The 533,139-nt window shown below is 40.2% G+C and overlaps 4 protein-coding genes, 1 non-coding gene and 1 pseudogene across 10 annotated transcripts; 1 reads left to right on the top strand and 5 right to left on the bottom strand.

Moving 5' to 3' along the window:
- Window positions 1–8,124: 8,124 nt before the first annotated feature.
- On the bottom strand, window positions 8,125–14,603 carry G6PC2 (glucose-6-phosphatase catalytic subunit 2). Its single transcript, XM_046019828.1, has 5 exons — window positions 14,386–14,603; window positions 13,525–13,634; window positions 11,534–11,648; window positions 9,431–9,546; window positions 8,125–8,636 (listed from the first exon to the last, which is right to left on the bottom strand). The coding sequence occupies exons 1-5, from the start codon at window positions 14,601–14,603 to the stop codon at window positions 8,125–8,127; spliced, it is 1,071 nt and encodes a 356-aa protein (XP_045875784.1).
- Window positions 14,604–27,148: 12,545 nt separating this feature from the next.
- On the top strand, window positions 27,149–38,594 carry SPC25 (SPC25 component of NDC80 kinetochore complex). Of its 3 annotated transcripts, none has more exons than XM_046019247.1 (7): window positions 27,149–27,214; window positions 28,013–28,165; window positions 28,260–28,325; window positions 32,337–32,483; window positions 32,934–33,038; window positions 36,435–36,533; window positions 38,299–38,592. In XM_046019247.1, the coding sequence occupies exons 2-7, from the start codon at window positions 28,027–28,029 to the stop codon at window positions 38,421–38,423; spliced, it is 681 nt and encodes a 226-aa protein (XP_045875203.1). In that variant the 5' UTR covers window positions 27,149–27,214; window positions 28,013–28,026; the 3' UTR covers window positions 38,424–38,592. The 3 variants fall into 3 exon arrangements, with proteins under 3 accessions (XP_045875203.1, XP_045875202.1, XP_045875204.1); XM_046019246.1 differs by having other exon boundaries at window positions 27,160–27,255; window positions 38,299–38,594; XM_046019248.1 differs by having other exon boundaries at window positions 27,179–27,335.
- A 10,963-nt stretch (window positions 38,595–49,557) lies between these two features.
- On the bottom strand, window positions 49,558–107,416 carry NOSTRIN (nitric oxide synthase trafficking). 3 transcript variants are annotated; one of them, XM_046019293.1, is made up of 16 exons: window positions 107,318–107,416; window positions 97,137–97,222; window positions 83,682–83,765; window positions 80,698–80,760; window positions 80,411–80,492; window positions 78,018–78,080; window positions 74,799–74,897; window positions 69,174–69,299; window positions 63,348–63,446; window positions 63,127–63,252; window positions 58,594–58,702; window positions 57,628–57,716; window positions 54,728–54,853; window positions 53,793–53,907; window positions 52,602–52,691; window positions 49,558–49,781 (listed from the first exon to the last, which is right to left on the bottom strand). In XM_046019293.1, exons 1-16 carry the CDS (start codon window positions 107,342–107,344, stop codon window positions 49,675–49,677), a joined length of 1,491 nt encoding a protein of 496 aa, XP_045875249.1. In that variant the 5' UTR covers window positions 107,345–107,416; the 3' UTR covers window positions 49,558–49,674. The 3 variants fall into 3 exon arrangements, with proteins under 3 accessions (XP_045875249.1, XP_045875250.1, XP_045875251.1); XM_046019294.1 differs by lacking the exon at window positions 54,728–54,853; XM_046019295.1 differs by lacking the exon at window positions 63,127–63,252.
- Window positions 85,844–87,112, bottom strand: LOC123950865 (annotated as a pseudogene).
- Window positions 107,417–126,498: 19,082 nt separating the features above from the next.
- Window positions 126,499–444,142, bottom strand: CERS6 (ceramide synthase 6). Of its 2 annotated transcripts, XM_046019311.1 has the most exons (11): window positions 443,816–444,142; window positions 356,568–356,673; window positions 346,653–346,783; window positions 274,310–274,367; window positions 206,363–206,413; window positions 201,957–202,049; window positions 182,073–182,201; window positions 179,699–179,805; window positions 135,273–135,429; window positions 134,721–134,744; window positions 126,499–132,186 (listed from the first exon to the last, which is right to left on the bottom strand). In XM_046019311.1, the coding sequence occupies exons 1-11, from the start codon at window positions 443,983–443,985 to the stop codon at window positions 132,034–132,036; spliced, it is 1,179 nt and encodes a 392-aa protein (XP_045875267.1). In that variant the 5' UTR covers window positions 443,986–444,142; the 3' UTR covers window positions 126,499–132,033. The 2 variants fall into 2 exon arrangements, with proteins under 2 accessions (XP_045875267.1, XP_045875268.1); XM_046019312.1 differs by lacking the exon at window positions 134,721–134,744.
- On the bottom strand, window positions 343,785–343,948 carry LOC123951300. The gene has a single exon (XR_006820442.1). It is a non-coding gene; the product is annotated as a U1 spliceosomal RNA (small nuclear RNA).
- Window positions 444,143–533,139: the final 88,997 nt, after the last annotated feature.

Genomic DNA, 533,139 nt, shown 5'->3' with positions numbered 1-533,139 from the left:
AGGTACAGCTCCTACTCTCAGATACAAAAGGATAAATTCGAGAACAACAGAATGGCTAGAGGTAGAAAGGGAAATGTTCACCCAAGGTGACACAGAACAAGTGCCTAAAATTATTATGAGTGATTACAGAAAAGAAAGAAGCTACTCTGCATTTATTTGTCGGGAGTACGTATCCCTAATACACCAAGCACGGAATCAAACGAAGAAATGAGTGATGTTTTAATAAAATTTCTCGGAAGATGAAAAATTCAGTTAATTGTTTACATCTACCTCGTGATAACATTCACAAAGCATTTTATAATTTAGAAGATCTTTTGTCCTTATAATTTTTGGATGTTACTATGAAATCAGTTAGCAGGCTGTAGGTAAGGAATGCAGCCATTCGTTGCATTTACTGTTAAATATGTGAGAAATCACTATGATGGGACTCATAGGCTGGCTTATCTACACCCACTACTACATCCCTTTCCCTTGCTAGCCTCTGCTATAGAGGTTGGAAAGTAAAGTCTTTACCTACCAAGACTCCCTCCCCCGAGGTTAGGGGAGGCGGGATGATACTATTATGATTAGTGAAATACAAGCTCAGCTGCCTGTGTGGCTCAGTCAGTTAAGTGTCTGCCTTCCACTCTGGTCATGATCCCTGGGTCCTTGGACCGACTCCTGCGCGGGCTCCCAGCTCCCTAGGGAGTTTGCCTCTCTCTCCCTCTCTCTCTCTCTCCCTCTCTCTCTCTCTCTGTAGCTCATGAATTAAAAGAAAAAATACAGACTCAAGTCTCTTTGGAGGCTCTTCCTTTTGGAACAAAGCCTGGGTTGAAGAAAGGCTGTTTTCCTTCCTCATTTCTTCTCTCCTGGAGGCACAGCAGGCATGCTGTGGTCATCTGGTTAGAAGCCACACACTGTGACTGGCAGAGCAAGGAGACGGGCTGAGCCTGATTCCTGGACATCCTTGAGCAGTTACTCCAGCCTACCTGGGAGCCGTCCTGCTGCATGGGAAGGAAACACCCCTCATTTGTTTCAGCCACTGAAGTGTAGCTGTAGATGTTGCCGTTAATTATGGATGAACACAATCTTAATACTTTTAGTTTTGTTAATAAACATACTGAAATGTAAGTATAAATAACGCCATGCTGAGGTACTGACGTGTGCTTAAATAACCTTAAACTATGACCTTGCTCAAATAACCTTAAAATATGACCTTGAGGGACGCCTGGGTGGCTCAGTGGGTTAAGCCGCTGCCTTCGGCTCGGGTCATGATCCCAGGGTCCTGGGATCGAGTCCCGCATGGTCTCCTTGCTCGGCAGGGAGCCTGCTTCTCTCTCCACCTCTGCCTGCCTGTGTGCTCTCTCTCTCTCTCCTTCTCTCTGACAAATAAATAAAATTAAAAAAAAAATTTAAAATATGACCTTGATATCTAAAGGTAGATCAAAAATATCGGTTGAAAGAAAGAACTAATCACAGTCTTTTTCAAATGTCAATGCTATGAAAAGAAGGTATCACTGGATGGAAATCCTTGCGGCTCCTTCTAGTGATTTTCCAGGAACATTCTAGGTATCCCGCTTTATTATACTTCTAGTGAAGCAGGCTTTTACTTAGAGACTTGTGTTTTGTGGTCATGCTTTCTTGTCTCCTCACATAAGAAATTGTTGTTAGTCTGGGAATGATCTAGATTCTACTGGCACAATATAGCCAGAGCTGAAAAGAAAGTGATTCACAAAGAGGATGAATTTGAAACAGGATGGGTTGGAAGAGATGGCGAATAATGTTACCATCTAATCTGTATGTAGTCTCAACCCATTTCTTCCAATCCCTCAGGCCCATGTTATGCTCATTCTTGAATCTCTAGCACATAAAGTATTTGTCAGTTAGGCCCCCAGGGAGATTCAGGAGAAAATATAAGCATGGACAGGAGGGGTCCTGTTTGAGTTGGAGAATGTTATTTATATATATGTTATTATGTTATTATGTATGCCTGTTATTATGTATAACCCTTTAGTATCTCTATGTGCAAGAAAAATGTCCTCATTAGGATAGTCAGGAAGGGGAAATGGAGCTGGTAATTAAATTATAGGATCTCTTTTGTAAGATAGGTGAGTGGGCAGTCTGAATATTCTCATGTTAATTTTGCCCAGTAACATCAATTAAATTATTCCATGCATCTCTTTTCATAGCTATAAAAATCAGATTATAATTGGAATAGAATGTTTTAAAGATTGAAATGTATTATATAAATCTAAAATTGTTTATTAAAGTAGCAAATTAAACATGGACTAATTTCCAGAATTTACAGTCTTTTTCACTGCATAAAAGTAAAATTTAATATGCTCCGGCTCTTCTTCCAATTTGATTGAATGAGACCCTCAGGGGTGCCAAATGTCAGAGCTGGAATGCATGAACCTTTCATTCTAAGCCCATTTTACTCACTTGAGAAATTACTCAACCGAGACCTCCAACATTCACTGACCGTCCAGCATCACAGTGGTTAGATCTAGAAACCCACTAGACTAGACTAGAATGCAGGCCTAATGACTCCAGTCCAGGGAGCTTGCTGTCAAGCTCCTCAAAGTCTTTCATACATCTATCTGTCCTAGCATTTTCTAGCCCCTCCCCCTCTATGTTCTGATCCCCTTTGGGATCCACACAGGGATATGTGACACTGCCTCTTGATTGGCCAGCCTGAGCAGGGAAGGCATCAACATTTCAATGCTAAGAGAATAAGATGCACAATAACGTCTCACAAAGTCAGACAGGAATACTTATTTTCCCTTCTTAAGTCAATGAAAGCTTCATTAGAAAGATAGCAACATCTCTACCATTTCTTTCATTCAAAAAATCTAAAAAAGGTAGAGTTTGAAACGATTCTGTAGAAAAAGAAATCTCAAGGACCAGATGTTTTAACATGGAATTATGGAGCTGGAAGGCAAGGGTGGTGTCTAGGAAAGGCAGTGACATGTAAATACAGTGGCCATCTTTAGAAAACCCCCCATTAATGGCAGAATGTGTGAGCAAGGATGGCAATCTGGCCACGGCTGTTCGTAAGACACACAGTGAATCCAGGAAGAAGTCAGTTCTTTGAACAGAAGCTGGAGTGTGATTGGCCCAGTGATGTGCACAGGCAGGTGACAGCTAGCAGAGGAAAGAAGCTCTTCATCTTAATGAGTTCTGGCTTTCTTTTCCACACACACATATGGCCTGGGGCTCCTGCAGAATATACAGACTGTCCCAGGGAAATGGGTTCTGCTTCACCTGAGCCAGCCCCAGACACAGGTTGAGGTGCTGCTCCTTGAGCGAACGCTCCTCTTGATGGGCCCTGATCTGTGCCCCAAACCCCACCCTGGAGGATGACAGCTGCCACCCTTCTCTACCTTTCCCAGTCCTGGCATCTCTTTGGGGAAATACCATGGTTTCTGAGCTGAAGACAGATTCCTTTTCAGTATCACATGGCAAAATGTTAGAAGAAAAAAAAGTCCTAAGAAATTTAAAAATTCAAAACAGAAAATAATTAATCAGCTTTACGCTAACCTTTATAACCTCAATCTTTGAATTTTCTCCCTCCCGGAGAGCAATCACTTTCTTGCTGCCAAAGAAATGAGATGTAATTCTTCCCAAGTCATTACTATGATCTCCATCAAAGACTAGCAAAGACAGTAGCTCGTACTACCCCAAACCACCCCCAAATTTGACGGAGACTGCTCTCGTCCTTTGCACAGCTAAAGTGAAACACTTCTAATTCTTATTTTCCCATAAGTCGCTGTCATTTGGCAGAAGTTTCTGGGGTTGTTGCTTCTTGTACACCTCTCCTGCTGCTAACAATTCTTTTCAAGTAAAGAGAAGTCTTTTTTTTTTTTTAATTAACATGTAGCCCCACACTAGTTTCAGTGTGAAATGGCCATCAGAAAGCATTAAAGGTAGGGAAGGAGGAAAAATTTAAAACACCACCTTGGTTTCTTGGCAGCTCTTAGGTCCACATATTCATCCAGAAGACTGTTTGCAATTCCCAGTGTGGCCAAAACAGTCATTTAAGTAGGGCAAAATCTGCAGGGACAACTAGAAGCTAGGGATGCTTTCTTGACCAGTTTCTGAATATGCATGGAGGTACTGGTGTGCAGCGTACAGGTGCAGGAGCCCCAGCCAAGCAGGAAAACTTGGTCAGAAGGTCATCCAAACTTCCAGAATGTGGTCATGAGGGGAAAACTCTGCCCAACTTTGTGGCCTTTCAAGGGTTCTAGGACGCAGTACGGGGAGAGGGAGCCTAGAGCCCTGGATCTAAGGCAACAGAGAGCTAAGGGTCCAGAAAGACCCGGTGGTCCGAGCTTGCAGACCAGAGGGAGAGAGAAGAAGGCTGTGCACAGAGAGCATCTTAGATCTGCAGGGGTCTCCCAGAGAAGTGCAGCGGAGTCTACTGTTCACTTTCTGTAGGCACACTCTAGTCCTTCCAGCCCCGGAAATGTTCAGTTACCACACAGGCTGACTTTTTAAAAAATATGTAAAGTTCACAATGGGCTTTTTCTATCACCGTACATACCTTGTTAACAGTAACTATTATTCATTTCATCTGGAAAATAAACATCCAGGGGTTAAAGATCTCAGGGCTGGGGGGAACATACCTTGTCCATGTTATATGAGCAATAAAAGAAAGGAGTTAGTACCATTCATGTTGTCTCACACACAGGATTGTGGACAGGTGACAATATAAAAAATACTTTTCTTTTTTTTTTCCTCAGGAAGAAGCACTTCGCAACTTGATCTGTGCTATCCAATTCAGGAACCACTAGACATACATGACTATTTAGATTCAAAGTGATTTAAGGTAAATAAAATTTTAAAATTCAGTTCCTCAATTGCATTAGCGGCATTTCAGGAACTCAAGAGCAATGTGGCTAGTGGCCACCGTGTTAGACAGCACAGGATAGAACATTTCCATCATTGTAAATTTTGTTAAAGAGTGCTAGAATACACAGTTTTGTAATACTTAGGAGATGAGGCACATTTTAAAACCAAGTCTTAGACTTTCTCTTATGTCAAGGTTTTTGGTATGCGTATGTACCAATATGATCTTGAATTTATTTATAGATTGTAAATACATGTAAAACATTCAGTCATACAACTTTCAAGGGCATCTTATAATGTAATTTTAAAAATCTTCCTTCTGTTATACTGAAATAGGTTTAGAGAAGTCACCAATTTAACCTTCTAAGGCAGATGTCCAATCAATAGGTTGTCAGAGGAAAGGGATTCAACACTCATCGTGAGAGCTTGTTTTGGCAATAATAAATTTCTTTGCTTTTCTTTTCAAATATATGTTTGATTAGACAGTTTCTCAAGTCACTTGTCTTGATGTTCTTATCCTGAAAGCTCGTGATATTGACATTTTTCTCCTGAATATGTAGGTGTGTAGACGTTTTGAATATATGGATATATTAACAGTGAGTCACACAAGCTCAGTTCCACTTATGCTTGGCAAATAAATTGGATGCAGAAGAGTTTTTTCCATCATGATTAAAGGGAAGCATTTTCTGTAAGCCTGTGAGAAGCTGTTCCTCTTGCTGCCTAAGCAGTTTCCATTGCAAAAGCAATTTGCCACCATATGGATCCCTCCAGGAGACTTCAACTAGAGTAAAAAGGGAAATCTAATCACATGGGGGACTTTCAGGCTTTATGGCAGATAGGGGTGGAATTGTTGGTGATTAATTATAGAAAATAAATCCACATCTCATCCTATTCCCCTTCCGAGGATCACGTGTGACCCAACCGATAGCACTCACTATGTGTGGCTGAAGAGAACTTCTCTCTGGGAACCGAGGAGAGCTACACAGTGGTGTCAACATTGGTGCAAATCCCTTGACTGTTAATGCCACAGTTTTTTTCATGCTTGGTGACAGCAGTCTGAGTCTGTGTTGAGATGGAGGATTCCTCCAAACTAACATTACTAATCTCAAATAAAGCTTTGAAAAAGGGATCCCAGATAGGAATGAGCTCTCTGATAAGCGCAGAAGAATATGAGATGAGACAAATGCACCGTAAAGTGTTAAAGGATTGAAGTGAACTTCTGAGGACAATTGGAGCAGACTTGAACCAATGACCAAGAGTCACCACCTTAAGAATGTTCTTTTCTCCTTTCCCCAAATGCCCCATCAACACAAGACAATTCATTCTTAAGATAATTTTTTGTCATCCCTCAGCTTCTTGCTTAGGAATCACCTGACCACTGAAACCAAGTTCGATTACCTTTAATGATAAAGCTGCTATGTGTATTTTATAAAAGCAACAGCATATCCTTTAAAAACACATTTAGAAAAGAAACAATAATTACTTTGATATTTAGAGGTTTTGTTATCCTCAATGAATATTTTGCCAAAAAATACTTGCTTCAGCTGTTATGTTTTCATATATTTACGGGTGATTTAATATATCATCAGCTGTACTGATATTCTTGAGAAGAGTTACATGAAACATTGTGGTGGACTATAGGTAACTAGGATCTGTAGCAAAATCTGACTCAAAATGTACTTGATTGAAATGACATAATTATTATTTTTTTTTTATATTTTATTTATTTGACAGAGAGAAACGACAAGTAGGCAGAGAGGCAGGCAGAGAGAGAGGAGGAAGCAGGCTCCCTGTGGAGCAGAGAGCCCGATGTGGGGCTCGATCCCAGGACCCTGGGATCATGACCTGAGCCGAAGGCAGAGGCTTTAACCCACTGAGCCACCCAGGCGCCCCTGAAATGACATAATTATTGACTTAAAGCCCAGATTATGAGAGCCAATGAGGAGAAAGAAGCAAAGAAAAACTCTTTTTGAGAAATTCTAGTATAATATTAATATTCTTTCAATAATAATTTTTTTAAGTAAAGTTATAGATTTTCATCACAGTTCAGTATACATAAAGATTAACCCAATAACGGTTTTCTTGGGTTGGAGCATGACCTTGAGGAAAGCACTTGATTTCCTTGGCTTTGAAAGATTGGTAAACAATGTTCTTTTTTTTTTTTTTTTAAGATTTTATTCATTTATTTGGCAGAGAGAGATCACAAGTAGGCAGAGAGGCAGGCAGAGAGAGAGAGAGAGAGAGAGGGAAGCAGGCTCCCCGCTGAGCAGAGAGTCCAATGCGGGACTCGATCCCAGGACCCTGAGATCATGACCTGAGCCGAAAGCAGCAGCTTAACCCACTGAGCCACCCAGGCGCCCCTCGTAAACAATGTTCTAAGCAGAGAGTCTTCAGCAACATTTATTGAAATATTAGAAAGTGCTACTGTAAAACAGATACCGGAACTTAAGCAGAAGCTCAAGTCCAGACAGTAACCTGACCTGTTTCCCCTGGATATGTAGCCATATCTAGAGCCATTACTGGCCCCATCAGCACCTTGCACGGGGTAAGTCAAACAGGATGTGGGATTTTAATGACATTTCTGGAAAAACAGCTGACTTACATGGCAATCATCACAGAAGGGTTCACTCTTAACAGATTTTTACTTTTTAAAAATGAAGAAACAAAAACACATGATAGAAATACACATGAGAAAACTCGGGTTCTACTTCCTGTTCTGACAATGGTGTGACAACAGCCAGTGTTTTCACAACGGAATGAAACTCCCTCTCCTTATCTGAAATCCCCTTATCTGAGGGGATTGGATTTGATGGGGGCTCCCACTAAAATGCCCACAGGAGCCATAAGTGGCCTGACTTCCTATGATGAAGGTAACTGACACTGAGGCTCTTGTTGGGACTGTGAGAAAATGGAGAATGTTGCTTCTTACTGGAGCAATTGGTCAACAATAGTAGATTGTTTCTAGGTGGGAATGCAGACCCTGAGGTGTCATATTGTCTGATGTGTCAAAAAAAATACAGAAATTCAGAATTTTATGTCAAATATTCTGGTTTTCAAACCAGACAATATTTATGTCAAATATTCTGGTTGGCAACTAATTTAAAATGGGGGTGTGGGGGAGACCACAATGAAGGCCAAACTAAGCATAGGTACTATGGGATGGGCCATGGGGCCTGTGTCCACCATTTTGTGACCTCTGTTTGGAAGCCTCCTGCCTGCCACTGCTCTGTGGTTCTGCTGTAGGATGGAGGTGGAGTGTCATGCTGGGACCACAGAGCACTAAGCCCCTGCACAGCTCTAATTAATCTTCTTTTCACTCGGTTTCATTAACACATGAATACAGTAGGGAATCAGAGCGACCACAGTCAGTGGGATTGATGCACTTTTACAGAAAGACAGGATGTAAAATAAATGCTCTGCATGAGTGGGGATCTTGACGAAATGGTAGAGCTGCAGTGTGACCAACGAGGCCACGGCACAGAGCAGCCGGAAGCTCAGCTTGTAGCTGTTTTCCCCTCGGCAGCTCCTAAGGAACATCTCTGAGTTGATCGCAAAGCCCAAGCCAAAGAGCACCCCAAGATTCCTCACGAGTCCAGCGAAAGGTGTGGTGTCAATGTGGATCCAGTCAGGGTTGGCACACCATTTCTTGGCTATGGGCAGAGACCACAGCAGGTCAATGTCAAGCAGTCTGAGAAGCAGGTAAAAGCCGAGGGCAAACAGAAAAAGGAAGAGGTTGGTCTTCAGATAGGTGCTCAGGCTGGCGGTTTGGATGCCTGGGGTGTGTTCAAAGGCCTCCGCCACAAGCATGCCTGGGGATTAGAAAGAGACACTGAAGACCACCATGTGCCCTTGAGCCCCTCGGGAATCATTCCTCTCTGTATTAAAGAATTCGCCGTCATGTTCATGATCAAAGGCTTTTAGACATCTAGACCCTATTCATTTTCCAAAGCCCTTTCCCTAGGCAATAGCTAAAATACCTGCCCCATGCTCTTTATACCACCCATGTAAGCACAAGGGAATCTTTTCAGGAGTCTGCGGCACTCGGTGGCAAACACTTGATAGGCAGAGCACTGATCTAGGTGCTTGAAATTAATATTTCAATTGCCAAAGCCAATTAACTAGAGAACCTGTGAAAGGTGTGTGGGGTTGAATGGTGGAAACTCAATCATGGAGAACGCTGCTGCTTCAAGAATACAAAGCAGCTGCTCAATGAAGTCCATGGTCATGTAATAATCACTTCCAGAGTATCGAAGAGAGTGACATGGCGTACAGCCTGGAGGGCCATGATGAAGACCCCAAACAAAGACACAAGCCCCCTGTCTGGGCTGATAGCTTGGGAGTTGGACATAGTGCTAGCCACACTTCAGAGAAACTCCATATCACCGAGATGTTATGTATTCATGCCATCGAATGAGTCCGTGCACATCGTGTACATGGAGAGGTGTACTGAACTGTTTATGCTCCCAGGGCAGCGTTTGATATCAGTGGTTTGACAGAGTTACCTGAGACCAGGGTACTGACTACCAGGGAGAATCTGACGACATAAAACAAATGACACTAACGCTTTCCAATGACACAACTCAAAGTAAGTGATCATATTTACCACCAAATACTCCAAGAATAACTTGATGAGGAAAATGTGTTGCTATGAATACTCTGGAGATGCAGACACTGATTTGAATCAACCAAAAAAGACTCCAAAGAAACGACCAGGTCAGTCTACGATGAAAGAATACATATAAACGTAAAAAGCAAAGAAATTGTATCACTGGTAAAATTAAGGGGGTAACACCGGATGATCTTTCTCAGAGGAATCCATCTAACTGGGACATAACGTTATGATTCTAGAGTTGGTTTTTTTCCCCCAGAATGTTTTCATGTGCTCCATAGGATTTGAAAAGCTTTAACAGAGGTTTCTACATATAGCAATGCCTTAAGCTTAACCAGTGCAATATCCCGAGATTTTAATAAGTGCTATAAAAGGAAGCTAATTTGACATCTTGATCATTATTTTAATGGAGTATGGGGCAATTCAAATTTTGGGGAATTACTAATATCTAGAATGACCTAGAATGGATCATATACATTTTTACTCTCTGTTGTATTTCCTCTTTTCTGTCTCAAGAAAACTCACTGGAGAGGCAGCTACTACTCTGATGAAAATAACACAAGCGTTTCATCAAGGGCAAATTTTCATTGGGTTTAATTTCACAGACGCTCAAGAGTCCCGATTCTTTGTTTTTTTGACATATAGAAAATGAGACTAGGAAATTGACTTAGACATTATATACTTTTGATTAGAAGCAGCAATTTTCAAAAAGCTTACAAAAATAGTGTAGTCCAAGCTCATAATTGTAATAGAGATTTAACAATATTCAGTTATAAGAATGCTTGGAGTTCTGCTGCTGAATGTTTGTTCCTGATAATTGGACCAAATTGGTTATTGAAAAACTAAGAAATAGAAAGAAATGAGACTTTCCAAGAGGAAGTAAACAGAAGTTATCCTTATGGAAGAAGAATAAACAAAGATTTGGTTATATTAAGATAAGGAGTAGGCACTCAATAAATATTGATGGACAAAGGAAATGTTGCAGTTATAAAACCAAAAGGGAATTATAGAATTTTTTTAAAAAAAGAAACAAACATTTCTCAAGGTCTGGAAGATTGAGGAAGAAAGGCACTACAGGGAAAAGGTGAGGCTTATTTAGACTCTCTTTTGAAAACCTGTCCATAGATAGACAATGTTAATTTCTTTAAATTATAGCTTCTGACTTGCTGTTTGGGGTTGGATAACAAACACATTAAGGTGTACAGGTTGTGATCTCATTAGAATAAACTTAGAAAATATACAAATTTCTTTGGTGGTTTCTTATATTGTCCAATACTACTCTAAAAAGTAGAATATGTGATGGATCTTGGAATTTTTTTTTTTAATTTTAGAAGAACTTTTATGTAATGGTATATGTTATAGTATTTTTTAAGAAATTAACTGACAAATCTTATCTTGGTAGCCTAATAATGTATGATTAAAGTGGTGCTCAGAATTGTTTTAATGATAGTTAAGTACTTCAAGAGAAAAGAGAAGGAAATATCCCAATTCCTATAAGAATTATGAATAATCTAATATTAAAATTCCGGGTGTCTTAAACACTATGATTCTACTAACATTAAGTCTACTAAGATTCACATTTAAGTTTGCCTTTAGAATACTTTTAATTAAAAAGGCTGTATAGTCTTTAAAGCTAGAATATATGTTATCGATGTCAAAAACATAGGCTATTCAAAGAAGGAAATATAATTTTTCTAAGCCGATACATTCAAGGGGAATTATGAGTCCCAAACTTCTCGTTAATCTTAGAAAAGGGAATATGCATGCAAAAATACTTCCTTATATAATTTTAGATGACTTATTTATGAGCTACCAAAATGATTATTGTGTTATGGAAATCTAAAGGCACTTCCGGCGAATCATTAATCAATTAAACATTTCCAACCTTATAATGTGGCAACAGCTCTGAGCTAATGAGGGCATTATCTTAAAGCAAACTATTAACTTTCTATTCATTTTGCTTTGTGGCTATGATTGAAGAGAATAAGCACATTTCAACAACTAAAAATATGTCAAAGTAAATTTTTAAAAGGCTTTCTGTATACAAGACTTTCTGTTTGCACATTCCAGTGGTGCAGAAACTTGAGCAAAGCTGACCTGTACAGGTACATGGTCAATGACTTGTCCATCCGACTGACAGTGTAGCTCAGGGCAGCTGTTATCATGACGTACCAGACACACGATGAGCCCATGGCATGGCCAGATGGGCTTCCTGCAACAATAAAGTGCTGATTCATTTGAAAGGTGGTTAATAGAGTATTGGTATCAGAAATAGTAGAATATTAGCCATGAAAGTGACACATAACTCAGGGGAAAAACCACAGGCTACATGTAATGTGTAGAAATAGGTAGAAATAAAAGAAATCGAGTCAAACGGAGCCTCGAAACACTTTCAAGACACATTTTTTCAGATTTTTTCAAGTTCATCACAATGCCAGAAATCAAAATGTTCAAGGCTAATTAAGAACATGGGCTGTTGCACCGAAATCTGCCCCAGCCCTCCATGTCTTTCATGCCTATTTTTGATTGATGAGAAAGTTAAAGTACTTGCATTGGACCCTGAATCAGTTCATTTTCCTCGGGCTGGAAAGTTAGACATCTGAAAGTTATCATTACTATGTTCTGCTTTACCAGCTGACTTACAAAGGACTGCCATGTTCTAGCGGCTACCTCTGGGCCTACCTTGTGCCTGGCCACTGCGACAGGTGTCTTTGTCATTAAATGGATGAGGGAAGCTGTAAAGGGCATCAATCCTGACAGAAGCCTGGCAGCCTTTCTATTTCCAGAATGTCTTTCCCATGCTGCTTGATTAAAAAAAAAAATCATTTGCTTTGATGCTCGCCATGAGTTTTTACCAAGTGGAGATCTATTCAGATTAAGCACCATTCTGTTTTTGAAAAACACTACATTAAACAAAGACAACCTATTCCTTATAGACCAAGTTCTTTTAAAGTTATATCTTATACAGGATTTTTCAGAGCCTATTACATCCTTACATGAGTTGTAAAACTTTAGGGAGTGAAGATAGAATATAATCTCTCTCTCTCTTTTTTTTTTTTCTCTCCAGAAAATGTCTTATGAGGTAGAACACCCTGGGAAGTGCTGAGATAAACCAAAGTAGCATTTCAGTTGTCTCAAAGGTTATGCATCCATCCATCCATCCATCCCACAGTGGTTTCACAAAGATAAAACACACAGCACCCCTGTCCTGATGGGACAGCCTATTAGGGGAGCCATATATATGTGAAGAATTAATTATAGTATGGTGAGATAAATAATATAACAGATGGGTGTATAGTTTTATGGGAGTAAGAAAGAAATTCAGAGAACTCATTAGGAACTTACATATTCAGTATATTAAGTATTAGTTTCAAGATGTCAAATGGCAAGAATTTTTTGCTATGTAACAAACTGTGCTAAGGTACAATATCACACATTCTCATAAATTAAAGTAACATGTAATTTTCATACATATATATGTATTTAAAAACATTTTCATAATCTTATCAACTTTCATAGTATAGATTTTACACTCATACAGAATCTTAACCTATAAAAGGAAGTCCCAAGAAGTCTACTTATACGTTATATAAGCAAGAAAAAAAAAAGATGTTTGAAAGAAAAAAATTCTAAGATTAGGAACAATGTCTACTGGCAATAGTAAAACCAGGAAGTTCTTACCTCATTCATGAGACTCTCAGAAGAGCCATAATAACTTTGAAAGTTGCTCAGCCACAGATAAACCAACATTTCTAGGATTTTAATGCAGTTTGGGAATTTCTTCTAGCTAACTGTTTTTTGTTTGTTTTAGAATCAAACCATTATATTCTTTCAAGAAATAAATGCAAAATATAAAATCATTTGGAAAGTAGTCCCTGATTTACCTTTTTACATATAACAGAATGGTCATTCATAAAACTTCTCGTCTTTTCATTAGCAATTTTTATGCTTATGAACTTTTAGCATCCTCACTCATGACATTTTCTTTAATACCCTATATAATATCATATAGCAGGTAGGTAATAACCACACATTATGACTCTCTGTTGGAATATCTTTAGTAACTCGAGGCTGCTGTAATTGCTTACCTGGACCTGTTTCACATGTAGTGGGGAACTGTTCAAGGCACGGACTCGAGTGGTTTGGGTAAATCTGAGTTTCTTGGACCCACCAGTAAGGCCGATGACCAAACAATATCCTGTATTTAAAGAAATATAAATATGCATACACATTTAAACACACAAATATTGTTAGTGATCTCTCCTATATGAGTCAAGCACAGGGTTGACAGGGAAAGCTCATGATTAAGAAACTTTGGGTTCTGGGACGCCTGGGTGGCTCAGTGGGTTAAGCCACTGCCTTCAGCTCAGGTAATGATCCCAGGGTCCTAGGATCGAGTCCCACATCGGGCTCCTTGCTCAGCGGGAGTCTGCTTCTCTCTTTGCCTCTGCCTGCTTGTGTTCTCCCCCCCTCTCTCTATGACAAATAAATAAATCTTAAAAAAAAAAAAGAAACTTTGGGTTCTGGTATGTCTATTATTAAAGAGGATGACATAGTCACTTGGCGTTTTTGGCATCCTAGTCTCCAATAAAAAGAGGGACTTTTTTCCTTGTAGGGAAACTTCTGTGGGTGCTTTTTATTTTTAGACTAGGGATATCCAAATGGTTCCTAGAATTATCAATCCTTTAATTATGGTGCTGCTCATTTAATTAACTTCTTATTTAATCACAGCATATGTTTTACAGGGTTTGGAATTTACTGATAAGCCAGATAAAGTATACATTTCTATGCTTTCTGTAAGTTCGATTTATGAATAGGTGTTTCAAGTTAACTGACATATTTGAAAGATTTTCCAAGTAAAACTACACACATCTGAAATATGATCATTAAGCCAAAGCTACACATTTAAGAACAAACTTTATGCAAAATAAAACAAATAGAAGGCTTACCATTTAAAAATGAGGTTGAACCAATCCCCAATGACTGCCACCCATATCATCTTGGTTCCAACTGTCTGATTAAGTTGAAACCAAAGTGGAAAATAAATAGAAAAGATATTACGGGGATCGCCAACGTTGGACATAAAATTTAGAAAATTGTAGTAAGCTCGATAGTCTTTCTGCAAATGCTGAATAGCGAGCACTCCATTCTTATGAAGGAAATCCATCTTGAAAGAGAGTCAGTTCTAAACACAGAGCAATTGAAGCTGAACTGCCCTGAGTGCCGCTGTTTTTATATACTACGGTCATGACAGGTCTGGCCATTACCACAACATGTGATGCTGACCATCTGTGAGAAGGCACGTCAGCCCTCCTCTGCCGGAAAGCTCATCTGTTGATGATTTTAACTGGTGCCAAAGAGGTGAAGTACATGCTGATCTGTGGCAAGTCAAGGGGAAATTTGGGTAGAGACACAGTGAATTTCTTATGCAGCCTCCCTTTTGTGTTCACAGTTGGCTCATGTTTGCTTGAAATTTTTTGCACACTTCATTTCCTTCAAGGGCAGAGACATTGGCAATTTCTATGCTTGGCTAGAAGACTACACAAATAATTACTGCATGTCAAATAGCCCTTAAAGCCATGCATTAAAATAGACTGTGGCTTTTTGACTATTTTATTGGGTCTTTGAGGAAAATGGATGAGTAAACATCTGGGCATGAAAAATTTATGTGATATGACAGGTTATTTTCTGAATGCAGACTTTCAAATAAAAATATTTTGATATTTCTTTATTAGCAGAGAGAATGATATGACATATGGAACAGAGAAGGAAATACGTGAAATATATGAAATCTGCCAGGAAATCTATTTTTTTGACTGAAAGGCAGGAATGAAGACACAGAGGTCACTTGGGTAATAGAACTGTGTTAGGAATGAGTCATATTTTTATGGACAAGAGAATACAATTGAGAACACCAGGGAATCACTCACGTGACAGGAAGACAAAAATCAGCTTTAAAAGGCTTTTCCCCGATCGGGAAAATGTTTTGTTGAAAACAGAGCGTTCAGCAGAAATATGAGAGAAGCACCCAAACAAACCTGTAGATTGGGAATAAACAGAAGGGCAGCTCAGAGAGACCCAGGGTCCAAGTCAGCAGTGAGGTGCTGGAGTTAGAGGACCAAGTGTGCAACGCTTCAAGGGTCCCTGAAAAGCAATGAAGTCCCACGCAGTAGCAGAGGGGGAAGGTAGGTCAAGTGTTTGTTCTCCTGCCATTCACATCCCTGTCTTCTCTCATCGTGGCCTCTCCATGAGGAACTTTCTTCACAGGCTACAAACGGCCCCTTGGATTTCTCTTGGTGTCCTGCCCTATCATTTAACAGCACCATAGTCATGGGAATCCAATGTCCATAAGCACTTTCCTAGTCTCTGCTGCCACCCCTGGAGAAAATGCTTTGACTGCCCATTAAAATCTTTTTGGATTTTTTTTTTTTTAATGCCATATCTTTGTCCTACCCCAGACAAAATCAGTTTCTGGTGATGGGACCCAAAGCATTGGTAATTTAAAAAATACTTTCCAAGTGATTCCAGTGTGCAGCTGGGGTTGAGAATCATTATTATAAAGAAATGTGTACATTATCTGTTCTCCTTTCAGCCTTAAGCTCCTCCCCCTGCCCAAAGTCAACCTGAAAGAAGCTTCAATGACGTTGAATATGTAAATTACTATATGTAACAGGATTTTCCTGTTCCACTCAGTTTTCACACCGGCTGATGTATCTTCTCAAGACTTCGGAGAATCTAGAATGAAAGAACCCTAATCTACTGAGAGATTATTATACAACTGGTAACAGTTGTATACAATCTTGATACTGCGGTCAAGAAGAGGTGAAACAATGGTGACAACTTTCTGAAATGCGTGTCTCGTAAAGAAGGGCATACTGAGGGCAACCTCCCTCACCTAGTTTTTTTGGGTACTCATCTGGAAGGAAGTTAAAATAAAATGGTTTCTGTGGTGAGAACTCTGGTTTGACAGTCGAAGTGGGATGGCAAGTGGCACCAGGTCATTTTTCAGAAAGTGACTTTATTTTCTTATTTTTATTTTGTTATTTTATTTTATTTATATGAGAGAGAGAGGACAAGGGAGCATGAGCGGGGGGGGGGGGGGGCGGAGGGACAAAAGGCAGAGGAGAGGGAGAGGTAGACTCCCTGTTGAGTGTGGAGCCTGACTTAAGACTCCATCCAAGGACACTGAGATCATGACCTGAGCCAGAGGCAGCCACTTAACCAACTGAGCCACCCAGGCGCCCCCCAGAAAGTGACTTTAAATGGCTACCAGGAAATGAATATTGATCTCTATTCACAGTGAGAAACTTACCAGTCTCCTTTATCATTCTGATCATTTCAGTGGGAGGAGAACCAGGAAGAAGTCAGCCAGCACTGGGTCTCTGCACAGGCAGGGTTTTGCTTTTCCCCCAGGTGGCCCAGAATTACACCCTTGGTTCTCCCACTAGTGTGCTCATCTGATCTGAATGATTTATATGTTGGGATAAAATCAAATGTGCTGAAAACTCTGTTTTGGTTTAGAAGCCTTGCATTCGTGCTCTTCCAATTATTTGCCTTCAAAAATACTCCCTCCCATTATCCACTTTTAACGTTACAGTAGTTCAGTAATCCTCATTTTAGTGATGGAGAAATGTGTTAGCAACCAGGCGTGGGGCATTTCTTTCATGTAAGATCTCTGTTTAGAGACTAAATTTTATTTCCAGACCAATGCTGCTTCTTAGTCTAGGCTGTGTCTTGGTTGTTCAAAGTCATTGGTGAGATTTTAAACAGTGGTAAAATGAATAAAAACTAATGTTATGACCAGTTTGTTTTAAATGTTTTCAACTACCCAGACTCATAATTCACTGGTATCGCCGTTCTAACTGTGAAGCTTTTCTGTGTAGTCCTGAGAGAAAATTGGTTGACACAGAAGCACATCTGGCCAGCTGCCAGAGCACGAGGAGAACTTCATAGATACAATCACCACTTTGAACTTCTCTTGGATGGCGTATCCCGTCATTGGACAGGAGAGACACTGTTGTTATGGGGATTCAGGGGCTACTGTTACCTTCCCAGTCTCTGACATCTTCTCTGAAGGAAGTATCAAGTAGCACTCAGATGCACACCTCACAGCTTATTGCCATCCTCTGCTGATAGCCTGGCAACCCAGCAGACATCTTCTTCTCTGGGACAGACAAGTATGCAAATAAGGAAAGCCACTCAAATGAGAACAGACAGGGACTATTTATTCTGAGTTTGCAAGAGTCAGCTACCATCACTTGCATCTGACAAAGATTCAGAAGCAGGCAGGGAGTAGAAAAGCTTTACTGTATAGTGGGACCAAAGAAGGCCTCAGGTATGCTCTGATTAGAGGTTGTTGGCACAGGCAAGCTGGAGATGAGTTAACCAGAAGCTGCACACTTCATGTGATTGGTTTGGGGAGCCTACTTAGCTTTTACTGGTTGGTCCTAAATAAGAAGCTGGGGCAAAAAACAGGGAAGCTGGCAGTCATTGACCAAATCCTGACCTTTCTGGGCAGATTGCTTCAGAGGTTTTGGGTCAGAATTCTCTTGTCATATTTGGGCTGGCCATTGTCCATTTGAAAATTCAGTCTGTCACAAAACAAACTGAATAAATATGCATCAGAAGTAGTTGCTGTGGCATCCCAAGAAGAAATAAGGGAATCCCTTGTCTATCCTATAATTCTATAATTCTTTTTTTTTAAAGATTTATTTATTTATTTGACAGACGGAGATCACAAGTAGGCAGAGAGGCAGGCTGAGAGAGAGGAGGAAGCAGGCTCCCTGCTGAGCAGAGAGCCCGATGTGGGGCTTGATCCCAGGACACTGGGATCATGACCCGAGCTGAAGACAGAGGCTTTAACCCACTGAGCCAGCCAGGCGCCCCTAGAATTCTTTTTATTCATTGAGTCAAAAAAAGCATAGACTTGCTTACCAAAGATAAATGAATTTTTCAGGTATGCTCTACTCTGTACGAGGCATTAGCCTTGACTAATCAGAGTCTATGCTTCTGGTTTTTTTTTTTTTTGTTTTGCATATTCAGGTTCTATAATTCCCATAATCTCTTTAATGAGCCATGAGGAAGGACATAACTCCTCTTTATTCTTTTTCTGAGAAGTGTTTAAGCTACATATTTCATATTTCATCATATTCATTTTCTTCTGAAATGTCTTGTCCCTAAACCAGAGTGTGAATGATTTCAAATACATTTTGTATTTGAATTAAAAATTCAACTTCATGCTCATTCAGTGCCTCAGAGTCTGTGGATCATGATGAATTTAGCTGCACGTTAATTTTTCATCTAGGATAGTTAGAGAGACCGATCCTCTCCTGAGGATTATCTAGTTCTATAGACTGTGGTATAATTAACTGAAGTAAAAGCACCTTGATTTCTTTTGCCTTTTAACAGGATCTGTTCAGTCTTTTTATTCCCTGGAGTTCATCATTTTCAGTCTTTTCATAGCTCAGCTTATATGTACTTCCTTAGAGATCTCTTGCCAGTATCCTTGCCATTCCTTGGACAGTGCTTTCTCTCAAACATTCTTTTCTTGTAAGGGATTATATTAGTCCGTTGGAACGGACACAGAAAGCACACGACTGGATGGTTTAAACAACAGAAATTTATTTTATCACAGTTCTGGAAGCTGCAAGTCTTAAACAGGTGTCCACAGGAATCGCTTCTTCTGAAGTCTCTCTCCTTGGGTTGTAGGTGACCATTTTCTTTCTGTGTCTTCACATGGTCATCCTTGTGTTGGGATGTCCACCAGTCATACTGGGTTAGGTCCCATTCTAATGACCTCATTTTACTTTCGTTAACTCTTTAACTATCTCTATAGTCACATTATGAAGTACTAGGGGTTAGGACTTCAATATACAAGTGTTGGGGGATGAAATTCAGCCCATACCAGGGGTTGACTTACAATTTGTAATTGTATATTTGATTTGAGCTTATGTGTTGAGTCTCTCTTTCCAGCACATAGCACAAGCTCCATAAAATAAGGGATCATGTTTTGCTTTGTGTACTAGCTACCGCATAGACCCCAGGACAAGCCCATGCTGGGGTTGATTTCCCAGGAAGCTTACATGCACCCCTCCTCTGGCAGGTTATTGCTGGGAGCTGCTGGGAGTTGTACAGCGTATTAATAATTTTATATTCTTTTTTTATTAAAGAGAGGCCCTGATATTAAAAGAGCTTTACCTCTCACAAAACCTGGACCTGCACCTGGGCCTTTTCTCATTATTCAATAAATATCTCTTGAATTAATGAATGAATTATCAAACAGAACTTTATATGAGTGCTAACTTATATAGAGAGACTTTAAAAAGGTTTTTTATTCAGTTAGTTGAAACTCAGATGCATTTTTCCCACAAAGATGCTATAAAATGGCTGGGTCAAGGATGCTTCTTTAAGATGGAGAAAATTTGGGGCACCTGGGTGGCTCAGTGGGTTAAGATGGAGAAAAGTATATATAATGTTTATCTAAGAAAAAAGTAATATGCTTATGTTTGAAGAGAATAGAAGAATAAATAATCATAAAATGTTCTCCACAAAGAAAAGAAGGGGATAGAGTGAAGAGAATGAGAAAAGCCAGACTTCGTTAAATATACTTGTTTTCTAGACTTGACTTTGAAACCATGTAAATATTTTACATAATTATAAAACTAAATTAAATTTAAAGAGCATTTAATATAAAATTTTAATATAAAACTATAAAAAATAATATAAAACTCAGCTGCCATCAGAGTTGCTATGGTTTGGGGTAAGGATGCTCTCTAGTACTTACTTATCCCATGTGGGTCACAGCAAGAGAGAAAGGGAATTGGTTCTTTTTTGGTACTAATAATCTTCACATAGAGTTTTTAACAGAGTCTGCCTCAATCACTGAGTTATTTCAAAGTCAAAGTTGTTAGGATTAAGGTCTGTCCCAAATCAGTTCACCAAATGATGGAACAAACCTTTCTCTAAGCTATGCAGCCCAAGATCCAAAAAAGGGTAGATCTATCTACCTCTATTCTTCACCTTTGAGGTTGTCTTTCTCAAAGTGTGGTCTGTGGACCACCTGTTTCCTGCCACAGCATATAGATTCCCAGGCCCACTCCAGACTATGGAAACAGACTCTTTGGGATGGAGGTCCGGAAACGTACATTTTAGTAAGCTTTCTATGGGGTTCTTACACACATCAAATTATAGAAACTCCATCTTAATTTGTCTCTGAATGAAAGATAAGTGATGATACAGGGTGTCATACCCCTCCTGTGTATCCTGTTTTTAGCTGACCCTTTGTTATACTACTTTCACAACTTCTACCCTAGGGCATTTTTTCTTAGCTCCCTTATTTGAGGTCTGTACTATTGCCCCTTCTTCCCCACGGATGCAGATTTGGTGTGTTTTTGTTTCCCTTCTTTGGAATCTCCTTTCCATTCTCCCCACTCCCCTTTATTAAGGCCCAAAGTAAACACTCAAAATAGTAGCTCTAATTAACATTCGTTATTCTTACTTTGCCAAATAGTTTGTAAAAGCGGAGTTGCCCTCTTGTCATGAGATTCTTGAACAGAGTAGAAGTAGGGCAAAGTGGTAACATTTTAGTCTTCACACTCCAATATTGTTACTTCTCCTCTGAACTCTGACATCTCTGCCCCTTCTTCTCTTCCTTCCTTTTCTTTCTCCTTCCTTTCTCCCCCCTTCCCTCTATCCACCTTTGTCTTGCTAAATCCATCCTCTCTCTTTTTTACGCTAAACACTTACCCGAGTTCAGTCTTTGAATTGGTCACAAACTTCAACCTTCCCTAGTACCCTAAGAGCAAAGATAACTTCAAGACAGCAGAGCCAAATCTGAACGTTTCACCGCTGCTTCCGAGAATCAAGCCAGATGTCCACCTCATAATGAGAGTCTTCAGAAAATGGCACAAGCCCCATGCTCTTCAGGATCAAGACTTTTTCTTCCCACTGTGGTCGGACTCTCCATTTAATTCCTCCAAGTTCTGTTCAAGGACTAGAACTCTGCCATGCCAGGTAAAGCACTTTTGAGTGGAAGAAATCTTTAAGAGTGTGTGATTTGGTTCTAATATTAGCTGAATCTCTTTGACCACTAGGCCAAGACCCAAAATGGACATCATCAAACTTTCTGTAATCGTATGCAAAATATTAGTGCACATTCCTTGGAAGAAGGCCACAGCTTTCACAAGATTCTTACTGGAATCTCTGACCCAAGTGAGGTAAGTACAGCCTAAGGTTCACTGGAATCCTATCTAATTTCCGTGGTGCCTACACCCTGGATCTTTTCATTTCCTGTTTCTTCAGAGTACTCCAATCTGCCTAGGATGATTTGCTTGTCTGAATGACTTCCTTCCTCTTAATGACTTTTTAAAACTCTTTTCATACTATAGCCAGTCTCAAAACTGTGTACTCTTGCCCTCTTTTCAGTTAATTCCAATAGTTGAATAATTTCAGTTCTTTCCAAAACTTTCTCACTCTGATTCATTTAGGTTTTTCCTGGGGTTTTGATTGGCAGTAAATCCTGCCTGTTTTACTTAGATTGCAACCTGTAGGACAGAGGCTAGAATTTTTTTAATATGCTCCACATGCCAAATATATAACCGCAAGATATATTCTTATCATAAGCTGAACCATTCATCTCTGAGGTATAGTGCTCTCTGCAACTCAACATCATTCAGAGGTATATGACTTTAGCTTGTGTTGCTGGTGCAGTGGTAGTAAACAAAACCATATTTTGAAGGTATTGACCTTTATGTCTTTGTGCATGGTCATTATCCTTTCACAACAAGCTTATCTGCCTGCTGTAAAATAACTTGTATCTGTAAAATAACTTGTATTGTATTTGAATCTCTCCAATGTCACTGTGTAATGTAAAATGGATTTACTTCAGACTGAGTTGAGACCTTAGTGACTTTTAGAAAATAATTACTTCCGTTCCAGCTAGGATTCTGGGAATACTGGCATTCCATGATGACAGTATTTGAAGTGACCCGGTTGTTGATCTCCTAGGTACCCCTCCACTTGTCTCATTATTCATTCTTCTCTAGAAATGATCATGAACTATACATTCATAAACTTTTCCTTGGATCACCAAAGGACCCAACAGAGCGGCCCATTGGGCAGTACTATTCATTTTCTTCATACTACAGTTAAGACACTTTGCACCTGGGTTCCTATTTATAGATGGCCCAAAGAATACCTACTGTATGTATTCCCAAATTTTACTGTACATTGGAATCTTTATTACTATATAGAATGTCTTTTGTGTATTTGGAAAATGTGCACTTTCTTTTCTTTGAAGTGCTGATGTCCTTCATAGTTTTTATTTTAACGATTTTGAGGTATAAATGAGCAATGTCAGGGATAATTTATATATCATAAAATTCACCATTGTAAATGTACAATTCAGTTATTTCTAGTAAATTTATAGAGTTGTGCAACCATCACCACAAACCAGTTTAGAATGTCTCCATCCCTGTGGGATGTTCCCTTGTGCCCTCATGCAGTTAATATTTGCTTCCACTCCCAGCTCCAAGCAAAGACTGAACTGTCTCTGTGGATTTTTCTTATTTGGCTACTTTATGCAAAGGATATTTTATGCAATGGGAGTTATATAATATGTAGCCTTTTGTCTCTGACTTAATAATGTTCTTGAGTATTTTTAATACTCAAAATAATTATGTTTTGAGTATTTTTTCAGGAATAAATGCTTCTTGGTTCCTTGTAAGCTTTTGAGTTATTTCCAGGACATTGAAATGGTTGTTTTTGATATTTTTGTCCAGTTCTATAGTTGCTTTTTGGGGAAAGGATTTGGTGACTTCTTCACTCCACCACGCTGAAGGTCCTAGCCCCTTTTTAAATTTTAGGGAGGAAACGAAAGCCTCCAGGTAAAATCTGACACTAAATGTTGACTCCACTTTGGATATACTGTGCTTGATCATAGCAATTATCCTAAGGGACATTTTCTTGAATCATCTTTTCCCATCACTCCTGACATAGGCCATTCAGAGATCTAGAGAATTTAAAGTTTTTGTTCAAGAGTCTTTCGAATTTAAGCATTTTCTATTACCTGTTCTTAGCCTGGAATCTGCCCAAAGAACTTTCCTCTTCCAAAGAACTCATCAGAACTTTTTATCGTTTTTAATTTTCTCAATGAACAGATATTGCAAGTACAAGTACTAGCTAGATTTGAGGAGTTCAGTATAAATGCATATGTCATAAAGGGATCCTTATATCCAGGAAAGTGCAAAATTTTTAATCTTAACCATAACATTGCTTGGTATCATTTTAATAATGAATCGATATAGTGAATAGTGAATCAATTTCATTTACTTGGAGTTCTTGAGTTTTGCCCCCAAGATGGAAAGTATCTACTCAGCAAAGGTATGTGCCATAGAGGGCACTTACTTTTCTTCTTGTACCCCTTGATCCTTCATCCATTGGAGAGAGAATCAAGCTTTCAGGGAAGGAGCAATGTAGTTTTCAGTCAGTCTGACCAAGGCTCCTGTAACCATGACCCAGAAACACCCAGACAGGAAATATGCCTACTTCTTACTTCCTACACCCCCACCCCCTGACCCTTCACCGTAGGTTGCAGACCATATATCCCAGGGATTATAGTGGCCCTCTCAATACATGGCACATAATAGACATCCCAAAGTTCCTGGTTGGGTTGAAATGAAAAGCAGGTATGTATGATGATAGTGATGATGGTTTTGTTGTATGGAGTTGTGATGGGGGAAGCTCTGCTTTTCTCTTTTTAAAGCCAAGGAAGCTGTGCTGAGCAGAAAGAAAAATTGGTTGTTTCTAGCTATGATTGGTGGAATAGAGAGAAACCATTCACCTTTTCTTCTAGAGAGGAGCATTTTGACAAATGACACAGAAGTTTCTCCTTCATTTCTTGGTTGGGGATGAGAAAGAATAAAGAAAGCCCTGAGAAAGAATAAAAGACAATGGACACCCAGGGACTACCTTAAAGTCTGCACATCAGTGGGAAAACCACTGCCCCAGTCCAAGGTCCGTACATAATTCATCAAGCTGATGGTCCAGTCAGCACCCCTCCATGAATCTTGTTAAGTGCTGTATTCACTAATCTGGATCAATGAAAACCCTAGAAATGAGTACCATTATTCATTCAGCTCAAGTTCTGAGATGCCAATAGATACAATTTTGGTTTAAGATAAATATGATGAGAAATTAGAAGTCCTTGGATAAGTATCTGTGAAATGAAAGGAGCTATTACAGAAAACTGTATGTTTTAGATTAGTAATAATAGTCCCTAGGATGGAAATTGACTTATGTTGTGATGTATTAAATGTTGATAATGATTTGTCCTGATTTTGTTGGTTTAAATTAGCTCTAGGGATAAAGTGTCCAATATCAGATACCCCTGAGCATGTTATTTACACCTATGTTTTATTGTTGGTGTTTGAATCCTTAATGGTAATGAAAGAAAATAGTAGTAAAGACCTTTCAGCCTATAATCATTTGTGTATTTTCACAAACACACCATGGTCAGAGATGAAAATAATAATTTTTATTCCATAGTATGAGACATTTATATTTTCATTCTTTAAAGTGTATTTCCTCTGTGTTCTTTTCCTATTTTTTTCTTTCATCCTCAGCTTTATCAAGAAGGATGCAAATAGTGAATCAATTTCATTTACTTGGAGTTCATGACCAGTACATCCTCCCTACATCTTGTCCATCCTCTTTAGAAAGTTCAAGTTGAATCATTTGTGCCTCTTTCTGGTCTTCAAGGAACATAGTAGATGATTTATTAGAGTTCTAGCTCCTTCCAGTTTGAAGTTCTGCAAGATGGCAATGTATCATTCTAGTAGGACCCCCAAAATATTGTTAGAGAAGCTGGAAGAGTAGAAAAGAAGAGATCTTCTGTAAACCATAAGAATCTATTCTGAGGCTTATCTGGATGTTTCCACCCAGTAATAATTGGAGTCAACTTAGCAGGAGTAATCTGCTAAAGAAGGCAAAAAAATGAATCAGCTGAAAAATGTTCATCTTTGTCTAAGAGGTATAGTTGTAGCCTTGTGTCAGTGGTGAATATCTCACAGTCTTGCTAATAAACTTTTCTTCCATTTTGCTCATAGATCAGTTGTGCTTTGCCAGATTCTATCAGGAATGCATTAGAGAGATGGCCCAAGCATTATTCCAAGCTTGGGAAATAATTTATTATCTTGAACTAGTAATGGCTTGAAGAAATTACTGGAAATGTTTTCAGACTACTGTTTGAAATTTAGTATCCATTATATTGAAACTAAAGTTGTTATATTTGTGCAATATTGGCAAATTATTAAATGGATAATGCTAAATAACCACACCTAACTAAGCTAATTCAACTTGAATTGAGTGGAAGGAATATATTCTATACTTTTCCAGACATAGCAGAATGCATGTTTCCTTAAGGTCAGAATTCAACAAGTAGTGTGATTGTCTTGTAATGGGAGATATATGCATTCCTTAGCTAAAGTGAGTATTCAATTGCAAGAATTTCTCTTATTTCTTTACCAACTTGGATTTTGTTCTAAGAAAGAATATGTGTTTTAATATGACAGTCTATTGCATAGGAAATAGGTGGGATATAAAATCATAAAAACAAGAAACCATTTTGAGTACTTAGAGGGACCTCTTCTAAGGTATTTACATTTATTACCTCTTTTAGTCTTCAGATTTGGTATATGAAGGAAGAAAGTGTTATTATTATTGTTACTTTCACTCTACAGATGAGGAAACTAAGGTCCTATAGGCCAAGTAACTTACCCAACATCAAACTTAGTAAATGATGGAGCCTGGATTTCAAACTCAGGCAGTCTTACTGGAGAGTTGGGGCAGTTAGCCACTGTTGAATTAACTAAAGAAGTAACATGCCTAAGGGATAGTAACACTTGGATCTCCCAACAATATCCTCTCCTGCCTCTGCTTCCCTGCATCACCCCTCCCCCAGCACACCAAAACAATCACGAAGATGATTTCCATTCTGCCAACAGCATCACCATTCTTACAAATATCACAGTTTAAAAATCTTGAATTACTTCTGGCTTCCCTGCTTCTTTTCACTTTTATCTGCAACACAGACTATCAGAGAGGGTAGATACCAAGAAACTTGTCAATAAAAAGTTTTGCGTCATTGAGTTTCTACTGGGGCAAGTAATACCAGTACTAGGTACAGCGCTTTGTTTCTGTTTCACATGATCAAAATCAGAGACTTAAGAAATTTTGGAAATGTTCATATTAGAAGCCAACAAACAGTAATGTTCCAACCACTTCTCAATGAAAAGTTATTAAATGATGAGTCAGATTAAGCAATGGTATTTTTATTAGCTTTTTTTTTTAATTAACTCTAAGCTACAGGGAATATTAAAGAAAAGGGAATATATTTGGCAACAGACTGCGATTAAAGTTCAATACTTCTATTTGTTGCAGAAGGCTTTATTTGAAACTGATGAATGCCTTGTGCTGGGGCAAGTCCCTCCGGGAGCTATTAATCAGTATTTTACAAAGCAGAGCGGAGAGTCCGCTGTGTCTCAGAAAAAAACTACAAATCCCAGAATGCACTCTCCCCTATCCTTTCGCGAGAATACCGGAGGTCTAGCTCAACCAATCCCTTCAAAGAAAAGTGTAGCTATCAGCCAATCCAAAGGCGAATGGACGCCCGGGGGTGGGAGGGGCAAGGCGCCCTAAGATTTGAAATACAAAAGTCAGCGCGGCGGCAGGGCTTGGTTCCGGAAACTCGTTTTTTCTCGAATTGGTTCAGGTCTTTTGTGGGTAGGTGGCGAGGCTCAGACATCCTGGAGAAGACGAGGGAGGTGGGATCTAAGGCTTCCGGATCCGCCTGTCGCTATAAGGGAAAGTGGGTTTCTGGACGGGATTTATTTTCGGGAACGAGGTCTGTGAAATGCACGGTTTGTTTACTCGGGGTGGCCCGGCGGTGAGGCTGAAAGGTTCCGGGTTTTAGCGAACGAGAGATTTGTGGCCCCTTCTGGCAAGGTTTTATGTTTTGGGGATAGTTTTAGCGATACAGAAAACTGCTGGAGCTTGCAGTCTAACCGGACATTGTTTTACAAAAGAGGACACTAAGGCCCAGGGAGTGCAGGTGACTTGTACCTTTCCTGGACCAAGCCCACTAAACTCCCATTCCAGTCGCCTGTTTAGTACTACCTTTCCTGTCCTTAGTGGGAGGGAGAGGCAGGGTCCATGTGGGACCTGGCAATGCAGGCCGTAGTTCAAATGGTCAGAGTTGGGGACGCCTTATAAGTTACCAATTTTACTTGTGAGAAAACGGAGTCAGAATCATTTTCCCAAGGTCATAGAGCTGTGAGAGTGTCTTGTGCAGTTACACTACTGGCAGATCCCTAGGAGGTAAAGATGTCCTTCCTGGAATCTTGAATTTTAACCGTGGTTAAGTCCAGGTGGCTTGATCTGCCCGGGAATATCTAGAGTTAAAAGTAAGCTGCTAACTATTTTCTAGCAAAGGTCACACTACCAAAATATGATTGATGAGAAGATGAGCCTGATTTGATTTCAGTAACTCATAAGAAATATGATGTTCTATTTGTTTTGTAGCTTTTTCTCCCAAAATGATAGAGGACGAACTCGCACTGTTTGATAAAAGCATAAATGAGTTTTGGAATAAATTCAAAAGCACTGTCAATGACACTTCCTGTCAGATGGTGGGACTAAGAGATACCTACAAAGACTCCATCAAAGCATGTGCAGGTAACTGAGGTTAACTTGTAACATGCTGTTTTGTTGTTGTTGCTTTTTACTTATTTCAGCTGAATTAAAACTTCAGTTCCAACTTCTCTTTCAGAAAAGCTGTCTGTGAAATTAAAGGAAGAAGAACGAATGGTTGAGATGTTTTTGGAGTATCAAAATCGTAAGCTATAGATAACAGAGTTTTTTTAGATTGAACTTCTTTATACAATCCCACATACAAGTAAAACAATGTATTGTGTGTGTGTGTGTGTGTATATATACACACATATATATAAAACTAATAAACATTTGTGTACCTACAACTCAGCTTAAGAAACAGAACTTTCCACATCTACTTTTCTCACACCTTCCAGAACTAACCTATTGTTATTTAGTATTGTGTTTTTGAATGTTATATAAATGGCATTTTTGTGTGTATTTTGTTCCTTTTTTTAATTCAGCAGTATGCTTGTGAGATTCATCTGTGCTGATGTGTAAATGCCAGTTATTTGAAAAATGAATTTGTTTTCCTATTGGAAATCATAGGCCAGGGGTTGAAAAGCTGGAGTTCCTCAGTTTTTTGGAGGTAGGGTTAGTACTCTTGACTGTTTTTCTCCATATTTTTCCTGTTGTTCTTGCCGTGGTAGGCTATATGCTAGCCTTTTACCTGTGTTTACTTTCTAAGCTGCCTTATCTATTAGCCATTTAGGATGTTTTCAGTTTTTCACCATTATAAATAATACTGAAAACAATTTTTTGTATTTAAATACTTTCATATGTCTTGTTTTCTTGTAAAAATGAAATAACTAATCAAAGGACATGAATATTCTTTTTTTAAAAAATTTTTTTATTTATTTCTTTTTTTTTTATAAACATATGATTTTTTTTTATAAACATATGATGTATTTTTATCCCCAGGGGTACAGGTCTGTGAATCACCAGGTTTACACACTTCACAGCCCTCACCATAGCACATACCCTCCCCAATGTCCATAACCCCCTCCCCCTCTCCCAACCCCACCTCTCCCCAGCAACCCCCAGTTTGTTTTGTGAGATTAAGAGTCATTTATGGTTTGTCTCCCTCCCAATCCCATCTCGTTTCATTTATTCTTCTCCTATCCCCCTAACCCCCCATGTTGCATCTCCACGTCCTCATATCAGGGAGATCATACGATAGTTGTCTTTCTCTGATTGACTTATTTCACTAAGCATGATACCCTCTAGTTCCATCCACGTCGTCGCAAATGGCAAGATTTCATTTCTTTTGATGGCTGCATAGTATTCCATTGTGTATATATACCACATCTTCTTTATCCATTCATCTGTTGATGGACATCTAGGTTCTTTCCATAGTTTGGCTATTGTAGACATTGCTGCTATAAGCATTCGGGTGCACGTGCCCCTTCGGATCACTACGTTTGTATCTTTAGGGTAAATACCCAGTAGTGCCATTGCTGGGTCATAGGGTAGCTCTATTTTCAACATTTTGAGGAACCTCCTTGCTGTTTTCCAGAGTGGTTGCACCAGCTTGCATTCCCACCAACAGTGTAGGAGGGTTCCCCTTTCTCCGCATCCTCGCCAACATCTGTCATTTCCTGACTTGTTAATTTTAGCCATTCTGACTGGTGTGAGGTGATATCTCATTGTGGTTTTGATTTGTATTTCCCTGATGCCGAGTGATGTGGAGCACTTTTTCATGTGTCTATTGGCCATCTGGATGTCTTCTTTGCAGAAAGGACATGAATATTCTTTTTTTATTATTATTATTATTATTATTTTTAAAGATTTTATTCATTTATTTGAAAGACAGAAATTACAAGTAGGCAGAGAGAGAGAGGAGGAAGCAGGCTCCCCGCGGAGCAGAGAGCCCGATGCGGGGCTCGATCCCAGGACGCTGGGATCATGACCTGAGCCGAAGGCAGAGGCTTTAACCCACTGAGCCACCCAGGCGCTCCCCTTTTTTTTTTTTAAAGATTTTATTTATTTATTTGGCAGAGAGAGATCACAAGTAGGCAGAGAGAGAGAGAGAGAGAGAGGGAAGCAGGCTCCCTGCTGAGCAGAGAGCCCGATGCGGGACTCGATCCCAGGACCCTGAGATCATGACCCAAGCTGAAGGCAGCGGCCCAACCCACTGAGCCACCCAGGCGCCCCAGGACATGAATATTCTTAAGACTCATTTTGCAATGTCAAAAATATGCCACAAGGACTCTAGTATTTTGCATTCTTCTCAACACTAGCTGTTATTTTTCTAAACGTAATAAATGAAAATTGGTATGTCATTGCTTTATTTGCATTTCTGGGATTACTACTTAGATTAAATTGTCTTTCATATTTATTAACCATCTGCAGTCTACATTTCCTCTGTTTATCCCTTTGTCTGTTTTTGTCTTAGGAATTTATATTTGTGTCTTCTTTAGATTAAGAACAATTGGGGAAGAATATTTAGTTCTCAAAGCATGGTCTTTGAAATCAAGTCCTGAGTTTGAATCTTTGTCTTACTATTTATTGTATCCTAGCACATAAATGTTTAAGCAAGTCAGTCAACTGCTTTTTCCTCTTTTAAATTAGACCTACAAAATGTATTACAGTGAAATTGAAGTAAATTTATAGAAATAAAGGTGTTGAACAAAGATCCTAGCATATAGTAGAGTTTTATGCTTATTTGAATCAAATATAAGGTTTTTTGCCCATTTATTAACTTTTATGTAGCTGGTGTAAGTCTTTCTCTTTGATTTCTTTTTGCCTTTGAGTAAAAAGATCTTTCTTTCTTCCTTTTTTTTTTTCTTTTTTTTTAGATTTTTAAAAATTTATTTGACAGAGAGAGACACAGCGAGAAAGGAAACACAAGTAGGGGAGTGGGAGAGCGAGAACAGGCTTCCTACGGAGCAGGGAGCTGAATGTGGGGCTCGATCTCAAGACCCTGGGATTATGACCTTAGCCAAAGGCAGATGCTTAACAGCTGAGCCACCCAGGCGCCCCAAAAAGATCTTTTTCCCCATAGAACTAATTTTATATTCAGATACCACCTCTTAGGTTTTGCAAGATTTCATTTTATATTTAAATATTTAATAAATATGGAATTTATTTTGAATTTCAGCAGTTTGGGGAACCATCTACCACCTGATTTTATATTTCATTTTTTATATTAATTTCCTAAATCTACCAGTGTTTGTTTGGGAATGCTGTTTTTGTTTAAACTATATGTCATTTCTTTAGCTGGTACCCCATTATTATGTTAAAAGTGCCACAATCACAGATGTTAAGTTTAATAGGACAAGTCCCTATCCTCGTTATTTTTCTTACCATATTTCCTTAACTATCCTCACCTGTGTATTCATCAGATAAATTTTATAATACTTTTCTAGATCTTCCCATTCCCTTCCCTCCAAATTCCATTGGGACTGCATTAAATATAGAAATGAATTTGGGGGACACCTGGGTGGCTCAGTGGGTTAAAGCCTCTGCCTTTGGCTTGGGTCATGATTCCAGGGTCCTGGGATTGAGCCCCACATCGGGCTTTCTGCTCAGCGGGGAGCCTGCTTCCCTTCCTCTCTGCCTGCTTCTCTGCCTACTTGTGATCTCTGTCTGTCAAGTAAATAAATGAAAATCCTAAAAAAGAAGAAATGAATTTGGGAAATATTGACATCTTTATAATATTTAGTAGCATAAAATGTCTTTCCATACATCCAAGTCAAATCAAATACGTGTCTCAGAAAGGTTTTGCCCTTTTTTTCTTATGGGGCCTACATATTTCTTGATCTAGATTATTCCTGGATGTTTTGTTTATTACCAATGTAAATGAGGTTTTGTCCTTCCTTCCTCTCTGTCTCCCTCCCTCTCCTCCTACACTTCTTTCTGTTTTTTGGTATCTTCCAGAATCATTAATATAGCATTAGAATGAACTGTTTCTTTAAAGCACTGTATAAAAACATTGTCCAGATTTTGGTTGTTTTTGGTGGTGAGCTTTATATACTTAATTGAAGAGCAAAGCTGCAAGGGTCTTTTATTTTCAAATGCAAATAGAAAAGAATAGGATTTTTTTTTCTTTCGTTTTTATAATTTTTGAACCTTTAGGAAGACCTTATCAATTAAAACACTATTGATCTTATGATAAAGTCGGTATTCCTTATCTGTGATAGATGTTGGAGAGCAAACTATATATATTCTGACTAACACTTTGTGCTTCTTACAGAGATCTGTAGGCAGAATAACGTCATTCAGGAAAAAAAAGATAACTTGTTAAGGTTGATTGCTGGAATAAAAGACAAAAAGCAGGAACTGGAAGTACTGACCTCAAACATTCAGGATCTTAAGGAGGAATATGCTAAGAAGAAGGAAAGTAAGTTTCCAATTATACTCATATTTAAAACATTAACCTAAATTTCAGAGTGGTGATGGCTCACAGTTCTGTATCTCTTGCCTTCTCTCCAGTTCATTACTAAAAATGGGTAACATACTTTGGGGGCATAGCCAGCTACTCATTTCTGCAAGGAAGCCGTGTGAAGTTAGCTAAGTGGGCTTTCTTTTCTCTTGTTTTACTTAAAGGTCCTTTTGATTTCTAATAAAACTAGAACCATAATGCAATTGATATGGGAGCTTAATTAAGCAGAGTGGGAGACAGTTTCACTAAATAAGATTTGTCTGGAGAAGCCATAGTATAATTCATGTAACAGAGTTATTGATCACACATTCTCTGCCAGGAACCATTAAGCACATTCTTTATGCTGTAAAGTCTCTTTGTCTAAAAGAATTTCATATTCAAATATATGTATTTTTTAAAAAATCCTAGCTATTTCTGCTGCTAACAAAGCTAATGAAGAGAGGTTGAAAAGACTACAGAAATCTGCAGATTTATATAAAGATCGACTTGGACTAGAAATTCGTAAAATTTATGGTACGTATATTAATGTAAGTAAAACGTAAGAAATTAGAAAGGTATATCTTAAGTAGAGAATTTCAAAAATGCTGTCAAAGAAAATAATGACAGCATTATTAACTTTTTAGAAAAAAGGAAAGAATTAAAAAATTTTTCATCATCTTAACATCATTACTGATGCCTTGGTTATTTATCATCCGGTATTTTAATAAATGTATATTTGGCATGATTGCCAACACAAATTATTTTGTTCCATGTTTTTACTGGTATTGTATGATCAACATTTTTCTAGTTGCTATAGCCCCTATTGTAATTTTAAAATGGTGGTGTAATAATTTATTCCACTAATGTATCTTAATTTAGCCAATTTTTTATCTGTCATTTAATACAGGTTTGTTTCTAACTTAATATTTGGATTCTACCTGTGTTTCAGTTTTAGAAGTACCACAGTGACTACAGACTCCTCCATTTCTTTTGTATAACTTCCATGGAATTCCCAGAGAAGCATTATTAGGTTAAAGCATGTAAATATTTTAATAGCTGTTGTATATAGTATACATGCCAGTTTATAGCACTGTTCATTGTGTTAGCAGTCCCCAAGATCACTGTCCGGTTTGGTGATTCCCTAGAAGGACTTACCCGGCTCTACATATAGTCCTGTTCATGGCTCAGATTTATTGCCGAGAGGATACAAAACAAAATCAGCCCCCAAAAGGCACTGGGGCAAAGTCTAAAAGAAACACTTTTTCAGGCATAATTTTTTAAGAATCTTAACCCAGCAGAGTTAAGATTAATTAAGTACAGAGTCACTGTGCTTAATCCCTTTAGCACTGAATGTGATAGTACCTGTAAAGTGTTGTCTACCAGGGAAGCCCATCAGAGACTCATGTAGCTTGTGCTGGTTTTCCCTGGACTTCACCCCATGTTTTTCCCTTTGCTGATTTTGCCTTAGCCTTTCACTGTAATAAATCATAGCCCTCAGTATGACCCTGTGGAGAGTCCTATGAGTCCTCCTAGTGACTCTTCAAACCTGGGGTGGTTGGGGGGCAGTGGGCAACACACCAGCCAACGACCATCTTGCAAGCAGGCCTTTTTAAGAGTCTTAATGATAGAGCATATTAATAGAGCCATATTAATTCTTTTGTGCACAACTCTCTACAGTGTAAAGAGTACCCACTTCATTGTCTTCTTGTCAGAATTGTAGTTTTTTAAGTCTGATTTTTTGGCAGTTGACTAGATATAATTGGAGCATTTATTTTTAAATTCATTTCTTTGATTATTACTGGAAAGGTAAACCTTTTTTCTGTATACTTAATTATGTTTCTTTGATTGTCTGGGCTTTTCATTCATATATCTATTAGTCTTGTCTCTGGCCCACCACCTGTTGGAATAAGCTTTTAATAAAAAATATGAACCTTTTGATTAGAGGTAAATATAAAGTCCAACTCTGAATTTTTGATTCATTGGACTTACTGTCATCCTGAGGTGCTTTTTGAACAAGAAGGCTTTAAAATTATTTTAGATTTAAAAATAGAACTTTCTCAAAGCCCTCAAAGTCAGGAAATAAAGAAGAGAACCCAAATTAAACCCCTCATTATCTTAGGAAGTCTTTTTTCTCTTTGGCATGTGTCCCTCCCATTACTACTAACACTTTTAAAAATCTGGTGTACTGAGGGGCATCTCGGTGGCATAGTCAGCTAAGCGACGGACTCTTGGTTACGGCTCAGGTCATGATCTCAGGGTTGTGAGCTCAAACCCCGTGAAGGGTGTCGTGCTCCCTGCTCAGTGCAGTCTGCTTAAGATTCTCTCTCCCTCTTCCCTTCCCCACCCCTCTCTTAAATAAGTAAATAAGTATTTTTTAGGAAATCTGGTGTACTCATGTAATTATTTCATTTTGAATAAAAATGTAAGATGTTTTTCGAAGTTTCTGAATATTACTTTTTGTAATTAAAACCATTTTTTAAAATGAGATTTCCTAATTATGCTGTAGAGCAAAATTAAAATGCATGTGAGTTTCTACTTTGTGGTTGCCATTTTTAATTTCTAATGGGCATTTACTCTTTTGGGAGCATTTGGAGGTCTTTTGGAAAACACAGTAAGACTGGATTACTATGTAGAAAAGGTCAGATTAAATCTGTTCAGTAATACATTTTTTATGGTGGTAAAACTATATGACCTAGAATTTGGCATTTTAACTCTTTTTATCTTACAGTTTGTTGACATTAATTATATTCACAGTGCTGTGTAATCATCACCACATTTCCAGAATGTTTCATCACTGCCGACAGACATTGTGTACTCATTAAGCAATAAGTTCTTATTCCTCTTCCCCCAGCCCCTGATAACCTCTAATCTATTTCCTGTCTCCATAAATTTACCTATTCTAAGTATTTCATATAGGTGGAATCATATAGTATTTGTTCTTTTCCATCTGGATTGTTTTACTTAGCTTTTTTTTAAGGTTCATTCATGTTGTATGCATATCAGAAGTTCATCACTTTTTCTATGACCTGTTGTATGTATTTTGTTTATCTAGTCATGTAACACTGTATTTTGTTTATCTAGTCATGTAACAGTGAACACATGGTTATTATCACCTTTTGGCTGCTGTGAATACTGCTGCTATAAACATTGGCAAAGTTACCTGAGTCCCTATTTTCAGTTCTTTTGAGTATACCCCTTGGAATGGAGTCCCTGGGTCCTATTGTAATTCTCGATTTAAACTTTTTGAGAAACTGCCAAACTTTTCTACAGCTTGAGCACCATTTTCTATTCCCACCAGCAGGGTTCTAATTTCTCCATGTCTTTATCCATACTCTTCTTTTCTTGTTTTGTTACAACTCTAATGGTAGGTGATAATGGTAGGTGAAATGATAGCTCACTGTAGTTTTGGTTTGCATTTCCCCAGTGATTAGTGGTGGTGAGCATCCTTCCGTGTGCTTATTGACCGTTTGTATCTCTTCTTTGGAGAAATATCTGTTTAAGTCCTTTTGTCCATTTTTTAATTGGGTTGCTTTTCTTTTAGTTGTTTAGTTGTGGTTTTTAAAACTATATCCTATATATTAAATCCATGTCAAAGATATGATTTACAAATATTTTCTCCCATTCTGTAGATTATCTTTTCACTCTCTTGGTAGTACACTTTGAAGGACAAAAGTTTTTAATTTTGATGAAGTCCAGTTTATCAGTTGTTTTCTTTTGTCACTCATGCTTTTTAAAATCATATTTAAACTATAGTTCTTTTAAAACTAACTTGTAACTTGTACATTTGGAGGCTTGTGTGTGTGTGTGTGTGTGTGTGTGTGTGTATTTAGCCTATAGATACTAAGGACAGAGGTGAGAAGGCTCTTCTCCATGGAAAGCTTTGGCATGATAAAATATTCTCATACCAAATAATCTAATCTCTCTTTTCAGGTGATAAATTGCAGTTTATATTCACTAATATTGACCCTAAGCATCCTGAGAACCCATTTATGTTTTCCCTCCACCTAAATGAAGCCAGGGAGTATGAAGGTATGTATTCCTATCTCTTAACTGGCATTTAAGGTTGGCATCCTCAAATGTTATCTGACTCCACATACGTCCATATGATGGAAAGTAATTCCCACAAGGTGGTGCTTTTTTGCGTCTTGCTTCATGGGATACTATCTTCTAAAGGCTGTGAGTATAGTTGTGATTTATAGTTATTATGTAGGATCCTTAATATGTACCTTCTCTTCAGGATGGCACAGTGCCTCGGTGGCAGGAAAGTCTGAAAGACCACAGATCACTGCATTTCATACACAAGTATGAATTAGCCTTTAAAGAACTTAAAGCTAAAGCTGTAAAGGATATAACCATGTAAATGTGAATATTATAATTTATATAAGTAGCTTTTTATATTAAAAGCAAATGCTAAGTCATCAGAATGTGATCATTTATTTCCCAAAAATCCATTTAAGAAATATTACCATCTCCTGAAAAATTCCACACATTGATAATTTAGCTCATTTACTGATTCTCCAGCAGACCAGAAAGAAGGTCATCGATTTATAGGGAATATATATGATTGATAGTAGGGGGAACAAGAAGAGAATGGAAATATATTTATCTCCTTTTTTTTTCTTCTAATGCCCCCTTTAAAGTAATTTTTCATTTATTGGAATTCAGGAAAATGGTTCTCAGCTCATTAGACCTGTGTTCTCATCTTAGAGCACTTACAGCAGATAAGCACTCAGGAGAACTGCTGAGTTGTCTCCCTGATGTACCCTGGTGACTCGGTCTTCATTCTCATGGAATTCTTTATTTTAGGAATCTAATTCATGTACAAATGTTTTTTTCTCTCTCAGTGAATATCTTTCAATGAAAGCTAAATTTTGAAAAGGAAACCAAAAAAGCCACATACCTAGGTTTTTAGTGTTCTCCAAATTGTATATTCTCTTGCTACATGGTATCACAGTATTTAATAGTGTACTAAAATAGAATCTACAGTGTGATTTTGACCCAAGTGTTCTTTGCTAATCTTTCCCTCATGGTCATGGTCCTTGTTTCCTAAGCAATCTCAACCAAAGAGCTGGAAATCTGGCATGGTCAAATTTCTTCTTGGAAAAATCCCTCCCAAATTGTTGGGAGAGAAAGCTGGATCATTCCTTTCCTTTGACCACCCTCACTGGAGACTTGGTCCCAAGATGTACCATTTTGTACAACTACATGTGAGAACCATACTATTACTTGTGACTTGTGTCTCATGTGATTAGTAAACCATGTAATTACCACTTTTAGAATAGCAGTCACATTTTCTAATGAAAACTTAAAAAGCTTAGATTTTCCCCATAATTATAAATTATTAAAAGCTGGCATTGAAAGTTGTTCTTTTTTGATGTAGTGACCAGAAACTAAAAGCCAAGCCAAAGGTTTATAGAGAAAACTGACTTAACCATTTAAAAAAACAACACACACACCGGTAAAATAGTTTAGTCAAAGCAAAATGTATAGAAAGATGAATGGAAATGGCATTCTGTTCTTTATTGCTAAGCTCCTCAGTCCCTTGACTACCATCTGTTTACATTTAAAGTAAGGTTGTAGTACTTAAGATTTTAATATTTAGAGATTAAACAAAGAGCAGGTCCAAAAGATAGTTTAGGATATGAAAATCAAGTGTATCCATTGTTCTGTGCTCAAAGCATCTCAGTAAAATGGAATTGAAATGATTTGAATCAGATGAAAGCATCTAAATTAGAAACACTTCTCTTCCATAAAAAAATCTCATTCAAATTATCTTTTTTTTTTTTTTTCCTAGTGTCAGATAGTTCTCCTCATCTTGAGTGCCTGACAGAATTCCAAGAGAATGTAAGGAAGACCAACAATTTCTCGGCTTTTCTTGCCAATGTTCGGAAAGCTTTTACTGCTATGGTTTATAATTGATGTATGAATAGTATATAAAAACTGTTTATTCTTCTTCCCTGTTGTGTATCTCTCTCTTTTTTTCTTATCATTGTGTATCTCTTTTAAAAAGAATTCTCATTATCCATTGTTTGCCTATAATTCTTTTGTATTTCTCTAACATTTCTATGTGATATATTTCTTTAAATTATTTTAAATAAAATCTTAAGAAATAAAATTTATAAAGTCAAATGTGTCCTTTCTAAAGTGAGAGATAGTATACTATGTATATGTATGTGTGTGTGTGTGTATATATATACATATTTTTTAAATGGCAGGCATGGGTAATTTAAGGCTAGCCTGGGAATGGGAATTCCTACAACTGACATTGTGTCTCATTGGTTCCCAAGCTTTTTATTTTTTATTTTTTTTAAAGATTTTATTTATTTATTTGACAGAGATCACAAGTAGGCAGAGAGGCAAGCAGAGATAGAGGAAGGGATGCAGGCTCCCCGCTGAGTAGAGAGCCTGATGCGGGGCTCGATCCAGGATCCTGGGATCATGACCTGAGCCGAAGCAGAGGCTTTAACCCACTGAGCCACCCAGGCGCCCCTATTTTTTTTTTTTTTTAAAGATTTTATTTATTTATTCACCAGAGAGAGCAAGAGAGCACAAGCAGGGAGAGCAGCAGGGAGCCTGATGTGGGTCTTGATTAGACCTTAGGATCATGACCTGAGCCGAAGGCAGGTACTTAACCAACTGAGCCACCCAAGTACCCCTCAAGCTTTTTAAAGCCACAGACTAGTAATAAAAAATTAGAAATGTGGGTCCAACCTAAGGGTTGCAAATTTTGAAATGTGCTTGGCAAAATAAATACTACTATCTACTACCAATCTAACATCATAAAGGAAAGAATACTTTTCTCTCACACCAAAAGGAATCTATAGTTAAAATGAAGGGCAGGGGCACCTGGATGGCTCAGTGGGTTGGGGCCTCTGCCTTCGGCTCAGGTGGTGGTCCCAGGGTCCTGGGATCGAGCCCCGCATTGGGCTCTCTGCTTGGCGGGGAGCCTGCTTCCCTCTCTCTCTGCCTGCCTCTCTGCCTGCTTGTGATCTCTCTCTCTGTCAAATAAATAAAATAAAATCTTTAAAAAAAAAAAAAATGAAGGGCAAACCTTCATCTCAGAAAGCCAGCAGGATTCTGCTAAGATACTCAAAAAGCATACATTTTTGAAAATCCAAATGTAGAAAATTTAAAATGTATTTCCATTTTATAACATACTGTTTAATTGTGGTCTGGATATAAGTTCAACATCTTGGAGTCTTCAGTAGAGACTAGAGTTCAAAAGTCAATTTGTTGTAAGATTCTGTTTTTGTCACTCTACTTTCCTTGTGAAGTTGGTTGTATTTAGGTATGCTGTCTGTAATGGACGTAACATAATACTGGTTCAGGATATTTTGGGCACAACTAAAAGCCATGGAACAATGGCCTCCATGCCTCCAGTTCCTCCTGCCGCTCCCTGAAGTCTAGGGGTATTTTTCCAGCCAGTTATCTAGTTAGAGTAGGAAGAGAGTTTCAGAGCACTTCCCCTCAGCTGCTTCTCCTGTCTAGGACTTAGCTCAGAGCTCTGCTCACTATCATGTAGCAATAGAATTTATCTGAGAAGAATACTATGGGTTGGTGGGAATGTTAACACTGACCCATCCCATTGTGCAGACCACTTTTAGGAATCATTGATTGATATTATTTCTGCAGAGATAAAGGCTAATAAACTACCCTAGAAATTAGAGTGTATACAACCTACATTTTATATTTTTAATATTAAAGAATGTGTAAATATTAAAGAACACACTAATGCACAAGCAATGGGCCAAATAAAGAGCAAATCAAAATATGTCAAAACAAATGAGAAAGAAAACAGTATTTCCTAAACCTATGGGGTACAGCAAAATAAGACAGCAGAGTGAAATTTATGCTATACATGCTTATGTTAAGAAAAAAAGTTGAAATAAACAACATTACACCCCAAGGAACTAGAATGAGAAGAAACAACTATAGTAGAGGAACCAAATAATAAAAATCAGAAATAAATAGAGATCAGAATAAGCAAGACATAACACTGGGAGTAATGACCAGTTTTTCAAAAAAAATAAAATTGGCAATGCTTTACACTAAGGAAAAAAAAGATTCAAAAACCAAAATGAAAACTACAAAACAATGCAGCAGATACCACAGAAATACATAATGTGATAACAGATTACTATAAACAGTTATATACTAACAAATCAGATAACTTAGAGGGGAAAAAAGGTAATTCTTAAAATTTAAGGTAATTCTTAAAAATGTAGAAGTTACCGAGTTGAATCATGAATCTTGAATCCAAGAAATAAGAAATCTTAGACCAATAACAAGAATGAAAGTTGAAGTAGGGAGCAAAAATCTCCCAATGCAGAAAAGTCCAAGACTACATGGTTCCATTGGTGAATTTTATCAAATATTAAAAAAAGGAAGAAGAAAATCTTTATTAAAATCTTATTTAATAGATTTTTATTATTTAATAGAATAGGGGGAACACATTCAAAGTCATTCTATGAAGACAGTATTACCCTAATACAAAGCAGAATTAAAAACAGTACAAGAACAAAAAAAAGTCTAGTTTGTACCATATAAGTATTGCTAATGCAACTTCCTTTTGATATTTATTTGCATGATAAATGTTTCTCCATCCCTTCACTTTCAGTCTGCAGGTATCTGTTGGTCTAAAATAAGTCTCTTATAGGGCAGTGTATAGATAGCTTTTTTTTTTTTTAATCCATTCTGACACCCTATGTCTTTTGATTGGGGCATTTAGTCCATTACAAAGTAATTTTTTTTTTTTAAGATTTTTATTTGTTTATTTGACAGAGAGAGAGATCACAACAGGCCGAGAAGCAGGGGGAGGAAGGAAGCAGGCCCCCCGCTGAGCAGAGAGCCCCATGCGGGGCTCGATCCCAGGACCCTGGGATCACGACCCCAGCCGAAGGCAGAGGCTTAAACCACTGAGCCACCCAGGCGCCCCACAAAGTAATTATTGATAGATACGTATTTATTGCCATTTTATTTCTGGAGATTTTCCCTGATTCTTTCTTTTTTTTTTTTTTTTTTTTTTTTTCTTTTTTACAGAGAGAGAGAGAGAGAGAGAGAGATTACAAGTAGGCAGAGCAGCAGCCAGAGAGGGGAGGAAGCAGGCTCCCTGCCAAGCAGAGAGCCCGATACGGGGCTCGATCCCAGGACCCTGAGATCATGACCTGAGCTGAAGGCAGAGGCTTAACCCACTGAGCCACCCAGGCGCCCCTCCCTGATTCTTTCTTGTCTTCACCATTTTTGTTCTCTCCTTTATACTCAGAGTCCCCTTTAATATTTCTTTTTATTTTTTTTAAGATTTTCCTTAATGAAAAATATAAGCATGAGTAGCTACGTTGATTAGAATGGAACCCAAATGCAGTAGACTAATCTAGTCCACACTTTGTAATCAAATGAACAATAAGATCTTTAAAAATTAAACTCAATCACTAAATTGTTTAAGTTAAAAAAAAAAAAAAAGAATTGGCACAAAATATGTTAAAATGTTCTAATGGATTGAAATTTTCAATTTCCCAGCTAAGAAAGATTACAAAGTGTTGCTTCTCTTCCAACTCAGAAAATTTCTGTACAAGGACATTTAGTTCTGTTGTGTTCAACAGTATCTGCACGTGTTGCCACTATGTTCAGCCATTTTTAGATGGTAAAGATGGCCCTACTGGGAATTGTTTTGTTTTGTTTTGTTTTTTCAATTTAAGATTTATTTACTTATTTGAGAGAGAGAGAGAAAGTGGGCAAGTGTGGAGAGCGCCAGAGGGAAGGAGAGAGAGATGAGGCACCTGGGTGGCTGGGTTGGTTAAGTGCCTGCCTTCGGCTCAGCTTGTGAACTACTCATGCATATGTTTTTCATGTCCTTTATCTTGTCTTCATCATTTTTGGTCTCTCCTTTATACTCAGAGTCCCCTTTAATATTTCTTTTTTTTTTTTTTAAGATTTTATTTATTTATTTGACAGAGAGACAGAGCACAAACAGGGGGAGCAGGAGAGGGAGAAGCAGGGTCCTTGCTGAGCAGGGAGCCTGATGTAGGGCTGTATCCCAGGATCCTGGGATCATGACCTGGGCCAAAATCAAAAGTCAGTCACTTAACTGACCAAACCACCCAGGCACCCCACTGCAGTCAATTCTGGACTTAATGACGAGCTAATAAAGAATAAGATTCTTTCTGAATAAAGATAAGGGTTTGGTCTAAGTAGAAATAGGGTCCACTTTTTAAGTAAACTAGAGGAAATATAAGATATTTAAAATCAGTTCCTTTCTTGGTATGGTAAATATATCCTGGTGAGAAGTATAAAAATGTACGATGTGGTATGACATGAACAATGTTTAGAGTTTAGACATGTTATCCCTTTCTCTCAGCAGCTGGCTGGAAGCAGCTGAGGATAAGGTCTTTAATTGGAAAGAGGAAATATTTGAGATTCAAATGAATGTGATCTCTATAATGGTAAATCTTGAATACTCTAAATTGTTTTGTGAAAAGTTTTGTTTTCAAGCATCAGAATGGTATTGTAGAAAAATCCGAGAATTAAGATGTGGTCTCATCTATGGTACATGATCTTAAGCATGCCATGTAAAGTCTTTGAACATCAGCCATACTGTACCATGTGTAGTTTCCCAATATTGCCAGTTTCTTTTCTGTTGATCAGGCCAAGAAGTTCTGCTTCTATTCTCAGTTAATCAAAAGTAATTACCATGAATGTTTGTTAATGTTGTCATGTTTTTTCTGCATCCATATAGATTTTTATCTTTAATCTGTCAACATGGTGATTTATATAAATAGATTGTTGAAAAAATGTTGAATCAACACTGTCTTCCTGGAATAAATCCAGCTTAGCCATGATGTAATCTTTTTTTTTAATAGTGTTGGATTTGGTGAATATTCTATTTTAAATTTTTATATTTATAGTCATAAATAAGATTGGCTTATAATTTTTCTTTGTATATTAACCTTGGTTTTGGCATCAAGCTTATCCTAGGTCCTAGACCCTTGAAAATAGTTCGGGTATGTTCTTTTTTTTCTATTTCCTTAAAAATTTTCAATGGGATTAACTATTTTTGAACTCACCTATAAAACTCTCTGGGCTTGTGTTTTCTTTGAAGGAAGTTTTTAAACTACTCATTGAATTTCTTTAATGATAATTAAATTATTGAATTATTCTATTTTTTGAGTGAGTTTTGATAATGCATGTGTTTTGAGAAATTTGTCTTTTGGGCTGACTTTGTTTGCAAATTAATTGGTGTAAAGTTGTTAATAGTATATAATTTCAGCTTTTAGATATCTGCTGCAGTTGGAGTATGTCCACTTTTTCCTTATAAAAAACCTTTAATTATGCTTTTTTCTCTTACTCTTGCAGAGGTTTGCTCAACTTAAAAATCCTTTCAAAGGACTAACAGGTAGCTTTGTTCAATATTTTATTTTGCTTTATGTTTCATGAACTTTTGCTCTTTTTTTCCTTGTTATTTCTTTTCTTTCTTTGGGTTGATTCTGCTGTTGTTTTTATAAATCCATAATTGGGATGTTTAGTTCATTAATTTTGGCCTTTCTACTTTTCCCTATAGCATTTTTAAGCTGCTTTCCTAGAACTACAGGTTTTAATATGTAGTAGCTTTCTTATTTTTTATTTCTAATATTTTCTAATTTCCATTAAGATTTCTTCGTGGACCATGGGCTATTTAGATGTTCATGCGTGCATGTGTGCGCACACACATCCATGTGCTTAAGTGTATGCAGGCACACCTATGTATGTGCTCCCTAAATGCAGATGGCTTTTAAATTATCCTTTTCTTAATAATTTCCAGACAATTCTAGAGGCTTGCTCTGTGGCCTAGTGCATGATAAATATCGTACATGTGTATTTTCCAGTGGTGACGTACAGCGCCTTCTTTCTCAGCTTCCGGTGGCTCACCCCACCTTCCTCCTTTGCCTGAGTGCTCCTCAGTTGGCTTTCCCTAACCTCCTCATCCTGATTAATGCTCTCCTCAGTGTTCTCATACTCCTTTTGATGTAGCCCTATTATAGAATCTATCACAGTGTATGGTGTTTGCTAACTGGTCTGTTGCCCTTACAAAAGTGAGACTGAGGGCTCTTTGAGGAAAAGGACTTGTTGTCTTTAAGACATAGTATTTAAGTGCTAGATCTTTAATGTTCCAACCACTCTGTATAGTAAGTTCTATTTACCCTTCCAAATCTAGTTGAAAGACCCTCCCCTTGACGAGGGTGATGTGAGAAACCTAGGCTATTCTGCCTCACAGAAACCATATATAAACTGGCAAGTTTATATATGGGTAAGCAACAACCATTCCAAAGGCAAGCAACAACCTGGGAAATGTTTATTCATGAAGATCTGCTAGTGAATTGGATGAGAATGGTGAATTTATAGTCAACAAGCACAAGGGAAGATGATCAGCATCATTAGTCACTAGGGAAATATGAATTAGAACTGTAGTGAAATTAAAATACACCTGCTAGAATGGCTACAATGTAAAAGACTGATAATATCAAGTACAGACAAGGCTATGCAGCGTCTGGAATTCTCATACATTCCGGGTGGAAATGCAAAATAACATCGCTACCTTGGAAAACTTGCAGGATTGTTTTTAAAGTTAAATACACAGGGGGATAGAAGTTAAATACACAGTTAACAATTCTACTTCTAGGTATCTACCCAAAAGAAATGCATTCCCCTTTCCCAAATTTGTTCATGAATGTCTGTAACAATATTATTCATTATGACCGACAGAATATAGTAGTCACCCCCTTATCTACGGGGATCTGCTCCAAGACCCCCAGTGGATGCTGAAACTGTAGCTAGTACTGAGCTCGATGTACACCACACCTATAAGAAAGATCCATTTATAAATTAGGCACAGTAAGAGATTAACAAAATAATTAATAATAAAATCAAACAATTTTAACAACATACCATAATAAAAGGTATGTGAATAAAAGTTATGGTCTTTCTCTCTGAAAATATCTTACTGTATTGTACACCTTCTCGCGATGATGTGAGATGATAAAATGCCTGCATGATGAGAGGAAATGAGGTGAAAGACATAGGCATCGATGGCGTCATGTGAGGCTACCACTGACCTTCCCATCACAAGTTAGAAGGAGGATTGTCCACTTCCACACCCTGGTTGATGGAGTAGGGAGCACAGAGGAACGGACTGAGAGGGGAAAGGTGTTTCCTTCTCGTTCTCTAGTATCAAGAGATGATCCATCCCATGTTTTCCTTGCCAATGAGATTATCAAGTAAGTGGCTGAGAAAGAGAAGAGTCTCTTTTGAGAGAGTATAATGTAGTCCAGGGTTCCTTCTTCTCTGGGCCAAGGGTGAATATGAGAAAGAAGAGGAAAGGGGGCCCCTGGATAGAGCAGCCCCTACAAGGGAGAAAGACTTCTTCAACAACGTCTCCCATACCACTCATCTTTAAAAAACTTGCTGGATCAAAGGAGGGGGTATTTCTTTTTCAGAGCTGACTCCTTGTATATATTTCTCCTTCAACCATGCTCCTTCCCTGGAGTTTCTGCTGTAGTTTAGACACCAGTCTTAGGATTCATTCAAGTAAGCAGTTGTTCTCAAACTTAAACTTGCATTAGAACCACCAGGAGCGCCTGCTAAACCACAGATGGCTGGAGTTTTGACCAGTGTGAAGTGGAAGCTGAAAATGTGCGTTTCTAACTCGATCCAAGTTTCCATCAGTGCTGCTGGTTCCAGCACCACCCTTGGAGAATCTCTGGGGTGAGCACTGAGCCGTTTGCCCCAGCGACCAAAAAACTCAAGTACAAGCCAGCTGAAACCGAGATCAGCAACACATTTGCCAGGGCAAATGGCAAATACTTGGCAATGCAGGCCGCAGTCCCTTCTAGGCACTCTCGGGTGTGACTCCCTTTGTGTCCCCAGATCTCCATCATTAGTCCTCAGCTGTGGAGCCAAGTTTAACTAAACTCTAGTCAGTTTAGTTTGCTTCCTCTCCCAGGTTGGCTTCTCCTCATCCCACACTTCCTCGGGGTGTTTGACTGTTTAATTCTGGGCGGGTGTACTTACTCCAAGTGAGGCCAAAGCTGCTCTCCTCCCATTCCCATGACCCTGCAGGTGAGTGGCAGTTTCCACTGCCCCCTTGGGCAGATTTTCCCAGCAGCAGGCACCCACACATCCTCCCTTAGTTTCCCCAAACTGAGCTTGCATTTGCATAAGCACAGCCTGGATTCTCTGACTTGCTCCCCCTTGGGCAGATTTTCCCAGCAGCAGGCACCCACACATCCTCCCTTAGTTTCCCCAAACTGAGCTTGCATTTGCATAAGCACAGCCTGGATTCTCTGACTTGCTGATTTCTCACCCCCTAGTGCTGCCTAGTGGGAGGCTCTCACTCTGGATCACAGCATAACCGAATCCCTGACACTATCCGTGGAGCTCTATCCTTGTAGCCGCACTCCCTCTGCAGAAGGTTCCCGCTCTTCTCCGCCCTGTCCCCAACCCTGGTCCAAGTCCCAGTACCACCTATCTTGCCCTCTGCCCCGCCTCGAAACCTATCTTCCTTGGGTTATCCACACTTCCTGTGTAACATTGCAAAGGACAATAGGACATGTTATTTGATTCTAATGAACTTTTCTTGTTCTAGTTCAGGCTGATTACCCACCAAGGCCATCAAGACTTTGGGGGAAGTGGGGGCTTTTTGGAGGGAAGAACAAAGTTACACTATACTCAAATTACTTATCAAAGGCTTTCAAATTAAAGCCTTATAATGCTATGCAATAAAATTGACTTTACCCCAAACTGGGTATTATATTACTTTTTGATAGATCAGAAGACACTTTAAGTGATTAAAGTGCTTTTTGTCATTATAAATGTTAATTATTATGGGTAATTGAAAATGCAAAAAGAATGAAATGAATAGATCTTTCTGGTTGATAGTATGATAGATATATGAGCTTGTATTCTATTAGAGAGAAGATAAAGTAGAATAATATCTTCTGATGTCTTCAGTGAAAATCTGGCTCTGGTGGGTAATCAGCCTGAATTAGAACAAGAAAAGTACGTTAGAATCAAAGCAGTAGAGACTGCTTATATTTCAGGCTGTTGATGTTGCCCAAAAACTTCCTGACATATGAAACTGCACAGTGGAATGTCATTATGAAAGCCTAATTAAGAGTTTAAAAGTATTAATATTCAAAATTATTTTATTCTGTATGGAAGACTTATATACATCAATAATCTTTGCAATATACATTTAATTTTCATCTGAATGTAAGGGATACCATTCCTACCCGTCCAATCAGAAAATTCTTGCCATAATAAAAAGATATTCAACAAGTCTGTGCTACCCAACTATATTTATATGTATAATTTGATGATAGTATTTTCTTGAACGTTATAATTTATATGTCACAGATGCAAAAGGAATTTGCAGCAATGTTACGAAACAGGAAAATCATTTATGTTTTCACAAAGTAAAACAGATTCACAAAGGTAGAGGAGCATCTTTCTTTGAAAATTACTTCCAGTGAGTTTCTGGGCCCAGCCACCATTATCATCACTTTTTCTACACAAATGATCCGTTGTAGGCTGCAGTCAATTGCTACGCAATTTTTTATACATCAGGGCTTAATGGAAAGAAGGAAGATGAAGAGGAAATATAAATTCCAATTTTCTGTTCATGGTCTAATGGCCTATTATTCAGCCAACTTTCTACATGTAGAAAGCCTTCATTAGTACGCCATTAAGGATGACATTAAAACTTCTGATCTGTTCTTCGAGGTTGTAAGTTATGTCTCACATAACAAATTTTACTGGAGCTCCTTCAGGTCTGGTATCCACATCTATAAATATTTCTATCTGTTCGTTATATCCTGCTGTAGGAGTGAAATGGCGCAGAGTATGAAAAATATACGTACCTTGGTTTGGAAAATTCCTTTTTGAAAGTGTGAAATTTAATAAATTTAAGAAGAAGAGGTAGGTGGCACTAGAGTAATGAAATGGATTTTAATTACTCTAATGTCACGCTATTGGGAGCAAGAGTAAACACGTCTGGATGCTTCTATCAACACTACAACCCTCCATTCAGGAGAGTGTGATCTCCAGGCTGATTTAGGTCATTTTCTAAAAGATGCTGCTATACCACTTCTCTTTATTCTAAAATGTTCCCCTTGGGAAAAATTTGTGGCCTACCCTCTCTCAGCCCCAATCTTTTCCCATTAAAGGGCATCTGGGAAAGCAGCAAATATTCCATTTCAACAGTAAATGTTGGTTTCTAGAACTTTCTATCCAGAGAGACTCATTAGCATTTAAGATTCCTTTCACTAAGGAGCTACCTAGGGTGTTCCTTTCATAATGACCTACTTGGGAAGTGCAAATTTCTTATCTCTAAATTGGTATATGAAGTTTCCAAAGGGACAAGGAGGCAAGAGATTTCGGGCACTGTCTCCTTCCTGTTTCCTATCCACTTCGCTCTTGCTCTCAGATCCCGAGCCATCTCTGGCTCACCCCTGACCTCGCTTCTAAGAGCAGTTCTGGGTGTGCACAGAGGGTATCTAAGAAGCCACTGCCTCAGACACTTGCTGGCTGAGGATGGAACTCCATTCTGTCTACACTGAATTCCTCTGCCTAGGAGCCAGACCTCTCTTCTCTATCATCCTCCCTCTTGGCCTCAGCTCCCAATTCTCTATTCTACCCTCTCCTAACCTGGGTCTCCCTCCCTGGGGTCTGACCTGCCAGGCTCTGCCGAGCTCTTCATCTCCTTCTTAATCTGCTCTTCCTTGCCCCCCAGGCTCTGCTTGACCCCTCACAGGCTTACTCTGGCCTGTTGCCACATAACCCAGACAAAAAGGACACCTGAGTCCTAATCTCTATGGTGCTACCAGAAAACTGCATGAGTTCAGGCAAGTGGCTGAACCATCTGAGCTCTGTCTCTCTCCCTCTGTTGGGGCATCTCTAGAGGATTTGAAAACTCTAGTTGCTGCCAAGCTCCTTCCTGCCTCCCTCTGCTCTCCATCTTCTGACTCCATTTCAAGCAAATAAGCAAGAGTACAACATACGGTGACACACAGGTAAGACTCCGTTCTCCCATTTGTAAAGATGACAGCATTTGTCTTTATTTGCACGGCCCTGGACGGCTGACAGAGGAAGGCAGTGTGGTCAGAATCGTGTCTTATGCCTGGGTAGCGGGGTTCCCAGTGTTTCAAGGGAGCTCCTCCACGTAAGCGGCAGGAAAATGGCCTTTTTTTCCATTCAGAGAACCAAACCACCATCCTTCTTCTTGTTTCCTGTATATAGTTACAATGTCACCTGTGAAAATGCACATTTAGTTAGACAAACAGTGCTCTGCCATTTAAGCACACACGCAGACCCCGTGGGTAAGACAGTTGGAAGGAGATTCTGCTTTCAAGGAGTTACTTGGGAGCATCATTCTCTGCACGTGATTCAGATGAAGCAAAATTTATGGAACACCTCTGTAGGAAGCAGGCATAATGCAGAGAATATTAAAAAGAATAAGGTAATGGGCAACCAAATTATGCCATAAGATAGTTTCATTAAGAACAGAATCACGTTGGGTCCTACATCCTTCTTGTGCTGGATGGCTTACTCTGGATACGGCCCTGGCCTGTCATCAAACTCTTTCTCCATGTCTGTGTTTTAGGGGTTTCTCATGTTGGTGACTGAGAGAGTCTGGTATGGTGACTATAAGGTTTGTCTCAGCTACCAGACTTTTCTTTAGATCACTACAGCTTCTCTCCACTACATGAGTCAGTTTTATAGTCCAAAGTTCCAACTCACAGCTTTGCATAGAAACATAACACCCCCTCATTCAGCAATGTAGATTACTTTATGGCCCTTCTCTAATTCTCTTTCTTTTAAAAAAAACACTATTCTGATCTTAGTAACCCTAAAGCTTAACATGGTGCCTCAAATCCTCTGGCTAAGACCCTCTCTTAGGAGGGTCTTAGCCAGAGAAAGACTTGGGAGAAAGTCCTTGGGAGAAAGAGTCCTTCCCCTCTGGCTGCTGACTATACATCAAAGCTGAAACACCATTTTCCTTCAGGAGCTAAGAGCTCCTTTACCTTGAGCATCCTTCTGAGGTAACTTTTCAGTCTATCTTTCATTCATTATCTTCCCCAGTCATTTTCTTTCTTAGGCAAAGGACTGTCCACCCCCCTTCCTTCCCAGCTCACTCATAAATCACTTTTCTTATAGGAGATCATTCTCAGCCTGTCAACATTACAACCCTCTACCTCCACTGAGTTCGGTCAGGCCAGCAGATCTCGGGTCAGCATACCGACACAGTCTACTAACAGACATTCAAACAAATAATTTAAAATTTTCTTGCCAGTTTCCCCAAGTCTCCAATGGTTTTGTTTACTTAAGGAACCCACTTATGATATAAAGTATAAGTAGACTTTGCTGCCAACAGAACTGAAGGCAAAGAAGAGAATCAATTTATTGTGTGACTATGTAACTCAAACCCAGGCCCTGGAGTCTAGGTGGCATCTGGGAAATGTGTTTTTTATTCACATAGGGAGTGGGAATACAGCATTTCCTACTGCTGTAGGTAACCCTAGGATGACATGGTGAGGAACAAAGTGACTTCCAGAACACTTTCAACCTTTACATAAAGGCAATATTGATTTAAGATGAAGGGAGGAGGGGCGCCTGGGTGGCTCAGTGGGTTAAAGCCTCTGCCTTCGGCTCGGGTCATGATCCCAGGGTCCTGGGATTGAGCCCCACATCGGGCTCTCTGCTCTGCGGGGAGCCTGCTTCCTCCTCTCTCTCTGCCTGCCTCTCTGCCTAGTTGTGATTTCTTTCTGTCAAATAAATAAAATATTTAAAAAAAAAAGATGAAAGGAGGAGAGGTCTGCTCTTTATTTCCCTTTTTCTTATCATTTTTAAAATTTCTGACCTAGAAGGAAAAGTAGTTGCTGGAAGAAATCTGGCTGGCAATCTGAAAAGGAAGCACCCATTAACCAATAGCAAGTATGTGGTGTCCCTGTTGCGTGACTGCAAAATCCATCATGACTTCCTGTTGGTTCTGGGTGTCATTTCCTGCTTGTAGGTAATAAACTCTCTACTACAACACAACTCTTTCTCACTCACCTTTTCATTTCTGGATCTCTGTCTTGGCTTTAACATCCAAATATGGTTGCTAATTGGACACACAAAGAAAGTTGAGGCTAGGGGTGTCTGGGTGGCTCAGTGGGTTAAAGCCTCTGCCTTCGGCTCAGGTCGTGATCTTGGGGTCCCGAGATGGAACCCCACATCGGGCTCTCTGCTCAGCGGGGAGCCTGCTTCCCCCCTTTCTCTGCCTGCCTCTCTGCCTACTTGTGATCTCTCTGTCAAATAAATAAATAAATATATTTTTTTAAAAAGTTGAGGCTAGTGACTTTTTCTTATTTAATGTTGAGGGTAACCCATGACAGCACACCTTTCCATGTTCAACAAAAATCTGTGACACAGAGAAGGGGGTCATTTCCTAGACTGGCCATAAACCACTTTTCTGAGAGGCAAGTGGGAGAAACATTAAGCTGAAAGTTCTCTGACCCGGCTTCTAGAACTCATGCTTACCCTAAGCCATGAGACGAAATCATTTCACATTACTGTGTGTTTACCTTTCTGAAAAGAAAAAGGTGGGGCTACCTTTGTAATAACTTTCCATTACCAATAAAATGTATTACTGTAATAACTTTTCCACTCTATCCCAGTTAGTGCTGTCATAAGAAGCATGACTCTGGGTACCTAAGTTCAAAGCCTATGCTATCACTTCCTGTAACTTCAGCCAAAGTACTTGACCTTTCCATGCCTCAGTCTCTTAACAAGAAAATGGGAATAAACAATAATACCTACCTCAAAGGGCTATCAAGAACATTAAATGGGACAATGTGCTTACAGTGATGTCTAGCACTGAGTAAACGCAGACTAAATGTTAGCTATTTTCATTATGTGACTTTTATTTCTGGTATGCCTTATCTTTATTTCTCAAAAAGGGTGATTATAAACCTGAGATGATTTGATGTTGTAGTAACTTGTAAGGCTGTTGTAACAAAACAGGAATTTTATTCAAGTAAAAGATCTCAACATGGTAAGGCAATCAAACTATTTGAAAATGATTCTTACCTTTTTCCAAATTTAATTCATCATCTTGTCTGGCTTGAAAAGAATATAAAGCCTTGCAAAGACCGCTGCCGAGCGGGGCCACACCGGAGGCTAAAAGTTGGATTCAGTTATAATTACTAATGCTGTGTCAGTAGGCAAGATGGACATAATGGGAAGCTCTTGAGTGGCTGAATGGTGTGGTGCAGAGCCGAAATCTGCTGAAATTGTCTCAAGAGGAAAGTTTATAATTTCACATAGTATTCATTCCTTGGTAGAGTAACCATTTATGACACACTACTACGTGTATGGACTAGGTATATGATATAATCAAAAACTGTATGATAATTTAGAACATAATAAGTCTGGAGAAAAAAATAATAAAGATGATAATTTAAAATTGTTTCCCACATGAACTTCTTTATCAACATCAGTTAGCTAATACATATGGTAACTGATGCATGTTTTGGAAAACACACACCAGTTTTGCCATTGAGGTAGAGATAGGGGCTTTGGAGCACGTGCTTGCTTCCATCATCCCGAGGTTCTGACAGAACTGACTCTTAAAGTGATGGGGAGTCTTTACTACACCATGTGAAACATTACATCCTGTGTTTTCCTGGAATTTTTTTGCCAACTTCTCATCAAGAAACTCGAGAATTGAGTTTGGAAACTATAGTTATACGAGGGACAATGACATGTGTGTGTGTGTGTGTGCACGTGTGTGTGTGTGCGCGCGCGCGCGCGCGAGTTTGGGTGTTGAAAGGTGAAAGGTGGGGGGTGTGGGCTGGCAAATAGCTAAGGTCAGGCAGCTGAATAAAGGGAGGAGGTAGATCTTGGGATCCCCATGTTTCTCACAGAAAGGACAGGATTTCTATGGACGTTTGGAGGAGACTGTGGAGACAGAGTTTCTCACAGTGGATGAATGTATGGACATCAAATTGCAGACTGAATAACATGGTTGCCAGTCATCTAAGGGACCTTTCTTATTGCATACACTTTTCCCCCCAACGCTCCACTTTTAGACTCCTTCCCACATGTTTGGATTACATCTGCACAGAGAGCTACAAATGCTAACAAATCAATCAGTCCTAACTGAAATGCAATTTTGTGTGTGCTGATATATGCCCACGTGACCCTGAAAATAAAATGTAAATGTCACAATGTGCTTTACCAACAGAACCCAGGCCCAAATTATTGTGGGCATGGGATTACCTGTAGATGAGGAAATTAGGATTCTCTGCCCACCAGAACATGTCCTGCTCACAACATTCTCTAATCTCTTCATCAGAAAAGGCCGAGATATTTTTACATAACTATGTGTCTGTTGCTGTTTAGATAGTAAAAAGAAAAAAAAAAAGTCATTTTAACAACACATTCATCTAAAATATTTTTGACAAGTTTAACTCTTCCACTGTTTTTTACCCCAGGAATTTGTTCTTGAATTTTGGGGAGGAGAGTATAAATAAGCTATTCAATACATTTCTAAACTCTCCTATAAACCTTAATTGTTTCTGAAGCCATAATATTTTCAGAATTAGACCATTACAGCGTTTTATAGCCCGTGTTTCCAATTCTGACCTGCAGCTCCAGGTCAAATAGTAACATTCAGAGCTTTACTTCCTCACATTCAACTTTAATCGGCTTTAACGCAAGTGAAATTGCCAGGACTCCAAGTGATTGAGACCAATTTGGAGTCCCGAGTCTCACAGAAAGACAAGCCCTTTATCACAAGATGGTTACAGCTCCCCCTTCTGACAGGAAATGGAAAACAGCTTCAAGGAGGAGCAACTCCTGTGTATTCACGCGCTCATCATCAATTCCTCTATCTCAGAGTTTAGGTCCATATGAAATTTTACTTTAAAAGCCTGTTCAGAGAATAAAGTTAAGATATGAGGAGGAAGAAGAAGGAATCCAAAGTGTTATTAGCTCCTCATATTTGATCTGCAAAGGAAGTATTCATTTGTGATGAGCTCTTGTTACTTCACTAAAAAAGAAAAAAAATAAATTTATCTTAAAAATCCACAATTGGGATTTGAGATCTATGCCACATAGAATTCATAATAGCCTTTTCTGCCCTGGTACTACTTGAAGCCACTCCATACAGTAAGCCCTGTCAGGAAATTACAATCCATCTCTTAACTTTTTACCTTTTCTTTCCACTTGAAGATGGAGTTACTACAGGGATGGCTGGGTTGAGGTCTTTGCTCAAGTTCTGCTAACACCGATGACAGTTTGTAGGCATTTGCTTGCAAAAGGTCTAGTTTCAAATTGGTCTGTGGATACATCATTTGGCCATGTGAGTAAATTTCTAGAAAATGAGGCACAGCTGCATGGGTAGAGGGATATCAGGACAACTCCCAAGACGACAGAGAGGTCTAGGAAAGTACACGTTCAACTCATGCAGACAGGCACAGAAAATGCTAAAGAGAGCAAAAAGTGGACCTTTAAGTACTTTAAAGGAAACCCGTGGTTGTTGAGTGCACCTTATCCTGGACTCTTATGAACAGGATAAACTGGAAACCTAGATAGATGAGGGTTCTGTGGCAACAGATAGCTGTACTCAATTTACTGTTGAGGAGCGAGAAAGGGAATAGTAAGTGTTGACTGCAGAAGGCAGACCTTTGGAGGGCTTTGAAGAAAGGCAGTTGAACGTAGTGCTCGGTACTGTGAGCACAACTGAACTTGCATCAAATAGGATCCAACTAAAATGGTGTGAAATGGGTTTTGTTGTTGCTGCTGCTGTTACTGTTTTTCTTACCGAGGTGAGGTCTTATATTACCCAAAAAGTTTACAGTAACATTTCTGGAAACTGGAAAAAATATTCGGGAGTATTTGAGTGTAAAAATAAGTGAAGCTAAAGATACACTCCTAGTTCTTCATTTGACCTTGAACTAGAAACTTCATAATAGCTTCTCTGTCAAGCTGTGTTCAGTCAGGATAACTGGAAACTAAACAATGGAAGGAGCCCGCTTACCCCCGCTTACCCCGCTTACTCTCCTCCTCACCATCATTTCCTCCCTTTTCCACACCTCCAGCATGGGGATTCCTAACCCTGCATTCCTTGCCAGGGGACCACAACCATGGACTGAACACTTCTGATCGGTGGGGAATGATCCACTGCATTGTGGGGGAGGCTAACCTAAAGTGAAATCGAAACCCATCACATACCTTCTACCATTAGACCGAGTCTGCATCTGAGAACACCATAGGGCAAGCCTCCTTCCTCCTCTATGCAGTGCTCCTTCCCACCTCTGAAGGCAATGTCTACTCTACATTCAGTTTCTGCAAAAATTTCTCATAGAACATGCCTTGCCAACATTCTTGCTTCAAATATGGCACTTGAAGGACCAAGAGACAATGAATTGGGAAGAATTTAAATGAAACAGAGTTTCCTCCTGTAGGAAACCTTGCCTGGGGACCACAGAGTCTACCAATATCCCCAATTTCCCTGCACCCAATGCAGCGGTATGTAACCAAGTTACAAAGGTATTTGGCATCCAAATACTTGAAGGTTTGTACTGGCTCCATCATAAACACTGTGAATTCAGGGGGCGGACCCTCTCCAATCTTGCGCCCTCCACTGCGTGAATCAGGCCAGCGTGTACCCAGATATCTCAGTGCATGTCCTAGGCTGGTAATGATGACAACAAAATTCTATGCAAGAACCACCAAAGAAATAAACTTACAACTTCACACTGTCACAAAATGTTCCATAGGACTTTATTTCAGTAAACAGGGTTTGCATAGAATTCGTAAACCAGACATTTTGCACTGTCACAGAAAATGTCCTATGGACTGCTTTCTAATCTCATAGGACCGGCAGCCATGTGTCGCAGCAAGTGTGTTAGACCTCTGCTCCCAAGTGAACAGAATTCAGGGCCTTTCTCTTCACTGAGAGCGTGAGGCCTGTTTTTACAACAGCTCCCCACTAAAGGAAGCCTCTGCTAAAAAACAGATTAAACTGTACCTGGGTGTATCTGTCTCCTTTCCCCAGAGAACGACCCAAATTGCCTGTTTGAACAGAGGGATGAGGTACCTGACTTACATAAGAGTCAGTCAGGCTATGTACAACATACCAGCTGCCTGTTTCCTTCAAAACATTGCTAACGATTTTGTATCTCTTCCTGAGTTTTTCTCAGACGAATCCCAGTCAACTTTCTCTCTCTCGTCACAGCAGAAAACCTGGATCTAGCACACATAGCTCATAGTATCTGTTCATTTTCACTCCTACATAACATCCACAGGCCATTGCTGGCCTCCCTTTCACTGTGGGTGCCTCTGAAGCGGCCGCATTGTCTATGACCTCCCACAAACACCCGGGAGCTGCTGTGGGCCAGGCCCTCAGCAAAAAGGCCCAGAGATGTCTCTCCCTGTCCTCTCCTGACAGTACCTCCCCGTCCCTCAAAACCACCTCGGTCTCTAAACTTTTTTTCCCTTTTCCTCAGAAGTTTTTGCCGCACAATCCAGATTCCCCTCTTCCTTCTCTGTGGCCAAGCTTTCCGTTCTCCTGTTATTTTCAGAAGCTCCTGATGTTAGCTGACGGGTAAGTAGAAAATGAACTCTTTGTAGTTACCAGGATTTCGGCTCTCCTCTGTGCACGGTGCTGGCACTTTCTAGCTCACACTTTATCTTCACAATAACCCTTTGAGGTAGGTACCAAGAAAAGTAAAGTTACCCTAAGTCCCTGGAAAGGGCAGAGTAAGACCCCAATACAGGCCTTTTTGAATGCAGATGCTGTGTTTTTAATCACTTCTCTTAACCGGGTTAAAGTACACGTGGTTTCCAGACCTTGATGGAATTATTCTATTTTGGGGAATTCTATTTTAGGCACAATTGGTTTCCTGGAAGGACACTAAAGCAAACATGTCTAAGTAGTTGAATTTTTCCAGATCCCTCAAACAGCTCGTCAGGGAGGCTCTCGGACTAGATTTTTCTCTGTCATGAGAAAAGAAAGGCAAGCAGAGGTCAACCTGGCCCAGAGAACAAGCATTCTAAAAATATCTCTTTCATCATTAAATCTAGGAAAGTGGAGGGGGCAAATATTTACCTCGTCCATCAAGGCTGCTGTGATTTTTTGGCTCTCTGGGTCTGAGAAGGCGGCGTCCCTGGAGTAGGATTTCAGCATGCGTTCCAGGCCTGACAATGAAACCATCCCCTCAGTCATCACTGTCCATCCTGTCCTGGGGGGGACACAGCTGACAGGAGGCACGTGCAGGGGGAGCCTGAGCCCCGAAGTGACACCAGGGCGATTTCCCAGTGGCCGAGGCTCTTCTCTTTGTAGCTGTGACTAAGTTTGACTGAATGGGTGGCCTGTGCCCTCATTTAATGACAGTTGAGAAATTCTGGTGTTTAAAAAGAATCTTGATTGTTATTTTGCAAGATGAGCTTTTTGAATCCTCCTTGGGGACCAGGTCCGTGGTCGGTTCCTAAAACTATCACAGTGTGGGGCTCTCCCTCACTGTGGTAGTTTCTAACTTTTTATCCTCTTGGATTCAGGGATTCAGGGATTACATTTCAGTGTGTTGTTCTGATCCACATCAAATGAACTCCACACATCAGAATCACGGGCGTGGGGCTGTTTTTATTATCCGCATCGCTTTAGAGCTGCTTCCCATTCTGACATCCCTAGCTCATTCAGAAGGATCGTTTACAAAGAAATAAACAAGGAAACTAAACCCGGGTGCTCAAGGAGGTTTACCGTGTTTTAAACCAAGCAAGCTGTCCCTCATTCCAGCCAATTTCAGAAACACGGCAAAATGCTATTATTTCTGGAGACACAGTGCTTGGATAGCGCTCTTAAATAGACCCAAATGTCATTTTCAATCTGTTTGCACTCTCCTGTCTTCTTTCCCATTTTTCTTGATTCACACAAATTAGGCCTGACATATGAATCTTTAAATGAGGTGATCCCTGCCCCAGTTAGCAAAGGTGGACTCGCCCTACCTCTGAATGAAACCCCTGAGTAGAAAGAACAATTTCCCTAATCGGGCCATTCACAGATATAATTACACACCTTCCTGGTCTCTTGAGGCTTTTTCAATATCTTTTTGCAGTCTCAACAGTTTTGATTTTAATGAAGACTCTTGTCGCTCTTTATTCATTGCACTGTTAAGATCTTCTTCCTTTGGGAAAAAAAAAGATGCTTAACAATTGAAGGAGAAAAAGTAAGGTTTGCTACTCCCAGTTGCACTGAGAATTTCACCGACAACTGTATTTAATATTAACTTGACAGAAGAAAAAGAGTAAAAAAAAATAAAGTCAGGATAACCTTTGGTTTTCTAGATTGTTCCATCGGTTCTCGACCTGCTTAATAAGAAAACTTCTTCATCCACAACTTGTATGTACACAGCTGAGCACTTTCTATAATAGAACACATTATCGTTGGAGAAAGAGCCTTACTATAGTTATTTCATAGTTTCTTGGTAAGTAAATCTATTTGTTGGATATTTTATGGCTCCCTGTTAATCTTATTTTCTAAAAAAGATTTTATTCATTTATTTGAGAGAAAGAGAAGATAGCACAACTGGGGAGAGGAGCAGAGGGAGAGGGAGAAGCAGACTGCCCACTGAGCAGGGAGCCCGATGCAGGACTCTATCCCAGACCCTGGGGTCATGACCTGAGTCAAAGACAGATGCTTAACTACTGAGCCACCCAGGCACCTGCTCCCTATTAATCTTGATTCAAGTTAGAGTTCTTTAAAGGTCCAAATGTAGCATGATGCGTTTGCTGGGAGCCAGGACAGTGTCAGGAGTGGAACCAATGTTTGTTGTGCTCTGCTCTGTACTGACTGGCTATTGGGGATATTATGAGCTCTTCCCAGATGGGTCTATAATTCAATCAGGCCTGAAACATAACACTAAGAGACCTAGCAATTCAATGCCACATTCACTCATGAGTGGTGCAGACAGGAATGAGTGATTCAGCGAGTACCAGGACATAAAAGTTTCAAGGAGGCTAAGAAGACTTAATCAGGATTTCTCAGTCAAGGGGAAGAAGGACAAAGGGTACTCGGGGCAGGAGAAATGGCACAAAGAAAGGGCTGCAGGAGACAGATCAGGAACAATACACAGACCAGTTGCTTGAACAAACACAGTGGAAGGAAAAGTTGTCTTGGCAGTTTAGGCCAGATTTATGGGCTAAAGAGGGGATTTTGTCATCTAAAATGTGAGAAACTGTTATCAATATTTGAGCTTTCATGTCTATTATTTCAAGGGTCGAATGAAAAAAAATGAGGATGTCAGGGATGGGTGGAGAGGTGGCTGAAGTGGAGGGTAGCAGACGGACAGGACCCCATGGAGAATGAATGAGGGGACACTAACATCCTTAGACAGAAGCAAAGGAGTCAGGCCTTTGCTGACACGGAAGGAGAAAAAGGAGCATCCTGACTGTTGGTGGGCAGATTAGCTTTAGAGAGACGGTACAAAGCTTGAGGATTTATAGCACAGAGAATAGCCTTTATAGGAACAATAAGGCAGAGATAGACATCTTTTATTTACATATTGTGAATGGTATATTATAAAAGTTGATATCATTATTACATGTGATCCTTCCAACAACCCTGTGAGATTGGTCTTATTTTCCCTCTGACAGAGAAATAAATGAAGACACAAACGGAACAGTTTGGAACCCAGGATCTCTGAATCCCAGTGTTCCTTCCCATCTGCTCCTGTGAATGCCCACCCCGCCCCACCGCCACCCCACCCTGCGGCCCAACAGCCCCCAAACCAGGGTGCCTAACTCCACACGTCAGGCCCTCCTCGCTGGAGAAATGCACATTATACTCTGGCTCTGGCTCCAGCTCCCCGGCAGGCCAAGACTCCATTTGGGCGGTTGGGGATGCCTGTTGTTTACAAATATATTTCCAGAAGTGGATCGCTGCTGGCACAGCTCAAGGAGAGAGTACACTGCTATCCTTGAACTATCTTGAATTCGTCCTTCTCTTCCAAAGACTTTAGAAAGATCAATATTGAAGGTGGAATATGAAACTTCAGGTGCAACCTTCTGAGCACGGCCTTTATAATAACCTTACAAGTATTTTCACACTGGTCATCCCCTTATCTGCACTTGGACTGTTCTCCTGTCTTACCTTAGTCCCTGTACATTTCTTGGCAACTAGATATAAACCAGTCTAGGCTTATTGCCAATGTCTATAAAGGCAAATTCTGGGCATGTTTTACTTTGAGGATAATAAGGAAATCCCATTTACCCATTTGGAGATACAGTCCATTCTCTTAGACAAGAGATATATAGTCATTAACTCTGGTGCACTGACATACCATAGAAACCAAAAATTCCCATGGGCATGTCAGTTATGGATAAACTGTCATGGCTCCCTCCCTACATCTCACTAGAAGCCTTAAGTCTTCTTCTTCTTAAGTCTTAAGAAGAAGACCCCTATTTTACTGACAGCTTAGTCAATAGGGGCATTTTTATAAGAAAGTGACTCATGTATTTTATTGTACATTTTCCCATCTCAGGGATTGCCTACACTATTGGCAAGAGAAAAAAAAAAAAGAAAGAGCACTTTTAAGAGTCTCATGCTCTACCGACTGTGCTAGCCGGGCGCTAGAAGAGCGATTTTAACTTCCTTTCTACTCCCATCGCTACATCTGTTTCTGGTTGGAACAGACATTGCTATTGCTAATTCACTTCATTTTTGCAAGCGTAGGAAAAACAAGATTTAACTTAAGAAATGGGTGGCCACGGTCGCCAAACTGTGGAAAGAACCAAGATGCCCTTCAACAGACGAATGGATAAGGAAGATGTGGTCCATATACACTATGGAGTATTATGCCTCCATCAGAAAGGACGAATACCCAACTTTTGTAGCAACGTGGACGGGTCTGGAAGAAATTATGCTGAGCGAAATAAGTCAAGCAGAGAGAGTCAAGTATCATATGGTCTCACTTATTTGTGGAGCATAACAAATAACATGGAGGACATGGGGAGATGGAGAGGAGAAGGGAGTTGAGGGAAATTGGAAGGGGAGATGAACCATGAGAGACTATGGACTCTGAAAAACAATCTGAGGGTTTTGAAGGGGCGGGGGGGGTGGGAGGTTGGGGAACCTGGTGGTGGGTAATAGGGAGGGCACGTATCGCATGGAGCACTGGGTGTGGTGCAAAAACAATGAATACTGTTAGGCTGAAAAGAAATTTAAAAAAAAAAAAGAAATGGGTGGCCACTTACAGCTGTTTGGGGTCAGGGGAAGCTGGTCAGAGCCACTGCTGTGCCTAAGCTAACTGCCTTCCCTCCTCCTTCACCTCTTATTCCCTGAACAGGACTCCTGGGTTGTTGAATTCAGCTGCACTTTTAAGCCTATAGGAGGCCATGACCAGTAGACTAGTTCTCCATATGGTGGAAATGAACCTTCTCAATCTGTACGTTGAAAGTCTGGAAGAAATGCAGCAGAGGAGTTCTTTCTGCCGACGGTGGTAATTAACGATCAGCTCCTAGAACACTACAATTAAGACTAACAAGAGGGGAGTGGAGGACAAAATCCTTGAGGTGTGACCCAAGAAGACAAAGAATTTTCCCCCAGATAACAAAGACCAGGCACACTGATCAGTTTTTAGTAAGTTTCATATAATAACAGAATCACCCAAATGCCCTCAAAATAGGCTTCTGTAATATGGTGTGAAGTTTTCAAAGGCAGGGACCATGAAGAATGTTGACCATGACCCCCACCTTCCAGAAGTCCTGCCCTTGTTTGATTCCCTCCACGCACACTTACTGACTTGCCCTTGCACTATTGGGCTGCACTTATCGACTGGTTTCTGACAAATAGAATAAGAAAAGATGTCACCTCTGAGATTAGCTTATGAAGACTGCATTCCTTCTTGGACACTCTAGCTCTGTCTCTTTTGGATCACTAGCTTCTAGGCGAAGCAGGCTGGCCTCTTCTGAACGCCCCACAGGTGGAGAGAGCCCACATGGCAAGGAGCTGGTATCTGCAGCTACCAGGTGGGGGCGGGGGGGCAGAGGCCTGCCATCTGCCATGTGGGTGAGTTCAGAAGCAGGTCATTTCCCAGGAGAGCCTTGGCACGGCTGCAGTCCTGGCAGGCACTTTGATGGCAGCCTTGTGAGGGACTTAGAGGCACCCAGGGAAGTCACACTTGGATTCCTGGCCCACAGAGACTGTGAGATAATAAATGCTTGTTTTAACCTGCTAAGTTTGGGGGTAATTGTTATGCAGCAACAGACAACTGACAGGCTATACAGTTACAGATTATTTATAGGTCCCAAAACACGTCTGCCTGGCATTACTCTAGGAGACCGAGCATAAAGATTCAGTCTAGAATCCCATTTGACTTTCTTCCCTTCCAGAGGACACCAAAGACATATTTCTACTGCCCGGCTTGTAAACCACGTCCTCGTTTTTTTGTTTTGTTTTGTTTTATATATATCGACTATGAAAAATATCAATATTTTCATTTACAAAACAAGATATTTCCTTGACGACTGCACCCAGTGTTTTTCCAAATGCATTCCTCAGCCTATGAACAAGGTTCCCCATCAAGGGAACTTCCTTCCATTCCATACTTACAAGGTAATCGGTTAATAGGAACTCGGATTTATTTTCTGTGGATGAAACTGCAGTTTCTTCCATGAGAGCCTGGGTATCTTTTTCCACATCTATCTTGCTGACGGCACAGTGAATTTGCGTGTGGCACTACGATGCCAAGAAAGCAGAATAAGGTTGCTGAACGATGTTTGCTGCCGGTTCTTGCAATGTGCATCAGAAACAGAGAAATCTTGACTACTCACTGTGGTCAGGGTTTGGCCAAAAACAGAAATATGTTGGGTGTACTGGTTCAAGTTATTGTATAAAAGCTTAATTCTTTCCTTCTCCAGCTCCAGGATGCTCTGAAAAGGATGGAGAATGACAGAAGATGAGCCAGTTGCTGTGCAAAGCTAAAGGCACCCAGCCAGGCACTGGCACCCCAAGAAAGCCTGCGGTAACCGTCATGTTAGTGCCTTTTGATGATGTCATTTCCAGGCTGCCGTGGGGGAGGTTCCCAGGACAGGAATATGATTTGGTGTGTGTCCTGTTTATCCTCATTTAGGATTGGTTTAACTCACATAGTTTCCACAGGCTGTTTTGGCCCCAAAGGCATATAGGCTGATGTTATGCATTAATTGGCATTCATTATAGTATATTGATAGTATAGAAAAGAAGTCATTTGAAAAGCACCTGTGAGTTCTTTTTTTCTTTTTTTACTTTAAGATTTTACTTATTTGTCAGAGAGAGAACAAAGGGGTAGGGGGAGTGGCAGGCGGGAGGCTCCCCGCTGAGCAAGGAGTCCCCACTGGGACTCGATTCCAGGACCCTGGGATCACAACCTGAGCCAAAAAGATTAACTGACTGAACCACCCAGGCATCCCAGCATCTGTGAGTTCTAGAGAAGGAATGGGAAGCCCAGTAAAACCTTTATCCATACCTTGGAAATGCATTCAGACTATTTGACAAGAGCAGAACCCCAAAGTCTGATCAACTTCGAAATTATGAAATTTTAGGCCAGGTTTTAGGAACACATTGTATCCTGGTGGGCCACTGTTTCCTTATTTTGACACGGGCTGAGCCCCCCGCATCAACCTGAGACTAGAATCACCAGTATCTCTTGGTGGAGATGGTAATGGTTAAGAGATTTTAATTACATTTCAGGGAAATCATTAAAATGATCTATGTCTCCTCATGAAAAGAGGCAGCAATAAACTCCACCGTGCAAAGATGGAATCCATATCTCAGTGAATTACTGCTATGATCTTATTCTTTTGGTATAAAATAGACTGTAGGGAAGCAAAATACTCAGGAGGATCTCGAACTGTCCTCCTGTGCCTTTACAATAGCACCTATATGAAAGTGTGGTCAGAGCTAGCAGGGAACCGCAGATCTGGAGGCAGGCTGGGGCCCAGGCCCCACGCTAACTCACATCCTTTATTCATTCTCCTCAGTCCTGTCGTCCTGGTCTTCTGGTCTGTACTACTCAAGGAGTTTGGAAGGATTTCATTTTCATCTAAATTGCTTAAATAAAACTGATCCAAGAAATACCAGATTCTCTCCAGAGCAAGAACTCTCAAATTTTAGCACGTTTATTCATCACCTAGACCCCTTCCTAAAATCATTCAGAGCATCGGATTCATTTCATTTAGGGAGGTGCTCAGGAGTCAGAATTTTAACAAGCATGCTAGCTGCTTGGAGATCTTGTCCTGGGACTATAAGTGGCCACAAAAAAAAAATCTAATTTCAAAATTATTTATGATTCTTCTACCCAGAGCTAACCCATTAGCATTTTGATGTATTTCGGTCCATCTAGGTGTGCCTGTATGTACGATTATATTCTTCTAGTTACCTAGGAAATTATTCAAGTTTGTATCCCGTTTTTTTCACTTAACATTGTACAAGAGTGGTTTCTCCTGTTGTTTGTCTCCAGAAACACCATCTAATAGAGTCTGCTGTGTGGGACTGCATACAGCGTAGTTGATTCATTTAGTCATCCCCTTAAGGCTAGCCATTTGAATGGTTTCCGCCCTTTTGCTTTTAATGTATTTTGAAAAGAAATTGGTTTATTTTTCCAGCTATTTCCTCAAGATGAATTTATAGAAAGAAAATTGTGTTTTTTACCAGGGGTTCTGGGAGAGAGCCAAGCCCTACTGTTCTGAGGCATCCATTGTATGCCATATGAGGCACCCACTGCCCCCACCTCTGGCCTCCCGCATCTAGAGAGGCAGTCACTACCACCCTTGGGGGAACTGTGAAAATAATCACTCAGATTATTTTCTGTGTTCTGTGGTTCAGATGAGGAACACTATTGAGAAGGTGAACATTTTTAATGCTCTTGACACTTATTACAAATGCCTCTCTAAAAGAATTCCTTGAGTACTTATTGTTGGAAACAAATATTTGGCTCTTGGTAATTCTTAGTAGCATGGCTATTATTTTTCAAAATATATTGTAGATTATTTCTACCAACTGAATTGTTTGTTCTTGGAAGGTAGGCAATATGCCTTGAGCATGGTATGAATATGAATAGTAAGACTAATTGGCATATGGTTTGTGGAACTGGTTTTAGTACTTCCTAACCTCACTTGAAACTTGCATTTCTTAGTGTCTGGTACACTGCCTTGAGCACAGTTCAATGAAGGCTCCCTGAAAGAATTTGTAAATCCAATTTGGAGAGTAAGAAGGGGTAAGAGGATACATTATAGGACGTTTAAATGAATTCTTATACCCCATTTCTACGGAAGAATGGTCTTGGGAGAAGGGAGGGGAAAAAGGAAACTGAACAAAGCTTGTCACATTTCCACCTCACACACTTATTAAAAAATCCCCCTTTAATGCAGTTCAGCCCACTTTTGCTATGTGTCTTCATGAATGTAACATTCTCCTCCTGAGTTCGTGAACAACAGAAGATCTAGAACACACAGTGTAACATGTGAGTTAGTGACTTGGTGGTGCAGACGAAGTGTATACAAGCCAAGGGAACAAGAAAGTAGGGCCAGGCAAGGCTGACTTGGCGGAAGTAGTCTCCAGTGAGTTTACAGGGCTGAGCTGGCACCAGGGAGAAGGTAGCTGTAAGGGAGCTGAAGTAAGAGGGAAGTGTGAGAACTGAAAGCAAGGGGGTGGGGGCACGATACTGGCCTCTGGCATGGTGGGAACAATAAACCAAGATACAAGAAGGGTGAAAGGAAATCTTTCTTTTCCTTACGGAGATTCTCATTTTGAGCAGATTCTCCACAGGACTTGATTCTAATTTTAAAAACCTAGTTTTAAATATTTTTAAAGCCCAGTTAAAAGAGATTTAAAAAAAAAGTTCAAGTATAATTAACATACAGTGTTATCCTAGAATCAGGTGTACAATATTATGATTCAATGATTCTCTGTGCTCCTCAGTGCTCATCAAGACCAATGTCCTCTTAATCCCCTTTGGCTATTACATCCATGCCCCCCACCCCCACTCACCTCCCCTCTGGCAACACCAATTTGTTCTCTATAGTTAAGTCTGTGCTTTTGTTTGCCTGCAAAGTCATCTTTTGAAATAGAGATAAGTGTGTATCTTGTCACCGTCAGGGAGACTTTATAAACAAAAAAGATAATTTCTATGATGTCTTCATATAAAAGTTGGGGCTGGTGAAAGGGGGTGGGTCGGGAAGAGAGGTAGAGGAGGACCCTAACAGGAAAAAAAGAAAACTGAGAAAAAGGAAAGAGAGCTGGTAAGAGCCTTTGAGAAGGGAGCTGGTGATAGACATTTTGAAGGCCAGCTGGATGTCGGCTACACCAGACATGTTGGCAGCCGTACGAGGAGGGAACCATAATTATCCCCCATTCCTGTGACGTAGAGAGGTGAGAAGAGTGCAGTATTTTTCTCCTAGCCCTTGAAGGGCATCTGGAAGATGGAATGGGAACGGCGATTTCTTTCCCATAACCTTACAGGGCTTCCAAGGAAGCCAGCCTCTGTGGAAAAGCCACAGGTCCACTGAGAAATTCCAGGGGGTGAGGCAACACCAGAGGCCAGGTTGGAGAGTCAGGTTTCAGATGGACAAAGTTGAAATTAAGTCCTTGGCCCTTTCTCGTCATCTTCATCTAAAACCTATTGAGCAGAAGCAAGGGAAGTACCAGGACCCTATGTTTGAAGGCGTAAATTAAAGAAGGGTTTATCCTCTTTTCCTCTACTCTTTGGCCTAGTTTTCTTCTCTCCTTTAATTTCCCTGCTCTTCCCTAACTCTGCATCTCTCCTACCTTGAAAGTGGAACAGCAAGAGATTAAATACGGCCCTTCGAATTTTGCCTGTGCAGAAGCAGAGAGCAGAGGTCAAGCCCGTGGCATCAGATTCGAAGTTGAACCCTGTTGCCATCCTGGGCGAGTACCTTCACGTCTCCACTCCTTCACTATAAATTGGGAAAGAAATGGCAGCCTCTTCATGATTGTGATGAACGCAAAATATAATGCAGTGAATGTCCTCCGGGCCGTGCCTGTCCCTAACAGCGCCTGTATCGTTCCCACATCACTGTGCTTAATCAAAGCGCGTCTTGATGACCTCTTTTTGCAACTGTGTCTCACTTTAAACATTTTCTTAAACTTAAAATGTGGGGAAAAAAGAAACCAAAACATCCGTGTTCTTAGCGCCCAGAGGTGAACATTGTTTCACTGGGTCAGATTTATGTTGATTTAAAAAAATAGAGAGCTGGGCTGTTCAGACAGACTGTAGTTGGAGTAACTTTGGAGCCTTTGGTAACTTTGGTTTGTTTTGTCCTCTGCCAGGCTGTCCACAAGCTGTGTCACTGTACGCGGCAGCTCAGTTCAGTTCCCACCATCTCCCTCATACAACACAGATGCAGTCTCTATGTGTAAGTCTACAAACACACACATAAAAACTAACTGTAGGTTGGGGCGTGGGTTTTTTAAATCCTTTAATTTACACACAATGTATAAATAGCATGTTTCTTTCCTTCAACATCATGCTTTTGAGGTTAACTGGTGTGTGCGTGTGTGTGTGTTTAAGATTTTATTTATTTATTTGAGAGAGGGAGAGATCTAGAGAGAAAGCTCGAGAGGAGGGGAGGGGCAGAGGCAGAGGGAGAAGCAGGAGGGCACGATCCTAGGACCCTGGGATCATGACCTGAGCCAAAGGCAGACACTTAACCAACTGAGCCACCCAAGTGCCCCTAATTTGTGTTTAAATATAGTTTTAATTAATATTTATTACTAGATATTAGTCTACTTTCTAAATTAGAGCACATTTTAAGAGTAATTCCTCTCCTGATAGGTATGAGGATTCTGTACATTTTTTCTCATCATGCAGTTATAAACAATTCTGCAGTAAACACTGTTACACATCACCCTTGGTATACAGGTGTATACCAGATATATGCCTAGGAGGGGAACTGCCGTGCTGTAACTACATGCACATCTCAGTTTTACTAGATACTATCAAGTCATTCTCACTGGAGAGGTGTAAGAATTCTTGTGTCCCAGCAATTCTCGTTTGGCAACACACAATATTGTCACTTTCTCATCTTTGCCAAACGATTGAGCATCTTTTCATATGTTTATTGGTGATTTTGATTTTCTCTTTTGTGATCTGCTTGTTCATACTTTTTAAGTTTCATCAGATGATTTGCCACAGTCCTTTCCTTATACGTCTTCTTTGCTGCTAAACTTACACCTCCCAGGCTAGATGGTTCTCTTTAATCATTGCTCCAGGGCCCAACACAAAGCCCCACATACAAAGAACTCTGTAAGTGATTACTGTACAAATCAGCTCTCAGGCCTAAAGCTCACTTCTGAGCACCAAGCACTGCACTTAATTTACACTGCACTCCAACAGCACTTTCTGAAGTTAGCTGAGTGCTATCGTGTCCACTGAGAATTACAAGCTGGCCACCGATCCTAAGTAAATAAGCGCTGGTTAATGGATCCATGGGGAAATGGAAACGACCGGAGGTCACGTGGTTTGCCTAATGTCACAGTAGGAGTGAGGGTCATCGCCAAGGACGGAGCTCATCGGGTCATGTAACTGTAGATCTGACCTTCCTTTTCAAGGCCTCACAACGCTCCACAGAAGAGGAGAAAAATGCCAGCACAGGACTCACCTGGTAGCAGCTTTCCAGTGTGTTTTCCCACTTGAGTCTGGTAGCACAGCCAGCCAGGTTTTTTTGGTAGTAGTTTTCATCTTCTTTTGCCAACTTCTCCGCCGATTTTTTCAGTTTACTGAGGAGCTAAAGGAAAACGTCAGGGCCACATATTCCTTAACGCATTTATCAAAGCCCTTGGTGACCCCAGGTAAAGGATTACATGCAACCCAACGATCCGGTTCTCATCTCCCAGCTAAAGTCAGCCACAGTGACTAGAGATGACAAAATCAAGCTCTTTCTCAGAGAAAAGGCATATCAGAGCTGCAAGGAAACTTAAGGGTCTGTCAATATGATTCCTTCCATTGTTCACATAAGGTAACTGAGGTCCTTCAATGTGACGTGACGTGCTCATATTGGTCAAATCAAGGAGGAGGCCAAGTGACAGGTGGGGGGAAGCAAGCGCAGCTTGACTGTCATCTGCTAACGAGTCCTGTACTCTCATTTGGTAAATCCTCTGTGTCTCAGCATTTCTTTTCTTTTCTTTTTTTTTTAAGATTTTATTTATTTACTTGTCAGACAGAGAGAGAGAGAGAAAAAGAGCGAGCACACAAGGGGGGAGCAGCAGGCAGAGGGAGAAGCAGATTCCTGGTTGAGCAGGGAGCCAACGTAGGACTTGATCCCAGGACCTTGAGATCATGACCTGAGCTGATGGCCGACGTTTAACCGACTGAGCCACCCAGGCATCTCTCGTGCCCCAGCATTTCTTTCAAGGACAGATAGAGATTGTGTAAGCCCAGAAGTTTAGAACTGGCTCATTGTGAAAAGCCTGAGTCGCGGGCCAACCTCTACTACAAACTGTGGACTGCTTGCTTGCCAGGTGCTTTCCGCTCATGCTGCTCCTCAGTGATTTGTAGTTCACAAACAGCCCCCTCCTGCCAGCCACCAAAATTGGCCATTCTGATTGTGAAGGTTTCTGGAAAATCAAAGTGATAACAAAATGCTCTGCACCAGGGTCCCTGAAATTGATTCTCAAAATGCTCAGACAAGTAATTTCACATCTTGGGGAACAAAGGAAGTTGTATTATATGAATGGTTCTCCAACTTGAATATGTTTAGGAAGGACCTGAGTGCTTGTAAAATTGCAGATTTTCAGGGTCCCACAGGTGGCAATATTGATCCAGCCACTCTAGAACGGGACTAGGAAATCTGAAGTTCGCTACCGTCAGGGCCATTCTGATACAAATGGTCCTCAGCGCACAGGTCAAGGAGCACCAAAGATCCCTCTGGCTTAAGCAATCTAGGAGTTTCAAGGACAGAGACAAAGGCTCTTATAAATGACTTTCTTTATGCTTAAGGACATTTTGACTAACGTTTTAGTAATGAAGAACATTCATCCAAAGTGGTGAATATTAACACCACTCACTTAATTATTCCGATTGATATACTAGCCATTCAGCTGTCCCTCGCTCTGATATATGACTTACACAGGACACATGTGGTTTTGTATATCAAGTGTAATGAACCGCATTTATCTGTAGAAACATGAGCTTGTGAATTTTAACCCGATAACAGTATAGTGAAAAAGCTGAAAGTGTGCCTTGGCTATACTTTGCTAAATCATCATCCTTGGATTCTTACTGAAAATGCTCATGTCCCCCAGCAACAAGAAGGCAGTCACTTTTGAGATGACTGCTCACATTCACCAGCTAACACTATCGAGCTATACCAACTAGAAGTTTCCGTTAAGCAAATTTATAACAAATAACCCCAAATAGATATAAAAGAAGAATGGTAGACTTTTATATTCTTATTTAAGGAAATTCTCAGAAAACTTAATAAAATTTGTCAAATACTGAATTCTTTTTCTTTTCTTTCTCTTGGAACAAACATCTCACTCATTTATTCATCAAACATCTATTGAGTGCCACAGTGTGCCATGTGCTAGGCTCTGGGACTAGAAAGTAAGTTAGACAGTCTTCCCCTGCTGTCAGAGACCCACAGGGCCAACACTATCCCATGTGATGGATCCCAGAATGATACAAGTATTAGGTATCACTGGGGCACCAAGAGGGGCACCTAAACTAATCTTGGAATTAAAATGACGTGTAAGCTGAGCCTTGGCGTACAATGGGTACTCACAGAAATAATGCTGTGTGAAAGAAGCTAAAATGGGAGTCATAATTAGCGAGGTAAAAGAGCATTAACATGATACCGATAAAATTTTTGGAGAGGTTGGAGCATGCTGTTTGAGAGAGAACAACAATGACACTGAAAAGCTAGGCAAAGGTCAAGTCAGGGAGGGTCTTCAGGGCGACATAAAGGAGTTCAGACTTTAGGTGAGGTCACCAGGAAGCCTCTGATGGCCTTTAAAAGGAGAATGATATATTCGTATTCGAGTTTCAGAAAAGTCAAATGGGCTTGCAGATGAGGAAGAGGAGGAAGAAGGAGGCAACACAGAAAGCCAAGAGACCAGTCTGTCAGAGAGCTGCAAGTAGTGATGATGGCGGTCTGGGAGAGAGCAGTTGGGGTTGCGGGGAAGCACGAGTAGCAAAATTCAAGAAGTATTTGGGTTAGGAGGTAGAACCATGATGATATGTTACATGGTAATATTCAAAGATATAGAAAACAGGAATAACACAACATTTTTGGTAGAAGGAAGTGATGGTTCCAATCTTGGATGTTGAGTTTGAGGTACTAAAAGGCAGTTCAGAGACTGGTTGGACTGGAGACATAAATTGGGGTATTATCAGCCTGGATATGGTAGAAGAAGCCTTGAGGGCATATCTACTGAGTACTGGTTATTTAGTGAGTACCCGATTTTGAGACTACTATGTTGGGCACTGGAAATACAATGCCGAATAAAACAGAATGAGTCCCAAGAGAGAAATCATCAGGAAAAGCAATATAAAAAGATCAGGCAGAAAGAGAGAAGTCCATAAAGGAGTTTAAGAAAAAGTTGCCAGAGGGGCGCCTGGGTGGCTCAGTGGATTAAGCCACTGCCTTCGGCTCAGGTCATGATCTCAGGGTCCTGGGATTGAGCCCCGCGTTGGGCTCTCTGCTCCACAGGGAGCCTGCTTCCTCCTCTCTCTCTGCCTGCCTCTCTGCCTACTTGTGATCTCTCTCTCTCTGTCAAATAAATAAAATTAAAAAAAAAAAAAAGTTGCCAGAAAGAAAAACCAAAAGAGTAAGGTGTCACTGAAGTTAAGAGAATTTTCTAGAAGGAGGACGTCAATAATGCTTAATGCTTCCAAGAAGTTAAGTAAGATAAGAGCTGGAAAGTACACATTGGCTTTAGCAACAAGGATGACATGTTTTCCAAGCAGGGACACTCTTCATAGAATGATGGGGAAAGCTTGATTGGTATGGATTGAGGACTGAACAGGAGGTGAGGAAACGGAGATAGAGCACAGACGACCCTTTCAATAAATCTTATCATAAAAAGAAGGAAAGAAGATAAAATCTGGAGAGAAACAAAAATAGAGGCATGGAAAGGTGTCTCCTTGACTCTTCCTACTCTCCCAAGATGGGGTGGGGAAGGATATGTTGATGAATGAGAAGCAATTATTAGAGAGGGGTATGTCCAAAATACAGGCAAAAGGAAAACAATCAAGAGAAGCATCTCTGAGAGGCAGGACTGCCTGGGAATCCAAACACATGATGAAGAGTTGGTCTGTCCCACCACACATTTGACTTCAGTAGGCAGGTGGCTTAGCTGACTTCGATTTACTCTGTTAGGAAGGAGGCAAGATAGTCAGTCACTGAGAGTGCGTAGTGAGGATAGAGATGTGAGAAGAATGAAGATTAGATCAGCTCTGCTGAGAACAAGGACTGCTGAGAGGGAGAACAGGAAGAACTGCTGAGCAGGTCAGAGCCCGCTCTGTTCAGGTTGGAGATGATGGGCAGTTCTCGGTGAAATGCAATGAATGAATGCTGCCTTAGGTGTTTAGCCTTAGGACTGAAAAGGAAAAAAAAAGCTACCAGATAAAGAATGAAGATGCTAGGGGTCTTGATATCATGAGAGTCAAGGTCCCATGGTAACAGGATCAGGCGGAGGAGGGCAGAGAAAGACCACAGGCTTCCACCTCCCACGGAAGTTGCTAATGAGGGAAGGAAGAGGAAATCTACCATTTAGCTGCCCAGCGCTTATCTCTTTGTTATTGCTTGACACCAATAAAGAATAGCTTCTAATGAGGGCTCCCCATGCCTGCGCCAGGCCCCAGTGCTCAGCATTGTGGCACACTGTGGTTTGGCCTCCTCAAAAGCCTGCTTCATTATTCAATACTTGTTAATGATCGTTTCAAACTGGGAAGATTGACAGGTGAAGAAATAAGAACATTGTCAAATCTTGCTAACAATGAGTTTGAGTTATACATCTAATAGTTTCTTCAGATGGAAAGACAGCCTTACTGGCAATGACAATTTTCTTTTTCTTTTAAGAAGGTTTGGGTTGTGGGGGTGCGGCCTGCATTTCCATAGGGAGGCTTCATCTTTTGGGGAAGAGACTGACTATTTCAGAGCTTTCCAATTTGAAGTCCATACCCTATGAGGTGTGCGAGATAATCCAGCATATCTCCAACATTATTTGTGTTCCTTTCTGCCTAGACACTGTTAGCAAGCTTACTCTGATTTAACATCCTGAGTCGACTCTGGTGCCCACCCATGGACAGTTATGGGCTCTGGAGGGACAGTGGGGATCTTAGAAGGTAAGAAGCTGACACGGGCCCTCACAAATGTCTTCCCTTTCAGTGTCCTGAGATGCATGGCCATCCGTGTGTGTTTGGGGAGCGGGGATTTGCAGATTTATCATCTAGCTTTAATTTGGTTAACACACAAAATTAACAAGTGTCTCAAAAAGACTTCTGAGATGTAGATTGACATTAGTACTGCTGATGTAAGCACAAGAAAAAGCCACAAGAAAATGTCAGAGCTGACGCCTTCCCCTGCCACTGGTTATGAGTGTGCCATCACCCACAGGAAAAGGCAAAAACTGGGATGATCTGATGAAATCTGAAAAGGAGTTAACCAGAAAGTTGAAAATTATCAAGAAATATGAATTTACATTTACTACGGTGAAGGCTGAACCTTGCCCAGGTGTAAATTTTGCCCGGAAGTGTCACTCAGTGATCACGTGAAGGCATCATGATTAGCTAATCTTTTAAAATATTATTTCATGCCTCAAGTATTTTTTATGTTTTATAATGTTCATAGCACATTATACTAATATATATTTATACTATATATACTATATATTACGTATATAATATATATACTATATATATTTATACTAATATAAATTGCTACAGATGGTACACAATATTGTTAAAGTACATGATAATTCATTATATATATACATACATTTTTTACTTACTTGCACTGAGAGATATTTACTAGGGTCCCTACGGAAAAATCTGGAGATCCTTGGTTTAATTTATCATCTGTCGATAATACCATTTTAAAAATATATGTGGACCAGGGATGATTTAGAATCCCTCTCAGGCTCTGCCACATGAAAGCTCTGCAGAGACCCCACACAGAGCACGAAGTTAGCCAGTTCTCTTGTGTTCATAGCTCAGAGCTATGTTCATAGCTTCAATATCCAACCCTCTCCAAGCCACATGCACACAGCTGGTCATGACAGGTTACCTTCTGCTTCTCCTTCTTAGTCACAGTTTGCTTGGAGCTTTCTACAAGATGGGAAAGTGCCTCATGCTTCTTGGTACTAACCACTAATTTCTTCTTGGCCTAGAGCCAAAAACATGCAAAAAGGGATGAGAAACCGATATCAAGAGAAAAACTCTTCTGTTCTGGAACAAGTCATGTTCAGGTGCTAGCTTAAACGACTGTGTAATTTTAGTTCTTCATTTCTGCCCTCACCTCAAAATCTGCTTGGAATATCACAGAGGCTAACATTTTGCCCTGAAACCACTGTATATTTTTCATTATATTGAGCACACTCAAGAGGGTTATACATTTCTCCAAATCACAAAGGCCCCCAAGTCTCCAAAACATTGTTCTAGCGAGCATCATGAAGGGAATTGCTTCACAATAAAAACACCACAGCAGACATGGAAGACCACCTGCATCATTCTTTTAAATCAACCTGGGCCACAACTGAGGTTGTTTTAAGATGCTCTCTTAAAACTTACAGCAAAAGGGCGATTTTGCATCTGATGCAAAGGCTTCAGAGGTGGGCATTTGCTTGGCATTTTGTGAAATGGCCTGTACTGGTGTGTGGGGGGTGGGGAGTGGGAGTGGGCTGAGAAGGTAGAAGCGCATTCAACATCCTCCTACTCTGTTGGTCCCTCAAACCTCAAAGTGGGTTATGATCGAGTTGATCATTTCCTATTCTACACAGTTCCAACCAAGAAGATGATGCTCCAGGGGCACCTGGGTGGTTCAGTGGGTTAAAGTCTCTGCCTTCGACTCAGGTCATGATCCCAGCGTCCTGGGATTGAGCCCCACATCAGGCTCTCTGCTCAGCAGGGAGCCTGCTTCCCTCACCCCCGCCCTGCCTCCTTTCTGCCTACTTGTGATCTCTGTCTGTCAAGTAAATAAATTAATAAAATGTTAAAAAAAAAAATGATGTTCCAGAGATAAAATGAGAAAACATAAATTGGTTTGAGTTGGATCCAGCCTGTTCAGGAATTGGATTGATTGAAAGACTTTTAACTTTGCACGTCAAGGTCACAAGGACTGCAAAACCAGGTAATGTAGTAATAAGTTCAGTTCCCTCTCTCTTTAGGAATTGGAGGCAAAACCTTCCAAATGTCTCTCAATCTCTGAAGCCTGCAAAAGGGAATTCAGGAAACAGGATGCTCACTAACCCTCTTTCTCTGCCTCCAGTTAGTCCCATGCCCGCGAAGAAAGGAGAGCATGAGGGAAGAGCTTTGGGTCCTTTAAGGCTTCCATTTCTGTCTCCCAAATAGACTGCACTTCATTACTGACATGCTGAAACACTTCAGTTGTAACTGGAGAGAAAAATCATTAGAGCTCAAGAATTTTATGTTCTCTAATTTCTCCGTCACTCTTCATAAAAAAATAAAATAATTTTATTTAGAAAAATTATTTGGTGGAAACTGGGAAAGAATAAAAGGTGCTTTTTTTTTTTCTTGAAAGCAATTATGGTTGCTGGGCATGGTTTCTCTTTTGGTTCATTATATTGGAATTTCTGTGAAAGCTGAATATTTAGAGAATAGATTTTTAAAAACAAATTCTGCCTGGGGTGCCTGGGTGGCTCAGTCGGTTAAGAACCTGACTCTTGATCTCAGCTCAGGTCTTGATCTCAGGGTTTTGAGTTCAAGCCCCACACTGGGCTCCACACTGGGCGTGGAACCAACTTAAAAAATAAATAAATAAAAATAAAAAACCAAATTCTGTTTAAGAAATCTCACAAAATCAAGAGCAAAACTAAAACCAAATTACTGGACACTGATTAAACATTTATTACAAAAGTGATTCTCATGAGCATTCTTTTACCAGTACTACTAGTGGGTATAGAAATTCATTTATCTCAAACCTTCCTTTTTTTTAAGATTTTATTTACTTATTTGACAGGGAAAAAGACAGTGAGAGAGGGAACACAAGCAGGGAGAGTGGGAAAGGGAAAAACAGACTTCCCACTGAGCAGGGAGCCCAATATGGGGCTTGATCCCAGGACCCTGGGATCATGACTGGAGCTTTAGGCAGACGCTCAATGAATGAGCCACCCAGGTGCCCCTCAAACATTTCTGATTAATTTCTTTGGTCTTATGGAATCCTTGATTTCAGCATGGGCTTCAAAGGCAATAGTGAGGACTGAGTTGGGCTCCCTATTTTTGAGGGATCTCTCTGGTTATTTGCTGCTAGCAGCTATCTACCAGGGAAAGTTCTCTTTGGGTACGGATACTCTGAAGATGAAAAGGGAGTTCAGCTTTTGGACCACAAGTTCTCTCAAAGTGGATCTCTGGGTTTTCTTAGCAGATTTCCTCTCCACTGGTTTCTAGTTCTTTCAACTTGAATTCCTCCTAAACTGGATTGTTCTAGAATTATCTTCTCTATATATATGGGTTCCATCTGTTATTCTCTCTGCGTAAGAACTTGCATTGATGTGCTCTAAATTCTCATACCAGATCGTAATTCTTCTCCCTAGAATTCATTTACTGTTTCCTGCACATATGTTATCTAGCCAACTACATTTTAAATTACTTACAAATAGGAATCATGCCCTAGTAGAGTGGAATACAGGAAGTGGACCATACACATCTGTGGAATCAATATATGTATTTCCCCCTACATATGGCTACTCACCCCTCAGAGTACTCCTCTCACTAGTGAAACAGAGATCATGAATGCCCTTCCACAAATGATATACCCAAACCTCAGAGAGTATTTGTCACTTGCCTTAAGCTACAGATTATACTGAGAGGCAGTCAGTGTAGTGGAATGGGTAAGAGCCATGAGTCTGGAACCCAACGATGTAGCAATTCTCGGTTCAACAATTAACGAGCTTTACGAAGATTATTTACCTCCCTGTGTCTCAGTCCCCCCCCCCCCCATCTGTTAAACAGGACATACCACATTGGTTCGGTTTTGGGAGGGGGGGGTGAGTGTGTGTGTTGCAATGATTGAATATAGAAATATATAGCATTTGGCACACAATAAATGTTATGTTAGCTATAACTAATAAACATATTTTGAGCCTTGCTATTCTATTGATTTAGTTGAAAGGTATATCTATAGAATAATTCAGGTGAGGAAACATTTTTCTCTTCGGTTAGCACCTAGAAATACTAACACTAAAATACAGGATCACATGTGTGCGAAAGCAGAAGTTTCAGTCCTAAAAACTGAGTTTACATAAATGACATTCATTTGTATACTCGCCTTGATTTGTTGATTCCAGTTGTCGATGACAAGATTTGCTGCCTTTTCAACTTCGTTATCAAGCTGCAAACAGAAAAAAAGAAAAATGATTTTTTTTTTCGGTCTTTCTGTTGAGTCATGGTGCTGGCTTATGAATTCTGACATATTCACTATCATAATCCATTGGAATTTCAAAATCCTACAGTGGACATGTATCCTGAGAAGAGCAGCTGAACTATCTTTTCCCCATGTCAAAAACCTCTTGACAGGATTTAGCTTGAATGCATTTGGTAAAATAACTATTTCTGCATATAAACTATGTAACTACACAAAAACTTGTAAAAACACCAGTGCGTGTGATCTGCACAGAGGGGGTCTTGGATAGTTTGGTGTCCCTTTCTGTTCCAGCACATCTTCAGCTCAGCATCATTCCATGTGGCCCAAACTTTAGCACGTCGACAATCCCTAAGAGTCCTGGTAGTGCTAATTTTACCAAAGGTCTCATTGCCCCTGAAATGAACACTGTTGTAATTTCAAAGAGATTGAATTCTTAATCATAATTAACTTTTCTTCTGCCTTTGAACAGCCAAAGGGACGGTAACAGTAATGATCCAAATGCATCTAGACAACAACCCAAGGAGAGCAGACTTAACTAAGGGGAAGACTTTTTTTTCTTGGACCATAGATGTTTCTTCCCAAGCCCACAAATCAGTCATGACTCAACTGCACTGAGATCTAGCAATGCTGTTCTTTTATTTCGTCCAGCTGATTAAATTTGGAATACAATTTATTGTAACAAATACAATGAAAATAATTTTGTGCATGATGTCACTTTGACTATGTGAAATATGGAAAAAGTTCACTTTAAAAATAATTTTCATCCCTTTTTTTTCCCTTTTTTTTTTAAGTAGGCTTCACACCCAGTGTGGGGCTTGAACTTATGGCCATGAGATCAAGAGTCACATGCTCTACCAACTAAGCTAGCCAGGCACCCTGAAGAAAAGAATTCTCATCTTTTACCTTCTGTGACTGAGTGGGTTGGGTTGGTAGGGGTGCAGTGGGGAGGGGCAATGCTGAATAAAGGCTGCGAAATCGGACCAGGGATCATGCTGTTAATTATCCAAAGCACTAAGATAATGATCGAGTCACTGTGCCTAATTTATGGTAAGTACTAAAGAAATGCTAGTGATTATCATATTATTATGGGGTATGAAAATATTTTGTAATTAATGAAATGTAGACTGGTGTTTGGTTTTTATTAAGTTGGTTTGCAAAGTGGAAGATTATATTGCTTAGTAATCATTACTGTGTAAATTTCCCCATTACCCCAGCCCTCAGTAGAACATCCATTGTGGTAAAAACACATGTATGTCCACACAAACATCTATTCCATTTCCTGACTCAGTTTAATGAATTTGAATAAAAATGTTTTGTATCATTTCTCTTCCATCAGGTTTTTATAGATCTCCCATCTTACTAACTTACTACCTTTAGGACCTCCTTTATCTGGCTGTGGTCATTTGAACCCACCTCTAGCCACCACCCCTTCCCTTCACAAGGGCCACCGATGACTGTCTCTGAACTTCTAACTTGCACCTGGCCTTGAACCAATTCTGACCATGACCTCACCCCTATCACAGTTGAGCAGCGTTTATTAAACACCCCTTTATGTCGCCTGAAAATAGATTTTGAAGTGCTTAATGACTGTATGATACACAAAGAAAAAGAAGCACAGATAAAATTGTTCTGGAAGGAAAAGGATACAGGAAGACCAGAGAATATGCTAGAAAAGAGGACAAAGTGTTCCTGAAAGAACATAGTTTTTTTTTTCCTTTTTCCAATTTTAAGACTATTTGAGAACTATATCTATTATTGCCTTTACCCAATCCCAAACTGTTAAGCACCCAAAAAAAATCTTTTTAAGAACTGTGTTTATAATTCTTCTGTTTACAGAAGGAATATCTAGTCATTGAAAAACAATCAAAATACAAAAAGTATGAGATAAAAATAACCTCAAACACCACTATCTAAAAATAATTCTTACTAACATTCCAGGAGGTTCCTTCAGTTTTTTTTCTATTCATATAAACATATTTTACTTTACAAAATCGAGATCATTTTTATTTCACACTATATAGTGAAAAAATTTCCATGTCATTAATTTCTTCTGTAATAAGATTTTAATGGTTGCATAATATTCCATTGCTTGAATTTATCATAATTTATTTTTGGATGATGAAGAGGTTTCTAGTTTTTCACTATGACAAACAATGCTTTGGCAAACACCTTTGTACATCAATCTTGAGCTCTTGTTTCTTTTAATGACAAATTCCTGAAAACTAGCATCACTTTTGATCATCTTTCATTCCTTGGGTCAAAGACAGAAATCCTGCTTTAAGAGAGATTTGACTCACTGATTTTCTCTTCTTTTCATGTACACTCAGGACTTGATGAGTTGGTTTTATTGCTTCCAACTCAATTGCTTTGCCAAGTTTTCTAGAAATAGAAAATAAAAGACACACAAGCATAGTATTAGGATTTATATCTACTTTCCAAATTGTTTTCTGGGGAAATAAAAAGGTGTGTTCCAGCCTGCCTATTCAGGGCAGGGTATTCATGGCATGCCCGCTTTAAGTATTTATGCTTCCCCCTGGGGTTGGGGTAAGTGGGGGGGGGGGTGGGTAGAGGGGACACCACTCACTGATGCAGGTCTGCCGCCGATTTCATGCCTTCTGAGACCCAGGTCCAGGCACTGACGAGACAGCTGGGGGCAAAACAGGAGGGCACAAGAATGGGTATCATGTTCCCGGTAAGTCTGAGCAATGCAGCGTCATGTCCGATTCACTACATACAACCATTGCTCTCATTTCCCTAATCTTATTTCAGTGTGTCCATGGGATTTAATTCTGCCCATTTATTGATTTGCACTGTAATCATTACATAGACAGCCTTATCTCCGTCATTTTCCATTTCAATTTTCATCTTCCATTTCACGTCTGTAGAAAATCAGGGACATAAAGTAGCCAAGGGTGAGCAGGCATTTAGAACAGGCGGGAGATTGTGCGCTGGGTAGGGGGAGAGAGGCCTCAAGACCACCTTTTCAGGCTCCTCATTTCACCAGTGAGTGCACCAAGCTAGGCTCAGAAAAGTTAAGTGGCGTAGGACCCAACAGCCCTGGGATGTCCCTGCGTGCTGCTCCAGCTACTGTTCCTGCTGGTTTTTAAGACCACGGCTCAGATATTTTGTCGTATTGTAAGCAGTGTCTCCATTTAACAAAAGGAGAGCACTGCCCTCCCCGTAACGGCACACGGTGGGGGTTAAGAAGTGTGATGCTATTTTCTCCCACAGAAGGAGAAGAGCTCACCGCAGCCCATATCACTGGCCTTCAGAAGCCAGAAGGATAAGCTCAGTTGCATCCATAAACCTCAGGGACAGAAGCAAGTGTAGACTCTGATGGAGGGGTGGGGACAGATCTGTGCCCCTGCTGAAATCAGGATGGTGTGAGGTTTTGCCTCCAAGTGACTTAGGCTGCGCCCTATAGTCAGAATTACATAGCTAGACCAGAGGATGCCAGATTTTCTGCATATCCAAAGCCAGGCATAAAGCCAGAGACAAAAGACTACTTAGTATAGACCTCCAGTTATAGAAAATTGCAAAAAAGCCCCAAATGAATCTATATCAATAATAAGTAGATCAGTGGTGGCTTAGGTGGGGAAAGGACGGCAAATAGGCATGAAGAATCTTTTGATGTGATGAAAATGTCTATGTTTTTATTTTAGTGGGGCTACATCTATAGTATACAGCTACATACACTATATACACATATAGTATACACCTATCAGAATCCACCCAACCATATACTTAAGGAGGGCGCTTTTTGTTCCATACAAATTAAACTTTCATAGAGTTGATTTTTTTTTTTAAGATTTTATTTAGTTAGTTGACAAAAAGAGACACAGTGAGAGAAGGAACACAAGCAGGGGGAGTGGAAGAGGGAGAAGCAGGCTTCCCACCAAGTGGGGAGCCCCATGTGGGGCTCGATCCCAGGACCCCAGGATCATGACCCAAGCTGAAGGCAGATGCTTAACTGACTGAGCCACTCAGGTGTCCCAGAGTTGATTTTTTAAACAGGAACCCAGACACCCTTTGGAGAAGAGAATCTGACATTTGCTCCTCAGAGGAGCTGAGCAGCAGAGCCAGAAGCCTATAACTTCGGCCTTAGAGGGGTCTGTTTCCTGTGTGACCTTAGAAAGATCATATGAGTTCTCTGACCCTCAGGTAATTAGTCTCTTAAAATAGAAATAATTCAGTTTACCTACACAACACAGATTTGGGGTATGGGTAATAGTCTGGTTAATGTTTATTATTAAATATCATTGTGCTAATCTTGGCTAACTGAATATTCTGAACATGCCAACTCTCTGGGCGCATCCAAGCCAGACGCTGGGATTGCGACACATAAGACCCACACTGCCACACCCTTACACCTCTCATTCCTTAGGGGGTAATTAGAATCCAAGTCGTAATGAACTCTATGCCGGGTATTAAACACACTTCTTGTAATGTCTCATTTAATCCTCACAACAATTATATGAGATAGGTTCTATTTCCATTTTAAATACACACTGAGAGGTAAAATAAATTGCCCTGATTCGCCCACCTGATAAAGAGTAGAGGTAGAATTTAAATCCAGGCAGTGTCAATAAAGGCTATACTCAACCATTTGGCCATATTGGCTGCTTCACAATCTACTAAAATACTCTCCTAAAAGTCAAGCTCAAAGTCAAACAGTCACAAAGCCATTATTTGCTTTTACAGGCGATGCCTTCTAAGAAGTAAGAATGTGAGCTCCAGAAGGCTTCTTTCTGTCCCTCTCTCTTTCACCATCCAAGAGGTCTTTGCTGTGCCCCTGCCAGCTAGGAGTGATATCTGCAAGCACTGGTCAAGAATCTTGGTAACCAATTATCATTAATGGACCATTTTTATAATCTCTTTTAGAATATCCAGTATCTTTGCTCTCTCCCCCAAAATAAAAACTCAACTTTATTCCAAAATGTATTAAGGAAAATGTGAACCACCAGTTTTTCAGAACCCAACGGACTAATCTCCACATACAAGATCTCATATAATCTACACCTCCCCCATCCAGACTTGCACACCCATGCACCAGGCAACTCATATCACTACTCCATCTAGCTTACAGAGGAAATCAAGGCACAGGGAGGCCAGGTTACTTGTTAGAGGTCATGGAGTCGAGATAAAGCAGGATTCACATTCCTTGACTCCAAGACCTTCCAACTTAACCGCACTCCTTCCAAAGTAACATATCATCACTGAGGCTTCTTATGCATATGGACTTAGGATTCATAAGGACACCGGATTAGCCCAGTTCTGACACTTATTACCTGTGTCATTGGGGCAAGTTTCTTAAAACTCTCCAAGCCTCAATACCTGGTCTGTAACTGGGACAATAATAAGACTTGCTAAGGGGTTGTTGAGAGGCTTACAGGGGAGTATCTGTGAAAGTACTTAACACCATGCCTGGCACACAGTAAGTGCCCAAGAAATCATAAACCAGGCTGAACGCTGTACACCTGCCACATTTCTAAAAGGAAGCTGGCCTCGAACATGTCACTTATTATAACTCTTATGAATGATTTTACCTTACCTGTTTCATATACTTACTTTATTTTCGTGCTCTGTAATGCTTTGTTTAACTTGATTGCCAGTTTCTGAAGTCCTTTGGCATAGTTAATCTCCAAGTTTGCCCTGTTAGCAAAGGGATAGCTGGTAGATTGGATGTTCTAACCAGATATCAAACACATGCGTGCACAGACACACACACACACACGTGCGTGCGTGTATGAAGGAGGGCTCAGGCTGACAAAGCAATGTCTACACAAGGAAGAGATGATGTGTTCACTCTAAGGATCCCCTTCTGTCCTTAGGTGAAATCCTTAAGGATCTCCAAGAAGAGCCCACAATGGGGGAGTTTTTCATTTAAACTTCTTACATACCAGTGTTATGGACTGAATTGTACGCCCTTCCTCCTGCCAAGATAAAACCCTAACCCCCAGACCCCATGAATGTGGCCTTATTTGGAAATAGGGACTTTTAAGATGACCAAACTAAGATGAGGTCATCGGAATGGGTCCAGATCCAATATGGTCACGTCCTTATAAGAAGAGGAAATTTGGACATAGAGAGAGACACACAGACAGGGAGAATGCCATGTAGAAGTGAAGACAAGAGACTGAGGAAATGCATCTACAAGCCAAGGAGTCCCAAAGATGGGCAGCAAACCACCAGAGGCGAGAGAGCAGCATGGACCAGATTCCTCCTCACGCACTTAGAAGGAACCGACCCAGATGACACCTGATCTCAGACGTCTGGCCTCCAGAACCATGAGACCCTACATCGCTGTTTTTTAAGACACCCAGTCTGTGGTACCTTGTAATGTCAGTCCTAGCAAACCAATTCATGGAGTAAGGAACAGAAGAATTTCCTGCTTGCTCTGGGACATTAGCACCATCAGATTACCTCTAGATTAAAATAGTTGGCGATAAAGTGATAAATTATGATGAAGTTAGTCAAGAAGTAGCTTTCTTTGTTTTGTTTTGTTTCTCACTGCCCTTGATCAGGTCTTTATTCAAAATCAGCTGTCCAAAATGGCTCAACATTTATGGAAGAAATACAAGTAGGTTTTTTTTTTTTAATTTTTTAATTTAATTAATTAATTAATTTATTTTTGCCTTTAAAGTTCTATTTATTTATTTTCAGAGTAATAGAATTCATTTTTTATGCACCACACCCAGTGCTCCATGCAATACATGCCCTCCATAATACCCACCACCTGGCTCCTCCAACCTCCCACCCCCTACCCCTTCAAAACCCTTAGATTGTTTTTCGGAGTCCATAGTCTCTCGTGGTTCATCTCCCCTTCCAATTTCCCTCAACTCTCTTCTCTCCATCTCCCCATGTCCTCCATGTTATTTGTTATGCTCCACAAATAAGTGAAACCATATGATACTTGACTCTCCTGCTTGACTTATTTCGCTCATCATAATCTCTTCCAGTCCCATCCATCTTGCTACAAAAGTTGGGTATTCATCCTTTCTGATGGAGGCATAATACTCCATAGTGTATATGGACCACATCTTCCTTATCCATTTGTCCGTTGAAGGGCATCTTGGTTCTTTCCACAGTTTGGCGACCATGGCCATTGCTGCTATAAACATTGGGGTACAGATGGCCCTTCTTTTCACTACATCTGTATCTTTGGGGTAAATACCCAGCAGTGCAATTGCAGGGTCATAGGGAAGCTCTATTTTTAATTTCTTCAGGAATCTCCACACTGTTCTCCAAAGTGGCTGCACCAACTTGCATTCCCACCAACAGTGTAAGAGGGTTCCCCTTTATCCACATCCTCTCCAACACACGTTGTTTCCTGTCTTGCTAATTTTGGCCATTCTAACTGGTGTGAGGTGGTATCTCAATGTGGTTTTAATTTGAATCTCCCTGATGGCTAGTGATGATGAACATTTTTCATGTTGTCTGATAGCCATTTGTATGTCTTCATTGGAGAAGTGTCTGTTCATATTTTCTGCCCATTTTTTGATATGATTATCTGTTTTGTGTGTGTTGAGTTTGAGGAGTTCTTTATAGATCCTGGATATCAACCTCTTGTCTGTACTGTCATTTGCAAATATCTTCTCCCATTCCGTGGGTTGCCTCTTTGTTTTGTTGACTGTTTCCTTTGCTGTGCAGAATACAAGAAGGTTTATGTGGTGAGCTTCCTGTCTTCACGGTGGGTTTTCTTTTCTGTTGGCTTCTCAGCTCTTGCTTTGTCACTGCAATCTTTGCAACCTTTTCCCCACCAAAGGCTTCTGCTCCTTAACACCAACAGCCTCCTTTCCTTTCTTCCCTACCACAGGCTGCTTGGCTGGGACCCCCTTTCTATTCTGACTTTTTTAGCACCGCTGCCACCTTACCCATCCAGAGTTTGTGGCGCCTGGCCTGGCGAGAATGGTGTTTGGGCACATGGTCTTTGCATATGGGCTTAGCGCCAACAGAATTTCAGGTTCTTCAGCGGATTCTTCTTCAGGACTCTGTGATACATCTTCTTCCATGGTGTTCCGAGGACTTTTGGATCTCTGGGCTTTTCAAGGTTCTGCCAAGTTGTGTATCAAGCATCTTGTGCATGGGAAGGTGATAGTTACTCTTGAGGGTGGCAGCGTTATGCCGAGTGTCATCCAGATCGCCCAGCTCGAGGAAATCACTTTCAGTACAAATGTGGAAACATCCTACATGCCCACCAGGAGTAAGTTCCAAAATGTTCAGTTTGCTTACATTAAGTAGAGTAATTCCAGGGATGTTTCCGAAGGTCGTGGTGACACTGTTGTCCTCATTATAGATGATGGGAGGTCCCCCACGTTGAATATGATGATGGTTTCTCATTTTGCCATTTCCGGCTTTCATTTGTTGAGATACACAGATTTTTTTTTTAAATAGCATTCCAGGCCTTAAGTTTCTGAAGAAGCAAAAGTTCTCCTTGGTCTTTTTGTAGCCTTAGACTTTATTTTCAGCCACCAAAGGGAGTTTAGGAAGTTCCTCAAGATGGTGACCTTTAGCCATGGGCAATTCTGATAAGACCAATGCACCCACGCAGAGGAGATGGCATATTGCCTCCAGGTTTGTTCACTCTGCAGTACCCAGGGCTCCAGGCTTTAGGCGGTGCAAACAGAAGGACCCTGCGACGCGTATTTCCAAAAGCACCATGGCTGCAATGGTGAGTCCCACTGCCTCCAACTCTGGGCACCCAAGTCACAGCTCTGCTAGTGCTCCAAGACTCAGTCCTTGTTCGATGACCCACTCATTCACTAACAGCGTAGGGCGTCTGTCGTTTTGGCGCACGTTGGCGTGAACTAAATTCATTGTATCTGGGGGAATGGGAGACTTGACCACAGCAGACAAACTGACATTTTTGCCAGATGACTCCCCCTTTTCAGAATACACTGATGCCACTGGACGAGCACACATCATGGCGGGGAGAGGAGAGCGAGAGGAGACCTGCTCCCCTCAACCCAGCGACTCCTACACAAGAAGCAAGAAGCAAGAAGGAGCTTCCTAATGGAAAAGTACAGAAGTGGACAAAATCAGATTTAGAAAATGGATTTCTGTTACTTTGCGTGCAGGACAAGACTCAGTAGGGAATCTGGGCATGTCTCCAAAAGCAAACTCCTTGGTTCTTTTGAATAGATTGAATCACTGTTATCCTAAACTGATTTTACCGTGTCCTACTTACAGGCCCATCTATAGATAAAATAACGACATACTCTTATTCGTCTTCACATTTTCACTGAAGATAATGAAAGTGTAGGAAATTAAGTTCGATCTGTATTGTTTTCCTTCTTAATTTGGACCAGAACAGGCTTGTTTATTTTATTGTTGTTGCATAGATTTTAGGCTTTGAATTCTATTTTTATTATAACACACATTTAGGATTATTTATGACCTCACTTCATTTGAAAAACAATCCCAGAACTCCCTAGTCACTAAACTTCATACCTGTATATTTTTCAGAGCAGAGCAGTGAATTTGAACTCAGTGTTATGGACAAAACAGAGAACGACAGCTCTGTTTTATGAAATGGAATCCAGAGATTATTGGCCTATGCTAAATTTCTATTCAGCTTTCCCTCTTAGTATAGCTGTGTTCTTTTTTTTTTTTTTAAGATTTATTTATTTGACAGAGAGAGATCACGAGTAAGCAGAGAGGCAGGCAGAGAGAGAGGAGGAAGCAGGCTCCCCGCTGAGCAGAGAGCCCGATGTGGGGCTCCATCCCAGGACCCTGAGATCACGACCTGAGCCGAAGGCAGAGGCTTAACCCATTGAACCACCCAGGTGCCCCAGTTTAGCTGTGTTCTAAGTTATTTTTGCCACTTTTTGAAGGAAAGAAGGCCACTGTAGGATGCATGTTAAGACCTAGGTGCAGAAAACAACATTTGGAATCAGAACTTGCCCAAGAATAAGGAATGGCAATGGCAAATATTTTAAAATAACGAAGCTGATAAATAAATATCTCACTGCACTAAAAAAATAGATTTCTGCACTCTAGGAATATGTTCCAGTTGATGGAGAGAGAGAATGCCGGTCAGCAGCAAGCTGGGAGTGACCATCACCTTGATGAACCTAGATGCTCTAGGAGCCCAAACCCCAACTTCTGGAACGGCCTTAGGCACTGCTAAAAGGGAGTAATCAGACCTACCTCAGGAGGTGTTAATGGTGATTAAAATGTACAAATGACCCAAGCCTAAGAAGGGCTGGACAGCGAGATGGATTGCTGGATTGACCTGCATTATCTGACACCTGGCTCCTCTCTGATATCCCTACCCACCAGTCATCCCATGCTCCTGCTTAGTTACCAACTGCAATCCTGCCTCAGGGCCTTTGCACATGCTGTGGCTGGGTAGTTCTTCCGCTACATAACCACATGGCATCTCCTTCATGTAAACCCCAACAGGTCTTGTACAAACAGCACTACCTCAGAAGCTACCCCCCACAGCTGTATCTGTGTCCTAGAATGTAGCACTATCTTATCGCGTGTTTACTGTGTATTTCTAGGAACAAGTCTGTGAATACACCTAGAATGTAAGCTCCACAAGGGACAGAATTTGCTTTGTTCACTGCTATAGCTCTAGACCTAGAACAGTGCCAAGCACGTAATAGGCACTCAGTACATATGTCTTGAATGAATAAATCACCGATTGGACTTCCCATCAGATCTTGGTTAGAATTTTTAACTGGTCTCTACTATATTTGTTCTTGTGTCCCACCTTCGAAAAGCTTAAACTCTTTAGATGCCTTCCTGTCCTGATGCCTTGCTCAGCCCTAACGTCAGAGTACACTGCTTTCTAGCCCTTATGGCAGCTAGACACAAAACCTGTCCTAGTCTATCGCTAACTGGAGGTCTTTTGAGGACTTTCTTTTCCAGCATTCCACTCTGACTTGGAAGCAGCACAGAGAGCATGAAATCCAGCGAAGCATGCATACTGCTCAGCTCAGTGCTGGGCACCAAACAAATTCTTACTAAGTCGCAATTTTTCTAATCTGATTATTATGTACCTCAAGGATCTCTAAACATCCAGAACACCCCCAAAATATACAGAGATGGGAGGTACGGGGGGGAGAATCCACAGTTTGCTTATCCATCGGCTCCAGAACAATTCAGAATGGCTTCTAACAGGACAGACACAGGCTTTTCCTCAGAATTCAGTTTCACTTTCAGAATGTTCGGGGAGGCCGTACAAGAAGTCCCAGAGGTCAAGCAGAAATAAAGAGGACAATTGCCAGAAGGAAGTGCTGCTTTCCTTTAAACTGTTGACTTAATCAGATTCACCTGGGGAAAAAAGTTGGTCTCTGGTGTCCAGAAAAGAGGAGGGTCCTGCTGGCTTTGAGGCAATCGCTCATTTCTGTGTTGAGCCCGGTCACCTTTGCTCCACAGCCCCAGTACTTCTGCGGGCCTTCTCTTGAGTGCCGTAGGAAACCAGCCTACACAGTTTCAATTAATTAATTGATTTCTAAGATACTTGTGTGTAAAGAGAAACGCTGCATATGCAAAGGCATTGCCGTCCTTTGTGACACGTGGCTGACGCTCGACCTGCGCTTTGTCTGCACACGAAAGATGACATCCAACATTTCCTGGGCACTTACAACATGCCAAGCACCATTCTGAGTGTTTTAGGTGTATTTCCTCACTTAATCCGTGGTAACTCCCATCAGGTAGGCACACGTACTCTACCCATTTCACGGAGGGGAACACCAAAGCACAGCCTAGTCTGTTAACTTGTCTGAGGTCACACAGGAAGAAGGACAGAGCTGGGACACAAACCGGGCAGTCTGGCTCAAGAAAGCACCTGCTTGGTTACTCCAGTTTCCTGCTTCTGAAACGGTGGGGAAGAGGCTGGAGATGGAGAATTGTGGAGGAAGGCAAAGGTAAGTACTTGTTAAAAAACTGACACCACCTCTCACTTCACCTTTGCCGTCAGTGTTCTGAATCACCGTGGCTCCTGGCGGCTTAGCAGCCAGAGAAAGGATTCCCAGCAGCCTCAGCACAGACAAATGAGCTTGGCCTGGCCTCTTCTGAAAGCGGCAGTGTGGTCCTAAGTCATGTTCCCAGATGTGAAGGAGGCAGTTCCTTGCCTTAGGTTATGTTCCTAGATCTGGAGAGCGGGAGGGAGGGAGCTATGATATCAGCTGTCCCCAGCGTAGCTCTCTGAAACCAGGCAGAGGTGGACGGGGCCTCTCAGAACAGCACTACACAGTGTCCCTACTTCTCCACCTGCAGCACGATGGTGACCCTATAACATTTTAGACTCGGCATTTAAATTCATCAAGCAAAGCAGGTTGCAAACATCTGCTCTTGCATTTTATTTTATTTATTTATTTGACAGACAGAGATCACAAGCAGGCAGAGAGGCAAGCAGAGAGAGAGGAAGGGAAGCAGGCTCTCTGCTGAGCAGAGAGCCCAATGTGGGGCTCGATCCCAGGACCCTGGGATCATGACCTGAGGTGAAGGCAGAGGCTTTAACCCACTGAGCCACCCAGGCGCCCCTGCTCTTGCATTTTAAACCCTAATGACCATTTCAGACTCCGCAGCAGCTCACCCTGCCAGTCAGAAGGAAATGCAATGCCAGTGGGGTCAGGAGGATGGGTGTGGGTACATGGGGAGTGTAACACTCAGAGCTCTCTTTCTGGTGACCCTGCCTACTAAAGGAAATGTTTCTCACCTCTGGCAGCCCATGGCCTGTATCTTAACAGGGGTTAATGGGTAAATTCCTCCCCAGAGAAAATTGCTCTGAGAAGCCATGTCCCAACTGGCAAGCAGAGAGACAGCTTTTACTTTTACAAGACAGATCATTTATACATTGAAACAGACACTGCCGTGGGCTCGTCTGCACTTATGGTCTAATTGTGTGTGTGTGTGTGTGTGTGTGTGTGTGTGTGTATCTCCTTTAAGAACTCCTGCTAAACAGAAATGAACCGATGGCAGGGCTTTCCCAAGGCGAGATGGCAATGTGCAGCCCTGTGTCCATCGGTTTCTTCTCAGTCCTTGAAGGGAGCTGCTTTCATCATGGCTTCTGGCATGAAAAGGGAGTTAAGAAAGGCAGAGTGAACCTGAGACAGAGAATTTCATTCCCTTATTAAAATAATCAGAAACAAGCTTTTAAAAACACGGTGCTTAATGTTCCAGCCCTATAGTTGAGATTTCTTCTCCAAGCAGTTGTCTTGGCACATATGAAATTGTATGTATGTATGTATATGTATGTATATGTACTTCAATGGGTAACTCAGACTCACAACTTTTCAGTGAGCCTCAAAGATCCTGAACTGAGAAGATGGCATGCATTGACTTTTAATCCATTTATATTCTCATAATTTCCTCTCAGCATGTGGAGGCAGGTCAATAAATTTTCATTAGTAATAATGAAGACCAACCAGTAAGTCAAAGACCAACATTTGTCTTAGATTTTAAAATAAATTGACAGTTCTGAAAGAAAGGAGAGAGGAACAATATATGGCATCAGATTCCATATGTTAGAGCACAAATTAAACTTTAAGAATAGAAGTGATCATGTCATCAATTTTAGTGTATCCTGCTCTATTAAAATTAAGGTGATCAAAAGTGATTTTTAAAAAAAGAAAAGAAAAGACTGTAGCTGGCCCCTGTGTCTATGAGGGACTAATTAAACTCGAACCAAAGCTTTCTCAAGGTTGAGAACAGCAGGTGACAGAGCCATCCCTTCATTTGGAGTTAAGGAGGCATTTTAGTAATCTGAAATCTTTGTTCGTAAACACCCCTGTTCCTTGTTGCCTACTTTCCACCAGCAGCAGCTTCCGGCGTGGGGGCTGGTGTGCTGACCTTGTCCCCCTAAGCCTTAGCAGTCTGCCTCTTAAAAGACAGTCAAAAGCCCGTCTTACAAATAGGCTATCTTTAAAAGTCAGTTATTTAGAGGACATTTAAAGGACATTTTTACATGGAAGCTCTGTTATTCAAGCGGCTGGGCTCTTTGGCTGGCCCACAACTCCCACTTCATTAGTATTGATTGCCTTAATTCTGCCTGCTAAGAACAGTATGAGAAGCTGAAATGGGAGAACCAGAACTCATTGGGTGCAATGAGTTCCCACCCACTTCTGGCCCAGGGAGCCAGCACACCGCTGCCCTAGCTCTAGACTTCACATTCTGCCTGTCTGGTCATTCTGGAACGAAGTGAGAGCCATGGAGTCAGGTGGAAGTGTTGTCATGGGGGAAGGCAGGTAAAACGGGCTAAAAGGGCACTATGCAAAACTTTTTAGCTGGAAAACAAAGTTTTATACAGAATCTCACCATCTCATAGAAATGCTATATTCTGGATATAACGGGAGTGGTTGTGACAAGGGAGCTGAGCCCTCCACATCTAACTTCTGCTCACTCCCTGAAGGGGTCCCTCAGGACTCCCACACACCTCTGTTACCAGGTTTGAAAGCTACTGGGCTTGGGATGCCTGGGTGGCTCAGTTGGTTAAGCATCTGCCTTCAGCTCAGGTCATGATCTCAGTATCCTGGGATCAAGCCCCGCATCAGGCACCCTACTCATCAAGGAGCCTGCTGCTCCCTCTCCCCCTCTCCCTCTGCCTGCAGCTCCCCCTGTTTGTTCCCCCCCCCGCTCTCTGTCAAATAAATAAATAAAATCTTAAAAAAAAAAAAGCTGCTGGACTTAATGGCTGCTGATGTCCCTTCCCACAGAGGACCTTAAGACTCTGAAGGGAGCTGGACCAGGGCCTTTGAACATGTTGGAACACCCACGGTTGGTGGTGCCTCAAACTGCCTGCCCAGTTGGCGGAAGCCCTTACGCCAAGACTGCGATGAGCTGCATAGAAATCAAACTGTATATTCTTTCCCACATCCCCATCTGTATATTAGGAATGGACCAGAGTACGTTCACACTGCATTGGGTTGTGAGAATTTTAAAAAAGTAAAGGAGAAGAAGTATAAGACGAATCTAAAGCAGTGCCCAATCTGAAGATTGTGCTGGATAAATGGTGTCTCCCAGGGTTTTGTCATTCTTTTCTAGCTTGTGTTCAAAAGAATATTCTATATACCATGTAAGTAAATTTCTTGGACACACTTATTTATTGCGTCTCAGAAATAGCCTATCTTGAACTTCTTAAAAGTTCTGAGTGCCTCAAGTCATCCTTATGTTAACACATTGATTCACTCAGTGAACGTCTATTGAATGCCTGCTCTGTGCCCAGGCTCTGTGCTGGTCACCTGGGATACACAGACTCTCAAGGAGTTTGGCCTCCAGTGGAGGAGACAGGCAAGTGAACAGACTCCAATAGTATAGGGCAGTAGGGTCTAGAGCAGAGACGAGCACTGGTTCTATGCATCTCTGACGGGTACCATTTTGAGATGGGACTGGAGTCAAGGAAGGCTCACACGAGGGGTAACCAAATCATGAAGATGGGTTGAATGGAGCCTGGTAACCAAGGTGGTTACCTTGGTGGTTACCATGGTCTACCTGATAGAGGACACAGCATGCACAAATCCATGGTGGTGAAGTTGGTGGGAGGGATGACAAGGACTCATGAAGGGGGACAGTGGCTGCTAGTGGCTCAACAGATGCAAAGGATATACAAAGAATAAAAAGCCATTTCCCATGAGCCATCTGGACATGAGTGCTAGTCATACTTTCCTCTTAAATGGGTAGACTTATTACATATAAGTCAATGATACCTTTCCCTTTTATTAGAAAAATACCTAGAAAGCTGGTACCCTTTACAAAAACTATCCTGTACTAAGCGTATAGACAAGTAATGAGAAACCCCATCAGGCAAATCAATGGTACTCTTGGAATGCAGAGTGTAGGCATTTCCACTGAAGCTTATGACATAGACAATTTTGAAGACAAATCCAGAGGCCAGCATTCTAAAAGTTATCATGAAGGAGCAAATGGGGCTTCTTTGAACTTTGAAGAGTATCTGTCCCATAAAATACATGCAGTAAATACTTGTAGATCAAGTGAATAAATAAATGAAAGATATTAAGGGTTTATTTTCTTATTATTACACTTACATTACCAGAATAAGGCCTCTACTGTCCTTGGATACTCAACTGTTCCAGACATCTTGCTTACAAAGCCATGGCAATGTAGTTCTGCATGGCAAGTCCACATTAGCACGTGGCTACAAGAGACAGCATCACAATCAAGCTTTAAGTCCAGAAAATGCTGCACTGCCAAGCTCAGCTGCCTACCAATTTGTTCTAATTGGTGATGATGAAAAAGTACAGTTGTTATTGAAACATCATTTTGCCTGGAAATTCTGCAATTCATGGTCATGCTTAGCTTCTTTTGTCCAGTTAGTGGTTTCAGTTTCCTTTTGTTTGTAGTAGCAACTCTGACTTAGCCAGAAACACACAGCAGCTCCCAAGATGCCTGATGTCAAAGTCATCGGGTTCACTTTAACACAATCACAGATTGGTTTTAAAGGACAAAGGCACATGCTCAGAAACTGTGACCTCATCCTCACCTACTAGGTTAAGAGATTCCCCGCCCCCCCCCCCCAGAACAATGACAGAGGCCATTAAATGAGAAGAAAGCTATAGGTATGAAAGGTGGTTAAGAGAGAAACAGGAAGACTTGGTCATGAGATGAGATAGAACAAGGGGTCATGGGTGGCTTCCAGGTATTAGGCTTGATTGGGTGGGCAGAGGTCCCAGTCACAAGGTAAAAATCCAGGAGACTGTTAACAACAGAAAACAAACTGAGGGTTGTTAGAGGGAGGTGGGTAGAGGGTGGGCTAGATGGGTAAGGGGTATTAAGGAGCTCACTTATGATAAGCACTGGGTGTTGTATGTAAGTGATGAATCACTGAATTCTACTCCTGAAACCAATATTGTACTGCATACTGACTACCTAAAATTTAAAATTAGTTAATTAATTAATTAGCTTTACAAAATTCATCTATTGCATAAATGACCTAATATCTAGCATAAATTTGCTGATCGGAGTAAAATATTAGATTCCCCTTTTGTATTTATGCTATTTAGTTTTTATCCCAGAAAAGTGCATGTAATTTTGCTAATCAGTAGTATTCTTTAGATCTCCAAATTCTATGTGGCGACTGGGCAGCTCAGTGGGTTAAGCATCTGCCTTTGGCTCAGGCCATGATCCCAGGGTCCTGGGATTGAGTCCTGAGTGGCGCTCTCTGCTCAGCGGGGAGTCTGCTTCGACCTCTTTCTGCTGCTCTGCCTGCTTGTGCCCTCTCTCTCTCTATCAAATAAATAAAAAATCTTAAAAAAAATAAAAAGATCTTCAGATTCTGAATTCTGCTCCATAAGAAGGTAAAACCATGGAGAGAAATATTCTTAGCTACCCAAGCGTTTTTTTACTTCATTGGAGCTTGTTTGATGCTCTAGAACAATGTGGGTGGAAGGTTTTGTGCGTGACTAAGTCTAGGAAAGATGGTAGCCCGAGGAAGCAACTTCAAGAGAGACACGGGTAAGAAATGCAGGCTCTGATCATATATAAAGTGGATATGTCTGTGGCAGGGTGGAGGGGTTGGTGTGACCTAGACAAGGGAAAAAAGCAATAAGGCAGTTTGGGTGCAGTGATTGCTCAGATTTATTCTGTTCATTGTTGAGTCAGTTTGCCAGTCATTTTTTACCACCTGCCTTCTGTCTTCATAGGTCTCTACTAGGCACAAATTTTGAACACAGGTGCACCAAAATAATCAAAATAATCAAAGCCCAGATGTTTCTAATCTAGGTCATATGCATGGCTAATATATTTACAGATGCTTCCAGATCTGCAGGAGGGAAGTGCTTTCTCATACAGCTAATGGGTTGAATTTGTATAATAGCTAACTGGCCATATTTTATTAATTTCTTTTGGAATTAATAAAATAATTTTTAAAATAAAAATTTTAAAATAAAAAAAATTTTCTTACGGAAGAGATTCCCTCTCAGATTGGTCCTCCCTGTCCCTCTCATAGAATCAAGGCAATTGGCTACAGAAGCAACTTAATTTAATTTTTTCTCTTTCAACTCTGTTTGACAAACTTTTTTTTGTTTTGTGGGTCTTTTGGGGGGGGGTTGTTTTCTTTTAATAAATGCCTGTTTGAGCTTTCCTGTATCTCTCCTTGGCCTCATGTATGGTTCCCAATGATGCTAATATTCTCCTCTGTTGTTGTCCTACTAACGCAGGAGGCCATCGGCCCCTGTCTACTACACTTGCAATTATTTTAAATTTGAAAGGGTTACCTTAAAAGAATATGCAGTCTCTTCTGGAGGCCTCTTTAGAGTTGTTTATTATAGAGCTGTCTAGATGTGGGGAAATGGCTTGAAGACCCTTAATGGCCCAACTCAAAACATGAACTTCTGTAACTTTCTTGACTGAGTTCAGGGTGCTCATTTTAGCAGTCACCAACTTGACACATATCACATCTAGTCTTAAGACAAGGTGATACTGGGTGCCTGGGTGGCTCAGTGGGTTAAGCCTCTGCCTTCTGCTCGGGTCGTGATCTCAGTGTCCTCTCTGCTCAGCAGGAAGCCTGCTTCCCCCTCTGTCTCTCTGCCTGCCTCTATGCCTACTTGTGATCTCTGTCAAATAAACAAATAAAATCTTAAAAAAAAAAAAGATAAGGTGATACTAAAAATGGTCACTTTTCATTCACCAGACATTTACTGATGAAGTCAAAAGCCCAGACTCTCAAAGCTCAGGACAAAGATGAGCAAGCCTGCCCCTGTAGTGGGGAGACAGAAATATCAGCCCATAATTGCCATCAGTGTGGGAAGCACAATAATGGCGGACACGCAGGCACCGGGAGTGCCTCAGGAGGGGGTGATAAACTCAGTCTGAGGAGTCAAAAGAGACTTGACTGAGCCTTCCCACGCAGAATTACTTCCTGTTGTTTCTTGATTATTATGGTACCCCAGTGATAAATGTGCAACAGAGGAGAATCACTCTTCAAATCAGTCTCTCAAGTACCAAAATATAACACCGAGTTCTGGAAAGTAGGACAGCTTGTAATCACTCCAAAAGTTATATCGCTAGCTCCAACTAAGGAGGAAGAACCGTTCATTGCAAATGCGCGCTCTGTACCTTTGCTGAAGAATGGATGTGACCTGCTTGCAGAAATTCTCTCCATTTTGAGAAAACTCCTTTAGGTTCTTGTACACTTTATTATACTGAAAGAGAAAAGATGCACAGACGGGTTATGAGCACGTCCAAAATAGAACTCCTCTGAATTCAGCATGCTCTGTAATGATGACTGTCACTGTAAATGATCGTGCAGCTACGGGGACGCACACCTTTTGGGTGAGTTCCTAAAATAAAGATTAAGTCTCTTCCGCCTGGCTGTGAACTATCTTGGAGAACTTTTCCAAAATAAAGCTGATCTGTCTGTTTCTCCCCAGGCAACGACTCAGCAGTGGGGTGACTTTGAAGTCTGACTTCCTGTCACTTCTTTTGTTCCCAGGATGGTTCAAAGTACATTCTGCAGTACGTATCTTGAGTCATCATTTTCTGTGTCCCCCCCCCCCCCAAACTTCACAATACTATCCCTGGGTGTCAAAACCCAAACTCATTAAAGTGAATATCGTAGGAGGGCTGAGATATGACGATGTAAGTGAATAACAAGTTAGTAATATGTCCCCTAGTCCCTCTGTATCTCATTTAATTCTAGTAATAAGAATGTTGGAACGAGGAGTTAAACATTTTTGTTGTCCCAAATTTTTATACATGTAGGAATAAACCTTTAGAAATTCATTTCTATATGAATTTAGCCTCCAGACATAAGACTTCCAAGGGAATGCTTTTGTCATTTAATTCAGAGCTCCACAATGTCCCCCTGAAAATCGTATTTGTAAAAGTAGAAGCTGATGACAATAGATTTTAAGTGTTCGGATGGACAGAGTAAATGTGAATGAATTCTGCAGCTTTCCTGACACACAGTAGCTCAGCTGGGTGGTGGAACGGTCCCAAGAGCCCTCCCTCAGAGTTTCCATCTGGGAGGTATGATACCTCATTGCATTTTTAAAATTGATTCATCGTCTGCCTTCGGCTCAGGTCGTGATCCCAGGGTCCTGGGATCAAGTTCCAAGTTGGGCCCCCTGCTCAGCGGGGAGTCTGCTTCTCCCTCTGCCCCACCTGTTCCCAGTCTCTTAAATAAATAAATAAAATCTTTAAAAAAATAAAATGAGATTTTTACAGAAGAGGATGAAAGTTCTCTACGAAACAAATGCCGTGCTGTAGCTCTGCTCATCTGATGAGCCAGCCTCTTCTATGTTCCAGGAGCGCTCTGCTGGGCACTGCATTGAAAGCTCCCATTCAGTGAGCACCTACTATACAGCCGGCAGGTTCACATCCATGAATCCTCAGGGTCAAGGTTACCTTTCAGTTGTCACGGGAGGACCCGGAGTCTGATGCGAGCAGAGTAGCCAGCAGAGGACGTGGGGCCATGGAGGAGGAAAAGACCTAAAGAAATGACCTGACCGGGGTGCCTGGGTGGCTCAGTGGGTTAAAGCCTCTGCCTTCAGCTCAGGTCATGATCCCAGGGTCCTGGGATCGAGCCCCGCATCGGGTTCTCTGCTCAGCGGGGAGCCTGCTTCCTCTTCTCTCTCTTTGCCTGCCTCTCTGCCTACTTGAAATCTCTGTCTGTCAAATAAATAAATAAAATCTTAAAAAAAAAAAAAAAAGAAAAGAAATGACCTGACCAGGTCCCTACTTTCAGGGCTGGAAAGAACCAATACCTAGGCAATAGGAAAACAATCATTCTATAGATACTAAATTCCTTTGTCTTCATGCAGTGGTTTCACTTCCCTCTGAACTGAGCACAGAAAGCCAGGGCAGGATTTGGTAGACACACAGGAGATTTCACTGAAACCGTCTTGGGCTCAAGGACAGTGGTCAGGGGGCAAAGCTCTTTACAAAGACATTGTTAACTCCTAAAGCAAGGTTGGCAAAATCATGGGACTGCAGGCACCTGTCAGCATCTGAATGAGTGAGCAGTGGGGGGGTGGGGGGAGCAAGCTGGACAGACAGCTGCCCCCACTGCTCTAGACCCAGGGCATCTGGCCCACGATGGCCAGATATTCCAATTTGTCCCAAAAAGCTGAAATAAGGATTGGCAGCTGAAATATGATTTTCTGAAAACAAACGCAGCAAATAATTTACAGATTTTAAACCTCTTTGCAGAGCAAGCAAAACATCCCTACGGTGGGGTTTAGGTGTAGGCTCTCTAGAGGAAATGATTCTCCTCCGAGTCATGAGAGTAAAATCACTATTTGGCAATCAAGCCATTTTTAGTTCCATAAAAATAACTTGGCATATGAATGATATGATATTATAAGTCCTCCTTCCTCCCCTTACCAGGACAATGAGAAAGTTTTAGGGCACATTTTAAGACCGTTTAGCTTTTTTATTTGCTCCTCTGTTGATTAAACACTTTCACTAAGCTCCCCCTAAGCCTTTTATTATCTTCCAACATCACCAAATAACATCCCACAAATCACACAGCAGTATCATGAGAAGAAAGCAGGTGTATGTTGAGTAGGGCTCATGCCCCTGGCATAAAGTTATTTCTCAGTGACTCTCCCTTAGCGGAAGCCATCGTGGGTGAGAGTTTTGTGTGGGGTTTCAGTGAAGTTTCCTTCCTGACACCTGAACTTTCAAGAAATGATGGTTGCCACAATGTTCGTAGCAGCAATGTCCGCAATAGCCAAGCTATGGAAAGAGCCAGGTGTCCACTGACAAGATGAATGGATAAAGAAGATGTGGTATTTATATACAATGGAATACTACTCAGCCATAAAAAAGAATGAAATCTTGCTGTTTGCAACAATGTGGATGGAACTAGAGGGTATTATGCTGAGAGAAGTAAGTTGGTCAGAGAAAGACAAACGCCATACGATTTCATGCATATGTGGAATTTAAGAAACAAAACAGACGAACAGAGGGGAAAGGAAGGAAAATTAAAATAAGATGAAACCAGAGGGAGACAAACTAAGGGTTGACGGAGGGGAGGTGGGCGTGGGGATGGGTAACTGGGTGATGGGCATTAAGGAAGGCACTTGAAGGAATGAGCTCTGGGTGTTGTATGCAACTGCTAAATCACTGAATTATGTCTCTGAAACTAATAATACACTGTATGTTAATTAAATTGAATTTTAAATTTGAAAAAAAGAAAGAAATGATGGCTGATGCCATAAGGTAATCTTGAGGATATATGCCCCGTGCTAAGATAGTAGAGCAGAAAGAGATAAAGATCCTGGGTTCCTGATTGATGGTCCTGGGGGCCACTACACAAGCCCTTAGCTCTCTACTTTTGGACTTATGTTCTGTGTAAGAGAAATAAAATAATAGGATTTTTTAAGGCCACTCTTACTTTTGGATTTTGAAATGTGCAGCTGAACATAGTTCTAACTCATACACAATCTTTTAACTTTTTATTTTAAATTATGAAACATTTTTATGTTTCATAAAATAATAATGATGCAGATAATAAAAATGATACCGATTGTGAACTCACTACTTAAGTTATAGAGACATTTAACACTTTGCTTCAGCTTTCTCTTTAAAAAACTGTTTTTTTCTTTCTCATAATTTCTTTGGCTATACTTAGGTATCTATTCTTCCATATGAAGATTTATCTAATTACATTTTTAATCCCTTTTGGGATCCTAATTGGAATTGCATTACATACATATATACATATATATATGTATATAAATTTGTGGAAATCGGCTTTTTTTATGGTATTTAGACTTCCCATCCAAGGACATAGTAAGTCTTTTCATGTGTTCAAATCTTGTTTTATGTTCAATAAAATTTTATGATTTCCTTTATAAGTCCTTTAGCTTTCCTATTTGATTTATTTAGGAATGTCCCACAGTATTAAATTGTGAGTTTTTTATGTAATGTTCTATCTGCCTCGCTCTCCAGCCCACAGCAAAGCAGAAACAAAGACCCAACACAAACACCAGGGGCCCATGTGCAAGAGAGAAAGATTGGAACGTCTGTTTGCAGAGTGAGTTCTTCTGCTCTGAAAACCTATGAGGCCAAGGGCTGGGGCTGGGAGAAGACAAAGCAGACCCACGGATTAGAGGATTTTGGAGGCTTCAGAGCAGGAAGGAGAAGAACCATCAGCAGAGCCAGGAGAGCAGGGAAGGGACTGTGAGCTGAGCTGTCCCTAGGGGACGGGCCCACACTAGCCCCATCACCTGAGGAGTCTGTGTCCGGCAGTCCTAGGAGAGAACAGGGTACCTCAAACCTCATGTGTGAGGATGGGGGCTTGGAGGGGAAATCTTGCCCCTAGCCAAGGCAGAAATGAGCAGAACCAGTTAAGAATTTTTCTATTTACCAAGCTATCAAAATGCTCCTTATTTTATTTTAAAGTACATTCTCCAGTGGGCTAGTTCTAGGAGGCCAGTTCAAAACTCAGTTGTTTTGGGGGGAGTTGGAGATCCTGTGAGAAAGTGGAGAGTTCCTGTCTTTCCCCAGTCATCCAAACTCAACGGTTTCAAGCAGAGGCCACTCAAAGCATAGCTTATGCGTCAACTGACCCTGGGCCTGCCGGTTTTAGATTTTCAAGATAACTTCCTGTTATGTTACTTCCTAACGTTCTCACTCATGGCACGCCTAGGAAATCATCACTGGGGGTCCCTGGGTGGCTCAGTCAGTTAAGCATCCAACTCTTGGTTTTGGCTCAAGTCATGATCTCAGGGTCCTAGGATCGAGCCCCCCATTGGACTCTGCACTTGGCATGCAGTCTGCTTAAGAATCTCTCTTCCTCTTCCTCTGCTCCCCCCATGTGCTCACTCCCTTTCAAGCAAATAAATATTTTTTTAAATTAATAAACTAAATAATAAAAAAAGAGAAAATTATAGTTGTACTGGGACAGTGTGTGGTAAATGGACAAAGTTGTTTGAGGCAGAGGAAACTGGCCTGTGATCTCTGCAGCGCCCCCAAGCCATGTCCTGTCAATTTGAGGATTGCCAAGGTCCCTGCCCCCGGTATACCTATAACCCATTCACCAAATTCCAGGATGCCCAGGCACGGGCTAGTCCAGAAGTCGCTCAATACATTCTGTTGTTGTTAACCTCATGATCAGATGGCAGCAGGCTGTTGTTATCACAGCAATGGGGAGGATCTTTATCTTTGACCCCGCATGCAATGTACCTGACACTCCCTGACAAACCCTGATCTCCCCTGCGATAAAGGTGACAACCATACATAAAAGAGTTGTTAAGAATATTCCCATTCCTGCAGCATAACCCCTTCTTCAGAAACAGACATTGTGTACCTTTCTTCGTGTACCATCTACTCAGACCTAAAGACAAAATCTGTGAAAAGCAGACTTGCATAAATATCAAAGCAGAACCCAGGACCATCTTGGTGTGTGTGTGTGTGTGTGTGTGTGTGTGTGTTGTGTGTGTGAGAGAGACAGAGAGAGAGAGATCAGAAAATCTTGGAACATGTCTACTTTGAGGTGATGAAATCTCTTGACCTTGGCTTTGGATCAATGTCACCTTCGGATCCCTTTGGACCTCATCTCTCCTTCCCATCCTACTTCATCCACCAGAGAGACAACTGGAGGGATTCCATGGAGCACAGCTTGAAAATCACTAAAGTCTAACCCCTTTATTTTATAGTTAAGCACCAAAGAGCTGAAAGTAACTTCATTAGTTAAGGGCAGAGCCGTGATTAGAAATATTAAGTGAGCCAATCAATTAGAGAAACTATCAGAAATAAATATATTTATAAATAGCTAATCAGTATAATTGCACTAGGTTTATTCAGAGTAATAGTTACCTTTAAGTGTTATGATCAGTACAAATGGCTTCCTAATGTTATCAACTACACGAGAAGTGTTTTCTCTAGTCAAAATCATACGGAAGGTGGATTTTTGGTGTTCTTTCCCCACCCACTAAATTTTCAAATACCCTACCCTTACCAAATACTCATTCCAGGAAAAGAAGCTACTGTTGATCTTACATCTCCATGGGAATTTTTATTAACGTGCTGTCTCTCGTTGGGCTCATTAATTACTAGGAAAAAGGTTATGTATTTTTTCCCTGAAAAAGGAAGTTCAGGCTAGTGATGGAATATCTGGGACATTTCTGAGCCCATGAAAAACTCCTTCACCAAGAAAACTGGTATACACAAGCATTTCCCATTCAGTCTAAAAAGATATTTCTGCCCAGCATTTGTAAGCAAATTCTGTTGTATAAACATTGTCGTCACCAAAAATGGAGCAAAGTCATGGGCACATGGAATAATCAGATAACTTCTAAACAATACAGAATGTATGAACCCCAGACTAGCTGTTCTTTCTGATTTTCCACAATTTGAATGATGAAGGTTAAATTCTGTTATTCTAGAAAAGTCCATTTCTATTCTAGATGGCAGTATGGAAAGTTTTTGGACAGTGATACCCTCAGAGTATCAGATTAAACTGTGATATTCCATTTACATTTAATCAAATAAGCTTTTGTTTGATGTCTTTCCTATGACAGGCACGATGGTACTGATTTCATGTGAATCCTGATTCACAGGGGGATAATATTTCAAACCACCACTCCTCTAACCAAGGGACTATCTAGGTGAGATCTGGAATCCCCACGGCAGACCATCCTAAGTTATGAGATACAGAACACTAAAAAACATGGTTTACTCCATCTCTCCTCTTCTTACTTTCCAGAGGAGGAAACAGGCCTGTGAGATGTGGGGGGCATATCATCTATCTCAGGATGCTGTGGGCCATAGGACATCTATGTGGTCAGACCCAACCTGCCTCCTTATCTGTGCAAAGCACCAGAATCACTCAGAACTCATGGACCATTGTAACGGTTATCTTCCGTTTTAGTGCAAGTGAACATCCCATGACCCACACTGAGCCGCCCATACTGGCAGGTGAGGTGGCTAGAGGAGGTGTCCCACAGCCTGGCTGGTGTTGCTTCAGCAGCTGATGGTGTTAAGGGAAGGGACAGACCATGTGGAGCCCCAAATGCCTGCTTTGACAGGTTCCTACCTGGCCACTATAGAGTGAGTAAAAGCTTAAACTTGGTTACAGCCCATTATTTGCCCAGGATTTCCATGGTTTTATTTCATAGAAAGGGCTGATTTTGAAGAAAAATGGTTGGATCACTTCATTTGGAGATAGTTCGATTCCTGTCTACTGCCTTGCACCTGGATTTGAAAATTATCTCACTGAGCTTTTTTCTTTTTTCCTTTTCTTCTTTCCTTCCTTTCTTTGTAGGTATAGAAGCTAAACTCAGAGGCATCAAGACATTAAGGCCCAGAGCCAATTCTGTGCCTTTGCGAAAACAACTTCAAAATCTTCCTCAAATAAGTTCTGACATGCTTAAGATTAGTTAAAAGCCTACACAACATTTAGGCCACCTTTGTGCAACCCCGGGAACTAATAATTTGAGCATAGACACTGATAGATATTAGCCTATCTTGGTCACTGGAGCATGAACTTAATAAGAGATTTTAAAAATATTTTTTGGTATTATGGTGCTTTTGGGTGTGTTGTGAAATCTATACTTTACTCAGAATATTTTTAAAATGCATTAGAGAAAATAGCATAGGGTTACAAAAGAAACATTATATTGATATACATTTATTGAAACATTAATTTAATGTAATTTAAAATGTAATATAAAATGTAATGTAATTTAAAAATTACATGTGCTCTTCAATTAACATACTAAATCACAAGTCTTCAGAATAACTTAAATTTCTAAATCACACGGAATATATACAATATTTCTAGATAATTGCAACCCCTGTGATATTATATAAAAATATCCGTGATTTTTTTGGTTACAAATCACAGACATTGTGGTAGTACCGAAGTCTGTTGCTTCTATTCAGAATTGAAGTAAATTCTAAAGATTTTTTCTTTTTATTTGAAAGAGAGAGAGAGGGTACATGAGGGCAAACATGGGGAGGCATGAGGTGGAGGCACGAGGGGGGCTGCTGAGCAGGGAGGCTGACACCCAGCTAGCTCAGGGCTCCATCCCAGGACCCTGCGACAATTACCTGAGCCAAAGGCAGATGCTTAACCGACTGAGCCATCCAGGTGCCTCTGAAGTAAATTCTAAAATTTCAGTTAGATTAGTAGAAACAAAAAGGACATGTTTTTCCCATTGAATTTCATGTAACCACTGATTTTCATACATGGACCCCCTGGGGCAGACCAGCTTAAAACTATAGTTAAGCTAAGGCTTTATGAATTAATTGTGTTCCATGCAGCCATAGGGATGGAATGGGAACATTTTGTAGGTGGTTAAATCTTTGGGTTCTGTTTGGTTTCCTCACGAAACCACGCCTGTGTTTCATGAAGCTTTCATTGGCAGTCCATTCCTTTGTTGTATTCTGCTGCCAAGCTGAAGCTTTATCTTCTTACAACATTATTCCCTAAGCACAAACTAGAACTGCACCGGGAAATCAATGTGAACCCTTGAAAATGAAACAGGTGCAAATTTAAATAAAGATTCCATGACTTTAGAGGATTTGGGAACTCTGGCTGAAGGGATGGGTATCGGCCTCCTCCTGACTCCCAGACTACCTTTGATGGCACTGGGCCCAGAGAGATAACTTCAGGTTGTGGACAAGGATGGGAGTCCCTGGGGAGACGGTTCGGCTCAAGGAAAAGAACCCCTCAGTATGTTAAGGAGGGAGCATGAAGCTGACCCACACATGTGGTGACAGGTTCTCTTGGGGCGCTGCTCAGAAGGAAACATGTCTCCCAGATCCTGATCTGAAGGCAGCCTTTGAGAAGAACATCAGGCTACCAGTTTGTGTTTGTGTTGTTCCCTTAACTTGGTCCTAGTTTCTCTCTCTTCTATCTCACTCTTCATGTGGCCATGACTTTCTTCTTTGGTGACTGTTGCTGTCAAGCTTTTGCCTCCACTTACCCCATTCCTGCCTTGCTCAACCACCCCCATGCAAAAATGTCATCAGGGTATTGGCAGGAAGAAAGGAGAGGAGGTAACATTGGGTAAGGGGGCAAATGCAGAGAGAGAAAAATAAACAGCAAATACATGAACAATAAAATACTTTTTTTTTTTAATTGTCTGTGCTTACCAATGGAGAAAAGATTGGGAAGGAGGAAACGGAGGGGGAGAATTTTCCATCTTAGAATCTATATACAACTATATTGTTGGAATTCGTTTTTATGTTAAACACATATTTCCTTTTGCATTTAAAAAGTGAAAGTAGACAGAACCTGCTAGCACACGGTCATTATTAATAGTACCAGCCAATGCCCTTCATCTCATCTAGCCCATCTGATTCATGAACTCATTTTGTGGGCTCGCCTTGACAGCTCCACCTTCTTTAAACCTGCGCTTGTCCATTGTAGAAACGAAATGTAACCAGTAATCCCCTGCCGCTCTTCTTCTTTATGGCTCTCCTGCAGCCCTCATTTATCTGCTTTTCTACAGTTTGTTATTGTTAGGGTTTTTTGTTTTTGTTTTTTTAAATAAAATACTCGAGGGATGAATGCAACTCCTTGCTTCTGATGTGACCGATCTCGGTTTTCTGCCACCCTTTACTGAGCTAACACCTTGATGATTCTAGATTATTTTACGTCCACAGTATAGGACCACCATCCCCCACCCCTGGCCATGTGCCTTATTTTAATTGCTCCTTATTTCCTAAATTTCATCTCTGCTATTGCTGTTGACAACCTCACACCATCTTCGGACTCTTGACCCATGTTCTGTTTTTGATAACACTCCCAGAACTAAACACACATGTTGGGAGACAGTCTGAGAACCACTGGAGGCCGGGCAGGGTGGGAGCGCCTGTCCTTCCACTTGCGGGCCTTAAAATTCTGGACTCTGCAGGCTATGGAGAAATATGCCAAAACCTCCCACCCCGACTTCATTCACAGAGCCCTAAGCTGCCTGTGGGTTCTGAGCATCTGGGTAGCCACGTTCCACACCAGGTTGGCCCCTTGGGCGTCTGTCTTCAGAATGTTTTCCAAACAACCCCATCTGCAAGCAAATATGATGCTATACCCACTCAAAGTTGTTCCAACAATATGAGAATAAAAGATGACAATTATTAACCTGCCCTGTCATTTGCTAGAAAGGGTTGTTTGCAGTCGAACCAAAGAAAAGCCACAAGACTTTTGTATCACGGCCAATGTCTAAACACGTTTGTCCTCAGAATGTCTCAAATTCCTTAAGTTAAAACCCATTAATATATAAACTGAGCCCTCTAAGGCCGCCCTCTCACCCACAGGCGCAAAACCTCACAGAGCTACTCACCGAGCAATCTGTCAGCGGGTCCCTCATGTTGGAATGTTTTCCCTTCTGTCCTTTTACTTATGCGCCGGGGTTCGTTCAAGAAAGTACAATCAAGGCTGGGTGTGTCCTGGACTTCCCACAGTCAAAGGGCCTAGAGTGCGTCAGTCCCTGTCAAACACCCTGAGGAGGAAGTCCCGGCCCAGCACTTTCATCCCGTTTGTTTCCTGAAAAAGCAAAGAGCTGCTCTGGGTCAAGAGAGCTGCGCTGACATGTTGACAATGACTTCTGTAAATACTTAGAGGGCAGAATACTGAGTCCTAAACCGCCTGACTTTGCGAGGAGGCCCAGAAGCCGTCAGGTGTCCCAATAATTCGGGTGTTCGGGGTAGATACGGAGGACGCCCAGTCTCCCAGCCTGCTGTATTTATCACATTTTAAAATTTTCTCTATTTCATGACGTTTTGACGTGTTGGGGCCTTTCAGACCTCAGGAGGGACTGCCCCTCCTGGGGTTAGCTAATTCCTGGAGATAACAAACAACTTGCCTGTGAGAGTGACTTTGATATGCAAACTGACCAATCCTGAGCTCTGATGCCCCCAACCCCCTTCCTTATCTAACACACACACACACACACACACACACACACACACGGAGTCACTGTTCTCCTGAACCAAATCACCGCAGGGCCAGGTACCAAACAATTAGGACCACACTCACAGAACTATGACTATGGTAGGAAAATGTCTAGAAAAGTCTGGGGAGCAGGACACACATTAACCACCTCACAGGGCCTAACTCAATTCAACCCTCATTCTCAGAACTCATTCTCAGAACCCTCATTCTCCTTCCAAGAGGCCAAACTATGAAGTTAAGGAGGGTTTTCCTTTAAAGACCCTCACTTTCTTGTTTATTATTACTCAAAAGAGTAAACAGTAAACTAGAAATCCACTATCAGCAACTTATCATTCATTGCTTTCTCTGCACCCAGTCGTCAATCCATAGATTTCCAGCTAATGGCCTGTTGCCTTTCGGTGGCCATTTGCTGGGCTGCGGGCACCTTTGATATGACTGGCAGGCCCCCAGTCTGAGAGAAGCTCCATCAAGAGAAGCCAGTGGCACATTTCAGAGCTACCCAGGGTGGGCAAACTCCATTCATCTACCCTAGGTATGCAGACTTCTTCAAAGTCCCTAGAAATAAGGAATGAAGAGGAAGGGGTCACGGGGGGAAGAGATGCTGTCTTGCAATCAGATGGAGAAGAGTGCTCCATAGTCAGAGAATCATCATTCACACAGTGCTCTCTTCTTAGCTTCTCCCAAGGACATTTACCACTGGAGGTTCCAACACGGAGCAGTAGCAAGTAGGGGCGAGAATTAGATCAGGCCACTCGGCATTCTGAAAGACGTGTACAGACAGGTTAAAAACTAAAGTTAATATGTCGTTCGGATACCACTGGGCGGCTTCCTGGCCACCAGAGATTATAGATCAACTTGGCTGGAGCCTTGGTTCGAGGGCCTGGGGCAGCTCAGAGCCTTCCTTCTGATTTCCCAGGCTCTTAGTCTCATTTCAGCTCCAGCTCTGTTCAAAATGGGGAGATCGGCCTCCCTTGCTGGTTTGCACAGGAAATGCCATCACACCACACTTACTGGATCTTCGTGGCCCTATTAAAGATTGGTAGGGTGTTGCTGCTCCCATCGCCCTCAAGTGTGTCTCTCCCAGCAGGCTGACTAGTTTATCCTTAGGCTTCCTGACATCTGCTAAACTAAAATGCCTTCTTGTGGCTACAGTATCCTCCTCACAGACTGCTATGCGGGCTGAATCTGGCCTGAAACTAGACTTTGGCTATTTGTTGAGCTTTTCAGAGAGGTGTTTGAATCTGAAGAAAAAAAAAATTGATTCTGGAGATCAGAAAGAGGGTTGTATCGGTTATCCATTTTCAGTGATGCTGTGTAACAAACAACACCCAGTGGCTTCAAATGGCACAGACCTTCCTTGGTTCACAGGTGTGTGGTTTAGCTGGGTGGTACTTCAGGTCTCCCCAGCATCCCTCATGTGAAAGCAGGTCATCTACACACACTGTTGATCTTGGCTGGGCTTGCCAGCACAGCTCTTCGGGGTTCTGCTGGGCAGATGGTTGGCTGCAGGCTAAGGCGATTTCTCTTCAGCCAGTAGTCAAACCAGAGCTGTTCAAAGGGCCTGGTGAGGAGATGAGAGTGAGTAGAAGCACCCAAGCCCTCTTGAGGTGCAGGCTTGGAACTGACACATCATACTTCAGCCACATTCGGCTGACCAACGCCTTTCAGACCAGCCCAGATTCATGGAGGTGGGGGAACTTCACCCCTGATACAGAGAAGGCAGGGAATCAGGATTAGTTTTACATTAAATTCACTACAATTGTCAGTCAATATTTGTTCTTGAATGATTAAAAAGATAAGGCAGAAAAGAGGACAGAGGGCATGGCTGCTACTGGCCATCCTCTACCTTGCTCCAGTTCAGCCTCAGGGGACATGTTTGGAACTCCGGCAGAGACTGAGTTTATGGAGAGAAATAAAGAATTAATCCTCTAATGACTTTAGACACAGACTTGGAAATTCATTCTTCCTTTTGACCCAAAGAACACAGCAAAGCACACTCACCCTGGGGTGGCCGGTGGGGGAGGAGCAAACAGCCAAGCAGGTTCTCTAAGCTATCACCAGAGGCTATCACTGGTGAGGCACCTGGGTGTGAGTACATTTGTCCTTGTGCCTCTGAGAACCCCTGTCTCCTGACTCCCAGATATGGTCCAGGGAGACTGGGAGGAGGGAGTAGAGTTCCTGCCTGAGCATGAGTAAGAAGAGCCTTGTAGTTTTGGAATTCGTATTATGAGAAAGAAAGAACTCCTGCACTCTTCAAGGTCCTTCTAGCCGCACTAAGACTCAAACTGACATGAGACAAATTAACAGGAGAAAATCAAATTTAATACTAGCATATGTACAGGAAGGCCACATAAGGAAATTCCAAAGACAATCAGGCAAAATGAGATAGACATATCATTCTGAACTAAGGTGAAGAGGTCAAGGCTCTGGGTCTTCAAAGAGAAGGAATGCAATTTTCAGGAAGAATTAAAAAAAAAAAAAGAGTATTTGGTAAATCAGTGCTTGCTAGGCCACTCAGAGACAGTGGGACAAGGAGAAGACTTTGAACAAATAGGACCTCTCAGGTTCCTCCCTGTCTGCCATCCCTAGTTTATGTTGTAATGTAGTTATCTATCATGATAGCTCTCTTCCTGGAGCAGCTCCTCTGTCTAAATTCTTTTAGGCAGTCGTGGAGAAAGGTAAAGAGCTTTTCCCGAATCTGAGGGGTTTTGGTTACTTTTTAACTCAAAATCATCTTCACGTCAAGTGGCTTATCTTGGGGCAGCCTGTCCTTGACTCCCATTGATAATAACATCATTCTCTAACTACAGGTAAATGAGAACTACATAAAGTGGAGCATCTCACAGAAGGAACACTAAAATGTTTGGTTCCCAAGGCATCCTTTTGAGTTCTTTGTCTTCAGGTTTGTCTCTGGCTTTTATACACTTTCTCTGGCTTCTTTCCAGTCCAGGTGCCCAACTTGACTCATTGACTGACATCTCAGACGTCGATCTTCCTGCTTCCTTTCCCTGTCTATGGGTAGCATTTGCATTCCTGGAGTGCATTCCTGCAGAGAGAAAACTCGCAGTGGACTCCCTTGGGTCTAGCTGGAAGCCACTTTACCATATTCCACTCAACCCATTCAGCACTGCCTCTGAGAGGAGTCAATGACATAGTAACATTTGTTAAGTGCTTGTAAGCAGTTGTTGGGTATTGCTAATTCAGAAAGACACAGGAGCTTGAATGTAATAGAGGTTAAGGGCAATTCATAACTTGCCTTGGAAGTTTCTTTAGACGCCAAAGCATGTAAAAAATTGGAAATGGCACAAACATCTGTCACTAGGGACCAATGAAACCACTGTGATAAAAAGTATGGCATTCCTCAAAAAATTAAAAATAGAAATACCATATGATCCAGTAAAATAGAAATACCATATGATCCAGTAATTTCAAAAAAATTAAAAATAGAAATACCATATGGTTCAGTAAATACTAGCTTTTTACCCAAACTTGTTAGTTACCCCTCTGCTTATTATAGCTTTATCAACAATGGCCAGGATATGGAAGCAATCCATGTCCATCAATCAATGAATGGATAAAGATAAAGATGTGGTGTGAATGTATATGCACACACACACACATGCACACACACATGCAATGGAATATTACTCAGCCATAAAAAAGAATGAGATCTTGCCATTTGCAGTAGTATGGACGGACCTAGAGGGTATAGGCTAAATGAAATAAGTCAGGCAGAGAAAGATAAACACCATATGCTTTCACTTATATGTGGAATCTAAAAGATAAAACAAATGAACGAACAAGGAAAAGACTGAAGCAGACCCATAAATACAGAGAACAAGCTGATGATGATGGCCAGAGGAGAAGAGTGCGGGGAGATGGGCAAAGTGGGAGAAGGGGAGTGGGAGGTACAGGCTTCCAGGGACAACATGAATGAGTCACAAGAATGAAAGGCACAGCATAGGGAATATGTCAATAGTACTATAATAGCATTGTATGGGGACAGCTGGGATCTATACTTGCTGTGAGCATAGCACATCATATAAACTTGTTGAATCACACTATGTCATACATCTAAGTAACATTGTATATCAACTACACTTCAATAAAAATTAATTAAACAGTATCACAACCTGGTTAAATCCTTTATGGTAATATGAGCTCACATTTAGGGGACTTACCATCTGCCCATTGCTATTCTAACTGCTTTACAGTACTAACTTATTTAAGCCCCATGACAATAATTTAAGATAGATCTGTATTGTTTTCATCTTTCTAATACACATAGGGACACTGGGACACAGATGTCACTAAACCCCGAGACCCAACCTTACTGCTCTCTTGCTTGTACCCACCCACCTTGTCCCACATTTTTCCTTAAGCTCTTCTTTCCAGCTTATTTCTTAATTCAGGCAAAGGACCCTAACAGGCAGGACATCCCAAAATGGAAACTGAAACTACCCCTTAGGCAATAACAACTGCCCAGAGGAAGAGCTCTGTTGGCCCAGACCACCCAGACCAGTTTGAGGTAAACCCCGCCATTCACACCTGTGCAGATGGACCATGGAGTGACCTCTGGGATGACCAACAGTTGCCTTTATCTCATTATTACCCTAAAATCTCTACCAAGGAAGAGCACAAGCCTCGTTTGTATAACATACAATGTTTCCTTAAGGCACACATGCAGCCTATGCCTGCCTCTATATAGGAACCCATTCACCCTTGCCTGGGGAGTCATGGCTTCAGAAGTTATGCCCCATGACCTCCTTATTTGCTGCAAATAAAATTTCCTTATGTGACAACTCACCTGGTGTAGTTTCTATGACTCACTAAGAAGAGAACTCACGTTGGTTACACAGGATGGTTAAATGACTTACCCAAGGTCATGCAGTGAGTAATGGTGTAGCTGGGATTCATCTGACTCTAACACTTCCATGTTTAGTTACTGCACTACACGGCCGGTCAATGCAAACAGTGGGATACCAAATACCCAAGAATTGACGATGGAGTATAAAATATTTACTTACACATTTTGATGTAGAAACAGGTTGCAAAAGAATAAGTATGATTCTAGTTTGGTACATATATAAGGAAAAAAGATCTGGACACACATACACTAGATAGACAATAGCATACCCCTGACAGCTGAGACTATGGAAGTCTCCTACTTGGCATACATTCCTGGATGATATTCACATCTGAACCAAGCATACATGGCTTCAGAAACAAATAAGACAAATAACACTTAAGAGAGAGTAACAGTCAGACTAACTTTAATTTTTTAAAAGGAAAAACTGATCAGTGAAATGATGTCAGCCAGCCTTGTTAGTTCATACCTCCACACTTTGCACAACGCGGGTTCCTTCTACCTTTATGTTGGCCTAGCTGACTTTGAGTTCTCTCCAAAGCCCAGCTAGTGTCATTTTCCCCAGACAGTACACTCTGACCTTTGTCTACCATTATCCATTGCACATACCTCTTTTGATTTGTTTATCCCGTTGTATTGAAATTATTAGTTTAATGGTCTGCCTCCCACATCCCTCCTGCTCTTTATAACAAAGTGCCTGGAGCAAGGAACTGTTCAATAAATACTTGTTTTCATTTCACTGGATTCCTTACTGAGAAAGTGACCTCATTATCTAGTTCCTTTCCATTGACAAGACAGGCAACGTTACTTCTGGGCAGACCTCTATCTTCAGTTCTCAGGAAGCAGAGTTCAAAACATTGAAGGTGAAGATAAGTGTGACCTTCTGGGCAGGAACTCTAAAATGGGAAATGGCCCAAATGCACTTAAGAATCTCTGACACTCTTATTAAAAATGGCCGTGACAAACAGGAAACTGAAAAGGAATCAAAAGAATCCCCAAGGACCACTTAGAGAACTTGCTTGTAGATTTGTCGGTTAAAAGGGTAGAAAGAGATGAGTTAAGAGTCTTGGGACCAAAGATAAAATCAAAGAGGGGTCTTATGCTTAGAATACATTTGAGAAAGCTGTAGACTAAAATGAGCGATGTTTTGCAAACTTTGCTGAGCATGTCTAAGAGAATTTTCCACTATTTCCCCAGCAAGAGGGATATAAAGGGACAGCCCCTGGGCTTGGGGCAGCTGGCCTGTGTCCTCAGTGACAGAGTGAGCAGGAGGACTGGGCCGCACTGCTGGGTTCTAGGGCTCAGGGGGTCGGACAGAGAGGCTGGCCGGCAGCTCACCACATCTAAGCACCTTGACATACCTTGCCGGGGCCATCCCATTTCTGAGTCCTGGACGAAGCCGACTCCTTGCCTTGTCTGAGCTGACAGACTACAGATACCATCTCTCTGGCCATGTCAGGCCCCTGAGAACCATGGACAGTATTTGCGAGACATGACACCACTCCCACCCATCACCCTCAGGGAGCAGCGTAGAAGCAATCTCATTCTGACTAAATTGCTTTTTTATTTTTAGTCTCTGGTTGCTACAGTGATTAGTGTGCCTAATTTCCATATCTTCCCAAAGCTGAAAAATACATTTCTAAAGCCTTCCTTAATGCATACATTAAAAAAAAAAAAAAAAGTAACTTTGCCTAAACCCTCAGGTTGGGGAAAAAAATCCATCTCATTTAGAAGCACTAATGAGTGTTTTACGCTGTAACAGGAGCAGGGAGGCACACAGGGATACCGGGATTGTCAACAGCCAGCCTGATCTGTAGCATCTGAGCTAACTCTTATGCTCAGTTCATATTAATTATATTGTGGTTTTTAAAACTGCACAAAATAAGCCTTTTTACCACTTTCCGCTTCATAAAGAATAACCTGCTTTTTAAATTGAAGTCCAAAGGGTCATAAGTAACTTTATAAACACACACTAGCCTTGCATTCAGTGTGCTTGGGTGAATTGTCACTGTGCATGTCCCAGTTCCATATATATTAATTTAAAATCTCCAGGCATTAATAGAGAATAAAGATGAAATTAAATAAACTAAATTGCCTCAGACAAATTAGCATACATTTACTTTTCCCTCATAAGCCTTAGGAAATGAAGACTAATGGACAACTAATTAATAATCAAGTCATCCTACAGCCATGATCGATGGCTTTAACTTTAAAAAAAAAAAAAAGCACAAGAAGATTATTTTACAACCAAATGATGTTATCTCTTCATTTGATTACCTATGTCAATAGTCATGTGCATTTACTTACATTTTTCTAAGCTCATCTAGGGCCAGTCTTAGAGATTTCAGTTAATATGCATGCTGGAATGTCCAGGTTAAGGCCTGCTTTAGTCTCCAGGGCAAAATAGGAGTTTGACAGCCTTGCATATGTAAATAAAATGTCACCTGCGGGATTTATTTGTCCTTTCCACCTTGGTTATATATCCACGTTATAAATAATCAATTTATAGTTATTTCCTATAAATCACTGCCAGGTTATGAAGATAGAACCTCAGAAAGAAAACGAAAGCTCTCCAAGTGGTTATTTATTGTGGTGCCTTCCGTGCCCGGAGCTGAGGGGCTGGAGATGGACATGGAGACGAGAGGGAGTTTCACACATTTGGAATTTCGTATGATGTGCCTGCATTACCTATTCGGACGTAGAAACTGATGTATTGGTTAAAGCCGTCCGTATACCTCTGGGACTGAGGGCACATAGGGTTTAAAGCACGTTTACTCAGAACTTAGGTTCAACCACCCAGTTCCACGTATGTGCTTAAAAACACTTGCCCTTCTGTCTTCGTGCTCAAGTTATTTCACCCGTTAGTCGGCTTCTCCCCCAACCGGAAATGGTTCTCCAGAAAATTACTCTTTCTGTCTTTTTGCATCTTCGCGCATTTTATACAATTGGTAATTCATTGATGATTACTCGCTCACTCACTCAGTCATTCAGTGGGGTTTTCAAGCAGCATCCTCTCTGATCCAGGCATAATGAGGTGTCCAACGACAAATAAATTTGAATCCCTCTTACAGGGAGCTCAGTACAATGAAGGAAGGACATATAATACTGTGATAGATTGTATAAAAGAAGTCTGTACAGAAATGTGATGGGAATTCCAAAGAGGTACCCAGCTCATCCCGGCTGGGAAAGGGGAGATGCCAGAAAACACAGGTGAGAGTTGGTCACACCTGCTGGGGGGCACGTATTAATTGTCCGTTAGTGTGTGTTGGTGCATTCGGGGTATTATAAATCCCACAAGAATTCCTTGAGCAGACAGCATGGGGGACCTTGCCATGGGACCTTATAGTTAGTAAGGCTGAAGTGATATAGAGCGTAGACAGTGAAAGATTCGGGCGCCATGTTTTGACTTTAACCCAAAGGTAATTAGAGCCACATAGGGTCTTTTCCCATATAGGGTTTTAAGGACATTGTGATATTCAGATGTGCATTGTAGACTAATCACTCTGACAACAGCATGGAGACTCTTAAAAAGACTGAGCTAAGAATCAGGAAGAGAGGGAGCCTGTTGCCGGGAACCAGGGGAAAAATGGCGAGGCCTTAACTAACACAGAGAGAAAGGGGTAGAGTTTTAAAATGGAACCAGCAGGATTCAGTGATGGATTGGATTGGGAGTAAACAGTGAAGGAGTGAGAGGCTCTAGAGCAAAGCCCAGGCTTCTGGTATCCTCCCTAAAATCCTCTGTGGGAGGCGCCAGAGGGTAGGAATTAATAATAATATAGGCTTTGGAGTGTGAAAAATGTGGGTTCAAAAGTTTGTTATACTATACATTAGTATGCTTATTTGGGGGAAATTTTTTTTTAAAGATTTTTATTTATTTGTCAGATAGAGAGAGAGAGCACAAGCAGGGAGAGGGGCAGAGGCAGAGGGAGAAGCAGGCTCCCCGCCAAGCAAGGAGCCCAGTGTGGGACTCGATCCCAGGATCCTGAGCTGAAGGCAGATGCTTAACTGACTGAGCCACCCAGGTGTCCTGGAGGATATTTCCTAACCCTTTCAAGTTTTGGTTTTCTGATATGCAAACTGGAAGTAAAAATATCACATGCGGGGGTGCCTGGGTGGCTCAGTGGATTAAGCCGCTGCCTTCGGCTCAGGTCATGATCTCAGGGTCCTGGGATCGAGCCCCACATCGGGCTCTCTGCTCCGCGGGGAGCCTGCTTCCTCCTCTCTCTCTGCCTGCCTCTCTGCCTACTTGTGATCTCTCTCTCTGTCAAATAAATAAATAAAATCTTTAAAAAAAAAAAATCACATGCTTCATAGCAGAGTATGCGTAATAAATGTTCAATGACTGTTTATAATTACTGTTACCATTTTAATTTATTTTGGCATAACAAGGCATTATTAAAGATGATTGTTTATTATACATGTAAAGCATTGATGAATACAACTACTATAATTCAAAAACTTGCAAAAACTAACTTGACTACTCACCAAACAGTTTAGAATTCTTTTTTTTAAAAATATTTTTAAAGTTTATTTATTTGAGAGTGAGAGTGTGAGAGAGAGAGAGAGAACAAGAGAGATCACAAGCAGGGACAAGGGTAGAGAGGGAAGCAGACTCCCTGCTGAGCAAGGGAGCCTGATGCAGGACTCCATCCCAGGACCCTAGGATCATGACCTGAACTGAAGGCAGCCACTTAACCAAATGAGCCACCCAGGTATCTGAAACAATTTTGAATTCTTGAGAAGTTTTAGCTAATGCATTTTCTTCTTTCACTAAATTTCCCTTTAATAGGCTGAGGGAGGCATTTTGTATTATTACTTTATTACTCTTGGAACTCAAAGATGGCATTCTCATTTTTTAAAAGAATCCTTACTGCCTCTAAATACTTGAAAATTTCTAGAGATATTATTAGGGTTTTGAAAACAAAGATATTGATTTAAAAAATTAGCTCAAAGTTACAGGCAAATTTCAAGTTCAGGACACAGAATTTTTTTCTTTTTTTACATCTTAGTATTTACCATGTGTTTACTACAAGCAAGGACATTCTTCAACAAAACTATAATACAACCATCAATGGCAGGAAATTAACATTGATTGATTACCACAATCTACTCCTCAGTTCCACCAATTGTCCTAATTACATTCTCCATAGCAACAGGATCCAATTCAGAATCCTGCTTGCATTCAGTTGTCACATCTTTTTAGTGTCTCCTTTGCTCTGGAAGTTTTCAGTCTTTGGTTGACTTTCATGCCATTGACACATTTGAAGATTACCAATTAATTATTTGTAGAATGCCCCTCAATTTGCATGGATCTGATAAATGCATCTTTGGCAGGAGTATCACAGAAGTGATGGACTTTCTTACTGCATCCAATCAAGTGACTCAGGATTTCATTTGTCCCATTACTGATGACATTTACTTGATTAGGATGCTGTCTGCCAGGCTTCTTGGCTGTGAAATGACTACTTTCACCTTTGTAGTTAATAAATATTTTGTGGGGAGGTACCATGAAACTAAGCAAATACCTCGTTCCTTTCAGTTTGAAGTTTAAACTTTCAGTTTATTCATTTGTTAATTTACATGAATTCAGTTTCCCTTTTTATTCAATGCATTATAATCAATTACTATGATTCATTTTGGTGCACAAAGTGTCTCAGATTTGACCAGTGAGAGGCCCTACAACTTGTTTTGCATCCTTAAACCATTTCCCCAACATTCTTTGTGCACTTTCTTGCTTCCTGGCTCAAAAAATCCTCCCTTTCAGCCTGTGCTATCCTGCCCAGCCCAAGATTCAGCCATTTCTTCAGGAGGTTGGTTCCTTTTAGTGGAAAATGGACTTAGGATGGATTAAAAACCAAGACCTGGGGTCCCAGCTGAGCTGGCCAGGGATTCACGGGTGGACAGCTGGGAACGTATTGAGATACACTCTCATACACCCAGAGATATGTTTACCTTTGCACTTATATTGATATCTACCTACATATTGAAAGCCATGACTTTACATGGATGCTTATAATAATTTTAATCCAATACTATACTTATTCCATATTCTTCTGCTCCATATATGTAATTCCCTTTCCTACCAGTAAGACGTTGGCTTCAATTGTTGTTCCATTCCTCTGCATACAGCCGTTCTCCTACTGCAGCCACTCTCACTTTCCATGCTCTGACTTCCTATCCAGGGTGCTCCCCCTCAGGCTTGCCCTCGTCATCCCACCTAGGCTTGATAACTGATGTTGGGCCCCCTCTGCACCCCACACTGATTCTCGGGCTGTACTACCCTCCTCTGCAGACACTTCCATAAGCCCGTGTGGCCTTCAGCACTCCACTCTGGGCCACCCCGTGTCCCTCACCTGGCAGAAACATCCACCCTGCTTTGTCCCGTCCAAGAGCTTTGGAACTGAACAGTTTAGGAAGAGAAGGGAAGGAAGAGAGAAAGAGGCAGAAGGGAGGGTGAGAGTTCTCATTAACACGCTGTATTTCTTCCTATCTTTATTACCAAAGAGTTCTTTGCTAACTTAGCTTTTTCCTCTACCCCTCTAGTGGAGAGATGTCCCAAGGTTCTGATTAGCAGGCAATGGAGAAATGCCCCAGAGCTCTGGCTCTGTATTGCTGCCTACTGGGTCTGAGCCCAAGGCAAAGTTCTACTTCTCTTTGTGCACCCAGCTCTTGATCTGAAACAATGGAAGTAATGATAGTACCTAGTTACAGTCCATCTTGCCAATTTTTGGTAGATATTTCCAAATGAACGAGCTCACCAGCTCAAATTCAAAATGTAGATGTTAACTCATTTTTTTTCCTTCCGAAACTTCTTTATCTTCCTGAAACTCCTATTTCTGTAAATAGAGACATCCATTCTACAAGCATTTATTGAGTGCTAACTATGTAGCGAATGTGTTGGCTAAGGATCCAGATAGAAAAAGCAAGTTCTTTCCCCCCAGGTTGCTTACAGTCCAGAGAGGGGGAGTGTGATAAGTACTGTGATAGAGTTCAGTGGTTGCCCTTTTCTTCTCTAGGAAGAGCACCACATTCCAAGCGACTAAGGCTTTCTGGGCGGAGGAATCCTGTGTTAATCTTGAAGGCCATATGAGAGTTAGCTCTACAGAAAAGAGGTAAAAGGCCTTCGAGGCAGAGTGGGGCCACTGTGCTGGAGATGTAACATAGCATACATAGCCCGTCTGAGACCATGGACTCGGGACCTGGCCAAGAGGCATGGGCAGGGATGAAGATAGACTGAAGGGCATCAGTGGTCAGGCCACAAAGAGGCAGAGGCAATGATAAGGGACTGTTCCCTGGTTCGCACCATGCCCTCTGTCTCCAATGCCCTTCCTCTTCCCACTTGACTCATCCAAATTCATTCTTGGCTTTCACCGTGAAGTCTTTCTCATCTGATTCTGCAGCAACTTCTCCCTCCTCTGAACTTTTCTGTGATTACTATCCTAACAATAGATTTGATAAGATGATAATGATAATGTCATGTCTATAGAGTAATTATCATTTTCAAAAACCTTTGCCTTTATCATAGACTTTAATCTGCATAACAGAATAAGTATCATTTCTTTCAGTGCCCCCTTGATTTATTAAAAATAATCACTGCTTGTGCTCAGCCTCTCTTTTTTTTTTTCTTTAAAGATTTTATTTATTTATTTGACAGAGAGAGATCATAAGTAGGCAGAGAGGCAGACAGAGAGAGTGAGAGGGAAGCAGGCTCACCGCTGAGCAGAGAGCCCGATGTGGGACTCGATCCCAGGACCCCGAGATCATGACCCAAGCCGAAGGCAGCAGCTTAAACCACTGAGCCACCCAGGCACCCCTGCTCAGCCTCTCTAACTGGATGGAGAGCCCCTTCTCTTCCCAGCCTTGCCTCTGGCTTATTTGTATCTCTCACAATGCCCCACACAATGGCTCATGGAGAGTTGTGCTCAGGTCACACATTGACTTCATTTTGATGTGCATTTTATGAATTCATTAGCACTGTGGTTCTGTGTGTTTGCAGCTAACATGGTATACACTGTTTTGTACCTCCTTAGAAATGACTTACAAGTGAATAACCAAGAAATGGTAGTGGGGATATAGTATGTCAGAGTTCTGTTCTATGAACAGTCTAGTGCCTTCAACAGAAAGCGAGAACACTATTTTTAAAGACTCTAGGGACCCTTTTGAGCTCATCTTTGGTGATATGGCTCCAACTGGCCTACCATCCTATGCATTGTTTGCTGGCTGGCTAACTGGGTAGTTACTAGCGTCCTGGTTGAACAAAATTAATAGGAACTGAGAGTTTAATCCTGATGAATCTAACTTACTGCTATGACTCCCCAAAAGAAGGGCTGGTGGCTGCCATTTTATTTCCTCGATGTTCTTCATCTGTAGTACCCCATCCCTCACTCACCCCCTAGGAGTATTTTCCTATGAGATTTCCAGCCCATTCTTAAAATCCAAACCACTGAAGAACTAGTTTCACAACCTACATATCTTCTCTTCTTCTAGTCTGCAATGCACTGGATTATTGAACTGCTTGCACTGATGTAAACCTGTGTTCTGGCTTATACCTTGGTGCTTGCAAGCTCCTTGGGTGAAGCTGGAGAAGGAGGTGCATTCTTTGTGAACTGGAACAAGACAGTGAACTTTGACAATTGAGTTCAGTCATTGGCATAGAAGATTTATTGAGGATCTTTCCAAAGAAGGGTTCCTGATGTAGTTGAGAGCCCTGAAATCTAATCTCAAAAAGAGGGGGTCTAGGGATAAGACCTACAGGGGTGGAAGTCTGAGATCTGTAAGGAGAATGAAAGCAGGTGGATAAGGAAAAAGCCAAGGACAGTTGAAATGCAGTAGGACTCAAAGCAGCCCGTCTTCAGAAACAAATGCAAACATTGGAAGAAGCATAAGGTACTGAGAAGGTATGTCTAAGTTTTTAAATCAGTCGGGTCTGGGTCAAATCTCAATTCGACTGCTTGTTAGTTGGGTGACAGAAAATAAGTCACTAACTCTCCCGAGCCACAATCCCTGTTACCGAAGACAGGTGGTGGAGGCGTGCTGGTGAAGGCCTGGCCGTGGCTTACCCAAATAGACAAACCCATGAATAAAACTCTGATTTGTAGCTTCTGCGAAACCAGGCAGGCTCACTCAGAAGCTGTAAAACCTACCAACAGCAAGGATGGTTGCTGGACGCATGCCTCCCCCAGAGGGGTGTTCTGGAAATTGCGGTCATCCATCAATACCCTGTCCCTGAGCGGCCTTGGAACCACACAAAGAAAGGTGCGAACAGTAAGTAACAACAACAAAGGACGCCATTCAGTCTGGAAGTCTGCGCTCTCCCTAAGGCTCTCCCCTGGCTGACCCCGGCCCATTGGTCATATTTTTTCAAGCTGCTTTCCTCAGAGGAAACCTGGAGGCTCTTCCTGTCCTGGGTCTTAACATCTTTGCGGTAAAAGCTTCCACCTCTCGTTCTCTGCCCAGACCTAATATATTGCCTGTGGATTGAAGCCTCAATAGCCCTTTGTCCTTTATTTCTTCCAGTGGCCACGTGCTCATCACCCCACCCGGTCATGGGGTGCCCAGCACAGCCCTGAAGTCACCGCTGACCCACATGAGGTTGGAGTGGTTTTCTCCATCATGGTTGGGATGGGCATGGTTTCTCTTTCATCAAAGAGGACAACAGACGAGATTGTGCTGCCCCCTGCTTTGCTCCCTGAAGGGCTTCCCATCACTCTTACCCTGACACTTGCTCTCCTCACCATGGGACACAGGCCCTATGTGATCTGCCCCTTCCTAAACTTTAGAATGTCCTCACTCACGCTCTCCACTTTGTTTCTTTTGCTTCATCACATTGGCCTTCCTGCTGCAACTCGAAACTTCCAGTCTATTCCTGTCTTAGAGCCTTTGTGTTTCTGGCCCCCACTGCCTGGTCTGTGACCACCTAGGATCCTGTCCCTAGCATCCTGTCTGTCAGGTCTCAGCCCGAGTCACCTGTCCATGAGGTGTCAGAGACCGTCCAGTCTGAAGAGCCCTGGAAGTCACCATATGATCACTTTGTTTCCTCATGACTTTTGTTCTTGGTCACTGTGTGAAATTACCTTGTATGATGGGCAGACTTATGTCTCCCAAAATTCACGTTCAAGTCCTAGCCCCTGTATCCCAGGAGATAACTGTATTGGGAGACAGGGCTTTTAGAGAGATAATTAGGTAACTTTTCCATTTATGCATTCTGTGTACACATCCCTAAAAGCTCCAGAAATAGAGTGCATATATGAATCAATATTTATTGCAGAAGATAGAGGATGTTAACTTTCTCCAAATTACAATACCCTTGAAACTTTGTTTTGTCCCTTTTGTTGGAAAAATGAAACTAAGATGAAAATTTCATCAATGGTGAAAAAGAGGTGATTAAGGTAAAATGGAGCCTTCAGGGGGAGCCCCAATCCAATATGACTGCCATCCTTAAAAGAAGGGATTAGGACACAGACAGATGCACAGAGGAGTGACTGTGTGACGGCACAGTGAGAAGGCCAGCTAAGAAGACAGGCTGTAGAAGAAATTAACCCTGCTGACTGGACTTCCAGCCTCCAGAACTGGGGAAAATAAATTGCTGGTGTTCAAGTAACCCAGCAACCTAACACTCTGCACTTCTTTGTGTTTTCTTTCTCTTCCTAGAAGGGACCGTATCTGTATTCTCTACCCTTCCGTCCTTAGTGCCATAACCATTCCTGGCACCTGGTGGGCCCTCTATAAATATTTTTAAGTGATCAAAAGATGCAGTCAGGAACCCAAGCCTTTGTTGTTCAAGTTATCTTTGGCCATACAAATATTTTCATCATTCATTGAGTTAAAAAAACAGCCCAGCCTTTTGGGTAAAGAATTGCTTCAAAACTTAGTCACGAGGGCGCCTGGGTGGCTCAGTGGGTTAAAGCCGCTGCCTTTGGCTTAGATCATGATCTCAGGGTCCTGGGATCGAGCCCTGCATCGGGCTCTCTGCTCAGCAGGGAGCCTGCTTCCCTCTCTCTCTCTGCCTGCCTTTCTGCCTACTTGTGATCTCTCTCTCTGTCAAATAAATAAATAAAATCTTAAAAAAACAAAAACAAAACCCAAAACAAAAAACACTTAGTCACGAGCACCAGAGCTTAGAGCTTTCACACTTCTGTTCTATGAGTGTTCCGGCAATTCAGCTCCCTCTCCTCAGTTCTTTTCTGTTTCTAGACACTTCTCCAGCCTCAGACCTCCGTCCTCTTCCCCTGATGTGCTTTATCCCTGGGTCTGGGAGGCTGGTACCACAGGCGGCTTCTCTAACTTGAGCACAGCCACCATGCCTCTCAGCTGCTGTGCTGAGAGAAGCTGTATCCCCCATCCCCCAACACACACAACAGCAATGCCAAGTTCGGAGTCAGTGACCAAGTGCTTTCTCACGCTCTTCTTTCCTCAACAGAGGGCAGGTTAACTGCTAAGAGCTCGCATCTTACCAACGCTCTCTGAAGTGGGTTCATTTGTTTCTCCCACAAATATTTGCTGTGTGCCATTCTGTGCCAGGCTCCAGGTGGGAATGCAGGAACGCCAGCCTGATGCGGGCTCCTCTGTTTTCTCCCCACCACGTCTCTGCTCTATCCAGTGAGGGACTGACCCCTACAACTTCTGTGGTTCCCACCGACAACTTTCTGAGTTCAACCAATGGGGGCGGAGGCATGAGAAAGCAGGGAGAGTGGTGTCAGCGTCTTTGTTCCCCAGCCCACAGCACAGCCTCTCCTCCAAGATGCTCTCTCTCATTGGCATCTGGTCCCAGCCCAGGGTGCTAACGGCTCCCCATGCTTGCTGGCCTCTGGGTGCTTTATCTTTCCTAATCTTGCCCACTCCTCTGACAGCAGTCTTTTTCTTGAAGTTTCTCCAAAGGAATCATCTGACGATGACTCTGTTTCCTGCCTAGATAGTTTGTATCCTGACAGATACAGACTTTATATATTTTTTAACTTCAGTGTTTAGGAATGACAGAAACTTTGTTTCCTTGTGCTACAGCGGCTTTGGGGAGAATCAAGGGTGTGGCCCTCAGGCTCTGGTCACGACGGTCATTGGTTCTGACCAGGTGTCCTGGTCCTGGTAGATCCAGGTGTCCGACCCCCATGGCTGGCTGTCGTGCCGTCTGTCACTCTTGTCGGTACTGCGGCTGCTGCTCCTGGTGAAGCAAGTGCAGGGTTGGTGGAAACAGAACTGGGGGCAGAAATACCATGTGCCGAAGCCGGATGTGGCAGCCCCAGGAGTCAGGGGCTCGGAGACGCTGAGCCATGGTATGGCTAATTGCGAGGTAACACTTCGCTTACAGAACTGGAAGAGTTCATGGCCCTCCAAAGTGGCGTAGTAGCCTGTAGCCTGTCTTTCTCTGCCTTGGAGAAAGTTTGGTAGTTTATTAGGCCTACTCATGCTTGCAATCAGATTGTGGTTGGGGGTGGCTGTAATATTTGTAAGATTTTTAATAGGACATCTGCTTTATTTTTCATAATACTGGTGGGGGGATGGTGGGGTGTCAGTGCTATTTTTATGGCTCTGGAGATATTCGATGACATAAGCTTAGAGCGGAAGAGCAGCCAGGGAAGACAGTGTTACACAGGAGATGCATAGAAAGAGGGAAAGAAGCCCTAACAAAGGAGGGCATGGGCTCAGAGAACATATCAGTCAAGCTCCTTTGAGCTGTGCATACACTGACAGCGATGGGTCTGGGTGTGCTGTGCTCTGGGTGGTTTGTCCTGAGAGCTTCTTGTCATGATTTGGAAAAATCAGTGCAGTCTGATATATGTGAACTCTTATCTCTAGAAATAATATTTAATATTTTTCCAGAATGAAGCACTACACACAAATGTAACATTAAAGTTTTTATATCTTAATTTCCAAAGAGATAGTGCAACCTATGAGATATATATATATCACACACAAATGTGTTAACTATGTTAAATTAATATTTATTAAGTGGAGCACATGGTGTCAGATGGTGAACCGAAGCTCAGTAATAGACCACAAGAGAACTTGAAATAGAGAGGTTTATTATTCACAGGTCATGCAGGGAGCTACACACACGGCTTGCCTCAAGGGGCTACATGGGTGGGTGATGGCAGGGTGAAGACTGGGACAGGACTTGGGGCACATGCCTTCATTAGGGTCTGTGAGTAGAGTGCTTTGGGCTTCCTGGGCTAAGACTGGATGGGTCAATGTAAAAGGGTGGGGTTTTGGTAAACCCCATGGCGGTCTTACTAGGGGCAACATAAAGCCTTCAAGGCACTGGAAGGGGAGATGTTGATCACAGGGGCTACTGGGGAGGTCATATCAGGGACTTGCATTTGCTTGTGAGTCTCAGGGCTACTCTGCAGGGTGTGCACCTGTTTGAGGGGCTAGGCTCAGTTTAGGGTCCCTGCAGGGCACCTTGCAAACAAAATGGATACTGGGCAGCAATACTATGGAATAGCTTAGCTAAATTCCTGACAAGATAGAGATATATATGTTGTATGTTATATATATGTAGTCATATATATATATATACACACATATATATGACATATAAATATAATAATACTATCTTTTCAGTAATCATAATGATAACTGGGATTTAAGGAAAGTTTGCAAGAAACAAGGGATGATGTGTGCCCTGAAATAAATCCTGTCCAGGATGATGAGACGTATTACCCACAGCAGACGAAGAGCGCTTACAGAAAATGTCATTGACACTTGACTCTTAATACTTATCTTTATTATGAAAAGTGTTTCCAAAGTAAAATGATCCTCATAATGATTGCTTCCAGAGATCAAGAATGAATAATTATATTTTCATATAAAAATCAGCAAAACACAGTAACAATACATAAAATAATTCTAATTGGCTAACAGTACATCATTCCATTTCTGACAGAGATGCTCAAGCACTGAATTGTCTTAAGAAAACAAGTAAGCTTTTGTCACCTATCCTATTTCTCACTGCAAATTGAAAAAAAAAAAAATCAAATCCCCAAAGAAACCCTCTCCCCCTTGCTTGGCCACAAATGGCTATGGAGGTAACCGATTCTATGGGCACACCAAAAGCTGATGAGAATCATAGGCTTAGAGGCTTTACGAAACTTTTGGAAATCAAACTTGGAGGGGGTATTCCATCTTTAATGAGTCTCTAAGTTAAACTCCCAGAATTGCCACAGAAATGTTGCTATTATAGAGCTCATTTATCTTTGGCAACTAATCTTTAAAAGCCTCTAATTTTTTAAAGGCAGTTTTACGACAGTTTAGGAAAATGACTGTAGATCCAAGAGAAAAAAAAATGATCTAAGATCTAATTTTTCACTTAACATAGAAATCATACCAACAGCTGTTGTCCCTGGTTTCCAGGCCATGCAACATATAGCAAAACAGGAAACCAAGCTTTCATGGGCCTCTGGAGGAAAACAAGCTTACGTGGGCCCAATACTTTTTAAGAAAAATGGAATCAGTTGGAGAAAAGAAGTGTGGTCAACCACTGATCCAAAGTCTGTTGGGAAGTTGATGGCAGATAAGTGACAATATTTTGGTTTCTTCTTATCAAGAGTTCCAGGAGGCTGAGAGGAATGTGGGTGGATGAGATGAACAGATAGATCCTAGGCTAACCGACCCCTCCCATCAGTTCCTGGCAATCTTGAGAAGACCTAGTCTTGTGAAGACGCCATAGGACAGGCCATCTGACTGCAGAGACTTTTATTTCTTTGAGCTGATGAGGTCCTAGCTTGTGGTCCTTTGCTAAGCCATTCCGTTCAAAGGCTTCGAGGCTGAACTTCAGTTACAAAGAACTGGAAAAGGTTCAGGTTCTCCTTTCCGTGTCTGCGGAGCTTACAAACTGTTCCTTATAATGCTTTATGTTCTCTAATCAAGTTTTCTCCATGAAAACGAGCATCAGCGATGTTCCCTCTGAATATATATGAGAGACATTAAAACGGCACAGAGTGGACAAATAGATGGCCTCCCCAGCATCTACTAAGTGTCCCTTAGAGGAAGGGAGGGGACCGTATACATAAAGGCGGACCACAGCGTCCTTCTCTGGCCTGCTTCCATCAAGAACTACTGTGGCCACAGTGAACCAGTACCAATTACTATCTGCTGCATTATGCATGACTTCAAGGACTGCTTATGATTGCTGAGGGTATTCCTTTCATGAACAGCATGCTGGAGAGCAAGTGTAATAACCAGAGCTAACTGCATTTTCTCGTCCCGTATGAGTCACCTAAAAACTGAAGCGGCTTGTCATCACTTTCTCATCAGGCTGAGTTTGACCTAATTTGTTTTTTTCTTAATTGAATGTCTAAAGATTTCAGGGTTACTATTTATCTACAAAGCAGAATCAGCCAAAGACAAAAAAAAAAAAAAAAGTAAGCTAATTAGTATCTTAAGACCTCAACTATCACAGGAAATGTAAACATTTAACCTTTTGTTTCCAAAGGATTTCTTGAAGCCTCTCTGGACATTAATGACATCATCACATACACAAACAAACAGAATCTCTTAACACCTTTGGAATTATACTGTACACTTCAAATTAAGAAAAAACACTCAAATATTCAGGCAACTTTGGCATTAACATTTCTGAGAAAGGGACAAAAATAACTCGATATAAAGTCATGAACAGAATGGGAACAATCATGGGTGTCCATTAAGTTTTCTCGGAAGAGCTCTTTTGCAAAGACTCAGGTGAACTGAAATCTCCTTTTTTATATCAGCCCAAATAATGATGAGGTTCAAACACACGAAGTGGGAGATCCAGGCCCTTCCTGCCTCATATGAAAGGATGTAGTTCATTCAAACCCAACCTCTACCAAATACTCAGAATGGAAAGTTGGCAACAGAATGGGACATTCTGAGGTTCAACCACCATTTTGGCTAAACATGGTCTGATTTTATCTCACTAAAGAGTGATTTCTCTCACCCAACTGCTTGCTTTCTTTGGGGAGTCTACCTTTCTTCCTAGCCCATCATTCTCTGATACCTGTTTCATTATCTGATGGTACCTCAGGCCACCATCTGTCTAGCAGCCTGGCAGGAGTTGGATGATAACAAAACTTTGGGGTGAAACAGCAACCATATGCATTTTCCCCAACATTCAGCTTAATCATCCAAAATACTGATAGTTATTTAATTCTCCAAATGTGTACCACTAAATTTGGAAATGTGAACTACATTTGGCTTATATGCTGACCTTAGGCCCTCTGTGATCTTAGCCCGAGGCAAGAGAAAGGATGCTACCAACTCTCAGCTGGGTGAGTGGCATGAACAGGAAGTTGAGAGGGAGGTGGGAAGTTTCTCTTATATACAGTGGATAGTTTTTATGAAAAGAATATGGATAAGGATGAGTCAGTGCTCTTTTGGTTTTATGTTTTTGGAGAAACATAAATGTACATACATAGATCACACACTGTCATATCATTTTTTGACCCAAGGCAAATTCTACTTGTTTTCTACTTTTTTTCTCCACTAAGAGATCTAGAAAAGCTATACAGCATTAGAGAATAAAATATTACTTTTTCTAGACTCCTTCCTACACACCCCTTGGTACCCTGGAAAGGTTTGAATATGACCAGGAGGAAGGAGCTATCAACAGGGGCTAAGGTAATTAATGGGAAACAACACTGTCAGTAACCTACAGCTGCATACACAAAACACACTTCCAAAGCTATGGCCTGGCACAAGTAGAAGATAAGATATCTCACGTATTTTTCTCTCTCGGTCTTATCATGCCACCATGATAAGGGGAAGGAGTAGACAGAAATATATTATTTTGCATCTTAACAGGTCTACAAACACCACTTTGATTAATCAAAATGAACTCTTTGCCCTAAAATGCAAAATGAAATAAAAATCTATAGATACCCAGGGGACTGTGTTAAGTGAACGTCACTGGTCACTGAGGTTCCGAGTGTTCTCAGTCCTCCTTCCAAGGGACTTTTGGGAAAAACAAAAAATTGCTTAGATTTGCTTTTGCTAAGGACAGACTCAGTTTACTTCTTTCCATGCAACTCCGCCAAATCATTAATTTATGAGCCAATCTTTTGAAATTATTCTTCTGTGGTAGAGTATTAGATGACCCGAATTTGAACACATGGTGGTTCTCTGGTTTATTTCTCCCTTTTGAAGACTTGCCCCAGACACTACAGCAAGGTACAATTCACTCTTCTTCCCCATAGTTTAGTTGATAAGAAAGGAAACTTGCACCGTCTCAACATTTTTCAGCTGTAATATGCTGTTTCATTTTATATATCTGTATTTTAGCAGATGTTCAGATGACTAACAAGAAATTTTGATGTTTTATGACTGGTCTCAAACCATCCACAAATTACACTCCTAAACATACCCCTGTTTTGTGAAATAAAATAAGGTTTTATGAGAAGAATTAGTTGCATCCTTTTCTCAATAAACAAGCAGACATATGTCTAAGGCTCTTCATTTATCATTGGGCCTTATCAGAAACAGACTATTTCATATGTAGATGGGGAAAGATTTAATATTATGGTGTGAGGTTTTTTCTGTTTGGGAGCATTATCTTTACTAACGCACAGGTTGCATATTGTGGGCACAAAGATTTATTTCAAATTTTTCAAAAGTTTGAATCGAATGTGAATAGCTGTAAGCAGGACATGCACTCCTTAGTATTTCTGATGCTGCGGTCTTTACTATCCCCTAACTCACACATTTATGCTACTTACTACATTGTGGTGTTAGACTCTTGTTTTGTTTTGTTTATGAAATAAGTGTTTGTAATACCTTTTTATTCCCCCTCACTAAAAGTTGGAAGGGAAGAGATAAAATCTTTGGTTTATGTGAATGGTTTTCTTATTTAGACATAAATAACACTGCCGTGTAAGGAGACTATAGCAACTTATTTTCAGCAGTCTTTCTCATTGCTGATATTGCCATAGTCCAGGAGAAGTTTAATTATTCTTTTTGGAAATAGCTCCGTTTGAATAAAAACTCCTGGAAACTGAACAAGTCTTCAAAGAAGCAAACCAGAAGGCTTCAGGCGCAACACTGCTCAGTTTCTAGCAACAGGAGAATCAGTCTGGGTCATATTTAAGGAGAAAAGACAAACAGTAAAATTGTCCTTCTCCCATTGGCTTTATTTTGCTCAGAAAAATCCAAACACCAAGATCAAATACTAGATAGCGCACTTCCTCGAATGCTGGCTACAAGAAAGCGCTTTGGGCTATGGCTGACCTTTGCCAGCTGTTCAAAGTCTCCTTTGCTGGGCCAAAATACACTTAGCTCCTTTTTTTTTTTTTTTTTCATGACAAGACAGGAGATTGTGGCAATTATAGGGGTAGTGCTGAAATCTGGTTGAAATCAGCTTTCTCTTTCTGTTATTCTCAGAGCATGGGACAAATTCCCAGTAGTAAGAGCAATTTCACTATCTCTAACTATGACCTTAAGTAAAGGTCCTCCTTCAGAGCCAGAACACTGACCTCATAAGAGGGAATAAAAACAACAACAACAAGAACACACAAACACACACAAACCTCTGTAACCTACAAAGTTCATCTCCAGCTGGCTACCGTACTCACTGGGGATATCCTGGCCATGTGCACAAGAAATGATGTCTCTTCCATAGCAATTTAATACAAAACAATTTCTTAAAGTTCTCAAAAAACCATAGTTTTTAATTTGAGCTGTGCGAATCGACCATGAAGAGTGGCAATTAAAAAGCCTAGCTCATCCTGCTTAAACTTCACACAGGGAAAATGGTCACTGAGGCTATATAGGCAATTTCAAAACAGGCACAGTAACACAAAGAAAGCAAACCTATTCGGAGCAGTACGAGAATCTTGCTCTGGGTTTTGCGTGCTCTAAGTGCCAAGGTAAGCTGAGACTCCTATCAAACTGAGTTACAGCAATAGAAAGGGTTGTAGAAGCACATGGAGCATCTCCCTCACTGTCATGAACCCAGAGAGTAAAAGGGGTGAGGAAACCCTCTTTTATCCACAGATTTACAAACAAAAAAGAAATATAAATAATATTCTAAGACAGTACAAATGCAAATACTGTTCCCTTGTGTCAATTACATACAGCATGCCTACGTATAGAGAATGGTAATTCTTCTTCATTCACAGACAGGACATATGGCAGTGCACTATTCAAAATGCTTTGATAATCCTAATTTTTTTTTTCTGGTGCTGAGATATAATGAAAGGAACTGCATTTGCAACTTATTAAATACTTCCAGGAACAAACAGGTCACTTTGTTCGGGACTTGTAGTTTTGAGGAACTAATCATCCACGGAGCAAGACCCAGTCAGGAGGTACCCGTTGGTACCGCTGGTCCCATTGGTGGTGGTCGCCGTGTGAGGGTTCTTCCCTGGAGGTTCGGAGTCTTCCTCATCTGAGCTGGACTCGATATCACTTCGGTCGTCCTTGGACACCTGTGGAATACAAGAAGGTGAGTGTAACCAGCTCCTAAGGAATCATTAAGGCATGGCATGGTCGGAAGAGTACACATAATCATCCATGAAGGGAAACAGATGGAAACGTTAAAAATCTAAGAGGATAGGTACATTGCTGCAATAGTTCTCCTGCAAGGGAGATACGCAATTTGGGTGTGGAAGTCAGTTATTGAGGAATGGAATGTAAGTGGGTTTAGGCATTACAGGGGCCTAGGCATTAAGGTACCTTAATAGAACCTTAATAGTTCTTTGCACAATGAGATGTACTAGATCCTGAAACCCACTCTTACTGGTAAAGTGACATGTTATAAAATTGGAATGATATTATAGGAATTTGGTACAAATGGATCAATTTACTCTCACATGTCACATTCCCCATGAGAATCCTGTAAAGGATTTGTCGCACTAATGGAGGGATACACTAGCTCAGATAATTTAAAGCACCATTCTTATTTGGCTTTGTAATATATTATTTTATGACTTAATTTGTTTTTTTCTTCTGTCTTCTAAAATCAAGTAGAAATTTTATTTTATACACTACATAACAACTCGTGGCAGCAGGAGGCATTTTGGGAACCTGCTGCGTGAGGTCTAGTTTAAAACATTTCCCAAAGAAAATCTATTGACCTGATCATCACAACTGGGCTTCCATCGTTCCAGAGTTCTTCAGTCCTCTGCCCAGTCTCATTATGTAATGAGGATGGCAAGCTCAGGCACAGCATATGTGCCGCCATAAAGGACAAAGTCACAGTCTAGCAAGGAAGTAATTTAGGGAGAGATTAAGAAAACACTCAACTGCTTTTAAAATTAAAATAGTTTGAACCTCCTACTCCATCCGTCTAAACTATGGTAAGCATTTTTACCCAACATGCCTGACGGCCTCCGAGTAACCGAGCCCTGTTCACTTGTTTTTCGAGTGGGGTGGCAAAAGGGACCTGGAGGCCTGGCGGCCTGGCTTCATCAAAGCTTCCCCAAATCTAGCTGCCTGTCTTTCTCTAAGAAGTGCGCTGGCATTCTCCTGGGAGGTGTATCCAAATGAACTGCGAGCTTTTTCACATCACATCCTCCCTGTGCCCCCCATGCCACTCACGGGAGAAACCACTGTGGCTTCAGGACAACGTCATCACTGTCAGGTGGGTGGGGAAGAGGCCGTGTGAGAGCTCAGAACTGCTGCTCCTTTCTCACCAGAAACAACCAAATAAATACAGTACAAATGGACTGCATTCCAGGGCCCCTCAGACGAGACTGAATGCACACGGACTGTCTCCAAGACTACTTAGATACTAAAAGACCAAAAGGACCGAATTGTTTAGGGTACTTGAACTTAACAAACAAACAAACATGGGTCACAAAGAAAGACAGCCTGAGAGTAAAGCCCCACGACGTTGAGACATCCATTAATCATAAATTAAGCTGGTAATAGGAAAGAAAACTCCAGTTTTAGAGAGTGATCAATTTACATCTGCATGCTTGGGTTAGATGATTTTTAATTGTATTTGGAAAAAAAAAAATGATGCTTATGTCACTTTCAAGGAAAGGAATAATTTAGAAGGCCTCAAAGTAACCCATAGAAAAACAGAGTTCTTAACCCATGGCCAAGATGAATCTAACTGTCCTAGGTGAACAGCAAGGGCAGATATTCTGAAGCCTGCCATCTGCAATGAGATTAATAATCGTCTCTTGGTAAGACTGTGTCTGCTGGAAAGAGCAATGCAGTAAGGATACAAGTAATCGGATCCACCTGTCCTTGGTTACTGTTACCATGAGGACAGCTCTGTGCATGTTGATGTAATTTGTATCCAGAGGAGGAAAAGGAGTATTTAACAGAAATACAGGTGCTCATTTTTTTTACTGTGTTATGTTAGTCACCATACAATACACCATTAATTCTTGATACACTGTTCCAAGATTCATTGTTTACGTAGAACACCCAGTGCTTACAAGTGCTCATTTTAAAGAATAAGAGGTCACAGAGGAAAAATGAACTTTTGCCTCTGAACATTTAATTGATCTAAATATTCTGGATTTATATAAGAGCTGATACTGAGAACTGGCTGCACAGTATGCGACTAGATGTCCCAAGTCCCATGGAAGGGGCCAGCTCTGTTTACCTCACTGAGGACAAGGTGGTCAAGGGCTGACGCTCAGGCCTCCATTCTGGTCCATGGTGATCCTCTCCCCAACTTAGTTTTGTTTCTTCTACTTCACTTTTGTCTATTTCTGTTTTTTTAGCAAACATGTTACACACTGATGAAAAAAATTCCTCCTTCTGTTGGATGGTGCAAAATTTAGCAGAATGTAAGCTCTCGCAAAGGGCACTACTCACTAAGCTGTTTCTAGTATCCCTTGCACCTGGTAGGAGCCACAGTTCAGTGAAAGCTGCGGGTCAGTGCGAACTTATTAGCTAGAACAAGACGCATGGAAACAAAAGCATTTTTTTCTGAGTGCCTCTCCAACAGGCTAAAGTGGCACCCAGAACAAGGGGTGGGGAGAGGGAGGTATGAGGAACTTACATGTAAAGGGTTCCACTTCCCAGCCTTCCAGGGTGGCAGAAGGAAGAGAATAAACAATGAAAGTAAGAAAATGTCACAGAGAACATTCTGGAAAAGTCACTGCTCCCAAGAAACGTTATTTGAATCAGCCTCATGAGTCCATATTTAAACAGAGAGATTTAACTAAGTTTTATTGGAAAAATCGTAAATGGGCATACTGCATCACAAAAGGAAAGAAGTTATTAAATTTCTTTCAGCACAAGTCTAATCAGAGAAGGACCATGGGAGACAGAGGGAAAGAAAGAACACAACAAATAACATATCATCATTTAGTCTAAAATTATAAATGCAGATCGGTGGGAATCATCAGCAAACCAAGGCTACAAACTTAAAAAAATTAACTAAGTAGAAGAAAAACAAAATTTTGGTTTGTGTTTCCAGGAGGTTATGCTAAATTATGAAGAAAAAATATAAGATTTCATAAAGTTCAAAATGATAGTGTTCTTGTTGATTAAGAAGAAGCAAAAAACATGATTTTCTGTGATGTATCAGAAACAGTAAGTTTCATCTTACCTTGCCTTTTGAAATAGCTTTGCAAGCTATTTTTACGATTAAGTAAGACCAGAAGCAGTTCAAGCCTTGTATTAGCAACAGCAGTAGATTAAAAACCCACCAGGAAGGGTAAGGTCCAACGATCTCCCAGCTTTCAAATAATGTGGTATTTAACACCCTAGGGAAAAATAGAAAGGAATCATGGAACACAACTTTTCCGTCTGCCTTCCAAGGAGCATCAGTGGCTGTCCAGAAGCACAAGGCCAGCAATACCCACTAATTAGACCCGCCCTGCAAGGATGGTCTGAAGTCGGACCAGGTACTTAGAAGAGTCATCGCTGGAATGATGTCCCCGGTGTCATAACACCCATTTAAGCTCTAGCTTGAGCCACGTGCTTCTGCTCCTCCTTCACCTGCTGTCGTTTCCTCCATTAATTCCGATCCGATTTTTTTGGTTGTGACACTCTCTCTCACTACTTGTTAAAAGGTCTGTTTTGTTTTCAAAGTTGCTTTTGGTCTTTAAGTAAGCATGAGGAATACTATTCGATAACATTACAGTGCAAGGGGGAAAAAAAGGTTAATTAATTCCAGAGAGCCTCGTTAATAAGTCTAAACTCTATGCATAGCACAGCAGTGGTCAGAATGCACTTAAGACCCAATTCCTGTCCTCAAGTGGTTTACAGTCTAGTTGGGGAGACCCTATAATGTACTTAATTTTATAAGCCTTCCTCTGGGAAAGAATTGACAATTGAAAGATATCATTTTGAAATGAAGCTTGAGATGAGTATTGGAATGATTTTTTTAAAAGATTTTATTTTGGGGGCACTGGTTGGCTCAGTCGGTTAAGCATCTGCCTTTGGCTCACGGCACGATCCCAGGGTCCTGGCATCGCGCCCCCCGCATCGGGCTCCCTGCTCAGCAGGCAGCATGCTTCTCCCTCTCTTTCTGCCTGCCGTTCTGCCTACTTGTGCACTCTCTCATAGATTAAAGATTTTTATTATTTATTTATTTGTCGGTCAGAGAGAGTGAGCTCGTGCAAGCACAAGCAGAGGGGGCAGCAGGCAGAGGGAGAAGCAGGCTCCCCATTGAGCAAGGAGCCTGATGGTACTCAGTCCCAGGACCCTGGAATCACTACCTGAGCCAAAGGCAGTCGCTTAACCGACTGAGCCACCCAGGCACCCCAATAAATAAAATCTTTAAAAAAGAAAAGATTTTATTTTTATTTATTTACTTGAGAGAGAGTGCTCAAGCAGGGGGATGGGCAGAGAAAGAGGGAGAATCAGACTCCTGCTGAGCAGGGAGACTGATGTAGGGCTCAATCTCAGGACCCAGAGATCATGACCTGAGCTGAAGGCAGACACTTAACCAACTGAGCCACCCAGGCATTTTTTTTTTTAAATTACTTGAATATAACAAATGGTGTATACATGAGGTGGGCAAAAGTATTCGAAGTAATTGGTTCTCTTGGTAACCTACTATCAGGAGCAGAATGGGCAGCCATCTGGGGCAGTCACCTGGCTCCACTCTTGTCCCTGCTCTGCCCTCTCTTATGCCTTTAGAAGCTGATTCATGCCTCCTGGACTCATACTGCTGCCAGAGAGAAGCACCGTAGGCAACGAATTTTGCGGTCACTCTGACTTCTTTGCTTTCCTCCTTTGTGTACTGGAGGGCTCTGTCAGGACACTAAGGATGTTGTCAAAACTCATCTATTTCCACTGTCTGCCCCGTAGGACAGCTTAGGTGGACCACACTTAGTGGCTAAGGGGTAGGGATGGCAAAGTCGTAAGACAAAGACCACTTCTGCAAGAACAGAAAACAGACAGAAAATTTTAATATAAGAAAGAGTGCGATGCATGCTTTGAGAGAGGTTAAGAGGAGTACTTTGTTCACTAAAGGGAAAAAAACCCTCAATGTGCAGTTGGGATAAGAGGTAAAGAAAAAGGGAGAGTGAATAATAGACACAAACAGGCTCCCCATCCCTAATTTCAGCAACGCACATTTACAGACCAGAACGAAATGCACAGACTGTATCTAGATCCTGTCACACTAGTTGTCTCTCAAGAACAATGTACAATAAACAGGGATGTTAAAATCTCAAAATCAATACTATGGAATTAAATGTGACAATTCATTACAAGTATGTTAGTCTTCAGTATAGTAGAATTCATGCTGGTGGAAGGGGACAATATTAGGAAATCTGCTAATATAATGTATTACACCCATAGGCCAAACTGGGACAAACCTAATTATTTCAATAGCACTGAAAGACAGTTGGTAATGTTCAATTCCCCATTGTTGATGTTTAAAAACTAGAACTCAAAGGATTTCCTTAATATGATTTTTACCCAACCCAAGTCAGTCATTGCCATCATATTTAACAACACCACAGTTACTGCCTTTATAATCAGGAAAAAACCACAGCCGGCTAGCATCGCCAGTATTACTTAACACTATCTGGAAAGTTCTGGCCTTGAGTGTGGTAGAGAGTCAAAGACTTCATTTCAAATATGTAAACATTAAACCTCTGTAACTGTTTTAGAAACAACAAACAATCAAAATTTCTAATAGTAGGGAATGGTTAAGAAATTAGTTTTCATTCTTATTCCAGAAATTATGAACTCACTCAAACATGTTTTAAGAGTTTCTTATGATAGAACAAAATACATAATATCACCTCAACTTCACAAAATAAATGCTATTGACCCTTGAACAACACAGGTTAGGGGCACCAACCCTCTATGTAGTCAAAAATCCATGTGTAACTTTCGACTCGCCAAAAATTTAATGACTAATAGCTTACTGTTGACCAGAAACCTTACCTATAATAGTCAACACATATTTTGTATGTTATATATATTATATACTGTCTTCTTTCAGTAAAGTTAGCTAGAGAAAAAAAGTATTAAAATCATAAGAAAAGTTCATTTATAGTACTGTACTGTACTTATTTAAAAAAAAAAAATCCATGTATAAACAGACCCATGCAGTTCCAATCCATGTTGTTCAAAGCCAACTGCAATTGTAACTACATGCACCCACACACAGAAAAAATGAAAAATTATAATTCTTTGAGAGGAATTAAACAATGCCATTATAGGCTTTCTTTGGTGCATTAGGGAATTTTGTATTTTCTTCTTTACAATCTTCATTTTTTCCAAATACATCACAAATAATTAGAAAAAATACAAGTTATTTGAAAGGAGGAGCACATTAGGATAAGCCTGTATTTTAGCCTTGTGCATTATCTCAAGAAATAGCCATCTTTCTAAATGCCAGTTTGCAAGCCGGAGGCCAGCAGATCTAAACAAGGTCGAACTCCAACGCAGTGAGGGAGACCCCATCCGTCTTATGCTTTTCTGTCTCCAGCACCTCGCAAAACACCCAGAAGTAACATGCTCACAAGACATATTGGTTGACTGTGTGTTTGTTTAGTAATCAAATAAATAGGCATGTATAAGACAGGTCTGGAATAAATCAATTTTATTTCAGAACTAGCTCTGCTTCCTGACATACTGTACGTTTTGACATTCAGAGGGAAGCTAGTTTCATTTGAACAGAAAGAGGTCCTGTAGAAATAGCAACAATGATTGCATTATGCTATTCATTAGAAATTAGCCTTTGCTGGATTACAGGTTGAGAGACTTTCTCACCATTAGTATTTGCTTGACTTAATTTGAACAGGTGTCATGCAGTCACTGGTGACATGGCAGTCGCATTAATTTCTGAAATGCTACATCAGAATTCATAGGCTTTGCCACGACAATCAGTGGCACCTCTGAGATACTGCTCACAAGTAATGGGATTACTTTGAAAATTGACTTGGGTGCCTGCAGAGACACTTGGGAAAATACAATCAGGGCACCGAGTAGATCTATCTCTCAGTGAGAAACTTGGTAAGAAAAACAATTTAGACTGGGGGTAGAGATCTCATTATACCACCTGGACTCTGAAAAGCAGCAGACCCAGGAAATGGGGTCTTTGATTCGCTGCAGAATGTTCGATGAGAAACTTGTTCCTTTTTGGGCAAACTGTTGAAATGGGGAGTACAGGATTTTATCCTTTCTTGGAGGTTAGGGTTAGGAGTATCTACTTTAATGATGTTATTGTGAATTTACGGTGACAGCGTTCTGAAGGGGGGCTCTCTCTAAGCCCTGACAGAGGGAAGCTTCTGGGATGCTGGAAACATTCCAGGTCTTGATCCATGTGGTAATGACACAGATTATACCTACATAAACTTTACAAATAAATGTATCAAACTACACGCTGAGCAGTTGTGCAATATACTATATACGTGAATTACACCTCAATAAAATAAAATGGGAAAAGTACTCTGCAGGCCAAATGCCACCAGTTTGCAACCTCTGGCTTGCATAATTACTATAATACCAGTGCTTCCCCTCCCTACAACAATCTGGGTTCAACACATGGCTTCTAAGAAAACAATTTTTTTTCCCTTTCCCAAGTGATAGCCTACAGAGTCACACCTTCTGCTCCTGCTCAAATCACGTGGTGGACAGTTTGCAAAGGTGCCAGAAAGGGACCAGCAAAGGACCCTTTCCCTTTTCATCAATTCAGGCTCACTCCACCACTAGATGGCACATCACACACGTGCAAAACATGCTCAAATAGGTCTGTTCGGCCAGAACCATCTGCTGAAGTGTGGCTCCCAGCACACACACACACACACACACACACAATCACTCCATCTGTGGGTTACACTCTCCTTTCTAAGAATCTTGCTGAACAATGCAATGAGGGGGCTTCAGCCTGCAGTTATGTCTTCCTGCATGCTTCCTGATGAAGATGGATGCCTGCAGGGCTGAGCTGAGCTCCCTGCGATTCGCTGGGGATGTGCAGAAGCACCACTTACCACTGGAACAGATTAGCCTTGATGAGTTATTTTAATGGATGTTTAATGAATCACAAGAATTTATCTTGATGATGCCTTATACTTATTTGTGCTCATGTTTACCTTTAATGGATTCTTCATCTTAAATCATCACAGAAATATTGTATAGACTCTCCAGAGCCAGGGAGATATATACATGCGGGCACAAGAGGAAAGTTTACAACGTTTTTTGTTTTTTTTTTTTTCTTTAGCAAGAAAGCGCAGTAGTCTCATTTTAATATGATATTTAAGGACTTATATTCTAAGCATCAGTGTGACATCTGCTTTCTCAGGCCTCAGAATTCTGCAAGTCTCATAATATAGCACAGTATAGAAAGATCTCCCCTGCGTCTCATTTGGGAAAGCTGAAACCAATGTTTCATTTCTTCATTCTCATGACTGACAACTCAAAGTTGATGTTCGTTATCTTTAATATGTAAGGTTAATGAACATGCTCACTCTTGACTCTAACCTTACTATAAAAATACTCCAGTAATTTAGAGGTAGGACCATATAACAGTGAGTGAGATGTTAAAGACCAGAGGCCCAGGTGCTCTCATTGCGTGGATGAGTTATGGGTGGATGTTGATGATGAACCCGGGCCTGACCACGGCAAGCAGCCACAGGCTTTGCCTCATTCCTTCTCTTCAGCCCCACCAAAGAGCTCCATCTGAGCCCTGGGTTGGGGGTTTCTGGAATGATCTATATAAAATCCACAACAACGACTGGACCTGTATCTAATATCCAAAGAGAGCCAAAACTGCTTCTCTAGGAGAACTGGGGTCACGGTCTCACTTTGAGCAAAGCTGAATAATGCAAGTGAGGGTAGATTACAAAGTAAAATTTGCTTTATGTCCAAATGAAGGTGTTCTTTACTTCGGAGCTTTTGAACGGTCTTGGTTTTGCTTTCCCAGACAGACTTCAGTGTATTTCACGAATGTGCGTTTCTCTGGCATATATTTTCCTTTGGACCCACCCAAAACATAAATGAAGCACAGATTTGACCTAAAGACGGTCCAAGAATCTGCTGGCATGTTTTACTCCTTTTAAAGTAGATGCTGATAGAAAAGCATTTAAGGTTGACTCTGAGGGGTGCCTGGGTGGCTCGGTGGGTTAAAGCTTCTGCCTTTGGCTTGGGTCATGGTCTCAGGGTCCTGGGATCGAGCCCTGCATCGGGCTCTCTGCTCAGCAGGGAGCCTGCCTCCTCCTCTCTTTCTCTGTCTGCCTCTCTGACTATTTGTGATCTGTCTGCCAAATAAATAAATAAATAAATCTTTAAAAATTAAAAAAATAAAATTGACTCTGAACAGAAATGCTGGGTACTTAATACCTTAAAAAAAAAAAAGAGTCTCATAATTAATTCACTGTGATAAGTAACCCCTCTCTGTACTGGTTTTCCTAAGGTAATAAAAGCTCCCGGCCTAAACAGTCATCTTTGTCAAGTGTTGGGTAGTCAAGGCTGCAAAGACTTAAAACCACGCTTGTAATTTCCTTTTAACAAGACAGCCCCCCCCCCCCCCCCAGCAGCTCAGGCTTCTGTAAGACACTACTGTTTGTTGGCAAGGTTTTTAGGATAGCTCTGGGTAGCTTGTAGCTTGGGTACCTAATTATTTTGGACAACAGACTCATGAGGTCTGTAGCAGACAGAGAAATAATTTCTCTAACGGGAAGCTAAAGTTGAACACGGATGAACCATCCATCTTTCATTTGGCAATGAACATAACCAGTATTGCTATATTCCCATCTGGATACGACATGGTGGAGTCAATTCATTTATTTTTACTTTTCGGTCCTAGCCTAGCCAGACTTAGGAATCAGTCACTTATATTCTTGTAAGTGGGGACTTCCTGGCTGGGGCAGCTTTTTTCCTGAAAATTAGCCATTGCCCTCTTGGTGCTCTCCTGCCATCTGCCGGAATTCCGAACTCCTCTGTGGCTGGTCTGCATGCCTGTGTTACTCATCTGCCAATGTGAGTTGCTTCTAGCCAAGGCCAAGTTCTTTAGGATGTATCTGCTTCCAGCATGTTTATTTTCAACCCTCTGCCCAGCTCTTTGTTGCCTTTATGTCCTTTAAGACAGACTTTTGCCTGGTTCTCTTAGCTGTTCTTTACTAACTACTGTGTATTGAGCACTGGGCCATACATACTACACATACTGTTTCACTTAGTCTTTTCAACATCCCTGTGAGATCCCTGTATAGTGGGAATACTTATACTAGCTAGGATTTATTGAGCATTAACTATATGCCAGGAAGTGGCATATAGTTCAGGCTTTACATGGGCTCATTTAATCCTAATTTTTTTTTTTTGAAGTATCTATTTTACAAACAAAGAAACTGAAACACAAGGAATGTAAATAACTATGTCAAGGTCAGATCTAGGAGGTGGGGGCTAGCTGGGATTTGAACCTGCCTGACTACTGGTCTGGGCCTTTAGGCCCTATTATTCTTACAGTCTTCATTTGGCTCCCCCAGATCTTTCCTTAGTCCTTCACCCTCGGCCGGGGCATAGGGCCCACCACTGCCATGTTACCACAGGGAAAGTACAGACACAACTGCTCTTTTAACATTTGTGTTTCCTGTGGCCTGTCATTCCCTGCTCTTTTTTTCCTGGGATTTTTAACCTCTTGGGTGCATCACCTGCTTTCTGTTAGCTATAACAGGTCCCTCTTGCTTAAATGACATACTTAGTTTATTTAACTGGTTTTCCCACGTGGCCCACCTCATTCAAACTTTAAATCCTGATGGAATGATCTCCTGATTGGACATCATATAATGCCTTTTACTATTACTCTGTCATGTATCTGAGATATTCAAGATATAAAAGCAAAATACAAAGGTCTTGTTCTAAAAATGGGAGAAAGGGGGAGAGATGCTTTGTGCCTGCTTGACAGGCAGACATCTAAGAGTCTCAGATTCCAGGAAATCATTCTTCCAGTTTTCTAAAAGAGTCTAAAACCATCACCCCACCACCACAGGGTTAGGATGGACCAGGCTCTGAAACTTCCCCAAACCTGCCCACTCTTTCCCCCTAAGGGCTGCTTCTTGCTCAGGTCCACTGTAGGGACTACTCCTCGCAGGACCAGTGACAGGGAAGCACCCCAGGCCAAGGTGGAGCAGGAGACTTGGACTGCTAGCCATTGGGTTCCCGCTGTTTTCTCCCATTTCCCTTCCCCTGGGGGCTCTGAACAGTACTTGTTGTAGCAGTGAGAGAAAAGGAAGGCCAAATGCGGAGGGTGGGGCTCTGGGTTGTGAGATTCTGTCTTACCTTCAAAGTTTCTGAGTCTAACCAATTAAGTGAAAGTAGAAAAGCCTGACCATTCTTAGAGTTCACTGAACTTATTCCTGTGGGAACCCAACTGGGTTCCGGCAGGATGTGCAGTGGGAAGGTCTAGCGGCCTTGCGGGAAGATGTCCTTTCCAGTGTCTGTTTACAACAGGAACACAGGGTGCTGGAGTTACCGGCTTCTTGAGAATGAGTATCTCCCATTCTGGTTTTCCATTTCAGGTAGTGGCTAGGACCTGGGGCCATTTGTATTTTCTCATTAGCGTTTTAAATAGCAACCTCTGTGCGGGAAGGGCTTTTAGGTCAGAGGAGTCTACCGTGTGCTAGGCCTGTGGTTATTCCCTTGACCACAGCCCACGCGAGTGATGTGGTCTGCACTTTCCCTGGGGAATGACATGAAGAACACAGCCCCATATTCATGCCTATGTGCTGGGATTTTAATGCAGAGATTTAAAATGAGCATCTCCAGAGATAAATTGTGAAAAAGCGTAAGTAAGATATGTCATCATCTAGTCAACTGAAAGATTTAGGAGAGCTTGGATAATAGGAATACTTCCACTGCAAAGATGTTCCAAGAATATTCATGTTAATTAGATTTAGTCTCATGAATAACCTATAAAGTTAGTGGGTTAGATATGATACTGCCTTTTTGGTCAGGAGACCAGGAGCTCAGAAGCTTATTTAATTATACAAAGTCACAATACTGGAGTGTTTTGTTTTGTTTTGCTTTTAAGGCTTATTTATTTGAGAGAGAGAGAGAGATGTGTTGAGGAGCAGAGGGAAGGGAGACAGAATCCCAAGCAGACTCTGCACTGAGCACAGAGCCCGAGATCATGACCTGAGCTGAAACCCAAGAGTAAGATGCTCAACCAACTGTACCATCCAGGTGCCCTGCTTTTAATTTAAAACACGTATCTCTTGTTCTCCTTCTCTTTTTAAAAATTGATCAAACAGAGGATGTGTATTTTTCATAAAAACGTGAACTCCAAAAGAGCTAACAGGAAGGATCAGAAGGCATCATGTTTGGGCTGGCAGGCTAGCAAGACAAGAAGGAATGCTGTCCTTCTACCTCTTAAAAATCTCTTGAGAAGGTTCCAGTAGAGTCTTGGCTTAGGGAGAATCTCCATATTAATTATTCAGGGATCCAACTCTCCCCATTTTGTTGAGAAGCTTGAAGAGAGTTGGCCTTATTTTAGAAACTGTGGGTGTACCACAAGTATCAGAACTTCCCATCAGCCCTACCTTCATCTGCCTAGAAGCCTGGTTGTGAGATCTTGCTGCCTTATCAAGAAGTTTTCCTAGAGTAATGAATCAGCCAATAGGTTAATCTGAAACCACTGAAAAAAAAATCTCAAGACTGAACAAGTATTAACTGTATATATATTTTTTTAAAGATTTTATTTATTTATTTGACAGAGAGAGAGAGAGATCACAAGTAGGCAGAGAGGCAGGCAGAGAGAGAGGAGGAAGCAGGCTCCCTGCAGAGCAGAGAGCCCGATGTGGGGCTCGATCCCAGAACCCTGAGATCATGACCTGAGCCGAAGGCAGGGGCTTAATCCACTGAGCCACCCAGGCGCCCCTTAACTGTATATTTTTAAAGAAAAAATAGACATGCATGCTCTGGTCCTTTATGAAAAACAGGCCCTCTCTCCTAGCAGGCACCTACTGGCTGACAGGTCCAAAACGTAAGTTAAAGAGTATCTTGTTCCTGAAAAAGAGATCCTCCCTCCTCTTTCCTTTCTGACTGACATCCTTATTCTCACATCTCAGGTCTTCTTAACTCTGAGACTCGGACCATAATTACTTCTAACTTTTTGGACCACATATTTTCGTATGGTCTCCTCAGTGTTTGATGCCTGGTTTCCCAACCCTCTGGAAAACTCTGGCTTACACAATGGTCCCTGCTGTAGGTGTCCTGGTCCTGACTGCCACCTATTCCTCCCCACACTAAGCCATGCCAACTCCTTCCCCTTGCCTGTAGGTAGAGAGGGAGGGTAGAGGCAGGGCTTGGGGGAGAGAGGAAAGAAGGGCATAGTCTCTGACTCCTACCTAGGTTGTATGAAATCTCACTTCTAGTAGCTGTGTGTGTGGGAACATGATTTGATGTGTGGTACTTCTATACATGTAATTAGTCACATTCTAATGACCTCAACTCTGGGAAGTGTTACCAGCACATTTTTTTTTTTTAAATCTCTTTCTGTTTTTATTTAAATGTTGCTAGGATTCGATCTTTAATGTATCTTTGGGAAATATTCCTGAAAATTTTAGAAATGCTGCTGCAGGGACAATGTACCACAGGCCTGCAGAGTTGAGGGATACTGCACCGTGTTATCTGGCTGGAAAATGAAACAAAGAAGTGCCTCCCTAGAGTACATCAGAGTTGGTAAAACCAAGTTGGAAGAGGCTGAAAATCAAGGGAAACAGGCAAATAACTGCTCTCCATCCCCCACATAAGAGGAAGGGGGAGGAAAAGGAAAAAAAAAAAAACCCTCTAGTGGAGTGAATGAAGAGGTTTAGACAAGAAAAATTTGCTTTTGCAGGCCTCAAAAGTTTGAAAGAAAAATAACAAATAAGAAACTACATGCATTGAACAAGAAGAACTAGGCAACTGGTGAACAAAAGCACTTACTATAATCATAGCATTCTGTCTAAAAAAAGAATTGAAATAATGTAAACTATCGGACTCACTTCGGTAGAATGGACATGCTGGGGAGTGTGGGTGGGAAGCGTGCTTCCTCAGAAAGGGATGAACAGTAGGAGTATTATGTCTGAACTGTAAGTCAGAACACCTGGATTCTATGTTCAGTCTTGATTGATTCACTGGCGCTACGATGTTGGGAGTCTTCTTTTTTTTTTTTTTTTTTGTCCCCCAAACCTAAGATTCCTCATCTACAAAATAAAGATGTTGGATAAGACGATTACAAAAGGTTCTTTAAACTCTAACATAAATACCCATACAAATTCTTGTGTTTTTAGATGTACCTAAAATTTTACTTTTTCTGATTATCTTCTCCATGAATAAGAGAGCCCACGTGTACAGATGCATTCTTCTCAAGTGAGTCACATTCGTTTCTCTGAATTTAAAACCGGACAACAAAGGTCAAGAAAGCAGGAAAGGTTTGGTTTTGCTTTACTTCCGGAAATACGGGGGCAGAGGAGGGTAGTAAGAAAGTAGAAAACCAGGCAAAATGTATAAAACCTTATCTTTAGGGGCACCTGGGTGGCTCAGTGGGTTAAAGCCTCTGCCTTCGGCTCAGGTCATGATCTCAGGGTCCTGGGATCGAGCCCCGCATCAGGCTCTCTGCTCAGCAGCGAGCTTGCTTCCTCCTCTCTCTCTGCCTGCCTCTCTGCCTACTTGTGATTTCTCTCTGCCAAATAAATAAAATATTAAAAAAAAAAAACACAAAAAAACCCTTATCTTTAGGAAGGGATTGATGAAGGGCTTAAGGCCTTGAGAAACTGTCATATTTACGAAGTCAAACCTCTGCATACTGGTTCTAGGCTTCTGAAATAGTGGGGATAGCCCTAGCTTTCAGCACTGAGGCATTTTAATCAGAATACAAGGGCTCCAGGAATTCCTTAGAAAGCACAAGGCTAAGCCTTGTCATGGTTGCCAGCTTCGTGTCCGTTCCTTGCTCGCACACCATCAGTCGTTCCTCGTGGAACCAGGCAGTCAGGGACACACATGGCTGGGCGTGACTTGTCCTTGGAAATATACCCACAGCTCTTGGCTCACATTCCTATCCAAGCCAGCAAGGCTGGAAGCTACCAACAACCAGCTGTACGATGTTGCTCTCTTTAGTTTTCAATCTGTGTGAAAGACTTGAGTCATAAACTCTATAACTTGATGCCACTGGACACACACCCCAGGGTCAAAACCAATATTCTTACCTTTTTTTCCCCTATGATCACTATATTCCTCTATTTTATGTTCAATACAAAAAAAATGACATCTCTGAAATTAACCAGACATCCTGGGTCTCCTTTCACAATCCCATGCAACTATATCCCTGAGAGGGATTTTTTTTTTTAATTTATTTTTATTTGTTTATTTACAGCATAACAGTGTTCATTGTTTTGGCATCACACCCAGTGCTCCATGCAGTACGTGCCCTCCTCATTACCCACCACCTGGTCCCTCAACCTCCCAACCCCCCCACCCCCCCGCCGCCCCTTCATAACCCTCTAGTTGTTTTTCAGAGTCCATAGTCTCCCTGAGAGGGATTTTTAAGATGGATAAGATTAAGTATCTATAGTCAAAGAGCTTACAAATAAGCATAGGAGAAAAACAAATGCATTGATAGTTAGGGTAGAGTATCTTATAACAGGCATTCCAGGCAAAGGGACTATTTTGAGTAAAGGGTTCTAGAGCTTGAAAAAGCAAAGAGTGTACACAAAGAATCATGAATAGTTAAACTGAACCTGAAAGGCAGTTGTGAGAGAAGGAGCGTTAGTTGCCATGATTTAGTGGAAGGTCTTTCTTGCTGGGAAGAGAAATTTGAACTTTGAGTGGAAAACAAGGGAATGTCTTGGATGATTTGGGGGTGGGGGATGGGTGGAACTGGATTAAGGCCTTGCTTTAGGAAGAATCTCATAAAAACAGTGTTTGGGCTGATGGCTTCCATCAGGAGAGAGAGGGTATGTGGGGACGCTGGGCAGGACACTACCACAGAGATCTTGGTAAAAGGACATCGGGTCTCAGAAACAAGAGCAAGGGAGAGAACGGCATCTTTGAGAAACATGGCGGCTCTTCAGAAACAATGCCCAGTGGCTGTGGCTCAAGGGAATGAGCACTCCAGAGTAGTGCACAGCAGTGGGAGAGGAGGAGGAATAGGAAGAATGAGGTTTTTCATGTGAGGACAAAGCCCTATTTATTGAAAGAAGACTGGCTCACATTGGAGAGTCTACACCCTATCAACCAGCAGTGCTCCGTGTTCTAAGACAGTAACCTGTGATGCCAGACCACACATCCTAAACCACATCCTCAGTCCTGTTCTCTTTAGGAAGGTGATCAACTCATTTGTAACAACGCGTGATTAGTATCATGGTAAGCAGTAGGCTTCCCATCCATATTAAAGCCCCCAGATTCTTTTAAGCTGATACTTATTGCTGGGACCTCACCAGGTGTGTTGGCCATTAGTATCAGTTTTGAGGTAATCGGGTTTTCTGATCAGAGTCACTGCTATCGTTGATATTTAGCTGAGTGGGATCTGTCTTTTGCATAACATGGAGGCAAGCAAAGGTAGCAAGGGAAGCTTGGTTGATTATTCAGGAACCAAGAGAGTTAAGGGGAATTAATTTTATTTTTATTGTTTGTACTCCATGCCCCGTATGTCTCCCACTATGGGAGGGTCTATATTAGTGTGCCTCACAGAATTTATAATCTAGTTGGGAGCAGCGGTGGAATATAAATTGGCATTCTGTATTTTGTGGGTAGGGTTACAATATGTATCAAAATGTGCACATCTCCTGAGTCTGTGATTCTGTTTCCAAACATTTGTCCTAAGGAAGTAATTAGGGATTTGTGAAAAGATTCAGCTTTAAGGATGTTCAGTTAAATATTATTTATAATAGCACACTACTTGGAACATCCTAAATAATGTCCCAAAATAGGGCACTCATAAATAAACAATGACCTTTTCCTAGGATGAAACACTCTGTAGCCAATAAAATTATGTAATAGAAAAACATTAATGAAATAGAAAAATGCTTACAGTACAATGTTAAATGAGAAAAACAAAGCTATAAAACAGAGTGTGCAGAATGATCCCATTTTGGTAAGGAAAAAAGTTTTAATTTTAAGCCCACGAGATGTTAGAAGCAAAGATACCAAATTACGAATAGCGGTTATCTCAGAACTATGAGACTGGATTTTTTTCCCCCCTTCTTTGTGGTTTTTCAGATCCCATAAGATTTCTATAACAGATATTTAACTGTAATGTGTACAGAATCACATACATAGATTTAGTTTAAGTTAAAATTGAGAAAACCATAGGAGAATGATGATAGATAGTCAAGTGCTAACAGAAGCCACTAAAGGTCTTAACTGGGGCAGAGAGGGCAGATTTTCACAGAGCCACGTGGATTTCCCCGAAAGCCACCTCCACTGAGTATCAGAGCACAGAGTGGGCAGCCCTGCTCCACAAAGCCCCAGCTTCCAGGTCTGGACAAGGAGATAGGAACAGGCAGCCCTCATTTGTGGTGGCACCAGCTACTGCCCCCGGCACCCTCAGGCTGGTGGTGCTTTCTGGGTGTAATGAGGAGGAGTGAGGCCAAGGAAGAGAAGGACACCCCATCGGGGCCAGAGTCCCTCCCTCTCTGGGAGGGGCTGTTTACAGTGCTCACTGTAGGGACAGAAGTTTTTATTTACATGTGAACAAACCAGGCACCTCTCTCGATTCACTCATCGTCATGGGTGGGGGGATCCTGAGAGTGTAGAGGGGTCTTAAACACACATCATTAGCACATGTGATCACTTCTGTCCCTGCCATGCGGGTTTGTTGGTATGTCTGGAGCTACTGTTGTCAACTATGAAACCCGCCTGGCCTCTGCACTCACCTTCTGTTACTTTCTTCTCTCATGGTTTTGTGAAAAAATGCATTTTGCGAGATATGGGAGAGCTCCTGGAAACCATGGGTACAACACCCGCACGATCTTGTCTTGAGGAGCGGGGGAAACGGACAAGAGTGGAGAAGGGGAGAGAAGGGGGAATGATGGGGGAGAGTGAATGGCTCAGGAAGGGAGTCGGAGAGGAGGAGCGAGAGCTCCCCGGAGGCATTACTAGTGTCTGTATCTTGCATGAAGGCTAGGCCTTGCACAAACTCAGCCTGACATTTAATATCGCATTTCTGGGATTAAATGTTACACTAATGAAAAGAGAGCCACAAGACAAATAGTCATGCCTTCGAACACGGGAGAGAGAAGTGCCTGTGCAAAGCTCAGGGCCTGGCAGCTGAGAGCTCCTTCCCTGCCCCACCGTCATTGCCAGGATGGGAACCGGCCTGCTGTGACCTGGTGGCTGGCAAACTCAGAGCAGGTGCGTATTCAGACAATTCACCAAGGAAGGAAGCAATGTGAAGCCTTTGCCTTGGAGAGAGGGAAGGCGCCATGCAGCCTACCTGGAGCCCTCCTGGTCTGACTCCAGAGGCCCACCTCTTTGCGAGGGTGTGCGGGTTCAGAAGCTGGAGAGCAGAGTTCTTCTGCAGAAATCCCCGCTGCCAACAACGTATCAAAGCAGTGACCCCAGGCATAGTGGTTTTATTTGGTAAGACTCATCTTCAAATACTTAAAAGACTGTATACAGAGTGTGTGTGTGGAAGGGGGTGGAGTTCAACTAAAAGGCAAAATAATCACGTCACTGAAAGGACAAGAGATTCTATCTGTTCCTGCCAGTTTGAGTGTTTCATCGTGCTTATCCATTCACCCTCAAGTACGGCTTCCCAGAGTCCCTGATCAAGAAGAGAGTGCTTATGGTCAACAGACTGAATAAGGAGGCTTCTCCACCCACAGACAGACTAGCCACGGCCACACCTTAAATCACAGAGGAAGCTTCCCTGTGTGTACAGGGCCTCGCCCCTCCCCCGCAGAGGGCTTAAGGAGCATTCGGTAGCATCTGAGGTAACTTTCACTCACAGACATCATAGAGGCTGATGAGGCAAGCGTCATATCCTCAAGGGAAAAGTGGGCAAAGGACATGAACGGATAGCTTGCAAAAGCAACACAAACACAAATGGCTTAGGAAAATGGGTGAACTGTTCCACTGTGTTTATAATCCAATGCATACAGCATTAAAACAAGATATATGGGGGCACCTGGGTGGCTCAGTGGGTTAAAGCCTCTGCCTCCGGCTTGGGTCATGATCCCGGGTTCTGGGATCGAGCCCCACATTGGGCTCTCTGCTCAGCGGGAAGCCTGCTTACCCCTCTCTCTCTCTGCCTGCCTCTCTGCCTACTTGTGATCTCTGTCAAATAAATAAATAAATAATCTTTAAAACAAACAAAAAACCCCCAAGATATATGTACGCCAGGTTTTGGGGCCAATGTGTCATGGCATCTACAGCTTACTTGCAGGGGACTCTGCAAATGCCAGAGAAATGCAGTGTGTGTAAAGGAATGTCACGGGTCATGCAGGTGCTAACAGTTGATGAATGCAAGTGAGTATACGAGTATTCGTTGTGGTTTTTTCAGATGTGCTACGGGTTTGAACAATTCAGACTAACACATTAATTAAAAGAGATAAGATTTAAGCTATCACCAAATGCGTATAAAAAAAGAAGATAAACCACTGTGTTTCCAAACCTAAAGTGAAACAACACTCACATGTGGCCAGTCAGGGCATAAGTTGGTGAACTCTTTCTAGAAAATCTGGCTATACATATAAAGAATTTTTTTATTAGATTATTTATTTATTTATTTGAGAGAGAAAATAAGCAGCGGGGAGGGGCAGAGAGAGAGAGAGAGAAAGTGAGAGAGAGAGAGAGAGAGAGAGAGAGAGACAGAGAAGCAGATTCCCTGCTGAGCAGGGAGCATGATGAGGGGCTCCAGCCCAGGACCCAGACATCATGACCTGAGCTGAAGGCAGATACTTAATCAACTGAGCCATCCAGGCACCCCTAAAGTATATTTTTATTTTTTTATTTTTTAAGATTTTATTTATTTTTTTGAGAGAGAGAGAGTAAGAGAGAGAACATGAGAATGGGGTGAGAGGCAGAGAGAGAAGCAGAATCCCCGCTGAGCAGGGAGCCAGATGTGTGACTTGATCCCCAGTCTCCAGGGGCTGAGCTGACCTGAGCTGAAGGCAGACACTCAACCCACTGAGCCACTCAGGCATCCCTTAAGTATGTTTTCAAATGGTTCTTTATCCTCGTAAACTTACTCCTGTAATTATCTATCTTTTTCTTTAAAGAAATAAGTTAACAAATTTAAGTTCAGGGATGTCCATGTACTACTATTTTTTAATGGCAAAAACCCACAAATAAATGGTTAAAAATGTATATCTGTATGGTGGAATGTTATTCATACATTAAAATCCTGTCTTCTATCTGATGACATGGGAAAATCCTAACAATGTAATGAAAAGTGAAAAAAAATAATTAAAATTATACATTTTATGATCCCTAATTTTCATATATCTACATTTTATACACACATGTATAATAGGAATTAGAAGAGAATATTCAAAAGTATTCACATTGGCTACTTCTGATTCTAGGATTTAAAATAAAACATTTTCTGTATTTTACAAATACATGCATTATTGTCATAATTAGAAAAAACACTTGTGATTATATAAGAAAATATCCTTTCAAGGTAGTTCAAAATCACCTATTTATGTTCCACAGTTAGAGGGGGAGGAGGCAAAGCTGAGTCTTCAGGACCAGAGCTGGACCCTGTGAGCAATGCCCAGGGTATACAGATGGTATAGAATGTGGACGGGAGCCACAGCTGTTGGTTTTAGGGTTCAGTCCTGATGGGTTAGTATCCCTAGCATGGCATTCTGATGGTAATGAGAAAACAAATCCGAGAAGAAAAATCCCAGGAAGCCAGAAAGGCTTATTATCATCAGATTATCGTGCTCAGTTCTTCTTAGACTGAGATCAGGCTTGGAACCTGATGGTGGAGGGATGAGCTTCCAAGTGCAAGTTTGTCCGGGGGCCCCCAACGTTAAGGGGAGAGTCTGGGGTGAAGCCTACCACAAGTGCTTGGCAAATGCCTTTTTTTTTAACAGATATTTTTGGTTAATGGATAAACATGCATATGATTTCTGGAGTATGTATTTTCCAGAGTTTGGACAATGGAGAACACTGATTGAGAAGGCTCAAAATCAGCTTTGAATTGGGATGGGGTTTTTCAAAGCAAAACCAATACCCCATAATCTGTAGAATCCAGAAACCTGGTTTCTCCACTTCCCACTGTGTGCTATGTATATCAAGGAGCCTGCTCTCCAGGCCGGCTGGTTCCTAGTCTGGCTACTCACTTGACTTCCCCGGGAAGCATGAAGAGTACGGATGGCCATGGCCAGCCTCCAAAGACTAATAAGTTCAATGGTCTGGGGTAGAGCCTGGGAGCTGGTATCTTTAATATGTTCCTGGATGACTTCAATGGGCAAGCAAGTTTGGGAACCAATTCAGGAGGCTTTTTTTTTCTTTTGTTCTCTATCTCCCTTCTATACTTGTTTTTTAAAAAATCTATAAACAATTCTGAATAACTTTTTATGATCCATTTCTGCTGTCAGTAGACACGATGATTATGGGTCATTTGTGATTATGTGGGGCTGAATGATATTTACCAGGCCATGCATGAAATGTAAATTTTGATCTCCTCCCCTATGTTAATTAACGAGGAGGCTAGAGTTCTGAGTATAAGAATTCCCAATGTTTGTTTTGAGGTTTCTAATTACCCCAACTCGGAGATACTCAAGGACCTCACTCTGTAGCTCCTTGGTTATCCTTCAAAGGATAAATTTAACCTCCCAGGATTTTGTAGGAATTGTCTTCTGAAGAAAGCATGAGTTTGTACACTCATTCAGACAATAAACAGAGCCTGATGCAGAGGGGGGAGAGTTTCTATATGGGTGGATGAAAAAGCACAAAGTCAGAAAAGATGATGGTGCTTTTATCCTTGCCCACATAGAATTCATATCAAAAATGATTCCCAATCACAAAACCAGGTAAGAAAATTCCTAAAAATTCCTTTTCTTTTTTGGCACTGGGAATCAGTTAATTATTGCTGAACCAAAAATATTTTTAAATGTTCATGGCCCTGCTTGTGTCCTAACCACACACTTCATCAACCTGTTAGGTATCTAGCATGGAGTGTCCTTGGTCAATGTTTGTGATTCGTCACCCAGTTATGATGACTCGGGTCACCTAATGTCCACGCTGCTATAGAGAACAAGTTCACAGTGATTTTTACCTGATAAAGATATTCCCCTTTCGATTTAGTCAATATCACCAAGTTGCCTAAGATATATCACCGGGCTTATTATGTTTCAAACACTGAAAGAGACTGGATAAAGGGAGATTTTCATGTTAATTTTTGAGAAGCCACTCGTACTAGGCTCCAGCTAGCAAAGCACAGTCTCTTCGCCTTCCTTGAGTTACTCCCCCTTGGAATGGCAAGTACATAAGGACATAGAGGTGCCATGTCATGATCCTACTTCTCTTTCTGGGAGGGTCAGGACTGGCCCTAAGTAGCCTGAGATGAGGGTGAATTATGCCCTCCTTGCCTATAAGATATAAATGGGAAAATCAGTCTACCTGGAAAGGTAGCTAAAGTCCCAAATGAGCAACCATTCTGAAGAGACAGGTGTCAAAGGAGAACGCTGTCCTAGTTCTCTGTAGCAGTGGTGTTAAGAGGTTTTAGGGACATTCACACCTGTCAGAATCACTATGCTGCTTTAAACCTACTCATCACCATCACTACAATTAGAACGAAATCCTGAACACCTCCCAAGGCTCACAAAAGTCCTGGATCTGGACCTCTCCAAACTCAACTTTTACCCCTCTTCCTCATGTCCACCAAGCTTCTTTCTGTTCTTGGAAGAGGCCACGGCTGTTTCTTCTCAGGGTGGTACCAGTGGTTTCCCATGCCTGGCTTCTTCCCAGAACTTGTCCTTTGAGGTGTGCCTATGTCATTTTAGAAATTTCCCCCAGATTTCCTTGCTTCCTACTTTAAAGCATGAGCTCTAAGTGTGCAATGATAGTGGGCATTTCACCTGCTTTGGATCCACCAAGGCACCTATGAATTCCACAGTACGCTAAGTGTTGAGAATGGGGAATGCTTGATCGGTTCCCATTCCAAGAAAACTGGCAGCAGCCATGGCCCCCCTCCCTTCAGCAGCCTAGAGCATCCCTGCTGGATACGCTGATTTACAAGCACAGACAAAAGAGGACCACTCCTCACACTTGCCTTGCAATATGTATGCCCAGAGGCATAACTTTTCAGTGCACTGTGCCTTGATAATTGTTTTTGGCCTATTTACCGCGAAGACTTTAGTTTTAGCAAAAGCATTAGATACGCAACAGAGAAAAGAATGAGAACATTAGGCCCCTGAAAATAAAATTATTAGAATGTTAGGCAATAAAGGGAATGAAACCTCACTTTGAGGCCAATACAAAGTGACTTTGGAAGCTGTTTCAAGTGAACACCAACCCGGGCAGAATGGAAGCAAACTGCAATGCCAGTGAAATGCTAACGCTCTGCGTTTTTATCATCATTCACTGTGATTTGTTTCTCCCCCTGCAGAGTAAGACAAATGATAGGCAAGTCAAAGCTCACATTTTTTTCCCTTAAACCTCCGCCTAAAGTTGGGTCTTCAGACCAAACTGCGGAGCTGCCCAGCACGTGCTCACCCTCTGAAATACATACAGCACAGAGATGGATGTTTTCAGATGCCAGCTGTATACTGCTGTGACTGCCATGTCATTTACATACACCTGCCCCAAGGGGCTGATGCTGAGGACAATCTTGCCACTGCTCACTGGCTCCTGCCACACAGTCACGTCCACGGTCTTCGGATACGGACGGACACATCCCTTTTAAAGTGTGGCTGCCTGGGCCAGGGGCTGTGATCCCGAAATCACAGCTTCCCTTATTTCTATATAATCTTGGGGTCGTTACCACCTTACTCTAGTGAACCAAATGAGCACACAGTCAAAACCACGTTTAGGATTCTCTGCTTTGGTTTCCCGGCTCAGTTTTGAAATGCGCCGACCCAGATGTGTGATTGCCTCCTTGGCACCTCCTCCTGGGTATTTATGAGTCACTTCCAAAACCAGGTTCCTATTTTCCCCCTCACACCTATCCCTACTGTAAACGACACCACTACCGCCACTATGCCCATTATTAGTCCTCAAAACTCCAGAGATAAAAAATTGTTTTCATCTCCAAACCTTGCAGGAGAGGTTAGAGTGAGTAGGTTTTCTAGCCAGTCATATGGACAGAGAGATCAAGCCAGGATTTGAACACACACAGGGTTTACCCAGACCCCATTTTGCTAACCACCATCTCCTTACCTCAGTTAATGGCTTTAGCCCTCACAGGGTGACCTAAGTCAAAACTGTGCTATCCTCCTTTTTGTTCTCATACTGTCATTTCCTTTATCCATCCCCCAATAACCAATGTGCCTACATGCTCTATCTCTTCAATTCCACTGGAACCCACTTTTTCTGTCTACCACTGCTGCTACTACTCTCTTGGAAACCACCATCAACTCCTACATAGGCTGTCTCTGTAACAAGCTTCCAACCGGTCCCCTAGGCAGACCTTGTTGCAAGATTACCACAAAGACAATGTGAGCAATGAAGTCACGTGGCAGTACTTGTTCAGGAGGTGGTCATCTCGATAATCCAGAATACTCATACTTAAAAAAATGTAGACCATCACTGAACAATTTTGAAATACTATCTCAATTCCCAAGTAGGTGCACGGGCCCCCTAGTGGTCAAGCAGACCCTACTCATTCTTCAAATGGCAGCATCAAGAATTCATCCCTTGGGATTTATTCTGTGACCCTCAGAGTAGACTAGATCCTCACAGCAGCCCATATATCTTCACAACACCAACAAAACAGTGTGATTGACATCTGCCTCCCTAGATCGAAAGTTTCATAAGAGTAGGGACTGAAATATTTGCCTTTTCCTTATTGGTCTCAGTGCCTAGCAGAGTGTTTGGCAAATAACTAAGTCTGCAAGTATTTGTAGGATAAATAGAATTTTTCATCAATAGAATGGCTTTAATATTTTCTAATTCTGAAGGCAATCTGTACCATCTAGAAATTTCAAGCTATCTAGAAAAAGTTAAGAAAGTAAAGCCAATTTCTTCCCATTTTTTTTTTCTCCAAATCATGCTTGGTCAATATTTATTTTTACCTGTTGGGATGAACCAACTTTGCATGGTTTAAACAATGTGTAGATGATTGAAAGTCCATGGGATTTTCCCTCATTAGGAACCAAATATGCATAAATCCTAAAAAAAGGATGCAAGAGTAATCTCTCTTTCTTTCGCCAAACTGAACTTCTCGGAATCAGGTCTTTATTGGACTAGAGAGTTAAAGCACATCCCTCTAAATGTTGGCTCTTGCAATTTCCTCTCTTCTCCTACATTTCCTCCCATCTCTTCCTATCTTGCAAGACAGGGAGTCAGTTGCGTTCTATACTATAAAATTGAGGATTTGACTATTTGTGCTTGGCAAAAATAAAATTAAGTAAAAATTAGATAAACAAAATGAATAATAAGAGCAAAATAAAAAATAATTTAAACGATGCAGGAGAATCCATCTGCCATTTTCTTAACTTGCTTGAGTTAAAGAACATGAATCTTCTGGACACTTGGATATTCTCAGATCTTACCTTACTTGCCTTTCACAGTGAGCCCATCTTGTGGCATGCATATAAATTTAGGAAAAAATACTCAATTTTTACCATATGATCTAACCTTGGAAACTATTTTCTGAGTACACTGTATTCCATTTCATATAGTGTTCTTTGCTGTTTTGCTTCCGTCTCTGGTTTTGAGAAATGAAGAGCTCTGTTTATTCCTTGAGGTCCAGCCCAAATATCTTTCTCAGAATTAATCAGAACTTCTACTGAGGCCCCATGGCAAAACTCTGTACCTCTGTTGACTCTTTCTGGCCACCCCCTGTCCGTTTCAGCTAGCTGTCCAATACCAGAACTGCGCACACGCTCCTTGTGGCAGGGGTGTCCTATACATTTTCATAGCCCTGGTGGTTAGCCCTGAACCTTGGTAAGTTTTTGATAATTTATACTTGGTCAGAAACTTATGAAATTTACCTTGACCCATCACCTATGAAAACATCTGAGATGCAAATTCTAAGTTAAAATGCTCTGTTCTATGCTTACTTGGAAGTCCATCCCCCAATGGAGTATTTGTCTAATTTAATACACTCAAGTTCTATTCTGGGGAACAATAGTTAACATTAAGCTAGAGTTTAAAACTTGCTGTACTTCTCAACTTCCCCAGTCTGAGCGGAGCACACCTGTCAGCATGCTAGAATACTGGTTACATAACAAAGGACAATTTAGATGCATTGTCAAGAACAAAAAGTAGCTATTTTCTGTTTGGTTCCTGATAAATTGCCATTGTTTATTGTTTAATAATCACCACTATCTGCCATTTAAAATTTTCACACCATCTGTCAATATGGCATCTCAGAGTAAAGCTGATTCATGCCTCTTGTTGGTCAGCTGGAATGAGCCCCCTGCAAATGATTTAGCAGAAGTCATCTGACTTCCGTACTCAACTTCCTTAAGTCAAACTCAGTTCATAATCTGAGTCTCTCATCCTGTCTATAAATTTCAAAATTCCACATTTTGGTTTTTAGTTTTCATTACTGAAAACTTAAATAGATACCCCAGGAAAAATAAAACAGTAGAAAGATCCCACCACCTACAGACACACTCATCAGCAGTTACATCAATGATCAACTCATGGTGGGTGTGTTTCCATCCATATCTCCCTCCCCGCCACCCATCCTGACTTATTTTGAAACTAATCTCAGACACCATATTATTTAATCTATAATATTTCAAACTCTTTTAAAAGACCTAACCATAATGCCATTATCACACCTATAGACACCTGAAGACATCAACGATAATTCATGTCCACCTGTTGAGTCTATTTTGCCCCTGCTGCAAAAATGGATCTTACTGAGTATTTTCCTATAAGCTCAAAGCCCTTGGTAAACCATACACATGCTGATAAACTATTATGATCTACTTCTAGGCAAAGAAAAACAGCTTGTTCCCTGAATGCTGCTTAATACTGAATTCGGTTTTTGAAAAGAGGTTGCACATTATCTATTCCTTTATCTATTCCTTTATTCACATACAGAGTAAAGAACAGAGCTACTGGCAACCACACTACCAGATCAAGTCTGACAGCCCCTCTTCTTTTTCAGCCTTGCCTAGGGTTATGGACACAGATAATTTCATGCTGGATTTCAACAGCACATCTGAACAATTGGCTTTAGACACTGCGGCCATTCCTTTTATAATCTCGCATCTCCCCTAATGAATTTCCTAGGAATATTGGTATTAGAGAATCTGTAAGAGGTAGATCCTTTTCAAAAACCAAATGCCACCTTTTTCTAAAGGTTGCTGCAGAGCTTTTTTTCCCTTATATATCAGAGAAAAAAAGGACATTTATGAGATGAAGTGTCTTTCTATGAGCTCAATATTGAATTTTCCATTGTTGGTGCTCAGTCTCTCCTGGGAGGCTCTTAATTGAATCAGTCTTGAAAGGTTTTCATTGTGTTTTTCCTCAGGCCCTCTTATGGATTACAGAAGCATTCACAGTGAGTACAGCTCTAATGGAAGACGCTGTCACCCCATTACTCAGTCTGGTCTCTGTCACAATTGCTCATGCCTCTTAAGAGGCTGGCATGCTATCAGGTCAAGAAGAGGTCAAGGCAGACAGACACAGGAAGCAATAGCTCTTCACAGGGAACGGGAGAAGAGCAGAAGAGAGAAAGCCATGGTATAGCCACCAATGATCCCTTTAGACAAATTCTAGACTAATTCACTCATGCATAGTGTCAGGCCCATACATTTACCTACAAGGACTACAGGCAAGGTAGCGTAAGAGAATGATGGCTTCTGTGGGCAAGGCAAGGCGAGGGTAAAGGAGCTCCTGGGGTGGGTCATGAGCTAGTGGCATGGCCTTCATGTTGTCACCTGCACGCCTTCTCAATATGGAAGCCTGGAAGGAAATGCTGGCTACCAGGAGAGAATTCCCATCTCCAACAGATTAAATGCTGCAGCTGAATTACTTGTAATTTTCTCTGTTTTGTTCCAGACAGTCAGACCTTTTCTTGACTTAAGCCTTATTCCCTCAAAGAATCCTTCTCTGCCTCAGTACCCCATCAAAAGCCTGCTGTCTGTTAATGTCTTCATGCACATTTTCAAAGAAGCTGCGCACAGTGCTGTATAGTACTTTAAACCTTTCAAGGCCCTTTTGCATGCATTCTCAGTTGATATGCACAAACGCTCTTGGCCAAGGAAAGCTTTGTTATCCTCGCTTACAGTGCGGGTAGCAAAAGTGGGGAGAAGAGTGGCGATTTGATGAGGCTCACTAAGTAAATCTCAGAACGAAACTTGAACAAGTTTCTCAATTGCCAGTCCAATATGATTTCCACGTTATCTCATTTCAGAGGCTTTTCTGAAAAACAGCCTCCAGAACTTTGGGAAAGAGCTTTCCAAGATCCTTGGCCAACGTGAGTTCAGTGGCACATTGAACATGTCAATGACACATGTGTACACATGTACATTCATATACACTGCTTTGTCATCATTACCTGATACAACTGGGAGTAATAGTTTAAGTAATTAAAAAAGTAGCTTAAAGAGGACAATAATTACAATGATTCATATGTACTGTAAGCTATATATATATATATACACACACACATACTAAGGTGTATGTGTGTATGTATGTATGTGTGTGTATATATATATATATACACACACACATACTAAGGTGTATGTGTGTATGTATGTATGTGTGTGTGTGTATATGTGTGTGTGTTGTGTGTGTGTTTGCACCTTCATTCACCAATTTTTTTGACATAGGGTTTTCCTTTTGAATATGGGCTCACTGGTGGACCTTTCTTGCATTCACCATCCTTGAAATGCAATGTCTACAATTCCCACTTCAGGCTTCTTTAAAATGGAAAACTTTGGGACGCCTGGGTGGCTCAGTCAGTTAAGCGTCGGACTCTTGATTTCGGCTCAGGTCATGATCTCAGGGTCGTGAGATCGGGCCCCAAGTGGGGCTCCACGTTCAGAGGATGGTCTGCTTGAGATTCTTTCTCTCCCTCTCCCTCTGCTCTTCCTGCTTGTGCTCTCCCTCTCTTTCTCTCTATCTCTCTCAAATGAGAAAGTCTAAAACAGAAAACTGAAAGCCACAGAAGGAATCAGCGTGCAGAAGCCCTCTGGATTTTTATGATCTGCCTCTCGGTCTTTTACAGTTGTCTTACCTACACTTCATCCAACAGCAGTTTTTAGATACTTCTTACTTTTTACAATGCATTAAACTTAATTTTTACCTCCCTCTTACCCCCAACACACATAAAGGGCAGACCAACTTTGTATAAATTTTCAGGAAACAGAAATGACTGAGGTGGGTATAATAATTTATAGGCCTAAATCTGTCATACCCTCAATTGAGTTAGCCACTGATTGTATGTATTTTTTTGCAGGGGTGGGGGAGAAATTCGTTAAAAGCATTAGATAACACTGAGTTGCATCAACACTGAGAGCTGTGAATGAGCCTGGCACACAGCTGAATAGTCCTGTATTGACTGAAAAATCAAAGGGCTACACTATTCCAACAAGGAGGGGTGACATGTAAGGATCAGTCTTGCCAACCCAAAGAACACATACTTGGTAAAGAACTGGTCAGTTTGAGAACAATGAACGTGCTTAAGCGCTTTGATCCATGGTTAGCTGATTTTTAAATCATAAGGTCTAATTTTTGTTTTTTAAGATTTTTCTGCTTTATACTTAAGGAGCTGAAATTCTACAGAGTCATTTGCCAGGATACTGATTATGTATAAGTGGGAGATTTTTTTTTATCAACAATAAATGTCTTACACTGTGAAAATAGCAGCTTGACTCCCACATTCATTTAGCAGCAGGAGGCATAGAATGGATTGGCCCTTTTGAATTATTCCAGAAATGTGCTCCAAATGCATATAGATAGATCACTAAATATAAAGCTAATTGCTTCTTTGTTTTGTTTTATCCTACTGCTAAGCAACTTTTTAAACCAAACTGTTTGATAAAGGATGGGCTCTTTACCATCACTGTTCTTCAGAATAAAGTAAAGTTTATAAGAAAGCAATGTGTCTTCCCTAAATACCATCTGATGAACCCTACTGACGACTCAAATTTATAAATGACAGACTGCCAAACGCTGCCATTTTGACGTGTGTGGGTCTTTTCTTCCCAAAGGAGTTGTTCATTTGAACGGCTCAGTATTTATGGCGGCATTAGTTAAAGCAAGGAGGTGGGCCATCCAGATCTCCCTTCAAGAGAGAACTTCTGTCAGTCATGAGGAATGCAGTCAGCTAGCTCCAGCAGCGGCAGTGCCTTCAGAATCCAGCCCGGTGTCTGGGCTTTGTCCTGGGAGCACTCATGTGCGGGCATTAGGGACTGCTCATTTCTTCCCTACCGAGGACTCCTCTCCCAGGCAGTCATTGCTCTGAAACTCTGGCGGGCAGGCCAAGGCTGTCAGATCTATGTCATGGTTGGAAGTTCCTCCTGCCCCACTCACGCTACCTTCTCTTGATCTTTGACAGGCATAACCACATAATAAACCTCTGACGCTCCGAACTCCATCCCAGTATCTGCCTCTCAGGGGACCCAACTGACACACATCATTTATATGTTGCTACCAAAATGGGAAGAGGGAAAACTTCTACGCTACACTCTGAGCCAAAGGCCTGTGAGCTGCAAGCACTTCTCGGAAACCTTGACCATCAACACTAACAATTCAGTTTGTATACTGTTTTGTGATTGCCCAAAGTGGTGTATCTGCTCTGAATGGGCAGTAGCAAAATCCCCCTGGTGTTCCAAGCCAGTAACCATAACCATCTCCTGAATCCCTAAGAATTAATTCTCACACGGCTAGTAAGAATCCCAAAAGAGGATTAGCTTTATTCTCTGCCAGGCAATGTAGAAATTGGTTAGAAAAAGACTTTCATCTGAACAGCAAGACGGACTGCCTTGAAAGATATCGACTGCCACTTCCCCATGAGATTTGGGGGATTAAGCTGATTAAAGGAAAAGCTCTCCCAGGAAAGAGAATCAATGTACACTCACTAATTTGAACCAATTGGTTACTTTCAAATTATGTTTTTCAGTTGTTCTGCCTCCATGGACAGGAAAGCATGCATCTCCTGCATCTGGGTTAAACATTCCACTTTCAAGTATTTCCCTACTCCAAGCACTTCTCTGCCTGCTCAGGAAAGAATGGAATCTATTAAACCCTTTCCAACAGGAGGAAGATGGAAGGACCCTTGTTTCCTTCTCTGGTAAACAATGTGAAAACACAAGGTAAACTCAGAAAGGAAAACAAAAATTAACACCGTGAAGAAAATCTGAACTTCCTTCACAGGTTGAATCTCGTGGCTGGTCACAGCAACTTGAGTTCCTGACCTAACACACAAGCTCCCTTCACTCCTTGGCTGGCGGGTGGCTATCCATGCTGTAACAATCCCCACCTGTTCCATCCCCACTCCTTCGCTTGCTTTGTGCTGGTACCAGGTTATGCAGACAAGATTTAGAAAGTCTGTGTACAGAAAGTCCTCCTATTCAAAGGCATTTAAAGTGAATCCAACAAACAATCAACAAACTGAGAGGCAACCTTTGGGACGGGAAAAGATATTTGCAAATGACATATCCGATGAAGGGTTAGTATCGAAAATATATAAAGAACTCATCAAACTCAATACCCAAATAATCCAGTTAAGAAATGGGCAGAAGATGGGGCACCTGGGTGGCTCAGTGGGTTAAGCCTCTGCCTTCAGCTCAGGTCATGATCTCAGGGTCCTGGGATCGAGCCCCACATCGGGCTCTCTGCTCAGCGGGGAGCCTGCTTCCTCCTCTCTCTCTGCCTGCCTCTCTGCTTACTCGTGATCTCTCTCTGTCAAATAAATAAATAAAATAAATCTTAAAAAAAAAAAAGATTGTGCAAAAAGAATGAATACTGTTACACTGAAAAAATAAATAAAATGAAAAAAAAAAAAAAAAGAAATGGGCAGAAGACATGAATAGACATCTTTCCAAAGATGACATCCAGATGGCTGACACATGGAAAGATGCTCAGCATCACTCATCATCAGGGAGATATGAATGAGAACCACAATGAGATACCACATCACACCTGCCAGAAGGACTAAAATTAACAACAGATGTTGGCGAGGATGTGGAGAAAGGAGAAAGCTCTTACACCGTTGATGGGAATGCAAACCGGTGCAGCCACTCTGGAAAACAGTATGGTGGTTCCTCAAAAAATTAAAAATAGAATTACCTTATGATACAGCAATTGCACTACTAGATATTTACCCAAAGGATACAAAAATACTGATTCAAAGGAATACATGCACCCTGATGTTTATATAGCAGCATTATCGACAGTAACCACATTACAGAAAGAGCCCAAATGTATTGACCGATGAATGGATAAAAAAGTTTCGTGATACACACACACACACACACACACTGGAACAGTACTCAGCCATCAGAAAGAATGAAATCTTGCTATTTTCAGTGACATGAATGGAGTTAAATATATTATGCTAAGTGAAATAAGTCAGCCAGGGAAAGACAAATACTATATGATTTCATTCACATGTGGAATTTAAGAAAAGAAACCGATGAACATGGGGCAAAAAAAAAAAAAAAAAAAAAAAAGAGCTAAATGAACCACAAAACAGATTCAACTATAGAGAACAAACTGAAGGTTGTTGGAGGGGAGTTGGGTGGCGGCTGGGTTAAATGGGTGATGGGGATTAAGGAGGGCACTTGTGATAAGCACTGGGTGCTGTATGTAAGTGATGAATCACCAAAGTCTACTACTCAAACTACTATTAAACTGTATGCTAACTGGAACTTCGATAAAAGGAACTTTCAAAAAGGAAATAATTGAAAAAACAAAGTGAATCCACTTTAAATGGAAAGTAAATTTCACAGAAAACAGGTCAATCAAGATTTTACTTTGAGAAATGAAGTAAAATTCATGAAATATTTTATTTTCCATTTAACCAAATTTGGGTTATAATTGCAACTATGTTCTAATTCTTAGAACTAAAAATGAATGAATGTTGACTAGGAGGGTTGTATAATTTCCTCCAAAACTGAGTGGTAGTAGTATATGACCATTTTACAGAAAATTCACAATTATTTGAGGGCTTCAACATTTCCCCAAGGGTCTCTCATATTCCTTTTAAATTCCTGTCTTTCCTTTTTGAAGTACCCATCATGTCACCATTCTTGCTGATTTTCCTTTTTCCAGTTGTTAAGAGGTCTTGCCAACTCCTCTTTGCAACAGTTTTGAGCAGAGCCCTGACATCACTGTCACTGACCTCATGAAATCTTGCATTTTGTATGTCATGTACAATTTCATTGGCAACTGACTTTCATTGCTCTGGTACCCTTCTTCCATCGCACTAGTTTGGTGAGGAAGGCACTAATGACATGACACAGGAATATTTGAGAAGGCACTGACTTTTTTTTTTTTTTTTTTTTTTTTTTTTTTTTTTTTTTTTTTTGGATATCTAGGGAAATATTTTTTTTTTTCCCCTTTTTATTTATTTATTTTTTTTTCAGCGTAACAGTATTCATTCTTTTTGCACAACACCCAGTGCTCCATGCAAAACGTGCCCTCCCCATCACCCACCACCTGTTCCCCCAACCTCCCACCCCTGACCCTTCAAAACCCTCAGGTTGTTTTTCAGAGTCCATAGTCTCTTATGGTTCGCCTCCCCTCCCCAATGTCCATAGCCCGCACCCCCTCTCCCAATCCCACCTCCCCCCAGCAACCCCCAGTTTGTTTTGTGAGATTAAGAGTCATTTATGGTTTGTCTCCCTCCCAATCTTTTTAATTGGTTAATTTATTACTAAATGCTCTCTTGGATGAAATTTTCTTTTGTCTTACAACCCCCTAACTGCTGGAAGCCAGTTAATAAAGTCCCAGGTAGCCAGAACCTTTGGTACTTAACTTCAATTGGTCCTTGAAGCTGCTGTACATTCTTTTAGACCTAGGTTTTAAATTGGAAAATCTTTATCAATAAGTAATCTGGGGCCTAGAGATACTGAGCCATCCCAAGGTCAGTGGCAGAGCCAAGACTAAAGCCAAAGTTAGCCTAGTTCATGGCTTTATTCTTCAGACCACACTGCTGTGTAAAATGAATTAAAGCAGAGAACACTAGGAGAGAAAACAGAAGATACATTTCTATTCTTGTCCATGATGAAAACTCACTGTGGCTCTGGGCAAGTGCTTAACTTTTCTGGCTTTCAGTTTTCTCCGAAGTCTTATAGAACATAAGATAGCTTGGATTATTGGTTTGGGGTCCCAAGGACACCAGGAGAATTTTGCTACCATCCTTTCAGGAAAGAGATATACCAATTTGGACCGTCACTACACAATACACAAACTGAGTCATTGGTATTAAATGATCAAGGTCCCTGGGAAGTGATGGCAGTTCATTGATCACTGGCTCAAAAAGCATGAGGTCCTGTCATTGCTCTGTTCTCATTTCCTGGAACCTCTCACCCAAATCCCAATGAAATTCTCACGTCTTGTCAAGTATGACCGTGGTTTTCTTGTTAAGAAGAAACTCTATCAGATATGTGTGTCTGTCACTTGCACACATATACCTACCTCCTTCCCAGTCTTGTATTCTCTCTCATCTCTGTACCTCATACTTTAGAAGGATAAGCTTCCTCTTTTCAGAAGGCTGTCCTTCCAACTGGCTGTTAATCCCTGAGGCCCAGCTTCCTCAGTCTCCATCATCAGTATCCTCAATCTCTTCCTTTATTTTGACTCAAGGAGTCATGGTACCTGAGAAGTCACCTAACTAGAGCCAAGAGTGGATGACTGCCTCCCTTTCTTCAGCTCTCCAAAGGGCAGGACTCTCTTCTTGATAATTCATGGGCACCTCACTAACACCTACAAGTACTCTCTCTTCTGTTTCTAAAAGGAAGCACAGATGTCCAATATTCTATAAAAATCTTCATGTGATGCTGTATTCAATCTAATGATCATCTTCTTTCTTTCTATACACTGCAAACTTTTTAAGCAAATCGTCTGTGTCTACTATCTCTTCTTGTCCACCACCTACTTGTCACCTTCCACCCCCTTAGAATTTCTTGTGGGGATCACTCTATGAAAATTTCTCATTGGAAGTCACCAACTCACTTGTAACATGAAATTAGAAAATCAAGGAATTTTAAAATGTTAATTAAAATAAGAAATTTTAGAGCTAGAAGAGATTGTTGGTATTTATTCCAGTTCTCTCATTTCTCAGATGAAGAGCACATGCACAGTTCACGTGACTGGTATTTGCCTTGATCTTCCCTGTAGTATGTGGTATCGGGAATTCCTTTTTTTCTGAACAACATAGGTTAGATAAATAGAATACTGTCAATCTGGTTTTTTTCTGATTGGTTCACAAAGGTTGCTTGAGAAACTTTCCTGAGGATAAGCTACATTTGGCATGAGACAAGGAGACTATCACATGTGTCTGTTTCAATTCAGATTCTTGGGTGAGGCCCCTATCACCCCTCACCCCCCCAACCATTGATGTTTTAATTTACTTTCAAGCTGTTTTCATAATCATCAGAGGCTTTATTTCTAAAATAATTCAATACAAACATGCTTTGTCTTTCTTCTCTGCTGAAGTTCAGCCGCTTATACCTTAGAACAAAGAAATTCATGTTTTGTTTCTCTACTACAAGATACTCATTTAGTTACAGGATGATGCTACTAACTAATATACCTGAACATCAAACATTTTTCTCCCTCTTCTGAAGTGGAGTTGCATCACTTTTTACTGCCAAGAAGTTCTCAGATGTAGAAACCAGAAGGAGCAAGTCATCACTGCCCACCAGAACAGGGACAGAGTGTTAATTTGAAGAAGGAAAACTAACCTCTCTTCCCATTCTGCTTTAAGGAAAATAGTCTGGATCTATTCTCAAGTGGTTTGGAAATCTACTGGCTATTTTCAAGGTGCTCCAAATATGGCCCAGAGAAACATATCCTGACCATGGTTAGAAGTGATGCTGTGCCCATTTTAGACTTGTCTGTAGCACCAAAACTCTCCAGGTACAAACAGCGCCAGTAAAATATAGTTTTAATGAATCGGTTAGCTTTTCATGCAAATGCAATGGAATTGCCTTATCTGAAATCTCAAAGCCATTAGGGGCAATTTATGAAGAAAATGTATCATTCAATCTTACTCCTTTTGCAGGAGGCAGTAATCAATAGTCTCACTACTTCTTAATTACTAAAAAGGAAAGCCCCATAAACTCATGGAAGCAGCTGTTGTGATATTTATTTGATACTGATAAGAGTGAGCAGAAGTTTCATTATCTGATATATATTCAAATAAAATAAATGTCTATAAATATATTTACTTAAGATATAAGTATAAATATTTATCTATGGCAAATGAATATTTATGGATATAAGTAGTTTCTAGATAGATATATAAGATATATTTATATATGATGGAGCACCCACTTTATTTCACCTTTTTGTATGAGAAAAAGTAGGCCAGAAGATAAAAATAAGCAATGATCCTAGTTGTGCATGCAGTTATTTTCTGAATAAGGCAAAATTTCATCATCTTACCCAAACCCTTGAAGGACAGATAGAAATCAATTTAAAAAGAAAAGAGTCATAAGTCAGTATGTCCAGTGTGGGCCACTCAAATTCGTCTCCAACATTCTATGCCTGAAATAGAACCTGTCCCCAACTACAGCTGTGAGGGATAGCATGCTGTGGTGGGCAAGTTATGGTAGGAGGATTAGGGAAGATATGTGGGCTCAAGAGAAGGGGGAATTTAAATAAGCATTCTTCTAGCATTCAGAATATTTTTTCCTGATTTTGAGAGAAATAAGGAGAAGAATGATACTCTATTATACTGAAATAAGTAAACAAGTCAACCAACTACCCGCCTGGGGTGAATACCTTTATGAAAGTATTCCAAATGAAGACCTAGAACAAATCATAGGGATCTACTGTAAGATAAACCAGCACACTTAGAGCATGCCAGGTATAGGGCACAGCCCCAGGCATTTAGGAGAATGGGACATGGTCTCAGCCCTGTTGGAGCTCAGTCTTGAGTGAATGGCAAGGGTGACAAGGAAATGAATGATTAGTAAACAACAGCATCAGACTAGTGCATCGGGAAAATGTCATGTGATGGCCACTGACAGTCGGGGACTCCCACTTCTAATTAAATGTTCGAATGGGATGATGGGGACACAAGCTGAAATAAATGCAATCATGTGGCCAGGAACAGAAAAGGGGGTCAAGCTCCATGAATAATTCATGACTGAGAGATATTTAAGCTGTTTCTTCTATACTATGGGGCAGCAGCTTTCACCTATTTTATGAAGCACCTTATTTCTGGAAGAGATTATAGATGTAATGTATAAGGAGAGGGTTTTGACCCTTGCAAATAAAGTGCTGACTTTGCAAACTGTGCTTTTCCCGTAAGGTTGTATTCTGGGGAAGAGAGGTGATTTAAGAGACTTGCACACAAAGAAAAATTCCTTCAGCGTTTCATGGGATGGGATGTGTTCACATGGTACTTCAATACAAACTTAAAATAGCTACGGCTTTTCCAAGGTGTTTGCCCTTCAGCCGTAGACAGGAGATAAAACAGCCTCATATGTCCCTGAGATTAGAACAAGAACAATCTGGCAGACTAACACCTTGATGAATGGAAATATTTGAGTTCATGATCACCAGAAAATTCTCTTTATTTTGTTTTGTTTACTTATTATTAGCCAAAAAGCCTAATAAAAAGTCACTGAAAAATATTTTACTATTACTTGATGATTTATAATCTTGTACTGCTTCAAGTTAATATTTTTACCCCCCCAACTATGATTGTGGAGCACTGCAGGAAACAGGACAGGAAACTCAACTGGAACACAGGTGACCCAGAGCACTCCCAGGAGGCTATTTTGGGAAATAATGCCCCATATTTCCTTATTTGATTAGCACATACTACTGCACAGTAAAGTTAGAGTTAACAGGCTAGTCCATCTCATTACATACAGTTTACTATGTATATATTTCAATTAAAAAGGAACCTAAAAATGTTATATAATTAAAATACCACTTCTTTATTTCTCAGAGTTTTAGAACATTTGGAATTGTTTCTACCTGGCCATTCTTATATGTGCTCAATAATGGAAAGTATTCAGAATACTTTCTTCAACCAAATTTTAATAAATATTTCAGTGAATGCTTCTTGTAACATTTTATCCTAAATACTGAATATAGAACTCAAAGATCATGACACAATGTATTAGCAACCAACAAATTAAACATTTATTTTCTGATGACTCTATTTAAGGCATGGGTTTGGGCTGTGTGGGATACAAAGCAGTCTAAGACACCAGGGTGTGTGAAAATTAGGTGTATGTGGTCCATTCAAAAACAGGAAGTTAAGACAGCTAAGCTGGGTTGGTGCAAGTTGCTCTAGGAAATGTGGTGTTTGCTATGAATTTGACGTTGGGTACCTTGCATGACAGTGATATTAGGCAGATAAGGAGTCCCTGGTGGTGGCTGGGCATAACTGTCCAGGGCCCTTGGACAGAATTAATTACCATGTCAGGACAGTCTTCTATGTGCATTTATTCACCTTCTTTGGTGATCCCATGGATGGAGGAAATGTAGTTCTTTTTTTTTTTTTTAATTTCTCCTTCTCTTGAACAGTTGCTCCCTCCCTACACTGCCCTGCAACCTTTTGACCATTTCCCATTTCTCTTTGTGCCTTATTTATCAAGAGTCACCGTGCCACACATCCCCACACTGCCCTCAACCAGGCTCCTAGTCACTGCTTGCATTTTCAATCCATTTACTTGTGCTATGATTTTCTTTATATATATATTTAACTCCTCTATTTCCAGTTCTTGAACGTTTAGCATTCTCTAAGCCTTTCTGTTTTATTATCTGCTGTGGACAAAGGCAGATAATAACAAGTGCACAATTCTGTTTCTATAAATTCTGTCTGAGCAAACGATTCAGTGGCTGGAAGCTCCCCACTTTTCAAAGCTACTGAGTCACTGCCATCTTTGACCAGACTATTCTGTATCATAAGGAAGGATACACGTGGGCTGTGAAGTCTCAGTCATGATTGCACCAAACTGCATGGGAAATTCTAGAATTTTATTTATTCATTTAACAACTATTTATCGATGGTTTTCCAGTGCCGATGTTCCTGGGCTCAGGACCTAATCAATATCTATGTCCCCAATACCCACACGGTGCCTATCACACAGCAGGCCCATGGTGAAGTGCATGGAACAGATTTACAAAGAATAAATTCCTCCTTGCCTATGAAGAATTTCTAAAGCTTCCTTGTCATAAAGGTATAAAAAGTTAACTAATAAAACATGATATGTCTTATTCTTATGAGAAATAGGATGATTCCAGGGATGCCGCTGACACTGTGGTTCCATCTCCTTGACTACTTGGCAGTCCCAGAGGTATGGACAAAGTTCTGAGAATGAAAGGACGCGGCCAGGGTGGCCTCCCCCTACAGGGGCATAGAGCCCTGCACACCAGGATTCTGCAGGAAGGGTTTCTGGGATGGTGCAGGCACTGGTCTAGACTGAGAAGTGGGCAATGGGCAGGGACAAGGAGGTCTAGAGCTGAGGTGCTGGAAAGGGACTTACCACGGACAGAGTGTCCAGTAGGCAGGAGAGATCTGGGGACCACAATAGGGAGGTGAGGGTAAGTGCTGGAAGAGAGAACCAGCCTGGTCCACAGCTGCACCTTATCATAACATAAGAGAACAAAAGAGCTGATACAGGTTCTTCATCTGTTACAGGATTTTCCACAAAGCATCACTCTCAAGTCAGTGAGATTCTTGATCAAATATAGAATTTGCAAATCTCTGGCCTTGGCATTAGACTTCCCTACAATACTCAGATATTTTTAAAACAGATGAAATGGCTATACAGAATTTTATGATACTTTGAACAATCACATATATATTTTTAAGATCCATATACTTATTTGAGAGAGAAAGACCATGAACATGAGGGGCAGAGGGAGAGGGAGAGAGAATCACAAGCCCACTCCGTGCTGAGCAGAGAGCCCGACACAGGGCAATCACATGACTCTGAGATCAGGACCTGAGCCAAAACCAAGAGTTGGATGCTTAACTGACTGTACCGCCCAGGTGCCCCAAACAATCATTTTTTTTCTGTCTTTCTCCTAGCAAAGGGTTCTCTGCAGTGCTCGGGAAGGAGGAAAAAATGCCTAAGACACCAATTCTATGCAGAAAGCATTACTAGGATACTGCATTTTTTGTTGTTGTTGATTCAAGTCACAAAAGGAAAAAGCTTACTTAATTGGGAGCATAATCTGCCCACCTCACATACAAGATTAAGAATACCTGCATGCTTTTTGCCTAAGGTAGACAATACTTCTAAAGAACATCCAAAGACTGAATACATGTAACAAACACATCACTCTCCTCCACTGCCTTTTTTTTTTTTTTAATAACTTATCAGACTAATTCTTAATGGCCTGGCCCAGGAGTTGGCAAACGTTTTCTGTGAAGAAACAGCTGGTAAATATTTTAGGATTAGCAGGCTATATACTCTGTCCCAACTACTCAAGTCATGGTAGCAGACAAAAGCCAAACACAATATGTAACAGATGAGCAAGGTTGTGCTCCAATAAAACTTAATTTAGAAAAACAGGAAATGAGGCTGATTTGTCCTACAGGCCATAGTTTTTTGACTCCTGGTCTAACCTTTTAATCTTGAAATTATATGAAAATTATTATGTTCACATGAAAAGAGGCAAAACATTTTAAACACATAGTTTTCATCCATCTCTACCCAACCTTAGGAAGGTATTAATTGATGTCAATTGCATGTATTATTAAAAACATACCAAAATACCTAATAGCCAAAGATTTCAGATTTCATCCTTTATCTCTAAATATATTTAACACAGACCAGCACCAAGGAAAATGTCAGAGAAAAATCTGTCAATGGAGTCTAGAAAAATGAAAACAAAAACCCAGCTTCTCCAAATTTGTGAACTCTGAGGCTAATCTTATCAGATATTCAGAAAAGCATACAAGCCACACTACTTTGGTAAAGTATGTCTTGAACACTGAATCAGAGAAGATGATGATATTCCCCTACCATCTGGATGAATTTCAAATCTTATTATGGAAAATGGTAAAAGAATGATCTAGGCTCTTCTGTAACATTTTTTTGTTTTGTTTTGTTTTTAACTGCAGAAACTTTCAGAGAGTACAAATCAGCAAATAATTCTACCTTGCTGGACAGAGATGCACAGAAAACCATGTTCTGAGATGTTACACACTTCTGTCTGAATAACAGCAGACTACTGAAGGTACGTATTTGACTCTAGCCTTCCTGTAGCCAAGGGGTTAGCATTTGGTGGGACATGAATGGAGAAGTGGAAAGTCATCATTGACCATAAGAAAGAGGTTCTGGCAATTGTGGTATGCCCATTCACCATTGGATAATGATCTGTCAATCTGTGACTCGTAGGAAAGAACTAGCCTGACATTTTTGCATTTTACGAAATCCTGTGAGATTCTATAAATAATAATGGTCACTTATGGTGGCTCAGGATCAGTATTGTCACTTGAAATTTGAGGGAATAAGGCAACCTGGTGCAGATCTGGTATTACATGTTCACTGAGAACGGAAAACAGAAGTGACTGAATTAACATATTCTGAATCTCATAACTGGAGACAGCATTTTAAAATTTTATCTCAAAAGGGTCTACAATTATGGATCCTTAATCTAGACTAGTTGGAAGCTATAAAATGTAATAAAAATTTCTAGCTACTTGGCCATAATAGGAATTTCCCTTTCTCTTTTCAAGATTTTAGTCATTTATTTATTTGTTGTAGTAAGAGATAGGGAGAGAGCACAAGCAGGGGGAGCAGCAGCAGGCAGAGGGAGAAGTAGGCTCCTGGATGAGCAAGGAGCCCAACAGGGACTTGATCCCTGGGATCGGGACCTGAGCGAAGGCAGGCACTTAACTGACTGAGCCATCCAGGTGCCCCAAGGGGATTTCCATTTTTAATAATAGATTTTTAAAAATCCTTAATATTTACGATTTATAATTTAATTTATAGTTACAGAACTAAAGCAGTATTTCGTTTGATCCTTAACATTTCTTGGTAAGGTAGGTAGAACAATTACTATTATTCTTACCTTCTTGGTGGAGACATAGATGTAAAGAAATTAAACCCCTGGTCTTCAGACACACAGGGAGGGTGACCATGACCCAAAGCAAGAGTCTTTCTCCTGACTGCACCATGATACTTCCTTCCCTGTCAGGATCTTAGTAGAATTGCCTTTTTTGTTTTCATATTCTAATGTACGAGCTTGGGGATGATGAAGCTTACAATATGGTGTCTTGGCTGGGCCAGAAGGATAGAGGCAATCATTCTGAAATTACTTTTTTATGTAACTACGAAAAATGTATCTCAACAACAGCTTTACAGTCTAATCCTTAAAGAAGATAGTATCGCACTGGAGGAAGAACTTAGTACTTGCTGAATTGAACTGATGTCAGGAAAAGAGTCCAGAGAAATGCAGTAATCATTGACTAAATGAACAGATTTTCTTTGTGTAATATGGTAGAAAATGCCCCTATCTACTACATATGCTCAACTAAGATATGCTCAACTAAGAAAATTTAAAATGCTCCACTAAGAAAACAGATGTGAGATTGTTTAGGAGGAAAGAGAACTTAATGCACCCAACAAATACTGAGTAGCCATTGTGGGAAAGGCATCATGATGCATGGTACAATGATACTGGGCATCATCTACTCTGTGCCAGTTGAAACCACAGCTTTATAAAATAGGCGATATTGTTAAGAATTTCAGGGATTACAAAGAAATGGAGTTGAGGAAAGACAGATGCAGATCAATGAAAAGGATAACAGCTTATGACGATGGGTTTAACCTCAAAAATGATAAAATCACTGACTGTCCAACCACACCATAAGGGCTAAAATACATAGACTTCTGAGTAGATGCAGAAACATGAAACACATACCCAATTTCAAAGATTTGGTGTGCAACAAAAGAATGCAAATATCAGTAATTTTAAATATTGAGTACATGTTAAAATGATATTATTTTCAGTACACTGAGTTAAATAAAACATGTTGTACAAAAAGATGCCACCTCTTTCTTCTTACTTTTTTAACGTGGCTACTAGAAAATTTATAATTACTGTGAAGCCTGATGGACAGTGATGTTCTAGCAGGATGTATTGTGGACAAAAGAAAAATATGGGCAGTGTATGATTCTGAAAAGGTTAGTCACGGGGGATGCTGTCTTGGTGAGACATGGACTGAAGACACTGTAGAGAATGAGCCAAGTGTTATTAAACCCACAAATTACAAAAATTCTGGTGGTTCATGTGGGAACACAAGTATAGGCAGAAGGAACCTGGAAGATATTGCTGGAGATTCCAAAGTGAATGGACTGAAAACTAAACAAAGTAGAGGACATATAGAATAATTTTGTTTCCTCTTTTACCTGAAGCACAAGAAAGAAATTTGTAAAATGTTTGTTAGAACTGAAGTCCAATAGACCTCTAGCACCTTCCCTCCAGTAGCCATTGACTGTTTCACACACACAATCTCCATGTAGGATAATGCTTATTTAGCTGACAAAGCTCCTTAGTACGCTCCACTGAGCTATTTAACACTGACAATCCAGTCATCTTATTTACCTCCAGAAAATGTTCAGAAAATAATTTGTAATCTCTAGCCACCCCCTAGATTATAAACCAGAAAATTATAAACCAGAATTATATACCTATCAGGGTTCAACTGCAAAGTGTCCCAAGGCAGGACCTGTGTTGAACTGAATTCTCAGGACCTGGCCCCTTACTGGTTACACAGTAAGTACCTAATACATATTCACTAAATACATTTTAAAAATGGTGGTGTATTGAAGGTAAAAGTCGACACCTAAACAATACAGAAAAGGCAAAGACTGGAAATTTTAGGCGATAAGCTCACTGTTGTTGATAATCAGATGGGGGTGGGTGCCTAGAAATGAAGACCCAGAAGCCAATAAACGTCTCCTAAAATCAAGTCATGCCAGTGGACCTCATATTCTTTTCTCACCCTGCTTCTGCCTTTGATGACCTCTTTGATTACACCTTAAAAAAACGTGGGGATGTGGGGAAATAAAGCAGGCATGAGGACAGGGCAGTTATGAGACAGTAACAAGTAAAATCCTAATGACAGACTGGTGGTTGAGAGACTGAGGCCAACCCAAAGAGATTCTGCAGTAGTGTATCAGGAGTTCCTCTGGGTCAACTTTTCCCTTCAGTGAGTTGGGGGAAGCATGAAAAGCATCTGCTTACATAGCAGAAAGGCGGGGGGGAGGCATAAGTATGGCACCAGATGTAGTTCAGAAGACCCTAACTGGGCTAAAATATTTGAAAACAACATTATGAATAAATACAGTCTGTATAATAGTATATGAATAAATCATAATAGAAATAAACGTGAGATAAATTTAGGATGAGGGAGATCTAGTCTGGCAGGAGCTCAGATGTGTATCAGATCACTGACAGTACAATGTCAAAGTAGCTTACAGCTAAGGCAATGGCAAGCTGCATTAAAGAAATGCAGTTCTAGAGGTGCTTGGGTGGCTCAGTTGGTTGTCTGCCTCTGGCTCAGGTCATGATCCCAGGGCCCTGGAATCAAGCCTTGAACTGGGGGGGGTGGGGGGTGGGGGGGTGTCCCTGCTCAGCGGGAAGTCTGATTCTCCCTCTGCCTGCAACTCCCCCTGTGTGTGCTCTCTCTCCCTCTCTGGCAAATAAATAAAATCTTAAAAAAAAAAAAAAAAAAAAAAAGAGAGAGAGAGAAGAAAAGAAAAGAAAAAAGAAATGCATTTTAAATAAGACTTGTTTAAAGTTCTCTTATATTTTGTACCAGGCAATCCACATTTGGAACATCACGAAGAGGAATTCTCAGGAACAAAAGAGAGCAAACAACAGGCAGGAATAATTGAAGGGATTAAGGATGCTTTCTGATGAAAAGAAAGCCTACAGATGATACGTTAGAGACCTTCACGTTCTTAAGAGTTTTCAATTCGAAGTGGCAGGGTACACTTAGTCTGTTCCCCAAAGCCACTTTTTTAAGGAGGGGAAGGAGCCAGAGATATCCTTGATAATCTGCTGAAGCCATGCACCCTCCCCTATAGGAAAAAAATACACACACGAACATGCTTTTTATACTGTTTCAGGGGTTTCTAAACAGATTAAGGACCTTTAGTTTATAAGTTAAAAAGACCCAAGTTTCTGTTTAGGAAACCATTTCTCACAGTAGCTCTTTCTGCCCACTGATCCTGTCCCCATGCTTTATTATACCACAATTTTGCACCAGAAAAGAAAGAAAGAAAGAAAGGGAAAAGAAAAGAAAGAAAACCATTTCTCCCTTAACCTCTGAAGCAATACTCCTGGACTAGGGAAAATGACAGAATTCCTATCCTGGGCAGAGGGGTTAAGAGGAGAGTCTGAAGCTGGTACCCTGTAGTCCCTCCCAATTCTAGGATTTTCTAATCTAAAAGGAATTTAAAAAAAAAGAATTTCACAGTATTAAGGAAAACATTTAAAACTCTACTTGCTATTGTTATTCACACTATAATTTTAAACACTAACAATACCCATTCTGCTCTAGGAATTGGAAACAAAGGACATCTAGGCACCAATGCAACTTCTTTAACATATCTGAAAAGGATTTCATTCATTTCGTGTACCACTACAATGGGATCAGGTATACAAATTATTTCTTGTATTACAAACAAACAATAAAATATTTCTCTCTGCAAGCTGCCTCTTGAAAAACTTGGCCTCATGCAGTGGCATGGTAGTAGAAGTTCTACATTTGCAATATAAGTAAGTTCTTGCTTTGTATTTGGTTATAAGGATCTTTCTAAGTGGCTGGTTTCTGGCATCATCACAGGACATACTTACGAGTTCTCTTATTAGTAGCACTGCATAATTTCTATACTCTGCAGTCTATGTTCCAGGCAACTCATTGATGTCTAAACCTAAAAGAGCTTTTTTACATTAGCTAGAGGGGAGAGGGGGTGCATCTAATTTTAATTCTACCCTTTAAGGGAAGTACATAAATCAAAGTACTTAAGAGTGATGCTTATTTCTTTAAAACTCAGGTTCTCAGAAACCCTAGATAAGAAAAACTTTCTATTATTCTCTGGAGAAATATGTCTTGGACTTCGTTTGCATTATATCTATTTAAATTCTTACCACTAAGTTCTGTTTTAATAATGTTGAAAGATACCCAATCCTGAATAATTACAGATACATTATACACAAAATTACATGTGTTTCCTACCTACAAGCATATAAAACTGTACTGAGGTTTTATAAATTCTTGTTGCAACACACAGTGTTGTTTCTTAAAATGATTTTCATAGTAAGGGTCTAAAACAGGGTTGAGAGCCTCAGAGAAAAAGTGTGTGTGTGTGTGTGTGTGTGTGTGTGTGTTAATAATTTGTTTATGCAACTCCAGTGACAGACATATTCATTTAAGAATCCCAACTTTATTACGGTTACTCTTCTACCGGGGAAAGTTATTATTGCCTCCCTTCATCTCTCAGCCTTTCCCAATCTCCATTGCTTTAATTTCCCATTCAAATCAATTTCTTAAAATCGGGGGGAAAAAAAAATCTGCCATCAGTGGTAGACTTTAAGTGATACAGAGGGTTCATTTCTTTTCTAGTTCAAGTAAGAACCTTCCAGAAAAAAAAGATTAATGACACTGGGCCTATTTTCTATAGAAAGGACTGTCAAATTCCACCAAAATCAGTCATGTTATTTCTTTAGCTCTCAACAAAACAAAAGACATCCAGACATTACGAGGCCAAAGGGAATTCCAGGGGTTAGTTTCAGGTTATACCTTCCATCTGTTTTAGCTATCAATACAGCTGAGGAGGAGAATTACATAGGACATGGTACTCAAACTTCAATGTGGAGCAGAACCACCAGAAGGCTTATGAAAACACAGACTGCCGAGACCCAAATTCAAAGTTTGAGATTCAGTAGGTCTGTTACCAGGAAGTTGCCCTTTGGTGCTCTTTGGTGATGCTGCTGCTACCCTTCTAGGGACAAGGCTTTGTAAACGCCTGATACAGGAGGATCCCTGCTATGTAACTGGTTGCAACATGGTGTTTCCTTTATTTATGCAAACTTTCATGGCTAAGGGTTTCTGATTCATACTCTAGACTGGACCCCAAAATGGCAGACGGCTTTCTGCGGTCTCAGAACTCCTGTAAAGCACATCCTTCTCTAACTATCCTGCAGAAAAGATGAAGAAAGAGTACAATATTTCTGGAAGAAGAAACCAAAGCCATTTCTTGAGTCCTTCCCCCACTTTCTTTAACTGCTCACTAAATATTTGGAATGAAATTCAAAAGCAAAAGAAGGGGTGGCTCTGCCGGAAAAGATTGGCATACTCACCAGAGCGGAAATATACCCAGTCGTGTGGTGATAAAAACCATGGCAAACATAACAAACAGAAGATCACAAATCTTCTGAAACTTGGCATAATTTGCCATTTTGGCAGCCTATGAAAGGAAGTAATGGGATATATTGATGTAGTTAAACTGGTAAATGAAAAGTTTCTTTCAATATGCATGAGTCTCCTATAAGATAGAACTTACCAGATGCATAAAAATTGCCTGCTACTTTGAAACGTCATGCATCATGCATCAGTATTTATAAATTACTCATAAGTTCAGTGAAAAGCAACATTAGCTATAAGTAAAACTACAGACTGTCACAGATTTAATAAAACGTTCAGCAACCTGAAAAATTCAATTATATGGTTGATCTCAGGAAAACAGAAAAATAAGAAAATTCCTGCATTATAGAGGATATCAGCAAGGCAATGACACCAACACAGGAATTTGGCATAACAGGTCAAATATAAAGTGCTAGGTAATCCTTTAAAAGTCTAATGAGTCCCAAACACTAAGGTCACAAGTTTGTACAAAATATATGGAGACTTTCTGCATTGTTTTCTCTTTTCTACTTAGAATGAAAGGTTTTCCTTAAACAGGCATAAGGAATATTCTCAGGAGACAGTTTCTTGGCTTATTCTCATAAATTTAGAAATACAGAACATGTCAAGATCATGTTATTTCAATGAATCCATTTAGGTATAATTTTCAAAGTTCCATTAATGGGTCATTTTCTAGATGAAAGTCACTAATGTTCCAAGTGTCTGTGAGAATTACTCTAATAATTTATGATAGTAATTTAAGTGACCACTTTTCATATTATAAATTAGGGAAGAGATTACCTCCCTTTCCCAACCATCTACACATTTTTAAGTAGATGATGCTATGTAACAATAGGTGACACTGAAAACATAATTTTGATCACCTCTTTTTACATTTTCACATAGAATTCACATGCACCCACATATAGGGTTAGAAATTGAAGATGTCTTGTGGAATTTGTAACATTATCTTCTACTTCTTAGAAAGTTAAATTAGCTGAGTCAAACTTGCAAGGACTGTTGACAGTATCCATAGAAGCTAAAATTCTGTAGCTTTAAGTAAAATAGAGTGGTGACAGAAATGGATTCCTAAGAAAAAAATACTTATTAACTGAGAAGAAGCCAGGATTGTGAACTTTTAATTTCATGAGTACTTTGGGTGTGATACCATGAATTATAGTAGGAAAGAAGAAAAGCATCTTCTGCCTCCTTCTGTCTAGGTAAACCATTTTTCTCTTATGTTCATTCAACAGTATTCAAAAAAAAAGCATCAAACATGCAATTTTTCTGAAATGTCTAGGTCATAGATCCCACTTCAAATAGTTGATAGCTGACATATCCCACTCTTTGGATATTCTCAAGCATTACTGTATAATGTAAAGAAAATCATTGTGATAAAGAATATTTGTCTTTAAGCCACATGGCTGGCATTTCTGAATTGTTTTTCCCTTCTGGATAAAAGTGGTAGACAAAGATTCAACCAGCCATTTCCATATGCATTAAAGTTGGTAGATAGTACAGGGTTGATTTCAAAACTGCATATTGCTGTATAAATCTCCACTTTCAAGCATACTTAGGATTTAACCAAATGATAACTGGTTTACAGGAGACTGCCCTTATAAAACTCTATTTTCTCCTTTAAAAAATATGCTAAATAGAGTTTAGCTAGAACCACTTAAAAATCGTAACACCATACTATCATCTGACATAGCCCGTTAGGACTATTTTTCTATTTCACAGCCTTATAAGGAACAGAGTTCCTAAATGATGATGTTTTAGAAAGTTTATCAAAATAAAAACAATATTTCCTCAAATACTCCTTATATTTATACATGTAGAGAACACAGTTTTTATATTTACTTTAGAATTCAAAAATAATTTTCACTATAAACATCCTAGGATAATATATATATTGGCAATAAAAACTATGACTAATTAATTTCATCAGGATGTACAACTACCATTACTCGCTAAATTCAGTTATATGTACTTCCCAGATATATCAGTGTGAAACTTACAATACCAGAAACAAAACCTATTCAAGTAATGATTTTCCAATTATAAAACATTCATTTCTTAAGTGTTAGATAGTAAAGGTTTTCATTATTCAATTAAAGAATGCTAAGATGATGAACATTCTTTGTATAAAAATGTATAGACTAAAGTCTCACTATTAGCCATTTAACTTACAAAGAAACACTTTGCAGTTTCAAATCAGTCACATACTATCTTCTCCCCAGTGCCATCTAGAATAACATAGAAGAACTGATGGTCTTGGGGATTTCCTGAATACTAGATTTTGAACTCTTAAAGATGAAAGGAAAGATTTACCTCTAGAAGAGCATCAGCTGAATCATGAAGACAGAGGACCAGGGTCCCTACTCGGGCCATATTGTTGACATATGAAAAGGAAATCAAGAAAATAGCTACAAGGTGATGCAGGAACATAATGCCAAAGTCCTTAGGGAAAGAAAAACACAGCCATGTTAGGTCTTAGAGGACGGACGGCAATATTTCCATTCATCTCTTCTGTTATTCAACAAATATTTCCCAAGGTTCTTAATGGACCTAGTACCGGGTATACTAAAATGAGCAAGATGTACTTCCTACCCTCTGGGAGCTCACTATACAGTGGCAGAGACACAAAGGGGACCAGTGACTATGAAGAATGTGATAAACGCCAGGATTAAGGGCAGATCATAAAGGGTGTTTTGTACGTAAACCAGAGATTTTGAAGCTATGGGAGAAATTGCCTCAGAGTTTCAAACAAAGAAAGGTATTGCTTGGATCTCTACTTTAGGAAAATCTTTAGGGCAGCACCACAGGTCCAACAGAACCACTTCTCCAACTACTGTGGCTGAGGATTCTGCATCCTTCTCCTGGAATGCTCATTGGGAAGGCAACATAAGGATCCTAATATGGGGCTTTTCTGATGAATCCTACACAAACAAGCCCTAAATTTTAACCCCTACCTGTCCATACCCATTAGAAAAAGAAACTGGCAAAAGTAATGATAAATGGGCCACCTTTATTTCACATGGAGCTGCTGGTCAGCCCATGTGAAAAGATCATCTTTCTCTGACACTGATTCATCTACTGGCCATCTGGACATGGTTTGTTATGATGTGGAATTTCTGTTGCTTAGAAATACAGTCTCTCATTTACTAATATTTTTACCCTTATTTATTTTTAAAAATTTACTTGTTTACTTGAGAGAGAGAGAGAGAGAGAGAGCATGCACACATGAGTGGGGAGAGCAGCAGAGGGAGAGAGAGAATCTCAAGCAGACTCTCCACAGAGCTCAGAGCTCCACACACAGTCTTGTGTGGAGCTCACGACCCTGAGATCATGACCTGAGCCAAAATGAAGAGTAGGATGCTTAACTGACTGAGCCCCCCACATGCTCATTTGCTCTTATTTATAAATCTATTTCTTCCAGAGTATACTTGAACTTCTTTGGAATTTAAATGCCAACATTGGCCCTAATGGTGATCTACTCGAAGCCTTTGAAAAATAAGGCTAATCATGTAAAGACAAATAAAGTAGCCAAAATGAAAAGCATTATTATGAAACTAAGAAAGAGAACAAATATGTATGTATGTATGTATGTGTGTGTGTGCATGTACATATATATAAAAACACCTTCAATAAAAGCCATGTAATCATTATTTTATGTGTTATATCTCCTTACCTTGATACCTTTAAGCAGGCACTGAATTTGATCTAAATAACATTTTTAAATAAATTGTCAACTTGGGCCCTATCAAGGCAGGGTAAGAACTCCCATCCTCAGGTTTGTTATTGCTAAAAATGACTGGTGTGTAGGTAGACACAGGCTTAGCTGCAGAAACCTTAGCATCTTAGGTTGAGAATGTTCTCCTGCATTTTTGGTGGTAGCAATTAGGTAGAAATATTGTGATTTCTTCTTGGCACTCAAACTGAGGACTGATTCCAAAGACCTTATTCAAAACAGACCAGTCTGGCCACCTGTTTCACTGGTGTCCCCCACCTTCTGCTGTTCTGCCATATTGTTTCTGGACACCTTCACAGTCACCATCAAGGGCTCCTTCTATGTTTGCTGCCTAATAAGGACCCTGATCTCAGCTCCCATTCCAGTGGCTGTCCTTATGTCATTATTAGAGATGGAAAAAAAAATCAGATGTAGTCTTGACTCAAAGTCAATTAGAATGAGTATGAAATGAAAGGATCCAAGGAAGAGCCATCCAATTTTCATACCAGAAACTGTTAAGATAATGCTGTTTTTTTCTTATTATATATTGAATGGCATTTAGAGAACCTAGAATAGCCTCTTAGTCTGTTCTGTGTAGGTTTCACAACAGAAATTCCTGGATGCATGTAAAATTCCAGCTACTTGGGCTCCATTGCCGACTGTCAGAATGAGAAATGGCATCTTACTTCAATATTAGTGGTAAAAGGCTAGAAGGATTACCCTCATTAAAACATAAGTCTGTGTTCTGTATGATGGAACTCCCTTTGCAATGATTGGGATGCAAAAACTCTTGGAAATAATGCTCTATCTCCAGGAGGCACCAGAAATTCATCATTATGTACAAGTTTTTATGAAAGCAAAATTAACTCATTTTTCATTAGGGGGGAAAACCCCACTGCAAACAATAAGAAACTTGTTCTCTAAATTCCCATTTGCTGGATAAAGTCCTCATAATTCCATATGGTTTCTTTTGGGAATAATCTTAGCAACAAATAAAGCAAAACACTTGTGAACCTTCTGAAAAAAGAAATAAAACCAAGATTTTAAGTGATAAGCTGATTTAGATGTAGATGGGTAGTGAAGAAGCATTCTCCTACACCATACACAAAGATAAACTTTAAATGGATGAAAGACCTCAACTGAGACAGGAATCCATCAAAATCCTAGAGGGGAATAACAGCCACAGCAACTTCTTTCAAGACCTGTCTCCAAAGGCAAGGGAAACAAATGCGAAAATGAACTTTTGGGACTTCATCAAGGTCAAAAGCTTCTGCACAGCAAAGGAAACAGTCAACAAAACAAAGAGGCAAACCACAGAATGAGAGAAGATATTTGCAAATGACACTGTTGATAAAGGGTTGATATCTAAGATCTATAAAGAACTTCTCAAACTCAATACCCAAAAAAATAATCAAGTCAAAAAGTGGACAGAAGACAAGAACAGGCACTTCTCCAAAGAAGACATACACACGGCTAACAGACGCATGAAAAATGTTCATCATCATTAGCCATCAGGGAAATTCAAATCAAAACCACACTGAGATACCACATTACACCTGTTAGAATGGCAAAAATTGGGGCGCCTGGGTGGCTCAGTGGGTTAAAGCCTCTGCCTTTGGCTCAGGTCATGATCCCAGGGTCCTGGGATTGAGCCCCACATCGGGCTCTCTGCTCGGCAGGGAGCCTGCTTCCCTTCCTCTCTCTCTGCCTGCCTCTCTGCCTGCTTGTGATCTCTGTCTGTCAAATAAATAAATAAAATCTTTAAAAAAAAAAAGAATGGCAAAAATTGACAAGGCAAGAAACAACAAATGTCGGAGAGGTTATAGAGAAAGGGGAACCCTCTTACACTCTTGGTGGGAATGGAAGTTGATATAGCCACTTTGGAAAACAGTGTGGAGTTTCCTCAAAAAATTAAAAATAGAGCTACTCTATGACTCAGCAATTGCACTACTGGGCATTTACCCCAAAGATATAGATGTAGTAAGTAAAAAGAAGGGGCAAATGCACCCCAATGTTCAGAGCAGCAATGCCCACAATAGCCAAATTGTGGAAAGAGCCAAGATGCCCTTCAATAGACAAATGGATAAAGAAGATGTGGTCCTTATATATAATGGAATATTACTCAGGCATCAGAAAGGATGAATACCCACCATTTACATCAACATGGATGGAATTGGAGAAGATTATGCTGAGTGAAATAAGTCAAGCAGAGAAAGTCAATTATCATATAGTTTAATTTACTTGTGGAGCATAAGGAATAGCATGGAGGACATTAGGAGAAGGAAGGGAAAAATGAAGCAGGGGGGATCAGAGGGGGAGATGAACCATGAGACACTCTACACTATGGGAAACAAACCGAGGTTTTTAGAGGGGAGGGGGGCAGGGGGATGGGTGAACCTGGTGATGGGTATTAAGGAGGGCGTGGATTGCATGGGGCACTGGATGTTATACACAAACAATGAATCATGGAACACTACATCAAAAACTAATGATGTACTGTATGGTGACTAATATAACACAATGAAAAAATTTAAAAAATAAAGAGAAGACGTGAGATTTAAAAAAAAAGAATATGAAATATTTCTAAAGTACAAGGCAAAGAAAAGACTCTTCCTCTCAGATGCAAATGAAATGTATTAGCTTTCCTGAATTTAACAAATAAAATTAATATAATAAACTTATAATAGAAAATTACCTGATTAGAAATGAGGTGATTATCATCACATTGCCCATTTAACAAATTTTCAAATTCTCTAAGGGGTACAGACAGACAACACTATAAAAAAAATTTTTTTTTTTGAAAGAGACAGAGAACAGAGAGGGAGGGGCTAAGGGAGAGGGAGAGAGAATCTTAAGCAGGCTCGCTGCTCAGCATGGAGACTGACACAGGGCTTGATCTCAAAACTCTGATATATGACCTGAGCCAAATCAAGAGTTGGGTACTTAACTGACTGAGCCACCCAGGCAATCCAGCAACACTATAATTTAAAAATAATTTCATTGTATGGCAACTACAACAACAGTTCAAATCTCTCAGGTCTATTTGCTTTGTTTTGCTTTGTTTTAAATAGTTTATTTGAACCTTCAAGGTACTAGAAAGTTGTGTGACTTTTTACAGAATAACATGTTATTTTTCATAGAGATCAGTAACACTGTCTTCCTATCTCTTCATTTACCTTCATTCTGAGGGTAAAACTCAGAAATCTGGGGAGAAGCAAGTTGTGCAAGAAGTGGCAATGTGCTGGCAATGTGCAGGGGACAGCGGCCATGTAGGCTCATCTCCACCACAGCCCAAATGCACAGATGGAGACAGGAGGATCTCAGACACAACTTACATATGGCAAGAAAAACCACAGGTACTTTTTCCTTTGAGGGAATATGAAAAATAGGTTCTCAACCTGTGGCTATAGCTAAAGTCCTGATTAATAGCATGAATATAAAAATAAAAATAAAAATACATAAACATATATACATATGTGTGTGTGTGTATATATATATACATATATTCCTTTTAAAGAGCTAAGAAACAAGAGACTGAAAAACCATCTAGGTCTTGAGATGATGACTGAAGTAAAAGTATATTCACAGTTATTTACAGAAATCAGCTGATTCTGATTTGCCCCATATTAGGTAATTTGAGGAAAATTATACCTTTCTCTTACTCATGCATGGTGTGAAAAGTTCACAGAAGGTATTTAAAATGTCAGCTTTTGGGTATCTGCAGTCTTCCTCAATTTATTTGGCTATTTTATTTTTAACTGGCCTTGAATATTGGTGTACTATAAAGAGAACTGGTTAAATGTGCCATTAAAAAAAAAAAAGAAATTTAAGTAACAAGGCTCTTCAAAAACTGTGACTTGAATTCACTGTCATTCTCATGGAGAGCCTATGCATGTTAGGGTAAATATTCATGGGAAAATGTAGGATGAGATAAAGTGTGATTGATTTGAGAAATATTTGTTCAATTATAAAGTGGAGTAGTTCTGACAGAAATTATTCAGCTATCCCTTCTCTAAATTTCAATCTATGAATAAAACTTCATTTACACTAAATCTATAGTCACATTTATTTCAACACTTTTTTCCCAACAGACTAGATTTTTCTACCTTTGAACTAAACATATACAGACTGAGGTCTTTGTGGAAGAGAACTGTCGCATATGGACAGCATTCTTTTTTTTTTTTTTAAAGATTTTTTATTTATTTATTTGACAGACAGAAATCACAAGTAGGCAGGGAGACAGTCAGAGAGAGAGGAGGAAGCAGGCTCTCCGCGGAGCAGAGAGCCCGATGCGGGGCTCGATCCCAGAACCCTGGGATCATGACCTGAGCCGAAAGCAGAGGCTTTAACCCACTGAGCCACCCAGGCGCCCCTATGGACAGCATTCTAAAAACAAGTTGTGTGCCAAGAAATTGATTAAAGACATCCGAACTTACTATTGCTACTATCAAAATGTTTGAAATATATGTACTGATATAATTTAAATACCTCTACTAGCCATTCTCAAATCTGACATCCTAACTATTCAAAAAATACATACATCTAGGCTACTCTAGTTTAGAGCAGAGAATAGCACAATATGACCCTCAAGCCAAATCTGGTTCTCCATTTATTTTTGTAAATAAAGTTTTATTAGAACACTGTCACATTCATTTGTTTAGCCAATGGCTATCGCAGTCTTCTTCCTACAGCTGAGTGCTTGCAACAGAGACTGTGTGGCCTGCAAGTTTAAGATATTTACTACCTGCCCTTCACAGAAAAGTCTGATGGCCCTGAACTTAGAGCCCATCTAAGGACATATTTTGGGGAACTTAAGTCATGTTATCTGAGATGTGACAACTGCATAGTGTCATGTTCAACTGCATCACATTTTCTTCAGATAAAGGTTTATAAGAGATTTAATTTTCATAGCTGCTCAATAAGATATTACTCTTAATAATCAGTAAGTAATCAATAAGATATTACTCTTAAAATTCAGATAAACTAGAAAAAAAATTTTTGGCAGACATAGCTATTAAAATTCTCATGAAAAATTACAACAACTTCAAGAAAATTTGAAAATCAAGGAATTTTTTCACCAGTTTTTAAAACAAAAGCTGTCTGTCCGGAGGCAATATTACTTTCCCTACGGCTAGATGTACTATTACTTTATAGCTTCTAGGAACATACATAAAGTGAAATAAAGAACCGCCGTGTAAGCAGTGTTTACCCGATCTTTCTCCTGTGTAACATTTATGATACCATTTCAAGATCAAGAACTCATAATCTTGTCTCCTATGAATTATTTAGTTAATATTTAAACTTTAATTGATTTTATTACTATGGAAAGGATACAATAAAATTTTATTTCTACAACAGAAAATAGTAAGATAGTGCCACTAATTCCTTTCCAGTGTGCCTGGCCAGAGAGCAGAACATTAATTTGCAACTCTCTGGAGTCTTCCTCCACACTTTCCTTTCCTGTCAAAAGAATATTCTCCAAATACAACATGCTTTCAAGTGACATAGATATTTTTCTTAATTATATACATGTGTTTTTTTTCTCATTGAACTTTGGGTCTTCAGAAATTTTCATCACTGGTAGTTCTTGCCACATCCCAAGTACTTGGAGTTGGGGGCCTTTTATATACACCTTCTGGGCTCTGTTTAAATTATACTTGCCCACTCACACTAACTTGTATAGCTTTTAATGCTAGGAGGGTCACTTCTGGGAGATTTTAAATATACTCGTGATGCACAGGTTTCTGACTTTATTCTCTCTCCCTCTTTCAATTTCCCTGAGGACAGAAGCAATGGTATCAAGTAAACCCATTCATGCTGAAAACATCCAGAATGATCAGTAGGGGGCAGACTGTGCTCGAGTAAAATCAGAAACATCCCAGGACTCAAAAGTCATCACCTTCCTCTTTACTGCAAAGCCCTTGATACACAAAATGACAATGGCAATCAAAGACTCAATTTTGTGCTTTAGATGAAGATGAAAAATGTCTTCTTCAGGTCAACCAAGTCAGGATGATGCTGTAAGTTGTCAGAAGGGGTTCAGAGGAACGCTTACTGTTCCCATTGGCCTTATCTCTTGTCTTCTAACTCCTAGTCCCTCCAGCTGCTGGAGCTCCCCACTCTACTTCACAAATAGCCAGAACTCTGCCAGCAGAATTCACCTGTCAAGCTTCTTCTTGCCCCCATACAGGCTCCGATCGTGCAGTTTTCTTTTTTGTTATTATTGTTTGTTTTGTGGCTGGAACCCTGGTATATCTCTTCTCTTCTCCAAGACCACTCCATTTGGACTACCTGGTGAACTCCCATCTACCTTCCAATAAGGCCCATTAATTCTCGAGCTCCAAAGGCTTTGTCTGACACTGTGATTTAGTTACCTAAAGCAAGTACTATTAGAACTGCATTTTATAATGAAACCAAGGCACAGAAATGCAATGTAATTCTTCCAAAGTCACACAAAAGAACTGGCTAGAGCCAGACCTGAATTGGGTTGCATGTGACTCCACAGCCCATCTCTAACTACGTGGCAGACGGCTGCTCAGAAACAGATGTGAGAAATGAGGACTGTGAGGAAGGGAGTCCTAGAGAAAGGACACTTCTGACAACACACAGAAGTGAGAGACTAACAAATGGAACACAGTCCATATCCAGAAGGCAGGAAGAGAAAGGAATCAAGAGCAAAGATACAGAGTTAGCCATGAGTGGAAAGGGCACCTCTTCTTAGGAGACCAAAATTAAGGATGTGGGAGTTGGTCCATTGGTATTTATGCAGATAGAAACAGGGAATTTTGGAGTTGGAGAGAGAGTTAGAGCTATGATAAACAGGAGTGGGTGTTTTCCCAAGACCCAATGGGTGTTTTCCCAAGACATCAAGGATGACTTGAGAACAACTACTCAGAGGAAGCTGAACGACTGAACCTTCCCCATGAAAGTGGAACCTTCCAAGTGCCAATGGCAGGCACCTCCTGGGAGAGCGAGGAACTCCAGAGGCCCTGGATCTAAAGACCCAGAGCCCTAGACCAGCAGCATGGCGTAGATCCTGGGGTGTGGGTCTCCCTGCAGTGCAGCAATGCTACGGCCCTATGTGCCACAGGGGAAGAAGAGGCTCCTGGCCATCACCCCCTGCACTGTGGACAGCGGTACATGCTGCTGCCAAGCCTCACGACTTCCCAGTGCCTGGGTGTTGGGATGTGACAGCTAAAGAGGATTAAGAGCCCTCCCCTGGCAAGGCACTTGGGGAGTCTGAGTGCCAGAGGAAGCCACTAGTTAAGGCAGCCTTTGAATAAAATCCCATAAAATTGCCCCATAAAGCATACTCCTTTTCCAGGAGACAGTGTCCCATTGTTCTCTCTCCAGCCTGCACACAGCATTGGGTTGCAATGTTCTGATCACAGGTGGTAGCTTATTAAAATCAGCCGCCTCTTCTTCCCTTCTTCTCATGTGAAGACACAATAGTGAGAAAGGACAGGCGTAAAGCCCAAGAGTCTGGGATATGTGCCTCAGAACTTGGACGGCAAGGTGGTGCTACTCCAGTCAGACACAGGCACACAGGAGTGTGAAGGAGATGTCAAGTGGCCTGCCCAACTGTGATTCCAAGGAGCAGCTCTGAGGTGACACTGAGAGAGAATACCAGATCGCGCTCTACCCTTCTTGGGATCCTGGGTGTCCTCTGGCATGATTTGAGGTTTTTTTTTAAAAGATTTTATTTATTCATTTGCCAGAGAGAGAGAGTACAAGCAGGGAGAGGAGCAGGGAGAGGGAGAAGCAGGCTCTCTGCTGAGCAGGGAGCTGGATGTGGGACTCCATCCCACGACCCTGCGATCATGACCTGAATGGAAGGCAGACACTTAATGAACTAAAACACCCAGGGATCCCTAGCTTTTCAAACTAAGAAAGGGCACATTAATACCAGCTGGGGTCCTTGAAGCCCTAGCTCTAGAAAATACTTAAGTAATCTACGCCAGCAGTTCTTGCAGGTTTTGGTCTCAGAACACTTTTGTATTTTCAAAAATCACTGAGGACATCAAAAAGTGTTTGTTAATGCAAGCTATATCTCTTTAGCCTTTGTCACCTTAGACATTAAAACTGAGAAATTTGAAAAGCATTTATAAATTTAGGTAAAATCTATTACATGTTAATCAACATAAATATTTTCAGGAATTTTCCAAAATTTAACAATATTTTCCAAAATAATATTTTCCAAAATTTAAAAAAAACGGTGAGGACAGTGGCAGTGGCAAAGAGATTACTGCAAATCTCTTTGATGTCTGGATTAAGACAGGAGAGCTGGATTCTCTTCAACAGCTGATACATTCAAATTATTGCCCTAAGTTATTCTAGTTGAAGTATATAAAGAAAATCTAGCACCAAATAGCTGGAAAAGGGAGAAGTATCTTGACAGTCTTTTCACATAGTTATGAATATTTTTCTTTGATATTGTACCTGAATTTGACAAGTGGGATATTCTTAAAGGTTAGGTACAATGTAGAATCTAAAACCGTACCAATACCCTTTTCATATTCTTTTACATTTAATTCCTTTGGTTTGCCTTGACCTTTGAATGGATATTTTACTCATGTATGACTTTGTAGCATCACGCATTAGTCATCTGGAAAATATTGGTTCACTGAGTTATATTTTTAAAAACCACTTTTATCAATATCTCTACCAAACTCATCAGGTAAGTCTTTATGGATTGGGATGTTATCAAGGACAGGGGTCTTCCAAAAATCTAATTTTTGCTTGAAGGCTTGAGGGTTGTTTTTTTTTTTTTTGCATTAACATATAACGTATGTATATATATGCATATATACACATATATGTATGTATATAATAATTATTTGTTTCAGGGGTACAGGTCTCTGATTCATCTGTTTTACTTCACAGCGCTCACCATAGCACATACCCTCTTCAATGTCCATCACCCACCCACCCCACCCCTCCCACTCCCCTCCACTCCAGCAACCCTCAGTTTGTTTCCTGGGATTAAGAGTCTCTTATGGTTTGTCTTCCTCTCTGGTTTCCTCTTGTTTCATTTGCCCTCCCTTCCCCTATGATCCTGTCTTGTTTCTCAAATTCCTCCTATCAGTGAGATCATATGATAATTGTTGTTCTCTGATGGACTTATTTTGCTTAGCATGGAATACCCTCTAGTTCCATCCACATTGTTGCAAACGACACGTTTACATTTTTGAAGTCTGCATAATATTCCTGTGTGTGTGTGCATGTGTGTGCGTGCATGTGTGTGCATGTGTGTGCATGTGTGTGTATACACCACATCTTCTTTATCCATTCATCTGTTGATGGACATCTAGGCTCTTTCCATAGTTTGGCTATTGTGGACATTGCTGCTATAAACATTTGGGTGCATGTGCCCCTTTGGATCACTACATTTGTATCTTTAGGGTAAATACCCAGTAGTGCAATTGCTGGGTCATAGGGTAGCTCTATTTTCCACTTTTTGAGGAACCTCCATGCTGTTTTCCAAAGTGGATGCACCAGCTTGCATTCCTACCAATAGTATAGGAGGGTTCCCCTTTCTCCACATCCTCACCAACATCTGTTGTTTCCTGATTGGTTAATTTCAGCCATTCTGACTGGTGTGAATTGGGATCTCACTGTGGTTTTTATTTGTATTTCCCTGATGACAGCTTGAGTTTTATCATTGACAACAAATAATGCCAATTTTCTTCTTGAAACAGTTTGGCAAAGTTACTTTGTGCATTTTCAAAAAAAATGACTATCAAATATACAAGTTGGAATAACCACAGTTTGTCAGTAATTCCTCCAAGTAAAAATGAGATTTATGGCAGAAAAATAGCAGCTTGTTCAGCTCACAACACAAAGCAGTAGGTGCACATGATTTTTCTCAAGATACTATTGGACACTGTCAGGCAGCCAAAGTTCTTTACGCCTACTTTCCATTTTATCACACAAGATATTTTTAAGTGTATACTCAAGAATAGAGAGTAAATAAAATTAATACTTTTTAATGCTTCGCCGAGAACGTTTTTTACTGAAACTGACATTGTTTTTTCCTAAGCATGTAGCAGTGAAGAATATGACTACTAGTACCGTTTGGGGACGCTGCCTGCAACTTTGCCCACTAGACAAAGTTCTGGACTACGAGTATAATTTCAACACAGTCAGGAAGGCAAATGTCATCTTAGTATTATTATGGAAACAGTTTTCACCCTGCAGACCTCCATGGGTCCACAGATGACACTTTGAGAACCGCTGAGCTAGAAAAATGATTTCCCAAATCATTCAAGGAAAGGATAATTAGCCATATTATGAATAATAGTTGCACTAGTCAGGATAAATAAGATTCCATGTCAAAAACAAAGCCTTTAAAACCTCAGTGATTTAAAACAAAAGCTTGTTTCTTATACACTGCATGTCACCTTGGGTGGGGGTGGGGGCTGCTGGTACTTTGCTCACCGCAGTCACTCAGGGACCCAGGCTGATGGAGTAGCCCCCATCTCAGATGTTACCCATCACAATACTTTGGGGAAAAGAGACTCTAGAAGGTCTCACTGCTGATTAAATACTTCAAAGTGACTCAAGTCAATTCTGCTCCCAGCCTACCAGTCACCTGGCCCCACCCAACCGCAAAAGGGGACAAGGCTGAGAAGTACAATCCTACAAGTGCCTGGGGGTAGAGAGGGGTTAATATTTGGTGAACCAAGTTAATTCCCACAGTGATAGTTAACATTTATTGAGCATTTATTATGTGCCAGGCACTGTTCAAAGAGTATGTATTATTTATTGATGCTCACAAAACCCCCATGAGTCAGATTACATGAACCCCATTCTTTGGATCAGGAAACCAAAGAACAGAGAAGTAAAGTAACGTGCTCGAGGTCATTCCACATTAGGAGGGGTGCTGAGCAGGCAGATGGACTTCAGAGGCCAAGACTTTAACTTCTAAGCCAAAATGCCCAAAATTGTTCCCCGGCCTAGAACAAACTGAGAAAAATAATAACATTTTCATAAAGATAACTTTAAAGAACTGTCCTTTATCACAAGGTGTCCTTTCTCCTTTAAAATGTTAAAATTTCCCTTCCTTTATGAATTGAGGGTGATAAGTAGCAGGCGTTTTTAAAATCTCTTTATTAGGCAAAGTAAAATGTTGGCAACCTTGAGTTAATTCTTCTTTCTAATTATTTTTGCTAAATTTTAATTGACCAAAAATATAATAATTTGTGACCACTGGCTATGGGGGTTTTTGTTTGTTGGCTGGGTTTAGTGCTATGTGTTGATTCAACCAAATTTTGGTCATTATGTGCTAGTTAATGTTCTAAGCTCTATTCATCAAGCATTGTATCAGTTTTCATGGATATTACTTCATTTAATTCCATGCCATCCTGCTTCCTTACAAGGAAGATTATTGCATGTATTTTCTTTCACCTTAAAGCTAACTGAAACAGGAAAGATCTGGAGCCAGGCAAGCCCCTACTTGTAGTAACGGGCCAGTTACTCCCTACAAAAGTTACCAGAGGGCAAAACCAAGCGCATCAATAAGTTTCTTGCTAAACTTAATCATCATACCTTTCTCTGTTAGGAATTTTTTACAGGATGTAGTTTTTCTCTCAGGTTAAAGACCAAAAGAGCAACAAGCTGACTTCACCAGCTGGGCCCTGGAACTTGGCCATGGATGGTTTCCTACAAGGACTCCGAACACGAGCAGCGTTTATTGGCCAAGAGCCCAGGCTTTCAAGCCAAACAGCAGCTTAGTTAAATGGGACATAGGGCTTAGACATGAGCAAGCTGTTCCAAGCTCCAACACATTTATTAGTTTCTCTTGGAAAATTTAGATGTGCAGGAGAAACACTCATTGCGAACAGGTGCTAAAGAACAGAATTTTAATAAAAATTAAGCCTTGGGATATAAAAGATGTTTCCAATAATGCTGAATACTGAGAGTACACCTGTTGTTTTAATAAGATACCTTAATAATTTTGGGTTCACAGAAGGAGGAAGGAAAACAGGAAGGAAGGGAAGAAATGGAGGGAAGAAAGAAGAAAAAGGTAAGTAAGATAAAATTCTCAAAATATCATGGTAGCACATAATAGAATATCTAAATTATAAGTCCATTATACGAAATGACTATATCTGGGCCTGTCCTTTCCCTCTGGAAAGGTTAATAATAATATGTTTCATCACTCACCAAATAAGTACCAACCCTGGAAAGGATCAAGAGAGAGGCATTTGAAAACAGAGCAACTAAGAAAAAAAAAAAAGTTGGCAATACTAGGATACTGCTAGGGAAAAAGCGTTTATGAATGTAAAAGCCACTTTAGAAAGACTTATGAACTCATTAAGTCACAAAAAATGATTTCTAAACCTCACTTCAGTTATTGATTTTTAAGAGTCTGAGGCACGCGTTCATATTCAACATTTATAAATTCTGGCCCTTATTTGAAATGGCCATTCAAGTTCCTTGTCATTTAATAGGGGAACTAAAGAAACATTCTTTACAACTTTCTATTCAAACCCTGTGAAAAGCCCTCATCCTGTGTTGTTGATGGGTGTCTTCAGACAGCTCTATTTTATAGTGAGGAGGCAGGCTGTTGTTATAGGGTTCAGTTAATAGTTTGTAGGGATAATACAAGATAGGGAATGTATCTGGTGGCCAGGATATTGGACTAATCCTTGCTGATCCTCCAGGCACTAGCGCAATGGAGGGGGAACAATCAAGAACCTGCAGTGACAGTTAGCAAGATGCGAAGGAGAAACGCGAGAGCTGCAATTCACTAAAGAGAGATGGCAATGGGGGAAAAAAGCCTTCCTTGTTAAATCCTGTGCTGATTTGGAAAACAGTGTGGAGATTCCTTAAGAAATTAAAAACAGACCTTCCCTATGACCCTGCAATTTGTATCAACCCCAAAAGATACAAATGTAGTGAAAAGAAGGGCCACCTGTACCCCAATGTTCATAGCAGCAATGGCCACAGCCACCAAACTGTGGAGAGAACCAAGATGCCCTTCAACAGAAGAATGGATAAAGAAGATATGGTCCGTATATACAATGGAGTATTATGCCTCCACCAGAAAGGATGAATACTCAACTTTTATATCAACATGGACAGAACTGGAAGAGATTACGCTGAGTGGAATAAGTCAAGCAGAGAGAGTCAATTATCATGTGGTTTCATTTACTTGTGGAGCATTAGGTATAACATGGAGGACATTGGGAGTTGGAGAGAAGTGAGTTGGGGGAAATTGGAGGGGGAGACAGAGACAAACCACGAGAGACTGCAGACCCAGAAACAAACAGGGTTTTGGAGGGGAGGGGGTGGAGGGTTAGGTGAACTAGGTGATGGGTATTATGGAGAGTACATATTGCATGGAGCACTGGGTGTGGTGCATAAACAATGAATTTTGGAACACTGAAAAGAAATAAAATAAAATAAAATGGAAAAAAAATAAAAAATAAAATCTGTGCTGAGTACTACATAGGTCTGGCGGTGGCTAACTTCCCACTCTGTGCAAGGAAGAATAAACCAACTGCATCAGGAATGTCCAAAGGTACTCTGACCAGCTGAAGAAGGGAGAGGGGTCATGTGTCTAAAACAAGCTATTGGTGTTGACTAAGAAAAAAACAGAGATGTCATTGTGAAACACTGAAAATACGTACCGGCCTAAGATCAGTTCCACACACTTCACTGTAAAATCACCCTTCTTATACATAGGTGGTTTCCACATGGAGGCAAGATATATTTAAACCATACAATACACTTTCAACCCTAGAAAATCATCCCCTTATGATAGCTGTTAGCAAATGGTCACTTGACTTTAAACAATGAAGACTTTATGAGTCCTCTTGGCTCACTGAAAATACATGTTAAATGCACGCTGAGAAACTTCAAGCAAATGGAAGGGGTTTGGTGACTTTTGGTATGTAATGTCTCACTGGGATTAGGCTCCTGGGAGCTGAGTACAGTTATAGTCTTGCTTTTATTAATCTATTTGACTCTAGATGGCACAGCTAATTCTCAGTAAGCAAAAGAGAAACCACTAAAAATAGCAAAGAGCTGCAAAAGGGTTACTACTTCTAATGTCAGGAGCAAGGCAAGGCAAGGCAATACAGGAATTGCTTACATGTCTAATCTCAGAGCAAATCACAGAAACTCACTGGGTAAATTAGGGCTCTAATTCATTCCCACACAGCGCAACCTTGAAAAATTTACATAGACTCACTGTATATCAATTTTTCCAGCTACAAAATGGGAAGATATTCAACCCTCCTTTTTTTTTTTTTATGCAAGTTTTTTCTGTAGCTACCTGGAAAAAAGTGCTTCACAAAAGAAAACAAAATGCATATTACTCAGCCTTATAAAGGAAGGACATTCTGCACAGGCTACAGCACAGATGATACCGACGATATTATGCAAAGTGAGTTAAGTCAGCCACAAAATGACAAATATGGTACAATTCCACTTATATGAGGTACACAGAGACAGAGAGTGGAATGGTGGCAGTCAGGGGCCGGGGGAAGGGGACAACAGGGGAATTATTGATTAACAGGTACAGAGTTTCAGTTATGCAAGATGGAAAGAGTTCTGGAAACTGGTCGCATAACCATGTGAATATGTGGAAAGCTTCTGAACTGCACACTTCACATGGTTAAGGTACAATCTTTTATGGTTTATATGTCTACCACAGTTGAAGGTTTAAAAAAACAAAGGAGTAAAATGCACAATAAGCCTAGCACTGTGCCTAGCACAAGGACATGATCGGTCTACAAGTACTAAGGACAGGACTGAAGAAGGCTCTTCACGTAAGACAGATGAGATCTAATCTGACTGGCCTACCACCACTGGGGTATCTTTAAACATTTCCAGAAAGTGACCCAGTGTGGTACAATGAGGAAGGAACCACAAATGATTGTTGTCAATGAGTTATCTGCTCTGCCAAGCTCTAGCCCTCACAGGGACCATCCCCTTCTGAGAATCAAACAACAGACATCTCATACAGGCGGTGCAGCCACACAGGGTAAGGAAAGCCAACTTTGGGTCAGCCCAGAGAGCCTGTGTTGGGAGGAAAGGGGCAGGTATGCCCCTGGGGAAAAGGGCTGCAGGTAGTAGAGCCATGGGCTCATACATGTTCTTCTGCAGTTACCTGGATACCACGTGGTAACGCAGCAGCTTACTGATCTAACCAAGGAAGTTACACTGTTCCGGTCTTGCCCTCCTTGACAACACATAGTTCTGTTTGCAGAGGACTTTGGAAGGTATTCCATTAGTAAGTCAGAAGACATTCTGATGAGTCCGTTTACTCAGTCACCCTAAACTTTTTTTTTTAATGTCTTTTCAGCGTAACAGAATTCATTGTTTTTGCACCACACCCAGTGCTCCATGCAATACATGCCCTCCATAATACCCACCACCTGGCCCCCCCAACCTCCCACCCCCTGCCCCTTCAAAACCCTCAGGTTGTTTTTCAGAGTCCATAGTCTCTCATGGTTCATCTCCCCCTCCAACTTCCCTCAACTCCCTCTCCTCTCCATCTCCCCATGTCCTCTGTGTTATTTGTTATGCTCCACAAATAAGTGAAACCATATGATACTTGACTCTCTCTGCTTGACTTATTTCACTCAGCATAATCTCTTCCAGTCCCATCCATCTTGCTACAAAAGTTGGGTATTCATCCTTTCTGATGGAGGCATAATACTCCATAGTGTATATGTACCACATCTTCTTTATCCATTCATCTGTTGAAGGGCATCTTGGTTCTTTCCACAGTTTGGCGACCATGGCCATTGCTGCTATAAACATTGGGGTACAGATGGCTCTTCTTTTCACTACATCTGTATCTTTGGGGTAAATACTCAGCAGTGCAATTGCAGGGTCATAGGGAAGCTCTATTCTTAATTTCTTCAGGAATCTCCACACTGTTCTCCAAAGTGGCTGCACCAACTTGCATTCCCACCAACAGTGTAAGAGGGTTCCCCTTTCTCCACATCCTCTCCAACACACATTGTTTCCTGTCTTGCTAATTTTGGCCATTCTAACTGGTGTGAGGTGATATCTCAATGTGGTTTTAATTTGAATCTCCCTGATGGCTAGTGATGATGAACATTTTTCATGTGTCTGATAGCCATTTGTATGTCTTCATTGGAGAAGTGTCTGTTCATATCTTCTGCCCATTTTTTGATATGATTATCTGTTTTCTGTGTGTTGAGTTTGAGGGATTCTTTATAGATCCTGGATATCAACCTTTTGTCTGTACTGTCATTTGCAAATATCTTCTCCCATCCCGTGGGTTGCCTTTTTGTTTTGTTTACTGTTTCCTTTGCTGTGCAGAAGCTTTTGATCTTGATGAGTCCCAAAAGTTCATTTTTGCTTTTGTTTCCTTTGCCTTTGGAGACATATCTTGAAAGAAGCTGCTGTGGCTGATATTGAAGAGGTTACTGCCTATGTTCTCCTCTAGGATTCTGATGGATTCCTGTCTCACGTTGAGGTCTTTTATCCATTTCGACTTTATCTTTGTGTACAGTGTAAGAATGGTCAAGTTTCATTCTTATATGTAGAAGAATTTTTTTCCTGCTTTGTCGAAGATTATTTGACCATAGAGTTGAGGGTCCAAATCTGGGCTCTCTAGTCTGTTCCACTGGTCTATGTGTCTGTTTTTATGCCAGCACCATGCTGTCTTGGTGATCACAGCTTTGTAGTAAAGCTTGAAATCAGGTAACGTCACTCACCCTAAACTTACTGATCCCCATCACCAGCAGGTGCACTAATGGCCAGGGTACAAAGATAAACATATCTTGCTCTTTCGCCCTTCAAGTCTAGGGAAGGGACAGAGGCGGGCCACCAGGTCACAGTTCATTTAAGAATGTTATATTTTCATGATGTATTTTGAGGTTAGATAACTCTAATTAAGGAAAAACTCATTCATGGGGCTGGGACACTGAAAGCTTACTCTCTCTCAGGGGCTATAAATATAGTTAAAAAATAGAACGTGTACACATTGGGTGCTTGTAAACTAAACCCAAAGAAGGAGTGGTCAAAAATCCTGGAGGAATTGAATTAGCCTTCAAAGAAGAGATTACTTTAGACTAGGCTGGGTTTGGGAAGAGAGAAATAGGATATATTCTAGCCAAGGTAAGGTCTTATTTAAAAAAAAAAAGGTGCATGAAAAAAATTATGTGCGAACAGTGGTGAGAAGATACTCTGCTAGGACATATATGTGTGTCAGAGGGGGAGGCTGGAGGATGGTGATGAGACTGGAAAAGTAGCTTTGAATCATGTTGACTGGCTTTGTCCTGAAGGTTTTAGAAATATAACTTAGGTGGCAGGTAACCAAGAATGACTGTTTAGATAGGAGGACTATTTAAAAGGCTATTGCAACAGATTAAGCAAAAAAGTAGGGATGGCTCTAAGTAAATGTGTCCATGACATTAAGAGTTCAAATATAAGGAGAAGCAAAGAGGAGAGCAAAGGAAAACTCTAGCTTGTGTGACTTTCGGTTCCTGGAAGAACCAAAAGACTAGGGGATGATCATGTCTTCAGCTAGAAATACTTTGCATGTAAAATTCAGTTTCCTCATTCACAAAATGAGGATAAACAATAAATGATTCAACTGGATCTTGGAGTTGATGGGAAGATTAAATGAGAAAATAAATACAAAGAACATATTATTACTTATGCCTAGATTTGTGGAAGTATGGACCTGGAGGGAACCCAAGGCTGAAGAGAAACGTTTAGGAGCTCTTGGTACATGAGTTATGGTTGGTAATGCTGAAAGATAGAAACTGATCATCCCGGAGATGATGTCCTGTCATCTAGGACTAGACCCTGCACAGATGAGCGCATGAGGCCCTGGGCTGTGGGGCCCCGAAGACGACTTTGAAGGAATGATCCAAATACGGGAGTCTGGAGAAAATGGTGTGATGGAAAAATTACAAGTAGTAGCTAGCCAGAAGCGCCTACTCTTCCCAGAAGCTGGTAGGAGGAGAGCTGGAAGGGGTAGGTTTGAACGCTGAGGAGTTCAAGGCACCCATGGCAAAAGCCAGTCCAGTGAGGGGGACGGGTGGAGGCTGACCACAGTCCAGGGAGCCAAGTTGTATTTTCATGATGTATTTGGATGTTGGATAATTCTAATTAAGAAAAAATTCATTCATGGGGCTGGGACACTGAGAATTTACTCTCTCCCAAGGGCTACAAATACAATTTTTCTTCTTTATTTAATCTGAAGAACAGAGGGCTTTGTGAATCAGACAGAGAGAAATTGCTGCTGTTTGGATTCAGTGGTATATTTTTTCACAGAGAAGAGAACACCAGTTTGGAGGAAGGAGGGAAGAGCCGATGTGAAAAAAACATAAAGCCCCACAAGCAAAATAAGGACCTCTCTGTGGTAACGTAGAAAACAGGACTACGCTAGCCCTGGCAGAGAACAGGAATGAGCGCCTTTGAGACTCGACACCCATCTGCCAGGGGCCACCCAGCACATATCTGCAAGCATTTCACAGCCCAACCACTCTTACCTTTCTTTTGATATCCGTGAACTGGGAAAACATTAAAGACCAATAAAACGACAGCTCCAGGATATAATAGTAGTGAAGGTCAGTTGTGAGTGGCTGAGGATCAAAGAAAAAAAGGAAAGATTAATAGTTAATAGGAAACCAATTTGTGTCCCCGGCATCTCAAGCTCAGGGCTGCAAAGGGACACGGTCTTACGCCTCCATGAATCCCAGCCCCATTCTCTGTGTGGAGAGGAAGGGCTTTGAAGCATGCCTCTAATCTGCAGCTTGATGGCCTTAAGTTTTGTTTCAGCCCCAACCAAAAGAGTGTCAGAAGAAGGAACATTTGGTACCCAATTCACTATTTATTTTAACAATAAGATTTACAGTTCCTTTGATACAAGTATCTGTAAGATTCCTTGGGCAACCTGGAAAAAACACCAAACAAACAACAAACAACAACAACAACAACAACAAAACCAACCACATACACAAAAAGAGTAACTCTGGAAAGTGCTGTGAAATTCCATAGTACAGGGGCAATGGAGGTAGGTGTCAGAAACTGGGGTGTCAGATGGGTCATCGAGGCAGAGTTTCAAGTTCTGCATTAGTCAGAGCTTTCTCGGTATTAGGAAATGTTCCATACGTTGTAAATATCAAAAAAAAGGTAACTCAAAAATATTTATTAAAAGACACAGGGAAAAGGAGGCTGCCAAGAAATACCAGGCTAGGCCCCAGCCAGGAAATCTGAGACCAACTCTCGGCTGCATAGCTCAGTAGGTATAAAATCTGGGCCTTAATTTACTTATTGTCAAATGGAGGTGACCCCTGCTCTATCTGCCTCAGAGGTCCAGGAATGGGGAGGGGCTCAGGGAGGCAGCAGAAGTCAGGAATATTTATTGTATTTACTAAGCTATAACGAAATATCTTACTTTACCAGAAGACCTTTGAAATGCATCATCTCCAAACTACCCACAATGTAACAGTATATACAGTAACTACGATTGAAAATTCAATGCTCTGTGAATTAATAGCAGCATAACAAATGACTTTCATGAGAAGCTGACACTCGCTTAACTACTAAGTCTACCAGCGTTACGCACTGGCACTAAAGAAAACAGTTGTCCCTCCCACTGACCTTTGGCAACAGTGAGGGGACAGGATGCTGTCCCACCAGAGATCCCCAAGCTCTGAGAGACAATGAGTATCAGTATGTTTATCAAACTCAGCACCACCCCAGGGAGCATATATTTTCCACTGAATTGTCCTTTTAAAAATTTGCAGGCAGTAAATAGCAGTAAGGGATGGGTATTCAGGTCAGACACATGGCAGCAATGAATCTAGAAAATAGGGCACTGGCTTTAGGACCTTTGAAGCCAAGGTTAAATTTTCAGTTTTAATGCGATTTCCTGCACCACCACCTGGGAAAAGCCATGGAGGGCTAGGAAGACAAGTGAGAGCACATCTAGAAACCACTGAGTTCGTAAGAGCATCGCATTACAGAACTGCCACATTCAGGGAGCGCTCTGCAGCTGACCAGGCTTACCTGCATGTTAATTTCTTTGACTCTCATAAAAATCCTACAGAATTAGTACCATCATTTTCTAGATGGTACAGTTGACTGGCAATTGCCAGCAGTTGGTTTGGGTTGAAAGGTCACTCACGGGTCTTCCAGGTAGTGAGGCTCTGTGACTACCGTGTTAGGGCTTCTCATTCCCAACTTGGGCTCTTTATGGCAAACTAAACAGGCCCAACTAAGGCTACTTTCCATTATTTTAAACTTAAAATATACACATGTATATAAAAATCATCATATAATAAGTTGCATATATACTAATACACAAGAAGCAGTATGCCTTTAATAAAATTGCAACAGACCACTACTCTCAACTAAATATATGTCCAGTGGTTTTTTTTTTTTTTTAAGATTTTATTTATCTGACAGGCAGAGATCACAAGTAGGCAGAGAGGCAGGCAGAGAGAGAGGAAGCAGGCTCCCTGCTGAGCAGAGAGCCCGATGCGGGGCTCGATCCCAGGACCCTGAGATCATGACCTGAGCCGAAGGCAGTGGCTTAACCCACTGAGCCACCCAGGCGCCCCTATGTCCAGTTATTTAATATACATGTTAAAGACATAATAAATATGCTTCATGAGCATGATCTGTCTTTAAAAGTACCCTTAAGGCCTGAGACTGACTCTGAAGTGTAATCTATATACTTATGGAGACATAGCTACCAATAACGCACTCCAATTACACACATAATAATTACATGCTTTTTCCCCCACACACATACAAAAATAAAGAGCTGATTTTTTTTTAAAATTAGAATACAGAGTTTATCAAAGATGACACTGTTCCTATGAGAGATCATGAACTGGTCCTAGATTTGGGGGGCTAAATGTCAAATTATACATTTATAAGCAAGGATGTCTTAGCAGAAGACAATCTTGATCTGAATCCCCACACACAGTATCTTTCCTTCTATGCTAATGATGTTTCTTATTTTTACTTTATTATTGTTATCATTTTTTTAAAGACTTTATTATTTGAGAGAGAGAGAGCAGAGTGAGAGCGAAAGTGAGTGAGAGAGAGTGACAGAGAGAGAGAGAGAATGAGAGCAGGGGGAAGGACAGAGGTAGAAGCAGGCTCCCCACTGAGCAAGGAGCCCAAAATGGGACTCAATCCCAGGACCTGGGGATCATGACCCGAGCCAAAGGCAGATGCTTAACCGACTGAGCCACCTAGGCAACCCCGTTTTATTATTTTTTAAAGATTTATTTTAGTTTATTTTATTTTTAAGTAATCTCTATAAGCAACGTGGGACTCAAACTTACAACCCCGAAATCAAGAGTAATGTGCTCTACCAGCTGAGTCAGGCAGGCACCCCAATGTTTCTTATTTTTAAACATAACTATCAGACCTTCAAATTTTCATGTTAAATCTCTAGTTTTGTCTATGAAACAGTCAGCAACTACAGTTTTGGGCCACTGCCCCAGCAACTAATTATCTCAGAAAAAAACCAATTCCTTAGCTCTAGCCATAAATGTGAAAGTTATTTCAGATTACATCATCATTATAAAGAGTGGGTATTAACATTTCATGTGATGTTTGTCTCAATGGTGTCCATAGGACAGAATTACCTCACAAATGCAGTGCATTGGAGCAGCTGCCACCTCCCCATGTGAGTTATGGTTTCTAGAAGGTTCTAGATATATAAGTAGAATTCTAGATATATTTGGATTTTTCCACTCAATATGCTATTATAGGACACAAAGAGAGGTGTAATACAATATCTCAAGTAGGTAAGATAGTGAAACAGCAGTGGAGCCCGAGAATTGCAGTTGAGCACAGCAAGTGATTGGTTTCAATGTTGCTTTAGTCTCTGTTAGAAAGCCGGGAATGCTCAACCTTCTCTAACCAGGTCATATTGCTTGTTTACATTCTTTTCCAATCTGAAGAAATTACATGAAAGAGATGGAAATGCAAGCTGGAATTCCATTTCAATGCGTCCCTAGCCCTGATCCAGCCCAAGGAGTTTCCAAACTGGTCCCTAGCCAGTTGCAACACAGAGAATGACAGAGAAGATACAGAGCATGCTTGCTCCCCAGTAACTTTAAACATACCTAAATGACCAAATATCTCTAAAAAGACAACCCAAGGAATGGAAGGAAGTTAAAGTAAAAAATCCAAGGTGCCTATCATAATGTATATCTATTTTATCACCAAAATACTTTGCTGCATTTGACTTTCTTATGTAATAAATTCCAAATAACTAGAAATTCCATAAAATTTTCAGTTAAATTACAAGAAAAGACCCAACTATGGTATTCAGATAGTAACTGATCTGAGGGATGCAACACATGCTAATATTATTGAATTCATGGACAGAGGCAAAGGTATGTTGGAAGCAGGGATCTGAAATGCTCCCTTTCTGGGGTATAATTTTCATCTCATTGCTGCTGATGATTTTAAGTCTAGTATAATCATACAAGCCCATTTTTCCAAGCTCAAGAAAATGGTACTTGATATACGTATTTAGAGGTTGCTCATAAGCCACAGAGTGGCCTCAACTCTACCTGTCTGCCACAGTCCTACACTTGAACTTTGCCCACTCGCTGTCCAGATAGACGCTTGCTGGTTTCAGGTCTTCAGGCTTTCTGTGGTAATTAGACAAAGATCAGCTGTTAGAAGCAGGAATCACCCAGCTATCGAACTGACTGTATCTCACTCTTCAGCAAATGCACCTTCCAGCTTATTCCACTTGATAAAGCAATTGAGCTTTGATTCGGAACTTCACCGAGAAGACAAGCTACTTCCCTTAAGGAGGCTAAGTCTGCATCAAGCAGCAGGAGTGGAGGCAGGGGCCTAAAACCATGAACCTGACCTAAGGAAGATCCCCCGTGCGTGTAAAGATGTAACATCTCCTTACCTGATAGGGGTAGTTGTACCAGCAGTGCCTTGTATTCCACAACCAGGGGGTCTGAAAAAAATGACAAACACAGTTTACATGTTTTGGAAACGAAGCAGGATAAGAGATGTTTATGACAGATTCTTGTCCCCAGTATTTGGGATTTCAGTAATCTACCTGTATGAGAACTGAAGAACGTTAACTAGAATTAGGATATTAAAGCAATTAATATTCCATTATACATGCTCTCTGGGTAATCTTCTGAACTCAACTGGTAGTGATGTAGGAAAGACAGGTGTCAAAGCCAATGGCCAAGAAAGATTCTTGAGATGTCTTTGGTGCAAAAAGGCGGTTTTATTAAAGCATGGAGATAGGCCCCATGGGCAGGAAGAGCTGCACCGGGATCATGAGGAGAGGCTGATTATATACTTTCAAGTTGGAAGGGGGTTTGGGATAGCATGAGTCTCTCGGGAATTTTGGAAGCAAGGTTTCCAGGACTTTGAGGGCACTAGCTATTGTTGGGAAAAGGTCATTTATTACTGTCTAATAAAACCTTAGGGGGCACCTGGGTGGCTCAGTGGGTTAAGCCTCTGTCTTTGGCTCGCGTCATGATCCCGGGGTCCTGGGCTTGAGCCCCACATTAGGCTCTCTGCTCAGCAGGGAGCCTGCTTCCCCCTATCTCTCTGCCTGCCTCTTTGCCTACTTGTGATCTCTGTCAAATAAAATAAATAAAATCTTAAAAAACAAACAAAAAAACCGTAGACATGAGACCCTTCAGATGTGTATCGGTGGATCATATGTTTGAGGGGTAACTGCCAACACAAGGAAGTTTCCGAAAGAATTTTTATATGTTAAAGTAGGCTTACAGGATCCTGGGGCAGGGGCGAACTGGGCCAGGACTGCCTTTTGCCCTTAGCAAAGTAAACATTGAGGCGGTTGAGTCCCTAGAGGAATGTCACTCTGCCTGTTTCAAGGACATGTCAATGGGCAGTAGGTAGTAAGGAAACTTAATATCTTTTCTTCTGCCTTTGTTTTCCACATCAGTAGCATGTCAGGCTACTTCTGTAAGAGAGTCCCTGCTAGTATTTTTTGTATTTTACTGGTCACATGGACATTTTCCTACTATGTACCCAGCTTCTGCAGCAGAGCCTTTTAGGGGGTCTCACTTAGACCAGATGCAAATCATCAATCTCACTATTATCAATAAACAATGCTGACGGTGCAAACTACTCTGAAACTCCTCCAACCCAATGTCGCAAAGCAACATTATCTATCAAACCTTTCATGCGTTGCTGACCAGAGGTTAAGTAACAGGCAGGTATACTGATTTCAGTAGACCCGCCCAGACTAAATCCAGGCCCCAGGGAATTCACCCTCACAGCACACTCCACCTCCCAGCTCATGGTCAAGGTCTTTTAAAGACAAAACAATCATTCTTAATTTGACAGCAATCACTTGCCTGACAACACTGTAAAATCAAATAAAACAGCGAAGGGTACACACGGATTCCAAACATTTATAGAAAGCAGGAAGAGACTGGGCTAGATTTAAACAGGCTGCTGAACAATCCAAGGATACCAGCACAAACGCTCTCGTATTACTGTATTATTCACTTTATAATTCGTTTGTATCTCTGACCTAAAGTTATCAGCATTTCGAGGCATACATCTACATACATTTGGGATACATCTGTATGTTTCTTAGTAAAAGATCACCCATCCTTAACGTGGTCCATGTTTATGCATCTCAAAATGATAACATTATCATTGAAAGATTTCGTGTCAGCTGTCCTTAAAAGGACCTAACCTCCTTCCTCACCTTGTCCCAGACTCAGATTAAAAGTTGCCGCTGTCTGCAGTAGAATAAGGTCCTTGTCTCCCTAAGAGCCATGTGTACTGTCACCCATCATCCTTGTCAGCCCCTCACCAATGAGGATGAAGATGACATTAGTTAATATTTGCTCAGACAGCCCTGCATCCACACTTTTATTTATTTTTTTTTAGGGTTTTTCCCCATGATCTATTCTTTATTTAACCAACTAAATAGCTGTTGAGCTCAAGACTGGGCTCTTGCACATGAACTCCTTTTATCCTGACAAGAGCTCGTTGTATTTCCTTCATTTTATACAGAGGTAAAATAAGGTCCTGAGTTGGAAATAACTCTCCAGGTTAAATGCTAGGCAGTCCCTGAGCTGAAAATCAAACTGACTCGCCGGTCTCAAACCCAAACTGTGCCCCCGCCTCTGAGTCTAGTAAAAACGGAACCAGGCCTCGGTTTAGGGAATCAGACTGAGGTAAAAAGCCACTCTTTGCCCTAAACCATTCTCCTTTTATTAAAGCATTATTGATTCACCTCTGTTTCCCTGGCTTTGCCACTGGCCATACACATGGAGTAATCTCACCGCATGTAACATCCTGGGTGCCTGAGGTGTGTGCCTGTCTCCTCCCTTTCTCTCGCCTATAACATTGATGTCTATTACTGATCTACCTCAGAGTACTTGTGAGGCCCAAATGAGAGAGCATGTATAAAAATACTTTGGAGGCTTTCAAAGTTCAATGTGTTGTCATCACATATAAACACATGCCCTTTGAGGAAGACACAGAAAATAATGAAAGGAAGATGTGGTCCATATACACAATGGAGTATTATGCCTCCATCAGAAAGGACGAATACCCAACTTTTATAGCAACATGGACGGGACTGGAAGAAATTATGCTGAGCGAAATAAGTCAAGCAGAGAGAGTCAAGTATCATATGGTCTCACTTATTTGTGGAGCATAACAAATAACATGGAGGACATGGGGAGATGGAGAGGAGAGGGAGTTGAGGGAAACTGGAAGGGGAGATGAACCATGAGAGACTATGGACTCTGAAAAACAACCAGAGGGTTATGAAGGGGCAGCGGGGGGGGGGGGGGGGGGTGGGAGGTTGAGGAACCAGGTGGTGGGTAATAGGGAGGGCACGTACTGCATGGAGCACTGGGTGTGATGCCAAAACAATGAACACTGTTATGCTGTAAATAAGCAAATAAAAATAAATAAATAAATAAATAAATTTCACACACCAAAAAAAGAAAATAATGAAAAATAATGTTTTCATTTTCATCACTATTAACATTTCACCTACAGCCCACTTTGGGTCTTTGGGTCTTTTCTTCTATTTAATACAGATATAACCATACATAAATTTGTTGGGGGCGATTCTTTTAATTTATTTTTTATTAACATATGATCTATTATTTGCCCCAGGGGTATAGGTCTGTGAATCATCAGTCTTACACAATTCACAGCACTCACATACCCTCCCCAATGTCCACCCAGTCACCCTATTCCTCCCCCTCTACCCCACGGTAACCCTCAGTTTGTTTCCTGAGATTAAGAGTCCCTTTTGGTTTGTCTCCTTCCGGATTGCATCTTGTTTCATTTTTTGCCTCTCTACCCGCAACGACCCCCTGCCCTGCCTCTCAAATTCCTCATATCAGAGAGATCACATGATAATTGCCTTTCTCTGATTGACTTATTTCACTTAGCATATTTATTTTTAATCAATAAATTAAACACATGTACATAATTTTTAAATGTGGGCATGACATACCAAAATCTATTTTAAAGTATAGTACAAATGTTAGGTTTTACCCTTTTTTCTGATAAAGCTGTTTAGTATTTCGACAATTAGTTGAAAGTCCCAGCGGTTGGCAGGAAAGGTATATCCTATGCACATGTTTACGCCCCCAGCACCTACCCAAGCTGACAGTTCAGCATTCATTTACTGAATGCTAATGAAAAGGAATACAGAACCAAGCTGACGTACAGAACTAAACGCAAGGCCTATGACAAACCATGTAGCATTTTCCTGAACTGATCAGTCCCAAGCCTCCAGGGCATGTGTGAGCTTGCCTCTGAAGTGGGAATCTCTCCCACTGCGGCTACTCCTTCCAGTGAAAGAAAGGAGAACAAAGGTCTGACTCCTAGTGACCTAGAAAAATCCATTATTTAGAACTTTCCTTCCTCTGTGAGTTTCTTGGCTTCTCTGGCTTTTTCCCTCACACGCAGGCTGTTCTGTGTGCCTCAGATGTGCACCACCTAGACCTGTTTCTGTTACGTGCTGAAACTTGACCCACCTGCACGAATACCGGATGAGACCTGGTTTCTCAGTGGACCCCGCCCATGTGAGACAGGAACGAATGAAATCTCGTGGATTTGAGGGACTACCAGGGTCCCAGTTCAGCCAGCAGGCTTATTTGTCAAACAACTGAATGAGAAGTTCTTTCACATGTGACGCAAGCTCACACATACCTCTCACTTTGACAACATAAGGTATGAATATCACCTTCTATACACATACCACATTTTTCTAGGATCTCATGTTATGTGCCTCCCCAACCCTATGAGACAGGTAGAACAAATACAAATCTTATCTTTCTCAAGTACGGATTAGAAAACTTAAGTCCATGGGAAGGTGATTTTCCTAATTTTTTATAGTTCAACACTGGTATATGAATCTGAATTAGTTGCTTATAATATATTAGGTATAACTTCTTTTACTTGAATTGATATCATGAAGCTATCTTTTCTTATAATCAATTTAACAGTTTTTCCCTTTTCCATATTTCTGGGAATCTTTTCAGTTTTTACCTTTCAGTTTCCATACTACCTCTCATGAGGATGGATCAATCAAAAATCATGGAGGCTTCGTCCAAGTCTTTTGGACCCTAATGTAAACTACAGATTTTGTGTGATTGTCTGTGTGGGTTGATCAAGTGTAGTACATGGACTGGTCTGCAGGGAGATTTGATCACAGGGACGGGCTATGCATATGTGGGGAGCAGGTGTATATGGATAGGGACTTCAGGAGGTAATTAAGGTTAAACGAAATCATGAGGATAAGATCATAATCCTGAAAGGACTGGTGGCCTTATAAGAAGAAGAGGTGAGATCTCTCTTCCTCTTTCTCCCTCATGCTCAGAAGAAAGGCCATGTGATGACAGCAGTGAGAAGATGACCATCAGGAAGATAGGCAAGCCGAAAGAGAGCCCTCACCAGAAGCCCTCACCCTCACCCTGCTACACCTTGATCTGGACCTTCCAACCTCCAGAAGTGTGAGAAATAAATAACCGTTGTTTAAGCTACCTAGTTTATGCTACTCTGTTATGACAGCCATAACAGAGTATGGCTCTAAGCATCTAAGGACAATTCTTTATAAACGTCCTTAAAAGTTATTAAACGCCACATCAACTAATTTCAAATTCAGACGACTCATGAAACATCTGAACAAAACTGAGACAGACCACAATGCTGTGGGTAAGAAATGACTTCTAACACTCTCCATCTAAACCACAATGTATAATGGGATTTTTCATTATATTACACACATCTGCTGCCAGACACATCACTTGAGACACAACTCTGCAGCAAGTGCATCCGTCAGTAATGCGGTGTCCCAAGAGAGGCTTCTGTGGCTCTTCTTCCTCCAAGCAAACTCAACCCCAGCACCAGGATGGAGGTCAGAAGTGCTGTGCGCGCATGCGTGCGTGTGTGTGTTGGGGGGGGGGGGTTATCTTATAGTCCTCATTTGCATTTTGACCATATATGTGTAAGATACATGATTTTATTTTTTAAGAGAAAAGTAGAGAGGCTTTTTTTTTTTTTAAAGATTTTATTTATTTATTTGACAGAGAGAGATCACAAGTAGACAGAGAGGCAGGCAGAGAGAGTGAGAGGGAAGCAGGCTCCCCGCGGAGCAGAGAGCCCGATGCGGGGCTCGATCCCAGGACCCTGAGATCATGACCTGAGCCGAAGGCAGCGGCTTAAACCACTGAGCCACCCAGGCGCCCCGAGAGGCTTTTTTAAGGGTCAGGAAATGTGCTCTTTTATCAGGTATCTTTTTTCATCTGCTGCTCTGTAGAGGTTTCGTCACGAACAGAACTAATAAAAATAGGTCAGATCTGATCATCTTACTTTGCCATCTGGAATAAGATGGGTTTGGTCTTATTTTTGTTTTTTTTTTTTTTAAGTTCCATTTGACATACTCCTTCAAAACAACAGTTAAAAAAACCCCACCAAATCTACCTTTCAGTTTCCATACCACCTATCATGAGGATGGATCAATCATCAAAAATCAAGGAGGCTTTGTCCAAGTCTTTTGGACTCTAATGTAAACTACTGATTTTGTGTGATTATGTGTCTGGGTAGGTAGATTGGTTGTAGTACATGGACTGCTCTGGTGGGCGATTCAGTCACAGGATAGGCTATGCATGTGTGAGGAGCAGGGGTATATGGAAATCTCTGTTTCTGCTCCTCTATCTCATTGTGGACAAAAAACTGCTCTAAAAATAATTGAAATCTTTAAAAAAAAAAAAAAAACACCAAAGCAAGTAATCTGGCTACCTTAGATCACTCATGCTTCTCATGTCACAATAAGCCTAAAGTAACAGCTGAGCCTGAAGGCAACGCCAGAGAAAAGAATGCCTGGTTAACCAGGCAAGTATTAAATGATTAAATGTAAATACAGATATACATATACACACATACACTTTTTTTTTTCAAGAATCAGGAGGCACCTGTAGCTGAATGAACTTTGTTTGAATCATAACTCTTTCGATTTAACAAAAGAACATCAATCACATTAAGTATTAAAGAAATATTGTTGACTTGGGGCACCTGGGTGGCTCAGTCGGTGAAGAATTGGCCTTCGGCTCGGGTCACGTACCGGGGGTCCTGGGATTGAGTCCCATGTTGGCTCCCTGCTCAGTGGGGAGTCTGCTCCTCCCTCTCCTTCCCCCTGACAAAACACTGTTCCTGCTCGCTCTCTCTCAAATAAATAAATAAATAAAATCTTTAAAAAAAAATGCTGTTGACTTATCAAAGTAAAAGGTGTGGGGTTTTTAACCAAACACAGCATCTTGGAGGCAAAATTTCATCTTTTCATTGATCCTATCCAAACTCTTAAATGGCTTTCGAAAAGCCCAGATGAGACAATGAACAGTCAAGGAATACATTCTAGGGGACATACTGGCCTCCACACAGGTTAAGTACCAAATACACAGAGCCTTGGATTGTGTTTTAAACACCAGAAACCTAGATTCCTGAACTACACTGAAACTAATTTCACTGAAATCACCCTGAAAACACTTTTACTGAGTGACACTTAAACCTTATACCTTTGGCTTATATGGAGGATTTATTTTTAGATATAAACTAAACAAAAGTACTTCCATATTTGTAAAGAACTTTATATTAGAAAGGTTACCACTAGTTTACCTTAAGTCGAATGTGTATGTTCCATGATATTTTTCCTTTAAAATTTAATTCAAGGGGGAAAAATACTTCCTTTCTGTGAATGTTTCCTCTTACCAAATGAGAATTACATTATCATGTTATTATCTTTTTACCTTGGTTTTGGGAAGCTGAGATTGAATTCTAAAGTTTAGTCACAGCAACTGTAGTTGTCTCTTAACATCTTTGCTTATTTTTCCTTTTATGTGCAATTTTTGATGTTAATTTCTACATTAATGTTATTATATAAACATTGCAAATTCTTTTCAGAAACCTTCAATTGTATCATTTAAATGAATATAAAATCAAATCTATTCAAAATAAGGTACATTTTTAATACACATTGTAAAATAACTCAGAATGCAAAGAAATATTTCAGACTTTATGGGTAAAAATACTGATAAATAAATTGGGATGAAAAGAATAAAGCCCAAAGTCTCTCAGCCTGAGGGTGTTGCTGGTCAGTAGCGAGCAGTCTGGGGTACTCCCCAGAAGACAAGACCATATCCTTTCCTCCTTTCCTGGGTCAGTAGATATGTGAATATAAATTTGTAAAGCAGAGTGGTGACCCTTCCCTCGAGTCCCCCCCAACCCCCACCGGCATCTGCATTAACTCTGAAAGCTCTCATGATGTGCAAATGTAATTTGGACTTGACCCTCATGTCATTATATAAAGAAAGCAGCCTTTTATATTGATCAGGTTTTAAAAAAGATGTTGGTCTTCAAGACCTGGTCAAGCTTGTGTCTTCAGCACATTCAGCAATCAGTTTAGAAGTTAATTTGCAGATCTGCCAAACATTCATAAATAGAAGGATTTCCTTGGAGATGGGCCCTGAGATCACCAGGTCTCTATGAGGGTTTAATCACAGAAACAAAGACAAGAGCAATGTGAATAGCATTTCCATGCCTTCTACAACCTTCTAGCCAGTGGTTCTCCACTTTTACAGCCTCTGCTCAGCTAAGGGACTTCACACGTACCCCACAGTAACTGTGGCTGTAATTCTCAAAAGCAGGGAACAGAAAGCTTTAAAAAGCCATCTATCTCCATGGATTTGGTGTGGACTCTCCGCTACACCCAGTGAGAATCACTACAAAGAGGAAGGGATTGATTAGTTCCATGTTAGGAAAAGAAATCAATAATAAAGAACAGATGAAGGAAAGAGAAGATGAAAGAAAATGAGGTGGAAAGACCTAGATGGAGGGGAAAATGGTGAAAATGTCAACACAACGGGAGAGAGATGTGCAGGCCAGTGTAGAATTTGGGAATGTGACCAAAGAGAGTGGCTACTAAGAAGACCAAAATTAGTTAAAAGATAATGTAGAGAAACAATTTATAACATACAGCAATGGTTTAGTATCTTAATATATAAAAAGCTCATAAAAGTTGATTAAAATATTTAAATATTAAATACTTAATGGAAAAAACAGGTAATATACTAAACAAAACTGTATGTGCCCAAAAACACATATAAAAATTAGAGGTTAGAACTAGACAGAATCTTTTTTTTTATCTGAGTTTGAAAAATATTTAAAGGGGTCATCAGTATATATAAGGAAATCAACACTCTACAAACTGGAGTAATTTTCCTAGAAAGTTATTTGGTCTTTAAAATCAGCATATTCTTTGACCCAAATTTTATTGAAAAAAAAAATTACATCCATATGTAAGGCATTTGCACACGGATTTCCAGTATAATTCTTTCCCTAGAAATGAGAACTTGAAGTAAATCTGATTGTTCAGTAATAGGAGGCTGGTATGTTCTTAGTTGGGATTTTGTGGGAACAGACCAAGACGAGGATGTGGAGGGAGGCTATTTGAGAGGTGATCCTAGAAAACAGAACTGGAAAACAGAGAAGATGGGATAGATGAAGGAGAGCATCCAGTATGGTTTTCAGGAACAAGCTGGTTATCTACTGCTCCAGGCAACCACCCACATCTCAATTCCACTGGGGACCTCACCAGAATGTACACAGCACATATCTCATAATTGTCCCGACACAGGGCCAGGGGCTAAGGCATTTATTCACCCACTCTTATCCCCCACTGCTTGAGACTTCCATATTAACATCCCCATTTTCTGGGTGGTACCTGCCTGTGTCTAAAAGACCTCTGCACCTCTGGAGAAAGCAGAGCACAGAGCATCTGATGTGGAACACTGTCAAAGGGGGACTGCATACCACCACTGTGCTAGTATCCGGTGAACTAAGGGAATGTAAGAGGTAATAGTCACACATGAAGTTAAAATTAGATTATAAGCAGAACAGACAGTGTTCCTGATTTTAAAGTAGATACATATTTAGACACAGACACACACGCACACACACGCAATATATCTAGCAGCGTATTTACTGAAATTACTTACTGATTATTGCTGAGTACTGAGTTTTCCTTTTTTTTTTAAGATTTTATTCATTTATTTGTCAAAGAGAGAAAAAGTACGCAAGTAGGGGGAGCAGCAGGTGGAGGGAGAAGCAGGCTCCCTGGTGAGCAAGGAGCCCAGTGCGGGGTTCAATTCCAGGACCCTGGGATCATGACCTGAGCCAAAGGCAGACATTTAACATACTAAGCCACCGAAGCGTCCCTCATTTTTCTTTTCCTTCTTTCTTCCTTTTTTGAGTAATGACTATCTCAGATGACTTCTACCTTTGTTTTTGTTTGTTAAAGATTTTGTTTATTTATTTGATAGAGAGAGACACAGCAAGAGAGAGAACACAAGCAGGGGAGTGGGAGAGGGAGAAGCAGGCTTCCCGCTGAGCAGAGAGCCTGAAGCAGGGCTTGATCCCAGGATCCTGGCATCACAACCCGAGCCCAAGGCAGATGCTGAATGATTGAGCCACCGATGTGCCCACTTTTGTTTTTAATGTTTGTGTATCAGCACTAAATTACACAGGTATATATTGCAGTTATATTTTTTTATGCAGTGAACAGGTCTTATTTGAATAATGAAAAGTAGCCAAGTCCATGTACTTTTAACAGGGCTCATTAAAAAAAACAAAAAACAAAAAAACCACGCACACTTTTGCTCTATATTTATAAAGAACATTAGGAGCATAGTCATATATTGCCATCCTCACATTATTCAGTAACCCAAATTAACTTTAAACTAAAACCTAGTAGATCAAATAACTGCCTTCAGAGTCTTTTCATGTTTCATATCTCAAGTATAAAAAATTATTAATAATTTATAATTTTTTTATAAATTTTTAATTTATAAATTTTATAAATTTTATTATAAATAATTTATAAATTTTCAATTAAGAGAAAGCAGAAAGAGGAAAATAATGACATGAGCAAATGACATAGAATAAGCCTTGCATCATCACAATGATGATGAATCACTTGGCTACCTATACCCACCTATCCCATGCTGAAGATCCCCATCAAGCTCTTCCTTACCACTTCTAAACCAATCTGCCTCTGGCCTGGTATCTTTGGGCCAATAATACTGCACCCCCCTCACTCACTCACTCTTTTCAGTATTTAGTGAGTGGCTACCATGAATCAGGCATTCTGTGAGACATGAAGACAACAGGCAAGTTCTCCATTCTCTGGAAACGTACCATCTCCTGGATAAACACAACAATCACAACTGGCTGTAGCAGGGGTAAACACAGTACATAAAAAAACACCCAGCGCAGGCTTGGAGGGGGAGGTGCTCTGGAGAGGAGCTCCACGAGGAGGTACTAGGAGCTACCACAGTAGCTGAAGCTAGAAGGCATCTTGTCCAGCATGCCAGCTCCCCTCTCTGCCCTCTTGACTCTTGATCAACTTTTCAGGCACTAGTTTGCTGTTCTGCAGCCTCCAGAGATCATTTTGTATACTCTTTGGTGGGTCTTCCTCTCCACTGAACTCCAGATTCTCTGAAAAGTATGGAGTCCATAAATTGGTTCTCAATGTTTAAAGTGTCTCTGATGTAATTCCTGTGATTTTAAGTTCTTGGATATGGATTTTCCTAACCAGTTGTCACCTTCTAAGGAGAGTTATAAGCACAAAGAAGGCAGCAGGATATAGGACAGCACTCATAAATACAAGCAATGTAGATCAGCAGAAAGAGGAAAGTGATTTAAAAAGGTAAACTCGTGATTATTGGGCCCCTTCTTGATGTCCACAGAATGCCTATATCCAACTGTCATTTCATTCATTGTTGTGTGAGATGCTAATCGTAAACCTCACAAACGCTAGAAAGAGAATAGATCATTGTGGCTGAGGACCAGATCCAAGCGTCCTTCAACCATATCCTAGCTGAGTGGGAGTCATTAATCTCCCTGCATAATATTTTCAAATTGAAAAGCTGGCTTTCACGAGTAAGATACAGTTTTGCCAAATAGAAAGAAAGGGAACAAAAGTAATAGTTGAACCAGATGAGAAGGAGAAAAAGAACTCTATCATTAAGATCTCCTAATGGACACATCAGGACACAGGGAGAAAAGTCCTCATTTTTTTATCCTGTGAAAAGATGAATTACTCCAAAAATTGGGGCTGCATACTGTTGTTCTAATTAGCAACTAAAAGAAGGTTACACTTCTGTGGGTTGCTCACAAGGATTCATGCAGGCCATATACCCACGTGCTGCATACCCTCTTAGAGGCTACTGCCCCCACCAGGAATGGAGAGCTGGTAATAAAAGTGCAATTACAACATACAGAAAACTCTTTTCATTTCTATCTCTACCATTTATTCAGGACAGAGAGAAACAACAATATGAGGGTGGAGAAAACATGAAAAACCAAAACCATGAACTTAATGAAATGTGAATGAATATTTGGCTGTTTATTTTCCCCACAAAGACTTGTTTACTCTGACTTGAGTATTTGTAGGCATTTTCTTGAAAATGAACACAGTGAGCCTGTTACTTTAAGAAAATCAAATAACAGTATTTGCTGCCAATGATAAAATTCAAGCTTTCAAGCAAATATTAGTATTTTGGTATTAGTACTGTCTACTATATTCCTAACAGTTTCCCATTAGTTAAAAGTTTCTGAGATCAGTGAAAACACTAAAAAAATATTTTTGGTATTTATAATGGAATGTCAATGTTTATAAGATCTGTACCCCTCAGTGAACCAATAATTTGCAAATGACCAGTGCATCAAGTTAAATAATCAAACGTGGGTAAAAAATAAAGATCGATCGATGGGCACAAAAAGTTCACTGACATTCTTGCTGAGTTTTGGTGTAGTATTGAAGAAAATTATTCACAGTTTTTTGAAAAACAGTGTTAGAATATTTCTGCCTTTTCTAACTACATAACTTTGTGAGGCCCAGATTTTCTTCTAATACTTCAACCAAAGGAAAAAAAATACACCATAACAGATTTTTTAAATTTCAAGTTTTTATTTAAATTCCAGTTAGTTAACATATAACATAATATTAGTGTAAGTAGAATTTAGTGATTCATCACCTACACAGACACCCCATACTCATCACAAGTGCCTTCCTTAATACCCATCACCCATTTAATAACAATCTCCCCACCCACCTCCCCTCTAGCAACCCTCAGTTTGTTCTCTCTACGCTTGTGATCTCTCTCTCTGTCAAATAAATAAATAAAAAAAAAAAATCTTTAAGAGTCTGTTTTATGGTTTGCTTCTCTTTTTTTCCCCACATTTATCTGTTCTGTTTCTTAAGTTCTACATATGAATAGAATCATATGGTATTTGTCTTTCTCTGATTGATTTATTTCACTTAGCATCATACTCTCTAACTCCGTCCAAATTGTTGCAAATGGCAAGATTTCATTCTTTTTTAATGGCTGAGTAAATATATATATGTAAATATATACATACATACACACACACACACACACACACACACACCACCACTTTTTTATCCATTCATCAGTTGATGGATAATTTCGCTGTTGTTGATCACGCTGCTATAAATATTGCAGTGCATTTTTTGCTTCAAATCAGTATTTTCATATCCTTTGGGTAAGTACTTAATAGTGCAATTGCTGGATTGTAGGGTAGCTCTGTTTTTACCTTTTTGAGGAAACTCCATACTGTGGAGTGGCTGCATGAGTTCGCATTCCCACCAACAGTTTTAGAGCATTCCTCTTTCTCGGCATCCTTGCCAACATCTATTGTTTCCTATGTTAATTTTAGCCATTCTCATAGGTGTGAGGTGGTATCTCATTGTAGTCTGGATTTGTATCTCCCTGATAATGAGTGATATTAAACGTTTTTTCATGTGTCTGTTAGCCATTTGGATGTCATCTTTGGAAAAATGTCTACTCATGTCTTTTACCCACTTCTTAACTGGATTATTTTATTTTTGGGTGTCAAGTTTATAAGTTCTTTATAGATTTTGAATACTAACCTTTATCAGATACAACATTTGCAAATATCTTCCCTCACTCCCAAGGTTGCCTTTTGTTGATTGTTTTCTTCACTGTGCAGAAGCTTTTTATCTTGATGAAGTCCCAATAGTTCATTTTTGTTTTTGTTTCCCTTGCCTCTGGAGACATATCTAGTAAGAAGCTATTGTGGACAAGGTCAAAAAGGTTGCTGCCTGTGCTCTCCTCTAGGATTTTGATGGATTCCTGTCTCACATTTAGGTTGTTCATCCGTTTTCAATTTATTTTTGTGGATGGTGTAAGAAAGTGGTCCAGTTTCATTCTTTTGCATATTGCTGTCTGGTTTTCCCAACACCATTTGTTGAAGAGACTCTTTTTTCCGTTGGATATTCTTTCCTGCTTTTTATTTGGTGTTTTGTTTTGTTTTGTTAAGATTTTATTTATTTATTTGACAGACAAGTAGGCAGAGAGGCAGGCAGAGAGAAAGAGAGGAAAAAGCAGGCTCCCTGCTGAGCAAAGAGCCTGATTCGGGGCTTGATCCCAGCACCCTGGGATCAAGACCCAAGCTGAAGGCAGAGTCTAACCCAATGGGCCACCCAGACTCCCCTCTTTCTTGCTTTTTAAAAATTACCTGACCGTTTAGTTGTGGATCCATTTCCCGGTTTTCTATTTTGTTCCATTAATCTGCGTTTCTGTTTCTGAGACAGTACCATACTACTCTGGATCACTCTGGCTTTGTAATATAGCTTGAAGTTGGGAACTGTAATGCCTCCAGCTTTGCTTTGCATTTTCAAGATTGCTTTGGCTATTCAGGGTCCTTCGTGGTTCCATATAATTTTAGGATTGTTTGCTCTAGCTCTGTGAAAAATGCTAGTGGTATTTTGATAGGGATTGCATTAAATGTGTAGATTACTTTGGGTAGTATAGACATTTTAACAATATTTGTTTCCTCCAATCCATGAGCATGGGATGTTTGTGAATTTGTGTTTTCTTCAATTTTCTTCATAAGTGTTCCATAGGCTTCAGAGTACAGATCTTTTACCTCTTTGGTTAGGTTTATTCCTAGGTATCTTAACACATCGTAACAGACTGAATGTAGCCGCAGTGATGAGAATACAGCTCTCCTCTACTAAACCACGTATTAGAAGACTGCAAAAATCTCTAGTCTTTGTTCTAGGAAATAAAGTTATTTTCTTTAAAATGCTATTTGTGTTACCATGTAATGATTGATTCTTTTTATTTTAAATAAATTAATGAATGTATTTAAAATTTGTTTTAATTCCTAATAAACAGTGATAGATATAACTAATAAAAACAAAAACTCCTTAAAATCCTGTATGCTCGTAAAAGGGACCAAAAACTAAAACGTTTGAGAATCACTGCGCTAAAAATGGCAAATCAACAAAATGAAAAACACCAAGTCTCTGAAGACCACATAGAGCAGAGCAGCCTTGCCGGCCCAGGCCACTCATACTGGGCTTGTTAAATGAGACAGAAATGAACTTTGTTCTTTAAGCCACTGTACTGTTGAGTCTCTGTGCTGCATTCCTGCTGCAGCTTAGTCTTCTTCCTGACCAACCAGTCACATATGGCACATATGGCAACAGATACACACACTGGAAAGACCCCAAATCTAATTCACTGAATAAGCGATGTCCCATCAACCGTCTCTGATACTCATTTTGCTGCATCTCCGCCTCTATCCTCCCCAGCCCTTAACATACACCACAATTAGTTCCAAGAATCCAAAAAGCATAGAGTTAAATAAGGTTGAGGAGGGAAGACTCTTTTCATCAAGGTAGTGATATACAATATTTAATCAGATAATCCACAGCCGCGGGAAGAGAATAAGGGTTATCCTTTGAGACAGAATAGGCTACGAGACCTTCAGATTTTCACAAGTAATTCTTTTTAAATGAATTTGCCCTGAACTAAGGTTTATCTACTAGAGAATCAGCATTCTGGAACACTTTAAAAGAATTATATAAGAAAAGGGTGATAAGCCATAGTTTGTGCGCGCTCTCTCTCTCAAAAATATTGGGCACCTCAGGCTTGATTTTTCTTATGCTTTTTAAGGTTATCTTGTCACCATGCCTATGCATTATATCTGAAAACCTACATGTAACAGGCCACGTTATGTGAATCATGAATCCAAACATATTAAGTATAACCACTTCTATGCTTCCTAAACTCCTAATCTGCCAGTACTCTTCTATCTAGACACGCCATATATGGCCATGAAAAACACATCTTTTGCATGAGTGAAGATGTTAGAAGAACAAACTGCATCATGCTATCATTATTTGAGAATGCTGTAGAAAAATGGAAAAATCGGATGCTTGCAAAGCAGCTGAATACCTGCAATGTTCAATTACATTAATAGAGAACACCACTTTCACAAAAGGCAAGGCAATCTAGAAGTAGGGAAGTAAAAGTTCCATAATGTCCCAACCCCTGAAAAAACAGATTATAGGAAGAGAGACTCAGAAAGGACCCAAGAGGCCCACTGTCAGGCCTTAGTCTGCCATTCACCAGCCAGATGACAGTGGGTGGGTCAATTTATACCTTTGGTTGCTCATCTGTAGAAATTTGGAGATGGACTGCGTAATCCTTATGAGCCCTTCAAGCCCTAAATGTCGCCACTCCTTCCACCACCTATTATTTCTTCCAAGACCAAATCCTGGTTTACCATGCTCTGACCCACAAATGGAAACCCAAATCAGAGGAAGACCCCCTTTGTCTCCAGTTATCCACTGCAATTATCCAGTTATCCACTGCAACTCAGAGTTTTTGATTCACTGACAAAATTAAGTCACTCTTATTAAACACAATGAGAGCATTATTAGTAATTGGTATAATAAAAAGCTCATTTTTGTCCAGTTTTATGATGTTTGAGTGAAAGTCATAAAGTAATTGTTTTGCAATGTGTCCTGCATCTGTGAGGCTGAAGTTTTATATTATGTTTGGTACGGAAGATTTAAGTTTTCTAAATTAAACAATAATGAAAATTTGATGATGATATTTTAATTCAGGAAAACAATTACCCCCCTTTCCTTATTGCTGCTTCCATATATTAAAATTCAGAAGGGAACTCACTATTCAGTTAACCATTATGCAATACTAATAGGACAAGTGATTAAACTATAGGCTTTAAATGAGTGATACATCCTTATATATTATTTATCTTCTAAGTAAGATAGAGAAATTATCTTTCGATTTGCTGAGTTAATTACAAAGAAGAATTGATTTTTATGTAGTTACGTTTTGATGATCAGTTTCTGATTTTAATCAAGCCTATCTTCCTGTCCTCCCAGCTTCTGATCCTCCAAAACTGGGTAATCATTTTTGGGGGGGACATGGAGGCTTGCAAAATGTAAGTAGGATATATCAATGCAACTGAATTATATCAAAGGCCTGAACCAGCAATATAACAGTGGCTTGCTGAAGATGAGACAAAGCTTTCCTCTTGAAACAAGAACAAAGCCGGACGTATCACAATTCCAGATTTCAAGATATATCACAGAGCTGTAGTAATCAAAACAGTATGGTACTGGCACACACACACACACACACACACACACACACAAGACACATAGGTCACTAGAACAGAATAGAGAGCCCAGACATAAACCTATGCTTATATGGTCAATTAATCTACAACAAAGGAGGCAAAAACATACAATGGAAAAAGAAGTTCTCTTCAATAAATGGTGCTGGAAAAACAGAATGAAACCAGACCACTTTCTTACTCCACACACAAAAAATAAATGCAAAATGGATTAAAGACTTAAATTTGAGACCAGAAACCATAAAACTCCTAAAAGAAAACATAGGCAGTAATCTCCTGGGCATCAACCTTAGCAATATATTTATGGCTATGTCTCTTCAGGCAAGGAAAACAAAGACAAACTATTGAGCCTAAACCACAACAAAAAACTTTTGCATCGCAAAAGAGATCAACAAAACAAAAAAGGGCAGCCTACTGAATGGGAGAGGATATTCACAAATGACATATCCAGTAAGGGGTTAACATCCAAAATATATGAAGAACTTATACAACTCAATCCTAAAAAAATAATCCAATTAAAAAATGGGCAGAGAGGACCTGAACAGACACTCTTCCAGAGAAGGCGTACAGATGGCTAAGAGACACATGAAAAGATGTTCAGCATCACTAATCATCAGGGGAGTGAAAATCAAAACCACAATGAGCTATCACCTCATACCAGTCAGAATTACTAGTATCAAAAAGACAAGAAATAACAAGTCTTGGCAAGGATGTGCAAAAAAGTCAATTCCCACTGTTGGTGGGAATGTAAACTGGTGCAGCCACTGTAGAAAACAGTATGGAGGATCCTCTAAAAAATTAAAAAAAGAAATGCCATACAATCCAAGAATTCCACTACTGGGTATTTACCCAGAAAACAAAAAGCAGTAATCTGAAAAGACAGAAATACCTCTATGTTTGCTATAGGATTATTTACAACAGTCAAGATATGAAAGCAACTTAAATATTCATCAATAGATAAATTGATAAAGATGAAGTGGTACATATACATACAATGGAACATTACTCGGCCACGTAAAAAAGTATGAGATCTTGCCATTTGTGACAGTATGGATGGACCTAGAGTGTGTTACGCTAAGTGAAATAAGACAGCAAAAGAAAATTCCATAGGATTTCGCTTACATGGGGAATGTAAAAAATAGAACAAATGAACAAAGGAACCCAAAACAGAAAGACTCATAAATACAAAGAACAAATTGGTGCTTGCCAGAGGAGAGAGGGATGGGATGGGGGGGAGGGGGGAGGCAGGGGGCAGGGAGAGGAATGACAAAATTGATGGAGGGGATTAAGAGGTACAAATTTGCAGTAATAAAAAAGAGGAGGGGGAAGCTATTTTTCTCCACAAATAAAGAAAGCTCTTAAAGTAAACTAGATAGAAAGGCTGGGTGATTAATGAAATTGGCAGGATACTGAAAATGTAATTTTAAATTCTCTGTTTACCTGGAAGCAAAAACAAGACTGCCAAGTAGCCCCACTATATCACTGACCCACCTTTCCATGCAAATAGAACCAGGTTCCTTTTTATCTTCCGTTGTATTTTTGAAATGCTCCTTTGTTTTGTTTACTTCAAGACCTGATGAATTTCTTAGTTCACTGATGTCTACAATATTAACCCATCAATGTTTACTTTCTTGTAGTTTGGTAAATGCTCTCATGGGGTTGTTACTTATTACTTGCCAAATACCCGATTCTTCAGGCTCAAATACTATCAATCACAGAACTTGCCTGTGCAAACAAGTGAAAAACAAGGTTATTTATTGTACTGGAAAATGGCAATGTTGACAAAGGCCATAGGATGAACCAAGCTGGAGCCATCCGCCTCCAGGCTAAGGTATACAAATAACATCATGACTTCAGTCTACAGTTCCAGAGGCCACGACTCAGAAAACATACATGAGGTAATCTTTAAATGGGAAACAGCCACAGACAATGACATTTTACTTGTTCCAATACAAACAACTTTAGTAACCGAGCTGAGAAGACACACTCTTCTGTATCATCAGGAAGTATTATCTCACATCAAGCTAAGATTTAATTATCCTTTAACAGATGCATCATTGAATTAAGTGAAAATGGTATTTTAGGTCTTCAATTAGAGTTTCTAAGATCCTCTAATTGAAGGAGTTTTGCCACTATAAATGTATGTTCAGGTCCGAAGGAATATCACAGTTTGGCGAGCTTAAACATTGCCAATGACCAATTCTGTAAATGCATGTTTTATAAAGTGAACTGAGTGAGAATCCATCAGTTTACCTTTGCTTCTGGAACAAGAGTCTGAAAGAATTGTGCCCTCTTTGCCTATACCACTGATTTCAAATAGAAATAACATATATATTTTTTACTTAATAGTATTATAACAGAATTGTATTATATGTAGTTACCGTTGCAGTGATATTTAATACAAGGTAGAAACGGTAACAGTAAACTGTTTTATACTGGAACTGACTGATTCTGCCCCTAGAAAAACTAAGAGGACACCCAAGGAGAGGAAAATTAGTTAGTTCAGACAGGAAGTAATCAAAAACGGTCTAAACATATGGAAAATTGGTATCGGTAACAAGCTCCAATAATAAGATGAGACTTAAAAAATTTTAAAAAATTGTAATAACAAGATGGAACTAGGTGAGTTGTACAGTGGATTTCCTTAGTTTAAGTTTTCGTTTGTTGAAATGACACCACTTTAACAATGGCATAAAAATAAACTGCTGGAACAATTAAGTTTCTAATATATTCTTATCATTAATCATGCAGCAAAATTAATTTATCCAGCAAATGCTCTGTGCCAGGCGGTGTTCTAGGCACCAGGGATTTAGGAATGAACAAAACAAACAGAAAATCACTGCGCTCACAGAATTTACTTTCTGGTGGAGGAGACTAATAATAAATAAGACAACCCAGCAAAAATGCACACAATGTTATATATGATGAAGACTACGGAGAGGAGTGGGAATGGGATATAAAATGTCAGAGATGACATTGATAGAGTAGCCAGACTGGGTGCCACTCAAAGTAAAAATCCTGAAGGAAATCATTCTGTCATTATAACTTCCACTATTCTGTCTTGCCTACATTACCTTCTAGTTCCTACTTTTATTTATATGTAAATAAACTAAGCCAGTCACAGAGAGGAGGGGGAGAGGCATGAAAGAGAAAAGAGGGATAGGTAGCTTTTAACTGGCAGTGACTTCACTGCTGCTTTCTAGATCACTCTGTGCCATTTGTTGAGTATCAAGTTGCACCCTTGCTAATTCTTTGTATGACTTTCCTGGAAAGAAAACTAAGATGAGGGGAAGGAGGGGTAATGCAGGGAAGCGGGCCAACACTGGGACTCAGGCCTTCACAACACTGGCCTACTCTGGCAAGTTGGAGAGTGAAAGGGAATAAAAATACTGCAGAAAAATTTGCTGGTTTTTTTGTTTTTGTTTTTGCATGGACCTGTTTCCTCATTTAAATTGACATGCTGTCAGCTGAAAAAATCGTGTGATTTTCTGTTTCAATTCTCTGCTTACTAAAATGGCCACAATGATCATCGTACAAGGTTTTATGTAACTGAAGCAATACAGAGGCAAGAATTTTAAAAGTAAAAACGGGTTAGGAATGAAAGTCATTGATTTTACTCCTTAGATTACTCCAATCGCGACATACTGTGATTACAAAAGACAACCACAAAAGGGATAATAGAGAAAAGAATTCACAAGAGACTTCATACATATAATCAGGATTCTGAGGGTGTGTTTTTACATCAAAGACACCATATAATGAATACGTAATCCTTCAGTATGCTCAATCCTTGTATGTGTAATCCGTGTAGTCTTTTAAAAAATCTGCTCTTCTTTATTATATCTTCTCATACAATCACTAGGTTGATCCAAACCTCTTAGGCAACTTAAGACACCTTCCGAGTTTATGTCTCAGAATTACCCAGGAGCACATACCTTTATACAGTGAATGATATTCCTGAGAAATATGTAAGGAGAATAATCTTTATTATCAAGTGCTGTCAATTCACGAGGGCCATGATCACAATCACTTTTCTTTTTTAACTTGCAGATTGCTGGGCACAACTCCAGACTTACTAAAATAGAACCTTCAAGGGGTTAGTGCCCAGTAATGTGTATGTTTCCCAAGCTCCCCAGATGACTGAGCTGCTGTCAGATTGAGAGCCCCTATACCAAGGCAAGCCGCTAGAATCTACAATACCTACGATACATCACGTAACAAGTAAGGCGTGCTATGGAAAAGCACTTGGTTACTGCTTAATCGAGCTGCTCTGTGTGTTCCTACCTTTCTGTTTAGAATGGTGCTGGGTGGGCGCCTGGGTGGCTCAGGGGGTTAAGCCTCTGCCTTCGGCTCAGGTCATGATCTCAGGGTCCTGGGATAAAGCCCCTCATCGTGCTCTCTGCTCCGTGGGGGGTTTGCTTCCCCCCTCTCTCTCTGCCTGACTCTCTGCCTACTTGGGATCTTTCTCTCTCTATATGTCAAATAAATTAAAAAAACTTAAAAAAAAAGTAGGATGGTGTTTGGGTTCTAAGTATCTGATGCTTCACGGGACTTGACAAGTAGGGCGGTAGAAAGTGAAGCCATAAAGTAATCTTATTGTTTTACAGTTTCTGGAATGGTAGCCCCACAGCATTAATATCTTGAAGGAGTCATGAAGGAGACACCCAACAGTACCAGTAATAACAGACTTATCCTGCCCAGTATAAAGAGAGTTTTATCCATCCTGAGCAGAGCCACTGTCGTCCTCCACCAGTTGCCTATACCAACATTGTTCTCCCCTCCCTTCCCTAGACCCCCAGTTTTAAGAGTATATGGTTTCTGGCATATACAAAGAAGGCATTTCTCAACCTTCTTGCAGCTATGTGGGCCCGGTGTCTCAGTTCTGGAGTGAAAATGGTATGTGGGACGTCTATAGAGGCTACTTAATGAGAGATGACTCCATGGGCAAGCAACTTTTCAGCTGTTCACTTTTCCTTCTTTGGGGGTATTGTTGCATTGTCATGACAGGCAGAGTTCTAGCGGCCATTTTGTACCAGAAATAATCTTTGAAATGTAAGCTGTGCACTAGAGTAGTGGAGCAGAAAGACCTAGTGTCCCTGCATGGAACCATCATATCTGACTCTATCTCTGCCCAAGCTTACTTTACACGAGAAATAATTCCTTTTCCTTATCTATGCCACTGTTATTTATTTATTTTACTATATGCTCCAAACCTAATCCTAAATAAAATGATAAATAGAGAGGAACACCAAGGGACATATAAAGTCAAGAAGAGATTTTAATGGTACATAGTACCCATCCTATGAATTCCTAATACACTAATACTGCTTCCATTATCTGTAAAAAAGCATGTCACATATACACCTTGAAGCTTGCAAAGAGATTTAATAATATTCACCCTCATTAGCTGAAGCAAGACAGTGCAATAATTTACCTAATCTCTGGATACTGAAGAATAATCAGTGCAGTTTAATAGCATGAAATCTGATAAAAGATTAAAGCTAAAAATGGAGAGCGGAAGACAAATGAAAGTTCCATGCCATAGAAAGTCACTGACATATACCATCATGCTGACTATGCGGTAGAAGGTAAAGAGGAAGTGAAGACAATCTGAGGATCTCCACTTGGTTGGCTGCTACAGATGGCGATGTGTGTATGTAAGATGGGGAACATCAGAGGAGGAATAAAGGAGATAGAAATGCAGAGTGAAGGACAAAGTCAGAAAACAGACTGGGAATCCAAATTGACTTCCTCTTCTTTTAAAAACATTTGTTGATTCCACACCAATTGCTCTACAAAGCCCAGACTCCTTATTGAGATTCAGATTTACAACCTGTTTTAACCTACCTTTTCAGATTTGTCCTTTCACATTTCTGTCTCCTTGCCCATGAGGCCCCACCAAACTTAAACCTTATGCTCTAGCCACACATGACTGTTCATGCTTCCCCCAAACAAGCTTCACAGAAGTCTATACATATTTCTTTCATAACACGTATCTATTTTGCTGCAAATATCTGTTTACTTGTCTGCCTCCCACCTCAACAGAATTATTTGAAGGCCTAGCCTATTATCTTGATTATAGCACATCAAAACAGATAAGTAATCCAATACCTGTTTAATTAACAGAGGGAGTCCCAGAGACTCCCATACTCTGTTTAATTAACAGAGGTTTCTGTGTTTTTGCTTCCTTTGTTTTCCTTATCTGGAACACAGAAAGGAATCAATGATGACCCTGAATTGTAAGGGCTAGGTGAATAATACAGAGCTGGTTTTTATCTGGAGAGACCAGATCAGAAACGCATAGGAAAAAAAAAAAAAAAAATTGCCAGCAGACCTATCCACAGAGACCTGGCAGGCCAGAAAGGAATGGCATGATATATTCAGAGCACTACATGAGAAAAATATGCAGTTGAGAATACTATATCCAGCTAGGTTATCATTGAAAACAGGAGAAATAAAAAGCTTCCAGGACAAATAAAAACTAAAAGAATTTGCAAACACAAAACCAGCCCTACAGGAAATATTGAAAGGGGTCCTCTAAGCAAAGAGAGAGCCTAAAATTAACAGACAAAAAGGAAGAGAGACAATATACAGTTAACAGTCACCTTACAGGAAATATACAATGGCACTAAATTCATATCTTTCAATAGTTACCCTGAACGTAAATGGGCTGAATGCCCCAATCAAAAGACACAGGGTATCAGAATGGATAAAAAAACAAGACCCATCAATATGCTGTCTATAAGAAACCCATTTTAGACCCAAAGACATCTCCAGATTTAAAGTGAGGGGGTGGAAAAATATTTACCATGATAATGGACATCAAAAGAAAGCTGGGGTGGCAATCCTTATATCAGACAAATTAGATTTTAAGCCAAAGACTATAATAAGAGATGAGAAAGGACACTATATTTTACCTAAAGGGTCTGTCCAACAAGAAGATCTAACAATTTTAAATATCTATGCCCCTAACATGGGAACAGCCAGTTATATAAACCAATTAATAACAAAATCAAAGAAACACATCAACAATAATACAATAATAGGGGACTTTAACACCTCCCTCACTGAAATGGACAGATCGTCTAAGCAAAAGATCAACAAGGAAATAAAGGCTTTAAATGACACACTGGACCAGATGGACATGACAAATATACTCAGAACATTCCATCCTCAAGCAAGAGAATACACATTTTTCTCTAGTACACATGGAACATTCTCCAGAATAGATCACATTCTGGGTCACAAATCAGGTCTCAGCCAGTACCAAAAGACTGGGATCATTCCTGGCATATTTGCAGACCACAGTGCTTTGAAACTAGAACTCAACCACAAGAGGAAAGTTGGAAATAACTCAAATACATGGATGCTAAAGAGCATCCTACTAAAGAATAAATAGCTCAACCAGGAAATCAAAGAAGGACTTAAAAAATTCATGAAAATGAAAACACAACTGTTCAAAATCTTTGTGATGCAGCAAAGGCAGTCCTGAGAGGAAAGTATATAGCAATACAAGCCTTTCTCAAGAAACAAGAAAGGGGGGCACCTGGGTGGCTCAGTGGGTTAAAGCCTCTGCTTTTGGCTCAGGTCATGATCCCAGGGTCCTGGGATCGAGCCCCACGTCGGGCTCTCTGCTCCGTGGAGAGCCTGATTCCTCCTCTCTCTCTGCCTGCCTCTCTGCCTAGTTGTGATTTCTCTCTGTCAAATAAATAAAATATTAAAAAAAAAAAAAAAGAAACAAGAAAGGTCTCAAATACAAAACTTAACCCTACACCTAAAGGAGCTGGAGAAAGAACAACAAAGAAAGCCTAAACCCAGGAGGAGAAGAGAAATAATAAAGATCAGAGCAGAAATCAATGAAATAGAAACCAAAAGAACAGTAGAACAAATCAATGAAACTAGGAGTGGTTCATTGATTCTTTCAAAAAATTAATAAGATTGATAAACCCCTGGCCAGACTTATCAAAAAGAAAAGAGAAAGGACCTAAATTAATAAAATTGTGAATGAAAGGAGAGAGATCACAACCAACACCAAAAAAATACAAACAATTATAAGAACAGATTATGAGCAACTACACACCAGCAAATTTGACAATCTGGAAGAAATGGATGTATTCCTAGAGATGTATAAACTACCAAAACTGAACCAGGAAGAAATAGAAAACCTGAACAGGCCCATAACCAATAAGGAGATTGAAGAAGTAATCAAAAATCTCCCAACAAACAAGAGCTCTGGGCCGACTTCCCAGAGGAATTCCACCGAATATTTAAAGAAATATTAAAACCTATTCTTCTGAAACTGCTCCAAAAAATAGAAATGGAAGAAAAATTTCCAAACTCATTTTATGAGGCCAGAATCACCTTGATCCCAAAACCAACGACCTCATCAAAAAGAATTACAGACCAATATCCCTGAAGAACATGGATGGATGCAGAAATTCTCACCAAAATACTAGCCAATATGATCCAACAGTACATTAAAAGGATTATTCACCTTGACCAAGTGGAATTTATTCCTTGGCTGCAACGTTGGTTCAACATCTGCAATTAATGTGATACAATACATTAATAAAAGAAAGAACAAGAGCCATGTGATACTCTCAATAGATGCTGAAAAAGCATTTGACAAAGTACAGCATCCTTTCTTGATCAAAACTCTTCAGTGTAGGCATAGAGGGTACATATCATCATCATCATCATCAAAGTCATCTATGAAAAACCCACAGCAAATATCATCCTAAATGAGGAAAAACTGAGAGCTTTTCCCTAAGATTGGGAACACGTAGGACTGTCCACTATCACCACTGCTATTCAACATAGTACTAGAAGTCTTAGCCTCAGCAATCAGACCACAAAAAGAAATAAAAGGCATCTGGATCAGCAAAGAAGAAGTCAAATTCTCACTCTTTGCAGATGATATGATACTTTATGTGGAAAACCCAAAAGACTCCACTCCAAAACTGCTAGAACTTGTACGGGAATTCAGTAAAGTGGCAGGATATAAAATCAATGCACAGAAATCGGTTGCATTTCTATACACCAACAGCAAGACAGAAGAAAGAGAAATTAAAGAGTCGATCTCATTTACAGTTGCACCCCAAACCACAAGATACCTAGGAATGAATCTAACCAAAGAAGCAAAGAACCTGTACTAAGAAAACTATAGAGTACTCATGGAACCTGTACTAAGAAAACTATAGAGTACTCATGAAAGAAATTGGGGAAGACACAAAAAAATGGAAAAACGTTCCATGCTCATGGATTGGAAGAATATTGTGAAAATGTTTATGCTATCTAGAGCAATCTATACATTTAATGCAATCCTTATCAAAATAGCATCAACTTTTTCCAAAGAAATGGAACAAATACTCCTAAAATTTATATGGAACCAGAAAAGACCCTGAATAGCCAGTGGAATGTTGAAAAAGTAAACCAAAGTTGGTGGTATCACAATTTCAGACTTCAAGCTCTATTACAAAGATGTAATCATCAAGACAGTATGGTACTGGTACAAAAACAGACACATAGATCAATGGAACAGAACAGAAAACCCAGAAATGGACCCTCAACTCTAAGGTCAACTAATCTTTGACAAAACAGGAAAGAATGTCCGATGGAAAAAAGACAGTCTCTTCAACAAATGGTGTTGGGAAAATTGGACAGCCACATGCAGAACAATGAAACTGGACCATTTCCTTACACCCCACACAAAAGTAGACTCAAAATGGATGAAAGACCTCAATGTGAGACAGGAATCCATCAAAATCCTTAAGGAGAACACAGGCAGCAACCTCTTTGACCTTGGCTGCAGCAACTTCTTCCTAGAAACATCACCAAAGGCAAGGGAAGTAAGGGCAATAATGAACTATTGGCACTTCATCAAGATCATATCTTTTGCACAGCAAAGGAAACAGTCAACAAAACCAAAAGACAACTGACAGAACGGGAGAAGATATTTGCAAATGACATATCAGATAAAGGGTTAGTATCCAAAATCTCTAAAGAACTTATCAAACTCAAACCCAAAGAATAAATAATCCAATCAAGAAATGGTCAGAGGACATGAACAGACGTTTCACCAAGAAGACACCCAAATGACCAACAGACACATAAAAAAGTGCTCAACATCCCTTGGCATCAGGGAAATACAAATCAAAACCACAATGAGATACTATCTCACACCAGTCAGAATGGCTGAAATTAACCAGTCAGGAAACAACAGATGTTGGCGAAGATGCAGAAAAAGGGGAACCCTCCTACACTGTCTGGTGTAAATGCAAGCTGGTGCAGCCACTCTGGGAAATGGGTCCTCAAAAAGTTGAAAATAGAGCTACCCTATGACCTAGCAATCACACTACTGGCTATTTACCCTAAGATACAAATGTAGTGATCTGAAGGGTCCTCTGCACCCAAATGTTTATAGCAGCAATGTCCACAATAGCCAAACTATGGAAAGAGACTAGATGTCCACCAACAAATGAATGGATAAAGAAGATGTGGTGTATATACACAATGGAATACTATGTAGCCATCAAAAAACACAAAATCTTGCCATTTGCAACAATGTGGATGGAACTAGAGGGTATTATGCTAAGCAAAATAAGTCAATCAGAGGAGGACAATTATCATATGATCTTATTGATAGGAGGAATTTGAGAAACAAGACAGGATCATAGGGGAAGGGAGGGAAAAATGAAACAAGAGGAAACCAGAGAGGAAGACAAACCATAAGAGACTCTTAATCTCAGGAAACAAACTGAGGATTGCTGGAGGGGAGGGCAGTGAGAAGAATGGGGTGGCTGGGTGATGGCTGGGGAGGGTATGTGCTATGGTGAGCGCTGTGAATTGTGTAAGACCAATGAATCACAGACCTGTACCCCGAAACAAATAATCATTATATGTTAATAAAAAAAAAGAAAAAAGAAAAATTGCCAAATAGCTATCAGATAAAGGAGAATTTTATACAAAGAGGTAATAGATAGAGTCAAGTCTCTGATAACTTTTTATTTCATGCAGCAAAATATATCAAGAGTGTGGGATCAATAGTTCATGTTTGGAGTAAGAAGGCAGGTACGGGACAAGGAAGCAAGCCTGGGGCTGCTCAAGAGGCAGGACGAGGTTAGAAAAGCATGACAGGAAACCTCTTCATGCAACCAGAATAGTCACATTACTTACAAAACGGCCCAGTCAGCAGAAGTGGGATGTGTCCTGCCATTTCTTCATCCTCAGTGGGCTTCAGAACTTGATGAAGCACATTTCTAGATAAGGTCTGGGTTTCCCTGCTTCAAGTTTTCCGAATGCCACTAAAGTAGCATGGACCATACCATCTATTAAACATAGAAAGTCCCAATCCCAATACGTTGCTTAGCTTCTCCACTTTGTAATAATAAGAAGATAAAATAATACCGTGCAATAGTACAGAAAACAGGGGAGCCTTATCCAGGTCATACGCGAAAATATCTGCCATGCTTCTGTGACGCATGTTCTTATTTTTTGGGAATTAAAAAAGATGACTGAATGTATGTAAGTTACTTTTTAACTAGTGTGATGTGGTACAATATAAACACAAGATAGGAGTTGTGAGTATTACAAAGTATGAAGAACACAAGAACTGAGTTGGGAAATAATGTATTCATGTTTTATGTTCATCTGTCAGGTCTTTTACACATAGTATCGGAATATGGTTTTAGGACGCTCTTCAAGAGAAGAGAGTCTGAAAAAGGAAACTCGGTATTACTCATTCCTGGCTCATATTTAAATGGCTTCTCAGTGTCGGTTGTCAATGCGGTCCCACTATAAAAAGCATAAAATAAATACTACAGGATCAAGCAATCACCCTCTTCAGAATAATCAAATGATTTAAAAACCTATGTTCACAATGTTTAAAAGCAGTTTTATTCATAAATTGTCAGAATGTGGAGGCAATCAAGATCTTAACAGGTGAAGGGAGCAACAAATTGTGGTATACCCACACTGTGAAATATTATTCAGTGATTAAAAAGAAATGAGCTATCAAGGCACCGAAAGATATGGGAGGAACCTGACACGAATATTGCTTAAATAAAAGAAGCCAAAGTGAGAAGGCTAGATGCTGTAATTTATAACTAGATGACATTCTGGTAAAGGCAGAACTATGGAGATTAGCAAGAGAGCAGTGGTGATCGGGAGCTGGAAGGAGGAGGAAGGGATGAAGAAGCACAGCACGGAGGGTTTGGGGGGCAAGTGAAACTACTCTATAGGATTCTATAATAGTGGATACATGTCATTAAGCATTTATCCAACCCCACAGAAAGTACCACACAAAGTCCCTAAGTAACGATGGCTTATTAACTGTAACAGAAGTACCACACTGGTGGGAAATGTTAATAATAGGGGAAATGGGGAATGGGGGAGAGAAAGTGTAGGTGGGAACTCTTCAAGTTTTCTCTAAAGCTAAAACTGATAAAAAAAACACAACCTGTTAATTTTTTAAGACTAGAACCTCCAAGTCATCTAATAACTAGCTCAGAACAGCATTTTCTCAAATGTTAGAAAAACAGCCCTTGGAAGACCATATAGCATAATGCAGAATGCCTTGAGCGCCCACACAATCTCTCTATTCTATTTCTGTGAGAATTTGTTGAGTGACTGCTACATGTCAGTACCTGGTGTGGGTACGTGGCAGACAACGGTAAACACACGAAGATACCTGGCCTTGTTGAGCTTACATTCTACTGTGCAGAGACCGACAACCAAAAAAAATAAACCAACAGAGAAAGTGAATTACACAACAGGTGAGAAGTCCATGAGTGTTACAGAGAAAAGGGAGAGCAGATAAGGGGAATCTGGATTACTGGGGAGGGGGCTAGCAAGTCATTTCTTTATTTGCTAAAGGGGACATAACAGGCCCCTGTGGGTGTTATGGGTTCCATGGGATCTCCCATGTAAAGTGCTCAATAGTGCCAAGCACACAGAAAGTACTCAGTCAGTAAAGGTGACCTCATATTACAATTATTGCTAAGTGAGACCTCAGGTAAATGGCAATAAATTTTCTTTTTTTTTTTTTTTTAAAGATTTTATTTATTTATTTGACAGCAAGAGAGAGAGAGATTACAAGTAGGCAGAGAGAGAGAGAGAGGGAAGCAGGCTCCCCGCCGAGCAGAGAGCCCGATGCGGGACTCGATCCCAGGACCCTGAGATCATGACCCGAGCCGAAGGCAGCGGCTTAACCCACTGAGCCACCCAGGCGCCCGGCAATAAATTTTCTAATAACTTGTTTTTTTATCATACACACCGTATTTTCCGTCTTGATTTTTTTTTCCAATTGCTGGAATAAAAGCAATGATCATATTCTAAGTAAGAGATTCCTGTACTTTAGGAGAAATAAGCACTTGTAGAACCTGTGGTTGTTTACTAGTGAAAACCATCTTTTCATTAGCCATTCTCCTCACCTCTGCCAAGAAATCTCTTGTATAAGCATTTGGACAGATCTCAGAAAAGATAATGGGCAATTACAGGTTAGGTTTAGTTACCGAGGAGAGAAAAGTTCGAAGTCACAGGGACTTAGGAGGCATTCATTTGTTACATAAAATGTCTGAAAATAAGGGATTCGGGACTCATATCATGGTTTCACAAAGGCTTCCGGGACCTGGTTCCTCCTTGCTCATCGCTCTGCCACTCACAGGGTGTGCGCCTAGTCCCAGAGGTTCAAGAAAGGTGCCAGAGCCATCATATGCACGTGGTGGACAGCAGGAAGAGATAAGGAAGGCCTCATATTTCCTTTTGATGAGATTCCCCAACAGGCACTCTCCACAGCAATTCTCCTGTATGTGTATTAACCAGACTGCTGTCCTGCCTCCCAGCTGCATGAGAGGCAGGTGTTGTTTCCTTGGCAGAATTGTGACCAGCTAAGAGGCCGGGAGAATGGGTTCTGAGAGGCAGCAGCTGCTTTTCAGAGGGGTGAAGCACAATGGCCTCCCACTTCTCCAGCTGGCTGAAGGGAGCACCCACAGCTCCCATGTGAAGGGAGAAGGATCCTTTGTCTCTGCAGATGTGTGTGGTTGCTAGGAGAAAAGGGAATTTGGCAGTAGTAACTTGTTACTGAAAAGCAGCCTTCTTTGTGTGTGTGTTTTTTAATAAACTGACCCAAACTCTCTCAAAGACAAAAAGATTTCAATAAATTTTAAGACTGGAGAAAGATTTAGAGATTCTTTTTTTTAAGTTTGCTTTATATATACCATTACAAGAATACTTTAGTAGCTAATGGTGAATCCATACAATGGTTTATTATTCAAATGTTGAAATAATATTTTCAAATATTATTTAAAGACATGGGGAAATGCTTGCCACATAAGTGAAAAGGCAAGGTACAATATGTACTATATATATATCTATACATATATATGTACAGATATATATATAAATGCATGAGAGTAAACTTGACACAAATTAATTGTACATAGGTCCCTAAAATCTCTATACAGAAAATAAGTTGAATTTAAAATTACAATTGTTTTAAAAATTCTGCATTCCAATACCAGTTCTGAACTGCTAGACTGCTGTCACATATTCCTATGATCTCTTGCATTATTTTAAAATTATAATCCTTACATAGAATTTCAAAAGTCCAAAAGCCAAGAATCACAAACCTAACTAATAATGCATTTTTTAAAAGTACTAACACATTTTACTTTGGGGGGGGAATACTCTGCAAGTATTTAATGGAATGGTGGAACAGAAACATTAAAACATAGAAGCAGCCCCCAAAGCATCAAGTTTTCAAAGAAAACCACACAGTGCTAAATAAATATGAAATAATACCAACTTCCTAAAGATCAGAATTGAAGTAAGCCCAATCCTTACAAAGAAACTACAAATCCTAACAATATGTTTCATTCTCATCCAAATTCAGGCTTCGATTTATCACTGGGATTTTTCTTTTAAGTCCACAACCACCTTATTTTGTTACTCTGGGCTATGCCTGACCAGTCAGTACACATGGCATATTTCAGAAGTTATCAAGTATCTACTATGTGTCAGTCTGTTTGGCCCGAGGCTCCAAAGACTTTTATACCATGTTTCCTGTCCAAGGGAGCGTGGGCTGGAGATCCAGCTCTCTGAGTCTACCTTTCTTCTCAGGGTTTTTACTAGTTCAGCTGCTTCCTTTAGACACTGCCTTGTAGCCAGCCTTGCACCAGCTCTGTTCCTCCTATTACGATATCCACTCACGCCTCCCACTGTTTTGTTTACTATTATTTAATGGTACAATTGTACTAGCCAACAGAAATGACTGCGTGAAATCCAGAAATCACTTAATAGAATATAAAATATAAAGAAGCGGGGGAAATGCATTGGCTCCAGAATGCTTTTTGTAAGTTAGTAAGAAAAAGCATATTCTAATTAGCAAAAATAAAAACAAAAGCTGGGGTCACAGAAATAAGAAAAAATTGTAGAAAATTAAAAAACAATTAACAAAAACAGAGAGAGCACTGAATGGGACACCAGGACTCCAGGATCTCAGCTGAAAATAATTATTATTGAAACTTCACTTATTGTAATAGGCTGTCCTGATGCTTAAGCCAGCTATTTTATTAGAGAGCAAAATGCTTCTATTTGGAAGAAATAGCAATATATCTGTGAACCAATCTATTTGCATAAATCTTATGGTAAAAGTAATCTGAAAACTATCCTTTGATCCTAAGCAATATAATATAAAAAGACGGTCAGAAGAAAGAAGCCCAAGTGCACTGCCAATGTAACATTTTTTTCCTTCCCATCAAGTACAGCTGCATGTAGCTGTCTATGCAGACATTTGTACTGCATCCTTGTGGGAAGACTGCAGTATTGATTCCTCTGTATCTTGTTACACTGTGTGTTTGGCTCTCAGGGATTCTGGTTTTCAAAGGTGCTGGTGATTCTTAGCTAAATACCCCTGATAACTTTACACTGCCTGCCCTAGATGCATGCAAGAAAGACAAACCTAATTCTCAGTCTAAGGAGTGAAAATGTCAGGATTACATTTGCTCTCGGGGAACAATAACCCTCTGAACTACTAATGAATAACTGGAGGGAATACAAGCAAAAGAAAAGAAATGTAAAGTATCTTCCCCAAACCTTAAATTGGGAGAAAGGTTTTGTCAGTTAAGAGATGAAAAATGCGGACCACAGTGCTCCTTTCCACTCACGGCCTATAACTTGTAAATTAGAGCCTGTCTACCAATGGTACATTTGGTACTTGAAAAATTATTTATAATTAATAGACGTCATAATTCTCCAGCTGATAGTCTAACAGGTAATTTTGCACACTTAATTGAAATGATTTCTTGATCTTCATTTTATTTAAAAATATAATTAAGGACATCAATAAGAGCAAATTTAAATAAGCATTTTTTTTCTAGCATATTCAGGGTTATGATACAACCGTACTTGCATTTTATTTGGTTTCTCCCTTCCCTTTCCTTTCTTTGCTTTTCCTTCTTGCCTCCTCCCATGGCACAGATACTCCAGGACTGCTAATGCTAAGAAGCCACTCAGAGAGGGTTGCCCTGACCGCATGCAACCCTTGGCACCCACCTGTACTCCACATAGGAATCTTCCACACATTTTTTTAAATATTTAATTTATTTATTTGACAGACAGAGATCACAGGCAGGCAGAGAGAGAGGGAGGAAGCAGGCTCCCTGCTGAGCAGAGTGCCCGATGCGGGGCTCGCTCCCAGGACTCTGGGATCATGACCTGAGCCGAAGGCAGAGGATTTAACCGAATGAGCCACCCAGGTGCCCCACTTCTTCCACACATTTATTATCTGGACTCAAAATGCACCCTTCTTTGTTCTGTTACATTAAAATCAGAAGACATTTTTAAATCATCATGCCACTGCGTTTAAACATCAAATTTCAAAGGATCCAAAAAGCATGTACTCTAGGAGAGAGGTGGTCAATTTTGAAATCGCTCTAGGTCAAGTATTTTCATCCCATAATGCAACCAACTTACCTATTTAAAAAAAAAGAAGAGGCACAGGTGAGTTTTTCTTTCAAGAGGATTTAGAACGAAACTGAGACAAAAAGAAAATACTGAAAAAAGACAGTGTGGTACTGACAGATTATGGAATCTTTAAGAGAAAGGGGACATCTGAAGACAGCAGCATTGTTACTAATTTTCTCACAGAGAAGATGTGCTAGCTGAAGATTTCCAGTTCCTGCGAACATATCTGAAAAGTCACAGTGCTCAAAATTTTATGAACAAATTCTTCCTTACCATGTTTGCTTTATACTCTTCATAGAGTTTGGAACATAGTCTAAAAACATTTAGACAAACATCCTTAATTGTCTACCAATCCCACCACTCAGAAGAAAAAAAGAAAAAGAAAGAAAGAAAAGCTTCACTGTGGCAAGGCAATGCTAGTTACAAAACATTACCAGAAACCTCATAAAAATGACAGATTTTTAGAAACTGGGGGGGGGGGGGGGAGAAAACATCATTAGATGATGATCAGGTGCCATTGTTACATAAAGAGGGTTTTCTCAATGCTCCTTTATTCAGGCGAGAGGAGAAAGGGGACAGGGTAAAGCTAAGTTCTAGACTTTTTTTTTTTTTTAAAGATTTTATTTATGTGCTTGACAGAGAGAGATCACAAGTAGGCAGAGAGGCAGGCAGAGACAGAGGGGGAAGCAGGCTCTCTGCTGAGCACAGAGCCTGACATGGGGGTCGATCCCAGGACCCTGAGACCATGACCTGAGCTGAAGGCAGTGGCTTAACCCACTGAGCCACCCAGGTGCCCCGTTACAGACTCTTTTATCTGTAGATGCCTTGAAGGGTTGAAACTCTAACTTGACTGTAATGTCACCACAGTGCTTCATACATGGAGGCTGCTCAGGAGATATGTGTTGAATGTTTTGCTGAGGGAACTTCCCAGCCAGCCATGTGAACATGTACAGGAATTTTCATTCTTATTCCAAAGTCCTTTAAGGACCCATATGCCCTTGCTGTTGTACTGGTAACAGAGAAAGCATATGCTCGCTCCAAACAAGCCATTTCCATTTTCTTATTCCATCTGAATTTTCTCTTCTATTAAGTAGGAAATAATGTGTTTTCTTGACTTTGTGTCAAAATGCCACGCTCAGGCTCAACCTTGTCTCTTTTACAGAATGTTCTGTACAAAGGAAACACCATTCATTTCTTCATCTATACGTTCTCTCATTTGGGTGACTGTCTTAATTTTATCTATTGAAAGCTCATTCTGTGGTGGTCATTGTGACAGGTACCAGGGACACTATAATAACCAAAGCCACAGTCCAGGTTTGCAAAGAGTTCATTGCACAGGTGATTTAAAAAAAACAAAAACAGACAACATGGAAAAATAGTATTATAATTAAGATACCACACTGCATACCTCAGAGAGATGAAAAACGTTGATTGGGGTTAGTATTAACTTTTATTTATAAATCTTATGATAATTTCTCTAGTTAAAATAGAAATTTTTTTTAAGATTTTATTTATTTATTTGACAGACAGAGATCACAAGTAGGCAGAGAGAGAGGAGGAAGCAGGCTCCCTGCTGAGCAGAGAGCCCAATGCGGGACTCAATCCCAGGACCCTGGGATCATGACCCGAGCTGAAGGCAGAGGCTTTAACCCACTGAGCCACCCAGGGGCCCCTAAAATAGAAATTTTAAAATAATGTGATGAACAAAATGTATATTAGCATGATTCTATTATTTAAAATAATGCACATATATACTGCTTATACATAAAATGTCTTCTACATATTCAAGAAGTACTTTAAAAACTAGGGGTAGAAATTGGCATGGGACAGAGGGAAGGAGATTTTTCCTTTTTATGCTCTTCCATACCATTGAGCTTACTTCCATGTGCATGTATAATCTGAATTTTAAAACGACTTTTTAAATGTGGAATTAAAACAGAAAAGAAAAGGCAGTGACAAATTAAAGCAAGGCTGACAAAACCATTAATGACAAACCAAGGGAAGGCTATAAATACAATTATTAGCTTTCTAGTGATTAGCTTGAAGTGGGAAGTTTATAATGTCTAGGAAATAAAATGAGATTAATTTGCTCAGGACATTTACCTATTCTCATTATAAAGAACTGAGAGAAATTTTTTGTAGGAACCCTTACAAAGAAGATACTGTGTGACACAGAATATCCTGATATTATTCTCATAGTCTTCACAATGACAGGTTTTACCAGGCTTCTCATAATGTTTCCCAACAGAAGGTGATACCAGCACAGCAAATGTAATTCACAAAAACATTTCTGCCGGGGGCTAGTTTAGTTTACTCTGAAGGCCTGGGACTCCCTGGTTAATAGCATGGCTCTGAAACTAGACGGCCTGAGTTCAAAGGATGGCTCCACCATAAACTTTAAGAATGTGGTCAACTTACTCAACTTTTCTGTGCCTCATTTTCCTTATTTGCCCATAGGATTTTGTGAGAAATAAATGAATACTTACACAAATTTTAGCACTGTGCCAGGCAAAGATGTAAACACTCACTCTGTATAGCTATTTACACCATCATCCTTAATTTTTTTTCTCACCTGAGCCCTTAATAGGCTGAGCACGCCCAATCCTGGGCACAGTGGTTCTTGCCAGAAGTACAGGCTCCTATTCCTCAGCAAAGAATTTCCTCAGGAGCCTAGCACTGAGGAGGAGTCAGAGAGGATGACTTAACCGTCTGATGTGAATAAGGGAATAATAGGAAACACTGCCAGGTTATTTCTTAGAAAATATGATGAATGAGTTCCACCACACTAAGATGAAGGCAGAAGAGACCTCAAAGTTCTACTACATGGGATAGCTCAACTTTGCCTCCCTGGGATCCCCTCTGAGACCCTAAAGTAGATAACTTGTGCCCAGAATTATCTGTATTTTGTTTACATTATGATTTCTATTGAGTATAAACTATGGACTAGACATTGCTCATTTAATTTTTATAAGGGTCTTAAGGTAGGGCTAGTTAATCTAATTTTACAGATAATGAAACCGAGGCACAGAGAAGTAACCTGTTTTGTGTCACACCTAGTAAACAGCAGAACCAACACTGCAGCCCAGCCAAATGGCTCAGCCCACTTCTAACTGTGGCATTGTATCATACCACATACTACATTGATCAGTTCAAAGTTCCAAAATGTCCACTGCAAAATTATAAAGGTTTACTATAGAATAGCTTTAGGTCCCTTCTAGATAATTAAACATGAATGTCCTCTAAAAGAATACTTATTCCATAATTGCCAGTTGCAGGGCTGATGGTGATAGGGTGACAAGGAAGGGGCTTATATCCAGTTACTAATCACCTCATGTCAAGATGAAGAGGTATTAGAAAATGGCCCTTAAAAATGTTACATTGCTCTGGGGCACCTGTATGGCTCAGTGGGTTAAGCCTCTGCCTTCGGCTCAGGTCGTGATCTCAGGGTCCTGCGATTGAGCCCCACATCGGGCTCTCTCCTCTGTGGGGAGCCTGCTTCCTCCTCTCTCTCCCTCTGCCTGCCTTTCTGCCTACTTGTGATCTCTGTCTGTCAAATAAATAAATAAATAAAATCTTAAAAAATAATACATTGCTCTAAAAGAAGAGCATTTCTTTGGGCTATGCCTTTTGTAACATGCTATGGTGTAAGGTCTAGATAAGAGCAAAAAACATGGTCCGTGTTCCATTATGCAGGTTGGTCCACAGCAGATCTCTGTGCGCAGCAACACCCCATACCCCCACCCCCCACCCTCAGAACGTCTGTGGGACTTCTTCAAAAAGGGCTAAAACATCCAGAAGGAGTCTAGGGAATATACAGCGTCAAAGTCTAGTGGCACTTCCTATAGCTTGGTCTGAGTAATCCACATTTGTAATTTGTCAGGCAAGCAGATTATGTAACATTTAGATGTAATGTGCAATATGCTAAAAGGAAAAAGTCCACAATGTGAAGGGAGTAGAGATGAATTACACATGCCTCACAAACACGTGCCTAGCTGGCTGTGCTGATCTATCCTATCATGCTTAAAGTAAACCCCTTGGGAACAGAGATGGTATTCTTTTTATCTCTATAAAACTAGCACCAACAGAATTTAGCATATAGCAAGCCTTCAAAACTGTTTATTAATCTAAATGGATTTAAGACTTCCTGATATTTCTCTAGATTTCACCCCATATTTGCTGTGTTCCAACTCAAAGAGGAATATTTTTGCTTCCCAAGCAAATATAAAGGTGACTACAATAGTATTTTTTTTAGAGACTAAAAAGGCACTGTTACTTTAAAACATAATCTATGTGTTATGTGTGTGTGTGTGTGTAATATTACTTAGCCATCAAAAAATGAAATCTTGCCATTTGCAATGACATGGATCAAACCAGAGGGTATTATGCTATGCAAAATAGCTCAGTCAGAGAAAGACGATTATTGTATGATTTCACTCACATGTGAAATTTAAGAAACAAAACAAAGAAGCATAATGGAAAGGAGGGAAAAATAAAACAAGATGAAATCAGAGAGGGAGACAATCCAGAAGAGACTCTTAATCACAGGAAATGAACTGAGGGTTGCTGGAGGGGAGTGGGGTTGGGGGATGGGGTAATAGTGTGATAGGCACTGAGGAGGGCACATGATGTAATGAGCGCTGGGTGTTACAGAAGACCATGAATCATCAAACTCTAACTCTGAAACTAGTAATACACTGTATGTTAATTAAATTTTTAAAAATTTAAAAAACCATAATCTGTGCCAAAGGCAAATTCCACATACATTCTTTGATTAATTCTCTAACAACAACAACTATCAATCATTTTGAAATTCTTCCTGAGATTAGAACCAAATAGGACAAAAACCAATGAAGAGTGTTTTTAATTGTGATAATTCATGTCATGGGCTTTTGCAGCATATGAGAAACTCCTACCAGGGGAAATAGCTATGGCAGCATGGATTTTTTTCTGGCCAAACCTTGAACATCTCATCCAACAGATGGTCCTCCCAAAAACATTAGCCATTGGATGAATCACTCCCTCCCACACAACTAGTTTTAAAAGAATGGTAGCCAACAGTGTACACTGTGTCTCCCATATGCTCATTGACCAAGTTGCAAAACTCTACCATTAAGGATCCATTACTTAAGGATAACACCATCCACTTAGTTAAAAGAAGAAAAAAAACCCAGCCAATTATCCTAGGAAGATTAATACAAACTATTATCAGCCAACAACACAGAGGTATCAAGGCCTCCCTAAGGACAGTTGAAAGCAAGGCCCTTCAAGAATTAAAAAAAAGTTTCAAGGGAAGGTTTAGGAAAGAAATAGGTGCCAACTGGCAGAGATTATAAACCCGGGGTTTTCTTAATTTGTTTCAAGTGATCAAAATTCTGCCATATTATATTATGAACTATCAAAATGTCTTCAAAATCCAATACACTGATATTCAAATTATACCTTCCAGAATACTTTTGTTCTTAGAAGAAGCGTATCTACTTAATATAATATATGTTATATATACATTACACACCTTTTGTCAATTCATGTGTACCCAGGTTTGGTTGGAAAACCAAAAATGCTTTCAATGTCCCATGAGGCTAGGATATGGTCAGTACTCAGAAAAGAAAAAGAAAAAAGAAAAAAAAAACAAGAGTGCAGAAAAGGGAGGTCATATGACTTTAAAAGGAAATTGTTTCTTTTTTTTTCCTCCAGTCATTTCTGCTAACAATTCATGAAAATATTCAGAAGGCAATTCCCTTTTTTTTCCTCACTGGTTTCCCCTTTGTTCTCTATTTCATGTTTACCAATTTGCTCTGTCTGAACACATCAGACATACCATACATACTCTTTTAGTACTTTAACATGAGCTACAAAAGTCATAAAATGAGAAGACATTATCAAAATTTCCTTCTCCATTAGCGTAAACACTAGTTTATGATACAGCTTGTCCACCATGGTGAAGTTCAGAATAGCTTCTCTAGGGAAATTACCAACTAGTCGATGCCTCTGCCAATGACCTGACATTTCCACTTAGAAAGTACATTCAGTTATCACAAGGGATCAAGCATAAACTGGTGATTCATGAAAACTTTTTAATGAGAATAATTCTAAATTCTTCTTCAGTTATCTTAATGTATGAAATATAAAAAGCTCACAGATTTTTCTAGAAGGTTAAATACTGTGATAAGATATACAGGCATATACAAATAAGTACTGACACCTGGTCAACAACAGTAAAATAAGTGAACAGGTGAAACAGTTGGCATTATACAGCTTAGAAAGAACTCTTGGACCTCTAGAAGTTCTTGGAATTTAGCCTCTTCAGTCTTATTTTCCTCAACTTTGACTCTTTCTACTTTTGATTTTTCTTTTCATTTTACATTTTATCTATTCTGAAAACTTAATGTTTGTCCAGGCTGAGACGGGTTCTTTTTATTTTTTTTTTAAAGATTTTACTTATTTATTTGACAGACAGAGATCACAAGTAGGCAGAGAGGCAGGCAGAGAGAGAGGAGGAGGAAGAAACAGGCTCCCGGCCGAGCAGACAGCCCAATGTGGGGCTCGATGTGGGGCTTGATCCCAGGATCCTGGGATCATGACTGGAGCAGAAGGCAGAGTCTTTAACCCACTGAGCCACCCAGGTGCCCTAGGTTCTTTTTCTTTTTAATGTATATGTAAACATAACTCCAGGTCTTTCACCTGCTACAAAAAGAGAAATCTAAAGCTAGAGGAGTTAAGGTTCTATCATGAAAACACATCCTCTGTAGGTAGAATATACGATACAGAATTCCAAACTTCATTCTAAACCACACGCCTGAGAATTTTCTTTATTAGAAACTTCTGCATGTGCATTTATCCCTTTAAAACTTTCACACATTTCTCGCTCCATACCCAAGTCAGTTGAGTATGAGTAGTATCATCATCTTTGGGTGCATGACCACTTCGGAATAAGTAGCCGCCACCACCAAGGAAGAAGCTCTCTTCCTAACATTCTAGGATCTATTTGGAAGGAAAGGTCTATCAACCTGGATTGGACTAAAATGCAGGAAGCCCACACACAAACATACTACTTCCCTCAGGGAGGCGAAAATGCACACGGTCCTGATTACTGAGAGGGCGTGGCTGCCATCTGGTAGCCTGTAACACCTCACTTAGGATTTAACAGCCTTAAGTTAAGACCCTGCTTGTGCTCAGAATGTCTGAAGGAAGAACCACGGTCACATCAACCTCCCTGGCCTTCAGACCCTTCATCTACCACGGAGCTCTTGAGGTTATCATTGAGAATACATAGTCTGTGCTTTGTAAACCCGTTCTACAAAAGCATGAGCTAAGCATTAGGATCGCTACCCGTCTTCAATTAACAAAAATTGAAATGTCATGATATAAAATAGACTTCCACGCAAAATTCTACCACTAACTAAGGGCCAGAGCATTCTTAGAGCTGGTTTTGCACTGGTACGGCCACCACGATTCTTCCATATGCCTGTGACTTGCCTTGGGAGTTATGGCATACATTTTGAGAATGTACCATTCACAGACTGCTAGAGTAGATGGACTGTACCCATAACCTTGACTTTAGCAACACTATTCCAAGGATTCACACCAAAATCAAATTAAATAATTTTTAACCTTCTGTATGATATTACCATCTCAAATTGTAATTTCTTTCCCTAGGCTCTGATATCTTGTGAATCCTGAGATGCGTGAAGAATCTGCGTTTATTAGTTTAAGTGCTTAATAATTTAAAACCAAAGGTTTTCAACTCTAAAATTCATTAGGAAGATGTATTGAGGGAGACATATTACAGAACAGCTGATAATAAGAATCATCTCATCCCGGTACCCTTCTTTCCAATATTCACATAGTGCCAAAAAAGGCCACCAAACCAACTTCCAAGCAGATGATATTCTAACTATTTATTAAAGAGAAATATTTTCCATGTCCCAGGGCATATTGCTAAGGCAGGGACTTGTAAGTTCCAATTCACTTATTGGTTTTGGCAGAATTCTGCTGTCACACTTGTTAGCTTTTCTGGCAGAAGATACCACTTTTCTGCTGCAGTAGTCCACAGAAGAGATATCCTGGATTGGTGATAAAACTAGGGAAGCCAAATAACAGTGAGGAAGATTTTAAAATAGTCATGTGTAGTTGATAAGCCTAAGGACGTAAGAAGCAACGGAAAACAATGACTCACAAATATTTAAGACAATTAAACGACTGTAGTATACCACGAAATTGTCCTCACGCCACATAATTTTTAAGACAGGTTTTCAAATATTCTCTTTCAAAGGAGAACATTAATCCTTCTTCTTTGTATCACAGGAAAAAGAAAATTCCACCTGCACAGAAATGGCCTTGTTTTATGAATGGTTCCCTGATGCAGTCAAGAGAGCCATTATCTCCATCAGATCCATCTGGCTGAAAATGTATCCCATCGATAAAGTGGAGCAGCCACTGGAAATGGTAGTTGTGGTGAGCCCCATGGGGTGCCCTCCTAGGGTTTAAATCTCTTGGAGTTTCACTGGAAAAATAGTCATTTATAAGCAGAACATTTAGTAGGTTTCATTATTTTTCTGAGGGACTCACAAACCTTTAAATGATCTTCTTTAATCCTAATAAAAATTCTGTTAAAAACATTCTTTCGTGGGGCGCCTGGGTGGCTCAGTGGGTTAAAGCCTCTGCCTTCGGCTCGGGTCATGATCCCAGAGTCCTGGGATCGAGCCCCACATCGGGCTCTCTGCTCTGCAGAGAGCCTGCTTCTCTCTCTCTCTCTCTCTCTGCCTGCCTCTCTGCCTACCTGTGATCTCTCTCGGTCAAATAAATAAATAAAATCTTTAAAAACAAAACAAAACAAAAAAAAACCAAAAACATTCTTTCGTATTTACCTTACTTCCCACAATCTGATTATACTTTTGCACAGCTACTTTTAAAGAAATCAGACTTCCTATAAGTCACTCCACGAATCTGAATATACATCACATATGAAGGCTGACTGTTCAAAGATGTCTCTGGATACTGTCAATATCAGGTAGAAAAAAAGGAGACAGTCACTGGACACAATTAAAACAGGTATCATGGTTATCTTTCCAATGTGACTTCTCATGGACTCTTACAAGGCATGAAAGTGAATGAACGTGAAAGAGTGTGTGTCTGTGTGTTTGTGAGACAGAGAAACAGGGACAGTGTGATCCCTTTAAGACAGACCCAGGAGGTTCCCTATGCACTTAATGAATGGGGCGGGGGGTGGAGAGAAGAGCCAGATTTCCTATTTTTGCTGTTTTTATGTAATAATAAATTGGGATGGGTTTTTTTTTATTATTATTTTACTCACTTATTTGTGTGGTAACCTTATCCATCATTTTACCTATTTGTAAATGCTCAGGTCTATTTAAACTTGAAATCCAACAAATAAAAGGATGGCTAAAAAAACTGGCAATTCATTTCTTTCCCCTTCTTTTAATATCTCAACCTATTCACTTAGTAGGTAAGGACTTAGGAGTTAAAGACCATTAATGAGTTACGTAGTTTTTTTAACACGCTGGAGTTTCTGTTGAAAATAAAGGACCCAAGCTCAGATAATGGCTACGTGGCCTAATTCCTATAATAAAGCAATAAATTAGTTGCTAAACTAATACTTCTTAAAATTAAATTTATTAGAGTTATTCATAAATTTGCTCCTAATCATTAAATGGTATTCCATTTTTAGAGACAACGTTTTGATTATCAACCTGAGCAGAGGCAAAAATCCAGAGGTCGACTGGCAGCAAAGAGTGACAATTTTCCTATTAATGAAGCTTCTGGCCAGAGAGGAACGGCTGACCCTAATGACCGGTTTCCTTGAACCAATTCTCTTATGTCATTAGCATCATCACTGCCTGTCAGCAGATGTGACTGCAATCTTGCAGTCACTTACAGCCACTTTTTTAACAGGTCTTTCACAAGGGCTAATTATATGAAGCCTGTTGTGAAGCTATAGAAAAATAAAATGAGATAATGTGTGAGGAGCTTGGAAGTAACAACATACCACACAAAAATGCTTCAGCAGCTGATAAATGATCAGTCCTTAGAGGAACAGGGCATAAAACAGCTGTTTTATGAGCTGCCTGATAACTGGGATATAAGCCACTCTTTCAAAAGACACTTATATAGAAACAGGACGTGGGCTTAGGTATGTTAGATGAAACTCAGATTGGAGTCACTTAAAAAACCCTGCGCCAATTATTTCTTTCTTTCTTCTTCCCTGTAATTCACAGAACTAATTTCATATTGTCCCAAAGGTGACGGACGAGATAGTTAACGTGAGCGTGACTGGCTATGGAAGAGAAACATATTGTATGGCCCTCACAGATTATCCTTAAGAGGAGAAAGGGAAGGGGCTATCTTCTCGATATCCTCGTTGGAAACGGAGCTGGGAATTGGACAAACCCATGCTGCTGCAACAGGACTCAACATAGAGTATCCCAAGTCCAACTTCTCTTTGGTTGTCTCAGTGTTGCTAAAGGTAAGGTAGTTTACCGAGTCTGATTCTCGGTGGTTCGAGCTTGAGGAGACCTGCCGCACAGATTACACGTGCCTCCCAGGAAGACCTCCCTGCCCTTTACAAACAAAACCCTTTCTCCCTGGCATCCTCACTTTCCTTTCTCTTACCACCTGGGCTCTTCCAGGCACGCCGCACTCCTGCCCACCGACACCACCTCTACCCAGTCCACGGGGACACCACGGTCCCCAAAGCAGAAAGAAAATATTGTCACCTATGGTGTTCATGAAGAGTGATCTTGATAAAAATGGGCGATGAAGCAATGAAAGACCGCTGATGTTTTTACAAAGATGACCTTATTTGGTACCAGGAAAAATAAAAACTCCCATTCAAAATTGTCCAGAAATCCTGTGAAAGAGATTTCTGTGGTAACCGAAGGGTCGCACTAATCCACCACATAGCTGCCATCTGCACAGTCCTCATAAGCAGACTTCTGGCAAACCCTCACTCACAGAAATCACTGGAAGCAGACGAAGTAGATAAAAGCAACGGGATACTGCCTCTGGAACGGAATACATAGGTGAGGGGTAAGATATTTTAAACTGCCCCAGGATCTCTCTGTGAATTAATTAGGTATTGACTTAAGTACTTCAGGAGTTAGGCTATTTCATTTAAGGATGGCATTGATATTTATTGGTAGCGCCAAAGAATTGCAAAGGCATTAGCCACTGACAAGCCACCATCAGTGGTCAGAGCAGGAGGAAAGACCACAGAAGTCAACTAGCTCTGCCAGTGATTTGACGGTGAACAGACTGACGTGGTAAGAGAGTGGAGGGCGCTCTTCTCTCTGGCTCTCTACTGGGACTTCTGGGCACTCGTTGGCATTTGCGACTCCTGCCCCTCCCTTCCTCTAGTGAGACACCAGAGCCAATGCCTGCAGGAAAGAAAATGGAAAAACCACGATGTATCTTCTCCTACCAAAATGCTCAGATGTTTCACGAGAAACATCCTTAGTATGTGGAACTGCAGCTCCTTTTTTAAAAGGTAAAGAATGTTCCTCTTCCCATTTTTTCTCCATTCTCTGTTTTGGAAATGTGTCTCATTTCTCAATGCACCTTACTTAACGTGGCATAGCCGTCAACCTCCTGGACAAACAGCTGACCTGTTCAACAACTATTTATTCAGTATTTGTTTTCAGGAACCAACCTGGACGCACTGACAGTAAGCCTCAGCAGCACATAGGGAACCGTGTGACAGGTCCAGCAACTAAGCTTGTCAGTATCCACCTGGGGGTAGATGGTGTGATGGGTGGGGGAGACAGAGACAGGACGGACAGCCCAGAGGGAGCTGAGGCATGGGAAGAGGCAGGGGAAGGAAAGAGAGGGTAAGCCTAAGCAAAGACTTAGGTGATCGGCAAGAGTTAGCCAAGTCAGGAAGGGGTGACATCATTTTTGTCTACCACCAGCAAACAAATGACTTGTTACCAGGGCAGAAAAGCAGATCTCTCCTGTTACAAAGTGAAATGTTCTACTTTCTAGTACAGTAAGTTAAACACTTTTATCTGTTGAAAAGACAAAAATAGGATTTCTGGAAACCATATGCTTATGTAATTTAGTAGAAATTAAACACTTTAAAAATATTCTTGCATTTTATCATTTCTCTCCCATCCTTCTTTGCTATAGAATATCCAAATGATGACATAATGTAATATCAGTGAATAGGTTTGCTTTTTAGGATCTGACCAAACATTGAGATGGATTATTTTTACCATGAGGACATTTAACAGTGACAAATGTGGGAGAACAATCACACGACCTGGAGCCGAATGCCAGCTCTGCCACTTAAACTTACTTAACCTCTTTGAGACGGTTTGCTCTCTCTTTTAAATGGGGGTAATAATACCAACCTCAGAGGGCAGGGAGAAAAATTAAATACCACAATCCAGGACTGAGCAAAGACCAGCACATGGAGCTGCCTGAAGGAGTGTGTGGGAGCTATGGCTGAAATAGCCTTCCTTCTCATTCCCTGAAAGTCAGCTGCCTTCTCTTCTCTAAATATCACACAACTTAAGTATATATATTTTTCTTTTTTGTATGTGTTCTGATAGTAGCAAAACAACTGAAGTACATTTTAAAATTATTTGAGGGGCGCCAGGGTGGCTCAATGGGTTAAAGCCTCTGCCTTCGGCTCAGGTCATGATCTCAGGGTCCTGGGATCAAGCCCTGCTTCAGGCTCTCTGCTCAGCAAGGAGCCTGCTTCCCCCTTTCTGTGCCTGCCTCTCTGACTACTTGTAATCTCTCTCTGTCAAATAAATAAAATCTTTTAAAAATTTATTTGTATTATGTACAAAGCATAACATTTTTTAAATGTAAAGAGCAGTTTTTGTCTCTACAAAAAAAAAAAGTATTCGCCACCTTCATGTGTATGTGTGTGTGTATCCCTTGAATTTTTTTCCCCCTCTTGCTAAGTTAGTGACTCTAAATGGAAAAGAAAAAAAAGTTCTTTCTATTCCTTTGGAAAACATAACAGCAAAAACAGTTCTATTTTTTGGGCAGGTAATAAGTAGTCATTCTTCTGGAAAACAGTAAAAATCTTTTTAAATTTTCCCTTTTTTCCCCCTCTTTTTGAAGCAACTTTTAAATACACCAAAAACATTCTGCTTGTCTTCTCCTTTCTTTTTTTTTTTTTTAAAGATTTTATTTATTTATCTGACAGAGAGAGATCACAAGTAGGCAGAGAGACAGGCAGAGAGAGTGAGAGGGAAGCAGGCTCCCTGCCGATCAGAGAGCCTGATGCGGGACTCAATCTCAGGACCCTGAGATCATAACCTGAGCGGAAGGCAGCGGCTTAAACCACTGAGCCACCCAGGCGCCCTCCTCCTTTTCCTTTAAAACAATTCAACGTCACCTCTTTAGGACTGGATAAGCCTTCGCGCCAAGGAGGAAACGCTCTACCTGTCTGAAACTGACCCTCCGCCAGCTTTCTGGGGCACACCTGACACGAAGATCCAGAGCTGATGCGCAAGAGCCAGTTTTCTCCAGCCTATGGACTAATGCCAGGGACGACGGACGTGAGGGCTGCTGTGGTGGCCAACACGGATCCCTTGCCTCCTGTCTTCACTGCTTCTAATTCATTCCTCACACTGCTCCAGCTCGAGTTCAGTGGTCTGTCACCTCTATTCTTTCTTACTCAACAGAAGCCAAGTTCTTGACTTGGCAGTCATGACCTTTACCCACCTGCCCTATCTTCCTCTCGTCATCATAACGCTTGTCTCCCCTCCCCTCCTGCCCCTGAACACAAACACTACACACACACACGCACACGCACACACAGTCCGGCCTTACCACTTCTTATTCTTTCCCAGCACTGCTCTTTCCTTCACCACCTTTGCCCATTGTCATCAGCTGAAGCTTCCTTCATCTTTCTTTCATCCTCGAAACCACATCCTTAGTTCAGTCCTCCCTGAGCATCTTGTCACAGTTCTTCTTCCTCTTTCTCTAACCCTGGAGGTCTGCTTGTACTGCTATTACAGTACTTTTGTCATGGGCTACCGGATGCTAAATGTACTTACAAGCAAGTCGTATCTTCTATTAACCTGTAAGCTCTTTAAGGATGAGGAACATGAGGCCCTCCCAGAGAACACCTCCAGATTTTGTGCTATCCTGGCTTTCCATGAACATTTATTGCAGAGGCAGGTGTGTTATCACCTGCTCATCACATCCGGGTTCCTATGAGAGGCAGCACAAAGCGACTCCAACTTTAGATGGGCCAAATGGTATTTCTCCCTGGAAATGCTAGTGAATGTTTTCTGAGAGAGCAAGAGAGATGAGTCCATTTTCCTAGTATGGCAAATGCAACCTGAAGATGTGATTAAGGTAAAGATCTTGGATCAGGGAAGTTATCCTGGTTTATCCAGATGGGCTCTAACTATAATGATGAGTGTCTTGAGAAGAGGGAGACAGAAGGGGATCTGACAACAGAAAGGGAGAAAGTGACATGATGACAGAAGCACAGACTGGAAAGATGAGCTCTAAAGAAGGAAGGAGAGGCCACGAGCCAAGGAACACAGCAGCTCCTAGGAGCTGCGAATGCAAGGAGACGAATTCTACCCTCCATCCTCCTGGAGGAACGTGCTCTGCCGGGACTGTGACCTTAGCCCAGAGAAACTGATTTTGTGTTTCCGACCTCCAGAAGTGTAAACAAATAAATCTGTGTTGTTATAAGCCACTAAGTTTGTGGTTACAGCAGCCACAGAAAACTTACACGTTAAGTGCGTATTTAGTCCTTCTGGGCACTGTATACAACACCATAGTTTTCAAAGTGAGATTCCTGGACCAGCATCACCATCATCACCACGTGGGTACACGGTGGAAATGCAAATGTTCAGGCCTCATCCAAAATTACTGAATCAATGCTCTGGGGGAGAATACCCAGCTATTATGATTCAACAAGCCCTCCAGCTGATTCTGGGGTATGTTCAAGTTTGAGGACCACTCCTGGAACATTTTCTCTTTAACTTGGTAATTAACAGGATGTCATGCATTTTAGAAGGATGGAATAATCTACTGGAACACCACTTCCTTGAAACAAATGCTATGACAACACAATGTGGAAAATGGCAAGGATATCCTAAATATACTGCAGCACAAATAACAAAAAAGTCTTAAAATAACGTAAGAAGCTACTACCCATATCGAAAGTCTATTTTATCTGTGCTTAAAGGTTTGAACCAGCAACAGTCAGGTAAAACTATTCACTGCTAAATTATTAACTCCTAAATAAAATACTTCTTCTTAGCAGACAAAACAGATTTAAAATTCATGGAACCATAAACCAGGACTTTTTCTAACAATGACAACTTCTCTATTATTCAGAGGTAGTCCATTTTGAACTTCTTTCAAATTCTTGGCCTATAATTGTCACATTCAGCACATGAAGATTAAAACTCCAATGTTGGGCGCCTGGGTGGCTCAGTGGGTTAAGCCGCTGACTTCAGCTCAGGTCATGATCTCAGGGTCCTGGGATCGAGTCCCACATCAGTCTCTCTGCTCAGCAGGGAGCCTGCTTCCCTCTTTCTCTCTCTCTGCCTGCCTCTCTATCTACTTGTGATCTCTCTCTGTCAAATAAATAAATAAAATCTTTAAAAAAAAATAAAATAAAACTCCAATGTTAAATTTAGTGTGTGTGTGTTTTTAATTCAAGTATACGACAGGAGAAATTTATAAAGGGGAAAGAATAACATTTCCAACGTGATATCTAAAAATAGCCATTAGGCAAAAAATAAAAAAATAAAAAATAAATAAAAATAGCCATTAGGCAAAACTTTTGTGTAATATTATTATACAATGCCTATCTTTTTAGAAAGCTAATTTCATACTATAAGCATCTACTTATTAAATGAACGAATAAATGAATATCACATCTTAATAAGAGATGATTATAACAGTCAACCAGTATCAAAATCTAAACTCTATTTTTAACTTCTCTCATCTAAAGGGCTATTTAAGTTACATAAGTGATCTATAGAACTGTGTTTTTCTTTGTGGCATTGTCTGGTAATCTGAATTTTGCCAGTCTCTGCTAACCACATTCCATCCTTATCGACCCTTACAGCACTACACAGAAATCAACCAGAGGAGTCTGCTCGCTGGGGTGAAAAGTACTGGTTACCAAGAAGCAAGTGGGAAATCATTTCCCTGCCTAGGATCTTACAAACTAGGTCAATAAGACCTGAATCAAATTGTACCCACAGCATTTATTAATTTTGTTTTTACATGGCCCGGTTTTCATCATTCACATGAAATGAAGATAATTAGTAAAGCACCACTTTATCAATTGCTTTACAGCTTCAACAACTAGTTTAAGGTAAAATACTGAGGCTGGGTTGCGAGGAGCCATGATTAGGAGCAAAGTGAAAAAAGAGCTGCTTCTTTTTTTTTTTTTTTTTTTTAAAGATTTATTTATTTATTTATTTGACAGAGAGAGAGATCATGAGTAAGCAGAGAGGCAGGCAGAGAGGAGGAAGCAGGCTCCCCGCTGAGCAGAGAGTCTGATGTGGGGCTCGATCCCAGGACCCTGAGATCATGACCTGAGCTGAAGGCAGAGGCTTAACCCACTGAGCCACCCAGGTGCCCCAAAGAGCTGCTTCTTGATTCATGCTTCACGTGCCAATGGTGCCTGCACACGCACGTGCACAGGGCAGTGCAATCTACTTACTACCTCTGTCCTTTGTATCAGACAGCCGGTGCCAAATATAATTTGTCTGCTGATGCTGAACACCACGCACCCTAATATGAAACTCTGTGTTATGATGTTTTATCACTTACTTGTAACCTCCTAATCAAGAAGCTGCCATGGACAGAAGCACACATCCACAAAGGAGGAGCTGATACACACAACAGGGCTACTGGCTAAGAGAACAGACAACATTTACTTATGTTGTGGTTACTGAATGCCCCCTAGTATCCAAGTCACTATGGAGATAATTCTTAGACTATTACCAGTTAATTGCCTTGAGCAATAGGGGCCTTGACTCTAGAAGTTAATATTTTATTTAATTTTACTGCCAAACCTATATTGGGAAAGAGTGTAACCACTAATGAAAAAATGATAAAAATTCTCTCATCTTGGGGCACCTGGGTGGCTCAGTGGGTTAAAGCCTCTGCCTTCGGCTCCGGTCATGATCTCAGGGTCCTGGGATCAAGCCCCGCAACGAGCTCTCTGCTCAGCAGGGAGCCTGCTTCCTCCTCTCTCTCTCTCTCCCTCTCTGCCTGCCTCTCTGCCTATTTGTGATTTCTGTCTGTCAAGTAAATAAATAAAATCTTTTAAAAAAAATTCTCTAATCTTGCTTTCAGTCCATAATTTTTAAGTTGTTTTCCCCAAAAACTTTTTATTTTTATTTTTTAAAGATATTTATTTACTTATTTATTTATGAGAGAGAGAGAGAGAGAGAGAGAGCATGCACGAGCAGAAGGAGGGGTAAAGGGAGAGGAAGCTGACTCCCCGGTGAGCATGGAGGCTGAGCTCATGACCTGAGCTGATGTCAGATGCTCAACTGAGCTACCCAGGTGCCCCTCTCCAAACTTTTAAAACAAAATTGTTACAAAATAGCAAAGTAGCACATTTTTAATTTCATTACTCAAACTCTCCCTGTATTCTTAACAGGATATCAAGCACTATGGGGAAATACACTGGGGTATGAAGCCCTGTCTTGGGCTGCTTATAGAACTGGATGGAAATAAATTTGAGAGCACACAGATAAGAGACCTACTACTTAAGCAGGAGTAATGATATTGTATGATAATAACAATGATAACCCCTATTGATCAAACACCTTCCATGGCTCAGGGACCAAGCTAGCTGCTTTACATACACACTCTACAATTTTACAAAATATAGGATGCACCAAAGTAGAGATTTAAAGGGCCGTAAGTTATAGGTTTTCCATAGTAAGGAGGATCTGTGAAGAAAGAGGGCTGAAGAATCATCTTTGGGTAAAGATGAGAAAGGTCATTCTAAGTAAGCCCAGTGATAATAATGTACCCAGCTTGCTTAGGACAAGAATAATTGGAGTAGTGGTAAAACATAGAGGCTGGGGGACAGCCCCTGCCCCACTTTTGTCTTTGTCAGAAATGCTGATGATCAGCAGAAAACCTGGGGACCTTGTTCAGTGCAGTTTCTATGGAAAGGTAGGGCAGAAGCCTCAAGAATAAATCAAGAGGGCAAAAATACACAATGGAGAAAGAGTAGGCTCTTCAAAAAACTGTGCTTGGAAACTGGATACACATGGATAAAAACGAAATTGGACCCTTCAAAAAGTCAACTCAAAATGGATTAAATCTTTAAAAATAAGATCGAAAACTGCAAAACTCCTAGAAGAATAACTGTTAAACTCCTAGAAGAAAAACTATAAAACTCCTAGAAGAAAATCTAGGGGAAAAGCTTCTTAATATTGCCCTTGGAAATGATTTATTGGTCAGGACACTAAAAGCACAATAAACAAATGGGACTACATCAAACTAAAAAGCTTCTACAGAACAAAGGAAATAACCAGCAAAGTGAAAAGACAACCTGCAAAATGAAAGATTTATAAATCAAATGCCTGATAAAGGGTTAGTATCCAAAATATATAAGAAACTCCTACAACTCAGTAGCAAAAAGCCCCCAAATAACCAGATTTAAAAATGGGCAAAAGACCTGAACAGACATTTCCCCAAAGAGAAAGTAAATGAAAAGATGCTCAACATCATTAACCATCAGAAATTGCAAATCAAAAGCACAATGAGGTATCATTTACCTGTTAGGATGGTTATTATAAAAAAAGAGCAAGAGATAAGTATTGGCAAGGATGTGGAGGGAAGGGAACCTTTGTGGACTGCTGTTGAGAATATAAATTGGTATACCCACTATGGATAAAAGCATGGAGATTTCTCAGAAAATTATATGACCCAGCAACCCCACTTCTAAGTATACATCCAAAAGAACTGAAATCAGTATCTCAAAGAGATATCTGCATATCCATGCTCAACTGCAATGTTATGAACAAAGGCAAAGGAAACAGAAAATAGGAAACAACTTAAATTTCTATCTACAGGTGAAAGGATAAAGAAAATGTGGTATATAAATATAATGGAATACTAGTCAACCTTAAAAAAAGGAAATCCTGACATTTGCTACAATGTGGATGAACTTGAGGACATTATGCTAAGTGAAAGAACAAATACTATGTGATCTTATTTCTGTAAGCAGAGGTAGAGGGTAGAATTGTGGTTACTAGGGGCTCAGGGAAAGAGGAATTAGAGAGGTATACATAGTTTTACTAATGTGAAATGAATAGTCTTAAAGATCTACTGTACTCACAAACCTGAGACTACTACCTGAGCCAAAATCAAGAGTCAGATTCTTAGCCCACTGAGCCACCCAGGCATCCTGAACACTTAAAATTTAAGAGGATAGATTTTATGTTAAACGGTCTTATTAAAAAAAAAAAAAAGAAGAAGAAGAAGAGGGAGAGGTACCTGGGTGGCTCAGTGAATTAACCAGGTCTATGTTGGGCTCCACGCTGGGTGTGGGGTTTACTTAAAAAATAAATAATAAATAAAAATATATATAGAGAGAAGTGGTGCCTGGGTGGCTCAGTTAAGCATCTGCCTTTGCCTCAGGTCATGATCCATGAGGGGCTCCCAGGGTCCCAGAGTCCCAGGGTTCTGAGATCAAGCCCCACATCAGGCTCCCTGCAAATAAGTGGGGAGCCTGATTCTCCCTCTCCTCCCTGCTCATGCTCTCTCTCGCTATCTCTGTCTGTCTCTCTCTCTCATAAAAAAGAAAAAATTTTTAAAAAGAGGAAAGAGGAAACTTCTAGAGATGTTGGAGGAATTTAGAGCATCGTATATGATGGTGGTTTCATGGGGAAACAGTTATCTTCAAATTGTATATATTAAATATGTCCAACTTTTTGGCATGTCAATCATACCTCAATGAAAAATAATTGTATAAAAATAAACAAACAAGTAAATAAATAAGAATAAATTAGTTAAATGTCTAAATGGAGAAGACACTCTGGTATATATGATACTTACCTGGAATTTGAAAGTGAAGATATGTTGGGGCAGAGAAGGGTAAAGCAGGACTGTTGGGGAAGGACAGTGGTTTGAGCAATCATGTTGCTTAAGGTGGGTTAATAGGAATAGTAATGTAAACATCTGGTGGTCAGGATCTGGGGGCAAGGACTGAGGATGTAACTCATAGATGAATGAGGCTGGAAGGTGGAGATAATTGAAATGACCCCCCATTATCTTTAGTTATCAACTCCCATCCAGTCACCATTTTGAGTATACAGAAGAAAGGCAGGGAATGCAGAGAAGACATGGAGAAAAGTCAGAGTTATTAGTTAAGAAGATGAAACACTATAGATTGGGGTCAGGGAAGAGGAAAGATGCCTCCTTCCAAACAAATACCAGGTCTTTACAATGAGGACATGCAGGGGAACCAAGCCATCTTTTCTCTAATGCAAGTCAAGTCCTTCCCAAACACATTTCCAGTTTTATTTTCTGATTTCCCTTTCTGTAATCTCAAATAGACCCTGCATTTTTCCAGTTTTCCCATTCTATACTCACCATCTAAGAATGTTTTCATTATCCCCCCCATATCAATGTCATACCATTTATTGGGGTTCAAACTAGATACGACCTCTCCAAGGTTTTTTCAATTCCCTCAACTGTATTCCTCTTCCATGCTCAGGAAGAACCCTACACCTCTGTCATTTATCATAAACTGTAAGTATTTATAGAGAAATCTTAATTCCTCTGCCATATTATAAGGTCCTCAGAGGCAGGGACCACAGGTTCCCCATCCTATATCTGTCACTCTGTCTTGGTATAGCAGATATTTAATAAATGTTAGCTAAATTGAATTAAATTCCTGTGCTACCGATGATCCCAGGGAAGGGAAGAACAATACTAACATTAGTTCAAGGACTCGGACTGTCTTACTAACTTCTTTTTCCATGATGCTTAGAGTAATCCCTATCAAAGGGCAGGAGCTCAGTAGATACTGAATGAAAGGATGAACAAATGAATAGAGATCAGTATTTCCCAGTGGTAACAGACAGAGGTTCTAGAAAGAACCATGAATGGAATGCTCTTTAAATAAGAGCCTTTGATCTTCAGCTGCCTTGTGCCCACATTTCCACTCAGCAACACACAGCAACTCATGGCAGTTCTAGGATGATGAAAAACCGTTAAGTTTTTTAAATTGAAGTATGACTTACATACAATAAAATCTAAGTTCAGAGAAATTCGAAACATGTTTACATATGTATGCACCTACGTCACCATGACCAGATCAAGATCTAGAAAAGTCCCAGCACTCCAGCAGTCTCTTTTGCACACCCCCTCCCCCTATAAATTTTGCCTAGAAAAAGGTTTTCATTGCTCACTGCCTTATGGAAGTTTGAATTCCCTATGCTTTGGAATAGCCATTCAAAGGTGGATGGTACCACAGTTTTGCTCAAAAAATCTGCCTGTAGAGGCCACTGCCTGTTCTTGTCTGTATTAATAAAGAAGAAGGGCACAAAACCAAGCAAAACACTAACTACATGTCCACTTCACGGCACACTCTAGCTGACCCATGATCCAGAGGATCTCTGAACCAGTTTTTTCGGAGACACACGTGAGGCTATAATCAGAGCACAGAACTACTCTGACTGGGACACCCACTGCTCTGCTCCACATCAGAATAATTGTCCTAAGTACCCGACTCCCACCCTCAACACACAGAAAAGACTGGGTCTTCCATGAAGAGACAGAACACCAGTTTTAGACGCAGAAGTGGAATATCTCATTACTTCTCCCAGAATGCTATTGTTTTTAAGCAATGAACATCTGGTTTGTTTCATTACAGTTGATGAGGAAACTGATTTATTATGATGACCATGGTATGTGAAACCCATGAGCTCTCAGATTTTATTAAAACAAACCTTAGTAAGAATAATGCTTTTCTTGTTGAATTCAGTAAAGGATCTTTCTTTATGTTAGATGATGATTCAGCTAATGCAGAGTGAATGTGCAGGTACAGATTTTGGTACAGGGATCAATATCTCATATCAAATTACCTGAACTCTTCTGAGAGTGACTAGCTTTCCACTCCCTGTGGAAACAGGACAGGCATCCTAATGCCATCCGGTTCTCAGGCATTGCCCTCAGCCAGAGGAAGCCTGCAGCGCCAGCTTTGTTACAGCATATAAATGAGGATCAGTGTTCTTCACAGTTAAGTTCAGCCCTAAACTTCTGAGAAGGGTAAGTCTATGCCTTTAGGGGACTGTCTCATAATGAGCATCTTATGTAAATGAGTGTTATTTTAGTGGCCTCTAAAATAGAAGCTAGCTTTTTATTTTTAGACTTTCTACAAAGTTGACATTTTATTAAGTAAAAAAAAGTAAGATTCATGGTTTGCTCAAGCACCAAACCCACAAACTCTTGTATAGATAATGACATAAGAGCAAGTATCACATCGTAATACTTGTCACTTGTACTTGGGAATTGGCACAAGCGTTCTCTCCTCCTCCTACAAAAACCCACTTCAGCCTCAGCAGCTCCTACAAGTCCTGAAATCTTTCTGCCTCACCACCTGCAGGAAGCCGTTGGTGTGAGATGTCATTCCTTCAAGACAAAGCCTGAACACAGAGCGAAGACAACCTGGGGGAAAAGGCTTCTCAATGCTCTTTAGAGAAAATTATATACACCCAAAATTAAACCCTTGTATCTCATTAAATTAAAAAAAAAAAAAAACCCAACACCATAATCTGTAACCTCAGTGAGGATGAGATGGTTTTATCTGAACTTGTTAATTTTTCCTAGGCAAAGAACAATTTCAGCTAATGCACATTCCCCTAACAGCAGAGCATACTGAGTAGAGCATACTGAGTTGTTCCAACGCTACTGTGAATAGTGTACCACTGGTTTGCTAGTCACACTTTAGAAAGTAAATACGTATCACAGGAGAGTAGAAAAAACTGTATTTCATAATTACGTAGGTTTGTGTAAAAAGGAACCATCTATACCCAGTCTGAAAATTAGCAATTTCTGTTGCGATCCAGAAATACCAAGAAAGCAGCAAGCCACAGATTCTCAGCTTCACCGATGTGACTTCATTCGCAAGTAGATACAGGGAAGCAAGAATAATGCTTAATTTGGGCTTTTTGAATACAATCACTGTAGTCTTAATATAAAATATAGTCATAGGACGCAGCCTTTGCTTTTTCTTGTTAAATGGTCAGTCCTTATCAGCCCAGTAGATCCACTGAGTCAGTAATGAAGTCTGGATACAAGTAAGCCACAATGTTAAGGATACCTCCATTTAAATTCCATTCATGTTCTGTTAACCTAGGACAAATGACTGATCTGTAACCTAGGACAAATGACTGATCCTTGGTTAGCCTTGGTGGATGAGAAGTTATATTTCACAACACATGAGAAACAAACATTACATGATCAGTATGTCTGGCCCATACTGAGTACTCAATGCAGTATAGCTGTCACGACTTTGATTACGAGGTGATTATTTTCAGTGATGCAAACTTTCATCCTGGCCATGCACTAAGGCAATAGCGTTTCCGAGTCATTAATCCACACCAAAAAGGGTGGGACTTTCATTATGAGAGTGCTAATGGAAAGAAGAATCTCAAGTTATTCCCTGACATGAGCCACATAAATCTGCTATGGAAATAGAGCTTCAATCTCCCCAGAATCCCACTGGAGATTAAAAATCTCCTTCAAAAGTCAGTACTAGGACATTCTCGGACATCTGGGTCAAGACAATCACATAAAGGGGCTCCTGGGAGAAAATTCAGGGACTGGGGCACTGAGGACCAGGCAAACAAGAACAGTTAGATTTTTTTTTTTTAAATGAAATTTCTGTATCTCTTTGCCATTTAAGTGCAATTCGACTTTTTTATTTTCTCCTTTTTAAAAATTACAGCTATAAGCTCTTTTTAACCCACGTATACCTAAAGTGATACACAGTTATCCATTCAAATGCCCATAACTCAGAACTAATATTTTTAATAGAAAAAAGTAAAGACATTTGGAAAAAACTAACTATCCACAGTTCTGCCTTTCTAAAAGGAATGTTCATTTTTACCTATTACCTTCCATTTGTCTATATAAATGTTCATTATTTTCATGTAAAAGTCTACTAAATATTTTATTAGGACCATAAATAATATGGTTACTTTACAATTATTTTTAATTGAGTATATGCTATTTTATCATTTTGATAATAATTTTTAAAATTCTATTAACATTAGACATTAAGATTGCTTTAGTTGTTTGAATTTACTATAATTTGCGTTGCATATAATATATATATATGTGTGTGTATGTATATTTTTAAGTTGTAATAAATTACTATACACATCTATTTTTTGCCCCTGTATAATTCTTTGCTCAGGATACGTTCATAGGAGTTGAACTGCTGAGTCAGTCTATGAACATACATATGGTTATCATTCTGCATCACCATGTTTCTTTCTAAACAGGTCATACCAGCTTGCCATAATTATTGACTCTTTCAAGTTCTTCACTGTATTATGGTATATGAATTCTAAAAATGTTATATGAGTCCACATTACTGATTTTAGAGATGTAGCGATTAAATCCCAGAGAGGTTAAGTCACTTCCTCAGACTGTAAAACTGATAAATGGCAGAGTTCAACCTCAAATCCAGGTCTTCTGACTACTTCTTCTGGGTCCTTACTGTATCACATTCTCCTCAGCTTCCCACTGGCCTCAGAATGTTCTCCCTAGTTAGAATGCCAGCCACAAGTCAAAAGAGAAGGGCACGATATCAGCCACAGCAACTTCTTTCAAGATATGTCTCCAAAGGCAAAGGAAACAAAAGCGAAAATGAACTTTTGGGACTTCATCAAGATCAAAAACTTCTGCACAGCAAAGGAAACAGTCAACAAAACAAAGAGGCAAACCACAGAATGGGAGAAGATATTTGTAAATGATAGTACAGACAAAAGGTTGATATCCAGGATCTATAAAAAACTCCTCAAACTCAACACACACAAAACAGATAATCATATCAAAAAATGGGCAGAAAATATGAACAGACACTTCTCCAATGAAGACATACAAATGGCTATCAGACAACATGAAAAATGTTCATCATCACTAGCCATCAGGGAAATTCAAATTAAAACACATTGAGATACCACCTCACACCAGTTAGAATGGCCAAAATTAGCAAGATAGGAAACAATGTGTGTTGGAGAAGATGTGGAGAAAGGGGAACCCTCTTACACTGTTGGTGGGAATGCAAGTTGGTGCAGCCACTTTGGAGAACAGTGTGGAGATTCCTCAAGAAATTAAAAATAGAGCTTCCCTATGACCCTGCAATTGCACGACTGGGCATTTACCCCAAAGATACAGATGTAGTGAAAAGAAAGGCCATCTGTACTCAGTGTTTATAGCAGCAATGGCCATGGTCGCCAAACTGTGGAAAGAACCAAGATGCCCTTCAACAGCGAATGGATAAGGAAGATGTGGTCCATATATACTATGGAGTATTATGCCTCCATCAGAAAGGATGAATACCTAACTTTTGTATCAACATGGACAGGACTGGAAGAGATTATGCTGAGTGAAATAAATCAAGCAGAGAGAGTCAATTATCATATGGTTTCACTTATTTGTGGAGCATAACAAAGAACATGGAGGACATGGGGAGATGGAAAGGAGAAGGGAGTTGAGGGAAATTGGAAGGGGAGGCGAACCATGAGAGACTATGGACTCTGAAAACCAACCTGAGGGTTTTGAAGGGGCGGGGGGGTGGGAGGTTGGGGGAGCCAGGTGGTGGGTAATAGGGAGGGCACGTATTGCATGGAGCACTAGGTATTGTGCAAAAACAATGAATACTGTTATGCTGAAAAGACATAAAAAATAAATAAGGAAAAAAAGAGAGAAGGGCAAATGACAGGTATGAGGGAAATCAGAAAATATTCAAGAAGGTGTGGGTAGAAGGGAAAAAGGAAGATGCACAAGAATCATGGAAGGACCACATCCCAAGGCCATTCCAGATCATTTCCATCCCAGAAAGTGCACTTACCTATTTGTAAGCATCAAAGCAAGGCCACAACATCCTACCTGGCTAGAAAGTGGCAGCAACACATTTAAAAGTTCCATGTCAAAAAAAAATTTTTTTTAATTTAAAATTTAAAAATTAAAAAATAAATAAATAAAATAAGAAGTTTCATTACAGGAGGAGTTAGGCATTCACAGCCCCCAACAGAACCCACTTCTCAGTCAGTTAATAATGAGTGTTATGTCTTATACTTTCGAAGTACTTTATGGCTTCCACAGCAATCCTACACGAAAAGCCGAGGAAGTCAGGACGGGCATCATTTTCTCGTTTTACAGATGAGGTAAATGAGGTATCAGAGAGCAGTGGTACGGCGAAGCACAACTGGCAGGGCCAAAACTACCACTCCAATCTTGATTTCTCTCTTAATATTCTCCCACAGTGATGTGACTTTTATTTCCTAACAAGGTGAATTTACAAATTAAAATAAGTATACTCGAGGGGCGCCTGGGTGGCTCAGTGGGTTAAAGCCTCTGCCTTCAGTTCAGGTCACGATCTCAGGGTCCTGGGATCGAGCCCCACATCAGGCTCTCTGCTCAGCAGGGAGTCGTCTTCTCTCTTTCTCTCTGACTACCTCTCTGCCTACTTGTAATCTCTGTCTGTTAAATAAATAAATAAAATCTTTTTAAAAATTTTAAAAAAATTTTTTAAGACTTTTTTTTTTAAGGTTTTATTTATTTATTTGACAGATCACAAGTAGGCAGAGAGGCAGGCAGAGAGAGAGGAGGAAGCAGGCTCCCCGCCGAGCAGAGAGCCCGATACTTGAATTGCTAGATTTTTAGAACTTGTTTTCTAAGTATTATTCTTGTTGTTGCTGTTTTAACAGGCTCAAAAATTCTAAAGATCACATGTCTGGCTTCTATTTTTGCCACAGGCAAGTCAATTCATCCTTCTGAAATTGTTTCTTCTTATGTGAAATGAAAAACTTGAGATGGTTGATCCTCAGGGTCTAGTCCCAATGTTCATATTCTATGTCATCTGCAATTCTTACAAAATTATCTGATGGGGCCAGCAGGTCAAAGTTAAAACTTAGGTAAAACTCTGAAAGTCGAACCTCCTTCAACAAGGGACATACTCCAAGCAATTTCGAAATGTTTTAAATGACACAAGGAACAACATTTAAAATGGGCACATATTGTAATAGCTAGACAAATTTTATTTTCACTGTCAAGACAGGTAGAATGATAATTCTGCTGTTTTGATTTTAGAAAGGGTCCAAGCTAACCGACAAGCAAGAGTATACCTTGAAGTATGATACCATGGCAACACTTTATGGCCTTGTTGAAGTTGGAAAAGCACACCAAATGAATAATGAAACTATGAATAATGAAACAAATGAATAATGAACTATGCCTTCATTCTGAGCAGACTGAGACAGGCTAAGAGAATGGGCAAAGTGCCTATTTGGCCAACATACTAGTTTTCAATGATGGCTTTTCACCCCCTAGTTAGTCATGAAGCCAACAGAGTATGTGACAACTTGCATATTTTTTTAAAAGAAACTAATTACAGAGAGTTGTCAGAGTACATCAGAGAATGCAGACCACGGGAAGGCTGGGCTACTTATTAAGTTACTGCCTCTCCCCTCCAGAGCTGGTACTCGGCAGACTCCAATCCAGCGGGCTCTTTGGAGCTGGTGCCTTGTGGAGCTGAGCTTCTAAGAAGTTCTAGAGGGAGACTAGAAGACCACGAGAGGAAGATGGGATCTGCTTCCTGGTCTGGCCACCACTTCTCCACCGCCCTCCTCCCCTGCACCCCCAGCGATGCACGTGTACTCCAGTAGCGGCATAGTTCATGCCAGTGGCCCAAGCACCTTGCAGTTTTTCCTTATTCCCCCAGCCAGCCTCACTGCAGTCCTGCCGATTCTAGATGGTCAAGGTTCCCTCTTTGATGTCTAGCCCCAAGCTTCTAGGTTCTGATAACTCCACCCACTTCCCATGAGCTCCTGGTTCTCAGAGAGGTAGCTTCTTCCCGCTATTACTATCTCCATGGTACCTCCAGGGCACTGCTCATCCAAGAATGTACAGAGAGTGCCAGTCCTTGCAATGTATGTTACTCTTTCACCAGAATGTAAATTAACTACATCACTTAGCACACTGTTTAGTTTAGCTGACTTTTTCTTCACAGATTTTCTCAAAAAAAGAAGTAGTGAGTTGATTTACATTCAGGTCAAGCTCCTTATCTCATTGCAGCCTGGCAGGAAATAGAAAGCAGATCAATTACTTGAGAGTAACAAAGTCTTAGTGGTTCTCCCGGTTAATGTTCCTTTACATTATGGTTATTCCTAAAAATAACTCCAGTGATTTTTGTCTTATATAATGAGACCCTGACTGACACAGAAGTTAGGTAAGGTAATATTTGAGTAACATGTATTTAACTATATACATGCATGTGTACAAAATGGATTGATATAAAATGTACCATAAGATCAGAAAGATAGGGGCGCCTGGGTGGCTCAGTGGTTTAAGCTGCTGCCTTCAGCTCAGGTCATGATCTCAGAGTCCTGGGATCGAGTCCCACATCGGGCTCTCTGCTCAGCAGGGAGCCTGCTTCCCTCTCACTCTCTCTGTCTGCCTCTCTGCCTACTTATGATCTCTCTCTGTCAAATAAATAAATAAAATCTTTAAAAAAAAAAAAAAAAAAGATCAGAAAGATATACGTTAACTTAACAAGTAGATTGTAAGAAAAAAATATTTACCTAAACTCCAGTTGCACACATATCTACCTTGCTTTCCCATGACACTATATTTTAAACAAATAAACTCAAAGAAAAATATTCAAAGAACTCCATCCAACACAAACTTCCATTTATAAAAGAGAAAAAAAGGTAACACCAAACGAGAGATAATTCTATTTTTTAAGGCTTGAAGTGGTTTCTTTCAGGGTTTAGGAAAATGTGTTAATTTGTATGAGTACATTGTATGTTATGATTTCAGAGTACCTAAACGAATTCTGGGTTTTCTTTTGAAAAGCCCTTTTCTCTGCCAATCATAGTTATAGGCAGAATTGCTTGTGTCTGGCAATTATGGGAACAGACTATTGAGATGGTCCTATCTTCCAACTATTTAAATATGCCCTGCTGGGGTGCCTGGGTGGCTCAGTGTGCTAAAGCTCTGCCTTCAGCTCAGGTCATGCTCTCAGGGTCCTGGGATGGAGCCCCACATCGGGCTCTCTGCTCAGCAGGGAGCCTGCTTCCCCCTCTTCCTCTGCCTGCCTCTCTGCCTACTTGTGATCTCTCTCTCTGTGTCAAATAAATAAAAATCTTTTAAATAAATAAATAATAAACAAATAAATAAATAAATTAGATTCCTACTAATCTAGCAATCACTTTACTTAATAGTTCACTGACCTGTCTGTAAGGTCAATGCCTTCTAGAGTTTGTTTCATGACCAAAGTTAGTGCTATCTATAAAGGGGGTTCTAGGCTAAGAAAGCAGAAAACCTATAACACAGAACATGTGCATGCCTGAGCATTATCACATCACTATTAAAATAGGAGGCTCCTTCTTCTATTTGTCATCATGAAATTTTAGAAAACATTTTATTGATTTCATATAAATGAACACACACATACTTTACAGGGTGTCTAGAAATTTTGAAAATACAGGGCCAATTATTTCATTTTTTATTATAGAGCTAGTCATATGTGATGATAGAGTTTAGCTCCTAAACTGGATCATTTTGAGCACAAGGGAGGGGCAACTGCCTAGGACCTTAAGATAGCTTGTATGGTCACCCAACTCATGTAAGAAGTCAGCCTCCAAAGATGCATTTACATCTCAACTGCAAGAAATATGACATAAAAGAGCTTAAGTTGACACATGTTAATTAAAATGAAAAAAAAAAAAAGTATGATAAATAGTACTCTATGCTTCCAGGTATCTTGCATGTAAATACATAACTACTATGTCACATGGAGTCTTATTCCTTGATATATCCTTTGACACTGCTCTAGAATAGCTAGAATATTTGTAAATATAAAGCACCCATGGCAATCATGAGATTGTGCCTCTTGGATCTCGGACTGCTGGGTGTCTAAGGGGCCAGGGCCACAGCTCCACTTGCATGAAGGCCACAGGCTGCCTGCAGCCAATGACGGAGCACAATAGGAATACTGAAGTAGGGTCATTTCTAAGAAACACAGTTCTCCTCTGATGGAGACTGTGGCTCTGGGACTCTCCAAGTGAACGTTCTTTAGAAAGGCATGGTGGTCTTAGAGCTTTACTCAATTATTTTTTCCTTCTCTCTCTCCCACACTGGGGATCAGTCTTACACTGGGGTCCGTAGGCTCTTCCAGCCTCCCCAACACCCTCCCCATTTTCACTCATAAGAATTTCCCTCAATTGATTTCTTACACATTTAATCTCTTCTTGGTATCTCCCTCTCATAGGACCCAGACAAAGCACAGATGTTTCTTACATAAATCTAGTTTATATGTATTCTAAATACAAAGAATATTTTAAAACTGAAGGCACTTGAATCAGTCACATTTACACACTGAAACTCTACTATGATGTGGTAAACCTAGAGAAATATGCATATTTTCCCTGTAGGATTAAGCCAGTTCAAATTGGAAAAGTTAACAGTATTTAATAAAACTTCAGTGTTCAGCCTGAATGTATTTCAACATGACAGAGAAAACCAAAGCTATTTTCACACTAGAGATTGATACCGCCCAGCGTCATCTATAAAAGGAGGTGTTCAAATGATATGTATGACAACTTTCATGTCTAAAATTCTATGGTTTCCTAAAATTATTTATCAATCAATTTGTTTTTATTTTTTAACATTCTCTCTCTATTGTTGTGGGTGCATGGTACTTTGCATTTGGTAAACATCTCTTTAACTGAACCTTTAACAGAATTTCTGGGTAGAAAGGGTTCTAGAGTGACTTAATCCATCATAGAAGAGATGCATCAGGCTCATTTGACCTAAAGGCAGAAAAAAAGTGGCCAGTGCAAGCTGCTCAGGTATTTTTCTAATAGCTCATGTAAGAATCCACATTTTTAATGTTGAGTAAGAAGCAGCTATGGCCTCTCACCTCTTCAAACTGGTTCATTGCCCTGCTATTTTATTGAAAACACTTTAGAGTGTTGTGAAAATTTGAATTCCTTGTTTTGATTAATTCTGATGTTGTTAATATACATTTTTTCCTCTTAGGTTAGATGGGCAAACACACTGTCCATTCCAAGAAAGTTAACAGAAAATATATTTTAAATATCCATTGAAGTAAGTATTTAAGGTTCTATAAATGGTAACAATGACTACATGAGGTCAAGTTAGCTAACTTAACCAAAGAAGGAAGTCATTTGGAAATCATGCTGAAGTTAGGACAGGCTGGTAGAATAGAGAAAGTATTGGGTTAAGAGACAGCCGTGCATGTTTCATTTCAGATTCAGCTTTTTTTTTTTTTAATTTTTATTTATTTATTTTTTCAGTGTAACAGTATTCATTGTTTTTGCACAACACCCAGTGCTCCATGCAATACGTGTCCTCCCTATTACCCACCACCTGGTTCCCCCAACCTCCCACCCCCGCCCCTTCAAAACCCTCAGGTTGTTTTTCAGAGTCCATATTCTCTTATGGTTCGCCTACAGATTCAGCTTTTAATAAACTAACTGTGTGACCTCTGAAATGCTACCTACCCTGTCAGGATTTCTGCTTCCCCAGCTGTGAAATAAGAGGATCAGACAAGATGGCTTAAGAAGGCCTCACAGCTGTTTCAGTCCCATGGATACTATGTGCACTTTTCAGTCACACATGATGACTAACATGAAACTACAGACTCAACCAAAACTCAGAGCTTCTTAGTATTAGAGGAAGAAACCCCAAACACCAATAATCTGACAAGAGAAAAACATCTGGTTCTCTTCTTATTTTTTAAGCACTTGTTGTAACTAGATACAGTATGAAAGGGAATCAGGATAGGGGTGCCTGGGTGGCTTAGTTGGTCAAGCATTCCACTCTTGATTTCGGCTCAGGTCATGATCTCAAGGTCATGAGATCGAGCCCCACGTTGGGCTGTGCACTCAGCTCGGAGTCTGCTTGAGATTCTCTCTCAGTCCCTCCCCCTTCTCTCTCACTCTCTCTTTCTCAAATAAAGTCAAAAAAAAAAAAAAAAGAAAAAGAAAGAAAGAAAGAAAAGAGAAAAAGAAAGGGAACCACAATAATTTAAGGAAAAGCAACTTCCAAGCAAACATTCCACTGACAGACCCTCTTACTGCCTTCTACAGAGCCACTGAGGACTGGAGTATAAAAGCTACTCTTGTTCCCCTCAGTCTGTTGGACAGAAGCAGAGCTAAGTGTCAAAGTGTTTCCTGTTCTGATGACAGATGGCCAGGCTTGCTGTAGAAAGGCTAAAAGAGACTGTATCCCAAAGAAGGGCAAAAAAAGTGCTCCCGGCTCTCACCATCTCTCCTTGCTTTCCATCAAAGCCCTTCACCCACAGAACCCAACATGAATTCCAAAGCTGGACCTCAGTTAGCAACTTGCCATTCCCATGAAACACAACTTTCCCTTGTCAGCTGAAATTCCATCCCGAGCTATTTCCTTTTCCAAGGTAGTGACGTTGTGAGCACAGGAGCCCTAAGTCATTCTTTCCATTTTCTCTCCACATAAGTGAATTTTAAAACCAGAACAGCAGGGTTCCAAACGAGGCAGTCTTCACCACATTTATGTACCCTAGTTGAGAATTTGTTCATACTCAGCCTACAGAACGGGGTTCATTCTTTTAAATTTACTCAAGGGGCCTCTGGGCCAGGTAGCCCTAGTGAGTGAAAGATAAATATAGGTACTAAAGGAAAAGACAACAAGTAAAAAGAATAATCCCTTTAGGGAAATACAACATTGGGAAACAACCACTATTTATAATAGAATTTGCCACAGGCAGATAATATCTTATAACTCAGACTTGAAAACTAAAAACTCATTTGCAAATTTTCACATCAATATTTACATGAAAATTTACTAGTAAGACGACACTTGGCGCAATGCCTTACTTTGGAAAAATTCTCTACTAAAGATAAAATGGATTTCACTTTAAAGCTTAATACTATAAACTTTTTTCAAAATAATTTCCAAGCTTCTGTGCCAATCAGTATTATTAGCATGTGCATGACTAAGAGAAGCTCAGTCTTCTTAAGACTTGAATTTAAGCAGCCTAACTCGTTAGCAGAAGCTTTCAGCATCGAAATAACCAAGAAAAAGGTTATAGCAGCCTTGAAGAATTACTTTCATAGATAAAGGTGCCTTAGCATATGTAGGACTAGCGTAGGACCAGAAGGTGAAACACAGTCTATGAAAGGAACTCCATTTTCAACCAGCAGCTGGTGTTGCCTAGTTAATAGCTATGCAAGACACTAAAACATAATTTTTGTTGCTGAAGATTATAATGATAACACACATTGCAACAACTGATTTTTCTCAATTGTGTGACATGGAAATTTTCAACCTCTTTCAAAGCATCAGATGGATTTTATAAGGCTCCTAATGCCCAGAAGTAATAAGTAACAACTACAATGTTCAGAGGACATGCAACATCTTTCACAGGCAAAATAAATTATTTTCAAAGATATTTTTGGTATATGCCTAAAAAAATATTTACTATAAAGGATAAACTACAAATATTTTTATAAGCCAAAGAAAAATGCACAAATGTCCTTAGAACGCCTGTTATCATCATTTAAAATACTACTATGTCACACACAAAAAATGAGATATAGGCTTTCAGTTATGTAAGAATTATATAAAGTAACTTCGCAGATCCTACCTTTTTTAGGAACCGGACTCCATAGGTAAATACATAAAGGGAAAATGAAAATCTCCACCTGTAGAAGTTTAAAAAAACATTCTATGACATTCAGTTTATATTTCACAGCATAGTATTCTGCAACACGTGAGTGAAAGAGAGTCCATTTAAATCCCCCTCCCCCCAACTGCTCCAACCAGGAAGTTTAATGGGCAATTTCCATGTTAGCTGAACACATCCACACTCATATGGATACCTTATTGCAAAATCTTAAATACAGTAATTCATAACAAATTTTCTTCCAGTTACTGTATTTGCCCTGTATTGCCCTGTTCATCTCTCTCCAACCTATGCATTTCCTCTTGTTAATCACTCATGAAGGAATACAGTTCAACAATACAAAGGTACATAAGACTGTTTTGAATTCCTTGTCTAATTCAGATATTAAGTAAACAGCTTGACTTAACTGAAGTTCATACTTGTTTTAAAAACGAAAGCCTTAGTACTGTTAAATCAGGTAAGATTTTTTTCCTTCATCTTTTAACAAATACTTACCAACATCTTTGTGGATGTTGCTAAAGGAACCCACTTGGAATCTAAGTCATCCACCCGATACACGATCGCTAATGACAACCTTACACCACCCCAAACTGTGTATCTAGCTGTTAGTTAGACTTTCATTTTTTTAGTGAGGAAAACCATTTTTGGTTCTCTTTCAATTTTAAATGATTCAATGTGTAAGCCTTAAAATATAAGACTTTCTGTAGACAGTGGTGATGTTAGCAGGGGAGAAAAAAAAAAGATGAAGCCCTACTTTTTACCCTCTACAAAGATGAACCACACTTAGATGTAAGATCTAAATCTGAAAGGTGAAACTATAAAGCTAACAGAGGAAATTGGTGCAAGAGATCTTTGCAATTTGGGGATAGGCAAAAACTTCTAAATAAGAGCTTTAAGACCTCAACTTGGGAAGAAAATTCATGCATTTGATATCAGAATTAAAGATTTTGTAAAGTGGTCCCCACAGAAAATAAACAGATGATAGATTAGGAAATGTTTTTTAACAATATCAAAAATTATCGGGACAATGGAAAACACTGAATATGAATCTTAAATTAGACATAGTATTACATAAATGTTAAATTTATTGAATGGGGGAATTTTATTACAGTCTATGTAGGAGAATGTCCTTGTTTTTAGGGGATTTGCAGTGAAATATTTAGTGTGAGGTACCTGAAATTTTAAAAATATGTACATAAGACTTTGTATAAATATAAATACATTATATAAATTATATATTATATGTATGTATGGTTCACCCTAGTACTCAACTCCCAATATTATTTCTTATATGTTCTGACTATGAATAGCTCTGCCTTTCAAAGCTGGCTAAGTTTCACTCATTAGCAATTCTGAGGTTGTGCTGTTAGTAGTTCTATGGCTTTTAAGTTATAAAGGAACACAACAAGGGACTAGTCAACCTCAATCAGTCAGGAGGTAAATTGTTTCATGTGTTTGCAAGCCATGTAAAATTTTCAAATAAGGTAAAAAAAGGAGGGGGTGGAGAGGGAAGGGAGGAAGAGGTGATTTGAGGAGAGGACTCAAATTTCATACAAAATATTCTGAAAAAAATGACAGCTTCTGCAGGTAAGAGGAAAAGAATAATGGTAAGGGGGCCTCTGAGACCTGAGTTAGACCCAACAGCAGACACAAGTGTTCCTCAGAGTTTCAATCCTAGGCTGGCTGACCTTTCAAACATCTTGGAATTCAAACCAGAACTAACATTTAGAGAAGAGCTTTGAACATCAGGGTTGAAAATCTTCAACTAATAATTCATAAAACCTGAATTCAGGAAGAAATGATAAAAACGGATGGAAGCAGTAAAACAAGTGAATGAACACTTGCAAATGATACAGAAAAGCCCTCTTGTAGGTAAAGGTGGTTCACTTACTATAGCATCAAAGTCAAGGACTTAATTTTAACCATTTCTCCATTACTGATTTTTGGTGGTTGCGGATGGGAGTGCTGGTATGTTTCTTTCTGTCTGGATATATAAATTCTAGTTCAGAAGTGAAGACCAAGTACCATAAGTGACAACAACAGGGTCCCACGCTTGGTTTTAATGTTTTGCGGGCACTATCTTGAAATTCTTCATAATCGCTGAACAAGAGACCCCACATTTTATTTTGCACTGGGCACTACAACTATGTAGTTGGTTTGGGTTCAGGCACACAGAATCTCCAAACTTTGGGCAAATCTATTATTCCTTGACCTCAGTTTCACCTCTCTAATGGGAGAGTGGGTTTATATTACACTCTTTTGATAATACAACCCAAGGGTTTGATGGCACAAGTAATCTTCACTTGTCTCCAGTCTCTTTCACTTCCCAATGTATTAAATCAACCTACTTCATGCATATGCGGGTCACTTTTCTGGCCTCTGAAGGCAACTGAATTTGCAACACCCAGATTAAATGATTTATAACAGCTGTTTCAGCTCTAAAACTCTTCTGTTAGTAGGCAGTGATCAGGCAATTTTTATGTATAATAAAAACTTTATGGAAGTCATTGGAATTCCTATAATCACTTAATGTACCTGCATTTTATTTCCTCACTAAATTGACCCAGTTTTTGGAAGATATAGGTTCTAACACAGGACACCAATGCCTCCATCATTTGAATAACAATTTGTGATGAATATTTACAAGGCAGAGTTTATTTCCACAAAATACCTGCAGGAAGCAAAATTTTCAAGCATTCTGCTACATGCATAATAACTTTTTTTATTTGTGTAGTTTCATATAAATTACCGTTTTAAATGATGTCTAGCTACAGCCTCCTGATAGATAGCTTCCCCCAACCTCCCACTAAAATACCTATAAAACAAGAGGTAAATAAAGGTACACACAACCACAAAAAAGTGTGTGTGTGTGTGTGTGTGTGTGTGTGTAGAGAGAGAGAGAGAGATCTATCTATATATATTTATATGCCTAGATAGATATATCTATCTCCCTCTTTCTATATATATATATACAGACAGATATATAGAGAGAGATATATATAGCCTTCAACCTATAGCAGGAATCAGAGAATTTTACAGCAGGAAACAAACAATAAAATTAGATTTTTAAAATGATGTAATTCAGGGCAGAGAAAAACAAGCTATGAATCCTGAAGGATTCATAAAATCCTTACTTCATAAAATCCATAAAATCTTAGCGTATCTCCCTTTCTCTGCTTTCTACCGTCCCAGATACAAATGCAACAATCTGTATGGTCAGAAACCTCCTCTCCGCCATGAGGTTTTTGGGGGCAGGAGGAGAGTCCCCCCACCCTATCGGTTAGTGACTGCTACTTTTAAAAGGTAATAAAGGGAAATATGTAGCAACCCGGGATTGCAGCTACAGAAAGGCAGATGTAGAGACAAGATGATCCGTGATGGTATGTATTCTAGGGGTTGACATCGTTTAATAATCCCTACAGAGAGTATGAAAAACAAGGCATTAGCCATTGCTGCTTTATACAAAACTCTTCTAGACCACAAAATAGACCAGGGCCTGCGAACATCAACTGCTACAAGGTCTGAGATCTGAAAGAAGACTTTTAACAGCAAACAAAAGGATGGCAGAGAGGGGGTGGAGCCCAGGGCAATCCCCGCATCCTCTCTGCGAGCAGATCTCGGCCAAATTCAGGAATGAAAGTAAGAGCTAAATGTCAACATAGGTCTACCAAGAAGTAGTGCATAAATACGGAAGGAAAAGAGCATGCTGGAGAGTCAAAGAAAGTCCTGTCTCCTAAAAACAACTCCCTAGAGGAACCAGATGTAATTTTTAGAAAAGCATTTGGCATTGATAATACGATACAAGAAGACATGTCCCTTAAAGACCAAAGTAGAAAGCCATAATCAATAAATGACTACTGGGTATGATAAAAAGAAAATCGAAGTGACATAAAGATCCAGTACAAAGATTCTAAAAATGAAGGGACAGACTATTACCCACATGGGGGGAGAGAGAAAAATGGAGATGTGTACTATGTAAAATCAAATCATTGATGTAGAAGACAAACAGCCCCATATGACCAGAGGAAGGAACCAATAGATGAAAGAAGACTAGATCTGAAGGACCAGAAAAATCAAGTCTAATTATAGTTGTTTCTGAGAAAACACGACAGCAGAACTGAAATAGAATAATCAAAGACTGTATAAAAAAAAAAACAATAAACCAAAATCTGAATGGAAAAAAAGAGGACTAAATTGTATTTCAAATTATATCAAGTCAAAGCCATATTCTGATAGAAGTTTTGAATCCTTGGGTTTAAAAAAAAATTCTTTAGTACCAGGCATAAAAGCAAAAACAAGTCAACACAAAAATCAAATGAAAATAGGTTACCATCAAGGAAATAAATGTCCAATTGGACTTAAATTTGTCCCTTGTATTACTAACCTAAAAAAGAAAGAGACGACTCACTCAGAGAGACAGCCACTGCCAGCCAAACTGCCTTTCAGTTGTGAAGGAATAGGAAAAGCGGTCTCACACAGACCAAGGCTCTGAAAATACCATACTTACTAACCTCTACTAAAATATTACTTAGCTTAATTCCAACCCATTAAGATACAAATAAAAATTAAGGATTCAAAAAAGTCTAATTTTGGAATAAAATGACTGAGGTTAGCAACATAAATAATTGCGCTAAATTTCATGGGCAAATTAAATGCTATTGCCCTTCGGGGACAATGTAATTCATATAAAATATTTAACAATAACGAGGGGATGAGTCCTTAGGTTATAAGGATTTTCATTTAGAAAGCAAGGATGGAGAAGGGAAGCATTAAACTTATTCATACAGAGAAATTTCAAAAGACACTGTTGTTACGGTAATAATGGAAATATAGTTAAAGAAGGTTTTCTTAAAAACCTAAAGCCTGGTTAAAGATGGTAAAAATAAATGACCTCTGTGCCTTGCTTGAAGGTAGCACTGAACAGGCAGAAGAGGCATTTTGTGAAGCATCAGTTCCCAAGGCCACAGGAAAGAGGAGCGAGAACCACCACCGCCCCTTTTGGGGGGCTGGAAAGCAGAAAGTAAGTGTCAGCCTGGTTAGCAGAATCAAAAAGCTGGATGCTCAGCTGTCAGTGGACAATGCTCAGAAACACCCCGGGATGCCAGAAAGACTCCCTCAGAGGAGACTCAGCAAGGCAGCAACCTCTACTGGAAACAGAAACCTAAGGGATTAGGCTGCCCAAGGCAGAGCTGTTACATTGTTGCTAAGTGGCAAAACCAGGACACCAGAAGCGGACTCTAAAGCCCCCTCTCCAATTCCACAAAATTACAGTGCACTTCTTTTGCCTCGAGAAGTCAATGTGTTCCGCTACATTTGTTTGGACATGGAAACCTTTTATATCCATCAAACCTGAAAATTAGAATGGAAAGCTAGTAAAAACGACCACCCACTGAATCTGGTTTATTGTCCTTAGACAACAAGGCTGAAAGGGCTCTCTGTTAAAATCAAGACGAATAAAATGTGCCATGAAAGTAGGGAATCAGAGCATTGACGTCTTGAGTCTTCCTGCCAGGGGTCACGAATGGACGAATGGCACCGGGATCCTCAGCTGTAGGAGGATGAAGCAGGGAAAACACCCAGAGCAGCCCCAGTGCTCAACTCAGCACAACGTCCTAGGCAGAGCAAGGCAGGCAGATGCGGCCATTTTGCTTACAACAATTACGGTGTACTTCCTCTATTCCAGGAGCTCTTCCGAGCACTTTACAGATAGGAAGTCATTTAGTGAAACTATTCTAAACACCAAAGTAGGTACTATAATCATCATGCCCGCTCTCCCTTTCTTTGGCTGAGCAAACAAGTACCAAATGGCTTACGAAAGTGCTGAAGGTCACATAGCTAGTAAAGGAGACAGCAAAGCCTGGAAACTAGGTGGGTTGGTTCTAGCATCCTAGCTCTTAACCATTATGGGATGCTACCTCTTCCTGAACTGAATACTTTTGAACACTGAAGACAGTGTCTTCAGCTAAAATCATATCTTTAATTCAAGGGACGTTAATGCACACCACATAATGAGAAGGGTCTCTCTCTCCTGATGAAGAGAAATTGGGTGCCTGCAAAGCTGGAGACAGGGGAGGACTGCACTGGTGCTTTTATTCAATACCAGTGCAGCTAAAATAATACAGAGCTTGTCAGCCAACGTCAACAGTAATTACCCGGGGGCCGTTCTCCATTTTAGCCAATCATCCTCTCTACCTGCTGAAATACTATTCCTCCTTCAGGATTTATGTCAAATACTAGTTAGTCTGTGAATCTACCTTTTCCGAATGTTGCAACACTGAAAGCACTGTAAGTCTCTCTCCGAGGGTGTGTTCTTTAGCTCTCTACCTCATTTTTGATTACAGCCACAAACCTCTGACTTGCTTGTAAGTTCCAAGTAGGTGAAACAGAGCCGTATTTATCTTTGTATTCCTGAAAGCAAACATTGTGTTTTGTAAAGAACAGCTCCTAAACTGACATCTGAATTTTTAGTAAGGGTATAGGTACTCCCTTTATGTATTTTAAAGTTTATTTTAACCAAAGTAGTCCATAATCTAATAATGTTATCAGCTATTTCTAGGAACTGTACAAAAATATAAACAAGAAAGGGGGAAGACATGCCAAATACTGCTAATGCAATTTTTTAAAAGATTTTATTTATTTATTTGACACAGACAGAGAGAGAGCACAAGCAGGGGGAGCGTAGGCAGAGGGAGAGGGAGAAGCAGGCTCTGCGCTGAGCAGGGAGCCCAATGTGGGGCTCAATCCCAGGACCCCGGGATCATGACCTGAGCCGAAGGCAGCTGCTTAACTGACTGAACCACCCAGGCACTCCTGCTAATGTAATTTTAAAAATTATCAACATCATAGTAATTTGGAATCAAAGAGAGTCAACACTGAAATAATGTACATGAAAATATTGTTATTGAGTACAAAACTAAGGCACAGAGTATAAAATTTAGCATATAGTATGGAATTCATTATTTTTGAGACATTTCTCATTTTAGCTGTTCCATCACCTAAACTATCACAAAAAAGGATTAACTCATTTCTTATCAAATACATGAAGAGAAGTACTGCTTCTATCTTTCCTTCCATAAAATTTAAGATTTAATATAAATCATGCCACCATATCTTGTAAATTATTACAAATAAAGTAAAATTATGTTAAATGAGCAGGATATATTTTGAAATACATTAGTGTAGATTTTATTATAGTGATACTTTAAAATACATAAACCCACCCTATTACCTCAAAGTACAAAGTAGATTAAATTCCTGTTTCTCTACTAAAAACTCAGAGCTGATGACATTCCTAAGATATGGACAAAGCTACAACCTAAACATATTCATATTTTATCACTTCTTCAGTCAAGTACACCTGGACTTCTAAAGCCCGTCCAAGGGGTTTCTGTATATCTGACATGTTCACCTGCACAAAGTTTTGAAGTGAAGTAATTATGGTTTCAAGCTCAATAGCAAGTCTTCCTTACAAGGTGAGCCATTTTTCTACTTACTAGGTTTTCTTTGAGGATCACCTGTCTACTAAAAAACGACAAGATCAGGCATTTCTTGAACACTTACTTTATGCGTGGTACCATCGTTAAGAGTTTTGTATGTAGGGGCGCCTGGGTGGCTCAGTGGGTTAAAGCCTTTGCCTTCAGCTCAGGTCGTGATCCCAGGGTCCTGGGATCGAGCCCCGCATTGGGCTCTCTGCTCAGCCTGCCTCTCTGCCTACTTGTGATCTCTGTCTGTCAAATAATAAATAAAATTTAAAAAAAAAGAGTTTTGTATGTAGTGCCTCATTTACGTTTTACGAGAACCATACAGGCAGATGCCACTGGTCTCCATCTTGCAGGTAAGGAGAGGGGACTTAGGTAACTTGCCTAAGAACACAGGGAGCAGGTGGTGAACTTGGTATCTGAATCCAGGCAGGCTCATGCCAGAGACCATGCTTCTCACTACTAAATCTCGCCTCTTTACAAAATACAAAAAATTAATACAAAAATTAAAATAAAACTTGTTTTTCTATTATGAGCAACTTTCCTCCACAGCTCACTCTCTCTCATCACATGAACACAAAACCCGTGGAACTACTCTGACAGCTGCCCACCTCCATTTCGGCTCTGCTTCTATGCTAAGGCAAGAGGGCAAGTAAGACTCACTCTGTGGTCTCTTCCTTTCTCTGCGTATATAACGCACGCCCTCCAAGTGCAATGACTAAGCCAGAATCCTGGTCAAAGCTGGTGTTGAGAACATGCACTGCTTACCCTAAGTGGGAAAACAGCTCACCAAAGCCAAGTGTTTGGTCTTGCCGGTGTTTCATTATAACATCAACATATTTCTGTGCACACAAATCAGAGGTATCCATCCCCCATTTTTTATTTCCTCGTAACTGGGGTTGTTCTTAACAACTAGATAGTCCATCCACACCCTTGTTCTACAGATGAGAACACTGGGTCCAGACAACTGTGCCACTCCCCTACATTCTCGGTAACTTGGTAAAAGAAAACAGGTGTCCCTGTTTTAAGCACTATGTCTCCATCTATATCTTGTGGCCCTCTGGCCTTAATGTCAAGACTGGAGACTGGAAATGGATGACCACATCCTAAGTTCCAGAAAATACTCAGCGGATACCTGACACACAGCCTTCTCTGAGGAGGCAGAATGACGTTCAGTAGGGTATAAAAAAAGACTTTCAGAAATTAAACCAACACCTAACTTTTTTACAAACCAACCTACAGATTTCAGAACTCTGGGTGACTGGTTGGTTGGCTGGATTTTTGGTTTGTAGAACAAAGTAAGGCCTTTTAATTAATTGGCAATTATAGGTCTAACAAAGCCTCAGACATCACTGACTCAAGTTAATGATGCAGATACAGACCTATTTTTCTCTTGCTCCACAGGCTTTTAGCCAAAGTGCCTCCATCCAAGGATTAGTTTTATTTTTCTTTACCTTCAGGGTACAGTATGTGAAAGTGGGTGAGGGACTAACCTAAGACTTAGTTAACTGATAGGTTTCATCTGAGATTTTTTTTTTTTTTTTTTTAAGCTCTAACATGACCTTTGGGTCAGTATTCTCTTTTCAACTGGGATACTAACTTTATTACCTGCATACAACAGAGATGTTCATTAACTAGGGAAAAAAGTAAATTGACCGTAGTTTGGAAAATGTCCCATGTATCTTAAAGAACGAAATAAAGGGGAGATGAAAACTGCCATTTTTTGGAAACTCTGAGATATAATCTAAATTCCCATAATAGCTTTCAAAACTTTCATTAGTTTAGGAGTCCAATGAAATACCCTAGTTAGGAGAAAAGATGTTATTTGTCCCATGGACTGATTACACAGACTTGAGTTTTAGCCTCAAAACAAACGTTTCCTGAAATTACTGCTACTTCCATCAATAATTTACTCTGTCATTCCAAATGGTTTTCCTCATTTGCTGAAGACTCAGCTGTTTCTGTTTGAGAAGCAACAGACTTACCAATGCAAAGTCACTGAGGTTGGAAGTAAGTCAAACCTATTTACTTTTCTTTCTCAGGTCAAATGTGGACTTAATTTGAGCAGAACAGTCTTCACTAAATCACTAAGCATCTGCCTTTGGCTCAGGTCATGATCTGGGGGTCCTGGAGTCAAACCCCACATCAGGGTCCCTACTCAGCAGGGAGTCTGCTTCTCCCTCTCTCTACCCCACCTCCTGCTTGTGCTCTCTCTCAAGAAAAAAAAAAAAAAAAATATATATATATATATGTATGTATTTATATGTATGCGTGTGTGTTTAGATATATACATATATGTATATATTCCTATACATACGCACACATACCCATATATGCATGCCATAAAAATAAAGGAGGGAATAAAAACACCAAATTCAGGTTAGAGATGCTCTCTGGAGGGTGGAGAACAAAGAGGGGTGTCCAGGGAACTTCACCTGCTTCTGTAATATTTAATTCGTTAGAACAGGATTAGAGAGAGCAGAGTGGGTCCTTGTTATATCAGTCTCTGTATTTTAAAATAATTCACTAGAAAAAAGATAGTGTGAATAAGAACTAGGTTCAGTAAAAACATGAAATGACTGTCTTTCCCTTCTCCCACACCTGGAAACCATGAAGGACTTGCTCTTCATGTCATTGCCCCAAGCAAGCAGTCTTTCCTCAGCATCATAATTAACTGTACTCTTTTCTTGTCATTACATTTGTACTTTAAGGGCCAAAGTGCCATTGGAAATACCATCTGCATTTTATACTTAGCTCTAAGTCTACTGTGTTCAGTTTATTGGGTGTAACTACGTTGATCTGGATGTTTTTTCTTATGCTTTGTTCATAAGCTCTATGTAGCAGTTAAATAATGTTGATTCTTTCTTCAATTTTGTATTGGGGTCTATTGTTTTCTCTCTGGGTTGACTTCTCTTGTCAAACACCTGGCAAGTTAAAGTTCAGTGTCGCTGGCATTTGCCCCTCATCAACACCAGTGCCAGTCACCCACAATCTGCACAAAAGACACCTGCCAAAAATCAGGGTCTCCAAATTACACTTCTGTTAGGTCATTCACTCTTCCTATAAAATCTCTCATTGCTCCCAGAATTCCCTTGAATATAGACTCAACTTACAATTGTGAGCTTAAAGTCCATTTGCACTCAAATGTGATTGGTCATGATTTGTGGAAATCAGAAAAAAGATAAATACACATTTTCCAATGAATACTTGTCTAGGATAAAGATCAAAAAAAGGAATAAACCCAAGATTGCTCCACCGTTGCTAAAAATAAACTCAGTCGATATGACTTTGGAGCATGCACTTGCAAACGTCATGCTTCTTAAGCATGTGGTTGAGGCAAAACAGCCAAATATTTATTATCATCTAGAGTCAAACTCATGTTATGTGTTCCTTGAACATCAAGTGCTTTCATTGTGTGTGTGTGTGTGTGTGTGTGTGTGTGTGTGTGTGTGTGTTTTAATATGAAAGCAGACTGAAGACAAAGAGCTATTTGTTCAGCACTGATGCTGGGATCGTACAGGAAAGCAGAAAACAGGAACTAATGCTACTGAAGTTTTCAAAATGTATGTACTTTTGAGTTTAAGAAGGAAACGAGTGTGACCTTTGCTACCCCCCTGTTTGGTGTCAGTTTCAGGCTCAAATACACGTCTCATAACTGGATGTGGGGCTGAGCAGATCCGTCTCAGGAATACCAGTGGGGCCCCTCCGCGTATGCCTGAATCCTGCCTGTGACTCTCACATAAAATGGCTCTGGTCTCCTCATCTGAAATTGGGGAGTAAAATATCTATTTATCAGAGTTGCTAGCACTCAGTGGGAAGGGGGAAAAAAGATTACACAGAGAGAGACGGACAGGAATGGAGCCGGTTGCTAACTGAGCTCATTTGTAATTTATTTGCCCTGACATACCAGTCTCCCCATGCAAACATTTAAAAGCATATCTTACCTCCTGGATCTTTCCTTTTTTTCTTTTTAATCTTTTTTTCTGCCTATGCCCACCCCGCCTCTCATCCCCCAACTCCTTTAGTCTATTCACTGCCACATTCTCCTCCTGGACTTTTAAATTGTCTGTGAAGAATATGTATTTCTGCATATAGATATAGACTCTGATGTATGTGTATATGTGTATACACATACGCACACATGTATATTATGTAAATATATGTCTATGTGTATATACATACAGGTCTATGTATGTGTATACATATGTACAAATAAAAGTTAAATCCATGAACGTCAAGGATCCTCCAGCCAGAAACAAATACAGACTTCTGACCTATTATCTTCTACCTGGAAAGGAGGATGTTCTTGCTCATTCCTCTCACAGAAAAAGACATAATTGGATTAACAATCTGTCATCACTGAGGTTTTTCCCAAAAAAGTCAGTCACCCGCACTCCTGCATAGGAGAATAAGCTGTTTCACAGAACTGAGCCCAGTTAACATGCACAGTGAGATTCTTGGCTGACTGGCTGATGCCATCCAAGTTGTGTGCTGACTGAAAGAGTAAGGAGTGGGCCACACACCTGCTATAGTCACATGGCAGCACCCTGTGTAATAAATAAATAGGACCCTCTTTTCCCTGTGAGCATGGGGATGAGGGGAGAGTGAGCTGCCCACTTTTGAAGCACCAGCATAATCTCTCCTACCAGCTGGGATTACACAGTATTCCACACTAACGGCAAAGCTATTCTTAGGAACAAGAAACAAGAGACCATGGGACAAGCATGAGATTGCCCCAAAGGAAACACTGTAATCACACCCAGATCCATTAGGGTGATGTTGGACAACCTGAACACTCTCTTCTCGGGAAGCAAGGAGACCTTTAAGGTCTCTTTGACCTCTGAAGCTTTGAAGTCTAAGTCTTCTACTTTGATCCTAAAGCCTTTGACAAAACTGGCCATTCTGTTTTGCTTAAATCCCTGCTGCTATGCCCTTTCACCTTTTTCTCCCACCTCCCTGCCTCCCCTGCTTCCGGGTCCAGACTGCCTGTGCTCCTCTCTGACATTAGTGACACCCCGGCTTCCATTCTCAGCCCCTTTCACTCCAGACGCTCCCTGGAACTGAACTCACCCATTCCCCCTCTGCTGTGCAGTCGCTACATCTAACCAGCTTCATGACTCCGGACACCCAAAAGGCAGGACACTCCACCAATGCAGGCACCATGGACTCAAACTTCAAAATCAAACTTGTGTTATCTTTATTCCAGAAATCCAATCTGTTCCTACCTCCCATCTCTGCCAAGGACATTATTATCCTCTCAGTGTCCTATCTTTCATGCTTCCTTCTCCTCAACCACTACATCCCATCAGTCATCCAATCTCAAAGTTCTAACTTGGAAAATTCCTTTCATGTATTCTCTTCGTTTCATCCCTACTCCCCACCCTCCCCAAGAGTCTGCCCCAGTGCAGCACATCTAGTTTTCTTTCTCTGGGGGTGGGCTAGACTTCACTGAATTCCACAGACAGACATTCAAGCCAAGGCGTCAACTGATTAATTTAATCATGAGAAAGAGAATAGTCATACAGTCCAGAATATTTCTTTTGTTATGCATGACAGCTTCTCTTCCTATAGGCAAATCTACAAAGAATTCCAGAGCATAATCAGCAGACCGGTTATAATACAGAGAAACAGAACAAGAAAAGTTGATGATCTTAAAATGGCCTGAGGCACTTTCACTGAAAGCAAGTCTTTCCAGAAGCCAGTACTCTTTCCCCCTCAGTGCTGTAACATATTCAGACAACCTGCATCTCAGAATGTCCTCTACAACAGGGAAATCATGTCTCTGTACCCCTGTCCTTCCCTTAGCTGAGAGACGCTAATCAAATATTGCCCTGATCAAGCCTGGGATCACATCTTTAGGGTGACCTGAACAAATTTCATTCCTGATCCATTGTACGTGAACTCTACCTTTTTGTTTGTTTGATTTAATCTTAACCCTAATTTTGGAAATAATGAATACACAGTCGTCTCCATGTATTGCCTATAAATATTACATCTCCCAGGTATCAAGGCTGCCTTTCATCTCATGAATAGCCCATTCACATTCATGCCTCAGTACCTTGTCTCCTACCCTTCTCCTCTCCTGGGACGGACAGCTCTTCCTCTTTACCCAACTAAACTTACCGTGACCTTTCTGAAGTTTTCTCTGGTCTCCACCTACACAGGCAGAAGTGTTTGTCTCCATAATATACTGCTCTAATATTAAATAATACATATTCTAATTATCTTTTAAGTGACCAAAAACCAGATGGATTTTCAGCTCTGAGGGAAAGCTCTGTGCCTTAGATCTACTCATGACTAGTACAAGGGAGGCTGGGTTCACATGGCCAGGGCTGAAATTTTGCATCCCTAGTTTCATACAGCCTGTGTGACCCTGGGCACTCCCTTAACCTCTGTAACCTCATCAATAAAAAGGAAGACAATAACGCCTACTTCAAAGGGTAGGGGTGGCGTTTAAAATGAGGTGATCCTTGTAATGTATACAGAATAGCCTTTCAACACATACACATAGCACATGTCCCATAACACAACCACTAGGCTGAGTTATATACAAAGTTATATACACCATTACTAGGTGTATATAGCAGGCATATGAAAGGCAACCAATAAATGATTTCTCAATGAAGTGTTATGATTACCTGCAGGGGCCAGTGCCCATGGCTAGGCAGACTAGTAAATCACAGTATGACTCTGGGAGATGTTTCATAGTACATCTGAAGAAAATACAGGTGTAGAGGAGGCCCTGATTCTACTCCAGTGTTTGAGCAGCAAGTCATGTAAATGAGAGACTCTTTGTTGCTTCTTTATTAAATGTATGTGTCAGGATTTGGCTGACTTCTTATTTTTCCCTTATTTGCAGTTTTAAAGTTATTTAATATTTAATGTTACAAAACCACTTGAGATTGCTACTACACTAAATCTGCACATTGTACAAGCAGCTCTGAAAATGTTAGGAGTAAAATTTAGGAGAGCTGGGAAGTGGAAAGTACAGCAGTGAATTTCCATGGCAATGTGGTGTTATAAATAAGATAGGATACGCAGAGAAATCGACCACTGAAGATGTACAGATGAACAAAATGAGTTTATGTTTATTCATGGACTCCTAAGTTCCTTTGTACGTATATATTTTATAGCCACAAAGTAAATATCCGAACTTCAGGGTCATCATCTGAGACCTTTAAACCCAAAGGCTCTAAACAAGATCTTCAAGTTTAATCCTGTGGGGACCAGGTAAGTCAAGCAAATAAGGAAAAAGAAAGTCAGGCTTAGCTCTGAGTATGAGGATGAATGGCTGCTGGTGCTCAGTTTCTTGGCAATGGCACAGATAGGGCCAAGGGCTATGGCAATTTCAATACCCCATTGAAATAAGAGCCAGTCAAATGTCAAGAAAAAATGCAAACTCAAGTATTGCCAGGTTTTTCCCATTTTTCAGAGAAAGATGGCCATCTGATATTTCAGATGCTTTTTATGAAATCTGTTTTCTTTTAGCACTGGCAATTAACTCAATTAAAAATAAAACACCACACAGACCAAATAAAATACATCTTGCTAGCTGGATGCCACTTGAGGTTACTAGTTCACTTCCTGTGCTCTAAGTGCTTTACTTTTATATGTGGCAGAGACGGGTGGGAGATTTTAGTCTCCCATTATTCTCTAAACCATATGAATCTGCTATGATAGAATTCTCTGCTTTCCTGACACATGGAATTCTCCTGGGTAAAATTTCATCTTCATTTTCTAATGGCCTAATGAACTCTTGCTCGGTTCTTAAAAAATGCCCACCCAGCAAAAATGGAGAGAATTCAAATCAAAGAAATTCGACTTGACGCCCACAAACAGAAACCCTTTCATTAAGAACAATATATTGAAGACTGACTAAACTTCAGGTCATATTACAAGAGGCTGGGACTATAAATATGAGTAAGTCATGGCTGACAATCCACAAAGGAGTTTCTTGATGGGGCTACAGAAGCAAATCTAAGGAAGCATTACCTAATCTAAGGAGTCATTCACATCCTCTGTCCATACTCCCAGTCTGTGACATCCGAATAGTAACCTTTATCTCTGGGTCACTGTGCCCATGTGTCACTAAGGAAACATGCCTGGAGAATGAGGCTTTCCACGGCAGATCTGGAATTCTTGTTAAGATGGGGATGGCATCGGGGCACCTGGGTGGCTCAGTGGGTTAAAGCCTCTGCCTTCGGCTCAGGTCATGATCCCAGGGTCCTGGGATCAAGCCGTAGATCGGGATCTCTGCTCAGCAGGGAACCTGCTTCCCCCTCTCTCTCTGCCTGCCTCTTTGCCTAGTTGTGATCTCTGTCAAATAAATAAAATCTTTAAAAAAATTTTAAAAAAGAAGCTGGGGACGGCATCACACCCTGTCCCTTCTCTGGGTGGGCTGGGGTGAGAGAGAGAGAGGGATATAGCAGAAGACCATACAGAATATAAATTTAAGAGAAAGCTCCATTGGGCCCAGTAGTATACCCAATGTAACACAGAGGAGGGAGAAATGCACATGGCATCACTTGCTCAACACAAGGAGAAAGGGGGCTGCCATTCCGAGTCCGGAGTTCCCCGTGCTTTGTTAGTGGGATACCAGAGTCAGAGCTCACGGAAACAGTTCAGCATGGCAGGCTTATGTCGGAATCTTTTTGAAATGAACATGACTTGGGGCTAAAGTACTCTTGACATAACCAAACCCTTATCAGAAAGAACTATAGTCTTATTATTTCTCTTTCCTTTTTAAATAAAAAAGGTTAAGTAAAAGTATATCGATGTTCACACTTCGGAAAACAACAAGGAATGATTATTACAAATATATTTATCACACTGTCAAAGTTTTGATCATAAACGTGTTTTTTATTATGTTCAGTTAATCACTGTGTAGTACATAATTAGTTTGTGAGGTTGTGGTCAGTGATTCCTTAGTTACGTATAACACCCATCATAAACTTTTTTTTTTTTTTAAAGATTTTTTTATTTATTTGACAGAGAGAGAGATCACAAGTAGACAGAGAGGCAGGCAGAGAGAAAGGGGGGGGGAAGCAGGCTCCCTGCTGAGCAGAGAGCCCGACGCGGGGCTCGATCCCAGGACCCTGAGATCATGACCTGAGCCGAAGGCAGCGGCTTAACCCACTGAGCCACCCAGGTGCCCCATAAACTTTTTTTTAAGTTTGAAAATATAAAGAAAGAAGGAAGGCATCGGGAGTGGAACGTTGTGGGGTTTGGGAGGTGATCAGTAAGAAACGTACCACTAGTTCTTAACAGCAAATCAGTCATTCAAAGCATCTTGTCAATGATGGGGTATGTTATAAGAAAATAATTTAAATTACAGAAATAGAATACATTTATAGTTTTCCTGGAACATCGATACTGTGTAATTCAAGGCAGAAGTATACATTCAGATGGCAAATTGACTGATTCTCAAGTGGTTTCTGGTCATCAGTTGTACATATTTGGGATGAAACCGCTAACGTCATAACTATACATTCTTCCCCTGTTCCACTGCATGCTTCAGAGTATTTTTATTTCCTGGCATTACAAACGCTCTTTCGCGTCGAACCTCAGGCTAACTGGGGTAGCACTGCCAAGAAAGAGGTAGATGGGAAAGCAAGCACGTCTTTGGTGAAAGAGCGGCACGCAGATTTTCTCAGAACCAAGCCTGGACAGTAGGACTTCTTTCTAAATGGGTCAATAATTAAAACTTTGAGTGTCCCTAGGGGTGGTCTCTGTCTCCAAGATTTTGCCCATCCATAGCCAGATTGAGGTTCCTAAAAGAAGACCTCTCAAGACACTGTTATGAATGGAGTCTAGCCTTCAAGGCTTTCAGTAATCAACGCCCACTCTCAGATTGCTGTCTTGGTCCCCAGGAGTTCAATGTCTGTGTCTCCTGAAACAGCAGATCTGGGCCTGCTGCCTTGACTACGCTTTGTCATCTGTCCAAGACCAGCCCCCCCTCTAAGATCCCACTTACCACTTCTCTGCAAAACTTCCCCTCTTTTTCCCCCACTTGTGCTGTGCTTTCTCCCTCTGCAGGAGATTACAGGATTCTCTGGCACTGTTGACCACTGCCTCCGTACCATCAAGAACAAGCAGGTGACAACCAAAATTACGTACTGACCACTCACTACAGTCCAACCACCACGAAGTGCAACAGCATGTGTAACTCCACTTGCTCCATCACAGCAGCTTGTCCAGGCACTTGGTATTTGCCCCTTAAATGAGCGGGACTGTGGCAAAAGGGCAAACCTGGCTTATGGGACATGGCACAGCTGGTAAACAGAAGAGCTGGGAACCGAACTCAAGATGTCCTCCAGGATGTCTGACGCGGAAGCTTGTGCTTTTTGTACAACAGTACTCCGTCGAACATTTAACAATAGCAATGAGAAAAAAAAAATGACAGCGACCACCTACTGAGGAACTGCCAACAGGTGCACTCCTAAGCACTTTTCGAGATCTAAATCACCAATCCTTACAAGTAGGTGCTAACAGGACTCCCACCTGAGAGATGTGGAAGGAAATATGAAAAGATCAAGCAGCTTGCCTGAGCTCACAATGTCTTTTAAGTGGCATATGCATGCCCTTAACCCATACCTAAAACCACCCCATCTACTGGCTAAGAGTGCCACCTAACTGCTTCCTGAGACTTTTACAGCTAATTCTTATGTTCAACTTTCCCCCCAAACCCCCATCATACTTTTTACATTATCACAGAGGGGAATCTTGAGAGGAAAACAGATTTTTTTAAAGGAATGAGTGCTGAGAGCAGGTAGGTAGGAGGAGGAAAGGAGGGAAACAGGAAAGGAGCTACCCCATTCCTTGGCCTGAAGAGATAAAACCCTTAGGTTACCTCCTGATGAAACCAGTCATCCGGCATTACTTCTCCTTTACCAATGTCCTAAAGTCACCTTGGACAGCCACACCCTAAATGGAAACTGCAATGTGAACAGACACAGAAATCAGGTGAACGGGAGCTGGCTAGAGCTCCAGTACCGGGTGGGTATCCAAAATACGAATACCTCCCAAAGGTGTGACACTATCACCAACCCTACCACGGATTCACTGCCGGAGCTCCACAAGCTCCTACAAACCTCAGTTTTGGTAAAATACTTAAAATGAGGAAAAAATACTGGAACCCACTTTCACGTCGTCATGAACTCACAATTCACGTTTCAAAGTGCACTGCCTTCAAATGACACCATTAAGAAAAGACATAAGCCACAGTCTGGGAAAATGCTTTTGAGTCATATAGCTGATAATGAATTTAAATCCAGAATACATAAGGAATTCTTAAAACTCGGTAAGAAGACAAACCCAACTTAAAAATGGCAAAAGATCGAACAGCCGTTTCACTTAAGAAAACATATGAACGTCCAATAATCATATGAAAAGATACTTGCCATTATTCATGAGGGAAATAAAAATGAAAACCGCAATGAGATACCAATTCATACTCAGTAGCATGGCTATAATCAAAAAGACACTACCAAGTGTTTTCCAGAACACAGAGAAACTGGGACTCCCATATATTGCTGGTGGGAATCAGAGACTGTTGCAGCTGTTTTAGAAAACAGTTTGATAGTTTCTTAAAAACTTAAACATACATAGTTAAAAATAATAAATAAATAATTTAAGTCAAAAAAGAAAAAAAGAAGAAGAAAATAAGTTAAACATAAATTTGCCATATAGCCCAGCAACCCTCTTTTAGGTTTCTAACTCAAGAGAAATGAAAACAGAGGTCCACACAAAGACTTGTATGTAAATGTCCATAGCAGGATTATTAACAATAGTCAATAACACAAACAATTCAAAGGTCTGCTCAGTTGGTGAATGGATAAATAAAATGGGATCTATCCGTTCAGATAAAGTGCTAGCACATGCTATGAGATATAAGAAGCACTCAAAAACATTACACCAAGTGAAAGAAGTCAGTCACAAAAAAAAGCATACAATGGATGATTCCATTTATATGAGTTGTGTCCAGAAAAGGGCAAATCCGTTGAGACAGGAAATAGATTAATGGTTGCCTGGGGCTGAGGGAAAAAGGGGGTAGGGAGTGAGAACAAAGGGCACAAGTATTCTTTGTGGGATGATGGTTCTAAAATTGGATGGCAATGCTTGTACAACTCTGTAAATTTACCAAAAATAATGGAGTAGTACCCTTAAAATGGATGAATTTTACAGTACATAGATTATACCTCAATAAAGCTGCTAAAATGAACGACAGTGCTTCAGCTCTGGCTGAATGCAGGACTGCCCACCCTGGCTGCCTATCACTACTCTGCTTCACAAGAGAATGATTCACAACTAGGTTCTCTCTCTGATGTGTTCTAAAGCACTGCACACCGAAGAAGAGAGAAAATGGTACCCCAAGCATTTCATGATGGAAGCATACACTTAGGGAATGTTCCATTCAGTATGAGCTCTAGAGCCAACAGCTTCCCATGGAGGACATTCTAGAATTCTATTCTCCTTTTATACTTCCAAAATATATTTCTATTAAAGTATGCTAGTTTTAATACCTTGGAAAAACAATTTAAAAGAGTGGAACAAAAGGGCATTTGTTATAATTTGTTGTAATAGAAATCAGGAGAGATGCCTGTGACATCACTCCCTAGACTAGGGGTTGGCAAATTTTTTCTGGAAGGGTTAGACAGTACATACTTAGGATTTGTAGGCCAATAGGCAAAATGAAAGACATTATGTAAGAACTTATACAACCATTTAAAATGTAACCAGTTAAAAATGAAAAAAAAATTCTTATCTCACAGGTCATACAAAACCAGAGGCAGACCAGATTCGATTGGCCATACTTGCCACCTCCTGGCCTAGACACACTCTACACACATACACACGAATATCATACCACACCAATGTTTTCAAACACATTAGCTCTGTAGAATTAGCACTCTGTGAAGCCATGTTCTTTGAAGCCATACTGCTTACCCCTGTCCAGCTGAAGGGTTAAACGAAGGTCTAGAAGCAAAGGCACTCTAATTAAGAACTGCTTCAGGTGATGTAAAAATATTGAAATCTTTGTTGACTTCTCTGAGAGACTGATTCCCTTAAACACATCTAACTTCTTTTACCATATTTTTTTCCACTTTCCTTCCAAACCATATCTAACGACAGTTCTCTCCAGTCCCACCACACAAACCAGAAAAGTTTATTGTCTCACTACTTATCTTGGGCCCTAAGTGCTGAGATTAAGATGTACAGCCAGACACAGATACAGACACTAGACCTGACAGAACATAACCAACCCAAAGATGAAGCTCACCTGCCGAAATAACATTTCCTAACCTCACCTGGTTTGAGAAATCTCCTCATTCTGAGCCTCTACTGGCTCAGTCTCCTAATGACCAAGGTTCTTTGGGAATGAGGTCAACAGCCGCAGCCCAGCTTTGCTTCACAAAACACCACATCACAGATGCTATACATACAAGCAGCTCTCTGACTGACATCTGTGACAGAATAGGGCCTTAAAAGGCCACACATGTGGGAGAAGCTGGTAAAAGGTGCTGAGGACTCAGTGAATATGGCACATCCACAAACATTAAATTCTCTGGTAAAATCAAGGTACCATTTAGCCAAATCGTTCTTTGATGTTTTGTTTTTTTTTTTAAGATTTATTTATTTGACAGATAGAGATTACAAGTAGGCAGAGAGGCAGGCAGAGAGAGAGGAGGAAGCAGGCTCCCTGCTGAGAGCCCGATGCGGGGCTCGATCCCAGCACCCCGGGATCATGACCTGAGCTGAAGGCAGAGGCTTTAACCCGCTGAGCCACCCAGGCGCCCCAAGGGTTTTTTTTTTAACTGTTTAAAAATCAATGCCCAGATACTGATCTACCTACATGTCCGTTGATTATCTTCCTTGTACTTGTCCTCCATAAATGTTATAATATTCCTTGGAGTACCCTGAAGCTCTTTTTGAATCCCTCACTTACCAACAGAAAATACAAAGAGCCATCCATCTAAGTCACTCAGGGTGACTCCATGGGGCTGATGGGAAGGGAGCTGTTCAAATACAGAGGGAGAGTCCATACCCTTCCCACCTACAATGTGCCTTTGGACACATTTTACTTCTCTTTTCTCAACATGATAAGACACTCAGAAAAAATGCTATGGTGTCACAAACATCACCTGAATATTCAAAGGGGGAAGTCATCGAGCAGCAGCTGAGTAATAGAGAAGTCAGAGGCTGAACTGCTGTGTCTCCGTCCATAGAATGGAAGGTGGCTGTTACCAGCTCACTCAAGAATGTTGAAGTAGGGGGACAGGATGATTTTTCCAGTTCTTTTGAACTACACAGAGGCAAACTGTCTACACATTTCAGAAAATGTAAATTCACAGAATAAATCATCTGTAATGGCTTTCATGCTGTCTTAGAGAGAGTTCAGTGCCCAAAAGAGTTTCCCTGGAATTGCAGTGTTATAGGAAACATTCTTCTTGAATGCTGACCTGTTCAGGTCTGAGAGGATATGGCTGGGAGTCAAATATTGTCCAGATCCCAATGAGTGAGTATCAAGGTCAAACCCAAAACTCCATCCCCAGATGAACACAAAATAACACAATTTCGACCTTTACTAGATCAGATTTTACCCTGTCCCTGGTGTTAACTTGTGAGATTAATGATTTCAAGTCAATTTATATCCATTGATGGCATTGTATGGACATATTATTTATTCTTCTTTGCTCCCTGGGAGCAAACAACATATCTGAATTCTTAATATAAACCTTCTGAATACTAGCACTATATAACCCTGGGTACTAGAAAATATTATTTAACTACACATTCCTCTGTAAAAAAGTCTACATATGTAGGTATGTTGATGTGGGTGATTTTTTTTTTAATTTATTGAAGCCATAAAGATTTGGATTTAATTAAAGCTATTGCTTTTAGCAATGGGCTAATATTTTAGTACTCATGCATTTAGTGAAGATACTGAAATTATAGGGAGTAAGTACCATAACAGATATATAATTTATGTACCTTTTCTCGAGCAGCACCTGAGATATATCTCGAGTATATACTGTATTAATAGATATATCTACTAAATACTTCTATGTTCTTTAAGTTTTGCTAAACTAATTTTTAATATACCTCTTGACTTGAAAAAAAAAGTACTGAAAATTAATTCCTTATACTTGTTAAATGAAAGGGGGAAAAAAGTATCAACCAATGCTTATATTATTCAATACCTTTGGTATTGGTGACCATCATCTTCTTTTGTCTCACTCTTACTATCAAAGCATGTACACAGCATACTGACTGCCTCCCCAAACCCTGTCTAAATCAACTTCGCTGGCTTGGCATTTCATTTAAAGTATTTATGATCTTGTGGCTTAGAAGGACAGTAAATTTTACTTCATCTGTGCCTCCTTTCTGGAATCGTTTAAAATATTCTATTTCTATATTTTAAACCTCAAACTTGTACACAAATATAAGACTTGTAAAATAAATTTGTTTTTAAAAGGTACTAAGGTAAAGCCAAGAAATTGGTGTCTACCTAAGAATTTTCTCTTTCTTCCCCTATAAAATGAGATGGCTGGACTGTATGAGCACTAGTGCTAGGAAACTATTTAATCAGAATTCACCACTGGTCTTTGTCTTCAAGAAAGCAGAGGTCAACAAGCAACCAGCAAATGAGCATGCAACACTGCCAAGAAATAACAAATTAACCTTAATTTAAATCATAAGTTAATATCAAGAAAAGACACAGAGGTTCTTTATTGAGAAATAAAGATTTATTGAGGAATAGGGATTCTGTATTGAGAGCCATTGTACTGGGGGCTGGTTCAAAATTGTTTCCCAGATTAGGCCATGACCTTCTGTGGGAGACTGTGCTGACATCTTTTCTGGAATTCTAGATGGTAAGAGAAAGCCACCTGTTCTGTCAGCTGACAATGGATATTTTTATCTACCTGTGTGAAGGGGAGTACATTTGGCCAATCTGCCTGGTTGAATCATAGGGCGTAGGCTGAAGTGTAATAAGTACTAGGCGGTGGGGAGTGTGAAGAAACGGATAGACAAGCTTCACATGTCATGGTAATAAGTTCCACATTTGCTCTGGAGAGGAGAGGAAATTAATCCATGAGATCTGTTTGGGTGGGATATTTCTAGACACGCTGAAGGTATTTTGTAGTATATTGGTAAACAGATGGGATGATGGTTAACTTTGCCCAGTGCTACAGAAAAGTATGAACTGGACTTGGCTACTATTTATATTTAAGCATTATAAAGGCATCAGATCAATTTAATTCAAGCCCCAAATTTAATGAGTGCAAGACCCTGTATTAGATACCACAGGAAACGGAAAGATGCCTTTAAGGAACATACAGTCAAGAACCTCCAGTCAAGGGTGCCTGGGTGGCTCTGGGTTAAAGCCTCTGCCTTCAGCTCAGGTCATGATCCCAGGGTCCTGGGATCGAGCCCCGCATCAGGCTCTCTGCTCAGCAGCGAGCCTGCTTCCTCCTCTCTCTCTGCCTACTTGTGATCTCTGTCAAATAAATAAATAAAATCTTTAAAAAAAAAAAAAGAAAGAAAGAAAAAAGAACCTCCAGTCAAAAGGGAAAATGGAATAAATATACAAATGATCCCAACTCAGGAAGCCACATGAGATAAATACTACTGCGGTGTCTTCAGGCTTCAGATGTTAAGTGGCAGAGTAGCAGAAACACAAGACCCAAGGCACATGTGAAAAAAGCCTGCACAACAACATGGACTTTGCGGTTCTCACTTTAAGAGAGGTGTGGTTGTTTCCTAATCACAAGGTGAGAAGTTGGATAAGCTAAAACCCATGATTAACCGGACACCACTGTCGTTTATAATGCTTATGGTGAGAAGGGAGAAAAGGAAAGAGAAGCCCTCCATGTGCAAGTTACAAACATTACAACATCCCAATGAGATAAGCATCACTAATTCACCAGTAGGTGGGTTCCAAAAAGGCTCCTATGAGGCGAGGCCAGACTTCAATATAGGTGAATCTGACTTCAAAGTCCATTCCGGTTCCAAATCCACACCAGTATGTTGCCAGTATTTGAAGTCTACTACTAGAGACAAAAAAACTTTGGGGTAAAGGAGTGACCAGCTATAAAAATGCAGATATCCCTGTGTCAAACCATACATTAAAGCATGACCAAGTATAAAAATTAATTTGTAAGGAAGCTGGAAGTATACCCTTGAAGGATAATAGAAGATTGGATGGAGAGAAACAGGGCAAGAGCCAGGTAGAGATTTCTATGTACCTCCTGCATGCACAGTCCTTGGTAGCAAGAGAGTTTTGGATAAGAGAGCCTCCTCTCTGTCAGATCTAGTTCACACAGTAGAAGCAATGTGCTAGTCACCATCATAGGCTTTACGTATTTTGTTCACATAGCTAAATATCTCTATAAGTTCACAACATAGCTAGCTTTTTCCCCTCTTCCTTTCCTTCCTTCTTTAAAAATCCTTTAAGGGAAAGGAAAATTCTCCCTAATTCCACAAGAAAGTTGAAATTCACCTAATGGTCACAATTATACTCATTCTTCTTTGGAAAGTGCCATGTCCATGATCACCTACTCTATTTTCTTCCTGCCATTCTGAACTCAGTCCTTGTTTCTCACATATACCTCACACCATCTCCTCCACTGAAAGCCTCCATTTATCACCAAAAAAAAAAAAAAAAGTTTTCTCCAGAGCTCATCCCAAACTCTGAGGCTTGTCCTGATATTCCTAAATATTCCTAAACTGACCTCCACCCTCCCTGCTAAACTCACAGGGGCTTATTTTAGAAATCCCTTTTTGCATTGATTAATTCTCCTTTGCCTTAGAGCCATTTTTGTTGTTGTCTTATGCTTACTACAAGTGTCCTAACCCCTTTAAAGGGAAAGAGCACACCTCTGTATCATCAGCTTCAGGGTCACACTTACGCTCCGAATTCCATTATTTGCGACATTCAATTAAATTTATCCAAGATTGCCAATCAGGTGTCACACATAAAGTTCAAGATAATGTTCTCAATAAAGTGGGTACTTTATGACCCAGAAGGGTTCATATGCTTCTCCCACTATATCTAGAAACTTCTATCACGTGTAAAACTACATATAAAAGTCTCAAACAAATGCTACACAGATCTCAGATGAATACTAACTAGCAAATTATGTTGTCCTAAAATTACTTCTAGACAACAATGTTTTGTTAGTCAAAAAAATCTGGGGAGGGGGATTAACAAACTACTTAAATTCAGAAGTCTTTCAGAGCAATATAATAAACCCTGGGGGTTCACAGATTTATTCTGACAGTATTCATTTTAAACTATATTGATGTCTCCTTTGTTCTTAAATGTACTTGCATACTCATTATTAGCAAGAATGAAAATGTGGAGAGGAAAATACAGAAAGGGTAAGAATTTACTGCCTTTCTTCAAGTAATGACTCATGGGAAGCATCTTTAGGATAATCACGCTTAAAACACATTCACAACGATGCTTTACATGTCCCCAGAAGGAAAAGGAATGAGAAACAGGATTTGCAGGAAGGGAAGAAACAAAAACCACAGTGCACCTGTCCTGTAGTTTTGCTCTCCTCAGAGAAGCCTCCTGGTTTCTGTTTTTCCACCTTCTACAAACAAGGTGATCTCATCAATTTGCTTAACCTCACAGAGCCTCAGTTTCCTTAAACATAAAAAAGAAAGCAGAGGAGAAGAAAAGGAAAAGGAGGATAAAAAGGTGAGAATCCATCTAACTCCTAAGTGTACATTCCAGAGCTGTTGAGACCAATTACATAATGCTCACAAAAGTTCCTTGAAAATTACAGAGTTATACAAATGTCAAGTGACTGTTAGTATAAGCTGCCCACTTACTCTCCTCAGCCTCTCCTGACACTTGCTTCTCTTGTGGGAAGGGCAAGAGGGGAGAATTATCCCAAGAAAATGCCCAGATTTTGTATTAAATTTTTGATGTCATATCACTGTAATACTGGACTATTTGAAATGGAAATTATGATCAAGAGACAGATCCACACTGGAGATGTGAAGATGATTGAAAATGCTGTTAAGCAAAGTTTTTGGTTTTTCTTTCTGTACTGTTTAGGAATTGAGATCTATTTTTCCATTAAATTCTGTAGTTTCCTTTTCCAAATGGCATGGTATCTTGGATTGCCACATATTGACTATTAAGGTTTTACAAGCACCATATGGGAACCACTGGCTTAAAGTCCATATTCTTCCAGGAAATCACATCTTTGCAACTAAATTTTTTTTACCTTAAAAAATGTGTAGGAACACATAACAAGATAATAATCAATTTTGCCAGTAGATGTACAAAAAAGAAGAAAATCTTTGGTTTAATTACTGCGTCACATATACTAAGGATTTTTCTCTCCTCCCAAAAGAAAGGGCTGCCATATATTCAAGTCCTTGAACAGTCTCTTATTGACAGAGGACTCACAAGTGCTTTATTTTAAACAAAGAAGTATTCTTTGAATGAAGACACACAAATCCAAAATAATCTCAGTCAATGATAGTTTGGGATGCACAAAAAGGTCAGCTGATTTTATTTCACTTGCCTTTGGAGATGTGCCTTAAAAGAAGTTACTGTGGCTGATGTCGGAGAGGTTACTACCTATGTTCTCCTCTACGATTTTGATGGATTCCTGTCTCACATTGAGGTCTTTCAACCATTTTGAGTTTATCTTTGTGTATGGTGTAAGGAAATGGTCCAGTTTCATTCTTCTATATGTAGTTGTCCGATTCTCCTAGCACCATTTGTTAAAGAAACTGTCTTTTTTCCATTGGATATTTTTTCCTGATTTGTCAAAGATTAGTTGACCATAGAGTTGAGGGACCATTTCTGGAGTCTCTATTCTGTTCCATTGGTCTATGCGTCTGTTTTTGTGGGACTTCATCAAGATAAAAAGCTTCTGGACAGCGAAGGAAATAGTCAACAAAACTAAGAGGCAGCCAAGGAAATGGGAAAAGATGTTTGCAAATAACATTACAAAAAAAAATCCAAGATCTATAAAGAACTTCTAAAATTCAACACTCAAAAAGCTAATAATCTCGTCAAAAAAGGGGCAGAAGACATGAACAGACACTTCTCCAAAAAAGACATACAAATGGCTAACAGACACATGAAAAAATGCTCAACACCACTAGTCTTCAGGGAAATACAAATCAAAACCACACTGAGATACCACCTTACATCAGTTAGAATGGCCAAAATTAACAAAATAGGAAGCAACTAATGTTGGTGATGATGTGGAGAAAGGGGAACCCTCTTACACTGTTGGTGGTACAGCTACTTTGGAAAACAGTGTGGAGATTCCTCAAGATGTTAAAATAGAGCTACCCTACAACCTGGCAATTGTGCTGCTATGTATTTACCTCAAAGATACAGATGTAGTGAAAAGAAGCGACATGTGCACCACAATGTTCATAGCAGCAATGTCCACAATAGCCAAGCTGTGGAAAGAGCTGAGACGCCCTTCAACAGATGAATGGATAAAGAAGATGTGGTCCATCAATACAATGGACTATTACTCAGCCATCAGAAAGGATGAATACCCACCATTTGCATCAACATGGATAGGACTGGAGGGGATTATGCTAAGTGAAATAAGTCAAATAGAGAAAGACAATTATCATATGTTTTCACTTATTTGTGGAATATAAGGAAAAGCATGGAGGATATTAGGAGAAGGGTGGGAAAAATGAAGAGGGGGAAATCAGAGGTGGAGATGAACCATGAGAGATTATGGACTATGGGAAACAAACTGAGGGTTTCTGAGGGTTTCTGAGGGGGGAGGGGGCTGGGTTAGCACAGTGATGAGTGTTAAGGAGGACATGTATCTCATGGAGCACTGGGTATTATACGCAAACAATGAATGAGAGAACACTATATCAAAAACTAATGATGGCTGAACTATGGAAAGAACCTAGATGTCCATCAACAGATGAATGGATAAAGAAGATGTGGTATATTTATATACAATGGAATACTATGCAGCCATCAAAAGAAATGAAATCTTGCCATTTGCGACGACGTGGATGGAACTAGAGGGCATTATGCTTAGCGAAAAAGTCAATCAGAGAAAGACAACTATCATATGATCTCCCTGATATGAGGAAGTGGAGATGCAACGTGGGGGGGCTTGGGGGTTAGGAAAAGAATAAAGGAAACAAGATGGGATCGGGAGGGAGACAAACCATAAGAGACTCTTAATCTCACAAAACAAACTGAGGGTTGCTAGGGAGTGGGGGGTTGGGAGAGGGTGGTGGGATTATGGACATTGGGGAGGGTATGTGCTGTGAAGTGTGTAAACCTGGTGATTCACAGACCTGTACCCCTGGGGCTAATCATACATTATATGTTTATTAAAAATTTTAAAAACAAAAAAACAAAACAAAAAAAAAACCATAAAAAAACTAATGATGTATTGTATGGTGACTAACAATAAAATTTTAAAAAATGAAAAAAGAAAGGACAGCTCATGGAATCAGCTACTTTAAGAAAACAAAGAAATTTCATAAAAACTTGCTCATTATCTATAGGATTATCACTTCACAATTATTCATATTCAATGCCATTGTAAACAAGCCTTTTAAAGGTCTCTTAAAATAGTATAGAGGTACCTGGCTTGCTCAGTTGATAGAGCACAAAACTCTTGACGTTGAGGTTGTAAGTTGGAGCCCCACGGGTATAGGGATTACTTAAAAATAGAATCTTCACAAAAATAGTACAGAAAATGGTTACATTTGGAGATCTCCAATATATACCTACAAATAGAGAGCAAAAAAAAAAGGCTGAAATGTGTGCTAGGGCCTTGGATAAAATATAGAAATAATTTCATACATGGATACCAAAAACATGAAGAAAGTCCATGGGAGTGAAGAGACCGTATTCTGACACACTGTACTAGAGGACTCCAAAGTAGCTCCAGCGACATTAAAGACATGATGTCAAAGACACAAATGTAGGCCTTGAATAAATTATTTCATGAAAGTGAGTAGAAGAGACATTTCTCAATTAATACATTATTAATTAATATATTATTAACATATGTGTGATATTATTGTACCTCCAAAAGTTCATGTATTCAGGGTGGCCCTAAATATTTTTTATCCTACTGGAAACTGGGGTACCCACCTTATATCCAAGGGTACTACTCTTTGCCCATCTATAGTATCTGGTTGTTGAAAATAACAGAAGCGAATTTGCCAGTAGTGTGAAAGTGAGTCAGTGATTAGTTAGAATACAGAATTCAATGCTCAACTACTAGAGCTCAAAAAACTTGGGAATAGAGCATTGTATTATAAAGAAACCAGGTAGACTGTTTATCACTTTTGCTGTGGTAAAAAAAAAAATCTCAAATTTGAATTTTCTACTAGAACAAACAAAAGCATATATGCAAATAAAAAAGTTGCCCTAACTCCAGAGCGTTGCTATTAGCTCCAAATTTTGTGTATTTACACGGACAAGGTGCTGAAACAATCATCCTGTAAATCAAGGCAAGAAAGAAAGCCACTGAAATAAATTATGAGTTTTTCTTTTAACTTCACATTTTCCACTCCAGTTGTGTTCTTCAGGGGCCATCTGTCTACATTCCCCTGAAGGAAGCATTCTTTTTTTTTTTTTTTAAAGACTTCATTTATTTATTTGACAAAGAGATCACAAGTGGGCAGAGAGGCAGGCAGAGCAGAGAGCCCAATGCCAAGCCTTGATCCCAGGATCCTGAGATCATGACCTGAGCTGAAGGCAGAGGCTTAACCCACTGAGCCACCCAGGGGGCTTGAAGGAGCATTCTTTTTTTTTTTTTTTTCTTTTTTTAAAGATTTTTATTTATTTATTTGACAGAGAGAGAGATCACAAGTAGGCAGAGAGGCAGGCAGAGAGAGGAGGAAGCAGGCTCCCCGCGGAGCAGAGAGCCCGATGCGGGGCTCGATCCCAGGACCCTGAGATCATGACCCGAGCCGAAGGCAGCGGCTTAATCCACTGAGCCACCCAGGCGCCCCGAGGGAGCATTCTTGAGGGAGGCCAGGAAGTTAGGTAAAAACTAGCTCAAGGGCCTAAACTCTCCCGTATAATACAGCCCCCAGCCTTTTAAGATCTCATTTCACACAACCCTGTGATCAACAGTGAACTGAATGCCCTCACTGAGATTCAAAATCAAACCCACTTATTTTACAACAGAGTTTCTTCTTTTTGTGACCCATGAACAGAATCCAAGTCTATTAGCCAGATGTGAGAAAGCTTATCAATAAATATCGAATTTTGTCAGTTCTCATAAAAGCAACTTTTTAAGTCTTTCTCTTTTGGGCACCTTTCCCCTACATCTGGAAGAAAATATGAAGCTCACGTAAGACTACTTACATGGAACAATAAAGTCTGCCAAAAAGAACACACGTGAAATTCTTCTCTTTCTCTTTCTCCAGGAAATCTTAAATAACTGTGTAAACAGCAGCATTACCTGTTTTGCCAATTATAAGGGAATATTCATATGACTTAAACATTAGGAGATGTTATTTAATGTCTGCATTTTAAAAAGGTGAAGCTGATAGCAATTCAAGCCATTAAAATTCATTCATAATATATCTGAATGTATAAGAATAATGTTTTATGAGAGATGCTCTTCAGAAGTACCCCCAGCCTTACGTTAAATTTAAGTTAATGTTTTAATGCTATGTTATTCACGTTAGTGAGTTAAAGTTAGTCTTATAAATAATACAATGTCAGGGAGATAGAGGACTAAAAAAGAAAATGAAAAAGGAGTAAAGGAGAAATGAGTAACTGCAATTATGGCATTTACACTGACTGTCTTTCATTCAGTGATTCTGAGAGTCCCCAAAGCCTCAGCATTTAATTTAACCTTGGTCTAAGAACTCTCCAGCAGAAAGCACAGGGAAGAAAAGTGTGGGCTAAAATTGCAGACGAAACAGTAATTCTTCCCTTCAGACTGAAAATATTCTCCCAGATCTCAGCACCTGACCGGACTGGAGTGGAATTATTCTGAAGCACTGCATGTAAATATATCTGCTTCCTGTTCTCTGGGGTGATGCTTCCCCTGATGAGAGCTAAACAAACAGGATCCAGCAAACTTTCCTAAAAGCAACCATGGAACGACTTGAAAGTAAGGGTGCGCTCATACATGAGTAGCCTGCCCTCTTCTCAGCATCTTGACTCCTGTGGGATGACTCCTGGCGTTGACTACCAGTCCTCACAAACATACCCCCGGGGGCTGGGACAACAGTGATCATTTTGGGTCCTGACCTAGAAGTCTCATGTAAGATGTTTACTTAACAAGATACCCCTTAAAAAGGTGGGGACTCCCTCTGCAACCAGAAAGTGTTAATCAGACAACCCAAGAGGGCCACCTCAGGGGGCTCCCGTCTTTGTAAGCCTAGTGCTTAAGGTCCAACAGAGAGCAATGGTCACTTCAGTAACAATGCCTCACCAAGCTTCAGAGTCAGTTGCTAAAAGGTAGCCTGTATCCTTAAAGCCCCCAAACAGCACTAGGCAACTCTCTTCATCTCAAAGTAAGAGAATGCATTTCTTAGGCTCACCCTGAGTCAATCAAAACCCACCACATATTCAGTAAGCATACTCGACATACATGGGAGGTCTAGTTGGGAAGCAAACAAACAATAAGGATACATAAAACAAGCAGGGAATAAGTCTGACTAGTGGCTAATGGCTGAATTAGGTAGTGCTGATCATTAGTATCAAAGGGCACAGGGAAGGTCTTTGGAGAAATTTGTGTGAGAAAGAATAGTAGAGAGGGCTCATGGTAACAACAGGGCTTGGGTTGAGCCTTGAAGGACAGGTAGGACTTCTGTAGGGGGAGAAGGGAAAGGAGCAGGGCTGAGGAGACACAGAAACAAGCAGGGGCGCATGCCAAAGGGGAAACGGCCTGTTTACTTGGAAGATGAGATGGTGGGACTGTGTGAAGACAAAGCACATGGAGTTCGATTCTAGATACTCTGAGGAGTCCAGAAATGGACAGACAGGTAAGGAGGGTGTAAAGAAGGAGAGGCAGTTGGGGGGGGGGAGGGGGTGGAAGAGAGACACTAAAGAGTGTAAAAGATATGCGATTACAACGTCTCCACCTCCCCCATTAAATGCTGGTTCACCCTATTACCGGGATACCGGGACACAGCCCAGGGCTTGTCACAAAATGAGAGAAATAACTAAAGCTACTGAAAGCTACTTTGAGCAATATTCTGTAGCACATGACAGAGCTATTTAATGTTGAGTTTATATTATTTTCCTTTTTTAATGAAGAAGGATCCACCATATGAAGTGACCTGCCGGGGATCCCAGAGGCACTGAATCCTGGAGCCTGGATTTCCACAGTGTGCGGTCTGAGGGCTGAGAGTGGAAGATCCACAGGAGGAGAGCAGTGTGCTCCGTCTCCAGCGGGCAGGCGGCGTCTCTGGAGACTACAACAGGGCCTGAGGCAGTGCAGGGACACAGTAACTAGTTTTGAATGAATGACTCTTCACCATTCATCTTGCCTTGCTTGCTACATAATAAGTATTCCTATTATGAATAAGCCACTAAATGAAGCAAGCAAACACAAAGTGATTTGCATAAGATATTAACAAAAAGGGATTCAGCAACTTTCATAACCACTGCCTCAGAAATAACTCTTGTAAGTATAATAGAGTATTTTCACATAGCGTATTTTTTTCTTTATTACAGGAAAAATATTCAGGAAGTCATCTGCGTATGAAATGAAATAATTATAAACATTAAGATCAGCCTAAAGGCACAGGCTCTAAAATGAGTTTGAGGGTTTTAAAATAAAACGGGGATATCAGATAACTGGTAAATTTGGAAGTACAACTAAAAGTAACCTGCAACACCATTCTTGGAGCTTGTTGGCACATAAAGCAGAGACCCAAGGCATACACGAGAACGGTTAGCGCTCACTTAAGTTTGCAGAGCAACTGGAATTCCCGTACTACAACCAAGAAGTCCAACTTAGGTTAGGGTCTCATGAAAAACTGTAAATTTTTTTTTTAATTTTTCTTTATTTATTTGACAGAGAGAGACACATAAGAGAAGGAACACAAGTAGGGTGCGTGGGAGAGGGAGAAACAGACTCCCCACTGAGTAAGGCGCCCAATGAGGGGCTCGATCCCAAGACCCTGGGGTGGTCACCTGAGCCGAAGGCAGACACTCAACGACTGGGCCACCCAGGTGCCCAAACTACTGGAAATTTCATGCAGTTAGGAGATGTGTATAAATTTGGGGGGGGGGATTTTTTTTTAATCAGATTCTGAAGGGGAACTGAGACTTTATTGATTTTTAAAAAAATCAAGATAATTTTTTTAAAAAATCAAGATAAACTACATAGTTCTGTAACATTAAAAAAAGGAAGAAAATTCCTAATTGTAACAAATTGTTTACAGCCAAAAGGCTTATAACAAATGACAGGAAATGGACTAATATCTTTTATGTCTAAAAAGAAAAATATTACTATTCCAATAGGAAAAAAAAAACAACAAAGGACATAAATAATTCAGGGAAGAAATCCACTTAATTTACTAATAGTTAAGTAAATGAAAATTAAAACCATTTTTTCATATAATGTACTTAACTTAAAATATATTGACAAAGAGATGGGAGATGGTAATACTTTCAAACACTGTTTATTGGTATAAATGTGGGGAGGATATGAATTTATATCACCTTTTTCTTATTTGTTTTGCTTCTTATATTACTTTTTTTTTCTCAAAGATTTTTTTAATTATTTGACAGAGAGAGAGAGAGAGTACAAGCAGGGGGAGCAGAGGAGGGAGAGTGAGCAGGGAGCCCAACGTGGAGTTCGATTCTAGGACCCCAGGATCATGACCTGTGCCGAAGGCAGACACTTAACCAACTGATCATCCAGGTGCCCCTACTTTTTTTTTCTTATATTACTTTTAAATTTCAAAAATTTCTATTGTAGCCATGGGAAAAAAGATTTAAATTCAAAAGACCTGTGTTCAAATCCAGACTATAGTATAGTTTTTGGTTTTTTAACTTATTTATTTATTTAATTATTTTTAAGTAGGCACTACACCCAGCATGGAACCCAAAGCGGGGCTTGAACTCATGACCCCGAAATCAAGACCTAAGGTGAGATTAGGAGTTGGACACTTAACTGACTGAGCCACACAGGCGCACCTCCAGGCTGTAGAATTGTAGACAATTCTGTCAACCTCCCAATTTCTCAGCATCATTTGTTAAGTGGAAATACTACTTGTACCTCTGTGTGGGTTTTTGTGAACCTCTATGTGGGTTTTTGTGAAGATTCAGTTAGGTGACATTAAGAACCCAGCACAGCTCCTGGCAATTTTAGCCTAAGTAAAATTGCCAAAATTCCTACACCCAGGCATCTAAATACTCACAGAGCCCACATGCACACACATATACTTACAAACCATCTCTTCTACTGACAAGCATCATCACCCTCTCTACAAGGCACCATCTACCTCTCCAGCCTCACATCCCTTCCCACGGCCCGAGTTCCAACCAGTGGGCAGGTCCTGGCTCTCCAGGGTTTCCCTGGGCTGTGCCTTGGCTCCTGCTCTTTCCTCCCTACAAGATTCCTTCTGCTCTTTCTCTATTTTTTGCCTGTAAAGACTCAATCCACTTTTCCTGGCCTGAAACATTACATCATTGTATCTTTAAAGATATAGCTCTTCGGGGGAGTGGAGGTGCCTGGGGGCTCATTCATTTAAGTGTCTGCCTTCAGTCCAGGCCATGATCTCTGGGTCCTGGGACTAAGCCCTGAGTTGGGCTCTCCTTCCAGCAAAGACTCTGCTTCTGTCTCGCCTTCTGTGATCTCTCTCGCTTTCACTCTCTCTCAAATAAATAGATAAAACTTAAAATAGATACATATGTATGTATGTATGTATGTGTGTGTGTATATATATGTGTGTGTATATATACATATACATATATATGTCTATATATATATGTCAAGATATATACATATATATATATATATATGTATGTATATATATATATATATATATATATCTATCTTGGGGTGCCTGGGTGGCTCAGTTGATTAAGTATCCCAATCTTGGCTTTGGCTCAGGTCATGATCTCACATGGGCTCTGTGCTAGTTGGGGGTATGGGGTGGGGGTAAGAGGTCTGCTTAAGATATTCTCTTTCCCTCTCCCTTTGCTCCTCCCCCTGTTCACACATGCGTGCCCTCTCTCAAATAAATACATAACAAACAAACAAACAAACAAAATCTTTAAAAAAAAAAAAAAACCCACCACCAGAGCTCTCTCACGCCACTTGAAGCTCCAGGACCTTTTGTAAATAGAGTGCCTAGCACAATGCCTGACATAACACACATTCTTTTCATTTGGGGCATTTATTTTATTCTCATCTCATCCCTTCTCTTCTAAATCTAAAGTTTCATCAGAATTGTCTCCCTTATATTTGATGTGATACCTTGACAAGTGCCAACACAAAGTGAAGAGTTGGGTGGCCCTATTCTTAAAAGAATACCTCAACCCTGGTATTCCTTATTCTAATGCCATTTTGTAGTCCAGCATTGGGGGATCCGTGGGGAGGACTTTATTCGTTTAGAAAGTGTTTGTACTTCTCCCTCCACAGTTCCCCCCTACCTAAAATCTAAGCACAGCTCAGAAAGCCTACATTACTATTCCTTCTGAATTATACTTCTCAGAATTCAAGTGTCTCAAATTTTAAAATTTTTTTCTGGAGTCTGCTTTTATGCATCTTTATAACGATAAAATTATTCCAACAAACATTCTCTATAGGGAAGAAATCTGTTACTGGGGGCACTACGATAGCCAAGTTAAAATGGTACAATTTAAGTGACTGTGAAAGAAAGGAGGTCTAATACGAAAAATGATAAATTTTCTTCAGTGAAGGTTTTACTGAGTAAATTATGTTGATTTTCAGATAATGCTAAGAACTGTGGGGGCACCTGGGTGGCTCAGGGGGTTAAGCCTCTGCCTTCAGCTCAGGTCATGATCTCAGGGTCCTGGGATCAAGCCCCACATCGGACTCCCTGCTCAGGGAGCCTGCTTCCCCCTTTCTCTCTGCCTGCCTCTCTGCCTACTTGTGATCTCTCTCTGTCAAACAAATAAATAAAATCTTAAAAAAAAAAGAATAGTGGTTGCAGGGGCACCTAAGTGGTTCAGCCAGTTAAGTGTTTGCCTTAGGCTCAGGTCATGATCTCCAGATCCTGGGAGCCCTGTATCAGGGTCACTGCTCTGCAGGGAGCCTGTTTTTCCCTCTCCCTCTCGGGCTCCTCCTGCTTGTGCTCTCTTGGTCTCTCTCAAATAAATAAATAAAATCCTTAAAAAAAAAAAAAAAAGAAGAAGAATAGTGGTTGCATAAGAATTACAGAGTATTTCAATGATAAGCAACATGTCAACTGGTATCACTGTTAATCCAAATAATTTACAAGTGTGATTTCATTTAAATGCCAATAATCTCAACTTGGGTATCAAACTCTCATGTTATCAGTCAATTTTTCACAGCTGCTGGTAAAGAAATCATTTTCCCTCTAGGGACAATGTGAAGTTTCATGCTGTGGATGATGAAGTCATTTGGGTTTTGCTATCTTCTAGAGACAATGGAAAATAGCACTAGCAATATTATGTAAAGATTTATGAGTAATTTAAAAATCATCATTATCTTTTTAGAAGTTTAGCTATTTTGAGTAAGCAATTAAATTACCTGGACTCTATTCCTAAGCCACTCCAAAATACAGGGAAAAAATATACACAGAGATGTTCATCATTCACAGAGATGAACCTAGCACCTGAGCCATTATGAATGGTTTTAAGACATCAATAATAAGAAAAACTACATTAAGAATGGTCCTAGATAGTAACAGTATAAGAAAATAATTCTTAGGACATCCACTACATGCCACATTACATAGCTATTTAAGCCAAGGGGATGTTCATGACATGGGAAGCAACATCATGCAAACCACACCTGTCCTTCTATAGGTGGAGAATACACACGAAGTTATTTTGATTCACTCTTTTTACCACTAGGAAATGGTTATGGATTTGGGGGAAGTTACTTAGGTTCTGCAAGTCTCAACTTCTCTGGCTATAAAATGAGAACAAAAACAGAACCTACCATACATGAGCACTGTAAAACTTAAATAAGTTAATGAATATAGGATGCTTAGCCCCATGATGGTCATTAACTCAGTACACTTTCAAGTCCAGTGCTTTAAAACAGTGGGAGATAAAATTGTATATGCAATATGACCCCACAACTATACTGAAAAACAAAATTATACGTTGAAAATTCTTTAATTATACTAAAACATTCCTCCCCCATTTTTACTTTCTTATGTTCCAAAATTCTATAATTTTTATATATTCTTACATAATGGGGCTAAAAAGCAATCAATTTTACTTTAAACCGTCTTCAGGAGGCTTGTATTAATATACACATATGTGCATACATACATATACACATTCATTTGCATAGGTGTATATATGTTCGGCTGTTTAATTCAAATATTTTTACTTGGGAGTAATTTTTCTCTGATAACATTATTTATATGATAGCCTATTTAAATTAGTGACTCAGCTTAAGCTAGAAACAACCAAAAGATCCAATTAATCCATACCCTTCCAACAAAGGGGCAGACTTTACTCTTCTAATCCTCTGAAGCATGACAATGACCTCTTCCAGCTGCCCAGGTGAAAGAAATGTCAGGTCAAGAAAGCTCTGGGTAGGGAGAGGGGTTATGGACATTGGGGAGGGTATGTGCTATGGTAAGTGCTGTGAAGTGTGTAAACCTGGCGATTCACAGACCTGTACCCCTGGGGATAAAAATACATTCTATGTTTCTAAGAAAATAAGAAATAAATTAAAAATTTAAAAAAAATACAAAAAAAAAAAAGAAAGAAAAGAAAGCTCTTGGTAGTTGGATAAACACACAGGATCACATATTTAAATGATTTGTTGGACCCCCTGAAGCTAGCCTTGCCCAACTGAAACCTCTCCCAGGCTGGGTCCCAGTCATCTGCTCAGCTCCCGAGGCTTCTCCCAGGGACTGCCTATGTTCAACAAATCTGAGGCTGTCAAGTTCTTCCATCTGGCTAGGTCTTCATTCAGGTCTGGGGCTGTGTTAGTGACCTTTAACTTGAGGACCACACAGAAAATATATGTATATATGTTTTATTATTTTTACTTTTTCTTTTTTTACTGAGCCACCCAGGCACCCCTATTTATTACTATTTATTACATTTTTAAAAACTGATTTCTTTTTCTATACACACATACACACACAAATCTGTATATGTATATAAATATATATTTTTTAATTAACATATAATGTATTATTTGCTTCAGGGGTCTGTGAATCATCAGTCTTACCGAATTCACAGAACTCACCATAGCACATATCCTCCCCAATATCCATCACCTTTAACCCACAAGTTCCACTTTTAGGAACTTATTCTGAAAAAAAAAAAAAAACAACAAAAAAAAAAAAAAAAAAAAACAAAACTAACATGAAATACACTCATAAGAAAGTTCCTTGAAAGACAAAAAGAAACAGAAAAACGTTCCATGCTCATGGATTAGAAGAACAAATATTGTTAAAATGCCTATGCTACCTAGAGCAATCTACACATGCAATGCAATCACTACCAAAATACCATCAACTTGGAGCACCTGGCTGGCTCAGTCAGTTAAACCTGCCTTCAGCTCAGGGATCTAGTGCTGTATACAGCTCCCCACTCAGCAGGGAGTCTGCTCCTCCCTGTCCCTCTGCTGCTCCCCCTGCTTGTGTGGACTCGCTCTCTCTCTGTGTCACATAACTAAACACAATTTTTGAAAAAAACAATACCATCAACTTTTTTCACAGAGACTGAACAAATAATCCTAAAACTTTATGGAACCAGAAAAGGCCCTAAACAGCCAAAGGAATATTGAAAAAGAAAACCAAAGTTGGCAGCATCACAATTCTGGACTTCAAGCTCCATTACAAAGCTATAATCATCAAGACAATATGGTACTGGCACAAAAACAGACACACAGATCAGTGGAACAGAATAGAAAACCCAGAAATGGACCCTCAACTCCATGGTCAACTAATCTTTGACAAAGCAGGAAAGCATGTCCAATGGAAAAAACACAGTCTCTTCAACAAATGGTGCTAGGAAAATTGGACAGTCATATACAGAATAATGAAACTGGACCATTTTCTTACACCATACACAAAAATAAGGTCAAAATGGATGAAAGACTTAAACCTGAGACAGGAATCCACCAAAATCCTAGAGAAGAACACAGGCAGCAACCTCTCCGACCTCAACTGTAGCAATAAGGCAAGGGAAACAAGGGCAAAAATGAACTACTGGGACTTCATCAGATAAAAAAGCTTCTGCACACCAAAGGAAACAGTTGACAAAACAAAAAGACAACAAACAGAATGGGAGAAGATACTTGCAAATGTCTTATCAGATAAAGGGCTGGTATCCAAAGTCTACAAAGAACACATCAAACTCAACACCCGAAGAACAAATAATCCAACCAAGAAATGGGCAGAAGACATACAAACATTTCTCCAAAGAAGACATACAAATGGCCAACAGACACACGAAAAGATGTTCAGCATCACTTGGAATCAGGGAAATGCAAATCAAAACCACAATGAGATACCTCACACAGGTCAGAATGGCTAAAATGAAGTCAGGAACTAACAGATGCTGGCTAGGACGCAAAAAAGGGGAACCCAATTGGTGGTAAGGCGCTGGTGCAGCCACTCTGGAAAAGAGTATGGAGGTTCCCCAAAAAGTTGAAAATAGAGCTACCCTATGACCCAGCAATTGCACTACTAGGTATTTACCCCCAAAGATACATAAATGTAGTGATCCGAAGGGCCACACCGAATACTGCAGCAATTTCCACAACAGCCAAACCACAGAAAGAGCCCAGATGGTCCATCGACAGATGAACGGCTAAAGAAGATGTGGTATATACACATAATAAAAAAAAAAAAAATGAAATCTTGCTATTTGCAACAACCTGGGTGGAAGTAGAGGGTATTGTGCTAAGCGAAATAAGTCAGTCAGAGAAACAGAAATACCATATGATTTCACTCATATGTGGAATCGAAGAAATGAAACAAATGACCATAGAGGAAGGGAGGGAAAAAATAAAATAAGACGAAAACAGAGAGAAAGCAAACCCTAAGAGCCTCTTAACTGTAGGTAACAAAGTGAGGGTTGCTAGAGGGGGTGGTCAGATGGGGGAATGGGGTTATTGGGTGATGGACACTGGGAAGGGTTTATGATGTAATGAGCACTGGGTATTATATAAGACTGATGAATTACTGACCTCTACCTCTGAAACTAGTAATATATTATATGTTAATTAATTGAATTTAAACTTAAAAAAATATAATGAGAATGATGACAAAAAAGAGAGAATGATAAAAAAAAGAAAGAAGAATGTTCCCTGAAGTCCTCCTTCTAATGGTAATGCCAATAAGGAAGTGATAAATGAATCAACTTTCTGCCAAATGTAGTCATTAGTCAGAATGAGGTACATCTGTATGTACTAACCTAGAAAGATGTCTTTAATTAACAAGAGGGGCAGAAAAAAAAGTACCAGAATAAAGTGTAAAGCATGAACCCTTTAAAAACTACATAGAGGGGCACCTGGGTGGCTTAGTGGGTAAAAGCCTCTGCCTTCGGCTCAGGTCATGATCCCAGAGTCCTGGGATTAAGCCTCGGGCTCTCTGCTCATCAGGGAGCCTGCTTCCTCCTCTCTCTCTGCCTGCCTCTCTGCCTACTTGCGATCTCTGTTTGTCAGATAAATAAATAAAATCTTAAAAAAAAAAAAAACTACATATATATATATATATATGGGCACCTGGGTGGCTCAGTCAGTTAAGCATCTGCCTTCAGCTCAGGTCATAATCCCAGGGTCTTGGGATCGAGCCAGGCATTGGGCTCCCTGCTCAGTGGGAGTTTGCTTCTCTCCCTCCCTCAATGTGCTCTCTCTCTCAAATAAATAAATAATATCTTGAAAAATTTTCCAATGTATATTTACGTGTGTGTGTGTGTACACATACATACACACACACACATATATATATACATATAAATACACTCACGTTTGGAAAGAAATACGCAAAGCTTATCAGAAATTGATTCTCAGGCATACATGGGATTAGAACTAGGAGAAAAGCTCCAGTTGTCAGCACAAATACTTATCTATCGTTTTAATTTGCTGCAATGACTGTCTAATGAGAGAGGCTGTGATAGCAGGTGGTAGGTGCTCTGGCTCCAGAACCATCCTGCCTAGACTCAATCCTGGCTCCAGGGCTTACTAGCCAACTCTCCTCGGTGTTCTCTCCTTCAGTGTTCTCTTCTTTCAAATCAGTATAACCTGCCTGAAGAATGTTAACAGATGAAATAAGTTAGTACATTTAAAATAAAGCCCTCAACACCACAAATATTAGGATGTCTATGAAAAAGAGAGACAGAGGGGCGCTTGGGTGGCTCAGCGGGTTAAAGCCTCTGCCTTCAGCTCAGGTCATGATCCCAGGGTCCTGGGATCGAGCCCCGCATCGGGCTCTCTGCTTAGCAGGGAGCCTGCTTTCTCCTCTCTCTCTCTGCCTGCCTCTCTGCCTACTTGTAATCTCTATCTGTCAAATAAATAAATCTAAAAAAAAAAAGAAAAAGAAAAAGAGACAGAGAGAAGGCAGGCGGTTGCAGGGTCAGGGAGGGAGAGAGAAAGACAGACTAGGGTTGGTGAGAATGTGGAGAGACTGAAACCCTTGTCCACTGTTGGTGGACATGTAAAATAATGCAGTCTCTATTTAAAACAGTGTAGCAGTTCCTCAAAACATTAAACATAGAATTACCACTGATTCAGCATTTCTACTTCCGGCTATGTCCCCAAAGCAAGTGGAAGCCAGGTCTCAGGCATTCATACACCAAGCATAAAGCAGCATTATTCACAAGAGCCAGGAGCTGGAAGCAGCCAAAGTGTCTGTTAAAGGATGAATGAGTAAACAAAATGTGCTACACACGCACAATGGAATATCCCTCAACCCTGAAAAGGAAGGAAATTCTGACACCTGCTACAATGTGGGTGAACCTCAAGGACATTACGCTAAGTGAAATTAGCCAGTCACAGAAGGACAGATACTGTGCATGGTTCTACACGTATTAGGTACCTGGACTAATGAAATTCACAGCAACACAAAGGAAGGCTGTGGTTTCCTGCAGTTGGGAGAAGACAATGAGGAGTCTGTTTAACAAGGACTGAATATCGGTTTTACAAGATAAAGAGAGATCTGGGATGGGTGGTGATGACGGTTGTACAACGTGAATATCCCTAATGCCATGGAACTGCACACTTAAAAACGGTTACGATGGTAAATTTTATGTTATGTGTGTTTAACAACAGTTAAATTTTTCTAAAATACAAAATTAAAATAAAGCCATTCGAGGAGTACCTTAGCCAGAGTAAGTGCTCAGAAAATTTTAGCAGTAATACTATGATACTATCATTATAGTCTACTTTTGCATTTTAAAAATGAGACTAAAAAAACCAGGCTAACGTGCACACCCTCATCTCCCCACAATTCAAGTTCATTTCAATAATTCTATACAAATCACACTAAGTCTGCAAATTCCCGACCCATAGATCCCTTCACTACAGCTTCTTTTCTCAAACTGCACCCCGTCCAGAAGGCAAAGAGGGTTTTCACAGCTGGGAGCAGACACCGGCTACTACCCCTGGCCAGAAGAAAATAAGAGAAAACATTTAATGCAGTCAGCGCTCCCCACGGAGGCAGAGGCCAAGGAAACACTGTGCACAGGGGCCCTAGACAAAGGAGCGGCACTGTTTTCATCTCCATCTCTATCACCTACGCTGATGCATCTCAGCCACCGCCAAAATAATAACATTGTAGCACCATACTCAGCAGCCTCGGCAGAATAGGATCTCCCTGGTAACTGTTCACACAGTATCATGAGAGCCACAGAGAAGGGTAATACGCATCCCAGCACCGAGAAGGCAAAATTGAAAGACATACTGCTTCAGATTCAACTAACAGTTATCAAGCACCCCAACATACTATGAATGTACACAGAAATGTGACATACTGTATTACTTCAAGTTCACAACCCCCCCTGTAATATATAATGTTATTCCCATTTTCTCCATCAGGAAATTCACTTGGAAAAATTAAGTGATTTCCTCAGAGGCATGTAGGGATTAGGATGGTAGTTAGAGTTTAAACCTAGATTTCACAACTTTGAGTCCAATGATACTGTGCAAAAATATGGGGAAAAAAATGACAAAACAGAATGGTCCCTAAATCATCATTTTGCCTACATGTCTACTGATGGGTAGCTACACAGTTAAACATTTCTAATAAACACGGTCTTCACTATTTTTGAGGAGCAGATAACCTTTTAAAACTTCCCTAAAGGTACATAAGTAAGGGAAGAAAAAAATACATGGATGCCTCCTTTACATACTTAGGCGAAATCTGATTTGCAATTATCTCAGTCTTCTCATTTTCATTGCAATTCAATGGCTTTCATCAAATAAATGAGGACTGCTTTACAAATTTTTTCTAAAACATTTTGTAATGGGCAAAAGGAAAGGAATGTTGTTTTAGTTCTGATTCTCTTGAATTGTAAGTCAAGGTATCATCTTTGAGTATCTACAAGGACAGAAATTATACATGGTAAGCTTCCTTTCCTCTCTTTTTAAAGTATCTTAACCTGCCTCTAGCAGGCTATACCACTCAAGATAACTTATATTAAAGGACCTAAATGCCTTTCTGCAACTGTTCCTTTAGACTAAATATTGGGAAGGGCTATCCGATACACAGATATTTTCTACAAAGAGCCACTTCCGTTTCTCCCGCGTTTGGTTCCCCGGCTCAGGTACAGCTGTGCTTAACATGGTACAAGATCCTGGGTGAATCACACTGCATGTTTCCCTTTCTAACCCTCCAATATCTGAACCTAAAGAAAGTCAAAGTAAAATAATGCCTGGAAGGGGACGGAAGTTATACAGGGACACATATAGTCCTAATTTGCAAAGGATCAACCTTACTTTCTTCCCTAGGTGGGCTGGAACTGTATTTTAATGAGCCTCTGTTTCTTCTCTCAAGCCTAACAACCACATTCTTCCAATTTATTTCCCTTTACCTTTTCCTCAAACCCGGAGGCCAGACTATAATCCTAACAATGACTACACTAAGAGCAGGTATAGTTCATATCCATGGAGCCTTGCTATACCAGTCCCTGAGAAAAGCCCTTGACCCGCATGACCTGCCTTACACCCACAATATACATGGAGAAAGGGAGCCTTGCCGAAGCAAACGTGATTCAGTGAACACCACACATCTACTGAGTAGAGTCTTTGAAGCTGACTTTGCAGACCGGCACTCAACCATTACGCCACACTTTGCAGTGGAGAGACACAGACCGGAAGAATATAGAACACAATGTTCCTTGAGGGTCAATACTCAATTCCTTGCATGTTGTCCATTACTGTCTCTCCCGCACCTAGTGCCCAGCACACAACAGGTCCTTGGTGAATACTTATGAAAGGAAGGAAATAACATAGTAATAAAGAAAGTGACCAAGAACCTGGTTTTAATCTCACCACCCAGACTCAGGCAGGTACTACCGCTCAGGACTCTACAAGCATGCTCCTCTACCATTATCAGTAGCTGGGCCCCTGAGAGGCAGTGAGTCGTGTTATTTCCTGAAACGTGTCAAAGAACACACACCTCTTGCACACTCACTACCACTTCAACTAGAAGGATCGACCACCTTTTGTAGAACAGTAGAGATAGATTTGACCTTTGTTTTTGTTAAACTCTTCATACAGGAGTTAAAATCCTGGTAACTCTTTCTGCCATTTGCTTCCATTTACAGTGTCCCAGAGACTGACAAGGAATGCAGCCATTGATCTAGGGGTATTTACTTCTATATTTTCTACTTCCTCCAACCATTTTAAAGGAAAATCATCTAAGCCCTGCTTTTAACCACTTTATGCCATAAAACCAAAAAATAAACAAACTAAAAAACTATTGCTTGCAGCTGTTTTTGTTAATGTGCACGGTAGAAAAAAGGAAAGACCTAGCCCCCAATTCTCCATAGCAAATTGCCAATTAGCACCTCCCATGTCAATGAAATAATGTTTTGAAGTCTGTGAATAGATTTTGATTCAAAGAGCGTTATCCAACCCCAAGTGACCAATATCACATCACACTATTTTAACAGAGTTGTTGGTATAAACTGAAGAGTTCATACGACTCTCTGATAAGGGAGAGATCCCCAGTGAAATAGGGAAATTGTGTAAAAAGAATTTGGGAAATATGGTCAAATTTAGTTTTGGTGAGACCCACAGAAGCTCGGCACATGTGCATTTATGATTTGGACATGGATGAGCTAATACGCTATCATATCACTATATTTGTCTCTCTCATACAGGCCACACAGGCAGACTCCACTGTGACACTTTTCTGGGAACATACAACCAAAAAACCATCTGCGAAGTGTCTATTTTCTTTATGACAAACACCAAAAACAATGGGAGGTGAGAGACCTAAAAAACATGTTTCTTTTAAAGATAGAGTCTCACTGCTGCTTACTGGGAGTACTCATTATATTTGTGACTCCACAGTAAAAGAAAGAATTAAAAAAAAAAAAAAAGCAATACCTTGAGGGCAGCTTTAGGAAGAGAAAGTCAACCCTCAAGGCAGCTTTGTTAGAAATACTTAGGAAGTCAACGCCATTAAAATTCACTCTTAAAGTTACAATCTCAATACATAAAAAGTACACAAGAAGCAAGGTATTAGTATCAGTCACACAGATTATATGTGTATACACACACACACTACTTAACCTTTCCAAATTGAGAAAAAATCATCTCCCCAATGGGAGTGTTGTGAGGATTAACTAAGATGACTTAAGTAGAGATCCTGGCCCATACTCGGTATTCACTAAATGTTGAATTTATTGACTTTGATGGCAGAAGGCTGCTAAAATAATCACCACAGAGGAAATATGCACAGTGCCTACAAACTCCCCAGCACAGAGTCAGCATTCATTCTGTTGACTCAGAGAATGCATTCCATATCCATGGATGACAAATAATGACCCACCTGACTGGGAAACCAAGTAATTATTTTAATAAGCTAATCCTGCAGCCTTTCAACTAACTACAGATTCTGTGCAATCCAGTCTTCTGAAGGTCTTGCTTCGAGCTCGTTATCCTACTCACAAAGTCAAAGAACCTAACAATATTAAGGGCTGGTATTTTGGAACTGTTCCCTGAAGGCCTAATGACGGGTGCGGTCTAAGGTCCCAGGAGGTCACCCGTGAGGTCTCCGTTACTGCATCTGGTGCAACTGCAGCCCGTTCCTCAAAGTCAGAAGAGAAAGTAAATGGGAAAGAAGCAAGAGAGGCTAACCAGATTCTGTGGTTAGCTGAAAAATTAGCGACAACTGGGCTTTGCCCCCATCCACTAGGGCTGGGGATGTCAAATGTCAGAATTAAAGTGCTTTCTTTTCTTGTACCACTTTTAGTTGGCTCATTTCCCAACCTCTTTCCTGGGGAAGTCTCTATCCTTACCAGAAGAACATGCTTGTCAGTCCCCATATGCTACTCACTCACACCTGACTACTTTCTTCTCTTCTCTACCAACGCATACACCATGCTGTCACTAATATATATATTTTTTTAAAATTTTATTTATTTATTTGACAGAGAGAGAGAGATCACAAGTAGGCAGAGAGACAGGCAGAGCAGAGAGCCTGATGCAGGGCTCCATCCTAGGACCCTGAGATCATGACCTGAGCCGAAGGTAGAGGCTTAAACCACTGAACCACCCAGGCACCCACTAATGTATATTTCTAAGATGCAAAATTTTACCCAAGATTCCCATCCTCTAAGATATTTTGTGCCTAACACTACAAACTCGATCAATCTGTGCTACACATAACCAGCCATTCCCAAGCCAGCTAAATTTGATTAAATTTACATTTGCCTGTATATTACTTCTTAAGAGGGAGGCTGTCTGCATTGTTTCCTGGTGCATGTTAGGTAAAAATCTTTTTGTGAGCTTTTGCCTAATACACAAGCAAGAAAACAATGTAGGCAGATTTATATCTTCCATGTCTTTGAAAGGCCATGTCCCTCAATACCCCTCTAATACCATAATTGTACCCTGTGGGTGCTTGGTGGAGATAGCTATTTTGCTGGCTCATTAAGAAAGTTGTCGAGTGCAGTTTTAGGAAATTGCTGTGGTTAAAATTGGAAGCCACACTGGATACAAGGCCAAACTGACCTTGTTTAACTTTACATCAATATTAAAATGATATATCACATAAACATGTACAAAAAGTCTGGTTTTCAAAACGCTTTATGACATTCAAAACCTTTGCACGCATAGCACATAATTTTTTTCTCAGTAGATAATACTTACTAGATTTAAGGTCTTACTAATACTTCCTTTTCCAGAAATAGCAGACTTGGCTATTCAGACCAATTTCTTGCTACCCCGGCCTACGAAAAACAACTAAATTTCTCAATTAAAAAAAAAAATCCCTAAAAGTAGCCAAAGTAACAAGATAGTAAGATGCTATTAGGAAAATACAACAAAACAAAACAAAAAACAAAACAAAAAAAAAACCACCCTAGGAACCTAAAGACCTAAAGAGGTATCACAGTTCTTTTCACCTCAAGGGCATCTGCCGTAGCCAGTGAATCTGGGTTTCTGTTTTGGCAGCTTTAAGGAGGAAAGGGGAGAATCAAGGCCAAGAGTCCACCCAAATGGGGAATATTATAGAGGGCAATGTCCATGTTAAGCTGGGACCCAAAAGATTGCATCCCTAGGATGAGTATGAGCCATACAGAAACCCTATTCTTACCCTTACCTCTGGGAACTGCAGGGATGTCGCCTTGGCACTAAGAAAAACAAGAGGGAAAAAAAAAATAAAGGAATGGGAAAACAATTCCATGAGAAGATGAGAAGCTGGGGTCAAAGACCCACAGCTGTGACTATAACCTAAGTTCTCTATGCCTGGGTGGTCCTGGTAATCTTGAACCATGGACTTCATTTAAGATGATCCTGGACTGATAGCAACTAAAAATGTTTGATGCATAAGCGATGAAGTTCTAGGCCTCAAGAATCACACCAGTATTTTTTTAAGAACAAAAAGTAGTACAAAATGGGGTGCCTGGGTGCCTCAGGCATTAAGCATCTGCCTTTGGCTCAGGTCATGATCCCAGAGTCCTGGGACCGAGCCCTGCTTCAGATTCCCTGCTTCCCCCTCTCCCTCTCCTCCTGCTTCTGTTCCCTCTCTCGCGGTCTCTCTCTCTGTGTCAAATAAATAAAATCTTAAAAAAAAGCGGGGGGGGGGGGGTGCCTGGGTGGCTCAGTGGGTTAAGCCTCTGCCTTCGGCTCAGGTCATGATCTCAGGGTCCTGGGATCGAGCCCCACATCGGGCTTTCTGCTCAGCGGGGAGCCTGCTTCCCCTCTCTCTCTACCTACTTGTGATCTTTCTCTGTGTCAAATAAATAAATAAAATCTTCAAAAAAAATTGTTAAAAAAAAAGTACAAAGAGAAGCACAAAATTAAAGCACACAAAGGAAAAAAAAAGTACCACGCATCACAATAAGTAACAGACCCATTAATAATGGAACTATCAAACACAGATTATAGAACAACAATGTTTATTCTCTGTAAAGAAAAGACTAGGTGAAAAGTACCTGCCAAGAATAGAAAACTATAAAAAGTCACCAAGCAGGTTTTTAAAAGACTGCTTCTGCAAATAAAGAATATAACCAGATTAAAAACTAGGAGGAGAAGGAAATAATAAATTAGAAAGGATTAATAAGAGAATGAGTGACTTAAAAACTATGTTAGATGATATCTAGCATTCAGCCAAGGAGTAAAGATACACTGAAGATAGTGTGAAATGGTCTAAATTACATTTAATTGTTGTTGCAGCAGAAAGAGACAGGTTAAGGAAGAGGCAATATTTGGGGGCGCCTGGGTGGCTCAGTGGGTTAAAGCCTCTGCCTTCGGCTCAGGTCATGATCTCAGGGTCCTGGGATCAAGCCCCGCATCAGGCTCTCTGTTCCGTGGGGAGCCTGCTTCCTCCTTTCGCTCTGCCTGCCTCTCTGCTTAGTTGTGATTTCTCTCTGTCAAATAAATAAAATATTAAAAAAAAAAAAGGAAGAGGCAATATTTGAAGAGGTAATGGTGAGAAATTTTCCAGAACTGATGAAAGCAATCCATAGAAGCCCAGTGAATCTTAAGAATAATTTTTTTAAAAAACTACACTTATAATACTGCATACTGAAAGTACAGAAAGACAGAATAAGCCTAACAGAAAAGTCTTAAATCATAAAGGAGTGGAGGGGAAGGCATTACCTTCAAAGGAATGACAGATTTACCGTCAACTTCTCTATATCAACAAATCAACTTCTCTTTGTAACATAGAGAACAATGTAAGCAAGAAGACAATGGAATGAAATCACCACTGTGAGGAAAGAAAGGAACTGCCTATCTATTATTCTCCACTCAGAGAAAAAGACTTACAGGAATGAGGGCAAAATATACTTATTTCCAGACAACGAAAACTAAGAGATTTCATCTCTAGGAAGCCTCAAGTATCTTCAGACAGGGATTAAGTGATTCTAGATGGAAGGTCTGAGTGCAAAAAGGAGTGAAGAGCAAAGAAAATAGTAAATATGTGTACGAATCTAAAAAGAACATTAACTCCAGATTCTTTAAGGTGAATAATGTCTGTAAGCCTCAAAAACAGAATAAAGGCATGAAAAAATGACAAAAACCAGGAGTGGATATAGGAGCTAGAAGTATTATACACACCTCAGATTTTCTGAAAAGAGGGTAAGAAAGGTATATTAACATTAGATTTTGATAACATAGGTAAACTCATTATAATTTCCAGGGTGGCTACCAAATAATTCAAAATTGACCCTATAATTTCAAAACCAGGAGGAAAAATGGAATCATAAAAATACAAGTACGTAAGTCAAGAAAGGAGAGAAAAGTAAACAAAATGGACAAAACAAGAGAAAGCACAAACTAAGATGGAGATTTAAACGCATTTAAAAGTGATAATTACGTGTATGTGGGTTAAGCTTCTGTGGAAAGAAAGAGAACAAATATTTTCAGACAGAATTAAAACAAAATCCTACCATATGTTATCCACAGGAAACAAGACAGAAGAATACAAGAGTTAAATAAAAATTTGGAAAAAGTTGCACTATGCAAATAACCATTAAAATAAAACTGGGGTAGATACATTAATAAGACAAAACTGACTGTAAGGTAAAAAGCATGATTAAATATGAGAATCACTTTGTATTGATAAAACATTCAATTTATCAGGAAGTCATTATAATTTTAAATGCTTATATATCTAAAAGCATAGCCCAAAATATTTTTAATGTAATAACTGACAGAATGACAAGAAAAAGAGAAATCCATAATTATACCAGATTTTCAACATTTTTGTCAGCAATTGACAGACTAAATAGACCCTTCCCCCTCCAAAAAAATCAGTAAGAACACAGGAGAGTTGAAGCTCATGATTAAAATCTTCACCAAACAGAAATATATATAACACTATAATCAGCAATTACAGAATTCACATTCTTTTTTAAACCATACAAAGGACGATTATAAACATTTACCATACAGTGGACTTTAAAACAATCTCAATACATTTCTAAGGAGAAAAATCATACGGAGCATAAACATTTACCCTGAGGTAAAAATCATTTTAAAATAACTTAAATATGACCACATACCTGAAAATGGAAAACATATTTCCAAATCATCGCTGCATCCAAAATATACTAAAAATAGAAAAAGTTCTATATAAAATAGTAATAAAATATGAATTATTTACTTATTTACTTATTATTAAAATCATGTGTTGGGAATTGAAGCCAAGCTAAAAAACTGGGTTATATCTACAAACAGATTTATTAAAAAAATATTTAAACATCCTTCACAACTCCATTTCATCAATGAGAGAAATGCAAATGGAAACCACAATAAGATTGGTAAACAATACAAAATGTACAAGTACTGTGTTGGTGAGGATGTAGAGCAACAGAAATTTATGTACACTTCTAGTTACAATCCCTTTAGAAAATATATTAACATTATCTCTAAGTTTGAAGATCTACATATACTTTTAATACAGGACCAAATATCTCAGTTTGCCTGGGAAAATCACAGCCGTTATCTATTTCCCTGACATCCTGTCAAATTTAGCATTTAGTCCACACAAAAATGTCCCAGTTGGAACATTAATTCATGGTTATCCTACATATTCCCAAATTCTCTTCCTATTTATACAGTAGAGAAATTCATGATGTTGTGCCCAGATATATGTGCACAAGAATACTCTTGGCATTAGTTCTTAAAAGAGGCCCAGACTGGGAACAACACACATCCAAAAGTGGTGGAAGAGAGACCTCTGTGGTATGTTTGTACCATGAAATACCATACAGTGGTGAAAATGGAAAAATTACACAGAGAATCATGCATAGGCCTTACAAGCACGCTGCTGAGCAGAAGAGGCAAGGCACAGAAGAAGACATACGGTATGGTTCTACTCCTAATAAGTGTAAAAACAGACCAAAAAATGAACCTATGTTGTTTTGGAATACATGTATAAATGGTTAAGACTGAAAGTAAAAGGAAATGAATACCACAAAAGTGATACAGTATTTCTTTCTTGGAAAGAGAGCAGTGTTGTGATCTGGTGGGGGGCCTCTAGGAGCAACAGCTAAAGATGTGGGGCAAAGTATTCCAAGAAGAGGGGCCAGGAAGTGCAAAGGCCTGTAGGCAGGCATGGGCTTGGCATGCAGAGTGCACGGATGTCACTGGAGCCTAGTGAGAGGAGATGAAGTCAGAGAGGTAGACAGCCAAGATCCAGACAATGCAGGGCCTGGCAGGCCAAGGTGAGCCGGTTTAGATTCTACTCCGGGGTAGAGGCAGGAGAGAGGCAGGGCTCTTCAGGAACTCGGGGGTGGGTGGGTGGGGGGGATTGACACCGGGGCCACAAGGGGTGGGGTGATCAGAGGAAACCTTGTAAGAAATGAGGACTTGGAAGAAATGAAAAAGAGGTAAAAGCAGAGGGGAAAAAAGGCATTAGGGAGGATGCTGGGACAGAATGTGCAAGAAAAAAGGGAAGGGATGCTGGGACACACAGTGCAGATAACTCTCAGCAGTTACTTCTTACCAAAGTGTAACATGCAAGGACACGGGCTCAATAAGAATCGGTAAACCCTAGGAACTTGAGGCCCTGGGGAAACAATCAGGCCACTTTCAAACCTTGGCAGGCTCTAGTTTGGAGGCTTCATCTCAAAGCATATTAATTAAGTATATTATCTTGTACCCACATCCCATATATTAAAGTTTTGTCTGTTAAAGTAGTAACTTTTATGACTTTCAGTTTAAGGGAATGGCAGGATGTATATCACAGTTGAAGCTGTATGATGGATACATGGAGATTCATTACACTGTTCTCTCTTCCTGAGTGCATATATTAACATTTTGATAGCAAAGAGTTAAAATTAACTGAAAAAATTATTTTCTTGCTAGTGGGATTAAAAGTTTATTTACACATAATTTTTTATTTGAGTTGAGCCATTAAACCAGATCTTGCAAACATTTAATTAAACGTTTAATAATATTAGGTAAAAAGGAGATTTTATTTGAAATAATTATCAGAGGCATAGATTAGTTTTTAAGTATCAAAGAAGTGACACTCATGGGATTTTATGAAAATGCATCCCTTACAGTTTTTGATTTGCTTATTTGATTGTCTTCCTAGTGAATTCCTTATTTTTAAAGGCATAAAGTTGGATCTAAAACCTGTTATGGGGATACAATGTGCTTATAAAGAGAAAAAACAGGGAAAGAAAAAACACACTGCCTTTTGTCCCCCTCTCTCTTCTCTCTTATTAATATGCAGATTTAGAAAACTGGCTGGCTAGCTGCAGGCATATCTGGATGTGTTTCTTAAAATTAAAAGCATAAATTAAATAAAAATATCTAATGCATCAAATCATCCAAAGCTCAAGAGAAATCCATGTGACAGCTTAAGAATCTTCAGCATGTGGTACAGAATTTCTTAGGGCAGAAGGGAGTCTGGAATGGAACATCATCCAATTTAATAAGAATTTACTACCTCAGCAGCTCACAGGATAATGAACTAAAAAAGATACAATAGTGCTTATTAAGACGGGGACATTTTCCTTAAAGGCAACCATATGCAAAGTAGGCTCCATGGGTCAGTTTTGTCCCCTCGGTCTTTCGAAAGTTGCAGACCAGACTGGAGATGAGTGACTGGCCCTCCCGCCCCTAGCATACATCTCCTGTAAACAATGAATGCGGAAATGATAAAGAATGAGCAAATGCTTATTGGTTGTCTTAGCTCTGGCTGTTATCACAAAATATCACAGACTGAGTGGCTTAAAAAATGGACATTTATTTCTCACAGCTTTGGAGGCTGGGAACTCCAAGATCAAAGTGCCAACACATTCAGTTTTCATTCAAGAACCCGTCCTCACTTGCAGATGGCTACCATCTAGTTGTGTGCGTACGTGGGCTCTTGGTGTGAGCACAAGAGAAAGAGAGAGAGAGAGAGAGAACTCTGGTATCTCCTCTTCTTCTGCTAAGGGTGCTGATCCCATCACACAGGTACCACCCCGTGACTGACTGCATTTAAAGCTTAATTATCTCCCAAAGACCCTGCCTCCAAATACCATTACACTGAGGCTTAGGGCTTCAACATACATATTCGTGAGGGACACGACCATTCAGTTCGTAACACTGGTTAACACCAGTTGCCGCCATCTGGTCTGATACCTGCCTGAGGCAAGGATCTAAACCTTCGCTTGGAGCTTAGTTTTCCTTTAAGGAGCCACTCATTGCATTCGCGAGGGCTGATCCCAAACCAGCACCTTTTTTTTTTTTTTAAAGATTTTATTTATTTATTTGAGAGAGAGCACAAGCAGAGCAGAGAGAGAAGCCTAGGGAGAAGCAGGCTCCCCGCTGAGCAGGGAGCCCCATGCAGGGCTCCATCCCAGGACCCCGGGTTCACAACCTGAGCTGAAGGCAGATGCTTAAGTAACTGAGCCACGCAGGTGCCCCCAAACCAGCAACTTTTTGATTAGAGAGGACAACCTATGGGTGACCACACTCTCTTGACACCTCATTCCTAAAAAAAGGCATTCTACTCATGTCCCTTCCTGCCCTCACTGCCCGCCATCCCACGTGCAGACACGCTCCAGCCAGAGGAATTAATAAATACACCTCCAGACAATTATTTCACACTTTCTCTTCTCTCCGAAAAATTCTAATACCTCCTACTCCCTCGTTGCTCTCTGCTGTTTCCTATTTCGCTAAAATAAAAGAAGCGATCTCTAGACTTGCCACAAGCCCGCAATGTGCATGACTCTAGTTGCCTGCTTCCTATCCCAGGAGCTTCCTGCCTAGGTTCCAGCACCTGCTTTAACTCCCCCAAATCCAGTCTAAACCCATCAGCCGGCATGAACCTGTTAGGATATTAATCGACCGCATCACTCCTCAGTCCAAAATGCTCCAAGAGTTCCATCCTGAGAGTAAGACACCCAGTCTTCCCATGCGTCTATGGGGCTCTGGACAATCTGCCTTACCTCGACTTCTACTCTCCCCGCCCCCACTCTCCCTCAACCCCAGACATCTGAGACCTCCCACAGGCCAGGTGCACTCCCCCTCAAGGTATTTGCAATGGCTTCTCCTCTGTTGCATGAGGTTCCCTCACCTCCTTGAGGCCTTAGTTCAAACACTCTCGGGAATGACTTCCCTGACAACCTGTAAATGCTCATACCCACAGATACTCCCGATCTTTCTTTCAGCGGAATTTTCCTCCACAGTACTCTGAGCCAACTGCTGTCCTATATGTTTTACTTATTTATCTACTATGTCCTCCCCAGTGAAATGTAAACCATGTCTCAAGGACTTAAAGGAGTGCCTGGCACACAGTAAGCACTCAAAATAGAGTTGGGCAATACGTGAAACAAAGATGTGGCAAACAATCCCTGGAAGGTCATTAACCCCAAAATATGTGTTAATTTGTCCTAAAAACATTTACTGGGTACCTTCCACATGCAGTGACAATCCTAGATGCTGGGTATTCAAAATAAGATGTTCTCTTTGCACTGAAGAACTTGATAGGCTAGCAGATATAAAGAAATAGAAGTGGCATGCCTGGGTGGCTCAGTCAGTTAAGCATCCAGCTCTTGACTTCGGCTCAGGTCATGATCTCAGGGTTGTGAGATCGAGCCCCACGTTGGGCTACGCCCTGAGCATGGAGTTTGCTTAAGATTCTCTCTCTCCTTCTGCCCCTCCCCGGCTTGTGCACTCTCTCTCTCAAAAAAAAAAAAAAAGAAAGAAAGAAAGAGAGAGAAGTAAGAGAGGTGAACTCTTACTGTTGTTATTAAAGGAGTACACAATTGTGGGACTCATCCGTTCTACTTACAGAAAAAGAGATTGGAATACATGCCTCCTTCTTGGAGTAGGTGAGGTCACACAAGTCATAATGATCTGTTTCCAGATCTGCTCTCCAACAGCCACCAAGCCCTGTGCCTGGCATAAATCTGTCACTTAATAAACGCCTAGAGTTTGCTGAATGAAGCTGACCAAGGATGTGATGGTTGAGCAGAGATCTGTCAAGTCAATAAGGCAGCAGGAAAGGTACTGAGAGTGGGGGGTAGGGAATCTGCAGGTGGTGACAACATAACCAAAGGCAGGAACAAGCATGCCACCACCACCGAGCAGTAGAAGCCATTCTTAGAAATCCTCACGAAATTCTTAAAAAAAGGTAAAGCTTGTTCAAGAGTGAATCTGTGCAGAGGAGCCCCTTCTTTGCTTCAGTGTTTATTATGGCAGCACTACTAATGATCATTAGTATAACTTAATGACATTTATTATTATTATTATTATTATGACATTTATTAAGGCGTGAATGCCTTGTATGTTCAGAACAACGTTATGGCCCCATTTTTCAATCTGAAGTACTACTTTGACTAGTTAAGTTTCAAGAAACTGAGTCTGGACGAGTTGATAAGTGATAGAGACAGGCGAGTAGGGCTGGTCCCCTAGACTGCTGTGCCAGCTGGGCCCTGTGTGCCCTGACCTCTCTGCCTAAGATCTAAACCTTCTAGTTCCACCACGAGTTCCACTTCCTGCTGTTCTAGACAAATAAGACTGTGGTTTCAAACTATACCCTACTTTAAAAGCCAGAAATCCATGTTCTTACTCCAACCACCAAGAAGATTTTCTTATAGAAAGTCAAGAATTAGATATTAAAATGATGAGTTTTAGTTCCTTCAACAAAACCATCACATCACATCTACCAAGTAATTACATCTTCAGTAATTTGGGGATTTAAAAGAAATAAAGCACTGGATAAAACACATGATGGTAGTGTGGTACCCTACGGTATTAAGCAAACTTGGAATGATATTATTTGACTACGTGGGGAATTCAGATCATTTTGCCAGCCTCTGGCACACAGAAATTCAAATTGATCCAAAGTAATTACTTTTCCTGAATTCTTACAATGTGGTAGGCTATTGTAGGTGCTTTATAAGAATTATTTTAATTGTTATAACAACTCTGTCAGGTTTTTAAATTATTAGCCCTGTTCTACAGTCATGGAAATTGGGGTTTAGAGGGTGATGGAAAGAGATATTGTCATTTATCCATCAAGGAAAGAGGTCCTGGAGTGCCGCGTGGTTCAGTCATTAAGCATCTGACTCATGGTTTTGGCTCAGGTCATAACCTCAGGGCCATGAGATAGAGCCCCACCCTATGTTGGGCTCCATTACTCAGCAGAGGGTCTGCTGGAGATTCTCTTCTCCCTTTCCCTCTGCCCTTAACCTCCACATGCATGCACTCTCACTCTTTCTCTTTCTCTAAAATAAATCAATCAATCAAAAAAAGGAAAGAGGTCCTAATTTCCATTTAGCATGTGATACAGAACCCAGCATGTAGTAAATGCTCAAAAAATTGCTTATTGAACCACCTAAATACTGGGAAGAAACAGAAATAAGAACACTTAAATCCATGAACCAAGAAAAGCTTTTAGATTTTAATACACTAGAGGTTTACCTAGGATTCATATGAACCCTTCATAATTTAAGATAAAACAGTATTTTATTATGAATCAATCAAACTGAAATGATACACACAGGTTCAAATCCTACTTCAGAATTAAATAAGAATGAAAATCTGTTCAAGTTGGATGCATTTCCACAACTAAAATTCATAATGAGAGAGAAAAATATTCACTGAGAACTACCATCTCAATGGGTAATGGAAGAAAAACAAGAGTGTCCACTGAAAAGTACGTGGAAGGAAAAACTTTGGAGGAAATTCAATATTTAGCTATTTCTTGAGATCTGTACAGGCTTATCAACTATGCTACAGGAGCAGCCCGAAGCTTCTCAGATCTCACCAATCACAGCATGGACCACAATCCCCACACACTGAGAATGTCTTCCTATGAACAGTATCCCAGCCTCACATCACTGGGTTGGACAGGATGTAAGCTGGAAAGCACTTACACTATTCCCACCCCTCTAGCCCCACACCTATCCCAGTCCCCGCCCTCCCACCCACAAAGAAGAAAGACAGGCAGAAAAGGAAGATCACTGAGGGCTCTGAGTGAAAGCTGGATTCACCAAATAATCTTACTTGGATCACCAACTAAGTTCCCCCGTAAGTAAGGAATTTGCATGCACTGTGACTCTCCTAGCACCCAGAACAATAATAACACAAAAAGGCTTAATGGAACACGCTTCAGTGTAGGAAGTTCTGGCAGAATCCCAATACAGGATGGTCACTTGGTTATTCCAAGCATATCAACAGACAAATACTGTTCTTTTGAAAGATAAAAATTCTATAAATAAAATTCAGTGTTTTTTACACTTCAATATTAATTCTGTCCCCACATCATCATAAAATGCATTCGCAAGATGCTGTTTACATTGGCCAGTTCTTACTTATCTCAACTTCCGTTTGCTAACCCACAGGTACTGGTTACAATACAATGACTCAGCCCAGGTCCCAGGGAGAGCTAGATGGGTCTGCAGCTCTTTTCTAAATTGTTGTGCCTTTTCCCCTCCCACACTCTTATCAGAGAGCAGCAATTTTGTCCTTTTTACCTTTAAATTCCCCAGCACCCAGCCCCTACCACATAAACATCCTCTGTAACCATTTGGGAAATTGAGGCGAATTATGTCCTATGGGTGCATGATTTTTTCCGGATTTTCTGGGATGATCTTGATTGCTAATATTCAATTGCTCCAAACCATATAAGCACGTTCCTGTTTTTCTGACTGCATGTCCTGATTTGTTTGTTTTGTTTTGTTTTTTAAGATTTTATTTATTGGCCTGACAGAGAACGAGAGATCACAAGTAGGCAGAGAGGCAGGCAGAGAGAGAGAGGGGGAAGCAGGCTCCCGGCTGAGCAGAGAGCCCGATGCGGGGCCGATCCCAGGACCCTGAGATCATAACCGGAGCTAAAGGCAGAGGCTTAACCCACTGAGTCACCCAGGCGCCCCTTGTTTTGTTTTTTTAATGTTGAACCTTGACTGCAGAATGCTGAGTCAATGGCATGCTACCCGTTATCATGGGTCCCACACCCTGATTTTTTTCTCTGCAAAATATGACACAGTTGATACAGCTAATAGCGAGGTAAGAATGTAACGTGCTTTTCTTTCTTTTTCTTTTGGATATTTAATTTTTGCATGTTTGTATGGGAGGTGGGAAAGCAAAGGGGAGAAGTCATTATGCTGATTCTATGCACTACATTATCCTCTTCACAGGACAAGATACAGGCTGGAAGACAGACATGAGGAACACAGAAGGTGGCTACTCAAAATCATCTCTACTACACATCTAAACGAGAGACTGATGTTTAATGAGCAAGTGTTCTTTCAACAAAAAAATTAAAGGGTTCAAACGGAGTCAGACGTTGGTATAATGCACTGGTATTAACAGCCAATTCCATTCGTCAATGAGCCAAGCCCTTAGTAAACATGAATGTTGTAAACACAAGTAGAAGTTCTACTTTCAAGTAGAAGGTAGGGCCGCCCTCATTACATAGGCAGGAGAGCGTAGGAGGAGTTGTCCAGTGCCTGCACTTGGCAATAGGGTCACAACTGTCTCCTGTCCTATTTACCACTCATGCTGACCAGACTTCCTCAAGCCCACCTTGCTCTCCAGGCAATTTCTATTCCCTGGGGCAGGCTTCGGCACCCTCATTCTCTTTCTTTACCTAGCCAATGTAATCATCCTCAAAAATTCAGCAAGGTTACCTCTGCCAGAAGGTCCTTCTTATCCCCCTCCCTCCCACCTTGATCTTCCTAGGACTCTTTGAAAGACATCAAACTTGAGGTGCTTCTTAATTAAATTCAGCCCTTCAGTCCCTAGAGGTTTGATCAATCCCTAATCTAAGTAATTGATTCATTCAGCAGACATTTATTGGGGTCTTACAAAGCACCAGGCATTGTGCTGACCTGTGGGGATGAAAAGATGTATAGACAGTCCCAGCAGTGAAGGTGCTGGACAGTTTAATAGCAGAGGCAAAAGCAAACAGTGAAAATCACAAGTCTCCTAGTGAAGGGCTGTAGCAGAGAATAACTGAAAGTGCAACTGGTGGGCCAATAAGACAGCAAGGGAATTGAATTCCAGCCGTACACAAACTGGAGAGGGAAAGGAAAGGAAAGGAAAGGAGACAATGATGAAAACACCCAAGTGCCCCCTTTCTGTATTTGCTCTGCATGTCCTGAGCTTCCTCCCACAAGCCCCTGGGTTGGAGCAAGCCTGGGTACAAACCCCAGCTCTGTCACTTAACCAGCTGAGTACCGCTGAGTCACTTACTCTACTCTACCTGCTTCCGCGCCTTCAGGAGTAAGAAGGGCTTGTGATACCTAACATATTACAGAGGGTGGTGGTGAGGATGAACTGTCAAAGCCCCATCACCATATCCAGAACATAGCATAACCTCCATGAACCTCGTGAACCTTCTTTCTCCCTGCTTGGGGTCTGGGCCACCTCACCTGCAAGAAGACTAGTTGTTATATGATCATAGAGAAGATGAATATATGCAATTTTATTTTATCCATGGCTAAATACAGGAGTTCAGAACCCAGTAGGATTAAGTAATATGTCCAAGTCTCGTGCACTCACCTTTCCTGCCAATTCTGCGGCTAGCCCTTGCCCCAGGGACCAGGACGCACCCTGTGTATGAAGCTGCACCAGAGGCCTCACTCTCGCCATATGCTCTTAGAGCAGCAGCAGTGTCCGTCTACGCAGCTGAGCCCTAAGAGCAAGACACAGCCTCTCATCAGCTGGCAACTGCTAAGAGAGGGGACTGAGAAATAATGGCCAAATTTAAAGAGATTTTTCTAAAACATGACAGCCCTGTAGACAATGCCAGCAGCTCGACTTGCATTTAAAATGAAAGTAATTGGCCTTAATTGCTTAGCTAAGTTTCCAATCTCATAGAGGGCTCATTTATGAATTTAGATTTGGGACAGTCTCCATGTAACTCTCTAAAACCTGCTTCCCCCAAAGCCCTGGGGACTTAGCGGGGGAATAGCTGTGCCTCCCATTGCTTTGTCCAGTGTCTACCCCCATCTTACACACAAACACCTTCACTCCTGTATTAGTAGGTGCTATATTCAAATATCAGGAGTCATGTGCAATGTACCAAGTTTTAAGATAATCACAGTCCAATTACTAATGGCTGAGTATTCCATTAAGCCTTCTGTTCACCCTTTGGAAAGGGCTGTGGCCCCCACCAGCTAATCACAGAAGGGTGACTAGCCAGGAGGAAGCAGAAGGCACCTGCCCCTGTAACAGCAGGAGGCGGGAGGGAAAGAATCAGGGAGGGGTACAAGAACAGAAAGAGAGGGTGAAATAGACTGGATTCCCCAGAGGGAGCAACGACATGCATGCTTCCTTCTCAAACAATCTAAAATATGGTTCTCCTGATGGCATATTACGATACAAAAACCCAGAAAACGCTACAGGTGAGGCAATAACAGGAAGGCTCCAGAAAAGAACCTTATCACTTAGAGGTGATATTTCCCTGAAGTATCGAACAACTTTACTAATATGCAGAATCTACTGGCCCTGTGAACCCCACAAGCTCAGAAACTATTGCTTACTCGGGGACCTGTGTGGCTCAGTCGGTCAAACATCTGACTTCGGAGCAGGTTGTGATCTTGGGGTCCTGGGATCAAGCCCTGTGTGGGGTCCCCTGCTTAGTGGGAAACCTGCTTCTCCCTTTCCCTCTGACTGCCGCTCCCCCGTTTATGTGCTTTCTTTCTCTGTGTCAAATAAATAAATAAAATTTTTAAAAAAGAAAGAAAGAAAACTGTTGCTTACTCAACATTGCAAACCCAGTTGAAAGGGGAACGGGCACTAAGAAATGCACATTATACCTATACCCTCTCATTTAATTTCCAGAATGACCCAATAAATAGGAGTTATTTCTCCTTTACAGAAGAGGCACCTGGGGCCTAGCAAAGTTAAATTGCTCACTAATGGTTAAAGAGCTTGCGTCTGGACATGAACCCAGCATATTTGATTCCCAACCTCAAATCTGTTCTTGATCAATTGCCTCTGTGGTCCCTTCACCTGGTAGGTAACCAAAAAGTATTACATTTAGTGGCAAACTCTTATACCCAGAAGCTATGGCGACCTCCTCAGGCTGGCGGGACTGTCCTGGCCCTCGCAGAGGTGGCTCCACTCAGGGCTGCCCCGCTGCGCTCCAGGCTTTGTTCCTCACTCTCCACTGGGAGAGGCAAGCTGTGTCTTCCTCAGAATCACCTGGGCAGATTTTAAATCTCTGTGGTTCAAAGATATTCACTGTGTGTTCTGACATTTCTCATGCAGTGTTTCAAAAGCTCTGGCTTCTAGCGGCACAGCGGGCATCCATCCCTGCTGAAGTAGGACACCTTTTCTCATCCACTTCTGTCACGTCCCTCCACAGCAGCAAGCCAAAGGTCTGCCGTTCTGAACTCGCATGGATTCTGCCTCTTTTTCGTGTGCGGAGGTAAAGCCCAAGCTAACAGGCCTGCAAATCCACATGATCCTGCCTCCTTGGAGTTCCACAGAAGAAAAGAGCTTCGTTCTAATTTAAGAACCTGTTCTCTGTGCATCTTCTTGAAGCCCTCCTCCCAGAACAACACACACCACAGCTGCCTCTACCAGGGAACATGCCGACAACTCTCCCATCCCATGGTTATGACAGACGACCAGCTATTTGTTCCTGCTCCTGTTACACCAACTTGACCAACAATAGACAATGTGGTGGTGTTGATGGTAGCTCGAATTTATGACCCCCTTCTGCGCGAGAAACCTTTCTAAGCACTTCATGTGTTAACACATATGGTCTTCCCAGCAGCCCTACGGGGCCCATTTTACAGATAAAGAAACTGAGGCTTAGGGAGGCCAAACAGCTCTCTCAAATATCCCACAAACTCTTCTGAGAGGGAAGACTAGAACTCAGACTGCCTGGCTCCAGAGCTCACCCCCACCACTACCCTGTGTAGTCAGTCCCGCTGTAAAAGGCTGGCTGTGAAACCACGAGTATCCTGCACTGTTAGGTGAGCACAGCACAAATTTTATAATGGCTTATGTGCGATTTCACTTGCCAGAAACACTGGATGAACATAGAAATGTGCTGACTTGACCTGAGCCATGTAGGAAATACAAAACACACACACTTGCACACACACACACACCCCCCTCTCAAACATCCCATGTTACCTCAGTTTACATGTTATGGGACACATCCACCCGCTGTCACAGCCTTCTTTCAAATTTCAGATCCCCCTCCTTCTACTGCACCACAGAAACTCAGCAGCTGTAACTAACTCTCCCAATGCTCCTATGGGCTGACCTTTGGCTTGTTCTCAAGTTGAAGCTCTAACCCCTGACATGACTGTATTTGAAAATACGCTTTTTGGAGGCAATTCAGGTTAAATGAGGTTATAAGAGTGGGGTCCTATTCCAATATGACTGGTGTCCTTATAAGAAGAGGAAGGGACACCACAGATAAACACGCACAGAGGAAAGACCCTGTGAGAACACAGGGAGAAGGCCGCCATATGCAAGCCAAGGAATGAAGCCTCAGGAGAAACCAACCTTCAGACCCTCTGACCTTGGGCTGCCAGCCTCTAGTGCTGTGAGAGAGAAATTTGTTTTGCAAGGTGCTCAGTATGTTGTATTTTGTTATGGCAGCTAGCCCAACACACCAGCACCAACTTCCAAGCAAACTTCAGGTCTTTTTCAAGGTAAAATACCATATTTATTATAGTCTTTATGTATTTCTTAACTACTTACCATGTATAACACTGTGCCGTTTCTATTAGGTCTCCATCTGTTTTTTAATGCCCCTGATGAAGTTTTTGAGTGTTGTGCCCTGACTCATTTTTCTCCTAAGCCTTGTGTTGTATTGTGGTGTTGTACAATTTTGCACAGTGTGGCAATTTTTAGGATTGCGTATGTCGTGTTACAGCACAACTGACTATACAAAGGGAATCACGACTTACGGATCCTAAAGGTAAAGCATAAAACATAATGTTCCTATAGCCTTCTTATATAGCAGCTTCCATAAAGAAATTCCAAGGAGAGCAGGCACCAAGCTAGATACACAGCATCTATGTAAATTTGTGTGGCACATGTATAAAACATAATCCTAATAAGTCGTAAAAGCTAAAGTACTTCTGGGTGGTAGGCTTTGGAGTGTTTTTTCCCCAAACTTTAGGAACATAATGTGCACCTTTACACATCCTCTATAATCAAAGATGATTGTAATGATTTTCATGATTTTGTTCTAAAATCAGAAATAACTTGGGGCACCTGGGTGGCTCAGTCATTAAGCATCTGCCTTCGACTCAGGTCATGATGCCAGGTCCTGGGTTCAAGCCCAACATCCGACTCCCTGCTCAGCAGGAAGCCTGCTTCTCCATCTCCCACTCCCCCTGCTTGTGTTCCCTCTCTCAATGTGTCTCTCTCTGTCAAATAAATGAATAAAATATTTAAAATAAAATAAAATGAAATGAGAAATAACTTTCAAAGTCGATTAAACAACAAAGAAATGGCATATAGATTTAAAAATGGGAGATAAGAATGAAATAAGAACATGAGGCCTAATAAATTCAATTATTCCCTATTTCCTCTCTTCTTTTCATCTCCATCCAACTCCATGTTGAATAAAATTCTTGGGAAAATTATCTACAGAGCCTTGACAAATGTAGGACTTAAAGAAAACTGACTAGCAGGACCTCATATGCAGCCAGCTTGACCCAAGTTTGGACTCTCTGATATTTTTAGCAAAAATCTGCTTTCTTTAATTAGCCAGTACCCATGAATGGGAGGCCTTGCCATATGCCATCAAGAACTGAGAGAGGCTTGATCTAAATGGAAAACCTGCGTTCACATGCCACAGATGGCACGTCTGGAGTAGAAAGAGGGAAAAGGTTTCAAAAGCTTACCCAAGGCAAAAGAGCAGACTGTCCATAACACTGTTCATCAATCTTCAGAATTTTTGTAGGGGAAGTAATACTATCTTGAGAATACTAACAACTTCAAAGAGGGCCTGACTGAGTTAAATGCAACCACTCAGCGTCAAGGCACCATGTGCCAGGAATAGTAGAGATGGGCATACTAATTACAGAACTGTTCCAATGCTTCTATTATATGGCAACACTCTGTGCAATGGATGACTGTGCCGTGTGCTGTAAGACCACATTCTCTTTCTTGAAACTCTGAAAGAACTGCTAAGAGTACTGTAATCCCAAAGCAGGGTTTAGCAAACTATAGCCCGCTTGCCAAATCCAGCCTGCCATCTGTTTTTGTACAACCCATGAGTTAAGAATAGCTTTTAAATTTTTAAATGGTTGAAAAAAAATTTTTTTTTCCATTTTATTTATTTTTTCAGCGTAACAGTATTCATTCTTTTTGCACAACACCCAGTGCTCCATGCAAAACGTGCCCTCCCCATTACCCACCACCTGTTCCCCCAACCTCCCACCCCTGACCCTTCAAAACCCTCAGGTTGTTTTTCAGAGTCCATAGTCTCTTATGGTTCGCCTCCCCTCCCCAATGTCCATAGCCCGCTCCCCCTCTCCCAATCCTTGAAAAAAATTTAAAGAATGCTTCATGACATACGAAAATGATAAATTCAAATTTCAGTATCTATTAATAAAGTTTTTTGGAACATAGCCACATACATTTGCTTGGTTTATGGCTGTCTTTGTGCTATAACAGCAGTTATAACTGTGACAAGGTTCCTGTGGTCTAAAGTATTTACTTTCTGGCCATTGACAGGAAAAGTTTGCTGACCTCTGCTCCAGAGTTAAAACTGGCCTGAATACAATTGACAGGTTTAAAACCATTTTAAATAGTTAAGGATAGGGGGCGCCTGGGTGGCTCAGTCATTAAGCGCCTGCCTTCAGCTCAGGTCCTGCTCCCAGAGTTCTGGGATCAAGCCCCTACATCCGGCTTCCTCCTCAGAGGGAGGCCTGTTTTTCCCTCTTCCACTCCCCCTGCTTGCATTCCCTCTCTTTGTCAAATAATAAATAAAATCTTAAAAAAGTAGTAATAAAATAAAATATTCAAGAATAGTCTCGAACACTGAGACATTCACTGATTCAATCAAATCTGAACAATATGTTGGCCTGTAACTATGTACTTTGGATGACAGATGCTGTTCATTGGTCTGAGGGCTATTCTGAATTAATGAGAAATGACCACTGTCATGACAATAGCAGAAAACCAACTCAACCTTGTGCTTTTCAAAACTAAGAGTAGGGGCACCTGGGTGACTCGATTTTGGCTCAGTTCATGATCTCGGGGTCCTGGGATCCAGCCCATGTGGGGCTCTGTGCTCAGGAGGGAGACTGCTGGAGATTCTCTCTTCCTCTACCTCTGCCTCTCCCATCGCTCATGCTCTCTTGATCTCTCACTCTCTAAAAAAATTAATCAATTAGGGGCACCTGGGTGGCTCAGTGGGTTAAGCCTCTGCCTTCAGCTCAGGTCATGATCTCAGGGTCCTGGGATCGAGCCCCACATCGGGCTCTCTGCTCAGCAGGGAGCTTTGGTTCCTCCTCTCTCTCTGCCTGCCTCTCTGCCTACTTCTGATCTCTGTCAAATAAATTTTTAAAAAAATTAATCAATTAATTTTAAAAAACCTGAAAGGTTGTATTCCAATTCTATGATTAAATTTTTTCCCGACTCATGATCAGCATGAACTCATTGCTGATCATGTATCACAGGACTTAAAATATGAAGATGCCATTTATCTAGAATACTTTTTTTTTTTTTAAAAGATTCCATTCATTTATTTGACAGACAGAGATCACAAGTAGGCAGAGAGGCAAGCAGAGAGAGAGGAGGAAGCAGGGTCTCCACAGAGCAGAGAGCCAGATGCGGGGCTCGATCCCAGGACCCTGGGATCATGACCCGAGCTGAAGGCAGAGGCTTTAACCCACTGAGCCACCTATGTGCCCCGAAGATAATACTTTCTTATTCACTCCTTCAAAAACTGCATCTGTCTTCAGGGAAACTTTGGTGGCAAATAATGTTCACGCTGTGATCTGATGGTGGAAATAATCAAAACTGAAGTTTCTCTTTGGCAAAATTGTGTCCTTCGCCACAGTGTGGAACATATGGAAGATTCTACAGCAGTTTACAAATAGTTCTCTTTTGCAAACAGGTGACTGGGTTACGACAATTTGTTGAATATATTCGCCATGCACTTGTTCAGATCAAAGATTGATCTGAAACAAAGGGATATGAGATTCAGCTTCTTCCCCATGCAGCCCTGTTCTTTTCCCCCTCAATTATTAGGCTCCACTTTCTCATGGAGGTCACAAGACAGCATTGCTGATTTGACCAAGTAAAAATCTACCAAATAAAAAAAAACAGTGACTGAGTGGCAGCATAAGGACAATGCATTAAACCACTCATTTCTCATTTCTCTCTGCTGAGTTATCCTTAGTTCAATGAATCACCAATTAGGATCACAGGGCTTCTTTGAAGAAACAAAGTCACAATTTCAAAAGGTGCCCAGATTTTGGTCAGTCTGCTGCCACTGAACAGAAGCATCCAAATCTGGGAGCATTTGAGAGTAGTTTTAATCAGTCTCAACTCTAAATTGAAATTCCTAAAGGAAAGACGATCTTGGGTCCTCATCCTATAACAAGGTTCCATATGAGCAAACGCCGATCCACATAAATTAGTACTAATCTGTAAAGTGTAATATTCCTTGCCCTACATCTTCAGGTTATCGTGTGGGAGATTTATCTGTCCAGTCAGGTGGAGACTGCCTAAACGAAAGCCATATATAACTTTCACTCCCAGGCATATGCTATTAAATGCACTGTACAATATTTAAAAATGATGAACGCATGTAGGGTACAAATGAAAGGGAAGCCATTTATTTTGAAAATGTATCTCTGCCCCTTCCTGTTTCATCCTGCGGATATTTTTCCTTACTGCAGATGTTATTTACTTTCCTATTATCCTGATGCAACTGTTGGAGGTGGGGAGGCAGAGCTTCAGCAGCGTCAAAGCATGGTTCCCCCAGTTCCACGGCTGCCATGGAGAAACAGCTCCTCTGAAAATGTATCACAGGGTACCTCCTTTTTATAAATTCTTTACTCCCTCTTGAAAATCTCCCTTTCAGTTGCCAATAAAGATTTAAATGCTTCTGGAAGAAAATTCATCAAAACGAACACAGCTGGGAATGACTGACATCAAGCATGAAGGGGGGAAAAAAGCATGTCAATGTTTCAACACGTTAACTTGTTGAACAACTTCTACTCGGTTCATCTGCACGAAATGGGTGTGCCAAAAGTTGGACATGCCAGCAGATGGTTACAAGCACTGTTTGGCATGCATCTTGCTGCCATTCCATATGCTAAAAGATGGAACACAATTCCCCTGAAGATACTCTTATTTTCTAAAATAATGATTTAGATAGAACAGAGAAATGACAGAAACTATACAGCTGGGCCCTAGACCTTCAAGTCCCATGTCTGTGTGGTCTTGCTTGCTAATGTGATTTTTAGGATCTTTGAACAGCAGTCCTCTCTTTTCAGAGATTAGTGCTTCTTAACCATGAATGTGTGTCATAAGTACTAAGGGCATTTCTTTCAAGATGTCCATGTCCAGACCTCACCTGGGTCACTACGCTGACTCAGACATCCTGGGGTAGGGCTGCATGTGTCCATTTTCAAAAGCTCACCAGGTGATTACAACAGTGCATCCCTGGTTGGGAACAATTATTCTAGATCATTTTTTTATACTGATGAGCAAATAAGTACAACACACAAAAGTACCTACGGTGACCAGTATAATTCCGCCTTATTCCTCATGGCATTATCTGAATGTTCCCCTTTGCCATCCCATTCCTTCCTCTGGATTTCTTTCTTTGTAATAGTCTTGGAGCTTTCCATAGTTTGATAATTTTCCTAGACAAATCTTAGGCTAAGTCAGTGTATAATAGGCACTCTTCATTTGGGGAGGCAGAGTGCCCACTTAGATCAGCAAATCCTTCCAAGATAATGCCACTGTAACTTACAGTCATTTAACCAATAGTTATTCAGCAGTATATATGTGGTGGGAAAGGCTAAGAATGCAAGAAAAACAAGACGTGGTTCTTGTGCCCTCAAGGAGCTAATATTATGTAATTAGGGTAAAAATATATGGACAAGTTAAGAAAAGTTAAATAACCACATGAGAAAGCATGTGACTCCATATTAAATTACCAGTACTTACAATGAGGACTCTAAAAATTGAAAAGAAGTAGTGTTCGTTCCAGACACTCAACAGTCATGCCACATTTCTTTTTTTTTTTTTTTTTTTCAGAGGAAAGCGCGAATGCAGTCCCCCACTACCACAAATTATGCAGTCCAGTTTCCCACATTTGGGGAAATCACAGGGGTCAGCACATCCGGAGTGCAATGGATAAGCCTCACCCTGGGAAGACCACCTTCGTGATCATGGTATCTCCCCTGCCAGGTAAGTATCATGCCACATTTCTGAGAGGGCCTGGGGTTTGAAGAATGTGTAGGGGATAGATAGGCAAGGCAAGGGATCATACAGGCAGGGGATCATACAAGGCAAGGGATATACAGGCCAGGAACACAGCAAAACCAGGGCAGGAATGAACAAAGTATGGACAGTGAAAAGACAAACTTTTGGAAGGAAAGGGTCTTCTGGGTGACTGATACCAAACACATAAAAGCTAGAGTCTAGCTAACAGGCAAAGGAGCCTAATAATTTCTCCTATAGTTGCAGAAAAATCATAGGATGAAGGATGAAGATAGCAGCATTTCAGGAATTTCTTTGTAGCAAAACATCCATGAGTGTGAGATAAATAAGGAGAGCTATGAGAGCAATTAAGATCTGGGCCATGGCAGTGGCTTTACAAAGAACTAATGGAGCTCGGTGAATGATTGGTTTGAGCTTCTGGCATGTAACAGAATGGAGGGAGAAGGGAACAATAGGAGAAGGGAAGTCAGAAGGGGAAGTAAGTCAGAGCTGCCAGTTGGGAGAAAGCAGAGCGATGCCTCAGAAGAAAACTCTTCATTGGACACTTGACTCTGGAAGAACCTGGCAAGAGGAAATAACTTCTGCACAGGGGATGGAAGGGAGAGTGGGGAAAATAAGAGGTTGAAGACTGAACGTGGAGAAGAAGCCCAGTCGAGAAAATGGAAAAATGCAGAATAACCAATGCAAACAGAAGGCCTTGGGGAGGCAGGAGAATCTGGTGGCACTCCAGAGGTTAAGGAAGAAGAGAGGTTCAAAACAAAGTTCATCAGCACGGTCCTCTGCAACAGAGAAGTCTGAGGCCACCAGGACTATCTCAGTGCTAGTCCCAGCAGTCCTGCCACGTGCCCTAGCCCACAGCTGAACTTTCTCCTCTCATCGTTAGTTACTGACTGTCCATACCAATTGTGTAGCACACATACCTGTTTGCTGTATAATACCACTGATGTACATATACTCAGGTATTTGTCATAGCTCTTTGACACTATTATAATAAACTTCTTGAGGAAAAAGATCATAATTGATACTTACGGTACCACCTCTCCCCCTCCCCCCCGTGGTGACTTCACTTGCTATGTCTTTAGCAATCATTTAGAAATATTTTTAACTGGTTATAACTATGCAGATTCAGGGAGAATTCGGGGAGAAGATATAGATACTGGTCTAGTGTTGAGCTCTGCTGTTTGAAATGTGGTTCATGGACCAGTGGCATCACCTGGGAACTCGTGAAAAATGCAACTGCAGCTGCCATCCCAGACTGATAAGAGAATCTGCGAGAATCTGCATTTTAATAAGATGTAGTGACAAATTCTTATACACACTGGTAGGGAAACTGGTGTGGACTCAGTACAGCGTAAAAGAACTTGCACTGAGCTACCAAAGAAGTTAGCTGGAGGAAGGGAAGATGGCACTTGAGTTTCGGCATGTGGTTCCTGTGCCCAGACCCAGCTTCACCCCTGCTCAGGCCCGCAGCCCAACGGAGCCCAGGCTCTTTGCATGTCTGGTAGGACAAGGCCAGGAAGCAATTCTACCTTTTGATCTGGAGCCCAGATGCATAAATCCTTCTTCCATAAGCTGCCATGGAGTTCAATTATAGGAAGGGCTTTGCAGATTTTATCTACCGGGTTGTTTTTCCAGGTTTTATAAATATTCTGACCTCCCAAAGATCCTGTTTATGCTCCCCATGTTTATCCAGCCCTAGGAATTTAGGATATTATTCAGTCTCTAATTCATTTCTCCCAGAACTCTAGATTTCCCCTCTAAGTTTTAGACAGCAATTGCTAAAATACTTTTCTAGCATAATTGAAAGCTAAAGCTGAAAAGGCACCTCCAACCCCAAACAGAAAGAACCTGCAACAAAGGGAGCAATGAGGACAGCACTATTGTTCCAAAGACCAGGTGTCAGGAAAAAGCTCCCAAAGGACAGAGCTGTTAGACAAAGGCACAGTCATATCCCAAAGGATGAAGACCAAACGGACCAATGAGCTCAAGGCCCAGTATCTTCCCTTTGTTAGAAATGTGCTCAATGCTTCAGTATTTCTTTCTCTAACTTTCCTGTAGGTAAGTGTAATGAGTGTCGCTATTTCAAAACAGCATGGTGCTAGTTCTCAGTGAGTCTTTTATTATTCTTAACTGCTTTATTGATATATAATTTACACACCATAAAGTTCACATTTCAGAAATGGAAGAGACCTTCATTCCATCCCCAACCTTAAAGCAACGCTTCATCACATTCACTGAAGGAATATAATACAGTTGTTTCTTAAATTTCCAGGAATATGGGACATCGTCACGACTCTCTGATAATACATCTAACATCTCAGCTTTCACCAGTGGAAAGAACATCTTGACAAAGTCCCCTCTCTTAAAATGGCAACTGTTACAGTAATGACCTCTAGAGTTCTGTGTCAGAGACGGCTGCCTGAAAACACCACGGCAGGTCCCTGTCATCTGCCTACTGTGTAGGAACTGCACGAGAAAGTGAACTTCATTTACTGAGGCCAAGCTGGAAATCACAAATTCTTATAAACTACTCTTCCTCCATTTTTTGGGTGGACCATTTTTCCACCAGGTGGCATCCTTTTTAGGGGCTGCTGGAGCCTGCATGAAGCCTCTATTTTTAACCTCAGGGATGGGAAGAGTACTTGGGTTTTTCTTTCAAAAAGGAAAACAGCAACTCACATGCTTTCACAGAACTTCCTCAGCGTGCTTGGCTTCTCCTGGTTGCATCTTTGTCGAAACCAGCGTTGAATGCTGCGAACATCCCAGTCCAGCTGCTTGGAGAGGCCTTCCAATCTCTTTTCATCAGGATGCTATGAAACAAGGCACCAGCAAAATCATTTTCATCTTCACTATAAACGCATCTGCCCTTGTCTAAATTGAGATCCCCCCCCCCAAAAATTTACTACCTGCTACTGAGATTTTCTGTATTTACTACTGAGGACCTAGACCCTCCATTAGTAGCACGGACATAAATAACCACTGAGGATTAAAAAATGTTACTCATTAGGAAACAACACTGAAACACATGAATCTTGCTCTAATGCCGGCACTTCTTATCAGCACAGAGATGCAGTGAAACAGACAACTGGCTGAGTCAGCTCCCTCAGCCTTCAAGGAAAGGAGTTAGGTTAGGATGAGTTTGCAAAGAGGCATCATTCAAAGGTTTCGCTTTCTCAGGAAAAAAAAAAAAATGCTAACCCAGTGATCACTCCTCAGGGTAACTTAGGGCAGACAAAAAAGCGGAGTAATCTCAACAGACCTCGCTTCAGCCTAAGGCACCAATTCTCCTACAAAACCTGTCTTCTCTTTCCTCCTGTTCTCACTGCTCTGCTGCTCACACATTCCTCTTCTATCCCTCTTCTTGGTCATTCCTTTTGACCAGATTCCCATCAGATTCCCATCAACTACACATAACTTGAAGACACCAACTTGGCAAACAGGGAAGGAACCCTCTTTCTGGCTCGCCATAGGATGATACCAGTCTGTCTCCCACTCATTTCTATGACATCAGGAGGCAACAGCCAGGTTCAAATGCTCACTCTAATCGCCTCTCAGCCTTGGTTCCCTCACCTGTCAGGGTTATTTACCAACTTAAATAGGACTGTGGTGGTGATGACCAAATGTAAACAACATGTCTAAGATTCCCTAAATACTCGTTTCTCCCCTTTCTTACCTCTCTCCCCTCTCTTGGAGCGCTTAAAGACCACCTGCCCGCAATTATGTGAACACGTCCTGCCGCACAACAAAACTCAGCAGAGTGAGGTCCGTTCCTTTATTTGTTCTATCCTTCCTTTACTATAAATGCCATGTTAGTGATCAGAGGAAATAACCAAAAATGGGATAGAGGAGGCAGGCGGAGTAGCCTCAACTTACAAAGGTGGGATGTACCTATGAGACCTTTTCAAAGCATCTCAAGCAATTCAAGATGTCAGAGACACAGGGAACACTGCAAGTGGCCTCGGTATTATGATGGAGGTTATAAATGTGCTGAGCTTCGGTTTGTGCCAGTCCTTTGCAACTTTCAGGGAGGTATGTACTTTGACCTGTTTTTTCTTTCAGTACTCATGATGCCATTCACACTCTCCTTGTATGTCTATCTTAATTAAAAAATAGGAAAGACAGAAAATTCACATCCTGCTGCATACCTTGGCTATACCATTTTCCTACAGGAATCAACTTTTAATTTCAATTTGTTTTCTCAGCTTATTGAATGGGTCAAACATTCACATGGTTCACCAGTTAACAACTGTGCAAAGTTCCGCCTTCCCATTTTATTCCTACTATTCTCCCCCTTCCTACCAGCTAACCAGTTATTATCAATTCCTTCTCCAGTTATTTTATGCAAATATAAGTAAATTTGAATGTGTACTCTCACATCTCTCTATGTCACACAAATGGCTGCATAGTACATGCATCATGCTGAACTCTGGGTGTTTTACTTTACAATGTATCTTGCAACATTACCATATCAAAACATAAAGAATGCTCTCTTTCTTTTGTGGAACTGTCGGGATATGCTATAATTTACTTATCCACTCTCTTGTTAGTAGACATTTAAGGTGCTTCTAGACTTCCACTACTACAAACAATGTTGTAATTAATCATCTTGTCATAGGTCATTAGGCATACACTGAGATAAATTCCTAGAAGCAAATGTTGGAGATCAAAGACCTATGCATTTGCAACTGCTTTAGATATTGAAAAGTTACCCTCACTAATAATTTTCCCAATTTATACTTTCACAAGCAAGAGTGCCCACAACATTTCCTAATGCCTCGCCAAAAGAGTACAGTATCCGATTTCTCAACTTTTTTTTCCAGTCTGATATAAACTCATGTCTCAGTATATTTTTAACTTGATTTCCTCTTTTTATGAAACAGGAAAAACCATTTATGCTTCTTTTTTATGAACAGTCTTTGTATCTATTGCATATTTTTTCTTGATCTTAGGTATTTTATTGATTTGTAGATTTCTTCATTTATTAGTTAGTACAGTTAAACCTGTGTCTATAACATAGGTTGCATACTTTGTACCAAGGTCTTTGTGTTTTAGAATTCATCATGGAGTTTTCTGCTTGTTTTTTATTTGAAGTTTTTAAAAAGCGTATTTGAATTTATCAGTTTCTTCTGTTATAACTTCTAAATATGGGGTCATAATAAGAAAAGCTACTCCAAATGTTCAAGAAATTAACGTAGGAAGAACTGGCATCTTTACCCAATTTGTCTTTTGTATCCTTCGACAGTTTGAAAATTTTCCTCACATCCCTTGCACATCCTTGTTACATTTATTCCTAGGGATAATATCTTTTCTGGTGTTGTTTGTGGTAATTTTCACTTGATTCCTTTACTTTTTCAAATAGGCAGTTAGATAATAGCATGTAACTAGAATGTAAGCTCTATAAATAAAAAGGAAATTTTTAGTATCTTTTTTCATCTAAAATATAGTAGGGACTCAATAAATTCATACACACACACACACACACAAATTGGTAAACTGTATTTTCCTAGAATAATTTCCATTTTACCCGTTTTTATATTTTCTTTGTCATATTAATAGAAATACATCCTTTTTATTTTCCTCCATTTCTGCAATTGTTGATTATTATGTTAATTATTGTGTTGTAAATTTGTGCTTTGTAAAATTGGGTTAGCTAACTTTCTACAGATAAAACTACTTTTGAATTGATTTTCAATTCTATAGCTTTGCTAACACAATTTCTTCATTTATTACTAATTTCTGCCTTCTGCTTGCCTTGATTTGTTTTGTGGTTCTTTTTCTAATGTTTAAGTAAGTGTTGAAATTTGAGCTTTCATCTGAGTACTGCTTTGGCACAGTACAAATGAGTGATGTCTTCATCCCCTCTGTTACCAAATATTCTGAATTTCTATTTTTATCCAAGAGTTGATTAAGAAAGTAAGGGATTTTCTGTTTTCTGACTTCTGGTATTACTAAGTTATGCCTATTTTTATTTTTTTTAAATTATTTATTTATTTATTTATTTGTCAGAGAGAGTTTGCAAGCACAAGCAGGGGGAGCCGCAAGCAGAGGAGAAGCAGTCTCCCCACAGAGCAAGGAGACTGATGCAGGACTCAATCCCAGCCACCGAGGGGTCCCAAGTTGTACTTATTTTTAAAATTTATTACAGTTGTGGGGCGCCTGGGTGGCTCAGTGGGTTAAAGCCTCTGCCTTAGGCTCGGGTCATGATCCCAGGGTCCTGGGATCGGGCCCCACATCGGGCTCTCTGCTCCGCGGGGAGCCTGCTTCCTCCTCTCTCTCTGCCTGCCTCTCTGCCTAGTTGTGATTTCTCTCTGTCAAATAAATAAAATATTAAAAAAAAATTTATTACATTTGTATATATATAATAAAGGTTATTTTTGTAAATATTTAACAAATATTTCAAAAGAAAGTGTGGTCTTTACATTCAAAATACAGGGTTCTAAATGTACCACTTAAATCTTCCTCATTAATTATGCCTCTTAGAATTTCTATCTCCTGTTTTACATTTTGTTCACTTAATCTGTCATGACCCAGAGGTAAATTAAAATGTCTTGCTATTAATATATTTCTTCTTTCATTCTTTTTTTGAGTATATGGATACATTGACAAGGCCTATTAGTCATAACCACTTTATCTTTATTATGAATTGTATCCTTTGGCAAGAAAAAGCCAATTCTTCTTTTCACTTAATCCTTTCTGGCCTGAATTCCACTTCTATGTAAAAATAAAAATGCTACTTTATTATTTGTATTTGTCTATATACTGTTACTCATACTTTTATTTTCAATATTTGTAATTACTTTTTCTGCAGGTGTCTCTTATCAGCTACGTGACCCAAAACTAAATTAGTTTTTATTAGATGAGCTGAATCCATTTACATATATTGATATAACTGATAAGTTTGTTTATAGTTGTCACATTAATTGTTAAGCTGTTTTGATTTAAAAAAAATTTTTTAATCTTGGCAAACCAAATATGGTTTGTTTGTTTTTTTTAAATATTTTATTTATTTATTTGAGAGAGAGACAGTGAGAGAGAGAGCATGAGTGAGGAGAAGGTCAGAGGGAGAAGCAGACTCCCCATGAGCTGGGAGCCGGAGGCGGGACTCGATCCCGGAACTCCAGGATCATGACCTGAGCTGAAGGCAGTTGTTCAACCAACTGAGCCACCCAGGCGCCCCCAAATATGATTTTATTTTACTTCCTTTTTGTGGGTAATTTTTGTTCTAGATGTTATCCATAATTGTAATATTCTTCTTCTGTTTGTTTTCAATCAATAATTCCATATGAGCAATATTTAAAATTAGCAAATTTCCTCTCCCCTCCCACCCAACATTAGACAATAATTTTTATCTCTTTCACAGTTTACTCTTGTATTGTTAAATATGCTTATACTTCTATTACTTGATTTGGCTGCTTAAACTGATTTGCTTTGACTCCCAGCTATTAGAGACTAAGCAATTAGTGAATTTATTCTACCTCCCGCCTTTTTCCCCCTCCTCATCTCAAATACTGTTAGTTGTATCACTCCTACACTGTGAGAGCATATAATGTTTACATTCTGTCCTGTCATCCTAACCCTCACATTTAACAGTGTAGATATTTTCAAACCTTAACAACACTCTAGTAAACTCTTCATTGGCTAAAATAAATGATTATAATAGTTTCTTCAAAAGGACTCATGAGAACAACTCCCCCAAATTTTTGCATGTTCAAATCTGTTTGTCTAGGAAGCCTGGGTATCTCAGTAGGTTAAGTGTCTGTCTTTGGCTCAGGTTATGATCCCAGGGGACAGAGAAATGATCCCGGGATCCTGGATCCTGGGATCAAATTCCGAATCCGGCTCCTTGCTCAGCGGGCAGTCGGCTTCTCCCTCTGCCTGCCACTCCCCCTGCTTGTGCTCCCAAATAAATAAAATCTTTAAAAACAAAACCTGTTTGTCTTTAACTGTTACAGAATAAAAACAATTTGCCTAAACATAAAATTCTTAGTTCACATTTTCCTTAAAAATGTTGGAAGTGTTGCTATAAAGAAGACCAAAGTCATGTTGATAGTTTTTCTTAAATAAATGATTTGATTTTTTGCTTGACTGCTCAAAGAATTCCTTCTTTTATTTTTCAAGTCCAGTAATTAAAACTTGTTTTAAAACTTCCATTTTTTACTACATATTCATTAACTTATTAAAATAAATTTCCATTTATTTTAGAAAAATTTTCTTGGGGATGCCTGGGTGGCTCAGTTGTTAGGCATCTGCCTTCGGCTCAGGTCATGATCCCGGGGTCCTGGGAACGAGCCCCACGTCAGGCTCCCTGCTTGGCGGGGAACCTGCTTCTCCCTTACCCACTCCCTCTGCTTGTATCCTCCTCTCACTGTGTCTCTCTCTGTCAAATAAATAAAATCTTTAAAAAATTTTTCTTGAATTATATCTTTCAATATTTATTCGCCTTTGCTTTTTCTTGAGGGATTCTAATAATGCAGATGCTGGATCTGCTTGAGCTATATTTCTGATTATTTTTAGCTTTTTGTTTCATTTAATTTCCTTTTTTTAAAGATTTAATTTATCTGACAGAGAGAGAGCACAAGCAGAGGGATCAGCAGAGGGAGAGGGAGAAGCATATGCCTATAATTTTTTAAATACAGGGTAACATACCAAAAATGGATGATGATGTGATTTCTCTGGATCATAAAACCTGGTTTCACAGCTGACATATTTTTTTTTTCCCGCAGTGGCTCAAGAATTGATTTGATTAGAAAAGTGAAGCTATTAGGATTATAGATATATGCCAATAATATGGCACGAGAACCCCCAAAATGTAATAAATATATAAATGAACAAATACACACACACACACACTAATTTATTTATACCAGATATACACAGAAACAAACATATGTTACCTCAAAAGGAAAGACTCTTAAAGAAAAAAAAAGGATTCAAATTCATCAGATAATTACAGAGATGAGAACTACACAGACACATCATGTGACCAGTGTGGTCACAAAGGGATGCATATTCAGGAAGACCTACACTTGGGGTTTCAAGTTCTATGGCTGTTATCTCAAAATTCTTAATAATTTTGTTGCAGGACTGGTATTTTGTATATGAAGTCCAGTGGGACAGAGGAACATGTGTCAGGAGCTCAGTCTTAGCTCATACACAGTCCTACCACTTCCCCTTGACAAGTTCTGGGGAACTCATTTCTCTGTCCCCTGGCTCCCCAAGCTCCCCAGCTTCCTCCCCCTTCCCACTCTGCCTAGTGATTACTGCCACCTCGGTGCAAGCATGAAAAGGGCAAGAGGTGGGTGTGCCTACTGCACAGTGTCTCAGTGTGGGACAAGGAGACAGCCATCTGCATCCTAGGCTGGCACGCCCCTGTGTATTTGGTGGGTCAATCAATAGGGACAGGTCTCTTCCTCACCCCAATCCAGGTACCAAGTGTGTCCTGGTGTAGATACTGCAATACACTTGGGAGTTACCTGTACTGTGGATTGGGGTAGTAGGCCCATGAAAAGGGGAGAAGCCTGTCTCAAATTCGCCACCCCTGGCCAGAGAAGCGTAGGCATGTGGGCTACCCCACATTTCGTTCTGCATTGGCCCCACAAATTATGTAGCCAGTCCGATACAGAGCATATTTTAACGGTTTTGGGTTTTGTTTTTTTTTTTAAGGACTTTATTTGACAGACAGAGATCACAAGTAGTCAGAGAGGCAGGCAGAGAGAGAGGGAGAAGCAGGCTCCCCGCTGAGCAGGGAGCCTGATGCGGGGCTCGATCCCAGGACTCTGGGATCATGACCTGAGCCGAAGGCAGAGGCTTTAACCCACTGAGCCACCCAGGTGCCCCTATTTTAACGGTTTTGAGAGTGCATCCCTACACATTTGAAAGATGGTAACCATGCCCTTCTCCAAAGGTGGCCTGGAATCATGGTCAAGACCAGGTTGTTGGGATGATCACTCAAACACACACAAAAACTGCTGAGACCCTCTGAGTGCTGCTCCTTCTATTCTGGTCACCTGACCCATTACTTTCTCATATCGGAAATAACCCTGGACAACTATAAAGAATTCAAGGAAAAACTGTTCCAAATTTTGCTGCACTTATGTTTAAAACATGAGGTTTCTGCTCTAATCACATAAAAATGCCCAACAGAATCACCTTGGAAAGTAAGAGAGTATGATTAAAATTAGCTAGAAGCAAATATTCTCTAGAGCAGTCAACCTGACTGCAAAATCCTTTTATTATGTTTATAGAGGAAATTTCTCCAGTAACCATAATAAACATAAAGCAAGGGAATAAAATGTCCACTGCAGAATTTCTAAAGGGATACATCACATTTGGGTAGAAAACTCATTTTATTATGCACTTAGAGTAGTTCCCAAAGTGAATACAAGTATATTATAGTCTCATTTTAAAAACCTGATAACTTCCTACACTTCTGCTTTTTCACAGGGAAAGAAGTGTCTCCTGCAGTAAATTGATATGTTACATGAAAACACAAATTTTTTCTTAGTATTTTCTTCCTTTAAGTACCATAAGATATGTGCCCCTTAGGGTTAGAACTTGGCAATCTAAAATCAGCCCATAAAACTCCAGAAGAAGAGTTCTTCGAAAAATCTCATACATTCTTCTCTTCTTCTCAGCAGAGATATGAAAAGCACCTAGTGCTTTCTTCTACTTCTCCAGGAAAATTAACATTTTTAAAAGAATATAGGAGAAAATCCTAGCAAATCTTGGCAGAAGACCATAAGATAAATAAAAATGTCTGGATAGCTGAATTAATAGTTTTCAGACAAGAGACAAGTAATACCAATGGTTAACAATACAAATACCAAAATAGGAATAAAACTTGCTTAACGCTGTCAAACCACATTTCAGAAGCCTGAGTAATTTTCCCAGAAAAATGATAAAGTGAAAATGAACCATTTACTATACAAACACACACCACTTCTCCTAGACTGTTACACCTCACCTGACCTTCTTTCTCATCTCCGCCAGAGTAAGATAAAGAGAGAGAGATGAGTAAGAAGATACTTGGGCACTGTGATGTGCTTCCTTTCCTTGGAAAACATTTTGCCTTGGACGGTTTGTGGCTTGGTCTTTCTCCTCCCTTCTTTGTTCTTAAGGCGCTATGAGCTGAGGGGCGCCAATCTTCCGCTTGCTCTGCTCCCTCTACACCTAGTTTGGACTTTAACTCACCACAGTGACGATCTCTTCCCCTACTTTCTCCACAGTGAATCTATACCTTAGCACTCTCCAGACCTGTCCTTCATTCTTTCATGTTGCAACACTTCGGTCCTCCATTTATTCCCTCACGTTTACATCTGCTAAGTATCGAAACTGCAGGAACATGAGGACAATGCGAGAAACAGATGGGCTCCTTTTCTCACACACAAAGATCACTGCATTTTTCACATACTGAAGGTCTGTGGCAACCCTGCATCAAACAGGTGTATCGGGGACTTTTTTTTTTTTTTTAATAGCATTTGCTCACTTTGTGTTTCTGTTTCATGGTTTGGTCATTCTGGCAATACTGCAAACATTTTCATTAGTATTTTATTTGAATTGCTGCACTCTCTTGACAAAACCTTAATGGATGAGAGGTTGCTTCTTATGAATGAACCAAGAAAGTGATTTCTTGAGATGGAATCTCTTCCTGGTGAAGACGCTGGGAATATCGTTGAAATGACAAGAAAAGATTTAGAGTATTACATAAAGTGAGTTGATAAAGCAGTGGGTGGGGCCTGAGAGGGCTGACTCCAATTTGAAAGAAGTTCAACAGCTGGTAAAATGCTAATGAAAGGCATCGCTACACGTGCCACCCATGCTACAGAGACATCGCTGGTGAACTCGTGAACGGAAGAATCAAACAATGCAGCAAACTTCATTAGTCTTATTTTAAGAAGTTGCCACAATCACCCCAAACTTCAGCAACCACCGCCCCAATCAGTCAGCACCCATCAACATGGAGACAAGAACTTCCACCCAGCAAAAAGGTCACAACTTGCTGAAAGCTCAGATGATGGTTGGCATTTTTTAGCTATATATATAGCTATAAGGTATTTCTTAATTTAGGTATCTACATGGTTTTTTTTTTACATACGATACTCTTGCTTACTTAACAGACTGCTATACAGTGGAAACACGACTTTTATATGCACTGGGAAACCAAAATATCCATCTGACTCGCCTTATTGTGGTATTTACTTTACTGCAGGGGTCTCTGACCAGACCCACGATATCTCCAAGGTGTTTATCCCTGTACATTCATTATGTTTCTCAGCTCTGCCCAGCCATCCCCACAAAATCCCATACAACTGTTATACGTCCTGCTACATGTCATGGGAGATTAAAAGAGGCACAGAATTAGACTGATCACTGTCCAATCTAGACTGTTCTTTACAGACAAGCTTCTACAATCAACGTGAGAGGAAACAAACAGGTCTCAAACACGTCCGCTTTTATTCAGCTTCTTCCCAGCTTAATTTCCAGCATGAGGCTGGACAATTAGTTCTCAAACCCAGGAGGAGAGAAGGGATTAAATAATTTCAGATTGAGAATGGTGGTCATGATAATTCATACCATACAAAAAGACAATCATACCTTTGTAATTGCAGTGAAGACCTTTTCCAGAATGGCATTTGGCTGGGCAATTTGTGGTCCATTGGCCTGTATGTTGAGGGCTATGGCACACGGTTTGGCTACAAATCTTAAAAAAAAAAACAAAAACAAAAACAAAAAACACAGTCAGAAGAAGTTACTCTTTCTACAACTGTTCTTAATATCACCAATTCATTACATAATACTCAGCTGTCTCCATAAAGTGCTGGGTGGACACTACCGGCACGCATACGTTGGTCACAGCAAAACTAATTTAACTTTTTTTCTCTCCTTTAGTCTTCCAGCAGTAACAGTAAAAAAGAAATCCTTTTAAAACATGTAAATCTCCTGATCCTTAAGTTCTGAGACTGAACAGGCAGAAAGACCACCAAATGACATACACCAAAGTACGTAAGTAAAATAGAGAAGCAAAACAAACCATCATTTTTAAATGATATAATTTATGTTTTTCTTACTAACATCTGGCTAGCAATTGTCATGGCTCATATATTTTTGCTGTGAGAAAGTATTTACTAACCATCTGATGACACATGGGAAATGTACCTTTGATCACCCCTACATCATAAAATTGGCCGTTTTGCTTCTATAATCAAAGCACACTATAGTCAGCCCCAATTCCTTACGGCGTCTTAAAATTCCTGCTTTGTGGTTATTTCTGTCTCTCTCATATGGAGTAATGAACAATGTCAGACAGCATGATGTCCCAGACAAGTTGAAAAGTCTGAAATGATTACGAGCATCTGCTGCACTGTTTTTATCCGAAGCGAATGACTATGTTAAGAAGAATGGGAAGACAGAGCTTCATTTCTGTTTGTGTTTGATATGCGAATGAGTAGGAAAGGGCATGGGCCCCCAAAGGTAGGGTGACATCTCTAAGGCTTTTTTTTTAATATACATTTACAACTTTAAGAGTTGTTTTAGCCTAAATGTTCCAGAAATAAGGTTTTGTGAATGTTCTTTTCAGGAGTGACATTTAACGTTTTCTACTAATACAAAATAATATACCAGATGAAAAGTATTACCCATATTAATTTAATGTTAGCCAAATCCAATAACTGATGAGTGTACAAAACAGATCATTAAGCTTCTTTGATACTAGCTGACAAGATTAAAGAATAGTAGACAAAGGAATTTTTTTTAGGTGGGACTAAAAAGTTTACATACATATACCACTTAATATCCTGCTGGGTCCTATTTCAAGTTAAAGAGAAGACATTTATTCAAACAGAAAAATGGAAGACTGTACATGCAAACCTAACTCAGGAAAGATATACACAGAAAGTGTGATATAATACCTGTTTTGCTGGGCTCTCTGGGACAAAGTTAGAAAGAAGGAGTGGTTACCCTTTCTTAGTATGTAAGTGTTCTAGAATCTGGAGTTTCCCCCAAACTTGCATTCTCAATTCTTTTTGTTCTAAGTTCTAAATATGTTCTAAGACATATTACCCATGCCCCTACATTCTTAAAGAAACATGTAATCTTCTTCACTCTGGGTCTTCACTATGAACAATAATCATGGGAACTATGGCTTATGAAAAGCTTATGGAAAAAAATGAGGTTTGATGGGTAATGCCCACAGAGGACAGTCCAGAACTTGTTTTCTTGACAAAGCTTCCTGCTTTGTGGTTTTCTGCCTCCTCATGATTGGAGTGTGAAAAGATACAAGGTCCAGCAAGAGTGGGAAAAAAGATAAAATGGCAAGATTAATTTGGTGTAAGGGCCAACATCAACTCATCATTGGTTGCTTTCTACTCTTCCCCGTCAGATTTCTCCCCTGCCTTCCCCTCATCTTCTCCATCCCACAACTTTTAAAATCTTGTTCAAATTTCCTTTCTGAATATGTCACCATCCTTTTAACAACCTTCTGTTCCAGTACATGGTCTTTTTTCCATCTTCTAAAGAGTTAGAGTTGAAATGCAGAGGATGATTGTTTCACCTCTGAATATACCATGGCAATGCTTATTTTCCTAACAGTATCCCTAAGTATAAGAAAATATAGACATTTTATTTTGCGTTTGTTCCCCAAAGACTTTGTGAATCACTGCTGGGCATTTTGTTTCTTCAGAGAGAGTACGAGACATCTAATAAAACCCATGACACAACTACCATAATTTTGTTACCTAGCATCATGGTTCATTAGAGAAAAGCTTTTTTTTGTTTGTTTTGGGGGGGGTTTTCTCCCCAATGCTGCCTCTAACAGAAATAAATTAACAAAAGCGGTCTTTCACAGGTTTGTAGAGACAGAGAGTTAGATGGAAGTGGGGGTAGGAGGCAAACCTACAAATACAATAGTTAAAAGGAAATATATACTTTCAAACTTTGATGATTACCTTTATAAGGAAATGCTCACCTAATTACTTTATCAAAGATAGCAACACTGCCTTCTCAAGATCAAACATCTAAAGTACTTTCATGTAGTAGAACATATGTGCAAGGGAACATAATAGGATAGGAGCTCTTAAAAAAACTAGTCTTGCAACTATCATATGATCTTCCTGATGTGAGGACATGGAGAAGCAACATGGGGGGCTAGGGGGATAGGAGAAGAATAAATGAAACAAGATGGGATTGAGAGGGAGACAAACCATAAATGACTCTTAATCTCACAAAACAAACTGGGGGTTGCTGGGGGGAGGTGGGATTGGGAGAGGGGGAGGGGGCTATGGACATTGGGGAGGGTATGTGCTATCGTGAGTGCTGTGAAGTGTGTAAACCTGGCGATTCACAGACCTGTACCCCTGGGGATAAAAATACATTATATGTTTATTAAAAAACTAAAAAAATTTGGAAGGGGAGGTGAACCATAAGAGACTATGGACTCTGAAAAACAACATGAGGGTTTTGAAGGGTCAGGGCTGGGAGGTTGGGGGAACAGGTGGTGGGTAATGGGGAGGGCACGTTTTGCATGGAGCACTGGGTGTTGTGCAAAAAGAATGAATACTGTTACACTGAAAAAATAAATAAAATGGAAAAAAAAAACTAGTCTTGGTTTAAAAGCAGAGAAAATACCTAAGACATTTCTACTTTTTGATTCTTTTTAACCACATGTATTTGTATTTTAAACAGGAATTGAACATCTCTGCACAGAGCACCAAAGTAAGCTCTGAGCTGTGGTGTGGCTAAAGGTACAACAAAACACAAGGGCGCCTGGGTGGCTCAGTGGGTTAAGCCTCTGCCTTCGGCTCAGGTCATGATCTTGGGGTCCTGGGATCGAGTCCCGCATCTGGCTCGCTGCTCAGCAGAGAGCCTGCTTCTCCTTCTCTCTCTCTCTCTCTGCCTACCTCTCTGCCTACTTGTGATCTCTCTCTCTCTGTTGGATAAATAAATGAAATCTTTAAAAAAAAAAAAAAGGTACAACAAAACACAAAGTGATTATTGCACTCAAAATGTTTACAGTATGTTAAAGGAAATTAATTTTTAAAAAAAATAAATGAATGTGTAGAGGGCAAATATCAGTTCTAACCAATTAACACCATGTAACCTTCAGTGCGGAACATGGTCAGAGACTTTTCAGTCCTTTCTGACTCTAGCATTTCCTGCACTTCCCAAAACAGCTGTAAGGCTGCAATGGAGGATACGTAAACCTAAGTATGGTGTAAATGTATAGAATTAAATCACACACACACACATGCACAAATGAGTATAAGCACACCTGGAGAACAAGTTCAACAGATTTTATAAATATCATTATCATTATTCTGGTTGTGACATTATACTACAGTTTTGTAAAATGTTACCATTGGGGGAAACTGGATTAAGAGTGCATGACCTCCCAGTGTATTACTTCTTAAAACTGCATGTGAATTTATAACTATCTCAATAAAGATTTCAGTTAAAAAATAATTAGAAAAATTCTCTTTTTACAGTATGGAGCTCCTCAAAAAGTTAAAAACAAAACTATCCTACAACCCAGTAATTACGAGGTATTTACCCAAAGAATACAAAAATAGTAATTCAAAGGGATACATGCACCCCAATGTTTTTAGGAGCATTATCTACAATAGCCAAATTATGGAAATAGCCCAAGTCAACTGATGAATGGGTAAAGAAGATGTATATTTACACAATGAAGTATAACCAGCCATAAAGAGGATTGAAACCTCACCATTTGCAGCAACATGGATGGAGCTAGAGATAGCATAATTCTAACTGAAATAACTCAATCAGAGAAAACAATACCGTATGATTTCACTCATATGTGGAATTCAAGAAACAAAATACATGAGCAAAGGAAAAAGAGAGGCAAACCAAGAAAACAGACTCTTAACTATAGAGAACTGATGGTTGCCAGAGGGGAGGTGGGTGGGGGGATGGGTCTAACAGGTCCTGGGGATTAAGGCATTCACTTGCTGTGATGAGCACCTGTGATGTACAGAAGTACTGTATCACTATACTGTACACCTGAAACTAATATAACACTGTAGATTAACTGGAATTTAAATAAAAACTTCAAAAAAAAAAAAAAAAGAAAAAGAGATAGAGCATAGAAAAAATGTGAAACTGTAGATTAATTATCTCTACTGCTGAAAAGACAAATTTTTTCCTATGGCTGTGGTTTTTTCTAATTTTTTAGTTTAAATTCAATTAATTAACATGTAATGTATTATTGGTTTCAAAGGTAGAATTCAGTGATTCGTCAGTCTTATATAATACCCAGGGCTCATTACATCACATGCCCTCCTTAATGTCCATCACCCAGTTACTCCACCCCGACCCCAGCAGCCCTGTTTGTTTTCTATGCTTAAAGGTATGGTTTGTCTCCATCTCTGGTTTTGTCTTGTTTTATTTTTTCCTCTCTTCCCCTACGATTCCCTGTTTTGTTTCTTAAATTCCACATATCAGTGAGATCATATGATAATTTTCTTTCTCTGACTCATTATCTCACTTAGCATAATACCCTCTAGTTCCATCCATGTTATTGCAAATGGCAAGATTTCATTTTTGATGGCTGTGTAATATTCCTGTGTGTGTGTGTGTGTGTGTGTGTGTGTGTGTGTGTGTGTGTGTACACACACATCTTCTTTATCCATTCATCTGCTGATGGACATCTTGGCTCTTTCCATAGTTTGGCTATTGTGGACATTGTTGCTAGAAACATTGGGGTGCAGGTGCCCCTTCAGATCACTACATTTGTATCTTTGGGGTAAATACCTAGTAGTGCAATTGCTGGGTCATAGGGTAGTTCTACTTTCAACTTTTTAAGGAACCTCCATGCTGTTTTCCAGAGTGGCTGTACTAGCTTGCATTCCCACCAATAGCGTAGGAGGGTTGCCCTGAAAAGACAACTTTAAAAAGGTAATAAGCAGGGCGCCTGGGTGGCTCAGTGGGTTAATCCTCTGCCTTCAGCTCAGGTCATGATCTCAGGGTCCTGGGATCGAGCCTCGCATTGGGCTCTCTGCTCAGCAGGGAGCCTACTTCCCCACTCTCTCTGCCTGCCTCTCTGCCTACTTGTGATCTCCCTCTCTCTGTGTCAAATAAAAAAATAAAATCTTTTAAAAAATAAATAAAATAAAAAGGTGATAAGCAGAATTTATTTTTTAATATTTTATTTATTTATTTGAGAGAGAGAGAGAGAACACGAGCAGGGGGGACAGGTAGAGGGAGAGGGAGAAGCAGACATCAGCAGGGACTCTAATGTGTAACTCAATCCAAGGACTCTGGGATCATGACCTGAGCCGAAGGCAGTTGCTTAACTGACTGGCCACCCAGGCACCCAGAGCAAAATTTCTTTCTTTAGCTTTAGTGCCTCATTGTGGGATTTGTCTATACCTTTATGTATCTTTGACTTGCTATAATAAATCCACAATTAGGAATAAAAGAAATTGTTTTCGATGTGACAGAATGAGGTTCTAATACACTGAATTTTCATCTTTAAAAACTCTGTACAACATACAAATCAACCCCTACCCCCCTTAACTAAACTACCTAGGGACTTAGGAGAATGAATAAGAGCAACTGGACTTTGAAAATGAGCCAAGGTAGGAGCAAGCAACCAGCAGAGAGTAAGTTCCCTGTCTATTTATTTATGTTTATTTTGCAGCTCTCCCCTGAGAACAGACACAGTCATAGCACCAGATGAGACACTGATAGCAAAACACACTCTCTTTCTAGCTGTAGGAACCAGAGGAAGGAACCTGGGAAAACCAGAGACTGACGAGGGAACCATGAAAGGGGAAAAGCCAGAGAAGCCAATTCCTGATTCTGTGTATAACCAAGCATGATTCTGGCTGACCTCTGAACTATGTACGTACAAGGTAAACTGAAAGCAGTCAGAAGCGAAGATTTAAAGAATCGAACTGAGGCCAAAGCCACTGTCCACTGAAGACACGACAGACTACAATTTGAACCCGACTAAGTAAATCCCCTGTAAACAAAAAACATCAACACTTTTCAGGGCAATATAAAAAAAAAAAAATCTAGAATCTCCACAATTTAACCTTCAAAACTCCAGGATACCATCTAATATGTTGATGCAAAGCAAAGTAAAATATGACCCACACTTCGAGGAAAACACATAGAAAGATATTCAGTGAACTTGAAGGTAGGTCAATAGAAACCATACAATCTGAAAAGAGGGGAAAAAAAACAGTGGAAAAACAAACACTTTGAGGACCTGTGGAACAATTTTGAAAGGCTAATATATGGGTAATTTGAGTTTTAGGGAAAAAGGGAGAAAGAGTGGGTAAGAAAAAGAAAATATTGGGAAAAAAATATAGTTTGCAACTTCCCAAATGTGATAAAAGATACACAGATTCAAAAAGCTCAAGAACCCCAAAAGGGTAAGTTTGAAACGAAGAAAACCTAGACAAATCATAGTCAATCTGATGAAAACCAAATATAAAGAGGAAACATTGAAAGTCATCAGACAAAAAAGGCACATTATATACAGGAAACAATTCAAGCTATATATACACTGGAATGACAACTATAAAATAAAACACATAATGGAATAAAATCTGAAAAATAAAAAAATCACTATGGTTTAGCAGAAGAATTTAGCATCATACTTCTTTTGTTGTTTCCTTTGTTGGGCAACAAAACTCAGGTGGACAAAGGTGGTGTAGTTCATAAAAATACAATGAACTTAGGGGTAAAAGAGAATTATGGACAGGGCCAAGACAATTACCAATTGTATAAAAGTCATGCTCTCCTAGAACTCAAGAAATGCTTATTAAGCACCAAAATTCTACTGAGCCTTCATTTCTGTAACTTTTGTGGACTTAAAAGTGGTGTACAGTACAGAAAGTATAAAAGTAACAAAAAGCACCTAATAATATTAAAAATCACCAGAAATGCTATCACCCAAAGATGAATATTTATTGGTATTTGAGCATTCTTTTGCTACTCTCCCCCATACAATTTATATATTTTTTATACCTTCTTACTGTATTTTTACAGTAAATTTTACAGAAATTTTTTTGATGGTTCTTCTTTTTTTTAATTTTTATTTATTTACTTTTTCAGCGTAACAGTATTCATCTTTTTAAATTTTTATTTATTTATTTTTTCAGCAATTTTACAGAAAATTTTACAGAAAAATTAGATCAGGGGCACCTGGGTGGCTCAGTGGTTTAAGCCTCTGCCTTTAGCTCAGGTCATGATCTCAGGGTCCTGGGATCAAGCCCCGCATCAGGCTCTCTGCTCAGCAGGGAGCCTGCTTCCCTCTCTCTCTCTGCCTGCCTCTCTGCCTGCTTGTGATCTCTGTCTGTCAAGTAAATAAATAAAATCTTAAAAAAAAAAAAATTAGATCACACTGTATATATTTAGTAATATTCTTTATTTTCCTTTTCTGAATGTCTCCCAAGAAATTACATATCCTTGTATAACATGGTATTCAGTGGTAACAGAGATCTAAGTGTTCTTACTTTTTGCTGTTGTGAAGACGCTCTCAGGAAATAGCCATTAGACCCTTTCTGACAGTACAAAACTCTGGTCAAAGTCCAATTACCACAATACAGACTCAAGCAAAGATGAATCTGAATGATTAAATTATTCATGTCATCAGGGATAATTAGCCATTGTTCCATGTTCTTGATCTTTACCACTTGAATTGTGGATCACCCTTGGTAATATTTCCAAAGCTTCAAATAAATCAGTCATAAAGTTTTGACTAGACTCTTCCATATCCTGAATTTTTGTATTTTTTAAGATTTTTGATGGTCAGTAGAAAAAATGGGCAAAAGATGCAAAATAGGCAATCACTGAAAACAGAAATATCAATAAACATATAAAGAGACATTCAACAACACCAGGAAACTGCAACAATACCATTTTACAACTTACAGGCTGGGTCTGATAATGTAAAATATGGCCAAGGATTTGGAGAAACAAGAATGCCAATAAACTGCTCATGGTAATTAAAGAAACTTGTAACAATGACCAATAAACATGAAAAGATGATCCTCCACACTCAGTTTCAAAAACTGACATCAAAACACCATGTCATTTTTACCTATAATATCTGCAAATTTTTTAAATTCCAGTTAAATTTCAAAGCTAGTAAGAGTAAAGAAAAACAGGTACTCTGATAAACTGCTGACAGGTGTCCAAACTGGTACTATCTTAGAAATGCAATTTACCCATACTTAACATTATTAAAATGCCTAAGACCTCGTGGGCATTACTAGTTACACATCCTGCTAGAAATTTACCCTACAGATATACTGGCATTTTTTAAAGTAAAGTTTATTGAAGTGTTGCTTGAAATAACAAAAAAGGCAGGAAACAAATATTTATCCAAAGGATACACAGGAAATATAGCACATCCATACAATGGAATTCTATAAGTTTTGGTAAAATGAGGTAGATTTGTGGTGCTTCAAGACATAATAGTTAAATGTAAAACGCAAGATACACAACAAGTATTATCATATTTGTTTACTTGAAAAACACTTTTATACAGTACTATTATGCCATACTTTTCCTATTAAGGTAGTCCCAAAGATGCATGCATAAATTTTTCTTTTAGTTTAATTTTCATTCCTCCAAACCAGCCTTTGTATTGAATAGTTATTTTCATGTCTTCAAAGTCTATGTTTTCATATATTTCTATATCTACATCATAATAATCAGGCTTCTTGGGCACCTGGGTAGCTCAGTCATTAGGCGTCTGCCTTCAGCTTGTGTCATGATCCCAGGGCCCTGGGATGGAGCCCTGCATTGATGGGAAACCTGCTTCTCTCTCTCCCACTCCCCTTGCTAGTGTTCTCTCTCACTGTATCTTTCTCTGTTAAATAAATAATATTTTTTTTAAAAGTAAAAAAAAAAACCAAACACTTTTATTAGGGAGAATAGTGAAAAGTTATTAATGGTGATAATCTTTTAGGGGTTAATAAGATTGGTTTGCATTTTATACCTCTCTATATTGTTTAAATTTGTATGTATGTTTGCTTTATATTTACTTTGAGGGTAAGTAACATTTAAATGCCTTCAATCAATATTTAATAACTAAAAAATGCTCAGAGGCAAAAGGTAAAGCAATGTTTATCTGATAAGTATTTATTGATACATATAAATTTCTGACATATAAAAGAAACTGAAAATATACTAAAAGGTTAATCATGCCTACTGCCAGGTAAAAAGATTGTGGCTTACTTCAACATTCTTTTTTATGCTTTTCTATATTTTTCTACATCTTAAAATGAGATTTCAAATATCAAAAGTAAAAAATAAAAATCTTTAAAAATAGAGATGAACAGAATGGTTTCTATGCCAGGTAAGACTCAAAACCTTAATGACACAAAAACTGAATGTGGAAAGCCCTGAGGCAGCTGCATACCAGCTAATTCCATAGAGTTCTTCAAGCAAAGGGCTCCATTGTGACTGAGACAAGGAAGAGAACAGTAGGTGGAATAAAAATAAAATGCCATTTCAGTACCTTGTCCAGTAGACAAAGGATGAAACTCAAGTCAATGGGGGCACCAAAAGATAGAAAACTATGAAACTGCTTGAAATTACTTCAAGAAAAATGTTACCAACACTTACTAAGTATACTGAGAATTCCGAGATGCCACAGGAAGAAAGTTGCTTCTGCCCATGCCTGGAGACACTATGGAATTTCTCTATTTCCTCATCTATATAATGAAAGCCATAATTAGACTCCTTCTCATATCTAAGTCATTGACATCTTGAGACCAACTGGAAAGGGGACACTACAGAATTTCTCTATTTCCTCATCTATATAATGAAAGCCATAATTAGACTCTTTCTCATGCTGGAAAATATATCTAAGTCATTGACATCTTGAGACCAGCTGGAAAGGAGCAGAGATGGGAGAGGATGGCACACAGGGTATGCGTGCAGAAGACAATTTTCTAGCATCACACAGTAGAAAGGAAAATTCCTTTAGAACAAACCAATATCCAATCCATATCTCTAGTGAATTTGCTCTGAGCATGAAATCTTGGAAAGCTGCTTAGTATTTCTAAACCTTGGTAACCGCATTTATAAAATGGAGACAAAACCGACTTGGCAAATTTTGTGTGAACTGAAAGAATGATTATAAACCTCATATCACAGGGCTCAACTGGCTAGTCTGAAATTGTCATTATAAGAAGCATACGTTTTATACATTAGGAGGATCTCTAGTCGGTGCTGACTGGTAACCTGCAATGGGAAATGGCAAAAATTCATAAAAGAGCCGGAAAACTAAAGAGCCTCTTATGTCCCTTGGTTCAGCCTTCTTTCTCCAAGCCAGATTTCTTCTCTAAAGACATCATTCAGAAACTTCCTTCGGGTATGAAACTCTCCTGTACATTTCTTCGCAATTTCCTGTGACTCTATAATTATTTCAAAATAAAAAGGGAGAAAAAAAAGAAAAATCTTCCTTTGGTATCCTATTTTAGTTTTTCATCATGTTTGACTCAAAATATTCTTCCTGCATAATTTTTTCTTGCTGAAATGTAAACCCATTTCCTCTTTTCTCAGCCCTCTGGAGAGATGGGTCAAAACCTCCTCAAATCCCCGAAAACACTGATTAAGCCATTTTGCATTCTTCTCTCTTCAAGAATAAACAGGCTGGATCCCATAAGTCTTTCCTTATCCATCTTTTTCTAACTTTGAATTTTTGTTTTTCTAGACCTTTAAGGATTCTTTTCTGAATCTAACTTATCCTATTCTTTAAGGAAATAAAGAGACTCTCAGACAATGGCTGCTTTTATTCATAAATAATCACTGGCAGAGACTTCGTTGGTTTTAAAAAAAATCACAAGAACCATCCTAAAAGTTACAGCCAAATCATAAATAGCTGTGGTAAAGGGACCTGCCCATCGAGTCCACACCAACCTCGGCAGAGGTGCAGATCAGAAACTGGAAGGCCAGCAGGTGCCACTGGCTGCGAACTGAGATCCTTGGAAAGCCCAAGCTGACCTGAGAAATGTCAAAACTGCCTCTCCTTGGTACATATTTCCAGAATTCTGAAAACAAAAACTCTGGACATCAGACATTTATTTCATCATGAGCTCACTGCAACTATTCAAGAAGCACAGTATCAAGCCTTTAAAGATAAAGTTCGTAAAAAGTCCTGTCTTAATTAAAAATATGCCCCTGTATTTTGCATAAAATAATAAAAGGCATTAGAGATATCGATAAGGAAAACTGTATAGTGTGTATTTACATATGAAAATAACTTTGTAGTCAGGAAAGTCCTTAATATGGTACACTAGGCTGATATTTTCATTCTGATACTGATAAAATCACCAAACTGTCAATTCCTCTTTTGGGAATATTGCCCACATATGAGTAAGGTGTTATTTTTCACCTGCACTTCTTCGTACATTAAGAATGATACTCTGTGGACCTCCCATGGAGGGATACAACTGCCCCCTCACAAATCTGTCACTCCATCGCTCTGTCTCTTTACCTCACTGACTGCAATTTCGGCAATTCCATCTCTAACTGCTGATTCCAGCACAGGCTGTCAGCTTTTGACACATCTCACCAATCAAGAGCTCGGCCAGAGAGCCTCGTGATTCCCTGCAACTGTACCCCTCAGCACTCAAACGGATACATTCCTTGTCACTGTCCTCTCTGTGATGGGGGTCTAAGTACCCCTGATCACTCATCTTCCTTAGATGACTTGTTGAGCAAATAGAACTGCAAGCAGCCAGCCTTCAAGGTCTTACAGGACCTTGTCTCTGGTAGATCTGTCTCAAGACTGGCTCTAAGCCAAATGGGAGATTCTGAAGAGTTCCAAGCCGCCTTCTACGCATTAATCCTTTCATTCTACTCCGTCTGCCAGATGCCTTATAGTGCGCCATGGGCTTTCACCCTTCATCTCAGTCACCATCCCAAATGTCTCTAAGGGAGAAGCAAACTGCTTTTGCCGCTGTTTTACAGAAGAAGACTTCAGTATTTCCATGACTTGAATCGTACACTAAGGGGTTAGAGGTGCAGGCCAGCACACACCTCTCTTCTTCTCACCCAACATCTCTGACTGGTTACAGCTGGTTACACACACATCATGGGTCTTTTGGCCTAGATATCAATGCCACAGAATTGGCCACTGGTGCCTCAAACCCACAAAATCTGGTCATCGATCACCAACAGATGATGCCTGGTTTTACTTCTGATCTACCACTGAAGATTTCTGGGAACATGTGCAGGTAAACCAGGATAGCATCCTTTAGTTTGATGGTGGATAGCTAATAGCACGATGGCTTTACGGAATTTGAAAACAGAACCAGCAATTCACGAAGGAGAGTTTCATAAAAGTTTTGATTTAAGCTCGTGATCAACCACCATCCTAAACTTCCACCAGAAGAATCTGAAGTCTAACACAAATTTCAACACCACTTACATATCATGTGTCTATTTCACTGTGAAGAACAGACAGAACGAGACAGAATGAAGGGTAGCATCATTCACACACTGACAGTAATAAAGATTAAGAAAACAGACTCTTGGAGTACCTGGGTGGCTATGTCGGGTAAGAGTCCAACTCTTGGTTTTGGCTCGGGTTGTGATCTCATCCTTGTGCGATCAATCTGTGCACCAGGTTCTGAGTTCAGCATGGAGTCTGCTTGAGACTCTGTCCCTCCGCCCCTTCCCCTGTGTGTGTGTGCACTCTTTCTCTCACTCTCTCAAATAAAGAAATTTTGGAAGGGAGGGGGGAAGGAAGGGTGAAGAGAGGGAGGGAGGGAGGAAAGAAGGGATGGAAGGAGGAGCAGGGGAGGGAAGGAAGGAAGGCAGGAGAGAAAGAAAGAAAGATGGATGACTCCCGACCTCAGCAAAATCAGTCTACTATAAAATGGCAAAAGCTGAATGGCCACATGTGTAACACACTAAGCACAGTGCAGGACAGAACAGATACTCAGTGACTGGTCTCCATCACCTCCCAGAGCCCCTGCCCATTGTCAGCAAACTCCTTCACCCAAAGACCAAGTCTAATGACAGCATTACAGTACTGGATCATCCTAACAGTTTAATTCAAGGCCTATTTTTTTTTAAAAAACAATTACTCTTAATTCTCTTAACTTCATTTGACCTTGTAATTAGTATTACCTAAGAACTGTAGAGGTGAGAAAACTGAGACCCAGAGAGTGTCGTTCCCAAACCTAGAGTCAGAACTGATGCTAGGACACACAGCTCCTCTCCAGTGGCCACCATTTCGTGTTCTGTTTCTCATACTTACCATGCTATCCCAGGACTGAATTGTGCCATGAAAATGTGAACCTACCAGATCTGTTTGCAAATCCCTCAAGTCCTTCCATGAGTTCCGCCCACCTGCCTTAGGTCAGCGACGGACAGAGTGTGTCTCAGGCAGTGTGTGTTCATGCTGCACTCGCCAGAGCTCAGACGTTCTCCCTAAGAGGGTGTGTATCTGTGAAGCTCGAGTCAGAAGGACAGAAACCACAAGCTATTTTATTAGAGAAAGTTCACTCTAAGGAACTAGTTATATTGGTATAGGAGTACTAGAAGACACAAAGGCAACCCTGAGATGTCACAGAGGAAGCAACAACAGTCAGCAGCGCCAGGGGTATGGGAACAGAGAGTATAGGTTGGGGGTGGTGACCCAGATCCCCAAGGAAGCGGCAGCTCCCACTGGGACTGATGTCCTGTAGGGGGCACAACGTAGCTACTTCTGGGAATGCCCGACAAAGTCAGAAGCCACAATCAATTTCTGAAAACAAACCATCTCTACTGGGGGGGAGGGGAGGGACTGCTGCTGAGGTGACACTTGCAGGAAAGGAGGTAAACAGGATAAGCATGTCTGGTCTCCCTCCTCCAGCCATGCCACCTCCCTCCAGCGTACTAGCACAAATTACAGGGAGAAAGCTGGCAAAGGGGAAGTGCGGTTTTTAGAGCCTCAGTCCCAACACCATAAATATAATGAGAAGGGTGGGTTTGTAGTTGAGAGATGATGGCTCCATTATCAGCACAGAGTGTTCTTCACGTGTTCAAAATCTTCCATCTGAGGACGCTCCTGCCAACTGGACGTCATGGTCATTGGATTTCTTAGCACAGCTGATACAAGGTCTGTGGGTGGCTGCTGCGTAGGAAACTAAAGAGGCGCTGACTGGCCAGGACAGTTTTTTTTCTTGCTCTCCTACTCAAAACCCTCTGCTGTCACCCCACTGGTACATGATGTGGAAACATCTGCATTCCAAAGAATTGGCTGTTTATTTTAAGAAGTCTCATCATATAGAAAGAAGCTGAGCGGCTCTGGAGACAGGCTATCCTGATTGGACCACTTACTAGCTGGGAGCTAGGAGGAGAATTATTTCACCACCCTGAGTCGGTTTTCCTGTGATGAAATCAAACCACCTGGACCAGACTTATACAGGACTTGTGTAGGAATTAAATAAAACGTTAATGTAAAGTGCTCGGCACACAGGTGGGCAAATGCTGTTTTCATTCCCTTTGTGTGAGAAGAACACACATCAAAAGGTCAAAGAGCTATTACTCATCTGCTTTCCTTTTTTGAGGTCTTCATCGTGTCACTTTCAGTTGGTCTAAGATCTGCACATGATTCTGTGAGAATATCCCCTTACTGCCAGAAAACCTGAACCTAAAAAGCAACGGAAGCTCACAAGATGAGAAACAAAGCTCAAATAAGGGGTGGAGAGACTACTCTGAAGGCAGCAAAGGCAAAACACAGCTTAGTCACACAGAGTAAACAGGAGAAGATGGAAGAAAAATGCACTCGGCACTTGAGGAGGAAACAAGCATTTCCCCATGAGAGATGTTTCCAGTTTCTTAATGCAACCTTGTATTATGCAAGCGATGGATACAGATTGTTATTTTTTTAAAAGGTTAGCAATTTCTTGATGTACTATGAGCCTTCTATGACCACAACCCCCGTGGCATCATGAGAAAGCCCAGTGAGTGAGATTAATGGTATTAAACCCTCAAAATTCTTCAATGGGAGCATTTATGAGAAATAACCAAATCTGCAAGTAAATATCAGAGCTCAATTAAATAAAAGAACATGAAGGTTATTTCCATTTAAAGCTCAGTAGTAGATTCAACCAATTAGGTATTTTCCTGAGGGGCAAAGCTTATAGAGTGAGTTAAATGAGTTCTTACTTAAAGAAGGGTCATAAAATATTAGTAACTCTGGTATGACAATTGTAATAAAAGGGTGTTTTACCATGAAAAAGAAACCAATCTTTTAAGCAAAAGTCAACTTTCTCATTGTTTCCTTTGGGGATTTTCAAAATAAAATTATTTCAGGGGAGCTCAGAGTGACATCCTCTGGTCTAACTGCCCCCTGGATGTTGAAATTTTCCTCAGGCCTCGTCATTCCTGATGAGCTAAATCTTTAGCCCTGTTACTCAAGCACCATGCACCAGTCATTGGTGTTGCCCAGGAAAAGTTAAAAATGCAGAACCCCAGGCCCAACCCCAGACCGACTGAATCAGATTTTGTATTTTAACAGAAATCCCCAAATGATTCCTATGCACAAATGATTCCTAGTTTGATCAGCATGTTTTAGCCCAGTGCTTCTCAGACTGTGGTCCCCAGACTAGCCGCTTAGAGAGATCATTAAAAATGCAAATTAGGGGGCCTCACCCCAGCCCTACCAAATCTTCAGCTGTGAGGGTGGGGTCTAGCAATCTGGGTCTTAACAGGCCCTCCAGGTAATTCTGATGCAGGCTGCAGCCTAAGAACCACTCACTGCATTAGTTAGACTTGAACAGACCAGTCTTAAAGAATGAAGGAATTCTCCTGCATCTAAAGCAGCCATTTCACCTATGGGCAGTGCTCTCAGAAAATTATTCCTTGAAAGTGAGCCCAGGTATTCCCCCCATAACTCTACCAGTTGGGCCTTCCCAACAAAGACAGATAAACACAACAAATCTCAAACTTTCTGCCACATGACAATCCTCCAACATTCAAATCGGGTCAAGTTCTTGAATCTTCTTTTCTACAGGTTAATGTCTACACAGACAGGGATGTAGACAGAGTTTATGTATATAATATACATGTAAATTATAGGGTCAAGTATCTTGCTAACAGTGTACAAAAACATGTTACAATTAATTCTGTTGGATGTGATCATGGCATTGTAACTATGTTAAAATAAATCCTTTTTACAGGGAAATGCATAAAAAATCACTTTTAGGGGCGCCTGGGTGGCTCAGTGGTTTAAGCCGCTGCCTTCGGCTCAGGTCATGATCTCAGGGTCCTGGGATCGAGTCCCGCGTCGGGCTCTCTGCTCTGCAGTGAACCTGCTTCCCTCTCTCTCTCTGCCTGCCTCTCTGCCTACTTGTGATCTCTCTCTCTGTCAAATAAATACATAAAAAATCTTAAAAAAAAAAAAATCACTTTTACATACCTACAGTATACATCCAAAAAGTCTCGTAGTAACTCAGAGAAAAATAAAAGCATTAACTTTCTCATTCTAGTACCAAATGTCAACAATCAGAAGCCATTATTAACATCGGGTTTTTGGCGGCCCTTTCAATCACTGGGCTTATGGTCAATCCAATCCCCTGAGTACTGTAGCAGTAACACTGTTTTTTATCTTTTTATTACACGGGGTTTGTTTTTTTTCCCCCCTTCTGCAAATACCGTTCTTTGAGAGGTCAGTTGGGCCTCTCTGTTTTTTCTCCACCTCGGTCTCCAGTCCTGCCTGTCTGGCCGCAGTATGTGGCAGCACTGGGCAACGTGGAGGGGCACTGCTGGGAAGACTGAGACTTTGCTCCATCAGTTTCACAATCCCCACGGCTTTTCATTAGTTTCTTTCCATACGGAAAAATTAACTCGATGATTGCTCTAACGGTACCGAAAATAACTTGGTATAGTTTATTAAACATCATTCAAAACAAAGCTCATGTAAAACACCAGCATTATAAGCCTACCATAGCTCATTAAGCTACAGGATATTATCACATCCCATTAAGAAAGCTGGACCTGTGATTTGAGGTCCTCTGGGACTTCCTTTAACTTAAATAAATACTATCTGCACCTACAGATGACGAACAACAGACCTCAAAAACAAACGTGAACGTGAAGTTCGATTTTATTTTTTAAAGATTTATTTATTTGAGAGAGGAGGAGAGCACACACGTGCACGTGAGCACAAGTGGGGGGAGGGGCAGAGAGCAAGAATCTTCAAGCAGAATCCCCACGGAGCACAGAGCCCGATGTGAAGCTCAAGCTCAGGACACATAAGATCTTGACCTGAACGGAAACCGAGAGTCAGACGCTTAGCCAACTGAGCCACCCAGGCGACCCCAAAGTTTGATTTTAAATGCTGCTGGGAGTGGTCCTTGAATGAGCAGAACACAAATAAGAGAAACATGAGCACATCCACCCAAGAAGATAGTCTATATGGAGAGACACCCAGCACAGCACCTGGCATTTAACAGGCAGGCATCCAGAACACATGATGTCACTTTCATTTGTCTGCTACTGTCTAATGGGAATACAGCCACCACCATGGCATGTTTGGGCTTTCCACCGTTACCATTGGTTACTCTCCTCATACACCTGCTATACGAACCCTAGGTTTTTGATTTTTGCAGGTCTGAAGACCCCTGGCTGCCCATCTACACCTGTTGAAAACTTCAGCGCCCATCTCCAAGGTTATCTTTTTCCAAGATTTTCTTGAACCTCTCCATCCCCCTCCAAACCTTCTTGCAACAGTACTGCATTTGCATTTGCCTGTTCATATTCCACAGTTGACTTGGAATGCCCATTTGGTCACTTAGTCCTCCCCCTCTCCCCCCCCCCATCAGGCAGTGAGATCATTGACGACCCTGGCTCACTTGTTCCCTTCTCTGAAAGCCAGGCACATGCTACCAAGTATACAATGTTGGATCCCCACCAACAAACCACCCCTCCTTCCTTGCAAACAAAACACCTCTTTTATTTGGGAAGACTACCCGGGATTTCTGACTGATCTCAGACAATCATAAAAATCAGATTCTCATTTCCAACTATCTGCTTTCTGTTTCCCTGGCAGCTACTGGGTGTGTGGAAGGGACTGAGAAAGTTTCCTCCCTGATAAAAGAAGTTTATCTGTCCCTTCCGCCTCTTTCTTCCTCTTCCTTGCTTGTTGCAAAAGGTAGTTTTTGGAGCAGTGTCAACCATAATGGGATTAAGAGGTGATCGCTTAAAGATAAAAGCACACGCTGATGAGGGCAGAGCAGAAATACAGAAAGGGCCGGGGTCTCCACTGGCTTTGTCAAGCTATTACATCCAAACTAGAGCCCCCGGCCAACTGTGCTTCTCCCCGGGTCTGTGGCTCCTTTTCCGTACCAGGAACAGTGCTATGTAGCTATGTCAGAACACATAGCTACAAAATTTCCAATTTGTCAATAAGACTCCAAATTAGGAAGTCACACACACACACACACACACACACACACCATTCTCACAATAAATTCTCCAACTGTGTTCTCAAATCAATTACTGCTCAGCACAGAAACCTTAGAGATAACATACTAACCAAAACTGGCTTTTGCTGAAGGAGCTGGAAAGGGAGGAACAACCTCTATATGCCTAGCTTTTTTTTTTACCTTTGAAAAATTGCTTCTAAGAAATTATAAACTATTTCCATTCAAAGAAAATTATGCTCAGTGAAGCCCCTTAGGGCCTAAAGGTTTCTGAAGGCTATTCCATTTTTAATTTAGATCTTTCCATTGTTCCTGTCAGAGATGAGTGATGTCTTGGCTCGCAGACCTTGGAAACCTTCAGTGGGGGAGCCCCCGAGCTGCAGGCCGAATTCTTTTCAACTTCTGGCCTTACTAATGTCATTTATTAGCTTAACATGACAACACCTCATCCTTCACCTCTGACTTAGTGAGAATCCAAGAAATGTCGTCTGACAGTGCCTCAGTTCAAATGCGCCCAAGAAGCCCCATTAGTAATTTGCTGAAACTCTCCCTCAAAGCTCTGTTACTATCATCATCATCACCTCTACCTCTCCCTCCTCCTCCTCCTGCACCTGGCGCTTGTCAGTTTTTCAAAGCCACTATTGATCAGACTCTTTATCTCCTGGGATCCTTGTGATAAATCTATCAGGCCTATGGAGGAGGCATTATCTCTCTCTGATAGGAAAGAGAAAAAATGTGCTCCAATTGTGAACCAAATCAATGGGGAATAAATAAGGGTTTGTTCCCCCTCTACCCCACATTGACTGTTACATTAGAACATTTAGCTTATGAATGGCCACTCTATCAGGGAGTATGAGCATCTAGGCTGGTCCGTAGATCCCAGCTTTGGAAACTCTCTGGATCTCCTCAGCTGCTTTCCAATGTTATGACTGTATAGCTTTGTTATTCTTGAGTTTTGTCTATCAGATCAAATTTATTTCCCTGAAGAGTTGAGCTTGAACCAATTCTGTCAAACCTAATTTAGTAATCAGTAGAAAATGGAAATAGAAAACATCTATAGGAAATAGAAAAGATTTTAATGCTTTCCATAAACATAAATGAACTGTACTCATGTAGCACCAGGGAAAGGTTTTGAAAGACTTTCCAAAATACATCCACAGAATGTAACTGAAGCAGTACATAAATGTCTATTTCTTATTTTAAAAATTTAAGACAATATCCCTTTGAAAAGAAATCTCCCTACGTCCCAGCATATTTTCCTCTATTTGACACAGTATTGCCAAGACTCTGGCATGGTCACTAAACTATTTGAAAAAATGCTACTAAAGCCAGCATTCTAGTGAATATCAACCAACGCCAAAACATTTTCCCATATTATGATGTACATAAAATTATTCTTTAACCAGTTAACAAATACTTACAGAACATCTACCATGGGTACCCAGATTTGGGCTCTGGGACATGCTAGTCACCAAAGGACAGGAAAGGATGGTGGGGGGTGACAAGAGGCAGGAAGAGAAAGAGAAAAATACATACATAGAGTTTTCCCACAGAGTGTGTAGCAAGTCATTTATGCATTCACTAGGAAATGATCCGAAATCCCAAAGAACACAACAATCAGTTTTCATATACAGACAAAACTGTTTTTACATTCTTAGAGGAAGGGTTTTAATGATGATCTTACTACATAATGAATCCAACCACAATTTCATGAAACCCTGAACCTGTGGTATTATTAAGAAGGGGAACCAAATGCAGTACTCCCCATCCTCCAGGACTACATTGTCCCACAGGTCTAAGCAACCAAATATGAGATGACCGGATCTTGCAGTAGAGGCAGCTCTGCCCCACAGCATAGAGATGAGAAAATAAAGCCAAATATTCAGATTTGGACCCATGACTAGATTTCCAGTTGAGAATAAATGAACAATGACTAAATTACGATGCATCCTTTAATGTCCTTTAAAATGGTTACGTGTTTTTATAGCCCAAAAAAGCATCCACTGAAGAAGTAGTCATAATTATAATCTCTCCAGTATTGCTGTCCTACACTGACATGCCACTTCAATGTATCCAGAACATGCATCTTGGGATGCCTGCGTGGTTCAGCTGGTTAGGTGGCCGACTCTTGATTTTGGCTCAGGTCATGATCTCAGGGCCCTGGGATCGAGCCCCATGTTGGGCTCTGCTCTCAGTGGGGAGTTTGCTTCAGGATTCTCTCTCTCCCTCTGCCCCTCCCCATGCTTGCTCTCTCTAAAATAAATAAATAAATCTTTTTCTTTAAAAAAAAAGGACACACATCTTAATTTTTTTTTATTTTAGTCTAAAAGGAATTTATGGCAATACTATTTCATATATACATGCCAAATAAGAAGAAGAAAGAACACTTCCCTCCTCCAAAACTTTAAAGCTTATCTTCCAACAGATAATTGAGATCTCTCATGCTCACACCTCCGTAGTTTATTAATATGGGTCTCTTAAATTAATCCCAGTTCCAATGGAAAATATTGTAAGATCTTTAACAGCAAAAAAAAAAAAAAAAAAAAAAGACACCTGTGTCTCTTCCTTTCCATGGAGAGTAAGACTATTTTTGCCCCAATAGCCAAAACACGAGGTATTAAAGGCCTCAATGTCCTCCTTTAAACACTTTGCTTCCACAACCACCACTCCCATTCCATGTATTTCTCAGCACGCTCTTAACCTTGGCAAGCATCCTCCTGAACTTGACCTTTATCAGGCAAAGAATTAAACAAGAGAGCCAGTCTGGTTCCTTTGGACTCATAGGAGAAACTTCCAAACTAGGTGTTCCTACTTTCGTAAAATATCCAGAGTCCAAACAATACCTATCAAACATTAAGCCCATTAGCTAACGATAATGAGGGGCAGGACAACTATAAGCTTGCACTTTGTCTTTTCCTCATCTTTTAGGACAGAGTACTATATTTTGATAGATCTGAGATCACAAGCACAGAGCTAAAAGCAACCAGAATTCAATCCACAAGAATTGCTCATAAATGAAGTGGGCTGCCACAACAGCAATATTTAAAGGTGAAGAACACGTAGGGGCTTCACAGGTTGGTGACTTGGCTTTGAGGCCCAGCCTCCTCCAGTCTAAGGTCACACATCAAATAACAGTTTAAGGTCACGCATCAAATAACGTAATATCAGTTTCTTCATTTCTAAAATACAAACACTTCCCACAATAGCTCTGTGTCAGGCATTCTTCCAAGCTCTTACACAAGGAAATTCATTCAATCCTCAAAACTATCCTAAAAAAGTAGATACTACAGTCCTCATTTTACCAATGAAGAAATTGAGGCACAGAGATTAAGTAACTTCCCAAGGTCACATGGCAAACAAATATGGAGCTCAGATTCATTCAGATGGTCTTACTCCAGAATCTGTGCCTTCAACTGCTACACAGTTGCTCTATCATACAGTTACTAGAGGATTACATGAAACAATGTACGTGGTACATGAACTGGCACAAAGCTACTCAAAAACATTACAACTGCTACTGCAGTTAATTACTATTGACATTAAAGTAACAACAATGCTTATTATATAATATTTCATAGTATATCATATATATAATGTTACTATTATTATTTAGCTGCCTGATGTTAAGATACATTCAAGTAGAAGCTAGATACCTCTCCTGAGTGATCTCTAGAATTCCTTTGCATTCTGACTTTATTCCATGGTGTGTTAGTCTGGTTCTTTAACTTACAAGTAAAATGTTATGACATCTCAAATCTATTTTCATCCCATGGACCAGGCCTCATAACCCCATTATCACCTGGTCAACCTCTGGTCAAATTATGAATATTCTGGAAACTATACCTGTAAGGGAAGGGAGTCTCAACTACTGAAAACAGAAGACTTGGCCCATTCCTTAAAATTTCAAAATATAGCATAAGCCTCAATAAAAACATGTGCTAGATGAAGTTCCAACTCCACTTGAAGATTAGCCAATAAGATGCGTTTGAGTTCCTCATTTCTTTTCCGTTATTTTAAACTGCAAGAGACAGACATCTCCACGAGCTGGTGTTTCACCAAAAAAAAAAAAAAAGTCACCAGGGATAAGATCCCTGAAAGCTGGAGAGTAATGTCAGCTATGGTACAATTTCTCCCAACGAAATTGCCTCATTACAGATTCTCTTCTTGGCACAACTTGTACTCTTAAAAATAGTAGCCCAATTTCACAAGCAAGTTGGAACCTACTGATCCTGACTTCTACAATACTGCATTCCTTCTGCTGCTAGTCATGCTCAAAGTATGCTTCTTAAAATTACTCGTCAAGCTGTCCCTTTAACAGGGCCAATTACCTTCCTCCTAAGACAAAAGCATGAGAAACAGGAACCCAGGAAAACAAGAGAATCATTATTTTACTGACATCTTTACATGAACATGAACTTTGAGTGGGTCCCACTTTCTACCTCAACTCTCCTTCCCTTGGTGATTAGAATTCCAATGTTTTGAAAGATGGTAAAGCAAGGCCATCTGGAAATTTTTATTTATTTATTTACTTAGTTACTTAATTATTTATTTTTATTTCTTTATTTAGGAGAGAGAGAGCATGTACAAGAGTTGGGGGGTAGTGGCAAGGTGGTGGGGGGCAGAAGGAGAGGGAGAGAATCTCCAAGCAGACTCTGCGCTGTGAGATCATGACCTGAGCTGAAATCAAGAGTCGGACACTTAACCAACTGAGCCACCCAGGTGCTCCATCATCTATAAATTTAAAAAGAACGTTCATATTAGAAAGTTTTCCCCATAGTGGCCACATGGTTCAATTATTAAAAATTACATTTAAAGAAAAAATAAAAAATTACATCATTAGTTTATATCCTGGGCTTGAACAGACATTATTAACTTAGGCAATACAATTGTGCTTATGTGTGTTAAAAATATAAATATCAAAAATATATAATTGTCCTTTCTCATTTCCAGAATTACGGATTTACTCTCTCCTGAAATACTTAAGTACACTTGACTTAACTATTCAGTAAAATAATCAAACGAATTCACATTCATAGCAATAGTAATTCTAAAGGTTATTCAAGGAAAAAGTCTGAAATGCTAAATTTTCACTGTATTCCTATTTTCCAGCTTCTGATATCAGAAATCAGTCACAAAGAAGTTTAAATTATTTTTCCATCACACATGAGTGTGTGGGCAGACACACATCCATTCCTGGAGTCCATGCACAGGGACAAAGGGAGTTATAACTGGACTCGGGTATGCCTCAGTCTGGTTCTGATGATGCTGCAAAGTCAGTCTGGATATTTTGGCAGCTCATTTACTTCACTATGACTCAGTTTTTTCAACTATGAAACCAAAGCACCGGATGATCCCATAGGTCCTTCCAGTTCTGTATGGTTCTAGAAGGTTCTCATTTTTTCTGTTCTCATTCTTCTTATTAACTAAATTAATTTCTACTACAAACAGATTCATTTTTACTTTCTACTACCTACTGTTTCTCTTCGATTGAAGTTACTGCCTAAAAAAAAAATGTGTGTGTGTGTGTATATATATATATATGGCCCAAGAGGAAGATTCTCCTCTTCCATTCAACAATATCTGTTTCAATGGCTTTGAAGAACACATTTGGCAAAGCAATCAACTCTTGTTCAATAAATAAATAAATCTCCCCAAAGTCACTTTAATTTGTAATTGTATACCATATTCTCAGGTTACAATAAATAAGACTATGTAATGTGTATCTATCTGTGGGTTTATGTGTGCGTGTGTGTAGCCCCCAAGAACTGAAGTGTATTTATCTCCTCTACGCCTTTTTCCTTTAGTCCAATCCTGAGCCTTCTAAAGTCAACAAAGGAGAGAGCTATTACCAATGGTTTTATCCAGTTAAATATAGGAAAAACAAGCTGTATCAGAGGTGAAAAGTATCTTAGAACAGTTGGCAGCAACAGAAAAAGGAAAGGAGACATCCCAAGAAAGGGAGATAGTACAAGGGAACAGGTCTGTCTCTCCTGGATAGCTATACCACTTGGGAAATTTTAAAGGCCAGAGGAGCAAATACTGGTTTACTAAATGGGTCTGATAGACTATGATGACTACTGGTAACTAAAATGTCAAAAAGCTTTTAGAAAAACATTTAAATTTCTTCCAAACTCCTCTAAGGACATGGTCAAACTGAAAAGGACAAATGAGAACACTGTAAGCTGCTATCCTTTTCCTTCTCCGTTGCTCTAAGATATCGCCCTTGAGAATAACAGTGCAGTGAAAAGCACAGACTGCTTTCTACTTTGTGTTTTAGCCCTAGCTCTTCGTAGGAGGACGAAGGGAATACAAAGCTGGGATAGGTGGCAAGCTGACCTCTCATCAAGCAACTGCCTCCCTCACTCCTCAGCTGCTGGTCTAGCTCCACTTCACAGCCAAAGTCCCAAGGCATTGAAAGCAAAAAGAAAAGGGTGAATAGGGACAGAGAGTAGGAAACAAAGGAAGAGAAAGAAGAGAGAGAGGGAAAGAAGGCTAACAGAGAAAGTGTGTTACTAAGAAAAATGGTTTGTGGGTCAGTTACCAGGTTCATAGGCTAGGTCATCCTCATTCATTATGTCACAAAGCCTCTCAACACCATTGAGCGCTATTTCTACCTATCCCCATTTTTCAGATTGGAAAACCACAGCTCAGAGAGGTTAAATACCTTGCCAAAGTTCACACTGCACACAGCTAGTTTGGGAGGGATTTCATCCAAGTTGCATCTGAAGTCAGAGCTCATCCTCTACAGATGAAGGGAAGAAAGAAATGACCACAGAGTGGAACCGCTTACAGCAAGTCATACATTACCCTGGATTCTGTACGTTGATCATCTTTATAATAATCACCAGGTAAAACATTAACTGCTACTAACCTCATTTTCCAAATGAGAAAAGGGGGGACCCAGAAAGGCTAATTTGCTCAAGGTGGTGACAACTGGCAAGTGGCAGGGACAAAACAAACTCAGAGCATTCCAACACCCAAGTGAGTTTCGTGCTGCATTTCTTAAGGAACAGATCACAAAAATTACAGGGTAGAAAGCTGCTGTCTACACAGACAGGCAGAAAACTGCTGCCTCTGGGGTGCAGCTGTTTCTGCATGTCCTCTGGAGAGAGGGTGGACAGCAACGGCTCCAGACCTGCCAGAGCCACCTTCAAAACTCATACGATGTGATTTACACAAAGAATGCTATCAGGATTCCATCTGAATCAAACTCTTTGGAGGCAACAGGCTCTTCATGGAACCCACATTCCAAGAAAATGTCTTAACCCTGACACATCACCAAGTAACAAGTGTTCTTAACTTGTGAGTCACACAAAAACATGGACAGAAAGGTGAAAAATTTAAAAAAAAAAAACATATCTTCTCACAGGCAAGGCTGGAACAAATTGTTATCTGTTCTATTATAAATAAGTTTTAGGGGGCGCCTGGGTGGCTCAGTAGGTTAAAACCTCTGCCTTCGGCTCAGGTCATGATCTCAGGGTCCTGGGATGGAGCCCCACATCGGGCTCTCTACTCAGCAGGGAGCCTGCTTCCTCCTCTCTCTCTGCCTGCCTCTCTGCCTACTTGTGATCTCTGTCTGTCAAATAAATAAATAAAATCTTTAAAAGAAAAAAAAAAAGTTTTAGGAGGAATGGCTAGACTATGGCTTATTAGCATTCTCTAACAGATCAGACTAGTAAGCTCAGAGTCTTTCTGTTGATGCAGCAAGAGGCAGCAAATTCTGTCCAGAGAGCTATAAAAACTCTGCTTGCTGCACACAATGAACATCCCTCCACCTTATAAAATGGTTTTCACCTTTTGCCACGAATTTTGTTTGTTATTGTTGTTTTCTATCAATGTGAAAGAATGCTCTAAAAGTCTGAGGTGTTTTGAGGCACCTGGGTGGCTCAGCTGGTTAAAGCCTCTGCCTTCGCTCAGGTCGTGATCTCAGGTTCCTGGAATTGAGCCCCGCAACAGGCTCTCTGCTCGGCAGGGAGCCTGCTTCCCCCTCTCTCCCTGCTTGTCCGTCTGCCTGCTTGTGATCTCTCTCTGTCAAATAAATAAATAAAATCTTTAATAAATAAATAAATAAATAAAAGTCTGAGGTGTTTTAATTACAGAAGTAGAATTCTTTTTTTATTTTTATTGGGTTATGTTAGTCACCATACATCATTAGTTTTTGATGCAGTGTTCCAAGATTCATTGTTAACGTACGACACCCAGTGCTCCATGCAATACGTGACCTCCTTAATACCCATCACCAGGCTCACCCATCTCCCCATGCCCCTCCCCTCTAAAACCCTCAATTTGTTTCTGAGTCCAATCTCTCATGGTTCATCTCCCCCTCTGATTTCCCCCCCTTCACTTTTCCTTTCCTTCTTCTAATGTCCTCTATGTTATTCCTTATGTTCCACAAATAAGTTAAACCATATAACTGACTTTCTCTGCTTGACTTATTTCACTCAGCATAGTCTCCTCCATCCTATCCATGTTGACACAAAAGTTGGGTATTCATCCTTTCTGATGGCTGAGTAATATTCCATTGTATATATGGACCACATCTTCTTTATCCATTTGTCTGTTGAAGGGCATTTTGGCTCTTTCCACAGTTTGGGTATTGTGGACATTGCTGCTATGAACACTGGGGTACATATGGCCCTTCTTTTCACTACATCTGTATCTTTGGGGTTAATACTCAGTAGTGCAATTGCTGGGCCACAGGGTAGCTCTATTTTTAATTTCCTAAGGAATCTCCACACTGTTTTCCAAAGTGGCTGTGCCCAACTTGCCTTCCCACCAACAGTGTAAGAGGGTTCCCCTTTCTCCACATCCTCTCCAACACTTGTTGCTTCCTGCCTTGTTAATTTAAAAAAGCTTTTTAAGTGACTCTAAATACCTAAAACAATTTTCCAGATATCAGCAAGAAAAGCCACAGTAAGAGATAAAGAGATGTTGTTCCAGGGAAATATCTCTAAACTGAAACCTATACTTACAGGTTATAGAAAAAGATAGATGAATGTCTTCAAGGTTTTTACTTGAGGTTTCAGAAATTAACCCTTTGGAAGTTTATGAGGGGGGTGGGGGAACAAAGCCAGGAATCATAGAGAAGTTACAGATATGTTTCCCAGTGGTGTTCCAAAGTCATTTCTTCCCAAAAGACAGTAGGGAATCAGGAAACTGCCATCTACAAAAGGTAATCGCAACAAGTGTTGTAGACACTGCTTGCAAAGACCAAGTACTCAACCCAAGAAAGAGAGGCGACAACTGCAAATCTCGGGTGCCAGGAGCTGGTATGCAAGTACCTCCAGCAAAAAACTCTGTTTAATAGCAGCAGCAGAAACAAAAGCCAGGACCACGGAGACCGGTCCACAGACAGTGAACCCCACACCTCAGCAGGGACTCACCCTTGTTAACCCAGTGCTCAGACTCCTGCAGCCCCTCTCTGCTGGCCCTTTGCCAACTTGGAAATCCCCATAGCAACAGAATTTACTTCCTCTAAAAATAACCAGCCGGGGGAGATCAAACACAAAAACCCCAGCAATTGTCTCTAACAGCCTTCTGGTCCAGGTTTGACCCCACATTGCATGACTCAGCCACAGAGCTTTATCCCTGCCGCTCCCCAGGGCCACCCCAATGGATAAGTAGGTTGCTGCCGTTGGCCTCTTGCACGGCCCAGCCATGGGACTTTCTCTGGACCGACCAGGCTTAAGCATGGGTGTTCTGGCCCAAACATTAGAGCCCTCACCACAAAGAGGAGCTAAGAATTTCAGAAGCCCTAAGTAGGGCTGACTTTCTACACTTCGATTGTGGAATCTGGAATTAGGGAAAGCACTATATCCTGAAACAGGCTACTGATTCTAGAAAACACCGTGAGGAAACATAAAAAACTATATATTTTTGTGGTATTTATCCACGTGCTCTATACCAGAGTACATTCATTTCCAGGGCTGTCAATGGGTTGCATGGCAGGCCACTCCAAAAGGTGCCACTTTGCATATGGGTTATCTCTACCTGAAGACAATCGAGGCCCAACAGACTCAAACACAGTCTTTTACCTCCCCATAAATGCCTAAAAGGATTTTAGGTAGGGGGCCTCTACCAGAAAGAGAGCTATTAACAGAGAGAACTGTTTACATCAAAAAGATTTAATTTCACCACATGGCAAATATTAGTTTACCAAACATTTGCTCTTCCCAGCTTTCTGTGAATTGCCTTTCTCCCCTTTGAGGTCCCAGACCCCTCCCCACTTCTCCTTAGCTCAAGATGGTATATAAGTCACAACTGCCTGTCAGGGAGTCTCACCTCTTTGGGTTCCCATATATACAAAATTACATTTTGTATAATTCCCATATATACATAATTACATTTTGTTCCTGCCCATCTGTCTTACATCAATTTAATTATTAGGCCAGCTAAAGAACCTAGAAGGGAAGAAGGAAAAAATCTTCTCTCCTCTACACTTTATAGTATTCCATTGTAGAAATAGCTCCCAAAATATTAAGCATTCTACTATTGGTGGAAAAAAATTTTAAAGGCAGCAATGAACACACATGGATTCCAGTGTAATAAAGATCATAAATCTCTTGATGCTTCATGTTGGCCCTCACAATACCTCAGAACACTGTAATTTCTCCTCCTTTGGTATAATGAATAGATGATCTAGAATGTTTTTCCTGCTCTTGCTCATGTTCAGCGTGTCCGGGGCTGAAACATGGTAGGGACACAATAATGAGGTGTCCAATGGAAGGAACGAAGGGAAAAGGAAGAAAAACACCTAAAGTCGTCAGAAATACCCCACTAAAAGGAAAGGCCTCAAACAGGGCTTCAAGAGAAGGAATATAAAAAGCATTAAGAAAAGCGAAGACATTTCTGGTAGTTTTCGCAGCATTTTTAAAGGAATGGAAGCTGCCTTAAGTATACTTGGCAGGGGAAGGGGGTTGGTTAGGGAGGAAGGAAAAAGATCTGGCAGCTAAGAGCAGTGTCTGGAGCCCTCACACTGCACCCCAGCTGTTCCAACATGAACCCTTTATCGGAGAGCCTGTCATTCCCACCTGCTACTTCCTTGGGGCTAGAATGCCTATGGCCGAATTCCTGCCACTTACCAGGCTGTGTGGCTTCAGGGAAGTGACTTACCCTCTATTCCTCAGTTTCCTCTGCTACAAAGTGAGGATGACATACGCTTACCTCACAGGGTCACTGGGAGCATTCAATGAGTTAATATACATAAAATTCTTGGAACGGTGTTGGTCCATAATGCTCAGTTAATGTTATACTACTACTATTTTTATTCTTGTTATCTTTTAAAACCAGCTAAAAGCTTCACTTCTCCCTGAAACTTTGCCTAACTCCTGCCTAGCAATACTGTCCCCCCCATCCATGCACCCTACTTAACTGATCACAGCACTTACGTACCACTTTCGTGCACTTTATTTTATACCTGATTCTAGTTGTTTAAGGGCAAGGGCTATACTTTACCTGTATATGAATCCTCAGTGCTATAATTTAAAGAAATCATCAGTATCACCAAGGAGCTAATATGAAGTTTAGGTGTCTTTTGGGGGAGGTGGGGGAAGAGGATGGGAGAATCTGGGGAAAAGGAGATTCCTAGAGAAAAGTACACATGCTTCTTCCCTTTGGGCCTAACCGAGCTAGGGGGTGTGTGTGTCTATATGTGTGTGTAAAATACAGGCTTCTAAGGAAGAGGATGGAATAATCCAACAGGCCTAAATCACCTTGTAACTTCTGTAACTTCTCATATGAGAAGCAGATGTCATCTTGCCTAAACACCTTGAGCTCTCCACAAATCCAATATACTTCTCAAAAGGTAATTAATTTCTCACTGTGGTGGGTGGATTAAAGATGGACACAAAATCTCTGATTCTCCTCCCTTCAAGAGATGTGGGTCTGTGGTCCCTCTGCTCAGGTATGGGAGGCTCTGAGAATGCTTTAGTCAACGGAATGCATCAAAAGTGACACTGTGCCAGTGTCTGGGCCCAAGGTTTACTAAACTGTCTGCGTCCTACAGAACAGCCACGGGGTTAGCCAACTACCAAGGCCAACACCTATCTATTATGAGACTATCATGCCATGACAGTGTCCTAGCTAACCGTTTGGAAACCACAGGGAGAGCTGCCAGTTTTCCCAGTCCAGGTGTCAAATGTGTGGCTCAAAGAAGACTTCAGCTATCTTCAGTTTTCGCCTCCTACTAACTATAGCTTATGGCATGACGAAACCCAACCAAGAATCTCCCAACAGAGCCTTTCAAGCCCAGGACCATGAGAAATAATGATAAGCTTTGGTGTGAGGCCACTAAGTTTTGGTGTGGTTTATTATGCAACAGTAGATAACTGGATAACCAGAATACTCATCACTGGAAGCATTCAACGGGAATTTATCTGGCTGGAGGTGTGGTGGAGAGATTGAAATACAAGATTAAGGCAGAGACTACACCACCTGTGAGATCCAGTCCAGAGCTGTCTAACACAACTCTTGACATCTCTTGATTTTTACATATTAGTGTTCGACAATACATGGAAGGTCTGGGACTAGAAATCAGACTGCCTGCTTCTTCCCAAGAAGTCTTTAAGGAGGTTGTCCCATCTCTAGCTTTTTTAGTTACCAGGCCCTGCCTTTCACCAATGAGAGCATCATGAGGCGTAACACATTGACAGAGTACCACTGCATGCATGTCCTTATATATACCCATATACTATAAGTAAAATGCATTTTTTATAAAGGTTAAAATTAAAACAAAACCTTTTAATCAGGATTTTTTTAAATAAGGTTGAAGTATTCCTCTCAATATTAGAAAACTCATTTTGAGAATGCCTGCCCAAAGCTTATATTCAGAATCAGTGAGTTATAAACTAAGAGCAGTAATCTTTTATTCACAGAAAATAACATTTAAAAGAGAACATTGAGGAATACAAACATGTATGCTCTATGTTGCTAAATGACAGGCATGTGGCTCAAATAAGAGATTTTCTGACTTAAAAATAAATTGTGCATTTTCTGACTTAAAAATAAATTGTGCAATGTAGTATTCTAGATTATTTCCTTGATTAAAAAAGAATGCCAGTGGAAACAATGGTGAATTCCAAATACGGTTGGTAGTTTGTCACCAGGGCACCTCGATGGAGGGCATCAAAGTTTCCATTCTGCAGAAATACCATACGGGGCACATCATCTAGTTCAAGGACCTGCTGAAGCAGACCCTTGCTATGGACATACATCCCAGCCTCCTTGTCAGGCCCACCAATGCTAAGGCCGGGTGGGGGAGGGGGCTACTGCCAGCTTCAGATTAGTTCCCAAGCACAAAAGGAAAGTTCAACCCAGGGAGATATCCACCATGACAGCCCCCAGGAGACCCCATGAGGCCAAGGAGACCGGCCCCAAGACACCCAGCGAGGCAAAGAAAGATCCTCTCAACCCAGGAAAAGGGAAAAGTGGGCACAGAAAGAAAAGACAAGGGATGGAGGAAATAGGGGAAAGAGCCACTGGGATACATGGGAATTCTCTGTACTATCTTTACAGTTTTTCTGTAAACTTAAAACTGTTTTCAAATAAAAAGTTTATTTTTGAAAAAGTCAACAGACTTCATTCATGTACACACAGCTGCTTATTACCTTTAATATGCCCATCACATATATGTGGGACAAGAGAGAGAACCAAACATTTGAGGAAAGACTGCAAGATAAAAGTGAGAGAAAGATAGAAACCCCCCAAAAATGACTTCCTAGAAGAAGCAGAAGAAAATAAAAGAGAACTATAAACAATTTTAAGTAATACTCTCATAGAAATTCAAAAAGACACGCTATGCATAATATATAAGCAAGGTCCTTTAGAAAAAAGCCAAAAATATGAAAATACTTTTAAATTTAAAATATTATGATTGCTGAAATTTTATAAGAAATTAACAGATTTCTATTAATTTAGATAGATTTATAAATATATATATAAATAGGTTTATATTTATTTATATATAATTATATATTATATATAAAGTATATATAATTTATATAAATTATATATAAATAAATAATTTATATATAATATATAATTATATATAAATAGATTTATAAATATATATAAATAGAATTAATAGAAAAAGTCAATGAAATATTCCAGAATGTAGACCAAAAGATGAAGAATTTTTTAAAGAGAAGGAATAGAAGAAAAGGAACTGGGAGTGCAAAAGTGAGTCTCTCCTGCTTTTTTTTCTTAATAAAATACACATAACAAAAATTTTACCATTTAACCATTTTTAAAGTGTAAAGTTCTGTGGCATTAATTCATTCACATCATTAAACAGCCATCACTACCATCCAACTACAGAACTCTTTTCATCTTATAAAACTGAAACTCTGGGGGCGCCTGGGTGGCTCAGTGGGTTAAGCCTCTGCCTTTATAGCTCAGGTCATGATCTCAGGGTCCTAGAGTCCCACATCGGGCTCTCTTCTCAGCAGGGTGCCTGCTTCTCCCTCTCTCTCTGCCTGCCTCTCTGCCTACTTGTGATCTCTCTCTCCATGTTAAATAAATAAAAAAATAAAATCTTTAAAAAAAAAAACAACCTGAAACTCTGTACCATTAAAAACAGTAAATTTCCATTCTCCCCTCTCCTATCTAGTACCATTCTACTTTCTGTTTCTATGAATTTGATTGCTTGAGGTACCTCATATAATGGACTCATATAGTATTTGTCCTTTCTAACTAGTTTATTTATCTTAGGAATACATTGTAAAGTTTCATCCATGTTGTAGTTTATATTAGAATTTCCTTCTTTACAGGAAATACTAGGTATTGGTGAGGATATAGAGAAAGAGGAACCTTCTTGTGCTGTTGGTGGGAATGCAAGCTGGTGCAACCACTCTGGAAAACAGTATGGAGGTCCCTCAAAAAGTTAAAAATATATATGTGCTGCCAAAGCGAGCACACAAAAAGTTAAAAATAGAACTACCCCATGACCCAGCAATTGCACTACTGGGTATTTACCCAAAGGATTAAAAAAAACAATACTAATTTGAAGGGACACATGCACCAAGATATTTATAGCAACATTATCAACAATAGCCAAATTATGGATAGACCCCAAATGTCCGTCAACTGATGAATGGATAAATATGTGGTATAGATATATACAATGGAATACTACTCAGCCATCAAAAAGAATGAGATCTTGCAATTTGCAATGATGTGAGTGGAACTACAGTGTATTATGCTGAGGAAAGTAAGTCAATCAAAGAAAGACAAATATCATATGATTTCACTCATATGTGGAATTTAGGAAACAAAACAAATGAACATGGAGAGGGGAAAAAAAGGGAAAACCAAGAGTCAAACTCATAACCATAGAGAACACACATGAGGGTTACCAGAGGGAAAGTGGGCAGGGGGGTACGTTAAATAGGTGATGGGGATTAAGGAGGCCACTTGTGATGAGCGCTGGGTATTGTATGTAAATGTTGAATCACTAAATTCTACTCCTGAAACTAATATTATACTGTACATTAACTAGAATTTAAAATAAAAACTTGGAAAGAAAGAATAAAAAATAATTTCCTTCCTTTTTATGGCTAAATAATATTCATTGTTTTGAGATAGATAGATATAGCTATATATACCACATTTTGTTTATCTATTCATCCATCAAGGGACACATGGGTGGCTTCTACCTTTTGGCTAATGTGGAAACTGTATCTTGATTGATTGTGACAGTAGTTATACCACTGTACGCATTTGTCAAACCTTAAGGAACTGTACAATAAAAGGAGTGACTTTTTATTATACTATAATAGATTATACTCCAATAAAATAAAACTTTAAATATGAAAGAAAAAAATAAGAAAAACTGAGGATTGAGAAGCTCCAGCTAACCAGAAAGTGTTTTAGTTCTAGAAAAAAGAACAAGGACTACCAAAGAATGATATTTTCAAAGAAATAACACCAGAAGTTGCAGCAAGGTAAAATTTCCAAATCCTCAGAGTGGCAGGACCTACAAATGCTCTCAGCATAATGGAAAACCAACTCTTGTCCAAGCAAAAATGTCAGAACAAGCAATAAGACATACAAAGGATACAGAATCAGACTGGTAGAAGACTTCCCATCAACCACAATGTAAGCAAAAAGACAACAAAGCAATGCACTCAAAATTTCAAAGGAAAATTATTTTCAGCTCAGAAACGTTGAATTGGCGAAACTATCCACTCAATGAGAGATGACAGGTATATAGCAAATAAAAGGAAAGGCACATCTGGCTGGCTCTGTCAGGAGAGCATACAACTCTTGCTCTCAGGGTTATAAGTTTGAATCCTGCCTTGGGTATGGAGATTATGTAAAAATTTTTTAAAATACATCTTTTTGAGAAAGCAAATAAAAGGAAGAAGCAGAAGAACCCAGATATTTACTTTTTAAGCATCCTTCTGTAGAAAGTTATTTACTGATGTGATAGCAAAATGTAGACATAAACCATGAAAGAGGAAGGTACAGGATCCAGGAAATAGTGGAACCAACCAGGAGAGAAACAAAAGACTCAATAATTAACATTCAAAAAAAAATATATATATATATCCAAAGAAAGTAGCTGTGTAGCAGACCTAGAAGAATCAATTAGTTCAGATTGGGAAAGGCAAAAAGAACAAAGGAAACAAGTAATTTAGTACTTTGGCTGAATCTGTGGAGAGAGACAAGAGCAGAGAGACCAAGAGCATGGCCTCCATATCCAAGCAGCCTATGTTCAAATCTCTGTTCCACCTGTTAGCACTTGTATGACCTTGGACGATTTACTTAGCTTATCTCTATTCCTCAGACTCAGCTGTAATAATTCCCATACCAGACGTTGTTGTGAGGACCAGATTAATCAATGACTGTAAACCACTTAGAAATTACTTGGCGCTTTAATCCCTTAATAAAAGTTGGCCATGCTGATGGTCGAAAAAGTAAGCAATATAAATTTTAAAATCATAAACCTCAGGAAAAAGAGGGAAAAAGGTGAACAAGGAAAGAAATGTAATCATAGTTCTTGGTTTTACAGAATAAATCTTACACGTTGATGAAAATATATACAGTGACTATTGATTTAACAACAACTAGTGATAAACCACATAAGCAGGTAGGGAAAAGGAGTGAACACAGTTCTCTGGGCATTACTGTTCTCTCTAAATGTTACCTCGTTCATAGATGTATTATTTTCCAATATAAAGACTGGAATAAATGTGGGAAGAGAAGTGGAAAATAAATGTTATGATATATGAATGTGCTAAAAAATGAAACAAGTTATTTTAATGGGATGGACTTAAAGGTGTTTTTAAGTGATTTTACAATAAAAGGAGAAAAAAAGGGCTGTTGATTTCTGTGATTTTGCCGTTTTATAAGAAGTAAAGGAAATACCATTTGGGGCAAAACTGCTTTAAAATGTTTGAATTTGGGGGGCGCCTGGGTGGCTCAGTGGGTTAAAGCCTCTGCCTTCGGCTTAGGTCATGATCCCAGGGTTCTGGGATCGAGCCCTGCATCGGGCTCTCTGCTCTGCGGACAGCCTGCTTCCTCCTCTCTCTCTCTCTGCCTGCCTCTCTGCCTACTTGTGAACTTTGTCTGTCAAATAAATAAATAAAATCTTTAAAAAAAAATGTTTGAATTTGTGATCAATAATGAAGAACATTTGGTCAACCAGTAGGGAGGCTTTCAGAAACCAAATATAGGGCATAAAATCAAACTTTAAAGAAGAAGACTCTACCAAGAGTGAGTTCATCTGAACTCTTTGATAGCCAGTTTAATTCCCATATGAAGAATAAACTCTAAAATCAACCCAAGATACCTAAGAGATATATAACATCACCTAAAAAAGCAAAATGGCCTCTAAATCTGAAAACACTTCACAGCAACCTGATCTGAGACATTAAGTTATCTAAAGGGTATGTGGATGATACTTAAGAGGCAGAATAAAAGCTTAAAAGGAAGAGAGGTGGTTCTGAGCCAGACTGGAAGTGTCCATTCATGCATTATCCAGGGAAAAAGTGAATTTGACTTGAGAGAATGTGCTGGCCTGAGGATGCAGGAAATCGGACCCTTTATATATTATTGGTCAATTTTGACTTAGCACAACCCAACTGTTTCAATTCAGAAGACTGCTATCTTACATGCACTTTGCTGAGTCTCCTACAGATACTATACTATGTACTCTCAAGTTATGATATTATTCTAGTTGATGACACAATCTTATTGCAAATCACTGTTTCCCCAAACCATCAGTTATCGAGACAGGATTTATCAGCTCTTCTGTTTTCTCAGGTACAGGTCATATTCTTTTTGCTACCATATACTTGGGACATAGTAGCTCAGGGTCAATCAGAAAAGACGGATGAGAGCAAACAGGAAAACCAAGAACGAAGTGTCGTCAGACTCAGTGCGACAATTTTAAATAGGCAACTAAGAATAGAGGGCACAACCTCTTATGTCAGCTCATTTATTACATGTGTGTTAAATTTACCGCGTACCTATTCCCCAAAGGGCTTAAAGCACAGCATCAAGAAGATCAAATTTGACATCTCTAATAGTTATGAATACCAAAGAACTCTCTCAGGGAAGGCAGGTGGAAGGAGGAAAGAAGAGAGAGAGGGAAAGAGGAAGGGAGGGAAGGGAAGAGAAAGATTCTTCTTAGAGCAGAATGCCAGCTAATAAATGCAGAAAAAATCACAGAAATAGAAAGCACCATGTGACAGCTGTCACAGGGGTGGCTGTTTCAGGCGGGAGTTGTCCATGGATACTGAGGGGTGGAGATCTGACGAAGCACAAGATGCTAGCAAAATTCTGGGAAACCTTCCCACAAAATGCTGATCAATTACAAAGAAAAAAAAAAAAGTAAATTTAGTCTGAAAAGAATCTGGCACACACCAACACAGCCAGGTGATGAAGGTCAAGATCACCAGTGGCAGGACAGGCCAGCATCGTGTGCCTCTGACATGGTGCCCTGAGAGGAACCCGGCATCCTTTTTCTGGCATTCTACCCTGACCACGTGAACTGAGTCTGGTCAGGAGGAAATATCAGAAAGACCCTAACCCTACAACATGAGAGGCTTATACTTCTTCAAACTGTCAAGGGTACAAAAGATAGGGAAAGCCTGAGGAAATTTCCCAGACTGAAGGAGTCTTGAGAGCCATGAGAATTACAGGCAATACAGACTTCTGCGGACCAGAAAGGAAAAGAGCCATTGTTGAGTTTATGACGTTGGCACTGCAAACTGAATGGGAGGGTCGGACCCAAGCCGGCTTCGGCATCTGGAGGGCCGCATGCTGGCTTTGTAGACCATCCCCCATTCCAAGGAGACACACACTGAAAGTGCTTGGAGGGGAAAGGACATCAGGTCAGCAGCTTGATTTTATAAGGTTAAAAGAAAGACTAATGATCTCACTCTTTCTCTCTCATTCTCACATAGAGAGTAAATCCAGTTAAAAATTAACAACTGGGGAATCTGAGAGTAAAGGAGTTCTTTGTTCTACTTCGCAATTTTTCTACAAGTTTGAAATCATTTCAAAAGTAACATTTTGGGGGCGCCTGGGTGGCTCAGTGGGTTAAGCCTCTGCCTTCGGCCCAGGTCATGATCTCAGGGTCCTGGGATCGAGTCCCGCGTCGGGCTCTCTGCTTGGCAGGGAGCCTGCTTCCTCCTCTCTCTCTGACTGCCTCTCTGCCTACTTGTGATTTCTCTCTGTCAAATACATAAATAAAATCTTTCAAAAAAAAAAAGTAATATTTTGAAAAGCAATCCATTGAGGAAAATATACATTGTTATACCCTAGGTCATAATTGATGAATTGCTGAACACTACATCTGACACTAATGTCAAAATATATGTTGGCTAATTGAATTAAAAAAAATCAGTATGTGGCAATATTCCATAATCAAAGGATAAAATAAAAAAAGATGGGAAAAAAATAACCTTGGTCATGTATGTAATTGGAAACAAGAATATCAATAATGAAAACAAGACTAATGTTTTAGTCACTAAAACTTTGCAAGAGGAACAGTTAGCATTCTAATTGGCTCAAATCTGCTTTAAATGGAAAAATGCTTTATTCCTTGTGAAAGTTACTCTATTTTTGGCTTTCCAGTCAGATCTTTTTTGAAGAGTTAGAACTAAGACAAAAAGAATCAGCTGGTGAACAACATCAGAAGGAGCAAAAGTAGGAGAAAATTATCCTATGACGTCTATTCCATTAATCTGGAAAATCGGACTCATCAGTTGGACCCAGAGCTTTCCAAAGGCAGCCACTGGGCTTTGTGCTCCTGCCACCTCCAGCAATGACCAGGACTGTCGCTCTCCACCCGTTATACTGTAATGTGGACCACTCAGTTGTGAGGGACTCTGTAATTAATGGCCAATAGCCAAGGAGTACTAGTCCTTGAAGGGAGTCCCACACTCAGAGATGTAAAAAAACATTTATTCATTTAACAATTAGTAAATGAATAAATAAGACTATATTCATAAAACAGAATTACTATACAGTAGCTAAAGCAAATAACTTATATCCCTATCAAAGAATGCCTCAGAGAAGCAGGATATACAATGATAACTGTATCACTTGCATAGATTTTCGCTCTGTCTTTGAGCTGGGACATGGGCCTTCTCCTGCCCCTGGGCTCAAACTCTGGCTGGAACTTACACCATCACCTCTCCTGGGTCTCCAAGTGCCAACTCCAGATCATGGGAATTCCCAGGCTCCATAATCACATGAACCAATTTCTCACAATAAAGCTCTTTAGATAGATCGATGAATAGATAGATTGATAGAGATCTTCTTCTAAATATCTTTTTATAGATAGCCTATTAGTTCCATTTCTCTGGAGATGACTATAACAACATTTAGATAATTTTTTAAAATGATAGTAATATGAAATTTATTTATGAATATACACTTTAATATGCAAAAGCATAAAAAACAGACTAGGAGAAGAGGTACTGAACTCCTGATAGTAGTGAACTGGAGGATGGGAAAGGGTCTGAGACTAAAGATGAAGATGAATTTTCTCTGTGGTGTTCTACCTCCTGTATGAAAAAGAAATGACCCTGAGTGGCAAAATGTTCACAATGTTTTATTCTCCGTGGTGCCTGCTGGATACTTATTATTTAATTATTTTGCCACAGAAGGACTTGCTCATGATAACAACTCTCCAAATTCTTTCCAGGCCATATATTGTAACACAAAGTAATGGCACATACCTAGGGTCCAAAGTTAGTCCAAAGGCTGTACAGTTAGAAAGCATGAACTGACATGAGCTAGTAGAAAACTCACAATGAGTAGAACTCAGCTTCTGTAGTATGTGATGTGACTTTTAAACGACTGTTGTCTTAAATGCTTTAAATCTGTGCAAACTGTTGTTAATTTTTTAAGTAACTCATAAAATTAAAATGAGGAATTCCTTAATCCACTGCTTTTCTCTGAAACTCTAATAATTGGATGAGTGCGTCACTGGCAGGTTTGTTTCCATGATGGCAAGCTGAATTTTTTTGGTAAAAAAAAATGGTACAACAAATATAAAGATAGTACCACACTGGAAATAAAATCTTAAATAATTTAATTTTTAAAAGACAATCCCTTAGGTTTTAGCTTTAAAATGCTGATTTAGGGGCCCCTGGGTGGCTCAGTAGGTTAAGCAACTGACTCTTGATTTAGGCTCAAGTCATGATCGCAGGGATGTGAGTCTGAGTCCTGCATTGGGCATGGAGTCTGCTTGAGATTCTCTGTCTCTTCCTCTCCCCCCTGCCCCTCCACCCCTCTAAATAAATAAATAAATAAATAAATAAATAAATAAATTTATTTATTTTTAAAATGCTGATTTAGATACCTAGGGAAACAGCCATGATTGGCACCTATTTAATTTTATCACCTATATGAACTACCACAATATGCTCACTGGCAAGTAGAGAATCAACCTATCTACAAGCATTTATTGTACAAGTGCTATGTGGCCACCCAGCTTCTCCTTTTTTGGGGTGGAGGAGGCTTTACACATATAAATAATAACTGCTTGTCACTATCCTATTACTATGAGAAACCTAAAGCCCCATAATAAATGACCCTTGATAGGGTCATTATCACCTAACTGGAGATAAAAACATGAAACAAAAGTACCTTGGTACTAAATGACAACAGTGACTATAAGGACAACCAGCACCTGAGTGACAAAAAGCTCACAATGGAAACATGACACGACGGAACTAGTAGAGAAGACAGTGAGGAAATTCCACAAGGAAGGAAGCATGTGAGCCACACAAGGCACAAGCAAATACAACTGGTGGGAGAGAGGATGTAAGCCTGAGTGTACACATGAACAAGCTTACAGGAAGCTACGGGATATATGGTTGCACAGATTGGAATTACAGCAATTTGGACTGAAGTCTACCTGTTTGGGAAGACTTACTGATTTTTAAGATAGTGTGTGGCCATGATGATAGTAGGATATAAGAAAGATTAATATGATACAATCTTTTGAGGGCTTTCCATACCACCGAGGGTAAAATCAAAGTCCTTAGTTGGCCCTACAAGGCACTATATGATTTGGAACCTGTTCCATCTGTGACCTCAGTTTCTACTCCTTTCGTCTTCCCTCATTTTCAGTCATGCTGGCCTCCCGACCAAGCTTTGCACATGGCAGCCATGCTGCCACCTCAGGGCCCTCGCATGTGGAGTTGCCTCAGAAACCGTCCTGGCTTGCTCCCTCACCTCCCTGTGTCTTCACTCAAAAGTTACCTTCTTGGGAATGTAAAATGGTGTGGCCTCTATGGAAAATAATATGGCAGTTCCTCAGTAAATTAAAAAAAATAAAATTACCATACGATCCAGCAAATCCACTTCCAGGTATATACCCCAAATCACTGAAAGCAGGGACTCAACGAGGTATCTGTACACCCAAGTTCATAGCAACATTATTCATAAGAGTGGAAAGGTAGTAACAGCCAGATGTCCATAACACGTGAATGGATAAACAAAATGTGTTCTATACATACAACATATTATCTGGCCTTAAAGAGTAACAAAATTCTGACACATGCTACAGCATGAATGAACCCTGAAGGCACTGTGCTAAGTGAAATAAGCCAGGCAGAAAAAGGCAACTATGTATGATTCTGCGTACATGAGGTACCGCAAATCATCAATTTTATATAGAAGACAGCAGTATGGTTGTTACCAGGGGCTGGAAGGGAGTGGAGAACAGAAAGTTATTGTTTAACGCGTACAGAGTTTCAGTCTGGGGAGACTAAAATGTCTGGAGATGGACAACAGTGATGGCCTCACAACAGTGTGAATGAACTTAACACCACTGACTTGAACACTCAAAATCAGTTCCAGCAGTAAAAGTTTGCATTAAATCTATTCTATCTTGATTTTTAAAAATAAATGTAAAATAAGTCACCTTCCCTGGGAGCCCTTCCTTGCCACCTCATTTTAAACTACAAACCTCTTCCCAATCGACACTCTCTACCCCAGAGCCTCCTCTATCTTTTTTCTCTCCCCTGACCACCACCACCACCACCACCAAACATTATGTATTTCTCTACATACTTGGCTTACTGTCTCCTCCATACCCTCAAAGGTAAGCTCCTGAAGGCAGGACTATCTATTACTTGTTTCATATCCCCAGTGCCTCCAACAGTGCCTGGCATATAATAAACATTCAGTAAATATTCAGTAAATGTTTGCTAAATGAATTTTGACTACGATGCCGGAAAGACTCAAGCTCAGATAGACTGGAAGCAAAATTCGCCACTCACAGGCTGTGGCTGGAGTCCGTGCGTAAGACTGTAAGCTGGGGCCGTAGTGTCTATGAGGAGAGAAGAAAATATAAACCTGAAAGACACTCCAAAAAAAGGATCTATAAGATTTGAAAACAGATTGGAAAAGAAATGGAGCAGAAAAATATGTCAGGATGGGCTCTATTTTGAGACAAGAAGAATAGAAGCACCATAAGAGAAATGGGGACAGGAAGTCAGTTTTAATAAAATATAGTCCAACACAGAATCGACAAGTCAGAGCTAGAGGAGGGACTCTGTGACCCCTGCCAAAGGATGGTTAAAGCTAAAGAAGTAATGACCTCACCAAAAGAGTGCTTAAAAGAATGGCGAAGGGTGGAGGACATGTCTTTGGTGGACATACACATTAAGGGTCAGGAAAAAAAAAATGAAAGCAGCATTAAAAGTGGCAAAATTGTGGAAGCCAGAAGAGCAGTTCTGAGAAAGAGAAGTGGAGGGCAGGGAATTAGAAATTTTAAAATGCCAATACATTCACTAAGGAAGTTATTGATAACCTTAGAATAGGATTTTAAATACTGCCAAACCTTTCTTTCTTTTTTTTTTTTTTTTTTGGCGGTAGGTTTTTTTAAGACTTTTATTTGTCAGTTGGGAGAGAGAGAGAGAGAGCACAAGCCAGGAGGTCAGGAGGCGGAAGGAGAAGCAGCCTCCCTGCCAAGCAAGGAGCCCAATGCAGGACTTGATCCCAGGACCCTGAGATCAGGACCTGAGCCGAAGGCAGACACTTAACCGACGGAGCCACCCAAGTGTCCCAATACTGGCAAACCTTTTAAGCAATAAGATGATATTCAGAATTGTCATGTTTATAAAACTGGAGTCTACAGATGAAAGTTAAATGTTTTTGTCTGGAGGTTAACCTCTGGCAGGGAAGAAATCGGGACAGGAAGACACTTGCCAGAACACTGGGAAGTGTTCAGGGTGCAGGGTTGGGTTTGGGGTGGGGAATACCAGAAACCTTCCATTTAAGATCCATTGCACTTTGCCATCACTATTTGTAAGGGCCTCCCTAACTATCTCCTCCACTTACCCAGGCATCTGATATTTCAAAGCCACTGTCATCTGTTTTCACATGTGTCCCTTCTAACTGCTTTCCCGACATCTAAGGTCTCTTGATGCAGCCAGTCAGAAAGCTCATGTCATTGCTACTCAAAACTCCTGCTCAGAACCTAGCAATGGCTTGCTGTTTCACTGAGAACAAAAGCCAGTCGTCTCACAGACCCCTGTGAGGGGCCCTACACACTCAGCTGCTGCCATACACACTTCCCCTCCTGCTCTCCACAGGGCTTACCTGGTACAGCCACACTGACTCCCTCCTTTTTGTGGATCACTCATAAAGGTACTGCCTCAGGGCCTTTGCACTTGCTTTTACCCCTACCTCTGCTCCCACCTCCTTTAGGTTTCTGGTCAAAGGTTTCTAGTAAGAGTCCTTCTTCTGACTACTTGTATAAAAGTTCATCTGTAGTACTCCCAATCCGATATGCATATATTTACGTATCTGTCCTCCTTTTTCTCTTTTTTTTTTTCCTTTTCCTTCGCTTTCTTTATGTCCTTATTTATTTATTTTTATGGTACTTATTGGCACCTGACACATTGCATTTGTTCATGGTTTGCTAGCTGCCCTACATAAAGCATGAGGTATTTCATCAATGTTTGTTGAATTGTTAAATCCACATCAATGACTTCTCCTATGACTAGACAGAATTGTTTCTAACATACAACTCAGTTACCATCTTTATACTGAGAATAGCCTTTGTCTGCCGTACCTTCTTTTCTCCAAAAGAGCATTCTAGCTGGCTCTCTTCACAGAAAGCTTTCCCAGCCTATCTATGCGCCCTTCAGACTGTGATTCATAGCAGTTTACTTTTACGTTGGCCACAATTATGAAATATCCAGGTCTGATTTCTCTGCCTACACTGGATTAGAAACAGCAGACTGGATAGAAGACCTGTAGAGGCGGGTGTGTTGCTGGCATGAAGCAACAGTTCTCACCCTGAGAGGCAAGAAGAAAACTACAGATAGCAGCAATCAGGTCAGCACACACACCCACATGCACGTACATGCGCACATGTTTCTGGATTTGTAGAATAGAAGACAACTAAGATTTTAAAAATCTCACTGCTGAATGAACACTAATCAGTGTTGATAATAATGGTTCCAAATTGTCAGAGAGTGATTAGATGGGATCCTTCAACATCCGCTCAGTAGCAACGAGGCTGAAAGTATAGTTTTCCTTTTACAATTTCAATGGATACCTCCAGCCAATCTAGAAAATTCCAAAGTGAAACATGTTTTCTGATCATGTTTGCTGGATTCCTCTCAAATCTAGGGCCACAACTAGAAATAATTAAGAAACATGATATAGGGGCGCCTGGGTGGCTCAGTGGATTAAGCCGCTGCCTTCGGCTCGGGTCATGATCTCAGGGTCCTGGGATCGAGCCCCGCATCGGGCTCTCTGCTCCGCAGGGAGCCTGCTTCCTCCTCTCTCTCTCTGCCTGCCTCTCTGCCTACCTCTCTGTCTACTTGTGATCTCTCTCTCTCTGTCAAATAAATAAATAAAATCTTTAAAAAAAAAAAAGAAACATGATATAACTAAGTACTCTTACAAATAACATCTCACAGGCAGTATGTTTAAGTTTTCAAAAATATGTTTTTACATATGCTATGGGACTCTCACAGAAACTCTATGAGCAGGCAGGCAAGAAGCAGAGAAATAAAGAGATGCGCCCACTCTCAATTCAACACACGCTATGGAATGGCGTACCAGGGCTGGCAATAGTGTGGGCCCAAAAGACAAGACTCACTCTCCTAAAATCATTTTCTACCATTTTTTAAAGAATTAAAAACTTTTTAAAGAATTAAAGAACTTTCTTACCATTTTTTAAAGAATTTATTTATTTGAGAGAGAGAGAGAGAGAGCGCACATGCAAGTAGAAGGAGGAAGAGGGAGAGGGACAAGCAGACTCCACACTCAGCACACAGCCCAATGCCGGGTTCGATCTCACGACCCTAAGATCGTGACCTGAGCTAAAACAGAGTCAGAAGCTTAACCCACTGAGCCACCCAGGTGCCTCTTACCAATTTTTTTAAGTAGGCTCCACACCCAAAGTGGGGTTTGAACTCATGTCCTTGAGATCAAGAGTTGCATGCTCTGCTGACTGAGCCAGCTAGGCACCCCTTTCATACCACTTTTTTCTTAAATCATTTCACTATATGAGTCGATGATAAGAAAATCTCTACTACAGCACCAATCTTCTTATTTTACATAATATCTTATTATTTTATGGCGCTGTTCTGCAAAGAACATTATGGCTTTCAAGTCTTCCGTCAACGAAGTAATTTTTTAAAAACGATTATACTAACACCATTGCACGAGAGTCACATGATCTATGTGCAAGAGGACCCATGGCAGCAGTTCTGTAGAGCGAGAGAATGAAACAATCTCAGTGTTGTCTAGTGGGAGATTTCTTAAGGAAGTGGAAGACTGAGCAACTGGTGGAAAGAATGTGGCAGGTCTCTGTGCCCCAACATGAGATAATCTTTACAACACACAGTAAGCGAAAGGAGCACCGTTTTGCATATCAAATGTGGTGCTAGCTTTCACGGAGAGCTTGGAGATGGGACGAAGGCTGGGTGTGTTTGTCAAGGCAAAGTGTACCAGTGGAAGAACAGGCATGAACAGCGGCAGCCTCAGGAGAACAATCTCAGTGGTTGGAGGACAGGGCGGGAATGGAGGCCTGTGTTTTGTTAAATACCCTATCGTACCTATTGAATTTTTCCAGCGAGTGAATACAAATAAATAAAATAAGGTTACTATAAAGTCAAAGTGACAATAATAACGCTCCTCTGAAAGAATTACAGGGCAGATTAAGATAATGTATGTGAAAACACACTGGGAACACCAAAGCAATGGGCACCTCTTGGTTGCAATTACTTTGGGGAAAGAAAGGCTTTTTTAAATTTTCTCAATGTCAAATTTCAGTGCTCTTGACATCATGCCCAAAACACAAAAATATCTTCAGAGGCTGCAACCAGATTTAAGATCTATGAGGAAGGACTGGCCTTTTGTCCACTTGCGAGGTTTGGTTTTGTTCCATTTATTTTGTTTTGTTTTGTTATCTTTGTTGTTTGATGGTTTTCACAGATGTGCTTTTGCCTCTATGCATAGACCCTGAAGCACCAGCAGAGCCCAGGAGACAGGTACAACCTGAAAGTGGAAAAGTAGACTGCATTTTTGCACCCCTGATTCGCCTTTCTGACCTCCGCTGGGGTAAGCACTGCCCATACTGAAAACCCAGGTAATCTCCTACTGTCTTGTCCTAAAACAAAACACTTTGGCTTTGACTGCAAATAGAGAGGGTTAGAGTAGAAGGGGTACATTTTCCTGTTCCAGCAGTAAGTCATTAGAACTGACCTGCCCGAAATAAACTTCAGAAAGTTGACAGTCCAACTATAACAAGTAAAGAGCTATATTTCTTGGTGAGTATGTTGCAAATAAGCACATTTTACCGCGAGAGTTCAGTCCTCCTTGTGAAGCACCACGTGCCAAAGCAGTGACTGAATCCAAGCACAAGGATGACAATGTTCCGGGGAGCTCAGCTCCGCCAATGCGCCTCCCACCCAGCTTCCCAGAGATAAGTGATAAAGGCCCACCCATTATCTTATGTAAGAGGTGTTGAGAAACCGCTTTTTGTTTAACACACATTTATGTGCATGTTCTTATATAAACATATTTGATCTGCATAAGAATCCAAAGAGACAGACATTATTTTTTTTTAAGATTTTATTTATTTATTTCACAGACAGAGATCACAAGTAGTTGAAAAGGCAGGCAGAGAGAGAGAGGGGGAAGCAGGCTCCCCACCGAGCAGACAGCTCAATGCAGGGCTCAATTCCAGGACCCTGGGACCGTGACCCGAGCCGAAGGCAGAGACTTTAACCCACTCTCTCACCCCTGAGAGAGACACTATTTTCATCTTCATTTTATAGATGAGAAAACTGAGGGATGGAGAGGTTTAGTAATGAACCCAGGGTCAAAGAGCAAAAAATGTGGGGACAGAAGGAGTTGGAGCCCAGAGTTCAGGCTCTTAATTCCCAAGTTCTACAAAAAGCACAAAGGTAAATACTGGGAATTGAAGGGGAACAGAATACAGCACCCCCTAATACCCCATTTCGACATACTGATTATTCTGAATTACAGTTCCATAAGAGACAGCCGGTGCGAAGAGGGCATGCTAACCTCCTCTGTCCCCCTGAAAGCAGGCACTACATCTCCCACAGGAGAAGTGACCCTCCCTGTCCCAAGAGGAAGAGACACATCCTTATCATGAGAGAGAGAGAGAGAGAGAATTTAGGGCAGACAAGGTTGTATAAACAAATCTTATTACTGCTTCACTAACTTACTACCCCTAGCCCAAACCCCTCTGTCTCACCAATTCTTCACAAACATATTGTTTCTTTGCCTAAAAGGTACAAAAGCTACTAGCTTGCATCACTTCTTTGAGTCTCATCTTTTTATGAGCTCCCAGAAGAACAAAATTGCATTTGTTTTTCTCCTGTTTATCTACCTTACGTCAATGAAATTATTAAGCTAGTAAAAGAACCTGGAAAGGAAGAAAAGTATTTCTCCCCTGCAGAATCTACTGGAAATCAAGACAGACCCGTCTCTGGCTTCTTGGGCGCTGACCTCCTAGCCCAGAAAGGATCAGGAAAGACCAATCAAGAGGTAATGAATCGCAATGGCCGAAGTGCCACAATGGACAAGTGACAAAGAATCGCAGCCAGAAGGTGGAGGATGACGGAAAATATTCACAGGGTTCTCAGTGAGTCCTCACGAAACCCTGAAAAATAACTAATAATATTCTCCTTGCAGAGATGAGGCTGCTATGGCTCGGGGAGGGGCGGCACAGGCCACCGCAGGAGTCACCCGAGGTGTGAGTGGTCCTAGCACCGCCTGCTTGTCAGGGACAAACTACTTGACTTTCTTTCATCTCTTCCACAGTTGTGTTCTCCTCACATCTTATCAACTGGACCTCCTCTGCATTTTACACCGTGAGGTTTAAGTACTCATCACAGGGGTCTTGTCAGATGCAGACGGTCTTACCGCAGTGACAACAGTCACTTAATACCGAGCACCCTGCTCGCGGTAGGACTGTAAGGCGTACTGGTTAGTGGCGGTCGCCGAGAACTGATCCCTTTCACAGGTTCCCTGCAGCTGCCCTGTGCCAGTGGCTGAGCAGCCCAAGCATAAAGGAAGAAAGAGACGAAGAGTAAAAATAAGTAATGACCTCATTCCAAAGGCCAGGCCAGGTGTTTTCACAAGTTATCTTATCAAAATGGCTAGAAGCAATCAGATGTTTCAGAGAAAATGGATCCCAGAGGCTGCTGGGGTTGATTAAGAAACTATTCCTCAGTGGTACTGGGATAGAGATGTGCAGAGGCAGATGGGAGCTATACCGATAGTGAACAGAGCATAACCACCCAGTTGTACGCCTGAAACTCATGGAACACTGTGTGTCAACTATATTCCAATTTTTAAAATTTTAAAAATACATATCCCTATTAAAAAAAAACTATTCCTTTATTTTTTAAAACTATTCCTTTGTTTTAAAAGTACTATAAGAAAAATGGAATGCAACCGAAATACCGTTTCAAGAGAACAGAAATTTTGCAGTGATGAAAAATTATGTTTGCAAGGAGTTTCCAACAAATGGAGAAATAGTATCTTCTAAAAATATTTACATATTCAGAAAAAGGACAAAAAGTAAAGTATAGGCTCCTTTATAGAATACTGCATGTATATTTCATGCATAAGATAGCTGTGAACCATAGAAGAAGGAAGAGTATGACTCCTGACTCCCACCAGGGAGTGAGAATGAGAAGACGGATGAGAGGAAATTTTAACATTCAGTTTACAGCCTTTGAAATACATAATCTACACCTTTTGAATACAGAATTTTTAGAATTAAAACAAAATTAAATTTAGGAAGAGTTTTTAAATTATGTGCAAAAATGATGAAAAAGTTATCTTAAGTGACAGGACAAGAGTTTTTCAACATGGCACAATTTCAACCACATCCCCTTCCCAGTAAAAAACTAGAAGGGGTGCCTGGCTGCCTCAGCTGGTGGAGCATGTGACTCCTGATCTTGGAGTTGTAAGTTCGATCCCTATTTTGGGCATAGAGATTACTTAAAAATAAAAATCTTTTAAGAAGAAAAGAAACTAGAAAATTCCTGAAACACTATTAAGAATACTTAGCCTGGGGGACACCTGGGTGGGTCAGCGGGTTAAGCGTCTGCCTTTGGCTCAGGTCATGATCCCAGGACCCTGGGATCAAGCCCCACATTGGGCTCCCTGCTCAGTAGGAAGCCTGCTTCTCCCTGTCCCACTCCCCTTGCTTGTGTTCCCTCTCTCAGTCTCTCTCTCTTTCTGTCAAATAAATAAATAAAATCTTTAAAAACAAAACAAAACAAAAACAATTTTTTTTGCTTTTTTTACTTTGTATACTTTCTTACTGTTTGAAATATTTACAGTAATATTATTATAATAAATTATATATTATAATGATTAATAATTAATAATTTAAATATTAATAATAATTTATCACACTCACGATTTTTTAAAAATCCCAGGATTAAATAAGAACAAATAGAGTATAGGAAATCTACCAACATAAGTGACAGAATTATAGGAGTTTCTTTTGCCCCATTCTACAGTCAAGGGTAAAGAAACTAAGATTGTCATTCTAAGATGACTAAGTTTAAAGTAAACACTGCAAGACTACCTTCTTGCTGAAATACAGCCAAATGTGGACTTAAAACCCTACTTCCAAGGAAGGCAGAATCCCACCTTAATTTTAAATACTTTTAACTTAATCTTCTTTTCCTCCTTATAATCTTCTTTGATACATGTGTCAACTCTGCTTTCTTTCAAACAGCCCTCTGGGAAAATAAGGGGATAGTGGCAATTAGCCGGAGCCAGGTCACAGGCTCCAACCTTGGTGCGACTGGTAGCTACCCACAGACCACACACCTTACTGGTGCTGTTCACTTCTACCCCTCCCAATTCCTTTTGGACTTAAGTTTTTCCTCTCAGAGAATGTTACCCACCTTTACATAGTATTAAGACATCCTGCATCTCACAAAATAGTGAAGGGAAGGAATTACTACTTTAAGTGACCTTGATGCCAAACTGTCATTCATTCGCAAAATATGGATCTGCTTTGCCAGCTCTTTTGGAAAATGTATGGGCACCATGTTCATTATCATCAGGCTTTCTCCCCTCTGAGGTTAGAGATTCTTTGTGAGGCAAAAATAAGACAGGAGAGTTCTGTTTCTGTTCCTTTATGGGGGCGTTAAGCACACTACAACTTCTCTCTCTTGCTTTTTACAAGTAAAAACTCTGGACACAACACAAAAAACCATCCAGTTGAGAACTGTGGAAAGTAAGCAAAAAAGGTAAATGGTGGAAGAGAGTCAAAACTTAGAGAAGTGACCTAAAATAGGGTAAATCTGTCAGGTTTTTATCATTATTATTTTATTCTGGCAGCTTTGTTCTATAGCAGGACAAAGTCACAGAGTTCCAAAGCAGTGTGAACAGACAAAACTCCAAATGAAACTCCTTTCCCATCAGAGGAACTTGGAAAAAGGACTCTTGCAAGCTACAGTATGGGGGGAATCATGGAGAGAAAGAAGATACAGAAAGGAATTCCCTAATTCTACACAAAACTTTGCAGAGTTCCTGGCTTTACCCTGAGCTGTGCATTCACAAGACAGGCCACAAATGGCATAGCAAAGGCTCTGAAAACTGAACTAAGATTAGAGCCATTACTCATGGGTGGTGAGACAGAAATGCAGTTCGAATTTAACTGGGTTCACTGCCTGCAAAAAACAAATAAAAAACAACACTGTTCAGAAGATTAGAACAGGACCCAGAATCTACATAGCATAAAATACACAGTGTCTGGGCTACAATCCAATATCATCCCACATACAAAGAAGTAGGAGAACATGACCAATTCCCAAGGGAAAAAAACAATCAGATTCTAACCCTGAGATGACCCAGAGGACTGCTATAATAATATCCTCCATGAGGATACAGAATGATTGGAAAAGATAGAAGTTCTCACCAGAGAATTAGAAATTAGGGGGGGGGAAAAATGGAAATTATAGAAATAAAAAAAATACATCCGAAATAAAATTTCACTGAATGGCTCAAAAGAGGAATGAAGATAATAGAAGAAGTGAGTGAGCTTGAAGAGTCGGTGAAATTTCCAATGTGAAGAAAAAAGAAAAGAAATTTTTCAAAAAAAAAAAAGCAGACTTGGGGACCTAAGACAAAAATATTAAAACTTCTAGTATTCATGTCACCAGAGTCCTAGAAAAAAAGGAGAAAAAGCTTGATGGAGAAATTATTCAAAGAAATAATGTCCCAAACTTTTCAGTTATTAAAAGAGGCAAATTTACAAATACAAGAAGCTTACAAACTCTAAACTGAATAAACCCAAAAATAAATACAAAGATAACCACCCTTAGACACTCACAAATAACTGCTAAAAAGCAGAGATAAAGAAAAAAAGAATTACAGCAACTAGAGAAAAATTACACATTTATACAGGAGGACAATGATTTAGAATGACGAAGATTTATCAGAAATCAGAGAGGCCCAAAAGCCATGGAACATCTTTAAAGTGCTCAAAGAAGAAAACTGCCAAGCAAGAATTCTATATTCCTTAATTCTACTTCAGGAGGCTCAACAGGGGTGCCTGGCTGGCTGAGTCAATGGAGCATGTAACTCTTGATCTATGGGTTGTGAGTTCAAGCCCACACTGGGTGTAGAGATAACTTAAAAATAAAATTATGAGGGGCATCTGGATGGCTCAGCCGGTTCGGTGTCTACCTTTGATTCAGGTCATGGGATCGAGCCCCGCATCAGGCTCCCTGCTCAGCAGGAAGTCTGCTTCTTCCTCTCTGCCGCTCTCCCTGCTTGTGCTCTCTCTCCGAAATAAATAAAATCATAAAAGAAAGAAAGCTAAATAATGACATTTTTAGACAAAGCAAACTTAACAGAATTCATTTTGGGCAGACCTGCTCTAAAAGAAATGTTAAAGGAAGTGCTTCAGGCTGAAGGAAAATGACACCAGAAAGAAACTAGGGTTTTCACCAGGTAAAGAACAACAGAAATAATACATTAAAGGGTAAATATAAATGGCTATTTCTCCAAAATTCTTTAAGGTCTGTATGACTGTTGGAAGTAAAAACTGTACCATTGTTTGGTGGGGTTTTCAATAAGATAGGTGTAATACATATCATGACTATAACATAAAGAAAGGTGAGTGGGGAGGAAAAAGGCACCTATATGGTTGTAAGATTTCTACATTTTACTTTAAGTAGCTCAATATTAACTCCAAGTAGACTGTGATGGTTTAGATATATATATATATATATATATATATATATATATATATAGTAACCTTTAAGCATCCACCAGAAAATTTTTTCCAAAGAGAGCCCCCCCCAAAAAAAGATAAATAAAAATGAAATACTAAAAAGATTCAAATTATCCAAAGAAGACAGGAAGGAAGGGAAACAGGAGCAAACAGCAGAAGAGACATACATTAAATAATAAATGGTATATCTAAGTCCAATCATACCAATAATTATATTAAATGTAAATGATCTACAACACCCAGGTAAGGACAAGGATTGTCAGGATTTTTCAAAATAGTAAGAACCAACTAAGGCAACTTTTTTGCCTACAAGAAACTTGTTTTAAATATAAAGACCTAAACAAATTAAAAGTAAAGGACGAAAACATATATTGTGTATTCTCTAAGCAAAAGAAAACCAGAATGGCTACATTAATTTCAACCAAACTCCTATTCTTGCCTCTCTTAATCTTTAATCTTTCTATATTAATAACATTTATTTACAGAAGCTATTCTCTCATAACTTGTGAAACCACTTGCAGAGTATTAAGCTATGTTTGACAATGATTTATAAAATTTATAAGCACACCCCTGTTCTTTATTAACTTACCATCTACAGCCATTAATGCAAAGGTTAATATATTTGTTATGTATTAATGTATATTACATCCCCTATGTACACAGAAAATGTCACAGACTTTATGAATGGCATGGGCTTCTCACTATAGTTTAGGTGACCTACAGAGTAATGCTGGGGAAGAGAAAAATAATGTAAGAAGCTTTAGAAAAAAATATATTTTCAGAAGCAGTTAAATGTAGATTTTGAGTAATCAAGCCTAAAGCGGGCATAAGGCTGTACAGCACATAGACAGATAAGCCTCTTAAAGTTTTATTAGACTTATAAAGATTAGCAACAGTATTAAGCAGATCATGTCTATCACTGTATCTTACATTATAACGATGAAATCATGTTTGGGGGCTTATACTTGACAGATATCCTTCCAAACAATATTTTGTACCTAACCATTCTCACTATGACATTACAGCCTTACAAGCCCCTCACCTCCCTTCCCCCAGTCAGGTTCTGAAGTTGAGAAGGAGGAGGGAAAAGGAGGAAGAGGAGAAGGTACCGATGATTATGCAAGAGGGTGGAAACTTCTGCAATGGAAATTCATCAATTGTGTACAATGCACAGATCAGGGTTTCTAATGTAAAGTTCTCAGGTGTAACTAAAAACCAGGGGAACAGACTGGCTTTCTTAGGGGCAAGTATAAAATGAAGTATAAAATGAAGACAAAGAAAAGTGAAAAACTAAACCATATAGTCCATATGGATCATCACTGCCCTTCCTCTTCATGTGTTTGCACATATATTTTGTGATTTGATTTAAAAAAAAAAAAACCACTCTGCTCTATGTAAGAGGAATATTATTTGCATCTTACAAATGAGGCAACAGACAGACAAAAAGTACTTTATCCAGATAGGCATCCCTCACTTTTACAATGCAGTTCATCCTTGGAAACGATCCTATAAAAATCATTAAGAGGACTGTGTGGAATGTATTAAATTCATTTATGAAAATAGGTTTGACTTTAGCAATGAAAGCTTGTGACAAGTAAGTAGATAAAGACAAGGAGAAGTGAAATACTGGCCTCTTCTTTCACTGCATCACAAGGAATGCTCGGAGGAGTGACAGGCTAACTCCACAAAGAAGCAGGGGCGTCAGCACTTCTGGGTACAAACATGACCTGCCCTACAAGAAGAATCGGGGAGAGACCCAATGCAACTACTACAAATCTGCAGTTAAAAAGCAAGGCGTTAAAGAGCCTAGAAATAAGCCCACGCACATTCAGTCAACTGATCTTTGACAAAGAAGCGAAGAAAATACAGTAAAGAAAGGACGGTCTTTTAAACTAATGGTGCTTCAACAGGACATCCATATCCAAGGGGGAAAAAAATGAACACAGACCTTTTACAAAAATTAACTGCGAATGGATCACAGACCTAAATGTAAAACACAATATAAAACTCCCAGAAGATAACACAGGAGAAAAATCTAGGTGATATTTAATTCAGCGGTGACTTTTTAGATCCAAGATTAAAAACACAATCCAAAAGACAAAATTGGTAAATTGCATTTCATTAAAATTAAAAACCTCTGCTCTGCAAAAAACAAACAAACAAGCAAACAAAAAAACCACTGTTAAGAGAAAGAAATGACAAGCCACCGGCAGAGAGAAAAATCTCTGCAAAACGCATATCTGATAAAGGACTAGTATCCAAGATATACAACAAACTCTTAATAACTCAACAAAAGAAAACAACCCAATTAAAGAATGAGCAAAAGATCTAAACAGCCTCCTCACCAAAAGATATTCAGAAGTCAAATTACCATATGACAAGATGATCCACCTCATACGTCATTAAGGAAATGCAAATTAAAACAAATGAGACACTGCTACACATCTTTTAGAATGACTAAAATCCAAAATGCTAACACCACCCCAAAGTTTGAGTGAGGAGGTATACAGAAACTCTCATGACTGCTGGTGGAAATACAAAATGGTACAGCCACGTGGGAAGACATTCTGGCAGGTTCTTAGAAAACCAGACATGCTCTTATCACACAGTCCAGTAATCATGGTTCTTGGTATTTGCCCAAAAGAGCTGAAAATTTACACCAACACAAAAAATTACACAAGAATGCTTATATAGCAGCTTTATTCATAACTGCCAAAACCTGGAAGAAACCAAGATATTCTTCAACAGGTAAATGGACATATAAACTGTGGTAACCCTGACAATGGAATATTATTCAAAGGTAAAAGAAATGAATGATCAAGCGACAAAAAAGCATGGAGGTGGACATGTTAACCAACACCATGGTAATCATTTCACAGTCAATACATATATCAAGTTGTAACAACGTATATCATAAACTTACACAGTTTATGCATCAGTTATGTCTCAAAAAAGCTGGGAAAAGTAAGTAAAATCTGGATATCATGGTAGACTGGATACTGTACTAGAGAAAAAAAGAATGTTCCATACATTAAGGACAGAATGGGGTCAATTCATAGACTGGAATACAGACAGTAAACTGGATAGAGATTTTTTTTTTTAATATGGTAACTGTACTCTGATTGTGTAGAGACTGTCCTTCTTAGGAGGTGACTGGGTTAGAACATGAATAATACACATATATGTGAAGAAAGAACAAGAGATGAAGCAAATAGAAAAACTCACCACTGAACTTGGGTGAGGAGTATACAAGTGTTCTTTGTGCTGTTCTCACTTTGCTTGTCTTGAAATTACTTCCAAAGAAGTTTTTAAAAGTTTACAAAGAAAAGGAAGGTGGGGGGGGGGGGGACAAAGAGAAACCTTGAATACATATTGCTAAGTGAGAGATGGCCACAGACTGTATGATTTCCAACTACATGACATTCTGAAAAAGGCAAATCTATGAAGACAGAAGTGGTTCTAGGGATTCAGGGGAAAGGAGGGATGAACAGGTAGAGTTCAGGATTCTTATGACAATGAAACTATTCTGTGTGATACTGTAGTGATAGATACCTGTTGTCACACATTTATCAAAATGCAGAGAATGGATGAAACAAAGAGTGAACCCCAATAAAGACTGAACTTTAGTTAAAATAATGTATTATTGATATTGGCTCATGAGCTGTAACAAAAGTACTCTAAGATGTTAAGAAGGAAAACTGCAGAGGATCAGGGGCAGAGATGAGGGAGTATACGAGGACTCTGCACTTTCCACTCACTTTTCTGTAAATGTAAAAATGCTCAAAAAATAAAACCTACTAATTTTTGTAAAGCAAAGCAGTGTGTCTTTCTTGTGTGTGCGTCTGTGTTTCATGCTTATGGGTTAAGTTTCGTGGTGTTTTGTTTTGTTTTGTTTTTGAGAGAGAGGGTGTGAGCAAGTGGAGAGAGGGGCAGAGGGAGAGAGAATCCCAAGCAAGTTTCACGCCCAACTCAGAGCCCGACACGGGGCTCTATCTCACGACCTCCAGATCATGACCTGAGCTGAAATCAAGAGTCAGACACTTCACCAACTGAGCTACCTAAGTACCCTAAGGGTTAACATTTTTAAATGACACCAAAGGGTATTTTAATTTCCTCCAATTTCATAAGCCAGCATTGTAGTATGAGGCAAATGGATGAAATAGAAACCACCTAATGAAAACCTGCCTATCACTTTCTATGCTGTCTTCGGTCACTGACTTCAGAGGTATCTAGCTGTCATTTGTTTATTTTCATAAAGAAAAGGCATTCTACTTCACTGTGAAGGATCTTGAAGCATTACTTCAGCCCTCAAGGATGTTATCTGTAAGAAAAAGCCCTCTCTTCACATCTCTTAAAGCCAGAGCCAAGGTCCTTTCTGACGACTCTTCATATGGCTACAAATACCAAAGTGTAAAGAGCCTTATAGGTTGAATGCCTCAAACAGAGAAACTTTAGGTGAAAACACATTTAAGCCCCTATTCTTTTCTGAAGGGAAAAAAAAAAAAAACACACACACACATCTTGCCTTGAAAACAGATGACTATAAATTCTCCCCCCAAACACCATCACCAAATAGTTAAGGATTTCAGCTATAAGGGACGGTGTTCAACTTAGGGCGATTCATGATTACGTGTCTGCAAAGCAACCTATCACCTCACTGGTGTGGTTAAAGTGGAGAGTTGTTTTCTTCTCTACTTAAGATTTGTGAAAAGCCTAGTACTAAAAACAACAGCACTTGTGTTGTGTTAAATGACATGCAGAATTTTCTCCTGATTGTGCTTTTAATAAGCAGGGCTTAACTTTTAGCTATGAACATAGTGGTACAATATTTTGAATGCACAGAGATAATTCTAGACCAGTGATTCTCCAAGTGTAGTCCCTGAACCAGCAGCATTACCAGGAAACCTACTGGAATAAAATTCTAAAGCTGACCTACTAAGTGAGAAATTCCAGGGGCACCCAGATGGCTCAGTGAGCTAAGTGTCTGCCTTTAGGTCAAGCCATCACCTAGGGGTCCTGGTATCCAGCCCCGCATGGAGCCCTGCGTCAGGCTCCCTACTCCTAAGGGAACCTGCTTCTCCCTATTCCTTTGCCCCTCCCCAACTCCCACCTATGCTTGCTCTAATAGATAAATAAAATCTTCAAAAAAATAAATGAGAAATTCCAGCCATCTGTTTTTGCAGCCCTCCAGGTGACTCTGATGACCAGTGAAGTTCTAGAAGTCCATAAATTTAGAAATAAGATTTACCTTCCTTTCTCTAACTTGACTATAACCAATTATGTTGGTAAGCCTGGTTCAGAGAGCTCCTCATGATCATAAATGCTAGAATGGCTGGATAAGAATCTCATCTTTTGAGGAAGTCTGAGTGGCTCAGTCAGTTAAACATCTGCCTTCGGCTCAAGTCATGACCCTACGGGTCTGGGATGAGATGGAGCCTCCATCATGGGGCTCCCTGTTCAGCGGGGAGGCGGGGAGTCAGCTTTTCCCCTCCGTCCCTCCCCCTGCTCATGTGCTCACACTCTCTCTTTCAAATAAATTAAAAAAAAATCTTATTTTTTAATTTTGATATGATCAATTTATCAATTTTTTTTTGTTTAGCTTGTGTTTTTGGAATTATATCTAAGAAACCATTGCCTAATCTAAGATCACAAAGCTTTATGCCTATGACTTATTTTTTTATTTAATTTTATTTTTTCAGTGTTCCAAGATTCATTGTTTATAAAAAAAGAATTTTATCTTTTGATCCTTGTCTTCCACCATGCGAAGACAGGACCTTCACGTGTTTCACAAAGGAAGGAGGAAAACTCATATCCAGTGCCAACTCTGAACCAACACAGAAAGAAATCTGTTTCCTCAGTGGGAAAAGACATCTAAGCCTTCCTTCCTTAGGCTTTCTTCTTCACCACAATACCTTATTTTGGATAATAATTTTTAGTTTACAAAGCACCTCCAGATACATTATGTAATTCAGCTGCCACAAAAACCCTGTGAGGCAAGTTCTCCATTCTCCCCAACATTTTGAAGAAGCAAAGCTCAAAGAACTCTGAGTAACTAGCAACCCACCCAAGATCAGCCAACAGGTATGTGTACAGAGCCTCCACTATTCACACCAAGCACGATGCTGGGCGCAATTACCATAAAATAAACATTAGCTGTGTGATCTTGGACAAATTCCTGAAGCTTCAGAAGCCTCACTTCCACATCCATAAAAAAGAGGTAAAAGTAGCACCTACTTTACAGAGTTTATGTGAGGATTCAATGAGATAATCCAGGAAGGCTCTAGGAACAGTGCCTGGCAGAGAGCACAGCTGTAGTAAACACTGGCCATAATTATGGATCCTCACAGCATCACTGCTCCTATTCGGACAACACTGCGGGCACCACTCCTGTTCCAGGGAACTGCGTTTTTTTATCCTATCACTGCTTTTCTTTATCCCTGCTTTCAGACTTCCGATGGTATCCAAACTATCATATGTTGAATGTTTATGCAACAGACACACAATCCCACCATCTCTTGGGCTATGGTGGAGCTTACAATTGATTAAACCATCAAAAAATTTCATAATAAATGAATATTTTTGTTAGCAACTATTCCAATCATCACACGCTCCTATATTTATTTTAATTTAAAGATTAGCTCTTACAAAGATAAACCAGATAGTTACGTCAAATTTACATAGCCTTCATCCCAGAGAGCTTCTTGAGACTCAAGGAAAACAAAAGGCTTAATTAAATAAGGCTGGCAAATTGAAAAGCTGGCTTTGGCTCCTTGCCACTAAATTGATCAAAGATAGTCTGAATCTCCAGTTGTATAATGAAAAACAGAAACTCTTCTCTGAGCAAGTCCTTCCAGATTTATACCCGACTGCAACCCTTTGAAGCTGACACAGCTGAAATCAGATTTTTTGCATGAATTATGCACTACAGTGGAACAGAAGGTAGACCACTCAGAATATGACTCATCACGCAAAAGAAAACTAAGGCACAACTTGTACTGTGTATTTTTCTGGGAATCCAACATTCCTGAACTGGGTGAGAATGGTACAGCTGCAAATTGCACCGGGCTAATGACTTCAACAACGGCACAGACTTACTCATTTGTCTTTTGGTGCCTTTTCTCCCAGTGACTTCCAAGTCCATTGATCTAATCCACCATAACTAATTATAAATCCAGTGAACAAATGGGATATTAACATTCATTTGAATTCATCTCAATTAAGTCTATATAAACCCTACAGAAGATTCCCTAAGTCCAAACTTAAAACCTCACTTAATTTTCTCCCCAAAATACTATGATTTAAGTTTAAATGCCATAATTTATTTCGACACTTTATGCTCCATCTATGAATTCTACAAATCAAAATAATTCATATTTATTGAATTTCTAAGGCCTCCATCACAGAATTTTTTAGCATCTCTGAAAAATGCTTTTAATGCCTTCTCTAGGCCTACTCAACCTAAGCTTAACTTGTTCTTCCCTAAAGAGAAGTAACTTTTAAACCCAAACTTACTTCTAAATCAAATCTATTCATGGGGGGTACTATTTCAAATTCCTCAAGACCCAAGAGAATAGATGTTCACATTTACATATGAATGACTTATTAGCTCAATAAGTGAATCCATATTTGGGTAAACAACCGGCCCTTCAGCCTTGGCCATGATTTCAGTGTTACTCCTGCTTAGTTTATATAACAGATTAAGCACTTATTCTCCACACTAAAGTCAAAAGCAAAATGAGGGCGCCTGGGTGGCTCAGTGGGTTAAGCCGCTGCCTTCGGCTCAGGTCATGATCTCAGGGTCCTGGGATCCAGTCCCACATCGGGCTCTCTGCTCAGCGGGGAGCCTGCTTCCCTTCCTCTCTCTCTGCCTGCCTCTCTTGTGATTTCTCTCTGTCAAATAAATAAATAAAATCTTTAAAAAAAAAAAAAAAAAAAAAAAAAAGCAAAATGAGTGTGTAAGATTACAGAGCAAAGCTCTAAAGGCCAGCTTCAGACCTGGAGCTAATGACAAGTCAGGAACTGCCCAGAAATTGCCTTATTCTCTCCATTCAATGTTGACACCAAGAAACCCCAACCAGCTACAGCTGACCCCATCTGACTAATACACAAAAACCTTTTGAGCAAAGGCAAAACAGTTGCTCAAGTAACTGCCCCTTTCAGACCACATGTTCTCTAGGACAGGATCCCTACTGCCGGCACCTCTCAGTGTGGGGCTCAGGTTAGTGCTCAGCTTCTGCTGAAGGGATGAGTCCTTCCTACCAGCTTCCTGCTACATCCCACCAGCGAGCCTGACTTTCTAACCTCTTGCTCTTGCCCATGGTATGCATTTAGGCTTTATTCATGCCTGTCTTTCCGACTTGGAATCCATACCGTACCCGGGACTTGTATACAAGTACTTCTGTCCCCCGCCAACTGTGCTTATCTGAGGCTTCCCACTTTCCCTTTTATTCTGACTTAAACATGTATCTACTCTTGCTCCAGTCCTATTTCTCACCCCAAATGTCCTGTCCACTATCACACAGTTGAAGCTGCGTCTGTCAGTCAGAGGAGAGTGTCTGGCTCTAAAAACACTTAAGAGAGAAAGCAGAAGTTCAACAGTGTTTCTATGCCTCCAAGCTTATGTACCATTCATCACACTTGATGGGGGTTCCAGACATCAGTTTCTCAGGCACATCAGCAGCTTTGGATAGGAGCTTTGCAAATATAATCATACAAATAATGAATCTTGGAACTCTGAAAAAATAAAATTAAAATTTTTTAAAAAGTCAACGAAAACCACAGAACTAAGAGTTACCATGTCTGTCTTCTGATTTTTACCTCAGCTGCTAAGCTCACACCACCGTGTGATCTTGAGTGAGTCACCATCCCTCCAGATCTATTTTCTCATCTGTGAAATTAAAGGGTTTTGTAATCTCAAAGTTCTCTTCCAGCTATGAAATTCTCTACTGTATCTGACAGAGATAATTGTCAAATGAGTTCTCAGTCATACAGACTTAAGATATTATCTACTGTTGTTAAGTCGTATCATTTCTTCCTCCTGTGAACACACAACTGAGACTCTATTATGTATCCTAAGGCAAAGACACTGGGGAAGATTTCTAGATACACTTTTATTCTACTAGCGTATTGGAATGAGCAGTCCCATGCCCCTGTTGATTAAAACACTCTGAAAGACTCATCCACATACTTTTCTCACAAATCTAAAGAAGCAGAACCCATTGGCTGAGTCCCTAATATGCACCAAGGATTTGGTTGAGCATTTAATTGCAATTAGCTCCAATCCTCACTATCTGAAAGGTTAATATGATCTCCAACTCACAGAATCCGGGAGATTCTTTAACTTACCCAGAGTTACAGTTCCAATAAGTGGTGGCAGAATTCAAACGCAAGAGGCTTTGGGCAGGTCCACTAGTGAAGACCTCATGAGCAGTTAACATGTCCATCTTGGGGAAAGGTAACCAGAGTTCACAAGCAGCTTGTCACACATATTCATGCAGTACAACTTTCTACTGCATTTAATAGTGTTTACACTGTACCCTTCTCAAAAGATGGGAAGAAACAGATTCTCCTAGGAATCAAATTGTCCTAGGCTTCCCATTTGTCGTAGGTAAGAAAATAAAATCTGTAAGAAAAAGTTGTGTGTGTGTGTATCTGTGTGTGTGTGTGAAAAGGCACATCTACATTGTATATGTCAAAAATCTAGTTAGAAACTAGAACATGTTGATGACCCTATCATTTTGAATAAGTAAACATAAAAATGGACTCAATAAAAATGAAGATTAAATAAATGGGAAATAAATCACTTATTTTAACTCAGAGTTTTATATTTTTGTCTTCTAAAAATGGACAGGAATGAATACAACCAGGTAGTAAGAGATATTATAAAATGGCAATAAAAATAGTCAAATGCAATGGAAATTTAGCATATGATAGAAGCAAGATTTCAAATCAGAGGAAAAGACGGATTACTTCATAAATCATATTAAGGCACTGGCTAGTCAATTGGAAGGAAAAATGAAATCATTCAACAAGGAACAAAGATTCAAACATTTTTAAAAAAAAGTAGAAGAGAGAATTTTTGTTAAACATAGTAAATAATTTTTTTTAACCTCTAAGCCCTCTTGAAACCCCAATAAAACCACTATAAACAAGGTAAACTTCCAAAAGGACGAAAGACAACAGTAACAGGTGAGAGATCACCCCAGATGCTGGGAGATAAAAGTAGACAAGTAAATGGTGCCTGACCCAGCCAAGCAGAAGCAGCGGAAGCCTAAGTGCCTGTCAATGGCGGGCGTCAAAGAAAGACCTCCCACTCTCTTACACATACAAGAACCACCTGGTGTTCCCAGAGCGTGGATTCTGACCCACCAGGTCTGGCCTCAGGCCTGAAGACTGCATTCTAAGAAGCTCCCTGGGATCGCTTCTCGGCCTTTTGGCTAAGATCAAGTGTAAGAAGCTCCCTGGGGATATGGATGGAGGGTGCTGGTCTGCTGTCTGTACTCTTGAGCACAGAGTCCTTAGAGTAGAGAATGCCAGAAACATTCAAAAACTGTAGGCACTGATACCTCTGGAGGTTGTGGAGCAGAAGGACTAGTCCAAAGTGTGCACAAGGAACAAGTCAAACAGATTTAGACCTCATAGCAAGCTGACCATTCTCCCCAAGCCCAGCAGAGGAGGGGTGGTTAAGTCACAGAAGATCTGACCTTTGGGACATTAAGCACAGTGATCAAAACTGGACGAAGTGAAAATCTGCAAACCAAATAGGACCTTCAGTTCCATTTCATTGCCCCGCTCTCAAAATGTACGCAGCAGGCTCACAGCCTTCAGGCAGGTAGAAGGAGGGCTGCTTCCTGGGAAAACTGACCAGCTCAAGAGAAAATGCTCTCAAGGGCAATCAGTGATTATAATCCCCATAAAAACTAGAATCTTCAGCACCCCCCCCAAAATCATAACTTAAAGTCAAAAGGCATATTAAAAACATAAGAAATATTTATAATATACATGAAAGACAGCTCATTTATTTTTGCATAGAAGTCTGTAAAAATCAACAAAGACTGCCCCAAAAGAAACATCAGATAATCCATAGAAGGCTCAATTTCACTTAAAAATAAGGTAAATTAAAATGATATCATTTCTCACATAGTCAACTGGCAATCATTTGAAAATTCAGTCACACGTCACATTAGAAAGTTTCCTTAATTAGTAGGAACATGAACAGATGCAACTGCCTAAAAGAACTTGACAATACCTATCAAAATTAAAAATAACCCAGGGCGCCTGGGTGGCTCAGTGGTTTAAGCCGCTGCCTTCGGCTCGGGTCATGATCTCAGGGTCCTGGGATCGAGTCCCGCATCGGGCTCTCTGCTCTGCAGGGAGCCTGCTTCCCTCTCACTCTCTCTGCCTGCCTCTCTGCCTACTTGTGATCTCTCTCTGTCAAATAAATAAATAAAATCTTTTAAAAAAAAATTCAAAATAACCCAGCAACTTCACACTATTAATCTATCCGTAAGCAATTTCCATGTAAACAAAGACATATGCACAAAATTAGCCCTTGTGGCATTGTTTTTAATAGCATATGACTGGAAATGACCTAAAGACACAATGATGGGGGACAGGTTAAACAAATTATGATAAATACATTGTGTGTATTATATATGTTACATACACACACATAGACATACATACGTTAAAAGTCCACATAATCACTTAAGTGAAAAAGTACAAAAGAGTATATATAGTTTGTATTAAATATCATTTATAGAAAGATAGGGATGGTTGGATATGCATAGAAAATTTTCTAGAATATAAATACAAATGGTCGTCTCGGAGGAGGAAATTTCAGTTTTCACTGGATACCATATTTTACCATTTGACAGTTCTTCCAAAATAAGTATGCATTGACTTTTTCCTTATCGGTTTCCTTCCCAAGAATTACACAGAGCACAGTGATGATAATGGGAGGATAAGTAAAAGAAAGTTCTCTGGGGCACCTGGGTGGCTCAGGTGGTTTAGCCTCTGACTCTTGATACTGGTTCAGATCATGATCTCAGGGTTGTGAGATGGAGACCCACGTCAGGTTCCTTGCTTAATATGGAGTCTGCTTGAGATTCTCTCTCCCCCTCTGCTTCTGCCACTCTCCCTGCTCATTCGCTCATGCTCTTTCTCTCTCTAAATAACTAAAAAGTAAAATCTTAAGAAGAAGAAGAAGAGGAGGAGGAGGAAAAATCTAGAGAGGAGCACAGTTAATGCAAAAGCTGGAAGCTGAGAGTCCTTCTGTCCAAAAATCAGTTTGGGGAAGATGATCTAACTTCTATTGCTACCTTCTTTCTGTATCTGAGAAATGGGAATAATAATAATTATAAAATATAAATTTATTTTAGTCTATAATCTTAACCTCGTGACATCTATTTTGTGACCTTTATTTAACCAACTTGTATCTTAAAATTTTAAATCCTTTCCAGTTCAGTGCCTTAAGCTCACTTAGCCAAGAGCAACGATGAGTCTGAACATGCATTCTGAGGGATAACTATACCCTGATTGTCTGATGTGGAGACTGAAAGCCACTGTGCTTCAAGACCAAACACGACCCACAGAATTATAAACACTATACCAGGGGCAGGAACCAGTAATCTTGAGAAATGTTTGCCTGATGTAAAAGAGTCCAACAACTTGATTTGTAAGTCATTATGTGCTTTGCATTGATTTTTTTTTTAAAGCCAAGAAATATTATTCACGAATAACTACTTAGCTACTTCACATAAACTTATGGTTTACCAGCTCAAGCCCTTGGACACAACTTCCATGAAATATGAAGCAAAATATTGCATATAATCACCTACAAATTTTTCAATGAAGTATCACTTCTAGCCTTACTTTTTAAACAGTCATTAAATTTAGTCATTGAATCTAAATTTATGGTCTTCCTTTACCTTGTAATTTAACCTAGTCCATAATAATTTTTCTACTGCTTTGAAGCTATACATTTCAAAAAGAAAAAAATACATAAATTCCACAATGTAAAATTCATTTTCAAAGAGTTACTTTTTAAAAGACACCTTGGGGGGTGACTGGGAGACTCAGTAGTTAAGCATCTGCCTTCCACTCAGGTCATGATCCCATGGTCCTGGGTTGGAGCCCTGCATCGGACTCCCTGCTCTGTAGAAACCCTGCTTCTCCCTCTCCCACTCCCCTTGCTTGTGTTCCTTCGCTGTGTATCTCTGTTAAATAAATAAAATCTTTAAAAAATAAAAAAATAAATAAAAGCCACCCCGGAATATCTTTCATGGAATGCATGTTCAGGTACTTAAGGGTGATGTGTGATAATATCTGCAATTTATTGTGTGTGTAAAGAAAAAATATGATAAAATGTTAATCACTGAATTTCAGGTGGTGGGAATAAGAATGTTCATAGCATTACTTTTTTTTTAGTTTTTGTGCATATTTGAATATTATATAACATCAAGAAATTTTAACAAGTGCCATTCCTCAAGTTTAAGAACAAACCCTTTCCCTAAACAAGAAGACACAATGAGCTAACATGGTAACTAGGAGGTAGGATGTTATGGACAGTCAGCTACCCTTAGGAATATAACCACGTTCTACTGATTAAATCTTCTCTTGAGTTCTAGATTCCTCATTTACTCATTGAACTTTCACTTGTTATTTGCTGATTGAAAGTTTTTCTGTCCAAGGAGATGAATTACAAGGTAACTACTCAGATAATAAATTATTATGAAATTTCATATGAGAAATTTTCCTCCTTCACTACTTCTTGCACAAGATAATAACATTTAATATACCAGTGACTGCCTTTTATTTGTTGTAAAGAATGTAGCAAAACTACTTACCATTTTTGTTAGCTAAGTAAGCCAAAGGCTTACTTCCAAATGAGTTGGAAAGGGTGTAAATGTAGGAGATGAAGGTTTGTTGCCCTAGAGGCCACAAAGTTCACAATTACATTACAAACTTCAGTGAATTTCTCATTGTATCTTATGATTATTATTCCCATTTCTCTGGTTAAAGAAAATAAAGTGAAAATGTCTTCATGGCAGATATTAAAATTCCTTCCCAGCCAGAGCCCCAACATGCTGTTCTTTGGATATGCCATCATGTTAAAACAACTGAAGCAAACTGGTGCAGCCACTCTGGAAAACAGTATGGAGGTTTCTCATAAAGTTGAAAACACAGCTACCCTATGACCCAGCAATTGCGCTACTGGGTATTTACTCCAAAGATACAAATGTGGTACCCCAAAGATACAAATGTGTCCCAAAGGGGCATATGTACCCCAATGTTTATAGCAGCAATGGCCACAATAGCCAAACTGTGGGAAGAACCTAGATGTCCATCAACAGATGAATCAGATGAATGGATAAAGAAGATGTGGTGTGTGTAAACACAAACACACACACACACACACACACACACACACACACACACACAGAGGAATATTATCCAGCCATCAAAAATGAGATTTTGCCATTTGCAACGATGTGGATAGAACTAGGGGTATTACACTAAGCAAAATAAGTCCATCAGAGAGAGACAACTACAATATGATCTCACTGATATAAGGAATTTGAGAGACAAGACAGAGGATCATAGGGGACAGGAGGGGAAAAATGAAACAAGGCAAAACCACAGAGGGAGACAAACCCTGAGAGACTTCTTAATCTCAGGATATAAACTGAGGTTTACTGGAGTGGAGGGGGTGGGAGGGATGGGGTGGCTGGGTTATGGACACTGGGAAGTGTATATGCTATGATGAGCACTATGAATTGTGTAAGACAGATGAATCATAGACCTGTACCCCTGAAGCAAATAATGTTAATTTAAAAAAAGAAAAGTAAAATAAAAAACAGTTATTTTCTTTATAGATAAAGCAGTTTGTCAAAATTACTTCACATTTGCAGCAAGTTACATCAGGATGGAGAGGTTTTTCTCATTCAGTGTTGGGGAGAGGCTGGTAAACTGATAAAATTTTTCTCAAAAGGTTTTGACAGCATGTATTAAAATTTTAACTTTGTAAATCATCTGACCTAGAAGTTCTACTTCTATGCTGGCTTATGGAAATACAGCTGAGTAAAAACAGTTCTGCACCAGAATGATGTTAGAGCATTGTTTCTAATAACTTTCATAGAAAAACAGTTAAATGAGCCATGAAACATCCAAACAATGGGATATCATACAATTATGTTAAAAAGAATAAAATGGCTCTATATCCGCCCACCATTGAAAATCTTCAAGATGTAATATTAAGTGAAAAAAAGTTTCAGAACAGGACTTAAAGTATATCATTCATGTTTTAAACTTTATATTTCCTTGTGTGTAGGTAGGTAGGTAAATGCACCAAAAAGTTTCTGAAAAAAGATACATATCAGTGCTAATACTATTCACATCTAGGGAAGAAAGCTGAATTGTGAAAATGAAAAATTTTTGCTTTTTTCTGCAATGGGAGTTTTCTTAGGAGATATAGATGTACAACACTACGATTTTTTAAATAATTTTTAAAATACAGTAAGAGGTTTTACATTTTTAAATGTTCAAAATGTTCCAAATACTGGTTGTTTTATAGCATAATTAATCATGTTAGACATAGAAACATTTAAAAATCCACAAATTTAATACATAAGAAATTAACAAATAGTTATTGCCAAGATAATACTGTACCAAGAGATTCATTGTACATTATGTCTCACATTTCCAAAACAGGGGAGAAAAAATTCAGAAGTCCCATTTAAAACTAGTGTGAAAATCCCATTATCCCATCCCATTAGCATGCAAAATTTGGAAAAAAATATTGTTACACCACAGAGCTCGAAAAGGATCTGGAGAATTTGTATACAACTGCAGTGCTATGGTCCTTTGAACATTTCAGACTCATATGAAAAGGTAATCACAAAATACTGAGTTTCATCAACGAAACACGTTAATTTTTTTAAGGACTTATTTATTTATTTTTAGAGGGAGCAAGTGAGAGCAGGTGGGAGAAGGGCAGGAGAAGTAGAGAGAATCCTAAGCAGACTCCCTGCTGAGCACAGAGCCCAGTGCGGGGCTGGAACTCACAATCCCAAGATTATGACCTGAGCCAAAACCAAGAGACAGCCACTGAACCGACTGAGCCTCCCAGGTACCCTCATATTATTTTTAAAGAAAACCATTCAGTAATGCTGTAAGTCCAAAAACAATAAGAAATTCTAACAAGCTGATTTTATGGTACTCCCTCCTTTGTAAGATAAGTAGAAAATCATCCAATATTTTCTGTGGTTTTTTTTTTTTTTTTAAAGATTTATTTGACAGAGAGAAATCACAAGAGAGGCAGGCAGAGAGAGAGGAAGGGAAGCAGGCTCTCCGCTGAGCAGAGAGCCTGATGTGGGACTCGATCCCAGGACCCCGAGATCATGACCTGAGCTGAAGGCAGCGGCTTAACCCACTGAGCCACCCAAGCGCCCCTATTTTCTGTGTTTTTGACTAAAGGGCATGTGTAGGACCTAGAACAACCCAAGCATAAAAATCACAAAATAGTTAAGAAGCGGAAAGCAAATAGAAAAGAATAATCCCAGGAATATAGGATGTCGTCGAACAAAAATTTTAAAGACATTCCAGGTCATATGATTGCACCTCAAAATAAATAAATAAATAAATAAAAAGAAATCAAAGAAGAGATACTTGGGTCAGAAAAGTGATCATAAAACTACCAAAAAAAGAAATGCAAATGGAAATAGCCATAGAAGAGAAGGTAAAGATTAAGAAAAGATTAAACAACATGAAAAGCAACAGAATAAACAGAATAAACATAAATGAAAGAGATACCTATTACTTAGGCTAGAGGAAAGTTAATAGAACCACATGGAAAAAATATTAAAATGATTCTAGAGAAGTGGATATGAAGGGCAAACTAAAGAAATCTAACATATTATACTTGGTATTCCTGAAGAAGAGAAATGAACAAATTGAATAGAAAATATAACCAAAGATAGACTTAACTAAGAAAAATGTAGATTAAAAGTTACATGTTTTTAGGGTGAGTATAATTTTTAAAATACAAACACAGCAAATCCTGAAGACATTATTTTCAAGGCACCTGGGTGGCTCAGTCAGTTAAGCATCCAACTACTGATTTCAGTTCAAGCCATGCTCTCTCAGGGTTGCACACTGGGCATGGAGGCTGTTTAAGATTCTTTCTCTTCCGGGGCGCCTGGGTGGCTCAGTGGGTTAAGGCCTCTGCCTTCAGCTCAGGTCATGATCCCAGAGTCCTGGGATCGAGCCCCACATGGGGCTCTCTGCTCAGCAGGGAGCCTGCTTTCCCTCCTCTCTCTCTCTGCCTGCCTCTGCCTACTTGTGATCTCTGTCTGTCAAATAAATAAATAAAATCTTTAAAAAAAAAAAAAAAAAAAGATTTCTCTTCCCCTCCCTGTGCCCCTACCCACCTCTCGCTCTTAAAAAAAAAAAAAGTATTTTCTAAACAAATACAGCATCTTTAGATTGTAATTACTTAGTATTTGAAATATATGGGTTTTTCAAATCCCAAGTCTCTGGTAGCTCTGCTTTCCTTGTCTCACACTACAAATCTCAAACCTTCCACATTTAAGAAACAGGGTACAGAAGCATTTCAACAAACTTATTTGCCTATCCCCTGCTTAACATCCGTAACTTGCTCTTTAAAAAAAGGATGTAAAAATACCATATTTTTGTTCCTTTATTAATGCATATCCTTGTAAAACATTCTTACTACATAAGGTGGGAAATAAAAGGGGTGTTTTGACAGAGGTTCTCTCTGTCACTTTCTCACCTGCTCTCTCCCTTCCAAATAACTTATTTAATTTATTCAATTTTATAACCAGATACTGATCAGATTTTATACATAAACACACACACTTATCCAAGCCTATACACACACTTAGCAGAAAGATGGTCCTACATGTGGTGGCAAGTACCAAAGTCCTTCATAAAGAACCAATGACCTTCAGGTGAACATTGGGTTTTGATGCATAGAATAGGAATTAGGGTTGCCTCTTATCTTCACACTGCAAAGAATAAAAAGCTTGTTTCAGGAAAAATGAAGCACTTTTCTAACAACACCGTATGGATGTTTGTTAAGCAAGTGATGACGGCACTTTTGAGTGCAGGGTTTTCTAATGGGTATTTGTTGGACTAGGGTTCCACCAAGATGGAATTTTAAGCCAAAGTCAGGGTTCTATGCTCCCTTTTGTTGTATACATATGGCAGAGCATGTGGGTGTGGTGTGTGTGTGTGTGTGTGTGTGTGTGTGTGTGTGTGAGTTCTCTCTCCCCCTTTCTCTCTAGGTCTTACTAGCTCCACAAATTCAAACATTGAGCCTCAGAGCCAAAAGGACTGTGGTTTGTTTCACCTGCAAGTATTAAGTACAATCTGTGTCAACTTCCAAAATGTATCATCATACACTACGTACTTTAGCAGTTCCCATTCAGAGCAGCTCCCTGGCTCTTTTAGGTTGGCTTTTAAAATAGGGCATAAGAGTTTCTAGTAGCTAAATGCATCCAATTCAGAAAAGCTTTAGACAATTTGAAAGAACAGACATTCCTTAGATTTGACCCCTGAGTAAAGAATTAGACACTGGCTGGGAAATAGAATGGAGACTGACGGAGAGAAAAGCTAACCAGGTTTGGTTCTGCTTTTACTGGAACATGTTTACATCTTCAACTCTTGCCAAATAATCATCCTCTGTTCTGCAATTGTGGAACGTAACCAGTTCTATTTCTTTCTTTCTTTCTTTTAATCAGAAAAAAAAAAAGTCTAAAACCATGAAGTTATTTTTGAAAACAGAAAGAACATTTATTCCATATTATTTATTATTTGTTTTTTCAAGCCCCAAAAATTAAATAAGCAAAGTATGAGCTGACAGCTCTTGGTAACTATCCTTTTAAATGGATTTGCCCCAAACTTGCTATTGCCCCGGGACATGTGAGCGGTAACAGAACAGCTGGTAACTCCAGAGCTCAGGACCAAGAGATTCGGTTTGCCCAGGCTACCTGAGGTTTGAACACAGAGGAGGGTCTGTGTCTGTGCAAGAGGGAGGGGTAAACGGAAGGTATGGAAGTGCTAAGCAAAAAGGAGTAAGCACTGAAAGCAGTGATAAGCTGTGGTCTCAAAGGGGTACCCAGGTTCCCTGCACCCGATCTTACATGGCTTAATTCTGCACCTGGCAGACGGGGGATGGGCAGGCCCAGGAGCTGCCTCAAAAGCCCGACTGCCCACCTAGAGACCCAAGCTAAAGCAGACCTCTGAGCAAAGCAACGTCTGAGCACTGACATTTTTTAACCCTTCCCTTGTTCAACTCTTTTTTTTTTTTTAAGATTTTATTTATTTATTTGACAGAGAGAGATCACAAGTAGGCAGAGAGGCAGGCAGAGAGAGTGAGAGGGAAGCAGGCTCCCTGCCAAGCAGAGAGCCCGATGCGGGACTCGATCCCAGGACCCTGAGATCATGACCTGAGCCGAAGGCAGCGGCTTAAACCACTGAGCCACCCAGGCGCCCCGCCTTGTTCAACTCTTAAGAGAGAGTTCACTGCAATATTTCTCTCAGGAGCCCGGTGATGTCAAATACACCACAGGTCCCTAACACTAGCAGAAGTGAGCATTACACAGCGTAAGACTCAACAAAACCATGAACACAAAGTACATGCACAGAAAACCACTTGACTGCCAATGCTCCTTAGAAATAACTGCTGGTTAAAAACCACCACCGGTATATCTATTTTTGTTGGCTTCCCCGGTGCCTTTACAATCCCGCAGGCAGCCATTTAAGTCTGGGTGGAAGGGGGAGGAAAACAAAACGGTGCATATGAGCTTCATGATAGAGGATGAATGCGCTTGGGAGGGAACGCCACACCAACAGCTGGTCCCGGGGGTCTGCACACTGAGTTCTGCCCTCTGGAGCTCCAACCTACACTCCACAGGGGCCCTTCCGTCACTGGGAATAAAAAGGCCATGAAATGTGGTAACTGACGGTGGGCAGGCAGTGCCTCTCAATCACCAGGGAAGCTTCTTTCCACCGCCGCCCCCGCTCACCGTCAGGGAGAGACAGAATAGCCGTTTTTATCAGAACAGCCCTGGCTGATGACCAGACCAGCGTGGGTTTTACAATCAGGTGAGCTGAACAACCGTTCCAGTTTTTCCTGGACTGAGGCGTTTCCTGGGAGAGCCCCAGATGAACTGAAACCAGCCAATCACTCGGCAATGGCACTGTGAGAGTGCAGAGCCGCCAGGCCCTGCCAGGAGAGAGGTGGGTGGCACAGGACAAGTCACCTCATCTCCGCAGGCTTCAGAATCCTAAAATATGAAACGGGAGGGGAAGACTCTTAGTTCTGCCAGTATTTCTCCAAGTGTGGTTTTCAGAACATCTGTGCCCTGAAACAGCATCTGGCGGGGGTGTTCCAAAAGGCTGGAGAAAGGGCCAACGGCAGGCAGAGTGCCCCGGCGAGGAGGGGTATTTTTTGTTTTTTTTTAAGATTTTATGTATTTATTTGACTGAAAGAAAGAAACAGACAGTGAGCACAAGTAGGGGGAACTGCAGGCAGAGGGAGAAGCAGGCTCCCCGCTGAGCAAGGAGCTTAATGCCAGACTCGATCCCATGACCCTGGGATCATGACATGAGCTGAAGGCAGATGTTTAACTGACTGAGCCACCCTAGCATTCCAGGATTTTTTTTTTTTTTAAGATTTTATTTACTTATTTTAAAGAGAGAGCACAAGCAGGGTGAGGAGCAGAGGGAGAGGGGGAGAGTCTTCAGCAGACTCAGCACTGAGAGCAGAGCCCAACGTGGGGCCTGATCCACAACCCTGAGACCATGACCTGAACCAAAACCATGAGGGGGACACTTAGCTGACTGAGCCCCCCCAAGCACCCTGTGGAGAGGTATTTTTTACACTCTACCATTCTGTGTTTAGAACTAGCTTCACATGGTGCTAATAAAAAGCAGATCAATTTTTAGCCGATTTTATTGTTCTTTTTTAAATCTAAAAGGAATGCACCCTGTCTCCCACCACCATTTCCCATTCTGGTACATCACCTAGGTCTGACACACAACAGACTCATTTATTTTTAAGTGAATGAGTTTACAGTTTCCTTTCTTTTGACTCTATTAAACTACTACTGAGTTAAAATAGAAGGAGTTTGGGGTAATTTGTCACTCTATAGCACTGTGGTTTCATCTTTGTCTTACTTCCTCATTTAAAAGACAACCCAAAACAAATGTCATATTTGATCATCCTAAGATACCCTTTATCAATGCCTAAAAAAATTAACAGGCTTGTTAAATTATTTACACAGCAAACTACTTACAAATTATTTTTAAGCTGTTCAGAGCCAGAAAAGTGCCCATAGTAGAAAGCAGCTGCAACCGCCTCCTCAACTCATTTGGTCAGGCAAGGTTAGCCATGTTCACACCAATGCAAGTTCAAATTTCGGGTGCTGTTTCTCTTCCAGAAAAAAATGCATATATTTGTTATTTTCAGCCAATCTCGAATGTTTGCGCTTTCATAAATATGATCCCAGGGATGCTAGACTGAATTTTTTCTGAATAAGGATCAAAGATAATCACTGAGGCTTACAATTCTGAAAGAAATTGGGACGTATCAGTCTCAAAGCTTCCTTTTTCAGGGAGCCTCTTCTTAGAAGAAAAAATTTCCCGAGCGATCTAAATATACCATCACAGCAAAGTGCATTACGTGAGTGTGAGGTGGGCAAGGCCCAGGCTTTCACTAAACTGTGAAGGGTTGTTTGCTGCCAACTAGAACTGGAAGATCCAGAACCTTCCTCAGATGGGAAGAGAGAGAGAGAGTCAGGGACAGAGAGGCAGAGGAGAAGATAACAGGGAAAGTAAAACCCAAACCCAACCAGTAAAAAAAGCAAGAAGAAGTCTACTGTATATGTTCATGACAAAAAGGTAATGCCAGGAAAGGTTTTCAGAAATCTAATGATAAATCCTCATTTCTGGAAATCAGCGTTCCAACAATTACTCAGAAAGCGATTTTGGGGAGTCGGGAGGGCATGTGTGTGCATCTTGAATAAACCTGAAGAACGAGGAGAAACTACTTCTATAAACTAGGTCTTGCTCTAAACACAATGAATGCATTATCTCATTTAATCCTCACAACAACCCTCTGAGTTGGAAACTGAACATGAAGACATAGTAGTGATTTGCTCCTAGATCTGTAGCTGTAGGTGACATGCCCAGAATTCAGCCCAGGTCCTTAAATCAATAAAAATGGCCAATGTGATACTTGCCATTGCCAGTAACTGGATACCCAATCAATTTTCCCTAGAGTCTATGTGCAATAAAAAAAGGACCATCTGGGCCAGACGGGGCAGTGAGGGAGAGACTGGGATCCTTGCATAAGACATCCCTCCACTGAAAGGGAGCTTCCTGAGAAAACTCCAGCCAGAGAAAGACCATTGTCCTGGGCCCTCTCCAAAGGCACAACCCTGCCCCCCACCCCCTACCCCCCAAGAAAGCTTCAGGCGCCAAGTGGTAAAAAGCTACCCATCACTTGTCCAAAATCCCACCATTAGAAATACAAGCAAATCTCTGGCCTAAAAATCTCACCAAATACAAGCAAATCTCTGGCCTAAAACCACATCAATATTAACAGTTGAGAAGAAGAGGCTAGGAAGCAATCTCCTCCCTAAATAGGCATAGTGCTGAAGGGATTAGGGCTCCGATGCCTGCCTAAAACCCTAAATATTTACTCTTCAACAGAACAAGTAAATCTTCCAGTTTCAGGATCAAATATATAAACAGGTCCTTCTGTCCCCACAAACTACACCCTCTCTCTACCCCTCAACTCAACCTCCACCCGCCCACACACCCACCTAACACATTAAATCACATTACAGAACATTACTTCTCAGAGTACTAAATACTGTACTAAGGTATCAATTATTCTTTACACAATGTGTATTTTTAAGAACAAGTTTTTACTGAGACCCCTTTAAATAGATTTTCACAGATGGGCTTCCAATAACTCCAAGCAGGCACATTCCCCATTTTACAAGTGAGGATATCAAATTTCAGAGAATATGCTGTCCACTACTATACAGCTGATAAAGGGCAGTGTTCATTTGGATTATAACCCAAGTTCCATAATCTTTGTGATATCCCATCCATTTTCCTCTTAATTCTCGGAATTAAGAAGTACATTTGTAATTAATTGCAATAAATGTATAAAACAGTAACAGCTTATTTTTTTAAGATTTTATTTATTTATTTATTTGACAGAGAGAGAGAGAAAGCGCGCCAGCAAGTGGGCAGAAAAGCAGGCAGAGGGGAAGGAGGAAGCAGGCTCCCCGCTGAGCAGAGACCCAGATCCCAGGACCCTGGGACCATGACCTGAGCAGAAGGCAGAGGCTTAACCCACTGAGTCACCCAGGCACCCCAAAACAGTAACAGTTTGAATGTACTGTCACCCTTGAGTCTACCCACATCCTCAAAGATATACACAGCCCCTGCCAATAGAGCCCCATAATGCCTAAACTCGGATTGCTTGGTTCTCAATTTCCCTTCACTCAAGCCGTGTCCAAAACTGCCACTCTGCTTAAACCACCAAGTCACTTTATTCTGCTTCGTAATGGTGATCTGTGAAGACAAGATCGACACAGCCACTTAGCTGGCAGCTTTTACCCTGAGGCTTGCCAAAGTGTCCCTAGACAAGACTTTCGATGGTTTTCTCTATCCCCATCCCCCTCTTACCACTGAGCTACTCAAGACCTGCTTGTGTTTTTATTTTTTTTTAATTTTATTTATTTATTTGACAGACAAGAGATCACAAGTAGGCAGAGAAACAGGCAGAGAGAGAGGAAGAGAAGCAGGCTCCCGGCCAAGCAGAGAGCTGGATGCGGGGCTCGATCCCAGAACCCTGGGATCATGACCTGAGCAGGAAGGCAGAGGCTTTAACCCACTGAGCCACCCAGGCGCTTGCGTTTTTAAAGGAAGAAAGGAAGGAGAGGAGGGAGAGAGAAAGAAGAGAAAGGGGAGGGAGGAAGCAGGGGGAGGGGTGGGGGGAGGGGGTGGGGGGATGGGCAGAATCCCAATTACACCATCAGGACAATACCTCTTAAACCTGAAAACCTCAAAGGTAAGATGTGACATTTATGTAGAGGCTGGCAAGTCACCAGCAAATGTTACTCCAGGTCATTGTGTGAACAAGCTTACCTAGTAAAGGAATGCATCCTTCCTGTAATGATTTAAAACCATCTGCGAATCTCTAACCCCACCCCTGCCAAAACAACCCCACCCCCATCCAATTCTGAGGTAATAAAGGCAAAAGCAGGAATGAGAAGCAGGAGTGGTTCAAGAGAAGTCCATTTTGAAGGCTAGTGGGGAGAAAAAGAAAGTTCTCATAAAAACAAAACAAAACAAAAATGCCAGAAATATTCTGAGATGAATTATAGGAGGCAGTGTTTTTGTACAATGACCAAGCATTAGCATAAACTTTGAAAACTACTTTTCAGTAATATGTACCTGCCTATGCTTACTACTGATTACCTTATAACCTTATAGTATGCAGCATTTGAGTAAAATCATGTTCAGATTTTTGAGTATTTAAATTATTTGCTTATAAAGCCAACGTCAATTTAAAGTGAGGGACCCAAGAAGAGGGTGGGATCTGATCTTCCCGAGAAAAGCTTTCATTGGATGTATCTGTGGCCTAGGCCACTTGTCTTACTAGAATTTTATCCTATCATCCTGGTTTGCTTTAAATGGATTGTGAACTCACTAGGATGCCTTTACTTTAATCCTAGAGCTAAATCCTCTGAAACTGTGCAGTGCGCTTTTCTAAAGACACTGTATTCTCTTCTGTACCTGCCAATTTACTATTATTAAATTGTCATATTGACACATGGACTGCAGGCAGCTGTCTGGTTGAAGTACCTTCCCAAAAGGCCCAGGGTATGTAAGTGTCCTCTGAACTTGAACTTTCCTTCCATCACCCCTCACCTCCCCACAAACCATGCCAGGTGATTCTGGAGAGAAGGGCTCTCCTAGTCCACAAGGAGCTTATGCATTTTAAAAGAAAACAAACACCAAAACAAAACAGTGCTTGATGAATATGAAATCAAGAGGACTGTGATGTTTGCTCCTAACTAGAAAACTGTCAAGCCCAGAAAATGAAACCAGTTATTTCTAGTGACTTTTTTTAAGTCAGTGAATCTTCTTTATTTTTCTGTTTCTTTTTAGTTGTAGTAAAATACACATAAAATTTACCATCTTAACCATTTTTAAGCGTACAGTTGCGTTAAGTACATATACGTAGAACAGGAAGCAACCATCACCACCAATCTAATCCAGCTCTAGAACTCTTTTCATCTCATAAAAATGAAACTCTATACCCATGAAACAGCAAGTCACCCTTGCTGCCTCTCTTCAACCCCTGGCAACCATTCTACTTTCCATCTCTATGAATCGGACTACCCTAGGTACCTCATATGAGTGTGATCACACACAGTGTTTGTCTTGATGACTGGCTTATTCAACTGAGCATAATGTCCTCAAAGTTCATCCACACTTTAGCCTGTGTCCGAATTCCTCCCTCCCTAAGACTGAATGATACTGTGCTGAATGTACAGACCACATTTTGTTAATCTATTCATCTGTCAATGGACACTCAGGTTGCTTCCACTTTTTGACTATGATGAATTATGTTGCTAAGAACGTAAGTGTGCAAGTATCTCTTTGAGACTCTGCTTTCAATTCTTTTGGGCATATACCAGAAGTAGGAGTGCTGATCATATAATAATTCAATTTGTAATGTTTTGAAGATATTCCATATTCTTTTCTATAGTTGCTCTCCCCTTTATATTCCCACCAGGGTTCCAATTTCACCACATCCTCCCCAACGCTTGCTTGTTTCTGCCTGTCTGTTTTCCTGCCTCTTTGTCTTCTCTTCTCTTCTTTCTTTCCTTCCTTCCTCCCTTCTTTCTCTTTTTCTTTCTTTCTGTATATAGCAGCCATCCTAATGAGTGTGAGGTGGTATCTCACTGTGGTTTTCATTTGTATTTCCCTAATGATTAGTGTCTAAAAGTCACTTTTTTTTTTTATATTTTTTTTATTTATTTAACAGAGAGAAATCACAACTAGGCAGAGAGGCAGGCAAGAGAGAGAGGAGGAAGCAGGCTCCCTGGAGCAGAGAGCCCGACGTGGGGCTCGATCCCAGGACCCTGAGATCATGACCTGAGCCGAAGGCAGTGGCTTAATCCACTGAGCCACCCAGGCGCCCCTAAAAGTCACTTTTAACCAAAAGTTCAGAGAAACAATACAAGAGTTTAGGCTCTATCTCTGAGTTTGCCTTCATAAAAATCCATTCATTCTTAATCCTACAAACTTCCTCCCAGCCCTTTCTCTCTGTGTTATCCTCCATAATAAAGTCAGGATATTATACACCCTCTTAACTGTAGCCTTTACACTGTGTAGAATCTGGGACGCTTTCTGCCTGATCATCACTCAGATTATGGGGGAAACAAAAAGTGTAAATCGAAGACCCAAGAAACAGACTAAAACAATTCTGCATTAAAAAAAAAAAATTCAAAGGCCACCACTTTCCTACCAAAAAAGGTGGAAGGCTCAACCCAATAGGAAAAGATACATGAATTCACAGAAAGTGAAATACAAATAATTAGTAAATATTTGAAATAAGATCATCGTGAATAACAAAACATACAACAGTAACTTTTTTTCAACTTGCAAAGAAAAATTTCTTCAAATGATAATACTTTGTATGCTGATAAGGAAGTACAAACGGATATAATCTTTCTGAACACTAAAATGGAAATTTGTGTCTGTCAAGAACACTAAAATATTTACCATTTGAGTTTTAGAAATGCCACTTCTAAGAAACATTCCTTAGGATGTCACCAAGAGTTAAGAGATTTATATATACAAACTGGAAACAGCCTAAATATCCAACAATATGGAGGCTGGTTAAAGGAATTGTGGTATATCTACAACATCACCTCATGATATTTGCTTTAAAATAGATCACCAGGGGTGCCCAGGTGGCTCAGTCAGTTAAGCCTCTGCCTTCAGCTCAGCTCATGATCCCAGAGCCCCAGGACAGAGCTCCATACCAGGCTCTCTGCTCAGCGGGGAGCCTGCTTCTCCCTCTCCCTGTGTTCTTGTGCTCTCTCTCAAATAAATAAAATCTTAAAAATAAAATAAAAATTAAAATAAAATAGATCACCAAAATTACTAGGAGATCAAGAAACCTGGTTCCAAATGCCTACCTTGCTATTTTAAGCTGTGTGAAGCTAGATACAACTCCTAAATTCTCAATCCTTAATGTCATTTGTGAAATACTGGGAAAATTAATGTCTACCTCACAGGTCTTAGGAGAGATTTAAATGAAGTCGATGATGTAAAGTAATAAACTCCTATTAGAAAACACATATTAATCGCTATTATTACTTTCAAAATTAAAATTAAAAATTTATTCATTAAAAACTGCAGTCATTCACAATCGTCAAATGTAAGCAGAAAAAATGGTAAGCACAAAGTCCTAAGTTTCAGACTGTGTACCCTGGCACTCAATGGTGCAGAGAAGTAATAATAAGCTACCACCCAAAAAGACATTGTGAGAATCACCATTTCGCGTTCAATCAAACCAAAGCATAGGTGTAGGAAATCTGTGAAGATTATGAGAGCAGGTAAGAGTGACAAAGAGTTTGTGAAATCGGAGGGGTTTTGTTTGTTTTAAGGGGGGAGGGGCAAAGAGCAAAGGATAAAATATTAGTTAGGAATAAGGGTTCTCACAGCATTACTAGTATAGAAGGATCCTTGTGCTACAAGAAGCAATTTTGTTTATTTATTTTTATTTTTTTTAAAAGATGCCCTAGAAACATTAAATGACACAACTAGTTACCCGCAAACAAAATCTGGAACCCCATTATCCTGACTCAAAAGTGTTTAAGAAATGAACTGATCAACTGAAGACGGGAGGGAGGGAAAAAAATAAAAGTTTGAGAGTCATGACTTTGTAAGAAATAGATGACCAAATGCTTTAGAAAATCTAATTTGGCCTGGTGATAGAAGAGAGAATTTAAGCACATGTAATAAACATTTAGAAGTTAATAAACATAGAAGTGCCAAATGGGCCCAGATTCTCAGGTTCCCCAACAAAGTGTGAAGAGGTAAGTGAAACAAATGAACAGAGCCTGAGGACAGCACAGTGATCTTTTTTTTTTTTTTAATTTTACTTATTTATTTGTCAGAGAGAGAGCAAGTGAGCACAGGCAGACAGAGGCAGAGGGAGAAGCAGGCTCCCTGCCAAGCAAGGAGCCTAATGTGGGACTCGATCCCAGGATGCTGGATCATGACCTGAGCTGAAGGCAGCCGCTTAACCAACTGAGCCACCCAGGCGTCCCAGCACAGTGATCTCTTATAAGCCATGGGACAGGTGTGTTGATAGAATAAATTCACCTTAAACCCCATTTCCTTTCCACTGACACCTGCTTTTCTCCATCATTGAAGAGAAACCACTTTCAAACTAGAATCCAACAGAAAAAAACCTAACCTCATCCATGAAGAATTCAGATATTTTCAAAAGTCGTAAGTGAACTCAAAGTGCTAGTATTGTTAATCTCTGATGACATGAAATAATTTGTGATAATTTAAAGTTATCTCACCTGCCTTCCTCACCATTCTAAGGCACTGTCCATTAACAGTAATGTGATGCCTTTTATCCATAAATCAATCTCCTTCAAACAGCTAAACTATTGCACCCTGTAAATGCAAACCTTTTATTTTGCAAGATAAGAAAGCTGTACTAAAGATCTGCAAAGAATACCATCCCTTTGATTTTTCGTTGTTTTCCAACAAAGCATCCATTGTAATCCAATTTTCCTTTCCCAGTCAGAAACCGTAGGAGAAACCTATTGTGTCTGACCCCAACTCTTGCTTCTAATGCCAGTCAGCCAAAGCAGGTGTCCATAGTTTTAATCTGAACCACACCATACTTAACAAGCGAAACACGTACATTTATAGAGTTAAATATCCAAGACTGATTGCATGAGAAAAACCATTATCATATGCAAATTGTTATCAAATACTCTGTCTTGGTCCATTCAGGCTGTTATAACAAAATATTATAGGCTGAGTGGCTTATAAACAACAAGTTTATTTGTCATAGTTCTGGAGCCTGGGAAGTCCAAGATCAAGGCACCGGCAGATGTGGTGTCTGGCGAGAATAACCTTGCAGGTTCACAGACAGCCATCTTTTTATTGTGCCCTCATGTGGCTGGTGGAAGGCAGGGAGCTCTCTGAAGCCTTTTTATAAGGGCACTAATCCTATTCACAAAGGCTCCACCCTCCTGGCCCTAATCACCTCCCAAAGTCCCCACCTCCTAACAACATCATCTTGGTGTTTAGGATTGCAACTTGTGAATTCTAAGGGGACAGAAACACTCGGTCAGTCACAAATTCTTTCAAAATATATCGGATGAAACAGTCTCTTCATTACAAGGTACATTACAGGAATATCCTTCAGAAATCAAACTCACCTGACAGTCTGCTTTTTCATGGCAGACATTCCCTCATACCTCCCCTCTCCCCTCTAACCATCAGGAGTACTTTCTCATTCATTTTCCCTCCCTCCCTGCCCGTTCCCCTTCCCCTCTCTTCTAGCCAACCTCATCCAAGGTTGCTACTAAGTAAATCCATAAGAGGAAGCCCACTGGATAGACATTCCCTCTCGTGCTACTGAGCCACTATTGTTCCTTGAAGGTCTGAGGGCAGCAGGTCATTTGACTGGTGTCAAATTCCTGAATAGTGACACTTCTCACATAGCTTGGCACTTTGAGAGCCAACCTGACAGGAATGAGTTTCTCATTTCATATCAAGTCATCACAAGAGATGCCAGGTCAGTTCTGGGGTCTATCTAAATAGGGTCTGAGGAAAGAGAGCAACGACTTTCTCTGCAGAATCGTCTTTGTTGATTATTCCAAAATACTGTAGTTTTTTGGATCACATAGGATAATAGCCCAAATAATTCATTTAATTCAAATCATAATTAAAAAATAGAAGAAACAAAAACCACTGACTAAAATACTTGCATGAAAAAAATCTCCTTATTCTTAGATGACTTATTTCTACCTGCAAAAAATTCACATTTAGCCTGTTCAAAGTTTTATGAGATATTAGCAAGTCTGAAATATTGGAATACAGAAATCGGATAATTGAGGGAACGAAAGAAATCTTAGATTACAAAGGCCATCTGTTTCACTGCATAGATGAGAAAATAAGGCAGAGAGAAATTAGGCAGCTGCCCCAGTTTGAGGTAAGTTTGACTAGAATTTGAACGTTCTGATTCTCAATCAATACTTCTGTATCTCTCTCCTAAACCCACATGGAAGAAAGTGTATTAACATTACCTGTTACAACAATAACTCAAGGAATTTTTATTCCCAAAAAGAAATTGAGCAGAACTTTAATCCAACATTTATTAATAATATAGCAACACATTTTTTAAAAGATTTTATTTGAGAGAGAGGGAGCAAGCATGTGAGCAGGAGGGAGGAGCAAACAGAAAGGGAGAGGGAGAAGCAGACGCCCTGCTAAGCACCGATGGAGCCCACCTGGGGGGCTTAATTCCAGGACCCTGAGGTCATGACCTAAGATGAAGTCAGATGCTTAACTGACCAAACCACTCAGGCACCCCTACAGCAATGCATTCTAAAAAGTGAATTTGGAAGAAGGCATTTATCATAATTCCATAGAATGGCTTATTAAGCCTAAATCAAAAAAAATTCATCAATAGGTAATGATACATTATTGAATAATATTTTGGTCATGATGAGCACTGAGTGATGCACAGAACTGCTAAATCAATATATTGTATACCTAATATAACACTATATATTGAAATTAAAATTCTTTAAAAATGTAAAACAATAAATAATATTTTGTTCCTTGCCATCAAGCTAACTATCTAATGGTATACCCTTTCATTCTAGGAGAAACCATGAAGTTTTGTGTTTTTTTTTTTAAACAACAGATTCTACTTTGTCAATCAAATAATATCTACAGTGGCCCTTCCGGTTATACACAGAGTTAAGTACAGTATAAGGGCTATGCTAAAAACCACCAAGCGTAGGGCTATTCACAGACTCAGCCAAAAATCACTGAATTTAGGCTGTTCCATTTTTAACCAACCATGCTGGGCATCCATATTGTGCCCATATGGCACCATAACACAGCATCGTTCTGGCCACCAACGCCTGCACTGTCAACACCCCAACAGTGGAGTGCAAACAAAAAAATAAGCCCGTTCCACAGAGCAAAGCTCAATCCAGTCCATTCTTTCGTGTTTCTCTTTAGAAAGAGAAAAACGTCAGACTAAGGAGAAGGTATTCAAATTGACAATTTGAATACTTGACTCAACATGAGCATTACAGACCCCATTTAATGGACATAAAGATCTTGGATAATGATATATTTCAGATATGCTCTCAGCTTTGGAATAAATGACAACAGAAGCATGAAAAGAATAGAATCCTAGAAAATAACAAAGAAAAATAATGTTTTAAAATATTTAAGTAATCTCTACACCCAAAGTGGGGCTCAAACTCATGACCCCAAGATCAAGAGTTGCATGCTCTCCCCATTGACCCAGCCATGCTCACTGAAAAGTGAAAAATAATTTTAAAAGGAACAGAATCTGGAGGGAATTATTTCTATTATAAAAGCATTCTGTTTTACAAAGGGATGCATAACAAGATTCTTAAAGTCACGCTATACATTACAGAATACTGCAAAAGAAATATTTAAGCACATGTTAGGTACCGAAAATGAGTCGTATCAATGATAACAATATCAGCTGATTCAAGTTCAGGCCCTTGATGGATGCTGAGATGCAGGCCACAGGTTGTGTTATTTAGGTGTGAGAAGAAGAAAAACATGCAGAACTTGTAATTCTGGATACAACCATACACTTGGATTTTCAGAGACTTGAGAGTCTAAATGGTTAAAGACAGAGCTGTCATTACCCTAAGAAGAAACAAAGTAGACACCCTTCCAAAAGTCAGTAGCATCGTTTGGTACATGGGCCATAAAGGATTAGTATTCTGAACACTAATCACAAAATTTCAGTTTCCCTACAGGCCATTAAATTCACTTCTACTTGAATCGATGGCCTGAAAGAAACTAGAAAACTCTCTACCTAGCAATATGAGGACATTTGCTGTGACTGATAGTTGAAAGCAGCTGACGCTTTTGTATAAACTCAAAGTCAAGTCATGGGATTATGCAAAGAAAGAAAAAAAATGTTCAAGAAGAGGAGTAACAAACTTCTAGTTTTCAACTTAAGTTATATCCATTTTTTAAGGTTTTTTTTTTTATGGCAGAGAAAGTCTAAGCACAAATTTACTTTTTTTTTCAGCCTAATGGAAACAGCTTTCTGCATATAGGTCATTAGCTGACATGCTTTTGTTATCTAAAACAGAAGACTACACACCTCTTTCAAGTGCATTTGCTGATTACAAGTGAGCCCAGGCAGAAGTGATCAGATGTTCTTAGACAACCGTGTAAGGAGCCTCTACTAAGGTTCAACCCAGCACAACGGGCTGTTCCTGAGAGGCTGTTCTTGGAGAGATTACAAAGTTAGATCTGAGTTCTTATTTTCTGAAAGTAAACATTTGCTCTAGAAGCAACTCTAACCTGCAAACACACCCACTTTTTCACAGTAAGTCTCAGCGCTAGGTAGGATCAATGAGGTGTCTGCGCTGGATTTCAACCATTTTAAAATAGGTCTGTAAATCTGTTCCTTTGTGCATTTCAATCCCTGCAGGTGAACATTTGACTTCGTTCAGAAGCATCGATATTGCCCGCTGAAAAATACACCTTTCCTTAAAAAGATTAAAAAAAAAAAAGATACTTTTTGTTCCCGTGAAGCTTCTTCTGTTGCCATTTCCAGAAACAAATGACACAAAAGGCAAATTCTGCCATCCTCAACAGCGGTTTTAGACAGACACAGCAAACAAAATAACAGCAAAAGCTTAAGAAACGAAGTCAAGGGTGAGTTGGCAGGAGAAGAGAGGTGGAGTGGACGTGAGAAATGGAGTCTAAACTCTGTGATCTAAGAAATTCAGCCTTCACCGATGAATGGGGGGCTGGGAGGGGAGAGGAAGGAGAGGCGAGGTTTCCAGTTGAGGAAAAGAAATACGTGCTGCTGTCCTGGTTTTGTTTCAATAGCTCCCCGGGAGTGCGCAGCACGCAAAATCGAGTTTTGTGACTAAGCCTGATTCAGTGAGAGTAACACAAGTTTGTTCATGACACAATGGAGCTACTAACCAAATCCGGAAATTAAACAAACGATAAATAACAGTTCTTGAAAATGTTTTAAATGTCTCTGGTACAAAACAAAAGTTTACGGTTATTCATAGGAAGCATCTTTCTATTTAATATCACCATGTTGCAGGCTGTGCACCCGTCCTGCCATATCCTCTTTTAAGAAAACCGCTAATGACCCGGAGTGCTGGGAGCCTGAAAACTATTGTCATCTCTCTCCCCGGACGGTGAGCCTGATGCTCGGGGTCACTGACAGAAACTAAACAGCGGCCAGAAGCCCAGGAGTCCCCAGCGAGTTCTTCTGAAACCCAGTCTCGACAGTCCGCGTGCCGGAGTGAAAGGACTGGAAGTGGGCACGGTCCCTCCGCCCTCCCGGCCGCGCGTCCTCAACGTTCCAGGCTGTCAGGTGGGTGGCGACGAGCCTCGGCGGGGAAGCCCTGGCCGGCAGCGCCGCAGCCCGCAGGGCGGACAGGGTCCAGCCCCGACAAGCGCGCCGCGTCCCGAGGCCGGCCGGCGCTCACCGGCGCTCACCTTTGTTCGCCAGCGCTCGCGGCTAGGAGAGAGCCGGCCCAGGAGGAGTGCGGGGGGCGACCCCAACGCTCAGCGGCCCCTCCCAGGCGCCCCGGAGGAAATCCGTAGGCTAGCCAGATCCTCCCAGGCTCCCCGAACTGCAGCCGGGCTGAGGGGTCAGCAACCCCCTCCCGAACACAAAGGTTGGGAGAAGCGAGCGCGAGCGCTGGGGGCGCGGGTGCGTGCGCCACAGAGCACGCGAGTGTGCGTGTGCGCGCGAATGTGCGCGCGCGGATTCGTGTGCGTGTGTGTGTGTGTGTGTGTGAGAGAGAGAGAGAGAGAGAAAGAGGGAGAGAGAGAGTGTGTGTGTAGGGGGAGGGGAGGCGCGCTCCAGCCCTTCTTACCTCTCGAAGATAAGCCGCACCATGAAGATGCAGAACGCCAGAGGGAAGGCGAGATAGAGGTCCTCAGCCTGCGGGAAGGTGGCTTCCTCCGTGTTCTTTAGGTCCGCCCAGGTGACATTGTGAGGGAGCCAAAACCTCTCGTTCCAGAACCAGGCTAAGATCCCTGCCATCTTGCTTTGTCCACTCCAATCGCGGGCTCCCGCGGCCCGCGAGGTTTCCGCCGCGCCGGGCGCCGAGGGATGCGCGCGCGGCTGGCCCAAGCCTGTGCTGCCGCTGCCGCCTCCGCGACCGCTGCTCTCGAAGGCTCGCGGCGAGCCCCGGTTCTCTCCTCCCTCTGGCCGCGCTGGGGAAAGGAGCCGCCTAGCCCGTCACATGGCTGCCTGGGCCGCTCGTCCTGATTGGCTCGCCCACGCGTCAAGCAGGGAGGCACACGCGGCCAGCTCGCCCACGCCCGGAGGATAGGGCGCAGCCGCTGCGCCCTAGGCGCAGAAGCTCGGCTCTCAGGAGTGCTGGCCGATCTTGCGCTCGCCGCGCTCTAGCTCCGCGCGTAGGACTGCTACCTGGGCCAGGCCCCCCAAATCCGCCCTAGCCTCCCGGCTTGCTCGCACATGCTCAGAACGCCGGTTCCTGCCCCCACTGGAGTTCCAGGGGTCTCCGTCCGCTTCCCGCGCGCCTGCAGGCGGTGGGGAGGCAGGTAGGGGTCGGAGCAGATCTTCAGAACCACCCCTTCATTGAGAGAGAACAGCAAAAGAAGAAGTAGGGGGCTCAAGGAGCAAAGGAGGAAGAAGTAGCAGAGAAAAAGCCATGCACTCCCGCGCTTGGAGAGGCAGGGTGAAAATCAGGAACTGGGGCGGGATGGTTTGGCAAGAGTCGGCCTCTACCAGATCCCTGCCTTCTCCCTATCCCCGACCTTCTGGCCTCTTGTACTACTGCTCACCACCACACCAGTTCCCTCCAGGGAACAAGGCTATTTTAATTTATGAGATGGTAGGTGAAATTAGGCACGTAGGTGCTATTTGCTAATGATAATGAGGATGAGGACGATGATAGCAACTCAGCATTCTATAAAACTGCCACTCTAAAGGAACCTCTCTCGGAAAATGCCACCAAACCACATTTTGGCTTCACATGGGTCAATAGAGAGCCTCCATTCTGCTAGTTGACAGGTTCATTATTTCTACTTTTTGAATCTGAAACCTGTAAGGTGTTAGGTCTATAAGGCCTAGCCCAGGCACCTTCACTCCCACAGCACATTTCCCAGGTTGATACAGTGAACCATGGGGGTCAGTCAGTTCAGTGGCCCATATAGACCTGGTTCTCAGGGTATTTTGTTCATTTTTTTCACAATCATTCCTTTTCTGCCTGGTTCTGCCAGTGGGTTGTAGTGGACACTTCCAAGAGGCATTTGAATAGGCACTTACTACACACTTCTTTATTCTCCCGGCCCCACCAACCACCACCCTCATTTCACCCCTTCCCTTTAAAGCAAAACTAAAGAATTGCTTATATTTATTCCTTACAGTTTCTCTCTCCTCCATTTTCTGTTGAATGTTCATCCGAGCATTTGCCCCTCTCCACTGCACTGAACTGCTCAAGCTCACCAGTGATCTCCATGTTGCTGACCAAAGGTCAGTTCTCAACACCGATATTGGCAACATGTAGCCAAGTTGTTCAGCCCCTGCCTCTTGAAACACCTCCTTGTCTTGGCTTCCAGAAACCACATTCTTCTGGTTTTTCTCCTACTTTGTGGCCAGGTATGCTGTTTGCTTTTTGGTCCTCTTCACCTTCCTAACGCCTTAGAATGGAATGACCTCAGAGTCGGTCTTTTATCCCCTTCACTTTTCTATCTCCCTATATTCACTTGATGATCTTATCCAGTCCATGGCCTTCAGTGTCATACTGATGGCTCCCTATTCATATCTCTAACCTTGAACTCCTCCTTAAATTTCAGTCTCCTAAATCCACTATCAATTCAGCAACTCCACTTCGATGTCTAAGAGCCATTTCCTGTCCAAACTACTAATCTCCCCCCAAAAACTCTTTTCTCCTGTCATCTTGGCTCAGGCCAAAAACTCGGAATCATCTTCCTAAGGATTGATTTCTAATGTCCTCGGATGTCCTTCCTTATTCATAATAAATCCTATCAGCTCCATGTTTGAACTAGAATCACACCATTTCGCATCACCTCTTCTGCTGCCATCTTGGTCCAATCAACGCTGCTCACCTGAGTTACACCAGTAGCCTCCTAACTCCCAGTTTGAACTCTTACCCCTTTGCAATCTACTCTCAACCAGAGTGATCCTGCTGAAATGGAAGTCGGCTCACTTCTGTGCTTAAAGCCCTACTGCTTCCCCCATCCCTCCCTAAGTGAAAGTTGAAGATATTTCGATGTCCCAAGATAATTTGGCTCCGTATTAATTCTCTGACCTCATCTACTCTCTTCTCTCTCATCTGCCTCTCCATTACTCTGCTTTGGTCACCCCTGGCCTTCTTGGGAAACATCCAACATGCCTTAATGCCTGTACACTTGATTTTCTCTCTCTCTGCAACTCAGGCCCCACCCTTGGATATCCATACCTACTCTTGCTATATTACTTACTCCAAGAAGCCTTCCCTGGCAACCCTGGTTAAGGCACAGCCCTCACTCCCCACCCCCGCTCTTCCTATCTAACTTTCCTGCTTTGTTTTCACCCAAAGCATTTATCACTACCTAACACAACATATATTTTACTTATTTCTTTATTAATCTCACATACACTAAAATGTAAGCTTCAAAAAGGCAAAAATCTATGCCTATCATTCTTCTTTTTTTTAAGATTTTATTTATTTGACAGAGAGCACAAGCAGGGGGAGCAACAGACAGAGGAAGAAGAAGAAGCAGACCCCCCCCACACACACACACACAGAGTAAGGAGTCTAATGCTGGTCTCCATCCCAGGACCCCAGGATCATGACCTGAGCTGAAGGCAGATAGTTAACCTCTTAACCAACTGAGCCATCCAGGTGCCCCTGTGCCTATTGCTCTTCTATCCCTCTTCCTTAAAATAGTGCCAGCACATAGTAGGTACTCAGTAAACTTGAATTAATGAGTCAAACTACTCAATCTCACAAAAATCTTTCTAGGAGAAGAATAAAATCTGAATAAATAATTTTGTTAAATGTGTGTATACTCATGTGAAAAATAGCGTGGACATAAATTAGGGATTGATCGAATCTCAAGTAGCATAGGAGAGGTGTCCTTGAAGTAAGTCTTCATCAAGGAGTAGGTATCACCATTCCCACTTGAGACTGGACAGTTGATGTGTTGCTGAGGTCCTCAGGATGATGACTTGACATCAATTGCATTCTTGTAGGCCACAGGTCATCTAAGGTCATCTGTTACTTTTGTGGCAGAAGATCAGTTCATAATGGAAACTGGTCTGCTGAGCCAGAGAGACTCCCTTCATGGCTGCCTCTGGACCTTCGTGTCATTCTTATGCTTGATCTGACAGTGTCTTTCCTTCCACCCTAGGACTTCTCTGCTGTCCAGTAGGTTCTGCTGTGTCTCCAAGCATATGCAACAGGAAGTGCAGGTAAGTTAATGCCCTGGAGGATGAACTTTGACCAAGAACAATAGAATCTAGTGGATTAACTTTTATTCCTTTCCCTCCCCTGTCCATGGGGGAGCTTCACACAGCCTCCCTGAAAATATAGTTTTCAATACAAAACAATCACCTTATTCCAAAGTTGGGGCCAGCTCAGTGACACTCCCTTATGTTTCCTTTCTTTCTCTCACTTTTCATTTCCCTCCTGCCTGCTTCCCTGAAATTACACTTCCCTGGAACTGCTCTTTTTTCTAGAGAAGACAAACTAAGTTAGTGTCATTCTCCTATTCGTGACCTTTGAGAAGGTGGTGGGGTTTCAGGAACACATTGAAAGGTAAGTTTGTTGAACAATGGAAAGAGAACATTCTGCTTATTTGTGAATCTTGCACAAGTTTACCTTGGTTCCTGAAAGCTTGTTAATGCCCTTGGAATGTAAAATGTGAATGTGTAATTGTAATGTAATGTGATGGTATACCAATAGTGACTGTCTTGCCTGAGCTACCCTACTGTCATGGGGCTCCCGTTATATAACGTGTGGGAAGGGGTTTGTAAACTCTTTTCCTCTATGCACATGTACAGTGTAGCACACCTCTACTCTTTTATCCACCCAGCATACCTCCTGCAGGCTCCAGGCCCTTCTTACCACCCTCCATCCAAATGATTACCCCAGAAATACAACAGTAAAATACCATTTCATGTCTGACCATACTTTATTGGTTCAGAGGTGGACTCTTGGCCCAAGATGGTAACTGAAGCCCTTCTTCAGGTATTAGGGCATGAATCAAGGCAGGCATTTTTTTTCTATAACTTGGACTGTGGGATTTCAACCTCAGAAGCTGTTAGCCTCATGCTTCATCATATAGATAGAAAAAGCAGAAGCTAGTGGGCACCAGGAAAGAGGAATAAAGCAGACCTGTAGAATTAACTGAACATAAGAGACTTATTTCCACGTGATACCTAAAGGCCAACATTTTCTCATCTTTAGGTTCCATGAAACAGTCTCATATCTTCATGGTGAATTTCCCTTTTTGGTTGGCTTGCTGTTATTTTAATCCAAAGAAGTCCCACCAAACAAAACTTCACTCTAAGAATACATGTCTTTAACACTTTGCTGACCTCAATTCAGGCCCCAGTGGTAGTCACAACAAAAACATCTCCTAAGGGGGCCACTATGCTTTTACAGAAAATACTTCTAATTGTTGCCCCAGGAAACCAAAATACAATTTATGCAGCAGACATGATTGTAGTTCAACAAAAAAGCTAATAGTCAGTCTGTAAATAGAAGAGATAAGGAGAGAGAAAAGGTGAAAAAAATTTTTGTTGGGGGTAGGGCATAACACTGCCTGCATTGCAAATTAGAAAAGTGTGCTTCGGGTCTTGCATATGAGATATCATACGAGAATATACTCTCTTTTTTCTTTTCTTTTCTTTTTTTTTGTACCCTCTTTTTTCCAGGCAACTGGGAAATGTCAACAAAACTAAGCATTGCTTCTCATTCTTAGGCACACACCCAGCTCTTACCCCCACGCACACATATATCTGGGTCCACCTCTTAGATGCAGGAGTTTAGCATAGCCAGTTTAGCTGAATTTCCACTGTGAGTTGTATAACACAAAACCGTAGGACTTGTTCTACAAAAAGAACACAAAATCTACTTGGGGAGCAGAACGTATTCACATGAACAGCCAGATCTTACACACCAGCACCACTCCTGAAGGCATGAGATGGTGTGTGATAAATGCCCATGACTGCAGATAGCAAGGGCTTCCTGCTCAAAGGAGGAAGGAAACCTTCTGTGTTGAAGAGGTCAAGGAAAGCTTTGAGGAAGAGGCAGAAATGGAATAGGACTTCAAAGAACGAAGAGGTTTTGAAAAGGCATGACCAAAAGAAAAAAGTGAGGAGGATTTGCTGACAAGCAAAACATGGCTGAGAAGCTAGATTACAAATGGCCTTTAGCATGAGGCAAAGGAATACTCCTACTTATTTCTTATTTTAGTGAGAACAGTATTTTATCCAGGATCATATCATATAAGTAACTCTATAGTATGATGCCTAGATCATAATACATGTTCGATTACTGCAGGTTTTTAAAAATATACAGAAAAATTCATTTATTGCTTAAAGCACAAGACAGTGCTAAAATTAAGCATTCAACCAAACACATTCAATTCCTTAATTTTATTTTTTTTAAGATTTTTTATTTATTTATTTGACACAGAGAGAGAGAGAGAGATCACAAGTAGGCAGGCAGAGAGAGAGAGAGGGAAGCAGGCTCCCTGCTGATCAGAAAGCCCGATGCGGGGCTGGATCCCAGGACCCTGGGATCAGGACCTGAGCCAAAGGCAGAGGATTAACCCACGGAGCCACTAAGGCACCCCTCAACTCCTTAATTTTAAAGAAACTTGGTTTTCTTTGGGAATAGTATGGAAATATTGCCAAATTTTATTTCTGCAGTCATTTCTTCTGGATATATAACCTTCTTGCTGTGGTTGGCAAAGCTATCCTAAATCTACACTCATTTTCTGCTGTCCAGATAGTAGTCTCTTGGGTTTTCATTCACATCATATTTAGGAAGAGGACTGGGCAAGAAGCAGTAGGATTCATCCCCATGGTATGCAAGTCATCCATAGCAATGCAGAAAACTCAGCATCTCCTGGCATCTTAAGAAAAGGGTAAGAGCATTTACCTTAGAGCATTGGAATTAGGCTAGGGTTATGGCGTTAGTTAGGTTATGTAACCTGGACAGAAATTAAATATACATTATTTTCTGGAACTTCTCCAGCAAGACTGCTCTGTCCCATGTTCACAGTTTTTCTTACAAGTATGTCAAGTACTGGAGGTCTGAAGATCTTTCTCCTCCCTCCCCTACCTTGACAGCTCCTGTCTCTGGAAAACCTTCTCTGATACTGACAACCATCAATTACTCTTGTATTCCTAGCTAAACCAAATCACCCGCTGGATTTTCTGTCTTCTCTGTAATAATCAAAATCTTTTTAAATGTTAATGTCCCTCTTGAAATTTTCTTTAACTTACTGGTGTTATGTCGGCATCCCACCAACATTTTACACATGACAAATGTGCTCTGAAACTAACAAAAGGAAAGTGAGAAACAACCAGGTTTTCTGACTGTGGACTTCCACATAGGAATTATATTTACCTTAGTTACACGTCTGTAACTTCATAGATATCATCAGCTAGGTATAGTCAGCCATGATGCCATTTTCTATATGTACATATAGATGAAAAGCATTTAGGAGGCAAGGCATCTCATTTACTAGCTACAGCCTGACTTCTACTTTTCACGATGCAAAGGTTTTTATAATCAAAGAGAAGCAGGGAACTCAACCAGTCATCTCAATTTATGAGAGGAATAAATAACCTAAAATGTTGCTTGAAATTATTAACTTTATATAGAAACAAAAATTCAGAGTTAGAAGTGGCCTTATATACCAATGAATACAATTCACTCTCTGTGCTTATCCAAACTATGCTTAAATATCTCTGATGATAGGAAGTTCACTATTTGACAAATTGACCCATTCCATTTTGGCACACCTATGACTATTATTATCATTTCGTCTACATATGTAACCTTCTTGCTGTGACTGGCAAAATTATCCTAAATCTACACTCATTTTCTTTAATGAAGACATTATCTTGAGGAGTGTAGCAAAATCTCCTTAGGTTTCACATTTGTATAATAGGGATCGTATCTTTCTGTTGGCTAGATGGACCTAGAACTCAAGGACAAGATTCAAATCTAATCACATCACCTTGAACAAAACACAGCACTCTGTATTTAACCACAAAGAAGGCATTAGGAAAATCTCTGAGTGAAATTCCATGTCACCCAGGCATTTCTGACCTCTGTGAGCAGCAGTTAAAAAAAAGTTTAACTTGCCTACAGAATGATCAAACACTTACCTAGTGATTTATGGCAAATTTGGTGCTTTTTCCATTTAGATATAGAAAGAGTGACCAGATATCCCTGAAAAAAAATTTTTAACAGTAGGCATCATGGGAATTGTCAGCTGTGTAGACACCCGAAAAACTAAAACTCTTGAAGTTTAAATCCTAGAATCTTCATGAATTCTACAGAACATGAATAACCTTATAGCATATAGCTTCTTAACTAAAATTTAAAATGTAAAGGCAAGCAGAGAACAGAATGGCCACGTTAGATGTAGAGGCTGGGTGGTTAGCTAGATGCATTTACTTAGCTAAATTACTTCGTATCAAACAGTAGTTTTAATTCATTCCATAGCAGGGTTAAGAATTAGCATGACCCATGGGCCTATTGAGTTGCTTTGAGAAGAATTACAGCCATTACATCACTATGAAATCCAAGATGGATGGCAAGAATATACAAAGTTATAAAAAAGTAAAGATTATAAAAGTAAATGTCTCGGGGAGCCTGGGTGGCTCAGTGGTTTAAGCCACTGCCTTCGGCTCAGGTCATGATCTCAGGGTCCTGGGATCGAGTCCTGCATTGGGCTCTCTGCTCGGCAGGGAGCCTGCTTCCCTCTCACTCTCTCTGCCTGCCTCTCTGCCTACTTGTGATCTCTCTCTGTCAAATAAATAAATAAAATCTTTAAAAAAAAAAAAGTAAATGTCTCTTAGGGGTCAGATAGGTAACAACATGGATGGAATAGTCCAGATGAAAGAAAAAAAAAGGTGGGCCAGAGATTATCCAAATTCTCCTTTTCCTTCTTACTTTCTGCTTTTTTGTTATGCTATTTGTTTCTTGTAAACCGATGGATGGGCAAGTCAAGCACATCTGTTGGCTGGTGTTTGTAATCTTAAATTACTTCCTTACCTTCACACCTGGAGGACTAAATATATTTTGGGAGACCAAACTTTAAAAGGAATACTTTTCTTTCTTTCTTTCTTTCTTTTTTTTTTTTTTACAAAAAAAAAAAGAATTTATCCAGAGAATAACAATCAGGATAATGAGGGGTATGGAAATCTAAAAGAGACATTTAATATATGTTAGGTATACTAAGTTTGGAGTTTAAAGAAAAATAAGTTGAAATGCTGGCTTTGCCAATAATAGCCACGTTTTCCCTAGAAAAATTACTCCACCTCTGGAAACTTTAGTTTCTTCCCATGAGCAAAGGGAATAATACTATCTACCACACGGGGTTAAACTAAAATTAAAATAAGATCATGCAAAGTGCTTAACATTTCAATGGAAGCAGTTAATATTATAAACTGTAACAACAGTGAAAGTTGCACTGTTTCAGGGAAGGAACAGGCTCTATTGAGATAATCTACCTTCAAGGCAGGCTAAGTTCTCCACAGCCCGGATTACTGGAATGGACTTTAACTCAGCAGAGAGGGTAAGGACAACATAAGGAAGGGAAAGACAGGAGAGTGGAGGGAAGTTTTGGAGGCCCTGCGCCCGGCTGTGCGAGTCCTCATGAGCTAAGCTGCCGTAAACATGTTAGACCCAAACTGCTGAGAAACGGTGACATTTTGTGGAAACTCATAAAGAGACTAGGTTTTGATCCAAGACTTCTTCAATCAAGGAATCTGGAGGATATAAGCTAAAGAGGATTTGAGAAATTATGGAGATGGATTTTAAATTTCAGGAGGTCAAGCAACTGGAATTTTAGTCAAGTGTGTAGAGCAGGGATAGTCTACGAGGACAGATGTATGCCAGTCACCATGGGAAAGTAAAAGGTTTTTGGGTTCCAATATGTGTTCCAATAGTGGAAAGGCTGTCAAAGTGTAGGTGATTTGACTTGATCTGTGCAGATCCAGAGGGCAGCGGGGAGCCTGCTTCCTCCTCTCACTCTCTCTGCCTGTTGTCTCTGCCTATTTGTGATCTCTGTCTGTCAAATAAATAAATAAAAATCTTAAAAAAAAAAAACAAAACGCAAAGCTGAACAAAGAAGAATCAGCAGCCTTATCAAGCAATGAATTTCCTATCATGGAACATGCTCGGGCAGAGATTTACCTGTTACAGATGTTGGAAAAGGTATTCCTCTCTGAAACTCACTTGGAAAATGATGTCCTCCAAGTTCCCTTGAATATTTCAGAATTCACATAAAGTACTATGGAGAGAAGGGCAAGGATAACCAGAATCTGCCTTGCCCTAAGAAGTTTATTCAGTTAGAAAAAAACACTAGTCAGTGCACTCATATTTTAGGACCGCTTCAGTCTCAAACTTCTACACTCTTAGAGGGCAGAGGGAAGAAGGAATGAAGAGAAAAAAATGGAGGAGAGGAAAAAGTAGGAAGTAATTACTGTCAGAAGCATGGAAGAAATTTAAAAAGTTTAAAGAAATCACTTCTTGCTTCATCCTGTAACAAGTCCTGAAATGTTCAAAGGGCCATGTGGGAAGATGTTGCTAGCTGCCTGCAGGATCCCATCAGAAAACAAAATCAAAGAACTTAGGCCACGTGGTTATATTGGCAGTATCTGTTACTTATCAGCTTTCCTCCCAGCACTTTGAACATTTTTCTGTGACTTTTATTTTATTTTATTTATTTAGTTGACAGAGCACAAGCAGGGGGAGAGGCAGGCAGAGGGAGAGGGAGAAGCAGACTCCCTGCTGAGCAGAGATCCAGACATGGGGCTGGATCCCAGGACCCTGAGATCATGACCTGAACCGAAGGCAGATGCTTGACCCACTGAGTCACCCAGGTGCCCCTTGTGACATTTTTAATAGTGAGAAATTAGACATTCGGAATCATTCTATTATATACCTTTTGAGAACTGATACTACCTAAAGTGATTGTGCTCTTCCTTTCTCTCGTTAGCTGTTAAAGTTCATTCTCATGTGTGGATCCAAGAAGTAGGGTAGAATTTCAAAGGTGGGGCGCCTGGGTGGCTCAGTGGGTTAAAGCCTCTGCCTTTCGCTCAGGTCATGATCCCAGGGTCCTGGGATCGAGCCCCGCATCGAGCTCTCTGCTTGGCAGGGAGCCTGCTTCCTCCTCTCTCTCTCTCTGCCTGCCTCTCTCCCTACTTGTGATCTCTATCTATCAAATAAATAAATAAAATCTTTAGAAAAAAAAAAAAAGAATTTCAAAGGTAACTCACTCGCAGTAGTTGTTCATCATTTAGTTTTGCCTTCAGAAGTGCATCTAAAGCAAATGTTCATGTCCACATCTAAAATAATCATTACCTGGCAATCATTAACATACATTAAATTAAACTCTGCAATGTTCATGGTTGGAAAGCACACATATTTTTAAAAATCATTCCCCCTAAAAATTAAAAAAATACATTAATCTACATAATAACCAAACAGATCAGCCCTCTTTCACTGTTAAATTAAATTTGATGTAGCACTGATGCCTAGGTAGGAGAAGCATATCATAAATATCCCAAGGAATTAATCGATCTCATTTAATTGAATTTGAGACCAATAAACTGCAATACTTTCTGCTGCCCTAATTGCTTGTGATGTTGTAAGCAAACAGCTCTATGTGATGGATGGGTCTAGGCTGAGATGTTTATATTTGTCTTGAATTTTTATGCTCTCTCAATTCACTTTAACTTTAAAAGGCGATTAAAATATAACATAATCGGAATTTGGCAGAGTGGGAACAAGCTTTCAAAATTCTGCCCCCCAAAAACAAAAAGAAAACAATAAAAAAAAAAAATCCTCTGCACAGATGTGAGTTATTAGAAGATTTGGATACTCTGAATTTACCAGCTATTTATTTTTCAGAAGGCCTTCCCAGTGGTTGCCACAGAATTATTAACAAAGTCCAAAGCCCTGGAACCTAAATGCTTATGAATGATTTGGCTTAAAAGATTTTTTCAGTGCTCATTTGCATTGTAAAATGGACTTCAGCTCTAAGTTTAGGCAGAAGTTTTAGAAGCTTTGACATGGCAAGTTGCCATGAGAATATTTTCCCTGTGGGAAAACGAAACTCAAATGTGCTAATTAAGGGTGCTTAATATCCCTCAAAATTAATTCTTTGTTACCTGCAGTGATTTAATTATTCCCTTACGGAAAGCTCAGAAATGCCCTGCATCTTTAAATAGCAAGAGGCCACTCGTTGCCACTGCGTCAGCTTCCAATCTGTGGGTGTTTCTCCCTACTCAGTGGCTACATCAGTGGACAAAGAGAAGACTTTGGATGTCACAATAAAGCAGCAAGACCAATTTTCACTGGTGGTTTGTGAAATCAGTTTCATTGATGTCATCAGCCCTCAAAGAAAACAATCTTCCAGGAAAAAAAATCATTATAGCAAGGAAAGTGAAGGGAGGGAAAGGGTTGTAACGAACACAAGGTCATTCTAGCTAAGCTTCTGACCACCAAGGAGCAATCAGGCTGCCCTTTCAGAAAAGTAAAAGTCAGTGTCCTCAGAGGATGCTGGTTGAACTGTGGAATAATGAACCATGTATAAGACTGTTGATGTTAAGCAAAAGTCTTAAATGTTATCCAGGTAATTGCCATTCCTCCTGGAATCCTTCTGAATCAAGTAGTTCCGTATAGATAGGGGACACAGTAAGAGCTCTCCGTGCAGGTACGTATCTTCAGCTCAAATGCCATTTCCTCTGGTAGCCAGCTCTGACCACACAATATGAAATTGCTGCCCAATCCCTACATCAAACCCCCTGTACCCCAGCCCTGCTTTATTGCTGTCATATCACTTAGGACCACCTGAGATCATCTTGTGCATTTACTGATTTACTAGTTTGTTACTGTCTTCCCACCTGGAGCAATGGGCTCTGGGAGAGGAGGGCCCTTGCCATCTTACTCAGAGCTCTGCCCCATGCCTTGAACAGCCGTTTGGCACCTGAGGCCTGGTCAGTGAATCATTACTGAAGGAGTGAAATGCAGACTTTTTTTTAATGCCCAACTAACTTCTCTTGAACATTCCAAAAAAAAAAAAAAAAAAAAAAAGATTTTTTTTTCTGGGCCTCATCCAGGAAAGGAGCTGGAAATCCTGTGTAGGCAACACAGAATTCATATATTTGCTCAAGACAGTTGCGTGAGGACCCACAGTCACCAAAACACACAAACCTTTGCACTGAAGCTGTCGGATCACGCAAATTTGACCAGAATCGAAGGAAACTCAGTCCAAGCTGAGCACTTGGCAGGACTTGCAGTGTTATTCATTCCCCGGGGCTAGAATGTTCTCAGCTCAACCCTCATCTGTGCTGTCTCCACCACATAGAGACTCATTTTTAGTAGATTTAACAAATATTCATAGACCAACCTTTAAATACTCTGGGAATGAGAACAAGCTACAGAGTGCTTCAGGGAAGATGGGCAACTCAGTGCTGACAGCAGGACCCCAACCAGGCAGCTTAAATACTGACACATAATTCCTGTTAATGTGTGTTGGTCTGTCGAGCCCTGCAGGTGTTTTCTTCCATGACTGGGACCAAGGTAACGAGGAGGGGAACCTCCTTAGCTTCCCCATACTCAGGGCCCAGGGGCATCAAGGAGGTTCTGCTTGCTTCAATTCCTTGAGGCTCCCAATTCATTAAAATAAGTAATAATAATAAGATGGCTCTACAGAATTATAACATTGACATGTTAGAAACTTTCAGATGCAAAATACAATGCAATATAATATCACCCTTATAAGATGATTGTAAAATCTTTTTAAAAAGCATGAATTCAGGGGCCCCTGGGTGGCATAGTCGGTTGAGAGTCCAACTCTTGGTTTCCATTGGGGTCATGATCTCATAGTTGTGAGATTGACCCTACATTGGCCCTGAGCTTAGCAAGGAGTCTGCTGAGGTTTCTCTCTCCCTCTCCCTGTGCCCCTCCCTATAAGCGCTCTTTCTCTCTCTCAAATAAATAATAAATCTTTTTTAAAATTCTCAAAAAAACCATGAATTCATAGAGCACGGTGGGTGATACAGTCTGGCACATATGCTAAAAGCTGACATGGAATGTTTCTTCCCTTGGCTTTCAGCAAAACTCTAGAACTCTAGATATTACACCATTTTGACCTGTATTTGATAAGGTCAAGTGTCTACATTTGAGGAACTTCTTTTTTTTTTTTTTTTTAGATTTTATTTATTTATTTGACAGAGATCACAAGTAAGCAGAGAGGCAGGCAGAGAGAGAGGGAGGAAGCAGGCTCCCCACTGAGTAGAGAGCCCAATGCGGGGCTCGATCCCAGGACCCTGAGATCATGACCTGAGCCGAAGGTAGAGACTTTAACCCACTGAGCCACCCAGGTGCCCCTACATTTGAGGCACTTCTTAAACAGGAAGCCTAGGCCTCCTGAGCAGGTCACCACCCTCTGGCCCTTAGGCCCACCCGTGTCCTCATGCCCACCTGTGCTTTTGCTACTTCTCCTCTTCTCTTGACTTTCCTTGGGCCGTGGGACCAAGGAGTTTATCTTCTGGTTGGTGAACAGTTTACACCAGTGAGCATATATGTGTTATGTCCTCCATTAACCTTAACTTACTTAATTAAACTTCTGGATGTGGTTCTCTTTGCCTTCTATATCACCCTGATTCAGTGTCCAACCAAAACCTCTTTTGATCTATGGATTAGCTTTCAAGCTGCATACTAGAGCTACTCAAGGGGAAACATAGCAGCCCAAGTGAAATGAGACCATTTGTCAGTTACAGTGAGTTTGAAAAAAAGATCTTTCATGAGATTAAAAAGCTTGCTTTATCTCCTTGTGAGATCTGATTTCACCTGTTCTATCCTAGCAGGAAGCACAAGTAGAGTCCTTGGCTCAGGCATTCTAAGATTAGCCAAGATAAAAAGATAATATGGTCATTGCAGGCATCAATTTTCTGGACTCCACACCATTCTCAGAAATGATGATTAACTAGGTCTCAACTCTTCATAGAGCTCAGTGAGGAAAATCTCAACATCAAAAAGGAATAAAAATCATTTAGAAAAACTTCATAGCTTACACTTTGAATAACAGGAATTCACTTCAGTTCCTTAAGACTAGGAAAGATGAACAAATGCTATTGCAAAGACCCAGGGAAAAGGCCACAACAGTGAAGTAACCCTACTTCCATCTTCCCATCCTTCCCTATGTGCCCAGACAAGGGGCAGATTTACTCTCCTCCCATACATGTCTTTTACCTTGCAAACCTTTGTCCCTTCCAGTAATGACTTCCAATGGTCAACATTAGGCCTCTGGTTGAGAATTTTAGCACGAATCTCAGCCTTTCTTTTCCTGTGTCATTGGAAAATACCTAGTGAGAGCTGTCTGAAAGACAAAGCCACAAAAATCCAACTGAAGGAAATAGAATCAAAACCTGGAGATGAAAGACAAGTTCTCCCTGGATTTCTGCCCAGTGCATGTAGTCTTCCCTTGAGATTCTCCCAACCAGCCTGGCAGTATGCAAGGCGCATCCAGAAGTCTTATCCATCAGAGGAGTTGTAGGAGCTGCCTGGCCTCTGAAACACCCATATCATTCTTCCAGACCTCTTTACAAAAGGTTCTGCATGCCTCTTCTTGGCTGTAGGACAAATCCAGTCTCTTTTGTAGGCAATCAGGGCCCATCACAACTGGCTTCTCATCTCTCTTTTCCTAACCCACCTTATATGGTTTGGTTTACCATATAACTTTGTACTAATGACCCGTTCGTCCTCTCTTGTGCCATGTATTTGTACCAGCCCTTCTTTTAAAATTATTCTTCTTTATTTATAAAATTATTATAAAATAATTATAAAATTATTCTTCTTTATATTATTTCCCCTGTTTAGAATGCCTTTCCTTCCGTCCTTCCTTCCTTCTTTCCTTTCCTTTCCTTTTCTTTCTTTCTTTCTCTCTCTCTCTCTTTTTTCTTTCTTTTAACTGGGCTCCATCAAACCCCAGCATGGGGCTTGAACTCATGACCATGAGATCAGGACCTGGGCTGAGATCAAGAGTCAGATACTTAGCCAACTGAGCCACCTAGGCACTCCATCCCTTTCCTCTTTACCTCTCAAACTTGCATTTGTAAGCTAATTGCCATCTCTAAAAATTACCTTATGGAATTTTTCCAAGATCCCATCAGAGTTAGAACAAATCCTTCTCTGCTCGGTATTGCCATAGAACCCTGAGAACCCTCACACCATGGATAGAGTCTTCTTTATTAAACTACTGGTTCTCTTAGCACAGGAACTAGGTCTTATTTCATCTCTATCATCCCAGGGCCTAGTGAAGATTTATGCACATAGTGTGTATTTAGTGAAGTTTGGTCTAATTAGGTTTCTTAGGAAAACAACAACTAACAGCAAATTTGGGGTAGGAGACAATTGATAAGAATAGTATAAGAATTCAGGAATAAGAATGCCTGAGTAAAATGCTCAGCTTCACCTCTCTACAAGTTATATGGCCTTGGACAACTCACTATGTCTTTAAGTCTGAGTTTCTTCATCTGAAAAAAGGGGCATTTTTACAAAAGGGGTATTTCACATATTTCACAGAGCTATTGGGAGAACTCTGAATGCACTTAGCACAGTGCCAGTATTTAGTAAGAATTCAGTGTGTTATTTCTCCACTCCTGCCCATTATCCACCCCACTTACCCTCCTCCTCCTCTTCATTACTATTACTGCTGCTGCTGCTGCTGCTGCTGCTACTGCTATCTTAATACCATAAGAGGATGGCCAGCTGTGAATGTAAGGCCTTCTACCTCTCCCACAGCTGAGTTCCCATTTCTGGGCTGTGTCTAAGGCATAATTTCCCTTCATGCAAAGAGAGCTATAGCTGTGACCAACTTGTGGTGGGAAAACTTGTTTTCACAGCTCTGGTTAAAGAATTTGTCTTTGGGTTAATCCCTCTTTTGCTTTGGGAAAACTACCTCACTAGTTCTTTGAAAGAGATATGTGAAAAGTAAATGTCTGCCAGACCTTTTTTGGTCATGTTTGACATGGTTTTCCCAGAAACCGTGAAGTCCCCAATAATTGGATGACCTCTGTTTAGTCCTTAAAGAGTTTATGCTTGGTGTGTAAGATATTGTGTTGTTGAGCTAAGCTTCTTCCTATAGATTTTGTTGCAGTTTTTTCACGGAAAAGAAAAAGATGAATATTTCTAACCCTTCCAGGAGTGAGTTTGGAGATCTGAATTATAGTTTGTCCTTAGATAGCCCTGAAATTGGGAATAGGGTGAGGGGAGTTGTTTTATTTTGTTTTACTAACACCAGTGATAGAAGAATGAGAAGGGTGTGGGGGCTAAGTTGAACGGATGTCTTCCACGTGACCCTGCCACTGGGAAAGGCAACGCTGCTCTTCTGTCCAGGTAAGATGAAAACGTGTGACCCAGAGTTGGAACAAGGTCATTGTTCCCACCTCTGTGCAAAACCAGCTCCCTTCTGGCTCCCTCAGCAGCTAGTGAAGGGAAAAGACCCAGCTCCCTTGTCCCTGATGTTCTCAGAAGTCCCACCACTGGCAGAGGAAACAGCTTGGTTGCTGTTACATAGTGGCTTGGAGGAAAGATGAGTTGGCGGGCATCTTTAGGAGCTATACAAATAGTAAGAAAGAAAAGGAAACATTCCTAAGAAAAGAGAGAAGTCTTCAACTCTTGTAACTTAGACCTTAAAATTATTGTGAATTCATGTTATTATCCACTGCTCCAGGTTTATGAAATTTGTGGCACACTGTTTAAATAAATAATTTGTGTAGTTGAAGTAGATTTTTTTTTAAGGTTTAAAGCTAGAAAGAATTTGGGGTGAGAGATATAATAGCATAGTGATTTTTTTTGTATTTCGTTTTTGTTTTCGATTTTAGAATAGATTCTGGAAACCAGCAGATTTCTCTCTTGGGCTTTCTTTTTACTAGTTGTATGATCAAAAGCAATTTAGTCTCTTTAAGCCTCTGTTTTTCATCTATGAAATAGATTTCCATCTATGAAATATAGGCGTGTGGTAGATTGTATTTTCCAAAAGCCATCCAAGGGCAGCTGCACTGATGTGTATTCTGCCCCACATGCTATTCTCATGAACTGACTGACATTGACATTCCTTCATCAAGAGACGGGATCTATATTCCTTTCCCTTGAATGTGGGCAATGGCCTCATCCAAAAGAATTTGACCGAAGTGAATGACAGCCAGTGAAGTCGCAATTGGCGGTAGGCTTCTGTCTAATGCCGCTGTGTATTCTCTCTGTCTCTTCTCTTTTGTGGGACACTTAGATTTCTAACCCAATCACCATGCTGTGAGGAAGCCCAGGCCACCTGTGGGTGTCCTAATCAACAACTCCACCCACAGCCAACATCAACCACTTAGACATGTCAGAGAATGAGCCTTTGAATGATTCCAGGGCCCAGCCTTCAGGTCCTCCAACTGAGACCCCAGATTTCATGGTATAGAGATATATCAAACTCACTAGGCTTCATCTGATCCACAGAAACCGTAAGAGATCATAAAGGATTATTGTTTTTGTAAGCCCCTAAATTTTATGGTAAATTCTAAAGCAACAATAGAAACTAAGGTAAGGGGCACCTGGGTGGCTCAGTGGATTAAGCCACTGCCTTCGGCTCAGGTCATGATCTCAGGGTCCTAGGATCGAGCCCCGCATCGGGCTCTCTGCTCAGCGGGGAGCCTGCTTCCCCCTCTCTCTCTGCCTGCCTCTCTGCCTACTTGTGATCTCTCTCTCTGTCAAATAAATAAATAAAATCTTAAAAAAAAACTAAGATAAGGGGTAAGAGTAAGTGATTCGTGATGGTGTTATGAGGATTAGAAGAAATAGAATAATGCCTGGCACAAGGAGTGCTCAATAATATTAAATGCTAATTATTATAACAATAAAGGCAATTACTAAGCACAGCTTTGAGGTGATTGAGGGTTCTCAATGGACACCCTTTCCTGGCTTTCCTAACAAATAGTCGGGGGTGGGAGGGAAGAAGTTGAAATGTACCAGGAACCCAGTGTATAAGAAGCCAGAGGTCTGTAGAGTTTGACTTGAATCAAGCCATGTATAGACTTTGATTTTACCCCTCTAGAAGAAGTCCTTTTAAAATTCCTAAAGCTGGAAACTCGGGATGGGTGAGAGAATATATTTGCCAGAGCAAATATCTGGCATACTTACAACAACCAACCCTGTGGTAAGCACTTAAGAGACACTAGCTTCTATATGCAATTAAAGTGACCTCTTCTGTCCATTACTCTCTAAGTAACCTGCCACATGGTGGTCTAATATTAGTTTGTTTTTTTAAAAGATTTTATTTATTTATTTGACAGACAGAGATCACAAGCAGGCAGAGAGGCAGGCAGAGAGAAAGAGGAGGAAACAGGCTGTCCGCAGAGCAGAGAGCCCGATGTGGGGCTCGATCCCAGAACCCTGGGATCATGACCTGAGCCGAAGGCAGAGGCTTTAACCCACTGAGCCACCCAGGCGCCCCATAATATTAGTTTTTTAGGACATTGCAGTAAGGTATCAGACTCTCATAAAGCCCTTCTAAGGATTGCTTTAATGGGAACTTGGGGATGTGCTGATTTTCTTCTGTATCCTAACAAAATGACAACCCCATCATTCTTGGAATTTGCTCTAGTTTCCATCCATAATTTTGATGAAGCTAGATGTGGGCCACCGAATAGCATCCAATGAGCAAGAATATCAATAGGGAAAAGAAAGAAAATAGCCCACTAACACTTTCAGCCTTCTTCTTTGCACACACACAAAAAATTTTTTAAATTTAAAACGTTATAAATTGTTATAAAGTTAGCAAGGAACAGGGACAATGAAAATCAACTGGAAAATGTATCTTCGTTTTGCTTTGTATAGAATTTGGAATTCGCTCAGATTATAAGCAACGATTTAAGAAGAGACAAGACTTTAATGGTGGCATCTTTGGCACAGTAGCCGAGGAAATGCCATTTATGTTAAATGTCACTTTAACATCCTTTAAATCATCCCACACCCCTGCTGATATTCCATGTACTAGTAAATTTAGGTACCATTTATCAAGTACTTTTTCTTATTCTATGCACTATACTAATCTCTTTGTATACATTAACTCATTATAATCCTCATCAGGGTCGATCTTAGGAGATAGGCATCACCACTTCCATTTTTTTTTTTCATGTAGAAATCAGGAGTTAGAGGTCAAAAAGCTTCTAAGAGGAACTGAGATGTGAGCCAGAGATGGTCCCTTGCCTTTACACAGCATTGCCTCTGCTCCACGCTGCACATGCAAAAGCTAGTTCAAGTGTTACTCCTTCTTGGATGGTTCTCTGCATCTTCCCCTATGTTGCTCCTGCCACACCCCCTCCCCCACACAAACACACACACTCAGTATTCATCCACTTCCCTCTAAACTTCCATATCAATGCTAGCCACATATGTAATTATAAATGTTCTAGTAGCTACACAGAAAAAGTGCTAAGAAACAGGTTAAATTAATTATATACTTTTTTTTTTTAAAGATTTTTATTTATTTGTCAGAGCGAGAGAGCAAGCACAGGCAGACAGAGTGGCAGGCAGAGGCAGAGGGAGAAGCAGGCTCCCTGCCGAGCAAGGAGCCCGATGTGGGACTCCATCCCAGGATGCTGGGATCATGACCTGAGCCGAAGGCAGCTGCTTAACCAACTGAGCCACCCAGGCGTCCCAATTATATACTTTATTTAACCCAGGATATGCAAAATATTATCCCGCAACATATTATCAATATAAAAATGAGATGCTTTGCATTTTTTTTTGCACTGAATCTTCAAAATCCAGTGCATATTTTATACTTTCAGTACATCTCAATTCAATCTACCCACATTCAAATGCCGGTAATCAATAATTAGTGGCTAAGTTATTGGACACTGCAGTTCTATAGCTTTTAGCACAGTTTGTTTCCTTCCTGTGCAACATAATGTAAATTTCTTGAGGTCTGGAAATGAGGTGGCTTCATCTTTGTATTTCCCAACATCCCCCGAATATCATGCATAATAAATACTTGAGTCAGTGTGTGAATCAAGAAAACAAGTGATCACGCCTTGCTGGATTCCTGGAGGGGAAGCATCTGTGCCACAGCAAGGCACAGGTAGTCCTCACCTAGTGACAGTCAGCTTTGCACAGTCTTGGGAACTGCAAGTTGTTCAGAGAACTGACAAGAGCAAAAAAGAAAGAGGTTGTTCTGGGAGCTATGAAAACAAGAAGATGCAGACAAAGCCTCAGATCACTTCCTGGTTAGCAACTGAACAAAGACAATGAGGTAACCGGACGGTGATGAGGGGTACCAAGTGACTTAACCATCTGAAAATGACAGAGCAAGAGTTAATTCTTAGTATAAAAGGATTCTTTGAGGCTCTCTAGCATGGCTCGAAACACCTCGAGCAAATATTTCCAGGATATAAATGTGACATATTTGAAAAAAGAACGTTTTTTGTTTGTTTGTTTGTTTTTGGTTTACGCAGGTTATATCTGATTGAATCAACATCAAACAGGTAAAATCCATTAAAAAATCAGTTGTTAATGAGCATCCTAAGAAATTGTCTCTTTTTTTTTTTTTTTTTTTTTAGTTTTCCTTTTTTCAGCAAGTAGCTGGTACAGGATGAACTTACAGCTTCCCAGTATATTCAATGTACAGTTTGTGAATTTGTACTGAATTATTTCCTGGGTAGCTGTGACAATTAGTAGCTTGTCCTAAAATACTTTTCATCTTTGTAGGGCTTTACAATTCACTTTTGTATGATTAAAATCTCCAGGACATTTGTGTCACTCCCATGGACCATCTGTCGAGGATTTATTTCTTGAGTAATAAAACTGAAGTCTTAGGCTGTTGATTTTGGAAATCATCTTAATTCATACAGTTTCCAAGTGATTAAAAGTCAGTCTTCTTTAAAAATCCTAGGTCCCCTTTTAGTACATACTTCAATTCAGAAAATCCTCATGCTGCTTCGCAGGCCAAGATGACCAGATTTTGAAAGGCATTTTTCTGACGCCCTTCGGCAAAACGATAGGACTAAGATCATCACCAGCAAGGAGGCTACTAATTTAAAAAAAATGTTGAGGCCCAGATGTTAGGTTTTTGTTTTGTTTTTTAAAGATTCTATTTATTTATTTATTTATTTATTTATTTATTTGACAGAGAGAGAGAGAAATAGCAAGAGAGGGAACACAAGCGGGGGAGAGGTAGAGGGGCGGAGAAGCAGGCTTCCTGTAGAGCAAGGAGCCCGACGCAGGGCTTGATCCCAGGATGGTGAGATCAGACGCTTAACGACTGAACCACCCAGGTGCCCCATGTTTTTCTTTTTTTTTTCTTTTTTAATGTCAAGAAATATTCTCCCTAGAATATCATCTGCATAGTTCTTTTTTTAAAAGATTTTTATTTATTTATTTGACATAGAGAGGGAACACAAAAAGGGGAGTGGGAGAGGGAGAAACAGGCTTCCTGAGAAGCAGGGAGCCTGACGCGGGGCTCCACCCCAGGACACGGGGATCATGACCTGAGCCAAAGGCAGACACTTAATGACTGAGCCACCCATACACCCCCATCCTCATACTTCTTATCATTCAGGAGGAGCACTAAAGTGGGTAAGAAAACCTCTGGGCACTGTTGGCTAGAGCTGTCCTCCATCCACAATCAGTACTCAAGCTGATTGAGGACCCCTTGTCCTGAGGAGTCTCTCTAGTCTCACTATGAGGTGACTACTAAGAACTACTTAGTTCTGATCAGAAGTTCACCAACTGGAATTTGATGGTTGATAACAGAAAGGCAGGATATAATGAGACTCTTTTCTTTTTCAAACCTCATGCCAATTTATACTCAAATTCTTTTAAGCATCTGGAGTTGAAGCAAAGGTTTGTTCCCTCCTGTGGTCATTAAGGGCACAGTGTGGGTTGTGTCTCCATATGCCCTTTACACCCAATAAAGTTTCCGCAGATTTGAGTTCCCAGGAGTCTGCTAGTTTTAAAGCCTATTCCACCCCCTTTTATCAGCATTTAAAATGGACCATTAGACCTTTAATCAATATCAACCAAGATGTTATGGTTGTAGCTCAGCAAGAATAGAGCTGTTTTCTAAAGCTATTCATGTATATAGCAAGAAAAAAAAATACACTATCTTAAAAAAAAAACAACACTCTAAATTCTATACCAGTGGATTTTTAGTAACATCCTGGTAGGAGGGGGTAGGCTAGAAGTTTGTGGGAAAATAAGAGAGGGCTTTGGGGCCATGGTTTGCAACCTTATTAGATCAGACACCTCATTTTTATAACACATTGTTTAGAGTGCCACCTTGACTATCATGAAATGAAATTCAAAAACCCTTTTATAAAAATCCAGTGTACTTCCCTAGCTATAGAATACAGGAGAAATAAAAGGGAGGTAATTTATGAAATACATAAAAACATGTATTCAATATGCAAATGTTTGGCCAGGAGGACACGAGAGCATCCGTAATGAAGGAGTCAGATGCTTGCACTAATCACAGAAGCCAGCAGATCCAGCAGTGACAATCACACTCTGAACCTTTGCCTGTTGCATCGAGCAACGTTGCCACCTTCGCTGTGATAACCCTAAATAGTGAAGGACTCATTGGGTAGTTCCAAAACAAATGCAATCTTCTCTCGAAAAGTCTCAGATTTTTTTGTTTTCATATAAAAAACAGTCATATTCTAGGTTCAGATAATTATGAACTGGATTTATTTTTACCTACATGAATGCCCAGGGGGAATTTGAAAATGGCATGAGATGCCAGACAATTCTTCATTGTAGGAGACTGTTTCAGCATCTCTGCTTTCCTCCCAAATATCAGCATTTTCCTTAAGCACTACAATATCCAGGGCATCTGGGTGGCTTAGTCAGTTAAGCTGCTGACTTTGGATTTCAGCTTAGGTCATGATGTCAGGGTCCTGAGATCAAGCCCCACATCAGTTCCATGCTCAATGGGGAGTCTGATTGAGGACTCTCCCTCTCTCTCTGCCCCTCCCTCTGCTCGCTCACTCTCTCTCAAATAAATAAATAAATAAATCTTAAAAAACAACCACCACCAACAACAACAAACACAGCAACCCAGAAATGTCACATGTCCCCCCGTGGACTACAGAGACCTACGGAGGGAGAAGGCTTATGAGTATTGCTGGTGGCAAGATTCTAAGAAGAAAGACAAGCAGTGAACAATTCTTGGTGAGGCCTTGCATTCATTTTAAGCTGTTTCCTGTTTTATACTATGCTGAAATCTGTTCTAGACCCAGACCTCCTACAAGACTAGAGAATCAGGCTTAGAGATGATTAGCCATAAGAGCCCAGATCATACCTTGGAGCTAGTTGGGCAAAGACCCTGCCACTGCCATCACAGGGCACAGACAATGCAGGCAGCAGCCACCACCACTAGAATTGCTGCCATCGCTGACTTGGGAAATGGAACATAGGTGTGTGTCCACGGGCTTTACCCTCCACTGCTTCTTCATGTCACTGGCTGCTTCTTCAGAGTACCGTGAGTGCATCTGATTGGCTGGGCCTCCAGCATGGGTCCTTATCTTAACTGGAAGGGAGGCTTGGAAAGAGCATAAGTATCTTCAACTTCTAGAGTAGGAGGCAGGCTCCACTTCCTCCAAACATAGGAGAAGAGTTCAGAGGCTGAGCAGCCCACAGGAATGACAAATGCCTACAAGCTGGACAAATTAATTCTACAGAAGAGAAGTACCCTGGGATTTTGGAAAAGGGAAGGGTCACTCTGAAGAGGTATGGATAAGGAAGGCTTTATACAATAGGTGAGATCTGATCAATTTTTGAATGGGAAAGTTGGTAGGGTTGTGCCTAGGGATGGGAGGAGGAATTCTAGGTGAATGGAATGACATGAGCAAGAAAGCAGAGCTAGGAAGACAGGGCGAGGAATCCAAGTTCACTGGAGCTAAGTTTCATGGTGAGTCACTAATGAAAGAAGAATAGAAAGGACAGGAATAGCATTGAGGTAGGAAGGTTTGTTAACAGTAGTTCGAAGTAGTCACTGTGGTGTTTGATGGGAGCATTTGCATATTTTTTGTATGTACTTTCATTGCTTTGTCAAAAAATCATGTCCTTGTCAATTTGAATCTAATTCTCAGTCTTTAGGAGAATGGACTTGCTTTTGTAAAGTGCTAAGAGCCTGTTGGTTTTTTGTTTATTTGTTTGTAGTTTGTGATTTTTGCTGTTGCTGCTGCTGAATTTTTCTGATAGAGCGGTTAACTCCTTTATACTTTGAATTTTAATTACATTGTATCTACAGAGGAATTTAGCAGGAATCTTCTAGTTGATTCTAAGAGGGACCCCTGCCTGCAACTTCTAATCAAGCTAGGTGTCATAATTCATTTTTTGAAACACTTGTTGTGCACATAACGTGTGCCAAGCTCATTATATAATGCTTTCATCCACATATTTAGTTTAATGGTAAAATTACTCTTAGTTATGAAAAAAATGGGCTCTTGAGAGAATAAGTAATTTGCCCAATGGCACACAGAAAGTGGTGGGATAGGGGTTCTAATTCCTACATCATCTAATGGCTTCTCCCATCACAGTGCAGTTTGAAATTCTGCTTTTTTGGTTGCGCTGTCTAGAAGGTCTGGGATGTTTTGATTCCAGTCATTCTGAAGGGTGGACACTCAGTTTTCAAGGACTCCAAGGGGGAAGATCTTGTTTGGCATCTCATGCAGGATCACCTGGCCTTAAACCAATACATCTTTTGTCTTGCCAATGGCATCCTTTGTAGCTGTAGAAGATAAGTATTGGCTGTTATGACAGCTCTGCCTTGAGACCATGTAAACTGCCTTCCTTGCTGCTTCCTTGGCCATGCCAAGGACTCAATTACTGCCAACCTGGAATGCTCCTGTGGGATAAAGTTACACCTGAGGAGATGGGCCACGCTCTTGTCCCATCCTCTGAGCCGGGGCTTCATGTCGCCGAGAGTGGTAAGACAAACCAACATCCATGAACTGGGAATTATAATGGAGAAGCGTGAATGGTGGGTGTCCATTGGTAACCTAACAAGCTATTGCTGTCGCCATCCTCCACCCATCCTCCACCCCCACCAAAACTTAGGCAGAAATTTTAAGGTGTGGCCATCTGGACCTTAATCTGCAACATCTGGCTTCCCATTTCTATTTTCTTTCTTGGCTCACCCTTTGGGAGAGTGACCAATAAGCATTAAAATGTCAAAAAATCCAAAACCAAAACCAAAAACCAAAAACCGGAAAACAACCAGGCAACGGGAGGAAGGTGGGAAAGTAAGCAATTGTGGCTTCAAGCTTGACTAAACTTCTCCCTTGCTCTGCTGTCTTAGTGAACCATACCCTGTAGCAGGTGTCACAGACATTCACCACCCGTGTTTAGTCCTTCCTCCGTAGACCTGCAGTCTGCAGATCGCTTTGTCTTCTATTTCACTGAGAAACAGAGACCATCAGTTAGAAAATCTTTCCTTTCCTCTCACCCTGCAAACTTCTATTTAGAAAACGGTTTCAAAGCTAAGCTCCTACTTTTTTTTAATTTTATTTTTATTTTTTTAAGCTCCTACTTTTAAGAACTAAGCTCTCCTCCTGTGCTTCTAATACCACCAGTCTTATACACCCTCTTCTGTAACTTGCTCCATTAATGACCTTGATTTTTGTCTCCCACATCAGCCCACAAAGATATTCAAGGATACCATATCTTAAAGACAAACTCACAAAAGCCTTTCCTACCCCTAACCCCACACATGGTCAGTTTACATCTTGCTGCCTTTGCATAGATAGACCTATTGAAAGGGTCACACTCCCTGTGTTGTCCGTATTTTGTCGCTTCCCATTCAATTCCTCATGCAATATGGTTTCTTCACTGAAACTGCTTCCCCAGACCAACAAGGTGTTGGACTTCTGAGTTTTTGTTACTGTTTATAGTTGGTTGGTCTTTCCTGACTAACACCCCTGAACAGAAGTCTCCTAGTGCTCACACGTAGAGGAACATACATGTATATATACAATTAGAAGGAGGCCAGTCTGGACCATTTTGTTTCCATCTCTGGAATTTAACACTTAAGTGAAGACACACAGGAAGGTGTGAATGCTGAGCCGTCAGTTGGCATCACTGTGAAGAAAAAGTCCATCCGCTCTTCCTGCTCAGACTCCCAGGGATCCTTTATGTCCAGCCTTTCCTGAGGCCTGGTTGTTCAGCTTTTCATGAGACTCTGTAAGCTATACTGTGTCCTGATAACCTCCTTTCCTTCTTATGTTAGATAGGAGGAAATGGGGAATGATGGCTATTAGACAAAGGTTTCATTTATTCGTAAGGTATCTTCCCTCATCTACATTCTAAGATTTTGGGAATATGGAAAACGAATTTCTGACATCAAAATCCTCTAAAAACCTAGAATTATCGAGCAAAATCATTAGCATGAATCTATTAGACTCCACTACCTCTGAGTTGCCTTGCACAGGTTTTCCCTACTGTAAGCAGCATGCAAAGGCAGAGTGGTGATGGTTGAAAACACAAAGGGAGTGTGATAGGGATGGTTATTTTTAATTAGTTAGAAGAATAAAGAATTGGGTTGACTTATTTTCAAGCCCGAGAAGCCTGAAGATAAGCACACCTGAAGTCAGGAAGTCTAAGATTTGTGTTCTGGCAGATCCGGGTTTAAATCCCAGCTCTATGGGATGCCCGGGTGTCTCAGTCAGTTAAGTGTTTGCCTTCAGCTCTGGTGATGATCCCAGGATCCTGGGATGGAGTCCCACATTGGGATCTTTGCTCAGTGGGGAGCCTACTTCTCCCTCTGCCTGCCTATCCCTCTGCTTGTGCTCTCTCTCTCTCTCTGGCAAATAAATGAATAATCTTTAAAAAAAAAAAAAGAGTAATGAAAAGCTTTGGGGCACGTGGGTGGCTCACTGGGTTAAAGCCTCTGCCTTCGGCTCAGGTCATGATCCCAGGATCCCGGGATCGAGCCCCCTGTCAGGCTCTCTGCTCGGCAGGGAACCTACTTCCTCCTCAATCTCCGCCTGCCTCTCTGCCTACTTGTGATCTCTGCCTGTCAAATAAATAAATAAAATCTTTAAAATAAATAAATAAATAACTCCTAGCTCTATCACTTACTCTGAAGTTAGGCTTTGAACTCCTCTAAGCCTCAGTTTCCTTACCCAGAAAATACAAATAGTAAAGTCATCTATGAATTTTCAAGAAGATGGTGCCTAGAGCAAAGACGGAAGCCCCTTGCCTTTCACAGCTGAAGCCAAAGCAAAGGCTCTGAAGGCCAAGAAAGTGGTGCTGAAAATGAAAGATGTCCACAGCGACACACACACACACACACACACACACACACACACACGGAAGATCTACATGTCACCCATCTTCCGGCAGTCCAAGAAACTGCAACTCTGCCATCAAGCTCCCCTCACCAGCAAGTCAGTTATGAAGAAGATAGAAGACAACAGCACACCCATGTTCATTACACTTGTGAGGGCCAGCAAACACCAGATCAAATGGGTTATGAAGAATGTCTATGCAAGGTCAGCACCCTGAATAGGTCTGATGGAGAGAAGAAGGTATATGCTTCACTAGCCTCTGACTATGATGCTTTGGAGGATGCCAGCAAACTTGGGATCACCTAAACTCAGTCCAGCTGGCGAATTTTAAACATAAATTCTTTTGCCATAAAAAAATAATAAAATTGGGGCGCCTGGGTGGCTCGGTGGGTTAAGCCGCTGCCTTCGGCTCGGGTCATGATCTCAGGGTCCTGGGATCGAGTCCCGCGTCGGGCTCTCTGCTCAGCGGGGAGCCTGCTTCCCTCTCTCTCTCTCTGCCTGCCTCTCTATCTACTTGTGATCTCTCTCTGTCAAATAAATAAATAAAATCTTTAAAAAAAAATAATAATAATAAAATTATCTACCATGTAAAGGTCTTGTGAAGATGAAATGAGATGCAAAAAATTTTAAATGGGAGGCAGAATGTCTGTAAGCCAATGAGTGATCAATAAACAAAAATTGCTATGACTACTATTTTTTAAAAATATACTTAAAATCTTACTTGCTGGGCACGAGTTCATCTATTAGTGGATGGTCATAAGGAAATCACATCCAAACTACTTTTAAAATTTATTTTAAAATCATCATAAAATTCCCCAAAAGGAAAATATTGGTTTGGATCCTTTAAGAAGAAAAGATAGATCTGAGCATTCAGTGACAATAGCCGAGCTTCCTAAGAGAACTTAGCAACTTGGTTACTAGGGAGTTTTTTTTCCTGACTGAGGAAGAAACAATCATGTGTTAACATATCATTTAAGATATGTGTCATGTTTAGGGATCCTTATTGTTCAAGGAAATAAAGGAAGAGGGGCAGCCTCTCATTGTACAAAATAAGACAAAAAAGAAAGAATATTCAACTCAGAGAAACTGAAGATTACATAGCAATTAACATTTTGTCTAAAGCTGCGAAGTAGACAGGTGAGCGCTCTGTGGGTCTCAAGGCTAGAAGGCATAGGAAATGTAGATGCCACACCCAGAACATAACCGCAACGGTTAAAACCAATAAGGAGGATGCTAATTTTGTGGAGGTATATAATACTGGGACTTTAAAACCTGTTCCTGGTGTTTCTTCTTTATCTGTGTCGTTACAGCACAGTGTTGAACAAGTTGCCTGGATTCAACCAGCCTTATATCCCTATTCTACTCAGTGACTGTGTGATCTTGGCCCATATAACCCACCCTTTCTGTCATCTGTAAAGTGTGGCAGATAAAAATACCTGCCCTAGTGCCTTAAAGAACTATCAGAAACACGAAAGGAAAGAATGTGAACATACTTTGTCAATGATAGAGCATGATACAAATGTTTGTTGTCATTATGTAAGATCTGGTCATCAATGAATGGTTAAACATTTTACATTCTATTTTAAGGGCATATTTTAATGGAGAAGGCAAAACTGACTTCATCATAGACTTATTTAAAATAAATATGTAAACCATGGGATTCAGCATTAGACACCATCTGGTGGCAGTTAGGAATAATGCAAGCACATTCTTGAGCTACCGCAAATACCGCAGAAAAGTTAAGGTGGAAGGGATATTGAAAATCTCAAAGAGGGACTCAGACTAAAATGAGCAGCAATGAGACATGGCATACTTAGGATTGAAGTTTAAATGGCTCTAGGATTAAGTGGCTATAAGCTGCAGCAAAGCCATTGCGTGGCTCAACTGCCGCTAAATTAGGGGAAGAAAGTCAAGCCTCTCATTTAACCTTGACTTCCCAAGGACCAGCATGGTAGTATCAAGAACAAAAGAAAAAAAGAAAAACAAAAACAAAAACAAAAAACTAAGGAAAGGAGAAAGGGAGGTAGAGAAGGAGAGAAAATCTTAGAAGAAACTCTATAAACCAGCCCATTCTGTATGCTTTTATTTTGTTAGTTGTTTTTTCCCCCCTTCTGGTTGCCAATTCAAGTTTCTTTTGAAAAATCCCAACTCTATGCTAACTGAACCAAGTTAAATAGGGCTTACATGGCATAGATGGAAAGAAACAATGTGTCTTTTTCCCCCCAAAGATTTTGTTTATTTATTTAACAGAGAGAGAAAAAGAGAGCATGAATGGGGGAGGGGAGTGAGAAGTAAGCCACCCGACCCACCCAAGCATCCAACAATGTGTCTTTCTTTGCCCTTTCTGTTGGACAAATCTGCCTTGACCAAGAATGCTAGGAAGAGCCCATCAAGTAGGGCAAATAAGGCCCAAAAACTGAGACAGCCTGTGAAAGACAGCTAAATTCACAGTTCAGTGGTACTTTCTTGCCGGGAGATGCACGCAACATCAGCCGCCAAGTAACAGGGTAACTTTTCCAGTCTCAGTTGCCTTTTGATGCTGGCATCCCCTAGCAAAAACAGGTAAATGTCTCCCCTTAAAGCTGTAGCCTTTATGCCTTGGTCTTCCTCCATTTCCTCTTTTACGAGATGGCGAGAAGGTCGCTATCATGCTCCCAGGCAGCAGCAGAGCATGCTCAGTATGTAATTTGTCCATGATGACTTTTCCCTGCTATGGGAGGAAATTTGGGAAACAGACTATTGCTGCATCCTACCAACTTCCCAGACAATCAAGAACTTAGGCTCCAATTACAGAGTGAACTGATAGAAATTTTCCAGCCAACTAGTCGACCTCAGCCTTCCCCATAAAAATTCACTTAATTCACATAATGCTGTGAAGTGGGTGCTATTATGATCCTCACTTTGCAGCCTGTGAAAATCAGGACTCTTCTTCGATGAAGACTCAGAAGATATGCATACCCCCCAAAGTGATATAATACAGAGACCAGAAAAAGTCATGAAACATTTATTGGAATTCTAATGGGATGCACAAAGTCATGGCTATTATGACAAAGGAACAGAAATTTATAAAGGAAAGACAGAGATGCAAATTGAGATGGCTGACTCTTTTCCTTTAGCAATGAATGCTAGGTTTTGGAAATTAATCTATAGCCTTCAGACATATATTGTCAAATTGTATTTTGAAGTGTGATAATAATCTACAGTCCTACACAAAACTCCCCAAAATGCATATTGCATTTCATTAAGCATCACATAATCAAGAGTCTTTGCTACTTTGATACACATGAAAACAATATTTAGATAATTTTACATTTCAATTGAACATTTTCTTATATGTATCCTTTTCTGTGTATTATCTAGGGTTTATATTTATGAAGTTTTAATATTTTAAATTATTTTATAATAAATATATTAACCTTAAAAATACAATAAAAACAAATGTAGATCATTACTAATTACATTCTGCATTAGAAGCAATAATATTGTAGCACTAGCATCCATGAAGTGGAGAGTCTTGAAAAACTCTATAGATGTTCATATGAAAAGAGAAAGAGTTGAGAGAGCTGTTGGTCCCAAACAGGATAGAGAATGAAAAACAACCCTTAGAAGTCTAGGTATTCCGGGTGCCTGGGCGGCTCAGTTGGTTAAGCCACTGCCTTCGGCTCAGGTCATGATCCCAGGGTCCTGGGATCGAGTCCCGCATCGGGCTCTCTCTGCTGCAGGGAGCCTGCTTCTCCCCCTCCCCTCTCTGCCTGCCTCTGCCTACTTCTGATCTGTCTGTCAAATAAATAAATAAAATCTTAAAGAAAAAAAAAAAGTAGTCTAGGTATTCCAATGACTAAATGTGGCAGTGGTGGTAAGATGGGAGAGACAGAAAGCTGAGAAGATTTGACATAGAAGAAATAATCAAAGATGTATTTTAAGAAAGCTGAGTTGAAATAAAAGTCTGGAATAACATGAAATAGGTGATTCTATTGTGCAACCCGATTTGAGAACCACTGGTCTCATTGATTTCTGCATTCTCTTCTAGATGGAATCCTCTTTGAATTTGAATTTCAGCAATATGTTTATATTTTATCACATCCACTTCCTTTCTGTCCATAGTCACTTTGGATGGAGAATGGAGGAAAAGAGCTTCCATAGGAATTTTAGTTTAGTGTTTTCAAAATAACGCAGAGTCTCAGGGCACGTGAGTGGCTCAGTCAGTTAAGTGTCCAACTGTAGATCTCAGCTCAGATCTTGATCTCAGGGTCATGAGTATGAGCCCTGCACTGGGCTGCATGCTGAGCATGAGACCTTCTTAAAATAACAACAACAATAATAACAACAACACATGGTCTCATGACCTCAAAGAAACAAATGTGTGACCTGATAAAAGATCAAGTGAGCTCATGAATTTTTTTTTTTAAAAAGCTCTTTGAAGCATTTTTTCTATTAACCCCCATTGTCTTAGGGGAAAAAACTGAATCTTTTACCATCATTGTTCTAATTTTTTGTTTATGAGGTTTTAAAAAAATGGAAATGCATAAACTAATGGATGAAAATTGTCCCAAATCTCACACTGATTAATGTGAAAAGTCCCTTTCAGCCAGTTTAAACACTTTCCTCAAAGCCATCCCCCTAGTCTGCTTTCATGTTTGAGCCCTGCACACTGAACCCTTTGCCAGTATGAGTGGGGGAGAAGCCACGGAAACTTCCTCTACTGGACTCCTATGCGCAGGGCTGGGTGTGCAGCCACGTGCTGTCATATCCGGGGCAGCCATGTTCAAGTGCCTTTGGGTCTTTTGTTGTGAACATGGGGCTGTTTTTTAGGACTGAATTATTGAAAATGCCAATGGTTTGGCAATTATAGTTTATAAAACTGTGGTTAGCCAGTTCTTTCTGATACTGTTTGGGGGTGATTTCATTTTTATCAATCCTTTAAATTGTATTTTCAACTCACTAATTGAGAATTATAAGAGGCAATTTTGTTTGTATCAAGTTTTTATTTAAATTCTAGTTAGTTGACGTATGGCATAATATTAGTTTCAGAAGTAGAATTTAGTGATTCATTACTTACATGTAACACCCACTGCTCATCACAAGTGCCATCTGTAATACCCATCACTCATTTAGCCCATCCCCCATCCACCTCCCCTCTGGTAACCATCAGTTTGTTGTCTATAATTAAGAGTCTGTTTTATTGTGTACATCTGTCCTTTCCACCCCCCCTACATTCATCTGTTTGCTTTCTTAAGTTCCACATATAGTTGAAATCATATAGTATTTTTCTTAGCATAACACACTCTAGCTCCATCCATGTCATTGCAAATGGCAAGATTTCATTCTTTCTTATGGCTGAGCAATATTCCATTCTGGGTATATATCACAGATTCTTTATCCTCTCATCATTAAATGGACATTTGGCCTCTTTCCGTAATGAGGCTGTTGTTGATAATGCTGCTATAAACATCAGGGTGCATGTGTCCCTTTGAATCAGTGATTTTGTATCCTTTGGGTTTATACTTCGTAGTGCAATTGATGAATCATAAGGTAATTCTATTTTTGACTTTTTGAGGAATAAGAGGGATTTTTAAAGTACTTTTTCTAAATGAAAAAAAATTTTTTTCACTCCAGTGGTTATCGTATAGGTACCAAGACAGCTATAACTTAGGTTTGGTTGTGTTTCATGACAGCAACCCAGAATGACACAGAGGAAGAAACTTTCAGAAATTTCAGGGGATTTTTCTGTTAAAATCTGACTAGCAACTAACTCTTCACAGAAACTTTCCCTGCAAAGTAGTCTTCCTTTTGGGATACCTCTCCCCTTTTTAAAAAGATTTTATTTATGTAGTGAGGGAGGGAGAGAGAGCATAAGCAAAGGAGAGAGACAGAGGGAGAAGTAGACTCCCCGCTGAGCAGGGAGCCTGATGAGGTCCATCCCAGGACCTCAGGATCATGACCCGAGTAGAAGGCACATATTTAACTGACTAAGCCATCCAGGCACCCCTCCCTTTCTTTTTTGTTTTTTAAGAACTTTTAAGCCAAAGGTCAAGGGAGATCTTTTTCTTACCAGGGTCCAAATTAATTTAAATAGACTGCTTGTGGTTGTTGCTGTTGTTGTTGTTGTTTTTCATCAAAGTGGCTTTATTCTCTTTTTAAGATTATGTTAAATTATAAGCAGATTCACAAAAATTCAGATTGGTTTCTCCTTTTACAGATGAACTTTCCATCTTCCAGACCCCTAAAGGCTCTTCCTATTCTCTCTCCCACTTTACTCCTCTGTCCTATCTCCCCAAGTTAGAAAAAACTGACAACGAAAGGTTCATCGAGTTGAAATGTTGGCAACATAATTGGTTTCTTTTCTCTTCCTTGATGTTACAGGCCCCCCCAATACAGGGATGGCATCCAGTTGCAACTTTCTCTTACAGGCTTGGGGGAATTGAGAGGAGAATGTCCTCTGCTTTCTAATAACAAAGTAGCAAGCATGCAACAATTCTATTGACCTTGTAGAAAGCCAAGACTGAAAAACATTTTATGCTTTCATTCACTTTCTTTTTTATTATCAGTTATCTCTTGGGAATGGGATGTCCTGGGCCTTTCTTTCTCTTCCATTCTTAGTAATAGAGTACCGTTCTGGGTTTCCAGGTGAGGAAAATATTGTCAAATGACAAATAGCCATGAAGACCCTTTGATCAGATTATTTCACAGTCTGCTCAGACACAGTTCCTGTAGGCTCTGATATTTTAGAGTTTTATTATACTTTTAATAATATTTTTAAAAATAGAGCACCTTTAATAGGCCTGGTGATATATTTTCTGCTTTGGATGCGTTCATAAGAGATGTGTACATTATGGGAATTGTACGGTTCCTTCACCTACCATGAGGTCGTAACATTCAGACCACCTCTGGACTTAAGCTATAGGAATGTTGGGAAACTTTGGTGAATATCAAGCTCTACCCTCAACTGCTGGTGCCCTATATCTGGATCCTCACAGTTCAGACTGTGGCTTGAGATTTTGTTTCTATTTGTCCAGACCTCACAATTCCTTAATTCTTCCCTCTTTTTTGGCCCCCTACTATTAATGTAACTATATGATCCTTGCTGCTTCCTTCCCCAGACTTTAAGTCAGAATCTTAGTTTGATGGTAGTGTATGTGTTTTCATGGGATAGGGGTCCCAGAAGAAGCCATCACTGTGTTTGAGGGCATTTCAATAATTTCTCAAAGTAAATGTGAACATGACTGTTGTTAAGCCTTACAAGTAAAGTCTTTAGAAAAGTGAAATAGGAGACTAAAACGTGCTGGTTAGACCATGATTTGCAGAGAGAAGGTGGTTTAAAGTTCAGCCCCCTCACACATTATGCATCACACCATCGTTCCACGAGCCACCAGGCTCTGTGTAGGGCAGTTAGACCAGGCACGTGTCTCTGCTCTGAGCATCTCACCTGCCTGGGCTTATGGGACCTTCCTGCCCCTCTCTGCTTTATGTCATCCTTTTTGAACTTGACCTTTCCATCCAGTTGACTTATAGTATGTGCCAGGTTTCTACTGGTCTAGCCAAAGCCCTGCTCTAGTTCTCTTCATCCTCTCAACTAATAAGACCCAGTCATTTCTCTCAAGTGGTCTCCCAGGAGCAGAATTTAAAACGAGGAGAGACGGCCAAAGAAGGCCACTTAGGCCTGATTCCTTATTCATGAAGGGACTTAGTTGGAGATTTTTGGCATTGTCTTTTACTGAAGTATTACATACAGTCACAGAAACACAAATAGAGTTAAAAGACAAAGACATTCATCATAGACCTTTACATTTTTTGACCCACCATTGGAACAGACTTTCACAGTGCACTGTAAATTGATGTGTTTTCATAATTTATAGTTGCGATGACTAGCATACTTATATTTCATTATAATTTGTATCAACTGCAATATTGTTAATTATGAACACTTCTATAATACAATTACGTAAGTTTATTTTTAATTTTATCCTTTTTAGTGTGCTGAAGCCTCAAAAAAATAGTAGCCCAATCTCTCTGGCCTGTAACTCTATAACAATAGAAGATGGATGCTGAGTAGCGTCATCTACTGTTGTTACTCAGCGTTTAAAGTTAGCATGTATGGGCATGCCCAAGAAGACCATCTGGCGGGGAGAACTTCAGTCTTCTACATTGTGTGGACTTCTCTCTTCTACATTATTATGCCTCACTGGAGCTTTTTACCTTTTTGGCCTCTTACCCAGAAAGAGTGTGATATTTCTTATCAACAACATCTTACCTAAGCCTTAAGGGAGCTGGCATCTTCTTATTTTCTCTCCTTTCTTATTTACTCTTTCTGCTCACTAATGCATCATTCTATGCTCCGCCAGATGGAGGAGTCCGCAGGGATGCAAGAAGAAAGCTCTGGGGATAAGCTTTCTTCTCCCTTTCTCCTACTCTACCCCCACACCATAAGTATCGTTCTCTAGAAAGAACTCAGGGAATGCCCATAATGAACTTGGCCTTTGGATTTTCTCTTCTAATTCCCTTTCCATACCTAACCAGAAAGGTGCCTGATTATTCTGATCAGGGACCTTTAGAAAAGAAAATTCCAAAGACACTTTGAACATTTTGAACTGCATGTTTATACTGTGAAAAGGAATTTATAAGTATGTTTTTAAAATTGTGCTTTTGAGAGTCAAAGGAGAAAAAATTACAAAGAGTAATATAGGAAATCTCTTATTTGGTCATTCTGAATGAAACATTGTTAATATTTTGTCTCATTGACTCTCAGTCTTTTGTTAATTAAGAAATAATACACTATAGATATAGGTCAGTCTCCTTTAAACCCTGTCCCCATGGTTATTCCCTCCTATTCCCCACACCCCTCTCTTCTGATGTGTTTGAGGTGCTATTTCCTTCCAGTCTACTCTCAAATAGATTTTTATGTAGTTTTACATATTACTATATAAAATGTGTACATATATTTCTGTACACGTATAATATGCCTATGCTTTTAAGTTCTATGCATATATAAGAGATAAGCATAAAACACACATAGGACTGTTTTCTTTTTTACACATAAATAGCATCTTATATGTACCAATAGCTTGCTTTTGTATGTATTTATATTGATATGTATTTATATTGATATTTTTTATATGTATTTATATTGATATTTGCAGGTTTAAAGATCATTAGCAGTGTTCAGAAATGTAACAAATTTCTCTATGTTAATTTTCTATCCTGTGACTTTACTAAATTCATTTATCAGTTCTAGTGGGTTTTTTGTGGAGTCTTTAGGGTTTTCTATGTATAATGTTTTATCTTTTGCAAATAGTGAAACTTTTCCTCTTCCTTACCAATTTGGATACCTTTTATTTCTTTATCTTGTCTAATTGCTGTGGCTAGGACTTCCAGTAATATGTTGAATAAAAGTAGTGAGAGTGGACGTCCTTATCTTAGTCCTGATCTTAGAGGAAAATCTCTCAGTTTTTCACCATTGAATGTGATGTTCACTGTTAACCTATTAATCCTTTGTTAGTTATTATTATTACAAAAAAGACTTTCCTAGTCAGTTGCATCTCTTTTAATGTTGTTGGCAGTGTCTTTAACTATGTAAACATTTTAATTTTAATGTAGTCAAATTTACCACTTTTTTCTCTTTTAGCTTCTGTTTTTGATTTAAGAAATGTATGACTGCTGTGTTTCCTGTTCAGAAATTGCCTTAGCTATTCACGTGCTTTGACTTCTTTATGTGAGTTCTGTATTCAGGTTGTTAGACTTGCTGAAAAAAATCATTCTATAATTTTTATTGGAACTTAATAAATTTATAGCTTCATTGATGAACTATTCATACGAAAGTGTGTCCTTTCAGGGTGCCTGGGTGGTGCAGTTGGTTGGGCGACTGACTCTCAGTTTTGGCTCAGGTCATGATTTTAGGGTTGTGGGATCAAGCCCTGCATTGGGCTCCACGCCAAGTGCAGAGGCTGTTTCAGATTTTTCCTCCACTCCCTCTGCCCCTCATGTTTATGCTCTCTCTCTCTCTCATATAAATACATCTTTTAAAAAAGAATGAAAGTGTGTCCTTTCATCCTTGAACATAATCTTTATTCAAATTTCTTATTATGTCCTTTAAAAAGTCTTATAATTTCTTTATAAAAGTCTAACTTTTGAAAAATTAATTTCTTAACATTTTATAATTTTTGCTGGTCTTTCAAAAAATTGATATAAAGAAATACTATTGAGTTCTTTCATGTTGCCTTTTTATCTTGCTAGAAAAAATTCTGCTGAATTATCTTATTCATTGAATTAGTTTTTCCGTTCCTTGCCTTGGATTTTGATAAGATTAACATATTATTTGCAAATAGTGACTAATTTCTTTCTTCCTTTCAGAAATGAACAATGTGGAAAACCTTTTAATTTCCAAACCACAACAAATTGAGTCATATTTAATCTAACTGATACATTCTCTAATCCTTGTACTGCTTATTTCTTTTCTTATTGCATTTACTAGGACATCTAGGACAGTGTCAAGTAGATGTGGTCTCCTGACTCTAGCAGAAATATTCCTTTAAGTTTTATTATTAAATATATTTGCTGAGAGATCTTTAAAAATGTCTTTAACTAGTTTAAGAAATTTCTTTATTTTCCTAATTTAATAATAAGCATTTTTCTTTCTATAGAATGCTTTTTCTAAAGCCATTGAAATTACCACTTTAAAAAATATTTTAGTATGATGAACAACATGCACAATACATAGTTTTCTGCTACTGATCATTTTATTTTTGGAATATGTAGTACATTATTTTTAACTAATTTTACATTCAATTTGCTTATAATTTATTTAGAAAGATTGGATCTATTTTATGGATGGATGGATGGAATTAGAACTAATGCTAAAATCTGTCCATTGAAACATTTTCATTTAATTTTGCCACTTTGGGTTATTAAGTATCTGAGAAAGTAAATAAATTATTATTTCTTCAAGGAGACCTATGCTGAACCCCAGACTAAATTTAGGTCCCTTTGTTAGCCTTATCATTGTACACTGTATTACAGTTGTGTAGTTATATGTGAAATTATTTATTAACTGAATCTCCCACTAGACTTTAAGTTCCACAAGGACAAAGGATTTTTTTTTTTAACTTATAATGTATTATTTGTTTCAGAGGTACAGGTCTGTGATTCATCAGTCTTACACAATTCACAGCACTCATCATAGCACATACCCTCCCCAATGAAGGACAAAGGATTTTATGTTTAACTCATTGTTGCAATCCTAGGGCCTAACCTGTGCTTAGTATATAATAGACACTTAAAAATTATTTGTGGAATGAACGAATGATTAAATGAATAGCAGTTTGAAACCTGATGGTGGTTCAGGTCTTTCCCTGTTTAGAACTTGCCTAATGAGGATATAAAAACTCATATTCCATTAGTAGGTTACTTTTCCTAAAATGTCTTCACCTGCTTAAATGACATGCTGAAATATTTCTTTGAAATCCTTAAAACTGGATAAATCCCATATGATTCCTTTTTCTCCTCAATCACTACACTAGCACATCATAAAAATTTAGGGAAGTTTTCTAAAATTAGAAACTAAATATTACTAAAATAAACACATCACCAATAGTATTTTCTTCAGTTTTCATCAATGGCAAATTGTATATTCACTGTATATCCTATAAGCCAAAGCACAATTAAGCAACAATTATTATCTAAAAGTTGTCAAACATTGACTTCTCAAAACCAGTAAGTGTGCCAAAGGCCAGTTCTGGGTGGGGATCTCCAGATCCTTGGGGGTTTCAATAGTCAAATTGAGAGGGGCATTTAGCCTTTCATATCTCAGCTCCTTGGAAGGTACCAGAAGATCTGTGAATAGGAATGGCCCCTTTCCCACCAAAGTTTCCTAATTTTCAACACAATTGTTGACATTTAAGCTAGTTTCAGAGTGTTAAACAGTCGTCAAAAGGTATTCTCATTCTTTGTCACCAATTACATCTTGAGAAGCTTTAAGGAATTGTCATTTTTTTCTGATTTCTTAAAAGTATGTATATCGTAATTAAGGTGAGGAAAAACCACCTTTTGTCTGTAGTGACATTTTAAAGAATTTTTGTTTATTTATTTGCCAGAGAGAGAGAGTGAGTGAGTCAGGCAGAGGGAGAAACAGGCTCCCTGCTGAGCAAGGAGCCCAATGCAGGACTCGATCCCATGACCTTGGGATCATGACCTGAGCCAAAGGTAGACGCTTAACTGATTAAGCCACCCAGGCCTCCCCTATAGTGACATTTTAAAATTAATTTTACTTTACTATATTTACATCCCAAAACAATTTGAGTAGTTACAAATTTGTTTGCACCAATTATTAGGCTACCATCAGTGGTTAAATTTATTAAATGCCCTGCTAAAATAGTATCCTAGTCAAAGTTTGCTAATTTCGCAATTACAATTTACAACCCACGATTAAATCCTGAATGAATTTTAATTCACAGGATGATTTTTTTTAATGAACACATTCGTTTTGTTCATAGACAAGAATAAAATTTTTTCATTAACAAATTTATCCTTTGAATTACAACCTATTCAGGATTGTGTTTTGAAAGTTATTCAAAGTGCTGGATACAAAATATATTCCCTGGTGTCACGGAATTTACAGACTAATAAGGGATGGGGTAGTTTTGTACTGTGTCAACTTAGTTCAACTGAAGCCATGCTTCTCAGAATCCCCCATTTGTGTGTGGTTTTGGTTTAGTGTTGGGCATAAGAAACATCATGTCGAAATTTGGAAGGGAGGAGGAGAGGGAAGTAGCAGCTCTAAAAGCCAGTGTAAAGCCAGGCACTGTTGCACTCATACACATTGTCATGGATCTGCCGGCTCATCTTGCTGTCATCGGGCAGCCAGCCTGCAGCTCCTGCTGCTCCTGCCTCATCTCCTTCTTCACCTTCTCTGAGTCCTGGGCCAGACACATGGTCTTCTCTACAGCAAAGGGTACCAGCTTCTTCTGCCTGCTTCCCACATTATCAGGACTGGAGGTTGTTTCAGGCTGAATGCATGTGTCTCCTCAAAATTCCCCAACATGATGGTTTTGGGGGATGAAGATTTTGGGTGTTAATTAGTATAAAAGAGACCCAAGAGAGCACCGTCATCCCTTCCACCATGGGAACTTACAGAGATAAGGTGGCATCTGTGAACCAGAAGTGAGCTCTCATCAGACAATGATGAGATCTTGATCTTGGGTTTTCCAGCCTCCAGAACTGTAGGAAATACATTTCTGTTGCAACAGAGTTTAGCAACAGACTAAAACAGAGGTGGTATGAGGTGAATGTGGGTTTGAGTTGTCTTCATGGGTTCTTGTTTGTCCTTGCTCTCCCCATGTCATGCCTAAAATTCCTTCCTGACTGCTAAACCTATAGACCCATGAAGACTTCAGACCCACCACCGAGGCAAGGCAAGCAGCCTTTCATAGACTACTTCATCAGCACCCACAGTTGTGTAAGGTCTAACCCGTGGATTGAATTTGACTTTTGATATTACTTAGGGCAGTGCTTTTTCTCTGGTAAAATCTGAATGATACAAGGAGATAGACTTTGTTCCATGAATCATATAATAGTTTACAATTATGATTTGTGTTAAGGGATGTGAAGGAAGCATTTAAGCTACAATGAGACAATATAAATATAGTGCCTTAGATTGGGGAAGGGGGTGTCAGGAAAGACCCCTTTGAAGAAGTCCTGTTTTAGCTGAGACCTAGAGTTTGAGTAAACGTTAGCCAGGTCAAGAGTTAGACAAGAGGAGTCAGTGTGCAAGAGCTCTGAGGTCTGCCCCATTGAAGAACTGGAGGAAGACACGAGTAACCAGAGTGGAGGGAAAGAGGCAGCAAGTGGTAGATTCCATGTCAAAGTCTTGATGTTTTTCTTAAAAGGGATGTGACAGGAACATCTTTCTGTTTTTAAAAGATTCTGTTTTTAAAAGATTACTCTGCCTGCTTTGTAAAGGAAATGATTATCTATATATTTGAAAATGATCATCTGATTGTTGGTAAATAAGCATTTTCCATAATGGGATTCAAAGCTGAGCACTTGGCTGCCTCTTGAAATAGAAATTACCTGTCAAAAACTCTCAGCATGCCAAAGAATAAAGACCTGGCCCCAGAGTCCTCCAAGCCTGACTATCAAATATGTGGAGGGTGGTTTAATTGCTATCCTTGATGAATCATATTATAGTATCATAGATGCCTTTTGCCTTCATATGGTTAGCAAGGTCTTTAAGACTTTGAAGTAAGTAAGGAAAACTGCAATATCAAGACTGTGACTGTAACAATGAATTAGAAAGAGAAGATTATTTGAACCCAAGTTTAAAAACACGGAGACTTTATTCTGACACCGAGGTCGTCTTAAATATCACTGACTCATCTCTTCCCATTAGATCTCCAGTTAGCTACATGCTGACAATTTTGCCTGCAAAAACTATCTTTTTCTAGCAATGTAGCTGTCTTACTACTCCTTCTGTTGCACTAGAGTTTTGTTATGCATTTTTATTTCTTCTCAGGAAAAAAGGTTTTGGATGACCATAATTCCTCCATGTCAAATTTGAAAATTTTGTTCCTAAAATTTCTTGCTAGCTCGAGTAGCCAAAATCTGAGTCACATGAAGAAGAAATGAATAACACAGGTAGTGATAATGATGATGATGATATCAATGATGGAATATGGAGGAGGCAAGAGAAAACTGGTTTAGAAACAAGCTTTAAACATGGTAAGGCTGAAAGAAAATACTATTAGAGGTTTGGATTGGTTGTTTTTCCCAAGGAAAGAAAACTCTAGTAATGAAGTCTGATAAATACTGAAAAATAAAGAGAGGAGAAGCAAGAGGTTATTACAATGGGTCTGGTGAAAGAAGGGATCATGGCAGTGAACATGAAGGGGAGCACATGCGAGAATCTTTTAAAAAGTAAAGGCAGGGGCGTCTGCCTGGGTGGCTCAGTCATTAAGTGCCTGTCTTCAGCTCAGGTCATGATCTCAGGGTCCTGGGCTTGAGCCCCTCATCGGGCTCCCTGCTTGGTGGGAAGACTGGTTCTCCCTCTCCCATCCTCCTGCTTATTTCCTTCTCTCACTGTGTCTCTTTCTGTCAAATAAATAAATAAGATCTTAAAAAAAAAAAAAAGTAAAGGCAACAAGATTTGGAGTCTGGTAGAACATGAACAGTATAGGAGAAATGGTCACTCAGTAATGATAATAAGGTTGAAACGGAGTGTCCTGGGGAATGGTAGAGGTAATCTTTATTTTTAAAAAATTGAGACTTACTAGTACTAATGAAGAAAGTGGTAACTCCGGGCAATTTCTGTAGGTAAACAGAACAATTGAAACTCCTTTTAAAATATAACAGAATTTCCATTTTCCTCAGGCATTCAAATGCAATGGAACGACTTCAGCCTAGAGATTATCAAGTCCTCAGATACCTGGGAAGGGAAGGCTTTATTTTTCGGAAGGGCGCAACACATGGACACAGTCTCTCAAGCCAGTATGGGTGTTGCCTTTAATTGTCCTGGGTCTTTCATGGTTTGTTAGGTTTGTCGCCTTGGTTTAATTAATGCAGAAGGAGAACATTTCAGAACAAAGTTGTCATGGTAATGACATGATTGGTGTCTTGATTCTTTGTCTGCATATGAACATATGTGTAGTTGTATCTAAGACAAATGGTATTACAAGAATATGATCTTGCAGTTGGTTATTCCCTGTCTTCAGACTGCAGGCTGCCCTTGGTATTCACTATAATTAGGTTTCCCCTAAAAGCACATGCCCTGGCAGGAATGGGTGTAAGAGGGGGATGGTGTTTGCCGCCAGGCCCACTTACTTCTGCCCACCCCCTCCTCTACCTGGTATCTCCAGTCCCAGTTTGAGTGATCATCTCTCTTGTACCTTCTGGAATTCTCACTCACCTCCTCCTTGGTTGGGTCTTTCTCTGCTCCGAGACTTTATAAGTAGGAGAGAAAATTCCGTCATTTATGTGATTGGCAAAAGAAAAACAACAATTATTATTTGTGATGAAAACTACTCAGAATGGGCAGGGGGGAGTTGTGAACATTCCATTCCTTCATTCAGATCAATAAAAGGTTGAGAATTTGGGGGCAAGAGTCCTGTTTTTAAATTGTAAGATGTATTATACCGTAGTTGGTTTGGCATCAGTTACTAAGGGACTGTGGCTCTAACTTTAGTGCCCAAAGGGGAAGCCTTACTTGCGAGCAGAGTACGTTGTGTAGCCTACGCTCTGATTCTAGAGAGCTCCTGGAAAAGTATTTTATTGGCATGTCCCAGTGCGAGGCATTTGGATTCGTGTCTCATTTTCCCCAACATAAAAACAGTATCAGATTCAGCCTTAATTGTCTTTCAAAGCTACCACAGACACTCAAAATCCTCTAACTACAAAAACAGCTTCAAGCAGCTTCATATTCTCTACTCCCACATTTCTCCCTTTGACGGATTGGTGCACAAATCTCTGTGTTCCTTTAAAACCTTTTTATCTTTGGAAAGGCTGGAGCTCCAGGAAACTTGAGAAATTCTTTATCAAGACTGTCCCAAGAGTTACTGTTTGAGGGGAACAGAGCTTTAGTCTGGGATGATGACAAAGCTCTGGACATGGACAGTGATGCTGGTGGCACAGCAGTGTGAACGTACTGAGTGTCTCTGAACTGTACACTTAAAAGAGTAAATTTCAGGGGCACCTGGTGGTTCAGTGGGTTAAGCCTCTGCCTTCGGCTCAGGTCGTGATCCCAGGGTCCTGGGATCGAGCCCCACATCGGGCTCTCTGCTCCGCGGGGAGCCGGCTTCCTCCTCTCTCTCTGCCTACCTGTGATCTCTCTCTCTCTCTCTGTCAAATAAATTTAAAAAAAAAGAGTAAATTTCATGTTATGTGCATTTTAGCACAGTTAAAAAAGTCAGATTACTGGTGGCCTGAAGAAGGAGGTAAGAGATTGTATTTGAGAAGGGCCTGGTGTTGTTCTATTTTTGTTCTAGTGATTACATGTCTGTTCAGTAACTATAATACTTACCTTTGCTTTATATTTAAGCATATAATTTTGAGTTTCCTAATAAAGAGATTAATTAAGAAGTTAAAAAAAGCAACTATCCAGAGTGGTAAGAACTGTGAGGTCTTGGGATTCCCTTCCCCTGTGTTGTGCCTTATTTTTATTTATTTATTTATTTATTTTTTGGTGCCTTATTTTTTTAAATAATTTTTTTAAAATTTTTTATAAACATATAATGTATTATTAGCCCCAGGGGTACAGGTCTGTGAATCACCAGATTTACACATTTCACAGCACTCACAATAGCACATACCCTCCCCAAGTGCCTTACTATTTTTTTTTAATGTAAAAGGAATGAATTAGACTAAACGATCTTGGAAGACTTTCTAGTTCTAACATCCTGTAATTGTACAAAATAACTGCTTGTGAATCACATAACTACAAAAAGCAAAAATCCTAGGGGTATTATTTATCTGGGTTATTTGTTCCCTCAAACAAATTGGAAAATCAAAGGAAGAAAAAAGAGAAAAACTTAGGACAACAAAACCCACCGACCAAGATGAAGAAATATAGATTGTCTAAAATACATTGTGGTAAAGTTAACTGCTCAGGGATGCAAACATGGAGAGAAAAGAATGTCTGTCATTTAATTGAAGGCGGGGGTGAGGGGAAGAAGGCTCCACAAGAGGTCAGGTTGGGGGGTGGGCAACAAGGAAGTCAGATGCAGTCAGTCTCTCTGAGTTGAGATCTTTTCCAGAGATGGGAAATAAGACCTTCCACCATCGCAGAGGAGGAAGGGGCTGGCATCCACATTTGCCCTGAACTTTTTCAAATGTAGACTCTTCAGAGTCAGGTTTGCTTCCACACAAAATTATGTTCTTCCCCATAAATCTTTATTTTACAGATTCATCCAAAAAACGCTCAATGGGCAGTCATACCTAATTGATGCCTTTCTTGTGATGTTCCCATTTTCCAAAATTCCTACTCATATTTGAGGCCTAACTGAAGTCTTCTTTAGCCATAGTGGATCCCTTTCATCATAACAAATCACACCATCCCTTTCCCTGGGTTTCTGTGACACTACTATTTCCTGATTCTCCTCCTCCTCCTCTGTCTCTTCCCATTTACATCTTCCTTGACTTGACTTTTTCTGCCATATCTGAACTTTCTAGAATTCCTAATATCCCAGAAGTTCATTCAGAAAGTTACCATATATATTGTTTCTGGAATTTTACTAACAAAAAGTTGGTAAAACATTGTCTGCAGCCCATCAACTGTCTTTGTAAATAAAGTTTTGTTAGAACACAGCCATTTATTTATGCATTGTACATTATTTGTACTCATTTATTTATGCATTGTCTATAGCTGCTTTTGTGCTCCACTGGCAGAGTTGAGTAGTTGCCACACAAACCATATGATCCACAAGCCTAAAATATTTTACTATCTGGGTCTTTTCAAAAAAGTTCACCAACACTTGCTCTAATGAATTAAGCTATTATTTCTTTTTCATCATTACCTTTTTTAAGTTTGTGTTTTATTTCTCTAACTTGAAGCTGGAGGCAATGTCTAATATGCTTTTGTGTCCATTCAAAGTATCTCTCACTGCCTTATACTTTCTTGGGGTCTCAGTACATAATGATTAATTAATTAATGACTAATGAATGAATGAATGATTGAAATAGGAAAACTACCAGCATTTTTGTTGTTGTTGAAATAAAATTGCCTCAGGTGGAGTAATACCTTCCCCTGGATCTCTACCTTAGATATATCTAAATCTCTCCTTTCCATCCTCCATAAACATCCAGATAGCACAGTGGTTGTGTATAGGCTCAGGGGTCAGAGAAGTTAGACTTTGCATCTGGGCTCTGCCTCGCAGCCATATGACTTTAAAGGAGTTACTGAAGCTGTCTAGGCTTCACCTCCTCTTCTATAAAATAGTGATAACCATAGTACTTCATCACAGGTTTGGTGTGAGAAATTTTAAAAAGTAATGTATTTTAATTGTTAGTTACAGTTTCTGCGACCATAGTAAACAATCTAAAAATGGTTGGCATTTGTTATTGCCTTCCTGTAATTGTATCTTATTCCCTTCCATCTCCCTTTCTCTACCTAATCCAAAGTCCTTTAAAAAGGATATGTTTTCCCTGTATTTCTCATCTTTTAAATTATAAGGTTAGAAAGTTGGAGTTCTCTTGGCAGTGAAAGAAGGGTGGCAATGTACAGATGGGCTCCTATGACTTGTTTTTTTCTCTCACATAGAAAAGCAACAACCATTTCTGCCTAGTAATCAATTCAGAAGGTCAATAAATGCAGTAAGTGGTTTTTGAAAAATGGTAGCCTACTAGAGGAGTGAATGAGGTATGGTCATTTGCATTTTCTTTCCTTTTTTTCTTTTTTAGGTAGGCTCCACACTGGGAGTGGAGCCCCATGTGGGGCGTAAACTCACAACCCTAAGATCAAGATCTGAGCCAAGAACAAGAGTCAATGGTCAGACCAACCAAGCCATCAAGCTGCCCCGAGGCATGGTCATTTAAAGGATGAATAGCATATTATATGCTCATTTCTGGTGGAAGATAAAAGTGCAGTATAGCTAACATAAACATTAAGAGCAAACTTGAAGAACTAAGTCCCCAAAAGCCAATGGATAGGAAAAGAGAATAGAGTAGTATTTTACTTTGAGGATAGCTTTATTTGACAAAGCTGATCACTCCTTCCCTTAATAGTAATCTATGAAGCCCCTTCTATGTTCCAACTTCGTTTGGATGCTAGGCATACATCCGTAAAAATAATCAAATAAAATCCTGCCCTTGTGGACTTATATTTTCTGAGGAGAAAATAATGCATAGATAATGGAATGAATAGATGAAGAATGGAGGGATGGATAGGTACGGAGGTAGATTAGATAGATAGAGAGATAGATAGATTTTACAGCACTAGAAGGTGATAACTGCTTTGGAGAAAAGGTAGAGTAAAATAAGGAGAATCCGAATGAGAAAAGAGCATGGAATATTATCTGCACTTTTAAATAGGACAGATGACCATTTATAAATGGTCAGATGACATTTGTACAAAATTGTGAAAGATTTGGAGAGTGAATTACAGAGACATCTGGAGGTAAAAATTATAAGCAAAGAAAACATACTATGCAAATGCCCCAAGGCATTAAGTACTCCTGGGGTGGGCTAAAAACAATAAGGAGGCCAATGTAAAGACCAGAAATAATGATAATAGGAAAAAAGTAATTAACTTCTATTGAAGCCTTACTATTCTCTGAGGAATGTTCTAAGCATTATTATATATAATCTTCAAAATAGTCACATAGTATAGGCAAAGTTATTCTCCCCATTTTATAAATAAGTAAATTGATATTTTTGAAAGGTTGAACTTGCACAAGATTACATAGCCAACAGCTGCTGGAGTCACATGTGTCTGATTGCAATGCTCCTGTATTTATTATGCCTTAGTCTGTCTTGGAGATCAAGATTGGATTAGCTCTACTCTGTTCCCCACCTGTCCAAACTGCATAATTCTTTGTGACCTTTTTGACTGGTTAACTTGTCCTTTACATGCATTTTATTTTAAATACAAAGTTTTAAATGTTACCTGAGGTTTTCTATGGGCGCTTTACCACCTTGTGACATTTCTGAATTCTCTCCTTTTCTTTCTTATTCTGATCTTTCATCATTACCAACTGCCTTTGCATACAAACCAGTTCAGTTTCAGGGGGAAATCTACACACTGGAGGGCAGCTATATTTCTGGACTTTTTTCTTCAGAGAGTAACTGATGTGTGATGGAGTTTCTTCAAAATACTTTTTACTTTGTCAATATAGGATTGCAGACATTCATACAGGGAAGCATTTTTGCAAGTTATTTTGGTAAATCCTTTCTCCTTTCCTTCCTCCTTTTTTTTTTTCTCTATAGAGTTTTATAGATTGACCTCAGCCTTTGGCAGTTTTGCTTTAAAAACTCCTAAATTCTCAACCCTGCCAACCACATTCTTTTTTTTTTTTTTTTTTTTAAGATTTTATTTATTTACTTGACAGAGGGAGAGATCACAAGCAGGCAGAGAGGCAGGCAGAGAGAGGAAGAAGCAGGCTCCCTGCTGAGCAGAGAGCCGGACGCTGGGCTCTGTCATGGCCTGAGCCGAAGGCAGAGGCTTTAACCCACTGAGCCACCCAGGTGCCCCTGCCTACCACATTCTTAATCAAATGCAAAATATATTAAAAACAAGGCCAGGAAATAGTACTGAAATTTTAAAAGTCTGTTCACTTCTCTGTCCACTGATAAATGTTTTTCATCAGAATTCCTGAGCATCATCCTCACCGAAATGAATTTTTTTCTCTCTTCAAAGAAAACACAAGAGGATTAAATGACTTCTTTCCCTTCTTCAATGTGTATAAAATACTTTCTTCTGGTAAAAGTATGTGTCAAATTTCAAGCCAGAATGAAAAAGACAGAATGTTCATTTCTCTATTAGGTTATAAAATCCCTGCGCTAGAAAGCCAATGACCATGACAAAGAAGAAATTGATCTTTTTGCAATGCTATCTGAAGAGAAATGGAGAGAAGAGTAGTAAACTTGGATATTTTCCCCATAGAGAACACTTAAAATTGCTTGGGTACTGGTGTTCCTGGAATGGGCATTGGAATAGATATATGTGGAGGAAACTGAGTTTTGTGAACACTGTTTTTTGAAAGAAGTTCTAGTTTTTAAAAATGGAAAGACTTAAGTATGCTGAGCAAAGTTTTAGAATTTATGGCATAAATTTGAATGACAGAAAGCCAATCTGCTTCCTTCAAAAGCTAGAGGTACATTTGCTTTTTTAAGCATATGGAAGAATGAGGCATAGGGAGTAACCAAGCCCATCTTATCACATTCCAAGGGAAAGCCAAATGGTTCCTAGATCATGACATATAAGATAAGATGATACCATAGAAATGACATAGATGAACTCTTCATTGGAAAACCACTCAAAGTTTCTTTTCTCTCATAAGATGACTGAAATCAATATATGCTTAGGGATAGCTGGTTGGCTCCGTTGGTTAGGGCATCCAACTCTTGATTTCAACTCAGGGCATGATCTTGGTCATGAGATTGAACCTGAAGTTGGGCTCTGTGCTCAGTGCTCAGTGCAGCGTCTGCCTGAGGATTCTCTCTCCCTCTCCCCACCACATGCATACTCTCTGTTTCTCTCTAAAAATAAATAAATATTTTTAAAAAATTTATATATTTTTAATATATTTATTTATATATAAAATATTTATATATAATATATATATGCCTGAATAAATATGACTTTACACAATTTATTCTTCTTTATTCTTCCATGGAAATTTTCAAATAGATACAAAATTAGGATATTTTAATGAATTCTCAGTGCTCATCATCCAGTTTTAACTTCTATCAACACATGACCTGTCTTATTTCATCTATTCTTCATCCTCTTAACATCCTTCCATACAATTTTGAAGCATATTTAAAACAGTATATCCTTTCATCTGTAAATACACAATTTGTTCTTATAGTCAAGGAGTTGTAATCTGAAACATGCAATAAATCAAGGTTAAAAAAAAATAGTGTTGGAAGTCTCTCCTGTGATTAAATATGCTTCTTGGTTCCCTTGACTTACCATACCTTCTAGTTTTAGACCAAGAAGGATAAGACCATAGATTCGACCAACTCTTGCAGTCCTTTGGAGAAAAAGTCAAGAAGCCAAAGATCCACTGTCATATGTAGCTGACATACGTAATTATTTTTATCTACCTAGTATCTGAAGACCCTTTTCTGTCTTTGGAGACTTAATGCACCTTGAGGCTTCGTGGAAGACAGAGTCTATTTCCACTGTAGGATCTGATGTGGAAGACTTTCTTTCCTGGTTCCCTTGAGTGTAAGGTCATAGCCTTAATAGATGCTTAGTCAGGAGAAATACATGCCCAGATTTTTAAAAAGGGAGTGGCTGATCCAAAGAAACAGGGACAGAGTAAACCTTGTATGGAGGCAGTGGCTCTGGTAGCCATGTCCATTTCATAGATGGGGAAGGAGGAAGAGGAATAGAAGAAACAGTGGCAGTGGTGCCTACATCTGAATTCAGCATCTGTGTATAGAAATGTTGATGAGCGCTCGGCAATGAAGTTGATGTAGGGCTAGTATGTTAACATGACTATGGCTGGGGGGCTAGCTGAGTTGTTTCCACAGCTGCCTTTGCATGCAAACCGGTTTCAACTCTGCTGGCCATTCTTTGAGCTACCCAATATTCTTTGACTAAATTATATTCTGCATAATCAATGTGTCTGTTTTTGATATCAAGAAACCTCACTGATATACCTGGTGTGTATGCAATCTTTAAATGAGCATCTGGAAGGGACCTTAAATGTAAGATGCATTAAAGAAGAAATAAAGAGGCCAGAAATTTCTCAAAGATCACTAACAAGAAACTAATAAAAACATACCACAGTAGCAATTTAAATAATCATGAAGCTCTACCAATGGTGTGGTAGTTGACGTTTTTTACTGCATTCCATTTGAACTTCTTAATTTAGGTTGTTATTGATTAATAAGGATGTTCATCGAATACTTCCTAGAGTAGTAAAAAAAAAAAAAATGAGGAAAAAGTCACCTTAAATATCCACCAATTGGACTGGCCACTTTAAGACAGACTCTACAATTACCTGTCCCCTTCTACGGCGCACACATACCCTCTTCCACCAGAAGTTAATGGTAAAAATTCATATGTGGACTTTAGAAAAATGTCAGTGGTAAAATAATAAGTAAAAAAATCCTCAAAAAGCTAACATCAAACTAGATAGAACCGCTGCGCCAAGCAGAGCCCCAGTTTTGAAAAGTGCATGCTAATAAGGATATTTATAAGTATCACTCGGAAGAACTCCATATTGGCTGTCGTTGAGAGTAGGAATACAGAGAAAATTTTAGTTTTTCACAGGCTTTGTGTATTCCTTTTCAGTTGGGGCTGTAACAAATGACCACAAATGGAATGGCTTCAAACAACACAAATGCATTATCTTACAATTCTGGAGATCAGAAGTCTGAAATGAGACTTACTGAGCTGCAGTGAAAATGTCAGAAGGGCTGTATTCTTCTCGCCTTCTAGAGGCTGCAGGGGAGGATCTGCTTCCTGGCCCTTTCTGTCTCATATGCCACCTGCAGTCCTTGCATCGTACCCCTTCTTTCTTCATCTTCCATGAGCGCCACTCCAACCTCTGGTTCCCCTGTCATATCTCCCTTTCTGACTTTGATCCTCTTGCCTCCCTTTTTCAAGGACCTCTGTGATTACACTGAGCTCACCTGTGTAATCAAGATAATCTCCCCATTTCATGAACCTTAACTTAATCACATCTGCAGAGTCCCTTTTGCCCTGAAAGATAATATATTCATAGGTTCCAGAGACTAGGACATAAATATCTTTGGGAGAACATTATTCTATCATGCTTTCTAAAAGCAGTTTAATATTATTAAGAACTATTTGTTTCCTAGAAGTCCTTGTTCTCATTAGTTTAATAGTTTATAGTATAATTGTAAATTTCCCTCAAAGTATCAACTAGATTGTAATATTTATGCCAAATAGATTAAATGATTATGTTTTGGTTTTGTCTTTTTTTTTTTTACAAAAATTATGTTTACTTCAAACCAAAGATATTTTTAGGAATTAGTGATTTTATAGTTCTTCTTCTTTCCTTTCTTTTCACTTACCAAGGCTTTATTTTCTGCCATAGTTACATTTTTTTTTTACTTGACAAAAAGTCTTGAAAGTATTGCTCAAGATAGATATTGTTGATGTTGAATCCATTTTCTCACTTTTTAAAAAAAGATTTTATTTATTTATTTGACAGAGAGAGATCACAAGCAGGCAGAGAGGCAGGCAGAGAGAGGGAGGAAAGCAGGCTCCCTGCTGAGCAGATCATGATTCCAGGGTCCTGGGATCGAGCCCCGCCTGGGGCTCTCTGCTCAGCAGGGAGCCTGCTTCCTTCCCTCTGAGCCACCCAGGCGCCCCATTTTCTCACTTTTTAAAGATAGGTATTGTGCTAAGTCTCAATGACTATACGTCAACAAAGGCCATTAGCAATAAAATAAGTAATAAAGATGTCCAAATGCAAATGCTAATTAATCAAAATTTAATATTCACATTAAAGATACGTGGCTTTTGATGCCTTTAAAACTTGTCCCAAATGATAGATAATAATAGAATAATCTCTAGTTTAAGTGTGCCTTGTGTTTAAAAACAGAACTTCATGATCAGTGTGTTTTGTTTAACTACCTGTGAATGTTAATGATCAGGAAAGCAATGTTTCTTCCATTGAAAAAGGATCCTTAGTTGTTGTTGTTGTTGTTCAGGTACTATCAAATCAGCACCTTCTGATTTATACAATACATGATGGAAAAATACTCCCTGATGATAATCTGTACAGTTAGAGAATGTTCTCGCCAACGATGCATGCGATTAATAGGCCTGGGAAATAACCGTGCCAGGAAAAAAACAAAAAACAAAAACAAAAACAACAACACCCCCCCCAAAACAGACAACATAGATTTCGTTTGTCAACCATCGATAAAGCAAATGGCAGGAGCAATTTCTCTTATTCTCTTACGAGCACAACATGAATTCATGCTCATTAGAGGGTTGAGTGTGCAGTGTGTTGCAGGTGCTCTTTTGTAACATGGGAATATTAATTAAGTCTTTGTTCAATATCCAGTCACTAATTACTATTTAGCTCCATGAGTTCATGTCTCGGTCTTTATGTGTTGCTGTTTTTTCCAGTCCAGCCAGCCGCCTTTGCTTGGCAGTGTTTTGCCTTTGCCTTTGCCTCCTGTGTTCAAAACCATTTCTCTGGTGTAGGTTTTTCTCCAGCCTTCAGAGAACCTCAGCCTCATAGTGGATACTGTTTTGACTGCACTGAAATTCTGTTACAAAATTCCCTTTCCACCTCCTCCCACCGCCCACCATTTTCATGCTGTTCCCAATGATATCTTGCCAACATTCTAGTTTCCTGGGAAACTTTACAAAGACATTTTTTTTTCTGAGCTATATCATCTTAGCAAAAATAGTCATAATGTTAATAGGTGGGACTGTTAGTGCTGGGAAAATGTAAGGAATAGTTTCATCCCTAGGAAAGAATGTAATTGTGCAAAAGATTTCTGATGAGAACATTTTTCTCTCAAGGGTAGAGAGGTTAGATAGAGTTCTGATATATAGAGACGTGTAATTCCTCTAAGACAGCTGCTTTATAGTTTAGGCTATCCAGGCACACTCTGGGCAACTGACCAACTGGACTGATTTCAGAGCTCTGAAAAGCTACTTGGCCCCAAATATTTCTCTGACCCATGTTCAGAAGAACCACTTCTTAAGGACTTTCTGGTAAAGATTGTATTTTATTTTTTATTTTTTAATTTTTTTTTAGGATTAACAGAACATCTACTGGGACTAGGGAAACTTATTACCATTCATTGTTACTTAATGGAAAACAGACACTAAAAGAATGTGAACTCATGACACATTATTTTTCGATGGAAAGAACAAATCAGAAGTGGTAGAGAGAAATGTAGGAAATGCCTAGAAGGCAGCACAGGGCAAGAAGATAATTGGTGTTTCAACATTTGTCAAAGGAAAAGAGAGGTAGGAAAGTTTCAGGGAATGTTGTACAATTAGATATATTTATTCATCATTATTTCACACAGTTCTTAGTAAATGTCTATTTGTTTATGGCCCAATTAAATCATTCAGGGTCAGCTATATAAGCAGTGTTTTTTCACATTTTAAATTCAGTGGCCAAAATTTTGTCAAATCAAAGTTACACAGATTCCCCGTGTGTAAACCAAGTGAAAAGAGCTCTTCTGACCAGGTACTTAGAGATTGCTCTTCCCCCGCAGAACCCGGCCTGTCCTTTGTCCCCCCAGCAATCCTGAGGCAGCCTCTGATTGAAGACTGGTTGAGTAGTCAACATCCTTTGAAATGAGGGGCATTTATTCAATAAATTTGTGATCTGAACCACCATTTTGCGAAGAAAAAAGGACTCTTCTTTGAAGTTGGGAAACTTGAGAAATTGTTGATACTTCATTAACTCACCTGCTGATTTTTTTCAACAAATATTATTGGTGATCTACTATGTGCCAGACACTGTGACAAGCTCTGCAGATACAGGAGTGGCCAATGAGGATATGGTCTGTGCCTCACGGAACTTACATTTTAATAAGAGTCAACTGTGTGCCACCATATGGAGTTTGAGCACATCTCTTGCCCAAGATGTTCTGAGTGTATCCAAGTACACCTTGCTCAAAGCATGTTTTTCTGTAGACAATGATCTTAGACGTGTCTTGTGACAATTTACTCATTCATGCTGTATGAAGTTCAAAAGATTATCTAGGTGGGGCTAATACAGAAATTGGGAAGATAATTTATAATATGTTGAAAAATTGCCAAAGCACTACCTAATCCCCCAAAACATTATTCTGTAGTCAAAATGTTGGGGACTAAAAGGATTTTCCCTTCATCCATACTGTTTCTCAGTTTCCCCCACCAATGAAGTTCCTTGAGACATTTAAAATTCATTCCCTGAACAGACTCAAATATCAACAGCTCATTTCTTTTAAGCCTTTCTCCTCTCTGTCAGCAGCAAATCACAGAAAAGTAGAAGCCCAGATTTCTACACTCTGATCTCAGCAAGTTGTCCAGAGGAGACAAACTGACTGGCTTCATGGGAACCTCTGTGTGTGGTGCCCAGGGCCTGCCCTTCCAGAGCTCAAACTTTCTAGAGTTGCCAGAGTCAATACTTTATATCCTGCCGTTTCTCCTCTCTGGGTACCCTCCAAACTGCCCCATGTCACATCTTTTCTTTTACAACTATTTGTTAATTTTATATTCATAACCATTGAGATAGCTAGAATCAGTCTTTTTTTTTTTAAGATTTAATTTATTTATTTGACAGACAGAGATCACAAGTAGGCAGAGAGGCAGGCAGAGAGAGAGAGAGAGAAGCAGGCTCCCCACTGAGCAGAGAGCCTGATGCGGGGCTCAATCCCAGGACCCTGAGATCATGACCTGAGCCGAAGGCAGAGGCTTAACCCACTGAGCCACCCAGGCGCCCCAGTCTTTTTTTTTTTGTTGTTTTGTTTTGTTTTTTAAGACTTTATTTATTTGACAGAGGCACAGCAAAAGGGAACACAAGCAGGGGGAGTGGGAAAGAGAGAAGCAGACTCCCCACTGAGCAGGGAGCCCAGTGCAGGACTGGAATCCCAGGACCCTGGGATCATGACCTGAGCTGAAGGCAGATGCTTAATGACTGAGCCACCCAGGCGCCCCTAGAACCAGTCGTAAGTGAGGTAAGACAGGACCAGAAAATCAACAGCATAATAATAACTAATGTATGAATAGCACTAGTTTGCAACTAGTTATTGGTCATTAATTGGATCTACATAACAATGCTATAAGGAAGGTGTTTTAATGAATCCCATCCAATAGAGGGAGAAACTGAGTATCAAAGATACAAATCAACTAATGGTCACACAGAAAGCCTCTGAGCCTAAACTCAAAACTGAGTCAAATTGGTACTCCCTGTCTGCCTACATTCAGTACACTTGGGATCATTTCTGGCCTCAGGCCTCCGACCTCCACATTTTCCCATTTTTAAACACTTGAGAAAACTCATTAGAAAGAAATTTCAATCTTGATGATCCTGGAAAAAGGGTAAGGAGTAGTAAGAGTGATTAGAATTCCTCTATATAAAGAGGTAAGTATGGGGTGGGAGGTTGGGTGAGCCTGGTGGTGGGTATTAAGGAGGGCACATATTGCATGGAGCACTGGGTGTGGTGCATAAACAATGAATTCTGTTATGCTGAAAAGAAAAAAAAAAAAAGGTAAGTTATGGTTAGTTGACAGTGTTGAGCTGCCAAATTGAATTGTGTGGCTAGGCCTGTACAAGACCTGCCCCGCCTCGCTCTTGCCTTCTTTCTGCCCCTCAAGCACAGAAAGCTCTTTCCCACCTGATAGTCCTCACATGCTGCCCAAGACCTTCTCCCAGCCAGCTCGTTGCCTTCCATTCCGGCTCATTCCGATGCCATCTTCACAGGGAGGCCTTTTCTGTGAACCGACGCCATTACTTCCTCTCCTGTCACCTTATTTTGTTTTCCTCACACTACTTGTACTCTGTGAAATTAGCTTGTTACTTTTTTAGAAGTTGTGGTAAAACACACACAACATACAATGTACTCTCTTAACCAATTTTAAGCGTGCAGTTCCGTGGCACTAAGTACTGAGGTGCAACCATCACCACCATCCATGTCCACAGCCCTTTCATCTTGTAAAACTGAAACTCTGCACCAAGTAAGTGATAACTCCCCATTCCTCTATCCTCCCAGCCCCTGGCAACCGCTGTTCTACTTTCTGTCTCTATCAATTTGACTCTACATGTACCTCACATAAGTGCAATTTATGGGGTTTTATCTTTTTGTGTCTGGCTTATTTCACATAACATAATGTTCTTTAGGTTCATCCACGTTATAGCATGTGTCAGAATCTCCTTCCTTTTTAAGGCTGAATGATATTTCATTGTATGTATGTGCCACATTGTGTCTATCCATTCATCTACTGATTGACACTTGAGTGGCTTTCACTTTCTGTCTGTTGTGATTATTCATATGCTGGTAGAAACACAGTGTTTAAATGTCTTTTAGAGTCCTTGCCTTCAGTTCTTTTGGTTATATACCCAGAAGTGGAATTGCTAGATTATATGGCAATTGTACTTATTTAGTAGTGTCTGACATATAGTAGATGCTCAGTTATTTCTTCACTGAATAAAGAATGACCATTTGACAATTCGGCACGTAGTTTTTCATTTAATTTTAAAAAGTACATAATACACGTAAGTGGTAGAAGAAAAGGAAAAAGAAGGAGAGGAAGAAAGAGGAGGAGGGAGAGGAGAAGAGTAAAAACTTAAAATCTATAATAAGGTTTAATTGATAAGTAAGTCTCTCTTTCCTTGCCCCAATTACCTAATTTCTCTACTTAGATGCAACAACTTTTACTAATTTCTTGTATATTCTACTAGAAATATTCTGTGAATATACAAACATATGTAATATATTCTTTTTCTTTATTTAATGGTAGCATACTGACTTATGAGCAAAGCAAGGAATTAGCAGGGAAGATCAGACAAATTGGTTGATTCTGGGTAGTTTTAAGACCTCAAAGTAAAAGAAAAGCGACCCACCAGGTCAGAATTATGAAGAAGAAATAGCACCAAGACTCAGGATCAGAGACCAGAACAGGCAGTCCTCAAACAGAGAGGAAGATTCTTTCATCTGTCATTTAAGTCCCCATCTGAACAAGGCAGTATCTGCTATCTGCCCCTTGTTTACCAATTAACTTCCCAATGACTTCCCTACCTGCCAAAGGAAAAGCTCATATAGCAGGGTGGAGAGATGTGATGTAAGTTTGACCAAGGGTTTGAGGTCACAGCATGATGTGGAAGTAGGAAATATCAATAACACAGTTATGGGTGTGGAAGTAGTGGGTATGAGTCTGGGTTAAAAATAAAGACTTGGGCATCATTTTGGGGGGTGGTGATGATGAAGTTTGGGGGTGACAAGGAGACCTCCCAGAAAGGGCAGCAGGAAGGAAGAGCCAAAGCCAAGGACCAAGCTCTGCCAGTGCTCACGGACATCATAATGGGAAAGAAAATTTGTTGAAGACAGGAATAACCAGACTATATCATCATTAATAGATGAAATTTACTCATGGGCACAATGAAGATGTTTCTTCATTTATGAACTTGGAAGTTCACTCTGAATCATATAAGTATTTCCGATAATTTATTTGCTCTGAAACCAAATGCTTTCCTAGAAAATTGTTCTGTAAAAATATGTTAACTCTAAAAGATACTATTCATTGATAAGGAACAAGAAAAAAACACTGTGTTCTGACATGATCCTCTGACCAAATACATGCCATATTTCCACTACTCCTTTCAGTCCTTCTTCCCTTCCTCAATTCATCTTAAAATATCATGTTCCCTCTCTGACTTATTCTTTGCTAAACGTAAAATGACATCTGTTCTATTCTGCATTGCAATGCCATTTTTCTTTAGGTAGGTAAGAACAATCAACTCTTCCTGAATCTTCAATGAGGTTTTTGTTGATTTTCCTGTAAAAGTTGTTTGTAGCTTTCTCTTAGGACCATGGTCCACAGTAACTTATTTGTATCTTAGAATAAAACGTTTGAGTCTTCACACTTTTCTCTCTCCTCCTCCTTCCTATTTCTTTCAGGCCCTAATATGTAAGACAGCCTCCTGAAACAAAGGCACATATCTCATGTGATAATGCAAAGACTGATGTTTTTCTTAAAAGAGTCATGGAAATCTGTTTTCTCTGTTTTATAATGAAATTTCACCATGGCTTCCTCTTTAGTGCTCTCTGAAGTCATTGCTATATTGCTCTTTGAGGAGGAGCAAGAAGGTAATTCTGAATCCTAGTAACACTATAAGCACATATTAGGACTGCAAACTTAAACTCCAGAACTGATAGACTCATAAAATGTAGGCCTATGACACAGAGAGAAAAGAAAAATAGTACAGAAAGAGCCCAATTATTGTCCAGAAAATACACCTGGGAAATAAGTCTTAAAAATTAGTTAGGGCCAGGGTGCCTGGGTGGCTCAATCAGTTAAGCGTCTGCCTTTGGCTCAGGTCATGATCCCAGGGTCGTGGAATGGAGCCCTGCATGGGGCTCTCTGCTCAGCGGGGAGCCTGCTTTCCCCTCCCCTTCTCTGCCTCTCTGCTACTTGTGATCTCTGTCTCTCTCTGTCAAATAAATAAATACAATCTTAAAAAAATTAGTTATGGCTTCATATGTGTCTATACCTGTTTGTTTCTATTCAACTTGCCTTTATTGACAACTTACCATGTGTCAGGCACTCTTATTCATGCTGGTAATGTAAACGTAAGTAAGTTTCACAGAACATAGGCAGTGGATAAAATGAATATGATCCTTCACAGAGAAAAGTAAATATAATCCCATGGGTGTTACAAAGTCCCAAAGGAATAAAACTGTCACTTGGAACAAGGTTTTGGAAGGGATTTTTTTTTTTTTTTAGTTCAAAAAAACATCCAAAGTAAAAGCTGTGTCAAGAAAGTATAAAACCCTGTATGAAATTCAGAAGAACATAGGGGCTATATTTAGTAATGGAAGGCTGGAAAGTATCATCCTTCTTCTAGACATACTATTCTACCTAAAAAGGAGCATCTAATAAACGCTTGGCCAGCTTGCTGGCAGTTTCTCCTCTGGTACGGTAGGAAAAACAAAGAGGAAAACAGATACACTGGCTGTATTTTTAGACAACATGGAAACTGGTCAAGGATAGGAAAGTGACAGGAATCATGAGGGAAAGTGACCCAATCACATAGTCGTAATAAGGAAGGGGAGCACTTGCGAGTGGCTAAGCATTCCCCTGGACTTTTGAGAAAGCAGCTTGTAGAATGTTCAAGGGAAATGTATGCATGATCCATTGTCTGAACCTAAGAAGGAATATGACTGAAGACAGAGGGAGGCTGTCCGAGGCAAAATGCTAACAGAGTTACTAGAAATTATCTCAACTAGAAAGAAAATGGGGAAGCAGGGATGCCTGAGTCCTCAGTCAGTTAAGTGTCCCGCTCTTGTTTTCAGCTCAGGTCATGGTCTCAGGGTTGTGAGACTGAACCAGGTGCTGAGCTCCCCGCTCAGTTCAGAGTCTGCCCATGTTTCTCTGCCTCTCCATCTGCCCCCTCCCTCCACTTTCTCTCTCACTCTCTCTGTATCTCTCTCAAGTCAATGAATAAATAAAACCTTTGAAGAAAAAAGAAAGCAACACAATGGGAAGCAGCTTTAGAGACCAATGTAGGTACATAAGTACTCTGAGAATATCTGACCTGGAAAGGCCATGTGAAAAGATGTAAGCTGGGACACAAAGTGAAGGATGCCTGAGCAAGTGACACGATCTCAAAAGACGAACAAGAATCAGTCTGTACCACCCGATGAGGCTAGTTTGACACATGATTGTGACATTTTCCCTGTAAAGTTCTTGCTACTTTGTGACCCTTCATCATCAGCAAGCTAGACCCAGATGCCTGTTGTCTCAAAGAAGGGGTGTCACCATGCACAGCTAGGAGGAAATTTAGTCCAATTCTGGGATCTGTTTTGTTGTAGAACTTTGTCAAATAAGAGTGACCCCCAAACCTTACACCAACCCACTCTCTCCCTTGGTTATGCCAAGTTTGATTCTTTTTAAAATCACTGAGATAATTTTAGAAATCAAAGTTGCCCTCTTAGGTGCCTGGGTGACTCAGTTGATTAAGCTTTCAATTTTTGATTTTTGGCTCAGGTCATGCTCTGAGGGTCATGAGATCAAGCCCCATGTTGGGCTCTGTGCTGAGCCTGCTCAAGATTTTCTCCCTTAAAAAAAAAAAAAGGGGGCGCCTGGGTGGCTCAGTGGATTAAGCAACTGCCTTCGGCTCGGGTCATGATCTCAGGGTCCTGGGATCGAGCCCCACGTCGGGCTCTCTGCTCCGCAGGGAGCCTGCTTCCTCCTCTCTCTCTGCCTGCCTCTCTGCCTAGTTGTGATTTCTCTCTGTTAAATTAAAAAAAAAATAAAAAAAAAAGTTGCCCTCTTATTTTCTTAAAGAAATAAATAATTTTAATAATTTTTCTACTATCCTTGTTTTTCCTTTTTTTATTAAGATTTTATTTATTTGTCAGAGAGAGTGAGCACAGGCAGACAGAGTGGCAGGCAAAGGCAGAGGGAGAAGCAGACTCCCTGCAGAGCAAGGAGCCCAATGTGGGACTCGATCCCAGGACGCTGGGATCGTGACCTGAGCCAAAGGCATCCCCTAACCAACTGAGTCACCCAGGCATCCCTATCCTTGTTTTTCTTTAAGACAATGTTAACAACAACAGATTTTATTCAAACTATTTTAAGATGTTTTCCTATGGATGAATTTCTTCATCAGAATATACATGTAGTCAGGGCACCCACTCCCTACCCATTGCCAACAATAATCCTTACTGCCCACAAACACACAGGAACTCCATGACACAGGCAAGTGCCACAAGGAATGGAGATATTTGATCCTCTTTATTAAGAACTATAGGGCAGAAATAGTGAGCTGTGGAGACATTATCACCTATTGTCAACTCATCTCAGGCGGTTTCAATGAGCAAGTCCCTCACTATGTTTTATTAAAGAATGCCTCATGAAAATTTGGCAATATCATGATATGGTCTCTCATTTTTACATCTAGATTTTTATCTTCTGGAAAGGGACTTATAGATCTTACCATGACCTACTTTAGACCCATAATCAACATCATAAATTGCTAATCCTATTTTTTTCTCACAAGAAACAAAATAATAATCATATTAAATGCATAATAATTCCTCTAGACTATTGTTCGAAGAATATAATTGTCTTATGACATTGGCCCCTCCTAATATCTTTATGCACAAGACAGAACTTACAACACAATAATGGTACATGGATTGGATTGGTAATTATTTAAATACTCACTGTAAAAGAGAATTATTTAATGGGTAGATGGCAATGTAAAAAAGAATCTTCCAGTAGTATCTCAAAGGAATCTCTGCTATTAAAGAATTAACAATGACTGAAATGAAGACATGGAAATCACAAATGATTATAACTTCCAAGCAAAATAAAGCTTGTGGAAATAGATGACATACCAGATAACAGAATCAAAATATTATGTCTCAAGTGATTGATAAAATAGGTTGAAATAAATAACAACTGAGAAAAGAAATGTGAATTTCCACATTGGGACTAAAAAAAGGTCAGTGCTGTTTGTTTGTTTGTTTTCAAATCTAGATCATGGGGAAAATACGTTAAGAGCAGATCTTAAGAGAAATGCTGGGTGTTTATATTGACTAAAGTGTCACCATGAGCCAGATTAAAGGGGTTAATAAATTTTGCGACAGGGGGTGCATGTTAAGCCTGCATTGGTAGAATAATGATCAACACATCTAGGGCAGTACTTCTCTCCCTTGTGTTTTGTCCCGAACATAACTCAATCAGGTATTGTATTTAATTCTTGGTATGACATTACAACATTGACAAGCATTTGGAGTTAAACAAGTAGGATTGCAAGGAACTAATTTTAGTTTCTTTTTCTATGCCTAGAACCACTTTTTACAAAAAACCAGTTCCTTCCTCGTTCTATGTGATCCTAGTGAAATTTTCTGTCGTTATATCTGCCCTAGTCTTCTATCCAGAGTAATTGGTCCAGGACTAATATGATTTATGTGTTTGAGGGTCAGGAGTTTTATATCTTTGTTATGATAGGCTGTAAGATGTGGGCTTGGGGCAGCCAGTTGTCAGCTTTCTAGCCAGAAGGAGTCTGTTGCCAGAAGAGAGTGAGGTCAGTATGCCAAAAGAAGCATATAATGGTGTGCTGAAGCCAGCTCAAACTGGCTTGTGAGAGCCAAGTGTTAAGTTTTCATGCAATCTGTGAGTCAGTCATTGAAGAGAGTCATTATTTAAAAATAAATGATATGAACTTCCCATTAAGTAAAAGCCATACATAGTATTGAATATAAAGGGAATATATATCTAAAACTCATCATTTCCTAATTGTTTTACTACACTTTACTATTATCTATGCTTTCAGGGTTATTTATGGCTTTTGCTTCCTAAATGATGGAAATACTACATAATGGTGTGTTACTACACATTTCCTTCCAATGCTGTGGGATAAATGACATTTACGTTGGTAGGTTGAAATCAGCATGGTGGGAATATTTACACCACAGAAAAGAACAAACACTACAAATCAAGGCTTAATTTGTTATTGGGTTGATTTTCTAGAACAGAGATTGGCAAAATATTTTCTGTAAAGGGGAAAATGGTAAACATTTCAGGCTTTGCAGACCATATCATCTGTCAGAACTACTTAAGTCAATTCAGTGCAAAAGCAGTTATAGACAATACATAAACAAATGCAACTGTGCTCCAATAAAACTTTATTTAAAAAAACAAGCAATGGGTGCCGGGGTGGCTCAGTCAGTTAAGGGGCTGCTTTCTGCTCTGGTCATAATTCTAGGGTCCTGGGATGGAGCCCCAAATCTGGGCTTCCTGCTCAGCAGGGAGTCTGCTTCTGCTTCTCTCTCCTTCCGCTCCTCCCCCATTCATGCTCTCTTTCACGCTCTCTCTCTCAAATAAATGAATAACATCTTTAAAAAATAATTATTATTATTATAAATAAACAAGCAGCAGTCCAGATTAGGACCACAGGGCTTAGTTTACAGGGCTAATTCTGTCTCTAGATTTAACAAAGTTACAGAGAAAATGTTATGCTGATTAAACATAAAAGTGTGCCGTATCTAAAGATGTTATATTATAAATAGCAGAAAGAAATGAGGAAATATTATTCTAGTATTCAATAACTATAGTCTGATTCAGCAAAGAAGTCACTCATTGCAAAAAGAGTGAAGTTCCCACATATGTATTTTTTGTTTCACTTTCATATTTCTTATCTGGATAGGTGGTTTGAGCTGCCAAACAAAATACTATAGACTGAGTGGCATAAACTCAATCACTTATTTCTCCTGTTTCTGCATGCTGGGAAGTCCCAGATCAATGTGCTGGCAACATAAGTTTTATTTTGAGACCTCTTCTCTTGGTTTCTAGGAAGCCTCCATCTTGCTATGAGCTCACACAATCCCTTCTTTGTTCACATGCAGAAAAAGAAAGATCTCTTATTTTTCTCATGAAGCCACAAATTCTGTAGGATTAGTGCCCACTGCTATGACCTCTTTTAACCTTAATTACCTCCTAATAGACCTAATCTCCAAATATAGTCATGTTAGTGGTTAGGGGTTTGTCTTAGTCTGTTCAGGCTGCTGAAAAAATGTACCTTAGACTGGTGACTTCAACAACAGACATTTTTTTTCCCTCAGAGTTCTGGAAGCTGGAAGTCTGAGATCAAAGCGCCAGGTCCCCTTCTCAGCTTGCAGATGACAACCTTCCCATTGTGTCTTCACAAACAGTCGGTCCATAACAGGCTTAGACACATGAATTTGTGGGGGACACTATTTAGTTTACAGCATTATCTTTCCTGTGATTGAAAATATCAACTAACATTCAGGTCAGAAGTATATGTATTTTTAAAAACAACTGCATTTGGCTATAGGTGCCGAAGTTTGGCAAAAATCAACAAAAGCATTCTATGAGAAAAAAGTAGCTATATCAAATTTATGTGAAGAGTATTATATATTTTATTATTGATAAGTCCTTTGTATTAATAAAATTTACAGTAAGCTTCTATATGTATGTACATACATAAAACTGTTTTTCTTCCAAGTCTTAGTTGCTAAAACATCTATCAACTGACCACTAGGTAGATATGAGTAGAAGTAAAGACTCCATCAGTGTTTATAACTGCCAGCTCTACCCCTGTGCTTTCTAGTTACGTGAACCAGTAAATTCCTTTGATTGTGGTCCCTTCAAGTTAATTTTAATTGGATTTCTGTCACTTCCCTTCAAGAATACTGACTAATATTAAGTGTCATAGACGAGGTCAGGGAACTGATTTTTTTTTTAAGCCCGGGGAAGAAGTTTCTGCAGGTCTGAAGCTACTGCTTTCTCTTTTAGGATCAAATCAGACTTTAAGTAGAAGGAAATAATGAGTCCTGTTGTGAAACTCTGAATTTTGCCTTTCGAGCTTCTTGCTTCTCTTACTCTGCCCTCATGTCCCACCTTGATAATAAGATCCATTTCTGAGCCCCAATTCCAATTTTTTTTTCCCAGTGCTGCAAATAGGTCTCTTCTGGTTCTTGCACCAGGTATCAATACCTTTAAGACTGGCCCTGTCTTTCTCTTACCAGATGCTCCAGGGCCTAGTATTCCCTGTGCTCCCAGCTGGGTATGTAGCTTTGTGAAATTTGTTCTTCCAGATTCCCCATAGCCATGTTCTTGTGGGGGACGTGCTCTGAGGGCCCTCTCTGATGTGAACTGCTGTGCCCAACAACCACCTCCAGTCTGTGATATGATCTACTGGGTGCTGTGTTCTGTGTCCTGTCTGCCTCCCCAGACTCTTCCCAGCCTTTGCTGCTCAGTGGCGCCACCTAACCGGCCTTCCCCAGCCAGGGCCTTCCTTACAGAGTGGCTCTTCCCAGGCCTCTGTGGCAGCCAATCAATGCAGGCCCCAACAAGTCCTAAGAACTCCTGTGCCTGATGTCTTCATGTGGAGAAAACAAAACCCCACACTCAAGTGTGGAAACCATTTGCCTGATCGCCTTTCAGCTTAAGACTTGGAGGTTCCTCTTGAGTACCGAGAAGAATAGCTCTACCTGTGAAAATGAAACATTTATTAATAGTCTCTAAATGTATCATTTAAAAACAAATTAATTATAGGTAGTGAGTTGACATGTACGTAGGTGATTATACAAAATAAGGGTGAAGACATTTTCCACTAGCTTATTTGTAACTTTTCCTTCACCCATTCCCTCACCACCACCGGTTGTTTTGAGATGTCAAAACCACTAAAATCAAAGGTAGAGAGAGAAATATTAACCAAAGAGCTCCAGGGCACCTGGTTGGGTCAGTCGTTTGTGTCTGCCTTCAGCTCAGGTCATGAGGATTGAGCCCTGCATCAGGCTCTGCACTCAGCAGGCAGCCTGCTTCTCCTCCTTCTTCTCGCCCTACTCGTTTTCTCTCTTTCTCTCTCTCATGTAAGTAAAAATCTTTTTTAAAAATCTGAAAGCTCAAATAACAATAAAAGACTTAGTTCCCCAGTCCACAAGACAAGAAACATATGTATCTCTAGTCTTAGTTAGCATATTCCTTTGCACAGTGGGTGTAGACATGACCTAGCATTTTATTTATTTTTTTGGTAAAGATTTTATTTATTGATTTGACTGACAGAGATCAAAAGTAGGCAGAGAGGCAGGCAGAGAGAGAGGGGGAAGCAGGCTCCCTGACCCTGGGATCATGACCTGAGCCGAAGGCAGAGGCTTTAACCCACCGAGCCACCCAGGCGCCTCATGACCTAGCATTTTAATACTGAGTCCCATTAAATTGCATTTTACTTTTTGCTTGAAAAAAATTAATGTAAACATACACATTATGTTCAAACAATTGTATGTCAACATCAGAAAGTTCGGACTGATGAATTCAAAAGACTGAAAATAAGAGGGGGCACCTAGCTATCTCTGTCAGTAGAACATAGTACCTCTTGATCTCGGGGTCATGAGTTTGAGTCCCAGGTTGGGGGTAGAAATTACTTTTAAATAGGGTGATTTACTTTGTTTCACTTAAGAGAAGGTAAGAGATGAAGCAAAATGGGGCAAGTTAACAACCTTAGTCTGTATGGAATTCTTTCAGATGCTATAGGGGAAAAAAAAAAGGGCTTCGATAAGCAGATGTTGAAGGGCGTAGGAGGGGAGATGATCTTTAGCAGGTAAGACAGGATCCATTCAAGATCATGTGTATAGTAATGTAACTATTACAATAGAGAATTTCTCTCTCAAATTGTACCAAAGCTTTCACCGGGGATTTCCTACAGTAATGGGATTTGTCTTAGTTGTTCCCCGGAGCAGCTGTGCTTAACCTTTTTTGTACTACAACTCACTTGATGGATGACATTTCAATATGTGACACTCCCACAGGCATGCCCAGATTTTAATGAATCAAAAACAATTTTTGTGTGTGCAGAAGTAAAACACTACAATTATTTGTAATGGCCGGAGCTATTAAATGTGGATCAGTAATGGAGAGGCAAGACTGACCGTGACGCTTAATTCCTGAACATTAGTGGTAATTCCACATCTTTCCCTCCCACTCAAGGAAACATTATGGATTTCAGATGATTGAGAGTTCTATTATTTGAGGGAGTAAGCTTGAATTCACTCAAATGTATTTTTTTTTAATTAAAATATTTGCAAACTTGAGATCTTTAGCTCCCATTAGTTACACATTACCATTATGCGCTGGAATCCATGTAGTTGAGACTTAGAGCCTTGGGATTTTGGTTATTGAGAGACAAGAGGGAAGGGGGAAGGGAAAAGACTACACGTCCTTCTTATAGGAAATGGAAATGAGTAAGTAAGAGAATAGGCGGTGAAATGGAAAAAAATAATTGGAAGGAGCTGTGGAGTATGAGAGCACCAGCTCCTCTGGCTTGCAGAGGGATAGCTCAGATGCAGGCGTAGCTCAGATGCAGTGAAACAAACTGTCCTTCATCCAGAGGAGTTGCATGGGTAGAGGTGGGAAGATGGCCTGGACTGGGGCCAGCATGTCCTAGAACTTTTCCTGAGCACACTCTGTAAAGTCAGAAGGCAAGATACACTTGACAGTCAGTCTAAGTAACTAAAATGTTTTCCCAAAACCCACTGAGAAAAAGTTAGGATTCACCATTTCAGTATGAAATAACTTCACTTATGTTCAATGTTTACATTTTTTAAAAATTCCCCTTTCATTTGAAAGACATTTGCATCACAACTTTCAAACATAACATGATTTTTTTTTAAGAGAGAGAGAGCACCCCTGTTCAAAAAGGGGGTGAGAGGGGCAGAAGGAGAGAGAATGCCAAACAGGATTCACACCCAGTGCAGAGCCCATCATGGGGCTCCAGGCGGGGCTTGATCTCATGACCCTGAGATCACGACCTGAGCTGAAATCAAGAGTCTGTCGCTTAACCAACTGAGCCACTCAGGTGCCCCAAAGCATAATATGATACTTTAAAAATTGGTAAGAATTCTAATTTTAACATCAGAACAGGTGTATGTGTCAGAATTCAGACAGGAAATGATTGGCACGTTTGAAGGTAGAACTGGTGAACTTTAATAAAGGGACTATTGACAGAAGTAGGAGGGTCAAGAGAAAAAATAAGGGATGCTGAGGCACCCTAGGATGAGCAACACTGGGAAGCCACTGCCATCCCTCAGCCTGGAAGGGTCAGGGGAGGGGAATTGAACCGAGCTGCAGAGCTATGAGAGGGCAGTCACCTGTTAGAAGCATGGAGAGGGAGAAGAGGCAAGCCCAGCTGGAGCACAGCCAGGAAAGAGGGTACATGGGGGTGGCAGAAGGGGTCCGTTGGTGTTTCCCATTGGCTGATCCCATCAGAAGTCAGAGGGAGTGATGCAGCCCATGAAAGTCAGCCTCCATAGGCACAGGACAGGCTGGAGAATATACAGAATGGGTCCACAGGGGAAAATGAAGAATAACCTGCACAGAGAGTTTCTTTCTACCCCAACTTCTGCCATTCTGCTGCCCGCTGGCCGTCACTCCATGAAGTCACTGACAATGTAGGTGATCAGGAAAAATTGGTAAATGAATTCTTTCTAGATTTTGCAGCGCTCTCTATTTTGATTTGGGGCAAATTCTTTTAACAAATAAAGGAGTCACATGTCAAAACAAGGACAATGGCAGTTTCAAGGGACAATCAGGGCAGTCTGGGTAAAAATTAGGTGCCTTGTTCTTAAAGCACAAATATGCCTGGAATATAGTTTTTAATAGAATTTCATTCCTGCAGAGAAAAGGCAGTTGAGGTCAACAAATTTTTCTTAACTTTCCACTTTGCTTCACGGCACGAGGCCCCATAATACGAAGGACCCAAGAAAAGATATGTCCTTCCAGTTTCGACACTTTGTTCATCAACTCTGAAGTGGCTCGGATGTAAAAATTGTCTTTGTTTAGGGAAGTTCAAAATGTCAAAGAATAACTCAGCTTGATATTTAAAAAAAAAAAAAGCCCAAATAGATTTTGATTCAGTATAAAAACAAAAATTGTAATCCCTGTGTCTAGGCAATCAGTGCAAGAACCTGGATGCAAGAGTATTCCTTCTTCAAGACTTGTGGCTCTACTTGTTTCTTTCATGATGCCTGAGAAGCCAGGTGAAAGGGACTGTACTGTTGTTCTTACTGGAAAGTCCTAATTCTAATTTCATTAAATTTTATTACATCTCTAGGCAGTTTTATTATTATAAAGTTTATAATAGCCTGATAAGAGTTAAAAGCTCTAGCTGGTAAAAAGTCATAGGCAAAAAAAAAAAAAAAGTTCTATGTTCAAAAATCGTTAGAAAATACTTATAAAAATGGTTTTTGTGAGTATAGAATTTCTCGTCTCCTTTGTCTTCCAATGTGAAGGATGAATTACATGAGGGGGTGGTTAATATGTTCAGTCTTCCCCAACTTCTTTGACCACGGAACCCTTGGGTCACACATCATCTCGTAGATTAAAGTTTCATGGAATAAATTTTTGAAGCATGGTCCTAACAGCAGATCTCCAACCTCCTATTTCTCTTGTAATGAAGTATTGATCCTGTTAAGATGAGTGGTGAGATTTTAGGTTTTTAGGAATGTAGATGTCTGGTGGAAGCCTCTCTAAGTATAGAGTTGGGAGAACAAGGTTTATTTTTTATTTTACCACTCACTGGCTGAGTAACATTGAACAAACCAGCGTGATATCTCTGAAACTCCATTTCCTCATCTCAAAGAGAGGAGTAATTATTCTTATCTCACTAGATCATGAAGAAATTTTCAAAAACAGCTTTTATGTTAGTTTCATAAAATATTAAATATATACCTACCATATGATGCAACCATTCTATTCCCAGGTACTTATTCAACCTAAAGGAAGGCATGTGTCATATAGGAATGTTCACACAAGCTTTATTTGTAATAGCCAAAAAGTGAAACAACTCAAAGTGTCCATGAACAGACAAATGGATAAGGAAATTGTGGTAAATTCATAAAATGGAATACAATCCAGCAATGAAAAAGAGTGAATCAGTCACACATGCAACAACATGGAGAAAGCGAAAAAAATTATGCCTTGTGAAATAAGTTGGACAAAAAGCATACATACTACCTGATTCCATTTATATAAAATCCTAGAAAGTGCAAACTAATCTATAGTGACAGAGGGCCAATGATTGCAGGGGGATACAGGAGGAGGGAATGGCAAGGATTGGCTTGAAGGAGGATTTATTAGGACTCATGTATGAGTAAACTTTGGGAATGATAGGTATGTTCACTATATTTTTACTGCAATATAGAATTCTAAGTTGAGAGGTTTTTTTTTTTTCTTACAGCACTTTAAAGATACTTCTTCACTTTCTTGCTCACCTTATTTCCAATGAAAAAATTTCATGGACTGGGGGGTATGTGAAAGATATTTTTTTTTTTCCCCTCAGTACATAATGTGCCTTCCCCCCCGCCCCAAACTCTGTTTTAAAAGCTTTCCTCTTTATCACTAGTTTTGGGCAATTTGACTATATGCTGTGGTATTGTTTTTTTCTTGTGGCTGTAGTTCATTGAACATTTTAGAACTTTGGTTTATCGTTTTCATCAAATTTGGAAAAATTTTGGCCATGATATCTTCAAATATTTCTCCTTTCCCACACCTCTCTCTTATTTCTTCCAAGGACTCCAATTATACCTGTACTAGGCTACTTGAAATTGTGCACAGCTCACTGATGTTCATTTTTTAAAAATTCCTGCATTGGCTCTGTGCTCCTTGGGGAGTCTGCTTGATATTCCTTCCCTCTCCCTCTGCCCCACTGTCCTGCTCACGTGTGCTCTTTCTCTTTCTCTCTAAAACAAATACATCTTTTTTAAAAAAAGAGATTTAAAGCCCTTGAAATAACTTTTCTTTCAAATATTATGGTAGCTAAATAATACATATTTGATAAATTTGTTTATTTTGGGGTTTTTTTTGTTTTTACTGATTACTCTTTTTAAAATTTACTTTTACATTTAAATTATGTAAAATATTAAATGATTCCAAAGCAACAGTGTGCTGATAAATATTTAACAACTGGCTCCCTGGAATAAAAGCCCTGAGTTTGCCTATTTCTATGGTGTAAATATTACCTCCATGACTGATTTCAAGCTACCAATGTTACATCACTGAATACAGAGTTTGGGGGGAGAACAGTAGCACACCATGTATTTCTACCATACAGATACAATAATTACAGTAGTGTAAATAATAGTAAAATGTAGTGAAATAATTAGAGATTGATAAGTTGTTAGTGTTTATCTTTATTTTGATATAATTTATTTAATATTAAGTTCATATAATTTAATTTTTAATGATGGCTCTTTGATAGAATTCTTACAAACTTAATAATTGGCTCTTGCTAGTTGGTGTGACTTAGCTCTAGCACACCTCTGTTCCAAAGTCAAAACTACGTAACACAGGGCGCTTGCGTGGCTCAGTTTGTTGGGTGTCTGCCTTTGGCTCAGATCATGATCCCAGGTTCCTGGGATGGAGCCCTGCATTGGGGAGGAAGCTCCTCCCCCTGCTCGTACTCTCTTTCTCTCTCTATCAAATAAATAAATAAAATCTTTTAAATAAGAAAAAAACCCACATAACAAAGGGTTCAGAAAAGTTTTGCCTTCATACCTATTCTTCCTACCCAGTTTCCTCCTTTGCTGTATGGGTAACTATTTTATTAGATTTTTGTCTCATCCTTTCATTGCTTATTTTTGAAAATAAAAGTAGATTATTACATATTTTCTTACATGAAAGGTAGCACACACTAGACACTGTTCTGCTCCCCGATTAACTTAGAATTTTTATTTCTGTTAAATTGTGACTCCCCTAGAACAGGTCAAAAGGTGATACTTAAACTGATACCAACATCACACTCTGGTAGAAAAAATAAGTTTTCTTGAGAGATGAGAATTATCTGAGTAGGGCTGGAAGGTTACATTGAAAATAGGAATGAAACCAGGAATCTGGGAGCTTCCTACACAAACTTCAAAAATTCACTCAGGATCAAGGCAGAGAAAAGGCAGGCTTTGGCAAACACGGAGGTGGTGAGTTTGTGTGGAGGAGTGCTCAAGTGCCAGCTGAGCTCCTACCGTATAAATCCAGCCATTTTTGTTGAAGTCATCCTCCTCCCTGTTATAAAAATTCTAGCCCTCAGAGGCAGTAATTGTTGTTTTAATGTTTTAGTTGGATTTTTCAGTTGAGTTAAATGTAGTAGAGCTGTACTTACCGTCCCTGTGACATTTTTACAGTATTTACACATGTATACTGTATGAGACCAAAGTCTTTTATCAATATTCTGTTTCTGATAACTTTCCACTCAGAGGACATGACTATCTTGGAAATCACATCATAATCACATGACTACTTCCAAAATCATGAGACTTCATACCTCTTTATTTCCTACCACAGTACATCCATCTTGCATTCACCTTAATAGGTGATATCATTAGTAATTGATATGATAATAGATGATATCATTAGCACTTTCTAACACAATCATATTTGTACAATGCTAGGCCAGAGAGGGTAAAAGTCTTTTGGCATGATTTGCTGGCTGTTGTTAACCAGAATGGGCTTTTTTTTTTTTTTTATATATTTTATTTATTTGACAGAGAGAAATCACAACTAGGCAGAGAGGCAGGCAGAGAGAGAGGAGGAAGCAGGCTCCCCGCGGAGCAGAGAGCCCGATGTGGGGCTCGATCGCAGGACCCTGGGATCATGACCTGAGCCGAAGGCAGAGGCTTTAACCCACTGAGCCACCCAGGCGCCCCCAGAATGGGCTCTTTTATTCTGCACAACATTTCATTATTTCTGGCTATTATAATGTTTTTCTGTAAATTCTAGGAGAAGATATGCAGTGGTGTTTGTGGAAAGAACAAATGTGATCAACTAATACAATTAGGCCAATACAGTGTTTTCAGTGGATGTTTCCATTAGCCAAGCTGAGGTTAAATTTAGTGATCCCAGAGGACATGGAGCCTTTATGTGAAATAAACATGGAAGAAATAAATTAAAGATATTTTCTTTCAGTGATGGGCCAGAAAAACTTTCTGTTCTATAGAGAGAAGACTCAAAAAAAAAAAAAAAAAAAAAAAGAGGCTGGCGGATGATTAGGGCAACCCTTATGTCCTCACATAGCATGTTGGCCTCTATAATGGATGAGCAGTTACCTGAGATTGAAGATAGAAAAGAGGGTGGAAATGGAAGCCTGGGTGGCTCAGTTGGTTAAGCATCTGCCTTTGGCTCAGGTCATAATCCCAGGGTCCTGAGGTCAAGTTCCACATTGGACTCCTTGCTCACTGGGGAGCCTGTTTTCCCTCTGCTGCTACCCCTGCTTGTGCTCTTTCTCCCTCTCTCTCTCTCTGACAAATAAATCTTCTTTAAAACAAACAAACAAAGAGGGTGGAAAGGAATTTATATGCTGTCATTGAATGCTGCTTTATGACCTGCATTTGTGGGACCTCAAGACTTTTGGCCCCCTGTGATTATTGCTGCTCTAGTCTAATTGGTTGGTCATTAAAATTTCATCCCTACTCTCTTTACATTAGTAACAGCAATTTGAAAGATCAGGCCCAATCCCCAATCTGTCTCTCTCACAGCTACTATTTTCACAATATGTTTGTTCTGAGTTAGTCCAATGATTCAAATGTAACTGATTGTGGTTATAATCTAGCACTAAAATACCAAAGACATAGTGTTTGAGCCGTGGACTGGAATAAAGAGCTACCAGAGTCCTTACACTAATCTTCTCTAAGGTGTGTTAAACATGCCAAGTAAGAGCAGAGATTCTGTATTAGAGATCCATAGCATCCAAAAGGGACAACCAAAGAATTTAGCATACTGACATTGAAGTCAGTATGGCAAACTCTTGAGAATGAGTGTAATTCACATTAAAGAATTAGCATCATATGATCCAGCCTATCACATTATTTCCAGTCCCGTCTTGTCTACTTATGCCTTAGACAAATTGTTATGGGGATGATAATCTCTATGTATTTCACAGAGCTCTGGTGACAATCAAAGAAAATGTTCACGTAAGAGAAACTCTTCAAACTATAAAATATTAGAGCTATAGAAAGGCATCATGATCAGAATTTGAAGCAAGGACCATTCTGACAGTGAAAGGGTGAATCAGGAAAAACATATCCACTGACTCAAGGAGACAATAAGGATGCTTCTCTGTCTTGGTCTGGGCTCTGGGGAAAGAAGTTTCCCTTGAGAATTTGAACCATGATTCTGTCAATATATTTGTTCCAAGAACACCCAAGCTGAGAAATAAACATAAACTGAGGCAGGGAAGGTAATTCCCCTCTGGCAGCTAACAGAAACAAATGCAAAACCCACTTGTTCTGGAAGATTAGGCTCTTATCCAGGCCTCTCAGTCAGGATTTCCTTCAGTCGTTCTGTATTTGACGGTAGTACTTACATTCCACGTAAATCTTACACTCTCAAGTTCAAATAGCCACAATTCTTTCAACTCTTTCAACTAATTTTCATATGATAATTTCTAGAAACATCCCCATCCATTCTCTTCTGTGTTCTCTCTAATATGTCAGTGTTCCATTTAAAATGTGCCCCCTTCCTCCAGTTCAGACATAAAGGCAACACTCCAGAAATTGTCTAACATGTATGAGATAAAATGGGACCATTATGAAAGTATAATAAGGTAATATAGAATCGTATCAATATAATAATTTATTAAAATAATGACACTTTAATAAAATTTCTATTTTGGGAGTACCCAGATATATAAAACAGGTAATAGCAAACATAAAGGAACTAATCAACATTAATACAATAATAGCAGGGGATGTTAACAGTGAACTTACAACAATGGACAGGTCATCCAAACAGAACATCAACAGGGAAACAGTGGTTTTGAATGACACATTGGACCAGATGGATCCAACAAATGTATTTGGAATATTCCATCCTAAAACAGCAGAATACACATCTTTTCAAGTGCACATGGGACTTTGGCAGAATAGATTACCTATTAGGCCACAAAACAAGTCTCAACAAGTTCCAAAAATTTTAAAGTCAAACCATGTATCTTTTCTGATCACAATGCTATGAAACTAGAAATCACCCACAAGAAGCAATCTGGAAAGACCTCAAATAACTGGAGGTTAAATAACATGCTACTAAATAATGAATGGGTCGGGGCGCCTGGGTAGCTCAGTGGGTTGGAGCCTCTGCCTTTGGCTTGGGTCATGGTCCTGGGGTCCTGGGATCGAGCCCCGCATCGGGCTTTCTGCTCCACGGGGAGCCTGCTTCCTCCTCTCTCTCTGCCTGCCTCTCTGCCTGGTTGTGATTTCTCTCTGTCAAAATAAAATAAAATATTTTAAAAAAAATGAATGGGTCAACCAAGAAATCATAGAAGAAATCAAAAACTACATGGGAACAAACAAAAATAAAAACACAAGGGTCCAAAACCATTGAGATGCAGCAAAGGTGGTTTTAAGAGGGAAGTTCATAGCAATACCTCAAGAAGAGAGAAAAGTTGCAAAAAGAATAAACAAACCCCAACTAACCTTACACATAAGGAGCTAGAAAAAGGACAAGCAAGACCTAAAACCAGTAGAAGGAAGGAGATAAAAAAAGATCAGAGCACCAAAAAAATAGTATAAAAACTAACAAAACAATAGAAGAGATCAATGAAATTGGAGCTGGTTCTTTGAAAAGATCAATGAAATTAATTAACCTCTAGCCAGACTTACCAAAAAGAGAGAGAGAGAGACAAAGAGAGAGGAGGGGAGGAAAGACTCAAATAAAATTACAAATGAAAGGAGAGAAATAAGAAACACGGAAATAAAAACTACTGTAAGAGAATATTATGAAAAACTATATGCCAACAAATTGAACAGCCTAGAAGAAATGGATAAATTCCTAGAAACATACAACCTACCAAAACTGAAGCAGGAAGAAAGAGTAAATTTGAACACACCAATTACTAGAAAAGAGTTTGAATCAGTAACCAAAAAACTCCCAACAAACCAAAGTCTACGACCGGGCAGCTTCACAGGCAAATTGTACCAAACATTTAATAAAGAGTCAATACTTATTCTTCTCAAATTATTCCAAAATATAGGAAAACTTCCAAATTCATTCTGTGACACCAGTATCACCCTGATACCAAACCAGATAAAGACACCACACAAAAAAAGAGAATTACAGGCCAATTTCTCTGGTGAACATAGATGCAAAAAATCCTCAACAAAATATTAACAAACCAAGATCAACAACACATTAAAAAAGTCATTTATAACTTTCAAGTTAATGACTTAAAAAAGTCATTTATAACAATCAAGTGAGATTTATTCCTGGGATGCAAGGGTGGTATTCAGTATTTGCAAGTCAATCAACATACGATGTACCACATCAATAAGAAAAGGATAAAAAATATGATCATCTCAGTAGATACAGAGAAGCATTTGACAAAGTACATCTATTTACAATAAAAACCCTCAATAAAGTAGGTTTAGTGGGAACATACCTCAACATAATAAAGGCCATCTATAAAAAAAGCCCAGCTAACATGATACTAACTGGGGAAAGAAAAACTGAGAGCTTTTCCATTAAGGACAGGAACAAGACAAGGGTGCCTGCTCTCATCACTTTTATTCAGTATGGTACTGGAATTCCTAGCCATAGAAATCAGAGAACATAAAGAAAGAAAAGGCACCCAAATTGGTAAAGAAGAAAAACTTTTTCACTTTTTGCAGATGACATGATATTATACATAGAAAACCCAAAGACTCTACCAAAAAACTGCTATAACTGGTAAATGAATGAATTCACTAAGTCATGGATACAAAATCAAGGTGCAGAAGTCTATTGCATTTCTATACACTAACAATGAAACAGCAGAAAAGAAATTAAGAAAACAATCCCATTTACAACTGCACCAAAAATAGTGCGATAACTCGGAATCAACTTAACTAAAGAGGTGAAAGACCTGTACTCTGAAAACTACAAAACACTGATGGAAAAAAATGGAAGACAAGGTGGAGCACCTGGCTGGCTGAGTCAGTAGAGCATGCGATTCTTGATCTTGGGGTTGGAGTTTGAGCCCCATGTTGGGTGTACAGATTACTTAAAGATAAAATCTTAAAAATTACTTTATGAAATGGACACCTGGGTGGCTCTGTTGGTTAAGCACCTGACTTTGGCTCAGGTCATGATCCTGGGGTCCTGGGATTGAGCTCCACATCAGGCTTCTTGCTCAGTGGGGAGCCTGCTTCTCCCTCTGCCTGCAACTCCCACTTGTACTCTTTCTCTCTGGCAAATAAATAATAAAATCTTTTAAAAATACTTTATTTAAAAAATTGAGGATAGGGGCGCCTGGGTGGCTCAGTGGGTTAAAGCCTCTGCCTTCAGCTCAGGTCATGATGCCAGGGTCCTGAGATAGAGCCCCACATCGGGCTCTCTGCTCAGCAGGGAGCCTGCTTCCCCTCTCTCTCTGCCTGCCTCTCTGCCTGCTTGTGATCTCTATCTGTCAAATAAATAAATAAAATCTTAAAAAAAAAAGTGTTTATACTACCGAAAGCAATCTACTGATTTAATGCAATCCCTTTCAAAATACCAACATAGTTCTGTTCTATGCACAGAACTAGAACAAACAATCCTAAACTTTGGATGGAACACAAGAGACCCTGCATAGCCAAAGCAGTCTTGAAAAAGAGAAGCATAGCTGGAGGCATCACAATTCCAGACTCAGGTTATAACACAAAGTCATAATCATCCAAACAGTATGGTACTGACATAAAAATAGACATGTAGATCAATGGAACAGAATAGAAAACTCAGAAATAAATCCACAATTAGATGGTCAATTAATCTTGGACAAAGCAAGAAGAATATCCAATGGGAAAAAGACAGACTCTTCAACAAATGGTGCTGGGAAAACTGGTCAGCTACATGCAAAAGAATGAAACAAAACCACTTCCTTACACCACACAGAAAGTAAACTCAAAATGGATTAAAGACTCAAATGTGAGATCTGAAACCATAAAAACCCTTGAAGAGAGCACAGGCAGTAATTCTCTGATATTGGCCATAGCAACTTCTTTCTAGATATGTCTCTTGAGATAAGGGAAAGAAAAGTGAAAGTAAACTATGGGGACTACCTGAAAATAAAAAGCTTCTGCACAGTGAACGAAACAATCAACAAAACTAAAAGGCAAGCTACTGAAAGGGAGAAGATATTTGCAAATGACCTATCCAATAAAGGGTCAGTATCCACAATATATGAAGAACTTATACAGCTCAACAACCACAAGCAAATAATTCGATTAAAAATGGGCAGAAGGAGGAGTCAAGATGGCGGAGAAGTAGCAGCCTGAGACTACATCAGGTAGCAGGAGATCAGCTCAATAGCTTATCTAAACATTGCAAACACCTACAAATCCAACGGGAGAGCGAAGAGAAGAAGAACAGCAACTCTAGAAACAGAAAATCAACCACTTTCTGAAAGGTAGGACTGGCGGAGAAGTGAATCTAAAACGACGGGAAGATAGACCGCGGGGGGAGGGGCCGGCTCCCGGCAAGCGGCAGAGCAACGGAGCACAAAATCAGGACTTTTAAAAGTCTGTTCCACTGAGGGACATTGCTCCAGAGGCTAAACCAGGGTGAAGCCCACGCGGGGTCAGCGTGGCCCCAGGTCCCACAGGGTCACAGAAGGATCGGGGGTGTCGGAGTGTCGCAGAGCTCGCAGGTATTAGAACGGAGAAGCCGGCTGCAGAGACAGAGCCGAGGACTGAACTCTCAGCTCGGGGTTACCTTGAACGGGTCGCGGGCTGGGTGAGCTCGGAGCTCAGCTAGAGGCTGGGGATACGGGAGTGATTGGGTGCTGTCCTCTGGGGGCGCACAGAGGAGTGGGGCCCCGGGCTCTCTGCTCCTCCGGGCCGGAGACTGGGAGGCCGCCATTTTCATTCCCGTCCTCCAGAACTCTACGGAAAGCGTTCAGGGAACAGAAGCTCCCAAAAGCGAACCCGAGCCGATTACTTAGTCCGGCCGCCGGTAAGGGCGGTGCAATCCCGCCTCAGGCAAAGACACTTGAGAGTCACTACAACAGGCCCCTCCCCCAGAAGATCAACAAAATATCCAGCCAGGACGAAGTTCATCTATCAAGGAAAGTAGGTTCAATTCCTAAGACAGCAGAGCAATTCCAGAGGAGGAGAAAGCAAAGCACGGAACTCATGGCTTTCTCCCCATGATTCTTTAGTCTTGCGGCTACTTCAATTTTTTTTTTCTTTTTTCAATTTTTTTTTCTTTTTTCTTCTTCTGTTAAATTTTTTAAAACTTTTACCCTTTTCTTTTTTAACGTTTTTTGACTAGTTTATCTAAATATATATATATTTTCTTTCTTTTTTATATTTTTTCTTTACTTGTTTTATTTTTTAAATTTTTTTCTTTTTTTTACAGAACCTGTTTTTATCCCCTTTCTCCCCCCCACAATTAGGGGTCTCTTCTGATTTGGTTACAGCGCATTTTTCTGGGGTCTTTGCCACCCTTTTAGTAGTTTATTTGCTCCTTCATATCCTCTTATCTGGACAAAATGACAAGGCGGAAAAAATCACCACAAACAAAAGAACAAGAGACAGTACCAAAGGCTAGGGACCTAATCAACACAGACATTGGTAATATGTCAGATCAAGAGTTCAGAATGACGATTCTGAACATTCTAGCCAGGCTCGAAAAAGGCATGGAAGATATTAGAGAAACCCTCTCTGGAGATATTAAAGCCCTTTCTGGAGAAATTAAAGAACTAAAATCTAACCAAGTTGAAATCAAAAAAGCTATTAATGAGGTGCAATAAAAAATGGAGGCTCTCACTGCTAGGATAAATGAGGCAGAAGAAAGAATTAGTGATATAGAAGACCAAATGACAGAGAATAAAGAAGCCGAACAAAAGAGGGACAAACAGCTACTGAACCATGAGGGGAGAATTCGAGAGATAAGTGAGACCATAAGATGAAACAACATTAGAATAATTGGGATTCCAGAAGAAGAAGAAACAGAGAGGGGAGCAGAAGGTCTATTGGAGAGAATCATTGGAGAGAATTTCCCTAATATGGCAAAGGGAACAAGCATCAAAATCCAGGAGATGCAGAGAACCCCCCTCAAAGTCAACAAGAATAGGTCCACACCCCGTCACCTAATAGTAAAATTTACAAGTCTTAGTGACAAAGAGAAAATCCTGAAAGCAGCCCGAGAAAAGAAGTCTGTAACATACAATGGTAAAAATATTAGATTGGCAACAGACTTATCCACAGAGACCTGGCAGGCCAGGAAGAGCTGGCATGATATATTCAGAGCACTAAATGAGAAAAACATGCAGCCAAGAATACTCTATCCAGCTAGGCTGTCATTGAAAATAGAAGGAGAGATAAAAAGCTTCCAGAACAAACAAAAACTGAAAGAATTTGCAAACACCAAACCAGCTCTCCAGGAAATATTGAAAGGGGTCCTCTAAGCAAAGAGAGAGCCTAAAAGTAGTAGATCAGAAAGGTACAGAGACAATATACAGTAACAGTCACCTTACAGGCTACTAATGGCACTAAATTCATATCTCTCAATAGTTACCCTGAATGTTAATGGGCTAAATGCCCCAATCAAAAGACACAGGGTATCAGAATGGATAAAAAAACAAAACCCATCAGTATGTTGCCTACAAGAAACTCATTTTAGACGCGAAGACACCTCCAGATTTAAAGTGAGGGGGTGGAAAACAATTTACCATGCTAATGGGCATCAGAAGAAAGCTGGGGTGGCAATCCTTATATCAGATCAATTAGATTTTAAGCCAAAGACTATAATAAGAGATGAGGAAGGACACTATATCCTACTCAAAGGGTCTGTCCAACAAGAAGATCTAACAATTTTAAATATCTATGCCCCTAACGTGGGAGCAGCCAACTATATCAACCAATTAATAACAAAATCAAAGAAACACATCAATAATAATACAATAATAGTAGGGGACTTGAACACTCCCCTCACTGAAATGGACAGATCATCCAAGCAAAAGATCAACAAGGAAATAAAGGCCTTAAATGACACACTGGACCAGATGGACATCACAGATATATTCAGAACATTTCATCCCAAAGCAACAGAATACACATTCTTCTCTAGTGCACATGGAACCTTCTCCAGAATAGATCACATCCTGGGTCACAAATCAGGTCTCAACCGGTATCAAAAGATTAGGATCATTCCCTGCATATTTTCAGACCACAATGCTCTGAAGCTAGAACTCAATCACAAGAGGAAAGCTGGAAAGAACCCAAATACATGGAGACTAAACAGCATCCTTCTAAAGAATCAATGGGTTAACCAGGAAATTAAAGAAGAATTGAAAAAATTCATGGAAACAAATGATAATGAAAACACAACAGTTCAAAATCTGTGGGACACAGCAAAGGCAGTCCTGAGAGGAAAATATATAGCGGTACAAGCCTTTCTCAAGAAACAAGAAAGGTCTCAAGTACACAACCTAACCCTACACGTAAAGGAGCTGGAGAAAGAACAAGAAAGAAACCCTAAACCCAGCAGGAGAAGAGAAATCATAAAGATGAGAGCAGAAATCAATGAAATAGAAACCAAAAAAACAATAGAAAAAATCAATGAAACTAGGAGCTGGTTCTTTGAAAGAATCAATAAGATTGATAAACCCCTGGCCAGACTCATCAAAAAGAAAAGAGAAAGGACCCAAATCAATAAAATCATGAATGAAAGAGGAGAGATCACAACTAACACCAAAGAAATACAGACAATTATAAGAACATACTATGAGCAACTCTACGCCAACAAATTGGACAATCTGGAAGAAATGGATGCATTCCTAGAGACATATAAACTACCACAACTGAACCAGGAAGAAATAGAAAACCTGAACAGGCCCATAACCAGTAAGGAGATTGAAACAGTCATCAAAAATCTCCAAACAAACAAAAGCCCAGGGCCAGACGGCTTCCCAGGGGAATACTACCAAACATTTCAAGAAGAACTAATTCCTATTCTCCTGAAACTGTTCCAAAAAATAGAAATGGAAGGAAAACTTCCAAACTCATTTTATGAGGCCAGCATCACCTTGATCCCAAAACCAGACAAGGATCCCACCAAAAAAGAGAACTACAGGCCAATATCCTTGATGAACACAGACGCAAAAATTCTCGCCAAAATACTAGCCAATAGGATTCAACAGTACATTAAAAGGATTATTCACCACGATCAAGTGGGATTTATTCCAGGGCTGCAGGGTTGGTTCAACATCCGCAAATCAATCAATGTGATACAACACATTAATAAAAGAAAGAACAAGAATCATATGATACTCTCAATAGATGCTGAAAAAGCATTTGACAAAGTACAGCATCCCTTCCTGATCAAAACTCTTCAAAGTGTAGGGATAGAGGGCACATACCTCAATATTATCAAAGCCATCTATGAAAAACCCACCGCAAATATCATTCTCAATGGAGAAAAACTGAAAGCTTTTACGCTAAGGTCAGGAACACGGCAGGGATGTCCATTATCACCACTGCTATTCAATATAGTACTAGAAGTCCTAGCCTCAGCAATCAGACAACAAAAATAAATTAAAGTCATCCAAATCGGTAAAGAAGAAGTCAAACTATCACTCTTCGCAGATGATATGATACTATATGTGGAAAACCCAAAAGACTCCACTCCAAAACTGCTAGAACTTGTACAGGAATTCAGTAAAGTGTCAGGATATAAAATCAATGCACAGAAATCAGTTGCCTTTCTGTACACCAACAACAAGACAGAAGAAAGAGAAATGAAGGAGTCAATCCCATTTACAATTGGACCCAAAACTATAAGATACCTAGGAATAAACCTAACCAAAGAGGCTAAGAATCTATACACAGAAAATTATAAAGTACTCATGAAAGAAATTGAGGAAGACACAAAGAAATGGAAAAATGTTCCATGCTCCTGGATTGGAAGAATAAATATTGTGAAAATGTCTATGCTACCTAAAGCAATCTACACATTTAATGCAATCCCTATCAAAATCCCATCCATTTTTTTCAAAGAAATGGAACAAATAATCCTAAAATTTATATGGAACCAGAAAAGATCTCGAATAGCCAAAGGAATATTGAAAAAGAAAGCCAAAGTTGGTGGCATCACAATTCCGGACTTCAAGCTCTATTACAAAGCTGTCATCATCAAGACAGCATGGTACTGGCACAAAAACAGACACATAGATCAGTGGAACAGAATAGAGAGCCCAGAAATCGACCCTCAACTCTATGGTCAACTAATCTTCGACAAAGCAGGAAAGAATGTCCAATGGAAAAAAGACAGCCTCTTCAATAAATGGTGCTGGGAAAATTGGACAGCCACATGCAGAAAAATGAAATTGGACCACTTCCTTACACCACAAACGAAAATAGACTCAAAATGGATGAAGGACCTCAATGTGAGAAAGGAATCCATCAAAATCCTTGAGGAGAATGCAGGTAGCAACTTCTTCGACCTCAGCCGTAGCAACATCTTCCTAGGAACAACGGCAAAGGCAAGGGAAGCAAGGGCAAAAATGAACTATTGGGATTTCATCAAGATCAAAAGCTTTTGCACAGCAAAGGAAACAGTTAACAAAACCAAAAGACAATTGACAGAATGGGAGAAGATATTTGCAAACGACATATCAGATAAAGAGCTAGTATCCAAAATCTATAAGGAACTTAGCAAACTCAACACCCAAAGAACAAACAATCCAATCAAATGGGCAGAGGACATGAACAGACATTTCTGCAAAGAAGACATCCAGATGGCCAACAGACACATGAAAAAGTGCTCCACGTCACTCGGCATCAGGGAAATACAAATCAAAACCACAATGAGATATCACCTCACACCAGTCAGAATGGCTAAAATTAACAAGTCAGGAAAATGACAGATGCTGGCGAGGGTGTGGAGAAAGGGGAACCCTCCTCCACTGTTGGTGGGAATGCAAGCTGGTGCAACCACTCTGGAAAACAGCATGGAGGTTCTTCAAAATGTTGAAAATAGAACTACCCTATGACCCAGCAATTGCACTACTGGGTATTTACCCTAAAGATACAAATGTAGTGATCCGAAGGGGCACGTGCACCCGAATGTTTATAGCAGCGATGTCTACAATAGCCAAACTATGGAAAGAACCTAGATGTCCATCAAGAGCTGAATGGATAAAGAAGGAGTGGTATATATACACAATGGAATACTATGCAGCCATCAAAAGAAATGAAATCTTGCCATTTGCGACGACGTGGATGGAACTAGAGCATATCATGCTTAGTGAAATAAGTCAATCGGAGAAAGACAAGTATCATATGATCTCCCTGATATGAGGACATGGAGAAGCAACATGGGGGGTTAGGGGGATAGGAGAAGAATAAATGAAACAAGATGGGATTGGGAGGGAGACAAACCATAAATGACTCTTAATCTCACAAAACAAACTGGGGGTTGCTGGGGAGAGGTGGGATTGGGAGAGGGGGGTGGGGTTATGGACATTGGGGAGGGTATGTGCTATCGTGAGTGCTGTGAAGTGTGTAAACCTGGCGATTCACAGACCTGTACCCCTGGGGATAAAAATACATTATATGTTTATTAAAAAAAAGAAAAAATTTGGAAGGGGAGGTGAACCATAAGAGACTATGGACTCTGAAAAACAACCTGAGGGTTTTGAAGGGTCAGGGGTGGGAGGTTGGGGGAACAGGTGGTGGGTAATGGGGAGGGCACGTTTTGCATGGAGCACTGGGTGTTGTGCAAGAACAATGAATACTGTTATGCTGAAAAAATAAATAAAATGGAAAAAAAAAATGGGCAGAAGGCATGACCAGGTGTTTCTCCAAAGAAGACATCCTGATGGCCAATAGACACATGAAAAGATGCTTATCATAACTTATCATCATAGAAATGCAAATCAAAACTGCAAAGAGATCTTGCCTCACACCTGTCAGAATGGCTAAAATAAAAAACAATAGGTGTTGGCCAGGATGGGGAGATAAAGGAACCCTTTTGCACTCTTGGGAATCCCAACTGGTGCAGCCACCCCGGAAAACAGTATGAAAGTTCCTCAAAAAGCTAAAAATAGAACTACCCTACCATCCAGCAATCATGCTACTGGATATTTACTTCTAAAATACAAAAAATAGTAATTCAAAGGGATACATGCACCCCGATGTTTATATCAGGATTATTTACAATAGCCAGGATATGGAAGCAGCCCACATGTTCATTGACAGGTAAATAAAGAAGATGTGGTGTATATATACATATATACATGATAGAATATTATTCAGCATTAAAAAAAGAATGAAATCTTGTCATTTGCAACAACATGGATGGAGCAAGAGTGTATATAATGCTAAGTGAAATAAGTCAGAGAAAGGCAAATACCATATGATTTCACCATATGTGGAATTTAAGAAACAAAACAAATAAGTAAAGGGAAAAAAATAAAAGAGAAGCCAGGAAACAGAGTGTTAGCCACAGAGAACTAACTGATGGTTACCAGAGGGGCGGTGAGTGGGAAAATGTATGAAACAGGTAATGGGGATTAAGGAGGGCACTTGTGATGAGCACCAGGTGATGTATGGAATTGCTGAATCACTAAATTGTACACCTGAAACTAATATAACACTGTATGTTAATTACACTGTAATAAAAAATTTTAAATTTGAAAAGGGTGCCCAGTTGGCTTAGTTGGAAGACAGTGGGCCTCTTGATATCAGGCTATAGTTCAAGCCCCATGTTGGGTATAGAGATCACTGGGAAAAACAGAAAACAAAAAACAAAAAACTTAAAAAAAGTAAAATAAAAAATCTTGTATTATAATAGCAAATACTATTAAATGTGTTTTACATGCTAAACATTCTGTGGTTTCCATGCATTATTCTTTTTAATCCTCACATAACCCTAACATAAGTTCTATTATTATCCCCATTTTACTGATGAGAGGAAAGCTTAGTAACTTGCCCAAGGTTACAGAGCCAATAACTCACCTCAGAGACAGTAATATGTATATAAACAAGCCAGGCTTTAAACCCAGACCTGTCTTGTTTCAATACAACTAACACCCTTGTTTCTTTTCTTTTTTTTTTTTTTTAAGATTTTATTTATTTATTTGACAGAAATCACAACAAGGCAGAGAGGCAGGCAGAGAGAGAGAGAGAGGGAAGCAGGCTCCCCGCTGAGCAGAGAGCCTGATGCGGGACTCGATCCTAGGACCCCAAGATCATGACCTGAGCCGAAGGCAGCGGCTTAACCCACTGAGCCACTCAGGCGCCCCCTAATACCCTTGTTTCAAACAACTAATTCTCCACCTTTTTTTAAATATGAGTTCTGGTAGGACATCTGAAAATTTAAATGCCATTTTCAGTAATAATCACCTTCTTTTTTGAGAGTGGGGAGGAGAGAAGGAGAGAGAGAATCTGAAGCAGACTCCCCGCTGAGTGTGGAGTCCAAAGTGGGGCTCAATCTCACCACCCCGAGATCATAACCTGAGTGGAAAACAACTGAGCCACCCAGGAGCCCAGTAACAGTCAAATTTTTTATTGTGTGTGTGTTTTAAAAGATTTTATTTATTTATATGACAGAGAGAGAGAGAGAGAGAGAAGAAGCGCATGCACAAGCAGGGGAAACAGCAGGCAGAGGTAGAGGGAGAAGCAGGATCATGACCTGAGCCGAAGGCAGATGCTTGACCCAGGTACCCCTTGTGTTTGCAGTGAACTGAAATTTTTAGGATTTTTAATTTCTTTAAAATTTAATAACAAGTACCTTTCCTGAAGATGTTTTCATATGACAGGGTGACAAGAAGAGGAAGACAGGGAGAAAGGGAGCTGGGGACACTAAGGTTTATTTCTCAAGCTTGTGTGGCGAGAAGGTGTTGTAGTCACAGCCAGGAAGTCTGCTGAGTCTTAAAAATATTTTGATGCTTTTTATTTCTTTCATTTCTTGAAGGCAATTGTAGTCACTGAATTTCTGAAAGTCAACAGTCAGCTCTCACTGAAATCACCTTTGTTTTTTTGAAAAGCACAATGGCTGGCCAAGTCTTTACCTTTGGGAAGCCTGCCCTCTGCTGGATTAGAGAAATATTACATGCTATGTTTTCAAAGCTCTCCAAAACTGGATCTAATTTGTGAGGATTCCTAAGCCGCTGTTCAGAGTTTTTTGGAGAAAAAATAAACACAACTTTTTGAGATGATTTCCAAAGGTTCTTGGGTTGCTTGTAAAAATTTGGGGGTGGAGTTTATGGATTTAAATATATATATATATATATATATATATATATATATATCTCCCCCAAACCTCAAAATAAATAGTTTCAGAACCGAAAGAGATAGTAACAACAATAATGGTTAATATTATATTCATGCTTTCTATATGCCAGAAATGTGCAAGGTCTTCTACGAACATTGCCTTTTGCAACACCTTTTGCAACCTCGCCGACACTCTAAGAGACAGGTTCTATTCCTTATCACTCACTTTCCCAATTTTCAGAAAGGCTCGGGGAAGTCCAAGTTTCCTCCACCCCCACACTTACCCACTCAGCCACAGGTTGGGAGCCTCTGGAGCTCTTCTTGAACTACTTTACCCCATCAAATGGCCACAGTTGACTGGACCAGAAATAGTCAACCAGGCTGGTTACCCAGACTACTGTCCTGGGAATTTAGAGTTGAACTTCAAAGAGAGCCGCCAGTAGAGGCTGGTCCATTGAATGGAGGTCATACAAATTCAGGAAGCCCCTGTGAAAAAGGATCCTCCACCTTGTGCATGGAGAAACAAGAGTGTCAGAAGACAGGGAAAAGAATAAAGGAGTTCCAGAGAGAGAAACAGAGGACAACATTCTATTCTTGGCCCCAGTCCCTTATGAGGCTCCATACTGGTTTCATTGATTTGGCTTGTTGATATACGTTATTCTTTATTTTTAAAATGTGTATATAACCAAACCATGGGAGCAGTAAAATGTGAAAGTGAACCAAATCTAATTTTGTAGTGAAATAAAATCTGAAGTTAATATGGCACATTGAATGATGTGCATAATTTTTATTGTACTTCATGGCAATTAGGCTCAAATGGGGAGCAATTAATGGAAATGACTATAATTATTGTCATGTTAACAAAGCCAAACCAAGCAATTCCAGAGTCAGCTGTAGGGAAGAAAATTTAGAGACAGCAGGAAGTGGTACTGTAGCTCCTCTCAAGGACCCTGGATTTAAAAACCAGGAGGTCAGCAGTGTCTGGATGGCTCAGTTGGCTAAGTGTGTGACTTTGGTTCTGGTCATGATCTCAGGGGTCCTGGGATCAAGCCCTGCATCAGGCTCCCGGCTCTCTACCCCGTGGGGAGTCTGTGTCCCTCAACTGTCCTTCTGTTCATGCTCTCTCTCGCTCTCTCTCTCTCTCAAATAAATGAATTCAAAAAGTAAATAAAATAAAAACCAGGAGGTCAAGTCTTAGGAAGAAGCTGTCAGCCCACTTTCCAAAGGTCTACATCTACCATTGACTCAGAGCATCATCAATGCTGTCCAGTCTAGCTTACTAGGGTTCTGTCCTGGGGATGGGCTTAAAATCCTCATGGCAATGAAAAGTGTAGAAACTGTCTGACTTTGCTCTCTGCGCAGATAAATATCTTCCTCTGGTACCTGGGGCAGTAGTATGACCCATGACCGAGGTAGGATTAGATTTTGGTTGTTGAGATTGCTGGGTCCCAACCAAATACCATCCTCCCAGTCTCTTTTCCGCAGAGGTAAGACTAACAAGGAACGCTCAAAACAGTTACCAAAAGTCAGAATCCTGGAGCCCTGGGACTGGCTTTGTTTAAAGTAACCAGTACTTACAGGAAGAAAAATGCAATGACTTGGAAA

This window comes from Meles meles, chromosome 9 (assembly GCF_922984935.1).
Source record: "Meles meles chromosome 9, mMelMel3.1 paternal haplotype, whole genome shotgun sequence".
Lineage (NCBI taxonomy): Eukaryota > Metazoa > Chordata > Mammalia > Carnivora > Mustelidae > Meles > Meles meles.
Note: the sequence above shows the minus strand (reverse complement) of the source record. Positions and strands in the feature narration are given on the sequence as shown.

Coding starts and splice junctions, on each gene's coding strand:
- G6PC2 (XM_046019828.1), bottom strand. CDS start 14,603: ATGGATTTCCTTCATAAGAATGGAGTGCTCGCTATTCAGCATTTGCAG. Junction 11,649..13,524: donor TACATGTGAAACAGGTCCAG/GTAAGCAATTAC, acceptor TTATTGTTGCAG/GAAGCCCATCTGGCCATGCC. Junction 9,547..11,533: donor TTGACCATGTACCTGTACAG/GTCAGCTTTGCT, acceptor CTTTCATCGTAG/ACTGACCTGGTCGTTTCTTT.
- SPC25 (XM_046019246.1), top strand. CDS start 28,027: ATGATAGAGGACGAACTCGCACTGTTTGATAAAAGCATAAATGAGTTT. Junction 32,484..32,933: donor ATATGCTAAGAAGAAGGAAA/GTAAGTTTCCAA, acceptor AAAAAATCCTAG/CTATTTCTGCTGCTAACAAA. Junction 33,039..36,434: donor AGAAATTCGTAAAATTTATG/GTACGTATATTA, acceptor CTCTCTTTTCAG/GTGATAAATTGCAGTTTATA.
- NOSTRIN (XM_046019293.1), bottom strand. CDS start 107,344: ATGAGGGACCCGCTGACAGATTGCTCG. Junction 74,898..78,017: donor ACTGGAATCAACAAATCAAG/GCGAGTATACAA, acceptor TTTTGGCTCTAG/GCCAAGAAGAAATTAGTGGT. Junction 58,703..63,126: donor TCCTATTAACCGATTACCTT/GTAAGTATGGAA, acceptor TTTTTCCCAAAG/GAAGAAGATCTTAACAGTGC.
- CERS6 (XM_046019311.1), bottom strand. CDS start 443,985: ATGGCAGGGATCTTAGCCTGGTTCTGGAACGAGAGGTTTTGGCTCCCT. Junction 206,414..274,309: donor GAGTCCGGTTCCTAAAAAAG/GTAGGATCTGCG, acceptor CATTTTTTTCAG/ACCCCCTGGTTGTGGAATAC. Junction 134,745..135,272: donor AAGCTATTTCAAAAGGCAAG/GTAAGATGAAAC, acceptor CCACCCTGGAAG/GCTGGGAAGTGGAACCCTTT.